Source organism: Cavia porcellus, unplaced genomic scaffold (assembly GCF_034190915.1).
Source record: "Cavia porcellus strain 051 isolate PalLab524CR breed Dunkin Hartley unplaced genomic scaffold, mCavPor4.1 scaffold_40, whole genome shotgun sequence".
Classification (NCBI taxonomy): Eukaryota; Metazoa; Chordata; class Mammalia; order Rodentia; family Caviidae; genus Cavia; species Cavia porcellus.
In genome coordinates, this window is record NW_026947523.1 from 6,730,164 (window position 1) to 7,273,509 (window position 543,346).

The window sequence follows — 543,346 nt, forward strand, 5'->3', positions numbered from 1 at the left end:
TCCATCTTCTCTGGAATAAGACAATGACCAGCATGAAACAGGAAACCACAAAGCCCAGCCAGGAAGTTAAGAGCCAGGCCAGGAGTAGGTGGCCCAAAAGGGATCCACACACAGCAGTGGCTAACACAGATCTCGTCAGAAACAGAGAAACTGAGGGCAATGCAGCTGTGTGGGACAGCAGACTTTACCTGAGGTGTAAAAACAGTGATCCAAGCCTCTTTCAGTTGTGTCTTCTTTTTTCTCCTCAGGATATATTCATGAAGGAGACCTGCTTGCTAGCGAGAACCCGCACATCAGTCTCCATCCATCCCTGAGCTGTTGTACTCAGAGGTTAGATCCCGTGCTCTGCTTGTTTAAGTGGTCTTCTTCTTGAGAACAGGAGTTTTCTCACACCCGTATGGATTTTGAGGCCCTGGGTCTGCGGGACCCCTGGAATCCAGCTGCCTGCCTCTCCCTGAGTTGTTCGTTTCAATGGGACTCTCTCCGGGTTGTCCACACAGCCAGCTCCCCACGTCCTTTCCCCTCGAAGCCTTCACCGAGATGTCACCTTCTCAACAGGCCACACTATTGCAATCCACCCCACACCCAGCCCTCAGCACCAACCTCTTTTGCTCTATTTTTTCATGGATTTTATTACTATTTCTTTGTGTCTGCTTTTTCTGCACTTTCAGCATGATAATGCCTAGTTGTACCACTCTTGATGATCTGTTTCAGTATTTCTAGAATGTCAGTCAGTCTAAGAGCAGACAGAGATCGTTGTGTGTTCTGGCCCCTGATACGCTAAGCACTCTGAAATGGCACAGAAGAGGCGCTGACTAAACAGTTTTGAGAAAGAGTGGGCAGGGGCACCTAGGTTCTGTCTGCCCACACACAGGTCAGCTGCATGGCTTTAGCTCGCAAGCTTGGGCAGTTTGCTTCCATTCCGGCCCCAGTCTCAGCGTCTACCCTATGAATCTGGGATCCAAGCACCCCTCTGTGCTACACTACGCACATGAAGCATCAGGAAGGGTTCCTGGCACGAGGTAATGGTTAACAAAGATCACTGGCCCTCTCAGACTCTCATCTGCGTCTGCTGTAAGCGCCCTTTATTTGGGGGTTGTCCCTAAGACTTCAGGCCTGGGCCACAAGGACAGTACAAGAATGGTCTGAGAAGTCATCCAGCGATGAAACCAGTTTCTCTGTTTTTGTTTTTTTTCCAAACACACTTAACCCATGACCCTCTTCACATCGCACCCATCAATCCGTACCTAACTCCCTTGAGAAAACTGTCCTTGATGGCATAGGAGCATCTGGCTGCTTAATCGTTCCACTGAGGGTCAATCGATGACTCTAACCTGTTGTGAAGAAATAATCCAAAAATTTTAAAGAAGTTAATCACAAAGTTGTTTGCAGTAGCAAAAACCTAGGGGAGAAAAAACCCTCAAGTACCTTAGAAAAGGAATTGAGGAAATATTATGCTGTAACTCTATCATAGAGTACTTGACACCCACTACTAATATTTCTGACTAATTCTACGAAAATACTAAATGATTTAAAATGATGCAAAACTATATAGGCAGCACAGTATCAAACCACACAAAGTACGCAGCTGGACTTAAATGCCTTGTGGGCCCAGGAATACTGTGGATTTAGAGCTCCTGAAATCTTCCTGAGAAGAACACTTCAACATGCCATGGACTTAGGAGCTTTGTCACAGTGGGAAGACAGTGAGCCCGAAGGAGCAGAAACTCTGGAGGAGCTTAGAAAGGTTACCCCCAGCAGGGAGGCTACTGCTCCCCAGGGGCACCGAGGAATAAGTGGGGAGTGGTTTTGGTCCTCACAACTGGAAGTCACCAGAGATCTTTAAGAGGTGAGAAGCCAGAGATGATGGCTATCCTGAAAGGCACAGGCCACCCCTCCTCATGTTGTCCAATACCCTTCATGCCCGTCAAGGGGATCTCGTGGCCACTGCTATAGGTGGAACGTGTTTATCTCATTCATGCTTAGAACCAAGCCCTACTTATATGACTTTAATATAACTACATAAGAACTTTCAGGAATTTCACCACTGTGTAACTCAAGGGAAAACTGAACTTTTTTCTTTTCTAATAGTTCAAGGATTGTTCACCATTTGGGAAAACAAGATTGCCAACAGTGTGGTATTGAAGTCGCCAGTACAACACACTTGTATCAGTCAACGTTCCTGGCATTTAAACTACGGTGAATCTGTAATGAGGGCTTTGAGAGCCGTCTTCTAGTTGGGTAGACTCTGTAGTATATTAAAATACTTAAAGTTTTTCTATACACTACTTTTACTTTCTCTTCATATTACATTAATGGAATATTGATTTTTGCTGAAATTATAGGGAATAACATGCAATTATACACAAGTTTCACTAAAGGACAAGTTATAAAATATTTACACTTAATGTTAGCCAAAGAGCTAAAAAGTGATACATTTGTTATATATTTTTACAAATATGGTATAAAAATAGTTCAGTCTGAGGAGGCTGACAATCATCATAGTATATCCTACAACTTTTTTCTCACTTAAGCCTTAGAATTTTTTGCATATGCAGCATGAGAGTACTAGTTTATATATTTCCCACTAATTGACATATAAGGTTTTTTGGAGATAAAATCTCACTGTGTAGCTCAGGTTGGCCTTGAACTTGCTGTAGCCCAGGCTGACCTCCAACTTGCATCAACCCTCCTGCCTCAGCCTCCTGAGTGCTGGGATTACAGGTGTACAACAGTTATTTCTAATTCTGTACTGTTAGAAACAATGAATCCCACAAAATCCTCCCACATGCATTCTTGTGCACATGTGCAAGTATTTCTCAGGGGTAGATACTGAGCTATGAAACTGCTGTATCAAGAATTTTAACATTTTTAGGAGATTTAGCTCAGCAGCATAAGTGCTCGCCTCCCAAGCCCAAGGCTGTGAGTTCAATCCCCGGTACCAAAAAAAAGAATTTTAACATTTTCAAGTCTTTGCAGATGAAAGCTGTTTCTTCTTTTGGGTCACATTTCCCTAATATTAGTCAAGTTGATACCTTTTCAAATATGTCAGCCATGTTATTGCCCTGGTTAACTATCGTTCATACCCTTTGTCCATTTCTTTTCTTTTAACTGGTTTTGTGGTTTTCAAATATTTTGACTATAATTTTTTTTGTTAATATATGTTGGAAATTACTTTCTCCTAGTCATTACCTATCTCTTAAACTTTTTGTCACACAGAAATCTTAAATTTTGATATGCCGGGTCAAATTTGACACTCTTCCTTATTGCTTTGTTCTGTTTAGTCTTCTAAAGGCTGCTTTCTCCACTATAAGACATCATTTAAACAGCTGCGGAATACTCCATTGTATATCTCCATCAGCATTTATAAAATTCTCACTATTGGAAATGTAGGTTATCCCACCTTTTCACTAAACAAAGCTGTGAAAAAAGAACTGTGTCCAACGTGATATTGTTAGTACACACGCTAGGGCCTGGCAAACAAACATGTCTAGCGATTAGGCAGTAAGTTTTTCCTAACTCACATTCAACGTGTTTTTAAAAACAGTCCAACTGCCAACTAAATTATGGGGGCATAGTGCTATTCCGCTTTGGGCCAGCGAATAAAGAACCAGCTCTGCTTTTAAAATCCAGGCCTGGAAGTAAAGCTTATTAGCACATTCCCTATGATCGCCCTTCCACAGAGAGGGGCAACTACCTGCGCCCAGCCTGTGATCATATACCTAAGGCCTCCAATTTTAGGGTGCTATTTTGCTTGGTGAATCTTCAAGGTTTACATGTTGGGAGGAGGAGAATAGGTCGAAGAAACTGAAGAATGAGTAGCCGCACGTTCAGAACTCTGGGCAGCTACAGAGGAAGGATATCCAGTCCCAGATGCTGCCGGAGGGGCTCTGGACCCGGAAGGTTGGGTCCTAAATTCAGTAGGCGGAACCTCGTATCTGGGAGGTGGGGACTTGGATCCTCCAGGTTGAGCTCCGTATCTCGGAGGAGGGGTTTCGTATCTGGGAGGCAGAGCTCCGTATCCACCAGATGGAGCTCCGTAAGCCCCAGCCGGAGCTCCGTATCCGGGAGGCGGGACACCGTAGCCCCCAGGTGGAACTCCGTAGCCGGGAGGCGGGACTCCGTAGCCGGGAGGCGGGACTACGTAGCCGGGAGGCGGAGATCCGTAGTTTGAAAGCGGGGCTCCGTAGCCTGCAGGTGACGCTTCATATACAGCAGGTGGCGCTGTGTATCCCGCAGGGGGTGCTCCGTATCTTGGAGGTGGGGCTCCATAGGCAAAAGCTGGGCATGCCAAAGAGGCGAAAGAAAAGTTACTTTGCGGACAAAAACTGAGAAACGCAAAAAACAATGCTAAAACCAAATAACGCAAGGTAATTCAGACAGAATAATGCTAAAACATTTCTTCTGGTCACCACCAGTTGCAGACTCTCTCATTTTATGTTGTGGAGAGTTTCAAATTAACATGAAAACAACCCTATAGGTAGTTCTCTCTGAATGTATTTTAGTTAACAGTTTGTGTGGTAATGAATAAAGTAACTTATGCTCAATGAGGAATATTTGGAAAATGAAACAAGATGAATAGAGAAAAAAGTTATCTATAATTCCCTCACCCAAGACAAATGCTCCAATATTTTGACATATTTTTGTAGACTCTGAATAACTTTCGTACAGTCACGATCATACGTACCGTCTTTTGTTGTTGCTACTGTTGTGGTTTTGATACTGGGGATTGAACTCTGGGCCTTTGCATTGAACTGTATCCCCAGTCCCTTTATTTATTTAGATGCAGGGTTTTGCTAAATTACTCAGGGTGGCTGGAATTTGTGATCTTCCTGCTTCAGCCTCTCAGAAAGCTAATGGCATGCGCCACCACACCTGGCTGACCATGTAAGTTTTTTTTTTTTTTTGGTAGGGGGAGTGAACTCACGACCTTGTGTTTGCCAAGCAGGCACTTATACCACTGAGCTAAACCCCCAGCCTGACCATGTAATTTTTTGCCTGACTCTTTTTTGTTATTATTATGAGAAATTTCTTTATATAATTAATTTGCTTCATACATTAAAAGCTGGATAACATAAAGCCAGCTCATACTTGTAATCCCAGCACGTGGGAACTTGGGAGGCTGTGGTAGGAAGATCATTACGAGTTCGAGACCAGCCTAGGCTACAAAGTGAGCTCAAGGCCAGTCTGCATGAACTGCATAGTGAGACCATTTCAGAAAATACAAAAAAAAAAAAAAAAGAACTTGGAAGGCATCACTTCCATCCTCAAAACAATATCAACACCAACATTGAACTGAAGATGGGTGTTGTGCCTTACACCTGTGATCCCAGCACTTTGGAAGGCTGAGGTAGGAGGATCACAAGTTTGAGCCCAACCTGGGTAGTTTTGTGACTTACCAAGACCTTGACTCAAAATAAAAGGGAGGGAGGGGGTGGCTTGGTGCAAACACTCTGGGTTCAATACACAAAACTGAAAAAAAAACCCTAAAAATCAGTGATCTTCCTACATCCATCAAAAGGACTGAAGTTACAGGGAAGCCATCACCTGAAAACAGGCAAATACAGAGAATTGCAGTAGAGATCACCTTCCCTAAAGCAAGAACCAGTAGCTGAACTTGAGTACAACAGCAATGAATTAGAACTGAGGAAAATGTGATGTGCACACATTATTTGTGAGGAATTCTTAGGGAAAACCAAAGAGAATAGAGGAGGATGGGGAAAGAAAACCAGAGGAAACTGAAGCCTCTAGAGTCTAGAACCAGAGGAAATACTAAACACAGCCTGACTGCCAGCCAGTAATATAAAACCTCACACTAAAAACCTTAATACCTCAGTTTCTATGACTACTACTTCATGGCTTAATTTCAACAAAAACCACAGGTAGATGATTTAAGATGCAACTCAGTAGTAGAATGCTTGCCTGCTTCTGGATCCAATCCCCTGTAACACACACACACACCCCAAAAACAACAAGAAACACAGGGCATGATTAAGACATAGCCTGAAGAGACAGTACAAGCATCAAAATTAGACTCGGCTATGACACTGATTTTGGAATGATCATATTGGAAAATTAAAGTTAATTAAAATAACTCTGACTAACGTGTCAAGGGCTCTAAAGGAAAAAGTAGTGTGAGGAGAGTGCTATGATTTGGATCTTGAATGTCCCCCAAAGGTCTGTGTGTTAAGGACTAAGTCCTGGGGGTGGCAATGTTGGTGAACCAAATAAAACGAAGCAAACAAACAAAACCCTGTCCAATTTTCTCAGTGACAGGGAGATGGAAACTATAAAGAAATAGTAAAGAGGTCAGTGTTTTCAAGAAGATGGTGCAGTAGCTAACGTGTATACATGAGGCAAAAGTGGAAAGAACTATAAGAAAAGAGCTGAATTCATTGTTGCAGACGTCAGCCCCTCTATCTGCAATTGCAGATTCAAAGGGAAGGAAATAGTAAGGATATGGCTGGTTGTGTTAAACCAACAATCAATCAACTCAATTTAAAAAACCAACTTGATCTGACATGCCTAAAGTACTCTATGCAACAAGAGAGAATATACGTTGTCTGAAGTCTGCATGGCACATTTATGAAGACAGACCTCCTTCTGGGCCACAAAACATACTTTATCAAAAGTAAAAGAATAGAAGGAGGCCAGAGATTTAGCTCAGTGGCATAAGAGCTTGTCTGGCCAAGCACAAGGCTATAAGTTCAATCCCCAGTACCAAAAGAAATAAATGAATAAATAAAAAATAAATAGAATGCATACAAATATATCCTCAGATCACAACAGGAATAGATTAGATACCAGTAACAAACAAAGTGCTAGGAGATTAATGACGCATTTCTTGTTAACAGGTGGATCCAAGAAGTCTCAGGCAAAGAAATTTTTAAAGATCTTAAACTAATTGAAAATGAGAATACAGGTTATCAAAATCTGTGGAACAGACTATAGTCAGTGTTTAGAGAAGGACCTTAAAGCACTGAATGCAGATACTCGTCTAAAATCGGGCTCTAAGCTTCCACCTTCGGTCACTAAAGAAAGAAGGGCAACGAAAGCAAAAGCAGAAGAATTAAAAGCTAAAATTAAAATTGAAGTCAATAAAATTTGAAAACAAGAAATCAACACAGAAAATCAACAATTTGATAAAGTAGAGCAGATGAACCTGTTTATAAGGAAAAAAGAGGGCAGGGAGTCGGCAGAGAAGGGAAGGCGAGGGGGCGGGATTCTTTTGAGACAGTCTTGCTTTGTTGCTCAGGGTGGCCTTGAACTCCTGGACTCTAGCGATGCTCCTGCTTCAGCCTCCCAAGTTCCTGGGACTACAGGTGCCCACCTGCACCCGGCCCAATCTACTATATCCGAAAGGAAACAGGGAACAGCCCTATTCATGTGTAATAAAGTGACTTAGATTAAACGAACCAGCTCCTTGAGAGAGCCAAACTACCAAAACTATAGAAAGAGAATGTGGGCGCTACATTTATTAAACAGATGTAATCAATATTACAACTTTCCATAAAACAAAGCACCGGCTTTGTTTGGGGAGGGAAGAAGTTATACAAATTCGCTATACTCTTTCTTTCTTTTTTTTTTTTTTTTAATCAGTACCAGGAATTGAACTCACGACCGCCTGCTTGCAAAGCAGGTTCTTATGCCGCTGACCTAAATCCCCAGCCCCATTACACTCTCTTTCAGAAAATAAATATAGAGGCAACATTCCAAACTCATTCTCTGGGACCAAAAATACAGACAAAGATGTCATAAGAAAAGACAACTATACCAATACATATCTTTCATGAAAATAATTGCAAATATCCTCAAAACAATATTATTAACAAGTCAAATCCAAGTATACCTAAAAAAAGTTGTACACAATGACCAAGCATGACTTATTCCAGATGTACAAATCTGGTTCAATATTTGAGAATAAATCTAATTCATTGCATCATCAAGATCAAAAAAGAAAAATCAGGGGCTGGGGATTTAGCTCAGCAGCATAAGGGCCTGCCTTGCAAGCAGGCAGTCGTGAGTTCAATCCTCGGTACCGATAAAAAGGAGAAAGACAGGAAAAAAAAAAAAAAAAAAGAAAAAGAAAAATCAGATGCCCATATCAAAAGACGCAGAAGTAGTAGTCCACCAAATCCAATATTCAGCTTTGATTTTAAAAACCAAACACCCATGGAAATTTCAGAATAAAGTTAAAATGCCCCAACTTGATTTTTAAAAATATCTACTGAAAAAATCCCACAACTAACAGCATAATTACTGTTAACAAGTTAAGATGTGTTCCCCGCTTAAATTGAAGGTAGCAATATCAAGCAAATCCAAGTTTAAATATCTCATGGCTTCTCTTATACGGGAAACCCAACATATAAATAAATTGAAGAGCAAATTAAAACATGGATAATAGGAAACAGAGTGATTGATCTTTTCAAGTGGAAAGACTGATGGATGGAGGGAAGGGGAAGTGGGGATGGCAAAGGAGACATAAAACGAATTCAGAGGTGTAAGGTACATGTATCCAATCTCCATGATGAATGTAGTCATTATGTATGGAAAATGTGCACTAATACAAATTTTTTTATACTAGAAATTGAACTCATAAACTCATGTTTGCCAGGTAAAATTTTTTAAAAAGCAAAACATGTGAATTTTATCTCAATAATTTTTTTTCAAACTCTAACAATCCTTACCTTTAGATTACGAATACAGTTTTCTAACAGTCTTTAGAAGCCACGATAACTATTAAGGTTATAAGTGAATAGCCTCTGGTTGTAAATTAAAGGCCTGTGTTCCTGCATAGCACACCCCAAAAGGAGCCCACATGAGGGCCCCCTTTTGGAATCTTGTGTCCGCTCCACCAGGTGATCCTTTGCGCTCCACCAGTGGACCACAGACCACAACCAAGTGACTGATTCTCACACCAGAACCTGCCTCTGTGGGTTAGAGTTCACAGGGCAGAAGCCAAGGGCCTGAGCACTCAGTGGGCTCGAAGGGCATGACAGAGGCACGATGGCTTTGCCAGTGACACATGAGGAGGAGGAGAAAGCAGAGCCATGCTTTCTGCTCGGTGCCAAGCCTGAAGCTCTAAGCTTCCCATGGACAGGAGCAGCTCAGGTTCTCTGCATCACACAGGCAAGTCGTCGTTTGCTGACTTGATACCATTTTCAGTCTGGAAACAAAATCTGGGGCTTGACTATTTTCCAAACCCCAAACCTCTGCAGCTTCTCCTGCAGCGGAGGCGTGTCTGAGCCCCTGGCACACTTCCCCATCTGCGCCATTCCTTACCTTGACAAGGTGTCTCTGCAGGGCAGCTGCCTCCTTCCCCGGTAACAATATAAATTCTTAGAGGCCCGAACCAATAATCAGTTCCAAGTGGGGATCCCCGGGCAGCTGAGAAGACAAATTTGGCAAAATAGGAATTCTCAGTTCTTTTAAGTCAGATAAAAAGAAGCTATCAACTAAATAATTAGCAGAGTATTAACCGCCACCTCATAAGTGTGTTCAACAACGTTCCTGGGCTAAAAGATATATGTGACTCTTACCCTGAACTCAAGTTTACCGAGGACAGACGTTGTGTCTCATTTGTCTATGATTATTCACAGCCCCGCAGAGCATCTATTATGACAGATATTCAGAAAAATCTTCCCCGGGAAGATTCTATCAAGGTGGCCAGGCATATTCATTAAAGACCAGTGTACAGGGAGCCTGGGAGAGAAGAAAGCATTTCTGTCTTCCTGCCTCTATATCTCACAAGAATGCTTGCTGTGGAAGTCAGTGCCTACCAAGATAATCCAGGGTAAAATATCTCATGATCCTCAGATTAATTACATTGACGAAGACCATTGTTATACGTAAGGTGGCATTCACAGTTCTGAAAATTAGGACATGGATGTGTCTTCAGGATCCATTGTGAATCTACCACACTGAACTCTGACCTGCAGCAGGTGGCCAGAATTAATGTACCCAGCGTCCGGGTCTGACCCATGAACACTTTCTGGTGAGACCTTTACTTCCTTCCATTCGCGTTCTCTGTTGGCTCCTCGGCGAGGCCATAGGAGCACAGAGAGGCTGAGATTCTCTCACCCAGGGTGCCTGAACGACCGTGGAACACAGCCCTCTCTTGACCTGCCGGTGGGCCCTTACAAAGGCAGTAGTATCTGCTGGCTTCAGCATTGAAAACTTGTGGTTTACCTATTTCAGAAGCTAGCTGCAGTTCCCCTTTTCTTTTTTCTCTTTGTACTGGGAATTTGTCTTTGTGAGCCAGGGTTTCACTATGTTCAGGCTGACCTTGAGCTCACTGTGTAGCCCAGGCTGGTCTCAAATTTGCAACGATCCTCCTGCCTCAGCCTCCCGAGTGCTGGGATTACAGGAGTGCGCCATTACACCCAGTTTATACCAGCAGTTGTCCTAATTCACTGTAAAGTTTCCTTCTTCACTCAATTACACTCCTTTATCAGTACTTCCCACAGTAATTATTTTATTCACTTGTATGTTAGCCTATTTGTATGACTCTCACTAAATTATAAGTTTAGTAAAGCTAGGGATTGTATATCTTGTTCATGGTTATTTTCTCGTGTCATCCAAGATTCTGTACACAATATATATGAGCGTACATGTCCAAAACACGACTCACAGAGCCCAGACAAAGCCACTCCACAGAGGGGTAGGGAATCCTTCCTGCTGCTCACAGCATCAGACCATGAAGCCTGACAGGCAGTTAACTGTCTCGGAAGCCCTGACCTCAGGTATGGGGTTGGCAGTAGAAAGGTGTCAACTCCTGAGCCATGATATAATCAGACCAGAGCAGGTCCACATATTGGACCAGGTTTGCCTACATCTGTTCCAAATGGCTATGCAACATTTGAGACCCTGAACCTAGTTTTGCAGACTAAGAAACAGATCTTAGGGGCTGGGGATTTAGCTCAACAGCACCTGCCTTGTAAGCAGGCAGTCATGAGTTCGATCCCTGGTACCGATAAAAAAATAAATAAAATAAACAGATCTTAATGGGAGCACACATGAGAGTAACTAAAGTTGCCTGACACTTAGCCCATAATTCTAAACAGAAGCCCTCCTCGGTACTAAGAAGTCCAAAGTAAATCGAATCATGACCCAGCGTGCAATTTTTCTGAGTTCCCAGGCCTCTCTGTACCAGAGAAGAGCCAGATTCCCAAGTGTCCCCGGATCCCAGACTACCCATAGCTACACCCTGTCTGCCTGCAGGACGCCCTGTTACCCAAATTACAGCTGCAGAGGCATTCCGGCCTCCGAACAAGCAGACAGAGGTCAGGTCAGTACAGTGGTGGCCTCCACTGCCTCGCCATCATCTCCGCACTGTGTCACTACAGTAGCTGCAGAAACTGATCCTGCCGCCAGCCGCCTGTACTGTGGCTCTTCCCCAGCATCACTGAACTCTCTGTCCTTTGCAGTGCACGCTGCCAGCTCTGTTTTCCCAGCATCTCTGAAGCAGCTCGCCATCCCGTTTCTTGTGACTTTCTCCTCCCTTGGCTCTTTAGACATAAACTCACATGATTCTCCTCCTCTCTGGTTCAGCCTCTTCTCTCTCCTTTGAAAATCACCCATTCCCTTATCTTCCTTTTCCTTACACCTTTCTTTCCCTTATCTTCCATTCTCTTCCCTCCCAGGCCTTAACTTTGATAGGAAGGAACTCTGGCTGCAGTTCCCTATGTGAGCCCACGTCACACAGCCCCGGCTGTGCTTAGAGGGCTCCCAGCCTGCAGGTACAGCTCTTCCGTGAGCGCCTCCAGCAACCCAGGTGCCTCACAGTGCGGTGTGTGGCCTAAAAGGCCAAGTGCAAAAGAGCACAACGTCGTTTATATAGTATTCCTGCCAATATGCATGGCCTAAATATAATCATGAGGAACAAGACACACCCAAATGAAGAGGCACTGTAATAAACAATAAACCCCTGTTCGTTTTGTTTTGAGACAGGGTCTAGGTATGTAGTCTCAGCAGGTCTCAAACTCACAATGCTCCTGCCTCAGCCTCCTAAGCACTGGAATTACAGACACATGCCACCAAGCCTGTGTCTTTTTGAAATGCCAGTGTTATGAATGACAAAGGCTAAGGTTCAGATTAAAGTGGACCAAGAAAATAGGACAATGAAGTTCAACCTGTGATCCAGAGTTAGATCCTGAATTGTAGGGAAGTGGTATTAGGATTAGGAACAGTAATGGAGTAATCATTTGAATGTGAATATGTTACATATTCGATAATAACATTGGGTTTTTGATACTGAGACTCAAACTCAGGACCTGCTGCTTGCCAGGTAGGCACTTATGCCACTGAGCTGTATCCCCACTAGATAATAACATTGAGTCAATGTTCAATTTTCTGAATTTGATAAATATTTAAATTTTAATATAAACTATATATTAAATAATAATATTGTGTGAGGGCTAACCTGAATTTGATAAGCTTATGGAAGTTAGGTAAGAGCATTTAGAAATAAAGAAAACAATTCTTGGGACTTAATCCAGATACTTCAACAAAAACAAAAGCAAAGAAAAGAGAAAAAGAAAAAAAAGCAGACATAAAAAATGTTAAAATTGGGGCTGGGGGTTTAGCTCAGCGGCATAAGTGCCTGCCTTGCAAGCAGGCAGCCACGAGTTCGATCCCTGGTACCAATAAAAACAAAAAAGACAAAAAAAAAAGTTAAAAATGAGTGACTCTGAATGAAGACATTTCATTATTATATTTTTTCAACTTTTCTCTAGCTCTGATTTATCTTTTCACAATAAAAAGTTTAAAAAAAATAGATTTAGCTTCACTGTTTGCTGAGTATATGGTCTTGGAAAATTGTTAATATATTTCAGGCACTCAATTTCCTCAGCCATAAAGTAGAGATAATGATGTTACCTGCATCATAAATTTTCCTGAGGATTAAATAATATAAAGGGCTCGGGATACTGCCCAGTGTATGGTAAACATTTACTAAAATTAGCCAGAATTATGTTCTAAAACCAAGCTCGCTTCTCTTCCAATTTAGAATGCACCGTGTCCTTGATTGTGGGTTATAGCGTCAGGATCTAGTCGTCTCCTAAGCTAGAGACTTCGTGCCACCCTTCTCTATGGCCCCTGACTATGTCTGTGCCTCTCTCAGCCCGAGCCAGGAGCTGGGATGTGTAGCTGCACATCTGTGTCCACCAGACTGTGTTGTCTCAGCTGGACTGGGGTGGGGAGTGGAAGGCAAGGGAGAAGAAGACGTGCTCCAGATGGAGCAAAAAATAGCATGAAGGGTCAGAGATGAGAGAGAATAAGAGAAAAGTAGAGTGTGTTTAGGGAATAAAAAAAGGTAGGCGTGCTGGACATGGTGGCGTAGCCCTGCGATCCTAGCACTCAGGAGGCTGAGGCAGGAGGATCACTGTGAGCCAGCCTGTGCTACACAGCAAGACTCTGTTTCAAAAACAAAACAAAACAAAAAGGTAAGAGTGCAAAGGTGAGGGTAAATTCAACAAAAATACATCCCAAAGGGTTACTGCTAGTCAAAGTTTGAGAGTTCTCTGGTACATCCGTTAGATCAGTGTGGAAGGGGTAAATGCCTCTGTTCCCGCTCATGGAAGACAAAGACTAAACCTGAGAGGAGTGCAGGTAACCAGAGGGGGAAAGATCGGCTGGATGGAGGCAAAGGACCAGCATTTCCGTCAGGTGTGATTAGTCCTTTAAAGGTCGCTGGATGCCCCCGCCGCACTGCAGGCTCCTTCTAGACAGAGAGAGGCTGAGTATCTACGTGGGACCTGGCACACAGCAGGTGGCTCAGGAATACACGTGCAAATCCCAAGTGACCAGAACCTGCAGGCCTGGGCTCAGCCCCGACCCCACTTCGGTTCCTCGGAACCCCCAGCTGCTTCGGGTCGCACGGCGTCGCTCACCAGCCGAGGCGGCTTCCATCATCAGCTGGGCGAACTGGATGGCACCTCCTTTCCTGAAGGTGAATTTAAAAGTCGCCTGTCCTTCCCAGCCGCCTAGGGGGGAAAAACGGCAAAAGCTCGCTCAGAGATGCAGGGCTGGCAACAGGTCTGCACAAACACCCAGGGAAGCACTGCTCCAGGCAGTTCGAATCCAGCCCAGGCCACCTCTGAAGCTGGATCCTCCAGAGTCTGCGGAGGGGCAAGGAACAGAAGCAGCTCTCGAGGGGAAGCTCTTACCACCCGGGGCTGCCTGAATGATCCCCGTAAGGTAATTTGCCCCGAAGACTGGCTGTTCCACCACGCAGTTCTTCATCAGGTTAAAAGGCATCATGAAAGACAGCATGGGGTCCTGGACCGAGTGCGCCGTCACAAAAATCACCTAAGCGGAGAAACAAACTTGGGACAAGGAATGCAGAGTTTGTGCAGGGATTCGGACTCCTAGAGCAAGGCTGAGGCTGCTGTGGGGTCCTGGCCTAACTGAGAAGTGGCCCCCATTATTTCCGCCCCGGCCCTCTTCAACATGGAAAATCTCAAAGTGCAAATGTTTTTAAACCGCTTTGAAAGCCGGTGCTGAGTTTCTCTTGAGTTTTAGGAGAAATGCAGGCAGAGGAACCAGCAGATGGGAAGGAAGGGGAAATTACCCGGTATGAAGTGAGAAACAGTGCCCCCCTCTTGGTACCGCCGAAGAGGCCGGAGCCCTCTGGTTGCTGCGGGAACGAGAGTTCCACATCCGGGCTCTGCATCAAGACGCTGGCGGAGGAAGGGCACAGAGAACACAGCATGTAAGTGAGGTGGCTCGTGGAAAGTCCTAGCAGTTTCTAGTCTAGACTAAGCACGCAACTGTACATGTCAACCACTGAACCTCTTCGTTTTTTAGTAGTGAGGGTTGAACCCAAGACCTGATGCATGCTAGGCAAATGCCCCATCCCTGAGCTGCAGTTCCAGCCCCTCACAGTTTTTTGTTATTTATTCTGAGACGGGGTGTAACCAATGCCTCGAACTGGAGAGACTCCTGCCTCAGCCTCCCGAGTTGCTAGGATGACAGGCATGCAGCCAGCAACAGCTACTATTTGAATGAAATAAAAAGGAATTCAAGTGATCTTGTTCTCTGACAATTCATTCTTCTCTCTCCTGACAGTGGCATTCACTTTCTTGCCAATTATACCTCTATTTTTAATATTTGTTCACATAATCTTATTCTTCTTGTACAATAGGTGTAAAGCTCTGGGCTGATGAAAACGTTTGTCCCTGGTGAGAAGGGAAGACACGCAGGCTGTCTCAGCCCCTGACACGGTGCTGCATGGGCCCCTCCTGGTCATTACTCTTTACCTGGAAACTTGGGCTCATCCTTTTCTCACTCATAGAATCGTGCTGAGATATTTTTGGTTTCTTAATAATTATTATACATCCCTGACTTGTTCAGTGTCTTCCCTAATGATTAGTAGGGACAATGACTGCTTTCTTTACTACCGTAGTCCTCCAATGACTGTTACTACATATTTACAGAAAGAATGAATGAAAACAGGAATACAGAGGATAATGCAAGCCATCGATAACAGGCACGATCTAAACAGCACCAAAATGTCACAACTAAGGGAGAAGAGATTAGCTTTGGTTGAACCAAATGGGTACGACACCACATCGCTCAGGCTACAATCTGAGCTGATTCCTGAGGAGGGGTAGCTTGGGTAGGCAGAGATGAGGACAGGAGGTGATTCAGATGGGCAGCAAACAGCGAGAATGGAGGCGCAGGAGCAGAGCCTGGAGAGCAAGTTAGGTACTTTGGAGAAACCTGGCAGTGTGGCTGTCAGAGCCCAGCATGGGGTGAGGTTAGGGAGTGAAGGTGGAGCCACGCTGGGACTAGGCCTGGGGACATCATTCGAGCGGCAAAGAGGAACTGTGTGTGGGCTGTAGATGCTCAGGAAGGAAGTCACGTGACCGAGGAGGTGGCCTAAGAGTTCTTAAAATAGTCCTGATTTCAGGTAACAAGAACTGGAACTACAGGGGTGTGTGCAGATAAAAACGAGAGTTTTTTGAACGTCTCTGAAAATAGAGGATATCAGAAAAAGTGGAGTAGGGAACTGCAAACATCTAGTCACAAAGGCAATGAGTAAAGTGGCCAAAATTCTGAGAATCATTTTTGTCAGAACCCTAAAATCTAACCGGAAGCCTCCAGGCCCCTGCACACACTCTGGCCATGAGATGCAGCTGATGCCAGTGCTTGCCCCCCTCCTCCCTGAGGCTTCAAAACCAGCTTAAAGACCTCCAAACAGACACAAGCAGCCATCTGAAGCAATCTTTTCAGTCTCAATAAAAACAGAAAATTAATAAACTAATAAATGGCAACTGACTACCTAGTTCTACGTTTCAAGCGAGCTGTGTTTCAAGTGGTTGACACCTGTGAGCAAAGGCAAACTGAAGACAGGGTGTCTGTTACAGTTTACAGTTAAGACACCCTCCAAGGTCTCTTGTGTCTGGAAGTGGAGCTTTGGAAGGCGATTGGACCGTGAGGCCTCTAACCCCGTCAGTGGATTAATCCAGAGATTAATCCAGAGATCCAAATTCAGTGGGGTTGCTGGGAGGTGATGGAAACCCGAGCTGGGCCCTAGTTGAAGGGACTGGTCATGGGGACATGACCTTGGGGATCATAGCTGGCCCCTGGCCCCTTCCTCTCTGGTTTGTCTGTCTTTGCTTCTTGGCTGCCAGGGAGCGAGCAGCTTTCCTCCTCCACACCCTTCTGCCACGATGCTCCACGTCACCACGGTCCAAAAGCAACACAGCCACCTTACCATGGACTGAACCCTTTGAAACCATGAGCCAGAATAACTCTTTCCTCCTTTAAGTTGTTTTTCCAGACATTTTGGTCACAGCAATGGAAACCTAACATGCCATCAAATACATAGTCCCTCGTCCACCCGAAAAAGAGGTCATTAGAGTAATAATGATGGTGTCTGCTATAACAAGCCCTGAGTGGGACAAAGTCAGGAAGTGCTGTTTGTTTGTTTGTGCCAGGGATTGAACTCACAACCTCGCACTTGCCAGGCAGGTGCTTATGCTGCTGAGCCAAAACCCTGGGCCCCGGGGAGCACTTTAAATAGCCAATGAATTTTGGGAAGAAGGGATCTGGAGAGAACAGTGCTGCAAGCAACAAACTATCCCTATGAAGAAAAAAAAAAAAGATAAACCATCTAAACTTCAACTGAATTTATTTTGTTCCTACTTTTATATATAAAGAGTTCCTTTTTATATAGGAAATCATAACTACACCGAATGGTCTGTAACAGAATGGAATGGAAATCCCTACCTGATTTGTGTGATGCAAAGATAAAAGAGAACTGAAAAAGAGGTGAAAATCAAGAAGTAGGAAACAGAACCGAAAAAGCTGCCACAGGTCCAGGAGGTAGTGGGCCCCACAGTGAGTCCAAACAGGCTTGCTCTTGGGATGTCCAGCCAGTCTAGATTTTAGATATCACTTTACTGTCAAAGAGAAAATATTCAAAAGACCTTCCGCAAATCTTATTCAGCAGCCATCAAGAACAGAGTAAGAAGAGTTTCCGAAAAACTACCCTATGCCTATCAAGAAAATGTACACTACTATGGTTAAAGTCCAACAACAGTGGGCCGGGGACTTAGCTCAGCGGCATAAGCACCTGCCTTGCAATTTGAATTTGATCCTCAGTACCAAAAAAAAAAAGTTCAACAAAAGTGAAAAAGAAGACAAAACAGAAAAAGTTTGTAGCAACTAAGTGTTTCTACAAGGGGAAGGAAGCTGAATCTCAGGACACGAGCTCCATGGCATCCCTACTCCTCAGCTGGCAGCAGCTTTGAAAATTCTAACCTACCTTCCCTGTGTCTGTGCCAAGTGCTGGAGGGAGCAGAAAAATAATTATAAAAAAGAATAAATTATATATTTGAAAAAAATAACTATTTTAAAAATATTTTTAGTAATTTGTCCACAATGTATAAAGATGCAATTTGTAGCTGGGTGTAGTGGCACACGACTGTAACTCCAGCACCTGGGAGGCTGAGGCAGGAGGACTGGAAGCCTAGCCTAGGCAACTTAGCAATTTAGCAAGATCCTGTCTCAAAAGAAACTAAAAAAGGGCTAGAGATGTAGTACAGTGTGAAGGCCCTGGGTTCAATTTCCATCGCCACCAAAAAAAAAAAAAAAAATGTCATGAGAAAAATTAGAAAATACTCTGTGACCTTTTGCAGTCTGACCCCAAGAAAGACATCTTAGGCTAGAATGAAAATGACAGAGGAGTGCCGTTCACATCTGGTACCCAAGTGCTTGCAAAATCTCTCTATAAGCATGATTTGGATCTTCTAGGGAAAACCCATTCATTAGGTGGTTGAAAATGGGTCTGAATTTTTTGCAAACAGATCGCTGTTTTCTGCACCCAGTTACCGTGGAGACTTGGACACTGCAGAGCCATGGCCGAGTATGGACAAACCAATCATGGGCTCCTTTCAGATTTAGGAGTCTGATCACAAAGCAAAGCACAGAAACAGGTCATTTTGACATTGCCTAGTCAGGACTTGTAACACAAAGTGGGGAAGCCTTCGTTTAAAAAACTGTAATGTGTACTGGTCAGCTTGCTCAGATAGATCTGTGCTTTGGGGTGCCTCTCGTTCTGTTTTTGATTTAATGAATGAAATTTTCTGGTCATAACACCAAATGGAAGATGATCAACCCCCAAGGAAGAGTATTTGTTTTTGCTTTTTAATTCCCTGTTCCTTTTGCAAACAACTTTAACCATGGTGCTAAAAGCTATACACTGCAGGATGGTTGAGCCTGTCTGAGGGGTAAGTGTACACATGATCTTCTTCAGTTCAGCACAACCCATGAATAATATAAAGTCTCATTTTCTTTAGACTATAGAGAGAGAGCCCTAGGGCGCTCTGAATCTGTACATGTTATTGTTATAAAATGCATCCTGTTGATACAAACCACTTTGGACATCTTTTTATCTTAAAATTTGCTTTTAAAGGGGTTGCTTTTTCTTCTTGTTGGCTTGTTGTGTGCAAACAGCTTTTATAACTCAACAGCTAGGATAACCATTACCCTTGCCAGCATCACATATGATGCATACTTAAAATTATGGTGAAAGCCATTCTTTTAAAAGTTTCTGGCTCTTTCCTACAGCCAGGTTCTATTGGGATGTGTACTGACTCCCCACTTGGGACACAGTGGCATGGCTGCATACACGTGCCACCTCCTTGGGGATCCAAAAACATATTTCTGATTTTAATATAGTGCTGTTGAAGCTATTGTAATTAAAGTTCATACCCCTTTGTACAATTTTCATACAATCTGCTCACTAAGCGATCTTTTTATAGTTGGACCAGTCTGACCTCGTCTATTCAGAGATGTTCGAGTGACAGAAACAACAGTGTTTTACACAAGCAAATGATTATGCTTTCATTGGCCTCCATTCTTCATTCTGCAGCGAAGTTGAGGATTGTAAGTCAGAACAGAGGAATGAACTTGCTGCCCGCTGGTTTATATGGAACTCACAGTATCTCTGACCTTTTAAACTAAGATCTGGTAAAAAAAAAAAAACCACTTTAACAGTTGACCACGTATAACACTGTGTGATGACAGACTTACTAAATGACAAGTTTGTTTATAAAAAAAAAAAATGAAAGAGAGATCATTAAAACTGATGCCACAGAGATACTAAGAATTATGAAAATAGTATGAACAATTAAACACCAACAAATTGGAAAGCTAAGAATAGATAAATTCCTAGAAAGACATGGAGCAACAACAAGAAATCAAATCAGTAATCAAAAACCTCCTGGTGAAAAGAAGTCCAGGACCAGATGGCTTCACTAGATAATCCTATCAAATATTTAAAGAATTGCCAGGTGTGGTGGTGTATGCCTGTAAGTCCAGCACTTAGAAGGCTGAGGAGGAAGGAGGAGAAAGAGGAGGAGGAAAAGGAGGAGACGTGGAAAATCTCTTGGCTGTGTATGTGATGGTTTATTCGATTCCACTGATATGTTTGTCTCTATGTGACACTGTTTTGACGATTGTAGGTTTTTAATACGTTTTGAAATCAGGAAGGGTGAATCTTCCAATTTTCAACAAAGGGGCCAAGGCCACTCTATAAGGGAAAATATGTTCTCTTCAACAAATGTTTTTTGAGAACTGTGAACAGCCAACTTCTCAGTAATATAAACGATTATATGACAACCAATTAGGTAGCCTAAAAGAAGTGGGCAAATTCCTAGAAAGATATAGATCAATAACAAGAATAGTCAACACACTAGGCATGGTGGTGCAGGCCTATAACTCCAGCACTTAGGAGGCTGAGGCAGGAGGATCTCTCTGAGTTCAAGGCCAATCTGGGCTACATGGTGCGACTTGGTTTGAAAACAAAAGAAGTCTAGCCAACAAGCATCACATGAAAAAGTTCTCAACATCATTAATTAGGGAAATGCAAATCAGAGCCCACTGGTGGATGGGTAAAGAAAATGTGATACATAAACAGAGTAATAGCCTTGAAAAGGAAGAAAATTCTGCAGGCATGCTATATGGATGAATCTTAAGAATATTATTCTGAGTTAAACAAACCAGTAGCAGAAAGACATACTGTATAATTCCACTTACATGACTGTTTGAAATCAGATTGATAAAAACAGAAAGTGGAATGGTCATTAGCAGGGGCTTCGGGCAGGGGGAGCAGACTTATTTAACGCTGACAGACAGTGCTGTTGGGAAGGGTACAGTGAAATAGGTACTAGGAACACTGAAAAGAACATAAACTGATATTCTGTAACACAATTTTGTGTTTTTTCAGAAGATTTTTTTCATAAAGATTGGTTGTTTTAAAAAAATATTTTAAAATCTCACTTAAAATTTCCTTTTTAGGGCTGGGGATTTAGCTCAGCGGCATAAGTGCCTGCCTTGTAAGCAGGCAGTCGTGAGTTCGATCCCTGGTACCGATAAAAACGAAAAAGACCCAAAAAAGAAAATTTCCTTTTTAGAAATATATCCCAGGCCAGGGATATAGCTCAACAACACAGCACCTCCCTGGCAAACGTGAGACCCTAAATTCAAATCCTGATACCAAAAAAGAAAATAGTAAAAAAAAAAAAAAAAACCTCCTTTAAGAAAACTCTTAAACTGGGTATGGTGGCTCAAGCCTATAATTCCAGCATTGAGGAGGCTGAAGCAGGAGGATCACTGCGAGTTCAAGACCAGCGTGGGCTACAAGGTGAGCCCAAGGCCAGTCTGAACTGCATAGCGAGACCCTGTCTCAAAAAGACAAAAATAAAAACAAATTAGAAATATATCCCAAAGAAACATTCTGGCAGATGGGCCACAATATGTTTCAAAAATATTTAGTGCAAGATTTACTGAAACTAATGATGTGGGTATTGGCACTGGAACACTTTCTGAATATATTGGTGAATTAGGAAAACAAGTTCCAAAGCAGTGGGGCAGAGTGTGTATTTTTATAGGAAAAACATAAAAAGATTTCATACAAGGTGTGAAAATTACTAGATCCTGGAATTGGGGCTCATAACTTTATTTCCTGATTTTTCTATAGTAACAATATGCTATTATTTGCACAAGTATTAAATAACAGATAAAATAAAACTCGGCACTTTCCCCATTTGACAGCACAGGCTGGCCCATACATGCGTGACTTCTGAGCTGGGATCAGAGAATTTCTGTACAAACCGCAGCCAAGTTGTGACAAACTTCTCAAGTGTGTACTGTGTACCGAAGGAAGGAGTCAAAATAGAACCAATCTCCTTCCCAAGCTATTTCCTTAGTTTCTATCCTGGAAGCCAAAGCACTGACAGGGCCTTCTTTGGTAAGAAGCAAGCAGAGAAATGATCCTTTTGTTTTTAGAGAGACAGCTGGCGTGATGGCAGGAGTGCATAGTGCTTAAGTTCAAATCCAAACCAAGCTCTTTGCATGTACAGAACATATGATTCTGAGCAGATTCCTTCTGTTTTAGAGCAGTTTTAGCTATAAGTGTCTACAACAGTGCTTGGGATTTTTAACTGTACAATGAATGCTATTATTAAATACTCAAGAGCACAGAAAGGACTCCATAAAGATAACTCAGTGTTTCCTACTTAATTTTTAAAAAGCACACTTCATTCCCTGCCTCTAACACACAAACAGCAAAGCAGAGGGACAGACTCTAGCCCGAGTAACAAGACACCCCAAGCACCAAATTAGCAATGGCTTTGTGACACAAAATGACAAGTGCAAAGGTTACAGTGCTCTGGGTCACTGCACACAGAGACGTCACGGTCAGAGTGGTCATCAGTCATCTATCAAACTGTAAAAAGCACCAGAGAATTTCAGGAACAAGTGGGGATGTGTGAGCTCCACAGCTGGTACAATACTGTCAAGAAGACGTTCATGGGGAAGGCAGCACAGACATGAGCACCTGGGGATGTTCTCTTGGGTCTGCCTGAAAAATGCATTCACACTGACCTTGGTGGGGCACCTGGTACTCACCACTAGGTTTTTCTCATTGCTGGGACCCAATACCTGATGCCCCAAACTTCAAGGAGGAAAGGTTTATTTGGGCTCATATTTAAAGCTGTTTACATCCTGGCAGGCAGGAAGCCAAGGGAGAAGGGAAGATCCAGGGAGGGAGGTACCTTTCCAGGTCCCACCACCATCACACCCCCAGTGACTTCCCACCAGACCCCACTTCCTAACAGTCAGCTACATCACCCCTGTGGTTCAACCACTTAAGAAAGCTCTACTTCTGAACACAGGAGGTCTGTAACAGTGGGAGAAAAGAAAAATTAGGGTAAAGAGAAGAGCATAATTCACAACTGCATGCTGGGAGATGGAGAATTACTGCAAAAAAGCAGGTAGGGAGTGTGGAATAAAGAGGGGAGTGGAGCCCAGGCTCTGGTGCCCAATTTTGCCTCAAGACAAGCTCCTTCCATCTGAGAAGCCTCAGCTGCAGCCACACAGCTCTGTTTGAGGCTGATGGCATCATTCTTCCTGGCATCTCTTTCAGTCCTGACTTTTCTCAAAAGTGAACAGTCATCTACCTCTGGTGTGGAGAAACAAGGAAAAATTCCACGGGCCAGGAAGTGTCAGAGGCAGGCATGAATCCTTAGCCCCACACAGGCTGGAAATCAAATGTGCGCTACTGACAATCGTCACAGGGATTCACCCTCCTTTTCAGGACTCTCTAGAGAGGGTTCCCCACACCCACACCTAAGATGTTATGAATTAACTGAGGGCTCTTACTCAATTCGGACAAAAATCATGAATTGACAAAGTGTAACTCTTAGTATTAACAGCCCTGGGCTTTGAATGCCAGGGGCTACCCGCTCTTTTGGTAGTAGTGGCCCTCCTAACCACCTGGAACCAGCAGCAACCAGCAGGCTGCCAGAATGGCAACTCCTGGCTTGTCTTCTTGGTTCTTTGTCACCCTCTGCTTCAAAATTAGTTCCACCACCAAAGGCTGCTGCAGCCAAAGCAAACACTTCCCGGAGTGCTGGAGGGCTAGGGTATCTGATGCAGCTGGTTAGCTGCAAAACCTCTGGGGCAGCTATGGAATGAAAGTATCTTTTTTTTTTTTTTTTGGTCTTTTTCATTTTTATCAGTACCAGGGATCGAACTCACAACTGCCTGCTTGAAAGGCAGGCGCTTATGCCGCTGAGCTAAATCCCCAGCCCCGAAAGTATCTTTTGAGGAACATCAGAAATCAGCATTTGAAGGGCTGGGGATTTAGCTCAGTGGCTTAGGTACCTGCCTGGCAAGCTTCCTGTTGGTCATGAGTTCAATCCCCGGTACCAAAAAAAAAAAAAAAATCAGCATTTGAAATCCTTCTCTCTTGTGCCAGAAGAGGCCCACAACAGTTCTTTCCAGAATGATCTGTATTCTATTTCCTTGGGCCTTTTTTGAGTCCCCACAGTGGGTCCCTATTCCGGCTCTCCCAGGGTCCCCTGCAGGGTCACATGCACTGTGACACTGAAGGCAGAGGGGGCAGCCACAGACAATGGCCACTGGGTTCTCGCCTTTTTTTCTGAGGTGTCAGCGCCTTCCAGGTGACCTGCAGGTGCCCTCCAAACACCCTTCATGCATTCGATGCCACGCGCCTCCACCCGCGACCTCAGTCCCCGAGCCCAACAGCAGGGAAGGCCTTGGCTTTAAACTTCAGGGGCAGACCTAAGAGGCGGGAAAGCCTCTGATTGGCTGAGGGCCTGCAAGCCAGCAAGGCGTTTCCTTCCCCTCCCGCTTCCCCCTCCCCTGGCACAGCAGCCCGGGGTCCCCTCAGACACCTTTCACCATAAGGGATGGTGACTCCCCTGCGGTTCTCGGTGTGGCTCTGGTTCACCGCCATCTTGCTACGGGGGTCTCTCGGCTGGAAGGGCCGGGGCTTGTACCGCACCGCTGGGTGGGGCGTGAGGGGAGGGTGGGGATTATGGCGCAGAGGCCGGCAGTGAGTGGGCAGGCCGGTCACGTGACAGGACCACAGTCAAAGGAGCCTGCAGTCAAGGGCGAGACACACCCTGATGGGAAAGAGGGCGGGCCCAGAGATTGGCTCCGCCCCCAGAGCGCCAAGAGATTGAAGGATAGATCAGGGGTCTCCTTGTGTTGGTCCCCAGCATGGCTGATCCTGCCACCAGGTATAGACTTTGGGTTGATTCCTCCAGGAATGGAAGTTAAAAGCAGCCATCTGCAGAACCTCTGCCAGGATCAGCCAACGCCTCCCGCCAGCTGGGCAGAAAGGGGCTGCCTTCGGAGAAGGGGACCAGGACAATTTCTTGCTTCTGTGAAGGCTTGCAAAACTTGTTTTCATCAGAGAAAGCCTGGAACCACAGCAGCTTGTCTTGTGAGATAGCTTGTCTTCCAGGGAAGGAAGAGAAGAGGAAGTGCAGCCGTCAGTCAGGGACAGTGACTTCCATCTTACCTGCCCTGCCTCCTCCAGAAGTGCTGTCAGAATCTAGAGGCATGCTTTGTACCCGAATTGCTTTGAGGACCAGAATATTGTATATTCCTGCTTTCTCCAAGCTTTACAAATAGCACTGGGTCTTTAAATAAAGGGATGTTAACATCTCGGTGATTACTCTATTTCATGACTGTAAAATGCTGTCATGTATAAAATGTATTATTAATGTACCAGGGAGGAATAAAGTGCCAACTTACATGCCATCAATTGTAACATATCTTTATTTCAGAACTTTATCTTAAATGCAAGAACAAACCAAATCCACCAGAACTGTATCTAGCCTCTATCCTACACAATAACTAAACAAAATCTTGGGCTATAGGATTATGTTCTCTAAATTTTAGTTTCCATGTATGCACGATGCTATTGAACTAAGAGCTCCTAGGGTTTTTAGCTGTGACACTTGATGGCCGCCTAACTGCTGTCAGTCAATTCTCACTTGGGCATCTTGTTGCCACTCTCATTTTACTTGAATGATTCCTGAATCTCCTGATTCATCTTCCTCTAATTCTCGCCGCCATCACCACTTCCCTCCATTCTTGCTATACTCTGCACTCACCCCCAGAAAGCTGAAGCCACACAACACATAACTGCATACATCTGTCACATACAGATTTTAAAAAAATATAGATGAGAGGCATGTTATTCGTTGGCTATAAAAGGGATGGACCTATCAAGATGTTTGTGTTCAAGCTAATGTTTTAAAGTCTTCAATTTGAACTATTCACTGTAAAATAGGTTCTGGGGCTCATTCCTTTGTTAGACTTGGTTCTTTTGCTTTCAGGAGGGGAAAAGCTAGGAAGTTAATGAAAATCCACATCATTTTCACTGAGGAAAGCAAAGCACAGCAGCCATAAGGTCAGGTATGATGGCTCGCACTCATTTGGGCTATGACGTCCCAGGAAATAATGCCTGGGTCTGATCTCACAATCTGACCAAGATGGTCCCTGGCTCACCCTCCACACATGGGTACGATGACATAATGGCTGATTAGGCCAGAGAGCAAGGGGCACAAAGATGACACAGGCCAGGCAGTTATCGTTCAAACAGCAATGTTTAGTTGTACAACACAGAAAGTCTAGCAACATTACACAACCGGTTTGAGTGTCTGGTGGCTTGTTTTCAATTAGGAAATTGAGCCAGACTATCACCAAAAGTTTGGCTGGGACTGGTAACATTTAAGAAATGGGTCGTTCTTGCATCCCCTAGGCTTGGGCCTCTTGTTCCATCAGGTCTTAGTTACAGATGAATGGCCCACAAGTCACCAGCCTTTGAGCAAGTTGTGTCCGGGTGGAGATGGGGTACAGTGGGCAAAGAGATTCTAGAAAGACACGGTGGGGGGGGGGTGGGCAGTGGCCGCAACATTCGCAAACATTCATGCATCTGATGGGGACTTTGCCCTCTGTTAGGTATCTTCCATTAGCCTACAGCGACCAGCTGTGGCCAGGCTAATTCATTACTCACATTAACAGGGTGAGGGACAGGAGATTCGGACAGTGGAAGTAGGTGGGGAAAGATCCCTCTTATTGCTAAGTGAACAGGAGGGTGCTGTTTTTCTTCCTACAGTGTATAGCTTGTAAGTTTCTGGGATTGTGGATGTGTGTTTAGTTTATCATCTTATTTGGGGGATAAGGAGGAAGTCAACCCTAGGAATCTCTCCTTGGGAAAACCACTTTTGCTAAGTGGCTGCATTATGGGGTAGGGTGGGTAAGTTCCAGCCTCCCGTGGCGATTCTTTAAAAAGTGATCCTAGCCCTTGCTCCCCAGCCTTGTCCTGCGCCAGAGCTCACACAGCTGACTTCAGTGACTGTGACAAGCAGCAAAGTTGCTTTTTTGACCCTTGAAGGAAGCCAAGAGTAGCTCATGCAGATGAATGGGTAGTAACATCATTCCCCTTGGAGATGGTTACAAGTAGCTGGTATGGGTTGGCAAGGGCAGAAGCAGCTCTCGGTGAGTTTTTTGTCCCTATGGATGGGGTGGGGCTGGTTGCCACAGACGATGGGCGGGGTGAGGCAGGGCAGTGCAGGCTGGTGAGAACTCTGCTCCTCAGGACAGGAGGGGTGATTTGGCTGGGGGAGGAGGCAGCTGGCCTCTCCCACCCGCACAGGGTGGCGGAACAGCCCGGCACTAAGAGGGGCCCGGCTCTGCAGCAATAACAGCTGAGAGGAATGGAGGGAGAAGCAGCTTGAAATGGCCTTCATTCAGCAGAGGGGCAGGGGGTGGCTGGCACGGGTGGAAGGACAGTGCCCAGGAGGCCTTCTCCCTGCAGGGGAGGGGTGAGAACGGGTGAGGGTGCGCAGACCAGCAGCTGGCAGCAGTCACATCAAAACAGCTTCTCCAGGCAGGCTGGGAACATGATTTAGGGGTGCCAAGCACCCCTCTCCTGCTCAGCCTCTCAACACCCACCACCCTCACCCCTCAGTCTTCCCTTGCTGGCCCCGGGGGCCATGGCCCACGCCTCCATATGGGACCACTTGCTGTGGGAGCCGGGAGGCCTCCCACCAAAGCCAGTGAGCTCTGTGCTCCAACACTCCTGCCGCTCTGGCCCAACAGGTGCCCACCCTGGCGTGACTTTGGGGGTGAGGGAGGGTAAGGTCAGGATTGGTCAACCAGCCTTCAGGAAAGACTAAGGCTACATGACTGGGGACACTGGTGATCCAATCACCCCTCCTCTTTCTCCTGGTCTACTCCATCTTGGGCTTTAAATCTTTTTTTTCCTAGCACCTGAGTGATAAAGGTCTGGGATTATAAATGCTGGCATTCAGAGAGGACCAGTTAGGTTGGACCAGGAGTTGGGCTCGGAGGTTGGAGGAGGTTCTGTAAACAGTGTCACTTCACCTTTTCTCTTTCCTAAGGCTATCGTTTCCCCAGGTCCGAATTTCAGCAATCCTACTACAGGTTAGAGGAGAAAGAGTAATATCTGTACTATAACCAAGGGAAATATATGCATTAATAAATAGGGGGCTTACAGGAAAGGCAAGAAAAGGCTAAATGTATGACTGTGGGTATCACTGGGAATGTCTACAGGAGCCAGGAGGGAAAAATGGGGGAAAGCAGAGATGGACAGACAGACAGACAGACAGACATAAATGGAATTCGCTTCAGCAGAAAAGAGAACAAGAGAAGAGGGAGTCGAATATGGATGAGACCAGGAGAGCCTCAGAGACGCCAGCTGAACAGAGAAGTCTGAGAAGACGCAGGTGTGACCTAAGGTTTGTCCCTGAAGCCAACCCTCTGACAAATATCATAGTTTCTGGTACTTCTTCAAAGCTGTCCCTCCACTTGGAAGGCTGTCCAGCTGGAGGGAGCCAGGGAAGTGCAGAACACGCTGTGGCATCTTGGCCCTGGCTGACCAGGGCCGATTTCAGTCCTCAGCTATCAGAAACTGTCTTTCCTGTTATCGATGACACTGATTTCTCTTGTAATCTCAGTTTGCACTAGCCCGGGCTTTTCATTGTGATTTTAAAGTTAGGGTAAAGTCATTTTTTGAAAGTAGACTGGAAATCAAGCTAAAAAGATTCGTCTAAAAGGATGTGAAAGATGTCAGAAATAGGCAACAGGGAAGGGAAAAGGGACACGTGAGACAGGGAGGGAAAGGAAAGAATTGAGGGCAGGACACAGAGGCAGGGTGAGCACAGAAAGCATCCATCTGAACAGGGACAGGTGGTAGCTTTTGGACAGGGAGCCTGACAAAACCCAAAGGTCAGAGCACTGATTCTTTATTCTTTCTGCGGGAGCCTCCTTTTCTCGCTCCAGAGAAGCCAGAGCCTTAGCCCAGGTTCCTGAATTACAGGGAGGCGTTCTGAGCTCCTGCCCCGATCCATGTCCAGCTCAGCCACCTGTCCTCGAGAATCTCTGCAGCCCCGGTTTGTGCAGGGGGTGAGAGGTGAGAAAGAGTTGCCTGCCCCTGCAGCTCACCTGCTCCATTTTTAAATAAAACCTCCCCCGCCTCCTGGTTCTGAGAGTGAAGTCCTGTTCTGGGACACAAGAAAGGAGACAGATAGTGGACAGTCATGGAGGGACCAGACTTACAAGGGACTTTACAGGGAGAGTAATGAGAATACCTCACCCCTGCACACTCACACACAGGCACGCTCTCTCCCTCCCACCCTCTCTCACACACACACGCATGCCTGCACACACCTCATATGCACAAACACATGCACACAATGTAGACGAGATGTTCCACAATACCAGACAGCCCCGCGGGACAGAGCTGAAGGGAAGGAGGTGGCTGGAGGTGGCGTCTGGGATGCGTGTGTGTGGAGAGGCGGTATGTGTGATGACACAGAGAGGGGCCATCACGGGTTACTGTCGTGACTTTCCTCTGTGTCCACGCTCACCGGAGGGAGGCCTCCATTGTCATTGAGCCGCTTGGCCCTGTAAGTCTCATAGTGGATGTTGTGTGTCACTTCCTTGAGGTCCTGGAGGTGAGTCCTGAAGGACACGAGACGAGAAAAGAGAGGGATAAAATTAGGAGCAGGAAGGGGAAGAGGTGACCCGCCTCAGAGGCTAACATCACTTCAATGGACGGGATCAACTGACTTCTACAGGCTCTTTTGTTCTGGGACAGGAGCTAGAACTGGGCCAAAAGTTCTGTCAAAGACCCAGAGGTCCAGGAATCTGCATAGCTGGCGCTGGACCCCAGTGATTAAAACCTGCCGTCCAGGCAAGGGGAAGAGGGACATCTTACCTGATAACAAAATCTCGAAGTAGAGCAAACTCACAGTGGTTGAGGTTTTCCACTATAAACAAAAGAAAACAGGTGGTCATTTTATTAATGCAACTTCTGTAAATTTGTGTTTGGCTCACAGAAGCACTCAAAGAGGACACGAGACAGGTCACGCTTCCAGGGCCTTGCTTACTCCACTGAATTTTATTAACTGAACAAATATTACACAGCTACCGTGGGTATAATACTGGTCTAACTTCTGGGGAGTAATAGCTAATAAGGATTATTATTGTTCCCATTTTACAGAAGAGAAAACTAACACACAGTGAGTCTAAGAAACTTGCCAAAGCCTGAACTACAGCTCCTATCTGGAACTTATAATAAGATTGAAAGAAAAAGTAACACAGAGAAGATACCAACTAGAGCATCTTTAAAAGGTCCCGGCCTACATGATAAATCCAACTCAGCACAGAAGGAGAGGGCTGGGGATGTAGCCCAGTGGTAGAGCACTTGCCTAGCAAGATGGTTTGATCCCCAATACCAAAATCAAAACCATAAATGGAGCACCCAATATTGACAAACCACTTGCAGGGGCAGGAAGATTTAGACGTGTCCTTCTGATCTCACAAGGACTGTACAAGTCTCACAAATAATTCCAAATCAAGGTAAATGATAAGAACGTGCTATTTTAAAAATTCCAACAATGGGTGGGAAGCTGAGCCACAAAAAATAAAAACCTACAATGAGTCACAGGAAAACCAGAAGCATTCAAGATAATGAGCTTTGGTTTGGGAATCAAAATATCCGTCTGCAATCCAGGTTTCACCATTTATAAGTTATGTGTGTGAGTCCTTACATAGCACATGCAAGAGGTTGGGTTTGATCGCCAGCAGCACACCCACACCCACCCACGCCGAGTTATGTGGCAAAGCACTTAACCTAAAACCGGAGGTCTCAGCGGCTTATATCCTGAGGAGAGGAGGGCCTGCCCTGCTGCTTTTGCTGGGTAATCATATTGAATGAGACTACTGAAGTGATTCTTCGGAAATTTTCAGTCATTCTGACCCTGTCCAAGTCACATCCATTCATAATGAATACAAACCATCCCCTCACACATCTCCCTTAACATGAAAACCTTTCTCCAGCTTTCCAGCCATCAATCCCTCCCGGTTTTGAACTCCTTGGACACAACTCAGAGCCACCTGGTCAGGTGCACATAGGTCTCTCATTGCTTTGGGCCCTCCAGTATCAGCTTCTGAATCACACTGCCGGCTCCCGACAGGCAGAAGCTGGCTGACGCTCATCATATATCGCATATCCTAGGACAGTGGCTTGCTTTATAGATGCTTCACAAACGCTTGCTGGATAATGGATCAACAGCCAGTTCTCCCAGAAGACGCACTGACTCACCTTCGATGATGCCCCAGGGGGTTTTTCTGCCGAGGACCCTCTTGCCGTTCACTTGGTACTCCTTGTCACTTCCCACCACAGCAAAAGGCATGCTCTCCTGCTGGATGGGGCAGAAACACAAACCGGACACACATGCATCTTCCTAGGACCTGCAGGTCCAAGGGCAGGGCGGAAAGAGTCCTGGATGTCCAGCCCTGAGCCCTACGTTTCTGATGTTCACTGAGAGATACTACTGATGGCAAGAGCAAGACTCTGTCCTTTGAAACGAGCACTGGGCTGGGAGTCGGGGGTCCTGGGTTCAACCCTAAATGCACCACCGCCTGGCTGGTTGACCTTGGCTGTCAATTTTCCTTCCTTTGTACATTCGCTGTTTGAAACCTTTGGAACAACTGTGTAAGGCAGCCAGCAGACAGAGCCTCTTGTGACAAAGCCCACCCAAGCAACACTGCTACGTGACTGTCATGTGACCCTGTCTCCCGGGAAAGCTACTGGCAGATGCCCACGTCTACCAAACTCGGAGCGCTAGGCCTCCTGCTCCAGCAGGCAGACTATATGCCAGCCAAGTGCCAGCTGCTTGTTCCCGTATGTTTCTGCCTGATGTGTACTTATGATTGGCACTGGATAAATGAGCTAATCATGTGTTCTTAATGACAGAGGTAAGTTCTGAGGAACGTGCCACCAGGCAACTGTGTCATGCAAACATCGCAGTATGCACGACGCTTACACCAGCTAAGATGGTGACATCACTACGTGTTACAACCGTGTGGGGCCACTGTTGTGTACGGTCCTTTAATAACAGGGACGTCACTATGCAGCCAATAACTGTATCATACAAGCTGAAGACATATGTGTGTGGAGTTTGTGTCTCTCACAATTAAGTCAAACCCTTCATAAAAACCGGGTAACACTGAGCGTTGGCATTTAGAGTGGATTCTGCAGCCAGGGATGGTGGCGCCCACCTGTGATCTCAACATTCTGAGCGCCTGAAGCAAAAAGATCACAAATTTGAGCCCAGCCTAGGTAACTCAGCCTAGCAAGAACTTGACTCAAAATTAGAATTAAAAAGACCTGACGATGTAGCTCAGTCCAAAGGCCCTGACAAAAAACAAAAAACAAACAAAAAAACAGGGGGCAGGAGTGTGCTTTGGGCTGGGAGGCAGCTCAGCAGTAGAATGCTTGCTTAGTTCTGGCAAGATCCTGGGCTCCCTCCCCAGTGTGCAACAAAAATAATAAAAAAGAGTGAACTTATCCTCAGAGGCCTTGGCTCTATATGAACATAAAGTACATGTTTTTAACTTCATAAAATGTTTACTTTTAAACAGGGAAGATTTGTATACATCACTTTAAAAAAATGATTCCCTCCATTTCAATGGACTTTTTTAATTAACTAAAACTAACTCCCTATCCCAACTATATCAGACCTGACCCAGTCTGGTCTGGGGCCTGTTAGGAGGTGGGCCACACAACAGGCAGCTAGAGAAGCGGCCATCTGTAGGCCCAGCCACTCCCCATCCCTGGATCACTGCCTGACCTCCGCCTCCTCTGGATTAGCCAACTGGGAACTGTGCATGTGAGGAATCTGAGCTGCATGGTTCCTTAAAGGGTCCCCAAACCATCCTCCATCATCAACAGCCCCTGGGGCCAGGGGACATCTCTAGATTATCCACTCTTGATGAAGAGGGAAATCGAGATGCAGCAAGGTTACCGGGGGTTATTCTAAGAGCCCAGACTAAATTTCGGGCTTCTGATGTGAAGAATTACAGAATTGTAGAAGTTTAGAACTGAAAGGGACCCAGAAATCTCAGGCTGCTTTTTAAGCCAGATTCCCTGGACCTTCACATTCCCAGCAGGCATTCCAGTGGCCACTGGAAGACGGGGCGCTGGGCCATGTCACACAGCCGAAGCAACTCTTTCTATGCATCGTGTTGGTCCTCTGAGGTTTGTCTGTTGTTTGTGTTTTAGTTTTTGGATTTTTGCTTTGTTTGCTTAGACATCTACGTTATACTGACCAGGCTGGCCTCAAACTCTTGCGCTCAAGGGATCTTCCTGCCTCGGTCTCCCAAGTAGCTGGGACTACAGGCATCTGCCATGGCAATCTCGTTTTCTTAGAAGTGTTCTTCTAAGGCAGTGGTCGCACACCCAGGGCACCAATGCTGCAGTTGGCTGCTATCATTGAAAGCTCTAAAAGGTTTGCCATCACTGTTCTGGGGGAAAAATAGCCTGTAAGCCAATCACATGGTCTTAACTTTTGCATTTCATAGAAAGGGAAACTGAGGCAGGGTCTGACTAGAGCACAGATTCCCTTGGGCATCAACCTGATGCTTCTCCTGCCTGGTACCCTATCCCCCCACACACTTGGACTCTGCCAGGCCCCATGGGGGAAGAGGGTGCTTTCCTGGGATCTGGGGATGGAGAGGAACTTGGGCTTTTCAGGTTCAGGGAGACCTGCCACGGCAGCACAGGGATACAGAGATGGAGAAGCAAGTGGAAACCCAGGAGGGGCACACGAGACACAGCCCAGGGCACCAAGGGGTCAAGGGGACATCTGTGCAGTGCACAGAGTCCCAGACACTTACCCTGATTTTGTCGTTCTCAGTCTTGTCCTCCAGATCCTCATCAAACTCCTTCTGGGGGTAGAATTCAATGCCATTTACCTCAAGCTCCTTTCGAACCTAGAGGCAGGAAAGGGAGGCAAGGTCATCAGGCATCATGGCAGAAGACAAAGCAGTGTGTATGACTGCATGTACACGCATGTGCACAAGTATGCACGTGTGCATGGAAGCTGAAGTCAGAGAGCTGAGCCTGGCCTTTGATGATCCAGAGTCGTCTCAACCCTGAGAGGCCTTGGGCAGCAGGAAGACCCTGCTGTCCACAGCTACACACCCCGATTGGAGAGGAGGGGCCCCCAGTCCCTGCACAGGATGCGCAGGTCAGGTTGTAGGATTTGAACAAGTGGCAGCTGAGTGCAGATGCCACTGGGCAGTGCTGGTGGCCTGGGTGCTATGTTCCTCTTTGCAAGGAAAAGAGATGAGGCCCCCGGCCCAAGCCCTCCTGCGGCCTTCTTTCAAGCATGGCTAAAGGCTCGCCTCCTCCAGGGTGCCGTCCAGGACTTGTCACTGTTGTCTGAAGTCTTACTTTTCTGTTTTGTATTAGGAATTGAACACAGAGCCTTTGTACTGAGTTACATCCTCAGCTCATGACAGGGTCTCACTGTCACCACGCTGTCCAGGCTGGGCTGGAACTTGCAATTCCTCCTGACCCCTAGAGTGCTGGGATTATAAGGATGCCACCCTGTGCCACTGAACTATATCTCTGGCTCTGTTTTTGTTTGTTTGTTTGTTTTTGAGACAGGGTCTTGCTGTACAATCCAAGCTGGCCTCAAACTCACAGCAACCCTCCCGTTTCAGGCTCCCAAGTGCCAAGATTACAGGCATGTGCCACCGTGCCCAGGGTGTTTCTTTTTTGGTACCAGGAATCAAACTCATGACCTTGCACTTACCAGGCAGGCACCAAGGCAAGTTTCTTAAAGGCAGCAACTGTCTACGTTTCTCAGGTCCTCCCTCCCCAGCCCAATGAACGTCCACCACTGGGCTACTCCAACAGACATGACAGTCAACAAGGCTTGTGGTTAATTAATAAGTCTAGTCCTTTACATGACGTAAAGTTTGAGTCACCGCATGTTCATGATGACTGGTGTATTCAGTGGTTGTGGCAGGCAGGTGGGGAGGGCAGGGAACAGGGCAGCCTGTAGGCAGGCTCTTCCCTCTCTTCCCTTTGGTCCCTGGTTACCAGAGCCACCAGCTCAGCCTCCCAAGTGGAGCTCAGGGAGGGAGTGCAGTGTGTGGGGGGTAATAATGAGTGCTGGAGACGGGGATGAGTGGAAGGGGCTCCTCACCCTCTGCTTGAACTCGGACTTCTCCTCCAGGGTCATGGTGTCAGCCTTGGCGATGACCGGGATGATGTTCACCACCTTGCTGAGGTGTTTCATGAACTCGAGGTCCAGGGGTCGCAAGCTGGGGCCCAGAGAAGGCGGGCTGTCAGAGCCACCCGTGTGTCCCCTTGGGCCTCCGCCACTGCCGCCCCAGCACGCCTTTGGGAGAGGATGGGGCTGGGTCTGGCCGAGCCCTCGAGGCTGCACTGCTGGCTCACCCACTGCCTCACTGCCTGCAGAGGTCCCCGGGCCTTCCACCCACACGGCCCCTCGCCCCTTTCTTCTTCCCCACCTGTGCGAGTCCTGCCTCTTGTTAAGCCCTCCTCAGGCCTAACCCCTTTGTGCCACCTTTCCTGACCTATGGGATCTCTGTCCTGGGAACCTCTCTGGATGGCGTCCCTGTCTACACTTGTGCTACAGCTATTTGTATGCATCACTCGGATTATTTTTTTGCTTTTGGTTTTGTTTTTCACAGCACTGGGGATTGAATCTGTTGAGCTAAATCCCTAAGCTTTTGATTATTTTGAGACAAGGTCTTGCCAAACTGCCCAGACTGGGCCCAGACAGAATCCTCCTGCCTCAGCCTCCCCATCACTGGGATCACAGGCACGGACCATCATGCCCAGCTAGGACTGTACTTCTTGACAGGCCCCTTACCAGCCCCCTTAGTCCTGCAGGACCCAGCTGGTGGGTTTGGCCCTCCATCAGTTCATTGACTCATGAACACACCCCGAGGTGCAGGATGGCAGCTGGAGACACCTCTGCCTGTGCCCACCTACCCACCCAGTGTGGGGCTCACCTGCTACTCAAGCTCTCAGCACCTCCTGCCGTCTCAGCCTCAACTCCACGCCCCTGGCCCTCATGCCCAGCCACAGTCCCAACCCCACAGCCTCTCCCTCCCTGTTTCGTCCTCCTTGCTTCCCCCACAAACCACTAGCCGTGTTCAAAAGCAGGTACCCATTGGACAAATGAGGTCCTCTCTGCCGGTACCCTGTGCTGTGCTGGGACCCTAGTGGGCAAGACAGGGGCGACGATGGCCAGCTTTCCCCTCCTGGAAAAAAGTCAGGCTTCCTCGTGGGACATCTAGGGCATCCCACAGCCATGGGCAGGACTATATGCTGGTCCACCCGGCCCTCCCCAGCTGAGAACAGGTATTGATTATCCAATCCAGAACAGGCGACAGGTGACACAAACCAGAGTCACACCCAGCGGCAGGGGAGGGGTTGGTACATACGAGTGTCCAGTGGGGGAGATGAAGTAGAGGCAGCAGTGGACACGCGTGTCAGGGATGCGCTTCTTCCTGGCGATGTTCACCTCCTCCTTCAAGAACTTTTCATACTGTTCATTGATGTATTTCTCGATGGGCTCCCAACTGAGGGGTGGGGATGCATCAGGACATGATGTCAAAGCTCATCTTAAGCATGATCAGGTCACAACCCCTGTGCCCACTCCATGCCCTACCTCACCACGTGGATCTAGGACACCCAAGGCTGTGTCTCCCTTACCCCACCCTCCAGGACTGATTTCCAAGGACAGTTAGCAAAGGTAGAGGTTCCTGGGACCCAGCCTTGGCCTGGGTTCTGGGGACCAGCAGAGCATGGAGGACGCAGACCACTCTCAGCATGAATGAATCCGTTTGCCTCTTGTGGAAAGTGTTTAGGGTGAAAACCTCAGGGGCAGACACATACCAGTTTTCATTGTTGATCTGGTCTCCAAACCCTGGGGTGTCGATGACGGTCAGCTTCATTTTGACGCCACCTTCCTCAATCACTGTGGGAGGAATGGAAAAGGTGTCCAAGAAGAGGTGTCCCCCTCCAGGGGACTTCAGGTGCCCTGCAGCCCGCTGGCCAGGGACACCGAGGCTTTCCTCTTCTCCAGGACCAGCGACTGGAAAAGGGGAGTTTGAGGTCTTCTCCACCTCAATACCTTTTTTGCTTGTGCTGCTCCTGGCTCCCAGAATACCCTCCCTTCTTCTGTTTCTGCCTAAATCTACCCGTGCCATCTCACCCGGATCAACCCCCACTTTTTTTCTGTCCTATCCACTTCTTCTGGGACCAGCAGTCTAAGGAGTTCACTTCGTGGACTTTGACGCTGAATTCTACTGTCTCAAGGTTGCCTCCCCTGTGTCTTATTCCCCAATAAACCTCAATCCTTTCCCTATCTCTGCCCAGGTCCCATCTCTACACAAAGCCCACGGCGCCCCCCGCCCCGGCTGGTCCTCACCATGCCCAATAGCTTTGATCTCCACCGTTTTGGGGATCTTCTCCTCCCGGTTCCAGCTGGAGGCTTTCCGGCTCACTTGGGATTTGAAGAGTGTGTTGACCAGTGTTGACTTGCCCAGTCCACTCTGGCCTGCAGCGGGGAGGACGAGGAAGACAAGGCAGAAGACCCCGTGTCCACCTCCTGAGCCTCACGGCTCTCACATGAACCTATAGACTTCCAGGGCTGTGATCCTCCCGTGATGGAGCGAGGGGCTGAGCAGAGAGCAGGCAGTGGGCCCCGCTCCCTGCTCACCTCTGTCTTTACCTAAGGTAGCATTTTTTATCTGGCTTGGCTTTTTGCTTAGGTTGCCCGTCTTTCCTAACACTCAAAGAAAGAAGAAAATCACGTTGCATTCTGAGACTGCGTCACAGTGCCTATGCACTTTCCCATCTGTTCACAGAATTCATCTCTCCCCCAGCCCTGAGTCCCGCAGCACAGCTATGTTTAGCTCCAGCTGAGAAGGCCCCAGAGCGTTTAATCCTCTTGTAACATAAAATGTGCACAGGGCAACATAACAGGTAAATACGACGCCAGGGACGTGGACCTCATACCTACTCTAGTAGAGCACTTGCGGTAATTATGCACCAGTGTCCTGTTCGGTACAGGCCGGCGGGGACACCATGGGGAGACCGGGAAGCCAGGCAGACAGGCCCACAGCACCTGCTCTGCCTCCTTCCCTCCGGCTCCCTGCGTTACCTGTGTCACCTGAGCAGCCTGGTGGGCACATGAACTTCCAAGAAGCTGCAGCTGAGGTGCCCGGATATGTGCAGGGAGTATCGCTCCCCGGACCCAGGACTCAAACCTGCTGTCTGACTGGGCTTCCGGAGGAATCGCAGGGACAGTGAGGGCCACACGGTGCTGCTCTAGCAGAAAGGTCAGGCTGGGGGGCAGGAGCCTAGGGTTTGAGACCCAGCCTGTAGTGTCTGTCCCAATGCCTTTTCACTGTCACCCGTGCCCCGCAAGGTCTCAGCCTCTTTACGACAGGAAGGCGAAGGGGTGGGAACCAGATGAGACGGGATGGAGGAAAGCTGCCCAGCTCACAGAGACCCATGCAACTAAACGCTCTCTGTGCTCAGTGCTGGACAGTGCATCTGACCAGTGCATCCGCCACGGGCACGCCTGGGGGAGAAGCAGTCCACGCGGCTTGTGCAGGTTGAGCACCTCTCATCTAAAAATTAGAAATCCAAAATACTCCAGCACTGGAACCTTTTCAAGTGCTGACAGGCTGCTCAAAAACATTTTGAATTTTGAAGGATTTCAGGTTTTCAGATTAGGGATTTTTTCCCTTTTTTTCTTTTTTGTTTTTGTCTTTTGAGACAGGGTCTCACTATGCAGTTCAGGCTGGCTTTGAGCTCACTCTGTAGCCTAGGCTGGTCTCAAACTCGAAACAATCCTCCTGCCTCAGCCTCCCCAAGTGCTGAGATTACAGACATGAGCCACCACACCTGGATTTTTTTTTTTTTTTTTGGTCTTTTTCCTTTTTATCGGTACCGGGGATTAAACTCACAACTGCCTGCTTGCAAGGCAGGTGCTTATGCTGCTGAGCTAAATCCCCAGCCCCTTGGATTTTTTAAAAATAGGGTTTTACTATGCAGTTCAGGCTGGCCTCAAACTCACAGCAGTCCTCTTGCCTCAGCCCCCCAAGTGCTGGGATTACAGGAATGTGCCACCACACCTGGCCAGATTAGGGGTTTTTTCAACCAGTCGAATCTATGGAAATAGTTCAAAAAAACTAAAACAATCCTAAATCAGACCTGTGGGCCCAAGCATCTTACATAACAGGGACTCAACCTGCACCTGCCCCTCTTGGTCTGGAATGTTTTCTAAGGGCATTGTTCACTTATTCTCGAGTGCCAAGTGCTGTCCTGGGGGTAGGGTCCAGTGATGTTCCTGTGTATGTCTGGACTCAGACTCATTGCATGGTCAAGGGGCTGTTTGGAGCAAAGGAGGCCAAAACACATAAGCAGTCACGATGTTACAATAAACCCACAGAAGAGCTAACCGCAGGGGCTGGTTGTATCAGCCTTGCAAAGGAAATGCAACCCAGTCTCTCCTAGTTCACGGAAGACTTCTAGGAAACAGCAACAACTAAGCTGAAAGCAGAAAGATGACTTTCCGGGAGCCGTGAGGAGCAGGGAGTTCTAGATCTGGGTAGGAGTGTGTGGGGAGTCGAGAACTGTCCATGTGCAGGAAAGAGAGAGTTCTGGACTCATGGTGGGAAGGGAGGAGTTGAGAGGTGGCACCAGGAGGGGTCTCAACTCGCCTTGAGGTTAAAGGACAGTTACCAGAGGGTCTCATGTGGGAAGGGAGACTTGAGGAGTTCCGCAGGTTGGGAAGATTACTCAGGCACTCAGTGGATAACTGATTACAGGGGAGCAAGAAACAGGAGGGCCAGTGCCACTCCAGATGTTTCTTGTGGCCCAGCTGTGAGGGTCCACGGTTTCCTACTCATTCTCATGGTAGCAGTTTTTTGTTTTGTTTTGTTTTGGAGACAGGGTCTTGCTATGTAGCCCAGGCTGGCCTCAAACTCACAACAATTCTCCTGCCTCAGCCTCCCGAGTGCTGGGATTACACACATGCACACCCAGCCATGCTAAGAGTTTTGCACCAGAAGGTAAATAAACTCCGGGTGCCACTGAGCGCCCTGCCTAGCCCCGCTGGCTTTTCTCATAGCAACAGGTGCCGGGTGAGTCACGCTCTGCCCAAGCTCCTCATCCCGCTGCAGGTTGGCCTCAGAGCAGCACTGAGGCACTGGGGAGAAGTCTAGCAGCCTCAGGTGGTGGCAGCAGGTGTGAAGAGAAGTGAGCGGACTTGGAGGCATTTAGAAGGGCAAGGCGACAGACTCGATGACTCCTTCAGCTGGAGGAAGAGGAAAGAAAGGGTGCCCAGCTCCCTGTGCACACTGAATCCCACTGAGGTCTGCCAGAGGTCCCTGTTGCATTCTGTGACCCAGTGATAGCTTTTTCTTCTAGTACTGGGGATCAAACTCATGACCTCCCGCTTGCCATGCAGGCGCTTATGCCGCTGAGCTAAATTCCCAGCCCCCAGTGATAGCTCTTAACGCCCAAATCCCTGATGATTCTCTTCCTTCCGCCCTCCACCCTCAGTACTGGGGACTGAACCCAGGGCCTTGGCACTGACCTCCCTCCCAACCCTTTTTTTATTTTTCATTTTGAGACAGGCTCTTGTTAAATTGCTAAATTGCCCAGGCTGAGTTTAAGCTTGCAATCCTCCTGCCTCAGCCTCCCAGAGCACTGGGATTACAAGCATGTCCCACCACACCTGGTGTCAGAGTTTTAAAGTATCACAAAGGATTGGACATAAAGCCACCTTTCACCCAATTCTTCCCCTGCTCTTGGAGGTAGGGAAGGACCCTGCTGATTCTCCCTTGCCACAAACCTGAAAGCGAGATCAGAATGGTGAAGAAGCTACCCATCTACCTCTGGCTGGAGGTGGAGCCAGACTGGCCACCCACTCAAAGCCCCCACTCCCTGGGTCAGCTAGCCCTGAGGACAGAAGAGGGTCAGGCCTTTGTGATCAGCATGGCAAATCTTCCTAAAAGAGCTCATCCTAGAGAAGCCATGGCTGAGGTCCTTCTGGGGAAAGAACTGGGACCCTTGGCACCACCAGTCCCCCAGGCGCACCAGTGACCCCACGGCCTTCCGTACCCACGACCATGATGTTGAAGTCGAAACCGGTCTTCATGGTCTTCTTCCGCATCTGCTCGATGATGGTGTCGATGCCAATGTAGCCCAGCAGGTTGGAGTTGATGCTAACGGGCTTCATGGGCACTGCCGGTTTAGGCCTGGGCTCAGGCACCAGCTCTGACATGGCTGCGTCCGTCCTGGTCTCGGGGAGCCCTGCAGAGTCAGGGGGGAGGGGGAGAGGAAAGTGAAGAAGGGAGGAGGGGGGCGGGGGGGCGAAGGGGGAGGGTGAAGGGGGGAGGGGGAGGAAACAGGAGGACAGGAGAGGTCACATGGAAGCCACAGTATTTTTCCCCCCAACACGGAATACTCCACAGAGTTGGAACTAGAAGAGATTTTAATGTGACCCAGGCTGTTCCCTTGTCCCATAGATGAAGAGACAGGCCCAGAGATGAAAACACTTGCTTGAGAACACACAGCGTGCCAGATGCAAGATGGGCACCTTAGCAGGTTCTCCAGCTGCTGGCCACGCGCGCGCTCCAAAGCACTGTGTCTGTGTCTAATGCCAGGGCCTCTCCACCTCAGCGCTGCTGACATTCAGATGATTCTTTCTTATGGGGGACTGTCCTGTAGGATGCTTCCTGGCACCCTGTTCTCTCCCAGATGCCATCGGCCCTCCGGTTATGACAAAAACATCTCTAGACAGCACCAAATGTCCCCAGGGGCAACACCACCCTGGTGGAGAACCGCTGGTCTAAGAAACGTGAGGGGTCATTCAGACCCAAGTCCAGCCTTGCCAGGTAAAGGGCAAAGATGCTTTGGGATCCTGGGTCTCATGTCTACGGACCGCCACCAGCTGCCACTGCTGTGTCTCTCGGAAGCACACGGGGCTGCCCTTCTCTGCAGAGAGCTTCACTCCTGCCTCACACCTCAGCGTCCCCTCTGCCCCATGAGCGGCAAACTAGGGTGTCTACACCCAGAGGCATCCCAAACACCGGCGGAGCCCATAGTTTGAGTCTGTGGGATGAGTAGGGAGGAGAAGAGACCCCAGGGAGGGTGGTCACTTGCCTAAGATGACGCAGAGGGGGGATGCTCGGCAGAGGATGCACGGGGAGGCTGAGGAAAGAGCAGGGGAAGACTTGGCAAGGAACGGCCAAAGTCTCTCAGCTCTGGAGAGATCTGCGGGCCCTCAACAGGACACTGCCACTAGCATAGGTTCTACAACAGAGCGACTCCGACTCACCATCCATAAAACAGGTGAGCAGGTGATTCGGGCAGCCCACCTAATCTCTGGGAGCTGGCTTCCTGCTCTGTGGCTCGGTCAAACTCTGATTAAGGCTGCAGTGGGCGCCACCTGGGACACGACGCCCAGAAGCACCGAGCGTGGCACCTCACAGCCCAGACCTTCTTGACTGGGGCCCTTCCAAGTCTCCAGGCTTATCTGGAGGGGAGGCAAAGTGGCAGCTCTTGTGGAAGTGGCGGGCCCCAGAGGCTAACTTCACAAGCACAGTGATCGGCCTCCAGGCTCCTGGGCTTGTCTTTCTTCCCCTTTGAGAGACTCTCATGGTTCACCACCCTGCAGAGTCTCAGCCTCGCAGGGAGGTCTCGGCCTGATGGAGCAGCAGATGGGCAGGAGGGAGAGGGGACGGAGGCTCCAGCTTCCCAACCCCCAAACTCGACAGGAATCTGCTCTTATATACCCGCCACCTGGTCCTTCCACTGGTACTGGCAAGACCCTCTGTCCCCTGTCACTCTCAGGTACAGCCAAATCTGACAAAGCCTCGGGCCCTCCCCCAGGGCCTGGTGGGGTTCCTCCTTGATTCCCAGGAAGCTGTTGCCAGCCAGGCGGCTCCAGAGGGCAGCAAGATTGGCTCAGCCCTGCGGCAGCTGACTCTCAGCAGCCTGGCCTGCTCCTCCGCTCACACGTGGCTCCCGGCCCCCACCTGCGCCGAGGGCCCGTGCCCCACTTCCCCTGGCCAGCTTCTCACACAGCCTGGGCCTCCCATTGCTCTCAGCTGAGCCCACTTGGTCTCTACAACCTGTACAGTGAAGCACACCCACCTGGGGCTGGGGGCCATCTTAACCCTACTCTACAGGCCTGGAAAGTTAAGCCTCGTATTGGGGGAACGTGTCCTTATAAAGCATGTGTCTTCATCATGGCCTGCCCAGTCCTGGCCTGCCACCTGCAGCATCTAGAGAAAGTACTGTCCCAAAAGACAGACCACGATTGAGAGAGAGGCCTGTCAGACTCCCACCCAGTTTCTAGGGGCTACGGGAGGCCTGTTGGGAGACAAGCTATGGGCAGATCTTGTTTATTCTTTTAATGAACACATATTAGCACCCATAGTATGCATCACACAGAGAGTACCTCCTGGCAAGCCAGCCTCTCAGACACATGCCAACCACGTGCCAATCACAAGCCAGTCACAGGCTCACAGCCACTGATAAACCAGACATACTGCACACATGCCGTGGGCCACTGTGCACACGCTGAGCTAGAAGACCCTGCGCCCTGCCCCGCCCAGCGCCACCCCTGCTAGCTCCTGGCTGCACTCCCATCTGGTGTGGATGTCCCTCTTCTGTGAGGTCTTGGTCCCCTGGCGCCGACCAGACTCGTTCAATCATTTCACCCTGTTCGGGCCATTTTATATGCTGTCAAATGCAAGCCTCATCTAGCCACGCCTGCACTAAACACCAAGGATAATTCTATATCTCAAACAAGGTCACTGCCCCTTCCCCCAGGGCCACTGTCTGTTTAGGGAATCTAACAAGTACACCAAGACCTCCAGGGCACAAAACAGATGCTGTTCTGGAGTAGGACTCTGTGGCTCCATCCTCCATCCTGACACCAGGCTCGAGTCCAGACTGGGTGACCACTGCGAGCCACAGTTTTCTTCTCAGAAAAGTGAGGACAGTCTGTGCCCTGCTGGGTGGCTGTGCCGGTTCTAATACAATCACGGGTGTGAATCACCTGGCGCTGAATACCTGCGGATTCCCAGCCTTCTTTGGGGGCAGGGGCTATGGCTCATTGGTCTCTGGGGCCCTTGTCCCTAACACACTCCAGGCACTCGCCCATGAATGATAAATGGATGCAAGCCCCACACCGAAAGGCAGGTGTCACTTCAAGCTAACACCTGTCTCCGCCCTTACATGCTGCCTCCACACAGCAGCTGACCCCCAGCCAGCAAATGGATGTGGTGTGGACCATGGTTAAGGGATGCAGAGCTCCTCCTTGCCTGCAACTGGTAGTGGAGGGGGCTCCCCAAGGGTGGGAAGAGCTCAGGGTGGGGGAGACAGGAAGATGCAGCTGCACAGGCTTCATGGTGCTTAGGGCCCCTCCAATGCTCACGCTCCCCCGGGGCCCCTGGAGAGGAGAGGATCAGTCTGCAGATCCCTGCCAGGTGCCATTTGGCCCACTGGTGGCCCAGGGACAGGCACTGTCTTCCTGACATAGCACTGGGCCCACAGGAACAGCACCCTTCATCCCCAGGGCAAGCAGGGATGCTGGTACTTTCTCGCATAGGCAAAGGGATGGCTTTGTCTTTGTCCAGCCCAGAGACCCCACCCCTCTATTGGGAAGGTGGCTGTAGGAAGTGGGGACCTCTCCAGCACAGCACTTGCCTCCTCTGTTAATTGTTGGCCCCCTTTTCCCTCTCTCCCAAACTAGGGGTCTCCTAAGCCAAAAGGTTCTCATCAGCCTCACCGGGAGAGGAAATCCTAGGCCACCTCAGCTCCAGCCCCGGGGCGCTTGGAAAAGGAAGCACAACACATGCATTTGCCCTTCCCCATCCTCAGGAGCAAAGGGCCCCGGAGGGCCCCGCCTCCAGTCCTCAGGAGGTCAGCGAGTTCCCTTGGAGACCACCAGCTGGTGGCTGTCCCTGTGGGGAAGCAGGCTGATGTGTCAGCCAGGCACGGGCAGTAGGTGGCCTTGGTTCCTGCGCGTGCAAACGCGTGTTTTGGGGTGCTCCAGCATGGGGCTTTCTACGAGCATCTGGAACCCCGCGTTCCTGTGTGCGCCTTCTTCTAGGGCCGTCAGTGCTGAGGTGTCTGCCACCGTGCATGCGTGCCCGTGCATATGTCACCGCGCGTGGGCTCCTCGGCGCAGCGCCCTCCCGCTGGTGGCACCCCCCAACCCCGGCCGCGGTTGGGGGACCGCAGACTCCCCGGGCTGGGCGCCCTACCTTTGGACATGAATCCTCCTTTGTCTCCGCTCTGCCGCCGGGAGATGCTCAGGGCGCGGGGCTGCAAGGCTGAGCGGGGCGCAGGCTCCTCCGGGCCAAACGGCCCCTACAGCCGGACCTCGCCCCTCCGCGCTCTCCGGCCCCCGCCTGGCCCGCGCCGCCCCCTGCGCCCCGCGCCCGCCCGAGACCTCGCCTCGGCTCGCCCGGCGCCGCGCCGCCCCTACCCGCGCGCACCGAAGCCGCCTCTGCCGCCGCCGCCACCGCCGCCGCCGCCACCGCCGCCGCCGCCACCCGCACCACGTGACCGCGCGCCCGCCCGGCCGGGCCCCTCCCCTTCCCCGCGCGCTCCGGGTGCCCGGCTGCGTCTCCCCTCAGTCGCGATCCTGCCCCCCAGCCTCTTATTCTGTAGGCTGGGACCCGGCTGGGGGCGCCAGGACCATGGCAGCTGCGGGTGACCAAGCCCGCGTTGAGTCACACGGTGGCTGGGATATTACGCCGGCTGAACTCGGTTCTGGGCCCGGGGCCCGGGTTCCAGGCCCAGCTCCAGAATAATGAGCTTATAACCTTGGGCTCGTTAGGAGTGTCCCTGAGCCTCAATTTACCAGTCCGAAAAATCTTTCAGGCATTCCATCAACGTAAATGATCAGCGTATTTCCAGGCCCTGGAGGTACAGGGCTGAGGGTAACCATACCTGCCCTCCCAAGTTCTGGGTCTGGTGAGGAAAATGAAGCTGGACAGAGCCTGCAGGAGGCGCACACAAGTGGATACCTCGGGGAGGAGTGGGGTCTGGAAGACTTCCTGGAGGGGATGACGACCGAGGTAGAAAGGCAGAGAGAGAGGTGGGAAGAAGAGCTCTTCGCAGAGGTGGCTGCAGGGACAAGGGTTCCGGAGGAGGCCAGAGCTGCATGGTGCCAGAGCTCCTGGGCCAGCTGGCATGGAGGAGACCCAGCACAAGGCCCCAGCAAAGAGGCGGCAGAAGCGTGGCCTTGGACACCAGGGTTAAGAGCTGAATTCACAGGAAAGTAACATGCTAAGCCCAAGTGCTGCCAGCAAACATACAGCCTGGATGGGATGTGGGAGAAAGAACGTGAAGAAGAGGAGGACACTCGGCCTCTAAGCCAAGGATGAAGGGTGGGCAGTGCCTGCCGCTGAGGGAGGTCCTGAGGACAGGACCAGTTGAGGAAGAGTCCAGCAGGCACTGGCTGGAAGGGGAGAGGGCTGGGAAGATGAGAGCTCAGGTCACACAGGGAGGATCAAAGACTAGGACGAGGCCGACATGGAGGTCCCCAGGCTGAGGATGACCAGGGGGCTGACAAGCCAAGGACACAATTTAGGCCCTGGCCTGCATGCTTTCCAGCCTCTCTCCTGACCCAGAACCTCCAAGCCATTGAAATGTTGGAAATGAGGCTGCCCAAAGTAGGATTCCAAGGTCTGGGTTCCAATCAGTCTACTGCCACCAGCCAGCTTTGGTGGGGCGATAGGCATGACCCGGCCTCTCTGTGATGATTGGGGACCTTCTGACCCTTGTGTTTATGATGCTGAGTAGGACTTCCACATACCTGAGTCTCAAAGCTACTGTTCAGGACTCGGGCGGGAAGTCAAGAAACAGACTTGCAGATAAGGAACCTTCTAAGCAACAGAGAGCTTCATAAAAGGCTGATTGTGAATGGATTTAGGTCTCCTCCAAAGCCAACATTTTGCTTTTGCAGTGGCAACTACTATTAGGCAAATCAGCACTTACTGAAGCCCTAGTCTGTACTTTCACACAGGAAGTCTGCTTTTAGAGTTGGACTTACCTAGTAATCACCTGACTATTAGAAGCTCTTTAGGGAACAAAGAATATCCAGAGGAGACGCTCCAGAGAGGACTCGGCACGATTGCTGCTCCACAGGTCACCCCCATAAACCTTCCTTCCGGCAGCTTCCCTCAGCGTGACTTTTAGCTGGAAGCTGCACACCCTATCTTTGGCCCCTCAACCCTTGTTCCCTTTCCCCCACCTCCTTCATCCAGTTCTGGATTTAGACGCCTCCCTTCCTTTGCCTACCTATCCAGGCACCACCCATCCCCACATTCTCACGCCTCCCACCGCCTCCAGCAGCCCCAGGTTCTTACATTTACCTTTGCCTTCTTCAGTCAGGGTGGAAAACTCTGTGGCAGCCTCTATGGTGGCAGCCTGTACTGTGGCACCCTCCTCCGTGGCATGGTCCTGGGCTGTGTCTGTGCCTCTGTTTGGTATCAGTGAGTAGACAGCAGTGTCTGGTTTGGTCAGGTCATGAACACTGTCTGGCTTGGTCTCCCCATTGGTGGAGTCTGGTGTGACCAGCACAACTGCACCCACTGCTGTTCTGAACCCGCTTCTGTCCAAAGCAGGAGAATCCATAGCTGGGCCCAGCTCGGCTGTATTTGCTGGCACCAAAACCATAGCTGGGTCCACACTGGTGGTGTCTGACTTGAATGGATCTGGTATTGCCACAGCTGTGGCTGTGCTCCTTGTGGTCATATCTGGCTTTGCTGAGCCTTCTGTGGTCACTTCTGGCTGGGCTGTGTCTGCTGTAACCATGTATTTGCCCAGCTCATCTGGTTCTGTTGCTGCCAAATTCAAAACCTTGCGTGGCTTCGTTGTCTCTGCTGCAGCCAAATTCACGGCTGTGTCACACTTATCTGTGCCCGCAGCAGCCCAGTTCTTGACTTTGCCTGACTTAGCTGTACCTGCTGTAGATATGTCCGTGGCTGAGCCCCACTTGGTATCCAGAGCAGAGAACTTTGTGCCTGTGTCCAGTGTGGATGTGTCTGTTGTGGCCAAATTGGTGGCCAAGCTAGGTCCTTTGGTGGCCATTGCAGTTAAGTGTCTGGTTATGTCTGGCCTTGTTGCGTGCACAGCAGACAAATTCATAACAGGAGTGGCCCTTTGGGGACATAGTCGGGGTCTAGGAATGGCCCTGGCCCGGGACTTACCTCTTCCTGGAGAAGCTCGGGTGTGCCCTTGCCCCACAGGGGCCGGTCCAGTGGGGCTTGGTGAACTCAGGATTAGCCGAGACTGAAAAGGTAAGGCCAGGTACGAGCCCACCACGGGCTTCTCCACCATGGCTGTCCTGCTGGGTGTGCTCAGCCCTGGGTTCCCTGGGCCTTCAGAGTGGACCCTGCTCTCTGGCCTCAGGGGCAGAGGTGGTGAACTCGGAGCAGACGGTCCCCCTCCTCCGTGGATGCCAGCCTCTCTGCCCAGGCTGGGAAGCTCTTCCCAGTGAGATGCTGGGGGGTCCAGGGACCGCATGTGACTGTTCTGACGGATCGTTAAGGAAATGGAGCTGAGCTTCCTGGGCACAAGGCTGTTGGCAGGCATGGAGCTCCGTGGAGCCACCGGGCTGATGCCGGTGTCCTGTGGGGACTTGCTCCGGGCCCTCGATCTCAGGCCTGATCGACCAGAAGTCTGGATGTGGCTTTGAGGGAAGGCATCCAGACGGACCGTCTTCCTGAGGACAGGAATGAGGGGAGACACCCCTCCAGGGAACCGAGAAGGGTGGGTAGGGCGCCCCGGTATGTGGCTGCGAGAGAAGGAGGCTCCAGGACCTGGGGCTCCGTGGGGCTGCATCTCTGGAGGGGCCAAGCTGTATTCCATCCAGGCTGGTGGGCTTGCCCTGAGGGACCACAGGAAAGAAAGATGTCCAACAGCAGAGGTCTCAGCTGACACTGCTGGTCAGAAGGGACTATCATGTTTATCTTCCTGCCTGCTACAGACTACGCAGCCATGCCCGCACGGCCAGCCAGCTGCCACAGGGCGGCTGTGGGCACAGCTAGGGAACCAGTTGCCCCTCCATAAGATAATGCAGCTGTGGGGCTTACCTCTCCCCCTGGCTGGGGCCTGAGAGTAGACCCCTTGCTGAGGACAACCCCCTAGAGGTGACACACATATTAAGGGACCCTGAGGGGGATGTGGCTATTAATATCCTAGCTGCCTCTCTTCTGGAAGGGGTAGAAAGGTTCTGGGTTCCCAGAGTCTCTGGGGTCAGAGGCCAGGAGTTGACCACTTGGCTTGAGAACAGGGCCTGGGGCTAGAGCCCCCAAACAAACCAGGAAGGGGTCTCGCACTGACCTGGTGTGGGGATGGGATCAGAGACAGAGCAGGGAGGAGACCTGGAGAAGAGGGCTTGGGAAGTGGAGAAGGCATGGGTGTTTACAGGAGGACACCTGTCCCGTAAAAAAGCCCCAGCCCCTGGCCTTGGTGAGACTGCCATTCCCCGGACACCAGGCAGGGAGGTGGGCGGAGCTCTGCTGCAGTAAACATTGAGAATTAAGCAAGAGCCAGCTCTATGTCAGCTGAGGAAGGCAGGACTGGCGCAGGACAATTTCAGCTGCCACCCCGGGGCCAGAAAGCGTGGCTGCAGGAGCCTCCTGCGAATCCAACCCAAGTAGCCGAGGCTGTGCCTAGGGGTGCAGGCCAGGGCAAAGATGCGTGGCCCTGCAGGATGGCCTGGTCGCGGGAATGGTCACTCAGGCAGTGTGACACAGAGATCCAAGGGGGAGAAAAGACAAGGAGACTTAGGGACGTGAATGGGTGGGGCAGGGCTGGAGAAAGCCCTGGAGGTGGGAAGTGAGGTGGGCGGGACATGGTCAGGGAGATGATTGTCCATCCCTGAGGTGCGCTCCGGGGCTTCCAGAGAGCTGGCTTGTGCTTCCCCTGGGCTCCCTAGAACTTATCCTCTGCGATGCTGCCCAGAGGGGTTCGTTCTCAATGTAAGGGGCTCATGGGAGAAGGGAGCGATTCTCTAGCCAGCTCTCTAAGGTCTGAAGTAGGGACAGAGAGGGTAGCAGAGCAGGAGGGTCCCCACCAGGGCTCAAGCGGTACCTTCAGCCCCTTATCAGCCTCCAGCATCCAGGACTGCTCAGGCCTCCATCCCCTCCCGCCTGGCAGGTCCTTGCCTCTCTGCCTTCCTGCCCTGTGATTCTAAACCCATGAACCCAGCACATACTGTGCACTGAACCACAGGAGCCTGCCCTCTACCCACAGCCAGACAGCAGCCCCCAAACAGCACGGCTGAGATCTGTGAGTCCTCATCGCCGTGAACCCCCACGTCCTATTCCTGCACACACACACATGTGCATACACACACACACACACACACACACACACACACACACACCTACCTTGATCAGAAGACCAGGCTGATGGTTCCTGCTCTGGGAGGCTGGAGCCCTCACCTCTGCACCCAGAGACTGGCCATGGTGATGGTCAGGGACTACATTGTCCTTTGCCTTGCAGGGCTCCTGCTCAGCCTCCAGGCTACAGTGCTCAGGCCCAGAACCTGTCCCTCCAGCCACATCCCAGCAGCTGGGCTAGGCCCTGGGCAGGAGGAGCCTCGCCTCGGAGTGGGTGTCCGTGAATGGCTGCTCTGAGCCTCTGGAATCCTAAAGGGTCAAGGGAGCCTCACATCAGCCAGGCTGAGCTGCTCTGAACTCAGGGCCAAGGGAGGGCGGGGCCCAGCTGCCCCCGACCCCAGATGTACTATGTTTCATGGAACAGCCCTGGGCAAGATGCCCCACTTAAAACAGTGACACTCCAAAAATGCTGTCCCTCTGGCTGTCCCCAGGACAGCCTCACTCCTGCTGTCCCTCTGCAGCCCCCCATGCCCTGCTGGGCTCTGTGACCCTCTGCCCATCTTATCCATATCCTCAAGCAAGCTGGAATTCCTGGAGCTTGGCTGTGTCCCCTGAAATGGCCATCTCCTGAGCCTCAGCTCACACCAGCTAAACCCTATATACTAAAGGTGACCCAGCCCTGTGCTGGTCTTGAAAAGATCCACAAAGCTACCCAGCCTGGCTCTGCCAAAGTGGATTCTCAGCCAACCGTGGCCCTCGACAGAGAATGGGTGCCCACTTCTATGCTGCCACCCTCCAGGGTTGCCTAAGTCACAGCAATGATAAAAATAATGGTGGTGGTCTGGACAAGGTGGCACACACCTATAACCCCAGCACTTTGGGAGCCTGAGACAGGAGGATCAAAAGTTCAAGCCTGGCTTGGACGACTTAGCAAGACATTGTCAGAAAATAAAAAAATAAAGGATGGCCTGGGGATGTCACTCAATGCATGGGCCCTGGGTTCAATTTCAAAAAGATGATGATAGTGACGATGATGCTGAGAAATAGCCTGCATTTACTGAGCATTTGCTCTGTGCCAGGCACTATGCCAGCCATGGGGAGCTCACAGCCTGCTCAGGAAGAGGAGGGTGTGGACAGATCCTCCCAGTAACCGTCATAGGGCAGTGACACAGATGTCACCCGCGCACCCACCCGAACCGGGATCTGGGCTAAGCATCCTCCTAGCATCTCCGTGCCTTCACCTGGCCATCTGCCTTCTGCCGCAGAGGACACGCCAGCCCCACACACGAGTCTGGCCTACTCCTTGTGTCACTTTCTGTGGACTGAGCTAGAACTTCCTGTGATGATGGAACAGTTCTCTGCCAGTGCTGCTCAATGCAATAGGCCACTGGCCATGGACGGCTCCCATGCCCTCAAAGTGTGGCTCCAGGGACCAACGAACTGAACTTTTTATTCTACTTTTTTATTTTAGTGGGGTTTTTTTGGAAGTTTGGTTTTTATTTTTTTTACCGGTACCAGGGATCGAACTCAGGACCACGCACTTGGAAGGCAGGCACTTTTGCCACTGAGCTAAATCCTCAGCCCCTGTGGCCATCATGTCAGACAGCATAGTTCCGAAGGGCCTGGGTTTTATTCTCTTCTGGCAAGAATCAGCCTTGGTGAGCTTCCACAGAGTGAATGAATGAAGGGATGAAATGATTAACTGGTGCACACATGGGCCTCGGAGCCTCTCGATTATCCGTTCTCTCCCCTTCAAGCTGTGTGTTCTCTAAACCATGATTCTGGTTACCAGGGCAACCTGCTGGAAACGTGGGTTCTCCCCTCCTCTTTCTTTGAGGCTGGAAGGAACAACAGAGGTGGCTGCAGGAGGAGACGGAACAGTTCTGCCAGGGCAGATGAGGGTGGGGCTCAGCTGGGTTCACCTCTACCAGATAGCTGTACCTCGAAGTCAGGAACCCCAGGTTCTGCTCCCACTGTGGCCAGTTATTTCTTCGGTGACTTCTGTCGGATCTCTTGCCCTCTTGAGCCTCAGTGGCCCACGGGGAGGGAGGAACCAGTCTTTACGCTGCGCCTCTCCAGGCCTTTGTTATATTTTATTTTGAGGGAAGGTCTTGCTAACTTGCCCCCACTGAGCTCCTCCTGCCTTTGTGATCCTCCTGCCTCAGCCTCCCAGAGTGCCGGGATTACAAGCATATGCCGCCACACCGGGCTCTCAGCTGCTTTTCTAAATAGGGACCCTCCTGTGGTTTCTCCTAGCTTGAGGATCTAGAACTCTGTCACTGCTGCCTGAGTTCCACTCCAGCAGTGTTTTTCCTCTGAATTTACCTAACCCGGTCTCTCCTGGTTTGAGTGTCTGCTGCCCACTGGTGGCCAAAAGTGAGAATGACAACTGTGTATCTCCGCACATCCTTCCCAGCCAGGACTGCCTCAAGCCTACAAGCGGCCCCAGAGGATGAAGACCTCCAGTGTCCTGAGGTTAGTCACTCCCACGAAGAGGACAGGCCCCTGGATCTCTCTACCCTGGGTTTGTTTAGAGCTGTGTGATTTTGAACACCGCACTCGTTCCCTGAGCTCATTTCCTTCCTGTGAGGTAAGGGTGGGGTCGGGCGATGTGTTAAGTGACATCCACTCCAGAGTCACCAGCTTTCAATTCCCAAGCCCAATCACTCACTCGTGTCTCCTGCAGCCAGGGATCTGCTTCATGGCACCTTCAGCCAGGCCCCAGGCCCCAGTGAGCCCGATCCGTGTTAGCCCAGAAACTGTTTTCCCCCCGAGGCTGGGGTGGGAGACACACTTAGCATGCATGAGGCCTGGGCACCGTCTGAAAAAACAAAACACCTGTTGCCTTGGAATTGATTCCCTTGTTTATTTTCCATCCACGGATTTCCTTTGGTTTCCATATCAGCTCCTACCGTTCAGAGCTGCAGAGATGGACTCCCCATGGTTCCAGTGACACAGCCGGACACCTATGATTCCAGCCCCAAATTTGGAGCCTCTTCCACCCAGGGCCCTCTGGAAGGATTGTGGACTGAGGGTCTTTCAGTTTTTCATTTTGTTTTGTTTTTGGTGTTTCTGAGATGGGCTCTCACTGTATAGTTCAGGCTGGCCTCGAGCTCAGGCTGACTTTGAACTTACGGCAACCCTCGTGCCTCAGTCTCCCGAGTGCTGGGATTACAGGCGGGTGACTCCAGGCCCCACTCACGAGGGTCCTTTGAGGAGTCTGCAGCCTCTGCCTTCTCCCAAAGCTGGTCTGTCCTGCCAGCTCCTTTCCCACTCAGCCAGAGTGGAGAGCCACGGGGCAGAACAATGAGAGGCCTGTGCCGCCTCCTGCCACGGTCCAGACATTGTAGCCACTCCCACGCGGGGACCCTGTGCATTCTCCCTTCTGTCCTCCTGCTCTGGGCCAGGCCCAAACACACCCTTCCTTCCCTTCCTGATGGTTCCCAGATGGTGGGAAAGAAAAGCTTCAGGATCCTGCAAACCCTCCCAAAGCCTTTGAAACTGCAGTGTGTTTCAGCCACGTCACTCCCAGATCTCAGCAATGAGCTGGCTGAAGCCTCTGTTGTGACTTTGTACTGGAAGACATCTCTTCTTCTTATGAGGAAGACTCTTATTCAACCTTCAAAACCCAGTTTGGGATATAATTCAGTGGTAGAATGCTTGCCTAGCAAGCAGAATTGTCCAAATTTAATTCCTGGAGTCCCCACCTTCAGGAAGCTTTCTTAGGCAGCCTGCTTCCTTAGGAGTCAGGCATTCTTTTTGTTTGTTTGTTTGGCTGGTTTTTTTGTGACAGAGTCTCTCTAAGTCACTGCGTTGCCCAGGCTGGGCTCTGACAAGCAACCCTCCTGCCAGAATGCTGGGTTACAGGTGCATACTGAGGCACCCGCCAGAAGTCAGACATGCTTCAGCTGTTTTCAGTTTGGCGTACACAGGTCACTTACAGTGCACATACCTGTTTCCAGCTTGTGAGCTCTGTGGATGCAGGGGCTGCGTCTTTATCTCTGCATCTTTGGATCCTGGCCTAGTGCTGGGGTGGAGCAGTACTGACTTGCCTCTGTGGGGCTCCAGATGACGGCTACATGACACTCAGCACTTAGTCAGCATCTTCTTCCCCTCCACCTCCTTTGACAGTTACCACCATCAGTAAGGCTGGCGGAGAGGAGAGAAATGGAAATAAACCTGAAGTGAGCTCGGGGCAATGCAGGCACCGGCAGGGGTAGCGTCCTCGGGCCTGAGTCATCTGTGGTTTCAGAGCCTGGCACACAAAAGCACAAGGATTCACTTTTGTCAGGCTCAGACCTCCAGTTCTCCTAGTCAAGCCTTCCCACATACCGCAGCAGGTGGACAAGTCCTGCCTCTGTGGGTGGATATTGTCACCTGTGGTGCCCGTAATATCCCATCTGGGAGATTCCTTTTTCATATGTTTTGTGGGGTTTTCGAGATAGTCTCACGTGGAGTTCAAGCTGACCTTGAACAGCACAGGCAAGCCTGAAATTCACAGCGATCCTCCTGCCTCAGCCTCCTGAGAACCGGAATTACAGCTGTGTGTACCATACTCAGCCTCTTGCCTATTAAGAAGTAGAAAATTTTTCTTTCACATTAAATCCATCACTCCCTTCTATCACATGGAAAAACAAAATGATCTCTCCATATTTCATTTTGCCCTCCAGCAGTCAGGAAGCTCAGGACAATGAAGACAGCATTACAGCAATGTCTCAGAGTGAGAATACAGACGCCTCTCCTCTCACGATGGGGTTGTACCACCATGGAGTTGAAAAATGGCTAACGCCTTCACGCTCAGAATGTCTGCAAGTTTTTTGTGTTTTTAAGACAGAGTCTCACTATGCAGCTCTGGCTGCCCTTAAGTTCACTTTCTAGCCCAGGCTGGTCCTGAACTCACAATGACCCTCCTGCCTCAGCCTCCTGAGTGCTGGGATGGCAGGTGAGAGCCACCACGCCCAACTAAACCTGCTGTCCTGACTTCTCTATAAAAATAGAAATTCTAGCCCCCAGGGTCTGTGGGATGTGGCTGGACTGAGAGGGGGATTCCTCATGGGGAAACTGCCTTCTGGAACCTACTCTATCCCCGCCTCCCAAAAGAGGTCTCAAGAGCACTGCCTTTTAATGAGATGAGCAATTCCAGGCCATGTTGAGAAGGAGAAAGAGAGGGAGAGAGAAACAGACTGCCAGACATGAGTAACATCCTCGAGCCCCAGTGTCTGGAACTGAGGAGTCTTGGCTGGTGGTAAGGGGTGATGACTCCGGCCAGGCGGCCCCCTTGAGTGGGCAGGGGTGGGAGACTGTCCCAGAGCTGCACAAAGGCTCTGCCGGGTGCCAGGCCAGGGAGTGAGGGCAACTGCCCGGTGACAAATCTAAGGAGGCCCCAGTGCCTTGTTAGCAAACACAAAGTTGTGAGTTCGATCCCCAGTACCAAAAAAAAAAAAAAAAAAAAAAAAACAGAGCCAAGCATGGTGGCCCAGACCTACTATGCCACCTCAGGAGGGTGAGGCAGGAGGATCACAAGTTTGAAGCCAGCCTGGAATACACAGCAAGGCCCTGTCTCAAAGACTACTACTACTAATAATAATAATAATAATAATAATAATAAATTATTCAAAAAAAAGAAGGAAGACAAAGTCCTACAAAGTTGGCCAGGAAGTCTTTATTACTACAAATGAATGAAGATGGAAGCCCTCGGGGAGGGGGGAGGCAGGTTACCGCTCTGAGTCAAAGCAGCCACCGAAAGCTGCACATAGCAGGAGGCCTCCAGGGTGGACTTGAGGGTTTCGGGGGAAAGATCTGAGTCTGGGGAACTGGGATCCCCCCAGAAGCGCAGCACAGGACGGGAGGGAGGGAGGGAGGGCAGGCAGGGGCTCCTGCCCACCACCTCAGCCTAGGGGCAGCAAAGAAGGGGCAGGAAAGGCCCACAGAAAGGTCCTCACACCACTGTCCCGACTCGCACACGCAAGCACACACACACACACACACACACACCCTGCCTTCTGCTCTCTCACCCCTCTGCACAGCCCCGACCTCCCCGACACACTCTCAGACTCCAGGCCTGAGTCCCGGCAGGCCGGCCGGGCTACACCACGCTGGCACAGACCCTTTCCCCAGCTCCCAAGCACATACAGGGCCTGTGTCTTTGGGTGCAGAGAGGGGAGCTGGGGGTACCTGGGGGCTCTGTGGGGAAAAGGGGTTCCAGAGGCTCAGGGCAGGCAGGGGCAGCCACGTGTGACTCCAGCTAGAGGGACAGAATGCCAGGAAGCACAAAGGCACCGGAGCTAGTGGGAAATGTGTCTAGCGCTCAAGCGAGCAGGCCTGGGGTGAGCTGGCCCCACAGCCAGGGGCCTCCCCAAGCACCAAGGGCACTGCTGGGAGGGCATGGGCTGCAGAGGGTATGGCTTGGGGAACCAAGGGATCGTCCTCTCCCTGCCTTAAGGGTCTCTAGGATTGGCAGAGTGGGGAAGGAATGGGTGCCTGGCACGAGCGCTCGCCATCCCCAACACGAGGGCTCAGACCTCCAGGCCACCGAAGGCCAGGTTGTCTCGCACCATCAGTGTCTTGCGGAGATCTCGGTCCACCAGGGGTCGCTGCATGCGCCACTTGTGCGCCTCTTGCAGGCCTGGCTCGAAGTAGTAGATGCAGGCCCCGAAGCCCACCAGGATGAGCACGGAGATGACCAGGTAGACAGGCACGAACCAGTCCAGGAAGTGCGGCATCGCGGCGGCTCTGGCTGCTGAGACACAGGCCATGAGGGCTGGCGGAGGGGCCCTTTGTGTACCCACCCAGGGACAGAGAGACCCTCAGGGTCCCAGAGCCAGAAAACCCAAACATCATTTTACAGATGGGGAAACTGAGGTCTAGGAGTGGGGGTGGGGAGTGAACAGCAGGTGGTAGAGACCACACGCTGACTCAGCAGCCTGAGCCTCCTGACCTTGCACCCACCTGTCCCCATCACATGGGGACCCTGGACTGCAACCTATATGCTCAGCTACTATCTCTCCAGCATGAGTGCCCTTGGGCAACGTGCCTCACCTCTCAGGCCTCTGCTCCCTCTCCTGTGGCAGAGGAGAGTGACAGCAGTCCTCCTGCAGATTCCCTGAGGGGCCTAATCCCTGGAAAAGGGACCCTAGCAAAGAGAGCAGGTGGCACAATGCCTCCTCCTGTTTCCCTGCACCTGAGTCTCTGGACTGGGCCCTTCCGTCCCAGGTGAGTGGCTTCCCCAATACCTGGCATCCCAGGTGTAGCCTGGCGGAAGCATGGGAAACATACAGCCATCCCAGAGCACCTGCTTAACCGTCTGCACCGCCCAGTTTCAGAATTAGAAGGCTTTAGATGCAACTAAAAACTCAGGCAAGAGGCTTAGGGCCTTGGTTTCTATGTCTATAAAATGGGGTGATAACAGTACCCAGGTCAGAGAGCTTCTCAGAATAGCCCAAAGCTGTCCCCGCCCACTCCAAGCCAGCTCCCTTCTCACAGCCCACCCTGCATGCCGTCATGGAGCTGCTTGCCAGTCGCCTGGTGCCTGTCACACAGTCCCCTCCTTTGCCCCTGCTCTCATGTCCGCATTTATACTTCAAAAGCCAGGCAGAGGATCATCGCTCCAGGAATGGAAACAGAGGGGCCCTTTAACCCCCCAACCCTCTCTGAGCATAAGAAAGCAGTGGGCTGGAGCGCCCCTTCTGCCCTGACCCTCAGGACAGGCCCGTGGGGTAGAAGGCACTGTCCACAGCTCACAAGCTCCCTGCCATGGTTACCCTGCTGGGAAGGGGCAGAGACCCCAAGCCCCAGGGATGTTCCAAGGCCTGAGTTCTGCCAGGCAGAGAGAAACAACTAAATGGGTTGAAATGGACAGAATCACCCCTGTCCCCGGCTTCTGGGGATGGGAATCACAGGATGGATGAAATGACTTCAGTGCAGGCTGAGGAAAAGCCCCAGATCCTCTGTCCCCAATCCTGAGCTCTTCCTGCCCCTCTGTTCCCAGCTAGGCTGTGACCGGGGAGGGGGGGGCACTTCCTGCTCTTGCATCTATCTGGGGCTCCCCCTGGGTTCCCAGTGGCTGTTCTGAAACACGGACAGCAGCTTAAAGCCCCCTATTCATGGAGGAAAAAAAACAAGAGGGCCCTAAGCGTCCAAAGTCAGGACTAGCACACAGAGGCAGGCTGGCCTGCTGGACACCCCCCCCCCCCGCCCGCCGCCCTCCTACCCAGTTGCCTTGCCGGAAATTAAAGAGAGAGTCCAGGGTGGCAAGATGCTGCTGGTGGAGGGAGGAGGGGAGGGACCCTCAGGCAGGAGGTTGATTCAAGGACCCAGGTGATTGCTGAGTCCCTCCAGGCCTGGCCAGAACCACCACCACCACCCCCAATTTTTTCTGGCTTCGACATGTAAATGAGAGGCTGGGCAGAACAGACCCATGTTAGCTGCAATGCTGTAGCCCTGCAAGGCAGAGCTCAGGGTTCCAAATTTCTCTGACCCTGTGAACAAAATTCCAGGTATTCTGAGCCAGACAGGGGACCCCAAGACCTTTTTCTGGCATCCTGGGGGACTGGTCTAAATGGACACACAAAACCCAGCCCTCTGTGATACCTTGGACCATTCCTCACCGTCTCTGGGCTTCAGGGTTCCCCTGCACACTGCACGGTGAGGATGGAGGTCACCAGATGGTCTCTAAGGATCATCCAGGCCCGTCCCAGCCAGGGTCCTGCCTGCAATGGCGTGCAGGTTGCAGAACCCCCTCCCTGCCTCCCACGACCCTGGCATCCCTCGGTGTTCCTGCCGTGCCTTCAGACCCACCTCAGGGCCTGCAGATGCCTGCGCCGGGGCTCTGCGCTGAGCAGCTCAGCGTCGGCCCAGGGACTCAGTCGCAGCTGCTGTCCCCAGAGACACTGCCATCTGTGGCCACTCTAGGTGCTGGAGGCAGAGATAGGATGACGCTGATGCGCTCCCCCCCCCCCCCCTGAGAAGACAGAACTTCTCAGGCCCAGGGCTCTGACTGGGATAGAGGGGTATAGTCCTGGGCTGACTCAATACCCTGGTACCTCTCCCTACCCATCAGAGACCCTTCCCTCTACCCCCACTCTCAGGATGGCAGGAGGCAGGGCCTTTCTCAGCCAATCAACAGCCTAGGAGAGCAAGGGCTTTCTCCTTTGTTGCCCTGGCAACCAACCTCCTTTTCTGGATCCCTCTGCTGTGCACATGGTATAGCAGATGACAAGGAGGGCAAATTGGGGAACTACAGGAGGGATGAGGGGTGCTCAGCAGACTGCTAAGCCCCAGGGCTGCTGGGCCCAGAGAGGAGAGAGGATGCCAGCTGATAACTGGGAATGGTTGGCGGCTGGCTGATGGGGAGTAGGGAGGGACTGGGGCATGGCAGGGGGCAGGGACACAGGAGCAGTACACTGACCTAATGATAGTTAAATGTCACACGGGAAAGACCCAGCACTGAGACTGTGTCTGGCCCAGCGGAGCCCCGAGTCATGTGCCAGACACTGCTTTCAGGGCTTTATTTCCATTAATTCATCCAAGGTCACTTCGAGATTTGAGGGTTGGAGCTCCTCAGACCGGGGTTCCGTCTGCAGTGCTCACAGCTGACAGGCACTGAGCACCCCCATGCCAAGGCCTGGCCACACACAGTACTTTACTTGGTCCTCCCCACAAGGGTACTAGGGAGCTGGGGGCCTTAAGGGGGCTGAGGCTCCGAGGGGCAAAGCTGTTTACCTTCTCCTTCTAGGTCGCTCACCTGCTCCGACTAAGCTGGGGTGGGGCTGGGAATGGGGGTTCCATCCCCAAACCTGGATCCTGCCCTGGCTGTGGCTGCAGTGTCCTCTGGGCGCCTGGCACTCTGGAGCTTCCATAAACAGCAGGGGTTGTGGTCTCAGGAGAGAGCAGGGCACCCCCAGTGACCCACAGGGCGGGAAGTGGCTCCCAGGAGCCGCATCTTCAGAGTCCAGCCCCAGAAACCTGAAAGCAGGCAGGTGTGAAAGGCTGGGGTGCAGTGGCTTTGGGACCCTCAGTCCCCAGCCTGCAGACCTTCTGTGACTCTGAGTTCACAGAGAGATTTCTTTTTAATTCACAGTAAAATATACAACTCTAGGGGTACATTTTTGTCTACTACATACACACCCGAGTCGCCACCATCTGGACTGCAGTATAGGATATGTCCATCACCCCAGAGAAGTCCCTCCTGCCTCTCGCACTGGGGTTAGGGGTAGACAGTTCGTGGCAGGGCATGTGCCCAGTGTGTGGGAGGCCCTGGTTCCATCCCCAGCCCTGGAAAAAAAAAAGAAACAAAAACCCACAGCTCCTTCCCCAAAAGAACACATTGCTCTGCTGCTGTCACTGTGGACTGGTTTTGTATTTGGGTGGGGCCACAAGGAGCAAAGCCATCACTGTGCTTCTTAACAGTTCGGGTTGGGGGGCTGGGAGGAGTTGGGGCAAGGGTTACCTGGGGCAGCACTGAAGCTCAGTGATGAGTATGTCAACACCTTGATTTTGATGGCACCTTCTAGGTCAAAACCTCAAACTGTATACAGTGGCTTGTGTTTGTTTGTTTATAATGGGACCTTGTTATGTTGCCCAAGCTGGCTTTAAATTCCTGGACTCAAGAGATCCTCCTGCTTCATTCTCCTCAGTACCTGTCAGTCTCCTCAGTACCTGGGGCTGTAGTGGTGCCCTGCTAATCCGTATTTCTTATACATCGATTATACCATGATAAGTCTGTCAAACATACCATCAGTGGCCCGTAGGTATTGTTTTGGTCACTAATTATTTATACAAAACCGTGGGAAGCTCAATGTATACTGGAGATAAAGCCAGGACTCCTCCTCTTAAGAGTGGTCTTTCTAGACCCCACCTGCTCAGTTACCCCTGTGCCTCGTCATGCCCTAAGGTCTCTCTCCAGGGTCTCACAGAAGCCAGCTTTTAAAATGCTGGCCCTAGGGCTGGGGATTTAGCTCAGCAGCATAAGTGCCTGCCTGGCAAGCGTAAGGTCGTGAGTTCAATCCCCAGTACCACAAAAAATAAAATAAAATGTTGGCCCACAGGTCTCTCACAAGTGCACCAGCTCTGGGTGTCTGTGACCAAGACCCTCGGGCCAGTCCCTGTTCTTCATGGCAGGATGGAGCCTACACACTCTATCTTCTGTGCCTCCCTGGCTGCTCCTGATGGCCTCACTCGCGGTGTCGCCAACTCCCTGGAGCCAGATAACACCCTAGAGTCCTGCTCCCCACACTCAGCACCAGCCCTGGCCCAAGGCAGGCACTCAGTGCCTGTTGATTGAATAAGTTTCAGCTTTGCCCTCCCAGAGAGTCCTGACCAGGTCCAGAGCCTTTCCATGCCCTGCAACTCTCTAAGGACATCAGCCAGTAATCTGGCCCTTGACCTCCTATCCAGTCTTCTCTCCTCCTCTGAAGCCTCCTTGCCCCACCAAGTCTCTGCAGCTGTGCTTCCTTCCCTGAAGCCTCTGCTCCTCATGGAGTCAAACACCGCCCCCAACAGGAAGCAGCTCCCACCCCCGGAGCAGGCCCCCATTTGGCCTCAAGAGATCAGGCCCCCCCCTGGGCTCAAGAGATCCTCCTGCTTCATTCCACTTGCCCTCAAAGGTGCTGGCTGCTACCTGACTTCTAGGGAATCCCCTCAGCATCTCATGCCACAAGGAATCAAAGCCCCATGTGTGCCAGGGCAGAGGCTCCATGAATCCATTTACTTCCTGCTCTTTCTGAGCAAGACAATCCATTCTGCCTGCAGTAACAAGGATTTGAGGTAGACAGGCGTATTCCCCTGCTGTCCTGAACATCACAACACTGAGCACACTATCACCGCGGGGTCACCCCACTGCAGGGTTTGTCAGTGATTCCTGGTTTATCTGTATTTCTAGGGTGGGGCATTGGGTCTGGAACTGAACAATGAATGCCTGCTGAGAATGGATATAAATCAATCCATGCATTCAGCAAATATTTAGCGGGCAATGTGGATTCCAGGCACTTTTTAGAATGACCAAGTTGCTGACCTCAGGTATCTTACATTCTAGTTGGAGAGACAGACACTGAACAAGTAATTCTCAGTGCCTGTTACAAGAACCAGCATGCTATGGACCCTGAGCAGCTCTGCTTGTCTCTTGCCAGGTAGGCCAAAGAAGCAAGATCCTGACAGCTCTTTACCTGGGCTATTTCTGGAGCCTGTGTTTGCAGACAAGGACTTTAAGGGATGAGCATGCTGGACAAAGAACAGGCATGCTAACCACTCATATAATCCTGAACACCCACTAAGCTACACAGGCGTTCCCAGTGGGGCTTGCGGGACTTGGAGAAATAATGTAAGATGAAGTTCCAGATGCTGCTTTTATAAATTAATGAGTCCTTCATCTCTTTCCAGAGTTGCATGTCTTCTGCCAGCATCCAGGACAGTAAAGAGTTAATGTATTAGTTTATAAGAAGGAGAAAATCAGGCTGGGGCTATAGCTCAGTGGCATAAATACCTGCCTGGCAAGCGTGAGGTCCTGAGTTCAATTCCCAGGACTACCCCTCATGCCCCAAAAAGAAGCAGAAAGTCTCAGATGGTGGATGATTCTTGACCATGACTTGTGAAGATTAGTTTGATGGAGAAAACAGAGCAGAATAGCAGAGCAGGCTGATGAGTAAAGGCACAGCTCAGTGGTGGAGTACTTTCCTAACGTGCAAGAGGCCCGAGGTTCAATCCTTGCACAGCGAAAAAGGGAAAAAAGGGGGGAAGTATGTATGAGAGAGCTTGCTGTTTTAAGTAAAGAGCAGCCCAGTGACACACAGGGCTATGCTGTGCCTCTGCCCCTCTTGAAAAAGAAGGTATGGGGGCTGAGGATTTAGCTCAGCGGCGTAAGCACCTGCCTTGCAAGCAGGCGGTCGTGAGTTCGATCCCCGGTACCGATTTAAAAAAAAAAAAAAAAAAAGGTATGGTTCCTTTAACAGGGTCCCATTTCCCCCCCTCCCCGTCCGAAGCCCCGCCTAGGGATGGTCACGTGTCCCCCACGCCCACTCGGGGCGGGGCTCGGAGAGGTTTGAAAGGTCGGCGCGCGTTTGGAGAGCAGCGGTTTGGCCTACCCCGAAAATGTCGGTGTTGCGGCCCCTAGACAAGTTGCCTTGCCTGAACACAGCCACCATCTTGGTAGGTGCTTGCGGCCTGGCACCCCCGCTCTGCCTTCCTTCCTTAGTTGCGTCTCAGCAGCCCTGGGCTCAGCGCTCCTTAGGACCGGCGCACGCTGTTCCGGCCAGTGGGTTAGGGTTAGGGTAGGCGGGAGAACCATGCTCTGAGCCAATCAGAATAGCGACTGTGGGGGAAGGCGGGGGGCAGTGCTCACCACTAGATGCGCGGTAGAGGATTTCTCAGCTTATGATTGGTGGAGGCGCAGGGCGCCCGCTGGCCTAGTTGGTTTTCTAGTGACCCCAGGCCAGACTCTGCAAGTTCCTGTCCCCTGCACGGTCAGACGGAGCGGGGAGTGAGTGCTCGCGGGAGCCTCCTCATGGGCGATGGGTCCCCTGGACCACTTCGGCTGTGACCTGACCCCCCAGAGAGGGCGTCTCGGCGCCCGGCTCTGGACACCGCCCCGCCCAGGTCCCCACCGGACACTTCGTCTTCCCTCAGCTGGTGGGCGCAGAGGATGCACTTCTGCAGCAGCTGGCAGACTCAATGCTCAAGGAGGACTGCGCGTCCGAGTTGCGGGTGTAAGTAGCCGAGACTGGGTGTGAGGAACAGTTTAGATGCTTGATCGACTGTTGTTGAATTAAGATGCAGGATTCAAGCCAGAAGTGGTGGTGCACGTCTGTCATCCCAGCACTTGGAAGGCTGAGGTAGGAGGGTCTGAGTTTGGTGCCAGCCTGGACTACATAGCAAGAGTGAGTCGCAGTAAATATATAAATGATTTTAAAAAGCACACCCCTCCCACACCGGTACTGGGGATTGAACCCAGGCCTTTTCACTGAGCTGTAGCCCCAGCCCTGTTATTTTAAGGCACAGTCTCACTGAATTTCCCAGGCTTCCTGTGAACTTGTGATCCTCCTGCCTCTCAGGGTGCTATGGTTACAAGCCTGTGCCACCACATCCAGCTTCAAGAAAACTTCCAAGTGGAGAGGATGCTAGAAATGTCTCAAGATAGTAAAAATTCAGTGCAGTAGCTAGGAATGTAGCTCAGTGCAAAGGCCTAGCACCACAAGCCACAAAACCAAATCGCTTACACTTGTGGAGCAAAAACAAGATGGAATTATGAGTAAAAATAGTTCTCTCTTCACAGCTTCAGCATTCAGTTGCTAACAAGAACTCCCCCGCCCCACCCCCTCAGCCACAGTGGCAGCTTCCTCAGCCTGCGTTCAGTTAATGATGATGACAACCAGGTGTGATGGCGCACACTTCTAACCCTGGCACTTGGGAAGCTGAGGCAGGAGGATCGCTGCAAGTCAAGGCCAGCCTGGGCTACATAGCAAAACCCTGTCTCAGTACAAAACAAAAACACAAAAAATAAAATAAAAACAAAAAGAGCTGGGGTTAAAGCTCAGTGGTAGAGCAGTTGCTCGCCTAGCATAATGAGGCCCTGGGTTCAGTCCTCAGTGCCTCCAAAAAAAAAAAAAAAAGAAAGGAAAAGGTGTGTCTAGAGTTCAGCCACTTTTTTCAGTTCTACTTCATTTTGCTTCTGTTCCACTCAGTTTAAATTAGTGCTGTTACTCTGGTTGTTATCTGCATGTGCGTACATTATGTGCATGTAATTTCTAGGTGTCTAGACTTGAGGGTTGTGTTTTAAACTTCTGTAGTTATTGTACTTTTTGGTATTTCTCAATTATAGTCGGGGAAAAGGGTGATGAGTACACTAACTGTGAGCAGAAGTAGAGGCTCCAAGGAAAACCTGGGTGTAGCTCGGTGGTTGAGCGCTCGCATAGCCGCGGGCGGCCTCTTCTGCAGAGGGTGGCGGGTGACACTCACTGAGGGTGGGCCTGCAGCTTTGGACCTGCACTTGCTTGTGTTTCAGTCACTTGGCCAAGTCCCTCCCTTTGCCCTCTAACGTGAACCGACCCCGGATTGACCTGGTCGTGTTCGTGATTAATCTTCACAGCAGATACAGGTGAGAGCCAGGGCTCAGGCAGAGCGGGCTTGGGAGGGTGCTGGGATGGGCCTCCCTGGCGATGTGAGGAAGGACAGGGGTGAGAGGCTTCCTGGGGTGGACCTCAAAGGTGAAGAGGAGGAGCCAGCGGCCACTGCGCACACAGACAGATCCCGATGGTGCCTTCTGCTCATTTCATTAGCCATCTGTCTTTCCCTCTCCTCTACCCCTTTGTCTTCCTGTGGTACTAGGATTCAACCTGGAACCTTTGCACTTGGTACCAGGGATCAAACTCGTGACCTCGCGCTTGCCAGGCAGGCCCTTCTTTTCTTTTTATTTTTTAGGTATTTTTGAGAAAGGGTTTTACTATGTAGTTTTTGCAGTTCAGGCTGGCCTTGAACTCACTTTGTAGCCCATCTTGAACTCACAGCAATCCGCCTGCCTCAGCCTCCCAAGTGCTGGAATTACAGGCATGTGCCACCATGCCCAGCCACCCTTTTCATTTTTTATCTTGAGCCCGGGTCTTGATAAGTTTCCCGGACTGGGTTCCAACTCATGCTCTCCCTAACTCGGCTCCCAGGGTGCTGGGATTACAGGCATGCACCACCAGACCTAGTTTAAGTGTCAGAGACCTACTCTGTACTCCTTATAGGGGCTCCAAAGTGAACAAAACAGACCCCTGTCCTCAAGGTGCCCACATCCACTGGGGACGAAGCTGGACTTCGGCTGGACAGGGGGAGTCCCTGGTCATGTACTGTGAAGGAAGCGGTGTTGGATAGTAGGAGCCCAGGACCCTGGAGAGCAGCCCGTAGGGGTAGGAGGTGAGGGCGGACTTTCAGGTGAGGCGGCAACTGCATGGAGCCCTGACCTAGGAGGAGTTAGACGGGGGGAGGCGGCATGAACCCCTCCAGGGGCCGGCGACTGAGGTGAGGCAGGGCTCAGGGCCAGCAGGAGACTGTCACAGATGGGTTGGGTGCTGAGGAACAGCTGTGAGGAGGCACCAGGAGACCCTGGAACATGGAGATAGCAGATGCATGCGGCATCAGGACTGGCTCTAGACCTCACCACCCAACTAGTTGGAACTAGTTAACAGTGGGGAGAAGAGAAAGAACTGAGATTTGTGGTGATCGCCTTATAATAGTGAAAAATTAAAGATCACTTAACTACTCATCCCTGGGAAAATAGGTTATAATAGCTGTGTATTCATTCTAAAGGATGTGACAGATTTCTGTGTACTTTCATTAGTCAGTTTCACGTTACCATAGTAAAATATCAGAGGCAGTGTCTTAGTTACTTTATGCTTGTCACTGAGACAAAATACCTGAAGCCCAAAGTTGGGAAAGGAAAGATTTATTTCTTACAGTTTTGGGAGGTTTCAGTCCACACTCAGTTGGCTCCAAGACAAGCGGTCATGGCTGGACCGCAGTTCATGGCGGCTGCAAACAGCAAAGCTCAAACCAGCAAAGAGCAAGACACACCTTCTTCCTGCCATTACATCACATCCTGGCTCCACCCCTATGTGGGTGGAGCACTGACACCCTCAATCCAAGCACTATACCATGAACCATCACAAATGAACAATGCAAACTCATGAGGCCTGGAGGCCACAGACATAAACCATGACAGGCAGGCTACTTTATAGAAAAGAGAGGTGCACGCCAGTGATACCAGCACTCTTGAAGGCTGAGGCAGGAAGAGCTCAAAGTCAAGCCCAGCCTGGACAATTTAATCACTTAGCAATCTAAAAGGGCTGGGGATATAGCTCAGTACTAAGTCTCAAAGTTCAATCCTCAGGGGCTGGGGATTTAGCTCAGCGGCATAAGCGCCTGCCTTGCAAGCGGGCAGTCATGAGTTCAACCCCTGGTACTGATTAAAAAAAAAAAAAAGTTCAATCCTCAGTACTGCAAAAAAGAAAAGAAAAAAAGGAGATTTATTTTGCCTCACAGTTGTGGAGGTGTCAGGTCAAAAGGCCGCGTCTGGTGATGGCCCTCATGCTGGCAGTGGTGAGAGAGAGAGCACAGGTGTAATCTCTTCCTCTCCCCGTGGAAGCCCAGGATTCAGCCCAGAGCTCCTCTCATCCCAAACACCCCGAAGCCCATCTCTAACCAGGGACCTCTCCACTTTTTTAATAGTGCATCATGGGAATTGCATTTTATCTGGGGGTCTCTGTGAGACCAGTCCCAATTTAGCATTGGCCAGGTTCTTGTACCCAAGAGGTAGACACCTAAACAACCTGCTGTCTTTGCATGAGCAAGCAAGAAGTTGTAAGAGTCACCCCCTCTGTCTCCTCTGGGGAGCTGGGGTGGGGGGTGTGCTGGGAGAGGAACGTTTGCTCTCTGCATCTGCCCCTGGATTTACTATTTGATTATGTTACAAGCATGAGTCGCTTTGCGATGGAAAGTAGCTTTGGGGTTTGTTTTTTAACTAAAGGACAGTGTTCCCTCAGGGGTGTTTCTGGGACCCTCTTCTCGCCCCCCCCCCTCGGGTTGGGGAGCAGGGGCTTCTCCTGTCCCTGTGGTGAAGTTCTGTTGTCTCCTTTGTTTTCTCTCCCGGCCCCCGCAGCCTGCAGAACGCAGAGGCGTCCCTGCACCACATGGACACCAGCTTCTTCCTGGGCAGGGTGTGCTTCCTGGCCACGGGTGGTAAGTGTGCCCCTCCTCACCTGTCACCCCCGAAGGAGAGCTGCAGCCCTGGTGCCACAGGACCTGGCCTCCCAGTGTGAGCGGTAACCGCTGCTGCCCGGTCCTGCAGCTCAGAGCCAGACCCCACCTCTGAGACAGGCTTGGGCTCTCTGCCTCTGCCGCTGTGTCTAGAGCACCCCTGTTGCACTCAATCCTGGAGTCAGCTGTCGTTCTCTGGCAGCAGAAGTGGTGACCATTGGCGCATACTGAGCTCTCACTGCACCAGTCCAGATTTACCACCGCCTTGTTTTCTCTGTCATGACCCTTTGCGGGAGGTCGCAGCTCAGTTCTGTAACTGAGGAGATCGTCATGAGGTTAAGCACTTTGCCCGCGGCCCTGCGGCTAAGTGCTCACTCTGATGCCTTTGTCTCACTAACCCTGCGAGTACTTCAAGACTCAGCTCCTGCATTCCTGTGGGCACCTAGGGGGTGACATGTGTGATCTGTCTGCCTCTCGCGCTAAACTGTGACCTTGAAGGGAGGACCCGGTGTAGCTCACCCTCGGTAAGCACTGGTGAATAAAAAGCACCCGTGACTTCCCGGTGGGGATTCACTGGTGCTTCAGTCACTCCACAGGCCAGGCGCACTTCCTGTGGCATCCTGTGCATGCACAGAGCACTCCCTGTAAGCCCAGTCAGCTTTGTTGTCTAATTGATGGTCTCGGCTGCCCAGGGAATGTGTAGATCAGGACTAGTGAGAAACTGCCACATAAGAGGGCAGTGATTGCTTTGCCTGATGGCCCCTGGGTGCAGCCTGCAGCTTTCTGGCCTCTTTGCAGCCGGGCAGGACAGCCACTGCAGTGTCCACCACAACACGGTCAGGAAGCTGGCCCGCACCTACCGAAGCCCCCTGCTCTTCTGTGACCTCGAGGTGAGCACACTGATTGCAGTGGCAGGTGTTACACTGGGGTACAGGGAAGGGCACGGGAAAAGGACACTCCAGGAATGCCCAGGTGAGGTGACTCTGATGCGTAGGGTGTCACAAGATCCTGGGTCCTCTGCTCAGCCTCCTGTGGCTTCTCTGCACCTCGGGAAGTCTCGTGTGTCCACTTGGGATCTGGACTGGTATCTCGCTGCCCTGCTTCTGAGACCAGGTGCCACGTGTGTTCTGCTAACCCGTGTGTCCCCATGTCTCCTTAGTAGTCAGGGTGCCTGATGTCCCCCAGCCCCCTGCCGGCTCTGCCTTCCAGAGTGCTGGGGTCACAGGCGTGCACCTCCATACCCAGGTTTCTTTAGTTTGTTTGCAAACTGGGTGACTGTTTTTAAAACCCACCATGGATCTTATGGACAGAATCCTGAAGCCCTCGCACACTGGAAGCGCCTCCCCTGCCAGACTTTCCTCAGAGCAAACGGGGGAAGTTGTCACAGCTTGTAAGTTAGTGCCAGCCAGCTGCTATCCAGCTGCCACTCCACCGTAGTCTGCTGACGTGTGGCTTGAATAAGCCACCTTCCCCTGGAGGCTTCCCCTCTGCCTTAGTTTTCTTTCCTCTAATTGGAGAACCATCTGTGTTCACAACTCTTGAGCCTGTGTAGGTGGCCATGCACCTGCTAAACTTGTCGCAAGCGGTGCAGTTCCGTGTGTGGCCGTGAGGTGGCAGCCCATACCAGGTCCAGGCCCCTTCTAGCCTGAAAACTGTCTGAAGAAGAGACTTGTGTAGGAAGCAGAGGTCCAGCCCTTTCCAGCCTGCATATGGGCTGCAGAACTGGCCTTTCAGAGCCTGGACTTGCGCCCTTCAGAGGAAGCCCACCGTGCTCGGGCCCTCAGAACTCCACAGGGCTGTGCGTTCTTCCCAGAGCGCGCCCTCCGGTGGCAAGAAGCATAGCCGGGGAGGCGTGACCCGGCCAGGGGTGCTTGCAGCAGGACACACAGGTGGTGTTGACGCTGGCCCTGACCCCTCAGAAGCTAGAGACAAAGTGAGAGTCAGACATGTAATGCTGGCAACAGCAGGAGGATTTGCAGGGGAGCGGTCATGACCGTGGTGAGACCTGGGCTGTTGCCTTGTCTCTGAAGAGGGTGTGTGGCCAGGAGGGGGCCTGGCCAGCAGGAGGCAGCTTGGAGCCTGAAGATGGGCTTTGGGGCAAAGGCCAGAGGACTTTGCTCGGGAGGATTCATCCAACAGCTACTCCTCACATATGCTCGTTAGCCACTGTAGGCACTGGGGCGCAGCACAGAACACAGGGAAAACCCTGGTGTGGGGCAGTGATGGCACCTGTGGCCTCCAGCTTCCCGGGAGGAGCAGGTGTCCCATCTGGACATTTGAGCCCAGAAACTTAGACCGGCCCAGGTACCATAGTAAGAGGTGTAGCCCTGTGGTGGAGCACATGAGACCCCAGTGCTGCAAAGGGGAGCGGGGAGGAGACCCAGTGGAGGAAATGGGGTGAGATTCAGACCAGCCTGATGCGAGCAGACTTGTGGGAACAGAGGCCCTTCTGAGCCCCAAGGAGAGGCCGCTGAGGGAGAGGTAGGAGGTGGGAGCAGCCTGGGCTTCATGGTGGCCGTGGAGGAGGGCAGTGGGCTGGCCCATCACACTGGCTGTTTCCTGGGAGGAGGGGACAGAATGTACTGACAGCCAGACATGAGAGGTGACAGAAAGGTGAGTCAGGGGCGGTAGTAGTTTCTGGCCTTCGGCAGCAACGAGCAGAACTGCGGGGCCAGTCCAGGGCCTCTGGTGTGACACCGTGAGACGAGGTGGCCAGTGACAGTCTGAGGGGAGGCTCAGCTCACAGCTGCGCACAAGAGAGGTCAGCAGTAACTCACATGATGTCAGTGAGGTGGCGTCAGAGCCGCAGAAGGGGATGTCACCGAGGGATCAAGTGTGGGAGGCAAAATCCAAGACCGAGCCTGGAAACCCAGGAGGGACAGTGTGAGGTGGCAGGCGCCACAACGGGAGTGTTTCACGGGGGCGGGAACACAGGGGTCGCATTCCGGTGACCGAGAAGTCCCCACTGGATGTGATGCTAAGGAGGTCATGAGTGACAAGTGGTGGGGTGCAGGTTGGCGCCCCGTCGCTGCCCGGCCTGCTCACAGCCTTGCCCGCCTTCCCTGCAGGTGGACGCCTTCCGTGCCAGCCTGGCACAGCGCCTGGTGCGCATGCTGCAGATCTGCGCCGGCCACGTGCCGGGCGTCTCGGCGCTGAACCTGCTGTCCCTGCTGCGGGGCTCCGAGAGCCCCCCACCCGAGGAGCTGTGAGGGCCCCGCTTGGCTGCTCCCTCCTACCCCGCACCCGCCCTGCCGGAGCTGGCTCCTCACTGCAGGACACACAGGTCACCACTTAGGATTTCACTGGAGCAAAGGTGTGGTGTCCAGAAAGGATCTGAGAATCAGAGGTGGCATCCACTGTGACTGTGCCGATGAGGAGACGGACCTAGAACTGTTGGGGGGTGGGCGAGCTGTGGACTGCATGAGCTGAGAGGGACCCCATTTTCCTGGAAAACTGGTTGTTGCCCCAGGAGCCACAGTTTCCTCGGGTAAACAGAGATGGTCTGCTCACCGCCGTGTGTCACAGTGAGGGTGAGTGCGTTTGCTTGTTGGATCTCAAGGTGCCAGTGAGAGGTGCTCGGGGAACACCGCTATTTGCAATCCAGCAGAGCTGAGCTTAGCTGGGAACCGTGCCACCACAGGCGGAGGGGTGTGGGCTCTGAGGAGCTGGCTGCAGGGTCCTGCTTCGCAGGGGGAGGGTACACCATGACTGCTGCCTACTGCGTCTGCTCAGTACCCGTGGGAGGGCTGGGGTGAGGATCTTGGAACCCTGTCATCCAGATCAAAGCCTCGGCACCCACCACAGGGAGAGAGGACACCCACAGCTTGGGGCTGCAGGGTGGCCTGGCAAAAGGGACCTCCCAGGGAGAGCCGGGTGCTTCCTGCTCTCAGCGCCAGGCCAGCCCTGCTTAACACCCTGGCAGCACACCCTGGCTCTGGTGTCACCAATGTCACCAGTGCACAGGGTCCTGCTCTCTGGAGGACAGGCCAGCTTCTAACCCTTGCCAGTGCTGGAAGGGTCAGACCTGTCCCAGTCGCATGTGTGAAGCAAGGCCTTGTTCATACCTGGCTGGCTCCGAGGTAGCCCCTGGGCCCCACTGAGGACCTCAGCTGTGTGGATTCCGGTTGAGGCCCCATGTGTCACCTGACATTTGCAGGCATATCACGCTCCACCGAGCTCTTCTCACACGGCAACCGCTCCCTCACCCCCCAGCAGACCTGTGAGGTCACTGATGTTTCTCCATTTCACAGTTCGTGAAACTGAGACTGTTGTCATCGGGATGTGGCTGCTATCACACAGCCAGGTGCAGCAGAGCCAGCCCGGTGATCCTGTGTGTCTTTTGGCCGGTGTTGTGGCTTCTCTGCTGGGCATGCCTGAGCTGGGGACACGAGAGGTGGGACAGGGTCCCTCCAGGAGGTGGCCTGCTTTAGAGGGCCTGGGGACACATTGCCCTCAGCTCCCTCAGTGTCCAGGGCTCTAAAGGGGGCTGTGCAGGGCTCTGGGCTGGGCTAGGTCTTCAGGGACTGCTGGGGAGGGCGCCGTGTGGACACAGCCTGCTCCCTCTCCTGGACAGGTTACCTGTCCTACAGACAGGAGCCTTCCCACAACCCTGCCCCTGCCCCCAACCAGCATGGGGTGCACCTCTCACCCCAGGTCCCTGTACCATATTTTCTTTGCCACCTGGTGCCATTTAACAAGAGAATTGGCATCACACTCTCCAGCGAGGACCTGGGAGCCTTCCAAGTGCTGGGGAAACGCGACTTGTTACTGCTGCCAGCTTCCTGCCGAGCTTGGCAGGTCCTGGAACCAAGAGACCGCCTCAGGATGGGGGTGGCCTGCCCCTGCCTCCCAGTAGGACCGAGTAAATGTACATGACAGCCTTCAGACCTGCTGTCCCCAGAAGGCCAGGGATGGACAGACAGGGAGTGGTTGCTTCCCATCACCTGGAGGCCCATGGCAATGTCCTGGAGGAGTCAGGGAGGTAATGGGTCCATCCTGGTGCCCAGTATATGCCTGGAGTGGCACCTGGGGCTCCAGTGGGAAGAACAGGAAGCTGGCATGGCTGTAGCAGGACAGCCTGGCCTCAGGGAAGCTGCTCGCTTCTATGGAATGGGTCTCGCTGACTGAAGGCCGATTTTTGTTTTCTTGGTTATTTGATAAGGTCTCTGTGTCATTCAGGCTGGCCTCAAACTCGTAGTGATCCTCCTGCCTCAGTTTACCTGGTGCTGAGATTATAGGTGTGTACTGCCAAGCCCAGCCCTGACGTGGTTTCTCAGAGTGGGCAAGGACCCCACGCTGCAGGATAGAATGTGTGGCAGCCTGAGGGCCCCCTCATGGGTGATGCTCCCTCTGCTGGGCTTGGAAGCCACAGGAACCCCTGGCTTTCATGAACCTGGCTTTCATGGCCCTGTGGTCTGGGTACGATGTCTGAGAATCTGGCAGGCTTTGCTTAAGGGCACAGGTTTGTTTGCCTCCTTAAGCCATCTCCTTGCGGTGAGCTGAAGCCCTCCCAGTGAACTCCCATCCTTGCAGTGAGGAGGGCGCCCTGCAGGCTGGCACTGGGGCTCTGCTGTCTTGGCAGGCGCTGGCACCTGGCCACAGAGGAAGTGGTACTGGGAAAGGAGCTAGCCCGGGAGTCCCACAGTGACCTGGGCCGGTCACTTCCCCCCAAACCCCACCTGCTGTACCTGGACCCCCAGGGGCTGAGAATCAAAAGAGCCTGACCTCAGGCTGCCCGGTATCCACCCTCCCAGGACAGTCGCCTGGCAGGCTGGCCAGCTCGGGTGCAGTACACCCTGCCCAGCCCCAGGACAGCCCTGTGCCCTGTCTCCAGCACACAGGCTTCCAGGCCCCCTGGCAGGGCTCACCTTGTCTGGGGCACGAGCTGCTATAACCCTGTCCCTCCAACCTCCCCAGGCCAGAAGGGGTGAAGAGGGACAGTGAGGTAGCCCAGCCCTGTGATCCCGCCTCGGTGTGACCCAGGCATTGTGGACCAGCTCCATGAGGGACAATGAATGGCCCGTCCTCAGCACTCAATGTCTGCACAGGAGCCAGCTCTCAGGACAAGGAGGTGCCAGAGCGCACCTCACCCCTGCCCGCTAAATCCTGTCCTGCTTGGGTTTTGTTTCTGTTTCTCTCTTGCTGCCCAGAACCTAACCACTTGGGGGGCTCACTTAGCATTCAGTAGGTGCTGAGGCGTCTGCCCATGGGCTCAGCTGTGCCGCAGGAAGAACCAGCGGCTCCTTGTCCCTCCTATGTGGTGCCGCTGGGGGACAGGGCCCTGTGGAGTTTCCTGCTCCAGCCTCCATCCTACCACCTGGCCTCAGCCTCCTCCAGCCACACACCACTGCATGGCCCCTGGAGGTGGGGACCCCAGCCCACAGGGACAGCCATGTCCCCCTCCCCAGGGCCGTGCTCTGAGAATGGCTGCCCAGCTGGGAACCTGCGGGGCCGGAGAATGTGCGTGTGCACACGTGTGGACAGCGCAGATCCATGTGATCTGGCCTTCCTGGCAGTCAGGGCTGAGGCCAGGGTTTCCCGCTTAGGCCTCACAGTGTGCATGCGCCCTGCCACTCCTGCCACCCTCAGGTCCGAAACCCAAAGTAATACTGGAGCTGGGCAAAGGAGTCCCCAGGGATCACCCCATGCCAAAACGCCAGCCCATCTCTGTCAAGGCCTCCATATGTTGCCCCCGGATTACAAAGGCACAAACCTGCCACCGAGGCTCCCTGCGGGCCTGGGCACCGCCCCTTCCTCCCAGCTTCTGGGCTTTTCATGAGAACCCGCTCAGCCATCGCTGCCCTAATTATGACTGCGACTCATTGTGAAGCTTGGAGCGCGTCCCGGGTGTCGGCGCAGTTTCACATCCAGTCAGGGGGCTGGGCCTCTGCCCTCCGGGGACTGCACCCCCAACAAGGCTCGTCCCACAGCGCAGCGGCCCCACTGCCCTTCCCTGTCTCCAGACGTGGGCACTCTATCTGCTGGGTCATTCTGGGAAAGCCCTTCACCCCCCAAAGCCTGTTTCTTCATCTCACTTCGTTTTGGGGGGATTTTAGAGGGCAAAGATGAAAGGCAGTGTCCTCCCTGACGAACCCCAACTGAATCATCTGGTAAAAGAAAGTATTCAGTGAATGAAAAGAACATGGGACGGATTAAAGTAGAAGAGTTTCACCGTAAGGTCCCTTCCGATTCAGGAATGCACTGAGGTCACGTGTCAGCATTTGAAGTAAACACTACAGGGCTGGGCATGGCGCATGCCAGCTCCTCTGGAGGCTGAGGCAGGAGGATCACTGGAGCACAGGCGCTGTACTTAACAGTTCTTTAACAGAACAAAGAAAAAGTTACACTGATTTTAGAAACTTTAACTTTCCTCCCTTGAGCAACTCTCAAAGTGACCCGTAAGAGCTCCCGGGTTGGTAGACACATGGAGGACTTGGGAGGGAGGCCCAGGGTGACACTCACCCAGAGAAGATGTAGAAAGCATTCCCTCCCTAAATGTCCTCTGGCTGTACCTGAGTTGTATCCTTTACGATAAGCAGATATTTATGTCCAAGACTTGAATGAAGAAAGTAATAAAGTTGTTTGCACACCTGCAATCCCAGCTACTCGGGAGACTGAGGCAGGATTGCAAGTTCAAGGCCAGCCTGAGCAACACAGTGAGACCCTGTTACAAAATTAAAAACAGCTAGGCAGGTAGCTCAGTGGTAGAGCACTTGACTAGCATGCAGGAACTATGGGTTCAATCCTGAAAACAAAATTAACAAGCTTGATGTAAGACCAGTACTGTGGCACATGCTGGTAATCCCAGCACTTGGGAGGCTGAAGCAGAAGGAGCTCAAATTCTAGGCCAGCCTGAAACTGGGCTAGCAAGACCGTGTCTCAGAAAGAGGGCAGGGGAGCTATGAAAAGGAATATATTCACGTGTAACCTAACATTTCCCACGTTGGTGAAATTTCTGTTTTTAATCACTAAGTCATCCAAAGATTCAAGGCTTGCCATAGCCCCAGGCCCTACTTAGAGGCCCAAGTGAAGAGATTCAGCTGGGGTCAGCCGGATCCCACAGGCCTTTTGCTGTTCCCACTTGGTCCCTGGCACTTGGCTCTGCGCAGACTCATAGAACGTACCCAGTAAATGTGAGTCAGGTGACAGCTCTGTCCCTCCCTGTCCGAGGTGAGGAGCTGTGGGTGACAGCTCCCCTCTTGAATGGGGCCTGAGAGGCTGGAGGTGGCAGGCAGCCTTGGTGCAGCCTGCCGGGCTGCCCTCTCCCAGGGCCGGGTCTCCCACTGCTGGGGTCCCTCTAGCCTCAGCTTGCTCAGCCTGGTCCAACATAAGGGCCTCACGGGACACCTGCTGTGTAAGGCTCTGTCCCTAAGGAGTGCAGGGAGGAACGGCGGCGACAGAGATGGGTGTGGGTGGTGGCCCATCATCCTCTGTCCCAGAAGGGCCATCCTTGCCCTGCACCCCTGCCTCAGCCCCCCACCCCCTCACGCCCACACGCACCTCCCCGCCACTTCTCCTTTGCAGCCGCCCTGCCGCCTACACCTTCCTGCCGGGGCGCTGGACCATGGGCAGCGGGTGGGGGGGCAGTGCCTGGCCTGCAGCATGGCCCCGGGGGGCTGCAGGAGTCCTAGGTCTCTCCAGCCAGAGCCCCCAGGATTGGCCGTGCTCCTCTACTCGAGTCCGCTGCCACACCTTTGTCCCTTGCCCAGGCCATGGCACCTGGCCTCTGGCCTCTGGCCGCTCCATCCACCTCCAGTTTGTGGCAGCCAGGGAGGGCCTCAACTCGCTCTGCACTGCCAGGCCAGTCCTCCGCAGCCTGGGTGCTGCCCACGCACTCATTGCCACCCCAGGGCTCCCGATGTCGTCACGCCTGCCTGGCACCCTACCTTGGGCATCCACTGTGGGTGTCCCTCGTCCCCAAGCTCCTAAATAGTTGTTTCTCCCCCCCGCACTGTGCCCCCACCGCTGAGTGCTGGGGGAGGGGAGATTGCTTCTTGCCCTGAGGGAGGGAGACTGTGTTGGACAGGGTGAGGAGACAAGGTGGGGACACACACAGCCCTGGGACATGGAGTTGCAGGGCCATAGGTTCCTCGCTTCTCTGGATCTTACACCCTAACGGGACACTCCCTGCCCCAAGCCCTGCGTGGCGCCTCCGGGTCCTCCAGCCCGTCTGACAACGCTCCACTCACTCATGCTGCCTGTGCTCTCCTGGCCTTCCCGGCTGGGCCCCGGGGCCTTGGGGGGTGCTCATCATCTCCCCTGACCAGCTCATCTGCACCTCCCTCCCTCAAGCCTTCCTGTGTCCCCTGTGGGGACTGTACAGGAAGCCCCTGACTCTGTGCCTGCAGGAGGCTCCTGGCTGTCCACTCCCACTGCTGCCAGAGGGGACAGGGAGGAGGTCAGGGGACCAAGGGAGGGAGTGTGGCACCCAGGGGGAAGGAGACGAGACTGGGGCAGGTGAGGCACCTTCTGCCTCCCTCCCCGCTCCATCACAGTGCAGGGGACTCTACGCAGGCCGGGTCGTCACTTTGGAGCCATGGCAGTGGTCGTGGCAGTGGTGGTGTTGACATCATTTTTGGTGGATTAAACCCAGGCCCTTCACACTGAACTCCATCCCTGGCCCTTTATTTTTTAGTTTGAGACAAGGGCTAAGTCACTGTTGCCAGGTTGGGCTCAAACTTACAATGATCTTCCTGTCTCAGCCTTCCAGAATGGTGAAATTGCCCTGCCACGGCCAGTCTGGGGAGTTCTTTGTCTCACTATGCAGCCCAGAGTGGCCTTGCGCTTGTGGCAATCCTCCTGCCTCCGTCCCTCACATGCTGAGATTGCAGACATGCACCACCAGGCCTGGGTTGTTTTTTGTGTTTCTTTTTTGATTCTTTGGCTTTTTGTTGTTGCTGAGATGTTTGATGTCCTGGACCAGCTCTGTACCAGCTTTGGGGAGGGCAGAGAAGGAGGGGGAGGGGCTGGCCACAAGTGACCCTAGTGAAGCACAGCAGGGTCCATTCTGAGGTCTGTGTCCCCCAGGGTCTGGGGACCAGAGCAGAGCTCCTGTCTGACCCCCAGTGCAGCCCAGTGCCAGGCGGAGCGCCCATCCAGCTGGCGTCTGGGGGTGACGGTTGAGTGGTTGGATGGGGGAACCACAAATGAAAGAGAAGGTCTGGGGTGCAGGGCCTGGTGGCGCTGGTCCTACCCCAGCAGTCCCTCCCAGCGGACAGGGCGGGGCCTCTGGGTTTCCTCTCCTCTCACGCAGCTGGAGACTCAGAACCCAGCTGTGTGAGACACTGGAGCACCATGGGGCCGGGGAGCAGGAGCCTGAAGGGCATGAGCGGGCCAGCGCCCACGCGCTGTGTCCAGACCGAGTGCTTTGACCACCTGGTCCGTCACTGTGTGTCCTGCAGGCTGCTCCGCACACCAGAGCCCAGAGCTGGTAAGAGAAGGTCCCTGCCACATGGCCTGGGAGGCCCCACAGAGGAGGTCCTGCTGGGGGGGGCCCCACTGTGCCAACCAGGTCAGGTCATGGGGTGATGGGCCCGAGGACCAGTGGACACCACATGGTCTCACCACCCCCTCTCCCCTCCCCTGTCCCCCCCGCCCGCTGTCCCTCCTGCCCACCCAGCCTCACCTCCCATCAGCCCTCGGTCATTCCTCCCCTCCACCCACCAGCCTTCCTCCCTGTCCCCTCCGCCAGCAGCAGGGGCCAGCAGCCAGGCACCCGGGACGGTGCTGCAGCCGCAAGAGTCGGTGGGCGCTGGGACCCCCGAGGCCATGCTGCCCATGCCTGGACTGCTCTTTGGGGCCCCTGTGCTGCTGGGCCTGGCACTGCTCCTGGCCCTAGTTCTGGTGGCCCTGGTGAGCTGGAAGTGGCGGCAGCGCAGGACTCAGGAGGCACTAGAAAAAAGCCAGGATGGTGAGTCTTATGCTGGGTATCCTGGAAGCACCAGCCTGGGAGAGCTGGCCCTTAGGGGACCCTGGCCTTTGGGGACTAGAGCCTGTCTGAGGTCCCAGGAAGCTCTGCGGGGTGGCTGGTGGGCTTTCTTCCCCTCTTCCACTGTCCCCTTCTCCAGCCCCCGGCAAGGCCTCTGCACTCAGCACTTCCTGTCCTGAGGACCTGTCATGGCCGCCCCTCTCTACTCCATCACAGAGGGCTGTCCCTCAGGAGGAACCTTCCAGAACAGGCCGGGTCACACTGACCCTCTATGTCCCCTGCCCTGCCCACTCTAGAGCCACTGGACAGCGTCTACATCCTCTCCTCGGGAACCCCTGATGCCTCTGCTCCCGACTGGCCTACACCCAGAGAAGACCCGGCCACCACCCCATCTAGCCACAGTGTCCCCGTTCCCGCCACAGAGCTGGGCTCCACTGAGTTGGTCACCACCAAGACAGCTGGCCCCGAGCAGCAGTAGCCCAGAGGGAACAGGAGAGGACCTTGTCCTGCTTCCAGGCTTCGACCCAGGGCCTGGAAACGATTGGGACCCTCACCTAGGGCCAGCGGCCCTTTGCCTGGGACCCGGGCTGCCTTGTGCAGCCAGCCAGAGCGGCTCGCTGTCAGCACCAGATTTGGATCCTACAACCTCACAGATCACACAGGGCTCCCGCAGCCCAGAGTGCTTGGGTTTGGACGCGGTTGAGTGTGTGCCCCAGAGCTTCGCGTATCCAGAGCATCCCCATTGCGAGGTATTAAAAGGGTGAAAACCTGAGCAGACTGCAGTGTTCAGAGGTGGGTGACAAGGACGATGGCTGTGACTGCACACGGGTGGCTTCATCAGGAGAGAGACCAGGAGAGACCGCGCCACCTGGAGACTCAGCCAGCAAGGTCGTCACTGGAGGTGGACTCTCGGACCTCTGCAACTGTGAGCACCACAAACAAAGTGACAGCCAGGGCTGTCAGCTCAACTACTCGGGAGGCTGAGGCAGGAAGCTCATGAGTTCCAGTCCTGTGAAACAAAATTAAAAGAGGTACGATGCAGCTCAGACGTAGCGCACAACTAGATTTGCTTCCTAGCACTGCAAAAAGAGAGACCGAGGTCTTTTCTTTATAAAGTTACCAGAGTCAGAGAGTTTGTTGTAGTAACACAGCAGACTAACACAGGGACTGACTGAGAGACTTTTCTTTTACAGTAGGGACAGCACCATAAAGCCACAATGAATCTGAAAAGCCACGTGGGAGGACACTTAATTTGTACTTCAGTGTTACAGCTTTTTAATCCTTGCTGTCAGAGCTGTTCTGCTTTTAAACTTATGCAAGTAGCAGCCATGAGTAACCAGCTGATGGTTTCACTTTAGGATTTAGTGCACCAATATTTTTAGTTGGCTTTTTTTTTTATATTTGTTTTATTTTATTTTTGTGGTCCTGGGGATCAAACCCAGGGCTTCATGCATGCCAGGCAAGCACTGTACCTCTGAGCTGAGGCCCCAACCTCTTAATAATCTTGTAGCAATAACTAGGAAAAGCTAGCCATGGGAGTGCATGCCTGTAAACCCAGCACTAGGGAGGCTGAGGCAGGAGGATTGTAAGTTCAGTGCCAGCTTGGCTGACATAGTGGGACCCTGTCTCAGCCCCCCACCCACCCACCCACCCATTATAACCAGCATGAAAGAAACAAGGCTGTGCAGGGTTGCTGACTCAGGTGTCTGCATCCCTGGGGCAACTCTGGGCTCATCCCAATCTGCCAGGACTAAAATGATGTTTCTATCTTGGTGGTCACTTTCAGAGCCACAACCTGCACAGGCTCTAGGACTGGACTCCAGACTCAAACAGAAGGGGTATCCTGACAGGAAGCAACCCCAGAGATTGCCTGGGAAAAGCCAGGCATGGGGGTGCATGGCTAGATTCACAGGACTTGGGAGGCTGAGGCAGGAGGATCACTGCAAGTCTGAGGCCAGCCGGGGCTACAGGGCAAGACCCTGTCTCCAACAAGAGAGACTGAGACTGAGACTGCCTGGAGGCCCCACTGCCTCTCAGTCATGCACTGGCAAGGCCCAAAACCTAGAGGGAGCTCTCTGAACAGAGGCAAGGGTGGCCTGCGGCTTTGAACTGGATGGGCCTGAGGTCCACTGACCCCTTTGCTTGAGCACCTGTTTCTGTTTCTCTCTGTGCTGAGCCCCAAGTCCTGAGCTCCCTTAACCATCCTATGCCACCCCGTGCCCACCTCTTGCCCTCTGACAGTGATGCTAGTGCATGGGCCTAGGACCATGATCCCCTCTTTCCAGGTCCAATCCGTGCCAGCCTCTCCTGCCCAGGCTGCATCTCATGCCACCCCAGACAGCTTCTCAGAATTCGTCACAGCCAAGTGCCTCACTGGGAGGAGCACTGGGCCAGGAGCAGAAGATGGGATCCTGGTCTCCTTTGTTCCTATATGGGTCCTTGGCCAGCTTCAGTTCCATGCGCCGCCCACCAAAAGGGCCTGGCAGGTGCCTGGCTCCTGCCCATCCATTGGCCAGCCCAGGCACCTGGCCAGTGGGGCTCCAGGACTGGTCATTCATGTCCAAGTCCCTGTGTGGCTGTCCCTCTCTGAACCCAGCTCAGATGCCCAGTCTCAGGGAGCCAGGCGAGTGAGGTAGGGACAGATGGCTTCTCGCTGAGGGCTGGGGGAATCCGAGCTGTCAGCGGCCACCCCTACCCTGCTCCATACCTTCTCCACTGCAGCCAGTCCAGGCTTTGAAGGTGGAAGAATGAAACCCCAGGCCTAGACACACAAACTCCTAGTGCCTCCTGTCCCAGCTCAACCCCTGGCTTGCACATGGTCCCAGACTCAATGGGCTTCATTTGCTCTTCTGAGAAATGAAGTCTGGATGTACATTTCTGACCCTGGCTTGTGGCCTCCAGAGAAGGTTGAGAAGAAACCTTTGAGCCTGCCCACATACAAATCCCCATTTCACATATGAGGAAACTGAGGCCCAGCAGGGGAAAGGACTTGGCACCACTGTCTCAGCAAATAGCAGGATGTTTTGGGAAAGAAGCAAGAGAGACCAGGAGAGGTAGACAAGGGGCAGGTGCAGTGCCCCCTTACGGACCCCAGGGAGTGAGATCGGCCCTCCTTCCCCTGCTCTGGCTGACGTGTCCCTTGCTAAGGACTCTTCCTGTTGATACTGCATTTCATCTTCGTAACAGCGAGGGAGGGGTGTATGTGATCATCTGTGTTTGGTTAAAAAGAAAAGCTTTTAGCCAAGTGTAGCGGTGCACGCCTGTAATCTCAGTGCTCTGAGAGCTGAAGCAGGAGCATTGCAAGTTCAAGCCCAGCCAGGGAAACATAGTGAGAGCCTGTCTCAAAAAATAAAAATAAAAAAGGGTCAGGGATATAGCTCACGAAAGTCCTGGGTTCAACTCCCAATTCTGAAAAAAGTTATTTTTAATTTTAAAAAAGTCGTGTTTTACAGACAAGCTGGAAGGTTCCGGCTGCTAATGCAGATGGAATCTGTAGCGTGCTAACCCACATCCAGCAGACCCAGGGGGACATGTGGGGTATTGTTGTCCTTTAATGATAATTGTTTTACACATAAATATTTGCAGGAAAAATGGGAGGAGAGGACATGAAAAGAATCCCAATGTGTCATGTCCAGCTACCGCCCCCCCCCCGGAATGTCATCCTTGTGTTCTGTGAATGCGCACTAATAAAAATCAGAAACTAAACCCGTCCTTGCCTGTCACACGCAGTAAGCACCTCTGCTCGACATCTCGGTACGGTTTTCACCATGCGTCAAGGTTTCCACCTGAGCACCTGGCGGGTTAGTTCTGTCCTTGCTATTGAACAGAGCCAGGGAACGGCTCCTCCTTCGGAAATCTTTGCTCTTTGTGAAAGTCTCGGGTTCTCGGAAGGAGGGCTGCCTGAAGCTTTGACCAAGAAGAACCATCATGTTGGTGGCAAATGCGGAGTATTTTGAGTCCATGGCCTGGGACAGTGCTGACCTTTCTGCAGACTGGAGGAGAGAGGCCCAGAGAGGTGGAGGATGGCCTGGTCACAGAGGGCAGTCGGTGGTGGGCTGGCACTCTCGGTTCCGGCCCAGTAGAAGGCCATAGGCCGAGGGCCCCTCCTTGGGACAGTGGCTCCGGGGCCAGACTGGGGAGGGCTCACCCCTTGCTCTCATCACTACTGAGATTTTCCTCCCAGCAGGCCTCACTTTGTGGTGAGAGGCTCCGAGACAGTCTCCAGAAGGACTGTTTGGGGTGGGGACAGAAGGAAGCGTCTCCAATCCCAGAGGCCACTTCTGGTCAGCTTCTCCCAGAAGAGGGTCTGGTTTCCCCAGGGTCCCCAGGGCCCGGCAAGTGGGAGCGGGACGGCCGAAGTCTTGGTTCCTCTTGGGGTTTCCTGCAGGCCCCTTTCATTTCCTGCCTGGCAGCCACGGTTCAGGGCTCAGGGTGGGGCTGGGGCTGCCCAGCTGGGAGTCGAAGGAGACCTGACCCTCACTCGTCTCAGCAGGGAGCCCCCAGCCTTGTCCTGGGCTTGGCTCCGCCTCTGCAAAATGAGGCTCCTTCGAGATGAAAGTAGACAGGGGCCTGCAGGGCCAGGGCTGGGGAAGGCCGCCAGCAGGCCAGGGGAGCAGGACGGACTGGAGTTCCACGGGGACGACCACCTAGGGACGCGGGGTCAGCGAGGATCTGGGAGGACACAGACGCCCGTGTAACTGTCCGGGAATCCTCAGGGCACAGCAGCTGGAGGGCGGGGAGTGGTGGACCTCCTGGACCCAAAGGGCCACTGGACGTCTCCACGTCCCCAAACCGCAGAGAACATGGGATCCAGCCCTGACTGGGGATCCCGCAAGGACTCCGGGGGCAGGTGAAAGTTGACCTGCGCGGCTCCTGCGGTCAACTCCACCTTGACCGCCAGCAGCTGGCCTAGGAGACCGAGGGGGTGGGGCCAGGGGAGCGGCAGGTGGGCGGAGCCACCGGGGCGGGGCTGCGGAACTGTCCAGTTGGGTTGCGGATAAGGGGCGGGGCCCGGGCTCAGGGTGGGAAAGGGGCTTGGCGAAGGGCGGGGCTAAGATGCGGTCCTCCAGCTCTGGACCTCCGGGTGCCCGGGCCCGGTTGTCACCAGTATCCCGCGGGCAGCAGAGCGGGTGCAGCGCGGGGCAGCAGGGTGCAGCCGCGGCCACAACTTCAGGCGTTGCGCTCGCTTCAGTAGCACAGAACAACTTCAGGGCACGGTGGAAGGAGGAGGAGGCGCGGGCGCGCCTCCCCACACCCACCCCGGCTCTGATCTGCGGAATCCGGGCCCAGTAGACGAGTCCCTGGCCCGGGGGCCGCGCTGTGTGCCCTGCCCTGTCTGTCCCCACACCGCGTCGCGGTGGTCGGTGCACGTACCCTGGGGTGAATTGGTGCAGAGGGATTTCCGAAGACTCCCGAGACAGGGTGCACGGAGAGGGTGCACAGGGTTCCCGAGGGGAGGCCAAGCCTCAGCTCCCAGCCCCTCAAGGCCTCAGCTCCCCAGCGACCTCAGGAGCCCGGGCGCCCCCTCCCTCCTACAGGCAGCTGGAGGCTGAGTCACACTGCTCTCAGGAGGCAAAGGCAGCGTGCGCGCTGCCCTCCCTGTGGACCCCCTCCTGGTGCCGCATTGGCATTTGCACTAGCGGGGAGTCCATGGTCCTCTCCCCAGAATCGCTGCTAGCGGCTAATCCTCCACGTGGGAGGAGTGGGAAGTGAGTTTAGGGATGAGGCCTTTCTAGTTTGAGAGTGGCATCTGCTGTCACGATCACCGATCACCGTGCTCTGCTGTGAGGGTCCCAGAAGGCTGCGTGTACCCAGTGTTTCCTGGCCTGGGGCCCACTGCCCTCTCCCTGTATCCTGGCCAAAGAGGTGCTGGCTGCCGACCTTGCAGATGGGACAACTGAGGCCCAGAAAGGCAGACTGGCTAGCAGGAATGACAGCCAGCTGGGCACTGGGAACAGCGTGGCCACACCGGGGAGCTGCTGTCAGAGGTGGGAAGAACCTTCCAGCCCTGCTGGGCCACCAGAAAACAGGTTTGGGGTTCACAGAGCAAACTCCAGGCCAGTCCCTGGTTTTCCAGCCAGTCACTTCCCTTCTCTGTATCCTGGGTTTCTCTTCAGGAAATCCCAAAGCCTCTCTCCCAGGGAAGGCAGAACTGGTAGCCTGGCACCCAGCATCTAAAATGGGGACCCTAATGCCTAGCATTTTCCCTAATGACCACAGTCTCTCAGGACCCCAGGCTTCCATCATGAGAGCCAGGTAGAGAGGGAAGGCCATATGAGCACGGGCACATCTGCACTGCACACGTGTGACCACAATAGCTCCCACCTGCCCTCTCAGTCACACAGCTTACACACCCAGGCCCGCACCCCCAAGCTGCCAGCGCTAGGAGCTGGGGGCGGGGTAGGTGCCCTTCAGACGCAGAGACTCAGCTCCTCCACCCGCTCCTCGGGGCTCACTGCAGATGCCAGGGGTTATTTTAAGCCTGGATCAATGGATGAGTTTTGGTGACACAGGCTTAGGGGGGCTGGCAGAAGAGACAAGGGACCTGTGTCCTGGATGCTTGCTGTGATCACAGGCCCCCCAGAGGCCAGGGCTGAGCTATGCCATCTCTAGATCCCCTTGCCCAGCACACGGCTGGGCACACAGGTCAGGGGGCAGTGTCAGCTACATGGATGCTACATCCAGGACTTGGGGCCAGCCAGGAGGTGTCTGAGATTCTCTCTCCTGTCCCCACTGCCCCAGGACCACATGTGCATAGAGAGAGGGCACCGAGGGCCTGGCACAGACCCCATTGGTGTGGACATTCGTGGTAGCTTGTAGCCCACAGAATCAGACCAAGGAGGAAACTGGGTGCAGGGGGGAGTCCAGCTCCTTCACTGGATAAATGGCTGTCCTTTACAAGACAAGATCGGCATCAACATGGGGCAGATGCTGACAGAAGGCCCAAGGCCAGGACAGTGGGACAAAAGGGACCAGGGAGCAGACAAATTTCAGGGAGAGCATCAGGCTGGAGCGGTAGGGTCACCCTACGTAGGCAGAGGTCACAGTTCTGAGGGGCAGAGCCACGTTTAAGTCCAGTGCCCAGTAACACGGAGGGAGCAGCCACCCCAGAGCCCCTGGGACCCAGACAGCAGAGCCCTAACATGGACTGCAGTTTCTGCACTGAGCCCATTGCCAGGAAAAGCCCCTCAGAAAGCTTCAGAAAGTTACAGTCGCGCAGTTTCAAACAGAATCACAAATGAAAAGTTGAAGGGTGGACGGACAGTAAGACATGTTAAACGCCAGTTACGAAATGGGATGCAGAGTGTGGCATGTTCTCGGGTGGCTGTCTCTGGTGATGGGATTAAAGCAGTTTCGCTCATTCTGTTGCTCACCTATTTTTTTTCCTTCTAAAATGTGACAAGGAAAGTCTTGGAACGAGGACAGGGTCTTGCAGCTGGGTGGGAGGCACGTGGGCTGTGGGAGACCGAGAAGACCGGGAGGGGGAGGTCCGCCCCTTCCAGCCTCAGCCACTAATACCTGAAGTGAGCCTGCCAGCCCCGGGACTCAGGCATGCGGCAGAAGGACTTGATCCTCCTTAACATGTAAATCCTCCCTCTTCCTCCTCCACCTCCTCCACTCTCTTAAGTGGATCCTGGGGTGGGGGGATGTGGAAAGAGGAGCAGAGAAGACCCTAGAGCGCCCACATTCATCACCTTACAGAAACTAGAGGCAAAAATGTTTTCATTCGTTTGTTTCTTCAGTAAATATCCCACAGAAACCTGAGCTGGGACCCCAGTCCTTGCACTCCCTCCTGGTGAGGCCATCTAGACTGTGAGGTTGTCACCTCCACCCCTACTGGAGGAGGCAGATTAGGAATTTACTATTGAGGAAGAGGTGGGTTTTTTGTTTTGTACGGGGAACTGAACTCAGGACCTTGAGCTTGCCAGGCAGGTGCTGTGCCACTGAGCTATATCCTCAGCCCAAGGAAGAGTTTATTTTTTTTTTTAGTAATGTCTCACTATGTTGCCCAGGCTGATACTGAAGGGATGTTCCTGCCTCAGCTTCTCAGCGAGGAGTTACAGGCGCAAGCCACTAAAGTATTTGATACGAACTCAAGAGACTGAGGGAGAGAGAAGTGCCGTGGAGCAGCCAGTGTCCAGTTCCACTCAACTCTGAAAACATGGCCGAGCTGCTCCTGGTCCTTCCCCTCGGCTTCTCCCGGGCTTGTGAAGGACCTGGGAGTGGCAGATCGACCCAACACTGTCCCTGCTCAAGGCCCGGGGCAGCCCCACTCTTAAAAGGCCACGGCTGGTCTAATTTCCACCTTGCTACGGTTGGGGAGGGGAGCAGATCACAGGAGGCCACTGGCCCGGCCATCCCGACACAACGGGGCTGGGGACAGCCTGGGACCCCAGCCAGGTGGCCGAGAGCTACTGGAACCCGGCGCGCGCCCTGCGGTGAATCTGCGCTGGAGAAGCAGCCTTCCCCCCTGCGCTGTCTCTCGAGGGGTTCCTTCCCAGCGACTGGGTCTGGGGATGGAGCTTTATCCTAGGGAATGGGTCCTCTTCGTGTCAATCAGAACGGGCAGGGAGGACCAAAAGGAGGCGCGAGTGGCGCGGACACTGCCCGGGCTGCGCGCCCGCTGTGTCTGTCTCGGCCGCCGCACCTGTAAAGCCCGCTCGCGCCTGTCGTGGGCCGTGCGTCCCAGTTTAGCAGTCCCGGGCGCGCCCAGCTGCAGGACTGTTTGGGGGCGTCTTGGGAGGGTCCCCGGCGGCGGGGCCCCGGCCCGCGCGCCCCTCCCTCCGCCCCGGCGGCCGCGCTCCTCCCCCGCCCGGCCTCCCGCCCTGCGTCCTCCCGGCGCTGCCTCCCCCGCCCGCCGAGCCCGCGCCGAGCGGGAGCCGGAGCCGAGCGCGGGCAGCGCGGGAAGGCAGCGGTCTCGGCGGCCCGGGACGCACACCCCCGCCGGGCACGGAGAAGCTGGGGACCACGCGCGAGCAGGAGCGGCATCCAGGGCGCGGGTAACCACCCGGGTCCGAGGGGAGCACGGGAAAGGCGCCCACCGCCGCTCACCCCCGCGCGCTGCAGACCGAGACGCCCACCGGTGCGGGGTCGGTGGAGGAGCCCGCGGCCGAAGCGCCCGGGTGGGGATCGGAGGGAGCGCGACCCCTGCGGGCGCGGAGGAGCCGCGGCGCCCGGCCATGCGCGGACCGCTGTAGCCGGCGGCGCGGGCCCGATGGAGCGGGCTGGGGCGCGGGGACCGAGCGGTGGCCGCCGCCCGCCAGGGCTCCGGCTCCGGCTGGCACTCGCGCTCCGCCTGGCGCTGCTGCTGGCGCGGCCGCCGTCGGGCCGCTCGGGAGCCCCCGAGGCGCAGGAGCCAGCGGCGCCCAGCACGGCGACCCCGCCGGGGGGCGACCGCTGCCGCGGCTACTACGACGTGATGGGCCAGTGGGACCCGCCCTTCAACTGCAGCTCGGGCGCCTACAGCTTCTGCTGCGGCACGTGCGGCTACCGCTTCTGCTGCCACGACGGGCCGCGCCGCCTGGACCAGAGCCGCTGCTCCAACTACGACACGCCCGCCTGGGTGCAGACCGGACGCCCGCCGGCCCGCGCCCGCGACGCCGCCCCGCCCCGGGACCCCGCTCGCGAGCGCAGTCACACGGCCGTCTACGCGGTGTGCGGTGTCGCCGCGCTGCTCGTGCTGGTCGGCATCGGGGTGCGCCTGGGCCTGGAGAGGGCGCACAGCCCGCGCGCGAGACGCACGGTGACCAGGTGAGCGCCCAGGTCGTCCACGGCCCGGACCCTGGGCCGCTGCGCATGGACGGCCTTCCCTACTCCACTCCGGGCCCTGGGCCTCTCCGCAGCCTCGCTCTCCTGTTTTTTTCCTGTGTCGCTTCCTCTCCCGACCCCCACTTCTCGGAGTGGACACCTGATACCTCTCTGTCTCCCCTTGACCTTCCGGCCCTCGCTGGGCCACCCTCCCACGGCTCCAACCTCCTCTGCAGAGGTTACAAGGTCAGCGCCAGGACCCAAGGAGGCCGGGACCCAAACCCCACTGGCCAGGCAGAGGAGGGGGCTGTCACAGTAATGGGGGTCTGGGGCAGGGAAAAGAGAAGCCTGATTCCCTCTTGATTCTCCCGTTTCCCCCGCCCTTTCCCCCTCCATCCCTCTCCCTCTCCCTCTCCGCTAGCTGTGACTCAGGCCTGACCTTCCTTCCCCGGGATTTCAGAAGCCCCCCTCGACCTGCTCAGTAGCTGAAGGTGAAGCTATTAAGGTGAAGGTCCCTCCGCTCGAAAGGGGGCTGAGGTGTGTGTGGACCAACCAGGTGCTGGCTCAATCCTTTTTCTTTCTTTTTCCCTGGTACCAGGGATTGAATCCAGGGCCTTTGCACTCAGCTACATTCTCAGCCCTTTTAAATTTTTTAGACAGGGTCTCAGAGTCTCTAAGTTGCCCAGGGTGGGGTCCAACTTGCAGTTTTTCTGCCTCAGCCTCCCAGAGCACTGAGATTACAGGTGCACACCATCTCACCTGCTATACTGGGGCTAAATCCTAAGCTTCATGCAAAGGAGGGTGCACAGGACCCAGGCTTCCTTCCTCAGCCAAATAGGATCTCGAGGTCCTGTCTCCTGGCCTTGGGACTTACACCCAGCTCACACCCACACGCCTCATCTCTACTCCCATGCCCTGCCTGTGCCGCCTTATCCACCCAGCTTGCAGTCCCCAGGACATTTGGCAGCTGACACTCCACGCAACAGGCAGGCATCTGGAAGTGACAAGAGTGCTGGACCAGGTAGGGGTGTTTGGCATCCTGGGCCCAGGACCCGGGCTGAGGGCATCCTTGCCCCCGGACTCCTTAGCCACCCTCTCTGGACACTGTAAGGCAGGGCCAGGGCTGTGGATCTGGCTGTGGGATGTGGGGACATGCAGTCTTTGGCAGGGGCCTGGGCACAGAAGGGCAGGAGCTGGCTGTCCTGTATTTGGAGTTCCTTGTGCTGGGCAAGGCTCACTGGGGAGGGCAGGTGGTGTGTTTGTACAGCTGAGGGTCACCACAGTGTAGGGTGTAGGGTGGCTGGGGGAGCCCGGCTGACCTGTTGCTCTGAAGCCTCTTCATCTATAGATTTGGTTCTTACTCAGGCCAGCCCCTTCCTGGGTGGCATATGTGCTGAGCCTTTCCTCTTCTAAGGACACCTGGAATAAGACGGGCTCATGGGTGGGAGTGTTCTGAAGCCTTGCCCAAGGCTCAGCCTAATTCATGCCAGGGCTGATGGCTGGGGCAGGCTTCTGAGGGTGTGCAGAGCCCCCAGAAAGCCCGTGCAAAGGCCCAGGGGTGTGATAGTTATTCGTGGTCCGAGCTTGCCCAGAGAAGAGACAACAGGGTGAGCCATAGGCATCAGACACTGTAGACTCTGTCACCCTCCAGCCAAACCTCAGCCACACCAGGTGTCCCAGTGAATCAGCCACAGTCCCAGCCCCAGGAGGAGGGTCAGGTCGAGTGGGAGAAAATCATGGGTTTTGGGTGCTGTAGGCAGCTGGGCTGAAGGCTGAGTTTGGCTGTCTGCAGAGAAGGCTCCATCAGACACTGTCACAGCTGGGTGGGGGCTGGGTGTCTTGGGTACCCAGGGAAGCAGCTGCCCAAGGTCACACAGCCTTTGGGTGTTGGGCTGCTAGAGGGACATCTCCCAGGTCCCCTCATCTGTGTCCCAGCCTGTGCTGGCAGCAGGAAGGACAGGGCAGGCAGGTAAAAGGGGCCCCATGGAGGAGACCCACAGGTCACAGATGAATGGAGAGGTTTAAGGAAGGAGATGGAGAGGATACTGCAAACAGGAGCTTGTGTTGGGGCAGGAGGGTCACAGGGAGGCGCTTGGTGATTGAGCTCTGTGGAGGGAAGAGAAGGGAGCCTCAGCTGGAGTTTCTTGACCTGTTTGGGGAGGTAGCCATTTTGGGATCCCAGGGATACTCACAGGTTTCAAAGGCATCTGCTTGGAGAAATTGGACACCAAAGGTCAAGCACAGGAGAAAACAGAGGGAGTGCAGAGAGGCTGAGGAGCTGCCCAGGGCCATCATGCAGTGGGACCCTGGAGGCTGGGGTGGGGTGGCTTTTGACAGCCACCAGAGTGGCTGATGGGAGGAGGTTGAGAGAGCCACCCCTAATCACTCTGTTCCCACAGGACACTGACAGAACTTCTGAAGCAGCCGGGGCCCCAGGAACCTCTGCCCCCACCTCTGGGCCCACCCCTGGGTAGCTGTGTCCAAGTGCAGATGGGCGATGGCCTTCCCCGGGGGTCCCCCCACAACAGCACAGGTGAGGGGCGCTGGGTCCAGAGCAGGGCATGGGACGGGTATGGGAGAGATGGAGAGGAGGTCGCTTGCTTGGGTGGAGGTGCTGAGCTGCTGCTCCTGGGAGGGCTGCCTGCCTCTGTAGGCGTTTCAGTGGGGGCTGGACAAAAGCCAGCCGCCCTTGGAGGGGGTCCCCCACAGAACCTCCAGTTTCAGGGGCTTGGCTTCTCTGAGGAAGGCTCCAGATTCAGGATTTGCTGACCAGGGCTGTGCTTGTGGCTCCAGCCCGGCTGGGGTCCAGAGCTCAGAGCTTTCTCTTCCCTGGCCAAGTGCCCCTCTCAGGTGGGCTCTGTCTCCAGGGTCCTGGCTCAGCCTGCCTCGCTCCTGAGCCGAACTGAGCTGAGCCGTCCAGTGTATCAGGGTCTGAGCCAGGCGCTGTTCCCTGCGCTGGACCTTGGGCTGCAACGCCAGACGGACTTCACCCTGTACTCCCCGAGAGGCGTCCCCCGGGTTCCCACCGAGCTACACTCGGTAGGGTGGTGGTGCAGGCGGTGCGTAAGGGGTGCGTGCGAAGCCTCGCCTAATTTCCCTTCCTGCAGACGTGAAATGCCTCAACAACGCAACCCTGGGCTCCACCACCCCGGGGCCCCCACGTGGTCCCCGGCTGCTGAGCGGCGGCAGCGTGACACTGCAGCCAGACTACGCCAAGTTTGCAACCCTCAAGGCTGCTGCGCTGAAGGCCACAGGTGAGCTTATGGGTTGCGTTGCGCGCGCAGCGCACAATTAGGGGCCCTGATGGAGATCCCGCCGTGTCCAGACTTTCCGGGACCGGCCAATCCGCGCTCGCGGGTCGCCGCGCAGCCAGTCGGCGCCCTACGGCCCTACGCTGACCCCGCCCACACGCCTGTCCCCACAGAGGCCACGCCCCAGGACTTCTACCAGCGTTTCCCTGCAGCCTCTGAGCCGACTCCGCGGCCTCTCCCGGCGCGAGCCCCGCGGCCCCTGGAGGACCTGCCCTCGCTGCTCGACGCCTGCCCCTGGGCTCCACCGGGGTATGCACCTCCCGCCTGCCCCACTCCGCCGGCGCCCTACGCGGCATGGACCGCCCGCCGGCCTGCCCCGCGCGGCCCCTCAGCCACCCAGGCCTCGCCTGCTGCCCGGCGGCCCGGCCGCGCGCCCCGACACCAATTCAGCGTGGAGAAGCTGCCCGAGGCTTTCAGCTCACAGCAGATTCCCGGTCTGTACGGCGGTGCTGGCCGCGGGCCCCGACACCTGAGCACCAACAGCAAGGCTGAGGTCACCGTGTGAGGCATGGCTCCCCCGGACCCTCGATGCTCTCGAGGGCCAGGAGCACGGTCCTGTGCCCAGACTGGACTGTGCCCAGTCAGTTGTTCTGGCCTTGCGGCCACGCCAGTCTCATTCCCGTGTAAATAAACCCTTCCGTGGTTTCTGCCCCAAGAGGCGCCGGTGGCAGCATCGTCATTGACCCGACAGACGGCAGTGCAGGTCGAGGGCACAGCAGGGGAAGGGCAGAGGCTAGCTTCTGAGCCGGCAGGCAGGTGTGCCCGGGCTAGGGCCCAGTGCCAGGCTTAATGCTCACACCAGCAGGAACGCAGGCCTGGGGGGGGTGTCAGCCACTTTCAGGTTTGGCCCAGAGAGCACGGTTGGTTCAGGCCATCTGGGAAAGGGAGTGAGCACCCAGCCTGTCACCCACTCTGCGCTCGAGGACCTGGCCTGGCTAATTGTCAGTAACACGGTCTGGCCCCGGGCAGGGCCCTGCTCTGCAGGCTGCTTGGCCAGATTGGCCCAGGACCACCCTCCTAATGGGTGGTGGCCATGCGGACATCTGGTACTGAGGAGAGGTGCCCCTCCCCACTCCCAGGAGCTGGGATGGATGGGGAGGGGAGACGCTGGGGCCAACCACGAGCACCCTATATCCCTTGGTCTGAGTGCCTGCACCCCACCTGCACAGTGTGGCAGCCCTCCCACTCTGCCAGGGCCCCTGGTGCCTGGCTGTAGCTCTCCCTGAAGTTCCCCCATGCCACAGTGGACGATGACAACTGAGCTGCAAGCCGGGTGGCTCACCCTGATAGCCAGGAGTGTCCACTATTGGCCGCCATGTGCTGTTTCTCACTAACCCTCACAAAAGCCCCCTGGGGGTGTCTTCAAAATAACACAGCTCCCCTAGGGTTACTCAGCTAGCTCCCAGGTCTACTGGGACTCAAATGGAAAGGGCTGTGTAGGGGGAGAAGGAAGGTGAGACATTGTTGATGGGGTGGGGAGCTGGTTCTAGGGTATGGAGGCCCCCAAATCACCAAGGCTTGGTATCACCTGCTGGGTCTGTCTCCCTTGGCCCTTAAAGTTGCAGAAGTAAGTGGGCCTTCGTGACCTGGAGAGATCATACTGTCGCTCGCATGGTGGGGGTCCTAAGTCCTGCCCATGAGAGGAGCTGAGGAACGGGGTGTGCCCAGACTCAGGAGTTGAGTTCCTGGGTGTGCAGGTCACGCACCACGACGACACAGGCCCTGCCTGGGCCCCACTGCGCTTCCTTAGGCTCAAGGGCCCTGGATCTCCAGATGACTCAGGCCAGGTGGAGGCCCTGGGTGGTGGTCACTGCAGGTGACTTTGTGGCCCTCCCCTCAATGAGACCTGTGCAGTGGGTCCCTCCTGGCTGCTCTGCTCCTTGGGACAACACAGCCTGCCACAGTTGCCCCTCAGGAAGGGACTAGCTCTAAGGGAGGTAAACAAGGCCACTAGCCACGTGGTGCAGTCCCAAGCTTGCTCCCACACGGGGTCCCTAAGCGCAGGCTCAACGCACCAGCTGCTCTTTGCCAATGGCCTCAACCAGTGTTACCAGGCACATACTGGTACTTCATGTGTTGTCACCAACCCTGGTCCCTGAGCCTGCAGGACCGTGGGGCTGGCAGCTGCACGTGTACATGTGAAGTGCAGGCCAAGGCCAAGGAGTGACTCAGAGGGTAATGACCTCCAGGGAATGGGACACTAAGGATCAGTCCACCCCACTCCCAAACAACTGCTGCTGCCAGCGGAGCCACCAAGGAACTGGAACCTGGACACAGTGACCTCTGATCCCAGCAGCACTGCCAGCTCTTAATGCCAGGCCTTTACCTGTCCTTGGGAGTGTGCACCAGGCACGGGAGCAGGAGGCTGGTCACAGTGGCAGGCAAGGACGGTACTGCAGACTGAAGGTGCCAGGTACCCTGGGTCCCTGTCCCGCCAGCCAAGTCATGCAGCCCCTGGCTTAGGCACCACGGCAGCCACATGACAAATCTCCACACACCTGGAGCTGGGTGGTACCAATTGTGTTTATTGAGTAACCGATGTCCAAGACATGGTAATGACTGGACATCAAGGAAGCCATAGGCATATCCCCCTTTTCAGTGAAACCCCCCCCTCCCTAAAAAAAAAAAACAAAACAGGAGAAAAGGCACAGTATATACATGTGACACAAGGGCTGGGCTGCCCTGTTGGGCAGGGTACATAAATTACAGTGTTGGGGGAGGGGCAAGAGATCAAGAATGGGTGGGGCCCATGCAGACCACAGGAGCCCTGCTGAGTGTACCCCTTCAGCTGTGCTGTACCCCTGCAGAGGCCTGAGGGCTGCAGCCCTCAGGGAAGTCACCAGGGAGGCACTGAGCCAAGGGATCCAGAAGAAAGGGATTAGTTACTCTAGGACCCCATCAAAGTGAGGGCCCTGGTTCCTGGTCCCCAGCCAGAAGAGGCATGTCACTGGGGAGGGACTGGGGGTGGTCCCTGCTACCACAGCTCATTTTCAGGACAAGAATTAGGAATAGAATGTATTGTGGAGGTAAGAGTCAGGGTGGGGGTAGGAGGGAACCAAGAGAAGACCTTTGAGCCCCAGGCCCGACAGGTGGTTTCACCCTTCCCGGCCCCTGGGCCTACCCCGAGCTGGCCTGAGGTCCCAGGAGGCAGGGGAGTGGGAAGAACAGAACAATTAAATAAGATACCGTTTATTTTTTTAAAAAAATTAAAAAAATAATGCAAACATTATTTTACCCATCCCAAGGCCTGCCCCTGCTTCCCGTGCCGGCTACCCCACGGAATGATACGAGAACAATGCTTAGGCACAGGCAGGGAGCGGGCCCTGGATGAGACACAAAGATGCCACAGCAACTTCACCTGCATTGCGGCAGCCCCGAGCACATTGATATAAAAACATTCATATAAAAAGGGGGAGGGCGTGCTGGGTACTGTCCCAAGGGCGCGGTGCTCTCAGGTGCCCAGAGCCCTGGCCCCCAGAGAGAAAGCCTGTAAAAAATGAGGAAGCGGAGAGGGAGCTATGCAGGGTCTCCGAGGGCTGGAGCAGCAGGGGGCAGGACCCGCTCCATGGCTGCCCGAGGTCTTCCCTCGGCACACACTAGGGTGCAAACCAAGGTGCCTAATACTACGGCTTTGGGGGACTCTGTCTGGGTGCTCTGGCCTGAGGCGGTCCAAGAGCCCAGCAGCTAACAGCTCAGAAGAGGAGGCCACTCTGCTGCTCTCAGAGGGAAGAGGAGAACAGACTCGGGGAGCAGGGAGACAGTCTGAGAGACACTAGGACAGAGGCAGGAGGAGTGTGCCACACCTGGTGGTCAAGAAGCGGCAATGGCAGTGCCACCACCCAGCTTGACAATCATCTGCTGGCAGTCGTTGCACGAGCGCCGGTCGCCCACCTTCTCCAGCGTGCGGGCGGCCTCGGCCAGCAGCACGGCCCGCTGGCCCGGGGAGGATAGGAAGGAGAGGGGAAGGTGACGACACGCCAGCAGGATGGCAGTGGCCCGCTCTCGCTGACCAGGCCAGGCATCCACCTCTCCTGTGGGAAAAAGGAGACACATGTAGGCACTGGCCCTGCAGCTTCAGGCGAGGCTGTCACTTAACCCTCACAGGCTGCCTGTGCTGCTCCCTGGTCGCCCGTGAGGGTGAGGATCAGAGCGTGGTGGGGTGGAGAGGGGACCCATAGGTCTCTGCCCTGTTCCTGCCCGTACCAGGCTGGATGTCCGATAACCGAGCTAACACCCAGCCCTGTGGCCACCAAACCGAGCCTGGGGCTCCTTTCACACCCGAATGTTCTGGGCTGCAGCACCCTCTCCGAAGACAGTGGCCTCACTGGCAGAGCTGGCCAAGTAGCTGTCCCCAACCTGGCCAGAAGGGAGCAGCCGGACCCACCATGCTTGGTGCTCTCGGTGGTGCGGCGGCGCAGGCTGTGCTCCAGCAGCTGGTGCGTGCGAGTGGGACTGGCTCCTGCCATCAAGCGCACGGTGGCTTCATGCAGGAACACCTGGCAAGGTACAGGGAACACTATCAAGTCCCAGTTCTGGCCACTGTTGGCTCCAGTGTCCCGCTCCCTGGGCCACCTCACCTACCACCTGATGGTGGTCCTCTCCCACTAGGCCACCCTGCCCTGCATACCCCTTGAAAGCAACCTGTCTTGTCCAGAGCCCAGCTAGAGACCTGGATGGGCAGCAGGAAAGGGGAGGAAGCCAGGTCCCTGGCAGGGGCCAGGCCAAAAGGCAGATGGGGCTGCTTTCCTGGAGTCTCCTGGGACTGGAAGACAGCAGCTCGGGTGAAACCTCCAGTCCCTAGGGGCTGCTTCCAGCCTGACACAAGGATAGGGAAGAGACGGACAGCAGGTAAGAGGGCTGGAACCACACACAGCGCCTTGTTTCCTTCTGTGTCTTCAGAAAGTAACAGAGCGCAGAGGTTCTGAGGCAAACAGGAATTAGCAGCTATCCAGCCTCTCAAAACTGGAAACACAAGCTGAGCGCGGTGCCACACACCTGTAACCTAGCACTCTGGGAGGCTGAGGCAGGACTAGGGATTCACTGAGACCCTGTCTCAAGATAAGAAACAGAGACTGGGCTGGGGACGCAGCTCAGTGCAAAGGTCCTGGGTGCAATTTCTAGCACTGCAAGCAAACAGCCTTGTCCTCCTGTCTGGCCCTCAGTGCTGCTGGGAGGTAATGGGGAGCCCATCAGAGGGGAGAGGCAGGATGCACAAGGTATTCTTAGAGGGTCTCTGATGCTAGCCACCCCGTGTGCAGTGCCAGTCTTGGCTGCTAACATGGCTGGGCTGACCCGTGAGGTGTCCCCATACCTCAGGGCCCAGGGTATGGGTCTGTGGCAACAGCCACATTCTGAGACCTCCTTTTTGTCCATTCCCAGTACAATCTATGCCCCTCCCTGACAGGTATCTTACTCAAACCTGCAGAAAATATCCAGGTAAAATACCTTGATCCTAACACAAAGAGATGCTAAATGAGGCCAGGAATATGCTAGATCTGATTACTAGACATTATATATTTACATCTGGAAAGAAAAAATAAAAACTATATTTAAAAGATGTTTACTGTAGGCCAGGTGCAAGGGACACACACTTGTAGTCCCTGCTACTTGGGAGGCTGAGGCAGGAGGGTTGCTTAAGGCCAGGAATTCAATGGCACCCTGGGTAATATATGCAAACAACAAGCTGGGTAGGTAGTAACACGCCTCTAATTTTAGTACCCGAGAGGCTGAGGCAGGTGGATTGACAAGAGCTGAAGATCAGCCTGAACTGCAGAGTAAAATCCTGTCTCAAGAGAATTTTACTGAATGACCCAACTGAAAAAAAAAAAAAAAAAAAAAAAAAAAAAAATCCAAAAACAACCAACCAAACAAATGTCTTCTAGTACATTACTCTAATCAGCAATAAAAATAAAGAGGGAAGCGATGAGTCCAAGCTCAGTTATACAACTGTCCTCAGGAGACGCAGCTCAGCGCAGCCAGACCGAGGAGACACCATGTGGAGAGCGCGGCAGCACTGAAGCCCCCAGCGGCTCAGACACAGGGTTGCAGTGGATTCTTCAGTGTGGTCAAAGGGAGTGCTTCTAAGAGTCTGTCACCCTGACAAGCAGTTAGGAAGCCAGAGCAGCTCCCTGGTGACCAGGGGCACCCTCCCACCCAGCGTGGGAGGTACAGGTGGGACGGCTGTGGCCTGGGCAGGGGGCAGAGCCAGCTGCTATCTGCTGTGCCAGAGCCGGGCACGCTGTAGGTGCCCTGTCATGTGTGCTGAACAAAGGAACATGTGGCACCTAGTCAAGGCTGGGCCACAGCAGGTGACCTCAGAGAGCCACCAATACCGTCACAAGTGTCTGTCCTGCCAGCCCGCTGGCCTCACCTTGCGGTACGCTGAGCGGAAGCTGTGTGCCAGCCTGCGCAGGCTGCCCAGGTCCCGCTGGAAGCCAGCCAGCTCGGTGCCCGACGCATGGTAGGTCTCGCCCAGGGTTTGGCTGGCATTTGCTTGCTTTTGCCAGAGTGTTGTCCGCAGTGACAGGAGCAGGTCACAGGTCAGCAGCTGGACCACCTGTAGGGGCGAGAGGGCAGAGACAGGTGACTGGCCAGTGGCTAAGGCAGGGCCCTGGGAAAAGCACGGAGCCCAGAGCCTGGGGGAAGGAAGGGCTGCTCCACCTTCTGCAGGTAAGAAGTGAGGCTCTGAAAAGGCTGCAGCTTACAGGGGGCTAGGGCACAGGCTGGGCACAGTCTGGGCGCAGGGGCAGGACTACAACCCAAGGGTTCTGCTTCACCCTCACAGGAGCCCATGGCTGGCCCAACAGCTGAGGCACCCAGAGGCACTCTTGGGAAGTGGCAGCAGTCTGGAGGTGGTGATGGCGGGAGCACCAGGAGGAGGAATGGGTGTCCATGAAGGGAGAGCTGCATGGCGGTTTTATGCTCAGGTGTCTCACTGACCTGGATTCAATCCTGGTTTCTACTTCCTAGCTACAGGACCCTGGCATGGGACTTAGCCTCTGAACCTCAGTTTCCACATCTGAAAAATGGGAATAGCAGCACAGGGTTGATGCGAATATTCTGAGTTCACAGTGCACAGGGGCATGGGGTAGACTACAGAGTCCACATTCCACCGAGACTGGTACCACATGAAGCAGCGAAGAGACAGTGTGTCCTTGTGATGGGCTACAGACTTGTTGGGTTCTTCATACCTCTCCCAGCCCTGGCCTCATTTCCCTAGGGTGACCTGGGAGGTCACTGTGCCACCCAGACCCTACCCTATGCTCCCTGGCCACACTGCTCCCAGCTGCAGACAGCCTGGAAGGGACACGCAGGACGCTTCTTGGCATTTAAAGGTGTGAACCTGGGCCTGGGGGTGGCAGGCAGGGTTAGGATGTGGTCTTGGGCCACTGGGCTGGAGGGCCCATTCTCCGGCCTCAGAGCAGCTCAGGTGCTCCCTGGGGGAGCCTCAAAGGTGATCTCAGTCCTCAGTGAGGACTAAATGGTTCTCTAATGGGGATCACAGGAAGCCCACAGTGGCCCCCATCCTGCCCTTTACCTTCCTTTACATTATCCCCATAGGAGTGATATGCTGCCTTGGTTTCACCGTGTCCACACCCACTGATACCTGGAGCTCCAAGTGCCAGCCCGGTCCTGCAGGCCCAAACCCCAAAAAGCTGCTGAGCCTGACCCCCCAGGATGTTCCTTGTCACTCTGCTATCCGCTGCTGCGCTCCCACTGTCCCTGTCTCCCAGGATAACCATGCCAGGAGCAGTACCCAGTGACGGGCCATGGGCTGGCCTCTGGAGAGCCGGGCAGGCCTCTGTGATGCACTGTGGAAACATTGCACGGTACTGCCAGAACATGCAATGCAACTACAATGCACCACAGCTGCCCGCCAGGTGTGCACAGGCTGTGCAAGGTGTGCGCCAGGGCAGGGCCACCTGGCAGCTGGCAGCACAGCGCAGGGAGGCAGTGGGCTGTGAGCAACTGGGCAGCCCTGGCCAGCTGAGGCTCCCCTAGCGCTTGAACAAACCGGGCCAGCAAGAGCTGGGAATCAGACGATGAGGACAGGCACTCATGAGAATGTGTTTTTGGCCCCCAGGGAGCGAAGAGGGTGTCCACCTCAGCGAATGGGCCACATTTTGAGCGCAGGTGAGGGTGTTCTCACAGAGAAGAGGCTAGCACCTCCAGAGGGGCTGCTGAGCCCACTACTCACGTGGTTGAGGGCAGGGTCAGAGGTGGCCTCGCTGACATTGAGGCTGCTCCACAGGTGGCCGCTGGCCCTCTCACAATGACAGAAGGAATTCTGCTGCCCATCTGCTTTTCCAGAGAGCGAGGCGTGCAGAGCTTTGCAGACATGAAAGACAGCTTTTACCAGGGGGCTCCTGTGACGGTGACAGGTGTGGAGAGGCAGGGCACAGCGTTACCGCAGCAACAGGTGAGGCACCAAAGAGATGACCATAATCCTTCACACCTCCATGACACATGGATCTGTCACTGCAGCACTGCCATCACAGTTCCCAGTTCAGCTCATCCCTTATCTTTCATTTCATGCTAGGACCACAAACCCAGGCTCAAATTTAATCTGTGCTCAGTTTCCTTACCTATAGGTGACTATAATACCAACTGCTACTTCCTATGGTGACATAGGTACTGGCCTAATTATTGTGTCCGTCCTCAGAAGAGTGGTGTACTGTCTCTAGAGAAGCTTGGGGGGCTGCTATGATGGGGATTGGGTTGGTTCCCACAGTATCACTGTCCGGAAACGTGAAGGGAGCTGGAGAAACTGAATCCAGGGGGCTGGGATGCCCGTAGGCCTGGGTCCGGCCCTGCAGCTTAGGAGTGAAGAGACTCCAGTTGCCCTAAGGAAGCCACGGGTGGCACGCTGTGGCACGTAAACACAGGGCTGGTGGCTTAACATGGGACTACTCAAACAGAAGTGGGGCATTAGATCCACTGTAGAAATCCAGCACGCTAACCCGCTCTCCCCCCACTTCCTCGACTCCCTTTCTCGATGCTGGGTGGCAGCCTTGGCACTCAGGACAGGCCCCCCTGGGGCCTTTCTGCCTCACAGCACCTTACAGTTTGTCTCAGGAGCACTCAGATCTAATCACGAAGAGCCAGGCACCCATCACTATGGGTCACATGCCCCCAAGATGCAGACGCTGGTCTCAAAAAGGAATGTCAGAAGTGCTTTGCTCAGGCCTTGTGCCACAGGCCTTGTACTGTACAGAAAGGCTGCCAGGGCCAGCGGGGTGAGGGGTGGCTGAAAGGAACCAGGACAGAATGTGGGAGACACAAGGCGGCAGCTGCCAAGCTCCACTCGTCCCAGCAGCCTATGGCACGCGCAGGCTGTGGGGAGGAGGGCCCAGCAGCAGTGCTGACCACTTTGACAACTGCCGAGCTGCACACACTCACACACCTCTCCTTGGTGCCCTCTTCCCTCCCAGCTATGGCAGAGCTCATACCTGCACCCCAACAGACCTGCTCCCTCTCACTAACCCACACAAGGCCCCTAGAGAGGAACAGGAGGTTTACGCACTCAGTCACTTCCAGAGCCTTGGGGACACGCTCCACATCAGTGAAACAGGAGTGCACAGCTGCATCGTCTCCCTGGAGCCAGCTGATGGCCAATGTGACTGCGGATGTCCACCAGCGGCAGATGATGTCTGGACCTAGAGGGAAGGGCAGCAAACGCTCCAGCACCCAAGGGAACCTGCTCTGTGGAGCCCAGGGCTTTGCAGCCACTGCTCCGCAATGCATGGCAGTGGGCAGGGGGCTCTGGCTTTTGGAAAAGGTCTGGCAATATCTCATTTCCATAGACCCCATTGTGGTAATCTATTACACTAAAATTGGATTGAGTACACAAGCTTAACAAAACATTCACTGTATGGGTTACACACAGCCTGAACTTCCAATAGCCACAAGGACTGGTGCCTCCAAAGTGTCCACAGCAACAGACTCATTTCAGAGTAGTTTCAATTCTTTCCTCTGAGTCTTGGTTTTCTCAATTGCAAAATTCTGGTACCAGTGATCTCACAAAGCCAGTGGGGATGGTCATCCGAGAGCAAAGGCTGGAAAGCACGCATTCTTCCGCTTCTCAAGACAGGCCGTGAGGCCATGCTGCTGCTCGGGGATCCTCCCCTCTCCAGGGAGACAGGGCAGAGGGCAATCTGGTACCCCCATCCTCCCCTCAGTAGCCCAGAAAGTCAAGAAAGGGTCACTGAGGTGCAATCCCTTGGCAATTAGGGAAAGCAGCAGTGGTGGTGCAGCAGGCTATGCTGTGACACCTGTGGTGGTGAGGAGCAGACAGAGAATTCAAAGACGAAACTTCAGGGCGAGACCAGCCTATGTGTGCTTGGAAGGTGAGTCTCTACCAGCCCATTCTGGGCATCCAGGAAGAGCCCTGACCTGACTCGCCAGGTGGGCTGTGTGGACACTCACGCACCCTGGCCATCCCACATGGGTCATCATCTCCTGAGCCTAGAACGCCACCAGGAGCATTAACTGGGTTGGGGCAACCTGTGGGCCACAGATTGGGGCAAACTTGGGGCCAGTGAAGACGTTTGAGCATATGCTCCTAACTATTCCTAGGTCTAGATGAGACAGGAGGCCAGGCAGGACTCCACCGATACCTCCACCCCAGATCTAGAGATGCTCACCAAGGGCTGACTTGAGCACAGAGCTACTGGAGAATGGTGGGGCTGCAAACCCCACAGAGTCCACAAAAGAGTGAAGCAATTTCAGGTATTCCAAAGCACTGGAGAATTCACTAGAAAGAGAAGAAAGAGTCTTACGTACAAGACATAGACAAAACCACCGAAGGCCCCGCTGTTCAGCTCTCCAGCCCTGACACCCACGCTCATTCTCCCCGCCATGCCAGGCGCACTGAGCTTACCCTTCGTATGCTACACGGCAGCCTTTCTCCTTCTCCCCTCCCTAACCAACACTGATATCTCCTTCTTTCAAGGCCCCATTCCAATGTCATGTGCTTCTAGAAGTTTCCTAACTCCCACCTAGAACTGCCCTCTAAAGACAGGACCCACACAAGGGTGATTCTGACAACTCTCTGCCTCCCAGGTCTTATTCTGTAAAGCAGAGGCCTATGCCCACCATCTACGTAAGACTTAAACTGCCTGGCACGCTTCCCCAGGGGCTGGGTCCCCTAGATATCTAGGTTAGAGGCATCCACCTTTTGCTGAGCTCTCCATGTCTCACTCCTATCCCCGCTTGATAGGCCACCCAGAAAAGCAAAGCAAACCAGTCAAATTCCTGACTCGCTCCAACAAGGGGGTCCATTTGGCGAGAGAAGTAACTCAATGGGGAGAAGGTAGTCCAGAGAAGTCAGATCTCATAGAGAGCCATATTTTTGAGAAACAATACAACATTGTTTTCCTAGCTGACCTCACAACTTGTTCCTGTCACCAGAGTACCCTGGGTGGATGAAGACGGATGTGTGAGTGGCCTGGGGTCTTTACCAGCTCTCTTCTTCCTGATCTCCAGCCTTCTTCTTGATTTGAGGTTTCACCAAGGACTCCACGGCTCTTTCCAGCAGATTCTTGCAGAAGGCCTGGTGGACCTGAGCAATGGGGTCAGCTGAAGAGAAAAACGAAGGGTTAAACGGGTTTTCTGACTTATAAGCCCTTTTGGCACTGGAGGTGTAGTTCCGTGGTACATGGTTAGCATGTTAACATGGCTCTAGGTTCAATTCCAGCACCACAAAAAAGATAGATCTCACCCGGAAGCCCTGTCTTTACAGAGAAAAAAGGACAGAGAAAGGAACATAAGAAACAGCTATGCTCCATAATGGAGCTCAATCCCTGTTTTTAACCAAACTTGAGAACGACTCTGCTAAACAGCCATGAAGTGGGGAGCATAGCCACACCCAGCCTGGAGAGCTGAGCAAATGCTCCTGGATCAGCAACCGGGGTCCTATGTGCCACATGTCCTGGCACGGAGCTCAGAACATGATGTCTGTGGCTGTACCTTATCAGAACCAGAAAATGGAAAGGTGGGTTCTATCTCAAGTCCCAGAGGTTGTCTGAGAATAGCCACCCAAAGAGAAAAAGGCAGCAACAGCGGCCCTGTGCTCCTGGCAATGAAGAGTCCACTCCTCATTTCTCTGACCACGTCATGGAATCTGTGATTGGCAATGCCCTGGCTGAGTGGAACAGACACAGGCCCTGTGATGCTTGCAAGAGCTGACACTGACCCTCCCCAAATCCCAGCATCACTGGCCCCTGTCCTCCCTGCACACATGGCAGACATACCCTTGAACTGACCTGGGCGGGTATTTATGAGCACTTTCTGGGTGATAAGGCCTTAACATAGGAAAGAGATGGTGAACCTTTTCAACACAAGCGCCAAAATGCAACTCCAAACTCACTTGCCACAAAGTGCCAACATCACAATTGAACCTGGAGCTTTTAGTTTAGAAAAACAATTCATATACTAACATCTTTTGCTTTAAAAGGAAAACAATGCACGTGCCACAGGTCCACCACCACTGACACAAGCCTGTGGAAGGTCTCTCCTGTAGACCAAACTGTCAGTGGGAACAGGGCTGAAAGACTTGAGACTGACTGCTTTAGCTTTCATCCATTTTTTGATAGAGAACGTAATTCTTGTATTGGGAATGGCTATTTTTAAAAGAAGGCTAGAAAACACCTCGGAACGCCTGATGTGTCTCCTCACCTGCAGCGCTGCCTCGGCGCCCTGACTATCCCGGGAAAGTGCAGTGGAAAGCGCACCAGGCACTCACGGTCTCAGCACAGCCCGCCAGCCTCTGCTGCTCCAAGGCCAGCAGAGTCAACTCCAATCACTGTCAAATGCCAGGGACAGAAAGCCTGCATCTCCTTCCAACGCCTGCAGCCCTATTCCTGTCACTCCTCTGCATTTGATGGCTGCCTGCCGCCCATTGTTCCCTCAGTGCTTCATGTGTGTCTCCCAATGGGACCGGGAGGCCCCACAGCCAGGAAGCGGTGGGTCCCACACATCCTCTGTGTCTCCAAAGCACCAGAACCACGGCTGATAATACAGCTGCTGCTTAGTCACCACTGATCGTGTGTGGCATCATGATGTGAGGACACAGGCTCTGAGGGTCCAAGCGAGCACAGCTGCAAACCCAAGTCTCCCACAGGCAGGCTGACTCTGGCCAGCTTAGAACCTCACAAGTCATTAACCACCTGCTTGAGCCTCAGGTTTTTAAAATACGGATTAAGTTAGACTGACCCCACCTGTGTCTGGGTTTGCGGCACAGGACCCACCGTAGGGGCAGTTCCCCCAGCTGCCTCCATTCTGAGTGGCAGGGAAGGTGCGCTCACCTGGGTTCCTCTGGGCACAGTATAGGCTCTCCCTGGCCGCTGACTTCACTGACCAGCTCCGCTCCATGAAAAACTTCTGGCCCAGAGGGTGGCAGAGCCAGCGCAGAGAGTCTGGGATGGCGCTGTGCTCGGGCCCGCACAGGCTCTGGGCGCGACTGAGGAAGTAGTTCTGTGGAAGGACAACGACCACATTTGACACCAAGGTGGCAGAATGCTGGCTGCAGCCATTGTGGGGTCATCAGAAAGTGTCGGGATGGAGTCTGGGTGGGGCACAGGAGGCTATAGCACCGGGATCAAGAGAGAGCAGGGCCGGCACTGAACCCCACCACAGAAATGAGGGAAATGGCTTTTCTGGGGAGCCTGCTGCGCCTGGCACTCAGGTCCCAGATTGAAGGCGAGCAGAAGAGCGGTGCAAGGTACACACGGGCCCCTGCTGCACCATGTCCCACTGGGCCCGCCCTTCCGGAATCCAGTTCTTGCCTGCCAGCACTCAAGCTGCACCACAAGGTAGGGGCTGTCTACCAAGGAAGGGGGTCCCCTGCCCACAGTTCCCCCTCAACCCTCTGAGTGTCAAGCTCCCCAAATCCTGGGGCTGTTTCTCATGCCACTTTAATTACCTGCCCTTTAAAATATTTTCAGGCGAAACTATATTTTGTTTTGACTAATTCTCCATTTCACCTTTGAGTAGAAAGAGTTTAAAAGAGGGCCCAGTATAGAGCCAGCTGTCACGGTCACACCAGACAGCACTGGAGCGGAGGGACAGCTCCTCCAGAGACCCTCCCTTGTATGGGTGAGGTGGGGGGACAATGAGGATGATGTCCACAGTGGGGCTCTGAGTGCTCTTGGCTGTGTTCCAGAGCACCAGAGCTCCCCTCTCCACACCACCTGCATGGCCAGTGTAACATCATTTCAGGGCCCCAGGACAAGAACTGCAGAGACAATGTTGTCTGTCACGTGTTTTCAGAAGTTGTCATTTCCTTTGAGTGAGGATATCCTTCCTCTAAAATCCACGATTTCTGACCTTTAGAGCTATTCGCACAAGTTGATCTAAGAGGGACCTGAGCAGAGGATGAGAAGGGAGAGTCACAGACAGAGGTCTGGACAGAACTCGAGCTTGGAGCAGGGGCTGCAGAACCACACCAGGCGCTGCCGCCACAGAGGGCAGCTGGCCCACGATCAGCTCCTGTTTCTTGGTTCTGACCTTTCGTGGGCTCTAAACAGCCATCAGCTAATGTAACAGTTTCAGAAGACTTGAATGCCAGGGTCAGAAATAGCACGACCATGGTGCACCAGGCAAGGTCGCAGACAGGAAGACTGCCTTTCTCCAGGGGACGTGGCGACAGCTGCCTGAATCTGAGCAAGGCGATCTGGCCAAGTGCTCTACAGACGCACACACTGAAATGGCAGCTAGGGGACGAGCGGGTACTTCACTTCAATTTCTCATCACAGGGCCAGCGACTGCTACTGGACCTGAGCAATGGTGGGGGAACAGCAGCTGAGCCATGTGGAGAGAGGCAGAGGTGGGGCAGAGAGGCAGTGTGGGGAGTTGGGGGCAATCCCAGGCCTCTCGTGTCCCAGAGGCCTTGTAACAATGACCCCAATGCTCTCCAGCCAGTTCCTCAAGCCTCATCAGCAAGTGAGCTCCAGGGGAAACTCAGGACCAGCTGAAGGACCCACCCATCAGACAGAAACAAAGCTTGGTTACAAAGAGGCACCCACAGAGGCCATTTAGGAGATCATTAAGTTAAAATATGCTTTTATGTTGGATCCTTAAAGAAACACTTTAGTTATAACCTATCTTGAGGGGGGTGGGGGGAGCTTGAGGTGGTTTGGACTAATAAAAAATATAAATCTGGAACACGCAGAGCCATAGCCTGGCTTTTGTAAGGGAAATTGAGAAAATAACTTTTGTTGCTCTTTTAATTTTTTTGGCATTACAGTTCTAAATTTATAAACATCAGTGTTCCCCCAGGTGGGGGCCCAAGGGCCTCCTTGGTAACCTACCTGGTAAGTGCCCCTGAGCTGAGACCCTGCCTCAGAGCCAGGCTGTGCGTCCCCGGCTGTAGGCCAAGGGCCTTGCAGATTGCTTCTCCCAAGCGGACAGAAAGGGGCAGTCACCTCAGAGATCGAAGTGCCTTGTCTCCACTTCAATGAATATAAAAACTGGGTGGTACTATTACGCTTTACATTCTTTGACCCAGCATCACTAGCTCTAGAGATTTAGCCTGACGAAGTTCTCCGAGGCGTGTGAGGAAAACACACCAAGATGCTCATGCACCAGTCTGAAAACAGCAAAACTCATATGCCTCCAGTGCCCCTCAGTGTCACCTCAGTCAGTCCCTTAGCTGAATAAGGAGACTATAAAGGAAGATGCTGAAGATCTGTCATTAGGGTGAAAAAGGCAAATGGCAAAACAGGGCTTGTGCCAGACACAGTGTCACACATCTGTAGTCCCAGCACTTGGGAGGCTGAGGTAGGAGGATCGCTGCAAGTTTGAGGCCAGCTTGGGTTACACAGTGAGTTCAAGACCAGCCTGAACTACATAGTGCCTCAAAAAACCAAACAAAAACAAGGTTTATGGTATAATCCCACAAAACAAATAATGTATGTTAATACATGTAGAAATGTTCTGAGGAAATACACTCAGTTATAAAGCTACATTGAGCTCTGCTGTGTTAGGCCTACAAAGTATTTTCAGGGGGGTTCATGGCCAAGGATAATTTTGTCTCTTTATGGTGAGGTCTTGCCATGTGGCCTCAGCCTCTTGAGTACTTATGACTATAGGTAAATATGACTGTACCTGGCCAGTAGGGAGAATTTTAATGGGACCACTTTCCTGATTCTCAGCGGCCACACAAATGCCTATCTCAAATGGTCTCTCTTAGTCCTTTTTAAATCCAGTTGTGTCTTAGCAATAAGGACAACTGAAATCCAGAGGGGATTCTGAGATGACTAAATGATTCCTAAATTTATTTGGCGAGATAAAGAGCAAAAGTCATTCCTAAAACTGGAGGACCGACACTTCCAGATATCAAGACATTAGAAAACAGAGCTAGTGGGGCCATGTGCAATGGGACAGATGAGAGCCCAGGAGAGCTGCGACACAGATACTTAACTTCCTACCCAGGGCAATGGGGCAAGGACAGTTTCAAAAATAACAGGCACCAGTCAGGAAAATGGCTATATGGGACGGGGATCAATTGTGAACCCCTCCCTCCACCTAACAAAATAATTCCAGTGGACTGAGAGTCTTATGAGGAGAGCAGAAATCTAGTGTGTAGGAGACAATACAAGAGGGTGCTCTTAGCTCTCAAACAGGGCAAACATCTGTTAGGACACAAAATGTCTAATTATGAAAGAAAGACAATCTAGATTTCACTAAAGTCAGGAATGTGTGTTTGTCAAAAGATATCAATAGCCAGGCATAGTGGCACTTGTCTATAATGCCAGCACTCTGGAGGCTGAGGCAATAGGACTGTCATGAGTTTGACAACAGCCTGGGCTCTCTAGTGAGTTTAAGTGCAGCCTGATCCACACAGCAAGAACCTGTCTCAAACAAAACTGACAACGTCATTAAGAGAGAGACTACAAAGGGCCTGGGATATGGCTCAGTGGCACAAGGACTATCTGGCAATTGTGAGGTCATGAGTTTGATCCCCAATACCCCCCCCCAAAAAAAAGGAAGAAGAAGAGCCCATAGCCGAGTGTAGTGGCGCACGCCTGTGACCCCAGCACTTGGAAGGTTGAAGCAGAAGGTTCATTTTGAGTTCAACACCAGCCTGGGCTACAAAATGAGCTCAAGGCCAGCCTTACCTGCAGAGTAAGACCTGCGGAAGACCTGTTGTTTCATAAAGGTAAACAACAACAACAAGAGAGAGAGACAGACTACAGCCTACTATCATCTCAGCACTGCAAGGGCTGAGACAGGAGGACCACTGTTCACGTCAACGCCAGGCAATTCAGTGACTAGAGCGATGATCTCAAAATAAAACACAGATTGCAAAAGAGATTGTCTCAGGGCAGCCCGGTCTAAGCCCCACTATAAACAGGGAGAATGAATATGAACTGGTAAAGTATAAACCCAACAAAGGATTGCCCGCATACTAAAAGCTCTGTCAATATAAGGATAGACACCCAGCTGGGAAAGTAGCTCAGTGGCAGAATGTTTTCTTCCTGGTGTGTCACGTTACTCCATGTAACAATAAAAACCAGCCTAACACATGACACTGAGAAAAGACACCAAACTGAACAGTAATGCTATTTGACTTTCCTAACGCAAAGTTTAAACAGTGGCCAAACACAGGAGACTAGGACGCCGGTTGCCGCAGGCTGAAGGACTCAAGGGAGGCAATTTAATGGCTCTGGGAGGCCTCAGGGAGGTTTCTGAGGTCTTGATTCTGTTTTTTTTTTTTTTCTCAGTAATGGAGATGGGAATGAGGGAGCACAAAGCTGTATCTCTAGCCCCTCACAGTTTATTTATTGTGATACAGGGTTTCACTAAATTGCCTGATGCTGCCCCTGAACTTGCTATCTTTCTGCCTCAGCCTCTCAAATAGTGGAATTACAGGTTGCGCCACCACTCAACCTGGCTTGGTCTGTTTCTGGATCTTTCTCCTGGTCAGAGTGTTTATTCTGAGAGGTCAGTGACTGTACATTTATTATGTGTGTACTTTTCTATGGTCACAGAAACTGGCTGGGTGTGGTGGTACATGCCTGTAATCTCAGTTACACAGGTAACAGGGAGGGGGCTGAAGGCCTCTGCGGTGCTGGGAACATTCTCCTTGATCTGCATGGTTGTTAAGCGTTTGACTTCCTTTTGTGGGTCTCCTTGTGCTGTCACCTAGACTATTGAGGAGTACTTGAGGAACCTGACACATCAGTATCAGCACAGGGCTCAGCACCTCTACTACTGACAGAAACAAAGGGAAACGTGACCATTCCACTGGAACACACCTAATGTGTTTAGCAGTCTAGCCAAAGTAGGGCACTGAGGAAAACATGCCTGCTCCTACTAAAGGAGGGGAAAGCTGGGGTCAGCAGACACTGTAAACTCGCTGATAACAGGACAGGAATTAGCCAGCTGTGACTGTCCAAGGCAGGCGCCTCGCCAGGCACACTGGAGGTACCTGGTAACTCCAGTTCCTGCCCCAGGTCTGACCTTAGCTCCTTGTAGATGGGCACTGATTTTCATTTTTGGATCCACAGAGCTGTGATCAACACAAGATGCCTAACAGTGGAAACAGGAAATTGAAAAGTGAGAAAATGACCCCCAAGTAGACTCATGCAGTATCTCTAAACCAGTTCTTTCTACAGGCTTCCAGGAGGTCCTGCTTGTGTAGCCTACATCTGTCAAGGCCAGGAGGAGAGGACAAGTGTCTGCCCCTCTGGGGAGTGGGCACCTGATGCCAGGGACTCAGGCTTTTGGGTGCAAGCACTGTGTTGGCTCCTGGCTGGGGGCAGTGTGTGGCACAGGCCTGGGGAAGGACATGAAGGGTACTCACAGCCAGGAAGCCAAGCTTGCCTCCGCACCGGGTCTTGAGCCCCATGGCAGCTGTCAGATGGATCTCCACCAATGTGCTCGGCGGGATCTTCTCCTCAGCACACTCCGCCAGGTTCACGGCACACAGAGCCATGTGCACATCTGAACACGCAGAGCCTGTGGGGAGCTTCCCTAGGGAGGCAGAAACAGACACTGACGTGAACAGATCCCCCAAGGCAAGCATTTCCCTGCCTTCTCTAGTGCCACTGGGGGTGAGGTGGGGGGGTAGTACCAGAAGAGAAAGCAGGTGAGGCTCATCATTCTTCAGGCCCGCATGTGACACCAGGCTCTGCCACCTGCTAGCTGTGTGCTTCCTCCCAGAGTGGGGACGCGGCACCCGGCTCTGTCATAATAGCTGTACAGGACTCAGAGGTATGAGCAATGTTTCCCACAATGGAGTCCACAGCATGGCCACACCCTACTGATACAGTACCGTCTCCAAAAGTGTCAATGGGAGCAATGAAAAACAGAACAAAGCAAAAACCAAAGCAAATTTGTTTTATTTGAATTTAAATTTCTTGCTGAGGCAGGAGGATCACTGCAAATTTGACACCAGCCTGGCTAAAAAGTGAGCTCAAGGCCAGCTCAAACTGTATAGCGAGACCCTGTGTCAAAAAACGCAAAAACAAAAACAGAAACAAACCACAGCTGGCCCACTGTCTCATTTCCTGGTCCTCCATGGTATCTGAGTCCATTCAACTTCCTAAAGCCACTAGGGGTTCCCAAAACTTTCCTGAAACCATGTCCCCTACCCTACACCACCCTACTTTTGTTCCCCTAACACTACGCCACTTGACTTCCCTGTGACCCCTCGCTCCCGCTCACTGGGGTAAAGGACAGGTAGTGTCCATCTTGACCCCCAGTGCTCCGCCTGTCCTTGTATGGGGTACTCTCTGGCTACCCCCTCTCACCAGCTCCTTAGGTTTTCTTGTTCTCCTCTGTAGGCCCAGAATCTGTTTTCTGGTCCAGCTGCCTACAGAATACTTCCCCCTCCATGGCATTTTCTCAAGGGTTGCCCAAAAGGGACACCTCTTTTAGGCTATCTCTCTGCCCTCACAGCTGCTGTCCTCTATGCATCCTTCCAGAAGCCAAGGCTCTGAAATGTCTTGGCCTCTGAACAGCCCAGTGAAAACATGCTGTCTGCTGACCCCACCATGCTATACCCAACTGCCATCCATTTGCTGGCCTGTCCACCTCTCCGCCCAGGAGCGTGACTGAATCAAACAAATGGTCCCACTGAATTCAATCTAAGATTATAACATTTTTAGATACTAACATTAATTGAAATACCACTGCTGATCAATGTATGATGTGCATGTTTGTATGACTCACTGAGAGTGTACAGATGTTATTTTGAAAAAATGTGGATCTTAGAAATAATGAGCTGTAACTATGAGTGCAGGCTGAAGTCTGGGCTACAAAAGCAGTGTAAAAGGGCTTCGGCCAGGGAAGACCTGGCATCCCAAACTGGGGGGAGATGGCACTTGGCACCCTGCTGCAAGCCAGGACGGAGCGGTCACTCTCTCACCTGTGATGTGCAGCTGGTGCAGCCTATGATAGGCCAGGGCCGCGTCCCGTGCACTGCTCTTCGCCTCGTCCTCAAAGCCAGCTGCGGTGGCTGGGGTGGCTCGCCAGCGCTGGAAGACTTTCTTGAGCAACCAGCGCACCAGGCGTAGCTTCTGTAAGCTATAGCGGATCACGTTCCAGGAAAGACTACAGGCCAGATCCAGGCGGGAAGTGGGCAGTGCTCGACCCAAAACTGACAGGCAAGTCTGCAGGTTGGCAGCAGCAGCTGCGAAATCCCCCTATAAAGCAGCAAGAGGATATAAGGGTTACTGGCCTTGCTGGAGTCTTCGACAGATTTCTACTCTCCTAGTCATCATCTGGACACCTATGAGTCAAAATCTGGACACCTATGAGGACAAAAGAGATTACCACCTGTAATCTTATTCCTTAGAATCATTGTGAACCATCCTCTCACTAAACTGGATCACGCTGTGCTCCATCTGAGCAAATGCTGAGTTCTCCACAGCAGCTTTTACAAACAAGATGGTAATTTGGATTTCTATTAACTGCATGCTCCTTTAGGCTTTTAGGCTTCCAAAGTGTGAAGCAGAAGCCACCTGGCCCCAGAAGTTTGTTGGAAATGAAAACACCTGGGCCCCAGCCTAGGCCTATGGGATCAACCTCTGGGGCCTGCTAATTTTGGTGCCTGAAGTTTGAGAGCCATGGTTTTAGGCAAACTCACAGCTGAACTTCCCTAACCTAGGAGCTGAAGGAATGACTCTTGGCCAACCTAAGGGTCTAATGGACGTGTCTAGGGCCACAACAACAATGCCAACCTTTCTCACTCTTTCCCTGCCTTTCCTGGGATAGGTGGCTGTCTCCCACACTCAAGTCTTTGGCTCTCACCCGTCCCTCTTCAACCCAATTCTCCACAAACACCATCCAGGTATGCACCTCTTGGGAGCCCACCACATCCTCCAGCCCTTCTTGTTTTGAGTGACAGTCACCATCACTTTCTTTCTTTCTTTTCTTGAGACAAGGTTCCGCTATATAGTCTAAGCTGACATGATCCCCCTGACTCAGCCTTCCAAGTGCCAGGATTACAGGTGTGCACCACCTCATCATCACCTTCTAGTCTACATCTCCAATATTTCTTTCGTCCTGCTTTTTCTTTCAACTCCAAGTTGTCGCATTCTTCTCTTACCTGACCTATTTCAAGAAACGCATTTGTTTCTGGGCATTTTACGTGGCCCTCCTCTAATCTACCCCACCCTTAATACAGCCAGCAGAACGAGCTGCACATGCCTACACCTGCTTCTAGGACACCTATCTTGGGAACAAGACCACAGCTTGGCCCTGGGAGAGGGATCTAAGCTGGTCAGCCAGACTTTCAACTGAAAACACTGTAACTTGCAGAGGAGGACAGCAGGCTCACAGTTCCCCGCCAGGACCATTCTGAGCACAGGTTTCCTTGAGTGTGCATGCTTAACTCTTCTTCAATGCTGTGACACCATGGAATCCTTCTCATAAAATACCCTTCCTGGTTTCAAATGAAAACTTCCAGCTAGTTTTCTTGCTCAGAAATCTTCCCTGGTTCTCCAAAGAACTGGAAACAAAGTCCTAAATCATTACAAGTCAAAGCCCTCTCAAATTTGGGGTTACCCGTACAACTGGCCCATCTCTCTCTGACCTGCCCCGTACTCCAGAGACTCCCATCAAACCTGCCATCCCCACAAAGCCTGTCCTGCCTGGAGCCCTCAGCTGAACTCCTCCCTCTTCTGCCCCGACGCCCACAGCACTCCATTCTTCCTCCCATGCACGCAGCATAGCTATGTACAGGTACCCTCTCTTCTGCTCCTTGAGACTATTTAGGCACAGGGTCCCTTTTCCCTCAGTCACCACAGCACCTGGCGCAGGACTTCACCCACAGTGGGGACTCAACACCAGCCGCTGAGCACTTGGCCACGCCTGGGTGAGGATGAGGACAGGTGGAGGATGGAACTCACCCTGGCAAGGTCCAGGTCCGCTTGCTTTCGGTGCCGCCAGAAGGTGACCGAGGAGCGCGAGTGTGGCCGCATCACTGGCTCCCCATGGACCATCAGCTTCACGAAGACGCTCAGGACGATCACACCATTTACCAACCACAGGAGGAGCGTTGGCATCATCCAGTCAAACCAGCCCCCAGAACCTGAAGAGGGGCGGCATTTCCGCTGAGCCTGACAGACCCCAGGCAGCATGACATCAAAGATGTTCTCTCTTTTCCAGAAAAGGGTGGTCAGTTCCACAGCCTAGACACAAACTTTGCAGTGCTTGGCACCAGAGATAAATTCTATAAAAGTCCCAACCAAAGAGGATTGGGACACTGCCCGTAGCCAGGTACCACCCCTGCGGCATCCACTCCTTGACAAGGCAATTATAGCAGTGCAGGTTCCTGCTTTGTTTTGTTCTTTCCACCTGAATTTGGGTTTTACCTATCATTTTTAAAATGTAACTTATACCAATCTCTCTCATAAACAACCAGGGAGTGGGTGGTGGGGAGACTACTCCTTTGAGACCTGTACTTTAACCAGTGGTTTGTATACTGGGTACTTCTCCTGCCAGAGCAGTTTAGCCACACACCCAACCAGCACAAGCGGGGGACTCCACCTACCTGACTCGAATGATAGCACACTGCGGGTAGAGCCCGAGTATGAATGCTGGTCTGAGTCTCGGGCCCCTCCCCACTGCAGCAGGGTAGTCAGGGGGTTAAAGGAGAGGCCCAGGAAGGTGAGAACACACAGCAGAATCCGAGAGCGGTCCACCATGCCCAGCGCTACAGGAGGAGAGTCCGGTTCATCTTTGACCTTTAAAATAGGGCCCCAGGGTTGGAATGAAGGCTGCGTGGGTTTTTACAGCATTTTGCTTTTATATATGAATCAGGAGACAGACTGCGAGGCTTAAAATTCAAGACAACTGAGCTAGACAAGGAACAGAGCTGGGGGGAAATCTAAGAAGTCCACAATCCACAAATCGTTGCTCAAACACTGCACTGATCTCCCCCTAGCCTCCAAGAAAAGCACATGTTCCAAAGAACAAAGGCAGAGGAATTTTCTTTTAAAATAGACCTCTACCACCAATCTGCCTGATTCTGTTTCTGTGGCATTCCAGAACAGGCAAAACCAACCTGTAACAGGAAGTAGATGAATCAATAGGGACCTGATGGTGGAGGGAGTGTAAACCATCCACCAAGGTGTGCGAAAGCACTTTTGGGGTGATGGAAACACCCTACATCTGGTTCACAGTGATAACTGTACAAGTATGCATGTGTGTTAAAACTCCTAGCCCTGTACATTTAACATAGTGCATTTTGTTGAATTTAAGTTTTCTCTCAACAAATATCAAAGACCATGGATCTGTTTAAAGAAACTGCCTGCTTTAAAAGCAGAACTTTTTTTTCTCTCTCTCTTCTTCCCATTTTACAGAGGAAGAAATGGAGATCGAAGCCCTGGAATGTACAGGGTACAGGAAGGAAGGCTAGAGTCCCGGGCTCTCATATATACATAGCATTACATTCCTTTCTAGCATTTAAAAACTACTTGAAAATTTATTCAGATGACTCAGAAGCCTAGCCAATTTAATTTGTATGTCATATGGCCTACTGTTATCAAACAGGAACACAGCTATAAAATATTTAAATCATAGATTTTTTTCAGTAAAACTAAGTATCTGTTGCCATAAACAGCACAGCCAAAAACATATACTAAACCAAACTCTGCTTTTGGAGTAAGAAACCCAGTGTCAGTATTCAGTACAGGACCCAGTGGTCTCCATAGTTCCCAGGAAGATCATTAAGCTCAGAGCCTCTTTTAACTAATTCCATTAAACTGTAATCGCCAGAGGCTTTTTTGGACAACTAAAAGCCCTTGATTAGAATGTTATCTGTTAGACTGCAAACTGTAGTCATTTCCAAAAAGTAGACCCAGAGGCAGCCTCCATTTAAACCAACTGATCAGCCTCAAAGTGGCCTTGCCAGGCCCATTAGGAGTGGTGAGGTAATGAGGCGCCTCCAGCAACTCCCAGAGCCCACTGCCTGACAGCCACTTCCCTGTCCCTATTCTAGGTCTGGCCCTGGTTTTTCTCTGATGGGTCCTTTCAGCAAGAACAGTTAAACCTGAGGAGCTGTGTCTCCCTCTCCAGAATTTGTTTTCTTTTATACTCTGCAGGACCTAGATAATTCCACAGATTTCTATTCCATTTCAGACTAGGTCCTCTTAACACCTATAGCTGGCCTGGCCACCTCTCTGTGGTCTCCCCATAATTCTCTTAGGGATATGGTAAGTTTCCAGAGATCAGGAGATTTCAAACACCTGTACCTTTGCATCATCCAAAAGAGGACTTCCTGGCTCAGAGTCAATAGAGTAGGGGGAGAAGCCAGCCTGAGATCCCGAGTCAGAGGCTGGGGGGGACATCAGAAGGACATTCTGATTAAAGTCATCCATCTTCAGGTCCACATCATTGTCCACGAGACTGCCTAGGTCAATGCCCTTCAGGAGTTCTGGAAAGAAAATCACAGCTGGGTTTGAACTGGGCTGCACTGGGCAGCGCTGAGACCAGGCCCCGTACAGATCCACAGGCCCTCCCTATGCCCACTCCCTACTGACACTCCGTTCCCAATGAGCACTTACTGTTTTTCTGATTTGCAAGCTTCAGTACCATGTTCTCCTGGCGCAGTTTATGATTAACCTGCTGTAAGTATTTGATGTAATCAATAGCCTTCCTCAGAACTCCAGACTTGTGCATCTGGGAAAGAAGACAAGCAAAACACAGTGAAAACCAGTGCAAGCCAGAGTGGAAAGAACCAAGCACAGAGCATGGTTGTGGGTTGAGATGCCAGTTCAAATGCTAGCCACCTAGGATACTCTCAGATCAGATACTCTCTATCTCTGAACCTCACTTTTCTCCTCCTTGACACAGGGAGTAAGGATGGCAGGTGAGTCCCAGCCTGGCAGTGAGGGCTGAATGAGACAGAATGCGTAGAACTTAGCCTCAAGCCTGGCACAAAATCAACACACAAATTTTAGCTATTGTTCCTACTTCTTATAATCTGAGCACCAAAACAAACTCTAAAGAAATGACAAAAAAACACATAGCATTGGCTTGGGGATGTTGCTTAGCATGCACAAGGGCCTGGGTTTGATTCCCAGCATGACAAAAATAAAATCCAAACCAACTAACAACAACAAAACAACACAAGTATATTGACAGAACATTATTTTACTTTTTTTTAGGTACCAGGGATTAAACTCACAACCTTGCACTTACTGAGCAAGTGTTTTAACCGCTTAGCTAAGTTCCCGGCCCTTTGTGATTTTTTTTTTTTTTTTGAGACAGGTTCTTGTTGTGTAGTTCAGGCTGGCTTTGAACTCGCTATGTGGCTAAGGCTGGGCTTCAACTCATGATAATACTGCCCACCTTTCTTTTATTTTTTGATGATGGAAAGTTTTCTTAAGTAACACTATATACTTAAGACATACCTTTTAGATTGGTAGGCTATCAGAAAGCCAAACTTTCTACTACAGTTAGGGTGAAGGTAAACAGATAATAGTTAAAAAAAATATATACATGCCAAGACATACATTCATCTAAACACTAGAAACATGTAAAAACTCAATTTCCCTTGTCCGCTGTAGTCATAGACTCAATGTACACATTCTCAGTCTTCTTCCTTAAAAGGTAAGATATTGCTAGCTACCACTAACCATGGCTAAAGTTAGCCAGTGACACTCAGCTGCCCAGGGTATAGCCAGTGCTACACAGTGGGCTTCCTGGCCCCAGCAGGTCACTGCTTCAGCAAACCTCAGAAAGGTACATTAATGTTTTCATTCATATTTTAATAGGAAGGCCATCTCTAACTGATTCTTGCATTCACTCACCTTAAGCCTGACAGTTCCCTAACTCTCACAGCAAACACGAGTAGAGGGCTCTAGCAGGTCACCAAACACTTCATTTGGCACCTACCTTAGCATCTGTCCCCATGACCAGGTCCTTCAACTCAATGATTTTGTCATTGATGGAGGAGCGATATCGCTTCTCAATGATATTATGTGTTGTCCGCCTCTCTCCTTCTTTGGGGGGCTCAAGCTGTTTGACTCCCCCAGGCACCTGCTTAATGGGCACTTTTTCTTGCCCCATCATCACAGGCATGGTAGTCAAAATGGTGCCACTGCTGCCCACCAGGGTCTAGAACAAGGGCAGAATCATGCCTTTGTTAGTCTCATTCAAGCAACATCACACCACAGAGTCACTTGCCCCTGCTGGTGTGGCATCACCTGGCAATGCTATGTGGTCTGAAACCCTCCAAAAATAATTAGCTAAGGCCCCCAAAGGTCCCAGGAACTATAAATCTCAGTTACTACCTCTTTTTAGAACCACTGCTGAAGAATCATATGCTCAGAGAATTAATATGGCTAAATATGTTTTAACTTTTATGTGGGGCGTGAGAAACATTGTGAGTTTTGCTTTGCTGTCCAACCGTTCACTACCTCTGAACCCACAGTGAATCAAATTAGTTGGCACCTGAGAAAACTTTCTCCTGGTATGAAACATTTTTCCCTCTCAAATGATAATTAAGTAAATTACTGCATTTTTTCCTACAATTTGCCCATTAAAGAGCTTCAGGGCAGAACCAACACTCTAAATCAGAGCCATTTTATTAAATAAGCCAGCCATAGTGTTTCCCTTCTATTCCCATCTCTGTTTTCCCCTTTTAGTTTTCATGTTTACTAATTTTAGTTAAATTTTCTTCAACAAATGAGTTCAACACCCAATAAGCAAAACACTGCTCAACTTCTTTAGTCATCAAGAAATAATTCCCATATAAAAAAAGCTGTTAAGTCTTAACTTTAGGCCTTGATGAGGTTTTGCCTATGTATACAAGATGCGCAGCCACCCCGGCTAAGAAGCTCTCTCCTCTCAGAAGGTCCCTCATGCTACCTGGCCCCCATCACGGCTCTGACTCTTTCACCACAGCTAAGTTCTAACTTTCTTTAAAGTTTGCGATGGGGGTCACTGCATCTCTCAACTGTCCTGCTAGGACTCAAAATTTGCAATCCTCCTGTCTCAGCCTCCCAGAGTGCTGAGATTATAGGTGTGGACCACCATACGTGGCCTGTTCTTAAAATTTCACATTACTCAAATCATCAGTCTATTTTTCTTCCTTTTTTTTTCTTTTTCTTTTTTATCAGTACCAGGGGTCGAACTCACAACTGCCTGCTTGCAAGGCAGGCGCTTATGCCGCTGAGCTAAACCCCAGCCCCCTTTTTTCTTCTTTTTTTGAGATTCAGCTGTATTTTATGCAAGTCTTTTTTTCTCACTACTGGACACACTTTCGTTATATGATTATACCGTAAGTTTTTTTTTTTATCTATTCTGTAGATGCACTCTTTGGCTGTTAACAGTTCTTGCCTTTTATGAATAAAGACAATTTTATCTGAATTTTATCACTTTTTTCTTTCTAAACATCAGACTCTTGTCACAGGATGGCTTAAAGAGGATGCAATTTCACAACAAAAGGATGAATACCTTCCCCAGCATTCTTGGTGCCCTTCTCTGCCTGGTGGTCCTAGGGTCCTGTGGAAGCTGTACCTCTGCAGCAGGACCTGAAGTGAAGACCCTGTGTGTCCCTTGCCCAGGAACATGGGTTCCTTGGCTGTGTGTCCAGCACCTGCAGCTCCCAGGACTCCCATCTCTAACACTGGAAGGCTTCTCCAAGGAAAATGAAACTAAAAATGGGTGATCCAACCAGAATACTCAGCACTTCCAGCACCTACCCTGCACGAACGCGTCTGAGAACTAACACCCCCAAGAAAGGAGATGGAAAGAATGCAAGGTGGGGAGAAGACAGTGCTTACTGGTACTTGAAGGGCAGCCGTCTGGATGGGGGTGGTGAGGGCAGTGAGGGCTGGATTCTGGACTGCGGCCATAACAGGGCTACCATCTGTCTTCAGTGTGGTCAAAACAAGGGAATCTGTCTTGATAATCTGAGGCTGGACCAGGACCTGGATGAAGAAAGAAGAGGAAAAGGAAGGGAAGATTGTTTTTCTATTTTGCATTTGTTTCTTATTACAGACCTTCTAAGCAAGAGAAGAAAATATAATTTTCATGAAACTGAGACTCAAAACGGACCATGAAATCTCAGAGGCTGTGTCAAAAGCTGGCTACTTTGTACAGCCTAACACTAGCAGAGGGAGAGACAAGGGATAGCTAAAGAGGGTTCTGAGCCTGCAGGCTTCATGCTTCGAAGAGGGCAATGCCAGCTAACTGTCTGGCAGGAACAAAGTAGAGATAAACTGTGGGTGAAGGCTGAGGAAGAAAAGTTTGACTGCAGACAGACTCAGGAAGACCAGGAATGTGGCTAAGAAACAAAAATGTTTTTGGGTTTTTTAAAAAGATTTGGATTTTTTAAAGGTTTTTTAAAAACCTGTTTTGGGGGGTTTTTAAAGATAAATTATAGCCAGGCATGGTGTACACATCAGTAATCTCAGCAGTCTGGGAGGCTGAGGCAGGATCACAAATTTGAACCTGGCCTGGGTAACTAAGTGATTTAACATGACCCTTAACAAACAAAAGAAGGGCTAGGGATATAGCTCAGTGCAAAGGCCCTGGGTTCAATCTCCAGTGCTGGGGGCTGGGAGCAGGGAATACATATTACTTTGTTAGTAAGAAAATAAAAATGCTTTTCTGACTATAAAAGTAATATGAGGCTGGGGGTTTAGCTCAGTGGCACAAGGGCCTGGGTGGCAGGCACAAGGTCATGAGTTCAATCCCCAGTACCAAAAAAAAGTAGTATGAGCTTCTTCCTAAAAAAGTAATTAATGCTTAGCATTCACTGCAGAAAACAGGGAAAATAAAAAATTATGATGAAAAATCACCTGAGAGCTAGAATTTGGCATATTTCTTTCCAGTTTTATAATCATCATTTGTCAGTGATCACTACCCCAGCTCTGCCCAAGCATGTGTGGGTACAGGCTAAGATCTCTGCACGTGCTTGTGGGCACCCCAGGACCTGGACACCCCAGCAGCCCTACTAGATGCTACATACACCCTCTGGTTTGTGCTTCTTAGTGTGCAGAACACACCTTCAACCAAGGAGTGGCTGACAGCCCCAACCAGTACCTCCCTGAATCCATTCCAGTCACCTACCGGGACCTGCTGCACCTGTGGTGCGGCGACTGTCTGCACAGTGGCCGGGGCAAGGGTCTGCAGTGTGCCGTTGGCTGTTTGTGTCAGCACCCGCTGGGCTTGTACAGTCTGCACCTGCTGCTGGATGGCGACTGGCTGTACCTGGGATGACGTCACCAGGCTTTGGACTTGAGGCTGAAGGACTTAAGGCAAGAGGAGAAAATCACATGGTTGAGGAATGCAGCCCGTCACGCCGGTAGCTGCAGCCATAACCAGAAGATGGAGTGTTTCATAAAGATTTCAGCTCCCCACCTGCTGCTGAAAAGATGTGCACAGTCATTTACAAGCTGGTTTAGAGAGGAAGAATGTCCCATAAGGACTGCGATTTCTGAGGGAACAAGTATGAATTGTTTTACTGCCCTGGGTGCCGGGGTGGAGGTAAGGGAAGCTAATTGGCAAATGACTGCACCCAGCGACAGTTATTAGATGTTGAGAATCAACAACTCCTCCCCAGGACTTCATTTCTTCCCAGCCTTTCTGCATGGAAAATGTGCAATGTTTTGCTTTTCTCTCCTTCCTCCTTGAAATTATCAAGTCTTTCAAATTTGGAGCAATACACATCCTGCCCAGGGCTCCCCACAGTCAGTGGGATAAGGGACATCATAGGAAAATAAACATTTTGGTCACTCAACACACACTGGAAGCCCACTAGGAGGCCCGGCACTCAGACAGCACCATTTTTTTTTTTTTTTTTTTTTTGTGGTGGTGGTGGTACTGGGAGTTAATCAAAGCCCTTGCACGTGATAGGCAAGTTCTTTACCACTGAGTTATATACATCCCCAGTATTTTTTATTTTGACATGGGGTCTCATAAAATTGCCCAGACTGTCTTTAGACTTGGAATCCTTCTGCCTCTGCTTCCCAAGTAGCTGGGATTACAATACGTGCTACACACCTAGCTTGCAGCACCTATTTAAAATCTATACTTATCTCCACAATGTTTGCTCAGGAGCTGTTTGCTGAATGCATGGTCCTCACGTGTGGGTGCCTGATCCCGGTACTACTTAGCTACATTTTTAGGAGTAATTTTACTCAAGACTGCACCTATAATTATCAGAATGCTCCTGTGTCTATAATGCTGGCTCAACTCTAGTTAAATATGCTTCAAGTAGGCCCAACAGGTATTAAGGTCTTTGAGCAAAATGAATATGAAACAACCCTGTACCAATACGTACAACCAAAAGCCATAAACTCATCCAGGCAGGGCCAAACTGACAGTGTCATCCTTAAAGAGGACCAAACCACCCACAGTGGCTACGTGCAGGTACAACTCTGGAATCAACCAACAGTTCCACATTTGACTTCTGAATCACCTTGAAAGCTGGTGGCTGCATTCTGGTATATCAGGGGCTGCTGGATTATCCTTGTCTGAGGAGTGGTACTGAACGTTGGGGTGATCATGACTGTCTGCTGCTGCAGCTGGGCTGGAGGCTGAGGCTGAGGCTGGGGCCGAGGCTGGAGGACAGGTGTTGCCCTCGGTGGGGTAGGAACTGCAGTTGGAGGGACTTTGACTTGCAGGGTTGGTGCCTGGGGGGAGGGAGCCGAAGGAGAGAAGGAGGATAACGGGACCTGGCTGAAGGACCGCTGCATGGAGGGATCCACGGCTCCACCACTGCTGCCCCTGCCACTGTTGCCACTGTTGGTGCTACTGCTGTTGCTGCTGCCACTGCCACTGCCACCTCCTCCACTGCTGCCACTACCACCTCCACCAGGGAAGGAGTTACACAGCTGCTCTGAAAACAAGTCAGGGAACTCTCCCACTTGATTGCTGACAAACTGCAGCATCTCTGTGAACAAACAAAAAGGAATAATTTTATTGTCACACAATATATTAACTTTCAAACCTGCTTAACAAACTGAGGCATAGGCACAACCCACTGGGGAAAGTACTTGCCTAGCATGTGTAAGGCTCTGAATTCCAGAGGGAGAGAAAGAGAATACAAATAACTGAGGCAGACGTGGGCAGTCATCATCCTGAGGTTTAGGAGCACACCAGCCTTAGCCTGGAAGGCCACCTCCCATCTTGGCACTGCCTCTGGTGGCAGCACAGGAGCCATGTGGTCTGCTGCTGTACTGGACCAGACCCCACCTGGCCCTAACCTCTCTTCTTATCACCCAGCAAGCTCTGGACCTCTTGTCTAACCATGGCACAGCACTGGCTGTCACTGGTGTCCTCAAAAGCCTCCAGGAAAAAAAAAAAGCCTCCAGGAACAATGAAGTTGATGGTTCCCCAAATCAAAGATTTTTTAGGGGTAGTAAGGAGGGAAAGATTGTTTATGAAGTCCAAAACGGAAATAATTTGACCAAGGTCTCACAGATTGGGAGGACACTGCTAGGATGAGACCAGTTCTCTGGCACCCAGTCTGTTCCCCACTTTGCCATAGCTGAGCTGTGTCAGGAGGGCAGGACAGAGCAATCAGCCCCTGCGCAGAACCCCATCCCATCAGGGCTGCTCTGGCCAGAACCCTTCTCTGTGGGCATGGCGTCTGCAGGGCCAAGGGGCTGTGTCTGCCTGGAGACCACTCTGTCTCCCTCCAGATTGTCAGCTCCTCAAGTCTCAGCATGAGACCTCACACCTCTCTTCCCTGGTCCACCCTCCCAAAGGCGCAGCCTACTCCACAGCTAACAATGCATCTTCTGGGGCCCCTTTTTTCTGGCTGACCCTGGGGTCTCAGCTTTGTTCCACTCATTTTCATATCTGTAACTGTCCACTGTTCCCATTCCTTGCTCCTTTTCTCATTCTAACACATTCCTAAGAAGCTACAGCTCGTTATTTTATTTTTATCAGCTTCTTTTTTATTAATATATGCTTGCGACTCGTAATAACCACATTAGTCTTGAGGAAATGGTGCGTATACATGCTACCATCTTATTCATTTTCACTTCCCCTTCTAGGTCCCCTTCCTATTTCTCTACAGAACTACCTGTTTCCTGACATTTATTTTATTTTGCTCTTTATTTATATTTTGGGCTTCTCAAGAGAAATCATGTGCTATTTAATAGTCGGGGTATGATTATTTCACTTAAGCATTATAATCTCAATGTACATTCACTTTCCTGCAAGCAACTAAAACTTCCCTTTATGGGTGGTTTGTGTTCCACTGTGTGTAAATACACATGCAAACAACACACATTTTCTTTATCCATTTATTTGTTGATGGACATACAGGCTTCCCCCAAGATTTCTCTATTAAGAGTTGTGCTGCCATAAACACAGCTATGCATGTACTGTTGTAAAATGATGTCTTTAATTGTTTTGGGAAGATGCCGAGAAGACATACAGCTGGGTCAAATGGAATTTCTACTTGCTTGCTACTGCTTGTTCGTAAGTTGTGGTCCCCTTTCTCCAAACTTTTTTTTTCCAGTACTGGGGATCAAACTCATCTTGATCTTGCACTTGCCAGGCAGGCGCCTGTGCTGCTGAGCTAAATCCCCGGCCCATCTCCAAACTTTTAAGGCACAGGATGCAACAACAAAAATCAACCAACACAAAAAAAGCACTATTTTCACTCATTTTCCAAACCTGCATCAGCTCTTTCCTCTCAGGTTTTTGATACTGTGGACAGGAGAAAGAGACAGAGACAGAGAGAGATAGACAGCAAGTGAGAGAGAAAAAAATATGTGTGTGTGTGTGTGTGTGTGTGTGTGTGTGTAAGAGGTATCTGGGGTAATGAAGAGAGTTACACGCTGGGCAAGCAGAATGCTATTGCAAGCTTCTAGCACAGCCTCCATATGGGCTAACTGGAGCTTAGCAATTCAATTTCAGCACCGTAAGCACTGTCAGTTCAACCTGCTAGGCAAACCAGGGTTTCAGCAGACTAAATCCCTACCGTGGTACATCGTATCAGTACCTTGAGCCTCTGCTCTGCCTTTACTTAACCTGTTGTGTACGGGAGGGGAAAGCAAGCAGAATTACAGATATTACAACTTGTACCAATCAAGTCCAATTCCAGACTATAAAAAGCTTTAGAAAATGATCAAAAAAAAAAAACTAGCAAGTTTTCAATCCTTCTAGAACCCCCACACAATGCTCACTCTGGGACATGAACACTGGCCATCTCTGCTTTATCAGAGGCCTTCAGTGACACCTGTTTTCTCCATGGAAAGCTGGGGAGAGCAGAAAACAAAGGTGGCCTGGGTGTGAATCTCAAGAGGTAGCCCGAGTAGCTATGTGAATGTAGGCATGTCACATCTCCCTACGCCTTGATTTCCCCACCGCGGAAGGCTGTCTGGAGAACACACCCTGGGCTTCTCCACTCCGAAGATTAATAAGATAATGTGTGCAAAGTGCCTGGTGAGGGCAGGCCTTTATGAAGCTCCTGACTAGTGATACACCTAGCGCACTTGCTGCACAGCACTCGGACCTGCTTATTTCATCTCGTTAAGGACTCTCAAACGCCTTCTGCGGGGGAAGGCATCGGCTGGTGTGCAAAGGTCACAAGACTTAGTTCACAAAGCAGGGGAAGAGTGTGTAGGCTGACGAAATGTGACTGCTTTAATTTAAGGGAAAAACAAGCCTCTCAGCCCCCACACAGAAAGCTCCAGTGGAGCCATCTCTAGTCAGCCAGGCGGCCGGGCCTGTTAAAGCGAGCATCTGTAGAAGAGCAGCACGAGGCTGTGCAGACTCTGCCCCAGTACAGCGCACAGAGCCCTTTGGGCCCCCTTCCGACCTGCGGTGCCAGAGGACAGGAGGCCCGGCACACCGAGAAGTGGGTCCCAGGCGTGGTCTCGCTCTGTAACGCCAAGCTCCATCCCGTGGGAGCATCCTAATGTCTTCTCACTGTGCTGTGCTCTGATCATTTGTGTTCTGCGATTACAGGCTCTCAATTCAGCAGAGGGCCATAAAGCCCAGAAAAGGGAGACCTGGGAGAAGGTTTTATGGAGCTCTGAAAACGAAATTCAGGTTCTTGCTGCTGCCCACGGAGCCCAGGGCCAGATACACTTCCCAGAAACTGGGCCAATATGTCCAAGTTCCAAGTTCACCCTTTCTTAATTTATCTGGGTTCTGTCTCTTTAAAAGCAAGCAACAAAAATTAGAGGCCTATTGAGGAATTAAGGGTCCAAAGGTCCAGGTTGGGTAAACATTTCTCCAGACTACACAGTTAGTAAATAATTCTTTGATAGGTATTTGTTAGTTATGGTTAACTAGCCTTGGTGGCAGTAATGGCTGGTGGAGCATGTGGCAGGGGGAGTGGTTTGTAAAGGTCGTTTATTCTTGTATTTTGTATTTACTATGTACCTTCTGTTACACAGCTATGTTTTCAATTTTTTTTTAATTGTAAAACAAATAAATGAGAAAAGTTAAATGAGAACAAAAAATAAAGAGCCAGCAAAGTCATTATCCTGTGATACCCACCATCAATGTTTTGATGTGTTCTTTCACACAAAACATGTTTGCACATGCGAATATGCACGTATGTGCAAAATGGTTTTCAAAGATGGCTCCCACTTAACATGCTAACTGTACCTTGTGCCTTGCTTAATAAAGCATGAAGAGCACTCAGGGTTAACCATGAAGATTATCTCTTTCAAAGAGCTCCACAGTACTGAAACGTATAGTACTGGGTACACGAGAATTGATTTAACTTCTCGGCAATAAGATGGTTGCTTTCAATTTCTCAGCATTATTAAGTCATTCTCCATTTAGCTAGATACCTTCTTAGAATGAATCCCTGAAGTGTGATGGCTGGAAAGGGAAAGGCAGACTGCTGTGGGAGAACCATAACAGGCTAGGTCCCCATCATCTCCTCACATCTACTTCCACCTAACAGTGGATAAAACCTGACCCGGAATTGCTGTCTTGCATGACCAAGTATCAAATAAGGCTGAATGACTTCTTTTATCCTAACTTTATTGACTATCCATATTTTTTCCTTTATAAATTATTTACTCTTGATCTCTTTTTCTACTAATTGTTCCTTTACTAATTTGAAAAAAACCTTTCATATATTATGGATACTTATTCTTTCTTGTATGTCTGCAATTATCTTGTCCATTTTGTTATTGCAATTAAGTGTCACCATGTCCCAGCCTTAAGACCTGGGTCAAGTCTTTCTTCTCTGAACTACATTTTTCTCATCTGTAAAACAAGGCTAATGGTATAGCTAACTCATGAAACTGTTAATGTACAATTCATATAGAATCTAAAGCAGGGCAATTGGCCTTTGTATTTACTAGTACATTCATAGTGGTTTTTTTTCAACTCTTGCTTTGAAAATGCAAATTTGTCTCAGTACATCAGACACATCAGAACAATGAGTGAGCATAACATACATTTTACATTTGTTTTTTGCATGAAAGAAACACTAATAAATGCAAAAACTTATTCCTAGCTGAAATAAACCAGAAACAAGCCACAGAATGCACAGATACACACACCCCTCTCAGATACCTACATGCTTTATCAGGCTACTGCCTGTATTATGAACCATATCTAGTTAACAAAGGTGTCAGAACCTTTTATCAGATTGCAGGCAGTCTGCCTTCCGACTCTTCACAGTAATACTGAAGTTGCAACCATAAAAGTGTAATATTGTATTCTCAGGTTATCTTTTGAAAAATTCTTATGTTTCACCTGATGCTTGAGTGTTGGATCCTAATCCCCCTTCCCCTATGACCTCCTCTTTTATTGCATGATTCTCCATAGCAGGGTGACTTTAGGAAACCAGACACTGCACTAAAGCAACATGTACAAATTTATGTACAGAACTGACTACACAGAAAGCTTAATACCATATAGTGAAATTACATACTTTTTGTGTTCTTTTCTTAAATGTCTTAGTCTAAGATTGTATGGATATTCACCTAAATTAGTTTTTGGAGGGGGCAACCTGTGGGACTGAACCCATGATCTTCACATTGAGCTACACACTCAATTCTTTAACTTTGACAGGATCTTGCTCAATTGCCCAGGCTGAGCTGGATCTTGTGATCCTCCTGCCTCTGTCTCCCATAGCACTAAGACTACTTGTTTTTGTTCATTTTTATCTTTTATATTAGAGCTGCCCAACAATCACAAGAAAAGAAAAGTAAGCAAGGTGTGTGATGTATGCATGCTGTTTGGGAATGAGGTGGTTCACAACCAGTGACCCACAGAGAGACAGAAGGAAACACATACTTTAATTCCCAACAAGCACCTTATTGGAGCACACAAAACTCTTCATACCGAGGATCCTATCTCCTCTCCCAGCATGTTTTTCTAATAATTACCCTCCCCAGGCAATCAAATGTATCAAACATAAGAGTCATTTATGAGAAAGCATTTCTCCAGGAGCATTCCAGTCACCCAGAAGAATAGTTAAGAAGCAAGGCTCTTCCAGATCTAACAGGCAAATTACAGTCCCAAATAACTCCACTCAAACACTAGCGCTGATGGGGAGCACCATGTACCTCAAGGGGCTTCTGGGTCACTTTCCTGGGAAAAAGAGGTCTGCAGGACATGGTGAATGACATAAGAGTGTAAAATGGTGATTCAAGCACTGCACATCTTAAGCAATGCATGAGAGAAGTCTTTACTGGTAAGGAAACCACAAAGGTAACCTTAGGGTGGGTGCTTCTCAGATGCTCTTTTTTCGTAACATATTCAAATATGTCACCTATTCCTATATACCAAATGTTAAATGAAAGAGTTAAAAATGGGAGAAAAAAAAAAGTACACAGGGAGCCCAAAGCACTTATTTTGGGATACTGAGACTGAACCCAGAGCTTTGTCCACACCTAGAAAGCCCCCAACCCCTGAACTACACCCCCAGCTGGAAGCAAGTCTTGCTCTTCTGGCTCTTCCATCCTCTCCCCAGGCAGCCCTGGAGGGCTCCAACTCTCAGCTTGCACAAAAGGACCTGGGCCATCCCCACAGCAAGGGATGTTGAACACCACCTTCAATGGCTTCCTTTATTTCCTCTGCCACAAGTTCAGGGTGAACTTGTCAGGCCTGCTGCCAAGCATCACAGATTTATCTCTGTTCTACTTCCATATCCTACCTTGATTTCAAGCTCAGGCACCTACCCAGTGACAACTGTCCCTGAGTATCTTATTTGACCCAATAGCTTTTCAATGCTAATCAAAGTTTAAACACAAGCTTCAGATCTTCCTAATGAGTTCCCTGCCTGCCCCAGAAAAAGACCCTCTTGCTTTTCTGTGCATACCTTTGAAGACGAAGTAGTCTGTCTTGCAATGTGACTGCCCAACCTCACCTTCCTTAGTCTAAGCTCCAAATTTCACAATTCTACTTCAAACAAACACAACTACTCTTATCAAGGATGCTTCCTTAAATCAAAATGTGATTTGTTAAGAAAAGTTATCTAAAATTTGGAAATAAACAAGTAAATAAAGTTTTTGCCCTCTGTTTAGAGTTGGTCTAGAGCACTGTACCAGCTCCCTGCCTAAAAGGTCACCTGACGCTGTATGAAAATGCAGCCTTGTCTGACTTTCTGTTTACTACCCACTAGCGTCCACATTCTGTTAAATTAGATGGTAACCTGCGGAAAATTGTTAAGTTACAAAAGATTCATCTGGTAAGAGAGAGAATCTCCAAGGCCAGGTTTTATTTTTAATGACCTTTAGGACATTAACCAGTTTTATTTCTAAATTTGCCACCTCATTTCTGCATTCTTTTTTTCTACTACGTAAATACAAGTTCTTCTTTGATCCTACTTTGTCATTCTGCTACTTTCCTCAGTAATAATGTTAACAAAGTTTTGATGATTCTTCTTCATCTCTTTGTTACTGTTATTTCTGAGACAGGGTCTCCCTATGTAATTTAGGCTGGCAACTCACTGGTGATCTTCCTGACTCAGCCTCCCAGTACTGGGAATACAGGTGTATACCGTAATCCCCAGTTTAAATTTTGGTAAGTATTATAGTAGTATAAGAGTATGATTTTAACTTTTTTTGGAGGGGTAATACTGGGGATTTAATTCAGGGCCTTTGAACTGAGAGTTATAACCACAGTCCTTTTGCTAAGCTGTCCCAGCCAAGTTGTAACCTGTGATCCTCCTGTCTCAGCCTCCCAGAACGCTAGAATCAACTTTTATGCTTCCACATTTCTATGGTTAAGTTACAATTTTACATGAGTTTCTTATGTCTTGTACCCTACAAATGCATGCACAGAATATTCTACTTATAGACCTCTCCAAACACCAAGTGCCTTGGTGATTAAAGAAAAAAAAAATGACACCAAATCACTGAGATGCTCTCAAAAGCAATCGTCACAAAAACCTGTAACAATTATAATCATGCTCTCAGAAACTGGAAAGGAAAGGACACAACATCTCATAATGGAACAAAATATATGTAAATTTTAGATTATTCTGGAGAATTTGAACAGATGCATGCTATTTCTGCAAAACTCACTACTTTTGGGAGAGTGGGCATAAAAATCAAAAGCAATATAATGTGTTGAGCACCCACTGTGCGCCAGCCCAAAGATGATAAAGCAGACCCTGACCTCAGGGAATTGGTGAGTGTTACTGTACAGTCTATGGAGGCTAACACAGCAGACATGCACATCTAGAAGGTACCAAGGAGGAAAGAAAATAGGAAAAAAAAAAAAAAAAAAAACCACAGGCTCAGCAGGGGCAGCCACTCCCTGAAAAATGACTAAGACTCAAGATACATTCTAGGCCAGGGAAACTGAAGCCAAGGCTGGGAGGCACAGGGCTGCACAGTGGGTCAGGTCAGGATGAGTGGGCAGCCAGGTTAAAAAAGCAGAGTCCTGTGGGACACCGTGGTAAACTTGACCATGTTTCTTATTAAAAAGAAAAGACTCAAATGAAGTAAAGAACCAGTCATGTACTCAGTGGTCATACGCTTGCTTGATGTTTACGAGAGGTCCTCAGTTTGACTTGCAGCACACTGCTTAGGGAGGTGGCACACAGCAAGGTGTCTCCCACTGCTCTAAGGAGAGCCCTCCAGGTCAGTGGCTGCTCATTCTGGTTTGTACAGGGGGTTGCTGCTGTGTTTAGAGACCCATGACATCATAAACTAATTAAGAAGCTTTCTGAGCAAAAACTTACAGTTAGATTCTAATTTAACAGGAAAATATTAGAATGCCTAAAACAATGAACTGAGATAATTTTCTCAACTGACAAAGAATTTCCTAAAAGGTGGCTACAGAAAAGATCTGGCTATAAATGTGGCTGATCAACACTGGGAAACAGGTCATCTCCTACCATCTGTGCAGAGAAAGGGTAAAAGGAACCATAAAACAATAAACTAAGGCTCACTCTGCAAGGCCATACTGAATGGTGACAATCTTAATTTCAAAAGACATTCTCTCTCTCTCCCTCCCTCCCTCCCTCTTTCCCTCTCTGTGTCTCTCTGTCTGTCTGTCTCTGTCTCATACACATGCTTTTTTGAGAATGGTGTCTCACTATTGCCCAGGATCGTCTCAAAACCTTGGGGCTCAAGCATGCTCCTGCCCCAGCCTCCTGAATGTTCGAACTAGAAAAACAGGTTACCACACCCAGCCAAGGATAATATTTATTTACAAAGTTTAAATGTGACTTTTTTAAACTGTAAAATAACTCCATTAGCACTGTCACTTCACTGTTTTTGCTTTTAACACCCGGCACTTTTGCAATCCATTAATGAATTAACGTGTGTAAAGCACTTTGGGTAGTGCTGGGCACACAGTGCTCCAAAAGTGGTGCTGGCCATGGTTGCTGCACATGGTCTCAGGCGCGGGGGGAGCGGGGGCAGATGGGGCGGGAGTTGATCTGGCTCTCCCCACCTGGCTGCAGAGGCTGCCTCCACCCTACACTAAGGGGCTCCTTTCCACTCACTCCCGCTGTGCAGTCTCACAGTGGGCTAGGTTCAACCACACTGCAGTGGACACCACACAAGGCCACCTAATGCTGAATTTTTTTAATTTTATTTTTTATTTTTTTGGGTACTGGGGATCAAACCCATGACCTCATGTTTGCCAGGCCTAATGCTGAATTAAAGGCAGATTCTTGGTACTCCACATTTAAAAGGTTATCCATCTTGTTCCATTAATTAGACTAAAGAGGTCACTCTTAGAAAAAGGCAAAGACTAGTTAGTGCATGTGCACACACACACACACACACACATACACTAGTAAATAAATTATATTTTAAAAAGAAAAAGACTAAAGCTAGCCAGACACCATGGCATATGCCTGTAACCTGGCTAATCAGGAGGCTGAGTCAGGAGAATCCAAGTCCCTAGACTGGACAACTTAGTAGAACTCTCAAAAATGTTCAGAGGGACCAGGGATATAGCTCAGCAGCACAGCACCTATCTGACAAGCATCAGGTCCTGACTTCAATTCTTGGTACAAAAAAAAAAAAAAAAAAAAAAAAAAAAATTACACAAAGGAGGTGTGTGTGTGTGTGTGTGTGTGTGTGTGCGCACATTATGAATGTAATCTGGAATTTCCTGAGTTCAACCCCCAGTACCACAAGAGAAACAAAAGAAAGAGAGGGAGTAAATGAAAGGGAGAATTATTATAAAAAAGTGATTATTAATGTATAATGAGGTCTTAATGTGCACCAGCAATCAATCCAGTGTCACCCAGCCAGCTGGGATTTAAAGTCAAGCTCTCAGCCACAAGACAACACAGATCAATTGTTCCACTACTGCATGGACACCACCAAGCAGAGCCTGAAGTGGGCAGGTGCCCAGTACGTGCTTCATTTATGAGTGAGCAGAGCGAACAGCATGCTCAAGAAGGAAAGAAGATGTGTCATCCCGGGACTTACCGTCTTTCTTCACCTGCCTCCACCCTGGGATCTCACTGTTCTTTCTTTCACTCTCTTGAAACAGGAGACTGAAAGTTGAGCAAGATGCAGTGAATGAGACTTCAGGGACTGATCTTGTGTGATCCTGTTCTGCAAGGGTCTCATGTTTCACAAGACAGGTGACCTACTGTCAACAAAAGTCAGGTACAAGCCACTTCAGCTGAACTGTCCTGGAGGCAGAGTCTACGCAGCAAGAGATCTCCAGTCTTTACAGGCCTTTAAACCATTAGTCAAAAATCAAAGTTCCAAGAACCCAACCAACTCATTGCCACATCCTGCAATCTTCCTGAGAAAAATAATTCTCGCAAAGTAAGTTATTACATCATCGAAGAATTTCCACTTAACACCTATATATAATATGTACTATACCCTGGGAGCTAGAGGGCCCTAAGGGCATGGGAGAAAACCAGCGCAAGTCAAGGGTCAAAAAGTATTGGTTTGTTTTCATACTACTCCATAAATTTTAAGAGATAAAACAGAGAAGTTCCTCACAGAGAAAGGGCTGTTAGAGAGTAACACTGATAGATCACTGAGCTATCTTGGCAGCCAGCGAAAGACTAGTCTAGCCAGGCATATTACAAGTCTGCCCAGCCAGGGCACTTTAGTAAGACCTTGTGCAAGTCAAAAACAGAAAAGAGCTGCAGATGCAGCTCAATGTGAAGGTTCTGGATTCAATTCCCAGTACCCCCCACCCCGCCAAAAAAAAAAAAAAAAAAAAAAAAGAGCCTGTGAGGATGAAAAGGGATTTTATGAGTTAGAGAGAGGTGCCTAGACACAGGAATTGGTTTTAGTAAAACCACAGTACCAGTGAGAATATGGAACGAAGTAAAGAGACGGAGGTGCCTACAGTTAAACTGCGAAAGGTCCTACATGTCATCCTAGACTCCAGCTTTTATTTCAGAGACAGAGAAAACAGCGAACATCTGTCACTCATCATCGGGCCTGACTCCCATAAGCCCCCTGCTCTTCCCTGGAACATAGCCATTGGACAGTCTTGGTGGGAGGAAAGCCTTCCTGCCAGTCAGCTCCCACCAGCAGCACAACCCTGGAGGGATGGTTCGGGGAGGCAGGGATGATACACGAATCATCAAAGCAGTGGAGTCCTAACCAGGCTACTCCTGGGCTTACCCCTGCCTACATTCTACTGCGGCTGTTTTGAGCCTTCCTTCATTGTGGCCCATTTCTTAATCCCAACTCCTCAGCTCTTCTGGTAATTCCTGCCATGCTTTTCCAAAAAACCCCTTGTCTAAGATAACTGTGGTAGTTTCTCTGGTTTTTCACCAAGAATCATAGCTGATAAAGACACAGTGAAGTACCTAACCAAAGCTGTGTTTGTGGCCAGGTGTGGTGGTACACACTTGTAATCCCAGCTCCTCAGGAAACTGGGATAAGAGGATCATAAATTTGGTATAGCCTGGGTAATCTGGTGAGACCCTGTCCCAAAATAAAAAACAGAAAGGGCTTCGGATACAGTACAGAGCTAGAGTACTTGTCTAGCATGTGTTAGATTCCAGGTTTAACCTCCAGTACTATTAACAAAACAAAAAACTGTCCTGAGAACGAGAAAAGAGGTACCAAGAGTGTGTCTGCAAAAGCAGAGCACTGGCCAAGTCCTTCCAAAGGATACTGGGGTTTGTTCTGTTTGGAATGTACCTTTTCTCCCCTTTTCCTGCCCACCCTTAAGACTCCAGCTTACAAGGGCCTCCCACACTCTCTCAGGGCAAAGTCTCCTCCATAATTAATTCGATGCTGAATGACAACCTGGACTTTCCCCATTCAGATCTTTGGGAATGTAACCTGGGTTCAAAGGCACACAAATTTGAGAAACCTTGACCTGTACTCTGGTACCACACTGAATCACATGCTCCTAGAACACAGCAAATTATACCCCATTTTGTTCCAATTCTGCCTCATCTTTTACCTTCTAAAATTTTGTTTACCTACTGTTAACAACTCAGCCCTAAAGTCAAAATCCCTATTTAGATATTCCTAATCCCCTTCTTTAGTACTTCAAATACCGAGTTTGTTTTTGTTATGGCTGCTGTCAATTTTTCCTGTATTAAGACTGGCTGTTTGAAGCCAGGTGTAGTGGCACATGCCTGTAATCCCAGCATACAAGAAGCTGAGGCAGGAGGACCACTGTGTGGCCTAAAAAAAAAGACTGGCTGTTTGTAGGGCCAAGCACAGAATCTGCAAAAAGGTCATATGCTAGTTCTAGAAGTTTGATGGGAGCCTCCCTTTCTTCTACTTCCATCCAAAATACCAATAAAATGTTTCAGTGAAATGATGGAAAGACAGCATTTAGATGTCAGCTCCTGAAATTAGAGTCTGTTTCACTCTTATCTTATACCCACAAAGTACCTGTTCCTGTGGTGTCCATTAATGACTGGTCATTCATGATGAAATGGACTGAAGAAATGACTTTTTAAAAAAAATTTAAAAACAACTTCTGACCAAGAGAGGTTCTTGGACAATTAGGCTTCCTAAGTCAGAGTACCTCTCATCTCATTCCCACACACTCAAGTTCAAAACTTTATCAGCATAAGAAACCTCAAACTATTACTTCCTACTTTTCATCTATGCCCATAGAAAACAGGTATAAAAATAAAATATTGCCAGGTGTGGTGGTGCACCCCTGTAATCCCAGCATTCTGGAGGCTGAGGTAGAAGATCACTGAGTTCAAGGCCAGCCTGGCTTCCACAGTGAGCTCAAGGCCAGCATGAACTACAAAGTGTGGTCCTATCTCAAAAAGACAAAAAAACACAACAAAACACAAAAAACACCAAATTGAAACAACAAATCCAAGTATCTCTCCCAAAGCCTCAAAGCATGGTTAGGAAGATGTGCATTACCAGGGAAGACATCTGTAGAGTACAAGGCACAAGGCCTCACAGGAATACTGGCACTGAGGAAGCAGCATTGTTCCCCGCCCCCCCAGCTTTAGGAGGGCAGGGGCCTGGGCTAGGCACACAGCAGATCAAAACAGCAGCTCTAAATCTGGCTTAGCAGCTAAGAATTTCATTACTGTTTCAAACCAGAACCTGAGCCCAACAAACCTGTTCCACTAAGCCAGACGCAACAACACTGTAAGGAGGCATTTAGACATACATTTATTAGCAATTCCCAAGGCCTGAGAGAGGCAGAAAAAGTTCCATTTAACCATTTGCAAGCTTCCCACTAATTCAGGATCAATGCCTAAACTCAAGTTCCACAAGGAGCCTTACTTTGAGGTCTAGCCGCTGGCACTTTGTTATTCTTTAAAAAATTTCATCATGACAACAAAATTTAACCCAGGACACTATATATCACATGCTCAAACTTCTTCTGTGCCCCACCAACCACACCTATAAAAGCCTTTTCAAAAGGGGGGGGGGGAAGCATTCTAAAATTGTTTTCTAAAAAAAGCCCCTTGATCCTGGAGTCAACCTACAAATAATGTTAGTTCTCTTTATGTGCTTTAATGATCTTGATTCTTGCAGTATCTTTGACATTAATATCCCCAATTAGTACTTTGCAGAGAAAGCTAAGGCTCAGAAAAGCCATGGGACCCAGGGGACCTCACTTTAAATGCCCAGTCATAAACACATGTCCACTGACTGTGTAACTAAGCAGAGATCATACCACCTTGCATTTGCAACTTAGAAGCCTACTTTCATCAGACAGGGATGTGGCATAACATAAAGGAAAGTACCTGGGCTTATATTTGGATTTAGGCCACAACCCTACCACTTACCGGTTGTGTCATCGGGGCTTCAATTTCTCAATCTGTAGCATACTGCAGAATTGGAGAAAGATTAGAAACAAAAACCTGAGATAACACAGGTTAAGGTCAAGGAACGGTGCCTAACACCCACAGCCATCACACTCTAAGGGCAGAGATCCTGTTTACCTTGGCAAAAAAAAAAGGCCGCATGAAAAGAAAGGTTTGAGCAGACTCAGTGTTGGGCACATAGTGGATTCTGCCCACATGTGATTGTAAAACCTGCAGAAGAACTACAAAGTAGAGGTGACTACAGTGTTAACAATAAAGAAAAAATCATATTTAGCACAAATGTCACCTCTATGTTAAGATCAAGGTGAAACATTCCTGTTTTCATTATCAAACACACACATGTACAAAGGAACACAATGGGAAACCACTACCACAAGCTGAAGTCCAACACTGCCTAAGAAATAAACAGAATACCCAACTAGCTCAGAAAGACTGTCAAAACTTATTTTTAAAGTCAAAGAAAAGTATTGTGAGAAATGAGACCATTTATAACAAAAGAACATTTCCTAAAACATCTGCAGATTTCAGTGGAAGTGACATAAAGCGAAAGGAAAGCAACTTCCCATCACCATTTACAATGGCAGAATGCTCCAGAAACTTAAGCAAAGATATATTCAAAAGTTAGGGCATCAAGAGTGCCACCCTGCAACTACAGGAAGATAATTCAGACAGAACAGTCTCAGTGGTGCAATGTAAATCAAGAAACCATTCGTCAAGTTCCCCAAAGCAGAGAGCTGAAAATAGACACCTAATGTTAAGAAGCAATTTCACAAGTATGGAGGGCAGACACATCAGATGAAGGATCACTCACACTCCAGCAAGCCCAGAGTGGCAGAAGTGTAAGACAACCCCAAGATGAAGATCCTGAGCGAGCATCAGGGTCATCCAAGGCACTGGAAGGGATCACCCAGAAAGCTGATAGTTACTGCCCATCCCAGTGGTCCCTGAGTATGGAAACATCAAATGAGGAATGAGGAGCTGAATACAGTGGCACATGCCTATAAACTCAGCTGCCAGGAGGACTGCAAAGTTTCAGGCAAGCTTATTAAGTTGGCATGACCTTGTTTCCCCCAAATTTTATTTATTTATTTATTTTGTTGCCAGGAATTGAACTCATGACCCTGCACTTGCCAGGCAGGTACTTATGCTGCTAAGCTATATCCCTAGCAGGTACTCAAAAAATTTTAAACAGAGATAGACCTCAGTAGTTGAATGGTAGCTCAGGATGCATGAGGCCCTGAGTTCAATCTCCAGTTCTGCTAAATAATGAATGAGTAAAATCTAAATTTATTATACTTACAAATACTGTTAATATATGATAAACATGGAGTTACGCCAATAAATAGTATTATACTATATTTATTATACTTATAATGACAGTTTTGATGCAGGTAAAAGAAAAAAATTTGTGTGGAGGTGGGGTAGAGAAAAAATCAACATGGGGCTGGAGATTTAGCTCAGCGGCATAAGTGCCTGCCTTGCAAGCAGGCAGTCGTGAGCTCGATCCCCGGTACCAATAAAAAAGAAAAAGACAAAAAAAAAAAAAAAAAAAAAGAATCAACAGAGTTTGGAGCATGCTTCTACACAGTACTCTGGTGTTTTATGTTTTCAATCATGTAAGTGCACTGTATTTCCAAAAACTAAAAGTACTTTCCAAGCTGTATTTCACAATCACTAGAGTAATTTCTGGCACTACAACAGCTTTAAAAGTGAAAGGGCTGGACTGGGGAGGTATCTCAGAGATACATCATCACCTGCTTGACAAGACCATGAATTTGATTCCCAGCACCAAAGGTGAAAGCACTACTGACTTGCGAAAGAGGTTTCAGAAACGTATCTATGAACTAATTCCAAAGTGATTTGTTCAGAGTGGTAGTATCTATGCTAATGAAAGGTTACAAACAACCAAAATCTTCAACAAGAATATGGATATGCAAGTGTTTGCCTGCTCAGACAAATTATATCAGATTATATGACTATTATACCTCAAAGACTTCAACATAATGCAACGTATTATGTGAAAATGTGACAACTACGTTCTCATTAACGAAGTTCTGGCAAAGTTTAGGCAGAATGATACGGACAATTTGTTACTCAGTAAGTTTGAACTGAATAAAGTTGTTTAAGAATTTCCTTTTTGCATTCAGGAGGCTGAGGCAAGAGGTTCTGCTAGAGTTCAAAGCCACCCTGGGATGCATAGAGAGACCCTGTCTCAAAAAATTTTTTTTAAAAATTCCTTTTTAACTACTGAGAGAAAAAAATCTGCCAAGATCAAAGCTGAGTGCAAAAAGGACATTAAGTGTTCAGTAAGAGGCAGACAGTGCTCAAGAACCTTAGGTTGAAAGCCTAGGCATGAAAGTGGATGTTTGTCAAGAACGTTTGCCAAGGGCGAGACCAGAGGTAAGGAGGAGGAGAAACCCAAGGGAACTCTGGTCCAGTGGCATGAGCTATCCCAGTAAACATAACTGGGTCAAACTAGGAGTTAAAAATGGATGGAAAATAAATAAGCTATGGACAGAGGTAGCTCCTTAAATCTAAACATTAGCAACACTGAAATATTCAAGCATTAAAACACTTACATGTTTATAAGGTACACACAGGTAAAACACAGACCAGTAGATCACCTCACTAAGCAGTTTCCTAAAGCATCACTCACTGGAGAAACAGGAAGTAAGTCTCTGCCCCCACTCCTCGCCTCTGCCTTCCACTGTGTGCACTGGCTCCTAGCTCACCCAGCTGGCCATGCCAACCTTCTCAATGACGTGGACACCAGAATGGGGGCTACTCAACATGCTAAACTTCAAAACCTTCCCTTTCCACACTAGGCACAGCCTTACGGAAACCTGAGCCAAAGAGGAAATCAAGTGTCTGGAGGAAGAAGCCAACAGAAGTCTAAGACAGGACCATGGAGCCTCAGGAGGACTGCATGTATGCAGATGTTGGAGATAGCTCTCCCAGAGCCTTACTGAGTAAGGACAATGACTGAGAGTCCAATCACATCAAGGGCACTGTTATGGAATTCAGAACACCAAGGATAAGGACAAGATCGTTCCAGAGGAGAAGACAAGTCACACACAAAAGATTAAGAATCAAAATGGTATCATAGTTCTCAATTACTAGAAGCCAGAAGACAATAGGACAATGCCTTCAAAGTTATCCAACCTAAAATTCTTTTTTTTTGTCTTTTTCATTTTTACCGGTACCAGGAATCGAACTCACGACTGCCTGCTTGCAAGGCAGGCGCTTATGCCGCTGAGCTAAATCCCCAGCCCCCCAACCTAAAATTCTAAACTCAGCCAAACTATCAAGTTGGAGGTTAGAGGAATGTATTTTTAGAGCTGGGAGTGGTGGTACATGCCTGTAGTTCCAGCACTGAGGAGACTGAGGCAGGAGGATCATTGCAAATTTGAGGCCAGCCTAGAATACACAGTAAGCCCAGACCAACCTGAACTACATGAGACCTTACATTTATCTTTTTTTTTTTTTTTAAAAAAGGTATTTTTAGATAGGCAAAGCCTCAAAAAATTTACCTACAGGAGCTACTGAAGGATGTGCTCCACCATAAAAAAGGAGAAAAACCAAAACAATCCAGAACTAAAAAACCAAGTTTTAACATTATTCCCCAGGGTGATAGTTAAGGTAAGTCCCAAGATAAATTCAGGAGAGCACTCCCCTCTAATGAGGCAAACACAGGCAGAGCTCCAGGAAAGAACTAACCACCATATTTGGAGTTTCTTGAACAAGATTTAGGACTGAGTTAGTTATAAAACGCATAAAACAGAATACATAGGATCATGCTAAGCCCTAGGGAAATTCAAACAACAACAAATGTAGGTCTACCCAAGAGAAATGAACATACACATGTGCACAAAAACTTGTGCACAAAGTTCGTAACAGCTTCATTCATAATAGCCCCAAATGTCCATCAGCTGAAGAAAGGATAAACAAAATGGGGTGTATTTATATAGTGAAACATTACCCTGCAACAGGGATGAAGCTGAACATTCGCGAAGTGAAAGAACCCCCATACTGATTCCACTTATATGGAATGTTTAGAACATGCAAATCCACAGACAGAATGCGTATTCGCTTATTAATAAAATTCAACCTCCAAAGAGCCAAATTGCTTCTGCTTGGCCCTCACTGACTGTCTTCCTGCTTCCTGCCTGATTCACCTAGCCTTGGACCCCACCCCTGCCATCTCACTGCTCTGTCAAAGGTCAAGCCCTTTCCTAATTGTAGATCCCGTGTTTCCTTACATGGGCTTTCCACTCTTGCTTCCCTCTGCTGTACTGTCTCCAAAACCTACTGACCACTCCTTAAAAAGCTCACTTCCTCTTGGTTCCTCACACTTTCCTTACTTCAAAACTCCTGGGTTTTGGTCTTTTTTTTTTTTTTTTTGTCTTTTTGAGACAGGGACTCTCTATGCAGTTCAGGCTGGCCTTGAGCTCACTTTGTAGCTCAGGCTGCTCTCGAACTCACAATGATCCTCCTGCCTCAGCCTCCCGAGTGCTGGGATTACAGGTATGAGCTACCACCATGCCCAGCTTAGTTCTCTCATTTTTATAACTCAGCAGCCGTGACTAAATCTCAATTCCTTCTTCTGACTATCCACATTGCATTTCCTACTGGATGATACTTCTCTATCCCAATTTCAGCCCATTTTTTAAAACATCTACCCAAACAAGCTCTTCCAGCTGCCTTGGGAACTCTCTTCCAAAGCCCCAGGCTCCAAGTCTTAGTGGAGCCTTAGAATTTCACTGATGATCTGCCTTCAGGGACAACTCTTCACTGAGACCATGACCTCATACCTGGATGGTTGTAGTATCGCCCTTGGTGTCCCTCGTTTCAACTGGCTTTCCTGCCTATCAGTACAGATGCATCTTCTTAAAACTCATGATTAACGGGTCATCCCTCTACTTGAAAATATTCAGCAATTCCCTCCCCATATTCCACAAAATGCCTGCATCTACAGCACAATTTGGCTTCAGCTCACCTTGCAGACTTCATTTTCACAGTACTGCATTCCAACAAATCTTTAGTGGTCAGTTATTTATTTATTTATCCATCCATCCTTCCATTGAGGTACCAGATGTCGAACCCAGAGGCAGAGGGCTTTTAATCTGTTTATATTTGAAATTGGTTTTGAGACTTTGGATTCTTCTGTCTTGGCCTCACAGAGTGTTGGGATTACAGGCTGGTGTTACTATCCCCTACTGGTCATCTTTTATTTCAAAGGTACTCTGGTCACTTTCTTTCCATGTTTGTCAAGCTGCTCCTGCCACCCATCCCTTTTGGCCCCAACAAAAGGTTATTTCCTTGACCTTGTCTTTCCTCATCATAGTGAAAGAGGATTTTAGCCCTGCCCTTGCAGAAGACATGGCATAAGGGCCTTCCTCATACCACAAAAGTATTGTAGTTACTCTATCCAATGAAACCCTGGGTCCTGAGAAAGTAGAACATTTTAGAGCAGAACAAGGACCTGGAAAGCAATTAGTATACCTCCTTTGTTGGATGGCCACAGAATGAGTCTTTAAAAAAAAAAAAAAAAAAGAACCAATATTTAATAATCTGGAAATTAAACACGAAGACTCAAGAGTTGAAAGATATGACACTTCTTCAAAGAGGCACTCTTAAGAGTACTTAACGCAGGCCACTCTATATATTACAGCTCCATTAAACCGGGTGTGGTGGTACATACATGTAATCCCAGCACTCGGAAGGCTGAGGCAGGAGGATCATTGCAAATTCAAGACCAGCCTGGGCTATAAAGCGAGCTCAAAGCCAGCCTGAACTGCACAGTGAAATTGTGTCTCAAAAAGACAAAAAATAAAAAATACATAAAATAAAATGCTGTATTTTATTTTCATAGGGCCTTGCTAAAATTGCTCTTTTATATACTTTGTTTTCTCATTAAGAATTGAAGCTCCCAGGGGCTGGGGATTTAGCTCAGCGGCATAAACGCCTGCCTTGCAAGCAGGCAGTTGTGAGTTCGATCCCTGGTACCGATAAGAAGGAAAAAGACAAAAAAAAAAAAAAAAAGAATTGAAGCTCCCTGAGGAGAACAGACCTTGCCTGTCTTGTTAAAGGCGCCCTCCGCACTATATCATTACACAGGTACTTGGCTGCCACTAGAGATGTGCTGAATGACTAAATAAGGTTTCTACCTTGAACTCAGCCCCAAAGGGAACCAATGAATTGAGGCAGGCAGAATGAAGGTTTCCTCCCTGCCTGTGCCTCCTGGATGTAGGAATGAGATTTCTAGGTTGCAAGTACACTCTTCCCCCAAATTGACACACAAAGAAAGTAAATGTACTCACATAACTCTGCCCCTTCCTCATCAGACTGTCACCTAAATGCATCTAGACTGAAGACTATGTCTGGTACAATTTGACATCCTGCACAACCCAAGGTCACTGTATTCATGTAGGAATTCCACAAACAACTTAGTAAGCACTCTCATTGTATCAAGCACTGTTTTAGGTACAATGGAAGGTCCCTGCCTCACTGCACTAACATTCTGAAGAGAGAATATATGGGAAGGTATCAAGGGACACTTGTATCTGCATACCACTGGCCTCCAGCCTGTTCAGTCTTTTTTTTTTTTTTTTTTTTAGCCTCATTCAGGTTAGAGGCCCTTTTTAGTGTAGATTTCCTGGTAAGCCAAGTTCTCACCAAAGACTTTCACTTACTGTGCAACTCTAAACTGTTATATATTCAGCACTATGGTTACTCATCTCAAATTCACAAGGCCATAAAACCCTGTCTATCTTTTAATGCCTCCCTGCAACTCAAACACCATGGTTGGTATTTAAATACTTGTTAACTACTGGGGCTGGGGATTTAGCTCAGCGGCATAAGTGCCTGCCTTGCAAGCAGGCAGTCGTGAGTTCGCTCCCTGGTACGGGTAAAAGCGAAAAAGACAAAAAAACAAAAAACCAAAAACTTGTTAACTACTATTTTTTGTTTGTTTGTTTTCTGCAGTACTAGGTACTGAACCCAAGGCTCTCCAAATGAGCTTTTTTACATTTTGATAGAATCTTGGCTCAGTTGCCAAGGCTAGGCTGGAATTTGTTAACCTCTAGCTTCAGCCTCCCAGAGTGCTGGGATTACAGGTACTTGGTTCTAGCTGACCAGCTGAAGACAGGAACATTTCCCAAATCTGGTATCAGGACTGTGAAGCCACTGAACCACTGTGCTAGTTTCAAGACTATACAATCTATGGGAACAAAATTATTATTAAACATGTGGTAAGTTAACACATAGTAAATTAAAGCAAATAGAATCAATTACGGACTAGAAGTACAAAATGTACATGGATTTTTGTGCCCTTGCTTTGGACAGTCTTTCTGGCTGTGTAACCCTGGATAATTAACGAACAGCGTTGGGGCTCTGTTTCAAAATCTGTGAGAGCAGCTCACACGAGGCTGAGGTAGAAGGACCACCAAAAATTAAGAGGCCAGACTGGGCTACACAGTGAGCTCAAGGCCAGCCTGAACTGCATAGCAGACCCTGTCTCAAAAAAAACAAAAATCTAAATCTAAAAGAGAATTAAGACTGTTAATTAACAGTTATAGCTACTTAACAGAATTCTTATGAGGATTGAGAATATAGTATTGATGTGCACAGATGACCTGGGTGTGGTGGTTCATCTATAATTCCAGCACTTGGGGAGGCTGAAACAGGAGGACTGAAAGCTCAAGCCCAGGAATTTAACAAGACCCTGTATTAAAAAATAAAGAGCTGGAAATGTAGCTCAGGGCGAAGGCCCTGGGTTCAATGTTCAGTGCCATCCACCCACCAAACACACACACACACACACACACACACACACACACAGAGTGTCCAGGTGTTTAACATAATGTCTGGCACATAAGTGATCAAAACATAATAGTTTCTTTTGTTATGTTCGAGGACCTCCTCCCCCAGATCTGTTAACCCATCTCTATACTTAGCAGGACTTAATTGTGGAAATCTGTGTTCAGAAGTGGGACATTCCCTAGATGAACAAAATGGAGTGGCTATCTCTTTCTCCAGAAGAGAATCTTCTGCTATTTCTCCATCTTTAAAATAGGAATGTTAGTCATCCTATCTGCCTGCCAGACTGCCAGGCATTCGGGGAAAGTCTGGGAAAGGCCAGATGTTAAAGCACTTTGTAACTGAAAAGCACAAAGCTCTTGAGTTATTGCTTAAGAGCATGGGTTCTGTACTAAGGTGAGGAGCGTAAGAGATCATCTGTAAAATAGAAGCAATAAGAATGCCTATTTTACAAGATTGTTGTGAGGCATAAACAAAATAATACAAAGTATCTGGGAGTTGTAACATCAGAAGTGCCCAACTATTACAAACTACTTTTAAGTTTACTAGTTATTGTTAAGATTCACTGGACTCAGAATCCCTAAAAGTGTGGTGGAAAGATACCAATACTGAAGAACTGGATTCTGCAACCAGCGTGGCAACTGGGCAAAGTGGATCCTCTGCAAACCTTGATTCCGGGGCCAGAAAATGAAAACCATTGCAAAAGAGGATCTTCTTCCACTCTGCTATTAAAAGCAAAGGAACAAAGGCCACCTGCTCCTCAGTTTGTAGCCCAGGGTCCACCACTCAAAATTCCTGCTGCTCAACTCTTGCCAGTGCAACAGCAAGAGCCCGTGTCTCCATTCCGAGATGCGTCCACGCTCCTCCGTCACCACTCACTACACCAGCAACTCGCTCCAGCAGCTGCTGCCCCAAGTTTCCCCGGGCACCTGGCCACCCGGCCGTCGGTCAATCCAGACACGGCCAGGCTGGGGCGCCCAATCTAAGGACCCAGCCGGCAAATCCCGAAGCCGCTCCGGGGGCCGGGCAGGGAGTGACAGGTGGACGCGGCGACGGACACCGCGTGTGGGCGCGATAAGGCGACCACGGTCGCGCGCTCCACTCTGAGGCCGCTGCCTACGCCGCCCCCGGCCCCATTCTTCGCTCCCGGCCCGGCTGTGCCGGACGCAACAGCCTACCGAAGCCCAGAGCCCGGGCCTCTCGGCCTTCGCGCCGGAAGGACTGGGATCGCCGAAGCTACCGGGCGTGCGGAGGTTCTTCCCGCGCGAGCCTTAGCCTGGCGGGGTGGGCGCACGCGCACCGCCGCGCGCCGCCGTAACCCCTTCCTCCCCGCGCGCCCTCTGCACTCCCACCACCCACCACTCACCGTCGATGTCCCCCAGGGTCAGCTCGTCGCCCAGCTCCGTGAGGGTTTCCATGGTCTCCAGACCGCCCAGCTCACCGCTCTCGTCCATCTCCCGGTTCGGCGCGGAGGGCCCTCTCTGCTGTCCCGTTCAGGGTGACGCGGGGGCGGTACCGCTGCCACCGCCCATGACACCCGGCAGCTCCCTCCGGGTACCGCCTCACCGGCCCGTGCCAGCCGCCGCCATGTTTGCGCTGCGCCCCCGCGCTGCGCGGAAGGGGCGGGGCGGGATTCCCCTTCCTTGCCCGCGCCCTCTGCGGCCCCGCCCCCACTCGGCACGTCCCCTTGTTTGTTGTCAATGGGACCAGGCTAGTTTCAGCCAATCGGCGCGCTCAGCGGCGCGTGGGGTGATAGTGCGTCACCGATCAGCAGCTCAGATTTGCATAGCGAAGCCCCACCCATCGCGGACTTGGAAAGACTGAGGCTAATAGCCCGCTGGATTCTCAGCCCAGCCTCCTACGCTTGCCTTAAAGGAGCCGCTCCCTTTTGCGGTGGATCTAGTCCACAAGCGGTTCGTCTATGGACCTGGGATTGAAGGGTTAAAGAGCTGCTGTCCCCCGGCGACCATCGGCCGCCCCCAGCACTAGCCGTGAGTACATTACGTCATCTTCCCAGCTGCCTCTCCCCCATCCCCTGCCCGGCCCGCCTGGTCAAGTGGGGAGTCAAATTTAGCCTCCAGAACTGGAGACCGACTAAGTCATGCTCGTCCCAGCCCTCTTAAAAACACAGAAATGAAGACTGAGAGGACAATGAATTATCCAAGTGTAGCTAACATTTCACAGTTTCCGCGGCTTTGCATATTGGACCTCTATCCCGGAACCGCAGGACCTCCGGGGGTTTTAAGCAGCTGCCAGCGCCCAAGGCTTTGCAAAAGTTTCGCAGGGATTGTCACTTTTTCGGGCGCTCACTCAGGTTTTTTGCAACTGGTCACGTTGTGCAAAGGTGCAAATTTCCAAGAATCTATCCTAACAAATAAAAGGACTGCTCAAAGAAATGCGAAAATAAATACGTATGTTCAGACATTCGTCATCAGATGCTCTGTACCTGAGAAAAACTGAAAAGTCCAGTAAGGCCCTGATAAATTACATTCACATGGTGGGACACTATGACATTAAAAATTATATGCAAAGAACTGGGGATATATAACTCAGTTTCAGAGAGGTTTAGTGCATGCAAAGCCCTGGGTCCCAACCCAGGTAACAAAACAAAACAAGAAGGAAAAAGTACATAAATGTGAAGAAAAGGCTTTTACAACATATCAGAAGGTGTATGTCGCCCATAATCCCAGCACTGTGGGAAGCAGAGGCAGAGGGATCACAGCTTTTAAGCCCAGCAGCCTGGACAATTTAGCTATTTAGCAAGATCCTGTCTCAAAATTTTAGGACTAAGGAGATAGCTTAGTATGAAGATCCTAAAATCAGTAAATTTCATGCAAGTTTTAGAGGCAAACGTTGCTCAGGGGTCACTCAGGACTTAAAGGACACCCACTTAAAGTTTTTGAGACAACTCCTTAGGAGCTGTTCTTAACCTCTGTTTTGTTATCTGTAAAATGGAAATGAAAACTGAATGTGGTGGTGTATACCCATAATCCCAGTATTGTGGAGGCTGCAGCAGGAGGATCATACACAGCGAGACTTTGTCTCAAAAGTAAGATAAAATGGAAATAAAATAGCACCCTTCAACTGGGCATGGTGGCACATGTCTAACCCAGCACACAGGAGGCTGAGGCAGAAGGATCATTGCAAGTTCCAGACCAACCTGGGCTACAAAGTGAGCTCAAGGCCAGTCCAAACTGCACAGCTAGGCCCTGTCTCAAAAAGACAGAAAAGGTGGGCTTGGTGGCTCATATCTATAATCCCAGCACTCTGGAGGCTGAGGCAGGAGGATCATTTCGACTTCGAGACCAGCCTAGCCTACAAAGTGAGCTTAAGGCCAGCCTGAACTGCATAGAGAGACCTTGTCTCAAAAAGACAAGAAAAAGAAAAGAAAAGAAAAACAGAACAAAAAAGTACCCTTCATAGTTGTGAAGATTCATGAAATTATATACATGTTGGTTTGACAACATTTATGGATATCTCTGGCAGATGAACAGTTTCTGCCCTCTTAAGAACTTCCAGCTTGGGGTAGGGAGCTGTAAACAAACAAATAACAGATGATGGTTCAAGTGACCAAGGAAAAGTAACAAGACCCGACTTGTGAAGTTAAGACTTGGGCTGCAGGTGTAGCTCAGTGGTAGAGTTTGCCTAGCGTGTGCAAAATCCTGAGTTCAGGGGACATTTAAAAATGAAATCTACAACTCTGAAGAAGGAACTCCCTGTGGTGTAGTTATGGTTCAGATAACATGGATTAAAAACCTTGAGGCAGAAGCTGCTGCCACAATGCATGTGATGAAGGTCAGGGCATGTAGTAAGGTGCCATAGAATACAGAAATGATCACTGAAAAACTAAGCAAGGCCCAACAGCTGACTGTCAGTTGTGCCTGTGGGTGTGGTGGGATGTGGGGTGGACTGTTCTCTCTTCTTTTTTTATTGTCTGAATTACCTTTTATGCTGAGCATTTATTCTATGAGAAATACATTGTGTCTTACACTGAGGTTAAAGCAAAACAAGAGTGCTCTTTGCTGTTTACACTAAGAAACAGAAAACAGCACCTGAACTCAGCTGCCTGCTATGGACCTGCTGCGGCACCAAGCTGGACAGTGCCATCTTCATCAGTGGTTCTTGGTAGCTCTGTCAGAGCTCCCTGAACTGACAGTTGTCTGTCTTCTCTGGCAGGACCCCCAAACAAATCACTTTGATCAAGTGCCTTCCCACTACATCTGGGGTTTCCTTGAGCACTGGGAGATCAATGAGGTAGGCACAGGGCTTCCCACTCAGCAGCTGTTTGTGGCTCCCAGCAGACCTGCCCAGAGGCCTTGGCGCCTGGCCAAGTGGCCTGAGGAAGCAAGCCCAAAGGCTCAGGAGAAACAGAAGAATGGCATTGCCCAGGATCCAAAGCCTAGTAAGACACCAACACTCGCCCTCTGGCCTGGATCCCACCTGACTGAACATCTTTCACCTGGCACCTTGCTCTGGCTGGGAGGACAGGCTGGCTCTGTGAGATGGAGAAGCCACTGACAAGTCAAGACTTGAGTTTTTCATCTGAAAAGGGAGGGGTTGGACTAGGTGATCATTTTGTCAAATTTTCTATGATGGATTTGGCACTGGCTATAGGTCGTAGGGAATCACATGTACTGACGCCTACACTTTGAGGCCTTTGCTTCCAGCACCTGCCCCCTTCTTCCTCCTCCCCTGGTTTTTCAGGACTCAGTTTAGGTGTCATTTCTTCCAGGAAGTTCCTGACACACTACAAGAGAATCTGACGAAGAGGTTGGGTTACAGGGTGAGAAATGACAAGTTTGGTTTGGGATGAACTGAAGCATAAGCTGTGGGGTGTAGCAGATGGTGACAGGGTAGGTGCCATTAATTTTGAGATCTTAGAGGGAATGGCTGTCCAAGAACAGAAAAGCAAAAGGGCAGCAGTGAGGCCAAGCTTTATTGTTTGGCAGTACTGAGGACTGAACCCAGGGGCTTTGTCCTGAGATACATCTATAAACCTTTTTAATTTTTGAGACAGGATCTCATTAATGTGCTACTTGCCCAGGCTAGGCTTGAACTGGAGATCTTGCTGCTTCAGCCTCTGAGTTCTGGGGTCACAGATATATACCACTACCACTGGCTGCCAAGGAGTCAGGAAGAGAGACAGCAGGGATTGAGGGCAGAGCACCAGGACAGTAAGTTCATGAGTTGTCAACACCATCTCTTGGAAGGCCAGGGTTGGGGACAGCAGAGGAGGATCCAGGCTGGGAGGGAGAAAGGCTGTGCATGGAAGATTTGCCCCCAGGGAGCATCAGGAAACATTTTTACTTGTAATAATTCCCAGTGCTGCTAAATACCCTGTCTTCCTCACACACCAGCGTTATCTGGCCTAAAATACCAACAGTGCCATTGTCAAGAAAACCTGCCTTAAAGAATATTAGGGGGCTCCCAGACTCCCTAGGGGTCCTACAGTCTGGACCTGGAAACTTAGCAGACTGGAACAATGTCCCAGACCACAGTGACAGTATTTGTTGCCATCACAGGGCATTCCTGGCACTGGTTATTGGACTGGCTGTTAGAATCACCTCCTGCTGCTATCCCTAGTACCTGCTGCCACCAAAGCCATCAAGAACCACACTGACTAGGTGCCCACAGTTGGTGGAAGTTTCCTCAGATAAATGAATCCTAATTGCAGGCAACTGGACAAACAATTACCCTCAAGCCTTTAACTCCCCTGAAGTGAGGGGTCCCTTCTGTCTACATAAGCCTTATAAAATGGGGTTCCCTCAGACTTGGGAGGCTGAGGCAAGAGGAGTACTGTGAATTCAAGGCCAGCCTGAACTATGTAGTGCTACCCTGTCTCAAAAAAAAAAAAAAAAAGGGTTCCCAGAACAAATGATCAACCACAAGCAAGACAAAGAGAGAGCAGCAAATGGGCTGCCACCTTTACAGGTGGCAGTTGGGAAACACTGGGCTCATCCCAGGTGGAGGGAACAAGCCCAGCCAACATGGAGAGAGGCTGAAGGTGTACAGGGAAAAGCCGAGGAGGAAGGGTAGCCAGACACTCAGAGACACAGTGGGCCCTCAGTAAATCTACAGAATGAACAAAGAAGAGAAGGGCACCTGTTGCCGAGAAGCTACTAAATTCCTGGCACCATCTAACTAGAAAGGACTTTTCTGCAGGCCCGTATCCTCTCAAGCTCCTGAGCACTCTGAGACGAGGACCCAAGGATCTGAGTGGCAGTGGACTGACACTCAGATCCGGGTGACAAGAGCAAGGGAAGAGCCTTCCTCATCACTCTGAGGTGCTGCTGATGACAAAGGCCCTAGAAGTCACTTAATAGGACTCCTACCAAAGCTGGAACTACGTCTGCACTGTCCTGAGGCATCCTTTGGCCTCCCACCATTCCCAAGAAGCCTGGTCCACAGCTAAACAGGCAGCATGGTTCTTAGTCTTTCTCCATTAAGGGAGGAAACGCCTCCTCTGGAAAGTCAGCAGCTGCAACTGTTCTCCAAGAAGGGGCAGGGAGGAGCCTTGGCGCTGCTGGTGTCTCACCTGTGGACACCAGGACAGCCTAACCAGCTGACAGATGGCTCCTGATCCCTCCCTTACTATAGCCCTACAGCTTGCAGACTAGCACAGCCATCTCCTGTACTCTTCACAGGAATGGCTGAAGGTCCATGTCCAGGGCACAGAGTCCAGGTCTCGAGGGAAGCCTACCACCACCTCCCTTGTCCAGTGAGGGGAAATGGGGCTGGTGGGCAGTCCTGATGGCAAAGCATCAATAGACTTCCTCCCAGTTCTCTTCCAGTTGCTTCTTGTCCCCTTACTTCTCCTGAGTGGCTGCTAGGGTACAGGATGTTTCAGGTCCTCCCATGAGTCTCCCTGAGGCCTGGCTTGTCTTTGCTATGCTGCCCAACAGCAAGCCAGCTTCAAGAAAGCAGCTTAGAACCAGGCATACCTGTAATCCCAGCACTCTGAGAGGCTGAGGCAAGAGGATTGCAAGTTTAAGCTCATCCTGTCTCAAGAAAAATAAATAAGCCTGGAGATACAGCTCAGGGCAAAAGCCCAGAATTTAGTGGCTAGCACCAAGGATGGGAAGCACACACGACAAAACAGATTTGGCCTGGGCAGATGGTTCAGATATCAAGTTCATTTACCCCTGAGGCTACAGGCACGGGAAGGAATGGGTTAGGCCAGAGTCAGTAAGTTTGACAGGCAAAGTCTCATTTTCACTTGGGCGCTACGTGGGGCTGGAGGCTGAGCATGGAGTGGACTGAGGATGGTTTTGTGCCTCTGTTCCTTTAAGAGGCAGACCCTTGGCTTGACAGGCCCAAGAGGCAGAGGTAGAATTCCTGTTGAAGCCCCTCCCCGCTCTGTTCTGGAAGGGCTGGACTGAAGGGCAGCAGTTCCCTCTCTACCGACCTGGGGCTTAACCCTTTCTGCAGCTCCCTTGACTGTCTGGAGGACTACACTCACTTGCTCTTGAAATGGGAGCTTGCTGTCTGACCAAACTGGCTCAGGGCAGCCCTGCCCTTGCAGACCATACACCCATAGGTTAAGGGTCTTCCCTGATGTGCTGACTGCTCCCTGGCTGCTCAGTGACTGTCCCCAGCTCTCCAAGGTCTCTCCGGATGACCTAACACCCTCCTGGGACACTTCCAGGGCTTCTCTCAAGGCCAATTCCTGGTCAAGGGCCGTGCTGAGAGGCAAGAGTCCAAGTCAAGCTGCTGCTTCTCTGCCCAGCCAGAGTTGGGCTCCTCGGATAAGGGAGCTTCATCCTCCAAACTCGGGCCATTCCTGAGGCTCCTGCTTCCCTGCTTCCCGCAGAGCCCACTCCACAGCTTTAGTGGGCTCAGTGGTTTGCTGGCTTTTATTGTGTTTCTGAAGAAGAGTTGGGACCTGAGCTGCCAAGTAGCTCACTGACACAGTAGAACTAGCTGTAGGCATGGCCTCTTTACCTGTGACTCAGAGCCTGGTTCTACTGCTTTTCCAAAGGGTGATGGCGGCCCTTACCCACTAGGACTCCAGGCTGCCCTCCTTCCTTCCCCAGCAGCCTCTATAAGTCCTTGCCTGTAGCATGGTATCTTCTAAAGGTCCCTTCAGTGCCCCCTCCAGACAGGCTCTGGGAAGGAAATCCAGCTACCTGAGCTTCAGTCCTTTTGGCTCCTGAGGACCCAGCAAATGTGGAGTCCCCAACTGGAAGGAGCCAGTGCTCACCACCATGGTGGATGCTGCCACCGCAGAGCCACACGGCCTTCTTCCTTCCAGTGGGCCTCTTGCTGGACCCTTGGTTCCTGAGTTGCTCCAGAGCTACAACTCAGACTGTGACCGGGAGATCCTTGGACCTTTGCGGATCTCTTTCCGCTTCTCCTCTTTCTTCCTGCGTTTCTCTTCTTCCCGCAGGGCCTTCTGGAAAGGGTCGTTGCTGGAAATGAACTGAGGAGAAGAGCAGAGTGGTGTAATTCAGTCTGCCAGTAGCAGAGTCTCCTTTGAGCTAGGCATAGAGTGCAGAGACAAGAAGGTTACCCAGACACAGTCCTGCCCTTGGGGAGCTCCAGACCTGCAGAGTTACCTAAGCTTGGGACAAGTGCTGAGTGCGCCTAGAAAGACAAGCAGGAGTCTGCCAGGCCAACAAGGAACAGAAGGGCGTTCCAGGCAGAGGGACAGAGGCTCAAGGTGCTGACAGACAATAAACTCCTCTAGAGAGAAGAAGTTGAGTGGCCCTGGGCACACCTGTCTATCACACCCTTGAAGAGAAGGGATGAACCCAGAGTGACCTTGTCAACAGGTAGGCAACAGCTTACCAAGAGGCAGGCTCTAGGTGAGAGAGCACACAGGAACAGAGGTAGAGCAGAGGTTAAACTAGCAGACCTCAGCAAATGGGAGGAAGACATAGGAACACCAGGCACAAGTGGGGTGGGAAGAGGATAAAGACTTTGGCTGAGGCATCTTCAGCTACAATCCCAGGCAGGGCTTTAGCTCTTCCCACCCTGCACTCTCCAGGGAAGCCTTACCTGGGGCTATCGCTTCTGCTAGTTTATGAGGTCAGTTACCCCTCATCCGTTTCTAAATGCCTAATAGCTTTACTAGAATGTCTCAAATGCTCCCTGGCTTGTAGTTCTTGGATTCCCTGTGCCTTTCCAATCCTAGACTTTTGCACATGCTATAGCCTAGGCCTACAAGGATCTTCCCAGCCCTGCCATCTGTTAGCCCCAGCTCTGCTGCCACTGCCTGAGGGACCTCCCCCAGTCTGCCTCCTCTTTGGCCCACGCTCTTCAACTTTGTGCTCATTCCTTCTTACACGAACCTCTCCTTTGTGATCACCTACTTCCTGCCTATCACCCCACCAGACAGCATGTTCCATGAGGACAGGAGGATGGTATTAGGCATAGTTTCAAAGTCCCTAGCACATTGTCTGCCTGCTTGTACTTGTTTTTTTTTTTAGCCAGGAATTGAACTCATGACTTCAGGCAGGCACTGTGCCACTGAGCTATATCCCCTACCCTGCCTCCTCAGTAGCACTCAGTCTGTGCTTTTTAAATGAATGAATGAAAGAGTGTGTTAGATGTGAAATACAACAGTATTCAAAACTCAGGTTGTGCAATATGCCCCTTTTCTGTGTTCATATGGCAAATTTGACAAATGTATGATGGAGGTGGACATTAAAAACAAACTAAGAGCTCCATCTGGTGGAGTAATCTACCTATCAGATTGGGTTGAGTCATGTGTCTGGAAGATGGGGGAAATCACCAAAGTGTGGTTCAGAGAGGGGAGGTGACACACTTAAGTCACTTAAGTCATGCAGCAAGTAGGAGGCTGACCTAGAAGTAATGTGCCAGGCTCATGTCCCTCTCCCCACACTTCCCCTATGACACTGCTCCAATCCCCTGAACAAATCCTGATCTGACTAAAGGGAGCTGAGAAACACCTTAGGTCACAGAGGGCCCCAAACTCGCTCTAACTGAGCAAGGTCAGGTCAAGAGGTCCTGGTCCCTGCATCCCCCATTGGCTTAGTCCAATCTTAGCTAGGTCAAAAGAGAAACTTGACCTCCCTTTTCCTAGTCTCTTGTCTCCCAGCACCAGTGGGGCTCCAACAACTTATCCCTTCTCCAGCCCCTACACCATCAGTTCTTCCCTCCCTGATCACATACCAAGCGGCTGTCCTCTCTCCTCTCTGACTAAAATCGGAAACCAGAACCCCCAACCGCCATCTGCTGTTGGCCTGTTCGTCTCAAAACTAAAACTTCAAAAAGGGTGTCTCTACTTGTCTCAACCACATACTTTCCTCCCATTCTTCTGAAACTCAAATCTTTTGCCCCCACCACTCCATCAAAACCACCGATCACCAGCAGCCGATTCTAAACCCAGCAACTGATTCTCCATCCTTGTCTTCCTTAACTTCCCAGAAGCAGCTGACCAACTGCTCTTCCCAGTGAGTGCTCCTCTCAGGAGTTTCTTTGCTAGCTCCTCCTCATTCCCCAGCCTCTAAAGGCAGCCCAGTCTCAGGGCTCAGCCCCTCAAACTGCTCCTCTGTCTGCCCGGCCCCGCAGCTGACCTGTCCATGGCTTTCAGTACCTTCTACACTGGCATGACTCCCACATTTGTAGCTCCGGCTGCCACTTTCTCAAGTCTATAGTCATCTATCTACTCGCCTTCTCGATATCTTCATTCAAATGCTCATCAGGTACAGAAACAATCTCTAGTTCCCTCCCCAACCGCTGGAGAAAATGCAGCCCCAGCCTCTGTCCTGGCCAAAGATCTTCCGTAATGCTTTTCTCACTCTACCTCATCTGCCTCCTCAGCAGGTGCTTTCGGCTCTGCTGCCAGATGAGAACCAGAACCTGACCATTTCTCCCCTCTGCACTGTCGCCCCAGTCAAGCTACCTTCCACAGCACAGCAGCTTCCTCTCCTGGGTCCTTCCTCCTTCCATCTAGTCCCCAGCACCACACAGCAGCCAGGTGACACCTTTTAACATGACAAGGCCCTTGCTGTTTGTGTCATTCAGAACTAATGAGGAAGGCCTCACACAGGCCTGAGCTGAGGGTCTTGGGATCTGACCTTCATCTCTGAACTCACTGTCTCCTGTCTCCTCACCCTTCCCATCCCCCAAAGATGTTCCTGATGCACAGCCTTTGCTGTCTCTGCTCCTTCACCCTGCAGCACTCTTCCCTCAGGTCTTTTCAGTCAGACTCTTCCATCCCTGTGAAATAGCACCTGCACCCCTGCCTGACCCAGGGCATTCCTTATCCACATGCCACTGCCTCTTTCTCCACAACTTTTGCTGCATCATATATATATTTTATATATATATAATATATATATATATCATAACTATTAACCATATATACACACATATAATCATATATTTTTCATTAACCATCCCTTCTCCACTGAACGCCACTCCAGAAGTGCAGGGCTAGTCTGCCCCCCAACCCATGAGGGGCGGTGAACAGATGCTCACCAATGCTGAATAATGGAATATGCTATGTATCTGAAAGGCCTTTCCTCCACTGGTCTATCTAGGATTGACCACTCTCTCTTTTTCTTTGCAGTTCTGGTAAGGGAATCCAGGGTCTTGCACAAACTAGGCAAGCCTCTACCACTGAGTTATATTTTCAGCCCTTATTTTTAAATTTTATTTTGAGATAAGATCTTACTGAGTTGCCCAGGCTGGCCTCCAACTTGCAATCCTCTGCCTTAGCCTCCGGAGCAGGTGCGTAGTACCACACCCAGCTCATGCAGCAACTCTTAACTCTTTCCATTCTATCTGCCAGCAGATGTTGGGTCAGATTCCCTTCAGGGGCCGATAGCTCACTAGGCTTTCCTCCCCACTGGCACAGTGATCATGCTGGAATGGGATTGTATTCCCTGCTGCCTTTCCTAGCATACTGTGAGCACCTCAAGGGCAGGGACAAGAACAGCCTCCTGTTCAGGGACAGCGGTCAGCATGTCAACTGACAAAATGGGTCTTTAGTGATGGTGCATAAAATGTAGGCAGACTCCTAGCACAAAAGGCAATGTATGAGAGGAGCTGAGCAGACCTACAGCTCCTACAGATGGAGAGGTCTGTGCTAGCTATCAAAATTGGGTGGTGGGCTAGAGGTATAGCTCAAGGATAGAGCCCTTGCCCAGGATATTTGAGACCATGGGTTCAACTTTCAGCATCACACAAAAAAGTAGAAACAAATCTCAGGATAGTCTCCAGCCAATGAAAAGGAAGGAATTTATACTGCTTCTATGGTTATATCCAAGAGCACACAATGCTGACATTAGTCTAAATTTATCCACACTCTCACTCCTGTCCTATATGAGAGGGACATGCGTGACTCCAGGCCAAGAGCCTGTTTCACAGCAATAAAGCATCCTCATGGATGCCCCCTTGTTGGGAAAGGAAACCCGCCATAGCCTTAAGAATCAGTACATGTGCTGGAAGAGCACCCCAAGAAACAAGGCCCTGACTGTTCTTAGCCAGGAACATTATCAGGGTTTGACTGCAGTAAGCATTCTGGGGAAACATGTTGCCTTAGTTTGCATAAAAGGGCAGCAGCTACTTCAACACGGGCAAACAGATCCACCATTGTTACACGGCACACCGTATCCACCATTGCTACACAGAGCCAAGCCCCTGGGCTGGGTGGGACCCTCAGTACTGGCTCACTGTGCCCCAGCGAAGGTGAAATCTAAGCTATTGCACAAATATGCAGGCCTGACTGTTGTTCTTTACAAGTCCTGCTTTCAAGGCAGGCTGCTGGCTGGTGACTGCAAACTAACATTTCGGGAGGCTCCCCAACCCTGGCTCCACAATCAGTAAGAGTGGTTCACTGTGACTAAACTGTGAAAATAATACAGTTTATGCTGAACACCTGCTTTCTTCCTGGGAGTCTGGAATTCAGGGAAAGTCAGGCAAAGGGTGCCCATATAACCAACTGCCAATAAAACTCTGGGCATGGGACTCTAATGAGCTTCCCTGATGGACATTTTACTTGTGTTGTTACAACTTGTTGCTGGGAGAATTAAGCCTATCCTGTGTGATAGGCTACTAGGGGAGGACTCCAGAAGCTGGTTTCCCTGGAATTTATCCCACATGTTTTTGCCCTTTGCTGATTTTGCTTTGTATTCTTTCTCTATAGTAAATCAGCCATGAACATGGCTATATGCTGAGTACTGTGAATTCTGCTAGAGGATCTTCACGGCCACAAATACAACTATATATTAAATACTATGTCGCCTTTTAGCAAAACAACAGTCCTGGGGGTGGTTTTGAGAGCTGGAGACAAAAGTGTCTGCAGGCAGCAGCAGCTTTCCAGCCCTAGGACAGCCCTGGAACACTAACTGCCATACAGGCCAGCCAGACAATGATCTGAGTTAAAAGCTGTCACTTTTGCCTTAGATGACATTACTAGCAACTAGGTATGTTATATTCTTAACTGTGTCTTGACCATTTAGTCTGCCACTCAGAAGATTAAAGGACAGATCAAAGACAAGCCTCTGGGCCACAAACTAGATAGTCTGCACCACTGATTTGTTGATTTTGTTTTTGTGTTTGACACAGGGTCTTGCTGTGTGGTTCCGGCTGGCCTAGACCCACCGTGTAGTGTGGGCTGGCGTCAAACTCATGGAGCTCCTCTTACCTCAGCCGCCTGAGTGCTCGGACTGCAGGTATATGCTACCACACCAGGCTTGGGTGACTTGTTGGATGCCCATACTCTAATGAGACTGACTAGAATCAAACTAACCAAACCTGAAACACCCATATCACTACCACTGTCACCTAAATACATCACAGTTCTGGACATGGCAACATACCCACTATGGACAGGCATAGAGCATAAGACTGTATTTCTGTTTTGACGACCAGAGTCTTGGGTTGGAATGGCCTGAGATTGAAAGGACTATGATATGATCACTTGGTTGAGAACACTGCTTGCCAAGTGCCCTGCAGTGGCTAATGTGGGCAAAGATGGAAGATATTAACAGATCTGTATAAATTTGTAAAGTACCCTTGTCCCACTCATATCTGACCCATCTGAAGGAAGGGTCTATGCAAGAGGAGGGAAGAACTGGAAAAAAAGTGATATTATACCTACTGGAATGGGATACATTGATTCTGTAGCAATAATCCCAGCAGCCACAGAGGGAATGCCTTAGACTCCAGAAGGTACAGGAAACAATTAATGCTCTCTTTGTCCCTTAGATCCAGCACTGCCACCTGGCAAAGCAATCCTAGGGTCTGCCCCAGATCAATGGCAGCTGCCACTGACAGTCTGGCCACCTGCTGGGTGTGTCATTCCCATTCCTGTGATGGGCAAACTCAAGTGGACACTGCCAGTACTAAACTATTTTCCTCTGCCTGATACCATCAAAGGTGGCTCCTGAAAGCTACCCTGTATAGACATAGCAGGTGGCACAACCTGTTTCAATCTGATGCATGCAAATTTTTCTGCTTCTCCTAGTGCCTGAGCAATCTTAGATTATACCACGTAGGACAACTGAAACTGAAACTGAGACACTGCCCCTGAGGTTTGACCAAACAATGTCCTGGTGTTTGAAAGTAAGAGACAGTGGGCTATGGAAGGGTTGCTTTGGCTCCAACTACTGCCCCCGTTAACTATTAACAATAACATTCATGGAAGACTGAAGACTGGCAGGTAAGCCTAAACTCTCTCATGTGGGTTGTAATAGATATTACACTGGTCTTGAATCATAGCCTGATTGTCCAAATGAAACCCATGGGTTCCCTCCAGGACTTCTTCACAGTTGGCTGAGTAGGGGACCCTGAAGGACATGGTTGAGCATGCTGCAGACTGACCTCAATCAGAATACAGTTAACAGTAGTTCGCTTAATAAAGTATGCAAAATATTAAATGGATTTCTTCATGGCTTCCATTGGTAAGAGTAATTAGCCTAAATAGATTTATGTGAAAATTTGAGTTCAACCAAATATGTAGGTCTTGGGTAGACTGTTGGGGAGACAGTCCACCATGGACCTAAGCATCCCTGCACATTCTTGCTTGATACACCGATAATGCAAAGAGCTCTGGCCATTCTGGGCCATTTTTTAGGTCTCTGTTTGCAGAGAGCAATGTATTTTGTTTGTTTGGGTTTTTTTTTTTTTTTTTTTTAGCTTTTGTGTGTGTGTGTGTGGTACCGGGGATTGAACTCACAACCTCGCGCTTGCCAGGCAGGCGCTTATGCTGCTGAGCTAAATCCCGGGCCTAGCTTTTGTTTTGTTATGCCCTTTTGAGACAGAGTTTCACTGTGCAGTTCAGGCTGGACTTGGACTCACTTTGTAGTCCAGGCTGGCCTCAAACTCAAAGCAATCCTCCTGTCTCAGGCTCACATGCTGGGATTATAGGCATGCACCATCATGCCCAACCTGCAGAGCAGGCTTGTAGGATGAGTTCTTGAAGAACAGGTTTGCTTCCATTCACTATCAAAGTGAATTGCCTAAGCTTAGTGGTCTTCAAGAAAAATTCAAACCCACTGCATGTACAGCCTCTGCTTGGGCCCCTCAATGTCACTCTGATGGGCACTGGGAAAGAAGGTGAACCAAGATGACCAGGCCAGCTATCTGGCTACTGATTTTGCTATAATGAAGTCTGATATCTCTGACATGTCAGCATCCACATAATAGAAGCAGACTGGCTTGTTAGCCTTCTAACAAGTAGAGTAAAACTCCCAGACCCTTCACAAACCTGACATTTGTCTGTACACTGGTGACAGGTTCTGGGCTCAGACCCAGGAATGTCTGGTTCCAGCTCCAAAGGCCTGGTGTTCCGCTCTAAGTTCTAGTCCCTGGGCTCCCAGCTTCCCACACCAGACAGAGGCAAAGCAGACAGACACATGCCCCAGCAGCTCACCTCCATGCGGTCTGTTTTAAATGGGTTGTGGAAGTCAGAGTCTTTCTCGCTGATCCCCAGCTCCTGGGCCATCTGCAGATGAAGAAAAGTTAATCATTCTCTGTTTCTGCTTCCTTTTCACCAGAAAGCCACTACCTCTATGCTGGGACCCAGCACCCTGGTCAACAGAGAAGCCCCATACATGGGATTTCTATGGCCAAAAGTGCCTTGGGACTCATCACTGAAAACAGTCCAGCACTGACACACGAGCTCATGGCAGATGTGAGGCTCCTGGTCTACCACAAGATTGAAGGCTCCCACAACTCCTCTTCTACGGTCCTTACCAGGCTGAGGATGGGCGAGTGGGGCCCCTGGTCAAAGACGCCTGTCTGGTTACAGAAGCTGATGCCCCAGCGGATGAGAAGGTTCCAGTTGGAGTTATGGTCAAAGTAATGGTGCACAATCCTTGGGAAGCGCAGTACCACATCCCCGAAGAAGGCCGTGTTCTCCACCACATGGGAGAAAGCTGGCAAAAGGACATTAGTGAGTGGCCTGTGTAGCTGCCCTCCTTCCTACTGCCTGCCTGACTGGCCCCAGGCATCCTCCAGAGAATGGAGACACCCACCAAACACGATCAGAGGGGAATGGCATCCACCGGCCACAGCATGCCTACTGCATGTGCACTGTGTGCCAGCGCCTGTGTTCTCAGCTCACTGAAATTTATAACACCTTTAGAGGGAGAGATGGCTGCTGGTCCCATTCTATAGGCAAGAAATAAAGGCTCAGCAACTAGCGTCAAATCTGGGCTGCAAAGCCATGTCAGTCTGTCCAAAGACATCTCACTGCCGAGAAGACTTGTTTGCTATGGAGACCAGAGAGGCAGGTTGAGTTGTATACAGAGACTGATGTCTCAGACTTTCCTGAGCCTGACTCCCCCAGTACAGTATGTTCACGGACGGCCTCTGGTGTTCATGTGAACAGCTCTGTGAGCCCTGTAGTGCCTGAGAAGGGTCTGTTCTGTTAGGAAGGTCAGTAAGTGAACAGATCAGGACTGTAGGGTTTTTTGGTGATTTTTTAAAAAATATTCTTTCCATTTTATTTTATTGTAAATGCTTCTTAAATTCTTATTTTGACATTATTCTAAAATTACATAATACAAACTTCTACTTGACCCCTTCTATTATAATCTTACATAACTATTGTATAATTATTGAATCAGGACATTATCAGCAATAGAATTATTAATTAACCTACAGGCTTTACTTGAATTTTGCCAACTTTTCCACTACTAACCTTCCTCTGGTCAAAATATTAGACAGAGGGTAATGCGTGTGCCCACCATGAAACCAAGTTACCCAGACCTAGAAGAGCACGAAGAGTAGCTGTGTACCCAGTTCTGGAGGCAGACGGGCCCCAGGCAGCTCTTCTCAGCAGTGGTCAAGCATCCCAGGGAGGTAAGCAGACCCCAAAGATATGCCAGGTTGGGTCTGAGATACTTAAGAGCAGGGATGCCCGAGCTTCAGGAAAATCTTGAACTTCAGGGAACTCAGGAGTCAGTGTGGTTAAGAGGGAAAAGCCTACTATAGCAAAATTAAGATATCATGGAATTAAACAATTTTATATTGTAGATACTATATTGGCTGATACAAATTTATAGCCTATGAAGAAATGGGACAGATACAACACAAAGTTAAATATATGTAGGTAAACTTTGGTCTGAAATCTAGTGCTACACTAGATTTCTCTACTACACTAAGTCATCCACTATAATTTTTTTTCAGTATAGATATAGTAGATGGTCTGCAAGTCTCTAACAATTTTCCATAAAGTAGATTATTGGTCATCACACATGATTTTGTAATTAGTACTGTGTGTGCTTATTTTGCCAGTTCTTCCTCAGAGGGTTAAGCTACATTAACAGTTTACGTTCAACAACTAAAAAAATAATAGGGAAAATTATTTCAGTATGTGCTTCAGCGATGGGAGTGACTCTGTTAACAGAAATCTGCAGAAAATAGGATTATAAGGTTATTCAGTCAATTCTGTCTTGGAAAGTCCTGTGTTAGGAATCTGACTGGCAGAATTAACTTTTTGAAAATGTTTTATACACAGATATTTGTATTATTAAATTTGGAGCCATAGTCAGATGATTTAGACCACAGTTGGCTTTTTATTTCAGTTTAAAAGATAATTTTTTAAACAGTCAACATTTCTTGCTGTTATAGTCTGTAGCCTTTAAAATGACTGTGTTGCTTTTAGGATACTAAAAAAGTCCCAGAAGTTGAGATGACACTGTGATATAGCAAGATATAAGCCATAGAATTAACAAAGAAGTGCTATGGCCTCTTCGTGATAAGTTTTCTAAATGCAGAGACACTTGGCTACATTCATAGAGACATTTCTGTTTTGTTTTCAAATGAAAATTTGTCTCTTTGGCAATATGCATAAAGGAAAAAAAAATTTTTTTTTTCCTCTTACCTGATTCTGTAGTCGTAAGATAAAGCACGGGTATTGGTGTTATAAAACAAACAATGGATTGTAACAAGTGCATGGTTCAAAATACATGATGTTAACTTTTTATATACCTTAATGGTTCTTTTCTATTCATAATTTCTAACTTTCATAAAGCACACCAAGAATTTCATACATTTCTTTTCAGTAAACTGCTCTTTTTGCTATGAGAGGTCATTAGATACAGTATTTATTCTTATAAATGAAAATATCAAATCATCTAGGATATTGACACATTTCAATTTGCAGTGTCTTTTTTTTTTTTGGACTGGGTATATTCCCCTGAATGGTATTGATAAATAGTTCAGAAGACAAATTCAGTGAAATAAAAGTAATATTTATTCATGGTGATCAATTAGTCCCATTATTTGCTTAAGGAAACTACTGTGGATAACTCTCCACTTTTTTAGTAACTCAATTTGACATGAGGTGATGGTAGAGTCTGAGTTTACTTATAGAATATGTTGATTTATTTTCAGTACTTGAAAATACAAAGATAAGTGCTTTGGGAAAAAGCCATATAATTTTAAGTTAACTTGCATTCTTTAGAATATTTTATGTCTAAACAGAAAGGAAATATTTTTGAAATGTTAAAAAAAGAGAAAGAGAGAGAGAAACACCAAGGCAAGAGATTGCAAGTTATGATGAAAATTAGAAATAACATTTGCAAACTGCCTAATATTTAACATACAAAGAGATGGGCTGGGGATATAGCTCAGTGGAAAAGTGCCTGCCTGGCAAGTATGAGGTCCTGAGTTTGATTCTGGTTAAAAAAAAAAAGTCAGGTGTGGTAGTGCACACCTGTAATCCCAGTACTCAGGAGACTGAGGCAGAAAGATCGCTGCAAGTTCAAGACCAGCCTTTGCTACAAAGTGAGCTCAAGGCCAACGTAAACTGTATAAGGAGACTCTGTCTCAAAAGAAAAAAAAAAATACAAGGGTTTTCTTCAGCTTTACTTTAATCTAAGAAATAGTATTAAAATATAACCAGTAGGGGGCTGGAGATTTAGCTCAGCGGCATAAGTGCCTGCCTTGTAAGCAGGCAGTCGTGAGTTCGATCCCCGGTACCGGTAAAAATGAAAAAGACAAAAAAAAAAAAAAAAAAAAAAAAAAAAAATATATATATATATATATATATATATAAAACCAGTTAATGAGGAAAGGGATTATCATTGCTGAAGAGAAATTCTGCAAGAGTATAAAAGGGGTTATCCTTTCATCTTATTTATATATTTTTCTCAACTTACCTAAAAAAGATTTAAGGGGGTTGTGGCTTTTACTACAGTTCCAAAGAGCAGTGGTAGTTACACCCCCTGGCTCAAGTACTTTGACAGGCCTTGTTCTTCTCTCTTATAAATGGAAACAATTTCTGCCTTCCTTCCCTAAGGGTCACAGTGGTGACGCACTGACTCTGTCCTGGCTCCTGGAGTAATGGTGGGCAGAGGCTCCTCCCTGATTTCCTACCTTAAGCCCGGTGGAATATTTGTCAGGAGAACAGGAACTGGCTCTGGAGGCCAGAGACACTTAGAGAACAGACTCTGTCGTCATCTGCCTTACAGGACCTAGCAGCTGTCATAAAAAGGTGCTCTAGGGATGGAAAGAGTGACAAGAACAGGAGGGAAAGAGCAGCTAGAAAGGACCAAGTTGGAAAAGGAGGAGGAAAAGGAGAAAAGGTGGGTTTGGGAGACCATACCATCCTTCAGCTTCTCGTCCTGGGGGAATGGCCCATCTGGAAGCACATCAGCAGCCTGGAGCACTGTCCGGGAGTCCTCTAGCACCTAAGAGGACCCCAAATGAGGTCAGTGGCTTTTTAGAGTCCTTTACAACCTGGCTCCAGCCCCGTTTACTTGAACCCCACTTCAACTCCTGTGCATGTAGCTCTGTCCTCACTGAAGACCATTCTTTTAAGGGACGCTTCCTCATCTGTTATTGCCTAGATCAAAGACTGGGCTTGCAGTGAGTTGTCTCCTGCCCCCACACACCTTAAAGAGCCCCTTGAGCATGACATCAAGGATTTTGTACTGTTGGTGGACATCATTCAGCTGTGCCAGGTTCTTCAGCGCCGACAGCTGCTCCCGCCGCTTCACCTCAAACATCTTCTTGTCTGGGCAGCATTGAGTTAAGGGGCTGGAACCAACAACTCTGTGTGGACATCCAACAGCCCTGTTCTTGAGCAGTAGGTTCTCCAAGGACCACGAATACCCGTGGCTTGGAAGCCATGGGCTGGGAACAAACTGTGAAGGGTACGGGCTCACCAGTGTATCACCCACCCAATTTTCTGAGGACTTTGCATCCAATAACCTGAACCCAACCCTCCAGACCTGGCTTCTGCCTTTCATCTCTGGTCTGCCTGCCATTACTGACAATTATTCTCTGTTCTAGAACTGTGCCACTCTGCTCATGCTACAGCCTCTACCCTTCTCTACATTCTATTCTCTCAAGAGCTGGCACAGTGTTTGCCCTATGCCTCCTGCATCCATGAGAGAGCAATGATCACTGAGTACAATGACCGTCTGTTTGAATTCTCTCCCCCAGTCCCGTGGAGGCTGCAAAATCACTGGTCCTGACTTACTTTTATGTCCCAGAGGCCTGGCCCAGAACATTGGGATCAAGACGGGCCAGTAATCCAGTGCTCCTAAATCTTGCCTCGTCTTACCCACAAGGTGCGAGGCCCATGTACAGTCCTCACTGAGCCTTTGCAGCTCTGAGAGATGTGCCTGGCCTTCACCACTTAATATATGGAGAAACAGACTCAGAAGAGAACATCTTGCTCTAGGTCTGGCTTCTTGGCCTTGTTCAGCAAGTTAAGTCTGCTCATTCTTGGACTCTCCTACGGGGAAGTAGGTATAGAGAGAACTCATTTACTGACCCTCTCAAGACAGTTCATTCACCCTACCCCAAATTCCAAAAGATACAAATCTCTAGGCTTGGGTCCCTCGAAGTGCCTGTGGTCCCTCTTCCTGACAGGAACAAGACAAAAAGGAAGGCCAGGAGCTGAAGAAGGTTCATATCCAAGATCCTGGAGCTAAAGGGATAACGCAAAGAAAAGGATTGAGAGCCAGAGGCTGATGTTATGTAAAATAGAGAGTATAGTGAACGGTAACTTCCTTTGACATGGCACAGCCTCTAAATGCCAAGAGTCCACTTTTGGAAAGCCCTTGAAGAGCCAGCCCTTGGTCCAGGGCTGCGACCAGCAGGCACACAACAAAGAAATATAAGATGGCTGAATGGAAGAAAGAAGATAAATGCTAGCAACACAGGCATGCTGGGAGCACAGGAGTGGGGATTAAGGGTCAACATTAGAGCCATGCATGACCCTAAGCAAATTACACTTCCTCTCCAAGCCTCAGCTTCCTTGCCTGCCTGCTGCAGGGAAGTGGTCTAGGTGAGGCACTGTCACCCAGGTGAGGCCTGGTCAATAGTACTCTCTTTCGATCCCCTCCCCTTGCCTCACAAGGTCAGGTGAAGGCAGTGAGAGGGGATATGAAACTTCTGTGGTTTTCCTCCTCCCGGTTTGTCTTCAGGAAGAAGAGACACAGGGTGAGTAAGGAGGCAGGGAGTCTTGAGGTAAGATGGCCACTACTTACTCAGTTTGGAACCATAGTTACCATGTGCACCCTGTTCCTATTCAGGTAAAATCCCACAAACTTTTTCTCAGTACTGGGGAACTGAACTCAGTGCCTTTACACTGAAATACACCTTTTTAAAAAAATTTTCAGACAGGATCTCATAAAGTCACTAAGTTGCCCTGGCTGGGTTGGAACTGAGATGTTCCTGCCTCAGTCTTCCAGAGTTCTGGGATTACAGCCAACACCCAGCCAAAGCACAATTATTGCATACCTACCACGTTCTAGGCAACAGGACTACAGCAATAAGGTCAAGCAAAAATCCCTGCACTCATGGTACTTAGCTCCCTAGTAGAGGTAAGAGACAACAAACTGAAAAACAGAAAGATGAGAGGGAGTCTGTCAGGTGCAACATTAAGTAAGAGGTTGGGGAGGCTTTATAATCAGATGACAGCCACCCAATTTTATGAATGTGGAAATTATGCATATAACAGTGAGGTAACTGTCCAAAGTCACACAGCCATTCCCAGGCTGAACCGAAGGCAGCTGACTCTCAGACCAGTGCTCCATCTCCTGTCTCTTTTTCCTTGGTAATGAGGATTGAAGCCTGAGACTTGGGAATGCTAGGCAAACATTCTACCAATGAGTGAGCTACATCCCCTCCCCTTCCAAATTAGCATATGTCACAATTGACCACTGATATACCAGAACACCTGATCTGGCAGAGGGATAGAGGGATTGCCAGTTAGTGAGACGCCCGCAGAGATCACTGGAACTCTTGACCCCCTGACAGATGGAATCAAATCCTAGAGAAGGCATCCAAGTTCACCCAGAAGCTCTCCACCTTCCACCGTCATGCTCCAGGTCCAAGGGAACCAGAATCTGGAGACAGCAAACCTTGGAGAGTAACAAGGAGGGCATCAAGCCGCTGGCAACGATTGAAGCAGGGTAAAAGTAGGAAAGAAAAACCGAAACACCAGACTTGGGGAGACTCAGGGAGTGCACTCTTGTCTTTCTCTACTATTATGTTGTTTTTCTGCCACTCAATCCTGAGCCTTTCCAGTGCGTCCCGAGCTCTTCCCAGTTCTGCAAGAAACTCTTAACCCATTCTGCAGAGGTGCCCTGCTAGTGACAATTGTGGGCCCAGCTCGCGGACCTTCGGGCCTCCGAGAGGAGGAAAGGAGACTTCACAAAAGAAAAGAGGATTTCGATCCCGAAACTCCCTCCCCACACGCTGCACCAGTTCCAGGGGCCCTCTACCCTTTCACTTCCCTCCTCAGAAGCCTGCGGCCCGGCGGTCCCGCCATCACGTACCAGAACGGGCGATGCGGGAAGGGGCGGGCGGGTACTGCCTTGATATACACCTTGACTCGAGGGTCCACTAGAGTACACCACACGGAACACAACTCCAGAGCACCTGGCTAGCGGCGCGTAGAGACCGCGGAATGCTGCCCCACCCACCGCCCCTCTCCCGTCCAATGAGTACGGGCCGCGACCTCTGCGCTCCGATGACTTCACTTCCGGCTACGCCCCCACTGCTCTGGGCTCCCAAACTGGCGGCCGGTTCTCTCTGGATCAACTCTTTTCCCAGCAAGCGTCCTGCCTATCCGGAGCAGCGGCTCCCGCGGTGGCCCAGGGATGTGGTTCTGGAGGAAGTGAAACGGCAAATGGGACGTATGCCCATTTTAAAGTGCGCATCAGCAAACTAGGGCCCCATCCCCAGCCCGCCTGGCGATCTTCCACGAGCTCACCCTGAACCAGTTGTCATTCATGACCATGTTTTTTCAACTGCAGTTCGCTACATGAGTTTATTAGGTAATGATTAGCTCTTCTTTTTTAAAAAACAACTACCAGAGCCCGCGTACGAAGTACGGGAATTTCCGGTTCACCACCTTCTAAACCAAGTTTTTGGTCCGTTGGTTAGGAAGAGCTTCAGCCCCAGCTTCGCGTGGTATCAGGACATCCAGAGAAAGGACACCCGGGAGGAAGGGAGGCGTAGCCACTTAAAGGGCTGGCAGCCCTCCACAGGAACAAAGGTGCTGAGGCCCAGTGGGTTGCACTCGGAACAGGGGCAAGCACAGCCGTGGAGTGCAGCCTGAGCGCCAGTGCCAAGCAGACATTAAATAGGAACTGCCCAGGCAGACACAGAAACACACTGTCAAAGCGTGGTAGCACCAGATTGTAATCCCAGCACTCTGGGAGACTAAAGACGGAAGGATCTCAAGTTCAAGTCTAGATTGGGTAATTTAGTGACTTTGCGAGACCCTGTCTCAAAAAATAAAGGAGGGCTAGGGATATAGCTCAGTGCAGAGGTCCTGGGTTCAACCCTGAGTATCGAAGAGGGGAGAGAAGGGGGAAGGATCTAGTTTAGTGAAGGGCTGAGACTGGGGCAGATTCACTTATTAAGTAAGGCTGAGAAGAATTTGACTTTTCTTCCCTGGGAATTATACTCTCCCCAGTGGCAGAAGAGGTGAGGTGACTCAAAGCACCTGGATTGCAGCAGCCCGAACTTACACGGGTATGGCCTGACTGTTTTCTCTGGGTACAACTGAGGCAGCCAGCAGGCACTCCTTCAGTGTCACTGCCTTAACAAACCTGCTCTCCCTGTCCCCAAGGAAACAATCCACTATCCAACTGGCTGAAAACCCAGCTCCAAGGAGACAAAAAGAATTCAGACTGAGCTGTTTGTATCATTTTAGTTCCTCATTCCATTTGCACAATAGAATATATGGCTCCAGAGAAATGGCTGTGATTGTCATCCTTTTCCCAGCAATTATGCCCTAATTTTGTCTCCAGGGCTCCCTTCTCTTGATATCTGGGCCTTCAAGTTCTGAGGCTGTCTCTGATGTGGGACAGGGATATGGCCACCCCTCCCAGGCAGCTAGTTATGAAACATGAGAGGAAAACAGCAGAAAAGAGGAGCCAACCATGATGGAATCACACTTCTGAGCCCCTGGAAAAGCAAGAATGTCAGACAGGGGCAGAGATGCTCCTAAAAATAGTGGCATGGTTTCTAAACTTGGGAGCTGAACACCTGGTGAGGCAGCTGCTCTGGAACAGGGAATTGTTCCCCGGGAAGGGAAAGGAGAGCCAGGGAGGCAGCTGGTATGGGTGGGAAGCACCCACCCACACTCAGCAGTGTCTCTGGAGCACTCCAGCGACCCGCAGGGGCCTCTGACTACTGCTACAGCCCCCGGCTTTCAGAAGGACTTGCCTGTCACCAGCCCTTCCCACTTGGGCTGAGAAGTGAAGCATGATTCCCTGGCCTGGTCGACCTTGCCCAGGCCAAAGCTCCCGTGTGCAAGAAAGGATACAGCATGTCCTGCAGGGGTGGCTGGACTGTGGAGGTACTGGAAAGACCCTCCAAAGAGGCCTGCAGGGTCTGGGTCATACTATGATCAGCCAGGAGGCCCATATTCTGGACCTGAGGTGAGAAATGGGCAGGAAAGGCAGCTCCCAATAACTACCTCCCACCTCCTGCACTCCCAGCCATTCTGACAGCTCCCACGCTCCACAAGATAACCTTGAGGGTCAAGCCTCGCAGGGGCCATGTGGCATCCCCTTTCTACCTGCAGGAAGAAGCTGCGCAGGGCCTGGAGTGTAGTGTCTGAGAGGGCAGACAGGTCAGCCAAAGCCACGTCTTGAAGAAAGTGACCCACTTCTTCATGGGAGAGAATGCTGCTGCTGCTGCTGCTGTATCGCACAAACTGGCACAAGAAGAAAAGCCTCACATGCCAATGATTTGGAGGAGATTCCATTTCCTGTGCCCTCTGTGCTCAGCACTCAGCTGGAAATACTGTTCTAAAGCCCATAGAACCCTGCTTTTAAGCTCTGCGCTGGTGGGCAGGGTGCGGGAACATGGTTGTATTCCCAGGAAAAGGAGCAAACAAGGCAGACTGAGACCCTGAGAGGGCTGCCAAGGTGGCCTCCGGCCTTGGCTCCCTCCTCCCCCAGCTTTGTGCTACACTCTCATGGCCACATGAACTGAGCAGCTTCTGTAACTAACCACCATGAGCTCCTGTTCTGCTCTCCTCACTTTACTACCGGGGATAGGTTCCTTCTCTCTGCCTACTAATCCTTCGGGCCTCAGCTAAAACATTACTTTCACTGCATAGAAACGGTCATTTTTTTCTCTGTGTCCCCATATCAACCACAGATTTATTTGTAGACCCACAACACTCTCACAGACTTCTGCTTTGATATTCAATGGGCACCAACTATGTGCCAGACTGCGCATCTCCTGCACTCTACCACTCGAAACATCCTAGTTAACTGTTCATTTCCTTGTCTATCTCCTCTAAACTGCAGGACCCTAAAGGCAGAGAGAGCATGGCTCATCACTATCTCTGTGCCTGGCAGACCAGACATGTGGTGGCAGGGCCTGGTCAACATTTCATGAAATAAAAGGTGTGGAGGTCTGCAGGGGTGAGGAGAGAGTGTGTTCACAGGAATTCTCCAAGCAGGTGTCTTGTAAGACGAAGGCCTATCCATCTCTACCTCCTTGGAGGATGAGGGCCAGAGCATGGTGTCCCCAGCCTATAAAGGACCATACAGCTCATACTCTTCAGGCCATCCTTTTTACACTTACCAGGGTCATGAGCCTCAGTATCTCAGGTCTGAGGAAGGCATTATCTCCAGCATCCAAAAGAGTAGATAGCAAAAATCGATGCCATGGCTGGGAGGTCACATGGAGTGCTATAGGAAACACCAGTCCCCAGGTAGTTAAGGCTGCTTCCCAAAGACAGGTGTGTGTGTGTGTGTGTGTGTGTGTGTGTGTGTGTGTGTGTGTGAGTTATTTGACTCAGCGGCCTAAGTGCCTGTCTGGCAAGCACTAGGTCATGAGTTCGATCCCTGGTACCAAAAAAAAAAAAAAACAAAAAACAATCCTATGAGAAAGATTAGAGCTACACAAAGACAGGGGAACATGGCTGAAGAGGATCTTCTACAAGAAGACACTGCTCAGCTGCAGGTAGGGCATTGGCCAGGCTGACCCTAGAAAGTTTCTTCCTTTCCTGGGCTTCTATGCTGACAGCTCAGTGAAACAGTATACCCAGGATGGTGGGAGGGAAGCAACGGGAAGGGTTCTGCCATATAAGAGAATTGTGACCGTGGTTGAGTAGGTCACTTGACCTCTTTTCAATTCCCTCATCTCAGTGTATCGAGAAGAATTAAATAAGATGAGTCTGAACCACACAAAAGGACATGAAAATCTGGTACAGAGAGTGGCAGGGGCTGGCTCCCTCCATTCTCCCCCAGGGGAACATCAGAGGAAGGGGCAGATTTCTACCGATGTCTGGGCTCCGAGCATGCAGAAAGTCAAGCAAGGCCTCCAGGCAGCCAACGCAGGCCTGGGACAATAGAGAGTCCTTCTGCAAGATAAACACAAAATCAAAACCAAAATTAGAAATTACTGTCCAGATTAACCAAGAAAACACACATTTTGTTTTTATTTGGGTTTCAGAATTTCAGATTTGGGATGTGGCCTCACAGATAATTAACAGATATTTGTTGCTTTCATCTTACCACATACAGTGCAGTCTTCATCCTAAAGAATCCATTTCAAGAGATTATTTTGTTTCAAAAAGGAGATGGCCCCTGAACCCCACCAAGATTAACAGATTACAGACACACAGACACTGAAACACTTTACAGATTATTTAAACAAGTAGGTCTCAATTACTTTTTTTTTTTTTTTTTTTTGTCTTTTTCCTTTTTATTGGTACTGGGGATCGAACTCACGACTGCCTGTTTTCAAGGCAGGTACTTATGCCGCTGAGCTAAACCCCCAGACCCAAAAGGAATGATTCGCTTTTTTTTTTTTTTTTTTTCGTTTTTATCGGTACCAGGGATAGAACTCACGACCGTACACTTGCAAGGAAGGCACTTATGCCACTGAGCTAAATCCCCAGCCCCCTCAATTACTTTTTAAAACAGCAGAACCTTTCATCAAAATTTTATGCTTTAATAAGCACATAAAAAAATCTAGTTATATAATATCAGTCATCAGAGAAATGCAAACAAAACTAATATGGGATACCACTATATACCCAGTAATGATAACAAAAAGACATGGAGGGGGAAAAAATGATCAAAGTATGTTCCATGCATGAAGGAATCTGCCAAAATGAAACTCATTCATCTACATAACCAATTTTTAAAAAATGGTGAAAATCCTAGTATGGTGGCACATGCCTATGATCCTAGCATTCAAGAGTCTGAAGCAGGAGGATTTCTGGGAGTCTGAAGCCAGCATAGGCTACAAATGAGTTCAAAGCCAGCAGGATCTACATAGTGAAACCCTGTTTCAAAAAGACAAGGTGAGGAAAAAAAATAACACTGAAAATATCAACTGTTGGTGAGATGTGGACAAACTGGAACTCTTATATATTGCTAGGAGGATGGTAAAAATCAGATGGTTATATATGAGGCATGGTAGTGCACACTTGTAATCTAGGCACTGGAGAGGCTGTGGCAGGAACATCACTATGAATTGGATGTCTGCCTGAGCTACAAAATGACTTCAAAACTAGCGCGAACTATAAAGTGAGACCCTGCCTCAAAAATAAAAAAGAAGTTGGATAATTGGATGGTTTCCTACAAAGTTAAAAATACACAACCCATAAATGGCAGGCAGAATGTTAAGAACACCCATGACCTTTGCTCCCAGATGTTGCTCTGTGATTATATTATGCTATTTGGAAATGGGCAAATGGGATGGGCCCCAACTAATCACACAAGCCCTTTAGAAGCACTTCTCTTTGATTAACTGACAACAGAAGGACTACAGAGATTTAAAGGGTGAGAAACACTCCAGGTGCCAGTTCTGGTTTAGAGAAGGAGGGGCCATGGGAGAAACTGAGTGACTTTTTGTTTGAGACAGGGTTTCATTACATAGTTTAGACTGACCTTTAACTCACATAGAGCCCAAGCTGGCCTCAGAATCACTGTGCTCCTCCTGTCTCCTGCCTCCCAAGTGCTGGGATTATAGGAAAGCACACTATGCCTGGCTTGAGTGAGCTTAAACAGCTAGAAGAGGCCACTGGGAATAATTCACTTTCCCCCCAAAAGCAGCAAGCCTCACTAACACTTTGATTTCAGTCTTGCAAAATCCTAAATGGAGAACCTGGCTGAGCCTACCTAAACTTCTGACTTACAGAACTGTGACTAGTAAATGGATGTTGTTTAGGCCACTTCGTACTACATCTGGTAACTAGCTACACAGCAATAGAACTAACACATCATCTGACCCAGAAATTCCACTTTAGGCTATTACCCAAGAGAAACCAAAATAAATATCTGCATAATGATTTGCACTTCAGCATTAAGAGCAACTTTACTCAAAATAGCCTCAAATCTGGAAACCTCAAATACCTATCAGCAGGTGAATGGAGAAACAAACCAGTACAGTATATAAAGGACTACCATTTCACCACAAGAAGACACAAGCCAGACATGATGGTGTACACCTATAACCCCAACACTTTAGAAGGCAGGAAGAGCACAATTTTGAGCACAGCCTAGACCTTATCTCAAAGGAGGGGGGGGCCTCAGTGTAAATGCTGTGAGTTAATCCTCACCACTGCAAAAATAAAAAACAATTACTGAAACACACAATATGATTGGCTCTTAAAAGCATTAAGACCATGAAAGAAGCTACATACACAAGATCCCTTATTATATGATTCAGTTTATATGAGATTCCAGAAGAGGTGACAGTATAATAATAGAAAGCAGATGGGTGTGTTTGTCAAGGATCAGGAATGGGGTGAAGGAGTTAATAACAAAAGAGAGTAAGAGAAATTTCTGGGCTGATGGAAACATTCTATTTTATGGTTGTGATGGTGTTTATAAAACTATTTGCCAAAACTCATCCTACAGTACAGTTAAAGTTGATGAATTTTATCACATGTACGTTACAGTCCAATAAAGCTAACTTTTGCTGAGAGTGGCGGTGTACACCTGTAATCTCAACACTCAGGAACTGAGGCATGAGGACTGCCTTGTGTTCAAGGCCAGTCTGAACTACAAAGTGGACCCTGTTTCAAATAAATGAATGAAGGAAAGAACACTAACTCTTAGAAAGGTAAAAATAAACTAACAAAAATTCTATGCTCTCTTCATGTTCCTCTTTGGGAAGAAATATAGCCTAGAAGATAAGCAGCAGTAAGTAGACTTGAGATTTCCCAAATCCTTGCTTAGTTTCTGACCATATGTGTGACTCTGGACAACTTTACCTAACTGCTGAGTGGGATAAAAAAGACCTCAGTTGCTGAGAGGGTTACATAAGAAAATGGATACAGTGCTTACTAGGTGTTTGGCACAATAATGATGAATGTCTTTCTACAGAACAACAGCCTCCTGAGGGTTTTTGGTAGCTGTTGTTTTCTTTTCTTTTCTTTTCTTTTTTTTTTTGGTACTGGGTATTGAACTCACAGCCTCATGCTTGCCAGGCAGACACTTATGCCACTGAGCTAAATCCCCAGAGATGAATGTCTCTGTGATACACATAAAAGGAAAAACACTCTCACTTTTTAAACACCCTCTGAATGTCTTCCAGAGAATTCCAAAGGCCTCCAAGGCACCTTGTGTGAAATGGCTGACCACCCACCTCATTTTACAACCTGAGGCCCAGAGAGAAAGTACTGGACCTGAAGACACATGGGTGGCAGTTCTAGAGTCAAAACCAAGGTCTCCTAATTCCTGGTCTGACACTCTTTTTTTTTTTTGAGTCTAAAAATGAACTGTGTGTGTGCGCACACACACAGGCGTGTGTCTTCTGAGACAGGGTTTCACTATATAGTTCAGGCTAGCCTTCAACTCACTTTTAGCCTAGGCTGGACTCAAACTCAAAGCAATCCCCCTGCCTCAGCTTTCTGAGTACTGGGATTACAGGTGTGTGCCACCACACCCACCCAAAATGAACTCTTAAACAGTGGATACTTTTAGCCTTTCTCACACACTCAAGACCACAGAGTCATGGGCCAGGATATTTCACAGCTTTCCCATCTGTAAGGAGCTGCTGTTCTCTTCCTGTGTGTCTATACAACCATCCAGGGCCCTGTGGACAGTGGGTGAGGAGCCAGAGTCCTGGATAGAGTATTAGGAAAACCAAGGACTATTGCTCTGGTAACAGTGGCTCCAGTTCACTAAACGTACTTTTGGAGACACTGAAAGAACTTGAATTTTATGGTACAAAAGATTTGGGTTTCGGTCAGGGATTTAGGTCAGTGGCTCAAGCACTTGCCTGGTAAGCCTAAGGTCCTCAGTTGGATCCCCATACAAAAAAAAAAAGGTCTAGGTTTGACCCATGACCTAATGGTACAACAAATTCATTACTCAACAGCCGTTTGGCTCACACTTATCATCCCAGCAATCTAGAAAGCAAAACCAAGTCTCAAAACATTTAAAAAGGGCTGGAGATGTAGCACAATACAAAGGTCCTGGATTCAATTTCCAATATTGCAAGAAAAAAAAGGTGAAATGTAAGTTTCTACCTTATAGTGAACTTAGGGTGAATAAACAACATTCAGTGTGTCAAACCCTTTGAACCAGTAAACACTCAGGACATGATGCTCTCTCCCGCCTCAACCTCCCACTCTCATAGCACCCTTTACCTGACAGCAGCATCTGCTCATGTAGAATGATCCTTGAGACCAAAACTGTTACCTTTGCCATCCTTTGGAAAACACACACACACACACACACACACACACACACACACACACACCTTTCTGACCCTAACCCCCAGTTACATTGTACTATGGCTCTGACCAGAAATAAAGCTAATGTTTTGGTTCCTATCCGATTTCTAAATTTCCACCTGATTCTGAGCCCAAAAGAGGCAGAAGACACAAAAGTAAACTGCACTACCCAGTCCCTTCCCTGAAGATCTCATAGCCTGGTGGAGGAGATTCACTTACGCAGTTAGAAACATAAATCAGAAAGGCCAGAGTAGTATGACATGATAAATGTGTGATCCCTGAACAACCAAAGCCCTGTGCATGGGTAGGGTACAGATTCAGCCACCACCAGCCTATCACAAGGCCCACCTGGGGCCTCCAGCACTCCTCACAGGCCCTGACACCATGGTGAGCACCTCAGTTATGTGATGGCTGGGCAGACAATGATCTCCAAGCATCCTCTGGACTATAAAACATTAATCTGCCTGAGCTTAACCTCTGTTTTGCTTCCCAAAGGCCCATTCCTTTTTCTTCTGGTAGTAATCTCCCTTTGGAGAAGCCCTGCCTTCTCAGGTTCAGTCCATGCAAGTTGTGGAGAGCTGACCCATACTCCCCAGCCTCCAGGAGAAGGTGCTAACCCAAGCCCAAGTCCGTCAGAGGATCCCAGTCCCTGCCATAGTGCCAGGGAAGCCTCAACTCCAGAAACTTAGTGGAAAAGTGAATTTTGTTTCTACTGGGAGGATGTATAAGCCTGGAGCTGTTGTTGGTCATCCTACCAGCCCATGAGGACAAACCTGACAGGGAAGAATCAGAGCCACAACATAGAAATAGAGTTCTAAGGGCACTGTCTGAGCCTCTAGTACTTAACCTAGGCTGTAACCAGTAGTGACTCCTAGACTTCCTAGGAGCCAGTTTGAGTTGTTTCTGTCAGGCTTTTTTTTTCTGATTTTTTTTTAATGTGGTACTAGGGATCAAACTCACAACCTCTTGCTTGCCAGGCAGACACTTATACCACTGAGCTAAATTCCTGGCCCTGGCCTATTTTTTTTTAAGACAGGGCTTCACTATGCAGTTCAGGCTGGCCTTGAACTCACTATGCAACCCATACTGGCCTCAAACTCACAGCAATCTTCCTTCCTCAGGCTTCCAACTACTGGGATTATAGGTATGCATCACCACACTCGGCCTTCAACGTGTCTTTAAAAGTCTACCAATCGGGGGCTGGGGATTTAGCTCAGCGGCATAAGCGCCTGCCTTGCAAGCAGGCAGTCGTGGGTTCGATCCCTGGTACCGATAAAAAAGGAAAAAAGACAAAAAAAAAAAAAAAAAAAAAAAAAGTCTACCAATCACCCCCTGGGCCTGATGGGAATAACAGGCTCTTGACAGCCAGCCCTTCCATTGCTGTCCTGGAGAAGCAGTTCCCACTGTCCAGAATCCACTTGGCAAGGGTCTTACCTGCACCAAGAGGTTCTGTAGCCCGACGACGAGGTACAGCACTTGTGATGTTTCCAGTGGAGCTAGGACAGTGGAGCAGGTCCCAGTGGAGGGCACCAGGGCCACCAGGGCAGACGAGAAGCTCTGTTGCAGGGCTGTCCGCAGGAAGCATAAGACCGCAGCTGAAACAGGAGACTCTTCACACCCAGTTCCTGCCTCCTTCCCCACCTCCCACCCATGTTCCACAGAAGAGGAGACAATGCTGATGAGATAATTATGGGGTGACCAGAGGCTAATCTGGGTGGGTGGTTTTATCTCAGAATTTAGGGGAGAAGCTTTGCTTCACTTGCTGAAAACTCCAGGGCCCACACCTGATAGCAGTGCAGCCCTTTTCTTCGGAAAGCTGAGTGTCTTCACTACTTGGTCCAGTTCCACGGACAGAGTCTGGTGAACCTGGCATGGTAGGGGTATGGGGCTAAGCTCCATTTTCTGGGACCTTGAGCAGGAAACAGCGTGTCCCATATTTCTTCTGCCCACTGCCCCCAAGTTACACTCTGCACCAAGGGGGAACAGAGTAGGCAAGTCCAGGCTTCAGAAGTGTACCTGGGGGCTGGGGATTTAGCTCAGTGGCATAAGCACCTTCCTTGCAAGTGTGCAGTCGTGAGTTCGATCCCTGGTACTGATAAAAATGAAAAAGATAAAAAAGAAAAAAAAAAAAAGCAGAAGTGTACCTGAAGAACTAACTCTTCTGCCGAAACTTCTCCCATCCTCAACTGCCTCTTCACCAGGAAGCTTCCCCCAGCCTCATCTGTGGTTCAGTCTTTGGTTCTACCCACCATCCACCTAACTCAGAAGACCTGACATCAGGCAGGCCAAATCAAAATCCTGGCTCTGCCACTTGCCAGCTGTGTGCCCCCAGGCATGTCTCTGCACCTCTCTAATCCTGCCTTACTTTCTTCACTATCAGATGAAGACAACCGCACCTACTTCTACTCCTGCCACAGCTCCTCTGAGGAAGTGTCAATGAACATGCATCTAATGTCAAGCAAAATCCAAGGTGAGGGGCCGGGGATTTAGCTCAGCGGCATAAGCGCCTGCGTTGCAAGCAGGCAGTCGTGAGTTCGATCCCTGGTACCGATAAAAAGGAAAAAGACAAAAAAAAAAAAAAAAAAATCCAAGCTGAGTGGCTATAGTAGGGGTAGTGTAGAGAAAGCGTTGTTTGCTCTGCTCTTTTTTACTCTATAGACTCTGGTTTCTGTCATAGTCTAGCACAAAGAAGTTCCTTAAAAATTCCTGTTGGTTGCAGGTTCTAAGCAGAAGAACCAACCTATAAAAGGTATGGCAATATCACACTTACGTAAAATGTTAGCAATAGAGGAAAGAGTGTGGGAGACTGTATGGGAACTCTAAATTACTTTCTCAATTTTTCTATAAATTTACAAATGTTCTAAAAATGAAATCTATTCAAAATAAAAAATGAATAAAACAAACAACAACAACAAAAAGTATGGAGATGTGAAACAGCACAACCAGGAGGGAGAAGAGTAAACACTTGACCAAAGGGCAGGGAAGGACAGTGGAGATAACAGGAGGTAGGGTGCAGAGGGTCAGACACAGAGACCACCAAAAAGGCCGCTCAGGAGTTTGGAGAGAAAATATCCTTTCCAACCTTGTGAACCCAAGGCCTTTACCTTCCCCACACTCCTTTGGCAGACTTGGGGGCACAGTGTGAGAATACCAGGGAGGCTAGGAGATGTTTCTGTCTGTGAGGAGCTGTGGGCCTTGAAGAGATGCCTGGCTGGGAAACAGCCCACAGAAGAGCTCACATGGCACACTGGGATGATCAGGTCCTGTAGGGGGAGGGACTGGGAGGCCAGGAGGTACTCTGTGGACACATTCACTGCTCTTCTGTTCCCTGCATCAACCTCTCAAACAACAAAAATGACAGCTAACGATGTGTGGCTTTTCATAACTTGCCACCCAGCACTTCAAGGTCATGGGCTGCTCTTGCCTTCCTGTCCAATCTGACCTGGTCCTTCACCTCCACTCTCTAAGCACATCGTGCCTTGATTTTTTTTTTCTTTTGAGATTAGTTCTCACTGTGTAGCCCAGGCTGGCCTTGAACTTGCTAAAATCCTCCTGCCTCTGACTCTATATGCTGGGGTTACAGACATGTGGCATCATGTCTGCCACCATGTCTGGTTCATGTCCTTAATTTGAATAGATTTATGCCTTTGCTCGTACTGTGCTCACTACTTAGAATCTTAGCCCACTAACTTTGCTGAGTACAAGCTTAGTTACTTTATGGCTTTGCTTAAAGTTCCCTGATAAGTTGGACAGATGCTGTATTCATTTTTCATTCCATTGTGATACAAATAGTCTGGCACACAGGTGATCCACATGTGTTAAACAGATTAATTCAAACCAACCTAACAACACCCTGTGATGTTTTTCCCACATTGTAGATAAGAAGACTGAAATTTGAGATAGTTAAGTAGCTTGCTAAGGTCATCCACAGGATGAGGCCAGGACTAGGCCAGAACTAAGGATTTTCATAACTTCTTTTGAGTTTCACCCCATGCCTCAAAGTCATGGAGCTAGCGACTAACCTGCAAGCCACCTTCATGCTGCTGGGCAGACAGGGAGGCAGTGAGCAGCCAGGCAGAGCACAGCAGTGCACTCCTGGGAGAACCTCCCTCTGTCCAGGCAGGAGAGTCTGTGTCTGCCCAGGTGAGCACCAGCATCTTCTCCAGAAGCTCTATCAGGGTTGTGCTGCTCAGGATCACTGCAGCCGCTGCCAGGAAGGGACAGGGCAGAAGCCACAGTTACACAGGTGCTCTGACTTAGTGCCTCCATGGTTCTCAGTATCCTGTGGAGCTTTGCATATATAAAAACAAACAGAAGGATCAGCTTGTGACCTGAAGCTCCCAGAATCACTGCAGGAGAGAGGGTAATGACCACCAGTCACACACACTCCCCAAGTTACATGTTAAGATGAAAAAATCGAGGGCAGTGAGGCCCATAGATACTTTCTCCTCACTGTCCTGGCCTCAGCCATGTACCTCTTTTCTGACTGTTGGGTGTAGTCTGATGAAGGCTCCAGTACAAGAAGTTGAAGGAGGGCTGCAGGATGTCCACATCCGCAGGGCTGCAATTTCCACACAGCTTGCTTACTGCAAAAGATGAGAGTCCCCAGATGGCATACTGCACAGCACCACATGGTCTTAATGCAGTCACACTCCTTACAGATGACAGCACACAACTGGCTAATTTCAGATTTCTGTCTCGGGGAGAAAGCAGACATTAAGCACCCCTGACATTACAGACAATGGGGAAAAACAGTGAAACCTGAAGGCATGTTCATATCGTCTGTCTTAGTTACTTTTCTCTTGCTGCTGAGATTAAAATACCCAACACCCAAAGTTAAAGGGGGAAAGGTTTACTGAGCTCACAGTTTGTTGAGATTTCAGTCCATAATTGGCTGGCTCTAAGGCAGAGTGGCATGGCAGATAGGCATCACAAAAGAGAAATCATTCATAGTGGGCAGAAGGCAGCAAAGCAAGTAAGGGACAAACTACAAGTATCTCATAGCAAGCTTCATTCTGTCCCTTATGTTGCATGCAGGCTACCCATCCTTGGGGCAGACAGCACTCACACCCTTAATGCTACATTTCAGCATGAATCAACCACACACTCTATATCCAGCCACCCCTCAAAAAGTCTCACCTATAACCTCATGAGGCTTTCATGGGATATCTAAACACAAGCCATTACATCTTTCATCTGCACAAACATTGGTAAGGGGCCCACAGCTACACCTTAGCCAGCTCATATTTTATGGGCTGGGCTGACCAAGGACATCTTCTACATGTGTGTATGCCATCAAACTCTAGGATACAAGGGTCTACAGAGAGCATCAGAGCCAGTCTGTCACCATAGTAGGAGTCCTTGCTCCCTAAGACCATCTAGCCTCACTTCCCAGTTCTCCTAGCAATGCAACAGTCACTGCTTTCCCAGGGGAACTGCATGATAATCATGTGCAGCTCCCTGTACTTACCATACCCTCTCTCACAGAATCACCTCCCTCTGGCTAACTCTGACTCCTAGTCAGCAATCAAGATTTAGCTCCAAGTCCACTCCCCCAGGAAGCCTCTCATCACCCTGAAGGCAAAATGAGATGCCTCTTATGCACTCCCCAGCCCTCAACAGAGCAATTACTACCCTAAAGAGCAGTCATCTGTAGAACATTTCCCTCCTGGGAATTACCACTCCCCATCTCCCTAATCCCATCTCACTGTGAAACCTACTTAAATTTCTGCTCAGCTTTTGGCAGCCACATCACATTCTGGCTTCTCACTAGCTGTGGTCAACTTGAGAAGCAGGTCCTCTCACCCTGGCCCCTTCACTCCTGAGCATGAACCATAGTGAACTGCAGACCTCTTTTCCCAGTGCTCTCAAGTAGAAGCACTCAAGGAGTACATGCACATGTCTATTCCATTTCACGTGTAGATTTCAACCTGTTACTCCCCCTCAGAGGTCCTTTTGAAGGCTGATTTTGTCACTAATCTAATTTTAGATTAATTTGATGCCAGCTTTGGTCTGACAGACAGGCAGTAAAGAACAGCACCAGACAGAGGCAGGGGCTGTAGCTACAGCCAGAGGTCCTTTCTGAGCTTGACACTAATCTCTTGATAAAGACTAGGCCCTGAGCAGGAAAGGTACCCCATCTTTATCAGTGGCCAGAGGACCTGAGTCTACAGACACTGAAGAAATATCATTTTTCCTACTTATTTTAAACTTTCCTCAACAATTTTCCCTGTGGGAGCTGTGGATGAAGTAGTGATTACATTCATGATCAATGACAGGTCCCATTGAGATCTGGGCTGTGGGTAGGAAAAAAGCCTAGAAAACTACAAGCCGGACCATCAGTTATGAGCTGGTCATTAGCCGTGGGATGAGGTAGGGCATTGACCTGAGCCATGAAACATGAATCAACACAATGAAGGTCTGCGGTGTGCCAAGCATTGTGTGGCATTTTATACCTCCGAGATCAGTTATTTCTACCTTATCCCTGTTAGCAGAGAAGTAACACCACTTACCTAGGAGGGGCAAGGTAACTGCCCAACATCACACAATTAGTGACTAAGGTAAGACCCAGGCTCTTCACAACCCTAGAGTTTGTGCCTGTCACATACTGATTCTTTAATGAGGGGAAGCTCTCCCAAATACTCCTTGAGAACAAGAAGAAAAGTCATAAGGCTATCTCAGTAAGAAGCTCCCAGGGACAGGCATACTAGCTTCTTCCAAAGGATAAAAAAATGGAAGACGATATAAATACCAGCACACTGAGTGGGTCCACTGCACAGGCAGCCCTGGGCCCTCAGGCACCATCCCAAACAGCCAAGGCACCTTGGTGAAGGAGCTTCATGGCCATGCTGTCCAGTTCGTCCTCTGACTTGTTCCTCAGCTGCACCAAGGAGAGGAGGCTCAGAAGCAGTGCCAGGTTCCCTGAGGCTGTGAAGAACAGGGAGGGCTGGTCAGGGAGCCTGAGCTCTGGTTACCGGAAGGTCTGACACCTCTCCCCGTCATAAATAAGGGAGCACTGGAGCTCTGTATCAACAAAAGGATCAGGTGGATGCCTGGAATTTCCCCCTAACCCTGCTTTCTTCCTTCTTCACCGGGGGAAATAGTGGGTGATACATTGAGTGATGACTGAGTTGGTACCAGGAATTCATTATCTCACTTAATTCCATTAAAAACCACATGAAGCAGAGGTTGTTATTCCTAATTTTCAGTTACAAAATTGAGGTTTTAGAACTATCACAAAGAATCAACAACTGGGATTTCATGTTATTAAAAAGCTTTTAGATAGCAAAAAAAAAATCATCAACAGAGTAAAAAGACAATCTGCAGAGTGGGAAAGAATTGTGCCAGCTGTTTCTCAGAAAAAACCAGACCCCTAAATTTATTTGTTTTTTATAGCGGGGATCAAACTCACAACCTTGCACTTGCCAGGCAGCCTCTTGTGCCACTGAGCTAAATCTCCAGCTCAAGACTCCCAAATTTAAAGACCCAGTCCAAAAATGGACATGTGAGATACACCCTTCTCAGATAAAGACATACAAACAGCAAATAAATACATGAAAATGTTCAACACCACTGGTCATTTCAGAAATGCAAATTAAAACAATGCTGAAATTCCATCTCACTCTAGAAAGAATGGCTATCATTAAGAATCAACCAACAAATGTGGTGGGGCCCTAGGGAAAAAGGAACCCTTCTCCACTGTTGGTGGGAGTGTACACTGGTGTAACCACTGTGGAAATCAGTGCAAAGATTCTTCAAAAAACCAGGACTAGAGGTTCCATTTGACCCAGCTATTCCCCTTCTTGGTATCTTACCAAAAGATTTAAAAGCATCATATGACAGTGATATATGTGCACTCATGTTTATAGCAGCATAGTTTATAGTAACTAAATCTTGGAAACAACCCAAATGCTCATCAATCTAATGACTAGATAAAAAAGATGTGGTTTTATTATGTGATGGAATACTATTCAGCCATAATGAAGAATAAACTTGAGACATTCCTAGGTAAATGGATGCACCTTGAGACTGTACTGTGAAGTGAAATAAACTGGACAAACATTTGGAAAAAGAAATCAAGATTCATAGTAACTGAGTAACTTCTCTCCAAAGTCCCAGAACTAGTAAAAGAAAGGGTGCCATAGCTTGAGTGTTTATGACCCCCCAAACTTCATGTTGAAATCTTAACAGATGAGTACCTTAACAGATGAGATGGGGTTAGTGACATTATAAGTAGGAGCCCTCAAGAGCTCCTTCCTTCATCCTTTCTGCCATATAAAGACACAGTAAAAAGGCATCTATGAACCAGGCAGTGAACCTTTAACAGACATAGAACTGTCAGCACCTTAATGTCAGATTAACTAACCTCAAGAACTCTGAAAAATAAATTTCTGTTATTTATAAACCACTTGTAACACTTGGAATAGATCAAGATACAGGGCCAAGACTTAATCCAGACTGAACCCAAAGCGCACGGCCTTTCCTCTATGCTTCTGCTGAATCTTAGGGTTTGTAGACAGGATTGCCAATGAGAAATATCTTGCTCCTCCCTGCAAAGGATAGGACTCAGTGCCTTCAGGTGCCCTTTAATCTACCTAAAAATCTCAGGGCCTAGTCAGTACTGGACCAAATGAACCACAAATGGCCTCCCATTTTCTCTTAATGAATCAGAAACTTAGTTTAAATGTTTCAGCCTCTCTAAAAATAGAGAAAAAAACCCCAATCCCAATTCTCATTCTCTTCATACTGTTCCAAACAGTAAGCTTCCTTGACTCCAGGGGTCCCACTCCAGATTTGGAAATCGTCCTCTTGGTGCTCACTGGGAGCGCCTAGTATATCACAGATCCACCCTCCTCCCAGGGCCCTGCTGGCTCTCCAGCCTCCTTCAGATTTTACACTTGCTTCTTCCCACTGGGGGCTGCCATTCTTGTGACAAAGAGCTCTAAGCGCATGCTGTGCAGGGTGGGGACATGCACACATACATCAAATACTCCCACTCGTCTTAAACACGCCAACACAACTAACCATGCTGTGCCATGCTGGCCTGAGTTCACTTTTTCAGCAAAAATCCTGATTCTTGGGGCTGGGGATTTAGCTCAGCGGCATAAGCGCCTGCCTTTTTGCAAGCAGGCAGTCGTGAGTTCGATCCCTGGTACAAATAAAAACGAAAAAGACAAAAAAAAAAAAAAATCCTGATTCTTTTTTGAGACTATACCTTACTCAGACAGACCTGCCTATTCTTGACTGGGCTTCAGGTCAAAACAGGCCCACGGTACCTGCAGACTAACCTCCTGATGGGGAGGTCCCATGCTCTACCAGCAGCTGCTGCAGGATGAGCAGGAAGTGGCCTCGGATGAGACCACTCACTTGGATATCCTCATTCTTCCTCAAGAAGGTCTTCAGGATGACCAATATCTTGTGGGCTACATCCACTGGGCTGGAATAGACAAGGTCCTAAGCAGGAGAGAAGACAGTCAGAGCTCAGAGAGCATCACAGTCAGGGATCATAGATAGCAAAGAAGACTGAGGCAGGGAAAGTACAGGATGCCGGTGTCACAGAAGCTGGGTAAGTTCTCACTTGGCACCTATCTTGTGCAAAAGCTCTTCTGGAAACAGTGAGTCCTCACAATATCCTAAAGAACAGGTCCATCCTATGAAGTCCATTTTATACAAGAGCAAGTGGAGCTTCAAAAATACATGATTTGCCCAAGGTCACATAAGCCAGGAAGCAGCGTGAAGAGGAAGTGAAGGTAGATCTCCTGGCTCCAAACATAACTCTGCATCACAGTATGCCTCCATCTTGCAAATGAAAGCATTAGAGTCAGGAAGGGCCCTTGTTTTCAGGATAGGGAACGAAAGTGTGCCTTAAAGGAAAAGAGAAGAAACAAGGAAGAGGACAAAATAGACCAAGGAAAGGACAGGCCGGGAAAGATTCAGGGCATAGGCAGGGAAATAAGGACCAGGTCAGGCTCATTCTCTGCCATAGCACCTGCCTATCCCTGCCCTGAGCTGTAAAGGCCTTGGGTTTAGATGATCGAAAAGGATACTGCTTTTTGTCTTGCTTTCTCAGTAACTCTAATGAGTGTATGTTAAAACTAAAGCTAGTAAGAAGCTATTCCAGTGGCTATCCTGCAGAGAGCTCCTGGCATCTACCAGCTCAAACAAGCCAATTCCTTTGTACAGGCTAACATGCTGGGCCAGTTAGGACTCAGAGCCACGAATCCAAGGTATACACAGACTCTTTAGGGAAGACAGCTACTGACACACACAAACATGGCTATAGGGTACCTGGCCTGACAAATCCTGATGTGTTCACTCACTGGGTGGACAGGGAAGGATAGAAACACAAGGGAATCTGAGCTTGGGTCTTCACAAACCTCCACAATCGCTAAAGAAATAATAATATCCTTAACAACTCACTTGGGGCTTAATAACGTCAGGTACTACTCTGTTTATTATTTACGTATATTTATATGTGATTTGTATCTTTACAATGACTTCTCTAATTAGATCTCACCCTTTTTTTTTTTTCACCCTAACTTTTTAAAGGCAGAAACTGGTACGGATTAATTAGTACACTTCTCAAGAGATTAGTAGAATTGTATATTCAACTACACTGGAATTAATGAAGAATGGGATGAGGTCTGCTTTATCTTTGTTATCTTTTAGTAACTCAGAAAACACCTCTAAAAAGAAGATCTCTGAGGAATCACTAAATTGAAGGAGTAGAGAAAATCTGGACCATTTCACCCACTCTAAGAGTATGATGCTAAAGACTAAGAGAAGGGGTAATTTGTTCAAGGTCTTGGGTCTCCGAGCCATACCAGTTTCCTGCTCTCTCTCCTTCACAGGTCCATCCATGTCACACTGGCACAGAGCTGGGCATTTAGAAATCTGTGTTAGTGAATCTTAAAAGCCATTTTGTGGCCACAGTGAGTCCTGGGGAAAGGAGTGCACCCCACCATGTGGAGCAATTGGAAGGAGCTGGGTAGAATCCTGGCCCACTGTGCAGTTTCTGCTGCCCACAGCTATCCAGAACTCCCTTGGAACCAGAACTATCAGGGTGGCTTGGCCAAGCAAAGAACAGAACTTCTGTGACATCATTGTTTTTCACATCTAAACAACCTACATAAAAGACCACCCATTGATAAGAGCGGCAATTAACATCTTTGTTTTCAGCTGTTAATTACCCACATCAAAAACAGAAATTGGTACCGGCACATATTTTTAGACTCTTCCCCTCCTGTGGCTAGAAGCTGTGAAGAAATGGTAAGAATTATATATTTGAACAAACAACAAAGTTCTTCCTTGCTGTTCTTTTTTACCACTGATATGTCTTGCATCTAATGATAGATGCAAATGATAGAAATCTTCAATGAAAACTCATTAGCTTGGGTTCCAGTCATGATCATAACTCTTATTAGATATACAACGTAGGATGGTTCCATTGGCGTCTCTGAGATGAACATTCTTTATCTGGTTCAGATTCAAAGTCGACAGTTAGTTTCAGTTTTGTGCATACCGTACAGCATACCATGACGAAACCTACATGTCACCTCTTTCATCTTCATGTTATCTTCATTTTATGTGAGGAAACTGAAGCTCAGAGAGGCTTACATCTTCCTAGATTTCTGTAGCATTCAATCATAAAGGAAGCCTCCCTCCTTTTGAGTTCTAGGCCAAGGGAAGAAGCTCCTCTGTACCCTGACCCCACTTCCTCCAGGAAGGAGAGATGAGGAAAATGGAAAACATTTCTGGCTGTAATGTGATCAGCAGTTTTTTTTTCTGCCATGTCTTTCCATCATCCCATCTCTGCCTTGCAGTCAGCTTTCAATGGGCTGAATTCCCCAAAACCATGAGCCAAGGGGCTGGGGATTTAGCTCAGCGGCATAAGCGCCTGCCTTGCAAGCAGGCAGTCGTGAGTTCGATCCCTGGTACTGATAAAAATGAAAAAGACAAAAAAAAAAAAAAAAAAAACCATGAGCCCAATGACACCTTTCCTGCTTTAAATTGTGTGGCATTTTGTTCTATCAATAGAAGATTGGCCAATACATCTAATATCTTAGCTACGTCCACTGCTACTCTCTTTGGTGTCCTATTTTTTTTTTTTTTTTTCCTGTACCGGAAATCAAACTCATGACCTCACGCTTACCAAGCAGGAACTGTGCCACTGAGCTATATCCCTGGCCCTGATGGTCTAATTTGCTCTTATCCTCTTGATATTAATGCTCTGTCTTTTTTGTACAATGGTTCAAACTCATCACCTTGCACTTGCCAGTCATGTGCTTGTACCACTGAGCTAAACTGCTGATCCTTAATGCTCTATCTTTAACTCATTCCTTTTCCTTTTTTCCTCTTAAAGAAAGAATTTAAAAGTGTACTCTGTGAATGTGAAACAATATGGTGAGGCCTTCTCTTTTTCCACTTACCTCCAAATGCATGTAAGAACTCACACTGGAGGAGCCGGAGATATAGCTCAGCTGCACAAGTGCCTACCTAGCAAGCACAAGGCTGTAAATTTAATTCCAAATCCCAAAAAGGAAAACTGGAGAGAAACCATTAAATATAAACAATGTGACAAGATCTTCGAGTTTTCTGTTGCCCTTTGTGTATAGAAAAGAAATCATATGGCATGAAACCATATAAATCTAAACAATGTGGAAAAGCCTTCACTTGTTCTAGTGTTCTTCAAGTGTACAAAGAGTGTTCTGAAGTGTACAAAAAAATTCACATTGGGGGCTGGGGATTTAGCTCAGGGGCATAAGCACCTGCCTTGCAAGCAGGCGGTCGTGAGTTCGATCTCTGGTACCGATAAAAAGGAAAAAGACAAAAAAAAATTCACATTGCACAGAAATCCTGTGAGCGTAAGCAATATGGAAAAGTATTTTGCTTCTTCTTGCAAGTTGTTCCCTCAAGTACATGCAAAACCATACTGGACAGAGAAACCTTATGAATATAACAATGTGGTTAGGTTATTACTTGTTCTAGTGCCCATGAAAGAATGAAAAAAAGTCACACTGGACAGGAACCTATGAATACAAACAATGTATTAAGATAATTGCTTCTAAACTGGGAGTGGTGGCTCACACCTGTAATCTCAGCACTTGGGAGGTTGAGGCAGGAGGATCGTTGTGAGTTCCAGGCCAGCCTGGGCTACAAAGTGAGCTAAAGGCCTGCCAGGACTGCATAGAGAGACCCTGTCTCAAAAAAAATCATTGCTTCTAACATACTGAAAGAATTGTTCAGCAGGTCTAAAGAAGACAATAAAGAGGAGCATAGGAAAATGATAGAAATCTTCAATGAATGTAGCAAGGAATTACAATGCATGAAACAGATTCAAAGAGAGATGCAGCAATTAAAAATTCAATCAAAAGCTGGCAAAACTGCTTGAAAGAGACTGAAGATAGACTTTCAAACCTTGAAGACAGGATTGCAGCTAGTGATCATGAAAGGAAAGATCTCTTAAAAATTAGCACGGAATCAGGAAATAACAACTCAATGGTTGCAAGATGATGCAAAGAAAGTGTTAAGAGTGATAGGTATCAATGAAGAAGCAGGAGTCAACACAAATGAAATTAAAATTTCATTTTAATTTCATCTGACATTCACAGAAGTAATAGAAGACAACTTCCCAAACATGGGAAATGGATCTGGCATGTAGATAAGTGGGGTCTATAGGACTCCAACTAGCCATAACCAAAGTAAATCTACAACAAGACATATAATAATCAAGATCCCAGAAATTCAGCACACGAACAGAAGATTAAATGCTGTTAGAGAAAAGAGACAGATCATCTACAAAGGAAAACCAATCAGAATCACAGCAGACTAGTCAACACAAACCATCAAGTCAAAAAGAGTTTGGAGTGAAGTGTTTCAAACCCTGAAAGAAAACAACTTCCAACCCAGACTGATCTACCCAGAAAAACTCTTTCAAAATTGATAGAATAAGATACTTCCATGATAAAGAACAACTGAAGGAATTCATGACTACCAAACCAACCCTACAGAGAGTGCTAAAGAATATTATAGAGAAAGATAAAGATGACCATGGTTTCAGGAACAGCAACAGAGGAGGATCACCAAACAACTGAATGGAGGATCAGGCAACTGAATGAAGGGGAAAAGTGGAGGGTCAACAACAGGAGGATAGCAGGGCAGAGACAAACCAATGTATGCTGGTTGTTAACCATTAATGAAGATGGCCTCAGGTCAGCAATAAAAGGAAACACAGAAGAGTGGGTCAAGAAACAAAATCCATCAATATACCGTATACAAGAAACACATCTATTTGATTGCATCCCCCAGGCTATTAAAAAAGAAACACATCTAAGTGGAAAGGAAATTCATAGACTGAAAATCAAAGGAAAGAAATCAATTGTTCCGGAGGCCAAAAAAAAAAGCAAGAGTAACTTGCACATCAACTGCAGAATGGATAAGAAAGATATGGTATTTTCATGCAGTGGAAAGCTACCCAGCTATAAAGTAGAATAATCTCAAGGCTCCTGTAGATAAATGAACGCAACTGGAGATCATGTTCGTGGCCAAAACAGTTTGTACTCATATGCGTGAACCCTAGCATAAAAAACAGAAAGAGTTAATGGGATCCAAAAGCAAAATAGTTAATGTAAGAGCAATGGGGAGGAAACACCTGGGAGGGAAAGGTAGAAACTGCAATCAATTTCTTATTGTCTTATCTTGAACTCTTGCATTGTTTACACAATTTTGTTAGGTTTGGCTTTTTTCTGTTTTGTTTTGTTTTATTTTGTTTTGTTTTGTTAGATTTTATGCTTTCAGCTGGTAAGGGCAGCTATTTTGAATATTTTCTGGTAATCACGATTTTCTATTATATTGCTTCGATGTCTTATAATGCTTTCATTCATTGGTTTGATTGATTGGTTTTATTCTGTTTTGTTTAATTTTATTATGTGGATGGTATGAACAGCTGTTTTCAAGAAAACAAGACATTATGGCAGCCATTGCTGATTTACTATCATCTTGTTTTGAAGTCCTACCATGCTTTCGTCCTTCTGTTTTGATTGGTTCTATCCTGTTGTATTTTATTTGATATTATTATGTGCGATGGTATGAACAAATTTTTTAAGGAAAATGAGATATTATAGTAGCCATTGTTCATTTCATGTTATTTGGTTTTGAACTCCTGTAATGATTTCATTCTCTTGAATGGTTTTACAGTATTTTGTTACACAGTTTGATATTATTGTGTGTGAAGGTATGTTCGACTATTTTTTTGTTGTTGTTGTCTTTTTCATTTTTATCGGTACTGGGGATCGAACTCATGACCACCTGCTTGCAAGGCAGGTGCTTATGCCGCTGAGCTAAACCCCCAGCCCCTGTTCAACTATTTTGAAGAAAAGAGACATTATGGTAGCTACTGTTGATGTCTGGTTGTCTTGTTGTGAAGTGCTGTGTTGCTTGAATTGTTCTATTCTGATTTGTTTTGTTCTGTTCTCTTTTGTTTTATTTTCTTTAAAATAAAAAATAAAACAAAAGAACATAAAAAGATTATTGCTTCTTTTTACACCCTGAAACATGAAAGAACTCACACTGGGCAGAAACCTTATACATGTGAACAATATGGAAAGGCCTTTGCTCATTCCACTGGTCTCTTGAGGACAAGAAATAATTCACACTGAACAGAAATTTTATGAATGTAAACAAGGTAGTAAGGCCTATGCTTACTACAGTGCCCTCATGGGATAGGAAAGAACATACAATGAGAGAAACCTTGTGAGTGAAAACTCTCACTTATAACTACCGTCTTCAATGGCTTAACTCACAGTGAGGTGAAATCCTGTGAAGGCAGACAACATGAAAAGGCCCTTGAATCAGCTAAATTTGTCTAATGGACCAAATCACTGGAGAGAAAAATCTCTAGTTATGGACAATATGGTAAGGAGTTGAGGTATTGGAATAGTACTATTTTATTCTTTTTAAAAATTTTTGAGGCAGTCTAGCTACTGTGCCATGGCTGAACTCAAAACTTGCGAAGCTCCTGTTGAAATTTAGACTTTCAGAGTACAGGGATTACAGGTATGTGCCACCATGCCTGGCTGCAGTTTTGTTTTTTTTTTTTTTTTTTTAATGTAAGCAGCATGGGAAAGACTTTACTACCCATATCCTTCGAGAATGTGGGACTGCTACTGAATACAATTATAAGCATGTGAAATACAGTTGAAAGTTTTCAGTTTGAACAAATATCTTTTGCTTATCTGAGTGCAATTAAACAAAAAAGTATAATAAATGAAAGATACATACAAGTCACTTCACAAATAACACTGAAGAAAATTACCCATATGAGTTAGGATTTTAAAGGCTTTAAAATATCATTTTATTTTATTTTAGAAAAAATAAAGTATGAATGCAAGCTGAGTGTGGTGGTGCATATCTGCAATGTCAGCACTCTGAGAGGTTGGTACAGGAGAGATGCAAGTTCAAGCCCACCCTGAGCAATTTCATGACTTAGCAATACCTGTCCCAAAATGAAAAAATGAAAAGACTGGGAATATAACTCAGTGCAAAGACACTGGGTTCAGTCCTCAGGACTGCAATAAAAAAATGAATAAACCATGAACACAAGTCCTATAAATTCAACATGTGTGACTTCACAAAACAGATCTCAGAAATGGAAGGCTAAGATTTTGGCTTGAGTAGAAAATATGTGTTTGTATATGTGGATATGGATAGATATGGGTAACTAAGGATGTGGGGCAAGAACGTACAGATCTTGTTGCTACTAACATTACTCCAATAAAGTAAAAGATCATACTTTTAATAATAAAAGCATCAAAGATCCCCACTCTTATCTAATAAGCTGAGTCATCCTCCCTGGACTGAGGGGGTTGTGTGGGTTACTGACATTGAAGACAGTGTATGTCATACTTTGGTGTCCTGAAATCAGTTTGGAACCTGCTACCAACAATCTATGACTAAACACAAAGTTTGAAGTATGGAAACAGTTTTTTGTAAAAAACACATAGATTGATCATTTCTAGGGGTGAGTTGGTAATATATTAAGGGGATGACAATGTTCTGAGATGTTAAGACTGGTTATGATAATAGTTATAGTTTGTTAAATTTATGAAAACTCATTGAATTATTCAGTCAAACAGGTGTATTTTGTGATAGGCAAAATATATTTCAATAAAATGTATACAGATATATCAATAATTACCTCTATAATAATGTCTCTCTCACTAATTTGCTTTCCAGTGTGCTTTCTTGAGTGGAAGAAAAAAGGTTCGTGTGAAAACCAGGGTGTTAGAAGCAGCAGATAATAGGTAGTCTACCTTACCTAACTGATGTAACTGATGAGAATTATAATAGTATCTTATATAATAAAGAAGTATTAGGGTTTCTGACAACTCTGGTATACATGAAGGAGTATGTTACACACATGTACTAGAGCCATGGAAAGAGACTGACTGTGCAATCAGACATCTCCAAACATATGCCCCAGAGTCTCCTTTGACATTAACCCTTCTTACCAGTATCTGCCTGAGAGAGAGGACAGAGAAGTGAAAGGGAATAATGACTGAGGCCCATGCTTTGCAGTTATATCCCAGGGGACTAGACAGGAATGTGTCTCTTAGCACATACACCTCCATGACTTATGAAAGGGTATGATTTTACATAAATCAGGCATCTACAAGCATAAAAGACCTCCCACTCACATGCACACAGCAGTAAGTCCAGAGGTGGGCAGAAGCAGCTGTGGTGCCTGCTGACCTCAGTGAACTGAATGCCAGAGGCAGAAGGCCTGCCATCTCTGAGTGCATAAATGGATGAGCACCTACCAGCAAAATAAGCAGGATGCTGGGGCTGCTGCTGAGTATCTGGAACAACACTGCTAAACTGGCAGGAAGGTTGAATTGTCTAGTAGAAGAGGCATCATCCAGTTCTTCATAGTTGCCATGTTCCCAGGAAAACCAAAGTTCCAGGACACGATGCCCAAACCTACTCATCAGCTCTGGATACGACAAGAAGAACCTGAGCAGGAGAGGGTGGTGGGTATAAACCAGACGCAGGTCTGAGATGCCCTCTAGGAATTTTCTGATTGCACTGACCACAGCCTAGAACAAAACAAAGACGGAAGCTAACTACAATTGTGCAGAGAACCTGAGACTTCAAAGTAGCCTAATCATCACTTGGAAAAATGTGTTGGCATCTCAGTGCTCCAGGATGTCTTTCCTGGCTCATCCCAAGTGCTCGCCTTATAACAAAAGTACTTAAGGTGATTGTGCTCCCCATGGGATACAGTAGATGCTCAAGTTACAACTGATCTGACATACAAACAATTTTGGTTATGATCAGAAATTTAGTTTTATCTTTTTAAATTTTATTTATTAATTTATTTATTTGTCTTTTTGAGACAGGCTCTCACTGTGCAATACAGGTTGGCCGTGAGCTTACTTTGTAGCCCAGGCTGGTCTCGAACTTGCAACAATCCTTCTGCCTTAGTCTCCTGAGTGCTGGGATTATAGGCATGTGCCACTATGCTCGGCTTAGTTTTAATTTATGACCAAAGTCTTGAGTTATGCCCCAAATGCCAGCCACTTGTATTTCCAGCTGGTCTCCAACACAGATTTAACCCTTAAAGAGTTCTGGAAGAAACATTACAACATCCTTTCTTATACAGGATTAACTGAAAAATCGTGGGCCAGTGTCTCTCTAAGGACACTAAGATCTGCTTTATACCGGAGAGTGACTGAAGGCTGTGCAGAGAAGCCTGAGCCTTCAAATGACAACTTGATGACAACCAGCCCTTAGGAGCAAATTGAGTTCAAAAGTCAAGGGTCAACTGTATTTGGGAAAGTTTGGAAGTATTTTTTATTACCTTGATTCAGGAAGTGCTACGAGCATCGAGTGACAAGACAGGATACTACAATATCCTACAATGCTTCCTCAAAAAAAAAACTTCCTCACAAAAAATAACCCAATGTAAAACATTAATAGTGCGGAAGTTGGTAAATCCAGCTCTATGGTGACACTACAATGTGATTGTCATGGTGCCTGTCAACTTCCCACACTAAACTGAAGGCTGCCTGAGGGTGAGTGTGCCCAGCATAGGTCCTGGCACGGAAGGGGTAAAATGGAAGGAGAAGAATCATCTATTAACCCTTAAAAACCTATCTCTTCCCTTCATGTATATATTGTAGCATTCAAATTCTTTAATATACTACTCTAATGGTTTTATAATTTTGTTTTTGGTGGGTTTTTTGGTCTGGGGATCGAACTTACAAACTCATGTTTTCCAGGCAGGCACTTATACCACTGAGCTAAAACCCTGGCCAAAGGTTTTATAATTTTGGCTGTTTCATTTAGATCTTTGATCCATTTTGAGTCATCTTGTATATAAGAAGTATGAGTGCAACTTCATTCTTTTGCATTTCCAGGGTCCTTGATGAAGTCAACTGACAATAAACAAATGAAGTTCATCCCAAATTCTCAATTGTGTTTCACTGATCTTTATATTCATCATTATACCAGCAACACAGTTTTTTCGTCTGTTTGTTTGCTTGTTTGTTTGAACTACAGGTTGAACCCAGGGCCTCTGCACTGCGCTTTAGCCCCAGTTCCTTTTTATTTTGAAACAAGGGTTTGATGAGTAGCAAGGCTGTCCAGGCAGGATGCAAACTTGTGATTCTCCTGCCTCTGTCTTCCAAAGTTCTGAGATTATAGGCATATGCCATTTATCAAGAAGTGTAAGTCCTCCGACTTTGTTCAAGACTGCTTCAGACAATTTAGGTCCCTTGCATTCCTGTATGAATTTTAAGACAAGTCTATCCATTTGGGGGGGGGGGGCAAAGGCAGCTGGAAATTTGATATGGGTTACATTGAATCTATCAGTCAATTTAGGGAGAAATACCAACTGAACACTATTGTTCATCTGTCTGTCTGTCTGTCTGTCTGTCTGTCTTCCTTTCCTTTTTTGGTGGTACTGGAGATTGAACACAGGGCTTCACACATGCTATACAAGTGCTCTCCTACTGAGCTATATCTCCCACTTTTTTTTTTTCCTTTTGGCAGCACTTACTGCTTAAGTAAACTCCCATGTAGGAAGTCTTTTTGTATCTCCTGGAAAACTGGTATTTTCTGAGGGTAGGGAACTTACTTGGTTCATCTTACACTGATGGGGATCCACACGGTCCCTAGAACATGCCAAGTGTCAATCCATGCTGACCAAGTTGCTAAAATGTTAAGCAGCAAATAAAGGCTGGGTGTAGTGGTGCACACCTGTAATCCCATCATTCTGGGAAGCTGAGACAGGATTCAAACCCAATCTAGGCAACTTACTGTAGTGATTTAGTAAGACCCTCTCTCAAAATAAAAGACAAAAAGGGCTGAGAATGTATCTCAGTGCAAAGGCCTTGGCTTCAGACAATATTGCAGAAAAAAAAAGTGTATTGAAAAAATGGTAAGCACTGAGTAAGTAGCATTCAAGAATTTAGGAAATGCTGATTAAACTACAGTGACGTTGCCAAAAAAGGAAGCATTTCTAGGAATACTTTGATATATCTATTTCCCAGAGATACACTTCCGCTGTTGTGGGTCCTCACACACATCCAACACATGCCACCCGTCTTCTCTAAAGGTTCTCACACAGCATCAAGAGCTGTGATACAGAAGGATCTCGCAGACTGCCATCAGCATAAACTGAACTTTGGGGGCTGAAGATGTAGTTCAGTGGCAAAGAAATTGTGCAAGGCATGTGCAAGGCATGTGCAAGGCTCTGAGTTTGACCCCTAGCATGACCCCTATTAAAAAAGTTGAATTTGACTATCAACTATGGATTAGATAATACTGTATGCAATGTTAAATTTCCTGATTTTGTTCACTGTACTGGGATTATATAAAATAAAGACCTTATAAATATGCATGAAGTATTTTTAAAAAGGGTACATCTAAATATCATCTGAAAATTATTTTCAAGTGGTTCAGAAAAAAATGGGGTGAGACTGGAGAAAGAGAAAGAGAAAGAGAAAATAAAATGAGACAAAATTGTGAAAATTAGTGAATTTGGTTAATAAGAACCTGAACTATTCTTGCAACATTTTCTAAATTTGAAATTATATCAAAATAAAGGAGCTGTGTGTGGTAGCACATGTCTGTAATTCCAGCACTCAGGATGCTGAGGCAGGAGGATCGTTGAGAGTTCAAGGCCAGCCTGAACTACAAAGTAAGACCAGAGAGAGAGAGAGAGAGAGAGAGAGAGAGAGAGAGAGAGAGGAAGAGAGAGAGAGAGAGAGTGTGTGTGTGTGTGTGTGAGAGAGAGAGAGAGAGAGAGAGAGAGAGTGCATGTGAGGCATGGTAGCACACATCTGCAATCTCAGCACTCGGCAGGCTAAGGCAGGAAGATTGGGAGTCTGCGCCCAGCCTAGGCTATGCAATGAGTCCAAGGCAGCTTGAACTATATGAGATGCTGTCTGAAACAAAATCAAAATGTATGCTGCCACTTATATATTTATATAAAAATTTATAAAACAACATTATACTTGCGGATTCATATCTAAAAAGGGAAGCCCACAGCTACATGAGCTACCTCCCTAGTTTCAACACCAACACAGGTAAATGTAAAGAGGGGTTGCCAAAATCCAGCCTTGCTATGCTATCAGTCCTCAAGTTATCCAGACCATTCTTAGCATATTCTTACCCCTGTTTACGTCAGTTAACTCAGAAACCCAGGACCATCCCCATGTGGCTCAGGGCATGGCCTCTCTTTGCCAGCTTCCGATTCTTTTCTTTCTTTTTTTTTTTTTGAGACAGTGTCACTGTATCTATGAACTCACTTGAGCTCATGGTGACCCTCTTGCCTCAGCCTCTTAAGTGCTGGGATTACAGGAATACATTGCCATACCTGGCTCTTCTATCTCACCCCAACAATTCTCTGCCCTATTAGAACAAAGACTCATTGGAAATATCTTTTTATTCTCTCTTATTCTCATACCTCACATCTGATCCATTCAAGAAATCCTACTGGCTGCATCTTCAAAACAGAAGCAGATATTTTCCACACTCTCCCGTCACCACCTGCCTCCAGTACTGCCTTAGTCTCCTATCAGGTCTTTCCACTTCCACCCTTGTACTCTTTCAGTCTATCATTCTAGATGACAGAGTGACTTGTTTAATTCAGGTTGTAACCCCAGCTGTAGGCCTGTATGAGATTTAGACAGAAGAAAGATACAGGATGCAGTCGAAGACTGCACTCTGCTGGACAACATGACACACACTTATAATCCCAGCTATTTGGGGAGCTGAGGCAGGAAAATGACAATTTTGAGTCCAGTCTGGGTAATTTAGTGAGATCCTGTCTCAATTGTTTTTAAAGGGAGAGGCAAGCCGGGCATGGTGGTTCACATCTGTAATCCCAGCACTCAGGAGGCTGAGGTAGGAGGATCATTGCAACTTCAGCCTGGGCTACAAAGTGAGCTCAAGGCCAGCCTGAACTGCATAGAGAACCTGTCTGAAAAAAAAAAAAAAATTAAAGGGAGAGGCAGGCTGGGGCTGAGACTTAGTGACAAAGTGCTTGCTTCACACATGTAAGGCTCTAGGTTTGATGCCCAGCACTACAAAACACACACACACACACCCTAACCCTGTAACACTAAAAGGTCAGAAGGCAAAAGACAATCAACAAAGGACACTGACAGAGAAGATCAGAGAGGCAGGAGGAAACCTGACATACACAGTGTTCTAGATTACAAGTAAAGACAGTGTTTCACAGAAAGATGCTGTTGATAGGCCAAGCAAAAAGGATGACTAAATACTGGGTACTAATTGTAGTCATGTGTTGTCAATAAAAATGATGAGCACATTTTTCTAAAGTGTAATAGTAATGAAAGCCTAATCAAAGTAGATTTTTTTAAAAAAGGAATAGAAAAGCAGGAAACATGTAAAACAAGCCTGAAGGACCATGTCATCCTAGAAAAACCAAAACTCAATCAAAAGTAGGGCTTGTAGGGGGTGGGGATTTAGCTCAGTCGCATAAGCACCTGCCTTGCAAGCAGGCAGTCATGAGTTCAATCCCTGGTACCAATAAAAAGATAAAAAAAGAAAAAAGAAAAAAAAAAGAATTTAACTTATACAATCTAGTCTATAGAATAACTGAATTGCTGATGAAAGGAAGTTTTGTTTTGTCTTGAGGCAGTATCTCACTTTGTAGTTCAGGCTGGCCTTGAACTCACTATATAGACCATGCTGGCCTCAAACTCATAACAATCTTCTTGCCTCAGCCTCCTAAGTGCTGGAATTACAAGTGTGCACCACCAGCTGTTGTGTGTGTGTGTGGCTCTAGGGATCAAACCCAGAGATGCTCCACCACTATACTACACTCCCAGCTCTTTTCATTCTTTATTTTGAGGAAGAGTCTTGCTTAGTTTCCCAGGCTTGCCTTGAACTATCCTCCTGCCTTGACCTCCTAAGTAACAGGGATTACAGGCATGGACAACTATTCCCAATGGATGCTTCTTTTTTGTACAACTATCCATTTAATTAATGAAAAGAAAATGACATAATTACAATATTATTATTTGGCAATCCCTAATGAAGTACTAGATCTAGCAATAATCACCAATGGCTGTTAACATGACATAAACAGAGGCAAAGGGACATAGTGTACCCTGGTGTGTCTTATAGAGAGCCATACCTTCATTCCTATTTCTGTTCAAATTAAACTATGTCTGCTTGCATCACATTTACCCCCAACATCTGTCTCAAAAGAGGCAAAAGTAATAGTATTGAGGTGAGAATAGCCTAGCTTGAGACTGAAAGGTCCACAGTCAAGGGGCAGAAACAATCTTCTATGAAATACACGAGAGATTCAATGATGAGTCAGATCAGGAATTTACAAGGAAGCTGGAGAGAGAAACCTTGGACATATACCCACAACCAACATCACAAATTATTTAACAATTCACTTTGCTTGAGAAACTGCTAACAGGAGATATAATACTGTACAGCTCTGCACAAACCAGAGGTGGTGACAAGAAAGAGCTTGAGAGACAGTGAAGTCTGAGGTAGGGTCTGTATCCACCTCCGTCCCAACCCATTAACTGTGGGCCCTAGAGAAAGCTATTTTCACTTCATCCCCATTTTCTCGGCTACAAAGGAGAAATTATCACCTCCTCTTCCAAGGCTCTGTAGGTATCAACACCCTTCTTCTCTGCACTCTCCTAACTTCTCACTAGGTCTCTGCCATTCCCCTGTCCGCACATATATCATCACTGTACCCAATCCATTCTTGTAATGAGGTAAAGGAGGAGGAGAGCCCAGGCATTCTGGTCCCTACCTCATCCAGGGCACTGTCCTTGCCCTGGCAGGTTGCAAGCAGATAGATGGAGGCTCTGAAGACCACCAGTGGAGGGCGCTCACCCTGGTCCTGAAGAGACAAGAAGAAGCCTTGCACAGCCACGAATAACTCAGCCTCCAAGAGAAACCTGTTGACCAAGAAGAGCCTGAGTGAGAAAGACAGAGCTGGCAGGCCAGTGGACTCCTTCAGTCCACTCTCCTGCCCCATCACGTCCATCCATATCATGAATACACAGCGTTCTTTCAGAGCATGCTGTGCTTAGAGACCACATGGTTCTTTGCTTTGTGTAAGGCTGCGTCAGGGGTAAAGACTGCATTCACATGTAGGCAGTGAGCTCTTTCCACTGGGACAGCACTGTTAAAAAGAAGGGTGCTACTTGTGGGCTTAAAGAGGCCCTCCTTAGGCAGCCTGCCTTCCTCTCTCATATTTGTGATTAAACAGGGATGTGTTCAATAGGATACTTTCCGTGGTGGGAGGTGGGAGTGTATTACTATACATGCGAGGCAGATGAGGAGAACTGACTGTGTGTGTGTGCGTGCGCGTGCACGTGCACCGACTGGTTTCAAACTCTGTCACTATAACTTAAATGGTAAGGAGTTTTACTTTGCAGTGATAGGTTGTGGTTACAGAAAATTGTGAGGGTGCTATGTGTCACTGAATCATTCCCTTTTAAGTAACTAATTTTAAGTTGTACAAATTTCACCTGGATAAATTCCCTATTTAAGGGGCTGGGGATTTAGTTCAGCGGCATAAGCGCCTGCCTTGCAAGTAGGCAGTCGTGAGTTCGATCCCTGGTACCGATAAAAACGAAAAAGACAAAAAAATAAAAAATAAATAAATTCTCTATTTAAAAGCTTAGGAAAGACTAGTCTCTTGATTTTCAATGTTTACCAAGTAATGCAGTAATACCTAAAACAAAAGTAAACCATCAAAGTTTTCTGTGCATAGGTAACATCCTCAAGGATAACACAGAATATGCACTAGCATTCTAGGACTTCTCTCAGCACTGTGTCTGCTAACCAGTGTCAACCTCTCTCCAAGACATGAGCCTATGAGGAACACAAGCCATTCACACTGTTTCTGTGCTCCAATTGTGCAGCCCGAGGCTGAGAAAGGACGCCTCTGTAAACATCCCTTGAACTAAGATGTGGAGGCTGAGGCACATGTAGTTTGAGTTTGACACAAACAAAAATATCCATTGACCTGAACCCGATACACATGAATGTTCCAGGACTCACCACTGGTCACCGGAGCTGGGACTGACCTGTCCTCATGAATGTAGGCCAGGTAGAAGAGGAGCAGGATGCAGTACTGTCTCTGGCGAGCAGCTCCCTCCACATACTGGCAGTCAGACAGGAAGGCAAGGCTTTCTGGTCCCCTGCTGTTTATCTGGGGCAGCCCCTGCTGCAGGAGCTCAGATACTGCAGAGAGTTCTAGGAGAAAACAGGCAGCAGAAGGCCACACAGAGAACACAGGACAGCAGGCAATGAGCACTTGAGAGCTACTGTGTGCAGAATACTATGCAGGACACAAGGGCACATATGGTATAGAGGAAATCAGTTTCCTGGTATACAGGAAGAGAGTTCAACTTAACCAGACAGATGAAAGTTAACATGTAGAAGGACATGGATGTATCTAAAAAACATTCATTCATTCATTCGACATATGTTCACTGCATGCCAGGCTGTGAAACCCAAGTCCCACCTCAGGAAGCTGGCAGGAGGAAACAGATAAGGAGATGAAAGATCACAGCACACACAGTCAGTGCCATGCTCCAGGGTAGAGGAGGGAAGTGGCTCAGGCTCTGTGGGATGGGAGGGCAAGCTCAAAGAGGACGGCACTGTGGAGGACGAGCAGAAAATAGGCAAAGAAGGGAGCGGAGTGAATCCAAGAGACAAGGAGCAAGATGTTACAAGGCGTGGAGCCGTGAGAGGACACACTGGGCAAATGGATGGCCAGTGAAGGGAGGTGGGATGTCAGGAGCTGCAGAACTGTGTGATGTAATTTGTAGACTAGGAAAGACCTTAGATGCTGCATAGAAAATTTAAATTTTATCCTGAGAGCAAAAGCTCCTAGATTTCTCATAAAAATTCTCTTTATAAAAGAAGGGGGTTTTTTGTTTGTTTTTGTTTTTTTCCCTAAATCGGATTTTAATGGTACATTTAGATATACATAATGATTACACTCATCATAGAGAATCTGTACCCATACATGACATAACTTGATTTATTTTTCCCCACTCCCTTACCATCTCTTCAACCCCTCCTCCTCTCCCCATTTACAAATTTTGTTCCCATTTTTTCTCATTTTTTACTTTTTTCCTTCTTCCCTTTTCCTTCTGCCTACTTCCTAGTTCCCTTCCCCATTTGAATATTTTCTTCCTATCTCACAATAACTATTATACATTTTGGTCCTTCCTTACACTTTCAATTTCTCACACCAGAGAAACAATGCAGTAGTCACATATTCAATTACATCATTTAAGAGGATGGTCTCAAAGTGCATCCATTTACCCAGAAATTTCTAGAGCTTAGGCGTCTTTATGGCAGAGTAGTACTCTACTGTATTAAAAAAAAAAAAAACACATCAAGGAGGAGTATTTTAACATCAAATAGAAAAGGATCTTAAAACTTAAAATTTGGGGGCTGGAGATTTAGCTCAGCGGCATAAGTGCCTGCCTTGCAAGCAGGCAGTAGTGAGTTCAATCCCTGGTACCAATAAAAACGAAAAAGACCAAAAAAACCTTAAAATTTGAATGCCAGACATGGTGGTGCATATCTGTAATTCCAGCACTCGGGAGGCTCAGGCAGGAGACTCAATGAGGCTAGCTTGGGCTAGTGTGAGACTAGCTTGGGCTACAAAGTGAGTTCAAGGCCAGCCTGATCTTCATAATGAGACCCTCTTCAAAAAGACCAAAAACACATTTTACAATGTAAATAAAGTCAGCTTTATGGAAAATTCATCACATTAGCCTTACTTTCCACATTCCACCATGGATCAGAGAAAACTCCCTCACTGGTACTGCTCCACGGTCAGATGTGTAGGACTATGTTAGGAGGCCAGGGGAGTCTAGATGTCCCCCCAAATCCTCATATGGTCTTTTTGTTTTGTTTTGTTGAGACAGGGACTTGCTATGTAGTTCAGGCTAGCCTTGAATTCCCAGAAATTCTCCTGCCTCAGCTCCTGAGTGATGGGCTCATACAGTCGTAGATGGGGCTTTATTGGAGATGGCTGAGTTTAGAGTATGTGATGCTGGGATTAAGGGTGTATGATTACTTGGTTTCCTGTCTCAGCACAAAAACACAAAAGAGGGCTGGGGATTTAGCTCAATGGCAGAAGTGCCTGCCTGGCAAGTGCAAAGTCATGAGTTTGATCCCTGGTACAAAAAAAGAAAAGAAGGTTTGGAGAGTGGGGAAATGACCCAGAGTCTTCATAAACACAAAAAGGATGGCACCAAGTCTAATCTCCAAAGAACGTATACAATTATTATGAATGATGTTATACCAAGAGAACCCTAGGGCAGAGGATGTGTTATAATCATCTCACTGGTGAATCAACAGCTGTACCTGGGCCTCCCCAGGCACATTACAGAAGTTCAATGAGTAGTCAACAAAAGGGAAAACTTTAGCCAGGTATAGTAGTGCATGCCTGAAATCCCAGCACTCTGGGAGGCAGAGAGGCAGAGACAGGAGAGTTGCCAGCTTCTAACCAGGCTGGAAAACTCAGTGACCCAGTGAGACCCTACTTCAAAATAAAAATAAAAGGAACTGGAAGTGTAGGTTCAATCTCCAGTAAATAAAATAATAAATAATAGGAAAACTTCTAGCCCCACACTCGGCACCTGCTGTTCTTCCTGCCTGGATTCTGCATGGCTATCACTAAGCCCCTACTCAGGCACCTCTTCACACAGGCCTTCCCCATCCAGCACTGCCTCCTTCCCTCCAGCACCCTCTGCCTACTTGGCCACTTTTATTTTTTTCACAGTTCCTTATTATTCATCCTTGATACTGTGTCTACTTGTGTATTTACCTGCCTCTCTTACTCCATGGAGAGTAGGGTTTTGTTTCCCTAGCTCTTCCATCAGATACTTAAGAAATATCTCATGAGAGACACAGGTGTAGTTCAATGGTAAATGGTAAAATGCTTGGCTAGAATGCATAAGACTCTGGGCAGGATCCCCAGTACTGAAGGGAAAAAAAAGGAAGAAAGAAAAGAAAAAGTATTTCAAGCCCAAGTGTGGTGGTGCACACTGGTAATCCTAGCTATTCAGGAGGCTGACACAGGAGGATCACAAGTTTGAGACCAGCATGGGTCACACAGCAAGATCCTGTCTCAAAGTAAAATTAAATAAATAAATAAATAAAGGGCTGTGGATGCAGCTTGGAAATAGAGCACACACTTACACACACACACACACACACACACACACACACACACACAAAGATCACAAATGAATAAACACAAAAAAATAAAACAGGTTGTTTATGAACAGTAAGCACTGGACCCTAGAGGAAACAAGCCAAGGAAAAGAGCCTGCTGTGGAGATGCTACAGAGGACAGAGCTGGGAGTGAAGAATTGGTCTTAAACAGTTTAGGAGCCTTTAGAGTCTAGGGTTCCAGGAGCCTTGGATTCTTTTGTATTCTGATTCTATTATTTCACCTCCCTACAAACTGGTCTAATAATTCTATCACTCCATGATTCTATGGTATCTCTGCGCAGCTTTGGGGAAAGAGATATTGTTATTGTCAGACACACTGTGCTGCCAATCAACAAGGCATCCAGACTCTACAGACTGCCACGAACCTCAAGTGTGGTCAAACCACAGCAGCTCACCTTCTGAGGAAGGCGGTTCCGTCTTCTCTGGAGCTGAGAGGAGATTGAGGCACATGCAGTGGAGGAAACAGGAACACACCTGGTTTAGAGCTGAGTGACTTTGAGAAAAGAGAACAAAAGACACAGCACTGCTATATTAGCTTGGACATGACATTGGCTTTGCCACATGTCTGGGTACTATCTAATACTTTGTGCTACAGCCTAGGAAAATTCTAACCACAGCCATGGAAGAGGAGCCCCTACAGTGGTTATGAAAGGTAAATAAGGAGTCTCCTGCCCACAGCTGTATTATAGGCACTCTGCCTGCATAGGCAGTGACTAAAAATGTATTGAAAGAGGGCTACTCAGGTCCAATTTAACAAAACATACAAACAGAAAATGTACTTTGGGGCTAGGAAAGGGCTGGGGATTACTAGCAAAACAGGAAGCTACTGAACCTCAGGTAAGTACTCAGGAGTTCTGCAAACATCCAATTTTTTTTTTTTTTTTGTCTTTTTCGTTTTTATAAGTACCAGGGATCAAACTCACAACTGCCTGCTTGCAAGGCAGGCGCTTATGCCACTGAGCTAAATCTCCAGCCCCCCAAATTTTTTTTACTTTGAAACTGTATGGATTTGAATTCTGATTGGCTGTTGACGGAAAGCGTGGAAGAGAGAATTCTCTGCTGAGAGTTGAGTGTTCCATTCAGAGCTATGGAAGAGAGCTAGCCATGACACTTTAGTCACCGTATGGGCTGCGGACAGCAACAAATGAATGTTCCTGGTAAATTCAGAGACAGGTGGCAAATCATGAATGAGAGGGTACAAAAGGCTGCTCCAGAAAACTGGCAAGAAGCTGAGGCAGCAACCTTTCTACTCTGTCAAGAGTTTTTCCTCTGGAACTGCTGGATTGATAGCAACTGGAATTTGAAGGACACTGCATCCCTTCTATTCTGAGTCCCTTCCTCCACATAAGTGAAAGGTTACACAAATGATGTCTGGGAGTCATTCTAGTTTTTACGTGACATATCCCCTGGAATGAGAGCCTCACTAGACCAGGTAAAATACAGCCTATAGAAGCACCTGCAGCTCATACACCAGTTGCTGAGTAGTGCTAATGGCATCAACCCCCATGAGGTCCCAGCACTAAAACACCAGCCAGAGGGGCTGGGGATTTAGCTCAGCAGCATAAGCACCTGCCTTGCAAGCAGGTGGTTGTGAGTTCGATCCCCAGTACCGATAAAAAGAGAAAAAGAAAAAAAAATGTAAAAAAAAAAAAAAAAACACCAGCCGAAAATTTCCACTCTCCCAGTCAGTGAAGACGCTAACCCCTTACCTGGGACCATACATACCTCAGGCCACTGCAGAATCTGGCCTTGAGCTCTAGCGCTAGTTGTATGAAGGATGAAGCAGCTTAGAAATGGAAAGAAAAAAAGAGAATTGTTTAAACCAGACTTGTTACAAAGATTCCTAAGTCCGGGTGGTGTCAAAGAACACACGGACCGGGTTCAAAATGTAATCTTGTCACTATCTAGTAATGCAACTCTGGGAAAGTTTCTTAACTTGTGAGGCTCCGTTTGATATCTGTTAAGATAAAGTTAGTTAAGATAAAGAACATATATAGAACACACATAGCTAAAAAGTACTTAGCTCAGAAAAAGAATAAATAAATGTTCATCTTAGCCAAGCATAATGGCACCTGCCTGTGATCTCAGCTACTTGGAAGGCTGAGGCAGGAGGATTGTAAATTCAAGGTCAGCCTGAGAAACTTAATAAAACCCTACCTAACTATAAAATTAAAAAGGATTGGAGAATGCAGCTCAGTGTTCTCTGGTTCAATCCTCAGTACTGAGGAGGAAAAGTTCATCTCCTTCCTTTCTGGATTATCTTCCACCCCAATCCAGTACATTTGATATGTCCCTAGGAAGGACACAGCTATTGCTGCCATCTTTTCTCCCAGTTTTGTAGGAAATTAGTTATATAAATAGAAGTCACACTTGACATCTATCTCTGAATTTCAAGTAGAAAAGAGAATATTTCTCAGACCAGAGGTCTGGGGACCCTAGCACAGGGCCCTCCATTGCCTGGCCCCCCTCAGTCTTCACTAAGGCTTGCTGGTAACACTGACTCCTGCCCTGCCCCTGATGCTATAAAAGTAGGGTCCTGGACAGGAAGACAGCAGGAGTCTCTTCACTGCAGGTCTCTGTTCCCTCTTTGTTTGCCGTTACTGGCCTCTCTCTTCAGCAATCAAAAGCCATTAAGGGGCCAGGGATTTAGCTCAGCAGTATAAGCGCCTGCCTGGCAAGTGTGAGGTCATAAATTCAATCCATGGTACCAAAAAGAAAAAAGAAGCCATTAAGTGGGGTTGGTTCTGTCCAGAAAGAGCATCTAATCCTGTTCTACCTGGCTTTGTGCTCCACAGATTCCCCTATAGATCTCTCAGTCACTCACTACATCCTCTGCTGCCCACCACTGACCTCCAGAGAGCCACACTTCTCTATCCCACCCAGTACCAGATCCAGACTGGATCCTCCTGGATCTTAAAAGTATGATAACAGGAAGAATGTTGGAAGGAAGAAAAGCAACATATATCAGCTTTCACAGTGGCTGAGGAGTATAGTTATTCAGGAAATCTATATAGATTGTCTTAATTCACTTTTATTATTATCAGCATGCTCTAGTTAAAGGCACTGGGGATGAGAAAATTAATTTCCCCAAAGTCAAAAAATAAGTATGGGGCAAGAATTCTAAACTACATGGACTAGCAATAGTCTCTCTACTGCTCTTCCTGTCAGCAGCCAATCAGGTTAAGTGCTTCTAATCTCAGAGGATAAGAAAACTCTCCAAAATGTCACATTTCCCTGTGTCACACCTCCATTTCCCATGAGACTTGCTGAAAGAAGTGTCCATCTTCCTTCCATTGAAGGACTGGCTGTAGTCTGACTTCATCCACACGAGTCCACAGAAACTGCTCCAGCCAAAGTGGCTGAGAGCTTCCATGATGTGGATTCCAATGGACATCTCCAAACATCTTACTTGGCCTCTGGAACGCACCCAATACTGCTCACTATTCCCCCTCCCATTCTCACCATCACTGCCACTTTCTTTTTTTAATCATTGTAACAGTTTTACTCAAGTCTGTGTATGCTCTCATGTAGAGACCAGCCTGAGATCAGCATTATATTCTAAAGAAGTTTCAGGGTTGCACCAAGACAGTTCAGCATCCTTAGTTAACAATTTACAGAAAAAAAAAAACAAAGGGAGGAAGGCAGGTAGAGAACAAGAGAAGGAGGGAGAAAAATAATCACCTTCCTGTTTTGTTTTGTTTGGTCTGGTTTTGGTTTGGTTTGGTTAGATTTGGTTTTGAGACAGGATCTCACATGATATAGCTCAGGCTGGCCTTGAATGCACTATGTATAGGCTAGGCTGGCCTCTAATTTGTGGCGATCCTCCTGCCTCAGCCTTTTGAATGCTTGGATTACAGGTATGCACCGTCACACCCGGTCAATCACTGCCACTGCCTATCTAAGAAGGATAAAGGAGACACTGATTCTTGACTTTACTAATCTGCAGAGTAAGATCTTTATAGGATAAAAACCGGAAAAGGAGAAAAAATAACTAGAAAGAGTAAGAGAAAAAACAAAGACAGAAAGGCTAGCAAAGGTTGAAAGAATCAAAAGCCGCTGGGCTCGAGTTTAGGAAGGACAAAGCACACACTTGATAGTGGATTTTACAGTGACATTGTTCCCCCAGAAGGCACCGTAAGTATGAGGGAACTTGTTCAATTGTCACAATGATGGGATAATTTGACTCTCTGTGCTCAGCAGTCAAGAAATGCTAAACATCATGTGAGGTGTCAAGGATAGAGTATGACAGCATGTTATGGGCAGCCTCCTGGCCTTCTTTCTGGACAGAACCAACCCCACTTAATGGCTTCTTTTTTCTTTTTGGTACCATGGATTGAATTTACGACCTCACACTTGCTAGGCAGGCGCTTATACTGCTGAGCTAAATCCCTGGCCCCTTAATGGCTTTTGATTGCTGCAGATTTCCTTCCACTCGACACTGGACTGAGATTCTGACCAATACATAAGCATCACAGGGCTCCTGCTCTCTAATCACTCTGAGCAGCTGTATGCAGTACCTGCCACCTCCCACCTTCCATATTGGCCTGCTGCCTACCGAGCTTCTTGGAGAACTTCTCCTTCATGTGGGGGACGATGACAAAGAGGCTGTGCAGAATGGAGAAGAAAACTTCCATCAAGCCTGGGTGGGTGGTCTGCTCTAAGTACCTCTGAAAGAACCAGAAAGGAGAACACAGCCAACCAGGACTGAGCCTCTGAAGAGGAAAAACCATCTGCAAAAAGTGACATCAAATTTAGCAATGGTAGACTAATCTTTCCATTTGAAGGGCACGAAAGTCACAGACCTATGTCTAAGGTTTGCATCTGCCATTAGGATTACGCCAGATGCTTTGCCTTGCCAGACCACTCTTCAGATAGGAAACCGAGAACAGCAAGATCAACCTCCCAGGAGCAAATGAGGCTGATGTGTGAAAAAATGCTTTCTAAACCATAATTTAAGATAATGCTTGTGTTTCTATAATTAATAATAACACTACAGTAATGATACATTTCACAAAGTACCCTCACATTTATTATCCCTCTGGTCCTTCAATAGCCATGAGGCAGCCTGATACAGTAGCCGTGGGTAAAGAAAAGCAGTTTCTAATTTGCACCTATACAGAGCCACACTGATGTACCCTTTGCTGGTCTCTTCCTCCCCTCTCTAGATCTCAGTTCCCTGTCTAAGCTGGACTTCAGAGTCATTGTTGTTATACTCACCATTCCTTTGGCTTTTAAACTAATTTTTTAAAAAAATTATTACTATAAAAGTTATACATTCTCATTAAAGAAAATGTATAAAATACAGAAAAGTAGAAAGCAGGAATAATATAATATTTCTATGATCTACTTATAGGACTAACTCTAACACTGCAAAAATGTAGGAGGCCGAGAAAATAATGCAACCAACAAGAGTCACTATTAGTCACAGGGCAGCGGCAGTTCCTGGTGCACCATTCAATGGAAAGAGGCTCTCCCATAGTCAGGGCACTTCCCTGGTGCCATCTACCAGTCTCAGCAGGTGACTAGGAGGTACTTTTCCCCAACTAATAGATTCTTCACAGGTGCACAGTGTCCAGTCTCCAGCCAGGAGAGCCTGGTATCAATAGCCGTGAGCATTGTACTTCCTACCATCTCAACTTTAAATCAGCTCCAAATGAAGCTCTGCAGAACCAGGTCTCTCTTCAGAGCGGTCCTCTCTCATTTCACAGAACACTCATACATGTTCATCACTGAAGCATGGATACAAACTTTCACTGGGGCTCACAACTCACCAGAAAGACACAGAACAGCTTGGGAACCAGAAGCTGCAGATTTAATCTCGGCACTTCCATGCACTTGTTTTGTAATGGTAAGACGAGACAACCTCATCTGAATATTAAGCAAGGGGCTAGCAATACAGCTCAGTAGTAGAGTGCTCGCCCATCAACTGAAAGGTCTGGGGTTTGATCTCCAGCACCAGAATAAAGGAAAGAAAATGGGCTGGAAATACAGCTTAGCACACACAGTGCCTGCCTGGAAAACACAAGGTCCTGTGTTCAACTTCTGATACCAAAAAGAAAAAAAGAAAGAAAAGAAAAAGTAAGAGAAATTCCAGGAAGCATTTCTCAGGGCCATACAGAACATAAAGTTAGGCAATGAATATAAAGTAGTTATTGACAGGTTTTTCCTGGGCAGCACTTCCCTTTGCCACTGGACAGCCCCTGCACCCCATTTTTCTGGCAAACCCACAAGTCAAACCTGCTTCTCAGGCACGTGCAAATGCTCCTTCAATCAGCTGTCAGAAGGTCATTCTACATGCCCCTTTAATTCTGCCCCCTGTCAAACTTCCAAATAGAGTCTACAGTTCTTTCCTGAGCCTTCCAACGGGTGCCTGCTCTCTTCAGCAGCCCTCCTGTGCCCTCATAAAGGCTTTAAAGGCCTTTTCTCTTCTGTGCTCTCATGTACACACTCTGGCTCTCTCTCTCTCTCTCTGTCTCTCTCTCTCTCTGTGTCTCTCTCTCTCTCTGTCTCTCTCTCTCTCTCTCTCTCTCTCTCTCTCTCTCTCTCTCTCTCTCTCTCCAGAAGACCAAATGGTTATCACATCATAAACATTGCCTATTTATTATTTTATTGTTACTGCTTTCTACTTTTCTTCAGAGACATCTATTACTTTTGTAGTGAGACATTATATTTTTAAAACCAAAGGAAATATGATAAAGAATAACATAGCTCAGGCCCCAGGGGCCAGTGGGGTCATTGTGGCCTTCTGCCTGCAGCCTGCTGACCTGGTACACACATATTCTTCCCTTTCCCAAGCTCCATGCTGCCCATAGGTAAGGGGAACCCACCATCACCATGGGGATACACTGGGAGTCACAGGCACTAAGAAGAAATTCTGAGAAGGCCTCCAGTGTGTCTTTCTTCTCGGCGCTGGGAGCTGTGAATGGATTCTCCTGGGCCAAAGGCTCACCCTGGAATTCCACAGCCAACCTGAGAAATCAGTATGTAAGTATGTCTGCCACTGCTCACACAAAGGTGAGCACCTGAATTCAGGGAAAATACCCTACCACCAGATCTGGGGAAAGTTCCAGGCATCAGTGAGATCAGGTCGCTGACCACCCTCCAGCCTCAGGCTCCCTCTGGCTAGCAACAAGGCTGGCACACAGAAGCTATAACAAATACCTGCTGGGCTGGGGATTTAGCTCAGTAGCATAAGCACCCGCCTTGCAAGCACACAGTTGTGAGTTCGATCCCGAGTACCAAAAAAAAAAAAAAAAGAAAAAAAAATACCTTTAACATAAGCTGTGCTCAGTGACTAGCTGCATGCTAGGCTAGCTGAAGGGACAAACAGAGGTGCAGTAGCAAAATCTTTATCAGGATGGAATCTTCTGACAGCTACCTGTCCTCAAACCTCCCTCACACATCCCCAACCCCAATGCCGGAGTCCTCCCAGTATGCACCAAGCAGGTGTCACTCAGTGTTATCCTCTCTCTGAATCCCTCCCATGCCTCCCCTCCCTGCAATTCCCTCAGAGCACAAAGGGTTGCTCACCTGCAGGCGTTCCTAAACCCTTCCAGAGTACTCAGGAGGAACTTTCCCCTTCGAAGGATCGCCTTCTCTGACTCTCTTCTGCAGGCATGGCCCTGAGGTTAAAAACAAAGAGACACCTATGGGTCCAGTACCTGCTATGTGTCCCCATCTATGCTTGGATGGCTACAGACCTCCAACATTTAAACTGCTGTCTGCCAGCCACAGACCCCATTTAACTTTCCAAGAGAATCTTGGTGATATCCTCACAAATCTAACAGAGTAGTTTTTTTTTTATCGGTACAGAGGATTGAATTCACGACTGTGCGCTTCCAAGGCAGGCGCTTACGCCGCTGAGCTAAATCCTCAGCCCTTCAGAGTAAACTTTTTTTTTTTTTTTTGTCTTTTTCATTTTTATCGGTACCGGGGATCGAACTCACAACCGCCTGCTTGCAAGGCAGGTGCTTATGCCGCTGAGCTAAATCCCCAGCCCCATAGACTTTTAAAAACAGTAGAAAGTGAAATTGTTTAACCTCCTGTTTCTGAGAACCATAGGACTGGCTCTTGGTCTACGGTATGCAGAAGGCTGTCACAGGCTAGTGGACATTAGCCTGACTGGCTGTCATGTATATATTGTTGCTCTAAAACACAAGAAAATCTCCATTCTCTCAGATATAAAGGTTTTAATACCGAAAGACATGATTAACATTTACATCGACAATATCTTTCCTGAGTATCTTAAATCTATGGGACATTAAAAGCCAATGACTACAACAGAGTGCACATGGGTGAGATTCTTTCTAAATTTCTAACAAATCCAGCCTGAATTTTGTGAGCATGTTTACTATAGCTACTTGGATGACATATAGTGCAGTGCAGAGTAAGTTCAGGTACAAACGCCCTGGGATCTACTAGTCAGGCAAATACTTGCTAATTTTGGACCTTAGAGAAAAATTATTTAAATGCTGTGGCTTCAGTTTCATCTACAAATGAAGATAACTACCTTTAAATTTCACAGGAATGCAGTTAGGAAAAAAATAGCATCTCATTGTAGGTGTTTGTACATGAGAAAAAAACTATAAAATGGCATTGATATTAAGGGAATGTACTGATTCTCTTTCTAAAAACACAACAGAACAAGGAATACAAAAGATCAGGCTGTAGCACACTGACCAGAGCCCTCATGTTCAGTGAAGTCTGTGAAAACTCTGTACACCGGCTCAGCATGGCTTCCAGCAAGGCCTGCAGTGCTGTATACTGCACAGGTGGAGCGCTCTGATGGTCCTTCCTGCACCCAGAGAAACAAGGACAGGCTCAGCGAGAGATATGGTACCCTCCAACACCTCCCCCAGGATCCCAGGCAAAGAATGGCAGTGCAAGGGCTGGGGGTTCAGCTCAGCGGTGTAAGTGCTTGCATGTCACACATGAGGTACCAAGTCCCATCCCCGGTACCAAAAAAAAAATAATAACAATAATAATGGCAGTGCGGAAGCTCCAAACATAAAGTATAGCAACTAAATAAAAGCCAGTTAACCCTCATCCCTAGGCCCTTTTGGAATCCTGAATGATCTTCTGAATATTCTAACAGGCTTTTAGTCAACTACATGTAGACTAAGCTTGATTGTTCTTTTCTTTTTTTATTCCTAGAGGCTCAAAGTCAGGCCAGCTGGTCTTTGGGCCTTCCTTTTGGCCTTCCTCCCTCCTCTCTTTGAGATGGTGTCTCCCTACATTACCAGACTGGCTTTGAACTCCTGGGCTCAATCCTCCTGTTTCAGCCTCTCAAGTAGTTGGGATTGCAGGAATGTACCACCGTACCCAGTCTGGAAACTCTAAGTTTCCATCCTTCAGTGATATCTTTAGTTTTTTTTCAGAAGCCTCACTCATCGTTCTTCCTTTCAGTTGATCTTCTCAGACACCCTCTGATCCTCCCCACCTCAGCAAACATTCTGGGGGGTTAAAGTCAAAAGTAAAATAACCCAGGGATAAATACCTCACCCCTCCCTATCTCTCTACACAATTCTGGTTTTGCTTGTTTGTTTGTTTGTTTTGTCTTTTTGAGACAGGGTCTCACTATGCAGTTCAGGCTGGCCTTGAGCTCACTTTGTAGCCCAGGCTGGTCTCGAACTCGCAACGATCCTCCTGCCTCAGTCTCCCAGTTGCTGGGGTTACAGTCATATGTTACCATGTGCAGCTATTGCAAAATTCTGATGCAACTAGTTTTCCAACTTCTTAGGCACTATCCCTCTTCATGTACCCTGCTGGCTGAACTGGCCACTGTACCCTAGGTCCCCCATCCCTGATAAACCTGCTGTCCTTCCACAAACACACCACTCCTTAATCCCACCCAGCACAGTGCAAACACTACCAGCACCTGCCTGAAAGGTGCTAGGGCCCTCTCCACATCCACCCACGGGGGGGCCCCAGTGCGCTCTTTCTTCATGCTCCGGGACCCTGCAGGTTTGCTCATCTCACACACCCTGGGATTCATACTCCAAATTCAGAGACAAACCAGGCATGGACACACAGAGAGAGGAGACAAACTGAAGTCACTGTAATGTAAATGCCATTTTTCCTTTTAACTTTTGGAGCCAAGCTTGATTCAAATGATAAAGACCTAAATATGGTTACAGAAGATTATTAGCAACTGTTATGCTAAAAAGGTAAAATAAACTAAGCATAGTGGCTCACACCTGTAATCCCTGCTCTCAGGAAGCTGAGGCAGGAGGATCATTGAGAGTTCAAGACCAGCAGAGACTACAAAGCGAGCTCAAGGCCAGGCTGAACTGCATAGAGACCCTCTCTCAAAAAGACAAAAAAACAAAAGAAAGAAAGAAAAGGTAAAAAAGAGCTGACTGACCTTGAGAAGAAAAAGGGAGCACAAGAGGGAAATAGAAGAGCCAGGTGATGCTAGGTGAATGGGAAACCAGAGTTACTGCTTCAATTCAAGGAACCAGAAACACAGCCTTAGGGACATTATTTAAAGAGTTGAAGATATAAATTTTTTTTTCTTTTTCTTTTTTATTGGTACTGGGGATCGAACTCATGACTGCCTGCTTGCAAGGCAGGCGCTTATGCCGCTGAGCTAAATCCCCAGCCCCTGAAGATATCAAATATTAACTAGCAAAAATCCCAAAGACATAAAGAAATGACAAAAATATGAGCTCATTAATTTTTTTTTGTCCTTTGAGGCTGAGGCAGGAGGATCATCATGAGTTCAAAGCTAGCCTGTACTACATAGTAAGACCTTGTTGAAAGAGAGACAGAGACAGAGACAGAGACAGAGACAGAGAGAGAACAGAGCGTTAGGGATGTAGCTCAGTGTGAAGGCCCTAGGTTCAGTCCCCAGTACCACATACACAAAAAAGTATTATATTATTTAGATTTAGGGAGATAATTACCAGTAGTAAATCAACGTGAGCTAAAATTTGTTTTCCTTTAGGAAGCAGAAACAGGGTTAGAGGGCTATTCTTTTTCATACAAAAAGCCTCTGTTCCATTTTGTTTTTTATTATTTGAACACATTACTTTGTTAGAGATAGGAGACAAAAGTTGAGAACAAAAGGTAACAAAAGTACAAATTTCCTTAGTTATTTTGTCAAGATTTCAAGCTGTCAAGATGTCAATCATCTTACTAATAAAACGTTTTCCATCTTGGCTCTGAGATGTTAATCTCATCATCCATTTTAACATCACTTACTTATATATTGACTACTTATTAAGAACGAGAGATGGAGCAGTGAAAAATCTGACAAGATCCCCAATTTGAAGCTTGTATTTTAGTAGGAGGACAGACATAAAACAGATAATGAAACAAGAATTCTCAGATGCTGGAAGATGCTGTAGCAAGCCAGCTTTTCAGTTAAAGAAAAACACTCTAAATGAGACTTAAACCATAGGAAAAAACCAGTCACACAGAGATTTAAGGGAAGAATATTTTAGGCAGAGGAAACCATGAACAGAGAGGCTCTCCAAAGAAATAAAATTAGTGTGTTCAAGAAAAAGAAAAATGACCAGAGAAATGAATAAGGCTTGACTTATGGAGCCAAAGACTCACATTCCATTCTTTAAACCCTAAACTGAAGACAGGCATGGTGACACACACCTGTAATCCCAGAACTCAGGGAGCTTGAGGCGGGAGGGTCATAAATTCAAGGCCAGACTGGGCAATTTGGCAAGCCTTTGTCTCAAAAAAAAAATTTTTTTTTAAAGGGCTGTAGATAATAGCTCAATGTGAAGGCCCTGGGTTCAATCTCCTGCACCACACACACACACACAAAATTTAAATCTCAAATTGAATGTATTTGTTGTATCTTCTGGTAGCAGAAACATGAGTTTGAAGTTTCTGGAACAAGGCACCAGGCAGTTGGAAATGTGGCCTGGAAAATACTGCAGTGACACCCAACGGTGTAAGGTCATAATCTCTGGAAACTGTGGATGTATCTTCTATGATAAAAGCTTCACAGATATGATTAAAGTAAAGATTTTTAAAATGAGGGGGAGTATCTTGGATTATCCAGGTGGACCTAAATGCCATCAAGATATTCTTACAAGTAAGAGGTGAGGAAGATTAGATACATACACAGAGAAGACAGCACCAAGATCATGGTACAGGGATGTGGCCACAAGCCTAGGAACCCCTAGAGCCACCAGCAGCTCTCAAAAGCAAAGAAGAATTTTTCTCTAAAGCCTCCAATGTATGTGTGACCCTGCTGACACCTTGAGCTCAGTGGTACTAATTTTTCTTGCTTTTTCCAGAACCTTGAAATCATACATTTTTGTTGTTTTAAGCCCATAAATTATTGACAACAGGAAACTAATGTTTAAGCTTAAAACTATAGATTTGAGCACCATGAGCACATACCTAGTAGCTAAAGTTCTTTGAGTGGATAACAGGATGCAAAGAGAAGCTACAGCAAGAGAACATGCATTAGAAGATATTTAAAAACTGTCAACTTCTTGATGGGCATGGTGGTGCATGCCTATAATTCCAGCACTCAGGAAGCTGAGGCAGGAGGAGTGCTGTGATTTGAGGCCAGCCTACCCAACAGAATGAGATGCTATCTCAGAAGAAATTTAAAAAAACAAAAGGACTTGCCAACCGCTGGATAAAGATGATGGAGCTAACAGAGGCCTCTATTATTCTTTACCAAAATGAAAGTAAAGGAAATATCTAAAAATATATAAATCCAAAACATTTGGAAGTTTCTTACTACTAAAAAGTTTTCCATCTTGGCTTAGAGCTCTATGAAAGGAAAATTCTTGGCCAGCAGTGGGAAGCCAAAAACTAACCTTATTTGCTCCCAAAACATCTCCCACCAGAGGCAGAGGAATTAGTGCACCAAGTAAATATGGAAGTGGGAGTGAAGTCTAAAGCAAAAACCTGTCCCAAATTTGCCTAACAGCAATTGGATCCCTGACTCTCTCCCTGAAATTCTATGTAACAAAGCACCTGACTGTCCCCAAACCCAAGGAAACTGGACACTTGTTTTCTGAGGGTCAAACAGAGGGTTTCTGGATTGTTCATACAGGATATACTTATTCAAAACCAGGGAATTAAGTGAAGTCCACATTGAGAACACAAAGAGGCCCACTTAGCTCCCAAAACTCCCAAGCTGACTTCCTCCGAACAGGAGCCTCAGAGTGCTCTGCTAACCTGGCCCCCTAAGGGGAGAACTATAGACCTTCACAGCAGGGTTCCACCGAGGAAAAGGCTCCACTAGCTCTTCCTCAGTGAGCCAACAGCTGACAAGCCCCATACAAAGAAAGAACTTCCTGTGGGTTTTTAGTGTCTCATCTTTAAGTATGAAAAGATAATGATCACTAGGCATCTGAGAAAAGCTTCTCAAATGAAAGAAACAACAATATAACTTAAAGGAAACTATGAAGAAAAATGAATACTTTAGCAAAACTTCTCAGAGAGATAAAAAATTATATCCATGAAATAAATACAGAATAAAATGGTATAAAAATAAACATCAGAGGATTGCAAGGAGCTCTTCCAAATCAAAAATGTAAAAGCAGATGTAAAACACTCAACAGAAGGGTAAAGAGATGAAATCAAGAAAATCTCCAGAAGTTAGTACATAGTGACAAAAAAGATGAAAAAATGGTCAAAACACAAAATTAGATGGCCAATCTAGGATGCCCAACACGTAAATGGCAGTTCAAGGGAGAACAGAGTATGGATACACCAAAACAAAACCCACTTGTCTATGTAACTAATATGTACTAATAAAAATTTTTTAATTTAAAAAAAGAACAGGGTAAATACAGTAGAGAAAAAATATTTCAAGCAAATACTAAAAGGAAAAAGGAGGAAGAAAATGCCCTTCAGGTATGCGCAGGGAAAAAGCCCAGCCTGCTGGGGTCTCTCACCTCAGAAAAGCGGAAGTAGCCTTCACTGCCTCAGCAGCTACCTCCAGCACGGGGCTACTCACTGCCTCCTGGAGGGCACGGGCAGCATCTCCACACATGGCCGAGCTTGTGAACAATCGGATCTCCTCCGGCTGCCTGGAAAATGGTAGGTCAGACGCAAGTCAGTGGAGGTCTATCACTAGGAATAAGGCTCACGTTTCCTTCTTCAGTCTGGCCCCAAGCAGGCCTGAAACTCTGTCACTTTGCTTACCGGGTCAGGATCTCAGCAAACAGCAGCAGGCCCTGCTTGTGCAGCTCAGTGTTGGTCATCTTCAGGCTTCCCTGAAGGCTTCTCACCACTGCCTCAATGCCTATCCCAGAAAGACACACCAGAGAGCAGGCAGGCACTTGTGGCTGAATCTCAGGCCTTCACGCTGAGCTACATCCCCAACGTTTATTGATTCATTTATTTCTCTTCAGAGAAGGTCTTGCTAAGTTGCCCAGGGTAGACCCAATCTTGTAATCTTCCTGCCCCTGCCCCTGCCCCTGCCCCTGCCTCTGCCTCTGCCTCCCATAGTGCTAGTCTAAAGGTATGTGTCAGTGTCACCATGCCCAGATTCAAGAAACTTTGAAAGGCTAAATTAACGAAATCTAGGGATTAACTAGATAGAAGTACAGCTACCTGGAGCTGGTAAGACTAAAACCAAGGCCATATACTACTGGTTAGAGCTATCCTTTCTGTACAACAGGAATGCATTAAGCAGCCAATAGGAATAGGCTTTCCTTCCTTAAGAGTCTAAATACATATATTCCTGCTAATTAGTGATAGCAGAGCCACTGATTTGGACATTGCTGCTTGCATATGAAATCTGGTACCAGGAATCAAACCCAGGACCTCACGCTTGCCAGGTAGCCTTGAGCCACTGAGCTAAATCCCCAGCCCTGAGTCTTTTTTTTAATTAATGGTGGCAAAGTTTCATAGTTCTTAAGAGGAATAAACTGGATCTGCAGTGAGTTTGGGCCAAGTAAAAGTAGGAAAAGAGAGAAAGAAATAAAAAACAATATACCTTCCAGTGTAGGGTGGGCTACCATAAGAAGACACAACAGCCTGGTAACCAGTCCTGACTAATGGAATTATTCAGACCCAGCACTCCTCACTCCATGGCAGAGGCCAGTGCCATCACTGCTGCCACCCAATTTCTAACTTCTCCACCAGACCCAGAGCCAGCACTACCAACCATATACTGTGTGGCACTTGGAAAAGAAGAGTGGCTCTTCCACCAGGAGCATCAAGCAGTTGTAGCTGGACCAGACGAGCACTTCGCTAGAAGAGGAAAGATGCTCAAAGATGAACTCTGGCCGGCAAAGGGGGAGAAAACAATGACAGCCCTGAGATCATGGTCCCTTATTTAACATAAAAGCCTCAGGTTTATTCAGCATCTTCCTCCTGATACTTCCATTCACACAGCCTCTCCATCAGACATGGTCATTAATTCACAGAGAAATCTGGGAAATCTCAGTGTCTGGTCTAAATTCTTTTTAGCAGATAAAGACACTGATGCCAAGAGAGGTAGTTTACTGGCAGAAGTAGGTTAGGAACTTAGATCTTCTAATTCTCAGGATGGGCAACAGAATGATGCAGGAAAAATGTTTTTAGAATTGGAGAGACCTTATTTTACATTCCACCTCTGCCAATGACTAGCCTTATAGATTTGAACCAGTTTTTTCCTTTCAAAATGCCATATGCCCATATCTCCTATAGAAAAGTTGGTATATAATTATATTAGGCTTGTAGGTAATTAATTGTCCCCATGTACATAATAACTGTTTATCTTTTCTCAAAAAAATTCAATTTCTTTATTTAAAATAGCAAAGATGGACCAGTGATACAATCAGTGGGGTACAGTGCTTAACATGTTCCAAGTCCTGGGTTTTTAGTATATGTGTTCCCAAAGTAAATACAAGGCTCTCAGTTTGATCCCCAGAACCTCAGAAAAACAAAACCAACAAACAATCAGGTATAGTGGTGCATACCTATACTCCCAGCACTCAGGAAGCTGAGGCAAGAAAGGATCCCTTAGAGTTTGAGGCTAGCCTGGGCTATAAAGTGAGGTCTAGGCCAGCCTAAACTGGACAGTGAAATTCTGTCTCAAAAATACAATCAATCAATCAATAAATCACAAAGATGTGGACCTAAATGTGATTACATTTACAAGTTCCTCAAGGTGTATTTCCTGACTCCTAACAAGCCTTGGAGAAACATTAGTTTCTTTTGCCGTCCTAGTCTACAGATCCTACCCTTACCCCACACTAGGATTTTACTCCTGGAAGGTAAAATAATGACAAAGATCAGTAAATATTTCTTGAAGTCAGTCAAGAAGTCTGCAGCCAGAGAATGTGGACATTACGATGCTTTCTTCACATATTGGCCCTGCCCACACCCCTTCAGTGTGAGTCTTCAAAGGTTCCCAGATAGAGCAGCTGATACTGCTGTGACCCCTCTTGAATCCTATCAGGGTTCTGTAGTGCTCAGAAAAGGTAAGAGGGTTCCCTACCTGGGATGTCTGCATGGATGAAGGCCGGAGCATGCCTCACCGGGGAGTGGACTAGCACTGAAGTTATACAGTGGGTACTGGCTACCTGCAAGGACTCATCTCTAGAGAGAAGAAACTGAAAAAAAAAAAAAAAAAAAAAAAACAGCAGAAAGCACCCCAGTCACATCACTGACAGGACCAGAGCACCTATCCTGAGTCTAATTTATCTCTGATCTCTCCTGTACTACCCAGCACCAGGCAAGGATAGCACAGAGGCAAGTTACGGATTATGGAAAGGCGTATCTGTGAATAGTGTAGGTAGGTGAGAAATGGAATGAAAGAACATAATATAAATCCACCAATGGTACTCAAAAACACCAAAACTGCCGCTTAGTGGTGCTTAGGCCTTTGTGTGACAAGAGTACTTTTTTTTTTTTTTTTTTTTTTGGTCTTTTTCATTTTTATCAGTACCAGGGATTGAACTCACGACTGCCTGCTTGCAAGGCAGGCGCTTATGGCTGAGCTAAATCCCCAGCCCCTGACAAGAGTACTTTCAAGACCTCAGCTGGGTTTGTTATTTTCAGCAATCCTGTAACATTATCCAGGAAGGCTCCCTTATTATTTTCACTTTACTGAATTTATAAAAAAGGACTAACATAGCAAGTCTGAGGCTTTCTCCTTGCAAGGTGGTGCCCTGGCTGGGTTTGGGAGCTTGCATTTCAGGGGCTCCTACCTTGCCCAGAATTGATGAGAGTGGCATGATTAAACTATTTGTACAATGCAGACTGTGCTACACCTGCTTTCCATCTGGGAGCCACAGCTTGTGGATGTGATACACAGAGGGGACCTTTGTGACTATCCAGCCCCCAAGAAAAGCCCTGAGCACTGAGACTTTAATACGCTTCCCTAGTGGGCCCCGTTTCACATGTGTTGTCACAACACATTGCTGGAGGAATCACATGCAACCTGTGTGATTCAAATGAAGAGGATTCTGGAAACTTGTGTCTGGTTTGCCCCAGACATCAACCATGTGCCTTTGCTCTTTGCCAATTCTGCTTTGTATTCTTTCCCTGTAATGTGCTACTGCCATGAGAATGACTATATGCTGAATCCTGTGAGTCCTCACAGAATCACCCAGGTGGTCTTGGGAGCCCTTCTCAAGGTTAAATTATTCCGAGTCACACAGCTAAAAACTGGCAGTTATTGCGGAAACCTAGGTCAGCCAAAATCATGTCTAGAAGTCTTCACATAACTGAGATGCCACTCCCATAAGTTTTATTTTTTTTTCCCCCACTAAAATTTTAAATCAGACTAGGCGAAGTGGTGCATGCCTGCAGTTCCAGCACTCTGGGAGGCTAAAAAGCAGCTTCCATCCCAGCTTGAGCAACTTAGTGATTTAGTGAGATCTTATCTCAAAATAAAAAGGAGATTAGGGATATAGTTCAGTGAGAAGACCCTGGGTTCAATCTCCAGTATTGAAGAAAGAGAAGGAAAAGCAGGAAAGAAGGAAAGAAAGAAGGAAGGAAGGAAGGAAGGAAGGAAGGAAGGAAGGAAGGAAGAAAGAAAGAAAGGAAGGAAGAAAGGAAGGAAGGAAGGAAGGAAGAAAGAAAGGAAGGAAGGAAGGAAGGAAGAAAGAGAGAGAGAAAAAGAAAAGAAAAAAGGAAAGGGAAAAAAGAAAGATCAGGTTACTCTTCTATTCAAAACATTTCAATGGATTTTCATTGTACTGTGAATAACATTCAAATTCCTACTGGACAGTACAGCCATTAAGAGAACTCACCAGTGCAACCCACAGGGCATGTAAAGACACCAAGACATATTCCAAGTTTAGGGCAGCCAAGGGGACCTAAGTCCAACCCCCATGAGAATGTGTGGACAAAGGCTGTGATCTTAGGCCTCTCCCAAAATTTATTATCTTGTGAAGAAGGGGGGTGGCTCAGGGATGAGTGACAGTGAGGGTGGCGGGAATTATGTAACTTGAGCTGGCTGGCCAGGTAAGGCAAGGCACCTCTGTAAATTGCAGAGCTAAAGAAGATAATGCAGAAGAAACAATTTATATAACCTAATTAAGGTAGCAACTGAATTGTTTTGGGAGACTGTCCCTTTGGTTTTTAATATGTTAAACTCTGTGCCAAGGTAAAGAGGCCTTGTGCCAAGGCCAGCACGGGCCTTGCCTCTTTACCTGGAGGCTCCAACCCAGTTGACATTCCCGGAGCTGTTGGCTCTAACATCCCACTGTGTTCATATCCTGAATGGAGAACACTATGTGAGGAAACAGGACTATCTGTTGACTTTAGAGATTACATACCAGCTCCTCAGCTGGCCTTATTTGCAATGCTTAGAGCCAACTGAAGAAAGAAGGAAATACCACAATCAGCTCTCTACTCATCAGTGTAAGGAAATAAGTCTCCAAATAAAGTCACAGTAATTGTTCTGCATTCAAGTGGAGTCACTGGAGTTGTCTCCCACACTATTGATATAAGACAAAGAATTATATAACTATTAAATTATAAATATCATTAATAGTAAAATACTTCCCAATTCCACGGTTGGTTTTTTGTTGTTTTGTTTTGCTATGTAGTTCAGGCTGGTCTTGAACTCACTGGGTAGCCCAGACTGGCCTTGAACACACAGCAATCCTCCTGCCTCAGCCTTCCCAGTGCTGTGATTATGGCATGTGCCATCATGACTAGTCTAACAGCATATTATTTTGGCCAGTAAGAAAACACTTTTGGAAACATGATAGAGTGATAGATAAAACAAGGCCCAGGAAACACTTGGGTTCTCTTGTTATTGAACCTAGAGATCAAGAATCATGAGACAGGACATGTAACTCAGTGCAAAGGCCCTGAGTTCAATCCTCTGTACTGGAAAAAAATTCACAAGACAACTACCTTTTTGAGCACCAAAGGCAAGGAGATCTCTGCTGATGACCCCTCAACACTCTCAGCATTTCCTGCCAGTATGAACTTGTTCATGATCATGGACACAAAGAGATCATACTTCAGCAGCTGCCTCAGCAAACCTACAAAGCAAAAGAGTTGGAAATGAAGCCAAAGGAGCACAGGCACAAGCGTCCTCCCAAGGCAGCCCCTCACCCACCTCCTGAAAAACCTCTTTGAGTCTCATTAAATAAAAGAATGGTTGCAATCTTTAAGCAGCAGTTTGATTTGTGCAAACCAGCTTCCTCCACAAGGATCTGATGAGAATCATCTCAGTTCTAGGCCCAAGGGTCTAGAGCAGTGGGGATGAACCTACAGCATATGTGCCCCAGAGGGCTGTCTGTATCATCAAAAGCTCTAAAAGGTTTGCCACCACTGGTCTAGGGAATTCAACAGTGAACAACCCTCTGTCACCAAACTCTAAATTTCATTAAGACAGGTTTAATGTCAGTTTTACATCAATTGTCACCTATCACAGCTCTTTACACACAGTAATTTTTTGACTGAAAAATGGAGTGCAGACTCCTACAGTGGAAACAGACATAAAAATAAGTCACACAAAGCTGGTGCTGTGGCACGTGCCTATACTTCCAGCCACTTGTGAGTCCAGCGGGAGAATCACTTGAGGAGTTTCAAGGCCAGCATGGGAAACATAGCAAGACACCATCTCAAGAAGGGAAAAAAAGTCACACAAATGATTACTTACAATTTGGTGAATCACACAAATGAGGATTAGCCAGAGAATGTGTATCTGGGAGAATTTAACCTAGTGTGGGGATCAGTGAAATGTTTCATCACCAAGTTTAAGCTGAATCTGAAAACAGGTGAAAGTAAGTAGGAGAAAGCATTCCAGGCAGAAGGAACAGCAGCCTAGACACTAAAGAAACCCAGAGTAGGGGCTGGGGATTTAGCTCAGCGGCATAAGCACCTGCCCTGCAAGCAGGCAGTGGTGAGTACGATCCCTGGAACCGAGGAAAAGGAAAAAGACAAAAAAAAAAAAAAAAAAAGACCATAAGAGCAAGTCACAGGAAGTCACAAAAGCATTTGTTTGTTTGTTTAAAGACAGCGTCTCACTGCGTAGTTCCAGCTGGCCTTGAACTCACTATATAGCCCAGACTGGTCTCAAACTCACAGGGATCCTCCTGCCTCAGCCTTCTAAGAGCTGGGATTATAAGCATGGGCCACCACACCTGGCACAGCATTCTATATAATTTATCCAACATGTAAAAATATTTTGGGTCAAAATATTAAATATTTCCATTCTCACAAGTTGAGGTTAAAAAAATATTAAATATTGATACTAAGTACTATGAAAAAGAGGGCTGGGAGCGTAGCTCAATGGTAGAGCACTTTCCTACATGCAAGAGACACTCAGTCAACCTAGGTACTGCAAAAATGAATGAATGAAAATGAATGAATAGAAGATAGATAGATAGGGAAAAGCCCAGAGGGCTGCGGGAAGTCAGAAGAAGCATCTAATCTAATTTGAGGCCTCAAGAAAGAATTCTGGAAGGAGAAAACATTGAATAAATTTTGAACAATAAAAAGTGGGAAAGAGAGCCAACTTCTGCTAGGTGGGATAGCACACATCTTTAATCCTAGCACTCAGGACGCTAAAGCAGGAGGATCATTACAAGTTCAAGACCACCCTGGGCTACAAACTACATTCAAGGTCAGCCTGAACTGCATAGAAAGACCCTATCTCAAAAAGACCAGAAAAAGTATATAAAGACAAGAGTATGGTGCATTCTTGGAGAAAGTATTTCGTGTAGAAAGTTCAAATTCTAGATACAGAGTGTGACAAAAGGAGAGATGAGAGATGGGGCGTAAGAGGTCAGTAAGGATTATATCACAGAGTTTAGAATAGTGAATTTAAGGCAAAATGAAAATCATAATATATAATAGAATATCAGACTCACAGTACTTGTTCAAAGGATGTAACTGCACAGCTGGCTACAGAGATGGCATTTAAAAGGGGAATTCCCAGTATCACCAGTTAAGATTTCCCTTTGCTGTGCCCAAGCCAGCTCTGGGACTGGCCAGGTCCTCAGCTTAGGTCCTTTATCGCCACCTTTACCTCTCACATGTTGCAACTTCAAAATTGCCCTGTTTGAAGATACCACACATTCAGGATGTTTTACACCTGCTGCGCCTCTGTGACAGCACTCACCACAAGGGACTGTCTACGACAGCCTCTCACAGTGGCCTGTGAACTCCCACAGGATAGAAACCGGGTCTCATCTTTGTGACACGAGAGCCCAGTACATAACCTGGCCCACCGTAAATGCTCACTGTATGGAATATGCTGAACTGTTCATAATACACCTGTTAACCCAAATTATGAAAAGCTTTTGTCACCCATTACTAAGTTTATCTCTATAGCTCCCACCCTGAAACAGGTCTACACTAAGACACCAATCACAGTGCCCACCTGCTTTGTCTAAAATATAATAAAAAATAAGTATTAACCTGGCAGCAAGTATAGGATGCACTAGAGCAGGCAGTAAAGATCCAAGGCAGAAAAATCACTGTCTCACTTTTTTCCCCTCTTTTCCTCGCAAAGGAAACATTTTTAAGATGCTACTCCGACTCTATGCATCTTTCACAGTCCAAAGAGCTTGTCTCCAAACTGGTGGCTTCTATCCTTTGCAGAGAGGCCCCAACAATAGAGCAGACAGTATCTAAAGTCCTCAAGCACCACCTCAAAAGTTGGCTGTCCTTTTCCTTCCAATCCCACATCTCACCTAAGCAGTTGATTTGTAGCTCCTTTGTGTGGGCGCTGCCCAGGGTGGAAAGGAAGAGAGGGCACAGCTTCTCCCGGAAATGGCCTGAAAGCAACTCAGCTGCCACTGGTGAGGCATAGAGCTTCCCATAGAGGTAACAGATAGAAGCTTGCACACCTTCACTGGGGTACACCAAGCCCCTCATCAGATGTTCTGTCAAGTTGCCTGTTCAGAAAACAATCAAGGAGCAGAAAGAACAATCACAATGTCAAATGCCACATCAAACTCCAACCTGTTATTCCCAGGCAGTCATAGTGGTAATTCCCTACCATCCCCTATAATAAATACTTTCTCCAAACTTCACCAAGAGAAAGTCAAAACTTTAAGAAGTTAAATGATTTACCATTGAATAAAAAAGATATTTATTGGGGCTGGGGATTTAACTCAGCGGCATAAACACCTGCCTTGCATGTGTGCGGTCGTGAGTTCGATCCCTGGTACCGATAAAAACGAAAATGAAAAAGACAAAAAAAAAAAAAGATATTTATTTGCATTTCACTGATAGAAAAAATACTTGTATGCTTCAGAACTGATTCTGTCTTTCATGCAAAAGGAAGATCACAGTGGACACATAGTGTTAAAGGAATAAATGGAAATAGCCCAAGGTCACAATAAAAAATCTGACTTTTCTCAAACTGACCAACACAGAGCACAATTTGTATATGGAGAAACTGAAGGCTGGGGAAGGAAAGGAATGACTTCCCAGTTAATGAGCCACCCAGATGGCAGTGTATCCGAAACAGGTTCTCCCACATGGGTCACTCACCATGGTCCTTCACAAGTTCATCAGCTAGGACAGGGATGGCATCCAACAGCTTGCCAAGAAGGGTCAGGATGGCCAGGCTGCCTTGCATGGAGGGCATGTCACATAGCTATGGAAAGTAGACACGCTCTGCTCCTTCAGTTGGCATCAGCACAGCTCTCCCGCCAAATGATCATGCTCTACTACAGTAACGCCACAGTAACACCTGCATTCTGCACATCTCTCACCACACTCAGCTTCTTTAGCTAAGCATCCCTCTCCCCCACTCAACAGGAACTCCCCAGAAAAGGGGACTGAGTCAAGTTCCCTTCAGAGTGGTCAGTCTCTCTCGCTCAGTACATGTTTGGTAAACTGAATTAAAATTAGCATATTTATCTCCTATAGAACCAGAAACAAGGGGGAACAGTTAGGAACATCATAAAGACAGTACACTGACTTAGTGTAAAAACAATTCATTATCATCATTGTTAACACAGCTATTATTATTGAGCACTCTATGCTGAAGATATTGTGTCCCATGTTTTACATAGAGAGGCAACAGTTTATATTTCACCTTTTCCACTGACTGACTACATACACCACTTCGGGCAAGATTCTGACTCCTCCTCCAGTGGAAAGTAATTTAATAGCACCACACTCACAGCACTGCTGGTAAACACCTTCAATATAAGCAATATGTACAATTCAAAACCTAATTTTTAAAAAGCCAAACTGAGACATAGTGAACATATTTCTTGACAATTTCATCAAGGAAATTTGTATTGCATTTAGTAGGATATCAATGGGCCATGGGATAATTAAGCCAGAAATATGGGGCTTCACCACATAAAAGTAGCATTTGCAAGGCTGAAAAGGGAGGGAGGGAAGCGGTGAAGGACAATGACATGAGATCAGAAGCCTCAGGCCCTAGCTCAGGGTCTGCCACCAATTTGGCAACCTCAGGCAAGTCCCCTTCGCTCTGTGGACTTCTACTGTCCCATTTATTCAAAGAATAAAGGATTCTCAGCTACCGCAGAATCAAAGGATTCTGAGGGCCCTCAAGAACCCACATGTAAGCTGGGCACGGTGGTACATATCTGTAATCCCAATACTCTGGGAGGCTGAGACAGGAGGATCACAAGTTCAAGCCAAGCATGGCCAACTAAGCAATTTAGCAAAACCATGTCTCAAAATAAAAAGTAAAAAAACAGTTAGAGGCTCAGTGCTAAGGTCCTGGATTCAATCTTCAATACTCAAAACACACACACACACACACACACACACACACACATACACACACACACTGACCTGTTTGTGGCACTCATCCAGCAGGCAGTGGTTGATCTGCTCCAGTTTCAGCTGCATGGTGAGCTGAACAAGGACTGAGGGGGATATAACAGCATCACTGACCAGAAGACCCTCCCTGACCAGAATTCACCTCTCAGAGCCCTTCTATTCAAAGGCAGGGTAGAACACCAACAACTGGTACCTTTTCTCTCCCACTAAGCTACATGAACAAATTCAGACAAAAGGATTTCTGGCTTCTTCATTGTTTTATATTAATGGTTCTCAATTCAGGTTACATGAAAGAATCATGCAGGAAGCTCTAACGAAATATTAATGCCCAATTCTCACCCCAGAATCTGCTTTAAAATATGAATAGAAACATAAACTTAAAATATAAAATGCTGGGCCAGGGATTTAGCTCAGCAGTGTAAGTGCTTGCCTGGCAAGTGCAAGGTTGTAAGTTTGATCCCTGGTACCAAAAAAATAAAAATAAAAATAAAAATAAAAATAAAAATAAAATGCTTTATGCTTAAATATGTATTTCTCCTATTTATATTTTTGTTTCATATTCAAAATATTCTTCTAAATATAAAATTTAATACACTTCTAATGTCCTTAAGATAAGCCTATTGGGAAGCAAAGTTGAAAGCTACTCTGTATTATCTCTACTTCTTTCCTTTCTTAGAGTTTGGTCCTTTATATACTAGAAAAAATGAGTAAATTCCTTTGCCAAGTATTAAGGTATTATCTCTCAGCCCCAAATCTACCTTTCTCTACAATTTGGGGTGCTTCTGCTAATGTCTTTGAAAAGCAGAAAGGAGATTGGCTCTGCAACGTTGGAAAAGTTGCAAACTAGCCTTCCGTAGAAAGGCTCTGTCACAGCAGGGTAAAGAAGCGTTCTGAGACAAGATTCCCAGGCACAGGAAGCAGACACCAAGCCAACAGGAATCTCGAGGAAGCAGCAAATCCCCTTCTCCACCCTTGCCATTTCCCTCTAATGTCTGCCACTCAGTGAAGTGCTTGGGGTCTGATGATGGTTCAAGCTATGCTGGCGTCAACCAGAAATAGATGGCTGCAGGATTTCAGTTCCATGCAAGAGCGGGTCTGAAGGAAAATGATGAAGTGAAATCCCCCTGTAGTCAGCACTTCAGGTGGTACAGTGTGTTTGTCCGCATGTTTGCCTGAATTGAGAGATGGTCACAAGTATATGCAGATTACACTGATTTATGGGTAGCCACTAACTGGCTGGCTGGTCATGAGAAAGACTGAACTACAAGATCAGTGACAATGAAGCCTAGCATAGAAAATGAGCCTCTCTGAACAGGTACAAAGTATAAGGATATTTGTGCCCATGTGAATGCTTCCTAAGGAACATCAACAATAGAGTAGTCCTGAAAAATCAAGTGACACATTATATCAACCTTCGTTGTTGCCAGCCACCCAGGCTCATTCAACGGGTCAATGAACAAAGCAGCTGAGGGGGCAGGGTTGGAGGCTAAGTGTGAGCTCAACAACACAGACTTTCACTGCCCAAGGGTTAACTGAGTACTGCCACTGCCTAATCTGGCCAACAGCAGCGCCATTCCCTGGGAGGACAAGCCAGTCATGTGGTGTCAGATGAATTACACAGTACCCCTTCCATTATAAAGGGGCACAGATTTGTCCTCAATGGATAAGTCACATATTTGTTAACATGGGTTTGCCTTCTCAATCCCTAACACTAACACTAAATCACCAGAGCAAAGAAAGGATTATTCTACTACCTGAAAAGTGATTGACCTCATACTCACAGAAAAACTCTGCTGCTACTAAAACAGGGAGAGAGAACTGTATCTGCAACCAGGAATGATCTAAACTGCCTGCTATTACTTCCATTTCAGTAGTGAAACATAACAGAAACTTTAGCAACCACAAAAGGCTCAGAACTTTCAGGAATGAACTTTTGGGTAGCCCAGCAAGGTAAAAACCCTGACCAGTTAAGATGCTGATTGATGGCAAAGGATAGACAGAATGGTATTATTCATTAAGAAGGAAATTGAAAACCGGGTATGTACACCTACAATCCCAACACTCAGGAGACAGAGGCAGGAGGATCAAGAGTTCAAGGCCAGCCTGGTATATTACAGCTGTAAGGAAAAAAATACAAGAGGAGGAGGTAGGCCAGGGATTTAACTCAGTGGCATAAGCACCTGCCTGGTAAGCATGAAGTCAGGTGTTCAATCCCCAGGATCAAAAAAAAAAAAAAAAAAAAAAGAGGAGGTGGCAGAAAAGGAGGAAAGAATTTATAAATAACTTTTTATGGAAATCAAGATAAAAAAGATTTTTCCAACTTTGTATATTTACACATATTAACTATTTTCTTTTCTGTCTCCATTTCCTTCTCATTATTTTACAAATTTTCTTGGAGGTTAACTTTAAAATATTTTTAGGTAACAGAACATTTAGATGGAACTATGACTGAATTTGAAATTTAATTATCCTACCCAGAAGTAAATGTTATGAATGTCTTCCAGAAATGAATACAATTTATTGTAGAGTGAGAATGGCTTTGTTGGTAGGATAATAAAGGAGAGTAGGAGCTCATTAGGTAGAAACAGAGTTTTCTATTGATCTCAGGGAGTTCAAATATGTGCAGAAGGGTGTGCGGGCACCAAGTTGCCAAAGAGACAGTCAATTATCATGCTGGTGTGTTTCAGCTCCAACTCAACCTCTGGCACTAACAGGCACCAGAAAGAGATGACAAGGCTGCAGGAATGTGCTTCTTCCACTTTGGCTCCTCTAGTTCCGTTTGCTAGCTGTCTTCTTTCTATTCCTGTTAAGATAACTGTCTTGGGCCTAAGCACTGGCAAGGGCGAGGTTGTGAGTTCAATCCCCGGTACCAAAAAAAAAAAAATTACTGTCTTCACCCTGGTAGTGGCAGTTTCTTTCCACAAGAGCATCTAAACTGGGTTTGCAGTTTTTCTAGAACCATCCTTTTTGTATCCCTCTTTCCCTATAGACATCAGTATCCCCTGACCAGTGTCCCTCCTCAGAGGTCTGGATCCCAGCCCGCTGGGGCTTCTCTTCCAAGTCCAGAGGCCCATCAGCCTCCAAGCCGGTCTGAGTTTCATACAGGAGACCTGTCCTCTGAACTTTAGAGCTTTAACAATCCCCGCCTCTTCCCTTTGTTTCTCCAGCCCCAGGAGTGGAAGGTGCTTTCTGTAATTGTGATCTCTATGAAAACTTGGTTCTCTTTTCATCTCTTCAGATACCTATTTAATAATTCTTTAACATTTTATTTTTCTGTTCAAATACTGTAACTGGTATGGCCTCTGGATCCTAAAAGGTACAGGCTTCATTCTCTCTGCAAGAATCTGCCTTTTCTCTAGACTTTTACAGGTAAACAGACCTTTCACACCTTTAATCCTGTGTGTAACAACTTTATTTTTATTTATTTTTTATTTTTTATTTTTTGGCTTTTTCGTTTTTATCGGTACCGGGGATCGAACTCACGACTGCCTGCTTTCAAGGCAGGCGCTTATGCCGCTGAGCTAAATCCCCAGCCCCGTAACAACTTTAAATGAACCAATATGAAATGTAATAAAAAAGAGAATTGAGCTGGGGATGCAACTGAAAGGCAGAGTGCAAAGCCTAGGTTTGATCCTCAGCTCTGCAAACACACACACACCCCTATACCTCTAGGGTTTTGTACATGTCTTTAAAATAGCACTCATCAATGCCAGCTATTTGCCAGTCAATCTCTCCTCCACACTGTAAATTCTTAAAGGGAAAGAACCACATCTTTTGCATCTATGTATCTATTTCTAGTGCCTGATGCACTGCCTAGCACTAGGTAAGATGTCTAAGAAACACATAAAGAATTAAGGATTAATAGCGAACCAAGTTCTCTGTATTTCTAAATGGGTAACTTCACTAAAATCTCAAGTAAGCACACTGCAACTCAAACTAATACTCTCAGTTTAGAATGCTAAATACGGGCCAGGAGTTTAGCTCAGTGGCATAAGCGCCTGCCTTGCAAGCGCATGGTCCCCTGGTACAAAAAAAAAAAAAATAGAATGCTAGGTACATGTGCTTTTACCTTACCTTCAATACAGAGGTCTGTTACACTCCCATCTTCCACACTGCATAACAGTCCTTGAGGCAGAGGGAGGTTAAAAACAAAACAAAACAAACAAAAAACAGGCAGTTAATGGTTCCCTTTAAGAGAAACAAATCTAAAAAAAAAAAAAAACAGTATATTGTGAATTCTAAAACTAACAGCTTGAAATAACGCCCCAGCTAAACTCTGTCCTCAGTTCTAAACTCCTAGATTTTCAATGACCTGCTCTGGCTTTAAAAAGATGAGAACTGTCAATGCGGCACGACAGAGAAACTGAGTAATCTGGAGCCTCTGACAGATCTGGGGTAAAATTCCAGCTCTGCCTTTTGTTCGCTATGACCTCAGGGATCATCCTATCTCCTTAAAGAACTGTCTTGGCAGTTTAAAAAATCTGAAACGCTTCTGACATAAAGAAATACCCATGAGCTTTAACATGAGTTAGCTTCCCTTCTCCCAAAAAATATTCATTCTGCTGAACATTCTAATCAATTAAAAGAAGGGGCTTCTGGGAAAAATTCAATCCACCTCGCTTTAGACTTGAAGAAACTAAGGGATTAGAGAAAGGAAGTACTTTAACAGGATCACAGTCACACCAAGATCAGTAGACTCCATTCTAGGGTTCATGATCCTGTACAAAACCTAGACCAGGCTGTTTAAAAGATCCTGCATTTTCCACATGCATCTTTATACTCTTATCTCTTAGATCTAGTCAAACCAATTCCCATAGGCATCATAGAATGCCTCATGTATATTAGAAAGGGGGATATATCGCCATTATGATAACAACAACAAAAACTCCAAATAAACTGTTACCAAAAACTTAAGTCTTTCTAAAACCATTTCCCCAAGACCTCTCCCCCGATAAAGTAAATAAATATGCTACACAGGCAAAACTCACTCCATTTCCTTTTTAAGCTCACCAAAAAGCATGCTTGTGAAGTGGATGCAGACTCTCTGGTCCTGAGCCACCAGCTGTGTGACCAGGGAAGCATGCCTCAAAAGAGCATCTCGGAAGCAGGACAACATGTGCTTCTTGCGTACCAACTTTGAGCAAATGAAGAAAAATACCAATGACAACCAAACCTCAGTCATTCTGAACCTCCCCTCAAACTGTAATTTCCAGATATAATTACAAGACATAAGCAGTGGTCTTTTTTTTTGTCTTTTTCATTTTTATTGGTACCAGGGATCCAACTCATGACCGCCTGCTTGCAAGGCAGGTGCTTATGCCGCTGAGCTAAATCTCTAGCCCCAAGAGTGGTCATCTTAATTGTAGTGAGATCCATATTCCCTATAGAAAGCCTGGATAAAACCATCATTCGAGTAGGGAATTTGTGTGTTCATACAGAGGTATATGTGAGCTCTTTACTATTCATAAATCACTCCTTTGTCTACCAGCTCATTTAAACCTAACAAGATGGCAAAGCAAGCAAAAATATATACCATCACCATTTAGATGAGGAAACAGAGACTCAGACATTTTCCAAAGGACTCAAATCTTAAATCCTCAGCCAGATCTTGCCTAACTAATGTCCAGTGCTCTTTCCTCAGCAACAGTCTGGGAGCTCTTCATGAGTCTCACAGAAACAGGCAGAGAAAATATATTTTTCCATTCAATGTGGACACAAATCCTTACACTCAAGTCATTTCTCTACACAGAGAACTGAATCATAGCTAGGAAAGGTGCTCAGGACAGAAAGAAGTTAGGTCAAAAAAGAGATGACTGTTGAGGATAGGACAGGAACACAGGTACAACTACTAACCTCACCTCGTCACCATATAAGAGCTGAGGCTGACAAAAGTACATGCAATAAAAGGCTTTATTGCCCCTGACTTATGCTACTATGTCTCCTGTTTTCCTTCACTACTTCATCCTCTATAACAGCTTAATCATCTAAATGTGCTACCAAAAAAACTCAGTAACTTCTCTTCTCCTGAGAGAATAACTTCGAGTTCTCTTGTATAGACTTAAACATCTGAAGGTACTGATCTCAACCAGGCTTTCCAACCTCAATGCCTGCAATTTCCCTTCAAACACTATTTAGCTCTCTCATATCTAGCTCGCATACCCATTTCCAAAGCTCATCTGCCTGCTTAGGCCTAGTTCAAGTACTTCCTCTCCTAATTCCCTTTTACCTTGCAGAGCACTTGACCACAAAATCTGTCCATTCTTCTAAATTCCCAGTGACATGATCTTATCTTTCCCTTGCTGCACTGTCTTTACTCATCTCTGACTACTGTACAGAAATGACCTCAGAATGCCTTGCCTCAATGAAATCACACAGGTTATGAGCTAGTTCAGCAGTTCTCACTATGCGTTTTGAGCATTCCTGACGGTGTCCAAAACCTTTTCCAGGGGCTCACAAGACTAAAAATATTTTAGATAACACTAAAATATTTGGCTTTTTCACTCTTATTCTCTCACAACTATACAATGGAGTTTTTCAAAGATGTGCCATTGCAACAAACTAGTTGCAGTAATAGGTGAGAATGCCAGGCATAATGGTGCACGGCTGTAATCCCAGCACATGAGAGGCGGAGGCAAGAGGATCACCATGAGTCAGAGGCCAGCATGAGCTACGAAGTGAATTCAAGGCCAGCTTAATGCTACATAGAGACCTGTCTTAAAACATAAACAATATTTGAGAATCCAGCTGTCTTCTTTTAATCCAGACATCAAATGACTTGCAAAAATGTAAAACAAAGCCTCTCCTTCCACAATCTTTTTTTGTTTTGTTATAGTCTATGTAGTTCAGGCTGGTCTCCAACTTGCAGGAATCCTCCATTTCAGCCTCCCAATGTTAGAGATTACAGGACTGCACCCCCTCCACCAGCACTATCTTTTTGGGGGGAAAATATCATTTTTTAAAAAAATTTACTTATGCCATAGATCTGTATACTTGAAAGAAAATGATAGGGGCTGGGGATTTAGCTCAGTGGCATAAGCACCTGGCTTGCAAGCAGGCGGTCGTGAGTTTGATCCCCGGTACCGATTTAAAAAAAAAAAAGAAACGAAAAGAAAATGATAAACTCTAAGTTATACATTTTACATTTACATTACTATGTAGTGAAATTACTATTATTTTTCAATAAATATTTTAAATGAGTATTTTTAAATTTTCTTTCTCTGGAACCCAGGAAAAAAAAATAAATTTTGGTTTTACTTCTGAAACAGTAATGATCGGTGGTTAAACCTAAACAAAAATTCTCTGGGCTAGGCGTGGTGGCGCACACCTGCAATCCTAGCACTTGAGCAGGCTGAGGCAGGAAGAAGATTGCTGCAAGTTTGAGACCAACTTGGGCTACAAAGTGAGCTCAAGGCCAGCCCCAACTGCATAGTGAGACCTTATCTCAAAAAGACCACACACACACAAAAAAAGTTATTTGGGGTCTACAACCACTTTTAAAGGCAAGATTTTAAAAAATGCTGAGCACCTCTGATTTAGTCTTCCTACCCCCACTCCAAGATATGAATTCCCTTCGCATGAATTTGAAAGGCTACTGGTCCCCACTCTTCAATGCCACCCAAGGACAAAACATTCCCTGCAAAGGTGAGCAGGCACTGGGGAGAACACGCAGCCCAGGCCTAAGCCACCTCTGCCCATTTGAAAGGTCTCCCCATTCACGCCACTTCCGGTTGCCTGCAACCTCTGCGACCTCTGAGACCAAGACAGCCCCACTCCCACCGCGGTTACATCTGAGGGCTGGAGAGAAAGAGGAGCCCCTCGCTACGTGGGTGCCTGATGCACAGGCTGAGCGGGAAGTAAAATGGCAGGAAGCCGAGCTGCAACGGAATTAATTCCTGGAGAAGTGGGGTGAAAATGGCAGGGCACGCGGAGCGAGGTGCGCGCGCCACTGAGTGACTAAGGGGTCCGGGCATCCACTCAGCACAGGTGTGGGGACAGGGACAGCACGGAAAAGGGATCCGCGAGCTCCCACCCGGGTGACCTGAGCCGGGTTAGCCCGACTTCGCGGCAGGAAAAGCAAAAGGCCTAACGAAGGCCCTGGCGTGAGGGAAACGTGGAGCCCTGGCTCAGGAAGGGTGGTTTCGCTCGCACCGACACCCCGGGCTCAGGCAGCAGCTCCAGCACGCAGGCCACACAGAGGCGCGGGGACACCGGCAACAGCCAGCGCGGGTCATGTCGAAAATGGGCTCTTTCTAGGAACAGCACCGCGTCTCCATCCCTCCCGAGTCCTGCGGAGGAAGCCGCCAGCGACAATCTCTCAGCCATCTCCGTCGTCGCTCACACGTTGCCTTGCAGCGCCTTTTCCCGCGCAGCGTGTGCGCAAGCGCACTTGAAAGACCTGCCCCCCCCCCCCCGCGCGCGCCCAAACGTGAGTAATGCGCCTGCGCGGACCGAGTTCGTGGCCGCCTCTGGTGTGGCACAGCTGCTAAGAACAGGTGGGAGCCGCGTTGACTCTTGAGCTGGCTCGGGGATGTCAGAAGTGGTTATGCTTAGCGCCTAGTGGAGTTAGTCTCCTCTACACTTAAGGTTTTTTTTGGTACTGGGTATTCAACTCACAACCTTACGCATGCCATGCAAGGGTTTGTGCCGCTGAGCTAAATCCACGGCCCATGGAAATCATTTAAAAAGTGGCTGTTAATATCCTTGAAAAGGAGGCTGGGGATTTAGCTCAGCGGCATAAGCACCTGCCTTGCAAGCAGGCAGTCATGAGTTCGATCCCCCGTACCGATAAAAAGGAAAAAGACAAAAAAAAAAAAAAAAAAAAAGAAAGAAAAGAAAAAAGAAAATAGCCTTGAAAAGAAAAGAAAGAAAACAGTCCTACTCTTAAAAAAAAGAATCTGATCCTGGTGGCACATGCCTGTAAACCCAGCACTTGGGAGGTTGAGGCAGGAGGATCACCATGATTTTTTGAGGCCATATGTGGCTACTTAGTGAGTTCAAAATCAGTGTAATTTACAAAGTAAAACCGTGTCTCAAAAAAAAAAAAAAAAAAAGCCGGGCGTGGTGGTGCACGCCTGTAATCCCAGCACTCAGGAGACTGAGGCAAGAGGATCATTGCAAATTTGAGACCAGCCTGGGCTACAAAATTAGCTCAAGGCCAGCCTGAACTGCATAGCGAGACCCTGTCTCAAAAAGACACACACACACACACACACACACACACACACACACACAAAAGGGCCCGGGATTTAGTTCAGCGACACAAGCACCTGCATAGCGTGAACAAGGCCGGGAGTTCAATCCTGGGTACCAAAAATAAATAAATTTGGGTCCCTGCCTCCTCCATCCAGTTTCATCTTCATCACCATGGGATTCAACTCTTGCTATAAAATATATTGCATATTTTTCTCCCCCCACATATGCACTGAGGAAAGGCTATATGAGGACACAGAAGAATGCCAGTATCTACAAGTCAAGAGACACTCCAGAAAGCAAATCAGCCAGAACTTTGATTTTGGGCTTCTCACATAACTGTGAGAAAATGAATTTGTGGTCTTTAATCTGTAATAGAAAATGCCCCCTCCAACCAGTGTATTTCAGTTTCTTAGTTGCTCGGGTAATAGTTCCTGGTATTTTGGGAATGATTCCAATCAGTGCCCATCAAGATAAATAAATCTGCCTCCAGAAAAGATTATGGTCAGTAAGTACACGAAAATGTACTCAACATCACTGGTCACTAAAGAAATGCACATAAAAACTACAGGGAGATGCCACCTTGTAGCCACTATGATGACTACTCTCAAAAACAACAGAAAATATAATCAGTATTGGTGAAAAGTTATACACATTGGAAACTCCTGCTGTTGGTGGAATGTAAAATGGTAGACACACTGGGGAAAAATGCATATAGTCACTCCTCAAAAAATTAAAAATAATATTAACATGTAATGCTCAATTCTAATACTGAGCATACACCAAAAAACATTAAAAGCATTTTTGTAAGCCAGGTATAGTGACACACACCTGTAATCCCAGCGCTCTGGAGGCTGAGGCAGGAAGGTTGCGACAAGTTCAAAGCCAGTCTGGGCTGCATAGTGAATTCAAAGCCAGCCTGCATATCTCTCTCTCTCTCTCTCAAAAAAAAGTACTTGAGTTTACTTGAAATAAGCCAGTCACAAACAGACACTTATATTAAGAGTCCAAGTATATGTGGTCAGAATTATAGACACAAAAAGCAAAAAGGTGTTTGCCAGGGTTGTGGGGAAGATGATACAGGGAGTTATTGTTTAATGTGTGTGGAGTTTCAGATGAAAAGCATTCTAGAGGCGATGTGGTTTTGAGACAGGATCTATGTAGCCCAGGCTGGCCCCAAACTTGCAGTGATCCTCCTGCCTCTGCCTCCTGAGTGCTGTGATTACAGGTGTGCATCACCACACCTGGATTTGCACATTATGATTTATACTGAACTGCACATGTAAAGTGATGGCGATGGAGAGGAAGGGAAGGGGATGGAAGAAGGATGAAGATACGCCCTAACTCCCCATAAAGACTATCATCCCTACGTATTGTAAATATGGGCTGATAAGAATTAAAATGTTTGGGGCTGGGGATTTAGCTCAGCGGCATAAGCGCCTGCCTTGCAAGCAGGCAGTCGTGAGTTCGATCCCTGGTACCGATAAAAACAAAAAAGACAAAAAAAAAAAAAGAATTAAAATGTTTAAGACACTGTTATGTTCTATATAATATTACCACAATAGAAAGTAAATTTTTTAGCCGGACACAGTGATCCATTCCTATAATCCCAGCTATGTGGGAGGCTGAGAACACCGGATTGCAAATTAAGGGCTAGCCTGGGTAACTTAGCAAGACTATCTCAAAATAAAAAATGAAAAGGACTGAGGATGTAGCTCTGTATAAAGTCCTGGGTTCAAGCCCCAGTACCAAGAAATAATAAGTATTACCATTATTTCACATAACTGTAATCCCAGCACACAGGAGGATCTCTAGGAGTTCGAGTCCACCCTGAATTCAAAGCCAGCCTGAACTATATAGCAAGACTACAGGGTCCAGCTGGGCATGTAATTCGAGCACTTGGGAGGCTGAGGCAGGAGGATCGTTGCAAGTTCGAGAGCAGCCTGGGCTACGAAGTGAGCTTAAGGCCAGCCTGAACCACATAACAAGACCCTGTCTCAAAAAGTAAAAAAAAAAAAAAAACAAGACTACAGGGTCCAAAAGAAAAAAGATCCATGGTAGAACTTTCCAGGCTGAGGACATACCTCAGTGACACAAGAGACTGCTTGGTAAGCACAAAGTCCTGAGTTCAATTCCCAGTATCAAAAAAAAAAGAAAAAAAAAGAAAAAAATACTAAAAAGAAACCTCTATGGACTGTACTATGAAGACCAGGGTGGGGATGACATTGGACTGACCCATATTCCTCAAATCTTCAAGACAATAGAGGCTGTACCCCATCCATAAAGTACTGCAAACCCCAAAAGATGGCATTCAGAAAACTTATACTGAAGAAATCTGAACCCTACAGGGCCCAAATAACCAATTTTATTAGAGACTGAGGCAGAGTGGACCACTCACATGTTGAGGACTCGGCCTGAGTCCTACTTTTTAAAATCACGCTGAAAGAAAAAACATTGCAAATGTTTCATAAAACGAAACTTTGGGGGAGCAGCTGCCGGATTCCATGGAGCCCCCTGACCCTGGTGGCTCTCTGTCCCAGGCAGAGCCGCCCCAGCCCAGCAGAGCTCTGGGGGCTGAGGGTCGGACTCCAAAGCAGCCTCCCCTGCTTGTGGATCCCCCTCGCTGGAAAGCAGGCTCAAGTCAGGGGCCGAGAGTTGGGACCTGGCCAGCTGTGGATACCAGGACCTCTTGCTCAGCAAAGTCTTTCCCAGCCTGGTTGCAGTGGAATAGAGACTCCCTCTGAAGCGAGACGTTTCTGGGGAACAGGAAGGAGGCTGCTGCCCAGGACCTCCACCCTGCACAGGCTCGGGGCTTCCTCTTGTCCTGGAGGTGGGATGCCGACTTTTGAGTCTAGGGCACCTAGAGGCCTCCGAAGATGTGTACTCCTTCCAGTAATTGTGGCTGGCTCTGGAAGAGGAGGTCGTTGCTCTGCTGGGAGCCCTCTCCGCTGCCTCCGAGACCACTGAGAGACCTCCGAGACCACTGACCACTGTCCTGCCTCTACTGTTCCCACTGGAAGATTCCCACGCGCGTTCCGGGCCACAACCGTTCCAAAGCTCTGCAAAGCTGCTGGGGACCGCTTGCGGGATCTGTAGTTCTCTGGCGCCCCCTGGTGGCCTGGTTCTCCTGGGCTTCTGAGGCGGGGTGGAAGAGCCCATTGGCGCTGACCCGTGTCCTCTGTGCTTCTCCAGAGCCCTGGCCTGTGCGGGAAGACTTGAGCTTTTTCTTTCAGAGTGTAGAACTCTTGGAGGCTTCTTTGGAGATTCAAGGCTTGGCGTGAATCCTTGGGCTGCACACTGCTTTTGCTGTTGTCTTCGGAGCTCCTGGTTTATGCATAACCCAGGCAGCCTCACCCCAGCCAGGGGCATTGAGTTAGGGCCTAAGAAGCTAAAGAGCAGATAAGACTCCAAGATCCGCCGTGGGAGGCCCCACTTAAGGTGTGCAATCCTCCTTCGCATGAGGGACTCCAGAAGCAGCCGACGGCTCTTCTTGAGGACTGGGCCCTTTGGGGAGACAGTGCTAGCACCTGTCAGAATTCTAGTGGCATGGGGGACTCGGCCACATGAGACAGAGGGGCAGGCAGAGGGCTCACAGGGACACTGTGGGTTCCCAGGCTGCCATGTCGGGCCGGAGGCCTTTGCAGGATCTACCCTTTTGTCCCTTCGCCGTCTTCTCTGGGATCCAGGTTGGGGCTGCTGGGAGGCTGGGCTGGTCTCCGCTCTGGTCTCCCCGTGTCTGGCCACCTGCTCTCCTGCCCCACTGGTCTTCAGGAAATCCCCACCCCAGTGAGGGCGAGGCTTCATCTCAGAACAGGGAGCTGCTGTCTGGGCCTGGTTCAAGGCCCAATCTCCAAAGTCAGTGAGAGGTGAGAGCTGGGCTGGGCTGCACTGTCTGTCTGTGGGCCCCTCACCCCCACAACTGTCACCTTGGAGCGTGGCCCTGGCAGCACCCAGGCCTCTGACTTGACCTTTGTCTCCACTCCTTGGTGCTTGAGACACTGTAGCACCCTCAGGTCGGCATTTTCTCTGGCTCCCTACACCCCAGATTTCTGCAGTGTTCTCCACTGCACCCATGTTCTGGTTTCTTGGCCTTTGGGTCTGGGTCTCTCCATCAGTTTGCCTTCTTGGCTGTTCCTGGCCACCACTCTCCGGTGCCTGGGTCTCACTGCCTGTCACCCCTTTCAGGTTTCTCTTCCCTTGTATTTGAATCTCTGCACCATTCCTGCCTCCAATCTGTTCCGGATTCTGCCATTCTGAGGAACAACTCTTCCGGTTCACTTTGCTTTTTAACAGTCTCAGTTTCTTACTTGTAAGTCTCTGGATCTTTCTACCATACCCACTTCCACCATCTTTCTGGTTTCCCTTCCCAGATCCCTGATTTTCTGCCATGTTCTCTCCTCCAGTCTGTTCCCAGCTTCCCCCACCAAGAGAAGAGCACCCTGCAGTCTCATTCTCCAACTGCCCCCCGTTCGCTCTCTCAGGTCTCCAGGTCTTTAAACCACCTTCTCCTCCAGGGACTCTCTGCTTTCCCTTCTCTGGGGCCTGGATTTCGGTTCCATCCTCACTTCTCTGTTCCTGATTCTCCCACTCTGCCGAAGGGCTCTTCCTGTCCTTACCACATCCTGCTCGGCCCTGGCTTCCCTCCCCAGCTGTCCCTGTCTCTGTCCCGGCCTCCCCTCCAGCTCCTCTTGAGTTTCTTATTACTGGTATTTGGATTTCTTCCCCATTCTCAGCCTGCTCTCCTTTCTTCCGCTCTGCTGGCTGGGTCTCTCTGTCCATCTCGCTTGTTAATTCTCCCCAGGTCTCTGTTTCAAGTGTGTGAATATTTGCACTATCCTTGCCTCTGCCATGTTCCTGGTTCTTGCACTTTGGAAAGTAACTCCTTCCATGAAATTCGTTTCCCAGCTCACTTTCTTTCCCAACTTCCTGGATCTCGACACCGCCCTCCCCTTGAGTTCCTCCTGGGTTTGGCTTTCCCGGCCCCTGAATGTCAGTTCCGTTTCCATGTCTGAACCACTCCTTGTGGTTTCTTCCCGCTAGGCAGGTCTCCACATCACTTTCCCCTCTGAACTGTCCCTTGTTCTCTTTCTCATGCCCCTGGGTGCTGTCTCCACCCTTTCTTTGCTCGCTCTCCTCTGTCGCCTGAATTTCTCCTCTATTTTTATCACCAGCCTGGTTCTGGTACTGGTTCCACTGACAGGGTGTCTTGAGTTCCCTGTTAAGCTCACTCACTACAAGTCTCTGGTTTCCCCACCAGGGTGCCTTGATCACCACCCAGTCCACCTCCCTTATCTCCCTGAATGCCTTCTTTGTAGACAGCTGAGGTTCCTTAGTGTCCTTGCCTCTCCCCAGGCCCTGGTCTTCTCCCCCAACCTGAGTAGCATGATCTGACCACGTCCAGGTCTCTCCCGAGGGTGCTTCCGCATTCCCAGCTTGCTGGCTTTCACCCTGACCCTTCTCCCTGACTGGCGTCTGGATTTCTACAACCCTCTCATTTCCAGTACCCCGCTGTTTCTCCCACTCCCGGGCCTGGCTCTCTGCACCATGCTGTTGCTTGACTTCCAGGTGGTCTCCCCCAGCCTCCCCACCTCCATCCTGGCCCTTATTTCTCCCCTCTTTGGCCTCGGTTTCTGCATCACTGTCTTCTCTCATCTGGTTCTGTTTCCTCTGCTCTGGAGACAGGGCCTCCTCACCATTGTCCCCTCCAGGATGGCCCTGTTTCTCCAGTCCCCGGGCCTGCCTCTCTCCCTCTTCCGCCTCTCTAGCCTCTTTCTGGTTCTTCCCATCATATGTCTGTGTCTGCACAGCGTCCTCATCTCTGTTCTTACCCTGGGACCCCTTCTCTGGAGTTTGAGTCCCTACATCAGTTTTGCACCTTAACTGTGCTTGGCTGTCTTCTGCGTAAGCCTGGGTTTCAGGAGGACTCTCACTTGAAGCCGCCCTCTGGGTTTTCCTCCCTAGTTCCTCAGCTCGGGCTCTATTCTCAACTCCCAGCTGGTTCTCCCACTTTGGCATCGGGATCTCTCCCTCAGTTTCTCTGATGACCAGGCTCTGCTCTCTGCATCCCAAGGCCTTTGCCTCGACAGTGTCCCCTATTCCAGAGTCTGTTGGGACTTGCCCCTTGGGTGCCTGGATTTCTCTGCCCTTTTGGTCACCTGACTCAGAAGCCTGGGTCTTTCTACTATACTCTCTGGCTACTGTCAGAGTGTCACTCCAAGGGGTCCAGGTCTGCTGTGAGCTCCCCCATGCTTCCCAGGTGAGCATTTCCAGTTGTAGGCGGGAAGGACCAGGCAGGGACTCTCTAGGGCAGGCCTGCAGCCTCTGAGCTGTAGGGAGGTCTGGGAGAGAGAGAGCGAAGGTTGTGGAGGTGGCCCCGGCCCTTCTGCTGGCCATGTGCTCCAGGGGCACCAGCATCTCATGGGAGTGAACCAGCAGCTGCTCTGTCCTTTGCCACATGTGCAGGGCAGAGTGAAGCTGGCTGTCCCCTTGACACCAGGGAATGTGCCGTGACTCCCAGGAACTGTTCCGAGGGAACAGACAGGTGCTTGAAAGGGAGGAGTTGCCAAAGATGAGCTCAGAGAGGCTGCAGCCACGCCATGGTGAGCCCCGACTCGGATGCCGTGGACAGAACAGGCACTGGGCCCAGGCTTCCTGCCGGCTCCTCTGGTATCTCCATCTCAGATTTGGTGCCCCATATTGGATGTAAGCATCCAGGTCCCTCAGGTGGCTGGGACTGGAGAATGCAGGGCTGGGCTCAAAGGGAGCTGTGCGTCTCTTGGGGGGAACTATCCAGTTCTGCAGTGGCCCCTGTGGGAGAGAACCAAGAAGCAGAGCCTGGCACCCCAGTTACCTCCTATAATCCCCATAGATCCGAGTGATCACTTCCCACTACGCAGAGATGGTGCCCGGGCTCCAGGAGGGGGAGCCACCTGGCAGAAAGAAAATAGGGTGTGTCGGTTTAGGAGAGTGTAACCAGGCATGGTGCTACACACCTTAGAAAGTTGGAATGATAGGATCGTGAGTTTGAGCCCAGCCTGGGCAACTTAGAAAGATCTTGTCCCAAAATAAAATAAATAAAAAGGGCTGGGGCGTAGCTGAGTACAAAGGCCCTGGGTTCAATTTCCAGTGTCACAAATGAAGAGGTGGTAGTGGTGGTGGTAGATTAAAAGAAAGAGGAAGATAGGGCCCAGATATATAGCTCAGTGGCACCGTACCTGGCAAGCTCGAGGTCTTGAGTTCGATTCCTAGTACCAGAAAAAAAAATGAGATATTACTCTAGGCAGGGCACTGTTTTGAGCACTGACACGCCAACAGGAACAAGACAAACAAAGTCTCAGCTGAGAGCTATTTTCTAGACATGAAAGGAATATTATAACCAAATATATGACAATGTTAGGTGTCAAACGTATTTGAATGAAAATAAATCATTACTTATTAGTGACCTCAGACAGAGTGGTCAGGGAAGACCTCTCAGGCGAGGTGACATTTGATTGGAGACCTGAGTGAAGTGAGGGACACAGATATCTGAGGAAAGAGCACTGTGGTCAGAGAAGACCCTGAGTGGGAAGGACCTGAGGACAGGACAAGGCCTCATACAGGCTTCGGGCAGGATGGAGTCTGGAACCACGAGGGTGGGGACAAACACACCAGAGATGACGTCAGGCTTTAGAACTGTGGTTAGGAGCCTGAGTTTTATTCCGAGTTTGACAGGGAGTGGTCTACAGGAGCTATACGAGGGTTTGGAAGAGCAAAATGTGATGATTGGTTTTTAAAAGATTTGTCAAGCTCAGGGCTGGGGATTTAGCTCAGCAGCACAAGCACCAGTCTGGCAAGTGCAAGGTCATGAGTTTGAACCCTGGTACCAAAAAAAAAGACTCCTAAAAGATTTTTCTAGCTCACAAACAATGCTGCACTAAGTCAGGCATGCAGATTACTTGCCATGTGGATATAGAGAAAATAAATGTAACTCCCAACCTGCTAGATGTCAGATATGCTGAGTTTCTGTTTCCCAAAACTGAAGAATGAATTCTAAAAACAACAGAGGTTAAGAGTAGGAGAAATTTACTGAAAGATATAGCACCTTCGAGACAGGAGGGAGCCAGAAAATGGGTCTGACAAAGCCCACTTCTCAGAGGAAGTTTTATAGAGCAAAACCACAAGGTGGACAACATGGATCTAAACTATGATCAGCCAATCAGATTACGAATACAAGTCGCTTAGGTAATGCTGATCCAATGGGGAAGCAGATCATGTAACAAGAGTGCATGGAAAGAAAGAAGGAATGAATGGGTCAGGAAGTCCTGGTCACCCACTGAGGGGACTGATGTCTAGAGGCTTTATCGGGCCAGGTGATAGCAATTATAGTAGAATCTTTAATTTATTGCTTATGGCTTGGGCAGGCATGTGGGCCTGGTCATTCTGTCTTTATCTCGAGGCCTGGCCTTTGACAGATGTGCCTCCCACCACACTGCACTGTGTTCTCATCTTTTGTACTGACTCCCTGGAGGACCCAGTCCTGTCTAGATGCCTAGGATACTTCTCCTAACTTAGCTGTGTATGGGAATATGATTTCACATAGAAAACACTGGTCTAGTAGAAATCGGCAGAGTAGAGTTGTGACTGCATATTTCTGGGATGTGGGCAGTGATCTCTTCACACTATCCTTTTAGGGTGCTGGAGATCAAACTCAGGGCCCTCATGAATACGAGGCAAGCAAGCACTCTACCCCCGAGCTGTACCTCCAAGCCAGTGGTTGGTTTTTTTCTTCTCTTCCTTCTCCCCTCCCTCCTCCTCCTTTTTTTTTTTTTTATAGTACTGGGGATTGAACCAGGGCCTTCTCACTGAGTTACATCCCCAGCCCTTTTCACTTTTTGAGAAAAGGTCTCGCTAAGTTACCCAGGTTAGTCTCAAACTCATGGTCCCTCCTGCCTCACCTTCCCAGAGACAGAGAACTGGGATTATAGATGTATACCACTGCTCCTGGATGGACACAATTTTGAGAGAGAGAGACAGAGAGGGAGAGAGAGAGAGAGAGAGAGAGGGAGAGGGAGAGAGAGGTCACTGTGGCTAGTGGCTGGATGGAAGAATGACCATGGTTTGGCCAGAGAGCCAGGCAGAAGGCCATTTACTGAGGTTCGGGTGAGATAGGTTGCCAGCTCCACCCAGGGGGTGTGGTGAGGTTTCAGGCAGTGAGCAGACAGATGTGAGACATGGGTTGTAAGTAGAGCCCATGAGAGTTGCAGATGGATTAAATGAATGTGTTAAGGGAAATAGAACCACCCAAATAACTCCTGGGCTCAGGGCCTGGTGGTGGCCTCCTCTCTGGGTTCACAGGGCATAGGACAGGGTCCTTATGGCATGGACAGGCACAATCATGGAGCTGATGGCAGAAAATGTGAAGGACCCCCTCACCTTGCTGATGTTCTTCTTGCTGGAGCGCATCCTGATAACCCGATACCAAAAATGCCGGACCTGCCAGATCAGAAAGAGGCAGAGGACAAGCAGGTTGCCACAGCACCGGGGATCCCTGCACCTGCAGTCCTGGGGCAGCAGGCCCTGCACTGGCTCCCACTCGGAGCCCCAGAAAGGCCCCACCACGGCACAGGCCCCCAGCAGTGGCAGCAACATGGCAAAGCTTAGATCAGACAGGTGGTGTTGGGGGGCTGGAGGGCAGTGCTGGTGTGACTGACCCTCATCTCAGGGTGTGGTGGTCCCTGCTTCATAGTGCTGCTGTCACTGAGGCCACCTCACAAAGGCGACTGATGTCCTCATGGCAGCTCCAGCCAATGACCTTAGCCAGCAGCCCTCTGCACAGGTAAGGATGGAGTTGGGGAAGCATCCCAAAGGAGTTAAGAAAAATAAAAATCTGTTTTAAATATCCCTGTCCTTTGGAATGAAGAGACTAATTTTCCTCCATGTATAAAGATGTAACCCACAGTGTTTTTTTTCTTGCTAACATGCATTTTTATCCATTTTTCCCTCAGTTCATTAGTTATCAAACATTTAATGAGCCCTGGTATGGAATGCATGCATTCTTTTTTTTTTTTTGAGACAGGGTCTTGCTATGTAGTTCAGGCTGACCCTGAACTCACTATGTAGCCCATACTGGCCTTGAACTTGCCACAATCCTTCTGCCTCAGCCTTCCGAGTGCTGGTGTTACCAGCATGTACTACCTCACCCCAGAATACATGTATTCTTTTAGGATTACTCGTCATCTTTTTTTCTTTGCTGACAACATCCAATTTCCTGTTGGGAAATTATTTTTTCCCACTCAAGGATTGGTGTTGATGAGTGTTATACTAAGATGCTGAAAAATTTAAATAATTGATTAAAAGATAATTAGCAAAAATAAAAAGATAGTTATTTGCAGTATTGTCATTCTGTACTGAGCTTGTTACCCTAGTAACCAAGCACCAACCACTTAGTTATAGATTAACTGACCGCATCGTTACGCTCTTCTGTACGAGTCACTCCTTGCCCAGTAAGCTGTTTGCTGTGTCAACTTTTTCTCCTTGTAAGAGACAGATGATGCTGTGTCAACCATTGTTCCCTTTAAGAGAGACAAATGTTCCTGGAATTGGCAGACCAAGGGCTATGAATTGGCTAACCACCCACTGTGAAATGCCTCTTACCTCAAGCAAAGGGGAATAAAGGCCCACCTTGTTTCTGTTTCTCATCACTATGAACTTAATGATCAATGAGCTAATCATAAATGAACTATAAAAATCAGTCAAAATTCTAATTCAGTTGCACAGCTTTGCAAATTCCATCTGCACTGTGTCGCTGGGCCAGCTAAAATAAAAGCGCTTCTTTTAAAAAGACGTCTTGCCCCGTTTATCATCTTGGGGATCTTGCCCCATTTTTCATCATGGGGCCTTGTTTTTTGGGTGGGTTACAACAATGAGAGAACAGATTGTACCCTGAGGGCTGCCTTCTGAGGGCTGCCTTTCATCCAAAAGTTATATTCAAAGTCTAAAATAAACCAGGTGTGGGGGTGCACGGGCCTGTAATCCCAGCATTCAGGTTGAACAAGGCCAGCCTGGGCTCCATAGTGAGTTCACAGCCAGCCTGAAGTATGCAGGGAGACCCCGTCTTAAAAAACAAAAGAACAAAACAAAACAAAGACTATGGAGTAGCTGAAGACAGGAACATCAGGAAATGAGACTTGACCCTTTTGTGGCTAGACTGTAAGTGATCTCTGGGATTCCAGAGAGGGGATCACCTGTTTACCAAGCCATTGGAAGAATTTCTCTAGCTGGGCATGGTGGCCCACACCTGTGATCCCAGCACTCAGGAGGCCAAGGTAGGATGATCACTGAGTTCAAGGTCATCCCGAATTACATAGTGAGATCCAGAGTCAATTAAAACAAAAACCCCAAGTACTGTATCAGTATCCTGGGTGAATATCAGTCCATCTTGGACCCAAGACTCTCTCATAGACCCAGGCCAGAGGAGTAGAGGTGTGGAATAAGTTTGGGCTTTCACTTTCAAGAGAAGGCTCTTATGCCTAAAAGACAGAGTTTGGAAGTAGGAATACAAGGCTCATGAGAAAAAGACAGGCACCCCATGCAGCTAGGTACCAGTCCAGTTCTGCCAGTGACACACGACAATGTAGCTTCCCTGACACTGAAGCTGGGCCCTGGAGTTCTGCTGAACATAAACAGTTTCACAGACCACCACCATCAGACAAGGCCACTTTAACTGCTGTAAGACAAAAACAATAGCATTCCCTCACCAAGTCTGAATGCACACACAGAAACACGACCAAACATTTTCTTATCAGGGCCACTATGAATAATGGCTATCTCTTCACCAACTACAGGTTTGGCCTCTCTCCATCCCATTCCCCTCAATTTGACAAACAGATTAAGTTGCCCGATTGTGGAAAAGCCCATGCCCCCAGGTAGCATATAATCTAGAGCAAGCCTCACTTCTTTGGCCCTCCTCAAAAGCGCTTAGCATAAAAGTGTATCCCACCATAATCCCTTGATAATGCCAGTTTATTGAGAAGATCAAAGATCCCCTTGGCATGTGTGGTTCTCTGTTGCAACAAGTAGTAACACACTGCAAGCTGTTTCTGGTAGTCTGTGGCTGAAGAGTTTGATTTTGGCCTAATTCAAATGGTCTCAAAGTGTGTACAGCATTCAAGAGAGATCAGGAAGGACATAAAGATCAAGGAGGACTTTTAGGGGTGGTGAGGCAAGAGTTTAGCCTTAAATAATGGAGACTTGCAACAGCATTAAGAAGAGCAGGATGTTGGCCAAAAGAAAGTATCCAAAATCCTCTCCAAACACAACCTGACAGTAATACAACCCCTATTTTCCTGCACCAAACCCGCTCCTCCCCCTACATTCGCCAATTTATTGGGTTTTAACTCAATTTCTCACCAAGATGTTAATACCGTGTATGAGGATAAAAAAAAAAAAAAAAATGGGGGATTACCAATTTAACAGCGTGCAGTCAAAAAAATCATTGTGAAAGCATAAAAATGTGCTCAAAAAAATGAACTGACAAAAGTCAAGCACGGGAATACACACCGGCGGAAGTTTGAGGTAACAGTCAAAATTCAGAGTCCTGCCTGGGCAACCTAGTAAGATCTCAATTCAAAAAATTAAAAAATAAGGGGAATCTAGGAGTGGTAGCACAGGCCTGTAATCCCAGCACTCAGGAGGCTGAGGCAGGAGGATCGCTGGAAATTCAAGGCCAGCCTGAACTGCACAGCGAGACCCTGTCTCAAAAAGACTAAAAAAAAAAAAAAAAAAAAAAATTGGGGGAGGGAGTCGCTGGCGATGTGGCTCAGTGGGACAGCGCCCCTGGGTTCAAACTCCGAATACCACCAAAAAAATAAAATACTGAATGGAATGGTGAATCCATTGAAATCCTTTGTTTTTATGTGCCACTTTCTGATTGTTTAATTCATCGTTTCAGCCAATAATTTATAGTTACACGCTCATGAAAACAGTAAAGTAGCCCCTCAAAAAAAACACACTTCTGCGCCGCGGTAGAGAGTGAGGTCCGCCCTTGCGTTGTGACGTCACTTCCGCTTCCTGTATCACTGGCGACCATTTCCGCCCGTTTTCTAGTGCAGTTTTTGGACTCTTCAGAGGTCTGGTACTCGTGAAGAGCGGGAAGTCCGGGACAGCCGCTGCCATGGTGAGTGCGTGCGCCCGGCGGAAGGGCTGTGGAGCGGGAGGCGCGGGGATCCGCCCTCCGGCCGTCCTTTGGGGGGCGTGAAATGTGCGTCGCCTTAATCGCTGGACTCTGGGTGCCGCCGCCGGGCCTTGAGTTAGAAGTCGGTAGCCGGAAGGTCCCTGCAGGTGGGCCGAACTCGGGGGGCTTCAGTGTTCGGCGCCTGTGATCGGGTAATCACGGCACTCGGCCTGCGTCCTCGAAGGTCTCGGGTCCGCTGGAGAGAGCGTGGCCAGCCCGGGAGAAAGACCAACCCACGTGGGGGAAAGTTAGAGGAAAACGCCTGGCTCCATCCTCTTCTATCTTTTTAAGCGATTTACAGAGGACGGCGCGGGAGCCTGGTATGCGCATCATCCTCCCCTAACCCTTACCTAACAGCTCTGTTCCCATCGCTGAGTTCAGGAAAAGGAGATTGTTACCGGTTTGCACTTAGTGCTTGTAGCGAGTTAACACGTGGCAGGGACTTACTTAGTTTCTGCGTTTGGGGCCGCGAGGAATGTAGAGTGACCCGGACCTCCAGGCTGGAGCGCAAGAAGGACTCCTGAGAGTGTGTGGCCTAAAAAAATCAAGAGGTTCTGTTACCATCACCACCACAAGTGACAACCACACTTGGTTTTCGACAGTTTTGTGATCAGCTAGGCCTAGTTTCAATTCGTGTGTCCTAATTTAGATGGGCACTGGATAAGGAAGGATTTTGCAAAGCACATTCACTTCTATAGCGAGGTTTATTTTGGTACTAGGAATGGAACCTAGAGCCTCCACACTGAGCTACATCCCCACCCCTTTTTAAATTTTGACACACAGTATTACACAAATTGTAGACAACCAAATGTGGTTGTCACATGTAGTGGTGGTACCAGCCAGGACTGGAACTTGGTGGTCTTCCTGCCTCAGTCTCCCTGAGTACTGGGATCACAAAGGTGTGCGATGCCCAGCAGCAGTGGGGTTTAACCTAAGGGAACGTGAATCCCTTCAAGACTATCTCCCATTTCAGCCCCACCTCCTAACGTCATTTTAAAGCTGGTACAGGCAGAGTCTAGAACCTGAAGTTTCTGAGCCAGTGCTCCTCTAAATAGATCCATTGAAAAGCTTGGAATCTGGGCATCTCTGATGGAACTTTGCGGCAGTGTTTTTCAACTGTACCATTGGGATAACAATTACGAGAATGTTGAGCGATCAGAAGAGGTCATGGGTTAAACAGAACCCTCATGCTTGATACAGAGTGCACCGTAGTCAAGCATCACTTCAGGACAGAAGTGTGTTCTGAGAATTGCATTTAACAGATTTTGTGATTATCATAGTGTGTATACATGTTTACATGTTAAGGCAACAGTCATTCTTTTTTTGTTTGTCTTTTTCCTTTTTACCGGTACCGGGGATCGAACTCACGACTGTCTGCTTGCAAGGCAGGTGCTTATGCCGCTGAGCTAAATCCCCAGCCCCCGCAACAGACATTCTTGTGGCCTCTACAAAATCGAGAGGCAGCAAACTAGAGGTGTATAAGCAGTGCTACTGGCCTCTTGCTGAGCTTGAGTTCAAGCCTTGTGTTCATATTTTGGAAACAAGGTCTTGCCATGTGCATTCCCCAGGCTGGGCTTGAATTTAGGATCCTGCCCCAGCCTCTCAGAATGCTAGAATTACCTGTGTGCACCCCTACTCCCAGCTGTGAATGTCATTTACTCACCAAGCATTGTGTATTATTGTACAGCATCGTTTTTGTTCCTTCCTTCCTGTCTGTGCTGGGTGTTGAACTCAGCGCCTGGCACATAGTTGGCAGGCACTTTACCACCACTGAGCTGTACCCACCTTTGTGCTGTACTTTTGTATGGACACAGCTAGCGGCACAGTGGGTTTACACCACTGTCATCACAAACACAAGTAATGCATTGTGGTAGATCTTTGACAATGGCCACAGAGTCACTGGACCATGGGAATTTTTCAGCTTTTCTGTAATCTGTGGAACAACTGTTATAAATGCAATCTGTTTGCTCTGTGACTGTATTTGTTAAATCAAAACTGTGGGGTTTTTTGTTGTCGTTGTTTTTGAGACAGCATCTATTAGTTCAGACTGGCCTCAAACTCTACTTAGCCCAGTCAGGTCTCAGACTTGAAGTGATCCTCTTGCCTTTGCAAGAGGGGGCTGGAATTCACTGCCATGTCCTGTGACCTGCAGATTTTGGTTCTTTAGTATAGGGGGAGAAGAAATTGACCAAGCTAAGGATTTAAGTTGAGTAGCAGTACAGTTCCAGTCACTCATGTAACATAAATTAAAACATGAGTAAATACATACTAAGCAAGTTTTAATTTGTGTTTACAAGCTACCAGTTTATTGGTTTTAAAATTGTTATTGACGGGCCCAGGATACAGCTCAGCAGTATAAGTGCCTGCCTCCTGAGTTCGATTCCTCATGCCCCCCTAAATAAATAAATTATTGACAAGTTTGAAGGTATAAACTGGGCTGGACATGTGGCCCACACCTGCAGTCCCAGTACTGTGAGAGGCTGAGGCAGGAGGATCACAAGTTCAACCCCAACATAGGCAATGTTGTGACTTTGCAAGATCCTGTCTCAAATAAAAAAGAGTCTGGCAGTATAGTTTAAGGCAAAGACCCTGAATTCAATTGCCAGTTTCCCCTCCACACCCCTCAAAAAAAGAATGTAAAGGCAGGGCATGGTAGTGCAAAACTGCTGTCCCAGCATTAAGGAGAATGAGGCAAGAGAATTGTGGCAAATTCCAGGCCAGTGTGGGTTACATAGTGTGTTCAGGTCCAGGCTGATCTACCTAGCAAGACCCTATCTAAAAAAAGAAAAGAAAAAGGAAAGATAAAGCTCGATAAACACTTGTGTTATGGTTTAAGAACTGGTAGTCAACTTGACGCCAGCTGGATTACATCAGCATGGCATTGAGCGAAGATGTTCCACCTGAGGAAAGTTGCCAGGATAAATAGATTGAGAAGAAGGGAGGTGTTGAGGGTTGAGGCATTAAGGAGGCATTGTGGGTTCTCCTACGAGTTGCTGTCTGAGCTCTTGGTTCTCCTGGAGAAGCCTTGGTCCTCATATCGAGCATTGCTTCCTGGTTTCGGAGGGGAAGACATGTGCTGCCTGGTCTCCAGGATGAATTCCTCGCACTGCTTCCTGGCACGTACCTGACTATGCTTGTCGTTGGAGGAGCTCGGGGCCTCCGTGTCGCTGAGGCCAGCTGTGGTGCCTTTCAGGATAGCCTTGGTCTTTGTTGTGAGTGTGACTTCTCAGCTCCAGCGTAGAACCCTCATCCCACTAGCACAGCTCCTGCATCCTGCTGGCATGGACTTTCTGGCTTCCACTGCTGACCCTTGGGTCTTCCCGGCACGGATCCGTAAAAGAGACTGGCGTGAGTCCTTCTTGTGGGCTCTGGACCTCCAGTTGGACTTGTGGGAGGCATTGTCCTGAGCTCTGGGTTTTTATTTGGACTCATGTGGGACATTGCTGTGGGGCTTAGGCTCTTGACTAAATAATCTATGTCTGTGGTGTTGTGGATAGATTTCCTGCATTTTCCTGTGTTAACTTCCGGTGACCATTTTAAAAATATTATAAACTCCATGTCCTAATCTTAATTGTTCTCTGTGTAACCCCTGACTACAACAACTTGTAATCAGATACCCAGGAAACTAAGCTGGATAATCAGGGCCAGACTGGGTATCCTAGCAAGTCCCTTTTGAGAAAAAAAAAATAATATAAGGATTGTAAAGAACAAACTCCAAACACATAGAGTGGAAAATAATGGGAAAATAGTAATAAATTAAAAAAAAAAAAAAAGGAAAGGCAGCAAACCAGTGGGACAAGTAGAAAATATAAATATAAAAGAAGATTTGAGCCCAGTATACTAATTTTAAAAGAAGTTAAGGGACTGGGAATTTAGCTCAGCGGCATAAGCGCCTGCCTTGCAAACAGGCAGCCGTGAGTTCAATCCCTGGTACCGATAAAAAAAAGACAAAAAAAAAAAAGCTAAGTTCTCCAGTTTTACATACCATAAAGCTTGTGTGTTTACAATTGATTCAGGCCAAGCATAGTGACACACGCCTGTAATCCTAGCACTTGGGAGGCTGAGGCAGGAGGATCACAAGTTTGAAACCAGCCTGGGCTACAAAATGAGTTCAGGGCCAGTCTAAGTTGCCCCCCAAAAGTATTTGTTTATCTAGTGGCTTTTTTTTATGTATTTACAGCTATGTACCTGTCACTGTATTTAACTGTAGAGAATTTTTATTAACCTCCAAAGGAGACCTTTTGTTAGCTAATTGTAAAAATTAAATAATCTTTTTTTTTTTTTTTTTTTTTTTTTGTCTTTTTGAGATAGGGTCTCTCTATGCAGTTCAGGCTGGCCTTGAGCTCACTTTGTAGCCCAGGCTGGCCTCGAACTCGCAAAGATCCTCCTACCTCAGTCTCCTGTCTCCTGAATGCTAGGATTACAGGCGTGAGCCACCATGCCCGGCAAAAAATTAAATAATCTTAAATTGGCTTATTTCAGGATGGCAGAAATGAAATATTCTGTGTACACTAGAAGGTGAACTAAGAGCTGGGGATTTAGCTCAGCGGCATAAGTGCCTGCCTTGCAAGTGTGAGGTCCTGAGTTTGATCCCCAGTATCGATAAAAAAAAAAAGAAAGAAAGTGAACTAAGTGTCCAGTCTATGTGCTGCCGAGAATCAGCCTCTCAACCACAGCTGAGCTGTGTCTCTAGCACTGCAGTCAATTTGTTTTCCGTACCCAGGACTGAACCTGGGCCCTTTGCATGGAGCTATATCCCAGCCCTCTTTTTTTTTTTTTTTTTCTTTTTTTGAGTCAGAGTCTTACTAAATCACTAAGTTGCTTAAGATGGGCTTGAACTTGCAGTTCTTTTCTTAGAGTACTGCGATTATAGGCGTGCGCCTGGATTGTAAATTTTTTTTGGGGGGGGCAGGGTACCAGGGATCAAATTCAGGACCTTGCGCTTGCCAGGCAGGCGCTTATGCCACTAAGCTAAATCCCCAGCCCAATTGTAAATATTCTTAACCTGAAGCCCTGAAGTATCTAGAAATAAATCTAAAGATATTAAGTCTTTATGGAGTGTTTTGTTTGAGACAAGGTCTTGCAGTGTGGTTCAGGATGGCCTTGAGTTCACTATGGCTGGTCTCAAACTAGTTGTAATTGATCCTCCTGCCTCAGCCTCCTGAGTGTTGGGGTTACAGGGATCTGCCACCATGCCCAGCTTAAAAAAGGATCTTTGGGAGCTGGGGATTTAGCTCAGCAGCATAAGCGCCTGCCTGGCAAGTGTGAGGTCATGAGTTTGAGCCCTGGTACCATCAAAGAAAAAAAAAGGATCTTTGTTTAAAAAGCAAATATGAACAATTCTATATACAAACTCCAAATTGTTTACCACCAGGAGGAGATGAATTTGAATAACTTATGCACATAACATTCTTATTGTATGGCTGTGGCAGATTTCCTAAAAAAGAAAATAGAAACTTTGACCCTGGTGAATTTGTTGGTAGAACCATTTTGGGTATATTATACAGTAGAATAAAAAAGGAAGTATTTTCATGTGTTGGAAATCAAGATTCCCACTGAGGACTAAAAGAGATTTGCATCCAGAATGGAGAGAGAATTTTGTGCTGTGTTTACTGTAACTCATACCTTAATTTTGATTCAGGGCCAGTGATAAAGTTCAGTGCCATAAGTGCCTGTCTGGCAAGCGCGAGGTCCTGAGTTTGATTCCCAGTTTAAAAAAACATAAAAAGATTACTCTGCAATGGTGAACCTATGGCATGCATGCCTTTGTTATCACTGAAAGCTCTAGAAGATTCACCATCCCTGCTGTGTGGAAATTCAAGTGGATGCCGGACCACAGGTGCAGGTTTATAGTCCATGCACTGTCACCAGGCAGCATGCTGAAGAAAGGCACATGAAGGTCTGTGTGTCCACGTGTGCTGTCAGGCTGTGTGGTCATCTCCTCCTCATGTTAGTGTATTTTAGGTGCTCTAGGGTTTAGAGTGGACAGGCTGCTAATGTGTGTTTGGAGGTGGGGTTGCAGTGAAGCAAGCTGGCCACCGTCTCTCATCTGAAGTGGCTTCTGGTCCACGTTGACTGATGTTCATGTTTCCTCCCCAACCCAGACTGAGGCTGATGTCAACCCAAAGGCCTATCCCCTCGCGGATGCTCACCTCACCAAGAAGCTACTGGACCTCGTTCAGCAGTCGTGCAACTACAAGCAGCTCCGGAAAGGAGCCAATGAGGGTGAGGCAGCTAAGGGGGCTGCTGGGGGGAAATCAAAGGCACTGGCCCTGACTGGCACCTATAGTGCAGATTTCCAGTTAGGAAGGAGAGGCAGTGCTTGTTACTCATGTGCTGTCTGTCATCTTGCAACGTTGCCTAGGCCTCAAACTCCTGTGCTTAAGTAATCTTCCTGCCTCAGCCTTCTGAGGAGCTGGCATTATAGGCCTGTACCATCTTGCCCTGGATTTTTTGACTGATTAATTAGAGCGCTTAAGAGCAATGCTTACTTTGGCATTAGATGGTAAAGGTTAATAGACTCGGAATTTTTTTGGACTAGCTGTTAATGTTTTACCAATTTTTCTTTCATCTTTTTGAGATGGAGTATTGCTGTGCAGTTCAGGCTGGTCTTGAACATGCTACGATTGTCTTGCCTCGTCCTCAGTGCTGGGATTACAGGCGTGCACCACCATAACCAGCTTTATTTCTTAATACATAAATGCATTTTATTTTTGTGGGACTTTGAAAGTTAATGAAAGTTCTGTATTGAGTTTTCTCTAGAGCCATCAAAAGGGTATTAACGGTTTGTATCTCTGATACTGAGTACTTAACATTCAAGAATTTGATTTGCTTCTTAGAAATGCTCCCCTTTTGTATCTTTAAACCAACAGGCTTTTTTAGTAGAATAAATATGTATACCTTGACATTGCTGCCCAGAGAGAATATAGAGTTTTTTATGGTGCTAAGTGGTTTAACCTAGGCTACATCCCCAGCCTTTGTGTGTGGTGGCTCTTGTTTCCGTTTGTTTTTCGAGACAGCCTCTCTGCAGTTCACGCTGACCCCAAACTTGTGAACTCTAGTTCACTGCCTTAGCCCCCAAGTATTGGAGACAGGCGTGCACCACTGTCTCCAGCAGAGTACTCTCCACTTTAAGCGGCTTGCTATGGGAAAGTTGTTTTGTCTTTGAAGAATCAGGTGTTTGGCCAGGGATTTAGCTCAGAGGTGTAAGTGTCTGCAGGTACAAGGTCGAGAGTTCGGTCCCTGAACCAAAAAAAAAAAAAAAAAGAATCAGGTGTTTATGCTGTATTTGAGATTTGGGGAAATCATTTACCTCCATTGCTAAAAGACAAAGCAAACCTTTGTGTGTTTGTCATCTTGCCCTTCAGGGTTCTGCATCCATACTGTAGGGTGGCAGGGCCAGTGTAGCTGCAGCAGTGTGGGGAGGGCCAGCGGGAACTCCCTTCTTACCCAGCACACTCAGGGCAGCAAGGTAGGCAGGGTAGCGAGGTAGGCAGGGCATGTGTCCTCACTTCTCAGTGGACAAGACTCAGAGGTGGAACCATCTTCGTCTTGCCGTGCCTTGCACAGGCCCAAGCCCAGGGGTGCTGGCACAACCAGGTCCTTGAGCAGAGGTGCTCAGTCTCCTGTTTCAGCCTAGAATGTGCTTTCTGGGGCGGGCCGTGGTATCTTAGGCCTCTGCCCACTTCAGACTCATGCTTGCTGTGTATGCCAGCTGCTGTATGCCAGGCATGCATCTCTATGCCGAGAATGCAATGCTAAACAAAACTAAGTCCCTGCCTTGGGGCTTACCTTCTACTGAAGGAAGATAGAGCTTATATGTTCAGTGGGTAAGAAAAAGAGAGTCAGAAGTGGGTGGCTGTGGCAGCTTCTTTTCAGGTGAGGTCTTCCCATGGAGCCCCTTTGGATGGTAGGGTGTGTGCTGCCACTGCCTGCTGGCCAGAGCTCGGCAGTTGGGCTGGGACAGTTGCCCAGGCAAGAGATGATGCTGACTTACACGGGAAAGCAGCAGTCACTAGAGGCTGTAGGGTTTGTCTCGCACATCCCAGGTCATTCCAGGACAGAGAGTGGCTTGCACCGGGCCTTTGCCCGGTTTCCTCGCACCTCTTTTCCTTTCCTGGGAAACTGCTTTGTCGTGGCTGCACTGGTCCAGCCCTGTGTCACCTGTCAGCTTCATGTCCTCGTCTCCACAGCCACCAAGACCCTCAACAGAGGCATCTCGGAGTTTATCGTGATGGCTGCCGACGCAGAGCCCCTGGAGATCATCCTGCACCTCCCACTGCTGTGCGAGGACAAGAACGTGCCCTACGTGTTCGTGCGCTCCAAGCAGGCACTGGGGCGAGCCTGTGGGGTCTCCAGGCCAGTCATCGCCTGTTCTGTCACCATCAAAGAAGGCTCTCAGCTGAAGCAGCAGATCCAGTCCATCCAGCAATCTATCGAAAGGCTCTTGGTCTAAGCCTCTGCCCCTGCCTTGCCCTCCCTGCGACTCCACCTCCAAAGTGATGTATCATATTACCTGTGTTAGCTATAGTATTTTCAGTAGCTTTGTTATAAAATACTGTCTAAATCTGGTTTCTGGTTTTGTATTGCTTGTCTTGAGGAGGATGGTGCTTCCCCATCCCCTTCGGCCCTTCCTGCCACCCTTTCACTCTCCCCACTGAAAACGAACCAATCCCAGGGGGCCAGGGGTTTAGCTCAGCGGCTTAAGTGCAAGAGTGAATCCCAAAACAGAGAAGCAGAGCAGCAGCGCCACTGAGAGGTAGGGAGAGCTAGAAACGTGAGCCAGGATGGAGCTGTCTGTCTTGCTGTGCACAGGGTAGGATGGGAGCCAACCCTAGCCACTCAAGAGTGGCTCTGGCATGGCGAAGCCACAGAGCTGCACCCGGCTCTGTGGTGGTAGTGGTGGTAGAGGGGGCCTGTGCTCCCCAGGGAATCTTGTATCTGAGGAGGCTTTCATGTGTTCTGTGAGGTTACTGGGCTGGTGTCCAGGTACCTCTTACTAACGTACCCCTGGGTGCTTCTGACAGTGTGGTATGTCCCCACCAGCCCTGTCCCTGCCCCCAGCCCCAAGAGCAAAGCAGGGATGCACTGAGGACTCCAGACATAGCCTGGTAAGTGGGCCGGGAGCCAGCTGATCTGGGTCTTGAACCAGGATGGGCACAGGCAGCAGGGGCATCTGATGCTGGAGTGGAGGGTGTCGGGAGATCATAGAGACGTGGCTGGAAGCCACAGCAGGGACAACACAACCAGGAAGCATCTTTCTGGTGAATGAGGATTTACTGCCTCAGTGGCCACTTGCATCAGCCCTGGGAGCCCCCACCTCTGCCTCGGGCCAGTGTGGGTCAAGTGTACTTTTCACTGTATGAGGGGCGCCCTGATGTGTCATTTGCTCTGAGCACCCTAATAAAGCTCTTCATAGTCCATTTTAAGTGTGACAGTGCCTGATTCTTAATGGGTATCCAGTGATATTTGAATGAAGAAATGGTCAGCATTACTGGAGTGGTTAGGGCTGCTGCTCTCTTCCCCACCCCCAGCCCCACCCCAGCCTTTTTCTTTGGCACAAGGGATTGAACTCCGGGTTACTAGGCCACTGAGCTACATCCCCAGCCTTTTAAAAAAATTTTTTTTTGAGACAAGGTTTTGCTAAGTTGTTTAGTCTGCTCAATTGCCAAGATTACAGGGACTGCACCTGCCTAAAATGTCGTGTACAGACTCAGTGACCGGAGTCTATGACTACAGCAGACTCTCATCCTCAGCTGGTTGGCTATTTCTGCTGTTGTAGAGGGGTGGTCCTATTTGTTACAGGATGTTTAGCAGCATCTTTGGCTTTGTCCACTAGGTGGCCACTTTCTGTCCCCAACCAAAACTTGTTTTCAGACATTGCCAGATGCTTCCTGGGGACAAAATCCGCTGCAGCTGAGGGCCACTGGTAAGCACAGGTTTAGTATTAGTGACCGAAAGCCCCTGTCCCCTCCAGCCTCTTACATTGGGATTTATCTGAGGCCAGCTTATAATGAGTGCCTCACCTCAGCTCGAGAAGTTTTTTTCCAAGGTCCAAGTAAATGGGTAACATAGTGGTCAAATGAGCCCAGGGTATGTTTGGTACCAATATAGTGACTTTAGGAGCAGGGGGCCATTGGCTGCATGTCCTTAGCAGCAGTAGGCTTGTGCCTGCAAACAGCCACTGTATTGTAGCACAGTGTGACCCCATCTTGAAGGGGAGAAAAAAAATGCAAAAGGCCCTACTACCTTGCCCAGGCCAGCCTCAAACTAGATCCTAATGTTTCTCCCTCAGCTTCCTGAGTAGCTAGCCAGGTCTACAGGCCTGTGTCACTGGTGGCTCCAGGGGCAGTCAGCTGCTTTGTTATGAAGACTGAATCGGCCCAGGGACAGGCCCACACATTTCTAGCATGGGAATAAGCCTGTGTCTCATTTGTATCTGCAGTTAACAGATCAGTGACAACACTGGGAGGGGCAGTGCCACTGAGATAAGTTTATTTCATTTCCCAAGAGGAGTACGCTTGCAGTGCCACACAGGGGTGCTGGATAAGGCTCAGGTTTGGGTGAGGGAGCAGTCTATGTCACATCCTTTACCAACACTTCGAAAAAGGCAAGCCAGGGTGGGCGACAGGCCTGCTAGGATCAGTGATTCTGTGAGACCCACATGCAGAGGTCTCCAGTTGCCTAGTACCTAGTCCTGAGGTGACTTAGGATACAGAGGGTATGATGGTCTAGTGTGGGAAAGTTAGAGAAGTTAGTGGCTGTCTTAGAGGCATTCTCAGAAGGAAGCTGTTAACCAAGAGTACGGTCTATCCCTAGTCATGTACACTCCTCCCCCAAGATGTCAGAACAAAATACACAATCTCTGCATGTGGGTCTTCCAGCTTCAAGCTCTGACCGTATCTTGAATATACCTCATGAGTCAAGTTAGAACTACAAAGCCTAAACGGTGTGGTGGCACACTACATAATGAGTCCCTGTTTATTAAAAAAAGAAAAAAGCATACCTTATTCTCCCCACTTTTTCATTCACAGAAATGGTAAGAAAACATTTATTATTGTTTTAAGCCAGCAACTGAAAGGATATAGAGGTCTTATCAAAATAGGGCAATGCAGAGCCCTGGAAGTGCTGGCCAGCCCACAAGCTGCTCAGAGCGCCTGCAGTGATCCCTGGTAGGACCGGCTTTCATATCCAAAGCAGACAAGGTTACCAGGAGGATCACTGAAGAGAAGCTTGGACCCAAGCCAGGGAGGCCGGAGAACCACCACAGCTCCTGGTAAAGCAGAAGGACAGTGTGTCTCTCGCCCACTATGAATGTGAGGATGGAATTTCTGGGTCACAAGAAGAAGTGGATGACTCATGACATCAGGCCAGAAGTAACTGTACATTCACCTTCCCTTCACCTGTCCTTAACTCTCCCCCAGCCTGACTCATCTTTTGGTTTCCACTATTACAATGTGTGCTTCCAGTGGAAAAGAAAAGGAAGCTAAGAGCCTCTGGCCAGTGCTGTCTGGGTGGGAGGCAGACAAAGAACAGTATACAGAGCCAGGCTTGGTAGCACACACTTGTAATCCCAGCACTCTGGGAGGCCAAGGCAAGAGGACTGCAAATTTGAATCTAGGCTGGGTGGCTTAGAAAGACTGTCTCAAAACAGCAGGATGGGGGAGCTGGGGGTTTAGCTCAGTGGCATAAGCGCCTGCCTTGCAAGCAGGCAGTCGTGAGTTCGATCCCTGGTACCGATAAAAAGGAAAAAGACAAAAAAAAAAAAAAAAAAAAAAAAAAAAAAAAAACAGCAGGATAGCCCTGGGTTCTCTTTCCAGTACTGAAAACAAACACCAAAACCCCACTATGTAGTACAAAGTCAGACCTTTATTCACACAGTACAGTAAGGCACAGCAAAATGGGAAAGCTGCATAGTCTCCATGGCAACAAGAGGTCCCACAAACCTTAAGTCCCTGGCTCCCAATAGGCAGCAGACTCGCAACTCAGCAGAAACACTCGGTGAGTTGGTGAGGAACACAGGCAAGCAGCTTGGCCCTCTGCAGAAGGTCGAAGGCTGCAGGTAGCTGACTGCACGCTGCACTCAGTCCTTCAGGAAATGCTGGGTGAGCATGTCCAGTAGCTCCTGCTTCTTTAGCCCACCCTTCAGCCCACACACCCTGCAGGCCTCCTTCAGCATGGGCACGGTGAGTTTGCCCAGCGTGCCCTTGGTGGCATGGGCCTTGAGCTCCTCTTTAGATAATTCCACTTTGGGCCTTTTGCTCCCAGAACCTTCACCATCTGGGAAGAGAGGCCAGAAAAGAATGACCAGAAATGCTACCAGGGACATCCCAGTTACACAGAGCCTGGGCCTCCCATTATCTGGGCTGCAGTTAACTATTTTCAGTGACACTGTGATGCTGGCCTCAAACCAAGGGGAAAATAGGTATCTTGGAAAGACAGCTTCATTGAAATATAAAACCAAAAATGTACCAGGTGAAAATGCCATCCAGTTACCCACAACAGTTGCTCACTCTGGGTAAACAAATCATTCTTTTTTCTGTCCTTCAAAAACCAATGAAAAGCTTAGTGTGGTATAATACTTGCACCCTAGGAGGCTGAGCAAGAAGGACCACAAGTTTGAGCCCCATTTAAGGAATTTAGCAAGACCTTGTCTCAAAACATGGTGGAGACATAGCTCAACACAAAGACCCTAGGCTAAATCTCTGTCTCTCTCTCTCTCTCTCTCTCACACACACACACACACACACACACACACACACAAGCAGTAAAGGTAACTCAGGAGGATGAGGTGGGAAGATCATGTGCTCCAGTGCAAGACCAGCCTGGGCAATATGGTGAAGCCCACTTAAAAAGCCAAACACCAACCAAAAAAGCATTTCTGGGGATCAGGGCTATGGCTCAGTGGTACAGTGTGTGCCTAGCATGTTCAAGAAGGGAGGGGAGGAGAGATTAGAAAAACAACAATAGGGGCTCGGGATTTAGCTCAGCGGCATAAGCGCCTGCCTTGCAAGCAGGCAGTCATGAGTTCGATCCCCGGTACCCATAAAAAGGAAAAAGAAAAAAAAAAAAAGAAAGAAAAACAACAATGGCAAAAGCATTTACAGAGACTCTATAAGTCCCAGGGCACCAGACAATAATGTGAAGGCTCAGCACGACAAACACTGCCACATCAAGCACAAAGCCCCAGCAAGGTCTATCTTGGCATTTACGGAAGTCACTTCTAATACAAAAGAAGAAAGCACCATCGCCACCAGCCTCACCTCACCTCACCTCACCTCACCGTCCCGTTCTTCACAGTCATTAGGCCCAAATCGGGCTCTACTTGGCCAAAGCCAGACTATTCCAGAACAGTGACAACACGTGAAGTGACATCCCCATAGACAAGCCTTACAGTGAAAGAAAAAAATCAGTCTGCCAGAAGAAATGTTAACACCAGCAAGAGGTAGTGCACAGGAGAAAGAAACTCTAATAAAATACATCTCATTTGTAACTGGAAATTATAAATGAAAGCAGGACACAATTTTCCCTACTAAAACAGTATATAAGTCCAGGATTGGTGAGAGCATAGGAAAATACATTCAGCCCTCCCTGGGTGGGGTGTCAATCTTATCAGAATCCTCAGTGTCTACAGCTTCACCCTAAAGCTCTCTACAATCAGTGGCTGCTCAGACCCGCTGCAGCATGGCCACCCACAGCAGGGCTGGTTAAACAGACCAGGGCATGTCCAGTTGGCAGAACGACCTGTGGCCTTGCTCTTGCAAGAGCTGCTCTGTGTTCGTACTCGTCACTGTCCAATGGATACAGCTGTGTAACCCAAAAGCAAACTGGAAAACAATGCAAGTAATGACTCCACTTGTGCTGGAAGATCTGTTAGTACAGGCAGATCTATACAGATGCTTCCAAAAGGCCATCATCCTCTTTCTGTGATATGACAATAAAGGCAACTTTTATTTTCCTTTTTATTTTTAAACTGCATTCAGGGGCTGGGGGTTTAGATCAGCAGCATAAGTGCCTACCTTGCAAGCTCCCAGTCGTTAAGTTCAATCCCTGGTAATGATTTAAAAAAAAATTGGGTTTCTATTACCAGTCCAGGCTGTTCTGAAACTCGGAAACCCTGCTTCAGCCTTCTGATACAAAGACAACTTTAAAAAGAACCCACCGCAGTTCTATAGCCAGCTCCTTACCTTGCTTTCGTTTAGTGGCTTTTCCCTCAGGACTGTAATCTGGTGGGTAAACGAGGTCCTTAAACTCCTCTACCAGGGAGCCCAGTCTTTTATTCATTGCTTCAACCTTGGGCACTAGAAAGTCAAAGCACAGAAAGTGGCCAGGTGAGTCACACACCCTGGTGTGCTGAGCCATCCAGTTCCAGCTCTTGGGAAGCAGAGAGCCCCTAACTAATGGGAAGAGGGGTCGGGGAAAGGGTTTACTACAGGCACAAAAATACTCCACAGTCCTGCTGTTGGTGGTGGCAAACCTATGGCACACGTGTGGCAGCTGGCTGCCAGCACTGAAAGCTCACCATCATTGGTTCAAATACAGTCTCCCTCAGATCATGGGGACTGGGTCTGGGGTCCCCAGAGATACACATTCTTAAATGCTAGAGTCCCTTATTTAAAACAGTGATGTATTTGATACAACCTACATGCAATGTCTCATCTTTAAATCATCTCGACAACCCATAATACCTAGTACACTGGAAATGCTGTGTGACTATGTAGCTATTATACTGCATTACTTAGGATGGCACCCCAAAAAGTCTATGTGTTTAATACAGATGGAACTTTTTAGAACTGGGGATTGAACCCAGGGCTTTTGCACTGAACTGCATCACAGCCCTTTTTTATTGACACAGGGTGCCACTAAACTGCTAAACTGCCCAGGCTGGGTTGAACTTTCAACCCTCCTGTCTCAGCCTCTCACAGTTCTGGATTATGGATATGCACCACCACACTGAGCTGCAGCTTATTTTGTAATATTTTTGACCCATAGTTGGCTGAATCTATGGATGCAGGACCCAAGGACAAATAGGCTGAGCTAACTACCTAATATCACTAAAGGCTGTACAGGAAGAAATGGGCTGCTGAACTAAGGAGTTTCTCTTCTGAAGCTGGACACAGCTGGACAGGCCCCACAGTAACACAGTGGGTTTAATGCTAGCATTAAAGAGACCTTAGTGGAGGCTGAGGCAGCCCAAACCAACTGTTCTGAACTTTTCAGCCTTTGAAGACTCTTGATCGAATCCAATCTGCTTCTCTGTGGGTATTTATACTTCAGCCACTAAACTAGTGTCCTCTCATGAAAGCATGAAGGTCACAATCATGAAGGGGACCAGCAGTAAGGGAGAGACATGGCCCAGAGGTCTCCATGGGTATCAGGTAGCTTTTCTCATGGTGGGGCACGAAGTCTGAGGGAGAGGCTGCCAGCACGGGGCTGGCCCTGGCCAGGAGCCACCAAATTCTGGGTCACTCAGTACCTGCACACCAAGAAAACCGGGAGAGCTACAGCCCTTGTCACAGTGCAGAGGCTAAAGGGAGTCAACACAGAGGACAGCAGGGCCAGGCCCGCAGCTGGCACTCAGTGTCTAGTGCCTGTTTCTAACTTTCAAGCGTTAGGCCTGCAGAGGCCTAGCCTGGATGCAGGGGGCTCAGGAACAGGCATTGTCTCCTCTTCTCCCTGCGGGTACACTTAGCAACGAAGCTTGCCAAGAAAATCCCCACGACAGAGACAGTCTGGACAGTGATGTGTTGAGAGGCTGGGAAATGCACATGTGTTACAGGCTCAGAGCGAGGCAGAAGGCAGGCCACTGATGAACTTCTCAGGGCAGGTGTGGTGGCACACACTTGTGATCCAAGCACTTAGGGGCTGAGGCAGGAGGATCACTGGCAGGGCTACATACTGAGTTCAAAGCCAGCCTGGCCTACACAGCAAGTTCCTGTCTCAAAAAGCAAAAGAAAAAAAAGAACTTCTCCCCAGACTCCAGCCTCCTTACAGGTCAGATCCACTGCTTGCTCAGGCTCCATCAAGTCCAAGGCTAAGGCCTCCAGGTTCCTGAAGTGCTGCTGCAGCACGGGGTTCTCAAAGCTGTCACTTCTGTGGGAACACACACAACGGTGTCAACTGAAACCTGAAAAGCCAAACACTTTAAGAAGGAGATGCAAAAAGAAGAAATAATACAATCAAACCAAACTGAAATGGCACAGGCCCGAGGCCAGCTGAGAAAATCACTCCAAGTGAGAGAGCTGGGACTTCATCAAAAGTCCACCTATCCCTCGGCAATCCTCACATCCTCGTGGGATGCTGAAACTCGAGTATTAACCTCAGCGCCAGCCCACCCACTCATCCCCATTAAGCTGCAGGCGGAGCAGCAGAGGTGGCAGTGGCTGAGCAGAAGGTGCTCAGTGCTCCCATTTGCCCAGTAATGCACTGAACTAGGTTATACCTGAAGGAGAAGGGTACCCTAGATGCAAAACGATGTGAAAAACTCTACAACTCAGTAGTAAAAAACCTAACAATCTAATTTCATTTTTTTTTTAATCAATACTGGGGATTGAACTCATGACCTAGCACTGGCCAGGCAAGCACTTATGCCACTGAGCTAAATCTCCAGCCCTAACAATCTAATTTTAAAATAGACTAACCTGGGCAAGGTAGTGAACATCTGTGATCCCAGCACTCTTGGAGGCTGAGGCAAGAGGATTAAAAATTCAAACCCAGCCTGGGCAACTTAGTCAAGACCCTGCCTCAAAATAAAAAAGGGTCTGGGATTTAGCTCAGTGGGACTCCTCTGTATTTAATTCACAGTACTGAGAAAGGGGGGCGGGGAGCATGGACATCATCAAAGACATACAAATAAAGGTGTAAAAGATTCAAAAATAAAGAAATACAAAAGGTGAGCTGGGCGTGGTGGCTCACGCCTGTAATCCCAGCACTCGGAGGCTTAGGCAGGATTGTTGGGAGTTCGAGACCAGCCTGGGCTACAAAGTAAGCTCAAGGCCAGCCTGAGTTGCATAGAGACCCTGTCTAAAAAAGACAAAAAAAAAAAAGAAAGAAATACAAAAGGTAACAGGTATATGGGAAGAGGCTCAATGTCACTGTCACCATGGAAATGCAAATCAAAGCCACAGTGAGAATATCCTGGCATCTAGGTTATAGTCAAAAAAAAAGCAGAAACACACACAAGGCAACAAACAAGCATTAAGAAACTGGAACTGGTGTACACTTTTGAAGGGAACCCAAAATGGTGCAGCCACTAGGAAAAGCTGCATAGGAAACTGGGGATGATGGTTCACAACTGTAAGCCTAGCTACTTGGGAGCCTGAGGCAGGAGGATCTCAACTTTGAGGATAGCTACACAGTGAGACCTTTATTTAAAAAAAAACAGGAAGGAAAAGAACAAAGATAGGCTTCAAAAAATTTACAGACCACTAAATTTAAAATACCACTATCACTTCCAAAGAAATTGAAATATCAAAGAGGTACTAGTACCCTCCTCCATCTTCATTGCAACACTGTTCACAAAGGCCAAGAGAGGAACTAAATAAACGCCCTTTGATTCATCTGTCAAAGAAAATATTGCATAGCTGGGCACAGGGGCATGATGAGCCTGTAATCCAGCTACCTGGAAGGCTGGGGCAGGATATAGCCTAGGCAACACACCAAGACCCTTTCTCCAAATGACATTTCCAGAAGAATCACAAGTTCAAGCCCAGCTGGCAATTTAGCAAGACCTTGTTTCAACAAATGAAAAGAACCAGAATGGCCAAGTGTGCTGGCATACACCTATAATCCCAGCACTCTGGAGGCTGAGGCAGGAGAGCTGCCATGAGTTTGAGGCCAGCATGGGCTACATAGTGAGTCCAAGCCAAGACAAACTACGTAGCAAGACCCTGTCTCAAAAACAAAAAACCCAAGATGTAGCTCACTGCAAAGACAATGCATTTGATCCCAGTACAAAAAAGGCAAAAAAGGGGGGTGGAATTCTGCAATATTCAACAACCTGGAAGAATCCTAAGGACATTAAATTAAGTGAAATTAGGTACAGAAGGTCAGATTGTGGGAGACAATTTTTTTAATGTCTTTTTGAGACAGCGTCTTGCTTCACAGTTCAGGCTGGCCTTAAGTTCACTTTGTAGCCCAGGCTAGTCTTGAATTTGCAACGGTCCTCCTGCTTCAGCCTTTTTTTTTTTTTTTTTTTTTAAACTTTTTATCGGTACCAGGGATCAAACTCACGACCGCCTGCTTGCAAGGCAGCTGCTTATGCTGCTCAGCTAAATCCCCAGCCCCATGCTTCAGCCTTTTGAGTGCTGGGATTACAGGCATGCACTACCAAACCCAGCACAAGTCAGTTTCTGAGACCTGAAATAGACTCAGAAAAGCAAAGAAGCCAGAGCTGGAGGCAAGGTGAGTCACTAGTCAATGGGTATAAAGTTCCACTCATGCAACATGACTAAATTCTAGAGATCTACACAACACTTTAACTAGAGTTAGCATTACTATAATTGAGCTGGGCATGGTGGCGTACACCTGTAATCTCAGCACTTGGGAGGCCAAGCCAGTAGGACTGCTGTCAGTTCAAGGCCAGTCTAGGCTACAGAGCAAGCTCAAGGCAGGCCTGCTGCCACAGCAAACATGTCTCTAAACACCAAAAAAAAGAAAAAAGAAAAAAACAAACAAACAATTTTCCTGTTATTGCTACTTTTCTGAAACTGTTTAATCTGGTTTTGCACGTGTATGCATGTATGTATGTTTTACTGGAGACTGAACCCAAGGCTTGTGTACTGAGCAAATCCCCCAGCCTTTTGTATGTGTGTATGTGTGTGAATGCATGTGTGTGTTTTACTGGAGACTGAACCCAAGGCCTTTGTACTGAACAATACTCCCTGCTTTTTTTAATTTTTATTTTCAGACAGGGTCTTGCTAAGTTGCTCAGGCTGGGCTGAAACTTTAGATCCTTTTGCCTCAGCCTCCCAGAGCACTCCAAGGATAGGCATGGACCACTGCACCCAGCTAATGTGACTAAATCTACTGGAATAGACCCAGAATCTTCAGTATGACCAGAGCTTTCATTCTCTGCAGCTTTTTAAAAGCTCCCAACCAAAAGCAATACTCTACCAGTTAAATGAAAAGAATGTAATCACAGTCCTTAGTCCAGGCCGAACCCAAGTTCCTCACAAGACCCAACTCAGGAGGCCACTCCAGAAGAAAGCCGGAACCCATCCTGTGCTCACCTGTACTTGAAGCGCAGCTTCTGGACAATGGCCTTCATCTTGTCTATCTGTTCTGAGTTGGCCACGACCTTTTCAGTGATGGGCACATTCCGTTTATCATCGGCATAGGGTAGGAAGACAAGCTGGAAGCCTGAGGAGGGAAATTCAAACCGCTTCTCCTTTTTCCTTGGGAGAAGTGCAGTACTGGGAATTGATCCCTCAGCCTCTGTACTGAGCTATACCCCTTCCCCCTGGCCTGCCCTCTTTACATTTTTTTTTTTTTTTTTTTTTTTTGGTCTTTTTCATTTTTATCGGTACCGGGGATCGAACTCACGACCGCCTGCTTGCAAGGCAGGTGCTTATGCCGCTGAGCTAAACCCCTAGCCCCGCCCTCTTTACATTTTGACACACAGTCTAAGTCATTAAGTTGCTCAGATTGGGTTTGAACTTTCAATCTCCTGTTTCAGCCTCCCAGAGTGTTGGAATGATAGGCCTGTGCCAGCTCATTTGGCTCCATTTCTTCGCCAGCTCTGTACCACCAGCATCAGTGGCAGGGGGGGGTGCCCTTCCCGAATATTCACTACTCCTCTCCACACTGCCCTGGCAGCAACCTTTCCCTGATAACAGCGCTGGTTCTGGCCTCCAGGAGCTTTTCTGGGTGTCAGGGACAGAACTAAGGGCCTCATGCATGCTAAGTACTTCTCTGCCCCCGAGTTACATAACGTCTCCAGTGTTTCTGAGATATCCAGAGCCAGCCAGAAGGGCCCCTCCCCAAAGGCCTAGTTCAGCTGCTCTTCCCCCCCCCCATCTTCTCCCTCAGCATATGGAAGTCATTAGGCTGATCTCATCACAGTTCAGCTGCTTCAAGGACAAATCCAGACACTGCAACCAGCTGCTGCTGCCAGGTGAGACACCGCTGCTGGTGATGCTGAGAGCATAGGGCAAGCAGGAAGGAGCCGGCCCAAGCTCCCCTCTGTGCTGGCCTCCACCTCGCACCTGCCATGCACACAGCCTGTCCCAGAGCTGCCTCCGCCTGGACAGTCTCAGATTCAGGAGCATGAAGCATGACTTGGGGAACTGGAGGCTGAGTGGTAACAGCTTAATAACTGAACACTCCTGAGCATTCTGACAACCAGGGACAAATACATGATATAGTCAAAGGCTGACTTTGTAAGGGGAGTTTCTATTTGCATGACTTGAGAAGAGAGATGGCCACCTGCCAAGTACTTTGTGCCGGGCACTGTACCTTACTCCTTTTAGTGCCCCAGAATTCCCATCTCTGTAGGTAAAGAATATTAACAGAAAGGTAAAATGTCCAAGCTGAAAACTAACTAGTGGTAGAGATGGGTCTGAAACAGAGTGAGTTTTCAGACACACACACAAGACAAAATCAACTCTGACTTCAAAGTCTTTCCACTAAACTCTAATTCTTGGCATACTGAGGGGAGAGACCAAATATTAAGCCTTACAAGAGGTGCCAAACAATGCCTTTTAGTCAAGCAAGGTGTTGGAAGTAAGGTCCCAGAACTCCTATCGTCACCGGCAGATGGTGCCTATGAGGTCACATGGCTGCAGACCTGTACAGCTGGGTATCACGTGCATTACAAAACCATTTGTGGTGACCTCATCTGACGACATCACTCACCTAAGAAACCTTAAAAATACCTATTTCCCAGGTCTTATTCCCACTGACTACAGCTCAGCAGGTTTGAGTTAGGATCCCAAAGCATGGACAAGCTCTGGAAGTCCTTCTGCCACATACCTGGAGGAGTCACCTGAATTTTCTGATCATCCAGCTCCTCTTCCTGTGGTACCAAAGCCACAAAATAAGGGGGAACGCTCTTGCGGGGTGTGTACCTGCACACAGCAATGACCTCCTTCTCCAGACACTTGATGAGCAGGGCACTGAACAGGGTCGAGCTCCCTAGAAAACAAAAGGTCCCAGTGGCATGTATCCTGGAGTCGTCGTCCTTCCTCTTCACCATGGGCAAGCCCACAAATTCTCTGCTGTGCTCTTTATTTCATGGTCCCTTCCGCATATCCACGTGTCAGTAATAGAAAGAGTACTGAAAAAATCTCCGTTTGTTCCTACATTACCAAAATTTGAACATGAAACACTTCTAAAATGGGACATTAACATTCCCATGTAGCATCCAAGTGGTGCCCACTCAGGGCATGGGTATGGATAAACCATCCCAGGCTACAGTCCTTCATTTTTCTTGGTCCCTGCCACTTACCATTCACCAGGGACTCCTCTGGGTACACGAACAGGGAAGGCCTCACGTAGTGGTGCTTCTTCAGCAGGGCCAAGGGCTTGAAGCCGATGAGGATCAAACCTGGCTCATCAAAGCGCTTCAGCTGCTCGGTTTCCTCTTTCTCTAGAACAATCTTCCGATTCCCATACATCTACAGGTAGGGAACAAGAGGGCCACACACTGGGTCCATGGAGATATAAGGTGGCAGCCACATAACACTGGCAAGATTAGGAAGTAATAAGACAGCTCACCGGGGGCACCGTCCTCTGGCAACAGGGAATTTATTGAGTGACTTCCAGGTACTTTACACTGGTCATCTAATTAGTCCTGTCCTTGTCTATCTCTCATTTTTTATGGTAGTGGAGATTAAATCTGTGCTCTACTACAGAGTAACATTCTCAGCTCTTTTGTTTTTGTCACAGGGTCTAAGTTGCCCAAACTGGCCTCAAACTTACAATCCTCTTTCCTCAGCCTCCTGAATACCTGGGATTGTAGGCACCTACCACCACAACTGACCTAATTTATCTTCAGTAGCAGTCTAAGGAGGTGGATAAAATAGTCTCACAGTGGCTGGGAATATAGGTCAGTGGCAGAGCCCTTGACCAGCAAGTACAAACAAGAAGCCCAGGGTTTGATCCCCAGCACTGCAAATAAACAAACAAAATGAAAAAACAACCTATGTAACAGATGATAGATAGGTGCACGCTTATAATCCCAGCTGATTGGGAGGCTGAGGCGAGAGGATGGCTGCTAGTTAGTTCAAGGTTGGCCTGGATAACATATCAAGACCCTGTGTCAAAATGAATAAATAAATAAAAGTAAGGCCAGGGAGTTAGCTCAGCAGCACAAACGCCTGCATAGCATGCACAAGGTTTGAGTTTGATCCCTGGTACCAAAACAAACAAACAAATAGAACCATAAATTGAGATCTAGTTAGGTAACTCATTCCAGGTTACATAACTGCACTAGGCTTTAAACTCAGATCTTGCTGGGGATTTAGCTCAGCAGCATAAGCGCCTGCCTGGCAAGCACGAACGAGGTCATGAGTTCCATCCCCCATACAAAAAAAAAATAATAATAATAAACCCAGATCTTTCTTACATCAAATGCCACTCTCTCTAGGTGTTTACTGAATCTTTCATGTATCATGTGCTAGGCTCCTGGCCTTGCCCCTGACACACAAAGTATGATCAAGCCACGACTTTGGAATGAGAATACTTGTGTCTGGTGCTAGGCTGGGTCTCAGCGTGGCATGTAGACACGAGCACACATACCCAAGGGTGACTTCCAAACTCTGCTTGCATTTTGACACTGAAATGTAATTAGTAAACAAGCAGTCAGATCTGTGTTGTGAACAGTCTCCAAACTTTTTTTTTTCAGGCATCAAAAGAAATTTAGGGGGCCTAGGTATGATATAGCTCAGTGGCACAGTGCCTGCCTGGCAAGCATGAGGTCATGAGTTCAATTCCCAGTACCAACAGAACAAGGAACTCAGTGCCCAGAACTCCTGCCTCTAAATAAACCAACAGGGGGCTGGGGATTTAGCTCAGCGGCATAAGCACCTGCATGGCAAGCAGGCAGTCGTGAGTTCGATCCCTGGTACTGATAAAAACAAAAAAGACAATAAATAAATAAACCAACAGGAAAATCTACCCATTTCCAAAATGGAAGAGGAAATTTCAACTCTTCTTCCAAAAGCAGGGCAAAAACACTCTGCTTTGAAATTTGTGCTGAAGATCTTCTCATAAGTTGAGCCAAAATGCCTTTTCATTTTAGTCATCTTTCTTACGTCCTAGACTTAGGTAAAAATCTAATTTCCACATCGTAACTGAAAAAGAAAGATGACCCACTTAATTTTAATTTTCAATGTCAAATCACTTCTGCAGGATGAAAATAATACTTTAGAGACCGTCTTTTAAGTTCAAAAGGCAGATGTGAATCATTTCAAAGCACAGGAAAAATTTCATTAGTAAGAAGAAACTTTGGTATTAACATATGTATATATATTAAAAAACAGTTAAGATAGTTATACTACTGAGCTCACTGAAGAGTAAGATTAGTGCTGGTGTTGTTTGGACAGTTGAATGTCTTATATGCTCTGGGTGAATGATCTGGGGATGACAATGTGCAATGTATGTACCACCAGTGCCCCCAACTGACAAGTTTTGAAGTGTTTTTTTTTCCCCTTTTTCTCCTTGAAATAAAATGGATTTGGGGGAGGGAGGAGAAAGAAAAATAAACGTTAGTTTAGTAAAAAGAAAATTTTCTCCCTTTATAAAAAAGCCCACTTCACATCAACCACTGCCCAGGCTGCTTCTCTCCCAATTAAGGAACAAGCACAGGATGAAGTTCCACGGGCATCTCTTGCAAACACAGATGCTAATTTTCCAGCTCTCAAGACATCACTGATCCAAACATCAGAGTGCCCAAGAGTAAAGGCTTTGTGTCTCTAGAGGAGATAGATAGTTGTGCAGTAGAACTGCTTAACCTGGCCAGGCCAGTGAGGGTGAACTTTTTAGGAATGAGGGCCCAAAGCGCAACCCAAACCCACTTTTTTATTGCAAAGTGCCAACACTGCAATTAAAGCCTGAATACAACGCATACATAACACACGTGCCACAGGTTCACCAACACTGGACTAGGCTGTCCATGTCTCACCTTCCTTATCACTCTCCCATAGAAGCACTCTCCCAAGAAGGTGGCTCATCTGCCTACCTGAGACCGCTTGGTGTCACTGGGCAAGAGCAAACTGCCTGTGTTCACACTGAACGTCCGGGTCTTGGTTTTCACTGGTTCATTCGTTTCCCGGTACAGCCTCACTGGCGGCGGCTTGTTGGCCTTCTGGACCAGGTTATAAATGCCCACAGTGAGTGCTGTATCTTTGTCAAGCTTAAATTTTAACCTGAGAGAAGAAAAAATAAAAAGTATGGACTGAAAGGTTGCATCTATTTTCCTATCTAAAATTCCTTCACGGAGGTCATGCTTCAATTTGCTTTATTCTCTCCAATAATCTTAAGCAAGCTCATAGAGGTGAACACAGACAAGAACACACAGAAGGGTTATGTACATGAACCAACTCCCCACAACAAATGTGATTATTAGGTGCTGCTAACGTACATTAATAAAAATTTTTAAATCACTTTTAAAAAACCTACAAAGAATGCTTTTTTTTTTTTTTAAATAGGATCTCACTAAGCAGTTCAGGCTGATCTTGAACTCTCTCAGCAATCCTCCTGCCTAAGCTCCCCAGTGCTGGGATTATAGACTGGAATGCATTTTTTAATACAACAGAATTCCCTATACCACGATCTTGGAAGTCTAAACCACCAAGATCAGTCTGAGAATCTATTAACCACTTAGATCATGACAGAGGGCACGCTGCTGGATGGATTGGAGCTCAGCAGTAGAGCTCTTGTCGAGCACACACAGGCCTGGGGTTTGAGCCCAGCACTGTAAAATATTAACCTAAATGCCCAGTCCACTTCAGACAGAAACAGTTGATATCAAGACTCTTCAAAAGATGATCTACCACATGCCAGGCTTTCAGCTAAGCTCAAACATAGTACAAGAAGATCACATGAAAATTTTACTGGTTTCAACTATTTCAAAGGTCATGAATTCGATCCCCCATACAAAAAAAAAACGGAAATCTGAATAAAGGCTAGGAAGGCAGCTCATGGCACAGCACTTGCCTGGAATGCATGAGGTCTCAGGTTCAATCCCCAGCAGAGAAAAAAAATAACAACATGATTTTAACAATGACAATAACCCTTAATGAATTCCGCCCCCCTTACTGCTCTTTTATGTTTTTGTTTTTGTTTTTTTACATTAACTCCTGCAGGTAACCTAATGAGGCAGGTGCTGTTATTCCCAGTGCAGAGGAGAAAACAATGTACTAATGAGAGCAGCTGGCAATATCCTGAGACTGCACAGAGACAGAGGGCTGTGCTGTTCCACAAGCACTGCCCCAGCAAGCTGGATGTAAAGCAGCTGTTTTGGAGAAGCAGGCATATCAGGTATGCAGCCAGAAATGTCAAGGCAATCCGCTGCCTGTCACTTCTCAGGGGACCTGTGAACACCTGATCTTGCCTCAGTACCCACCTGGAAAGCACACGCTTCCTATTCTCCTTGGCACGAACCTTCCTCAACAGGTCTTCTAGCTTGCTCGATTCCTCAAAGTGAACCCCAAGGTCCGAATCCTCTGCTACACTAATGATATCTCTGTAGAACAAGGATATGTCAAAGCCTCCACATTTCTTCAAGTGCATCAAGTCAATGAAGATACCTGGTGTTATGACAGACAAAAGTGAGAAGAAAAAGCAATTTCCAGCAAGACAGGAAAAAGTTTTTTTTTTTTTTTTTTTTTTTTTTTTGTCTTTTTCGTTTTTATCGGTACCAGGGATCGAACTCACGACTGCCTGCTTGCAAGGCAGGCACTTATGCCCCTGAGCTAAATCCCCAGCCCCAAGCCCCAGAAAAATGTTTTTAAAGAAATAAAATATAGCTAGGCAAGGTGTTACACATTTGTAACCTCAGTAGTTCAGAAAGCTGAGCAGCCTAAATTTGAAGCCAGCCTGGAAAACTGTCTCTAAAGTAAAAAAAGGATTAGGTCGTGATGGCACACGCCTGTAATTCAGGCATTCGGGAGACTGAGGCAGGAGGATCACTGTGGAGTTTGAGGCCAACTAGGAATACACAGTGAGTTCAAGGCCAAACTGAACTACACAGCAAGATCCTCCCTGTCTTAAAAAAAATAAATACAGAAGGTGGCTGGAGATATAGCTCAGCACTTCCTGAGTTCAATTCCCAAGGCCAAAAAAAAAAAAAAAAACAACCCAGAAAGCGACAGACTCATTATGTTGCCCAAGAATGTCCTGAATTCCTAGACTCAAAGAGATTCTCCTACCTCAGTCCCCACAGTAGCTAGGACTACAGGTATACATACCATGCCTGGTTCAAAAATTTTCTTCAGCTTAACTCAAATTTGGTTTTGCTCTTTGGGGTGCTTTGTTTTGTTTGTTTCTTGAGACAGAGTCTCACAAAGCAGTCCAGGCTAGTCTTCCAAACTCATAGTGATCCACCTGCTTCAACCTCTCAGATGCTGGGATTACAGTTGTGCATCATTATACCTGACTTCTCATACTTGACTTTGAAAGCTGTCTCTAAAACTAAATTGGTTATTAACATTTTCAAGACTTAAAGAAGGTGGCTAAGCCAGGCATGGTGATGCGTGCCTGTAATCCCAGGCTTTGGGAGGCTAAAGCAGGAGAATTATTAAGAGTTCAAGACCACCCTCAACTTTATAGAATGATGCTGTCTCAAAACAGAACAAAAACAGAACAAAACAAAACAAAACCCTCTGGCTAAGTATGTCAGTTATTATGACTTCAGACAACTTATTCAAATATAGCCTTTCATGGTACCATGCCAGACAAGACTGAGCTATATCTCCAGCCCTTTCTATTTTTACGTTTTCAACTTTAAGATAAGGTCTTGCTAAGATGCCCAGGCTGGCCCTGAAGTTGCAGTCTAGCAAAACTCTGTGGTCAGTACAGCAAAACCACTCAAGACCATTTTTGGTGTTAGTGTTACATGGGTGTCTTCTGGCTTCACTTAACTCTTGATCTCAAGGCCTTCACATTAAACCATATCCATAACCCTTTTCCACTTTATTCTTTCATTTCACTCTGGATGGTCAAAAGCAAATGCTTGACATCAGCTATAAAGAAAATAACAAATGCTGAACATTGTGGTGTACCCCTGTAATCCCAGCTACTCAAGAGACAGGACCAAGAGGACCGAAACTTCAGGGCCAGCCTGGGCATCTTAGCAGGACCTTATCCTAAAATAAAGTTGAAAAGGGGCTGGGGAGTTAGCTCAGCGGCATAAGCACCTGCCTTGCAAGCAGGCAGTTGTGAGTTCGATCCCTGGTACCGATAAAAAAACGAAAAAGCCAAAAATAAATAAATAAATAAGGTTGAAAAAATAAAAATAAAAAGGGCTGGAGATGTAGCTCAGCACTTCCTTGGTTCAATCCCCAGTACTGAGAAAAAAAACGAAACAGAGAGCAATAAAGTTAAGCACAGACTAAGAGAATAAGGCAAATGCTCACCTGTGTCACGAAGATCACTGGCCTTGGTTCTGGCCCGGCTGGCCTTGGCACTGTCGTCACCGTGGGGGTCATCATTGTTGGTGAACAGCATGATCCTCTTATGACTCATCTTGACCTGCACATCGCTGAAGAGGTTGGCACAGACCCACAGCACTTCGCTTAGCGAATAGTCAGACCCGTGGCCAATTAGGTCTTGGAAATGGTCTTGTCCCGGCTGCCCCTTAAACCGGTCCAGCTCGAGCACTCTTTTAGCACCTGATCAGAAGCAGGGAGTCAAATGCACACAAAACATCTGAGCATCAGCAGTGGCCACCTTCACCGCAGGCAAACAGAAAGACTGGGGTCTCTTTCCACCCCACAGCAGCTTAGGGTACATAGTGAGGTCCACATCCCAGCAAAGACCCCAATACAGGAGACCACACTCCTCAACAGGATGGAACCTGCTCCCTCCTGCTCGGCCCTTTGTTGGGACTGTGACATTCCTGCAGACTGTCACTCACCTGGATTATCCAGTTCTTGCAAAACGTAAATATTTTTGAAATTCACAGAGTTTTTGTCTTTCTTGGTACCATAGAACACCACTCCCAAGAGATCTCGGTCACTGCTTATGATCTTACTGGTGTACACACTTTCAATACACTGAAAAAAAATTCCAACAAATACTTACTTAACACCCAACTTTAGTTCTCTAAGTGCCTGGTATATAAGTGCTCAGTATGTGTTAGCTAAATCTGTACATGGTTCTAGAATAAGACATGACCCCCGACCTTCAGGAAACTCAAGTCAGTGACGGTGATAGACATATAAACATATAGTGGCACACATGTGTAACCAAGCACTCTGGGAGACTGAGGCAGGAGGATCAACAGTTAAGCTCAGCCGAGGCAACTTATCAACTTAGGGAAACCCTATCTCAAAATAAAGATTTTTAAAATGGCTGAGAAAGTAGCTCAATTGGAAGGCCCCAGGATTAATCTCAACTTTAAAAAAAAAAAAGCAAAGATAGAGAATATATATCACAATAGGCCAGAGAAGGACAAATCTGTATATTCCCAAGGAGACTGACCTATGGGAGCAAAAAAAAAAGCCCAACCCTGGAACTGGAGACCTGGAGTTGAGTCCCACCGCTGTTACCTAACTGGCTGAGTTTGGACAAGTCACATACCCAATCTTTCCTCAAGTATTCTTACCCCAGTGAACCGTTCACGTATATAAAATAACCACAAGGGTTAACAAGTAGATATAACCTGAGGACAAGTCAGTAACTACTCCCATTCTTTTGTTTGTTTTGTATTGGGAATGGAAGTCAGGACTTTGTGCTTGTCAGGCAGATGCTGTGCTGCTGAGCTATATCCCAGGCAAGTCAGTAACTATTACTAACACCCTTGAAATAAAATTGCTTAGTTACACAGCTAAAAACAATTTTGCAGCCACAGGAAAAGTCTGCTCATCTAAACTAAGGGCAGAGCCAAGGATTAGCTCCATGGCATAAGCGCCTATTTGGCAAGTGCAAGGTTGTGAGTTTGATCCTCAGTACCAAATAAATAAATAAATAAACAAACAAGCAAACAAAATAGCTAACAGCAGCATCTGGAAAATAGGGCTCAAAGCCTTGTCAGTCTGAGGCAGCCTATTTAATTCTTTTTTCTTCTTTTTTTTTTTTTAAGTATATATTTTTTAAAATTTTATTTAAAAGGAAAAAGAGAAAAAACAAAACAAAACAAAGCGGTGTAAGGGTACAAGTACTACTAAAAAAAAACAGTAAGAAATCACCAGTTAATAGATTACACATTATCATCTTAGAGATAGTTGCTCAAATCACAGTATCAAAGCATACAAAGTGGACATTCAATCAGTGAGACTGCAAACAGTTGTGTTCAATGATCCAACCAAAAACATTAATATGGTCAGCTATTTAACACCTCTAAACACACTTGCAGTTGTATCCTTTAGAGCACTTTTTTTCCCTCTCTATTTTACAACAAAATTTACACCTTTTGGGTTTTATTACTCCTTAGTTCTTATTTTTTTTTTTGAAGAGAATAAAGTCAAATATGGCAAAACAAAGCTGTCAGTCAAAACCAAGGATAGACATAGTACATGATGTAAAAACAGAGTACAAGGTTATCAACAATGGTTACCATAATGCCTCTTGCTTCCTTAAAAAGAATTGTCTATTTCATTAGGTATTATAAAGTTGAACAAAACAGTAGAGAACAAGACCAATAAAACTTAAACATTGTAAACATTACAGGACTTCCAAAGGAGATAACAGTCAAACCAGAATGGGCATCTTAGTGAATCTTATTGCCTTCAAAGTAGTTGCCTCACCCTATTTAATTCTGGGGCCACAGCGAAAATAGTTTCTGAGTCCTCAAAGTGGAGGACTAAACCACCTGTGGTGAATCTGACATATCCTGCCGAGTCCTGCTGGGCCTTCCCTCACAGAAGTAGTTTTTTCCCTCTTCAGTGTTTGAAGATTGATCCTAGGGTCTCCACACTGAGCTACAATCCAATCCTTTCCTAGTTTTTAATTTTGAGACAGTATCACTAAGTTGCCCAGGTAGAGTGTGAAATGTCTATCCTTAAATATCCAACAAATATTTACTTAACACCCAACTTTAGTTCTCTAAGTGCCTGATATATAAGTGCTCAGGTATAAAATTTCTATTATGGTTACTTACAGTAACGTGCATAGCAAGCAGTCATTTTTGCAAATATTGCAATCTATTCATGGAGCTGTCTACAAGCTTTTACAAGAATTTGGTGAGGGCTCTTTCTAAATTCTAAGAATTCTAACAAAAGCAAACCTCTGTTTGATCCAGAAACACGTTTTCTTAAATTCATTTTTTGGAGATAAGAGTTCGAGCTCTGGGGGTTCCTCCTGCCTCAGCCTCTCTCATGTACCATGTATCCTTTAGAGCACTTTTTTTCCCTCTCTATTTTACAACAAAATTTACACCTTTTGGGTTTTATTACTCCTTAGTTCTTATTATTTTTTTTGTACCATGGGTGTGCCAGCTTAGCAACACATCTGAAACGACTGCACAGCACCTGCCTGGCAAGTGTGAAGCCCTGAGTTCAATTCTTGGTACCAAAATAAATAAAGAAAGAAGAAAATGAGAAAAAGAAACTAAAAGAGAATTTTAAAAAATGTTATTTTATTGCTTTTTTTTTTTTTGGTCTTTTTCAGGGATCGAACTCAAGACCGCCTGCTTGCAAGGCAGGTGCTTATGCCGCTGAGCTAAATCCCCAGCCCTTTTTCCTGTTTAATAGCATCCCGTTAAGCTGCCCAGGCTGGCTTCGGACCTGTGCTCCTGAGGTGCTGATATTACAGCCTAGCACTACCAAACCCTGCTACTTCAACTGCAATCACAGGCAGCTATCATGAGGCCAAGCATCACACAACACTTGCAAACTTTCCAAAGAACCTGTGTTTTTAAAAGTGCGACTGATATTTTTGTTGTTGTCAGCTTATAGTTAATCAAATGAAAAGGCAATCTTACCTGGATGCTCATGTCAAAAGGAGTCAGTTCATTTTCACCCTGAGATACAAACATGGCCCTGGAGGCATCCACCAAAAAAATTAAACTATCTCTTCCTGAGTATTTATATTCTCCTAGGGGGTAAAAACCAGAAGGGAATGTTTACCTGCATATTTGTATTTACCACACACACAAAACAGAGAAAGGCCCCTAAAACGAAAGCATAAACTAGTGAATGATAAAGCAGATACTCTTAAAACCATCACCCAGGGAAGGCAACAGAAATAAAACTGCTTAATTACACAACTAAAGCCAGCAGCACCCCAGAGCCCATTCAATTACAATACCCAGCTCGGCCCAAAGTAACTATTATCCTGACTACTGACGGTTACAGTTACTTCCTTTCCTTTATAGTTTTATCATTCAGTGACATTTCTAAATATTAAACATTAAAAGTCAAAGTTTTGACTTTTTAAGAGAGGTTTTGGGAGTCTCTTAGTCTGCAGATTTTCCTCTATCTTCTGTTGTAAAATATCTGCTAAAGAACCAGGACGCTCTGACACATACTTTTAACTTTCCTACATGCTGAGTTATGCTCACTGAATTCTTCTTCACTGTTTCCACCTCCCAGTGCTGGGGATTGACCCAGGAGCTCTCTAGCTGTCCACCACTAAGCTACATACCCAGCTTTTTAAATTTTTTTTTTTTTTTTTTTTTTTGGTCTTTTTCGTTTTTATCAGTACCAGGGATTGAACTCACGACTGCCTGCTTGCAAGGCAGGCGCTTATGCCGCTGAGCTAAATCCCCAGCCCCTTAAATTTTTAAGACAGAGTATCATGAAACGGCCCAGACAGGCCTTGCACTTGGAATCTTCTTGCATCAAATTCCCAAGTAGCTGGGGTTACAAATGGGTACCGTACCCAATACATCATCTTGTTTTGGTTTTCTGTTTGTTTGTTGTCTTTTTGAGACAAAATCTCACTATGTAGTACCAGCTAGCCTTGAGCTCACTTTGTAGACCAGGCTGGTCTCAAACTTACAGAACTCACAATGATCCTCCTGCCTTCAGTCTCCTGAGTGCAAGCATTACAGGCAGGCAACAATATGCTCAATTCATTGTCTTGAGACAAGAGTCTCTAAATTGTGTAGCCTGAGCTCAAACTCGTGATTCTCCTGCTTCAGTCTCCTGAGTAGCTGAGATTATAGACAAGCACCACCATACCCAGCTACAATACTGCTTCCAAATACAATAAACTTACTCAGCTTCCTTTTGGAAAAAAACATAATAGTGCCGTACCTGTCAAAAATCTTAGTAAAAACTATCTTAAGCAGGTGAACTCTACGTCATAGCAATCTACCTTAAGAAGATATGGAAAAAAATCCTTGTGAAAAATTTACTACAATGTTATTTACTAAAGCAATAAATTGATTCAAGATCAATCTGGGCAATACAATAAGTTCTGGCCCAGCTTGAACTACATAGCAAGACCCTATCTCAAACCCACTCCCCCAAAACCAAAGCAACAAATTGGAAATAACTAAAATGCCCAACAGGAAACAGAATTACAGTACATTTAAAATGTTATAGGGGGCTGGGGATTTAGCTCAGCGGCATAAGCACCTGCCTTGCAAGCAGGCAGTCGTGGGTTCGATCCCCAGTACCGATAAAAAGAGAAAAAAAAAAAAAAAAAGAAAAGAAGTTATAAAGACCACATATATGTAACTGTGTGTAAAGATATACAAAACATTATGAAACTTAGGTTTCCAGCAACCTAGGGAACATTATGAAAATGAGACCCTGATGCAAAAATTCATAAGACAGTTTGATGTGTTGGTGAACACTTGTAATTCTAGTTATTCAGGGGGCTGAGTAAGGAGGATTCCAAATTCAGGCCCGACTGAAGCAGCTTGCAAGAACCAGTCTCAAGGGACTGGAGATTTAGCTCAACAGCCTGCCTTGCAAGCAGGCAGTCATGAGTTCAATCCCTGGTACCGATGAAAAAGACAAAAGACAAAAAAAAAAAAGTTAAAAAAAAAAAGAACAAGTCTCAAATAAAAAGGACTGGAGATGTAGCTCAATGGTAGAGATCTCACCTAGCATGTGCAAAATATAAAAAATAAAATACAAATACAAAATGTCAGTAGTGCTTACATTAGAGTGATATACAGATTACAGTAAGTTTTATTTTTTATTTTCTATATTTCTCAATTTTAATACAAAACATTTTTGGTACTGTGTCCTTTAATTTATTTTTGTTACTAGGAATCGAACTCAGGACCTCACGCTTGCCAAGTAGGCACTGTGCTGCTGAACTATATCCCCAGTCCTACAAAACACTTTTTAAAAAATAATTTAAAATTTTCCACTCAGGTATATAGACAACACATACCATTCATTTCTCTTCCTTTGCCCTCTGTGTCACTGTTCTGCCGAACCTAAGGTATATCCTTAACTGTGTCACTAGTGTTTACTTTTCCATGGCTGCACTTACTGTAGGGGGAAGGCACTTTTATAGAGGTCCTGGGATTAGTAAAACTACTTTCTTAAGTGAGGAAGGGTCTTACCTGAGCCACATAAGGTGACAAAGGATACCCCCGAAAAGGTTCACTTATTGGAGTTCAACAGATGTCAACCTACTGGTAACCAAAAAAAATGTAAGGCTAGAAATGTCCCACAGACATAATAAGAATAAATGAGCCTAGGGTGGCTCTGCAAAGATCAAAGAGGGAGAAGTATTTCAGACTGTGTGGGGAAAGAAAGGTGGGCCATTACACAGCAAAGGCCACCCCGCAGAAAGCGGCAAGAAAGGTATTTCTGCTACACACAAGACAGCACCACAGGATAAAGTCACTCACCACCCGCGTCAGGGCTATCCTCCTCCTCCTCTTCCTCTTCCTCGCCCTCGGTTTTATAGTAAGACTCCCACCCTGACATGTTGGTTTCTGCTAAGTGAAAAAAGATGCGATAACAAATATTTTTCTTCTTGAAACATGAGGCTATCTTGTCCAGGGTAGTCTCAAACTCGCGATCCTCCTACTTTGGCGTCTGGAGTACCTGGTATTACCAGAGTGCGCCACAGTGCCCAGCAGTAATAAATCTAAAAAAGACCTAATCTTCTGGGTTCTTTTGAGAACTGTTATAAAGCCTCGGAGACACTATTGAGGGTGGGTCCTTATGCCTCAAGAGCTTCCGGTCCTTGGAGTGCAGAGGGGAAGGGACTCGGGGTCATTGTAGCAGCAGCTTCCCCTTAGCTGTGCGTCACCGGCACTTCAAAGCAGCCCAATCTTGGATCCCGCGTCTAACGCTCTCTGCACTCCTAGAACTCTACTCCAGCGGAACCACGTTCCTCGTTCCGCCCCCTAATTTCCCTCACCTGCGCAACCAGCCACGCCCACAGCAGTTCAGCGCTGTTTGAGGCCTCAGAAGCCGGAAACCGCCTCCCCCGCGAGCGGCGGGATCCAGCGGCAGCCTTTACTCGGTGCTGCAGTTCTGGCGGATGCTGCCTCCAGGGAGGCTAAGGAAACGCGCCAGACTGAGTGGCTTAGCAGGGCGAAGCCAGCCCGGGTCTGCAAGCAACACGCACAGAACACTAGAGGCCTACCTATGCCTCAGCGACCAACGCTGACAAGAGGACACCACGCACGCGCAAACTGCTGTTCGCGCTCCTCCGCAAACGCTTCTTACGTCATTACGCACAGCACCACCTTCTTCCTATCTGGCTGACGCGCCCACTCCCACAGTCCGGCACAGGTCTATTGGGGAAAGCCCCGCCCCTTCCTGGAGCCCCTCCCCGTTTGGCCTTACGCACATGCGCGGGAGTACATCCCCGCCCCGCCCCCGCTCCCTCGTCAGTGCAGACCCTCCCGGTCGGCTCTGTCACCTCACAGTAGTCGTTGCCGGTAGCGGGTGCGGGGGTCGCGAGCAGCGCAGGGCCGCCTCTCCCCCGCCCCTCAGGCTGGGCCAGGGCTTGGTCCCCACCCCGCTCCCTCTTTTCCCCACCTCCGTCGGGTACGGGAAGGTCCCAGCCTCTGCCGGGTCCCCGAGGGCCATCGTGGCCGCCACCACGGGTCCCCATGGAGTCGCCGCATCTGTATCCGGTGAAGCTCTACGTGTACGATCTGTCCAAGGGCCTGGCCCGGCGGCTTAGCCCCATCATGCTGGGTGAGGGGACGGGGCAGAGAGCAGATGGGGAGGAAAGCGGGCCAAGGCGGAACGGGGCGAGGGCGGGGCGAGGGAGGAGATGCTGGGACCTGGGGCATGGAGGAAAAGGGGAGAAGGTGGGGGTCTGAGGCTTGGGCTCCCTGAGCCTCGCTTTCCCATCTTAAGGTTTTCATCTGGGGAGAAGGGATAGCGGACTCATGCCCTGCACTTGCTAGGGGCTCGGGCAAGGGACCATGCTCTCCAGACTCCTTGGAGCTAGGGGTCCTGGCTGCTCACGGCCTCGCCTCGGCCGCCCCCACCTTTCTCCCTCCGCGCGGTGCCGGGAGTTGAGGATGCCTCCCGCGGTGACCCTCGTGGTGAAAGGGACACTGCAGAGGAGATTCTCAGGTATCCCTCGTAGAGAACTTCCCTCCGCGCCAAAGGGGAACTCCAACTTCCTCTGCAGTCCCCAAGGTAAATAGGTTGAGAGTTGAGCTGCAGATTGGGCCCAGCTATCCCCTGCACCACCACCAACCCCCCACCCCACCCCCGGTAGAGGTCAAGGCAGGTCAGTCGGAGTCCCAACTTCGGAATTCACCAAGTTCGCCCAAAACAAGACGGTCTTCTCCCAACAGTTTCTAAGTTAATTGCTTTGACCCAGATATTAAGAAAAGAATTCTGGGGGAGGACTGGATGCTGCTGTATGAGCAAAGACTACTAAAGGAAGTATTTTGTTTGTGCTTTATTAACTACTTGAATGATGGGGGAGATGAGCCCTTCCTTGTTCATTGCAGAGATCAAACCTCCCTTCTACCCAAATACCAGAATGTGTTGCATTACCTAGGAATTGTCAGCTTTGTAATTCAGGTAATAATTGGCAAGAGAAGATTCTAGGAATTGAAAATTGAATAGCTTTGGCAACATCCGTTTGAATGGTGTTTCTTGGCTTCTATGGAGACATTGGAGAATGAGTTAGTTGTTCATTGACAAAGGGGATCAGAGATCCAGAAGTAAGACCTTTTTGTGGGGGGGAGTTCCTGGAATTGAACCCAGAGCCCTATGCATGCTAGCCCAAGCACTGTACCACTGAACTATAGCCCCAACCTTTTTTGTTTTTGGAGACAGGTTCTTGCAAAGTTGTCCAGGCTAGCTCCAATTTGAGATTCTCCTGCTTCAGCCTCTCAGCCTGTACCATCACGCCCTGGAGAAGGATATTTTGGAGGATTTCTTTTCAGTGTCTCTAGGCTTCTAATAACGTGTTATAGTGAGTTAATCCTTCTACCATGTGCTAGTGAGTGATTTCTATATTTGGCTTCACATCAGAATATCTAGGATGCTTGAAGAAATACAGATACTGGCTGGGGATGTCGATTGGTGGTAGAGCACTTGCCTAATATTCATAAGGTTCTGGATTTGGTCCTTAGCACCACCAAAAAAAACAAGCACCAAAAACTCTTTATTTCCAATATATATTATTAAATGCGATTAGAAAAATTTTAAACAGTTTAAAAAATTTAATATGTGAATGTGCGTTTTAAGCAAAGGATACATATGTGCTTACTTAGGTAAATTTGTTTTCTAGGAAGCTGTAATAGCGGAGCATATGGAAAGCGAAGCCTGATGCCAGAGAATAGGACTAAACTTTCCCTTATTGTTTCATATACCATGTATTCAAAATACAGAAAGTTTTAGATATATGAATTCTAGAGCTGTACTTCAGAAGTCCTAAATCAGAATATCCTAGAATTTTGAGCCATAAATCTGTGCTTTAATAAGCTGCTCAGTAATTCTTGTGCAGCTAACCCATTATTGGACAGAAGTTTGGGCCTAGCTCTCCGGCTGTTAAAATGTGTAAGGCAGGGGTAGGGGGTATCACTCCCTGACAGCATTTGCTCAGCATGTACAGGGCCTAGAGTTCATTCCCCAGCAGCACACACACAAAAAGTAAGGCAAATGTGAAAGCAAAACTTACAAAGTCATTGGGGAAGTGCTGGTCATTAATCGATTACATCAGTCAGGTTCTAACCAAACTTGGAATGGAGCCATTTGTTTAGTTTAATCATGTTGAGGCATCACTTAGGTATTTTCTAGTCCCATAAATAAAAATATCCTTGCCAGGCATGGTGGCACACACCTGCAATCCCAGCAGTCAGAGGCAAGAGGATTGCCTGGAGTGTGAAGCCAGCCTGCGCTACATAGTGAGACCTTGTTTCAAAAAAAAAAAGCCTTCCTCCCTGCACTGGGCACTTTTAAATTCTGTTATCTAATAATTATTGCTCTTTGCTGAAAGAAGCCTTGGGGTAACACTTCATTCAACAGATACTGACATGCATTACTGTGTGCTAGTCAGTGTGCGGGAGACAATAAGGATAGGTAATACTCTAAGTAAGTATAGATTTGTGTGCTCTGTGTGGGTCAGGAAGCAAACTGGGTGCTGAAATAGCAAATAATAAGTGAGACCTACTTTAAATAAGGTTATTATTAAGAGTAGTCACTTTCAAGTTGGACCTTTAGGGTGAGGAAGAAGTAGCCCCTGGAGGTGAATGAGGAAGTTACATTGATCCAGGCAGAAAGAGCTCCACCTGCCAGGGCAGGAAGACAGGAAGCAGTGTGGCCTAGTACTGGAACTGAAGGCAGGCCTTGTGGGTATAGTGGGCAAAAGTGAAGTACCTTAGACCTACCCTTTTAAATAGGTGTGAGATCCTAGAGGGATCCCCTCTAGGATTCCCTGACATGGGAACTTCACCAGTTTGTCACATCAAGTACCATGGTGTTTCTGAGGATATCATTTTGCTTACAAATCTATTTCTTTTTCACATATTGCTTTTTTGCCTTTTGTAAAGGCAATGGAGAAAAGATTTGCAGAGCTAGTGGTCATTACTTTCTAGAAGACAAGGGAAAATAGACATTGCCATTCTTATTCAGTTCATTCATATATCACCAACCTTAAATAAGATCAGGTATATCTCAGTTCAGTTAGTTTCCTTAAAGAATCAATTTGCTGATTTTTATAATGAATTCTAGAAGTATCAATAACCAGCATTTATCAAGGGTTTACCATGTGCCAGGTCCTTTTCTTCTCAGTATTTTGCATGCATAAGAATCTTCACCACAGCTCTGTAAGACAGGTCCTGTTACTGTCTCTACTTTTCAGTTAAGAAACGTAATACAAAGAAAGTTAAAAATTTGCCTCAAGTCACACAGCTGGTAAATGGTAGAGGAAGGTAATAAAAACAGACCAGATGGTCATTTACCATGCTTCTCTAATGTGTAGTGTGTTCTCTTGTTTCTGATACAAATGTTCAAGTGTCAAAGGGAATCCTTAGCCAAATATTCCAAGTTTGGATGAGAGAGAAAAAATCTGAGTTCAGTGTGTATGTGCCATTCATAATCTAGAGAAAGATTATCCTCTTAGCCTTCCTTTTCCCAAACTAAATACATACTGTCACACTTTAGTTGTGTTAGTTCCCCATTGTCAGACTTTTGTTGTGGTTCTTAACTGTACTAGATGACACCTAGTGAGTTCCCTCTCAACCATGCGGATTCCACACTTTACCCTGTCCTGTGTTCAGTGCCTTAGATTGCCTCCCATGGAGGAATTCCTGTTCCATAGTTTATTAGCACCAAAATAGTCCCACATTATATTTGGCATTCTAATTGAGCAGACAGCCTGAAGGCTCCTTTCCCCCATATAACCATCTGCTCAACATAATTAGCTATTATAATTGTCCTTTAGTTCATTCTCTTAATCATTTTAGCTGCGTTTCAAATTTCTTGACCCTTTTTTTGGTGCCAAAGTAATCGAGATAAATGTAGATTTTTTTTTTAATTGTGCTGAGAGGCAGAACTTCATTATTTACTTTCTGATCTGGTGTTTTTTATGCATACACACATTGATATTTATTTACAAATTCATCTTAAAATTGTTCTTAGGCTTGGGCCAGAGATGTAGTTCAGCAGCGCAGCAGCATCTTCCTGGCAAGTGCAAGGCCCTGAATTCAATTCCCAGTACTAAAATCATTCTCAGATTTGAAGATTTGGGGAAATAGGAGATAGACTTAGATATAGACAGAGAGAGAGAGAATTTCTAGGCAAAATGCAGTATTCTTATTTTTTTATCGAGACAGTCTTACTCTGTAACTCAGGCTGGCCTTTGGCTCTCAGCAGTCATCCTGCCTCAGCCTCCCAAGTGCTAGGATTACAGGTGTGTACCATCACACCCAACTAAGCAAAATGCAATGTAATGAATATTTGAGTTTTTTTTCTGTGCTCAGTTTCTTGCTTAATTCTGTAGTAAAAATAGTAATATCCCCAAAAATAAGGTGCACACACATACAAAATTATGTATAACAGTATAATGAGATTATGATCAGATAACACAATGAAAGTAGTGAGCCAGGCTGGTGGTTGTGGTAGTGGTGGTGTGTGTGTACAATTCCAACACTCAGGGAAGTTGAGGCAGGAGGATCACAAGTTTAGCCCAGCCTGGACAATTTAACAACAGCCTGTCTAAAAACAAAACAAGTGAGTGGTATAGCAACTATTTCAGTTATTTCAGCAATTGCCTGGAGCTCCTGGAGAGCAGGGACTCAGTCTCATTTTCTGCAGGTCTCCAGTGACCAGAAGAGGTGCCTAGTGAGTTGGTTTTGTTTATTTTTGTGGTACAGGGGATCAAACCCAGGCCCTCACTGAGCTACACCCACAGCCATACGAAGTATTGATTATAGAAATTGATTAAGGCTTGGACCCAAGCTTGCAGATTGTGTCAAATTTATTTGGATGTAAGGGAGCTTTTTTAAAAACATCTTAATGCCATCCATTGTGCTTTGTCTTTGATTTTCATTGTTCATTGTACAAACTGTTTAATACCCACCAAATGAATGGACTTAGTAATTGTGGGATTTCTTATGAATGCTGCTGCTGCTTATGCTCTGCACCCTCGCCTGCCTGCACCTTATTATCGACACACACTCCCCAGCTTTTGTCCACCAGGTTCTATAAGAGAATCCAGCCCTGGGAAAAGTGATGAGTGACCGCTTCCTTTAGAACATTAGTGCTTAACCCTTGCAGAACCACACTGAAGCAGGACTGTGGTCCCCTGAACAGGACAGAATATCTGCAGGTCTCTTTTTCTTGTGGTCTTTTCATGGGCTGTCCCCACTCCCACCCCGACAGGGTACTTTCTCTTACATCTCTTGACCTGCTATCCTCTGCTCATCCTGAGATCTCAGCTACATTGTCACTTCCTCCAGGAGCATTTCCCTGACCACTACTCCCCAGGCTTACTCTTGTAGGCCTGTTACGTGTTGATAGCACCATGTATGCTCCTTTCATCTTGTTTTCCCCTACTCTGCCCCTCACAGAACTGGAAGCTCCATGGGAGCCTGAACTGTCACTTGTATCCCCAGAGTCTAGCACAGTGAGCATCCAGGAACACTGGCTGGTGAATGGTGGGATATTGTTACCCTCAAAGCATTGCTGCAAGGCCTGGCTGATAAGAGGCAGAAATTAAGTGAGAACCTCCCAGTACCAAGGAGAACTCAAGTTACTTTTCTGTTGGGGCATGAATCCTGTACTAACTCCAGGGAATCCTAGTACTAGAGTATTACATTGTGCTAAATTGCCCATGTTAGACTCAAACTAGCAATCCTCCTGCCTCAGCCTCCCAGGGTTCTGGAATTACAGATGTACACTATCACACCTGGACACTTGCTCTCCTGTCAGTTTTTATCAATTTTTTTCTTTTTTGGTACTGGGGACTGAACTCACAACCTCATACTTGCCAGGCAGGCTTTTATGCCCCCAAGCTAAATCTCCAGCCCTTTATCAATTATTGCATGATGATTTCTGGATAACCTTTCTCTGACCAAAGGAAGAGCAAAAGGAGAGAAAGAGGTACTTTTATACTGTTGACTGCAGAGGGTTAGTTATGTTACACCATAGCTTTTACCTTTTCACACCTATATTCAAGGTTAATAGCTGATTCGTTAGGTTAATGCTAAGCTCTCCTATTGCTAGTAAACTGCCTTTTGGAAACACTTCATTGTTGGGGAGGAATCTGTGAGGCAAGCTGGGGCTATGTTTGATTTATACTGATGATCTCATGTATTTCCTTTCCCTGCCAGCTGAGACAAAATGCCACCCTCTCAGAGGCCCCTGCCCCTGGAGTCCCATCATTGTCTCCACTTTCCGCTTATTAATAGACGTTTATTGACAGCGGCAGTGTACCAGGTGCTGATCTATAAGCAGCATGCATGTCTATGCACAAACTGTCCAACTCTTTCGATCAATGAGGAGCTGGGTAGAGTGTTTTTCCTCGGCTTTAATACACAGTACTCCCTTTGCTGTTGTAATCGGTAGAAGGCCGGCTCATATAGACCTTGCTCTGCATTCTCTGCTACTCATGCTGGACATCAGGGCTGATGGCCGGCCATGTCCTCCATTTGTTACCCATGTTCATGCTTCACAGACCTCAAAATGAATGTGTTGGAGGTGCCACAGGCCTGGACTCATGCAGCCGTCGGACACCTACTCCAGCTTACCGAGGAAATCCTAATGGGAAGTAGTCCGCTGCTATACCATGCTCATATTCTTTGGACCTAAGTCAGGTCCCCAGATGCCCTACTTCAAGAACAAGTGACCATCCTTTCCTCACCTCCCACCCTAGTCAGGCCCCCAAAATTTAAAGATCAGCTCAGTTCTACTTTCTGATACCTGGCAACCTATCAAGCCATGGCCCTCATTCTCCTCCTCCCAAGGGTGGGGCACAGAGTAGCAAGCCTTCCACTTCTACCCAAGCTTCTCCAACAAGTTCATTTCCCTATCTTGCTTTGTCTTGCTTTTATACCAAACCCTTTATCTTTACTCACCTAGACAATCTTTGCCCTGCCCTGCCATTTAGTAATGTTGCAAGCCTACATACAACTGCGAAGAACTTTAGAAGAATAAAAGTAAATGCACCCATTAATGTGTGCATTGTTTTTTTCTGCTGCTAGGAATCAAAGCCAGGGCCTTGCAGTTGAAAGGCAAAGTGTGATTTCTAGCTCACAGACCATTTTAGTGATCAATAGATTATAAAGGAGAATGAAGTAAACTTTGTATCCTGCAACTTTTGAGTTATTTTCAGGTGTAAAGTCATTGTCTGAATGATCTCTCCATGTTATTGTGGTAAACCTGGGTTTGAGCATATGCATCTGTGCCTGGCAGCTGTCCTCGTGGGTCACTGAGCCTGGTGGACATCTGCGAGGCAGGAGCAGCCCCAGCAGAGCCAGCATACGGGTTGCAGAGTCATTTGTGTACCAAAGCAGGACAGCCATGGCTGGGGAAGAACTTTGCCCTTGATAGCACCACACGTCAACCAACAACACTGACTGAACGTAGCTCAACTCAGAGGTGCTCATGGAGGAAGCCAGCTTAAATACTTTGGCAGGTGCTCAAACTGCAGAGATACATAAGAAACTGTCCTTGGCCTTGAGGCAGTTGTAGTCTAATATAAAAAAAGACACATATAGGTACTTTTAATACCAAAATACTGTTAGAGCACCTGTAAAACTTTCAACTCCTAAATCCTAAAAGAAATGAATTAACCTTTGTTGGGCGTGTATTACGTGCCTGTAACTGCTAGATATACTCACATGTTATCTGATATACTATAATAGATGGTTATTAATAAGTAATATGGTATTATATGTGTCTATGTTTATTTATTAGAAATGTTTACACCTGTGTGTATACAGTTACATAATAAAAGGTATCGATGGCTTTTTCTAGTTGATATGGTGAAGCACCCCAGGCTGCCAAATAGAGCTACATATGTACATAAAGAAGTTACACACACACAGACTGGAGAGGGGCTCAGGGTACAGAACTTGCCAAACAGGCAGTGAGGCCTTGGTTTCCATCCCCTGCATCCTCAGAAAGAAGCAAAAGAAACCACACATATATGCATGTTATGGTTACCTATATATTTACATATCTTCCATTAATGTCTTTATGTGTATACATATGTAACCGCTTATCAGACAAGGCTGTTTTTGTTAGAAGACTAATGAGCCTAAGCCTAGCACTGAAGACCTGACACTCCAAACTTGTCATCGCTGCTGGTCCAAAATCCTCTGACTGCCCTTTGACCTCAGGCTTTGCCTAGTTCTTGCCTTACTTCCCTTTTAACTCCAGATATATTAGGAAACAAACAGCATTATCATGTCTTTTTTTTTTTTTTTTTTTTTTTTTTTTGGGGCCGAGGATCAAACTCGACCTCGCACTTACCAGGCAGGTGCTTAAGCCACTGAGCTAAACCCCCAATCTTTTTTTTTTTTTTTTTTTTTAAACAGAGTAGGAAACTAAGAGTCAAATAGCATGCCTGATAGAACTTTGTGCAATAATGGAAGTGTTCTGGACCTGCCCTATGTGGTCACTGACAAGTAGCTACAATGGCTCTAAAGTACTTGAAATGTGGCTAAGGCATCTGTGAATTTTATTTTACTTCATTTTCATTTTAATGGCTCACGTGGACAGTGGCCACCCTGTTAGACAGCTCAGGCATAGAGAGCTCAAGTTCCAGAGGGTTCTGTGTGATCTGGCCCCCACTGGCCCTGGTATGGAGCTATGAGCACTGTGTTTTAGCTAATTAGGTGTTTATCTTTTTTCACTTGATTTTGAACTACTTAGAGGCAGGACAGTAATCTGTTTGCATTTGTGTTTTCCCACCTAACAGTGTACTGGCACATGTGGAGTAAACGTGCATTGGGCTGGGAATGTGGCTCAGTAATAGAACACATGCTTCACATGCCTGAGGCCCAGAATTCAACCCCCAGCACCAAAAAATAAACAAACGCGGCCAGGTATGGTGGTGCATGCCTGTAACCCTACACTAGGGAGGCCAAAGCAGGAGGATTACCATAAATTTGAAGTTAACCTGGGCTACATAGTTCAAGGCCAGCCTGAACTATATAATGAGACCCTGTCCCAAGTAAATAGATAGATGACCATTGAATGTGTGACATTAATTAAAATGTGTGACATATGCCAAGTTTGTTTGCATTATTTGTTGAAGAATTTTACCTCAGTGAAGTGGTAACAGCTTGTATTAATTTACTATGGGCTTATCATAGGTGAGGCAAACCTTTAAAAAGCAAAGCTGATTTGACCTCAGATGAGAAAGAAAACCAGGCATAAAATTAGTGTACACTTATACCAGTGTTTTTCTCTTGCCTCTGAGAAGGACTCTGATTCCTTCTGACTGAACACCGGGTGCCCTTCTCACAGCCCTTCCTGCTCGAGAGAGAGCATTCCTAGAAAGTCCCTCAGGGGGTGCGGCAGGTTCCTCGGGGATTGAGGAACTGGTTCAGATTTACTCCGGCAGAGGCCCCGCAGTCCAATCCCAAGTGGCTAACTCTCTTCTTTTCTCCACAGGGAAACAACTGGAAGGCATCTGGTAAGTAGTGGGGAGCCTGGTGGTGACCACTTAGGAAAGGAGGCAGCACTGCACGCAGTTCTAGGTCCCCACGTCCTAAAGCAGCGATTCTCCACTAGGGCTGATTTGCACCCCCACCCTCCTCCAAGGGACAATTGTTTGGCAGTGTCGAGAAACATTTTTGGCCAGGTGTGAACGCATATGCTTGTAATCCAAGTACTTGAGAGGCTGGGGCAGGAAAATCACCTTGAGTGTGAGGCCAGCCTGGGCTACATAGTGAGTTCAAGTTCATCCTGGACTACATAGCGAGACCCTGTCTCAGAAAAAAAAAAAAAAAGACATTTTTGTTTGTCATGCTGGGGGAAGATGCTAGTGAACACAGAGAAGCCAGGCAAGTGGCTCAGCATCCTCTAATGTGCAGGACACCCCACAACAGTGGTCCAGCAGCCGTGTGAGTGTGCAGAGTGCAGCAGTTGTGCTGTGTATGAGCTGTACGAGTTCATCCAGCTGCAGAGTGAACACACTGCAGGGGGGAGAGGGCTCGTGTCATGGCTGGGGACACAGCTCAGCACTAAAGCACTTGCCTGTGGCAGACGTGAGACCCTGGGTGCAACCCCCAATGCCACAAAAAAACAGAAATCAAGTGCACCTGCACTGCACGTGAACAGACTTTGAAAAACTTATTCCCTAAACAACAGAGCATAACATTTACATTGCAGTAGCTATTAGAATTCACTCATCTTGAAATGATTTGAAGATGTACATAGGTTCTGGGCAAAAGCTAAGTGCCATTTTATAAAACAGACTTGTGCATTACAGATTTTGGTAGCTGTGGGGGCGGGCCTCAGGAACGGACAAGAGGGGATAGCTGTAGCTTCTTCTTCGTGCATGTGTTGGGTGGTATAAGGCTGGTCACCACAGTGCCATCCTTGGGGAGAAAGTGTTCTCTTTGCTGTTGGCACTTGCTTTTTCTGGGTCACATCAGGAGTTTTCTGAGTCCCTGTGTCTCTCCATGCAGGCACACCTCCATAGTTGTACACAAGGATGAGTTCTTCTTTGGCAGTGGTGGAATCTCCAGTTGTCCCCCGGTGAGTGTCCTCCCCGACACCCTGCCCTGCTTCTGCTGTGCGCCCGTCCTGCAGCCCAGTACATGGAGGCCTAGGGCTTGGTTCCACATCACTACCTTAGACTCCTTCAAGGCCTCGGAGTATAGCTTGGGTTGGGTTAGAGTGCCTGCCTTGCGTGTGAAAGGCACTGGGCTCAATGTCTAGCACCACACAGCCCCCAAAAGTAGCTCCTTGACAAGGCCTTTCCCAGACATCCAGCCAGTTGCACTTCTCTCCTCTCCCAGGGCACCTATGGGTCCCTCTGTCTCACACTCAGCACAGCATACTGCCCCAAGTCTCTCTTGAATCTCCATGGAAACCCTGTGTGAGACCTGTCTTCCCTCTGTAGCCCATCTCTGGCACAGGGTGTAGCTTACAACACGAACCCTGCCCTTGTCGAGCTGACACAAGAGGAAACACAGCCAGTTCTAGAATTTGGGTCTCATGAAGTCCAAACATTTCAAAGGTTTTTAAGGGTTGTCCCAGAGAGACTCAAACAAGACTAAGCAGCTGTTCATTCTGCTGCTCATAAATGGAAAGTCAGCTGGGTTTGTTGGTACACACCTGTAATCTCAGGACTCAGGAGGATCACCATGAATTCAAGGCCAGTTTGAACTATATAGCAAGACCTTGTCTCAAAAAAAAAAAAAAAAAGGTGAGCACAGGTCATTCTTGAATTTCTCTCATGGCCACCTTCAGCCCCCCTCCCCCTCTTCCAGTCTCCCCAGAGTCTTCACCTTGGTCCAGGGCTCCTACATCTAACCTGGACTGCAGCAATAGCCTCCTTGTCTCCTCCATCTACTCTTCCTCTCCATCCTCCACACAGGAGGCAAAGTGGCCTTTTCCGCCAATCATGAAATTTCAGGCCTGCTCCAGAATCTTCCCCATTGCTCTTGGAGTAAAACTCAGAATGCAAGCTAGGCTTCCGAGGCTCCTAATCAGCTCTCTCCCTCTCTGGCCGCCTCTCCTCACTTCTTGAGCGACCTTGGATGTCTGACCCTGCACTTCAGCTCCAGTGTACCTCCAGATCCTCCACTCTTCAGGTCTGAGTCCAGCCAAGCCTTGGCTGTCCCCTCAGGCTGCAGGGGCCCCCTGTCATATGTCTTAGTGGCCTTCTACACCTTTCCAGCCCAGCCTTTGTAATGACACACTGATCAATGGGATTTTTTGGTCTTGATACCTGCTTGTCCTGTGAGTAACTGCAGTATATGTAAGTGATCTCTCAGACTCCCAGCATAGAGCTATTTAGTCCAGATGACCAGAATTGTCTGACCTGCTCACCATGCTGTCCCTACTGTTTAGAACATGTCAGCCACATAAGAGGTGCTCACTGCTAAAGACCTCATGCAGCTCTGCTCTGGAATGTTCTCCTTTCCTGCATCTGTCCTCCACGTTCCTGCCATTTCCCTTCTATTGGAGTCCCTACTGGGGCTCCATCTCTCCTTTATCTCCTGTGGCAGTCTCTTAGCCTGTGACCAAGGCATTCTGTGCCCTTCCAGAGGCCAGCACCCCAACCCACCCCCGCATTGTCACCATCAGCAGATCAGCCTCAGATCAAAAAATGACCTGAACTGTGAGAATATTTGCAACCCTGCCAGATTTCTCACACTCCTTCACATTTTCCCATTGTTACAAAGGACATCCAATGTCATGAGAAAAATAGGCTGCATTCTTTCTGAATGTAGGTGTGGAGAGCAGGGTACATTTCTAGTTGTCCTCTTCTGTCCTTGTAGTCAGGCATGTTTGGAACAAAAAGAGACTGCAGGTTCTGGGTTTCTGTCTCTCTGTCAGCTGAATGAATGGGCTACATAAGAGGTGGTGGACCTGCAAGAGAATCAGCTTCTTGGGGCCCACCAAAAACAGGAAGCCCAGCATCATGCTCTGCTGGCAGCATGTGGTGATGCGAAGCCTACCAGGAAGCTGTCATACCCATTATACAAACAGGAATCAGCCCTCTCCACCCAGGGTGCTCTGAAAGTTAAAAATAAGTTGTTAGAACAGTGCAGTTGTGCTCTTCTGTGGGAAGCCACAGTCGGAAAGGTCAGCAGATGGCTAGGGATGTAGCCCATTGGTAGGGCACTTGCCTGCATGGCTGAAGCTCTGGGTTCAATCTCCAATACCAAAAAACAAGGGGACAGTGGTGATTTCATGACTTTCTTTGGGTTGGCTCTTCTAGGGAGGGACATTGCTTGGGCCTCCAGACACTGTGGTTGATGTGGGGAGCACTGAAGTGACAGAAGAAATCTTTCTGGAATACCTGTCCTCCCTAGGGGAGTCTCTGTTCCGGTAAGTTGAGGCAGGGTGATGGGTAGCAGCATTTGCCTTCCCTGGAAGGCAGCCGCTATGCCTTGTCCCTGGAGTGCCCAGTGAAAAGCCTGGCCCGGTTTCTGCTGACTGCATGTGAAGAGAATCCAGTCACCATGCTACAAGGAGAACCCAAAGTTGTTCCAAGGCAGATATTCCAGTGCAGCATGATTTCTGCTGGAACTTTGAAAGGAAAGACAAATTCTTTATGCATTCCGATTACTGTAAGCGAGTGCTATTCTCTGCCTTTACTGGCCACATGCTTTGTCCTGAACATCAGAAGCTAGGCTTGTAGCAAGGTTGGGATGAAATACAAACCTGAAAATTTTTCTCTTAAGTTTTAGCCAAGGGCAAGGCTGAGGCTCAGTCAAGGAGTGGTTGCTTATTAGGCAGGTTCCATCCCAGCACCCAAAAAAAGGAAATTTTAATCTTTTTCAGTACAGTTTAACTCCAGAGCTCTTCTCTTGTGAAGGTGAAGATCGTAAAGTGTACAGTTCACATGCTTAGCTCATCCTTCCCCTAGAAATCGTGCTGAAAGGCCCAGCGTGTCGGTCCAGCAGTCCTTTTGGCATAGTGCAGGGGGCTATTGAAGCGCTCGCCGTGGTTCTGCTGTCCCCCTCTTCCTGGTTCACCTGCTGACTTCCTCACCTCTTCCCCCAAACCTTTCTCACCATGCACAGAGGGGAGGCCTATAACCTCTTCGAGCACAACTGTAACACCTTTAGCAACGAAGTAGCACAGTTCCTGACTGGGAGGAAGATCCCTTCTTACATCACGGACCTGCCCTCTGAAGTCCTCTCCACGTAAGTGCAGCCTTTGGCTCTGGCCCTGCTGGCCAGCTCTGAAAATCCCCAGTTACATGCAGTGCGCCTCCGCAGCGCACATCCACCCTCTCGGATGGCACTGGAACCCTTCAAACCGGGAGGACCAGTCCTGATGACATCTCCGCCACCATTCTTCCCACCTACTCCTGCACCCCTGCATCGCCTCCACCCTCATCGAATCAGGCCAACTCCACCCCAGCCTAAGTGCAAACCCAGAATTTAGAACACGAGCCAGGTTCGATGGCGAACATGTGTAATCCCAACGCTCAGAAAGCTGAGGCAGAAGGATCACTGTGAATTTGAGGCCAGTTCAGGCTAATTTCATAATGAGTTCAAGACTGGACTGAACAGGGGCTGGGGATTTAGCTCAGCGATATAAGCACCTGCCTGACAAGCTTGAGGTCATGAGTTCAATCCCCAGTACCAAAAAAAAAAAAAGACTAGACTGAACTATACACCAAGACCCTGTCTCAAAAAGAAAGCAAGAAAGAAAGAGAGAAAGAATTTAGAAACCCATTCAACCCTGGCTCTAGGATTTGGGCAGATCCCTGGCACCTGCCTGCGATATACAGAAAACACAGCTCTCAGCAGCACCCAGCTCAAATACAGTGTCTGGTTAGCCACAGAGGCAGTCAGAGGGATAGCAGAGCAGCTCCTTTGGAACTGCCTTTTGGGGTTTTCTTGTGGTGGGGGGATAGCACAGGGTCTTGCTCTGTAGCTCATGCTAGCCTGGAACTGACAGTGATCATCCTGCTCAGCCTCCTGATTTTTGTGATTACGGATGTGCACCAGCTCACTACTGGTTTCCTTCCACTGCACTCTGAGCCCTTTAAGTCCCTCCGAGGCCACATTCTTCTTGCCACCTTCTCCGTTTTTTGTTTTTTTTGTTGTTGTTGTTGTTTTGTGTTTTTTTTTGTTTTTTTGTTTTGTTTTTTTTTTTTTTGGTCTGGGTACCAGGGATTGAACTTAGACTCACACTTGCCAGGCAAGCACTTGTGCCACTGAGCTAAATCCTCAGCCATTCTGTTTGCCTTCTGACCGTACATGCACGGCCCTGTGTCAACTTTTCATCAAGGACACTTCATGGCCCCTCTGCCTGATTGGGTCCCAGCTGTAAAAGGGCCTGTGGGCCATCACCAGGCAGCAGCCTCCCCTGGAAGACAAATTCCCAAAACAACCCCACCGCTTTTCCTCTTTGCTATCTGGTAGTCTTTGCCCACCCTAGGACCAGATCCCTTTGGCTCTGACTCTGCTGCTCCGTGAGCTAGGTGTTGCCCAGTAGGAATCCACGGGTGAGCTGTTTTTCACACCTGGGTTCAAAGCTCTCAGGAAAAACAAGACTGAGGCGCTCCAGCCTCCCACCTGACCCCACCTTCCCGTCCCCTGGGTGTGTGCAGGCCCACAGCACGTTGCGGGATCTCGGTTTCTGGTCCCTGAGCAAACTGGAATAGCGGGAATGTCCTTGCTGTTCTCTCAGGGTGGAGTTCCTGGACTCATCTTACTTAGGACTGACACTTCTAGATTTCGTTTGCTTACACTTGGAGTGCTTCCTTCCCTTGAACTTCTTGGGGGTGATTTTCAAACACAGCCAGCCACGTCCACTGAAGAAAACACTAGTGCCAAATGTACAATGGGAAGCTGTGTTTAAGGGGGTGACAGTTGCACCCTTCTGACCTGGGGAGGGGGGATTTTTCCTATTTTCTGTGCTCCCTGGATGAGCTCAGGTGCCAGCAGAACCGAATTGTGTACCTGACTTTATCGTCTTCGTACTCTTTTCATTCTCCTTTAGCTCCTTCTCTTCAACTTTATCCTCTTCACAACAATTACAGGTACAAGTTCCTCGGTACAGAAAGCTCCAGGTTTCCGGGGCGGCCAGCCTGGTTAAACTGTAGCTCATTCACCAGGCCTTAGAGGTGGCAGTACCCACCGACTGGGGCTCCCCAAGAATAAAAACACAGCCCCGGCTGCGTGTGGTGGCACAGCCTGTAACCACAGCACTCAGGGGCTGAGGCAGGAGGACCACTGCATGTTCAAGGCAGCCCTGGGCTACCGAGTGAGACCCTGTCTACAGACAAACCAGCGTGGCTGTCTGAGAGAAGACCTCTGTGCTAGGCAACTCTGATCCTGCAACAAACACCTGAGGTCACTGCATAAGGAGGACAGTTATTCAGGCTCGTGGTCAGAAGTTTCAGACCACAGTCATGTAGCCTTTTCCCCCCGGGGCCCGTGGTGATGCAGCACCTTGGGCAGGAAGTGTAGGCTGGGGCCAGGAGCAGAGAGAGGAAATGGATGGCTAGGGTCCCACTGTCTCCTTCAAGGACGCCCCAGTGACAAGACGCCCTCCCACAGGCCTCACCTCTTAGAGTCTCCTCCAGGTCCCAGTAGCATTGCAGTGGGAGCAACACCTAAGCCTTTGGAGAATGGGGGACCAGACCGTGGATTTCTCCAGAACCCTAAGGAGTGAGATGGCAGGAAGGTTAGATGAGAGCTGCTGGAGAGATGGCACGCACCTGGAAACCAGCGTTCAAAGATTTTGGAGGGATTTGGAGGGAGTAGCTTAGTGGTAGAGTACCTGCCTAGACTAGTATGCCTGGGACCCAAGTTCCAACCCAGTGCTGCCAAAAAAAGAGTTTGAATCCTCAGTGCCCATACCTGTAGTCTCAAGCACTCAGGAGGCTGAGACAAAAGGATTGCCATGAGCTCAAGGCCGCCCTGAACTGCATAGTGAAACTCTTATCTCAAGAAACCAAAAAGCCAGGCATGGGAGTACATATCTGTAATCCCAGCTCTGGGGAGGCTGAGGCAGGAGGATCACTGCAAGTTCAAGGCCATATATAGCGCACCTGGAAACCAGCGTTTAAAAAGCTGAGGCAGGAGGCCACAAGCTCTGGCTCAGCCTGGGCAACCTAGTGACCTAATGAGAATCTTTCTCAAAGTTTTTTTTTTTTGTCTTTTTCCTTTTTATTGGTACCAGGGACCGAACTCACGACTGCCTGCTTACAAGGCAGGCGCTTATGCCGCTGAGCTAAAACCCCAGCCCAAAGTTTTAAACAACAGCTGGGAATGTAGCTCAGTGTGAAGGCCCTGGGTTCAATCCTCAGTACCAGAAGAAGTTACCCGAGATCCCAGGGCCATCCTTCCTGGAGAGGTGCTACCGCCCCCGCCACGCACCACACTGCACCCACCAGCCCATGTGATCTTATCTCTCTCCCTGCAGGCCCTTCGGACAGGCCCTCCGGCCCCTCTTGGACTCCATCCAGATCCAGCCTCCCGGAGGGAATACAGTGGGCAGACCCAATGGTCAGAGCTAACCAGACTGCTCAGGACCGCCCGCCCGCCTGCTCTGCAGGGCTTTTCCTTTTTAAACAAAACAAACCCTACCAAATTTCTATTTTATAATTTTACATCAGAGCTAACAACCAGGGAACGGCTTTTTAAATTTCCCAGGGAAGGAGATCATCAGGCTGCATGTAGGACAATGCTGCTAAACGGAACAAAACGCCCACTTATAATAGTATTATACTAATTTATTAAGGCTGTCTTGTCTGTGAGTTCACTTTGACGCTGTTTCCTAAGCGTCCTCCACACTGGAGAAAGGGAGGGGGTTTGTTTCAGCAATAGGCAAAGAGGGACAGTTTGGGGGAGCCCCAACCTAGAGCCTCTTCCCAAAGAATACCTACGACCCATCCAGGTTACCACATCTGCAGAACCAAGGAGTTTTCCAACACCCAGACCTGGAAGCAGTTTCTCTTAGCATTAAATGAACCAAAGGATGTGGCACATGTGGGGCCAATTGCAGGATAACTAACCCGACCTCAGTGAGCTCTTTCACCAGACCTCTGTCACCTTCCCTCCCCTGCTGCAAGCGTGGGGCCAGGGCTGCCGCAATCACAGCATCGGAATCAGAGGAAAGTGACAGTTCCGGGCCAGAGAAACAGGATAAAGCCATTCCTCCTCCCACCCAGACTGACTGCCACTCCACCACCACCACAACCAGCAGGGAACCTGCCCTCCTGCCATTCCTGAGCTTGCAGGACCTGTTGCTGTGGACAGGGTGAGGGAGCTGGCCCACAGCCGCAGAGACCCAGGGCCTCTGCAAATAAACCACACCTGCCCCATAGCTGCATTCGGTTAGGGACCAAGGGGACGCAAGTCCCAGGTTAGGGGATGTAGAAAGTATATGATCAAGGTGGCAAGAAAACTTCTTTGTTTCTGATAGGCCTTTTCCGTGACCCTGAATGTGCTTTGCTGGCACATGTCATTTCCACTGTCATTCTGGCTTTAAGGAGGTGCTGTGAGGTGCGACTGGGCATTTCCCCAACGATGCGCTGCTCAGTCTGTGGACAGCAGTCGCGAGTTTCGGATCTGGGCCACCTTGCAGACTTTCACGTGAGCTCCCACAGGTTAGCAGGAGCAGTGGGAGGAGCAGCCAGCTGCCTGGTTGGGTTCTGCTGCCTGGGGCCTCCCACTGCGGCTCCCTGCTCTCAAAACTTGAATCCTCGAGCTCCTTGGGGGGGGGGGGGCTTTCCTCCCCCAAAATCTGCTCACCCAGGCCCTGGCCCTGCTGTCCTTGCCATTAGCCATAGCAGTTGACATCATCAGGGTCCCTGCTAGAAGGAAAGATGTCATTCTGCCTTGGCATCTGCCTGTGACCTGACCAGGGGCATGGCCAGCTGGCATCAAGTGACATTTTAGAATTTTAAGACGAGGCCAAATGAGCGTAGCAGTGGTAAATCAGAGCAGAAAGTAGCAGGGATGGCTTCATGCTCAACTATTGGCAGCTTCAAGGGGAATGGGTGTCAGAGGCTGGGTTTCCTTCTGGAAGGTAGCTGGTTGGCCTAGGCCACTGTCCAGCACCATACCAGTGTCCCCTTCTCCCATCTGCCCAAAACACTCATCTCTATCTGGAGGGTGCTATGCTTTTCTCCTGATCCCACTCAGCTGGTTTTGCTCCTTCCAGTGGTCACTTTCAGACCCAGGGCTATTCTAAGTCCTGAGTGATTCCTTGAATGCTGCCCTTCATGCCCAGCTGCCATTTGTGCCAATGCCTGTACCCTGGATTAGTTGTGAACGGAGGGATTGGAAAGCAGTGACCCAGAACTGTGGGGAGATGAGCTGTCCTTCCTCGTGCAAGCCCTGCCACCCCTCAGGGCGGAAGCCAGGCCTGAGCTACCCTCCAGCCCACATTTCCGTCCATCCAGAGCCTCAGGAGCACACTCTTGATCAGTCGGCTCCATGTGGGCACATTGTGACATGCAGCGAGAGCCTCTTAGAGGTGCACTGATGTAAAGGGACAGGGGAAGCGGGGAGAGACGAAACGGTCGCCCTCTCCCAAAATAAAGCTCGTACCTGTGAGACTGCATTATGCCCTTGAACTCAGGCTGGTAACTGTCTCATACAGAGGTGTTTGCTAGTTTTCACTGGTGTTTTTCTAATGCAATAAACTCGTTTCTGCCTGCTGCATTTCCTTGGTGCTCAGATCCCCTCTGTGCAGGTATCAGGCAAGCCCAGGCTCCCCGTCCATCTCCCTCAGGCTCTAACTTGCTGAGGCCATGCAGCCTTTGCTGGATTGTAACCCTATAGGTAAGCAGTGACAATGCAGAAGGATATGTAGCTGTCGCAGTGGTCAATAGAGGTAGAGATAGGGCTCTGAGTACTACGTGCTCCAGGTCACTGCCTTTTGAATGATAGAATGGCTTCACATCTAAGGTCTTTCCTGGATGGCTCATCAGGGGCTGTCAGGCCTCACCAAGAATTGTTCTAGTTTGGGGGGCAGGAGGATTGGGACACAGGCCCTCCATACTGAGCTACATCCCCAGCTTAATTTTTAGAGACGGGCTGGGCCCAAACTCGCAGTCCTGCTCACCTCACCCTGCACCTAGAGTGCAGGGATTATAAGATGTACCACCATGCCCAGCTGCTTCCAATTTCATTTTCACTACAAGTTGGGTCCAAGGCCCAGGGGTTTCCCCACCTACTGCAGGGGCGACCTTGGACAGTGTCAGGGTTGCTAGCCATGTCTGCAGCATTGCAGCCAACTGCAGTTGGCACCTCCTATGGGCCCCACTGGCCGGGGTGCTTCCACACACCTGCGGTGGGCAGGTTGGCACCAATTGAGCAGGGAAGAAACAAGGGCAGAGAAGCAAGACTGCCCAGCTAGCAGGTGGCCGAGCCAACACTCAAATGCGAGCCACTTTCTCACTGCTGCTCTGTGCACCTTGTGAGGCCCTGCCTTCCCCAGGGTGCCAGCTTAGGAATAAAACAGGAGGCGCTGGCTTGGCTGGGCATCTGCTCCTGAGAGCTGACCTGTTCAGGCCAGGAGTCCCCGAGGCTCTGCTCAGATGGCACACCCTCCATGGAAGGCCCACCCGCGGGCCCATCTGTTTCCGTTTTCCTCTGCTGTGAATTTGAAAACATTACCCACCTTGCAGGCTAGAGGTGAAGAGAAATGTACAGCTCAGTTAAATGCTTGGTGAACGCCAGGTTAAGGGGCCTTCAGCAGTCTTTACAGGGACTCCCAAGAGTCACAGCATGGAGAGAGGACCAGGCCAACCTCTCCTCTGGGGACAGTGCCTATTCACCTCCTTGCTTCTGGGAAATGGCAGAATGTGTGAGTTCCCCTCAACTTTATGATGGGGGAATCCATTCTAGGGGAGCATATTCAACCCCAGCCACTTCCCAAGGAGCCGTTAACAGTAGGCTCTCAGTGGCAGTGTGTGTGAGTAGGATGTGTTAGGGGTTGGGGGCTTCTCTGAGGAGGGAGAGGTGTTTAGCCTGAGGCCTAGATGGTGAGGTCAGTGGGGGAAGGGGCACATGCCAGGCAGGGAGCCTCCAGTGAACGGGCCTGGGGAGCCTATGGTCAGGGGAGGCAGCAAGCGCTGTGAAGGCCTCTGCCATGCTGCTGCCTTGCAGAGAGGGGGCGGGAGTGGGCACCCTGGAGCAGCCTGGATGAGAGTCTGGATCTGGGGGTAGGGGCTCAGGACAACACAACCCTGTGAACCAGGGCAAGGCCACCTGGGAGACTGGAAGACCTGTCAGCCACTTAACCTGCCTCTGTGAGCTTCCAGAGGCTACCCCAGCTCTGATCTAGAGTGTGCCTAGGTGTCTCATTTTTCCAAAATATTTTTTAGCTGGAAGTGATGGCATCCACCAGCACTCAGGAGGCTGAGGCAGGAGGATTGGCATGAGTTCCAGGACAGCTTGGGCTACACAGTGAGTTCAAGACCAGGCTGGACTACATAGTGAGATCCTGTCTTTAAAACCAAACCAAGGGGCAGGAGCATAAGTGCCTACCTGGCAAGCACAAGGTCATGAGTTTGATCCCCGGTACCAAAAAACAATAAAAAAAACAGCCAGGTGTGGTGGCACATGCCTGTAGTCCCACCACTCCAGAGGCTAAAGCAGGCCGATCAATCACCATGAGTTTGAGGCCAGCCTGGGCTACATAGTGAGTTAAAGAACAGACTAAATTACAGAATGAGATCGTGTCTCAAAAAGAATAAAAATTTCACATGAAATTCCAGCAGCCTAACAAACCACATAACCTCGTCCTTCAAGACGTCCGCTCTCAGGCACCTCACTTTGTGTTCCTAACATGCAGTGAACACACAATTGCACAGCCCCCGGGCTGCAGAGAGGGGGTGGCAGCAGTGACCCAGGAGGGTGCGCTCTGGCAAGGGCCTCGGCCTGGGCAACACCAAAACCATCCTCAACCCCAGAGCCCAGAGGCTTTGGAAGAAGGAGGAGAGCGAGTCCTCTGCTGCACTGCGCCCCCAAAGGTCCAGGGAAGGAGGAGAGTGGTTCCACGCCCTGCCAGAGAGAGTGCGTAACCGAGATGCCGTGAGAGAGGTGGACGCCAGGGCCACTATGCACCTGCAGCCCTGCAGCCACCGCCCAAACCCTTGGTCCTCACCTCATTGCGGTCCCTCTCACCCTTGTCCTGCATACACTGGTCCAACCCCACGCTCTCATGCAAAGTCACTGTCACTCTGGTGGTTTCACGACTTTCGTGCTACAGTCACCCCCTCCACCTGGATCTCCATCCCTGGCAGGAATGGTAGGGACAGTAGTTGGCGAAGGGTCAATTTAAAAAAACTGAACCTGGGGCTGGGGATTTAGCTCTGGGGCTGGGGATTTAGCTTAGCGGCATAAGCGCCTGCCTTTCAAGCAGGCAGTTGTGAGTTCGATCCCTGGTACCGATAAAAAATGAAAAAGACAAAAAAAACCAAAACAAAACAAAACAAAATCTACCTAGGCATGGTGGTGACACCTGTAGTTTCAGCTGTTCAGGTGGCTGAGGCAGGAGTATCTCAGCCAGTTGTAGGCCAGCCTGAGCTATATAGTGAATTCAAAGCGAGACCCTATCTCAAAAACACCAAACAATAACAATAAAAACTAAAAATGTCCGGAAGTATATAGTGCAGTGGTGAAGTGCCCTGGGGTGGTACATTCCCTGCACCACAGACAAACAATCCTGACTCCGGACCTTGATTGAAGCCTTCCCCGCTTGGGCCTCAGTTTCTTCCTCTGTAGTATGGAAACCACAGATCAGATCTGAGTCAGCAGTAAAACTTACCTTGATGTGCCAAGTTCTCCAGTCCCTGGGGCTGGGCTCTAACCCATAGAGGAGACTCTGCTATCCCCACGGCTGAGGGAGCCTAGCAACAGCCTGTTGCCTGTGACAAACACCACATCCACGCCTGCCCTTGCCTAAGTCCCATGGCCTTGTTTATTATGAAACAATATAAACTCTGCAGGCATTTTGAAAGGAAAAAAACTGATAACCCCCTGCCCTGCTTCCCTTAGCCTCCGCACAGCCCAGGCGGAGCTGGGCAGGGGCAGCCCCATCAATAGATAGAGTGGGAGGGACCTGCCCAGTGTCCCCGGGGGAGGAGCAACCCCACACACACACTCAGCTTCACTAACCCCACCGCACAAAGGCTGCCCCTCAAAATAAGGGCCAGCCGCTCCCAAATCCAGGGAGAGCAAAGGCGAGCAGCCCCCGGATTCTTGAGGTGAGAATACATTGACATTCTGCCTTCTTCCACAGTTAGGAGCCAGGAGAAAGCCAAGGACTTGGCAGGGACAAAATGGACTGTGCTGGTGACCCTAGAAAGTTGCTATCCCTCCCTGCTATTGATATATTCCTCTAGAAATGGGGTACAGGGTAGTCATCCCAGAGAGTCGTTGGGGAGAGCAAGAAAAATGCCAGGACAGGAGCCATACATTGTGTGCAAGCCGCTGCGACATCACTAACCTTTCTCAGCCTCAGGTCAGCAGGAAAGGCCCAGGCTGTCCTCTCCGCCTTCAGTCTTGTCCTGGTCTCTGGTTACTGTCAAAGTCACCTTTCTGGTCAGTCCCCACCCCCGCCCAGTCTTGCTTCTTCCTTTCCCAAGGGCCACCTACCCAGGGCCCCAGCTGAGCACCAGTTGCCAGGGACGGCCTTCCTTTTAAAGGGACATACTAGAGGCCACAGGGGCTCCCTGCCACTGGCCTGCGGGTCTGACCTTTGGACCTTTGCTCTCCAGCTTGTCTCCAGCAGCTGCCACAGTGAAAAGGGGTGCAGCTCAGAACCAGGCATGCAGAAGGCCCTGGTTTCACTCTGAGCATCACAAAAGCAACATTTGCTGTCTGCACCCAAAAGAAAACACAAAAGCACCCCAGGAATGCCTGTAATCCCAGCACTTGTGAGGCTAAAGCAGAAGGACTGCATGTGTTCAAGGCCACCTAGGCTATGTAGTGATTACAAGGCCATTCTGAACTATATAGCAAGATGCTGTTGCAATAAACAAAACAAAACAGTATTTTAAAAGCGTGGGGATGGGGGTTTAGCTCAGCAAAATAAATACCTGCTTTGCAAGAGCATGGTCATGAGTTCGATCACTGGTACCAAAAAAAAAAAAAAAAAAAAGAAGTGCGGGGCTGGGGATTTAGCTAAGCAGCATAAGCGCCTGCCTTGCAAGCAGGCAGTCATGAGTTTGATCCCTGGTACCGATAAAAACGAAAAAGACAAAAAAAAAAAAAAAAGTGCAAAATCATGTTTCTTAGCAGGGCATAGTGGTGCACATCTGTAATCTCAGGACTTGAAGGCTGAGGCAGGAAGATCATAATTTCAAGCTACCTGAGGCAAAACTATCAATTTAGCAAGACTGTCACAAAATAAAAATACGGTAAATCTCTAACTTACAAGCATTTGAGTTCAGAACTTTCACAGGTGTGCCATATAAGACTCACTTTTGAAAGGTTCTTGCCCTAATATAAACTATACAATTACGGTGGTGGTCTAACGTGGCAGAAGGCCAAAGCAGGACCGCCTACCACTTCCTGCTGCTTATTCAGCTCTAATTGCAACTCCCCTTCCTGTTTGTATGCACCCAAAATTCCAATCGTTCCTCACACCTCCCACGTCACCAATATCCTCCCATATGCCACTTCAATCAGAGGCCACAAAACCCTGTGCCCCTCTGTATCTGCCATGGGTTGTGTGCTCCTTTCCACGACCTCCATAAACCTGCTCTTTTCTTGCTTCTCTATTGCACCAGAAAACTCTAACAACTTTGTCAGATTTAGGAAAGAACCCAATTTATGAATGTTCTCATGGAGGGAAACCCCTTTGTAGATTGGGGACTAACTGCAGCCCAATGGGAGGGCCCTGGGATTTATCCTCCAATGCTGGGGGTGTGGCTTTTCCTTGTAAAATGGGAATAACAGATTAATATCAAGTTACCTTTTTGACTAGGGTATAAAGCAGAGCGCTTTCCTGCCCATTGAAACTGGCCTATTTAGGAAATTTGGCTGTTATTCCCAATCCTGACGGGGTGGTGGTGGTGGTGGTTTCTGTCTTTTTTTTTTTTTGTCTTTTTCGTTTTTATCGGTACCAGGGATCAAACCCACGACTGCCTGCTTGCAAGGCAGGCGCTTATGCCGCTGAGCTAAATCCCCAACCCCCTTGTCTTTTTTTAAAAATCACAATTGCTTTGGGGCTGGGGATTTAGCTCAGCGGCATAAGCGCCTGCCTTGCAAGCAGGCAGTCATGAGTTCAATCCCTGGTACTGATAAAAATGAAAAAGACCAAAAAAAAAAAAAAAGAAAGAAAGAAAGAAAATATTATTCTAGGTAGCCATTTGGTTTTTTTCAGGAGAAAGCCAGTTTTGGAGCTGTGTCTGCCACGCTGGGGTCATGGGCTGTGCCAGAGAACCAGATCTGCAGTGCACTCCTCAGTGACTGTGCCCCTGTCCTGGCAGCATCTCCCTCCCACAGAAGCAGACGATGACAATTCCAGGACCGCAATTGCATGTGGTTTTCCTTTTTTTTTCTTTCCGGATTAACTGCGTTATTGAATTATTTCCTCTTCTGACCTCTCTGCTGACCTCGACTTTAATGATTTATAAATCTATTCAGGATGTTTCAGAGAGCTCCACAGGCGGAAGTTCTGGAGAGGGAAATCTCTAGGGAGGAAGGTGCAAGTGTCAGAATGTCCCCAGCTTTCCCGGTATTCGATGCAAACTTCTGCTGGTTGAAGAGGTTGCAGCCTTCTCTTGGATGCAGTGGTGAGCTCCACAGCTCTGATTTTTCTACAAAACCAGCACTCACATCCAGCTCTTTTTCTACTGAACCTTTTAGAAGTCTGGCCTTTTCACCCTTTATTTTCTTTCCTTAATCTTTCATTCTCAGCTGCAAGAAACTGCACATCTCGCCAAACCCGCCATTTGGGTTGCCTGCTCCTCCATAATTGTTTTGTCATCTTTTGGGGCCTTGTTTCCAACACACAGCTCCATTGGCTCAGTCTTTTTGTTGAAGTATATATAGCAGTGTGTCTGTGGCCCTGGCCCAACCCCTTGAATTTCAGGGAGGTGTTTCTCCGTGGAAGGGCTGTGCTCCTGAGCAAGAATGGGGTTCAGGCCCTGTGTCCTCCACGGAGGGTTTGGGAGTTGCCCGGAGATGGGCAGTTGCGTCCCTGTCTGCATTCTGCAAGGCCTTTGGTCGCTCCTCACAAGTCACCATCTCCTACCTCTCCTGGAGGAGGAGGAGCTGTTCCATGTCCCCTGTCACACAGCCCACCCCACCCTGCAATTCCAGGGACAGGCAAGCCTGCTCTGCTCCGTCCACTTAATGGCTTCACAGAGATATGCTGCTGCTCCTTCTGTGACAAGAGACAGCCTCTTCCTATTTCCATGCCACTAATAAACGGTCTGTTCTGTTGATGACAGCTTGCACGCAGCCCATCTTTCTAACGGGGACCTGGCCAACATCCCCCAACTGCCTGTATGAAGTGTATGGCAAAAGGATGAAACAAGGGGCTGGAGGTTTAGCTCAGCGGCATAAGCGCCTGCCTTGCAAGCAGGCAGTCGTGAGTTCGATCCCTGGTACCGATAAAAAGGAAAAAGACCCCCCAAAAAAATGAAATAAGAAACGGACAAATTTAGTAATGCATGATGAGAGAGCTGGGAGGAAAGTGCCTCAGGACCGGCAGAGACCAAGACTGTCCAGACCAGCCACTATTTATTGGTTGTGTACAATGTAGGAGGGCCATCTGAGATTCAGAGGTCAGTGACCCAGTTGGCTGCTGATTGAATAATCCAGGGATGGTTCAAGATGATTTTATGCTAAGAAGGATCTTGCCCTGGAGTGTTCTTTTTTAGTAGTTTTAGTTTAGTCTTAGTGGGCAGGAGAGGGTGGCCCATCCCAAAAGAGTGAATGGGAAGTCTCAAAAGCTTGATATGATAATCCTAAACCTGCATTTATTCTTTAGGGAAGTATGAAAAATTAGCCATTGTGAATTCGTGGTCTCCAACACCTTTCCTCTCCCGAGAGTCCATCCTGAGCTTCTGGAAATCTGCTCTGACCTCCCTCCCGAGCGGAGGAGGTGTAGTCTTTTTTTTTTTTTTTCCAACTGAGCTATTTCGGCAGGAGGTGTAGTCTTGGCATCTGTAATGTGACTGTTTCCTGCTGTTGGCTTCTCTTATTTCCTTGAAGCCTGGGTTTTTCTCAGATCCACTCTGCTTAGTTACACCTGCTCTTCTCTTATTCCCATCTTTATTTATGTACTGGAAACCAGTACTCTGCCGGAAAATTCATCTCCTAGCGATCGTAAACCCAGTGTCACTAAAGAATTTAAGCCTAAAATAAAAGAATAAAAAAAAAGAAAGAAAAAAGAATTACGCCTAAACTAAGAGAAGTTGGTTTATTTGAAGGTAGAGAAAAAGGGAAAAGAGAAATGACAGAAAGCTTTTCAGCAAGTAGGGAGCACTCAAAAGGGAAATCCTTTGGGGAGGGGAACAGGGTCTCGTTATGCAGTTCAGGCTGGCTTGGACTCACTATTGTAGTCCAGGCTGGTCTCGAACTTGCAGGGGATCCTCCTGCCTCAGCCTCCGGAGTGCTGTGATTACAGGTACGCGTCATCATGCTTCTCTAAAGATTGTCAGATTTCTTGAAGCTCGAGGTTTGTAGGCAAAGGGATTATCCTACAAATCACTGAAAGCCGTAACGCCCGAGATTTCGGGGCCCCACCCCTGTCCTACACTTCCTCATCACGATGAAATCACTAATCACCAGCCAAGGATTAATTCTGACCCGCACCTGTTTCGCGCTGCACTCTCCACTTCCCGACCAGCCCAGGTTTAGGCCTGGTTTTATCTGATTTGAGATCTCGGGCCCAATCAGGAGGGCTCTGCCCCGCCCAGTACCACGCCCTCTTCCAAGTATAACCAATCACCCTTCGGATAGGCGCGATGCCCGCCCCCTCCGTGCGTCCCTCTCCCGTCTCTAGGCCCCGGCCACCGCCTCCTGCCTTTGCCCCACTTGACCTCGGTGGCAGCCGCTTGACTCCGCCCTGTGCGCCGAGCTGCAGCCATGGCTGTCACCGCCGAGGGCGCCCGCAGGAAGGAGCGCATCCTCTGCCTGTTTGACGTGGACGGGACGCTCACGCCGGCTCGCCAGGTAGGGCCCCAACGACCGGAAGGAAGCTCTGGGCACGAGTATTACTCAGACGTCCGAGGGCTCGTGTGGGATCTGCAGCAGTGGAACCGCGGACACCTAGGGTCCGCCACCCGGGGTGGCGGGGACCCTCCACCCCCCATCCACAGCCTCCAAGCAGACGTTGCCGCGCTGTGGGTCCAGGCTCTGGGACGCCTCACCTCCCCTGTCAGGTTTCCTGCCCCGTTTCAGCCCTAGGGTGCACCAGGAGTCCGGAACTGGTGCCTTAACCCGGAGTCCAGGCCGTGCTGGCGTGCGCTCCAGCCTCAGAGTCACCCTCTGCTGGGGGCACGGGGGTCCCGGAGCTGTCAGGGACTTCAGGAAGGGATGGTCTGCCCTGCCTTCCCGCATGCTAGATCATGAGGAAGATGTAGACCCGCAGTGAAGGTGGTGGGCTCCACACCACCACAGCCTGAACGGGAACCGCCTCTCAATTTGTCCACCAACAGGTCCTGCGCTTAACGCTTTTCAAAAGTTAATTTTTAATTATCCTCAGGTTCACAAGCACATTTTGGTAGGGGGCGTGCTTTTTGACACAGGGTCTTGCTATGCAGTTCAGGCTGGTTTTGAGCTCACTTTGTAGCCTAGGCTGGTCTCGAACTCACAACAATCTTCCTGCCTCAACCTCCCAAGTACTGGGATTGCCAGTGTGCACACCAGGCCTGGCTTGTGAGGATGTCTTTAATTAAGTGGCTGGGGATTTAGCTCAGCAGCATAAGCACCTGCCTTGCAAGTGGCATTAGATGTATGTGCCTTCCTGAACTTGCTTTTGACAGTGAACTGCCTGTCTTGGGGGTCCCTGCTGTGTTGTAAGTACAGAGCTGCTGCACCTCTGTACCTGCAGCATAGTATTTCCCAGTAGGCGAGGGTCATTCCCTGATGGACAAGCAGGGACTCTTGAGCAAGAAAAGTAGAAACTCAGGGTGACAGGGTTCGTACGTATTGAGTTTTAGTGAGTCTTAGCAAATAACCTTCCAAAAGAGCTGTACCAGTTCCCAGTCTCACGGACATCATGTGCCTGCTTTCCTACCTTATCACCCTCCCTCAATAGTGTCGTCTTTGTACATCCAAATGTATGAAAACAGGATTATACCTTACTAGTTTACTCTTCCTTGTAGGGAATCCTTTCTCTTGATTAATCATCAGTTAATTGCTTTTCATTCAAACACTTTGGATCACTGTTTAATCTCAATAGTGACCCTGGGATAGTTACCTTCACATGGTTATTACTATGTTGCCCATTTTTCTAACTTATTTCTGTGGTACTGGCGATTGAACCCAGATCCTTTGCACTGAGCTATATCCCCAGCCTTTTTATGGATTTATATGTTTAAGTTTTGAAACAATCTCATGAAGTTGCTAAGTTGCCTAGACTGGGTTCAGGCTTGTGATCCTCCTGCCTCAGCCTCCCAGAATGCTGGGATTACAGATGTACACCATTGCACTCTGTTCACACAGATTTTATGTATACCTTGTATGCATCGCCTGAAGGCAATATTGTACTTTTTTTTTTTTTAGCTTGAGGATCAAACCTAGGACCCCCACATGCTAGGCAAGTGCTATGTGCTTGAGCTTTGGCCTTAGCCCAATGTTTTGAGGGGTAGGGGGTTAAGACAGGGTCTCCCTATGTAGTTCAGTCTAGCCTTGAATTCACTATGGACCCCAGGCTGGCCTTGAACTTGCAGCAATCCTCCTGTCTCAGCCTCCTGAGTGCTGGGATTATAGGCCTGTGCCACCACCCTGGCTTCAGCCCAGTTTTATAAGGTGTTTTCAGTTACCTGTGTTTTGATAATGACCCATCACACAAGGTCAAGTGTGGAAGTTTTCTTTTGTGACACTGCATCAGTGCTGAAAGAGTTTCAGGTTTGGAGCATTTCCAACTTGGGGACTAGGAATGCTGAGTCTCTCCTCCTCAGATCCCTGTTCTGAGCGCTAAGTGGGGGTCCCAGACCTGCTAACAGCCTGACTTTTCTCCTCTGCCCCCTGCAGAAGATTGACCCCGAGGTGTCTGCCTTCCTGCAGAAGCTGCGAAGCAAGGTGCAGATTGGCGTAGTGGGCGGCTCTGACTACTCCAAGATCGCTGAGCAGCTGGGGGATGGGGACGAAGGTAGGAGCTGGTGGAGTCCGTTCCCCTTGGGATGCTGGCAGATTTTGAAGAACCCATCCTACTTCTCTGAGACAGAAGAGGTAGATAAAGAGCCGGGCGTGGGCTGGGGATTTAGCTCAGCGGCATGCTTGAAAGCAGGCAGTCGTGAATTCGATCCCCGGTACTGATGAAAAGGAAAAAGACAAAAAAAAAAAAAAAAAAAAAGAGCTGGGCGTGGTGACACACACCTGTAATCCCAGTACTCTGGAGGCTGAGGCAGGAGGATCATTGTGAGTTTCAGCCCAGCATGGGCTACATAGGGAGTTCAAGGCCAGCCTGCACTACATAGCAAGACCTTGTCTCAAAAATAAAAACAGAGGATTGGGGGTTTAACTCAGCAGTACAGGGCCTTCCTGGCAAGCACAGGTTGCGAAAATACTGAAAATAAATAAACAAAAATAATGTGCTCAGCCAGGCGCAGTGACACACACCTATAATCCCAGCACTTGGGAGTCTGAGGCAGGAGGATGGCTGCGAGTTTAAGGCCAGCCTGGGCTACATAAGTGAATTTAAATCCTGACTGAACTATGTGAGACCTGCCTCAAGTGGCATAAGTGCTTGCCTGACAAATTCGAGGTTGTGAGTTCAATCTCTGGCACCAATAAGGAAGTTAACTAATTAATTAAAGTAAAAGAGAAGGGTCTCAAATTTAGCTCAGAAGCATAAACAGATGCCTGGCAAGCATGAGGTCATGAGTTCGATCCCCGGTGCCAAGATTAATTAATTAATTAGAGAGCATGTGAGGAGATAGAGAAAGGGGGGGTGTGTGTGACCGCCTTCTACTGCCAGGCAGGTGCTGGGCCAGCAATGGAGAAGCAGCTGGGAACAAACTGAGCAGACGCCTGCCCTCGGGCCATTTCCATTCTCCTTCCTTTTGCTGAGTCTTGACTTCCTCATCGCTTATGGGGACATAATCAGTAATGGTTAAGATTTGCACAAAATGACCAGGGGTAGCTGGATTTCCTGTAATCCTGCCATCGTGCTGTAGGTTATATGTGGTTACACCATTTATGTTAGTGAGGACGGAAGTCACCTGGGAAGTCGGTCCACCCCAGAGCTCGCAGGTCCAGCTTTTGGGCAGCAGAGGCCTCCGGTTCCTCAAACCGTAAACTAATAGGATTTTCCCTCTTCCCACGCCCTTTTCCATTCCATCTGGAAGTCATAGATTCCTCCCTACCCTGCCCATTTCCGCCACTTCTCCCTCATGGGAGAGATTCCCCTGCCACCCAGACCCGGTGGCAGAGTCCCGGCTCCACCCACTCCAGCTCCTTCTCTTGGCAGCCAGAGCAGAAGCTCCCCCTGCAGCCATCCTGCGACTGGGTGTGGGAAGCTGCGGAGCAAGTCCTTGTCGCTCGGGAAGGGAGCTCAGGAGGAACGACGCCCTCTGCTGTCGAGTTGGCCCAGGGTCCAGAGGAGTGGCAGGATTTTGTAGGACGGGTTGAGGGGGGGAAATCCAGAGCGATGCTTAGGCAGAAAGGCCTGTCTGGGTGAAGGTGCAGAGCAACGACTGGCTTGCACGGGAAAAAAGGAAGCTGCAGCAGCAGCAGAGGCTGGAGCGTCAGACTCAGGATGAAACAAATGGGCCCTGAATGCCAAGCCAAGGAGCATGGGCCCCATCCCCCGTGGCTTGCTTCTGGGGTAACAGAGGGTCTCAGGCCTGGTCTCAGGCTCTTTCTTTCTCCCTGGCTTCTCTGCGCCCAAAGTCATCGAGAAGTTTGATTATGTGTTTGCGGAGAACGGGACAGTGCAGTATAAGCATGGACGACTGCTCTCCAAGCAGGTCAGTGTCCCCACTGCCTGGGTGGCTTCTATCCTGGGCTGGGACAGTAACACCACATCACACTGAGACCACTATGTCCCTTGCTCAGACCATCCAGAGCCACCTGGGGGAGGAGCTGCTGCAGGACCTGATCAACTTCTGCCTCAGCTACATGGCCGTGCTCAGGCTGCCCAAGAAGCGGTGAGCTCTCGCACCCATGGCCACAGAAGTGTGGGTCTCTCACCTGGAACCTATAGATGATTGAGCGTCTGAGTTCTTTTTGGAGGGGTATTGAACCCCAAGCTTGGTGCACGCTAAGCAAGCAGGCCTGCACTATACTCTAGCCCCAGCCTCAGGCCCCTGACTCCTGAAGCCCCAGGAAGCTGTAGTCCCCAGATGGGGCTGGATTTGAATTCAGGGCCTCTCATTCTCCCTGGCTCCCCACCCCCATCATCTCCAGGGGTACCTTCATCGAGTTCCGGAACGGCATGCTGAACATCTCACCCATCGGCCGCAGCTGCACTCTGGAGGAGCGGATTGAGTTCTCCGAACTGGACAAGGTGCCACCATCCGTGTGACCTGGGCCCATTGGGTTTCAGTCCCTCGACCTCTCTGAGTACCTGTCTTCTCATTAGCAAAATGGATGGGGTGGGAGGGAATTTTGAATGAACCAGTACTCTTGGGGACCTGTCGTGTATGTCTGCCCCTTTCCAGTGACCCACACCACTGGCCACCTAGTTACCCGAGTCAGTGCCTAGGGCACATCATTGCCACCTTCCCAAACCCATCCAGTCCAGAAACTCCTGTTCCTCCAGCCTCCAGAGTCCGTCTCACCTGAACTGTTGCCGAGTTGAGAACCTGCTCTTCCAGCTCCAGAAGTCCCCTTCCCCTGTACCCCTCACCAGCAGCAAAGATGCCATCCCTCCAGGTCCCCCTACTGCCTGCTCTCTCCAAGGCCAGAGGGGTCCTCAGGCTCACGAGAGTGCCCCCACTGCCGCTTATGCTAAGTCTTGCCTGGCTCCTCCCCTCATTTCCACCCCAGAGCTGTGGCTTGCTGTGCAGACACTAGGACCTGGGGATTGGGCTGCCCTGTTCCTCAGCTGTCCTCTCAGGCCTCCTTCAGGACCCCTAGTCCATGTCCCACGGGCAGGGTCTGACTCTGCTGTTGTGGCTGGACAACCTTGGACAAGGCACAGCTCCTGTTGATGAAGTGGGGTCGCCCCCCAGAAGTCCCATATACGCAGCCCAGGGCCTGGCACGTGGCGGCCTCTGAGTCTTGTCCTGCGCCTCCCCTGCAGAAGGAGCGGATCCGGGAGAAGTTTGTGGAAGCCCTGAAGACGGAGTTCGCAGGCAAGGGGCTGAGGTTCTCAAGAGGTACGGGAGCCCCCTTGGGGCAGGGCCCTCTCTGGGTGCCCCTGACTGGACCTCCTCGCCCACCTTGACCAGCCTGGGGGACTTGCAGGGCCACTGTCCTGCCTTACCTTGGGGACACCCAATTCCTCAGACACCCCCACTCTGCCAGGACCCCAGCTCTGTCTCTCCTGGCCACCATGGCCAGATGAGCTCCCTACACCCACACTGCTCTCTGATGATCTCATTTGTGCCCCATTTATTCTGGTCCAATGGATTGGATGTCCCCAAAGATACCAAGTCTATCCTGTGCCCTGTATCTGCACTGGACAGACGCTCAGGATTGTTGAGCAAATGAATAAGCGCTGTCCTTGCCCCGGCACTCCCTGCAGCTCCCCTGCCAGCTCCTTTGCTCACAGCCCCTCCCTCCATCCCTCCTGCAGGCGGCATGATCAGCTTTGATGTCTTCCCAGAGGGCTGGGACAAGCGCTACTGCCTGGACAGCCTGGACCAGGACAGCTTCGACACCATCCACTTCTTTGGAAACGAGACCAGTCCTGTGAGTTGGGCCTGGCCCGGCGCCCCTCAGCCTGCACACCTGTGGTCAAGGCCAAGACCCAGGACAACAGAACCAGCCTCCTAAGCCAGGGCTTGGAGGGGGCTGGACACCGCTGTGTCACACAGCAAGTCTGACAAGAAGGGTTTCCTGGGAGCAACACGAGGGGCAGCTCTGTAGCAGGCAGTGTAGGAACCCAACCCCAGCAACCTCCCCCAGAAGCCCCCTGCATGAGGCCTTCTCTGCCCTTCCTCTCCAGGGCGGGAACGACTTTGAGATCTACGCCGACCCCCGGACTGTAGGCCACAGCGTGGTATCCCCTCAGGACACGGTACAGCGGTGCCGAGAGATTTTCTTCCCAGAAACAGCCCACGAGGTGTGAAGAGCAACACCCAAACTTAACACTGTGAATACCCATTGCTCTGACCAGGCCCGCAGAAGAACACTGCATCGGCTGGGGTGGGGGACCCTGGGCCTGTGCACTGCTGCGAGACACATGCTGCAGGCCGAGCCTGGCCCCTCGCCTCCTGATCCCAAAGTGTCCCTGGCCTCTGCCCTGATGGCTGTGGTCATAGCTGCTGCTCGTAGTTCAGAACAGGACAGCCCCGTCTACATGGGAGGAGGCCGTGCAAGGGTGCGATGCAGGGGCCCCAGCAAATCTCCGAACCGTGTCACAAGCATTAAAGGCCCCACACACGACAAGGTGCTGTGTCGGAGGTGTCTGAGGAGTAACAGTCCACACTGTTCACGCACTGCTGAGATCCCCACTTTGCAGATGACAAGCAGGGACAAGGACGCAGCCCCAGCTCACCCAGAAGTGGGTCCACTGGGGCCTCAGACAAGGCCAGCTCAGCTCGACCTTCCCCAGCCCCTCCCAGGACGTGGGCAGGAAGCAGCTCCCAGTCCACTTAGGTCACAGTTGAGTTTATTGCCAGTGTTAGGAAGGATGGGGAGTCCGTGGCTGGGGTCTCAGGGTGACTTCTGGTGCTATGGGGCAGCTAGGATGGGGAGGAAGCTGCTGCCCCCGCCATCCAGGTGGCCCTGGCCTGATGCCTGCACAGGGAGCCTGCTCATGGGGGAGAGGCTAGGGGCAGGGGCCCAAGATGTCCTTGTCCTGCTCAGTGGGATGTCAGGTGGGCTGGCCCTTCCCAGGGACAGGGGCTGCCAGGCACTGCCCAGCCTCTGGTGGCACTGGGCTGGGATGCAGATGCCCCAGCTGATCTTGACCCTGGGGTCTTGGAGCAGTTCCAAGGCCTCCTAGACAGTCACTGACCCCCTCGTCCTGGGCATGCGTGCCCCCACTTTTCCTTGCAGCCTGGGTCGCATAAGGGTCACTGTCCTGGCAGGCCCTCCCTTGAGCCTGTGACCCCATTTCCCCCACACTGGATCTCAGGAGGGAGGGTGTGAGATGAGGCCCCTCCTAGGCCAGGTCACCCTGCTGCACACAGGGACATCAGGAGCCCAGGGGAACTCCAGCTAAGCAGGACCACCACACACCAGGGACGTGGCAGGGATGGACACCGCAGCAAGGACTCCCAGGCTGGGAGGAGGCTGGTATGGAGGCAGGCCTGGTGGATCCTTCAGTGCCTGGGTCTGGCCTTGTCCGAGGGGACATCATGTTGTCCGTCGCCATGTCTTCCCCAGCTGGTGGCTGGGCACGGAGTGGAGAATCCACAGGGTTTGTGAGTCCGAGGGGAAGAAATGGCTGCACCCGGGCTAGGGTGACGCATCCCCTGCTTGCTTCGGGGCCAGGGGAGGAGCTTGGGTGTCACAGTGCCTCTGCCAGGCCAGACGGGAACCTCAGATTCCCCTTCCACTCCCCAGGCCCCCCTTTCCTACCTGGTCAGTGCCCCAAGAGCCTGAGCAGGAAGGTAGGGGGGCCGTGTGTTCCCATGTTCAGCCCTCTTCCACTGCGTGAGGCTGGGGGCTCCCCCAAAGTGCTCACCAGCCTGGCTTCCAAGGGGAAGGATCAGGCCATGGCAGGGGCTCAGTCCAGGGTGGAGCTGGCAGAGACTCAGGTGACGCAGGCCATGGGCAGGACAAGAGGGTCCCATGTGTGTGGTGGGAAGGGACGGAGCAGGGACAGCCAGGCCAGGGCTGGTGGCCTCCCCTCCTGCCAGCTCCCAGGACAGTCACGGGTGGGTGGAGGTGCACACACACATGGCCACGAGCACAGATAGACAGATAGACAGACGTGCACACCAAAGCCACCGGGGGCTGCCCGCCCTCCCCCCACAGCTCCCAGCCTAGGAGCCCACGACCTGGCCGGACCACGTCTCGTGGGGGGTGTGGGGGGCCAGCTGGGTGAGCACCACCTCCACAGCCTGGAACTTCTGGTTCTTAGGTGGGATGGGGCACATCTTGTAGGTCACTTCGTCACCTTCCACAGGCACGTACTCCCCCTCGATGCTGGTGGGCAGGAGAGGGGGGTCAGCCTGACTCCACTGTGGCCCAGATAGAGGGCAGCCCAGCCCTACCCTAGTGAGGCCAAGATCTCACTTCCCATTTCAGCATTCTGGAAGCCTCAAGTGCTGCCTGGCCAACTGAGTGACATCCTTGTCTCAAAATAGGGCTGGGAATGGGGATGCAGCCCAGGCAAAAGGCCCTGGGTTCGATCCACAGGTCTGAAAAAATTAAATCCGAGCTAGACATGGTGGTGTACCCCTGTAGTACCAGCATGCATGAGGCTGAGGCAGGAGGATTGCCGTGAGTTGGAGGCTAGCCTGAGCTACATAATGAGTTCAAGGTCAGTCTGAAGTACACATTGAGACACACGCACGCACACACATACACAGATCCAGGAGCCAAGCAACAATAAAAACAAAATGGGACTGATACACATTATCTTCCTCTCCGTACCCTTTGGGAATAGGAAGGTCCCCGAGACTCTGCAGAGTCCCAGGGACCTCCCCTGTCATCTCTTATTAGGGCTAGCTGGGGACAAACCTCACGGGTCCTCCGCCACCCCCCAGCCCAGGGCTCCTCCAGGCTGTGTCCACCCTCCCTTCCCTGCACTTACAACCCTCCTGAGAGGGGAGGTAGAGGCAGGGATAGCAGTCACAGGCAGAGGCTGCTTCAAAGCACGGCTGGGACACCGAGGGGGACCGGCCAAGAACATGGGGGCCAGGGGACTCACTCAGACACGTGCACGAAGATGTCCTCTGAGCCGTTCTCCGGGGTGATGAAGCCGTGGCCCTGGGAGCGGGAGAACTGCTTGCACACGCCCTTGAACACCGGGCCGGCCGAGGCGCGGGCCGTCCTGGGTGGGGAGATCACAGCTATGGCCCGGCTGCCCCAGACCCTGCCCTCCCCGGCCTGGCCGGCCTGGCCGGAAGAGCCCGCCTGGGCCTGAGATCAGTCCTGGCCAGTGTACACTATGTCAGCCTCACTCTGCAGGTGTCCATACCCCGGGCCCAGAGAGGGGAACGTCCCTCTCAGAGGGCACAGCATCCGGTCACCAGACTCCCCCTCCTCACAGCCCTCTCCACGCAGCACCCTCCGCTCCTGAGGTTATTTGGGTTCTGTTTGGTTTTGGCGGTGCTGGGGATTGAATTCATGGCCTTGTGCCTGCTAAGCAAGCACTCCAGCACTGAGCCGCAACCCCAGACTACTCCGAAAGTTATTTGGATTTTAATGAATTCCTCTTACAAGATTTGTTTTTCTTTTTCCTGTTTTGTTGTGATGTGTTTATTGAGACAGAGTCTCACTGTGCAGTCCAGGCTGGCCTTTAACTCACTGTGTAGCCCAAGCTGACCTCAAACTCACAGCAATCCTCCTGTCTCAGCCTCCTGAGTGCTGGGATTATAGGTGTACGCCATTATGCCCAGCTTTAGCACAGTACTGGTTTTGTGGGATGCAGAATACTGCAGTTACTGGGGGGTCCCATACCCAGCTCCCCACCCTCATGAGGACAGTGGGGACAAAGGAGGACAGGGAGGGTGACAGAGCCCAAGTAAAGGGCAGGCACTCACGCTGAATACGTCCTGGTGCGCTTGGTGGGCAGCGGGCTGGGCAGGTCTCGCAGGGCCCCGCCCCGCTCCCACACTCTGCTGCCCTCCCTGTGGAAGGGGAAGGTGGGCCACACAGGGGACTTGGGCGAGTGGAGCGGGGGCACCACTGAGGGCGACGTGGACTCCGACGATGTCATGGTGGGGCCAGCAGGAGAGCCTGGCGGGCTCTGGGGCCCCGGGGCCGGTGAAGGGCTTGGGCGTCCTTGCGGGCAGGGCCCGGCCTGGCCCTGCTCGGCGGCCTCACCAGCCACAGGCTCCGTCTGCAGGGGACAGAGACAGAGAAACAGAGACAGAGATGACAGTTAGGTCCAGCATGAGGACAGTGTGGCACAATGGACACCGGGCTGTTCCCATGGGCCACGGCTGCATGACTTTGCCCATGCACACCTTGTCTCCACTTGTGTGTGCAAACCAGAAAGACAAAGCAATCGAAGCTTCCAGTCTGACCCTGTGACTACAGGGGCCGGCGACTAGGGCACTGGGTGGCCATGACCAGGCTTGAGTATTTCAAATTTACAGCACGGGGTTCAAACCTCGGCTGTCCCTTACAACTTAGTAGCCTCAGCCAAGAGAGACTCGGTAGGTCCCAAAGGGTGGGCAGGAACACAGGCCACAGCTCCACCTGACTCCCTGCCTTCGGCTGTGTGACCTCTTCCGCCCGCCTGGCCTGTGACAGCTCATGTCCTGCACAGGACGGGTCACAGGTCACGGGCACAGGATGGTTCTCATGCTGAGCACAATAGCCCTTTCTGCTCGCCGGGAACAGACTGCAGGGTGAGCTCCTGGGGACCTGGGCCATCTACTTTCTCAGCCCAGTTTCTGCCTCTCAAAATTAGGTTGCAGGTCTCCGTGTGTAACCAGGGGACACAGCACTTGCCCAGTGCATTCGAGAACCTCAGTCCTGAATCTGAGGCTGGGAATCGCCTGGCGGCGTGCTGGGGACTCAGCGACTCCAGCAGGCGGCACTAACAGCAATGCCTCTGCACTCAGCCTTAACTGGTTCCAAGAGGTGCAATCGGTACCAAAAATAGGAAGTACCAAGCACGCTGTTTTGGCGGGAAAGGGTAGCAAACCGCTAGGCAAACGACAGGGACAAGTTCTTTAGCTGGAATTGTTGTTTTTTTGTCATTTTTGAGACAGGGTCTCACTATGCAGTTCAGGCTGGCCTTGAGCTCACTCTGTAGTCCAGGCTGGTCTCGAACTCGAAATGATTCTCCTGCCTCAGCCTCCTGAGTGCCCAGGATTACAGGCGAGAGCCACCATTGACAAATTTTAGCTTGTATGTCGAGTATCAAATAAACAAGAACCACTGGGACAAAAGCTTCAGGTCTGAACAGGGATTTTCAGGTCAAGTAGGGAATTCCGCCCTGCGGTAGGAAGAGTCACCACAGCAAGACTACAGTGGCAAGGTTGCTGCGTGTTGCTGTGATCGACATGGATTAATAGAAGTCCCCAAGTGCACAGCCTGGCACCTGGATGACCTTGAGAAAACCACCCTGCATTTCCTCCCCTTGGGAAAAGATATAACTTCCTCTGCACTGGCCCCCCTGCACTTATCCTCGGGATTGGGAAGTCTTGGAGCCCAAGAAATCTGCCCTGGAACCCTAGCAAGGGACAAGCGGCCTGTTTGGCTGGAAGGGACCAGGAGTGCGGCTCTTTTGACATTGCCCCCAGCCTCAGTTTCCTCATCTGTACAATGGGACTGGAAGCCCTGTGTCTTTCTCTCTTAGGCCTGGACTTTAAAGAAACTCAGTAGTTTCTCTGCCACCACCCCTCACCTCACCCAGTCCTGGTGACAGAGATGAACCCTGAGCTATATGTCTATTTTTGGAGTCTTTGTGCCTCAAACTAAACATACACAAATTTGGAGTTTGCAGGGGAAGGATTTAAGGCTCTGTAGGAATCCTGAATGCAATGGGTCCAAAAATGCTTACGGCCAGGCAGCAGAGCCAGTAGTCACTTGTCTGATCTCCATTGCCACAGCAAAATCCCTGGCCTCTGTTCATAGAGATCCTCCTGCCTCAGCCTCCCAATTGCTGACAGGCTGCAGCACCATGTCTAGTTCCTTCCTTCTTTCCCTCCCTCCTTCCTCCCTTCCTTTTATTAAACCCAATACCTGATGTACACAAGTACTTCGCCACTGAGCTACATCCCTAGCCAGTCAAGGAAACAGGAGTTTACAAAAAACACAAAAAAGTAAACAGCTGGGTGTGTGTGGTAGCATAAACCTATTATCCCAGCACTAGGAGGCTGAGGCAGGAAGATCTAAAGTTCCCGCCCAGCCTGGACAATTTAGCAAAGATTCTATCTTAAAATAAAAAGTAAAAGCCAGATGTGATCACACAGGCCTGTAATCCTAGGAGGTTGAAATAGGAGGATTGCTGAGAGTTCAAGGTCAGCCTGGACTGCAAAGTGAGACCCTGTCTCGAAACAAAAACCTAACTAAATAAAAAGGCTAGGGATGTACAGGGCAAAGGCCTTGGGTTCAGTCCTTAGTACTGCAGGATAATACAGTAACAAGCCCTGGTGGTGAATGCTTATAATCTCAGTGCCCAGGAGGCGGAGGCAGGAGGAGCTAGAACCTTCTGGTGGGGGCTGCGCACTGACCTCCCTGACCTGGGGCTGATCCCAGCCTTCACTGTCCCTGTCACTTCTTCCACCTGACTCCGGGGAGCACTGTCACCAGGGTGGCGGAGCAGCCCTAGCTCAGGCCTGCACCTTCCTGGTAACCACCGCAGCGCGACCCCCGCTCTCCCCTGCCCTCTTGGGCCTTTCTGCACTGGTGTCCCTGTCTAGAGCAAGGGCAAGCTGGGGACACCGGGAGGGCAGGACTGACCTGCTTCCCAGAGAAGCCACCTGCCACCTCTGGCCAGGTGGGTAGGGGCCCTCCAGGGGTACTGAGGCCTGGCACCAAGCACTTCCCAGCCGGGTGAGTGCAGCTTTTGTGCCTGCCTGCTTTCTGCAGTCCTGGGTATTGAAGCCAGGGCTTTTACCCTGACCTACATCTCCTGCCTTTTTTTATTTTGAGACAGGGTCTCCATAAGTTGCTAAGTTGTCCAGGCTGGGTTGGAACTTAGCATCTTCCTGCCTCAGCCTCCCAGAGTGCTGGGATGACAGGCCCATGCCATCACCCCTGGCCCAGTTTTTCTTTTAATTAATCCTCCCAGCAGCTCTTTCAGGTTGCTGTCACTGTTAAACCATTTTGCAGATGAGGAGACTGAGGCCCAGAACAGGATTTCAGCTAGGACCAATGACTGGGCAGGAGGCCTGCGCCAGCCCCTGCATCTCCAGTAACTAGCTATGTGACCTTGGGCAGGGCCATCCCTGTCTGGGGCCTGCATAACACCCAAAGGCCTGGGAGGCCAAGGAAAATGGGACATGGCGCCCAGGCAGAATGCCCAGGTCTGACCCTCTCTCCTGAGCTCAGCTGCTGGGAAGAACAAACAGAAATGAGGCTTCTCTGGTCCGGGCTCTGGACATCCTGCACCATAGAATTCTCCAGAGAGGTGAGTTTCTGTGCTTTCACCCCAGCGTGGCCAGGAAGGTTGAAGTTACATTTGTTCCTATTTTACAGATGAAGCCCAGAGAGGTTAAGTGCTGCTTCAAGGTCACACAGCAGGTTAGGGATGGAGCCCAGCTTTGTCTGATGGTCTAGTGCTCTTCCTGTGAAGGTCATTTCTGCTTCTGGTGAGTCAAGATGAGGCTAGAGCTTTGCAAAAAGAACTTTCCCAGAGCAACTAAAAGTCAGGCTCCCCCAAGTGCAGGTTTGTTTGGCGGCCCTGCAGGGATTTGGTGTCCTGGGGCTTCTCCTGCCCACACCAATGCCCCTCAGAGGCAGCAGTGGAGCTGGGCATGGTATATGTCTGCAATCCCAGCACTTGGGAAGCTGAGTCAGGAGGTTCACTGCAAGTTGAAAACCAGGCTGAACTACATAGTGAAACCCTGCCTCAAAAAAGAAAACAAACAAACAAAAAAACATCAGGGCTATTTGGAGATAATCCAAGGTCTGACGCAATGTCCTAGGGCCACAGCACTCGGGATGGTGACTCAGCCCTGGCAGCAGGTGACCATAGCTAGCTGGGACTCTGCTCTAGTAATCAGCTCCCCCCTACCCCCCGCAAAGGAGGTACAAATGGTTGTTGTGCCCTGCTCTTGACCATGAGAATCCTTCTCTCCCTGGACAGATCAGGGAAGGCAAAGCAGCTCAGCCACGCAGGGCTGTGTGATCCAGGCAAGCGCTGCCCCTTTCTGGGCTCCCCCTCATCTCAGTTGCATAAATTGTCTCTGCTCCCCATGCCTTGGCCCAACTCTTCTCTGGGGTTGCCAGAAACATACATGAGGGCATACCCCAAGGTGATATCTTCCAACCTGTGTGCTATGTGTCAATAAAAGAACATTTACACCCAGTGTGGTGATACATGCCTGTAATTTCAGCACTTGAGAGGCTGAGGCAGAAAGATCTTCAGGCATTTGAGGGCGGCCTGGGCTACATGGTGAGTTCAACACCAGCCCGAATTACAGATCAAGACCCTATCTCAAAAAACCAAAACAAATAAACAAAAGTTCAGCGGCAATGATTAATATTATTAGCATACCCATTCTACAGAAGGGTCAACTGAGGCTCAGAAGGGTGAAAAAGCCTGCTGAGGTTACAGACCTGGCTGGAGGTTGCCCTTTTGCACCTCGGAAGTGTCTGGGGTTGGGGTGGGCAGCAGGTAAGAAGTAGACCACTCTTCCCAAAAGCAGCTCATGGAGAAGGAAGCACAGGGGTGGAAAAACTGGGGAGCCAGGACTTGGGGTTCTATTTCTGGTGTTGCGCTGACTCAGACAATGACCTTGGCTGAGTCACTTGCCAGCACTGAAGAGCTTCAAAACAACTCCCCAATAAAACATCCCACCCCCAAGCCGAGCCCCCATTGTGGGGAGCAGCCAGGAGGAGGGGTGCAGTAGCTTCAAACAGAAATACTGGTGGCTGCAAATGACAGGCAGGGACTGTGGGACAGGGCAGCTGGTCTGCAGTGGGCAGTGGGAGGGTGACAAGGAACAACCTCGGGCCCAGCGGACAGAGTGACCTGGCCCGGCTCTCCGCGGCCTCCCCAAAGCTCTTTAAAATACATCAGTGCCAAAGTTGCGCTTGCAGCTGGAGGTGACCTAATTAAACCTGCTTCCCTCCCCTCCCTAGTGTATGTGTGTGTGTTGGCCAGCATACTTCAGGGACCTCCATCCCTGCCCCTCCTCCTCCTCGTCCTCGTCCTCCTCCTCCTCACCTCACACCCAGGCTGCCTGGGGACAGCTGGGCTTCAGGCCTTGGGGCATCTTTGCCATCTGCGGTCCAGCAGCCAGGATGGCACCAGGAGCACCATGTTCCCTTCCCAGCTTTGCTTCTGCCCAGGTGAGTGACCTCAGACAAGTCACTGTCTCACTCGAGTACCCCCCAGGACCAGGCTGGTTAAAGTGATGTATAGAAGGCTGAGTTTGAATGCAAATCAGTGTGACCTACAACCCCTGCTGTGCCACCCCTGCTCTGTGACTGTCCTTTCCTTGGCTCAGGGACAAAGGGAAAGTCCCCTCCACTCTGACCCGCCCTCCCAGGGTTCCTGTGCAGTTGGGACAAAAATCTGATTTGTGCTGGGTGTGGCGGTGCATGCCTGTGATTCCAACACTCAGGAGGCTGGGGCAGGAGGAGCCTGCAAAATCAAGGTTAGCCTGAGCTATGTAATGAGTTCAAGGTCCGCCTGAACTACACTGCAAGACACTATCTCAAAAACAATCAAAAACCAAAAACAAACAAAAATGTGTGATCTGTCACAAGTCCCATTCCCCCTGGGCTCCCGGACTTGACCATCACAGCCAAGCTCAGAGCGCCCTCTGCTGGTGCCTCTGGGGGGTCCCGCCTCTGGACCGGCTGGCGGATGGGCCCTTTTCATAGGTCCTCCGGGGTCCCCAAGAAGCTCTTCTCTGGCCAATGACATCCATGAACCCTGTCTAGCATCTCTCTCAAGGCCTGAAACAAATCTCTACGACTAGAACTGCCCTGTGCCCTCTGCAGCTCCTGACAGCGCCTGTCTTTGGATTTTCGTTCTCCTTCCCGGCGCTGGGGGCAGACAGATCAGGATGGGCAGATGCAGAAAACAGATGTTTCAAGGGTATGGGAGGGGTGAGGCTGGGAGGAGGAAGCACTGACAACTGGAAGCCCAGAGGCCTCTGGGATGGACCAGGTTTGGTAAGGGGGCCGGCGAACCCTCCTTCCTAGCGAGCGGCCCCTGCTGGGTGGCATCCAGGCGGAGGCCTGGTGCCAGGCGCTGGAGAGGTTGCCCACCCCCCGCTGGGCACACTTCCTCCTCCCCTCCCCCAGCCCGCGGATGCAGCCGTTCACACTTGTATTTATTATTGTTCTCCAAGCCCCCTCCCTCTGCCCGGGAAGAGCAAGCAGGCGGGCTGGCAGCTTGGCAGGAACCGGCTGTCTCCCTCTGGGTGCCAGCGTCGCCCCTTATCTGCGCGCGGTCTCCTTGTGCCAGGGTCAGGCCATTCGGGGGCTTGACGCCAGCCAGGGTGGCCCTGAGTCCCTGCACCCCACCGCCCGGTGGCCCTGCAGGTCCTGGCTTTTCAACCCCTGCCCTGGAGGGGGAGCTGCGCCCTGGCAAGGGCGGGTCAGACCCCAGCCTCAGGGACCCAGGCGGGCGCGGGGGCCCCGAGGGAGGCAGAGAGACCCCGAGCCACCTTCCCAAACCCAGGCACACGACTGTCCCCATCACACGGGAAAACTGTCAGGACGAGACAGCTGCCCGCGGTCCTCGACGTCCCCTCCCAGTCCCGGGCCACAGTCCAGGGACGCTCCCCGCCACGCTCGCCTTCCAGCCTGCGAGGAGCCCTCGGAGGAGCCCTCCGGGTGCCCACGGGAGGCTGCGGCCCGGCCGGACCGGGCTCCCGCGGTGCAGGCAGCCCCACCCGGCGCCCCCTGCGGCCCGCGCCGGCCCTCGGCCTCGCCCTCCCGTCCTGCCGGCGCCTCACCTCTCCCGGCGGCGGGATCCGGCGCTCGCCGGCGGCTCGGGCAGCCCGGGCCGCGGGGTGAGTGTGAGTGTGAGTGTGAGCGCGCGCCGGCGGCCGCGGCCCTCACTCACTCACTCGCTCGCTCACTCAGTCACTCACTCACTCGCTCGCCCGCTCGCTCACACGCCTCCCGCTGACGTCAGGAGCGCCGGGGAGGGACGCGGTGGGAATTTGTATTCTCTGCCTTTAAAGGGGCACCAGGCTCCGCGAGCGGCGAGCGGGAGGCACCCAGCTGTGTCGCTCAAAGCTCCAGAGCTTGTTGTTTGGCAAAGTGGCTTTTATTGCTGGGCCGGGGTGTAATTTGCTCCGCCAGGTCAGGGGAGCTGTGAGGGGAACGCGGGGGAGGAGAGGCCCCGAGCCAACAGAGGGAGCAGGTGGGGTGGGGTGGAGATCGAGTCTGGGTGTGCAAGTGCACACGCACACACATGTATGCGCACGCTGGGGACCAGCCCGGGAGGCCCCGATCCTAGAGCTCCAGGAGTCCGCATCAGACAGGCGCTGGGTCTGCTGGTCTTGGGCACCTCCTTTACTACTCCGGCCCCACCGTGAGAGGCCGCAGTGCAAGGGCCCTAGGGTGCTGGAGGCCTCCTTCCACCTCAGCTTGGGCTGGGAAGGAAGTCACTTAGCACTACTGGGCAGGCTGGCATTTGCAAAAGAAGTCTTATTAACATAAGATGCTAGATGCACACGCCTGTAATCCCAGCTACTCAGGAGGCTGAGGCAAGAGGATTGGAAGTTTGAGGCCAGCCTAGGCAATTTAGTGAGACCCTGTCTCAAAATGAACAAAACAAAACAAAACAAAACAACAATAAATATATATATAAAAGAGTAGGTAAGTGTAATGCATGGAGGGTCCTCTGACAGGCAACAAGCTTTGGCCTCATTTACACCTCACAATGCTACAACTTTTTACCCTTATGGCACTGGTGGAGAGTGAGGAGGTGGGACTCTCCAGCATCATCCATCAGCTGCTGGCTAGACAGTGTGCCATATATTCCACCTTCTAAAACCTTCCAGAACCTTCCAGAACAATGGCACTCAGCCCCTCCTGATTTCTGGTTATACAAGAGAGACTAGAGATAAACACTGCCTGGGTTTCCCTGGGCCCAGGGTTCTGACTTCATTCCACCTGTGGTCTAAGGATTCTACTCAGAGGTGTCCCCTTACCCCTAACAAATTATCAGATTCTTTCTTTGTCTTCTTCTTCAAAAATAACAGTTTTCAAAGTGCTCACCCTTGAGTGTGAAGTATATGCCTGTGATCCCAGCCCTCTGGGAGGCTGTGGCAGGAGGATGGCAAGCTGGATAACTCAGTGATTGGGCAAGACCCTGTCTCAAAAGAAAAGAAAAGAAAAAGGCCAGGTGCCTGGAGTGTGGCTCATGCCTATAATCCCAGCACAGGCGCTAAGGCAGGAGGATTGCTTCAAGTCCCAGGCAAGCCTGGGCTGCACAGTGTTCAGGACCTGCTGTCCCTAGACTGCACAGCAAGACCGTCTCAAAAAACAAAGCAGGGGAGAGGCGAAGTGGGGCTGGAATGCAGCCCAGTTCAAAGGCAGTGGGGTCAGTCCCCAGCACAGGAAAAAACAAAACAAAACAAAAAACAACCCTCTCAGGCATCATCCTACCTGCCTGAGTGAGGAGACAGCTCCAGAGCGATTGTGGGGCTTTGTGTCACATGGTGTCACCAAGAAAGGTCCCAAGTCTGGGTCTGGGTGCCCGATTTTCAAGCACATGGGCCTGCCCCCTCCAAGAGCAGCCCCGGGGCTCAGAGGGCACCTACAGTGCTCCGTGCCCCTGCACCACCACCCTGCTGTCACCTGGGAAATCACCTCTGCCCTCCCCGGTCATCAGGACCCTGACCAGGCTGGGACCTGGGCTGGAGAGGTGGCACTGAGCCTGGCTGTCCTCTTTGTGGCCTTGACCTGTTGGTGGCTGCCAGCAGCAAACCGGCAGCAGAGAGTGACGGGGAGCTGCCAGTGACAGGAAGGACCCAGGCTTGCCAGGCTCCCAAGAGAGGTCACAGCAGGGAAGCCCTAGGAAGGAGGCTGGTGTGGCAGGCCGGTGGCTGGGTGAGTGAGGTTCTTTCTTTATTGGTGTTTTTGAGACTGGGTCTCACTGTATCCTTCAGACTGGCCTTGAACTCACAGTGATCCTCCTGTCTCAGCCTCCCCCTCAGGGCTGAGATTACAGGCCTGCCTCATGGGCCAGCTCTGTGGAGGCTGAGAAGCTGAGCCCCGCCTTGGCATCAGGTTTCCCGTCTCGGAGGCCCTGCAGTGCAGGACCAAGAGAAGGGGGCTGGCTGGGCGCAGTAGTGTGATCTGAGCTGGCGCAGCTGTTCATTGAGAAATGAGCAGCAGAGACACCACCCACCCTCCCACCCGCTGCTCTGCAACAAAGAGATCCTGGCTGCAACTGGGGCTACACGAGGCTATTTTTGTGAAAAGCTGAGAATTCCAAAGCTCATCTTCTGGAAAAAAGCCTCCCACCTCGGAGGTTCCACCTGTGCTGTGATTCGACGCCTGTCACTGCAGCCAACAGGGACGGCCCAGGACCCTGTGGCCTTGAACCCACATAACAGCCCTTGAAGGGACAGAGACCCCTAAGGTGATGGGGCCACTTCACAGTGATGTGGAAACTCAGACAGAAGGTAGGAAACCTGGCCAACATCACACAGCCGGTGAGGGGAGCGGGGTTTAAAATGCAGAAGCTCAAACCTGGGTATGGCAGTGCACACCTGTCATCCTGGTTCTGGGGAGGCTGAAGCGGGAGGATCCCTGCGTTCAATGCCAGCTTGCACTACACAGCAAAACTCTGCTGAAACAGAAATAAAGAAAAGGAAAAGGAAAAAAATGCCCACATGAGAGGAGGCCCCTATCCACGGGCTTCAGCACTCAGGCTGAGGTGCGAGGATCAGGAGCAGCTTGGGCAGCATAGTAAGACCTTGACTCAAAACAGAAAGAGAAAAAATTTTAATAAAAAAAACCCCCGCAAACTGGGTGTGGTGGTTCACACCTGTAATCCCAGCACTTGGGAGGCTGAGGCAAGATTATTTTGAGTTTGAGGACAGCCTGGGCTACAAAGTGAGCCCAAGACCAGCCTGAACTGCATAGTGAGACCTTGTCTCAAGAAAACCAAAAAAAAAAAAAAAAAAAAAAAGACAAAAAGCAGCACAGTGCCCCATGAGCAGGGTTCCAGCCATGCAGGCAGGCGGCCCAGGGAGGGCATCGGCCCCTTCTCCATCCCTGCTGGCTGCAGAGAGCCCTTGAGACCCGGGTCAGGAGGATCTGCCACCCTGACACCTGGGAGCTGTCGTCATGGTCATGGAAATGCTGTCTTCTTTCTTTGGCTGCCCAGAGCTCAAGGTCAAGCTCTTCTGCTAAAAGGGTCCACAGGACCAGGTCCAGCTCAGGGCTAATATTTTCTTTTGTTTTCTTTCTTCCTTCCTTTTTTTTTTTTTTTTTTTTTGAGACAGGGTCTCACTATGCAGTTCAGGCTGGCAGGGAATTCCCAGCTATCCTCTTGCCTCAGTTTCCCAAGTGCTGGAATTCCAGGCACATACCACCACTCCTGGGCCTTTTGTGAATTTGATTTTGATTTCTGGGTTCTTTTGTTTGCTTTTTTTTTTTTTTTTTTAACTTTTTATCAGTACCAGGGATCGAACTCACGACCGCCTGCTTGCAAGGCAGGTGCTTATGCCGCTGAGCTAAATCCCCAGTCCCTTGTTTGTTTGTTTGGTCTTTGAGACGGGGTCTCACCATGTAGTTCAGTCCAGTCTTAAACTCACCATGTAGCCCACGCTAGCCTCAAACTCTTGAAGATTCTCCCACTTTTTCTTTTTTTGGTACCAGGGGATTGAACTCATGACCTAACACTTGCCAAACCCACCTTGAGTACTGCAATTACAGGTGTGTGCCATCACACACAGCCTTCAGGTTTATTTTGAGACTGCTTCTGAGTAGCTGGGATTACAGGTGTGCAGCACTGTGTCCAGCCACCGGCAACACTTCTGGCCACTAGAGGGTGAATAGTGAACGAAACACACAAAATTTCTGTCTTTCTGATGCTGACAGTCAAGAAGGGAGAAAGACAATAAAAGGACCTAAAGCTGTAATTATAGTGTCTGTCAGAAGGCAATAAATGCTCAAGAAAACTATTAAATAGGGAGGTGAGGCAGGGTGTGGTCATACATGCCTGTAATCCCAGTGCTGTGGAGGCTGAATCAGGAGAATTCCTGCAACTTTAAGCTCAGCCTCGGATACATAATGAGACCCTGTCTCAAAAAAAGCAAACAGGGGGCTGGGGATTTAGCTCAGCGGCATAAGTGCCTGTCTGGCAAGTTCAAGATCTCAAGTTTGATGCCTAGTACCAAAATAAATAAACAAATAAATAAAATGATGTCTCATACCCACTCCTCTGTAGTTTGCTTGTTTTAGATTGAACAATATACCCAGAATATCATTCTACAGTAATATACAGAGAGCATTCTCAGGCCGGTCTTGGGGGTATAACCTGCAATCTCAGATGCTGTGGAGGCCGAGACAGGAGGGTGGCAAGTGCAAGGTCAGCCCGGGCAACATATCAAGATCTTGTTTCAAAATAAAAAAATAAAAAGGACTGCAGATGTGGCTCAGTGCCATAGCCTGGTTACACTCCTGAGGACAGAGAACAAAAGCTTTCTTATTCCTTGATATGGCTTCATATCTTTCTGTTGCATGGTGTACCACATGTGTTTTCTGAAGGCCAGTCCTCTGCTGCCTTGAACTCTTGACCCTGACTTGCCCTTTGAAGTCCACTCTGTCCTGAGCCCTGTCCCGCAGAGAGGCCGGAGGCGCTGCTGCAGTGTGGGGCTGGGAGCCCTGGCCCTTCTCACTCTGTTCTCTTCCAGCCTTCACGGGTTCCAGCTCGACTTTTCCCTCTAGCTGCGACCTTCAGTAATCATTGGCTACCCTTTGTCCATTCAAATGGCACAGATTTGCAAGCCTGGCCTGGTGCCAGGTACTGGGCTAGGCCCAAAGGCCATGTGGCTACCATAGAGATGTCCTCTGCTGTCACGGAGGCTGAGACCAAGTCACCAGGGTGGCATTGGAAAGCCCCTCAGTGCTCCCTGGAGCGATGCAGGGAATTAATAAAGTGGCCTGTCCTGGCTGCCCAGCAAGGAAACCATCCTGCCAGGGTGGCATTGTTGCAAGCCTGGGAGCCAAAAACCAGAAAGGAAGACAGGGAACCCAGAACACTGCGCCTGTAGCCCCCCAGCCTGGACCCTAGCCAGGTTCCCATGTGGTGAAAGGCCTCAGCGCTGGCTCCTGTCCCTCTGTCCCCCACGCCACCCAGCCCTCCATTCCCTGGAGACCCCCAGAGTCTGCCCAGCCCCCGGCTCTGCTCCAGCCCCTCCCCACCTGTGGGCCTCACAGTTTCTGTGTCACTATGTCTGTCATTTCCCTGGCCTCAGGCTAATGTCATGGCAGGACTGCCTGGTGGTTAGAATCGTGTTCTCTGGAGCCCAAGCACCAGCTCTGTGTCACATGACTTGCGTGACCATGGACAACTTCCCTGACCTCTGTGTCCTGAGTAAGGCGAAAGGAGATAACAAAGGAGACCAGTAGAAGTTACTGTTGGAGTGTGTGTCCAGCGCTGACCTGGCTTCCATCCTAGTATAGGGGTGGGGGTGGGATATAAGAGCAGCTACCTTATGCAGTTGTTGTGAGTGTAAAAATTAATATAAACAGCTGGATGTGCACAACTGTATTCCCAGCAGTCAGAAGGCTAAGGAGGGAGGACTGCTGTGAGTTCAAGACTAGCCTGGGCTACATAATAGGTTCAAAGTTTTGAGACTGAACTACAAAATCTCAAAAAACCTAAAACCAACAAACCAGAATAAAACGTATTCAGGCATTGGGGCATGGTGGTGCACACCTGCAATTCCTGGAGACAGAGCGGGAGGATTGCTGTGAGCTTGAGGACAAAGCCAGGACTACACAGTGAGGTTTTTTTGTTATTATTGTTTTTTTTTGAGACAGGGTCTCTCTATGCAGTTCAAGCTGGCCTTGAGCTCATTTTGTAGCCCAGGCTGGTCTCGAACTCAAAAGGATCCTCCTGCCTCAGCCTCCTGAGTGCTGCGATTACAGGCGTGAGCCACCACACCCGGCTTTCTTCTTCTTTTTGAGACAGAGTTTCACCATTTATTTCAGGCTGGCTTTGAATTCATGGTAAGATTAGAGCCATGCACCACCACATCTAGCTCAATTGTTATTTCGGTTAAAACACGCTGCAATATTTTCCCAACTCTTTGTTTTGTCTTGTTATTGTGGTACTAGGGGTTGCACTGTCCCGATCTTTCTAATTTAATTTAATTTCTCATTTTGTTACAGGTCTTGTTAAATCGCTAAATTGCCCTAGGCTGGGTTTAAGTTTGTAATCTTTCTGCTTCGCCCCCCAGAGTGCTGAGATTACAGGTCAGCACCACCACACCTAGGTACATTGGCCTTTTGAAAGATGACTTGGCTGCAGTACACAGGACGCGTTAGACAAACAAGGAGAACAAGCGTGGCTCAGTCCCCGCAAGCGCTGACCCAGCTTGGTTGGCCCTAAAGGTCGCCTAGCAACCAGAAAGCACTGCAGTTTCTGTGCTTTGACCGCCTGTTAGAGGAGATCCCATCCCATTTATCTCCATGCCCCGCCTCCGCCCCGGACAGGAGCCTATAATCAACCCTGCCCGGGGTCAGGGGGCGGGAAGAGGTTTTCTATTGGTCAGTTCTCCGGAAACGACGGGAGTCGGATCCTAGCGCACGTCGTGGGTGCATGGACAAGTTGAGTGGCGGCAGCCAGTGGTGCGGCCGGGAGCCTGTTGGCGAGATCGGACACCCCGCGAGCTACGCGGAGACCTCCTCCCGCCGGGTCTTGTTTCTTTCCATTGCAGTAGTGGACCACGACTCGCGTGAGCCCTTCGAGACCCAGCTTCTTCTCCCAGCTGCCGCCCTGTGTCGGCGGGTGGTGGTGGCGTGGTCTCGGTGATTGTGTGGGGAGCCGACGGGTGTTCGGGTTCCCACCGGCCCACGTCCCCTCTACGTGACCAGCGCCCCAAGAGGAGGCCGGGATGTTTGTTCTGGTAGAGATGGTGGACACGGTGCGGATCCCCCCGTGGCAGTTTGATAGGAAACTCAACGACTCCATTGCCGAGGAGCTGAACAAGAAATTGGCCAACAAGGTACTGGGCTTCGAGGCCCAGGGGTGCCCAGCCCTGGCCTTGGGCAAGTAGCGGGATGCGGTGAGGTGCACCCGGCCTCGTAAGGAGGTTGGAGGGGATCAAAAGAGAAAAATGGAGCCAGGCGTGGTGTGTAATCCCCACACTCTGGAAAGCTGAGGCAGTCACAAGTGTGTCACAAGTTTAGATTGTCTGGTCACTCAGTGACTTAGGTCCTACCTCAAAATAGAAAACAGGGGATAGAACTCAGGTCAAAGGCCCTGGGTTCAGTCCCCAGACCACAGAGTAAATAAATAATAAATAATAAATAGCCTCAATAGGAAGTGCTAGATTCCACACTTGAAATCACACTTGCCAGCTTTGGCAAAGTGATTGTCTCCCAGCTTCAGTTTCTAGTGCACGAGGTTTGCTGTCGGGAGCTTTACCATTCAGTCCTGCACACCTGCGTGGCCGCCTCTTGCCCCGGGGCTGGCTCCTGCCATCACTCCCCTCCTCAGAGCTCATCACGCCTCTTCTTCTCTTCCTTGTCTTCTCTTCCTCTTTTCTTTTCCTTTCTTCTTTCTTTCTTACTACTTTTTTTGTTTTGTTTTGTCTTTCTGAGACAGAGTCTCACTCTGCAGCTCAGGCTGGCCTTGAACTCATTTTGTAACCCAGGCTGGCCTTGAACTTGCAACGATCCTCCTGCCTCCGCTCTCCTGCCTCAGCCTCCCGAGTGCTGGGATTATAGGCACTCGTGCCTCACCTGGTACTTCTTATCTTTATCTGCACTCTTGGGTACTGCTTTTCTTTTCCCTCTCCTTGTGTGTTTTCTGCCTCGCAGCTTCCCTCCCCACACTTAGCCAGAGTCTAGAGGAGCAGCGGCTCTGTACTTAGCTGTTGATTGGGTGAATGAAAGCAGCAAGGGTTAGGGTGAGGGTTAGGGCCTGTGCGGTGAGGAAGAGGGAGGTGGTGGAGGAGGAGGGAACCGCCCTGCAGGACAGGCCCTCACCCACCTGTGCGAAAGAGGGACTTGATCTGGAATTAGGGATAAACAGCTGTGTCTGGGAGGTGGCACTCCGATAGTGTGGAGCTAATGGGGGGTTCACTTTTGGAGGTGCCAGTGGGGGTGCAGAGAGAGGCATGTAGGTGGCAGAATCGGAAGGTGCAAAGGTCCTACAGAAGGAGCGTGCTGAAGCACCTGCCAGGGCATGGACAAGGCTGGGTGGCCAGCAGAGGTGAATTGGGGAGGGTAGGCAGGTAAGGCTGGCAAGAGCCAAGCTGTCCGTCTCTGGGGGACTCTTCAGGGTGCAGGTCTTCTGAGAGCAATAGAAGGTGGTGGGCTGAGAAGGGTCAAGAGCTGCCTGGGCCAGGTGAGGAGACCCACTCGGGGAGCTCCACTCTAGGGTGGAGTTGTGGGGAGCACCCTGGAGGCCTGGGCACTGACTTCCAGCAGTTACTTTATAAGTGGAAAGCTGGCGGTAGGGCATCAAGTGGGGCACAGGGCACTGGGGGCCCTTTGGGGATGAAGCTGAGCCCTCGAGGGCAGGCAGGGCTGTGGCTCCCTGAAGCGCACTCATTTCCTTTAGTGTCTGAAGCCAGCGGCTGGCTCAGCTGTGTATCTGCCCCTCAGTGGCTGGGTAGCCGGTTGTTGGGGCTGGGGTGGTCTCTGGGTGGCAGCCCCAGAGCACTCACTGTGTCCACCTCTGCGTCTGGGAGCTGAGCTGGGGGAGCTCAGCTGTGGCTCTCATGCACCCCAGTGAGTGCGGGCTTTGGGGGCACTGGAAAATGAGGTTCGACCCATGATTCCTGGTAGCAACAAGGACCCTTGACTGATTCCTAGTTACTACTTGTGAGCCAGGCGCTGGGCTGGGGGCTCTCTATCCATTCTCTGTTCATTTAACAGTAACACAGCTGGTCTTTCTTTTTCCTTTCCTTCCTTCCTTTGTGGTATCACTGTGTTCTCCAGGCTGACCCCAAACTTGCAGTGATCCTCCTGCCTCAGCCTTCTAAGTGCTGGGATCATGTGTGCACCACCATGCCTGGCTTCTTTGGGGGGAGGTGCCAGGGATTGAACTAACAACCTCGTGCTTGCCAGGCAGGTGCTTATGCCACTGAGCTAAATCCCTGGCCTCTGGTTTCTTTTTTAACAAGGTCCTGAGGATTGAACCCAGGACCTGCACACTGAACTACATCCCCAGCCCTTTTTATTTATTTTGCTAAATAAATTGGGCTCAAACTTGTGATGGTCTCACCTCAGCCTCGAAGAGTGCCAGGATTACAGTTGTACATCGCCACACCTGGCTGGTATTTCTTTTTTTGCAGATGGGGAAACTGAGGCTCAGATCAGGAAGGAATGTGGTTTGGTCCTGCTCTCAGCTTAACCCATGTGCAGACCCTGCCTTCCATTCTGGAGGACAGAACTGTAGCACATAGTCCTAGGGACAAATTCAAGAAAGACAAACTTTGCCCGTGACATTGGTCAGGATGTGTGCGCAGCCTGAAACTGCAGAGAAATCTTAATAATCCATGGGGAAGGGCTGGGGATTTAGCTTAGCAGCATGAGTGCCTGCCTTGCAAGCACGCAGTCATGAGTTGAATCCTTGGTACCAAAAAAAAAAAAAAAAAAAAATCCATGGGGAAAATCATGATTGTGCTGTGCCCTGTATTTAGACAAGTCAGGAACGGCAGCATATGCTTATAATCTAAGCATTTGGGAGGCTGAGGCAGGAGAGTCGCTGCAAGTTTGAGGCCTACCTGAGCCACATGTGAGACCCTGCCTCAAACAGTAACTAGAACAGCAGCAATAGCTTTGGAAACAACAAACAAAACAACAAAGCCAAATAAAAGATTTTGGTTAAAAAAAATAGAAAAGGAAACCTATGATCAGAGAGGCGGGGGGGGGGGGCGTGGAGCTGGCACTGGAAGCTGAGTCTGTCTGATCACCAGGGCCTTGCACTTTCCAGAGCTCTGCATTCTTTTTTTTTTATTTAAAGATTAAAAAAAAAAAAGCAGTAAAAATACAGAATTTCAAGTACAAGTAATACAGAATTTCAAGAAAAAAATATACAGGAAGAAATCACTAGTTAATAGATTACATACTGTCATCTTAGAAACAGTTGTCCAAATTACAAAATTAAAGCATACAAAGTGGGCATTCATACAGTGAGATTGCAGACAGTTCTCTTCCGTGATCCAACAAAAACTCAGTAATATGGTTTCTATCCTACACACTTAAATATACATGCAGTTGTATCCTTTAGATCACTTTCTTTTCCTCTCTTTCTTACAGAATTACACTTTTTGGGTTTTATTACTCCCACAGTTCTTATAACTTTTTTTTTTTTTGAAGAGTTAAAAACAAACAAACAAACAAAAAAAAACAAATGCGACCAAGCAAAACAGTCAGAACAGAAGGATGGACATAGTACATGATGAAACAACAGAATACTAGGTGATCAACAATGGTTACCATTACGCCTCTTGCTATCTTAAAAAGAGTTACCTATATCATCAGATATAATAGAATTGAACAAAACAGTACAGAACAAGACCAATAAAACCTACATTGGAGACCTTACAGGACTTCAAAAGAAGATAATAGTCAAACCATAATGGGCATCATAGTAAATCTTACTGCCTTCAAAGTGGTTGCCGATACCCTCAAACTTGATACTATCAACAGAGCTCTGCATTCTTCTGAGGTCCCCGTCATATCACCTCCTTCACATCCTGCAGAATCCTGGCTCATTCCGTCTTTGTTGTTGGTGGTGGTGGTTTTGAGATAGGGTCTCAAGGTGTGTAGTCCAGGCTGGGCCTTGAATTCCCAGCAGTCCTCCTGTCTCAGCCTCCCCAGTGCTGGGATTCCGGCATGTGTTCCTAAGCCCAGCTCATCACAAGCATCTCTGCAGAGCCTGCAGGGGTGGGTCCCAGGGTCAGCATGGGTCACACACATGCCTGCAGGTCGTGTACAACGTGGGACTCTGCATCTGCCTGTTCGACATAACCAGGCTGGAGGACTCCTACGTGTTCCCGGGAGACGGCGCATCCCACACCAAAGGTAGGCCAGGTGCCCTGTCTTCCGGGGCATGGTGCTCAGTCCAGCACAGTGGGAGTCTTGGGGGGGGGTGGGGGACAGGGAACTCAGGGTCCCCTCCTGACACTGCAGGAGTTGGCTTGGTGATGGCGAGCATACTGGCACCCTCTCTAGGCCCCAATTTCCTTTTCTGTGAGACACGGGGGCAGGTGGACGTGGTGACCCTCGAGGTTCTGCAGCTACCAGGTTGGCCCCATCGGTGCCCCTTTGGGTCCCAGCTGTCTCCAAGCCCAGCTCTCAGCCCAGCACTTGGCCTGCCCTCAGATAGTGGGGGGGAATGGGTAGGGTGGGTAGACACACTGGGGAGCAATGGCGTGTGGGCCAGCTCGGTGCTAGACCACAGTATCCAAACCTACACTCTGCCACTTATTAGCAGTGTGTCCTGAGTAGACTGTCACTTCCCTGGACCTCTGATTCCTAATGCAGTGTATTTTCAGAATACACTGAGGCTGAGGCAGGAGGATGACTGTGAGTTCAAGCCTGGCCTAGGCAAGGCCTCTTTTACTTTGAAATAGAATCGCATTGTGTAGCCCAGGCTGGGCTTGAACTCATGAGCTCCTGCTGCCTCAGCTTCCCCGGCGCTGGGTTCCAGGTGTGCGCCACCAGGCCTGGCTCGGCCTTTGCTGTTGTTGAATTGACCACTGGACATGCCCTTTGGAAGCAGACAGCTTGGGGTTTTTTTTTGGTACTGGGAATCAAACTCACAACCATGCTCTTGCAAGGCAGGCGCTTATGCCGCTGAGCCAAATCCCCGACCCTTTTTTTTTTTTATAATTTTTTTTTTTTTGGTACCGGGGATCAAATTCACGACCTTGCAATTGCAAAGCAGGTGCTTATGCCGCTGAGCTAAATGCCCAGCCTCACAGCTTGGGTTTTTATCTGTTCAAAGTTGTCCACCAGCACCGCTGTCTAACTCCATGATACTTCCCTCACTCCTGCAAGAAGCCCTGTGGCGCTCAGCGGCCGCTCCTCACATCCGTCTGCAGTGGCTTCCAGTCGATGTGCACCTGCCTGTTCTGGACACATCAACCATACAGTGTGTGGCCTTTTGCCTGCAGCTGCTGCCACATCATGCCCTCAAGGTCCAGAGGTTCATCTGTGTTGTAGCAAGTGTCAGAATTTTTTTAAATTTTTGTGTTTGTTTGTAGTGCTTGGGGTAGAACCCAGGCCTTCACATGCTAAGCAAGTGCTCTGCACTGAGCCACACCCCTGCCTCCTCCTTTTTTGAGGCTGACTAATATTCTATGGTGTGCATACACCATGTTTTGTTTATCCCTTCAGCCCTTGGTGGACCTGTGCTGCCCACTTACTTGCTTTTTTTGTTTTTTGTCTTTTTTGTTTTTATCGGTACCAGGGATCGAACTCACAACTGCCTGCTTGCAAGGCAGGCGCTTATGCCACTGAGCTAAATCCCCAGCCCCTCCACCACTTGCTTTTGCATGTGGTTTCAGAGGGAGCTCCCAGGCACCGAACTCCAAGCCCTGTGCCCAAACCAGGCCTGGCACCAACCTGGTCCAGGCTCTGCAGGTTTGTGAGACCTTGCTGAGCGCTGCGTCACCTGGAGGATGGGTCCTCCCGTCCCTGGGAGGAAAGCGCAAGGCTCGGCATCTTCCAGCTGGCTTGTTCTTGAAACCACTCCCTCTCCTCCCCTTGTCTCCCCGCCTGGCTCGGGCACAGGGAAGCAGGTGGCATCCAGTTGGGAGGGGTGGCCCTGCGGTCCAGGGAGGGTACTGGTAGATGGAAGCCTGTGAGGGGTGACCTTGTCCCAGGAAGGCAGGACTCTACCTGGTGGCCTTGTCTGGGGGAGGACGTGGGAGTCTCCCAGGGCACATTGGGGCAGCATGGCTGTGTCACTCAGCCTCTCAGAGCCTGGCCTCATGGTGACATCCAGGGCAGGAGGCCACTCCTTGGCTACTGTCTGGGGCCAGTAGCAAGGACAAGTGACCAGGCGACAACATGGTTCCTCTAGGGGCCAGGGCAGAATCTGACACCTTAGCTGGTGTTTTCCTTGGGGTCAGGTGAACGGGATCCCCTGGGCCAGGGCCTGAGCACCCCCAAAGACAACTGCTACGTGGTCACTCCCAGCACACCCTCTCCTATGTGTCCAGCCATTTTTAGTACACTGTTCCGGGTCACAGCTGGAACTTGTTTCCAATCCCAATCCCATCACCAGTTGCTGCTACCCTGCTCAGAGGGGACCCTGGGGCAAGGCTGGAATGGACCTGGACTCAGCCCAGGACCTGGGAGCCAGCCCGCCCCCCAGGCAGGGGTGGGGCCCGGTGACCAGCTGAGGAGGTGGCCACCTTCTGGCTGCGCTTGAGCCCCCTTGTCTCCATGTGTCCCCCCTTGCAGTGCATTTCCGCTATGTGGTATTCCACCCGTTCCTGGACGAGATTCTGATCGGGAAGATCAAGGGCTGCAGTCCTGAAGGGGTGCACGGTAAGTGGGGACCCCGCCCCGGGCCGGGCAGGACCAGAGGGCTGGATCAGCCTCACAGGCTGTCACTCAGCTCCTCAGGTGGCCACTGGAGCCGGTGGAGGGGACTGGGTGCTTGGTGTCCCCGTCTGAGGTTTTGGGGTGCAGGTGCCTGGGGTTTTTGCAGGGCTGCTCAGGCTGGGGTAGGCACTGCCAGGGGCTCTGCGGCTGGAAGGGGACATCTGTCCCGCAGCAGCATGGAGGAAGGACCTGAGGGCCCAGGCCCTGTCACCACCTTTTCTTCCAGTCTCCCTAGGGTTCTTCGATGACATCCTCATTCCCCCGGAGTCCCTGCAGCAGCCTGCCAAGTTGTATCCTCCCATGGGCAGAGAGCCCGAGTCACTCCGGCCTGTTAGGGGGACCGTCCCACTGCCACAGTGACTCTGTGCCCGCCCCCACTGTGGGGGGGCCTCTGCTCACGCTGACCTGGTGTCCTTGTCCCTGTGCCTGTCTGGGTGGCAGAGTCGAGTACTGAGCACCACAGGTCCCTTCCAGCATCCTTTGCTCCTGCTGGCCCTGAGGGGTCACCACAAAGATTTCCAGGGTTACCCTGCTGCTGAGCTCCGCAGGAGGGGAACGTGCCAGGGCTGGGCTGGGCTGGGCTGGGTTTCTCTCTCTGGCCTGGCTGTCCCCATCCCAGCCCTCCTTGCTGTCTCTAATCTGAGACATCACCCCTGCGCTGCAGCGGCCAGTGGGGCCCTGTGGCGGGACTGCCATTACAGAGCAGTATGGCTCTGGCTGTGCGCGGGTAGGGGTGGGCGCCTCCATCTGGCAAGCCAAGAGCAGGGCCTACGGAATTTGCCAGGAGTCCGGTGACCCCCAGCCCACCGGTTCCGCCTGCTCAGACTGGGGGCAGCCTCCCTCCCAGGGTGGGTGCTTGGGTGGACTCTGGAGGCCCTGACTCCAGGTCTGGTTGCACCTTGACCCTGGCCCCAGCGACGAGGCGGAGCAGGTGTGGGTGTGGGAGTACGAGACAGAGGAGGGAGCGCATGACCTGTACATGGACACAGGCGAGGAGATCCGCTTCCGGGTGGTGGACGAGAGCTTCGTGGACACCTCGCCCACGGGGCCCAGGTCAGCTGAGGCTGCTGCTACCAGCGAGGAGCCGCCCAGGAAAGAGGCCCCTTACTCGCTTGTGGTGAGAGCCCCATGTGTGTGCAGGGAAGAGGGGGGCGGGAGAGTGCACTCAGGCAGGCCCTTTAACCTCTGAGCCCAGATCCCTCTTGTGTGGTCCTGGCCTGAAACTGAGGCCAGAATGCCTGGGTTTCTGCAGGGCGGGACCACAGGGTAACAGCTGCCATGGAGATGGGTGGGGAGCCAGTCCCCTATGTGAATGCAGAGACACTGCTAGGTGAGGTCCCAAGGGGCTTCACTGTTTTGATGGTACTAGCAATTGACCTCAGGGCATTTGCACTGAGCTAACTGCCAGCCCTTTTTTATTGAGACTGAGTTTGTGTGCAAGCCTTAAGCTTACAGTGATTCTACCTCAGTCTTATAGTGTAAAACATGGATGTTGTCTTCCTGGCAGGGGTCCATTATCGAGCCTGGGCTGGGCCTCCTCTCTTGGTGGACCAATAGCTAACCTGTCCTGGGCTCCAGCGACCAGCAGTGGACCAGATGCTGAAGAGTCTGTGCTCCTGAGCTGGCCTGGGTGAGACACAGAGCACTGCCAGCTCGCCTGCCCCACCAACCTGCCCTGATCCTCCCAGAGTGATGCCCTAGAAGTCCTGCTATCCCACAGGCTTTATTTTTGCAGCCTTGGGGATTGGATGCTGGCATGTGCTCTACCACTGAGCTCCGTCCCTGCCCTTTTTGAGATGGTCTGACTGTGTAACTGCCCAAGATAGTCTCAACCTGAGATCCTTCTGCCTCAGCCTCTGAGTAGCTGGGATTACAGGCAGAGACATTAATGGCAGCATCAGCAAGAAAGGGCCATACTCCTTTGTCTCAACAGCCAGTACCATGACCTAAGGTCAGTAAATGAACTGCCGCGCTGGACCACATCCCTTTTGCAAATGACCACCAACCCCACAAAGTGTTGGCAGGAACATAAAGAGCACCCCCTCTGCTCAGCATTTGGGAGGTGGTCACCCGAAGTCAGCCAGCACACTGGACCTGAGGGTGAGACTGTGGGGTTTGCAGGCCCGGAGCACAGCAGGGATCACATGGAGCACACTGATGCCTGGGCAGGGGACAGGAGGTGGCGGCTCCTTCCCACCAGGGAAGCCACACCGTGCCAACACACCAGCAACTCTGGAGCAGACCACAAACAGCAGACACCACGCGTACAGGAGCAGTCCATGATATTTTTCTTGCAAGAACAAAAGGTTCTCTGGGCTCCTGGAGCCGCCAGTCAGATGGTCAGGCAGAATAAAAACTGCAGAGGGGAGTGTCATCCTGTCCTCGAAAATAAATATGGTCGCGCAGGGCCACCCTAGGTGGGAACCAGACTGAAGGCGGGACAGCAGGGCTGTGCCGGGGAGGTGCAGTGGGCGGGCAGGGGGTCTGGAGGCGCCATGGGGAGCAGGAAGCCTGGTGCCCTGGCCGGCGAGGCCACCGCTGGTGAGGCCATGGCTGGCGGTGGCAGCCTCACTGCTGCAGCTCCTTCATCCTGTTGAGGGCGCTACCCGCGCGGAACCACTCAATCTGGGTCTCGTTGAAGGTGTGGTTCAGCAGGATGGTCTCCTGTGTCCCGTTGGGGTGCTTGATGATGCACGTGAGGGGCTGCAGGGGGAGGCAGGTATGGGTGGGGAGCAGTGGGGATCCCTCATAAGCAGGGGTGCCCACCCAGCGGGGAGCCCCCTCACCTTGCCAGGGGCGAAGTCCCGCAGGCCCTGAATGGTCAGCTTGTCCACAGGGTGGATCTTGTTGTAGTCGGCAGGGTCGGCAAAGGTGAGGGGCAGCAGGCCCTGCTTCTTCAAGTTGGTTTCTGAAGGGAGAGGGTCACTCAGTCAAGAGGGTGTCATTGCCACCCTTGCCTGGGGAGCTGCCCTTTCTAACTGATGGGCTGGGACAGGGGACAGGCAGTGGCTCCTGGGCCTGTGTCACAGGGGCATCAGCACAGGTGTCTGGGCCATGCTGGTAGACAGGGCCACAAGGGGAACAATTCAGTTGAGCAGCCTGGCTTTCAGTGGCACAGGTCTGAGTTTCAAGCAGGAGCTGTGTGGCTGTGCCACCATGAGCAGCAGGAAGCTGTGAAGGGTCTGGGGTGGCCAAGGCAGGGCGGCTGACCAGGGCTGTGACAGAGGGGTAGGGGACACAGCCGTGGGGGCTTGGCTCACCATGGATCCTGGCAAAGCTCTTGGTGATGATGGCCCGGCCCCCAAGGTGGCGCGGCTCCAAGGCCGCATGTTCCCGGCTCGAGCCCTCGCCGTAGTTCTCATCACCGACCACCACCCACCGGATGCCATGTTTCTGTGACAAGCGGTGACAAGGTCACAAGACTGAGGGCACCGTGCTTGCCTGCCCAGTACCCTCCAGCCTGGGCCCTGGCTTCCAAAGTTGGTGAATCAGGCCCGACCAGGCACCTCGGGGAAAGGCGCGCTGGTGTGGCCCCGGCTGCCTGTGTGCCTGAAGGAGGCAGGGACTCGGGCCACTGTGGGACAGAGTGGTGGGGGACGCTGCAAATGGTGTCACTTCCGGGTGGTCCTGGGCCGGGCCTGTCCTTGCCCTGATAGCTGCAGGCCGCTCCTGGCCCCCACTCCTCTGGCCTACCTTGTAGTATCGGGCAGTGTCTGGGACAGGGCCAAACTCCTGCGTGACAGCGTTGCGCACAGAGTTGGCCTTGCCATTCTCGATGTTGATGGCGCCAATGAGCAGATTGTTGGATATGTTGTCCAGGTGACCACGGAATTTGAGCCAGGGGCCTGCAGCCGAGATGTGGTCGGTGGTGCACTTCCCTTTGACCTAAGGGGGTGGGCAGAGGACAGTGGTCAGTAGGTGGCCCCTTGCTGGGACCTGGGGGCAGGGGATGGTGACAAAGGAAACACATGAGGCTCTCTGGACCACCGACCTGCAGTCCAAAGGCTCACACAGAGGCTTGGGCTTCTCAGTGTCCAGGGCAGGACAAGGACAAGTAAAACTCCAGGCTGGGCCCTGAACTAAGCCACCCAGCATGGAGGATGAGGCCTCCTGCTGGCCAGAGAAGGGAGGCAGGGACACAGAGTGCCCCTGTGCAGGCTGACAAGTCTCGCATTGCCTGGGCTTAACCTGGGCCGTGTCACAGCAGGTCCTGGGAGCCCTGACGGCTCATACAGGTCCTGTTCCCAGGCCACTGAGTGCCCGCAGGCCCCACTGACCTTGATGAGGATCTGCAGGTCTTCCAGGTCTTTGCCGTCCCACTTGTCAAAGGGCTCCAGGAGCTGCAGGCGCTGGCTGGTGGGGCTCACGTCCACCCGCTGCCCGCTGCTGTCCTTGGGGGGGTGCTGGTAGGTGTCTTGCCCTGGGTCAAACTCCTGCAGCAGGGGATTGGGACAGGTCAGATGCCCGAGGCCTCGGTCCCTATGGGAACAGATCTAAGGGGGAGAGAGCTGCCCACACCCCAAGTGCCCTCTCTTTTTTAAATTTTGTCTTTCTTGAGACAGGGTCTCGCTATGCAGTTCAGGCTGGCCTTGAGCTCACTTTGTAGCCCAGGCTGGACTGGAACTCGAAATGATCCTCCTACCTCAGCCTCCCAAGTGCTGGGATTGTAGGCGTAAGCCACCACGCCTAGCTAAAGTCCCTCTCTTGAGGCAGAGCAGCCCATGGAAAGTAGTCTCTGCGGGCCAGGGAGGTGCAACTGCGCGGGTGCTGGGCAGGAAGCGCCTGGATGCCCAGCGGGCAGGCCCCACTCACCCCTCGGGGCAGCTCATCTGCGTCCGGAGCCTCCAGCTTGAACTTCTTCCCGTCCTTGCCTGTCAGGAAGTCGGTTTCTGGGTTGAACTTGAGGGTTCCTGCGATGGCCAGGGCTGTGACGATCTGGAGAGGAGGCCAGTTCCCCCAGTCAGCACCAAACACCCCACCTTCCCCTCAACAGACAGAGTGCCCCCAGGCCCTTGCCCTTCTGCTTGGGGGCGGAACTCAGGGGCCCCAGAGCTACTGCTGTGTCTCCTCCAGGCCCAGCTGGCACAGAAGCGCTCGTGACAGGGATGTCTCTGCTGGGCAGTACAGAGTGTGCAGAAAGCACGAGGACTTGGGAGTGCACCCCAAACTGGTGCAGGTGACAGAAGAGGGAGGCCACCGAGGGCCAGGAGCACTTCAACTTGCTCTGTGCCTCCAGTGACAGCACCCCCAACTTTTACTCAACTTAGGGACAAGCTGGGCATGGGAGTGCATAGCCCAAGTTACTTGGAAGCTGAGGCTGGAAAGTCACTGAAGCCCGGAGGACTAAAAAACCCCATGAAGCCGGGAGTGGCAGGACATGCCTGTGAGCCTGGGATCTCGGGACTCCGAGAGGCTGAGGCAGGAAGAACACGAGTTTGAGCTTAGCCTGGGCAGTTTAGCAACTTGGCGAGTCCCTGTCTCAAAAAAATAGCTGGGACTGTAACCCTGGGTTCAATCTCTGGGGAAGGTGGCCTATAAGTGTGATCCTAGCACTTGAGGGGTTGGGGTAGGGGGACTGCCACAAATTCAAGGCCCGCCTGGACTACACAGCAAAACCTTGTCTCAAAAAAAGGAAGAGAAAAGGAAGAAGAAAAATTTCGAGTAAGCAAGCATGCTACAGACATGTAACCCTGCCCGCTGGACCCGAGACTCACGGTCAGGACCTGACCACGCTCATGCAGCTGCTGGGACTACAGAAAGGCTGGCATCTGTCCCTGGAGTAAGAGTCCTTACTTCCTGCTTGTACCCACTAACTGCTCAATGAACATCTGGGCACCTGGTGACTCAAGGGAGGGCTGGGCAGGGAGCACCAAGGCAGCCCCAGCCCTCCCAGGGAGCCTGGGAGCTCGCACTCCTCTGACACCCAGGAGTGGGCTTCGAGGGTCCCCGGCTACACCCAGCCAGGTGGCCCCACCTCTGGGGACGTGACGAAGGCGTGGGTCTCTGGGTTTGCATCATTGCGGCCTGTGAAGTTCCTGTTGTAGGAGGTGACGATTGTGTTCTTCTCTCCCTTCTTGATGTCCTTCCTGTCAGGCCAGGAGGACAAGTTTAGGGACAGCTGGCCTTGTCACCTGGCTGGTCTCAAGACCAGATGGGCCAGGTTCTTGAGGCACATGCCCAGCTGGCAATCGAGAACAGAACTGGACCTCCCTAAGACCCGTAACAGCGCAGTAGCAGACCCCAGGTCGCCAGGGCTGTGTGACCACGGAGGACAGAGGCAGAGCCCACTTCTCCTGACCCGAGTGGCAGCCCCCTCAGAGCCCCTGGCTGTGGCCATCAGGATGTGAACTCATGGCTTCTCCCCACAGCCAGGCTCCTCCTGTCCTTGTCATCCACTGGCCGCCCCCACCCCACCCCCTGCAGATCTTCAGCAGTCGCTGGGGCCTTGACTCGGATCTCTTCTCTGTCCCAGTGATGCCTCCCTCAGCCTCTGGGGCTCCACACTCCAGCACGCAGGGGCTGTGCCAGTCAGAGGTGCTGCTCACCTGTCCCACTGGCCAATGCAAGGGCCACAGGCATTGGCCAGGACGATGCCGCCCACTTCCCTCAGGATCTGAGCCTGTGGCAGGAGAGACAGGGCTGTGGGGCAGGGAAAGGTGGCTAGCCGGGGGCCAGCAGCCACCTTACTCGGTAGCATTAGCTGCGGGCAGGGCAGGGTGGGGCAGGTAAGCACTCACGTAGCCGTCCCGCTCGATGGTGGCACGGATCTGCTCTGAGCCTGGGGTGATGGTGAATTGGGACTTGCACTTAAGTCCATGGGCCAATGCCTGTTTGGCCACAGCTGCCGAGCGCCCCATGTCCTCATAGCTCGAATTGGTACAGCTGCCGATGAGACCTGGTGCATTGTGGGAGGTGGGGTCAGGGTCCTGAGGAGGCAGTGACCAGAGGCCTCATCTGCCCTCAATCCCAGATCTGGTTCATGTTCACCAACCGAGGTGGGGCAGAGACTGTTAGTAACAGAGATAAGCTAGAAGCAGCCTACGTGTCCAGCAGTAAAGGACCAGGTGCTCACGAAATAGCCTGAACAGCGAGGCCGCCGACCAACACTGAACAGTGTTGTGCCAGGAGCACAGTCCACGTGTGCACCTGAGGCTAACGAGTGGGCTGACCTGACAGGTTAGCTGCTGCTTTTCTACATATTTTCTGTTTCTTCCCATCGAACCACGTCCCCAGCCTTCTTTTATTTTTCGGAGATAAGGTCATGGTGAACTGTCAAAGCTGGGCTCAAACCTGTGACCCAGGATCCTGCCTCAGCCTCAGAGTGCTGGGATTGCCTGGCTTTACAAGTTTGAAAACTCTTCCTGTTAGTGTTTGATACAATAAGCATGTATTTCTTTTATACCAAGAAAAGGTTATTATTATTATTATTTTTGTCTTTTTCATTTTTATTAGTACCAGGGAGCGAACTCACGACTGCCTGCTTGCAAGGCAGGCGCTTAAGCTGCTGAGCTAAATCCCCAGCCCCGATAAGGTTATTTTTTTAGTGGCCCCACTGTAGAAAGTGCCTGCTTAGGAAGTGGCACAGAGCAGAGGGCACTGCCCAGGGTGCTGGCAGCTGGCGCGGCATGAGGCACTTACCCACTCGGATGTCCAGGGGCCACCCTTCCTTCTCCGCCACAGCACCCACGTCTGCCACAGGGTGAGCCAGGTCGGGTGTGAAGGGCCCGTTGATGTGTGGTTTCAGCTGAAAAGACACGGATGCAAGGAGCCCGCGGAGCGGTGGGAACAAGTGCTGGTGCGAGCTGAGCCCGGCCTCTGTTCTCGCCTCCCAGGTCCCACAGGCAGGCTGCTGCCCAGCCTAGCGGCTCAGACCTCATCCACTAACTCGCAGGAGCTGCACTGCTGCTGTGGTCTCTCAATGAGCCCAGGCTTTTGGCCAGGCGCTTCCCACGTGTGGACCCTCGTTAATATAGTGTAAGGCTCTGTGCTTGGCACACAGCAAACAAGCGACTGTCACCACACAACCCACCACTGCCGCTGCGTCACCCACAGCCAAGGGAGGCTCGTTCAGTGGCACCCCACCCCGCCTGTGTCCTCGGATCCTCCCAGTGCCTCCCCAGCGGGCGGCCTAGGATGCCAAACCCTATAGGCCTTGCTTCACCTCTGATGATGAGACAAAGCTCGAGTGAAATCCTGGCCTCCACTAAACCTGGGGGAAGTCGAACTGCTACCCATTTCTGACTTGCCAGCCACAGCCTCCTCCACTGTCCCCTGGGTTGGAATCACACCTCCCCCACCCTGTCAGGGGCCCTGAGAACCAAGAGCCAGGCAGGACTTGCACCAGCTTCTGATCCCAAGGAAGCAGTGTCCCCCCCCTGCTTAGGAGCCCCCCCAAATCTGGGGTCCTTCCTCACCTCGTTGAGGTTAATCTCAATCAGCTGGTCGTACTGGCAGCCAGGGTCAGGTACCAAGTGGTCCTTGAATTCATCAGCAAGACTGGCAATGTCTGCAGTCCGCAAGGGCGGGAGTGAGGCACAGGAAGTGGACACCAGTGCTGAGCCCCCAGACACGTGGGTAGCAACCTGGCACCCACCATGCACTGACTGCACCAGGACACTGCCCCTGCCTTCAAGGAGTCACAGCCTGGGGAAGGGGCTGGCAGTCAGCCCACAGTGACGCCAGGACAGGAGCTGCTCAGGAACACAGTTAAATGGGGGAGGCAGGGACTGAGGTGGTGTCAGGTGGGGCTCCCTGCACCAGGCGCAGTGCTTGGAAGCTTTGACCTGCACGCCCTGCCTTCCAGCGCTGGAGCCTGTGTCCTCCTCAGAGCATCAGGCCCAAGGGAGCTGAGGGTGGGCAGCAGGGGAGAGGTTTGGTTCACCCTAGGGCAGTGGGTACACAGAAGAGAACGCTGCCATTTCTGGAGCTTCCTGCAGGGGGCACTGGGGACCAGGCCACTGCAGTCACCCAGCTCAGAAACAGCAGCCAGGCCTAACTTATCAGGGCTTCTGACGCTGGTCAGGTCACACCAGGTTAAGGACTCTGCTCTAAAGGGATTCTGCTCTAGAGGGACTGGGAGGGCCAGGGACATAGCTCAGCGGCATAAACCCTGCCTGGCAAGCGCAGGGTTCTGAGTTCAAGTCCCAGTACCTAAATAAATAAATAAAAGGGCCAGAGGCAGCTTCCTCCTGAGGCAGGACATAGCATGAGTGTCCTGTCCACCATGCTGTGGCCCCTCCAGCTCACCTGCCCGGCCTGTCTTGCTCAGGTACTTCTTCATCCTGTGGTTGTATGGGAACACTGAAGTGGTGGCCCCGATTTCAGCACCCATGTTGCAGATGGTTGCCATGCCTAGGAGAAACAGGGCCTGAGGCCTGGCTGGGCTGGGGTCCCAACCGCCTCCACACACTGGGGAACAGCAGAGGTTTCTCCCTGCTCACGGGGCTCCTAGTGGCAGGGACCCTCATTCCTGAGGGCGAGGGCAGTGTGTGTGTGGCTCGCCTGAGACCTGGCTATCTTGCTGGGCAGTGGTGACTGCCACCATGTACTGAAGAGCCACTATGTACTGAAGACTGGACTGGCCAAACACTGGCCAGCTGTTACTGTGTACATTTCACAGACAAGGGACCTGGCTCAGGGTTCAAGGTCATGCTGTGTACATTTCACAGACAAGGGACCTGGCTCAGGGTTCAAGGTCATGCAGAAAGCAAATAAAAGCTGGTGCTGGGCTCAGATCTAAATCTGCCTGCCCTCCTGCACTCACACCCCGGTGCTATGCAGACGTTCTCCTGAATTCCAGTAGTAAGAATGGACACGCTGGGATGGTGCCTATACCATCAGCGGAGACAGAGGCGAGACCCCATCTCAAAGAAAATAAATAAAGGCTGGGTGTCTCGTGCTATTTGTGAACTGACGGCTCACTGGCGGCTCCCAGCCCAGGCCCATTACCGGTCTCCCAGCCAAGCGATGCCTCAGTGGCAGAGGGAGGGGCTGAAGGGAGCTGAGGTGGCACCTGGGAAGCCTGGCCCGGCCAGGGCTGAGCCCTATTTTGAGCCTCCTGCATTTCCAAGGGTGCAGGTAGCATGGACACCAGGTCCTAGGCTCACACCTGGTTTTGGAGGCTACTGGGCAAAATCTCTATCCCACAGGAAGCAAGCAAGGCTCTGCCACCAGCTAAAGGAAGACACAGGGCTCAGTCACTCTGTGGATGAAGCTGGTGCTGAGTGACCGTCCCCCCTCCCACCTCCATCCTCTCTAGAGTTTCACCCACATGGCCCACTGCTTGGCCAGGACCCCAACACAGAAACTTCCTGGCACCTTGGGACGGGTCCTGATCACTCTGTCAGATCACTGAGGGACCTGCACTAGACAGTGTCTAGGGCCATCCATCCAATAGGAGCATCCCTAACCCCACGCTGCGGGACACTTTTCCAGAGAAGCCTAGCTGGCCCAAGCAGGATGAGGGCTGCGAGGTAAGTGCCCCCTCACCAGTGCAGGAGATGGAGTCAACACCGGGCCCATGGTACTCCACAATGGCGCCTGTGCCACCTTTCACTGTGAGGATGCCTGCCACCTTCAGGATCACATCTTTGGGTGAGGTCCAACCGGACAGGGAGCCTGTCAGCTTCACTCCGATCACCTGTGAAGTGGAAGGCGAGACGATGGTTCCAAGCAGGAAGTCTGGGAATTGAGCTGCTGGCCTCCCCTCTCTGCTCATTTGTCCCTGCCTCCCTCCCCAAGGAATTCAAGCCCGACCCACTTCCCTGGCTCCAGCATAAGTCCTTCCCTGCCCCTCACCTTGGGACACTTCAGCTCCCAGGGGATCCCAGCCATGACGTCCACGGCATCGGCACCCCCGACCCCAATGCAGATGCCACCCAGGCCACCGCCATTAGGGGTATGGGAGTCAGTGCCGATGAGAAGAACCCCAGGGTAAGCGTAGTTTTCCAGAATGATCTGAAAAAGAATCGAGATCATCAGCCTCAGTAGAGAATGGAGGTGGAACCAAAGGAGTCCACCAAGCTGCCCCCACTCCCAGGGCTGCCCTCGGGCGGGTAGGGTAGGGAGCTAGCTCAGTGAGCCAGGAGGAGCTGCTCTTTGGATGTAGGCGGCTGGGGCTCATGAGTAGCTCTGACGGTTCCTGTGTTGCTCGGCCTGTACCTGCCTCCCCATGCCTCAGTTTCCAGTCTGTGCTATAGTCTAAACACACTCATGCCACCCTAACCCCAGGAGGCGAGAGCCAGATAAACCGGCATATAAGCATGCCCTGGCTCCAGGAGCTCCTGGGGTGGCAGTGTGCCTACATGGCTGCTCATTGCAGGACAATTCCATCAGGAGCTAGCTGCAGTCCACACAGTACAGCTAAGGAGGTTCCAGGTGCAGAGCCATCAGTCTCTCCACTGCTCAGCCAGGAGATATGTGCGCCTCCCTTCCCTGCCCTGACACCCTGGAGGTGACTGAGGACTGAAGCGACACTTGTGGAAAGGTGCCAACCTGCATGTTTTGTTTCCCAGTGTTGCCTGCACCTGGACACTCCTAGCTGGGAAGTCCCTGGATTGGGCGATCCCCCAGAACACCTAGTGAGAAAGTGGCAGGGTGCAGGTCAGCACCCACCTGCAGCCCTGCCCCTGCCCAGGCCCTGAGGTGCTTCCCTCTTGGGATGGTCCCTGGGCCAGGCACCACATCATTGGGGCCCCTCCCCTACTAGCCGCTGTGGGGCCTTGGCAATCACTTCACCCCTCCCCTCCAGGCTTCAGGCTCCTCTTCTGACAAGTATCACCTCTCAGATCCCTGGGATGACTCTGCAGATCGTATATACCCAGCAGGCACCATAGCAGGGTGGGGCGCTTTACTACTTCACAGCAAGAGCCTCCACTCTAGGCTATGCCCTGGAGCAGATGGCATCACGCCCACCCTTGGGTGCCGGGAGGACCAGAGATGTGAAAGGCTCCGAGGAGGAGCACGGTGAGGCTCCCAAACACTACAGACACCATGGCCTCGGCCTTGCTGTGCCGAGACTCAGCAAAGGCTCAGCCCCTCACCCTTGGTGATGCGAAGACTGAAGATGCAGCTCCTTCCAGCCCCAGCCGGCAGCCAGCTGGGAAGAACAGGCCAACCCTGCTTCACCAGTCCATCTGTCTGCCCCGCCCCTGCCCCAGCCATGTACAGAGACGCGAACTATGGACAGGATTCAAAGTGGGCCGCGTGGTGTAGACAGGATGTGGCCCACATCAGGAGGGGAGAGGTTACAGAGCCATCAACTGTGGAAAGTGTCACGACGAAGTGGATTGGGACAGTGGCCTCAGTGCTCCCGGGATTTGGCTGGGTGGATGGGGTGACGGTAGACAAACATGAAAAATATGTAACTGTAAACTCAGCCATCTATTCACACAACACACATGCATGCCAGTCTGTCCCCAGCCAGGCCCAGGCCAAAGCTAGACATGAACGAAGGCATCACAATCCCTGCCCCATGGAGCCCACAGGGCAGGGAAAAAGCACTAGGGATGCAACTGTGGACAGAACTCCAGAGCTCAGGGAGTTGCAAGGGGGAGGCCCTGCCGCAGGGCACAGGCAGGGCCAGGGGTCACAGGAAGCAGAAAGCTGAGACTCGGAGTAGCAGGTCGGCTGGGCCAGCCGGAAGGGCTGGGTTTGGTGGGATGAAGGGCACAGAGGGGAGGGCACGGTCCCTGGGGGAGTACCCCTGTTCAGGGACAGATATGCCAGGCTGAACACTTTGCAGGTGACGCAGCGTGGGTGTAAATCACTGTCACAGCCCTAACTGTGGCCTAAGAGCTGCCAAGAAAGTCTTGGGATACTGGGATTGACTGGGGCACCCTTCCTAACCGGAGGCCAAATTCAGGCCCACCCGCCTCACTTCCTGCTGCAGTGCTCTCTGGCCTCAGGCTGGCGTGTGTGACCTGCCACCCTGGCAGCTCTATCCTGGCAAGGGCAATGGCATAAAAGGGCAGTGTGCTGATCCCTTGTTGGCTCCGGTTTCAGAGTGGGGCAGAGCTAAGGCCCCAGGAAAGGTCAGATGACAGCCTGACTCAGCGCGTCTGGAAGTGAGGCCCCGGATGGAGGCGGAAGATGATGACCTTGGAAAGGGGCAGAGCAGGCTCCAGCAGTGGGCATGGACGCTAAGTGGGCCAGATCCATCGGTTCATGTCTTCAACAGTCACCTCTGACAGGAGTGAAGCACCTACCCCACCGAAACACACGCATTTATGGAGACAAAACTGTCTACCAAAGGAAACCCCTTCCGTGGGGACCCCGGAACTCTTGGTGGCCACAGCCTGTGAGCCTCTGGCTTACAGGATCCCATGAAGTGGCCTAGGGGAATCAGAGCCATGTTCCACGCACAGCAAGAAGGGGACGGCATAGACACGTGCTCCAGGCTGCACGCCCTGCCTCCTCAGGACATAAGCTGACCTCCCTGGCACAGGCGCTCGCCTCTCTGCCTCAGTTCTTGGTGAGGTGTGGATCATAACACCACCACCCTCACAGGGTTATGGTGAGGCCTGGATAGTTGGTGACACACAAGGCGCCCACCCGATGCCAGTCACCCACGCAGAGGAAACAACACAAGAATACCTCGAGAGGGTGCTGCACATGGAACTTCCTCCCCTGTGCCAGACACAGTAAAAATAATTGATGTTCTAAGAAGATGCAGAAAGCAGAATGTCAGACTATAAAATGCAGGAGTATGCTGCAGGGTAGAGCACTCATGTAGGGTGTGAGGTTCTGGGTTCAATCTCCAACCTCAGGATAAAAAAAAGTGAACTTAACTTGAATAGTTAAAAGGGATTGTTTCCATTTTTCTTTTTCTATTTATTTAGTCTTTTTGAGACAGGGCTTTGCTATTAAGTTCAAGCTGGCCTTGAACTCACTTTGAAGCCCGGGCTGGCCTAGAACTTATAGCAATCCTCCTGCCTCAGCCTCCTGAGAGCTGGGATTACAGGTGTGAGCCACCGCGCCCGGCTGTTTTCACTTTTCACATGGAGAACAGGAATGTATAAACTGACATCATAAAAACTAATTTACAATCCAATGAGGTAAAGTCCAAGAGCTGGCATGAGATGTCCTCCTGAACCCTCCTGGCCTCAAGTCCCGGGCCTCTCTCTGCAGGCTTGGAAGTTGCTCTCTGGTCACTGGCGCCACCCAGCCCTACTTACCTGGTGAATGATTCCGGACCCAGGCCTCCAGAATCCCACACCATATTTGGCACCTGCAGTTGCCAGGAAATTGTATACTTCTTGGTTTATGTCCTACGAAGACAAATCCATAACTGGAGCATTAGTGACAGTTTGCACTCGGGTGACCCTTGCACACTCTTCTCTACACCCCACCATGGTTCATAAAGGCTGTCGCTGGGAAGACAGGTTTCTTCTGGAGGCCTTCAAAGCATAATTTTGGAGGGCAGGGCTGCTGGCCACGCCTCAGCTCACAGCCCAGGAAGGAAGACAGGAGCAGAGAGTCTGGCTCTGTGACACTGCCCAGGGGGCAGGTCTCTGGGTCTCAGTCTCCTTACTTGCTTCAGGAGCTGGACTAACCAACTGCCAACTCCCCCACTGGCAAGCCTGTCCCCAGGCAAGGCCGGCAGTGAAGAGGCCACCACGGCAGCACCAACCGGCCAGGTCAGGTGTTGAAGGAACAAGGCGACACCCCAGTCTCACTGGCTCGCACAGGAGCTGCTTCTCTACCTGGGCCTCCACTGCCTCATCTGTGAGTCCAGATGACACTCCCTGAATGCCTGCTACTGACACCGCATCAGGTGAGGGGGCAGCAGAGAGTCATCAAGTCCACTCAACAGATGTCAGAGACCCAAGAGTGACAGGAACCAGGCTGGAAACCAGACCTTTCCCTGCAGGTGACAGCCTGACAGGACAGAGCTGCAGTTGTTGGGAGGACGGAGCCTCCCTCAGAGAGCGCCCTGCCCAGGTCGGCCTGCTGCAGGGGCTCCTTCTTGGGAGCATCTGATGGCCCTGTGTCTGATGGCTGGTGAAGGCTGTTACTGCCTAGAAGAGCATGGGGGGGGGGCTGCATCCATCATCTGTCATCTGAAGGCAGCTTCCTTGGGGTAGGAAGATGATGTGGGACAAGGCCTTCTCTGAAGACCTGGCATTCCTAGGACAAGGGAGGTGACTCTGACGACAGGGCTGGCACCAAGTGGGTCCAGTGTCTCAAAGGAGTAACTAGGAGAGGAGACCTGTCAACCCCAGGAAGGGAGAGGCAGCCTCATGACAGAGAAAGGGGCCCTCTCAGCCCCACGGGCCCCCGATGAATGATCTCAGAGCTGCACTGGCACCTTCTTGAGGGCCCACTGGGTCACCTAGGTAAGAGAATGGGACCCCAGCGATGCCTCTTCCCAATTAGTAACAGCCTGGCCTTTTCACTTCCAAACCAGTCACCTGTGAATTAGGACAGAGTGGGCCCATGAGCACATGTCTGTAAGAACAGAGGGGACAGGGACACCACCCCGAAGTGGCACCGCAGAACCTCCCTCCACCTGAGCTCAGCCTGGATCCTTTTCTGAACATGGCACTAGAGCGGCTGCCCTGCCTCTCTGCGTCCCAGCCAGAGACTGTTTCCAAATCCATGCGACACTGGGCCCTGCTCAAAGCCTGCTATCGTTCACACAAATGCAAAGGCTACTATCCTGGTATCATGAGTCAGTTGTGCTTGTCCTGTTCAGCAGCAGGCCCGCCTGCTCACTCCCTATCACAACACAGTCCCACCAGATGCTGCAGTGTCTACTGTGCGATCCTCCCACCTGTAGAGGTCAGGCAGAAACACCCCTCCTGGACTCCTATTGCAGTGCAGAGGCCTAAAGGCCCTGCGTCCTTAGACCCCGCCCAGGACCATCCAGGTCCACGCAGAGCTCACACCTGACGTGCCCCCACTTCACCAAACACAAGCAACATATTTCTTCCTGCCCTGGGGCCTCTGCAGACACTGTTTGGGGTAGAAAGTTGTCACTGCAGTTAAGCTCCTCAGGACCTCAGCTGGTCACAGTCTTTCCGCTTCCAACTGTACCGGTGTATTCGGTTTTTGGGACCAGATCTGGCTGTGCATTCCAGTCTGGTCTGAAATTCACTGTGCAGCCCAGGCTGGCCTTGTTCTCATGGCGCTCCTCCTACCTCAGCCTCCTGAGGGCTGGGACTGGGGGCATGGGCCACCATGCCTGGCTCCCGTCCAAAGTGTTCGCCACACCTCTTTCTCACGCTCTCAGTCCTGCACATTCTCCTCCTAAACACACCAAAGCTGTGATTACCAGTTCTGTAACTGTTCCACATCCACCTCCCTACTAGACTTAACTAAGGTCCTCGAAGCTGGAGCCATCTGTCCTGCCCGCACTGAGCCCAAGCATCCAGCACAGCACATGCAGTACAAGAAAATTGCAGGAGACACTTAATGAACAAAGGAATGAGCCCTGACATCCTGTTTCCTGTGACTCTCACCTCCAACAAGTAGATTCTGACCCACAAAGCAAGGGTGGCCCCACAGGGTGGTGGCCCTGCTGTGGGAAGCTGAGTGAGCCCAGCAGGGCTGACGGCCTGGGACTCATGGCCTTGAACAGCTCCAGTCCCCCGGGACATTATGTAACACCACCACCCGCTGTGCCACTGCAGCTGAGGCTGCAGTCAGCAGGCCAGGACCACCCTTCAGTTGGGCAGAAAGAGCCACTGTGCAGCCAGGATGCACGGTGGGTAGCCAGGGCAGCAGAAAGGGCCCAACAGAAAGGTGGCCAGAGTGGTTCCCAGGGGCCCAGAGGCTCTGCAGACTGGGCTGGCCATGGGAATGGGGCACTTTCAGTCACAGCCTGTGCCCTGTGCCAACATTCAGCTCCTGCCAACAGCAGCCTGGGGTCCTGCTCCCACTGCAAGGGGGAAGGCCTGGCGCTGGGCGAGAACTGCTGCCGCCTAGAGCAACACACAGCTCCGCACTCCAGGTCTGGGAGCAGCAGCAGCAGCAGCGTTAAACAACACATGGCAGCTCGTGCTGACAGCAACACTCAGAGAAGGTCCCAAACGAGAACTGCACGGCTGGGCTGGGGTCAGGGTTGGCTTGGTGCAGCCTCCTGTGGCTGTGGACTCAATGCACTGTGATGTTTGGTAAACTCTGGCTCACTCTCACTCCCTGGCAAGTGCCCCAGGGTCAGAGGAGCAGAAGGAAGCGCATGCGTGCTTAGTAGAGGAAAAAAAAAAAAAAGCCCTCACTGCCCTCCTTGAGCACAAGGCGGGGCACAGTGCCTGGGCTGTGGAACTATTGTTCTCTTTTCGTGGCGCTAGAAATTGAACCTCAGCCCCCTTTTAATTATTATTATTGATATATATTAGAACAAGGTTTTGTGCCCTTTTTTGTTTTGTTTTGCTTTCTGAGGCAGGCTATTGCTATGTACTCCAAGCTGGCCTCAAACTTGTGGTGACCCTCGTGCCCCAGCTTCCAGGATGCCAGATCAAAGACAGGCACCACCACGCCTGGTGTGCAGTGCTTCTCTCATCCGGTAGCAAGTATACGCTAATGGGGTAAGATGAGGGACAGTTCTTCTTTTCTTCAGGTTTTTTCTGTATTTTTTATTATCTTCACGAATAAAGGTTAATTCTAGTATTAGAAAAGAACAAAAACAACCCAGGCATGGTGGTGCATGCCTGTAATCCCAGCACTCAGGAGGCCCTGGAGGCTGAGGCAGGAGGATCACCATGAGTTCCAGACCTGCCTATACTGTATAATATGACCCTGTCTCGGGGCTGGGGGTTTAGCTCAGCGGCATAAGCGCCTGCCTTGAAAGCAGACAGTCGTGAGTTCGATCCCCGGTACCGATAAAAAGGAAAAAGACCAAAAAAAACAAAAAAAACAAAAAAACAAAAAAAAAAAAAGACCCTGTCTCAAAAAAACCAAAAAAAGGGACAAAAACAAGCCAGTGGTGGTGACACAGGCCTGTAATCCCAGCTACTCAGGAACTTAGGCAACTTGGTAAGATTCTGTTTCAAAAAGTAAAGAGCAGGGCTGGGGATTTAGCTCAGTGGCTTAAGCTCCTGCCTGGCAAGTACAAGGTCATGAGTTCCTTTCCTGGTACCAAATGTAAGTAAATTAATTAATTAAAATAAAGTGCCAAGCTGGGCATAGTGGTGCACATCTGCTATCTTAGCACCTGGGAGACTGAACCATGAGTTCTAGCCTGGGCTACATACTGACACTGTTTCAAAAAATAAAATAAAGTGAAAAAGAGCTGGGGTACAGCTCAGTAGGAGAGTGCTGGCCTAGCACTGAAAGGCCCCATGTTCCCCTGCCAGTATTTGAGAAGGCAGGCAGGCAGGAAAGGGGGAAAAAGGCACAAACAAGACTACATCCTAGGGTGGGGCAGAGTTCAGGGTAGGATGCTTGCCTGGCATGCATGGGGCTTTGGGTCTGAGCCCCAGGGCCCATCCCAAACCATGAGAGTTCATGGGAACTTGGAGGCGGGGTCCCAGACAGGCCCTGCAGGAGGGTGCTGCCAGTCACCATGTCCCACCCCCTAGCCTGACCCCATACCACCCGGGGCTCACCTTAGCCCGGCGCAAGTCTTTTTCACCCCCAACCTGGGCCTCGATGAGATGGTCACAGTGGATGGTAGACGGCACGGCCACCTTGGGCAGCCCACTGCTGATGAACTGTAGCATGGCCATCTGCGCTGTGGCGTCCTGCATGGCCACGCGATCGGGCCGTAGCCGTAGATATGTCTTGCCCCTCTCGATTTCCTGGTTGGCTGGGTCATCCAGGTGTCCATACACAATCTTCTCTGAGAGGGTCAGTGGCCGGTTCAGTCTGATGGAGAGAGGAGAACCAGGCTGGTACCAGCTACACAAGCCCGGCCCACCCACAGCTGTTCCCTCCCAGGGAATGGCGTGCCCTGACCATGGCAGGGAAGAGGAGGCTGTTCAAGGAACTCTGAGTCCCACAGGGGAGGGACGAATGGTCCTGCTGCCTGTGTCAGCTCTAGCTGGTGCTCACTAGGTGCTCTGTAGATGAACAATGAACGACACAGTCACAAGAGATGATTTTTTTTTCCAAAATGGTATTTGCTTTTCCATCCCATTAATCACCTTTCTAATGAGTACTTATCAAGTATTTATCAAGTAGACAGCTCATCATTAATGTTCAATGTATTCTTGGCTTTTTTGTTGTTTTGACACAGGATTTTGCTATGTACTTCAGGCTGGACTTGAATTCAATTTGTAGCCCAGGCTGGCCTCAAACTCCCAATGATCCCCCTGCTTCAGCCTCCTGATGCTGGGATTGCAGGTGTGTACTACTATGCCTAGTGTTCATGGTATCCTTGGCTTTTTTTTTTTTAAGACAGGTACGTGCTATGTAGCCCAGGCTAGTCCCACACTCGTGATCCTCCTGTCTCTGCCACCCACATGCTAGGATACAGGAGTGTGCCACCACACCCAGCTATGCTTGTCATTTAATAAAATAACCAGCTGGATGTGTTAGTACACACAGATAATCCCAGCACTTGGGAGGCTGAAGCAAGAGGATCTCTGAGTTTGAGGCCTGAGCTTACATAGACAGACCCTGCCTCAAAAACACCAAGAGAAGTAAATAAATAAATAATAAAAGAAAGACTTGAGGATGTAGCTCAACACTCCCTGGATCCAATCTCCAGTGCCACAACAGTCACAGACAGGCACACAAACACATGCACAATAGACACACACACCCAGCAGAGACAGTACCAGCCCAAGTTACTGAGCCTGAGTCTCAGGCTGGCCCGCACTTCCTGCTGTGCCCTCAGCCGTGCTCCACACGGGACGATGGCAGCACCCACTCGCCCACTCCGCTATGCCAGCCTCACAGCTGGAGCCTGTGATGCTGTAGCTTCCCTGAGCCCAGCAGCACTCACTCCCACAGGTGTGCCCTCTAGAGCCCAGGGACAGAAACCAGACCATGACCCAGCCTCCCACTGGTCCTCTCCTCCAGACCCCATTCTGCCTCCCCTTAAAGCCAAAGTGACAGTTCTCGCCCAGCCCCCATGGGAGCACAGCCTCTGCAGGACTCAGCTGCCCCTGAAACCTAGGGCTGCACGAACCACAGAGCTGCTGCTCTGGGGTTCTGGCTCTGCTTCCGCCTTCTGGAAAGCTGAGGCCAAAGCTGACATCCTGGGAAGCAGCAGGACTCCACCCTCAGCCCAGAGCACTCACTTTCGGCTCAGCATTTCCTAAGCCTGTGGTGGCAAACCTAGGGCACATGTGTCACAGCCAGCTGTTTGTTATCACCGAAGGCTCTAGAAGGTTCACCATCATTGTTCTAAGCACTTTTATGTTTGTAATTCATGACAAAGATGAGGAAATTGAGGCAGGGAGAGAGCAAAGTGACTTGAGTGCCTGCGAGTCAGAAAATTCTGTGTGCGTGATTTGAGTTCAAGGCTACCCTGGGCTACATAATGAGTTCAATACCAGTTTAAACTACCACATAGAGTGCCACTGTCCTAACAAACCAAAATAAAAGCAGGAGGAGCCAGCAGAGCCACTGTGTCTGTGCCCTTCACATACCTTGACCTTTACCATCAGTCAGTGCCTGGGGAGAGGGCCCAGCACATGGTGAGCACTCGGCAATCAACGCTGGCACTGGGAAAGGAAGGGACTCCCCTGCCAGCCTGGATCCCAGCCCCTCACCCCCAAAGTCCCCTAAGTCCTTGAAAGCAAGTGTTCCTAGGGCACTGGCTCTGCAACAACCACAGGTCTGCTGGCAACTCAGAAGCTCCAAGCTCCCCCGCTGTCACGAGAGCCTTGCGTAAAAATAGCAGAGGCCTGTGGCCGGCATCTCCAGGCAGGCAGCTGATGACTCACCCCACAGCATACGTCTCGCCCTCCCTTCCCGGCCAGGGGAGCTGAAAATAGCACCCAGGCTTACAACCCGAGACCTTGGAAGCAAATGCCTGATGTGGTGGTATCAGGGCCTATCCATCACAAGCAAGGCTAAGACTGGACGAAGGCTGAGCTGAGACAGGCAAAGTGGATCCTCCCTGTGCACTGCTACCCTGTGGCCCCGGGGACAGAGATCCAAGTCCAGGGACAGACTCAGACCCCTTCTTGCTTCCAGCTGTTAAAGGAAAAACTAAGTGCCAGGTGTGGTGGCTCACGCCTGTAATCCCAGTACTCAGGAGGCTGAGGCAAGAGGATCACTGCGAGTTTGAGACCAGCCTGGGCTACACAGTGAGCTCAAGGCCAGCCTGAACTACGCAGCGAGACCCTGTCTCAAAAAGACCAAAAAAAAAAAAAAAAAAAAAGAAAGAAAGAAAGAAAAGCTAAGTGGCTGCCGTGACTCTCTGGCCAAGTGACTGACTGGAAGTATGCCGTGCATCAGCTCTCCCCTCTGCATGACCAAGAGAAGAGGTGAAGAAGGATTTTGCAGACAAAAGGAAACTCCTACGTTTTTTCATTGAGCCATGGTTTGAGAGCTCAAAGGATAAGTAAAATACTGTTCCCTGGAGAAAAGTATGCATGCGTCAGTGGCCAGTGGTTCTCCACGGACTGCCTTCAGAATCAGCTGGGCAGCTGGCTCCTCACACTTCCACCTCGTTGAATGCAGGCTCTGACTCAGTTCTGGGTGGAGGCTGGGAATCTGATGCTAAAAAGCGCCCAGGTGAGGCCGCACTTTGGACAAGGCCACCTGAGTCAGAGCTGCTAGGAGTGAGACAAAGGGGCAGGCAGCCTCAATGCTTTTCTAGCACACAGCCTGGATGCAGCCCGGGAGAACGCTAGAGCCAGAGGGATGCTTGAGCACGGCCCTCGGCTCCGCAGGTATGGAACTCAGACAGGGCGCCCAGTTCCCACACAGCAGGGAGGGAGGGGGCAGAACTATGGGGGCCGCTGAGAACAGAAACCGAGGCCAACCCAGTTCCTTCATGGCCCTGAAGTCCTTCCTGCTGTGCTGGAGGCTGTTGGAGGGGACAGTAAGATAGCTGCTACCCTTTAAACTGAAGTGGAGCCAGGATATAGCGCAGCGGCACAAGTGCCTGTCTGGCAAGCAAAAGGCTCTGAGTTGGATTCCCGGTACCCAAAAGAAAAAAAGAAAACGGAAGTGAGGACACCAGAAAACAGGAAGCAGAATGGCAGGAGGCAGACCAGGTGCAGGATGTGCAGAGCACCGAAGCAGAGCACAGCTGAGGCTCATGACTCCCAGGGTGTGTGGCCATGGGCAACTTGCAGAGCCTGCTCCTCAGCCATCCCAGGGTACACTCAGGATAGGCCGGCCCGAGTCAGTGTCAGAGGCTACCAGGCAGGCCCGGCCTAGCTCTGTTTGTAGCTGGGCAAATTCCAAGGACAGCCCTGACTGGCGTATATACTGCTGCCTGAGGTGGCCGCCGCCTCCTGCTGCAGTACCGTCTGCATCCTTCTGGGGGCAGCATCGAGCCCAGCACCAGCCACACAGGGCAGTGGTAAGGCAGAGATGCTGCCCTCTCACCACCCATGGGACAGGCAGGCTCCAGAGCTGCAGGTGCTTTCTTCTGGGTCTCAGGCCTGAGGTCTCCTCTGGCCGCCACACTAATCAGGGAACAGAGCGGAATCTCTAGCCACTGTGCTGATGGCCCTCAAAGGGGAAGCCTAGGGTCAGCAGCCTGCCCTGAACAGTACCTTCCCCAAGGCTTCCTGACAAGAATCCTCTCTGGAGACAGGCAGAAGTTTAGAATGCTCTTTCCCTGAAGGGACATTTGATCTTGTCACCATCAAAAACATCGCTACCAAGTACCTCCTGCACCTCGTGGCATCCTTCAGCCTTCCTGCCAGCTCCCACCCGAAGCCTTACCGTTTGCGAACGATGTTAATGTTCTTTTCTAGAAGGTCATAACGGATGTACTCGTTAGGCTCAAAGTGGCTCATGGCCACCTTGGCCCGTTGGCACAGGACTGAGGCCACATGGTACTGTCGCACACCCAGGGCTTTCTGCAGAATGAAAGATACCAACCATCAATGGAGTTTGCAGGAAAGTCCGTCCCCAGGGACAGCTCAGCAAGGTCAAAAAAAAAAAAAAAAAAAATCTGGGTATGGTGGCACACAGCTGTAATCCCAGCACTTAGGAGGTGGGGGAAGGATGTTCATGGGCAGCCTAAACTACTTCAACCCCACCTTCTCCCCAAAGCCGCTCCCAAATAATCAAACGAACAAAAGCCAAGGGGTAAGCTTTTATTGCTGTGCCCTGAGTACAGTCTTGGGTTCCTCATCAGGAGCACGGATGATACAGTGGCCACAGGAGGACGGCCTGCAGCAGGAAAGAGCACAAGGGATGCAGAAGTCAGGGTCACCAGGGAAGGTGTTTCAACACATGGAAATCCCCCAGGCACTGATGGAACCAGCTCTGGTGTGCAAAGCGAGGGCAGAGCAGACAGGACAGTTGTGTGACAGCTCTTATCCCAGACCAGCTGTCACCCCTGCCACACCTAAAGCTCCTGGAGCACGAGGATGGAGCCTTAGCTCTCACTCAGCTCTGTCAGGACCACCCAGCCTGTGTCAGACACAGAGACCTGCTGACTAAGCGGAGGAATGGGGAAAGTCCAGGGCTCCATATCCCTTCCAAGGGTGGTGCCTGGGCCAGGTGAGCAGCCAAGTGCTCCAGGCCAGCCTAGACAACTTAGCAAGATCCTGTCTCGAAATAAATCTGAAGGACTAGGGGTGCAGCTTAGTGACAGAGCTCTCGCCTAGCACCAGACACACCCTTGAAGGTGTGGTGTCCTGACTGACTTCCAAGGAACAGAATGTGACACCCCATTCCACTGTGTGACTTCTCAAGACTAGATCATAAAAACACCTTCTGCCTTTTTGTTAGGCAGTGAGGGACTTCCAAGAAGGGATGTGTACTATTTTTTTTTTTTTTTTGGTACTAGTTACTTTTAAACTGTGGATGACAATCTTCACAGGTATGCTGTGACCCAGGGAGAAAAAACAAATGCAAAGAAATCAGTGGAAAGGAAGCAGCCTTCCCTCACATGGGAGTTCCCAGCCCAGGCTGGCAGGGCAGAAACCACTGCTCCAGGCTCCCTTTTCTGTCACCTGCTACCCTCTGAGACAGAACCTCATACTGGCCCACAGCTGACATCTGGAACCGCACCCCAGCCATCATCCACTTTCACACAACAGAAGCAGCTGTGACCTCCCCAAGGCAGGCACGGCCCCCAGGTCCCCTGGGCACAGCCCCACTGTCTGCCACACTAAGGGATGTGAAGGACCCCTGGTGACATATCCAAGGACCTCCAAGGTGCCACTGTACCAGAAGGATGCAAAGCAATACAGCCATAGCCATAATGAGTGGGAGGAGCCCAGCCCACAGGGAGGGGGAGACCTGGATTAAAATCTGGCCTGGCTGTTCATGCCTGGGTGACCTTGGACAATTTAATGTAAGCACTGCCAAAAGAAAACATATAAAGTCCTGAGTACTGTTTCTAATCACCCCTAGTGTACAGATCCACCCCACTGTGCTAAGAGAAAACTCGCTTTCCTTGTTTATTAATATAGCCTGTATTATAGGCTTTTCAATGCCTACATATAACCTGTCTACTTTTGCAAATTGTCATAAGTGTTGGTTTTCTTAGAAATAAAAATGTGGGGCTGGAGGTTTAGCTCAGCGGCATAAGCGCCTGCCCTGCAAGCAGGCAGTCGTGAGTTCAAGCCCCGGTACCGATAAAAAGGAAAAAGACAAAAAAAAAAAAAAAGAAAGAAAGAAAAATGCGATAATACTACCTAGCGTCTGACGCAGTAGGTAAAACCATGAACTAAAATCCTAATGGTACTGGGAAAAGTACTTGATTGCTGGCTGCAAGGGGATGCTGAAGCCAAGTATGCGTGACATGGCAGCACCAAATCACAGTGCAGCTGGGCTGCTTTTGCCAGCTGGGCATGGCAGTGCACATCTGTAACCCTGAACTGCTCACTAGGCTGTGACAAGAGGATTCTAAGTTCGAAGCCAACTTATGCAACTTAGTATGACATCCCCACCCCCCATCTCAAAATAAAATCCAAAAGGCTAGGGACGGAAGTCAGAACACAGCCTGCATGTGTGAGGCTTTGGGTGTGATTGATCTTCCACACTGCAAAACACTGTAACAACCTATGGCAGCGGACAATAGCTTAGGTGTAGCAGCGGACAACAGCTTAGGCATAGCAGCAGACAACAGTTTAAGTGTAAAGACAGAGTTCCAGCCATGCCCGCTGTGTGGAGAGGAGCACTGCGCTAAGAACCCTGTGTGTATAGTCAGCGACTCTGCACAACCACCCAGTGAAGCAACACCTGTGAGTACCCCCTTTTCCCAGGGAGGAAACTGAGGCTTGCATGGGGGATGAGGACCAAGGCCATTGCAGCAAGTGAGACTGAACTCAGCCCCACTCACTCACTGGCCTCTGGTTGCCTGTTCCCCAACCCCAGAAGGGAGATAACATCACAGCGCTAAGATTGCAGGAAGTCCTTGACTCAGTCCTTGACCACAATGCAGCGCTACGCTGTGCTCCTTTTCCAATCGAAGATTGTGCTATTTCCCTCCTAAGATTGGGCACAGTGCTGCATATCTGTAATCCCAGCACTCAGGAGGCTGAGGCAGGGGGATTACAAGTTCAAGGCCAGCATGGACTATAAGACGCTGTCTCAAAAAAGAAAAAAAAAAAAAATGAACAAATGAAACAAGGAACAGCAGTTGGCACTGACTAAAAGGACTTGCTGGCCATCTGGCCTCACTCCAGGTTCACACTGTCCAAAGGGCCAGCCACAAGCTATATGAGAAATGCGCCCAGTGCACCTGAGGAACTGATCCCCCGATTGAACCCCAGGCTTTGGCACTCTGCTGCATCCCTGGCTCTTTTTTATTTATTTATTCGTTTATTTTTTGAGATAGTCTCAGTAAGTTGCCCCAGTGGGGCTTGAACTTGTGATCCTCCTACCTCAGCCTCCAGGAGTGCTGGGCTGACAGGTGTTAAGGAATGGCATTTTTTTTTCTTTTGAGACAAGGTCTCACTATGTAGCCCAGAATAGCCTTGAACTTGAGCCAGTTTCCCTGCCTCGGCCTCCGGATTACAGGCATGTGGCATCACACCTGGTTTCATAAACTCCTCTCGAGGCACACTACGCTTGTGAACCTGGGTGCAGAGCCTGACCTTAATGCTGATTCAGTGCCTTATCCAGTCTCTCTCTACCTGCAGCCCCTTGGGGTCTACAGCCTCCTGCCATGGCTGGACCTCCCACTGTGTCAGCCACACACAAAGCAAGCACAACTCCAGGATGCTGGGCCAAGCCTCCAGACAAATGCACCCATTCGGCCAGGCTCCCCAGGGCAGATGTTTCTGGTTCTCAACACTCTGCATCCAGGGGTTTAGTGCACTGCTACAGGCACCTAACTGAACGGTAGCTCAACCCTTGCTCCTCTGCATTCTTTTTAGGAACAGCCTGACTGATTTTGCCAAATGTCCTGCAAAAATCCACACTCACCCTTGCTGTTCATCTGTCTACCCACAATCCCAACAAGAAAAGGAAACAATGTTACCCCCCTGTGAGACCTTGGGGGACTTACTTAACTCTTCCAGGCCTCCAGTTCCCACACCTGTGCAAGGGGAAACCTCAGCCCTGCTCCCTGCTTCAGCTAAAAGTTTAAAATGCAGGAAAGGTTCAATCCCCAGTACCAAAAAAAAAAAAAAAAAAACCCAAACAAAATGCAGGAAAGGTGCATAAAGTGCCCAGGGCTGGGCTGTATTAACGTACTTACCCAGGGAGACTGACTTCCTGGACCCCTGGATGGCACAGATCTCATATGGAAAAAAAGACTAGCTGTGGGTCTCACACCTCCACTCTTAGAATAAAAATAAACACACCTGTTTATTGAGCATCTACTCTGTGCCAAGCATGTTTGGTGCCAATCTGGAATTCCCACAACACTGCAAGGCCACTGGAGTCCTGCAGATGTGGGGACTAAAGCTCAGTGAGTTAAGCCAAAAGTCACACAGACAGGTATGCAGTCAACCCGGGCCCAAGCCCATGTCTCCTGACTCCTGCTCCCTCCAGATTTGGGGACAGGCTCTGTCCTTGATGTCCAGCATGGTATGACAGTATAAACTGAGTCACTGCAGTGCTGGCACTTCTGTCCTGTGACCCTTGGCAAGTTATTCAACCTCCCCAAGTCTTAGTTTTGCCACAGTAAAAAATGGAGATAAACTTCAGTGTTAACACATGAGGACCAGCAGAGTGCTTGGCCTGGGACTTGCGCAGTGTGAGTGACCACCGCACTACTTCGTTTCCCAGAGCAGCGGGCGCTAGGACCCGGTGGAGGGATGGAGCTTGTGACCTTCTGAATCCTACAAATAAGCTCAACTGGTCCTTGCCTTGAAAGTCGAGCCCCTCTGGGTCTCTGGCATTCCTGACACCCTTCTCAGGGGCTTCTGCTGCTCCACCTCCTTGCTCATCTGCCCTTCAAATTTGAGTTCTTAAAAAAAACCTAAGCTGATTTTTTAGTGCCTCTCTTTCTCCTCTCCTTTGGATTATGTTCAGTGTGTTAGAATCTGCCTTGGCAAACTCCCATCCCTATTAAACACCTTTTGTTTATGGGACCCTGACAGCAAGATCCCATTTAGTTGGGCTCTGAATAATACAGAATGTGCCTTTCTCCAAAGCACCATCAGATGAACTTTCTGGACTATTTATGTTTGTTTTGTTTTTGAGTACTGGAAATTGAATCTAGGGATTTAGCATTGAGTTACATCCCCAGCTCTTTTTATTTACTTATTTATTTTTTTAATTTATTTTTATTTTTTTTTGTCTTTTTCCTTTTTATCGGTACCAGGGATCGAACTCACAACTGACTGCTTGCAAGGCAGGCGCTTATGCCGCTGAGCTAAATTCCCAGCCCCTCTTTTTATTTATTTTGAGAGTTGCATTAAGTTTCCCAGGCCAGGCTCACATTTGTGATCCTCCTGCCTCAGCCTCCCAGAGTCATGGGATTACAGGTATGCAGCACCACACCTGCCTGGCCATTACCAATTCTGAAGGGACTTGCTGCAGGGTCTTTGTACATGTTGTTTCTTCTGCCTGGAATATTCTCCTCATGCCCATTCCCAATCTGCCCTCTATTTAGGTAACTTCTATAGACCTTTCAAACTTCAAATAAACTTCCTGTTCTCAAGGACTCCTTCCCTGAACCCCTCAGCCCAATTAGAGCCCTATTACATATGCCAGCTTTCTGCTTCTTGATGTGGATTTGTGAAATTACATTTGTTCCCACTCTTCTGGGAAGGCTCTTCCTTCCCACCTTTTTTATTGGTTTGGATTGTGTATTTATTCACCCCTAAATTCTCCCTGCCCAAATGCCAAGTACCAAAGCCAGGTAGTGCCATGTAAATACCAGCAGTTAAACCAAAGAGTGCAGCTCTCCCCAGGCAGGGTTAAAGGTGGACCAGGTTCAGCTGACTCTGTGAGAGCCAACAGTTAACAAGACAAATCAGTCATCTACCGATTTTAGATGTTCTTGGTTAAAGTGTAAGGAGGCTTAACTTTTTTTTTTTTTTTTTTTGTCTTTTTCCTTTTTATCGGTACCGAGGATCGAACTCACGACTGCCTGCTTGCAAGGCAGGTGCTTATGCCGCTGAGCTAAATCCCCAGCCCCCACATCTGCATCTTAACATTCAACTGCCTTTTATGTGGGGAGCACTGTGACAGACACAAAGCAGCATGAGACAGTCCTTCATTCATATCCCTCAGTCTGAGCAGGTCAGCAGTAAATACAAATCGCAGTAACATTACCCTACGATGAGGACTCGCCTAAGAGGCGAGCAGAGCACAGGGAGCTGGAACTCTGCTGGGAGCTCAGTCAGGCTTTCCGAAAGAGAGGACGCTGGACAGGACTGTGCGGGCACACAGGTGTCTGTGAGGCAGTCAAGGAATGGCGGACACTTGGCCAGTACATGCAAAGCCTTGTGTTCCATACCCAACACCAAAGGATAGAAATTATGTACAATGCCACAAGTAAATTTTTTTTAATTTTTCTTTTTTTCCCCCTCCATTATAAAATTTATTTCACATTTCATGGAGAATTTAATACATGAAACATAATTTCACGCACTTTCTACAGCCATTCAAGGACCCCTGCTACCACTCCTCACCAAACTCCCCGATGCCAGGTGTCTAGAAGGTACTTCATGCTCGGTGACTCCAAGGAAGGCACAAACCACTGGTATCTGCTGTGGGCATGTCTCCTGCCCACAAGCCTGGCACGATGGCAGGACTGTCTACCCTGCCACGCCAGGCTTACCTCAGCATTGTCCACTGGGAGGCATGGAGGCTCAGTGTCCAGACAGACAGGGCCACTGGGGAGGCTGGGCCTCATGAGGGACAGAGAAGTCACCAGCGTCTGTCAGCATGCCACTGTGGTAATACTCCAACTCAAGAGCAAGTCCCAGAAAGGGCACAGGCCCCAGATCTGGAGGGTCCCCCTTAGAATCTGATTCCCTAGCTGTGGGATTCTTGACCTTCCCAAGCCTCAGTTTCCTCCTCCATAACAATGGAGCAGAACACAGACTTTAGGAAGATTAGAAAGAAAATGCAGTTTTGTAAACGCAGAGAAAAAGTCTAAAAAGATAAGCAAGGAATTCCTATCAGTGCCTGCCTCTGGGGACTGAGATGGGAGAAGGAAAACTTTGAGCACTATGTGTAAGGTACTATGTACATGAGAGCACAGGGCCCCGCAGCAAGGAGATAAAGGGAGGTAAAGGAGGACAAAGGGAGGGTAAAGGGAGCTAAAGGTAAAGGGAAGCCCCTTCCCTCAGTTCTCATGGGGTATGAGCTGCACTGGGGAAAGGTTTACAGGTTGCTTTCCCACTATGCCCCCACTTCCCTACCACTAAAGCGCAGAGCCCCCGAGCAGGCCTGCACACCGCCACAGACAGCAGTCCTGGAACTGAAAGGGAACTGAAGGGGTCTCCTCTGAGCGCTCTTCCAGCATGCGAAGGCCAGGCACGCACCCGGCCTCTGCAGGGTCCTCTGCCCAGGAGGCAGCCATTTCACCAGCAGAATCAGGCCAAACGCCCGGCTCTTCTGGCCCCTGCAGTCTTCTCAGCAACTAACTGCCCAGAGTTTCCTGGCAGGGAAGCCCCAGGGTGGCGCCATCTAGGTGGGCAGTAGGAATGCGCGTCCATTAGCACCCTCCGGAGGGAGAGGAGCCGTCTTCCCACACCTCCGCTGCCAGCTTCTCACAATTTTCTCCCAAGCTGCGCCTGGCACCTCTCCTAAGAATCCGAAGCTAAACAATTCCCTCCTGCCAGCAGGCAGTCAGCTAACTTGGTTGCTAGGACAACTGGCAGGTACACAAATGACGCACCCTTTTTCAAAGGCTTGGGAGGGGCAAGGGCTCCTAAGAAGCAGCATGGGAGGGTCCCTCATCTGCCTGATTCTTGTTTGCTTCTGGCTGCAGCAGCTGAGAACTGCATATGGATGCTGAGCCCACTCTGCACCAACACACAGGCAGCCTGGGAGCTAAGCAAAGAACAAGGCTGCCTCTGTGGGACCCAGCCCTCCGCCCTGCTGGTATGTGGGGCAAAAAGCACTCAGAGCTCTGAAGAGCCACACACACACAGCCGCTCCTTCCCCAGCTGAACTCTGTCCCCTAATCAAGCCCGCCCAACAGAGACTTGGCTTCTGCCCCAGGCCCCCAGAGAGTGTGTTCTGGAGAAACAGCCTGACTGCCTGGCAAAAAGCCCTGGCTCTGGGGTCCAGCATACCTGCATTGGGAATCTGGCTCCCCAGCACGCTGGCTGGGGCCAAAGGAGAGCGCGGCAGCCTCTGCAGGCCTCAGTTTCATCATCAAGAAAACAAGCTAAAAATAACTCTTCTTAGGGTCTTTGTGAAGGACAAAGGAGGCAAGATTTGTGGAGCAAGACCTGGTTCTGTGACCGCTAAAGTCACTGCGCTCAGCATGCGGTAGCTCAGGGGCTGATGTGGTTCCTCTGCTTCCCCAGGCTGCAGCCAGCATTTCTTTTTCTTCCATTATATTTATATATTTTTTGAAACAGGGTCTCAGTACCTAGTTCAGGCTGGCTTTCAACTCACTATTTAGCCCAGGCTGGCCTTGATCTCAGGGTGACCCTCCTGCCTCAGCCTCAGCCTCAGCCTCAATGCTGGGAGTACATGTGTATGCCACCATGCTGGACTAGACATCAGCCACCTTGGCAGCCTGAACAGTCAGCACCACATCACGGCGACAGATGGGGGACTCCTTGCTTGGGCACAATGTATTAGTCATTTAAATGACTCTTCCCTCCCCAGAGACACAGCTGTGACCTCCTCCATGAGTGTGGGCATGCAACTGAAAGTGCTTATAGCACAGCTGGAACACCAGTGTCCAGCAGAAGTGATGGGGCCCAGTTGCAAGGCACTGGAGAAATGGGGGGGGGGAGAGCAGTTAAGAAACTCTTGATACCTCTTTGGTCCCTCCCAGAAATGCCCCCAGAATAAAGCTCCCAATCAGAAGCTGCCTCAGACCCTCCAAGGTGAAACAGAGTTTAAATTCATACTTAATGGTGGCAATGGTAATCTCAGAAGTCACATCCCTCATGTTGCCCTTCAATTTGGCAAATAAAAAAACAGAACCAGCAGATTCATTTCTACCTCTACTCCTCCAACTCAGAGCAGTAACGAAAAGCTTTTCCTGAGCATCTATAAGCTGGTGTTCAGGGAGACAATGAAAGGAACAAAAAGTTTCCCTGCATGGGTGCGTGTGTACATGCATGCATGTGTATGTGTGGTGTGCGTGTGTGTGTGTGTGTTTGTATGTACACATATTTCTGTGTTCAGGAACACACAGCACTATGGATTGAACCCAGGACCTTCACAGAGAGCTAAATCTCCCTCCTACCTTTTTTTTGAGACAGAGTCTCAGGATAAGTTGCTAAACTGCCCAAGATGGGCTCAAATTTGCAGTCCTCCTGCCTCAGCCTCTCAGTGTGCTGGGATTACAGGCATGTACTACCAATTAGTACCAGTATTTTTTCAAAGAGAGGAGGACAAACGCTGGCAGAATGGAGATGTGGGCCTCTAAGGGGGCTGGAGGTAGTAACTAACACTCATGAAGTCTCTTTATTCAGCACCAGAGTTGCCCCAAGTATTTTACACGCACTGTCCCGCTAACTACTGCGGAGTACAAGGTAACGTACGTCTGTTTCACAGATAACCAAACTAAATCTCTGGAATGTTGGGTATTTTGGCCAAGGTGACAGCAAAGGTGGTTTGTTTTGTTTTGTTTTTTGTCTTTTTCTTTTTTATCAGTCCCGGGGATTGAACTCATGACCACACACTTGCAAAGCAGGCGCTTATGCCACTGAGCTAAATCCCCAGCCCCCACAGCAAAGGTTTAAAACATGGCTTCAAAACAACTATCTTTTCCCTTGGCCTAAACTCTTCAACATAAATCCAAGAAAACCATTTGCTTTCCATTTTGGGAGCTCCTTTGCTTCTACCTGTCCATTTTGGGACAATATAGGGGAAGTGGAAGTCTACTCCTATTCTCAGTATTAGAAAAGGTCTATTCCAGCTGCGACTGGTGGCACACAGCTGTGACTGTGGTACTCTGGGAGGCTGAAACAGGAAGATCACAAGTTCAAAACTAACCTGAGTAACTTAACAATTTTGCAAGACCCTGTTTCCAAATGTGAAGTCCAGGGTTCAAACCCCACTTAAACAGGGGCTGGAGGTTTAGCTCTGCGGCATAAGCGCCTGCCTTGCAAGCAGGCAGTCGTGAGTTCGATCCCTGGTACACTGTAAAAAGGGAAAAGACCAAAAGACCAAAAAAAAAAAAAACCAAAAAAAAAAAAAAAAACCCACTTAAACAAACAAAACAACCAAACAAAACCCCACATCAAATGATACATCAATTATACTTTCAAAACATTTTTTCTTTTTTTCTTTTCCTTTTTGGCAATGCTGAGGATTGAACCCAGGATATTAAGGGCCAGGAGCACACTAGGCAAATGCTCTCTCTCTCTCTCTCTTTTTGGAGATAGCATTTCACTATAGTCCAGGCTGGCCTCAAATTCATAGTGATCCTCCTGCCCAGCCTTCTAAGTCTGAGATCACAGATGTGCACCACCATGCAGCCCCTTCTCACTTTCCTGCTGGGCAACCCACAGCCCGCCCATGCCTTCTGTATCTGAGGCTGGCAAAACCGGGCAAGTAGAAGAAAGCTGCAACAACATTCACTCAATGCTTCCCAGATGGCTCCTGGGACACACCAGGCGCCACACTGAGACCAGGGAGAGGCTAGGCCAGGGTCATGTGCGAGGTAGTGCTGACTCAAGCCAGAGGCCCATTCCAAAGCCAGAAGCCTAGGAGACTCCGCCCCCAGAACCTTGATCTCAAACACTGGGGGGAGGGAGGGGGCGCACAACTCCAACAGCACGTCCTCCCTCTCTGCCTCCTCCTCTGACCGTCCCTGGTCTGTGTCCACAAAACAGCCTGAATGACTCTCCTCAAGCATAAATCTGATCATGGACTCCCTGCTTCAAACCTGCCAGTCGAAGCCGGCCGTGGTGGCTCACACCTGTAATCCCAGCACTTGGGAGGCTGAGGCAGGAGGATGTTGTGAGCTGGAGACCAGCCTAGGCTACAAAGTGAGCTCAAGCCCAGCCTGAACTGCATAGTGAGACCCTGTCTCAAAAAGACAAAAAAACAAAAAACAAAAACCTGCCAGCCGGTGTTCACTGCACCAAGAATAAAACCCAATTTCCTTACCGAGGCCTGTATGACCCCATTGCAACACCAACACCCCAAACACGCTGGGCCTATGTGCTCCCCCTATACCCTGAGCTCTCAGCTACTCAGGTGCCCGCACAAGCTGCCGCTATGCCTGAAATCTCTTCTTCATTCAAACGAGTGTGAGAGCTTCTCCGACCACCTCAGTTAATGCATGCCACACCCCACCTACTCTCTCAACTTCCCTTATCCTATTTTGTCTTTCTTGGAGCACTCAGCAGCTACAATTTCCTATTTGCCTATTTGGTTACTTTCCATCTCTCCTCCTACCTTAGCCTCTGGAGTCCTCTGCCAGTCTCAGCTCCCCATTTTTTTTTTTCTTTTTTTTTTTTTGAGACTGGGTCTTGCTATGTAGTTCAAGTTGCCTTGAATTCACAACATAACCCAGGCTGGCCTCAAACACAGCAATCCTCCTGCCTCAACCTCCTGAGTATGGGATTACACACATGTGTTGCAGACAGAACCCAGTTTATCTTCACTACTGCTGTTCACCATTGTATTCTCAAAGTCTTGAATAGTGCTAGGCATTAAACTTTCAATAAATGTTTTAGGGGAAAAAATTAAAAATACACATTTCAGGAGCAGTTAGTTTAGAAAGAAATGGTGTGCGCTTCTTTTGTTGTTGTTGAGACAGGGTCTTGCTATGCAGTTCAGGCTGGCCTTGAGCTCACTTTGTAGCCCAGGCTGGTCTCCAACTCACAACACTGTCCTGCCTCAGCCACCCGAGTGCTGGGATTACAGCTGTGAGCCACTGCGCCTGGCTCGGTGTGCTCTTCTTGTGCATGGGATGTTATTCCCTTTGAAATTTATGTATTAATTCATTCACTCACTCAAATCAACAGATGACCTCAGAAAAGCATCGAGGTAACACCCAATCAGATAACTTCACCCCAGATTCACATGATTGAGGCTGCATATGACCTTCTCAAATTTACATAAGAACTCTAACTTCCCCAAGTTCACAGAGAACTGAAACCTAAGTATTTCAGGCAAAATCAGACTAAGAAACTTTTTTTGGGGGGTAGAAGGGGTATGGGGAATCAAACTCAGGACCTCAGACCTGCCAGACAGGCGCTACACCACTGAGCTAAATTCCCACCCCTGAGAAACATTTAAAGTTCCAACCTCTCTCCTTTATCATTCATAGCCATATGCATAAAAATGCATATTAAAAAACAGACCAAATTTACCAAAGTAAATACAGCTTTTGAAAAATCTGCTCTGATATTTTCTTGGGGTTTTTAGTTTTTAGGGGGTATTTTATACCAGGAATCAAACTCAGGACCTTGAGCATGCCAGGCAGGCAGCTCTTATATCACTGCCCTATCCCTAAGCCCTGCTTTTTGTTTTGGTTTTTTTTTGTTGTTGTTTTTGTTTTGTTTTGTTTTGTTTTTTTGGATAGGAGTCCTTGCTATGTAGGTTCAGTCTGGTCCTGAAGTCACTATGTAGCCCAGGCAAGGCTGGAACTTGTTAGGATCCTCCCAGTGCAGGTGTGTTGGAATTAGAGGCAGGAACTTCCACCTCAGGCTCTATTTTTTTAAATCTTTCTACCCAGTAGGTGGTGGAGTTCAGCTCGAAGCAGTTCTCAGGCTATGGAATCTCAATGGTGTCTGTGGTCTTAAAACCAAAGAGAAGCAGGGGCTGGGGATTTAGCTCAGCAGCATAAGCATCTGCCTTCCAAGTGTGTGGTCGTGAGTTCAATCCCCAGTACCGATAAAAAAGAAAAACATCAAAAAAAAAAAAAAAAAAGAAAAAAACAAAGAGAAGCAACACAGTGCCAGCTGCTAGACTTCAGGCCTCACGATCAGAAAAATGCAGGTCTGAATCCCATCTGCCAATAATTAGTGGTCAACCCCCATGCAAATTTATTTTATCAAATATGTAGTACTCAGTAGAAGCCAGACAGGGTTCTAAATATTCTGTAACTATTGTAATGATTAAAACTGACATTCTATTATATCTTACAGATGAGGAAACCAGTCCAGAGAGGTTGAGTAACTTGTTGAAAGTAACAACTACTCAGTATTAGAGCCAGGATCCAAACCCAGGCAGTCAGATGCCAGAGTCCTTGCTACTAATCATTGTATTTCTTTATTCTCATTTCTTTGTCTCTAAAAAAGACAAGTCTGCCTTATCTCAGAGTCATGAGTTATTACAGGTACATGTAAGGTAAATGATAGGTACTCTTAGTAGTAAAAAGGCAAATGACAGTCACCCTCAGTGGCAGCAATAACAGTCATCATTCTGTCATCTACCTTTATTTCTGGTCCACTCAGAGACAGAAGGGAAATTAGTTTGGCAAGAAATGTATCCAAGGTTCTCTGCCCTAGATACATCAAGATACACTGGACATTCCACAAACCTAGGTTTGTCTTCTTTGCTTAATCATGTTTCTGGAGCAGGCAGTGGCTGCTCAGAAGATACGTGGTGAAATAGAAAGAACTGTATCAGGAGGATTCTGCAACATGATGACTACAGCTTCTCAGGTGTATCTAAGCACAAAAATGGTAAACACACATTTTCAGCTGGGGTTAGCTGATCATCACTTGAGACAGCCTGGCACTGTGTTATAATTCCAAGTAAATACATAATACTGTTCATTCATCTTAGCTAAATGAATATAAAAGTACATCTGGATTTAAATCTTAACTATATTAGACTTCACCCAGACTCTCAAAGGTCTTGGATTCTCCATCTATAAAAGAGGTTAAAACTACATGGTGGTAAACAAATTCTCCTTGCTCAACACATTAAAGCAATCCAAATACTCAATAATAAATATTTACTAAGGACCATCCCCAACTGATAACAAAGCAATAAGTACATGTTCAAGGTCACAGGACTAGGGTGGAGCATGAACCACAGGCCAGTTTTCTTTTTACACTATTCTAACTCAGATTTCCCAAGACACTTTTCAGCAAAAAAAAAAAATCATTCCTTTCTTCCAAGCTCAGTAAGTCACTTATCATATCCAATAATCTCACCTGACTTCAGGAAACATAAAATAGCAGGAAAAGAGGAAACAAATATGTCCACATCATTAATCTAGAGAATGAAAAGACCTGAAGAGATAAATATGTTCAAGTTCCTTGTCTTTTCTCAGAATTGACATCAAAAGTATTTACAGATAAATAGTTGTACGATTTAAATTTAAGCAATGTGATGAAAATAACTCCAAGTAACAGTGCTTCCTGAAGAACACAGCACACAGGTTCTTTATTAACGCTACAATCAAAATTTATGCCACTTGATCCAAAGAAGATTTACAAAGGTAATCGTAAAAGCTTGACACAGAATGTCTATAGATACTTGCTTTATTTTTATTAATAAAATACACATTTGACATCAAACTTCTAAATGTAACACCTTGGTATGACGTTCAAGTTAGGGGTGAAATAACGCCTGACAGTCAACTTTCTAGATGACTTATAATAGGTAGGAGAGTCAAGGTCAAACTGTTGAGTCTACTGACCTGCCCATCTAGTATTTGAAAAGCAACTTATATGAGCTCGAAATACTCTCCTGTACTCTCACAAATACAAACAACCATACCCTGAATCAGAAAGTTCAGCGAGGAAATGCTGATACGAATAAGAGGAGGGGTTAACAGCATGATCACTCAGGTCACTGAAAACTTCGGTGACAATCTGAGAGCCAGAACTTTTTGCTACTTTCTTGCAATTTCATCCCTATCAAGAGAGAAAATTCGTCTCACATCTGTTTCACCAGATGATTATTCAATCAGGTGGTATCAGAAGGTATTAAAACTGTCCTGAAATCGGGTGCCAGTGAGAAATTACTGTTATTTATCCCTGTTTACTATGGTTTACTATGTCCGCCGCACTCCCATTCTCGGCTCTAGGTTCCGCAGGGTCTTTTAAAGGCAGTACAGAGTACCAGCTTCTCCAGACTCCAGGCCAGGTAATTGTAGATGTAACTGGCTAGCAAGTTTCTGTTACTAAGAAACGAGAAGTGAGGGCTTCAGGCACTGGCCTAAAGGGTTCAAAAACCACCGCACCCCCAGTCACCTTGTCCTCACCTTGAGGAATAGAAAGACACCCTAGGGAAAAGGAAAGTGGTCCTCAAAAAAGAAAGAGGTGTCCCTACTGTTCTCTAGGCTGCTGCTGTTCAGACACATGTTTACCGCGGGGCGGGGACAGAGCCCAGGGAGCTGAGTACCAGGGACGCCTTGACCTAGGGCAACCGAGGAGCGGGGAAAGGCGCTGGGACTGCAACCCGCACTTGCACACGAAAAGTCCTCCCGACGTCGGGCCAGCCTGGCTTTGCCTCGCCCAGCGCCGCAGGCACCAGAGGAGGCACCCCGCCCCCGTAATCCAGAGGGCCCTGAGTTTGCTCACCTGCAACCGGGTCACCAGTAGGCTGTAAGGCGCCATTTTGTGCACTGACAAAGATGAGGTCGCGTGAAAGTGACGTTGTGCTGTGCGCCTTTAAAGCCTCCGCGAAGGGGCGTGGCTTGAAGAGCCAGGGATGTGGAAGGCGGTGCGTCTATGGAGGCGCCCAAACCCGCCCGAATGCAGTGGGCGGAGCACTTGAGAAAGAAGCTGACTCGTGACAGAGCAGCATACAAACGCTTACAGAAGCAGGCGCAAGGCCTTCAGTTTAACACCCAAAACAAAAAATACTCGAAGAATAAAGGGCACAACAATTTTTTGCCTACGAGTAAGTTTTGGTTATCTCTACCCTCCAAATCTGGGAAAGTATCTTTTAAAAACCTTCATGCACCTTCCGGGACTTGAGGGTTTTGCGCTCCAGCCTATAGAAACTCTCGCGAGAGCTCGCGTGATTTGGTGCAAAAAATCGTGACGGCTGATGGAAGTCTTAAGAACCAATCACGACGACCTGGAGGCAGGAGCCATAGGGGTTAAAGGTTAGACGGAAGTCACCGAAGCTTCCGGCAGCCCTCTTGGATAGGAGTTATGGCTAAACATCATCCGGATCTGATCTTTTGCCGCAAGCAAGCTGGTGTTGGTGAGACGGCCCCCTGACTTAGGCTGTCTGGGTTGAGATGGTGTTAGGAGATGGAGACTAGGGGTTTCTATAGCCTCCTTAGGGTTTGCCTTGAGGGCGCCACGTTTCCCGCCTCACGGTTGCTGAGTATTTTAAGAGCGTGCGCATTGGTGATCTCCGATATAAGGCCGGCGAGTACCGACCTGGAGAAATTCAGATTTCCTGGGAGTTGAGAGGAGCTTCACGAGGGCACTCCAGTCAATGGGTTTGATTCAGATGGAAATGTATGAGGATAAAATCTTCTCTCCGTGTTCACTGCTGTGATTGTGTGTCCCCAACCTAAACTAAGATGCACCGTCCCCCCCTCGTTAGAAACGTGATTGTGATTGTACTCTTTCTCTCTGACTTTTGCAGCCATCGGAAGACTATGTGAAAAATGTGAGTGGAACGCCTTCTCCAAACTCCCTGCTCTTCAGCACGGTTTTTATCCAGCCAGTAAATAGGCATTTCCAGAGGTGCTACAAAGCAAGCTTTGCGGAGATGTGCCTGAGAGCCCATGAGTGCTGAATGCAAGGCTGCAACCAGTGCCTCCACCTTTCCCACTCCATCTTGGGCATTTGAAACATTAGGTTTTGAGAAACTCTCTAACTTAGGACGGGGCATGAACCTCCTCTCACACACACACACTTTCACATTTTGCCAGCGATTACATAGATTTGTAACTTACCAGGTGCTGTTCTGTATCCTTTTCTCATGTACTAATTTATTAACTTTTTTTTTCTTTATGATACTAGGAATTCAACCCAGGGCCACTACACTTAGTCATATCCTCAGCGCTTTATAAAAGTGGTTTTATTTTGAGACAGGGTCTTGCTGAGTTCCCCAGGCTGAGCTTGAACTTGGGATCCTCCACCTTAGCCTTCCAGAATGCTGGGAATACAGGCTTGCACCACCATTAGCATGTTTTGTATGTATTGAACGGATTGAGATGAACGACAGTAAGACAAGTTTTGTGCTGCCACAGTAGAAGAGGGCCTCAAAGTCGGATAACAGAAGCCAGAGGACTTGAGGAAGCACTTCCTAATGAACATGACTCTGTTCTCTTTTCCTCACAGGTGATGGCAAGTGTGTAATCTGTGATTCCTATGTGCGTCCCTGCACCCTGGTGCGAATATGTGATGAGTGTAATTACGGCTCTTACCAGGGGCGCTGTGTGATCTGTGGAGGCCCGGGAGTCTCTGATGCCTATTACTGTAAAGAGTGCACCATCCAGGAGAAGGACGTGAGTGTATACAGAGCTGTCATCTGGCCTTTCTTCCTCTTGTTTTGTCATACTTTGCCATCCACAGCAGTGTCCTCTGGTCTGTGGAGATTACTATGTTCAGCAGCTAGTTGCCTAGGTTGTAATTTCTTTAAGTTCTGTGAGCCAAACTGGGTGTTGTCCAATACAGGCAGCATCAAGGGTCAAAAATGCAAGAGAAGCAAGTCTTTGGCAGCACCAGCAATTTGGAGAGCCCTCTCTCCAGGCCTTTGGTGTTTCTTTGTGATGATTATTATTACTCAAAAATAACATTCTGCATTTGTAAGTTCTAACACAATGCATAGTGTTTAACAACCATTCAGTAGTTCTTTTAAGTCTACTTGCATTAAGGACTGTTTGGAAAGCTGTGGTGGCAAACCTGAACTTAGGGTAGTTCAAGTTGATTTTGGCTTTAAAAGGCTGACAAACATCTTTATTTAATGATGTTTTTGCTCTTAAACATTATGTAGTGCCCTCCAACCCCCAAGCTGCGGATTGAACCTAATTCCTTCTGAGCTGCATCTCCAGCCTATTTTCCATTTTTTAATTTTGAGATGGTTTCACTAAGTTGCCGATGCTAGGCTCGAACCTTTGACCCTCTTGCCTCAACCTTCAAGAGTGCCAGGAATGCACCTGGTAGACCTGTCTGGTTAGTCATAAAAAGGCACATTTTACCCTTGTTCCTTAATAGAGCAGTCGTGTGGGAGTGGTAGAGGAGAGGGGGACCATGAATCAGGTCATTTTAATCTTACGAGCAAAGGGTGTCTGATGTGTCCCACTCCCTCCAGGTAAGTAGAGAGTACATAGTTGGTTACCTAATACAGGATAAAGCAAAAAATATATACCCAGTTCTTCACAGCAGAAAGCAGGTAGTTTGTACGTTATCTCCCTTATTCCTCATAATAGCTGTGTTAAATAGGGATTATTATTGTCTGTCTGGTTTCAGAGTTCTCTCCTGACTAATAAGTGGCAAAGCCAGCCTGACTAAACCTTGTGTCTCCATTGCAATACACTGTCCTTTCCTTTCATAAATTCTTTTGGTCCTGTGCCCATGTTGAGGGAAAACCCAGTCACCCCAGCAGTCTGTGTGAAGACACTAGACCAGACAAGATTTCCTGACACCATTGAATCTATTTAAGAAAATGAGAAAAGCTGCAGATTAAGTACCAAAAAATAATTTGAACAATCTGCTGGCTAAGCTCTGATTTGCGTTTACCTTGACTGTCAGATCATATCCTGTTTTCTATAAGCATGTATCTGACCCATGAGCTAGGTTATATTCCTTCAAGGGAGTTCTCGTATTTGTCTCTCCTTTTCCCAGGTCTTGTATGGTAACCTGACTAACTTCTAGGGCAAGCATGGTACACATACTTGGTGCTGCCCTTTTAAATTATCTATGAGAGTGGCAGTCTCCCTTAGAGACTCTGATGTGGATAGGTGTTGGTAATTACAACTTTCAGTCTATAAGCAACAAAGAGAAGGAATGAATAAATCTTAAACTAGCTAGAGTCCATTTAAGGAGAACACTTTCTGGAAGTTTTACATGGTTATCACTAGATTTTTTATCAAGCATAAGCTTGCAACCAGAGAATGCTTAGTAAGTGTTAATTGCTATCTGACTTGTCTGCATGTGGTGTGTGACCTGATATCTTCAGATCCTCATGCCTCATATCTGTCCCTGAGAAGTATTCTAGACATCACTTCCCCAACCTCACATTGTACGAAAATGTTCCTGAGGATATTTGAGCTGACATCTAGCTCACATTCACCCAACACTAGTTTCCAAGGAACACAAACAGTCCAGTGACATGATCTAGCCTCTCATCCTTACAGGTGATCATGGAGATTAAGTGCCCAAGGCATTTTCCTATGTAGAAATCTTCCTACAACAAAAGCCACCCTGTTATTGTTCTCTTCTTCCTGCAGCTTGCATAATTTACAAAGGAATTGGCCCAGTAAGCTAAGCTGATTGTCCTCATTTGTAGTTTTTCAAAGCCACAAGAATGATCAGGAGTCAGGGACAGTAGCTGTGGATGTTGGTTCCAGAGGTCCAAGTTATTCCAGTGTCATGCTTAACCCTTAGCCCTTTACTGCTTTAACTTGCCATTTTCCTCTTCTCTCCCAGCCAGAGTAAAAAAAGTAGCCATTTAAACTTTTTTCCTTTGAGAGGGGCCATTGGGTTTTCTTTCTTTTGGGGGTTTTGTTGGTTTTGGTTTTGGTTTGGTTTTTGTGAGGTTTTTTGTTTTTGTGTACTAGGGATTAAACTCATGACCTTGTGCTTGCCCAGGCAGGCGCTTATGCCACTGAGCTAAATCCCCAGCCCTGAGTTTGTTTTTTGTACTGGAGATCAAACATAGGGCCTCGCAGTGAGCTACATTCTCAGCACCCCCCCCCTTTTTTTATACATTGAGACAAGGTCTCACTAAGTTAGCTGCCCAGGCTGACGTCAAACTTGTGATTCTCTTTCCTCAGCCCTCCGGAGTGCTGGGTTACAAGCACGTAGCACCATGCCTTGCTACCTTGCTATCATTATGATGCTAGGGGTTGAATCCAGAATCTTTGCACAGAACTATATCCTTAACCCCCTTTTTAAATTTTTATTCTTTATTTTGAGACAGGTCTCACTAAGTTGCCCAGGCTGGGCTTGAACTTTCGATCCTCTTGCTTTGGTCTCCTAGAGTGCCAGGATTACAGGCTTGTGATACCACACTGGTTTGGTTTAAATTTGATTTTTAAATTAAGAAGTAGAACAGGGATATAGCTCAGCAGCACAGTACCTGCCTGGCAAGTGCAAGGTCCTAAGTTGAATTCCTGGCACCCCCCCCCCAAAAAAAGAGAGGGGGACAGGCTTTGGGTTGTAGCTCAGTGGTAGAGTGCACACATAGTATACATGAGGCCTCAGGTTCAAGGCCCAACACCCAAAAATAAACAGTTCTGCCCTGCCAAGCGGAATGCAATTTCCTTGGATAGGAATGAGCTTTAGATGGTAAATCATTGTAAGACAAGTCATTTCCACCCCCTTGGGGCAGTATTTCACCCTGGCAGAGGATGCATGGCCTAACTTCTTTGTTTAATCATCTCACTGTCACTTGCTCAGGCTGGGTAAGGGTTGTCCCATCCCTTTCATTGCTATTTCTACCATCTGGTTGTCGCATTTAAACAAACTACAGAACAGTTAGATGAAAAAAGAAACTTGATAGTTCTTAAAGTCAATTCACAATTCACTCACTATTCTCTACAGCTTCCTAAGCTTGGCAAAGTTGTGTTTTTTGCCTCTGGGAGGTGCTGCTAGAGCACTGGCCTGGGAGGCAGGCGGCCCGGGTTCAAGTCTTCCCTTTGCTTCTCACACACTGTTTGGCCTTGTGGAAATTTCTACAGAAATAAGTAGTAGTTCATGTTGTCCCATGCGTGTATTCACAAAGAGCTAGGTACAAGAAAGTCTTCCCAAACACAGATTCAGGCGGAAGGTGTACCGCGCCTGCAAAGATCCCTCCCTGGCGTGTGCGGGCTGCTCTTCACCTCACTGGTATTTATTAAACAGTAGCCAAGGGGATAAACAAGTCTTCACCTTCTGTGTTGTCGTCAGAGCAGGGCTGGCCTCTGGCACCTGCTCATGATTTGTTACCAGTGATGCTGACTCATTTTTAGTCCTTGTGTTTTTGTAATCGCCACAATCCATTCAGTTGCTTTTTCTCACACCTCAGTTCTGTACAGTTTTTCATTAGTGCATGACTTGTGTTGGTTTTAAAGTGTTGCTTGAAAACCCTGCATTTTTATCAGTAGTCCAAGGTGACGTTTGTAACTTGCTTGGCTGCACAGAATGGACTTAATCGAAGCAGCCCTTCCAGATGGGAAGCCCAAGGTCAATGAGGACTTTGAATCTGTCTCTGGGCCAGGGGTGCATTTCAGAAACATGTGGTAGAAATAAGCACCTGGGGGCTGGGAATTTAGCTCAACGGCATAAGCACCTGCCTTGCAAGCAGGCAGTCGTGAGTTCGATCCCTGGTACCGATAAAAAAAAGAAAAGAAAAGAAATAAGCACCTGACACCTTAGAGAAACTCCAAAGATTTTTGGAGGGACCTGGGGGGGAGTAACTTAGTGGTAGAGTACCTGCCTAGACTAGTATGCCTAGGACCCCAAGTTCCAACCCAGTGCTACAAAAAAAAAAAAAAAACAAACTTTGACACTAGGTATGTGGCCCATACCTGTAGTCTCAGCACTCAAGAGGCTGAGACAAAGAATTGCCATGAGTTCAAGGCCACCATGCACTGCATAGTGAAATTCTATCTCAAGAAACCGTAAAAGCCAGGCTTGGGAGTGCACATCTGTAATCCCAGCTCTGGGGAAACTGAGGCAGGAGGATCACTGCAAGTTCAAGGCCAGCCTGAGATATATAGTGAGACCCTGTCTCAAAAAAAAAAAAAAAAAAAAAAAAAAATTCACATATGAATATAAACCTTAGTTTGATAATCTAAAGGTCTTTCGTTTGGTGTCTTGGGTTTTGGTTTCTGCAGTGCTGTGCCATTGAATTACATCCCTAAGCCTTTTTATCTTTTATACTGAGGTAGGCTTGCTAAGTTAAGTTGCCCAGGCTGGGCTCTGTCTTACAGTCATACTGTCTTGGGCTCCCAAAGTGCTGAGATTACAGGTGTGAGGCACCACATCAGGCTTCCAGTGTGCCATTTTGGCGATGCTGGGTACTGAACCCAGGAAGTGCTAAACTACTTTCTGTACTAGGGATTGAACACAGGACCTTCTCACTGAGCTACACACATCCTCAGGCCTGTTTGAGATAGGGCCTTGCTGAATTACCCAACCTGGGACAGAATTTGGCAATCCACCTGACTCCTTGTAATTTTTACTGAAACAGTCTCACTAAGTAGCCCAGGCTGGCTTTCAACTTTGTGATCCACCTGCTTTAAGCAGATGGAGTTACAGTCATAAGCCACCGCACCTGGCTCTCCAACATTTCTCTTTGTTGTTGTTTATTTCATCTTTTGTGGGTTTTTTTTTTTTTTAATTGGTACTGGGGACTGAACTCATGACCTCATGCTTGCCAGACAGGCGCTTTTGCCACTGAGCTAAGGCCCTAGACCTTGTTTTTGTTCTTGCTGTGTAGCCCAAGTTGTCCTCAAATTTGCAGCAATCCTCCTGCCTCAGCCTCCCAAGCACTGGAATCACAGGTGTGCACCTGGCCTCTCCATCATTTTCTTTCTTTTCTTTTTTCTTTTTTTTTTTTAATTGTCTTTTTGAGACAGGGTCCCTCTATGCAGTTCAGTGTGGTTCACTGTGTAGCCCAGGCTGGTCTTAAACTCGCAATGATCCTCCTGCCTCAGCTTCCTGAGTACTGGGATTATAGGCATGAGCTACCACACCCGGCTCTTCTCCATCATTTCTTAACAATCCTCAATTTGGGGGCAACCAGGAAACTGGTGGACAAGAATGAACAAAGATTTAGGTGAAGGATTAGGAAAGCTGTGAGTGAGTGAGAGGAAACGGGAAGACCGAGAGGGTAGGAAGGGCTGGAGTCACGCTGCCTCCAGCTGCTCCTGGCTGTGCAGGGCCGGGCCTCGAGACGGCCATGGCTGGCGGGTGTGTGTGTTTGGGCAGTTCCTTGTGACTGAGGGAGGTGACTGGGTGCCCGGGGCTGTGCCAGAGAGAGGTCTCCTGAGCCTTTTATCCTGCTCATTTCTCGGTAGTTCTGCCATTGCAGTCATTTTACTTGTCCCTGAGCTGAGACTGGGGGATGTTAACTCACAAGGTCGGGTGACCTGGCTCCAGAGCCTGCGCCCTTCCAAGTGAGGACAGCTGTGCAGCCTGGGGCAGGGCCCTGCCACCTGGCGCCTCCCGCAACCTCTGCCTCCGTTCAGTCTATGAACCAAGCTGCTGCCAGCCCTCATTCCAGGGAGGACTGTGGGGAGCAGAGGTAATGGCTGCCATGGTGGCTGAGTCGGTAAGGACAGTGCGGGAATTGGTCCTAGCCACAGCATTGCCAGAGTTTATAGAGTACAGCTGTGTTTAATGTCATGGCTCCCTAGGCCAGGGAGAAGCAGTTCCTTTGTTTTCTAGAAAACCAGACAATGTTAGCGTGTGTCCTTGTACACAAGGCTACTGTCAGTCCCCCACAGAGAATTCAGATAAAGTCAGCAGGCCTGTGGCGGCTTCCAGCTACAGCTCCCGGGCTTTCTTCCCATCGCCCCCATCAGCAGCTGGCATCATCAGTCCTACAGCACAGGCTTCGAAGGGGCTTCGTGGATGCGCACAGTCACAGCATGGCGTTTCCAGTCAGGACAGCCAGCAGCAGCCAGGCCTGGCACAGTAGCACTGCTCCCTGACACTGTCAGATGAAGCAAATTAATAAGGACACATGAAACCCAGAAGTGACAGCACTGAAGGTTCCCCTTTGGGGGTATTCTCTCCGTGGAACAGAGGAGGAGGGTTGGAGAGCTTGGACCACAGGTGAAGGTTACCATTTCTTAACCTCTCACCTGAAGAAAATCCTTCAGCATAAGAGTTTCAGATTGTGTTCATTTGAGTACTGTGCCACTAGTGTGTAATCCCAGTGCTCTACAGGCTGAGGCAGGAGGATCTCTGTGAGTTCAAGGGCAGCTTGAGCTACAAAACAAGACCCTGTCTCAAAAAAAACCAAAAGGGTTGGGAATACAGCTCAGTGGCATAAGCGCCTGCCTGGCAGGCACAAGGTTACAAGGTCTCAAGTTTGATTCCAAGTACCAAAAAAGTCACTGGATAGAGAGCAGCCAGACCCTGCAAACACACTACATAGACTGTTTCTCATCTCTTTTTCATTAGTGCATAATGGTTTTACAGGTAAAGGGTTTCATTTTGGCAGATCTAGACATGCACATAACATACTCTGGTTATTTTAAATGTTTAATAAGTTCTTGCTGAGTCAAGTAAGACAACAGGAAGGCAAACAAAACCATGAGCTCAATAGTTGTAAATGCTCACTGAAAACTCTAAAGAGAAAGGTAAGCTAAGCAGTGCCAGTGAAGGAGCTACAGATGTCTGCACATACGTGCAAACTCATTTGTTGGTATCCTTTTTCCTTTTCAAGAAGTGGTGCTGAGGATAAAACCCAGCGCCTACTACATAGCAGGGAAGAGCTACACTCCAGCCCTAGTGGGATCTGTAAATCCTGGGGTGAAGAGGTTAGCTTTGTTCATCCCATATGTTGCAGAAAACAAACCAAACACGGGAAGAAAGGGCACCGAGGAGGCTTACGAGGCAGTTTATTACACCAGTGTTCCTGACTGGGTGGTCTCTCCCAGAGTCAGAGTTCTGCCCAGTGGTGTTCTGGGGCTTTTAAAGGGAGAGCAAGTAGGAGGTTCAGAGTCAGATTTGGAGCATTATGATTGGAGGATTGGGTGACATCCTGGGTTGCTGACGGAGTTTAAACACCTCAAGTTACATTGCAAGGCCATCAGTTAAGCATGGGGTATACACAGGAACCCATCTTCTGTTATCAGGTTGTCCAGATATGTTCACTTGGTTTTTATAGGTATGTTTGGGCAGGCTCTTACTTAAAATTTTAACTGCCCCTTCACTAGGATTAAATTTTCTCTTCAGTCCCTCTTGATTCAGACTTACAAACTTCACAGTTTGGGCTGGGGATTTAGCTCAGTGGCCTAAGCGCCTGCCTTGCAAGCAGGTAGTTGTGAGTTCGTTCCCTGGTACCAATAAAAACGAAAAAGACAAAAAAAAAAAAGAAAAGAAAAGAAAAAGACCAAAAAAAACTTTACAGTTTCTTTATTCTGTTTTCCAGCGAGACGGTTGTCCCAAAATTGTCAATTTGGGAAGCTCTAAGACAGACCTCTTCTATGAACGCAAAAAATACGGCTTCAAGAAGAGGTGATTGGCAGGTGTCCCCTGCCTCCCCCGTCGAGCTGCTGCAGCTGCCACAAAAGACCCCACAGCCCCCAGCAGAGAGAGCCGAGCCTGTGCTACAGTGCACCCGCCTGTTAGCACGCTACCACCTCACCACCCTTCCTGCCTCCCGCATGGGCTGAGGAGGGCTTCAAAAAGGATACTTCACAGAGCAGCCCGGCTGCCACCCTATCTAGTAAAAAACTGATCAGTTCATGGTTTTTCTTAGCCCAAAGGCTCTGTTCTCCACAGGATGTGTTCTCTACCCCAGGGGTTCTTAGCAGGATTCCCTTCCAGTTGTGTGACCTGGGGTGGCTGTGAAGCTACCCGCCCCACCTCCACCCCCAGAATGTCCCTCAGCAGCTCCATGGCAGTTGTCCTTGATGACCCTTCGGGGTGTGGCAGGGAGCGACGGGAACAGTGAGTGTGACACAAGCATTTAATCCTGTAACACCAGTAAGTGCAGGATTCGGGTTGGTTTTCTTCTGAGAAGTTGGAAACTTTCTGTTGCTATTGTGTTAATAAAGTTGATGCTTATTTTCTGGTAGTCGCTTTCCCCGTGTGGGAGTTCCCCACATGAGCAGTTTATTTTAGTCATCCAGACATTGTTGAAGCAATAGAGGTAGTGGGATTCGTGAAGTACCCTGCCCAAGAAATACCACTGAACGGAATTCAGAAGCACCTGAGCCTTCCCATAGGTAAGTCAGACGTTTTCAGAAACTTTCCCTTCCTGCACTGCAGTTTGAATTTTGAACTAAAGAGACAGGTTACAGACACGAAGAGGGTGAGATTACTACACTGAGGAGTGAGGATCACTCAGCTTTTTTTATTTGTCTTTTTGAGACGGGGTCTCGCTGTGCAGCTCAGGCTGGCCTTGAATTTGCAATGGTCCTCCTGCCTCAGCCTCCTGAGTGCTGGGATTCCAGGCGTCAGCTACTACGCCCTGCTCCAACTCCAGCTCCACTTCACAGTGGCAGACCTGGAGAATCGCAGATGCTCCATTCCTATTGGATGAGGTTTCGCCTTTTTCCAGGTTTTATTTTGGGTCAACAAAAGGGTTACTTATAATGTCCTGAAGGTCCACAATTAACCTGGCCTCTGCCTCAACGACCAGGAGAAGCCTGACAATAGTGTTTGACCCAAAGGAGCATAAGAAGGGCGTTGGGCCTTGCACGGGGGCTCCCCTGATGGCAGGGCCCAGCCACAGGCATGGGGCTGCTTTTCTGTTGCTGTGCTTTGCATCCTGCCTGTTTATTTTGTTTTGTTTGTCTTTTTTGAGACAGGGGTTTTTTTTTTTATGAAGTTCAGGCTGGCCTTGAGCTCACTTTGTAGCCCAGGCTGGTCTCCAACTCACCAGGATCCTCCTGCTTCAGTCTCCCAAGTGCTGGGATCACAGGAGTGAGCCACCACCCCTGGTGTGCATGTTACTTTTTAATCCACTGCTCCCTCTAACCAGCCCACCCCCATGGCCATGCTCCACTAACTCCTCACCCTTCAACCCGCCCCAGAGCGGCCTCAGATCTCTCCCAGCCTGCAATCCACCTCCCACTGCGTTCCCACTCAGTGCCCTGGTGTCCTCTTGGAGCACTGCAAAAAAATAAATTTGGCCCAGCAAGTGGAAGGTGTTCAGTGTTGAAAAATGGAAGTCAAGGAAACCAGGTAATAAGTAACCTGAGCTTTGGAGGGTAAGTAGGAACCAGCAGACAAAGGTAGGCCGAGGGGCCTGTGGGAAACTGCATCAGCAAAGCAGGTCACAGTGAGGAGCTTGGAGAGCTCAGCCACTGTGAACCATCAGGTGACCTGGTGTGACAGTGCACATGGAATCCTAGCACTCAGGGGGCCGAGGCAGGAAGATCGCACAAGCCACACAGTGAAACCTAGAAACACCAAAGACACATGCAAATGTTATACATAAGTAAAATAGGGGGGGGTTAATATGTCAAAAGGGGCAGACACCAGCCGGTTTTCAGATAATAAAAGCTGAAACTGAGCTGGTGGTTCACTGCTGTAATCCCAGCACACTGAGGCAGTAGGATCATTGCAAATTCCAGACCGGCCTGGGCTACGAAGTGAGCCCAAGGCCAGCCTGAACCACATAGTGAGACCCTGTTTCCAAAAGACAAAAAAAGCCAGGAAGTTAGCCTGCTTGGCAAACATGAGGTTGAGAGTTCGATCCCCAGTACAAAAAAAAAAGTTGAAACTGAGGGCAGGGGCTTTAGTTCGGTGGCATAACCGCCTGATTAGTAAGCAAGAGGTTGTGAGTTTGATCCCTAGTATAAAAAAAAAAAATTTGAAACTGATGTTTTATGGTAACTTTAGTATTAATCTATAATATAAAAATAAAATATTTTGTAAAAAGTTTGAACCAAACCCCCTGATCTGTGCTCCATCAGCTTCAGTATGTCTGGCTGGTGGGGTGGGGAGCTGGGTTTCAAGCCCAGAAATGTTTTATCAATGTGTTACATCTCGGCTCTTTACTTTTGGAGAGACAAGGTCTCGCTAATTGCATAGTTGAGACACATCTGCCATCCTGCCTTGCCCTCCTTCAGTGCTGCGGTTATAGGCAGTGCCTGCAAAAAACCTTCAGAGTTTCAGTGACTGCCCTGGATCTGGATCTGAGAGGCCTTCCACAGGACTGGAGGGCGGTGCAGCAAGTTCAGCGTCAGTCCGTGCATCCCGTAACAACCGATGCCCTGTCACCTACTTTCATAATGTCATGCTCAGCTTGTTTTCTTTCTGATCATCAGAGACCAAGAGATCAGAAGCAGCTGGGTGCAGTTGCTGTCAGGGAGGCTGAAGCAGGAGGACTGCAAAGTCAAGGTCACTCTGAGCAGTTACCAAGACCTTGTTTCAATATAAGGGCTGGGAATGCACCTCCATGTTAGGGTGTCCCTGCGTTCCGTGTGCATTACAACCAGAGCAGGGAAAGAACAAAAGAATAGGGGGCTGGGGATTTAGCTCAGCGGCATAAGCACCTGCCTTGCAAGCAGGCGGTCGTGAGTTCGATCCCCGGTACCGATAAAAATAAAAAAAAAAAAAGAATATATATAAAGAATGAATTTTTTAAAAACAATGAATTAAAGACATACACCACAGGATAAAAGGTATTGAGCAATATTTTCTTCACTACCTTGGAATTAGTAAAATAATTTCAATTTTAAAATCATGATAAGGGGCTGGGGATATAGCTCAGTGGCACTGCACCTGCCTGGCTAGTGCATGGTCATGAGTTCAATCCCTGGTACCAAAAGAAAAAAAAAACAACCCTCACAAAAAAATCATGATAAAGCCAAGGATTTAGCTCAGTGGCACAACTGCCTGCCTGACAAGCATGAGGTTTTAAGTTTGAACCCTGGTACCAAAAAAAAGAAAAATCAGGATAAAGCAAGGTGTGATGGTACATGCCCGTAATCTCAACTCATCAGGAAGCTGAGGCAGGAAGCCTGCAAATTCAAGGGCAGCCTGGCCAATGTAGTGAAACCCTGTCTCAAGTTATAAGTGGGACGAGATTGCAGGGGTGGAGCGCTTGTCTACCACTCCAGAGGCTCTAGGTTCAATCCCCAGTACCAAAAAACAAAAGGCTTTAAAAAATGTAGCAGCTTCTTTGAATTTTAACTAGGTTATATAATTGTGCAAAGAGGATTAGGATAATGATCTCAGCCAACTGGGTGTGGCCGCAGAAACACCAGCAAGTTGTGACAGTTACTGCTGCTCATTGCTCATCTTCATTGTTGAAAGGATCATGGCTGGGACGTGGCTCAGCAGCACGAGTGCCTGCCTGCCAAGCACAAGGTCATGAGTTCCATTCCTGCTACCAAAAAGAAAAAAGAAAAATAATCACTACCTACATGGGTCTAGTCGAAATAATTGAACCAGTCATACCCAGCCCTTCCCTCTCCTGGACATATGATTATAATCATGATTATTTCTGCTATTAGTCACTTATTAAGTCCTCAGTGTGGGATTTAGTTCTGGGTTCTAACAAGGATGAGTCTGGCGGCTCCCCGCCTGGCACTTGTGTGAACTCTGCCTACACCTACCTGGCAATTTAGTTTTCTCTCTCTGTTTGAGGGCCTCGATATGTTGCCCATGCTGACCTCATACCTGGTGATCCTCTCCCTTAGCCTCTTAAGTAGCTTGGATGACAGGTGTATGTCACCTTGGTGGCAACCCTGCCCTTCTTACAGTGCTCTGGCTGCAACAAGTTATGAGAAATGTGTGGGCCTTGCGATCAGATTTGTGTTTAAATTCTGCTCTGTTACTGGCTTTTAGCAGGTCATTTCATCTGTGTTTCTGGACAGTGCCTACCTCTTCATGTGGTAAGGGTTCAATCTAGGTCCCCAGCTCTTTTTTTTTAAACCAGGAATCGAACTCAGTCCTTGAGCTGCCAGGCAGGTGTTTACACTGCTGAGCTAAAGCCTCGGCCCTAAGTGCCCAGCTCTTACTGAGAAGATTTACTATTAAAGTGGTAAGGTTTGGGCCCTTTTTTTTTTTTTTTTTTTTTTTTTTTTTTTTGTAGTACCACACATTTAACCCAGAGCATGCCATGCTCTCATCCTGAGTGACAGCTCTACCACCCCTTTAGGGAGTCAAGGTCTCCCTAAATTGGCAGGCTGCCCTAAATTTATGACCCTCCTGCCTCAGCCTTCCATGTAACTGGGACCACAGGCTTGTGCCACTGTGAGCAGCTAAAAATGGTAGTTCTGGGGCTGGGGATTTAGCTCAGCGGCATAAGCATCTGCATTGAAAGCAGGAAGTCGTGAGTTTGATCCCTGGTACTGATAAAAACGAAAAAGACAACAAAAAAAAGGTAGTTCTTTTACAGCTAGCTCCTACTTCATAGATAAATTTAATTCCTGGCGCTGAAGAGCCTAAATGGTTCACTTTCCCTTACCCCCAGGCTTTCTTTCCCCTGTTCCCTGTGGTCCTTCGTCCGGCATTGAAAGGTCACTCCTTGAATATGCCTGGTCTCCTCAGCTGTTTTTTTTTTTTTTTTTTTTTTTTTTGCAATTCCCTGCTGCCTTCTCATCACCAGCCAACTCAGCACCCCTACATTCCAGCCCCGTACAGGTCACAAATGCTTCCAGACACACTGCACCCCACAGTCCTCGCATCATCATCTTGTCTAATATCTACACAGAACAGATACAGACTTTTATGAGGCAGCAGTTACCGTGCCTCCTGCACTTTGATTCTCAGTTTATTCCATTCCATTCTAAAATTTCTGGCTAAAATCCATTAAATCAGGCTATTTTACAACATTGGTAATGGAACAACTACAAATTTAGACACAATTAGCTTGCTGAGAACTCAGCTATTCAAGAAGCTGAAGCAGGAGGATGATTTGAGCCCAAGAGTTCAAGGCCAGCCTGGGCAACAGTGAGACCTCATCTAAAAAATGAATAAACAAAAAAATAATAAAAATAAAAACAATCATATCTAGGGTTCAGAATGAAGCTCAGTGGTAGAGACCTTGCCTAGCATGCACTAGGCCCTGTGTCCAATTCCCACCATCATACAAAAAAAGAAGAACCTCAACAGGCATGGTGAGACATCTCTGTGATCTCAGCACTCAGGAAGCTGAGGCAGGAAAATCACCATGAATTGGAAGCCAGCCTGTACTACATAGACCCACAGTCAAAAAATAACAAAACTTTCTCTCTTTTTGGTTCTCTTTGCACAATAGGAAACTTGATAGGCAACCCCTCAAAAAGTTGCCTGTTAAATATGAAAGAAGAGCACACAGCCAGGAACCTGAGGAAGTAATAACTGCATTAAAAGGGAGAGATGTAAGAAAAATAGCCCATATGTGACTTTACATGACGCCAACTCACTCTCAAGGTCAGTGAGCAGTGGGCCATGTCTGAAGGAGACAGCTCCTGCTCACACTAGACGGCTGCCGGGTGTGGTGATTCATGCCTGTAATCACAGCACTCAGGAGGCTGAGGCAAACACTGCTGTGAGTTTGAGGCCAGCCTGGGCCACAAAGTAAATTCTAGGCCAGCCTGAGCTGTAGAGCAATCTTTCTGCTTTAGACACCCAAGCACTGGGATTATAGGCATGTGCCATTATGACCAGCCATGGCTTTTTTTTTTTTTTTTTTTTTGTCTTTTTGAGACAGGCTGTCAATATGTAGCTCAGGCTGGCCTTGAGCTCACTTTGTAGCCCAGGCTGGTCTTAAACTCTCAACAATCCTCCTGCCTCAGCCTCCCGAGTGCTGGGATTACAGGTGTGAGCCACCACACCCGGCTGGCAACTCACTTTTATAAATTTAATATTTAAGCCAAGAAAACACATCAACCAGATGCAGATTTTGGTTTTCCAATTAGGAGCTTCTAAATTAAGAAAATCAGCTTCTCAAGAGAATTAGACTGAACTGACTAAATTTTGGAGAGACTGTGTCACTCTATTTTAACCTGTAGTTTTTTTTGTTTTGTTTTTTTTTTTTTTATCAGTACAGAGGATCAAACTCACAACTACACGCTTGCAAGGCAGGCACTTATGCCACTGAGCTAAAACTCAGGCCCAACCTGTAGCTTTTGAATAGTAATTTCAAGCTAGAATATCAACATGAAGGATTCTTGGCCTTGGTTGGAATTTTCTTGCCTTAAAAGAAGCATTCAAACAATACTTTCCATCTTTTCCTAGGTAGTCAGTTCCTTATCAGTTGTTCCCCAGTGAGGAATACCACTGGTGTTACTTCCTTTGAACACTGTGTTTTGGGCTGGGGATTTAGTTCAGCGGCATAAGCACCTGCCTTGCAAGTGTGCAGTCGTGAGTTCGATCCCTGGTACCGATAAAAACAAAAAAGACGAAAAAAAAATTTGTAAAAACATTGTGTTTTAAGGTGTTAGCAAAAGAGAGGTTTGTTAGCTTACCTTCCTTACTGGAATTCATAGTCTCAGGGAATAAATAGCAAATCGTGTTTCCCTCTCAACAGCCAAACATTCTTCCCAAAGCCAGTCTCGGTTTTGGCTGTCTTTGTTAGCACAACTACAGCATTACCTGAGAATCAAATAGAAGCCAGAGCTGGTGGTAGACACCTGTAATCCCATAACTGTAGGAGGCTGAGGCAGGAGAATGGAAGTTTGAGCTTACTTTGGGCAATTTAACAAGACCTTGTCTCAAAAGAAAAAAATAATGAGCTCAATCCTTGAGTTCAATCCCTAGTACCAACAAAAATTTCACATTGAGAAAGTACAACTGCACATATAGCTCAACAGCACAAGACTCGGAGTTTGGTTACTGGTATCAAATAAATAAATAAAAAATAAAATTGAGGGGGCTGGGGGTTTAGCTCAGCGGCATAAGCACCTGCCTTGCAAGCAGGCGGTCGTGAGTTCGATCCCCGGTACCGGTAAAAATGAAAAAAGACAAAATAAATAAATAAGTAAATAAAATTGAGGAGGCTAAAGGAGAAAAATTGTTTGCAAGTTTAAGACCAGCCTGGGCTACAAAGTGAGCCCAAGGCCAGCCTGAACTGCACAGCAAATAAAAGAATTTTTGTGTGTGTTTTTCATTTTTATCGGTACCAGGGATTGAACTCACGACCGCCTGCTTGCAAGGCAGGCGCTTATGCCGCTGAGCTAAATCTCCAGCCCCCGACTAAATATTTTAAAATTGAGAAAATATTTTTTGTTTTCTTTTTCTTTTTTTTTTTTCTTTTTTTTTTTTTTTTTTTTTTAACATTTTCTTGTATAGTTTTAAAAACTACAGAGCTAGGTGTGGTAGCATATGCGTAATCCCAGCAGTCCGGAGGCTGAGGCTGGAGGATTGCCAGCGGGCTACATAGTGAGCTCATGAACAGCTTGAACTATTATGAGACCCTGTATCAAAAACAAGCAAATACTAAAACTACAAAATTCCCAGCCTGGCGTGTGCATAGGACAGAGTGATTTGCCCTGAGAGTTAATTGGGGCCTACAGTAACCAGCCTGACTTGTCATTGACACCAAAACATGTGGCACAACCCGCTTTGCTCTGAAAAGGGAGTCACCCTTGCCCTTCCCCTCAGCTCCTGAGTCCACAGCTCACCATTTTGAAAGCACGGTGTGTACCTTTTGGCGTCTGAAACGCGAGGGGAATTGAGAACACTGGAGTAGAAATTTAGCTCCCAATCCACCCCAGCAAGATAAAATCCCACGTTGGGGACAGCAAAAAAAAAAAAAAAAAAAAAAAAAAAAAAAAAAAACCCGGGGCTGGGGATTTAGCTCAGCGGCATAAGCGCCTGCCTTGAAAGCAGGCAGTCGTGAGTTCGATCCCTAGTACCGGTAAAAATGAAAAAGCCAAAAAAAAAAAAAAAAAAAAAACCCTCACTGCCACATGATAAATGGGGAGAGACATCAGCAGTGAAGAAAGGTGATTACTTTTCTCCCTCTATTTTAGCTTTCCTATCTATAGCGCTCCCATTTGCCAAGAAGACTGAATTCCTGCTTTGTGTTAGCAATGCTGCTCAGGACTTGTATGTTTCCAACACCGCAGGAGAGATTCAAATAAAAGCACCGGTACCAGAAACTTAACAGCTTCCTCCTAGGGAGCTCGGTTGCCCTCGCTTTGCTTGTATGTACTTCGTCCCTTCTCCCAGAGATACCCGAGGACAACTCACTCCAACGCAACCTCACCTTTCAAATTCTATCTCGGAATGTCTGCCATTGCGAAATGCACACCAGCTGAGCCCAGCATATGCGAGATACGTGGGTTGCAATTTGGTGTGGAGGTTAAGAATAGAAACTGTTTGAGCTAGACTTTTATATACACTACATTTAATACCCACATGATCTCTGTTTTTGCAGAGGAGGACACTGAGGTTTGGAGACGTTGCATTAAATTAAGAGCATACAGTAGGAGGCAGAACAGGGACATAAACCCACCTAGTCCATGGCTGCCTCAAATGAACAACTACAAATACCAGCAGACCTTGCCATGAACCACTGCGCAAACGCACACTACCCTGAGCCCAGTCCTATCGGCTGAACCCGAGACCCAATCAACACTGCGGTGCTTTGCTCGCCAACCAATGGGAAGGCTGTTGCTAACAGATAGGTTATATTTTTAGCTAAGGATGTTCTGGCACCCGACCAGTGGGCTGGCTTTCAGTGCTCGGGTGGAGCACGCTCCAAGCGGAGAGGTGGAGAGGGGAGGGTGAAGCGAGGAAAGGCGGAGCGGGGCGTGTGTATGACGCTCGGCCACTGGCTGACGCACGAAGCAAGTAGTCCCTGGAGGTGCCCCGGAGCCGAGCTCTCTGCGCTTGGGGGATGGGAGTGCTCTCTCGGGCCCATACTCCCTCCCGCCTCCCTGTCTGCAGAGTTTGCCCTCCAGCCTAGCAAATCTTTGCTGCTGTCAAGGACAGCGCATTTCAGTCCCTACACTACCGCTGCTCTCTGCCCTTGCCAAAAAAGTGATCAAGGAAAATAAAATGCTAACTGTTCCGTAACTGAAAACTTTCCGATCTCACCACCCCACGTGGGTTCGGAAGCAGCCGACCGGCCGGAACCGTCAAAAATGAGAAGGGAGGAGGGGGCGGAGGTTGAGGGGAGAGGACTAAGGAAGGGGTGCTCTAAGGAGGGAAACGACTTCCGGCACAAGCGCCCCCTTGGGGCCCCGAGACTTGCAGTCTGGCAGTGCATTCTCCTGTGACCTCACTGCCCTGAGCTACCTCCCCCCGCCCAGTTATAAGCCTCTCACTGTTACAAAAAGGTAGAGTGACCCGCATGGCCAAAGGCCCGGCCAGGGAACCTGATAGTGCTGACCTGGAGCACCCTGTTTCGCATTTAGCGAACCTTGCGTCGCCGCCCAAGGGGCCTTCAGGTGTACAAGCCTGGCGCCCCTGTAGGGGCGGGTGCCCCCTGAAACGTGGCTTGTTTTCTCTTAGACCTTACGGGGGCTGCCAGTTAGGAAGAGCAAATGTGGACCTCCCCAGAGGAACCGAGCTCGCGTGGAGCTGGTGCCCTGCCTGCCCTCTCCTGGCACGGGGAACTGGAGCCTGGAGGCGGCAAGTGAAAGGTTAATCGTGGTGCTCGGCTCTTCTTCCTGCACAGCTCTCCCCGACCCCAAATCCTCCACCTCCTTCCCATCGCTCGTTACCCGACGAGGGGCGCGACACTCGAAGACTCAGGCCAACCTGAGCTTAGGTCTGAAATGTTTCCAGAGCTCGCCTCGTGTCCCACTTCCCTGACCCGAGAAGAGATCCTAACTGGGGCCATTCGATCGCGGCGGGAACAGTCAAACGCCCAGAGTCGTAAGGACGTCGGCACCAAGGTGGTCTGGCGAGGGACCAGTGCCGTCGGTGCCCAGGCATGTGTAGGGCTGAAATGGGGGTGGAGGGAACTCTCGGGGGACGGGCGGATGCGCCCCTCCACGCGACATCCACTCATGTAGCGCAGCCACCGTGAGCGCCCACCATGTCCCTGCTCTCGCGTAGCTCAAGTCCACTTGGGGAAGCACCCTACAAGGCGAGCGCAAGTTCAAATAGTGGCTGAGAACCTGAAGACCAGAAGTACGGGGCGGTGGCGCTAGGATAGGCAGGGAAAGGCAGGTGGCCTTGCGGAGAGGTGGCCAAGCCAGGAGGCCAGGTTGGGGGTCCGTACCCAAAAGCCCGCGAGAGCACCCCGGCCACTAGCTCGATCCCAAGCCCGGCCTCAAACTCTATTCTGGGCACCCAGGGGTTAAACTCGGCCGGCCGGGAAGTAGTCCCGGCTGTGCGCACGGCCCCGCCCCGGCAGGGCGGAGGGACGAGTCGCGCAGGGGTGGGGAAGCCGGATCCGTGCGCAGGGTTGCTAAGGGTGAAACTTTTCATTGACTTTGCTCACTTCGAGCCGGGGCGCGGGAAGGTGCGGGTCGCCCGCGGAGATCAGCTCGTGGCTGGGGCAACGCGGGGGGGCCAGAAGAGCAGCACTGCTCACCGGCCACGAAGAGGACCGCCTCGCCCCTGCGACGCCAGCCACCCCGCGGTCCAGCGTCCCCGCGCCGCCGCCGGCCGGCCCGCCCTCCGGCCCCGCCGCCAAGAGCCACCTCCGAAAGAAAGAGCGGAAAAAATATTGAGAGTTGTAACCCCTCATTCATCTCCTCGCCCCGCAAATCTCAAGGAAGAAAAGCACACAGTGGGGCCCGGCCTCGCGGCGCCCGGAAACACAGAACGAGCGACCTCCGCCCCGCGCTCGGGACCACCGTGGCAGAAGACGCCCCGCTGCGGCGGAGACCCGAGTGAGTGCGGGGGCTGCGGGCGCGGGGGCCCCCGACACCCCTGGGCCGACCGCCCTACCCACCCCGCCCCACGCCTGCTTGCACGTCGCTGTGGCCCCTTCCCTCCCCTGGCCAGCGTTTTCCTTTCCCCCGTCTACTTTTCTCTCTAGACTCCCCTTTCTCCAGTGCTTTTAACTGAGCCTGGGGTGCCCAGAGCTCCTCCTCTCCCAGTTCCAACAGTGGCCTCTCCTGGGTGGGGTGCGTTTCTTCTGTTGCCTCCATTTCCAGCTCTCCGTATCCCAAATACTGGCTAGATTTTCTTTGCTTTCCCAAGGAACGTAATTCCCACCACCGTTAAATAAATTGGGGGAAGGAAAGGGATTCAAGCCTTGTTTTTCTGCTGCTTTTCCCGTGTTCGGGGAAGGGGAGGTGGTGATGATTTAGTATTTCTGGCCTTATCAAACGACAAGGATGGAATTGGACACCGTTTTTTGGCGACAGGGCGCGATTTGTGGAGGTTGGCTTTGGGCTGCTGAGCCATAATTCATTCCAGTTTGAGCTCTTTATCCTCTTCTGTGCTTTAAGGGAAATTGGGCAGAGTGGGGGGGGGGAGTACCCGTAGAACCATAGAACGTTGTCAGTGAGTGGATTTGCTTGATCTCGGTGGGGTGCCTGAGAGAAAGGACCCCCCCAACTCCTGAACTCCTTCCCCACCTGTCCAGAGGTTGGGCTATGGCCTTGAGCAGGAGGGAAAGGAGAGAGCAGACTGAAGGGCAAGCTGCGGGCCCTCCCCTCCCCCTGGAGCAACCAAAGCCGCACACTTTGTGCTTCAATTTAGGGACCAGTAGACAGTGTCTCAGGTGCCTATTTAAGGTCTCACCTAGCTTTTTTCACTTCACTCACCTTACTCTGGGTGTGGGTTCTCATCTTTTATTTCACTGTAGAAAAACCAGCCCTCTTGCATGCTTGCATGCCTGCCCCCATCCTTCTCTTAAGGATTGGGAAAAGCAGCTTGTGTGGGAGGAAGGATTAGGGAGGTTTAAAGAGTTTTAACACTCTGTAGGGGAGCTTTGCGGAGGATATGGTAAATCTAGTCATAGGGTAGGCCTAGCAGTGGAAGGAAACACAATGAATTTTAAGTTTTAGAAGATGGGTTGTTCAGGTTTCTTTCTTCTTTTTCTTGAGACAGGCTTTCAATATAGTTGAGACCAGCCTTGTCTAAGCCCAGGCTGGCCTCGAACTGGCGGCGATCCCCCAGCCTCAGCCTCCCAAGTGCTGGGATTACAGGCGTGCACCATCACACCCAGCTGTTCAGGTTTCTGGTACAGTTTTTCCTTTCCTGCCCAGGAACCTTTTCCTTGCCCGCCCAGGTCTGGTTACTCAGACTTGGATTAGAAGTGGGGTGAGGTTGAGGCCCTGCTGGCGTCAGGCCTTCTAATTGTCCTCCCGGCCCCTCCCCACTGCTTAAGTGGGAATTTCTTTGGCCAAGAGGACCAAAGAACTAGGTCTAATTCCTGCCTTTCCTTTCCTGGCTGTGGGGGTGCTGGAGCCAAGCCCATTGGGCATTAAATGAAAAAGGCTCCTTTCTCTCTGGATCCACCGACCCTGCAGCAATGCCAAACGGCTACTGTCCAGTCCAGACCGTCCAGCCCAGACCGTAGAATTCAGATCAAGAGGCTAGGGTGGGAGTGAGTACGTGGCCTTATCTATCCCAGCCCACACCCTTCACCCAAAACAAAACAAAAAAACTCATTAGAGGCAGATTCCTAATTCAGCAGTCTTGGGAGGATGTGAAGAGAAAGGGCAGAAAGTCGAGGCCCCCCCCCCCCCCGTAAAGCCTAGATACGGACACGGTGGGGCGATGCGTGACGGCGGCGAGCAGGCCTTGTGGGTAGATATATCTTAGGCGGTGGGCGGGGGTGCCGTCCACCCCGGCGCGCATGTGCGTCGGAAACTTTTCCTTGGCTCCCGACCCCGGCCCAGTCCCCCTGCCGGGCATGCGCGTTCAGCGACTGCCTCGCGGGGTGCGCCGGGAAGTGTGGTGTGCTCAGAAGTAGGTCACGCGCCACGCCGGCGCGAGGGGCCCACGGATGGGGCTTCCAGGGTGCTGAGCGCGCGCCCTTCGCCCGTGCGCGGAGTGAAGCAGAGCCTGAAGCACCCTGCTTTGGAGAGGAGCCCTCCCGGCCAGGCCTCCCCCCAGTAGCTGGAGGGGGCTGTGTTGGAAACGGAGTGGGGTGCAGACACCTCAAGTCCTGGAAGCCGTTCAACCCACATCTTCCCTTCACCCGTTCCCCACCCGAGACCGTGGAGTGGGGCAGGTCTGGGGCTGGGCTGCAGCCTGAGCTTGGCAGTTTCTCCCGGGGCAGTGGCTCCACCGAACTGGAACACCTGCTCCCTCGCCCTCTGCCTCCTGCCCCTGTCCCCACGCTCCTTTATTTGAATCCAAGTACAGTGCTGGAGTACTTGACTGTAGGATGATTTGGATGCTAAGGGTTTAAGGTACTCGGATGTTTGTATAGGTCTTGGACCAGATTCTCTCCCCATTGCCCCCCTCAACTCCTTGACCCCCTCCCCCCATGCTGGGAATCAAACCCACAGCAAGTGCCCTCCCTACCTCTGAACTACACTCCCCAGCCCTTTCCTTTCCCTTTTTAAAACAAAACTGGCTTTTCTTAAAAACCTTGCTTGGCACTCTTATCAGTGGCTCTTTCTAGAGTGTGCACTGGCTAAGGCCTCCTACCTGCTTCTCTTCTGTCTTTCTCTTAAGTATTTAACTGCGATAAGAGCACAAGGGGTGTGAGCCCAGGTTTATCCTTGTAGTTGGATGTAAAAGAAGTGAAGGAGGATAAATAAGGTTCTTAATGAAACTGGAAAGTATATTTGCAACTTTTTAATACATGGACAAAGGGCGATTTCTTTCCCCCACCCTCACCCTGTTTAGCTGCCTTTTGTGGACTTTAGTTGAAAAAGATCTCAAGTCCTAAAAAAAAAGATCTGAAGTCCTCTGCAGCTGCATAAGGAATCTTATTTGTTAGTTTTATTGAATTTCTAAGCTTTCTAATCTTACCACACTTCTGTAAATGTTTTATGATAAGCTCTAGAGTTTGTCCATAGCTTTCTAATAAACGAACAAACTCATCAGAATGGTCACTCCTGTCTTTAGCTGAAGACAAGACAGACAGCACTAGTGCTTTTAATCTTCTGCCCAATAAGCTCCTTGAAGTCAAAATTAGACCCTGAGCTGATAGAGCAGAAAATCTCATTCTGGTCATCCGGCATTTTTGTAAGGTTCCACCTCACAGCCATCTGGCCTGGCCAGTTTTCCAGTTAAAGAGCCAAAGGTGGCATTATATGCTTCCTTATCCTTGCGGCACCATCTCTGAGGTATAAATTGGTGTGCAGCTTTAGTTGCTTGTGCTGCAGAAAGTGGTTGGCTGGTTGGCTGGGCAGGGCTGATGACAGTGCTTCTATTGTATTTTGGGGTGGGAGGCTTATTTCCCAATGACTGGCCTACATTTAAAACTGCTTGCATTCTGAAGCTGAACTGTTCAGGGCCTGTTAACTTGCAAGGTAATTATACAGCAGAGTTTAAGGAGGCCTAGGAAGGTGTGGAAACTCTTTGGTCTGGACTGAATACCAAGCGTCCACTCAGTACCTTGGGGGAAGTGTGCTAAGTTGTTTTCAAGTCTGTTTTACTTTTTGAAATCTCTTTGAAAATGCCATCTTTAACCTGACCATTATGGCAACTGAGGCCTGCTTCAGTTTTTCAGTCTCTTCTCTGTTGGACGCTTCTAGTAGACTAGGGTGACATTTTCAAACCTCAACTTTTTTTTTTTTTTCCTTTTTATCGGTACCAGGGATCGAATTCACGACCACCTGCTTGCAAGAAACCTCAACTTTTTAAACTGGGCACGGTGGTGTGCATCAGTCTCACGTAGTAGGGAGGCTGAGGCAGGAGGATCTCTCAAGCCCAGGAGTTTGAGGCTGGTCTGGGCAACAGGGCAAGACCCTAACTCAAAAAATAAATAGATAAATTCAAAGGTTTTCATTCTTGGGAAGAGGTCTGCTATCCAGTAAGCTAGCTTTCTATTCCGTGATGAGTGCAGTCTTCATCAACAGCCCTTTATCCTTTTTACTGTTCTCTTTAAACCTAAAAGAACCTCGGAATTGGTCTGTCCTGATTATACGTACACATCTGAAGAAGTCTACCAAGTCTGGGTTGGAACCTTTAACAGCAGAAATCTGGTTTCCCAGATGCCAAGCCTTCGGTGGCCGGCTCAAGAGAGGGCCATGGACGCCCCTGCCACCTCCGTGATGGGATGAGGCTTAGACCTCATCAAGTCACTGACCTTGGCTGCTGCAGGCTGACCCAGGCATCTTCTCAGACACATTCACCCCAGAAATCTCTCTAGCTGAGGGTTTAGTCCCAAACATACCCCTTGCAGTCATGGGCTGGAGCTTGAGAGTTACGGGGAAATGCGCTGAGCCAGGTTCTCATCCTAGAGTTCCTACTGACATCCCTCATTCCTCCTCCATACCCAGAGGGATCTGAGTCAGAACCCACCCCGAGTCCGTCACAGGTCAGCAGTTGCCCTTGCTGGGTCACAGCTCCCTGTTGTTCCGTGCTGAGCTCTGCAGCATCAGCACAGCGGCTCCTGAGGTCCACTAGGGATGCATCTTCATCCTTCCCTCTCAAACAGCCCCTTTCCAGCTCACTGTCTCCCCGAGCGTGTCTGGGAGCCCCCCTTTTGGGGAGTATTTGATTAGGCTCCCTGGCCCTGGGGACCTCGTAGACCATCTTCCTGAAACCCGAGGCTGGCCCAGGCCACTGCCTAAGCCTTTCCACCCTCGGGGGCTGCAAGAATCCCAAAATACCCAGCCTGTTTACCTTGGCTGTCTCCTCCAGGGATCTCTGAACACTTGATAAATCTGACCCTGTACCGAGGACAGGTGGGCAGTGATGGGTCCCAAGCTGCCAGCTGTAGGGTGATGAAAATTTCTTCTCTGCTCACTCTTGCTGTGCGCTTCATGTGTGTGTGTTGGAGGTACTAGAGGCTGAATACAGGGATTTTCACTAAGTTACACACTTCCCCAGATCTTTTTTAAATTTTAAGATCTTACTAAATCACTTAAGTTGCCCAAGATGGCCTCAAACTTAAGATCCTCCTGCCTCAGCTTCCCAGAAAGTTGAGGTGACTGGTGCTCACCACCACACCTAGCTCTCAAGGGGTGCTCTTACTCTGTTGTCCTCCAGTCCCAGCTGTCCCCTTGGTGGCCCACATCTCTGGCTGTGATGGAGTCTTTCCTTCTTCCCTGGACTATGCTCTTGTCCTGATTCTTGGAGACTTTTTCTGGGTGGCTTTGCTTACACTGGAGTTAAAAAGGCAGTCTGCAAACCCAGACTGAGCCTGAGCATATGCAGCCATGAGGCCCAGGAGAACAGATGGATGTGATTGGCATCCCAGCCCTGTGAAAAGTTGCCAGCGCTCCTTCCTGTGCAGTGACCTGTATCCCTGTCCACAGAAGGAGGACAGCTGAAGATCTTACACTTCCATCTTGAGCTGGGACAGTGGGGCGCACAGCTTCACCAAGAGCAAGAAATGCCCATCCTTGCTCTGGCTGAATAAGTCCTCAGGGGTATGTGTGTGTATGTTTTATATTGTGACCCTCAAGTTGGTAGGAAACAGCACCCCGATTTCTTTAGAATCACCTTGAAGTCATAGCTATGCTAAGTACAGCAGTTTCCAGTGAGGCAGTTTAAAACCCTGGAATTCATGATACCTTCATGTTACTGATGAGGAGACCAAGGCTCAGAAGGAAGTCACTTAACCATGGCCCAGTGGAGCAGTAGTGGCTTCCAGATCTGAGTGACCCTGAGTTGGTGTGCTTTTGCTTTTCCTGTTTGGTTTTTGGTGGTACTAGGGGCTCTTTGCTGGCACACACTTTACTATCACCCTACATCCCTAGCCTCCCTTTTTATTTTTTTTTACTTCGAAACAGGGTCTCCCTAAGCTTCTCAGGCTGGCCTCGGGCTTGTGATCCTACTTCAGCCTTCCAGGTAGCTGGGGTCCTGGGCGTGTGCCACCGCACTCTGCCCACATAGGTGCTCTCCGCCATTTGCCATTAGTTGCTGCCGCCTTTGTGCATATCTACTCACAGGGCCCCCTCCTCCTTCCTCATTCCCCAGGACCGTGCAGAGCCTAAGGCCACCTACCGTGTGTCTCCTGCACCTGCCCTGCACTGACTCGGCTTCAGAGAGGACCATGCAGCTAGAGATCAAAGTGGCCCTGAACTTCATCATCTCCTACTTATACAATAAGCTGCCCCGGCGCCGCGCAGACCTCTTTGGGGAGGAGCTGGAGCGGCTGTTGAAAAAGAAATATGAAGGCCACTGGTACCCCGACAAGCCCCTGAAGGGCTCCGGCTTCCGATGCGTGCACATTGGGGAGATGGTGGACCCTGTGGTGGAGCTGGCTGCCAGGCGCAGTGGCCTGGCGGTGGAGGACGTGCGGGCCAATGTGCCTGAGGAGCTGAGCGTGTGGATCGACCCTTTCGAGGTGTCCTACCAGATCGGCGAGAAGGGGACAGTGAAAGTGCTCTACCTGGATGACAGCGAGGGTGGTGGCGCCCCAGAGCTGGACAAGGAGATCAAAAGCAGCTTCAACCCTGATGCCCAGGTGTTCGTGCCCATCGGCAGCCAGGACAGTTCCCTGTCCAGCTCCCCATCGCCGCCCTTCGGGCAGTCACCTAGCCCCACGTTCATCCCCCGCTCCGCGCAGCCCATTACCTTCACCACCGCCTCCTTCGCCGCAACCAAATTTGGCTCCACCAAGATGAAGAAGGGCGGTGGGGTCTCAGCTGCAGGCACCGTGGGCAGCAGCGGGCCTGGTGGGCAGCAGCCACCACCGCAGCCCCCGCGCCTGGCACGCTCGCCCACCGGCAGCCTGCTGAAGCACAAGGGCCTGTCACTGTCCATGCACGCACTGAACTTTGTCCCAGCCAGCCCAGCGCCGCCACAGTCCCAGCTGTCGCCCAACGCCAAGGAGTTTGTGTACAACGGTGGCCGTGGCTCGCCCAGCCTCTTCTTTGATGGCGCTGAAGGCCAGAGTAGCGGCCCCGGGGCCAGCACCTGTAACAGCAGCGGCTTTGACGTGGCCCAGGTGTTCGGAGGGGGTGCCAACAGCCTCTTCCTGGAGAAGACGCCCTTCGTGGAGGGCCTCAGCTACAACCTGAACACCATGCAGTACCCCAGCCAGCCCTTCCAGCCTGTGGTGTTGGCCAACTGACCGACCGTGCATGTGCCTCCAGCAGGGAGGGGAGGGAGCAGAGTGGCGGGGAGGCATGCAGGGGGACACGGGGGTGGCCGACGTCCTTACTGGCAGAAAGGATCCAAGGATCCAGCACGCCGCCGCTGTGGGAAGGCTCCCGGAACTCAACCCCCTGACTGTCTTCCTGCTGCCTCTGATTTATTTGGTTGGTTTGGGTTTTGTATTTTTTTTCTTTCCATGTAGGTTTTGATAGAGCATCTTTGATTAGTGGCTTCTTGTGCTAAGAATGGTCCAGATGTGAATTGCTGCTCCCTGCTCTCCGTTCCCTCCCTCACACTCCTTCAAGGGTCGTGTGGCCAAGCTCACAGGGAAGGAAGAGCCGCAGCTGGCGCCGGGTGAACCAGCTGGCGCCGGGTGAACCCGGAGCAGAGCAGAGGGGAGTGGAGAGACCAGGCCCCGCGTCCGCATCCGCCTCTCTCACCCAGTTATCCTGTCCTCTCAAAGCCATCCAACCTCAGCAGGTCTCCTGGGGCCCTGCCCCCTAAATAGCTCTGACTCCAGCCCCAACTCCCTCTCAGGCTGGGCTCCCGACACCCTCCCCCTCCCACATGCTGTGACTGCCTGCAGGGAGACCAGCACTATGTTTAGTGGAGATCTTTCATCTCTCTGTGTCGCTGTCCCCTCCTGCCCTAGACCATCCTCATGGCCCAGGAGACCCCTCCACCAACCCAGGTGGCCTCCCTTCCTCACTAATGCATCCCTGTCTTCTCTGAGCCTGAGGTCATGGGCAGAGAGGTGGGATGAGCGTGTGTGTGTGTGTATACACGTGTGTGTACACGTGTGTGTGAGTGCATGTGGTTTGCCATCCTATTCTAAAGGATTATGAGCCCAGTGACACCTTCTGTCTGCTGTCTGGGTGTAATTCTGGGTTACAGGAAGTGCTTATTTATGTTCCAGGTTGGGTTGGGCCAGGGTGGGTGATCAGTCCTTTCGTAGGGCAGGACCTGCAGAGGGTGACACTGGCTGGGCCTAGGACACTCCTCGGGGAAAGCACTGCAGGAGGAACTGGTTTCCATACTGCAGGGGATCTGCACTTTTGTTTGTTTTTGACCAAAAAAAATCCGAAGGACAAAGGATATAGCCAAGCCTCTGACACCTAGAGGTTCCTAGAAGTCCCAAACCTGTCCCATGGCCCCAGCCGGGATGTGAGCCCCTCGTCTGAGCCCCTGAGGGGACGGGGCTGGAGTTGGTCACAGATGTCGTTTTACTGCCTGTGTGCACTGCCTGTGGGCTTCTTTACCTCTCACCCTCATTTAAGTGGGGCCTCAGCGCCTGATGCTGTGAGGCAGGGTTTCCCTGGCAGGGCAGGCAGAAAAACCAGTGCCCTCTAAGCCTTTGGGCTGCAGGAAGGTGCTCGTTCCAGTGCCCCTGCAGAAACATGGCTTTCTCCAGCCTGGGGGCAGCTTCCTTGCCCTTACGGTGCTTCGGCAGGTGGGGTCTTGGTATCGGGGGCCCCATCGCCTGGAAGCGCCAAAGCCCCTGGCACCCCATGCTGTGCCATCTTCCCAGGGGCCTCAGGCAGGCACTGTGGTGGCAGTGGGTCCGACCCAGCAGGCGCTCCCAGCCTCCTCTTCCTGCACTGGGTACCAGCTCTACCTCCCCCACGGGGCAAGGCCCCAGCTTCCCAGCCCAGCACCCTCTGTCCCCTTGCACCAGTCTCTCAGGCTGGGCCACCCTTGCCCTCCTCCTAGCACCCACCCAGGTGACAGGCCCACGCAGACCACGTCTCTTTGGGAAAGACTGAGTCTGTCTTAGCCCTTCCAGCCCCTTGGCACACGCAGGCTGCCAGGCTCCTCCGCAGCGCTTTGGGCCAAGAGACCAGCCCCGCGGTGTCTGGAAATCCGAAGAAAATGTGTGTTCAGGAACATGACGCCGGCCGGGGCTTCGGCCCGGCTCAGTCTCGTCTCAAATCTAGGCATTTTTGCTTCAATTTTATTTTTTTTAAAAGAAAACAAAAACCTGCACTAATTTACCTGGTTTCGTAGGAAAACTTTTTTTTTATTTTTTACATTTTTTGGTGTCTGTTTGTATTGAATAATTTGCTACATTTGTAAAATGTAAGAGGTATATATAATATATGTATATTTCTAACGTAAGAAACGTAATTTTTTTCTTTTCAAGAGTTTTTTCTTAAAAAGAGGAGAGAAACCAATATTTTTTCAGGAAAAAACAAACTTTAAAATAAAAAAAGAGGAGAATAAAGCCTTTTTCTCCCCTTTCCCCATCCTGTCTATCCCTCTTTCCCAGGAACAAGTCGAAGGTGGGTTATCTTGTAAAGAATGTACACTGTCAGTCCAGAATGGTGTCTTTTTCTCAATGCAGTGACTCTAGAATCTCTAGTTTTTTCCCTAGGGACGGGAAGGGGACATTGAGGCAAGCGTGGAGAGGGGCCAGGGGAGCAGGGTAATAACCTTTTTTTTCTTTAGTGAAGGAGGAATACAATCAAGCATTTTGTATTCAGAATGTTGTGCAATATTTTGGAATGGAACATTGGTGTGTTTAGAGATTTAGTTTAAAAACAACAAAAAAGATTGATCAAATCTGTACAGTTTATATTGTTCCAGATTTTTTTAAGTTTGTATTAAAAGCATGAATATATAATAACCCTCTGCTTGTTCCTAGTTTGTTGTGATTCTGGGGTCCCCTTCAGGATAGAGAAGACAGGCAGCCCAGTCCCTGTCTGCCAGGGGATGATTAGCAATGCTCACAGTGACCAAGTCTGGGGTGGACAGAATTGACCCTGTAGCCTTTCAGCGCCACACCCTGTCCTTTGCACTTTCGAGCTAGGTTCCTTAAGGGGCCGATTTCCTGGATCTCTCAGCCACTGCCTCCCTTGCCATCTGAGCCACCCAAGGCGCTGGCTGAGCTGGGCCCAGGGTACTTGCAGGTGTTTGTGAATCTTATGTTAACCTTTGGGGTTTAACCACCAGAATATAGAGTTGCCTCCGTCTGGAAGCCGAGAGATGGGCCCGAGTTAGACTGGCTGCCTAAGCCCAGAAACAGTGCACACTGGGCTGGGGGTCTAACCAGTGTCTGGCACCGTTTCCCCAATCCGTGGCCTGCAGTAGTGTCAGAGAACAAGTGCCCACTATCAGTCACCTTGTGTTAAACTTGACACAGCTGCGCTCACGGCCCTGGGGGAGCAACTCCTCCGACCTGGGACAGGTGAGACCCAGGGCTCGAGGGGCAACAAAAGGCCCAATGTGAGAGTTAGGAGCCTTTGAGCCCGGTGTCAACCTCTGGACAGTCCCCAGAGCCTTGGCCAGGACACAAGGCCACTTGGAGTCTCGCCTTCCTCCTCAACAGCAAGTGGCCCAGCCTGCTCCGTGTCTGTGCCCCACAGCCAGGGTGGGGTGACACCTCACCTGCTTCTCACAAGCGTGACTGGAGTCATGTGCTGAGCACTGTCATCGTCACCTGCTGCCATGTGCTGTCACACAGATGTGAAGGGCCGGGGTGATGCTTGTCCTCCACACAGCTGATTCACTTCTACATTCAGCCTCCGTCCTTCTCCAGGTATATCCAACTCTGAAGAGGCACAGCAAAAAGCTCCAAGGGGCGAGGGGGTGCCTGTGGCCTCTGCCCTGCTGGAGGGGAAGATACAGTTTTCTGGTAGGCTCAGAGTTCCCGGCAGCAGCACCTCTTTCTGTCCCATTTCCCAAAAATCCTCGCTTATCTTCTTTGGGGTATAAGGTGAGGCAGGGTCTCTGTATGTAGACCAAGCTGATCTTGAACTCACTTGACAGCCCATGCTGGCCACAAACTGTGATCCTCCTGCCTCAGCCTCCCAGGTGCTGAGAAACCAGTAAGCACCATGGCACCCTACTCATTTAAGTTCCTTTTTTTCTTGGTACTGGAAATCAAACTCAAAACCTTACACTTGCCAGGCAGGTGCTTGTGCCATTGAGCTAAATCCCCAGCCACTCGTTTATGTTCTTGACAAACCTCTCCTGTACATTGAGCTGCCCTGGGAACACAGGTAGGAAAGCAATTTCAGGATAGCTCTGCACCAGGGACCTGGGTACCCCCAGATCTGAGCTTCCTGGAGGTGGAGAGAATGCGAGGAGAAAAGCAAGGCAGTGTCCCTCCTCAGGGAACCTGGGGTCCACTGAAGAGAGATGGTCCTCTTGCTAGAATCACAGCATCCAGGGCCAGGTGTGGTGGTGCACGCCTGTCATCTCAGCATGCGGGAGGTTGAGGCAAGACCATTACCTGAGTTCAAGGCCTGCCTAAACTGCATAGCAAAGCAGCCCTCCTCCTTTATTTTTCTCAAGCAAAAGAAAAAGAACAAAAAAAGCATAACCCCCAATCCCACCCCTGCCACTTCCCAGCTGGGGGACCTTGAGCAAGTCACCTCACTGCCTTTGGGACCCAAGTTCCCACACTTCGTAAACGGGGCTAATAAATTACACCTCCTGGCAAAAATAAAATGAGTGGGAAATGCTGAGTGCACAAGTTGTCTGGTGTAAACAAACAATGGCAAGTGGTATTTCCTTCCCTTTTTTTTTTTTTTTTCTTCGACTGAGACAGGGCTCCCTATGTGGTTCAGGCTGGCCTTGAGCTCATTTTGTAGCCCAGGCTGGTCCCCAACTTGCAATCATCCTCCTGCCTCAGCCTCCCAAGTGCTGGGATTACAGCATGGCCACTATGCCCTGCTATAAGCAGCATTTTTATCATCCTGGTCATTATTGTCCAGCCCCAGTGCCAGCAGCCAGCCTAGCCCAGCAGCTTCCTGGCTTCAATAAACAGGCCAAACCCCAAGCTTACCAGCACCAGGGCCAGGTAGGGCGGAAAAGGAAATCCAGGCGGGCAGAGCCTTTACTGCTTCTCCCTGGCATCTGCCTGCCAGGAGCTCCACAGCTCTCATCTCCAGGGACCAGCCTCCCACCTCGGGAGGAGGCAGACCCCTCTACATGTGTCCCCAAAATCTCTGGGAGTTTCTGCCTGGAGAAGGAGAGGCAAACTCTGCAGTGGGAATCAGTGTTTCTAAACCCAGGGTCTCACTGTCTCCCCATGAAGGAGCCCAGGGTGGAGGGGAACCCACCCTCCTCTCCCTGGGCCTGCCAGCCAGACTGGCCCAGTATATCCTGCACCCAGACCGGAAGTCCCCAGCCAGACTGGCCAGTATATCCTGCACCCAGACCGGAAGTCCCCAGGCCCTGTTGTTCACCTGGAGAATTTCACTGCCAGCAAGAGAAGTGGGTGCCAGGTCATGGAGGCTAATTCATTGTGTGACCTTGAAGCTCTCTCCACATCTGTCCCTGGGTACCAGAGGAAAAGGACAGCGGGGCTGTCCAGCGAGGCCATGTGTGCTGCTCCCCTGGCCAGCACCTCTTCTGCTCCTGCCCTGGGAAGGAGCGCCAGGAGGACCCTGCTCAGTGGTACCTTTGCCAGGGAGGAGGGCATTAAAATGACAGACAGGCTGACCCTGCCGGAGGCCCTCAGGAAAGAACCTCATCAAACTCCTATAGGTTTCCTGGTGTGATGGCTCACTCCTGTAATCCCAGCACTGCGGAGGCTGAGGCAGGAGGATCATTGTGAGCTTGAGACCAGCCTGGGCTACAAAGTGCACTTAAGGCCAGCCTGAATTGCACAGCGAGACCCTGTTTAAAACAAAACAAAAAAACAAAACAAAAAAAACTGCTGCAGGTCTAGGGCAGGCCAAGAAGTCCAGGCCTGCTCCAGGGAAAAGGCCTGACAGGTGCCGAGACTTCCGGGTCCTCTTGCAGCTCTGCCCTCATTGCCTTCCTTCCGCATTGCACGCTCAGCATTCAACATGGAGCCCAGGGGCCAGGACACAGTTGGCAGTAGTGTTTGTCCCACTGCACGCCGAGGTCCTGGACTCTATCCTCACTGCAAGGAAAAAAATAAAGCAACATGGAGCCCCCATAAATGCTGACACTGTTCTAGGCAGAACAAAGTCCCCACTCTCTGATTCAAGATTCTGTTGACAGAAACAAATGAGAAAATGTCATGTGGTAAGGATGTGCCACTAAAAAGCTTACAGTCAAGGGGGGTATGGTAGTGCATGCCTATAATTCCAGCAATCAGAGGCTGAGGCAGGAGGATCTCAAGTTTAAGCCAACCAGGACTACCTAAGGAGACCCTGCCTAAAAACAAACAAAGAAATGAAACAAGGGCTGGGGATTTAGCTCAGCGGCATAAGTGCCTGCCTTGCAAAGTGTGCAGTCGTGAGTTCGATCCCTGGTACCGATAAAAAAAGAAAAAGACAAAAAAAAGAAAAGAAAAAAAAGCAGTGAAACAAAAGGCCAGGCATGGTGGTGCACACCTGTGATCCCAGCACTCAGAAGGCTGAGGTAGGAAGATCGAAGTGAGTTCAAGACCAGCCTGAACTGCACAGTGAAACCCCCTCTCAAAAAGACAATAAATTAAAAATAAGACAATGACAACCAATGATGGTAGCTGGTGACCAAGTGACTCTTGTAGTAATCAAGCCAGGAAAGACCTTCCTGACTAAGGGGCTTTCAACTAGAGATCCACTGAATTCCATGATCCCTTCACAGATGTTGAACAGAGAGCAGCAGAGGGCCAGGGGGACCAGATTCATCAAACGGTAAAAGCCAGGAACAAACTCCAGTCCTCAGGTAGTGGCACAAAGTGACCTTGAAGAGGCCCTACGGTCACATGACAGGCCCTGCAGCCCAGATTTTTTTTTAAGTGCTTCTGCATGTTAGGTAACCATTCTACCACTGAGCAGTCCTAGAGCTGGGACTTGATCTTACCCTAGGAGAGCTTTCTCTCACACATTCAATCAAAAACCTTCCCCTGCATGCCACACCCCCACTTCCTTTGTCCTGCAGCCCTCATATATGCTAAGGAACCACATCCCCACCACTTTTCTAAATCTTACTTTGAGACAGGGTCTCACTAGGGTGTCCAGGCTGACTTTTAACTTGAGGTTTCTCTTGCCTCTGCCTCCTAAGTAGCTGAGATTACAGGTTTTTGCCCCCACACCTGGCAGGTCAGACATGTAAAACTCCAAAGTATAGAACCTTTCCAAGAAAGCTGAAGAGAGTTCTGTGGTCTTGCTGAGGCAAAGATTTCATAGACATCCTCTGAAGCCACGATCCACAAGAGAAAAATGGAGAGATTGATGTCAGCAAAATGAAGAACTTGTCCTAGGGAGGCACTGTTAAAAGAATGAAAGGATAAACATAGACAGAGAAAATATTCCAGACCATGCATTTTAGAACTTGTGTATGAAGAACTGTCACTGGACTGGCACCATGGAGCAAGCATGTAACCCAGCTACCTGGTGGCTGAGGCAGGAAGGGTTGATAATTCATAGTTTGAGCCCAGCCAGAGTCACTCACCCAGACCTTGTCTCAAAATAAAAAATAAAACCAGCCAGGGATGTAGCTCATTGACAGAGTGCTGGGTCCTGGGTCCCTTCCCCAGTAATGCAAAATAAAGAAGAGAAGGGAGGAAGAGTGGAGGAAGGAGACAGCCCATGTGGACATGATGGCCTTGGGGACACCTGAGGTGAAGCAGCAGAGGGCTGCGTCAGAGCCCCTTCCTCTAGAAAGCAGGGCCGGGAGCCAGGGAGGGCTTCTCTGGGAGGTGGCAGTTAAACGAAGCCTTGGACAGGAGAGGAGCTACACCCCTTCCCCATTAGGTTGCCCCACCTCCCCTGGCCCGCAGCCCCTCTTATTGGCACCGAGGAGCCTCTGCCCCAGCTGTGTGACTGTGGGAGCTCCCCTCTCCGTGCAGCTTGGCTTTCCATCTGTGATGCACGGGAGCAAGGCCACGCCCAGCTCCCAGGCGCAGGTCCACCCAGCTGGCTCTCACTGTGGATCCGCCAAGGGCCGAAAAGGAGGTGTCTCAGGAGCCTGGCAGGCTGCCCCCAAGAGGCACCTGGAAGCCTGACCCATGGACTTGGATCCCCACGGAGTCAAGCAAGGCTGGAAGGTGGACATTAATTAGCCCAGCCTCTGCAAGGGCAGCTCTGGACTCTAGTCAAAGCCAGCGCTGGGGACAGACAAGCTTGGCTCACAGCCCAGGTGCGGGGCAGGTCAGTGCCATGCTGGAGGGGGGCACTAGGACCTCTCTCTGCACACAATGTCCTGGACTGTGGCCCAGCTTGGCAGCTGACAGGGAACAGTGGCTGGCAGAGGGAATGGGCAGCCAGCCGATTGGGTGGAGGGGAGTGGTGTGGACAAAGGGATTATCCTTACAGCCTGTCCTGCCACCCTGGGCGGAGAGGGCCAGCTGGAGGCAGGGGTGCTGGCCCTCCGCAGCACCTCAGCAGTCTCTCTCCGCTTCCTGCCTTCCTCGATCTATATCACCAACAACACCCGTCATCTGGGCTAAATCCTGTCAGAGTGCAGACAGTGAAATGCTGGCCTGGCCAGGCCTGGCAGCCCACACCTGGGCTACATAATGAGTGCATGGCCAGCCTACACTGCATAGTGAGGCACTGTCTCAGACAAAAAAAAAAAAAAGGAGGCACACACACACACACACACACACACACACACACAAAAGCTGACCTGGCTTTCACTGGCTGTGTGACCTTAGGTAGGTCACAGCCTTTTTTTTTTTTTTCTTTCCTTTTTTTTTTTAAGAAAGGATTTTACTAGATTGCCAAATTGCCCAGGTTGGGGTCCAATTTGTGATCCTCCTGCCTCAGTCTCCCGTAGTGCCAGCTCATGACTCATTCTGGGAGAGTCCAGTACTCAGCTCCTTTGCTCATGAGAGAAATATTTATGGAGGGCAATAAAGTTTGGGCCCCTTCACAGGGGCCCAGGGTCACACGAGAACAGGATAGTCACCTACAAGGCGTGCGGCTGGACGCGGGTGGCTCCTGGTTTCCTTTTTGTGTTTTTGTGCAGTGCCAGGGGTGGAATCCTGGGCTGTGCTCTGCCCCTGATAAAAGGACACTAATTCTCAGCATGCTTGTTTGGAGATAAGAGGAGCACACAGCCCAGGGCTCAGAGTCCAGGGGTAAGCTGGAGAGGCCACAGTGACATTCATATCCTGCTGGTGGCCTAAGCAGGAAGCAAGGGAAACAGGTATGACTGTCCCCAACCTGAGTGATGCCTCCCTCATCCCACAACTTATTTTTCTCTCTCTCTCTCTCTTTTTTTTTTTTTTTTTTTGTCTTTTTCCTTTTTATCAGTACTGGGGATCGAACTCATGACTGCCTGCTTGCAAGGCAGGCGCTTATGCTGCTGAGCTAAATCCCCAGCCCCTCTTTTCTCTTTTTTTCTGCATCTCATTTTTGTTTTCTTGGTTGTTTTGAGACAGCGTCGCCTCCATATGAGGTCCAGGTTGGCTCTGAATGCACCATGTAGCCCAGGCTAGCCCCAAAGATCCTCCTGCCTCAGCCTTGGCCTCCCAAGTGGTGGGTTATAGCTGTGGGCCACGGCAACCATTGCAGGGCCTGCTACTTGGTGTTTAAAACAGATGACAAAAAATAAATAAATAAGGGGCTGGGGATTTAGCTCAGCGGCATAAGCACCTGCCTTGCAAGCAGGCGGTCGTGAGTTCGATCCCCAGTACCGATAAAAATGAAAAAGACAAAAATAAATAAATAAATAAAACTGGTGACAGAGCCAGGTGTGGCACATACCCGTGATCCCAGCACTTGGGAGGCTGAGGCAAGAGGCCTGCTCTGAGTACAACACCAGCCTGGTGGACTACATAGTGAGTTCAAGGCCAGCCTGAACTACATAGGAAGACCAACACTGCCTCAAAAAAACAGGTGACAGATGGGCAACTAACACCGGACAGGACAGCAGGAAACTTTCCAAGGCTTCCAATAGGGAAACCTCTCCTATTGCCCAGTCCCTGGGCACCAGCTCTATCTGTAACTGCAGCCAGCCCACAGGGCAGGCAGACTACTGAGAGCGAAGGCCAAGTCCCCAGAGAGCTGACTGGCCAAAGGGATCCTGGCAGCCAGCGCCTGGCCAGCTCCTGCACAGTGCCAGGACGGAGAGAGGCAGGAGCTCTCCTGGTTAGGTGCCTAAGTGATCACCACCTGACAGGGCTGTCCTTCCGGGACACCAGAGGGGAGAACCATTTCACAAGTGGCTACACTGAGGCTCGGAGAGGTCATCTACCCAAGGTCACCCAGAGACAGGAGAGGGCACAGCCGTCAGGGGTTCCCGGGGGTTAGTGTATGTAATCTGAACGTGTGTGTGCGCATGTGCGTGTAAGTGTATAACGTAACTGGCATGGGGTGGGACTTCCCCTCCCGCAGAGCGTGGTGCCCCTGACATAGGAAACCCCCCTCCGCAGCTACCAGTGCTGGTGCTGGGGCTGGGCAGTGGGTGACAGTTGCCCTGCAACCGGGCTCAGCAGTGACGCTGGAGCCCCTGTCCCTCCCCAGAATTCCCGGCTCTTGGGGATCACCTGGCATGGCCTGCAGCCCCTCTGCGGCTTGCCCGGTCTGAGGTGGAGGGGCCTCGCCCTTGGGGCAGGAGGAGAGGAGGCAGGTGGCTGATAAGGAGACCCATTTTGGGCCACACCCTTTAAGACCTTTGCTTTCCTCCTGGCAAAGTCCTGGCCTCCGGGATACAGGGTATCACTGGGACCAAGGAAAGGACATAGAAGCAAGACCCGTACTAGGTGAGGCACAGAGAGACAAAATCCTGGCCTTGTCCTGGAAGGCGCAGGAAGAGAGGCGGCAACAAACCTGACAGTCACAAGGGTTTTTTTTGTTTGTTTGTTGTAATCTTTTTTATCGGTACCGGGGATTGGAACTCACCACCGACCGCCTGCTTGCAAGGCAGGTGCTTATGCCGCTGAGCTAAATCCCTAGCCCCGACACTCACAGTTTTAACCCTGCTCAGATGGCTCAGGGCCAGCTCCCGGCTGAAGGCTGTAGGATGAATAGGAGTTTTCTGGGCAAATACAAGAAGGGTCATTTCAGGCGCGGAACAGCTTGTTCAGCGGCTCTGGAGCCTAAAATAGCAATCGCTTTAAGGACCTGGAAGCGCTGGGGCAAGGCTGGAGCTGGGGCCTAGTGGCTCAGAAGAAGTGGGGGGAGGCTTTTGGACTTTGTTCTGAGCTCAGGGGGGAGGCAGGAGGGGACAGCAGAGGCACGGTGCAAGGCTCCTCCCACTCCCTTGTGGCCCACACACCGTACCCAGTCTCTGCCTTAGCTCTGGTCCTGCTTCTCTCCTTCCCTCCCTCCCATCAGCACTGGTCCCAGCTGGCCCTGTTGCGTTTGCTGAGTGGCCTGGAGCCAACCACTTTATCCCTCTGCGGCTCCATTTTCTCTGAGAAATAAAGGATGCTCAGCCAAGCATGGTGGCACACACCTGTAATCCCAGCACTTGCGGGAGGCTGAGGCAGGAGCATTGCCTGAAGTTTGAGGCCAGCTTGGGCTCCGCTCTGAGTTCCAGATCAGCCTCACCTGCACAGCAGACTCTATCTCAAAAACCAAAGTAGCAACAAAATGGAGTTTGTCCTTGCCTTATTCTTCCTCGCTAGGCTCAGAGAGGAACAGAGGCCGTGGGCAACGTAGGGTCAAGCATTTGCTCCCTTGGTGTCCCCTGCCTCTGTCCAGCACTCCAAAAAAAGGCCTCCCCGCCATGACCAGAACCACCCAGAGGGTAAGTATGTCTCAGTTTCCTTATGCAGAATGAAATGTCCCCAAGTTCGGGGGGAGGGTGGCTGGCAGGCCCTTGGCCCCAGGACAACTCAGGTTGGCTTCACCTCCTGCAGACAGAAAGGGCAGTCCTCTCTGCCTTTCCTTCGACAGGTCCCCCCTGTAACTCCCAGCCCCTGCCAGGGACGTCCTGTGCCCCAGTGAAGTCACCAGGCCCTGGGAGCTGAGGCAGTAGCTGACAGGTTTATTTTTAAACTCTCCGGCCTTGCCAGCTCCCCGCCCCCACCTCACTCTGTCTAAGACCATGGGGTGCGGGCCAGGGGCTGTGCCTCACTGGACCCCCAGACTCAAGGGAGACAGACAGCCAATTCTGATGCCCAGAGAGCAAAGCGCTTGTGCGGGGTCCCACAGCTGGCCAGGGTTGGGGTCATCACGCAGACTGAAGACCTCTGTAACCCCAGGCGGGGCCTTGTTTGGAGCAGTTGCCAAAGCCTGATTTGAATTCTTGTTGGTTATTTGAGACAGAGTCTTGTTCTGTGACCCAGGCTGGCCTCAAACTTATGATCTTTCTGCCTCAGCCTTCTGAGTACTGGGATTATAGTTGTGTGCCACTAGGACTGATTTTGGATATTTTTTTTATTATTTATTATTTATTTATTTATTTATTTTTTTGTCTTTTTCCTTTTTATCGGTACCAGGGATCGAACTCACGACTGCCTGCTTGCAAGGCAGGTGCTTATGCCACTGAGCTAAATCCCCAGCCCCTGGATATTTTTTTTAAATTTTATTATACCGGGGATTGAACTCATGATCTCGAGTTTGCCAGGCAGGTGTTTATGCTGCTGAACTAAATCCCTGGCTTTCTAAAAAAAAAATTTTTTTTTTAATTTTTTTAAGCCAGTCAAATTTAGCAGTGGGTGGGGGGTAGTATACCAACTTTAGTGACACTAATGTTAATAAGTTCTGATAACCCACTGCCATCGGACCAGCCTTTTTTTTTTTTTAATTTTAAAGAGGGTAAAACAAAACAGAACTAAGCAGATCAGAAGAAAACGTTAAGTAACATAGCATTTCAAAGCAAGATAACAGGAGATCAACAGTGGCTACCATAATGTCTCTTGTTTTCTTCGAAATAGTTGTCTGTATCTTCACACACAATGAATTCATATAAAACAAAACAATTGGATTAATTTTCAAGGGTTTTTTTTTTTTTTTTTTGGTGGTGGTATTAGCAATTGAACCCAGAGCCTTTGCACTAAACTACACCCTAGCCTTTTTCATATGGATTTTTTGTTTTGTTTTGTTTTGTTTTTTGTCTTGCCTCAGCCTTCTGAGTGCTGGGATTACAGGCAGGCACCACCATGCCTGGCTACCAGTCCTGTTTTTTTTTAATTTTGTATTTTGATACAGGGTCTCAATAAGTCCCTAAACTGCCTAGATTGGGCTTGGACTTTCACTCTTCCTGCCTCAGTCTCCCAGCATCCTGGGATTATTAGCCATGTGTGATTTGAGGCAGGGTGTTGCTATCTAGCCCCAGCTGTGTGCCCGGTTTTTAAACTCCGTTTCTTGACATTTCAGCTTGGTGCTGCACACGGAATAAGGGCAGACACCTAGATGCTGCCAGAGTCCACCCTGTGGCCCCGTAACTGGTGACCTTGTGCAAGTCTTTTCCTCTCCCTGCAAGGATGGGACTCTCAGGGAAGGATCTCAGGGAGTACCTGGGGAGGACTGAGCACCAGCACTGGGCTTGACATTCAGGGAGTGCTTAACCAATAGCAGATTCTGCCATCATTCTCATGTCCTGCTGAAGGTACTCTTCTGGCGGCTACCTTGACCATCCATGCAACACAGGCCCCGCCCCCAAGTGGCTCAGAGTGCAGAGATGCAGAGGCAGCTGTGGGAGACCGTGGTTAAGCCAGGAGAATCAAGGATCAAAAGTTTGAGCCCAGTCTGCGCAATTTACCAACTTAGTGTAAAACTTTGTCCAAATAAAATAAAAATTTAAAAGAGGCTGAGGATGTAATTCAGTGCTAAGGTACAGTGTCAGTACAGTGTCAGCCCTGTCACTCTTTACCCTGTGGCAGTGACAGTCCACAGGGGCTTTGATGGGTGGTAGCTGCCCGGCTCCTCAGGGAAGAAGAACTTAGGGTGGGGGGCTGAATGCAAATATCATGCAAATAAAGAACTACTACGGGACAGGGAGAGAGAAGATGGCGCACTCAGGGCCTGGAGGGGAGTTACCTGCTGCTCCCATGGGCACTGTCCTCACCGCCGACTGAGCAGATGGCCTGCTCTGGCGACTGGCTTGCTGCTGAAAGCCCCTGGCACCCTGGTGAGAGGGTCCCCAGGTATGGATGCACACACCGAGACTCCTTCTCTGACCCTGCCACCCACGGGTGCCCCAGACACACTCAAACACAGACACACAGGCATTTCAGGTCACTGCCTTGGGGAAGTGAGGCCCAGAGCAGGATGCTAGGGTCCCAGGGGAGCCCTGGCTTCCTGTCCTTCTGCCTCATCTTGACCCACATAGCCCCCCAGGAAAGCCCCCCAAAAGCCCCTCGGCCTTACTAATACAACAGGTCTACTTTGACACCCCACACAGAGGGCTGGGGATTTAGCTCAGTGGCATAAGCACCTGCCTTGTAAGCAGGTGGTCATGAGTTCAATCCCCGGTACCAATAAAAAGGAAAAAGACAAAAAACAAACAAACAAACCACATTGGCAGGGTGCCAAGTTGGGGTTGAATTTGGATCCTCTTGCCTCAGCCTCTCAGAGTGCTGGGATTACAAGTTCTGCCCATTTTTTTTTTTTTAAGCCAGTCAAATTTAGCAGTGGGGAGTGGTACACCAACTTTAGTGACACTAATGTTAATAAGTTCTGATAACCCACTGCCATCGGACCAGCCTATGCCCATTTTTTTTGACAGAAGAGGAAACTGAGCTCAGGGCTAAGCTTGTCAAAAGCAGGCAGAGGACTGGGGAGACAGGCTACAAATGGAGGCTCAACCCACAGGCTCCGAGCTGGAGGCCTCAGCAGGACCCTCTCTGCAGACCTTTGCTCTGTTGAGCTTCTTTCCTGCCACCCTCTGCTACCTTTGAATTCTCTCCCTCTGGGAACAGGGCGGGGAGCAGCAGCCCCTCACTCCCAGGCGCTGCAGGCACTCTAGGTTGCATCTGCCAGTAGCCCTGGGAGGCAAGCAGGGCAGGGATTGGGTTAGCTGGTGCCCCACTGCGCCACCTGGCATGGAAGGCTGGGGAGCTTTGCTGAGAGGACAGATCAGGAGGCCACCGAGGTCACTCCCCAGGGCATGCCAGTAGTGCCACCTGGTGGTTACATGGCCCTCCTGCCACAACCGTACCTGGTGCTGTCCTCCCCTGCCCCAGGGTTCCTTAGACATTTAGTGAGCATCTATTCTGTGCCGGATCCAGGCCCAGGTTCCAGAAGGGAGGCCAAGGAAATGTGAGGGGGACAGGCCAGGTGGAGAGCTCTGCGCTGGCAGTTGATGCAGGGCTGTGATTTCAGCACTCTAGGAAGCTAACAAAGGAGGTACTGTGTTCAGTCAAACCCAGCCCAGACAACTTAGCATCTTTAGCAAGGTCTTATCTCAAAACAAATAATAATAATAATAAAAGTAAGTAAGTAAGTGCTGGGGTGTAGCTCAGGGCGAAGGCTCAAGTTTCAATCCCAGCACCTGATAAATGGTGGTGCTCTTTCCTCTGAAGGGAAGATGCAGTAGCAGCAGGTTTGGAGGAGACTTGGCGCTGTCTTTGGCAAACTAAGGCCAAGCTACTGTATGGTATCTGGGTGTGGTGGCACTCAAGGCAGAGGTGGGAGGATCTCTGTGAGTTCCAGACCAGCCTGGGTTACAGTGAGGTCAAGGCCAGTCTGAACTACATACAGGTGGAGGTGCCAAGCAGGCAGGTGGACACAGGAACCAGGCCCGGGGTAGAGGTGCAGGCTGGGGAGACAGATTTGGAGGTGGTCAGGGTTGGCAGAGACTCCCGCTCCACAGCTGGGTGCATCACCCAGGAGCAAGTCTAGAGTGCCCATGCTCCAGGGTGAAGCCCAGGACCCCTGAGCTTGGAGTGGGAGATGGAGGTGGCAGAAGAGGAGGCAGAATGGGAGCAGCCCAGAGGAAGGAGGCCCTGGAGCCCGGGGAAGGGAGTTTCCTGAGGGAGACTGGATGACCCAGCTGATCTGGAGACTCTGAAGGTGGCTTCTACCCAGCGACATCAGAGGCTCAAAGTCTGGCTGGAGGGGCAGGGGGCCCCTGAGGAGACCAAGTAGAGGCTAAAAATGTGGACTGCACTTCTGAGGGGTTTGCTGGAGGGCAGTGGGGGCCCAGGTGGTTGGTATTTTAATTTTTCAGGATTGAAGTTTTCTTTTTTGGATGGTATTAGGGCTTGAATCCAGAGGGCTCTGCACTGAGCTACATCCTCAATCATTTTGGATTTTTTTAAAATTTTGAGGCAGGACCCACTAAATCACTAAATTGCCTATGTGGGACTTGTAAAATACTTGCAATCCTCCCGCCTCAGCCTCCCAGAGTACAGGGGTTACAGGTTCACACCACCTGATCTGGTAGGATTAGAGATTTTCCAACCTGTGCATGGGATGGAGAGGGACTGATGACTCTGGAGGCAACAGGGCAGTGTCCTTCCACAGGTAACAATGACAGGATGGGCAATGCTGGGGACTGCTCAAATTTAGCGGGGGGGGGGGGGGGGGGAGACACAAGGCACTTTGGCCTGCCTGCCCCACTGCCTGGCCCTGTCTACTCTGCTCGGGATTCCTGAATCTGTGATTCTTTCTTTTCCTTTGCTTGTATTTCTTTTTGTCAGTGCATGTTTGTAGTACATGGGAGGTGGAACATGTACATAACACAGCTTGATTCTTTTTATACCCTTACCCCTCACCACCGTTTTCTTTTCTGTGAACCCAGGGCCTACATACTGAGCTACACATCCAGCCCTTTTCATATAATGGGACATGGTCTTGCCAAGTCACCAAGCTGCCCAGGCTTGACTTGAATGTGAGAGAATTCCGCCTCAGCCTCCCAAAGTACAATGATTACAGGAAGGCACCAGCATGCTCTCTCTGAGCCCCATATTTCTGTGTGCCCACTGGTAGTTCTTTTCCCTCTCTGTGTCTCTTTCACATCCATTCAGGAGGGCCCAGATGTGACATCTTCTAAGGTCCTTGTCACTGAAGGCCTCTGACTCTGGCATCCAAGAGGCTAGGACATGGCATGAGGGATGGAGGGCAGGGAGGAGGGCAGGCCTGAGGCTCTGGCCCCAGCTGGGTGAGTGGGACCAGGGAGAGGCTCAGGGGCAGACCCAGTATGTGCTCAGGGAGGCTTTCTCTCAGCCTCAGTTTCCCTCTGTGTTCAGTGGAGTCCCCATGAAGGTCTTAGTCCAGCAGGTAGGACAAACAGTCTTTTCTTCCCACTGCTGATGGCTGGACCTGAGCACTATGCTGCTGGCCAGGTGGCTCAGGCCGTCCACCGGAAGACAGATGTCACCTTGGGCCTCTATCCTGGCTGCTTCGGCTCAGTGATTTTTTTTTTTTTTTTTTTTTTTTTTTTGTCTTTTTTGAGACGGTGTCTCACTATGCAGTTCAGGCTGGCCTTGAGCTCACTTTGTAGCCCAGGCTGGTCTCAACTCCCTATGATTCTCCTACCTCAGACTCCTGAGTGCTGGGATTACAGGCATGAGCCACCACAACCGGCTGGCTCAGTGATTTTCACTGGCCTAAAGTGGTATGTGTGTGTGGGGTGTCTTGCTGCATGGGGAGGCCCAGGCAGTGCCAGCAGTCAGTCAGGAGACAGATGGTGGAGAGAGCCAGGGTTAGCTGGTCATGCTAGTACACGCCTGCAATCCCAGCACTCTGGGAGGCTGAGGCAGGAGGATGGCAAGTTTGAAGCCAGCCAGGGCAATTCAGTGATCCTAAGATCCTATTTTAAGGGGTGTGGAGTGCATATAACTCAGAAGGCACTGGGTTCAATTCTTAATATAAAGAACTAAAGCAACCAACCAAACAAGCAAACAAACAAAACCCAAAGTCACAGCTCCAGAGCTCAGGAGTACCAGGGCCCTGGGTTTGAATCTCTGGTCTCCTATTTAGTTGATGTCACCTGAAATCTCCCTGAGCCTTGTTTCTTCCTTTGTAAACTGAGGCGGGGCCAACACAAGGATGTGAGGAGTGGTCTCCGCACATCGTGCTCTGCGATGCGGCACCAAAAGATTCTTCTGCTTGCCAGCCAGGGGGGCCCTTGGTGGCAGCCGGACCCCAGGCCAGGCTGGGAGGAGGCGGCTGGGGTGGCTCCTTGTGTGGCTGTGCCTGCAGCTTCGCAGCCTCCTGATTGGCACTTACCTAATCCTGCACGGTGGGAGGCCATGATGCGCCCAGGTGAGATGCTGAGAGAGCTGGGGCTACCACCTTGAGCCTGCTTCTCCTCTCCTCTGCTGCTCCCCCTGCTCCCCCTCTCTGCTGGCTGCTTTCCCGGATTAGCTGCTGACGTCAGGAGCTGCCAGCTGGCTTGACCTGGCACAGCTGAGGGGTGGTGTGGGAAGGCCTGTCTGGCAGCAAACGGGGTGCAGTCAAGGAAGAGGGCATCTTTGAAGCTTTGGAAATGTGTCCTCCAGGGAGTTGGGGTGGCCGGGGGACAGGAGTTAATGAGCTGCATCATGTCAGGCACACACACTTTTATCTGTATCTCCACTGCAGGGAGAGGGAAGCAGCTCAGGGAGGAGGAATATGCCCCACGCTGCATTGCCCCCACCCTAGAGACACCTCCCAAAGCTGCTAGACTAGGGGTGACACTTCAGCTTAGGGTGGTACCTTCTCCACCAGTGCCACCACACCAGCTCCCACGGGCTCATGTCCACCCAAGCCGGGTGATTCTTGAGACAGCCTTAGGAGGCCAGTGGCCTGTTTGGCAGGTAAGAAAGCAAAGTGCAAAGCGGGGAAGGGATTTGCTCAAGACCTCCCCAACTTGGTGACAGAGGTGGTATTTGAACTCAAGACTCTGACTTGAAGCCAGAGCTCCTTACAGCTTTGACTTGTTCCATGCCCCTGTGACTCCTGCAGTAGCACAGATCTCTGCTGGGAGTGACAGTGACAGTATTTGTCCACAGTGTAGGAAACACAGAGGGTAAACAAGCCCTGGCTGGCTGGGAAGACACAGCCCTCAGCTTGGCAAATCTCCGGAAAGGGTTTCTTTGGTCCTTTGGGTTGCCTGCTCACCTCTGCTCAAATCCACAGGGCCAGGGTCCCAAGGACCCAGGGATGGGGGTGGGCAAGACCTTTGCCCAAAGGTCTAACTTTTGGGGCCAAGGGTTTTGCTTCGTCTCACCTGGCTTCTTGGAGTCAGTCCCATTCCCAGCCTCAGGGACCAGAGGCTAGGGGTGTCTGGACTCCAGCAGCCTGGGTCCCCCCACAACTGTTGTCCTTGTGCATCACCACTGTGGCCTGCTGCATAGACACTGAGGCGTCTGGACCAGGGCACAAGCTGCCCAGAGGAGGACTCTGGCTCTGCACCCCGGAGACAAGCCACACATTTGTCCTCCTGGTTTCAGCTTCAGGGAAACCCACAGGGGTCTTCCCTGGTCCTGCCCACACAACTCCCCCAACTTCTCACACTTTAACACAACCCTTTTTCTCCCTAGTTCTTGGGACTGAACCCAGGTTCTTCACACTAAGCTGTACTCCCAGCCCTTTTGTAATTTTCTATTTTGAGACAAGGTCACACTAAATGACTAAATTGTACAGACTGAGCTCAAACTTGTGAACTTCTCATCTCAGCCTTCTAAGTGCTGGGGTCACAGGTGTGTGCCACCACCCCGACCTCACTTTCTACATTTGCCCACCAAACGTTTGCTTTTCTTAAGACACTGTAAGGGTAGGAACCAGAGCTGACACAAGACAGGCATGTAGTAAATATCCGCTGAATAAAATGTCCTTTTGGTGCCAATGCGAGTTGAACCCAGGGCCTTGAGCACAGCAGGCAACTCCTTTAGTACCAAGCTGTGTCCTTCAATGAAGCCACATGTGTATATGACAGCATGCTCACCTCTGCTCAAATCCACAGGGCTTTGAGGGATGCGATGTAGCACAGCTAGAGCTCACAAGGCCAGGAACCAGACCAAGGCCAGGACAGCGCTGGCCCCGAGGAGGTGGGCAGCTGGCTAGTAGGCTGTGGCAAGACCTTAATACCCTGGGGGAGCTACTGTTTAGGGAAGGTCACCTTGCCCAGTCTGGGCTTGAATTTTAGCTCCCTTGCTGTGATGTAGAGCACATCACTTTGCCTCTCTAAGCTTCAATGTTTAGTCTGCAAAGCAGCTTTTTAAAAAATTTCATCCAGGTGTGGTGGTGTACAGCTGTAATCCCAGCACTAGGGAGGCTGAGGTAGGAGGATCATTGCAAATCAAGATGAGCCTGGGGCTAAAAAGCGAACTCAAGGTCAGCCTGGACTGCATAGTGAGACCTTGTCTCAAAAGACCTAAAAAAAAAAGGCTATTTTCAGTCTTTATACTGGACATGGTATCATGTATCTAAAATCTCACCTACTCAGGAAGCTGAGGCAGTTCACAAATTTGAGGCCAGCCTGGGCAATTCAGGAAGACCCTGTCTCAAAAAATAAAAAGGAAACGGGGCAGGTGAGGCTAAAGCTCAGCGGCATAGTGCCTGCCTGGCAAGTGCAAGGTTTTGAGTTTGAGCCCCAGTACAAAATAGCAGGGGTGCAGAGGACGCAGCTCAGTGGGTAGTGCACCCCGGTTCAACCCTCAGTATGGCAGTAAGTGAATACAACAAAAACACTTGCGCTTCTACCCCGTTGTTTCCACACTTCAAATGCTCTTTCCCTTTACTAACAACCTTAGAAATGGTTCCTGGTCCCTCCACACAGGGAGCCTGGGCCTCACCGTGCAGGGTAGAGAGGCCAGGAACGGTAGTCTCAGCCGTCAGGGGAGGCTTGGTGAGGCTGAGGACATGGGCAGGACGGGGAGAACTGGGATTTGAAGGAGGCACTGCCTAGACTGGTACAGCTGAACCCTTATGGATGGAGCTCTGAATGCTCCTGGGGAGCTCAGGCCAGCCTGACAGGGACCCAGAGACACCACCCCATGCTGTTTAATCAGCAGTGACAGTGCCAGTACCTGGACCGTGGCTGCACCCATCTGTGTTGAACTGTGACTGCCTCATAACTGCAGACAGAAGATATGGCCTGAGGAAGAGACTGTCAGTTGTCAAGCGTCTGGGAAACCCTTTTCTCAGGCAGCCGACCCTCTTTCTACTAGCTGAGCAGAACAGCATTTTCTTCAGTCTAGAACAGGAATTAATTCCACCAGGTCAGGAAACTGAGACAAAATACCCGGGGTGTGTGTGTGTGTGTGTGTGTGATACTAATGAGACCAAAGTTTTCGGCTTCACTTTTAGGCTCCTAGGCCAAAACACACAGAGAGGAATCCCAGGAAGGGAGCAGGGAATGACAAGACAGTTGCAAAATTCTCATCTCAAAATATTTAATTTTGAAAAGGATACATTCCCGGCTTCCCTCCCCACATCACTCTGGCCCAACAGCAGGGACACACTCGCACACACACACATACGCAGGTAAGGCCAATGGGCTGAGTCTGCTTGTACCCTCTCCAGCTGCACAAAAGGGTCTTTTCCTTCCTCCTTCCCCCAACACGCTCAGTACAGGGGAGAGGGGCCCACTGGGGTGCCAGCTCCCAGGGGAGGACGCAGAGCCCCACACACTCTTGTCACATGCACTTAGAAAAATAAAACCAAGTGGTGTTCTGGCATCCCCAACACCAAAAGATAGCAATCTCCACCTGGAGTCATCTTCACCATTTTCTAGAAAAATTTATTGCACTTATGAACAGATGTTAAAGGAGCTAGGGTGGAGCTTTGCCATGAAAACGGGAAGCTCCATGGCCCTCTGTGTCAAGGGCCACATGGAGAGCTGCCCAGCTGGCACAAAGGAGCCTGCCCATGCCTGCCACCCTGCCATGGCCTCAGGAGTCAGGTGGCAGAGCTCTTCCTTTGGCCAGAGCAAGATTACCCAGGTCCTCCCTAGGCTGCTGGCTCTCTCTAGACATAAGGACATGTCTATATCTGGACAGACATCTCTTTTTTTCTGGTACCAGGGATTGAACTCATGACCTTGCACTTGCCAGGCAGGTGCTATGCCAGTGACTATATCCCTGGCCCTGGATAGACACTTCTCACGTGTACATTCTTGCAGTGTATTAGCTCATTCATGATTTGTCTGTTTTCAGCTGCAACAAGGCTGCCATGAAAACTGAAGACAGACACTCGCAGTGTGGACAGCTCTCCTCAGCCCCAGGCTAGCCCACCAAAAGGCCAGTGTGAGCGGCTTCTTCACACCTGCATGCTTTAGAAAACGTCAAAGACCTGCACACAGGAGCCCCTGTCTTTGGCTGTCAGCTCCATCTCTAAGACGCTGAGCAGGCACTAAGTCTTTCTAAAAGGCCTAGCTCAGGGGAAAGGACCCAGAATGTTGACCTGTGGTCAGGTTTCTTCCTGTCCCTGCCAGGCTACTGCTTCAAAGGGTTCTCCTGGGTGCCCAGCAGCGGTAATCTTTCCAAGCAAACACTTTGGGAAGGAGCCAGACCTCGTGTTTCTGGGAGGAGCAGGAGAGCCGCACAGGCAGGGGTGGGATGAGGAGAGATGTTACGCCTCTATCCCGCTCACTGGGGTTGGAACGATCCATAGACTAGCTGTCTATTCTTAAAAAAAATAAAATTGGAAAAACACAAACATTATTATCTAGCCAAAAAACAACAACAAAAGAGCTTTCCAGCTCGAGGCTTTGTCCACCAATAACAGAATGAGAACTCCCTCTGGGTGAGCAGCCAGACCAGAGGGTGAACACCGGGCGGGCGTGCGAGTGGCCCGGGCAGGACACTGACATGCTGGATGCAATGGCCCTGTGTCATCACCACAGAGTGAAAAGTGTGCACATGGTTTCTAGAGAACCATGAAGTAAAAGTCAGATGCCTAGTGGGAGGGGGAGACCTCCCTTAGCCTCAGGGACCCTTGTCAAGGGCCCCAAGAGGTGAGTGTGCAGGTCCCAGAGGTCGTGCAGTCCAGGGCTAGAGACGCTGCCTCTAATTTCAACAGCTGGTAGCAGAAGTCTTTAGATTTGGGCCCCAGGACTCTGAGCCACCATCTTAAATAAAGCCAGTGTTAAGCACAACAAAGCGCACCTGTTACCACCTCTGCTCTTCACAAAGGCTGCCTGCCCTGAGCAAACAACACAGCCATCATGAGTGCCCCAGATGACACAAAGGAGCACAGGGTGCCAGATGCTCCTCAAGTCACTGTCTGGGCAGACAATAGGACGACCCAGCTGCACTTCGAGGGGCAGTCACGGGGTGGAGAAGTCCAGGATCCAAACCTTGGTCCATACATGGCTAGCCTTGTGTGGGTGACCCCAACTCCAGGCCAAGACTGAGAGGAGTCTAGCCCTGTTAGGATGTCCCAAAACCTGTTACCCCACGAGAGCTGCACTACCACCTCAGTGGCGTCTGCAGACACCTCTGGGCATTGGAGAGGAGGAAGCTGATCAAAAACAGGGAGGAATCTTCTGCTCTCAGACAGGGAAGAACTCTGGCCTGGGCCACTGGTGAGCAGAGCAAGAAAGCCAACGGAGCTTTCCAAGAAACAGGCCCCAGGCTCATGCCCACACCAAAAGGGGCCTAGTGGCCAGGTTTCTCAACACCGTGCAGAAGCTGCACACTGAGTCCACAAAATGAAAGCTTCCTAGGTGAGGAAGGTTTTCCTTTTAATCCAAGATCTGAGAATGGTTACTGGGGAAAAGGAATAGCAGCCTACAGGCCACTATAATGGGACAAAAGAGATTCAGGTGACCTCCAGGACGGGCCTGGAGAGGAGATGCAAAGCCCTCCCTCTGCACAGGCCACCAGGGCCCAGGAACCAGCACCCTGGGAATGGCCCTCTACCGAGGTGAGCTGGAGCCCACCCCAGGCCTCCATCCTGGCTTCCGACCGCAGGCCTGAGTCACGAGACAAGAGGAGGTACAGGGCTGAGAACGGTGTGGCAGTTTCTGCTGTTGCCTCAGTCCCCAGCCACAGGTCGTGCTGAGGCCTTGCTGCCCGCCTGCACGTGCTTAACAGCAGGGCTACTGTGTCTTCCTGCCTCCAAGGAGATGGGAATGGACACTTCTCTCAAGAGACTTTCTGGGGAGGGTGAGGTGTGTGGCAGACACGCCCCAAGTGGAAATGCACCTGCTACCTGAGAAGACATAAGGGTGACGATGATCATGAGTCGGTCTGCAGAGATGGCCCTCAGCAGCCTGGACTGAAGACTGAGGGGAGTCGGGGAAGCCTGAGCGGCCCGTGAAGGAGAGACACATACTCTGGAGGTCCCCTCTGATGCAGCCAGGACATCCGGGAACAGCAACGTGGGGTGTGCCCCCTGCGCAGAGTCTCTCGTGTTCCCCATTGTGGGAGGCTGCCCCCAGGAAGTCGTCTGGTGTGCTGGCCAGGTAATAATGAAGCTGAGACGTGAATACACCTGGAGCACGGGCACTGCCATGCGCCCACGACGAGTCCTAAGTCTCCACGCATGTGTGGGGTTCTGGGAGCCCCAAGGCAGAAGTCTGAGGGGCTGGGAGTGCCCCGCCTGGGCGGGGGCACGGGTTACAAGGGCCCATACTTGGTCTCATACTTGGACACGATGGTCTTGCACTTGCCCACCTCCTTGCGCAGCTCGGCCACCTCCGTCCTCAGGGCCGTGTTCTCCTTCTCCAGGAAGGCCGCCCGGATTGTGATCTGGTTCTCCTTCAGGCGCCTGGCGTCCCGTGACCGCTTGGCTGCCACGTTGTTCTTCTTGCGTCTTGTCCAGTACTTTTCATCCTGTAGGAAAGTGTTTTCTGTGGGTCTCTCCGCTGTTCTGTGAGGACAGCTAAGCTTCCCCTTTGGCCACCTAGGTTCTCCTCAGAATTCACTGGTGTCACCAGTGCTAAAGGGTCTGTTTCCCAGCAACCTGCTCCAGCATACGGTGCCACTGATGGCCCCCCCTCACTGGGGTGCCTAGGCTGTGGGTAAGGGCCTGCAACCTGGCTTTAGTTCCCTGAGTGCAAATCTCAGCTATGCAAGGCCGTCAGCAGTAGAACTGCTAACTTCTTAACCTCTCAGTGCCCCAGGTCCCTCTGCTTTATACTGGGGAGAATAACAGGAACTATGCCATTAAGTTGTTAAACATGGGGTTAAACATGCCTTGCCTACAGTAAGTGCTATATAAATGTTTACTGCATCATCACCATCATCCACATTGGTGCTTAGAAATCTCCTGGAGAGATAGGTACATTATGCCCATTTCATAAGTAAAGCACATTGTAGGTCGTAGAAGGTAAAGTGGGTTCTGCACTCAGCTCCAAATCTTGGATGAGAAGTCCTTCCTATAGGGCTCTCAGAGGAGAATGGAAAAACTGCAAAGCTCCTCTTCACACTGCAGAACTATCAGCTGGAGTGCTGCTTGCTCATCCTTGGGGATGGGAACATAAGACGTTTGTCCTTCAGAATGGGGACTTATTCAACCCTAGTTCCCATGTCCTAGTAGTTCTTGCCCAATGGCTGGACTAAAGCCAGAGAAAGAGGGTTAGTAACACAGTTAAAGAGTGTCCAGAAAGGAGACAAAACTACAGGAGCCCTGGGGTCAAATGACATTATTTCTAACAAACTGCTGCAGGTGTGGCTCTGTGCACTGAACTTGTCTTTCTAAATAGTGTCCACAAAGAGGAAGGGTGGGCCAGATAAATGACATGGAAGGAGGCACAGTCCCTAGACTTCTTTCGAAGTGCAGGAGATAGAACCCAGGCCTAGCACATGACAGGCAAATTCCACAACTGAGCTACATACATCCCTAGCCCAGTACCTGGACTCTTAAGCCACTGTCATACCTTACTGATAAAGGATACCAGGTTACCTTCTGCTCATCAGGGACAAAGACCTTCTTGGCCTTTTTGATCATGGGCTGGGGCTTCAGATCCTCCTCGGCAAACTTGTGCTTCCGAGGGTTGAAGAGCTCCCCGCCTGGTACACTGGATAGGACCAGGTCGGCAGGGTCCGGGTTGAAGTTCACATCTACTTCCACACAGTTGGGGTCGATGGGACTGGGAGTTTCCCTCTCCTTTTCCAGGGAGGATTCTGAAAGACACAGGGATAGGTGGTCTGAGAGCAGCTCAATGGACAGAGAAGATCCATGTTACCCTCCAAGATACCTGTTTGAATCTCAAGGCTGTATAACCACTGCTACTAAGGGGGAAGAAAACTACAGCAGTACCAGCTTTGGGCCACAGGGGCACACATGGACCAATTCAACAACGTAAACATGGAAAGAACTCTTCTTTTTTTGGTGGTGGTCCTGGGGATAAAACCCAGGGCCTTGGTCATGCTGAGCATGCACTTTCCCACTGAGCTACACCCCCAGCCAAAGAGTTCTCTTTAGGAATGGAATGCTTCAAAAGAAACTGGGCTTTTTTTTTGACTTTTTCATTTTTATCGGTACCAGGGATCAAACTTATGCTGCTGAGCTAAATCCCCAGTCCCCGAAACTGGGCTCTCAAAACAGGATTTTCCAACTCTCTCACCCCCGAATGTTAAGCAAAACATTAAATCACTGAAGCCCATTAACTTCCTGTCTCAAGTTCTCCAGTAATGAGAACAGCTGAATCTCTCCATGAACTACAACAAACCAGGGAAACAGACAGAGTAACTGACACAAGTTCCACTTCTGAGTCCCAAGGCATGTTAGGGGCTGCGCTCATTTACCTTATTGCATTCTGAAAGACCAGTATTAACTCCATGTTACAGATGAGGGCATTAAGGATCAGAGAAATATGATGGCTTTTCTAGGGTCACATAAGTAACTGAACATGTGTCACTGGGGACTGAAGCCGGGACCTTTGCACTGAGCTACATTTCTAGCCCTTTTTAAATTTGTGACAAGGTTTCATTAAGTCATTAAGTTGCTCAGGCTGGGCTTGAATTTGCAATGTTCCTGCCTCAGCTTCCCAGAGTGCTGGGATTATAGATGTGCACCATCACACCCAGTCCCACATTTGGTACCGGGAATCAAACTTGTGACCTTGTGCTTGCCAGGTAGGCACTTGTGCTACTGAGCTAAATCCCCAGCCCAGCCTAAATTTGAATCTTACTCTAGCTGATTCTAATTTCTCATTGTTCTCTGCCCTATCTGGTTGCAGCTTTATAGTGAACATTGGATTAAAACCAATTCCAGAGTTTACAGGTTATGTATCATTAGTGATAAAAGTTATATTTACAAAAAAACTCACTAAACCTCTGACTAACTTGTTCAATGCTTTTTTTTGTCTTTTTCGTTTTTATTGGTACCAGGTCGGGATCGAACTCCTGACAGCACACTTGCAAGACAGGCGCTTATGCTGCTGAGCTAAATCCCCAGCCCCCTTGTTCAATGCTTTTAACAGGAGTGAAGAAAATATTCAGCCAGCTAAATGTCAACTATATGTCTAGTACAGTCAAAGACAAACAAGTATAACAGACAGAAAAAAAAAAAAATATCCCTGCTTTTTGTGGAATGTTATTCTAGAGGCTATGGCTGACATTACACAAATAACCACCTTTTCTTTCTTTCTTTCTTTTTTTTGGTCTTTTTCGTTTTTATCGGTACCAGGAATTGAACTCACGACTACCATGCTTGCCGCTGAGCTAAACCCCCAGCCCCGATAACCTTTTCAATCTATAATAGTGTTAGAAGCCTATGTGGATATGTGGGAGAACACTTCAAAAGCATGAACAGCAATCTTGGCTGATGTGTTCAAAGAACAGACAACAGCCAATGTGACTGGAGTGAATGAGTGAGAGGGAAAATAACAAGACCAGCCTGGAACAGGAGATGCTGGTCCTCTAATCCCAATCACTTTGTGTTCTCAGTGGGGAGACATTCTGCTCTACGAGACAAACTTAGGCAGTGCTGATGGCAGGCAGCAGCCAATTAGGTTTTTACTCTACAACGTAAAAAATATCAAAATTAAAAGTAGGACAATGATATAGTCAGCGGCACAAGTGCCTGCCTAGCAAGCATGAGGTCCTGAGTTCAATCCTGGTACTACTAAAAAAAAAAAAAAAAAAAGGAAGACCTTAAAAAAGAAAAGTAGTCTCACTAGCACTAACAAAAAATTATCTGTTGTGAGGGCTGGGGATTTAGCTCAGCGGCATAAGCACCTTCCTTGCAAGTGTGCAGTTGTGAGTTCGATCCCTGGTATGGATAACAATGAAAAGACAAAAGAAAAAAAAATTATCTGGTGTGAATGTTGCTAACTTTTGGTACTGAAGAATCAAACTTACAACCTTGTGCTTATAAACCTCTAGCCTGATTCTTTTTTTTGGTCTTTTTCCTTTTTATCGGTACCGGGGATTGAACTCACGACTGAATGCTTGCAAGGCAGGCGCTTATGCCGCTGAGCTAAATCCCCCAATTCTAACTTTTTTTTACTTTATTTTGATAAAACTGTATTAGGAAACTGAACCCAGAACCTTTGCACTGAGCTTCATCCCCACGCTTCTTTTATTCTTTTTATTTGGGGGGGGGGGTGCTGGGGATCAAACTCATGACCTTGATTTTGCCACGCAGGCACTTATGCTGCTGAGCTAAACCCCAGCCTTTAATTTTGATTCAAGGTACTAAATTATTACAAGTTACCAAGGCCGGATTTAAACTTTTGATGATTCTGTCTCAGCTCACAGAGTGCTGGGAGTAAAGATGTACACTACTATGCCCACTTCAACTTTTTTCTTGAGATGTGAAGTCACTGTGAAGTCACAGGGTCCAACCTGGATTTTAAGTGGATCACATACTTAAATCCTGCTAGAGGAAGTTAAGTACAAAGAAGTGTGAGTCAAAGGCGTGGTGAACAAGTGACCACGACCCACGTGTTTCCTTCAGGCAAACAAGAGTCTGCCAAACCCCACAGGCACAGGATAAAGAGCCAGGTAACTACCACAGGAAAACTGCATTCAAAGTGACATGGTTGGGGCTGGGGATTTAGCTCAGCGGCATAAGCGCCTGCCTTGCAAGCAGGCAGTCCTGAGTTCCATCCCCAGTACCTATAAAAAGTAAAAAGACAAAAACAAAGTGACATGGTCTGGATACCCTTCAGCAACCAAACACCAGGTGTGGTTAAATTTCAGGAACAGGATAAGAGAGAAGCCCAGGAAACAAATGGCAACAATTTCGACAAAGAGGCTCAGAGCCAAGGGTTTTGAGCAATTCCCTGTTCCCAGTGGATAGCTCTGTCAACAAACTCTAGAAACTGTTAGACTTTAAATGACTCTGGTGGAGGAAAAGACATTATCAGCCAGTCTGCTGATAATTTGCTCCCACATTATTCTCTAAGACCCAACCATTACAAAAGATGTCAGGGCTGGGAATATAGCTCAGGGCCCAAGTGCCTTCCTGGCAAGCACAAGGTCCTGAGTTTGATTTCTAGTACCAAAAAACCGAACAAGGGGCTGGGGATTTAGCTCAGCGGCATAAGCACCTGCCTTGCAAGCAGGCGGTCATGAGTTCGATCCCCAGTACTGATAAAAATGAAAAAGACCAAAAACAAACAAACAAAACATGTCAAAGTTGAATCAAAGGCTAGTGGATGCTACCATTCTGAACACTACTTGGCTGCATCTGTAACAGTTGCATATAAATGTCCAATGACCCCACAGGCTTGCTCCAAAGTAAATGTCCAAGAGAAACAGATTCACCTATTCACCAGAAGACTTGCACATAAATGTACATGGCAGCACTATTTGTAACTATGCCTTTCAACTATAGAATGCATACACTGTGTCATGTTCATGCAAGGGAATATTATATAGCAATGAAAACCAACAAACTAGCAACAGAATGGATCACTTTCACAAAATTGAGTAAAACAAGTCAGGCACTGGGGGCTGGGGATTTAGCTCAGCAGCATAAGCACCTGCCTTGCAAGCAGGCAGTCGTGAGTTCGATCCCTGGTACCGGAAAAATGGAAAGGGGGGGGGGACCAAGCCAGGCACAAAAACATACATACTAATCATATCTTTTCTACAGAACGACCCAGAAAATGAAGAGGGAGATACTGAAAAGGGAGATGGAATATAGGGTACTCCTGAGATACTTCTCCAGCCATTTTTATTTTGAGATAGGAGCTCACGAAGATGCCCAGGCTGGCTATGAGTTTACAATCCTCTGGCCTCAGCCTCCTGAATATCTGGAATTACAGGCATGAGTCACCACACCCTACCCTACTTTTATTTCTACCATGTGTACAATTCATGAAATAAACTCTCAAAATCTATATGATGATTTTTTTTTGGTCAAGAGAGCACTTCCTGGGCCTGGTGGATTTAGCTCAGCGGCATAAGCGCCTGCTTTGCAAGTAGGCAGCCGTGAGTTCGATCCCTGGTACCGATAAAAAGGAAAAAGACAAAAAAAAAAAAAAAAAAAAAAGGAGCACTCCCTAAGTATATTCTGGAAAACTATTTTATTAATGTTAACATATTCCCATGTACACATTATATGTATATCAGATAGCTATACAAAGCCCTAAATGCAAGACAATATAAATGTAGTGAACTTTATTTATTTATGATGCTGAGGATCAAACCCAGGACCCTGCACTGGTAGGCAAGTACTATACCTCTAGCTGTACTCATAGCCCAACTTACGATATTTAAAAACAAAAAAAGAAGATATTATACATACAATTCCATTTATTGAAATTTCAACTATGAGAAAAAAATTTTTTTTCTTTTGTCTTTTCTTTTTTTTTTTTTTTGGTCTTTTTCTTTTTTATTGGTACCAGGGATCGAACTCACGACTGCCTGCTTACAAGGCAGGTGCTTATGCCGCTGAGCTAAATCCCCAGCCCCTCTTTTGTCTTTTTTGAGAGAAGGTCTCACTATGCAGTTCAGGCTGGCCTTGAGCTTACTTGTAGGCCAGGCTGGCCTCGATCTCACAACAATCTTGCCTTAGCCTCCCGAGCGCTGGGATTACATGTGTGTGCCACCATGCTCAGTTTAGAAAACCTATTCTTTGGTGATAAAAATTAGAATAACAGTCACTTTTTGGGAGTAAGGACTACACAAGACCACAAGACACTTCAGTACCAGTAACACAATTTTGGATTGATTCGGGTGGCAATCACACAGTGGGTCCACCTTATGAAGATTTATTGAGTAATACACTTATGAAATATGTACTTGTATATACTACACATCATTAAAAATCTTCATTTAAAAATATAATCTAGTTAGGTGTAATGGCAGATACCTGTAATTCCCAGCACTCTGGGAAGGCTGATGTAGGAGGGTTTAAAATGCAGTCCAGCTTGGGCAACAGAGTAACTGAGCAAGAAACTGTCTCAAAAAAAAAAAAAAAAAGAAAAAGAAAGAAAGAAAAAAAAGGGCTGGGGATATAGCTCAGTGTAAAGGTGCTGGGTTTAATCCCCAGCACTGAACAATCATTAATTAACAAAAACATAATCAAGCTGGGTGTGCTGGTACACACCTATAATCCTAGTACTCAGGAGGCTGTGGTAGGAGGATCACTGGGAGTTTGAGGCCAGCCTGGACTACAAAGTGAGTTTAAGTCCAGCTTGAACTGCACAGTGAAACCTTGTCTCAAAAAAAAAAAAAAAAAAAATCAAAGGTAAGTGCCGACTGGCTTACAGTAAAACATGGGGTCATGGGGCTGGGGATTTAGCTCAGCGGCATAAGCGCCTGCCTTGCAAACACGCAGTCGTGAGCTTGATCCTCAGTACCGATTAAAAAAAAAAAAAAAAAGATGGGGTCATTTTCTGTCTGCTTTCTACCCATACATGCAATCAGCCGTCTAGGACAACTCAATAAGCATCAGAATTTCTGCCTTCAAATAAGAATTTTGCTTAAATCAGCTGAATCCTCTCTCTTTTTTGGTACCAGGAACTGAACTTAGGACTTTGCGCTTGCTGGCAGGTGTTGTGCCCTCTGAAGTATATCCTTGGCTCAAACTGAAGCCTCTAATTTAATCTTACCAGTTTACAAGGAAAACCAATGAGGGGCACAGAAACATGCTACAAGAAGAGAACCAACAAAACCCAGCACCTATGAAACTACAGAACACACACTTTAGTGTCACTAATAAATAATAAAGAAAAGAAAAAAAGGAGACACACCTATAGATAACAAGAAATTTAAGACACATACCAATCCCCAGTACCCTAGTACCAAAAAAAAAAAAGAAAAGAAAAGAAAAAAAGACATACATCAACCAAATATAGCATGCAGGATTTGTGTGGCTCCTGACTCATGACATGAATGAGAACAGCTTTGGAAATCTGAATGCTGATACATTACTGTCACTGTCAGATAATGTATAAAATTATAGTGCTTTCGTTATTAAAAAAATCTTACATTTTAGATTCATGCTGCAATATTTATGGATTAAAAACATGTTATATCTAGCACTTAATCGACAATACTTCATTATGAGTTAACTGCTAAAGCTGCCAGGTATGGTAGTGCATGCCTATAAGCCCGGCATTTATGAGGCTGAAGCAGGAAAACAGCTGTGAGATCAGTGTGTGCCACGCAGCGAGTTAAGTCCAGCCTGCACTGTATAGTGAGACCTTGTCTCAAAAAAAAAAAAAAAAAAAATAATTGCATGAGCTTCCCCATAGTCTGGGACAAATCGTAGGTGATGGGGATAAAACAGTAACATCAAGGCAATGCAGGATAGGATTTCTGCCGGCAGAGCTTCCAAGCAGAAGGGCTCGCCCCATTGTTTTGCCCACCAGCAGCACAACACACAACCGACAGGTGCTCAGTGCTGCTGAGGTTCCTAATGGTTTTATCTCCCACCTTGGGACAGAACTGGAGGGGGGCAGAAGGTTAATTCACACTGCAGCCAACAGATGCCCCCTTAGGAAGAGGGGCTCAGTAGGTATGTAGTGGCAGCTGCTCTTAGTAGGGGCAAGCAGCCCTGCCCAGAGGCCGGTCACCAACCTGTGCTGGATACAGTTTCAGAAGGCTGGAAGACGGCAGCAGAGGAGGATGGCGGGGAGGCGGTGGAAGAGCTGGCGGACTCCTTCCCCTCTAGCTCAGCCACAGGCAGCAGAAGGTTCTGGGCCAGCTGAGTGGGGCTGGCAGGGATGCCATTCTCCAGCAGGAACTCGTCCAGGTCCATGTACTCCAGGTGGAAAGACTCACCATCGTAGGGATGGTCTTGTCCCAGATGGGAGGCATGAGGGAGGCCGAGACAGCCATAGTACTGGCTGCCGCTGCCTCATCCTCCTCCAGCTTTTCCTTTCCCTTTTCCTTATCTGTGAATAAAATCTGTGATGAGACACCGAACAAGAGGGTACCTTAATCCCAGGAGACAGGCAGAAGCCTTCAGGCAGACCCATCTTTCTCAGAGGCCGAGTTCTGTCTCCAACATTTTCAGAGCCACCCTGAGCTCCAGTTACAACCTGGTGCTTGAAGAAGGCTGGCTGACTTCTTTTAGAGGGGCATCATGCCCTTTTCTGTGCCTGGCCTTTCTGGAATGCCAGCCACACATCTTGAAATCTGATGTGGTCCCACGGTTAGCACAGTACAAAACCTGGGGTTAGCATCTACCGGAGAGAAGTGACCTTTCCTGGTAACTCCGCTTGAAAGGGTAGAGAGGCCCTTAGGTCAAGAGCTTTCGAGTTTCCCTGGTCTGTTCCTTCAGTTTTAGGCCTCTCTACAGCTACCAAGGCTGCCACCCATGAGCTGGGTGACTGTGACCTTGGCCATGTTATTTACTTCTCTGAGCCTCAGTGTCTTTTCCTGTAACACGGTAAGAGCTGCCTCTTCAGTGAATACTAGAAAGAACATCTCAAAGTCTGTAAGAGCACTTCACACATGGTAGGCATTCGCCAGTCCTGTGAAGGCACAGGAAGGCACAGAAGGCAGGGACTGTGTCTGATTTGGTTCTACATCTCGGCAGCCAACAAAGGCGAAGGCAGACAGAGGGCTAAGGGAAAACGTGTACAGAGGGGGCAAGATTAGGTTTGCAAACAGATTTACTTCAAGGTTACTGGATTGAGGGGACCTATAACTGTCTTTTCAGAACCTCTTTCAGAATAATCTTTTCCAAGGCCTTTATCCCTGAGTAAGCAGAAAAGACTGAATGCAGGTTTTCAGAGAGGAAGAAGAGTGGAGCTGAAGAAAAAACTGCTCCTATTCAAAGCAAAACTAACCAATTAGTGTAGACCAGATCCCATCTGACTGCCTCAGTCAAAAAATTACACACATTAAAAAATATTTCTAGGGGCTGGGGATTTAGCTCAGCGGCATAAGCGCCTGCCTTGCAAGTGTGCGGTCATGAGTTCGATCCCTGGTACCAATAAAAACAAAAGAGACCAAAAAAAAAAATTTTTTTTTTAAAGTTATGCACATGGATATCCAAGAAGGCAATTAAGAAAAAAAAGACAAGTGAAAAATGTGACAAGACTGGAAGGAAATTAAACTGACAAGGAGGCTAATCAGAGAAGTGGGAGATAAAATCATGACAAGTTCATGATGGATTTTCAAAACTGAAAGAGACAACTCTGAACTCTAGATTTAGAAGTGAAAAGGAAAACTCAAATATGATTATGTTGGAAATAAATCAGTCATGCATGCACTTCTACACCACAGCTGCTCAAAAATCAGTCTGCCATCAATAAAAATGGACACACCCAGCGAGTTAAGAAGATGGTTTTGAGGAACAGCACTTGGTCCTAACTTCTAATGTCAATTCATGCAAATGCCTCCTTCTCTATGAGGCTTTGGTTTAATACCAACTGGGAAGTAAAAAAGCCAAGTCCCCTGGGCTGGGCAGGCCAGATGGTCTCCCTGCTACTCTCAAGATCCTTACTCCACATGCTGCCAGAAAAGACTTGATATGCTGGGTAGTGTAGTTTTGGATTGAGGAGGAAAGAGAAGGAAGGCGAGAGAAAAGCAGTCACACCAAGGAACAGGCAACAGTAAGTTCCTGATGTTGCCTGGCCTAAGAAATTAGACTATTCTGAATCAGTGTTTCTCTAAAGTGCAGGGGATTTTTTTGGGTGTGCATGTGTGTTTGTGTGTGGTTATTTCTGAGGTGCTGGCAAGGGTGTTCTACCAATGAGCTATAGTCCCACTAGGGTGGAGTTTTATTTATTTAGTGGTACCAAGGATTGAATTCAGGACCTTACGCTTGCCAGGCAGGTGCTGTGCCACTGAGCTATATCCCTGGCCCTATGGAGGAGTTTTAAATTAATTATAAAGGATAAAGGCTGTGTCCATCACTCAGGTCATAGGGATTGGTACCAGTGGCTGCTAGTGTGGAAGAACACCAAACTGCAGGCTGTACAGCCTCTCCATGTGACCTTGAGGACGCAACCCTACCTCTTTCGGGTGGAAAGGAGGATGAGGCCCCAAAAGACTACTGCACAAGTCTAAATGAAATAAGCTTATGTCAGAGCACCTCATGAGCACTCTGGAAATGTAAAGTACAGGAACCATTACAGATGACTGCTGTCCAGTACTATTACAGAACCTACCAGATGTGAACACCTACCCTGTGGCTTGTCTCAGTCCGAGACTGGGCACAAAGCACTGCCTTAAACCGAAAGCTTTGTGCTCATGAGGTCCTGAAGCAGGAGAGAGCCTAGTCTCACCTGATGTGCTGTAGCTATTTATAACCCAACAGTGACAGCCACAGGGCTGGGAGCCTCAGAACACACAGGAAAAGGGAGGAAAATGGCACTTTTTTAAAAGGAAAATTAACTCCAGTGGACCTGTCCCTTCCCAAATTACAATGATGGGGCTGGGCATCTAGCTCAGTGGTCTAACACCACCTGCCTGGCAAGCACAAGGTCGTGAGTTCGATCCCTGGTAACAAAAAACAAAACAAACAAACAAAAAAAGGTATGCCAAATTACACTGATGGCTGGTGGAAATTCAAAGATCTCAGACTGCAAGTGCATCTCAGTGCACCTAAAACCCCACAAGAAGTGGCACTCCTCCTGCTGCTGCCTGAACTTCTTCATCTTTAGGTCTAACCGAGGCCAAAATTTTTGCTTTCCACACAGGCCTCGGGGACCCTGGTGGCCTGGGTAAGAAGATCAAAGTTCACAATCCCTGCCACTGTAGCCTGTAGGGAGTCAGTGGTATCATTCTAACCTTCATCTCACTCCTGCTTCCCTCAACCCGTCTCTAAGACACCCCATGTCTCACCCTACACGCACCCCTCCATCCATACGTTAGCAGCAGCTGCAGTCGCCCAGGCACATATTTCTAGAACAGCTCCAGCATGGCCACAGTAGCTGAGAATACTCATCTCCAGGCAGGAAGCCTCCTGCTCCTCCCCGAGAAGGGGCCAAGGCTATATACAATCTGCTCCCTAAACCGCACTTCTCAAACTTTGGTGCACTTTGAAACCAGAGGGTTGCAGTGGGGTGCTACTCAAAATGCTTGCTCCTGTCCCAGTATCCGCAGCCTGGGTGGAGCCCACGAACCGGCATTTTAGACAAGCATTCCAAAAACCAGTACAGGTACAGGCGGGCCCAGGGGAGGTACCCAGAAAGCGGTTGTTCAGACCCTCTCAGCCTCCTAAGAATCTGTACATCAATGTCTCCTCTAGCCCTACCCCACCGACCTAACCTCTCCAGCCAGCCCCCTGACCCTTTCTCCCGACCCACACCTAATCCTGCAGGCCCCTATTCATCCCGGGCCCCCCTCCCCCTCTGCCTTACCACTTCACCCTGACCTCCGACCTCCCGGCTCCGCCCTCTAGAGGCTCCGCCTCTGCAGGAGCCCCGCCCCATGCGGCGGGGAGGGCTTCCTCACCGATGCGCGTCTCGCGCGGGGGGTTCTCCATCAGCTTCTTCAGGACCAGAGGGAAGGAGCCTGGCAGGCCCCGTTCCCCAGCTGCGCGCCCCGGGCCCGGCCCCGGCCCCGCCTGCGGCTCCACAGGCGGCTTCTTCCCGCCGCCTGCGTCGGACATCGTGTCCCGCGCCCTACTCGCGCGCCTCGTTTCCCCCGTCCGCCCGCCCCCTGAGATGGGCCAGAGCCGCGCGACCCGCCGCAGCTGCCGACACGAGAGCCTACTGCGCAGGCGCGCCGCGGCACCCCCGCCTCCCCGCACTGCTGCCCCGCCCGCGGACGGTCTCCCGCATATTTATTATTCATGAGGCCAAGCCGGCGGCGCCCGGGGCGCGGCTTCGGATAGGCTCGCCCTGTGAGGGGGTGGGAGCGAATTTGCGAGCCCGGATTGGCCAGGTGGCCAGGGGGAGCGGGACACGTGCGGGGCCAGGTGAGGAGCGCTGGCGCCCGTCCCGGGCCCCTGATTGGTGCCTGTTGAAGGCTGTGTCCTAGGCCTTGTACTGCGCCAGTCCCTTACCTCTCTGCCACTGTGTGCCATTCGCTACCCTCTTCGTGCCCCCCGCTTTTCTACCAGGCCACCGCCTCTCTTCCCTTTGCCTCACATCCCACCCTTGCCACTTTGCCTAAAGGTTCGGAGGAAGGCGGGGCTGGGAGCAGATGGGCGGGCTCTGCGGGTCACGTGGAGCCGCAGCCGCGTCAGCCAGCGTTATAGGGGGCAGGAGGGAGGCGCGAGCAGCCAATGGGCGGCGGGGGCGGGCCTGGCGTCGGGTGCACGAGGCGCTGCACGTGCGGCTGCGAAGGGTGGGGGCGGGGCGCGAGGGGAGGGGCGGGGTTTTCTGTTGCTGAGTGCGGGCCCCGGGTCTTGGGACCCGGAGCTGAGCCGGGCCATGCGTTTCTTCCCACGCGAGTCTGAGCCTGGCTGCGGACGACGTCGGGGGCTTGGCCGCGGGGGAACCGGGTGTCGGGTTGCCCACTGATCCTGATCCCTGGGACGCTTGGCTGCCGGACAAACACTATCGTGGAGAGAGCGCTCCTGAGGCCTGGCCCTGCGACCGGGTCGGGTGCACACTTCCGTGCCTCCTACTGGCTCGTGACCTTGGGAAGGTCCAGCTGCTCCGCTAGAGCTCCTATCCTGCGCCATAAAATTAAGAAATCGAGCTGGAGAGTCCCAAGCAGCTCTGAATGCACTTCCTTTCCAGACTTTACCCTTCCTCTTTCTAGAATAATTTTTTAAAAATCTTTTTCACAAAGTATAGATTTTGAATTTCGTGGGAGAACCACCTCCGCTCCTAAAATATAAACACTCCCCGGAGTTCCTAGGGGAAACTTGAGGGGGCCACTGATGCAAAGACCATACAGAAAGTTGCTGGAGACTGGCAGTGCTCAGAACTTTGAACTTTGAACTCTCGTACTGATCTGTTGGTAACCTGCTTCAAACCCGAGCAACACAAACGCTTCCGGTGAGCGAGGACTTTGGCTTGTTTACCCTGTGTCCCTTAGATGCCCCTGGCCGCCCGGGTCCTTGGTCCCTGGAATGGGTGCCAGGGACAGGCCACCCAGCTGGCTGGCAATTAATAGAAGTTTGCTGGCAGTTGAATAAGAATTTGAATAGCTGAACAGACCTAGAGAGCAAGAGATCTGAAAGGGTTTGGGTGATGGTGGAGACAGACAGAAGGATGGAACTCTTAACTCCAAAATTCAAATTTTTTCCACACTGGGCTGATTATTTCTGATCTGACGGCCCCAGCCAGTTGCTTCAGTTCTCTAGGCCCTTCTCTCCCTCCCTCCCTATCGCTTTCTCCCCCTCTGTCCATACTGGGGATTGAACCCAGTGCTTTCACCCTTGTTTTTTTTGAGTGGGTCCCAATAAATTGCCCAGGCAGGACTTTTTAACTTTCGGATGTGACACCGCACTTTTTCTTTATATGCCAAATGGATAAAGGGCAGATCAACCCTATAGTATTTCTATGAACCAGTGCGTGGGAACTCACAATTGCAAGCCTGCAACAAATAATTTTCGTAATTTTACTAAAACTGTGATGGGTACACAAGATGGGTTCCCACTGTGGGAATCATAAATGGAGTACAGAAAACCCATGTGTTGAATTATTGTTTGTGGGACTTCTGGAGTGGTTAAAGGACAGCTATCTTTAGGAGAAAGTAACCTAAAAACTTTTAGAAAGTAATTTTAATGGGCATTCTAAGGAAGCTGATTTAAACAAGTTAAGCTTTTTTTTTTTTAAAGAACCACTAGTTTGGACATCCATGAGTTTGCTCTATTAAGAGTTAAATTTGAGGGGCTGGGGATTTAGCTCAGCGGCATAAGCACCTGCCTTGCAAGCAGGCAGTCGTGAGTTCGATCCCTGGTACCAATAAAAAGGAAAAAGACAAAAAAAAAAAAAAAAAAAAAAGAGTTAAATTTGAAGGGGCTGGAGATTTATCTCAGCGGCATAAGCACCTGCCTTGCAAGCAGGCAGTTGTGAGTTCGATTCCTGGTACTGATAAAAAGGAAAAAAACAAAAAAAAAAATTAAATTTGATGCTGGGCATGGTGACTCACACCTGTAATCCCAGCACTCAGGAGGCTGAGGCAGGAGGATTGTTGCAAGTTCCAGACTGGCCTGGGCTACAAAGTGAGCTCAAGGCCAGCCTGAACTGCATAGCAAGACCTCCTATCAGAAAGACCAAAAAAAAAAAAAAAAAAAAAAAAAAAATAGGGGCTGGGGATTTAGCTCAGTGGCATAAGCACCTGCCTTGCAAGCAGGCAGTTGTGAGTTCGATCCCTGGTACCGATAAAAATGAAAAAGACAAAAAAAAAAAAAAAAAAAACAGAAAGAAAGAAAAGGAAAAAAAATTTAAAAAGTTAAATTTGAATTTTTGTGGTCGGTGTGACACTTTTGAGAGGAGAGAAAACTATTCGCAAGGGAATGGTGGAAGATTTATAACAGGAATGGAAAGTTACTTGTTTGTGATAAAGGTAGGATGCAGAAGTGGTAAGGTTTAGATTGTTAAAGTATGGGAGCGGCTTGCAGAGCTGGCAGGTTGGGAGTCAGCATTTAGCTGGGCACCTGTGTCTGCTCTTGTCCTGCCACTCCTCTGAGAAGCAGAGGGTGAATGGTGTGTCACAGACACTGCAGGAGGATTCCAGACATGTTCCCTCTTGTGCCTCACTGCAGGCTGTACCACGTTCTGGAGCGGGGCCCTGTGTTTCCTTCTCATCCTCCACCTGTCCTCAGAACCTCAGCAGTCCTCTACCTTTGTCTCCCATCAGCGATATGAAAATAACTCCACAACTTTCTCTCTCTTTTTTTTCCCCTTGTACCAGGGAATCAAATTCACGACCTTGCACTTGCCAGGCAAGGTGCTTATGAAATATCAGGAGAAGTCAGGAGCTAATTTCCATAGTGTTTGTGAGTCCTGCAGATCAACTCTGTAAGAAGAATGTGCTACTAGCAGTTAAGACTAACAGTATGAAGTGGTCTCTTAGTGCATATTCTTAGTACTTTTGTTTTCTTTTTCGAGACAGTGTCTCGCTGTGTAGCCCAGGCTGGCCTGGAACTCAGGTGTGCCACCTTGCTCAGCACATGATCAGTTTTCTTTTTTTTTAATTTTTTTTTTTTTTTTTTTTTGTCTTTTTCGTTTTTATCGGTACCAGGGAAGGAACTCACGACTGCCTGCTTGCAAGGCAGGCACTTATGCTGCTGAGCTAAATCCCCAGCCCCACATGATCAGTTTTCAATACAGTGGCCCTCTGAAGAAGGCACTGGGTCTTGGAGCAGCAGTGACTTGCTGGGCTTGGGAAGCAGCCCTGGGGAGCCTCCTCCCGCCACTCACCCACCATGTGGCCTTGGGCAAGTGACTTCTAAGTCCTGGCTGTTTTCCTCCTGGAAACACGGGCCTGTGCCTAGTTCCCAGGGTGGCAGTGAAGGTGACTTCTAATAAGCAGTGTCAGGTCCTATCCAGGATAGCTGTGTGTGGGATGGAGCAGACGGACATCTACCCTTCACTTCATTTAGGTTGTGCTAGGTCAGGAGTTGAATTATTCCAGGAGTGAGGCCAAAGCTGTAGGCCTGAGAGGTTACAGAGTCTAAAGTAGAGCCACAAGGCGATGAAAAATACCTGTTTTAGTAAAATTGGACTGACTTTTAAATGCTACTCTGGTTTATTTTTCCCTTTGGAGCTTTGGGAATTAAATCCAGGTCTTCATACATGCTAGGCAAGTCCGTCCCCAGCCCTAAATTCTATGCTTTACTGTTCCAGATACCTGGTAATCAATCCAAGGTTAAAAAACATTTCATAGGGGCTGGGGATTTAGCTCAGCGGCATAAGCACCTGCCTTGCAAGCAGGCAGTTGTGAGTTCGATTCCTGGTACCGATAAAAAGGAAAAAGACAAAAATTTTTTTCATTCAAAAGCCAGATGTGCAAAAAAAAATAAAATAAAATAAAATCCAGGTATGGTGGTGGATACGTATAATCTTAGCAATTGGGAGGCTGAGGCAGGAGGATCACTGAAAGTTTCAGGCCAGTTTGGACTACATAGTGAGTTCAAGGCCAGCCTGAACTACATAGCTAGAGTCTGTGTTGAAAACAAACAAAAAACATAATTCATCTGAGCATATGTAGAACAAGTGATTTTCCTTAGTGTGGAAGGCTTTGACCAGGTGCTTACTAAGGATTTCTGGCTATGTAGTCAGCACCTGGCAGGACAGATGAGTAGAAAACAGCCTGGGACAGATAGGAGCAGAATGATCAAGGCTTCTTTGGTACCTATGTCCTTTGCCAGGACTGAGCACAAATGGGTGCTGTAAATACTTGCTGTCTGGTTGGCTGGTTGGTGCTTATGGGGAGGTTAACAAAACCTTGCAGAGCCAAGTCCCATGCGTCTAGAGCATTATTAACATTAAATAACATTCAGCCCTGGAATAGCAACTCTGCATTGTATGGCAGATGCGCTGGCACAGACCTTGGCACGGCCTCGCCAGCAGCTCTCCTTTCTGGCCCACATATACACTGTGGCCATGGGGCCCTGGGCGCTATGGTTTGTAACTTGGTCTCAGTGCGTTCCAGGGAAATGGTGGGTGGAGGCTCTTTTAACATTCTTGCCCAGCTCTTTAGTACTCTCCAGAGTACTGATTTCCTGTTTGGCTTGCATTTTGTGCACTCCCAGGTTTCAGGTTACAGATGAGCTGCCCCAAGAGAGCCATTGCAAGGAGAAGCCCTCCTCCTGATCCAGCCTCTGCAGCATTTCAATGACCACCACCTGACTCAGCCTTAGTTTCTCCAGCTAAAACTGTCTTGGCAGTAAGGTAACCCGAGCCTGACCGCCTAACCCTAGTTTGATTCTTGCTTGCTCTGTGACCTTAGTAAGTTAGGTAATCTCTCTGTGCCTGAGTGTCAGAAGTAAAGGAGCCACAGGAGCTGGGGATTTAGCTCAGCTGCATAAGCACCTGCCTTGCAAGCAGGCAGTCGTGAATTTGATCCCTGGTATGGATAAAAAGGAAAAAGACAAAAAAAAAAAAAAAAAAAAGTAAAAGAGCCAGAGCCGGCATGGTGGTATATGCTTATTATCTCTCAGCACTCTGGGAGACTGAGGCAAGAGGATCAAAAGTTTGAGCCTTGCCTTGGCAACTTAGCAAGACTCCATCTCAAAGACACTTTTTTTTTTTTTTTTTTTTTTGTCTTTTTGAGACAGGGTCTCACTATGCAGTTCAGGCTGGTGTTGGACTCACTTTGTAGCTCAGGCTGATCTCGAACTCACAATGAAAGACACATGTCTTGGGGCTGGGGATTTAGCTCAGCGGCATAAGCACCTGCCTTGCAAGCAGGCAGTTGTGAGTTCGATCCCTGGTACCCATAAAAAAAAAGGAAAAAGATGAAAAAAAAGAATGAAAGACACATGTCTTTTAAAGACGAAACTGGCTGGGGATGTAGCTCAGTGTGAAGACTTGGGGTTCCGTCCCTAGTCCTGAGAAATAAGTCATTTTGGGCAGACTGCTGAGGGCAGAGCCTGGTACACAGCCTGTTTTCAACAAAGGTTAGCTCTTCCTATCATTCCAGCCTGGGGTGTCCTGGGGATACCTGAACCTCCCCAAAATAGTTGGGCAGGGCCATACTAGCCTCATTTTCTTGCTGTCCTTTTGTGCACAGTGGCCTTTTACTCCTCAGATACAGTGAGTCTTTTCCGCCTCAGGCTAGGGTTCCTTAGAGAACCAGCTACTCCTCATCCTCCAGACCTCAGCCTGAGTCCCCTTGCAGAGGCAGGCCCTGACCCTGAGTGCTGACTATCTGTCTCTCCTCTCTGGATGGCAAATGCAACTGAGCAATAACAGCATTGGTCTCATGCCTTCCATTTGCCATGGAGAGTCTCCTCGGAATCGGGATCCTGGTCCTGGTCCGCTCTTTGTGAACCCTCAGCTGTCTTCCCAAGCCCCACTGCTTTGCCCAGAAGGCACCTGGCTTACAAATGCCTAGAAGGGGACCTGTCTGCCCAGCTCTGAGTCAAGGCCTTGCTCAAACTTCAAAATGTATTGTGTTGCCCCACATCTCCAAGAGGAGGCCCGAATGGGTGGAGCAGCAGGAGGAGGGCTGGGGCGCTGCTGAGCACAGCCAGCCAAGGCTGCAGGGATACAGGAAGGGGTGTGAAGGGTCACAGTCTAGTTCAGAAACACGGTCTTTCCTGAAGTTGGAGAAGAAAGAAGTGAGGGATTCTGAGTATCTGGCAGAGAATCAGTCACTTCTTGAAAGAGGGTCCTTAGGGAAGGAGTGGGGACAATGATCAGAATCAGGGATACTGAGGAAAGGGGAAACTGAGTCAGGAAGGGGAAACTGAGTCCTTCAGGGTTTGGCACATGAATTTCTCTGCCCACAGGGAAATTGGTTGAACCCATACGTCAGACTAAAGGCCACCAGGAAGCTAAAGGAGTCTACTCCTCAAGGGACAGCAGGAGGCCAGGTCTGTACAGGCTGGAGGGTTTGGTAGAGCTGTGAGAGGGAGAGGGCCCTTCCTGGGTCTCAGGCAGTGCCTTTGAACCCAACAAACGGTGCAGAGGTGCAAGGGGGTGTCTCACCAGGTATACCTGGGCTTTCTCAAGCTCTGCCTGGCCGTCCTCTGCAGTTCCCTCCCCTGCCCATGCCCTCACTGCTGCAGGACCTCTGACCACAGAAAGGAGAAAGTGGGGCGTTCTGGACAGTGCCTGAGGAGCAGGAGTGAAGGGAAAGTTGTGGCCTCTGGTGTCCTTTCATCTACACTGGAGCCAGAGTGGTGGAAGTGGGGGAGAAGCTGCGTGGACCGGAGCACTCAAGGTGCCTCTCCCTCGAGTAACTGCTCTGAATCTTGTTTGGTGTGGAGGGGATGCGCTCATGTACCTTGGCAGGGAGACATTTTTATTTTTTGAAAGAATTTGAAGAGCCAAAAAAAAATTTTTTTTGAAGAGCCTTGGAACTGTGGGGTGCAGCAGTGGCAGGTTGGGGTACAGGAATAAATGGGTGAGGGGACTTGGAGAGGCCTCAGCCTCTTCTGCTTGCTTGCCCTCATTTCTACAGGCAGCTGCCAGTCCTGTGGAACTTCATGCTCTGGCTCTTAGTGAGGAGCCACATAAAGAGACAGGAGGTGACATGTGGTTCTGGGCTGTGTCCTTCAGACCTGTTCAACCTTTGGCGGCACTCGATAGTCTGGAGCCTTCGGCCCCGAAGCTCTGGATCCTGACTGCCCACTGCAGGGCGAGACAGAGATCCTTCAGCTGTCACAGGGCTCCGCAGCCCAGCTGGGAACCAGTGACCAGCAGCTGCCTGACCCTCCTCTTTGAAAGAGCCACACCCGAGTTGACCCCAAAAGCCCTGCCCTGTCCAGCTGGGAGCTGGCCCTCCAGTGCAGGAATGTCCTGGAACATCTGGCTTGGGCCAGGAGGGTCTGGGCCTGGATTAGGAAGGGGATGCTATACTTTAGCTTTTGGAGAGCCTTCCTGCTGGGGCCACCAGTATGGGCCACACAGAGGTGGCAGAGTTGTTTTGTCATTGTGGACAATAGCTGGGACTCATCCATCAAGGTGGGCTGCAGGGGCTTCCTTAAGGAGGCAGGAAGCTACTGGACCAGGACTCCTGTGCAGTCCCCCTCACATGGTACCTGCACTGCCTGTTATCTGACACCACACACTATGGTTTAAGAGATCCTGGCCCAAAGACCCATGGGCAGACCATCCACCCTCTCATGTGCTCTGGGGGCTACTGTTTCCCCTCAGGCAGTGTCTCCCCAGAAACACAACCTATAGCTCCTCCCTTCCTTACTTTATTATTTTGGTACTGGGGATCAAACCCATGACCTCACACTTGCCAGGCAAGTGCTTATACCGCCGAGCTAAATCCTCAGCCATCCTTACTTTAAAGTAAGTCCATGCCTGGCCCCAGTGAGTAAGAGGGGGCCAGGGGCTGCCCTCTGGCTCCAGTGTTTTGGAGTGGACTTTGAGAGTCCTGCAGAAGGACCAGGACAACCAGGGAGGTGACACCCCAGCACAGCAGGATGAGAAGGGAGGCCTGAGGAGGGTCCCCCTGAGGGGACATGCTGGATTCCTGAGTCAGACTCAGCCAGTGGAGATCAGCTGGGCTCCTCTTCTGCAAGCAGGGAGGAGCTAAAGGTGTAGTTGATGGGCATAGCATGTGCTTAGCATGTGTAAAGCCCTGGGTTCCATCCTCAGAACACCCCAACGTGCTAAGACAATGAGGTGGTTGAGCAATGAAGAACTCGGGGTGATCCCCTATGTCTTGGAACAGAAGTGCTTTGGAGAAATACCTACCAGGAGGGAATATCCTGAGCTCTCCCTGAAACTGAGGATTTGGGGCACTTGGGTTCCCAGGCAGCGATACATGGTTCTAGCTGCCTGGCTGCCCCTCATTCCCCGCCTTTTTCAGCTCGTCCCTTGCCCTGTGTTTGCCTGTGGTATCCTAGGAACACAGGGCTTCAGGCTCTATGGTCCTGTTACATAACAGTTCCAGCCCATCCCTGAGTTCAGCCCTCTAGCATGGAGCCTCTTCCTAGACATGGGCTCCTGCTGCCCAGGCCTACGACTCTATGCCCCCCTAGCCACCCCCAGCGAGCAGAGGGAGGGAGCTTCAGAAGCAATCAGCATCCGCTGGATTCTTTCCACAGGGTGCCCACCTCCTGTCCTTGTCCCAAATGAGCACACCACCTGTCAGTGGCTGCACACTGGCCGTGGCTTCCCAAAGCCAGGAGGCTCAGGAGGCAGCCCTGGAGTTGGCAGGGTACACACACCCCTCCCTGGGGCTTTGCACTACAGCCCTTCTGCTGCTCAGGATGGGACGGAAATCCGGCAGACCCCTGTGGGGACCCTCCCTAGCCTGTCCTGCCACTGTCCCTGTGGCTGCCCCCAGACCACCCCTTATGCTCCTACCTGTCCTCTTCTCTGGCCAAGGCAGAGAGTGCTCCAGCAGGGACTTGAGAACCTCAGGCATGTCCATGGCAGGGGCTACTTCAGTCCTCTGATCACAGCTCCCCACGGCCCAGCAGGAGGTGTCTGCTCCGGAGTTTGGAAGCAGCTGGAGAGGCAGGGGCTGGCCAAGGAGCCGCAGGCTGGGGAGGCAGGCGGGGTGGAAGCCTAAGGCAGCCAATGGGCAGCACCAGCCCTGGCCCGCCCGTCCACCCCCAGCTCGGCCACCCGCCAGCTCTGGTTGCGGCCAGGCCTTCCCTTCCCGCTGCTTGGCAGGGCGGACCTGGCCCTGTGCCAGCTGCAGCACGTGGAGCCACAGCGCCAATCCTCTGACAGAGAACCCGGTCTGTTATCTAACTTTGCAAAGGGAAGTTCTCCCCCAGGCTGGGAGCCATAACTGGGGCTGCCAGTGGAGAACGGTGAGCAGAACTCCACGCCCACATAGAGCAGGCGCACCGAGCTCGAGCTCTGGCACCCTGCACTCGGCAGGCGGAGCCCTGGAGGCCCAGACACTGTGGAGAGCAGGGCACACCAGCAGACCCTGGGCTGTGACCTGAAGCCCCAGGAAGAAAGGATGACCAGAGCTCCAAGCAGCTTAGCACAAAAGATACAGGGGACAGTAGTGGCGGCATCATACATTCCTAGGCAAGCTTGAGCCTGAAGAGTTGGGGCGTGTTCGGATGATGTGGCTGTGCTGTGCACACGTGTCCTGTAGTGCACAGGAGCGTACATGTGGCATGCATGATGGGCTTGTTCCATCTGCAGTGCCTGCAGCCTTTCTTGAAAGCAAAGTGACACAGCTGCAGTCTGAGGGGCTTGGGCTTTGGTGGTGGAGGTGGAAGACAGAGGTGGTGGAGGGCGGAGGGTGGAGGGTGGTGGAGGAGTCCTGGCTGGCAGGGCAGCCCTGCAGACCTGGCTCAAGCCTGTCCTTCCCCATCTGTCATGGGGACCTTGGTGGTGGTTGGCTGTTTGCTGTGATCTCCTCCCCTCCCCTCCTGGTCATGGCACTCTGTGGCCTCTGTGGGCCCAAGGCCACTTCAGTGTGGGTGAAACCAGAACCTATTGTTGTAATCTCCCTAAAACTCACATCAGTGTGCAGCTGAACTTGGTTTGAGGATGGCAGGGTTTTTGTTTGTTTGTTTGTTTGTTTGTTTTGTCTTTTTGATACAGGCTCTTACTATGCAATTCAGCCTGGCCTTGAGCTCACTTTGTAGCCCGGGTCTTGAACTCACAACAATTCTCCTGCCTCAGGTTCCCGAGTGCTGGGATTATAGGCATGAGCCACCATGCCCAGCTTGTTTGTTTTAATTACTTGCAGCACTGGAGATTGAACCCAGGGCTTTCACACTGAACTATGTGTCCAGCCTCATTTTTATTTTTTGAAAGGGGGTTTTGCTAAATGGCTAAATTGCTGGGCTGGACTTGAACTTTCAATCCTCCTACCTTAGCCTCTCAGAGCGCTGAGATTACAGGCATGTGCCATGACACCTGGCTTGATGTCAGGTATTTTTTTTTGTTTTTGTTTTTGTTTTTTGTTTGTTATTTTTGGTCTTTTTGAGACAAAGTCTTGCTGTGCAGTTCAGGCTGAACTTGAGCTCACTATGTAGCCCAGGCTAGACTCAAACATGCAATAATCCTCCTGCCTCAGCCTCCTGAGTGCTGGGATTACAGGCATGTGCCACCATGCCCGGTGATATCAGGTTCTTGAGTGCCTGCCATACACTGATGCAGACTCTTGAACAGCGATTCTGGGTCTTAGTTCCAGAACTAAGACTGAAGAGTGAAGAGTGCAGTGACCTCTCAGCTTTCATGAGTGTAGAGTTCTGGACTGGATATGATAATCACTTGGTTTTCTCCTCTGTGGCTTATTCCTACAACACTCTTCACTGCTTCCCCAAATCCCACTTGTTTTTTTCTTTTCTGTGCAATTCAGGCTGGCCTCGAACGCACTATGTGGCAGCCAGTGCCCTCTGGCTCTGCTGCCTGGGGATGAGGGTGGGGTGGGGCCAGCATGTAGGTACCTGGGGTTGGCCTGCGATCTGTAGGCAGGGATGGACAGGTTGAGCTGGCACATGAACCATGGCGTAGCCCTGTTAGTGCAAAACCGGCTTAGCACCAAGTGGGTAAGCTGGGAGTAGAGCGGGCAGCTGTTCAGGGAGCTTGATTCCAGAGGCAACAGGAAGTCTCTCAAGTCTTAAAAATACCCAGCTGCCGTGCAGCATTTCATTGTGCAGATCCACACTCTTCGAGACTTCTACAGACTCCGTGAGGGCTTCCCACATGCTGTGGTTTCAGCATGGCCCCCACAAGTCCATGTGCTCCCTAGATTTGCTTGTTAATAGTATTTGAATGTAGGAATCTATGAAGAAGAAGACAGCCCTTAACTTGCAACCTTGCTATCTCAGCCTCTGATGTCATCTCCTGCATTGTGGAGCAGCAAGAAGAGCTTGGGGGTGCCAGTGCCAGGCTCCTGGACACCCTAGCCTCCAGAATGAGCCAAGCAAACGTCTTTATAAAGTTCTTGGTTTTGGGTGTTTTGTTATACAACAAAGTATATGGCACGCTAGACCCTGTGAGGAGTTCAGAGCAGTCACACCCCCAGTCAGGCAGCTCCAGAAGCCTGTTCTGAGCTACTGGCAAGTCTCTGTCAGCACCCACTGTGAACCCAGCTGTCTCAGTGGCAGCATCATGGCAGCCAGCAGGGACCCATGGGCAGGTTGCAGAGCCAGGCAGCTGGAGGGTAGAGGTCAGGAGAAAGGAAGGTTGTGTAGGTCTCTGGAGACATGGAAGGGCTGCTGGGCAGATCTTTCCCTTGGCTTCTGGGATCCACTGGCTTCCTTATTGATGGCAGGGAATCCATCCCCATCCCTGCTCATTGTTTTTCATGGGTTCTGTTTGCCCACTGTTCACGGGAAACAAGGAGCCCTTTATGTGCTGACAGCTGTCTCTTTGCAGAGAAGTTGTGACCAGAGGCTGACAGGAAGCCCATGGGATGTACGGCCAAGAGCTCCAGCTCTGGGGAGATTTGGTCAAGGACTGTTACTGTTCCTCCCTCTCACCTCAGTGAGCATGGCACCTGAGCTTCTAGGGTCAAAATGAAGATGCCAGGAGAGACTGGCAAAAAGTTCCTGATCATCCATAAGGTAGGCACAGGGGATGGTGGCCTTTGCTTAGGGCCCAGGTGTGTATTTCCCAAGAAGCTGCACAGGCTTCCTTGGCAGGGGATTATCTTGGCAGGGGATTACCATGTTTAGCAGAACCTTCAAAGGCCCTGTTACAGATCTGTTGCCTGCAGGTTCCTATAGGCCCTGACCCAACTCAGGCTGCTCCTTGAAGGCAGTGTCCTGAGTGGTGGCATCAACACCTCACTGCCCCTCCTCACAGGGCTGAAGACCAAGCAGTAGACCTGTGTTCAATGACAGGGGTCCATGAATGGCCTGAATACTAGCCACTGCCTGGAAAGGTCGATGATGCTGGTACACAGAACCACAATGAAATGAAATTTAGAGAAAACCAAAGAGCAGTAAGTACAGTGATCAGAATGACACAAAACTTTCTATTCAGGTTGGTCTTCTTGGGCCACTGTGGCTTCAAAGAAACCAATTTCTTCAGCTGCCTGGCATCCCCAGGAGCTAGGTGGGGTGGGCACACAGTGAAGCTTACCAACTTGAGCCAAATGCAGACCAGAAGACAAAGGGAATTTATAAGAATTGAAGAATTGGGGCTGGGGATTTAGCTCAGCGGCATAAGCGCCTGCCTTGCAAGCAGGCAGTCGTGAGTTTGATCCCCAGTACTGATAAAAAGGAAAAAGGCAAAAAAAAAAAAAAAAAAAAAAAAAATTGAAGAATTTAGTCTACTAGTTTCATTGAAGTCTTGCTCATCTTAGTCTTACTTTCTTTCAGGAACTGTGCCTTACTGTGCCACTTGGTCATATGCAGCGCTGACAATGGTGCCTACAATCCCAAAATGTCAGGGCCAGAGGGATCTCTGCCGATACCCAGTTCCAGGCGATTCTCAATCATTTTTCTGCCTTTCGGAGGGCCCTCGGAACACATGCTGAACATCTCTGGGCTGTATGTGTATTCAGCAACTTGCAAGGTTGCCATGGAGAACAGATGCACTGTCTGCACAGTGGCTGGTGCCAACAAGGTGCCCAATAATGAAAGTCGGCTGCTTCAGCCCCTCATCTTCTCACTCATCAGGTACCCCAGTGACTTCTGTACACCTGGCCCAAATACCAGTCTCTGGGCAATTCACAGGCCCTGGACCTGTGCTCTCTGGCGGCTCCACCCTTGGGCAGGGTGGGTGTAGCTGGGATCACATTGTAAATGCATGGGTATGACCTCTTGCCTTCTTGGAGAGGCTGCACTCACAAAGGGCACAGAACCCAGGATAGTGCAACAGAAGCAGGGGAGAGCAGATGTCCTGGGCAGCCTGTGTCATGCAGTGAGCATGCAGGATGCAGGAGAGTGGGCAAAGGGTACAAAGGACCCCCTGCATAGAGCGCAGCTTGTCTCCGCCGAGGCGCCACCCGAACCAGGTCAGCTGGTCTCCATATCCTTGCAAGGACACAGGCCTGCCCCCCAGCTCTGGGAATGCCTGCCTGCCACACAGCCAGTGCCAGCCAGCTCTGCCCTGTGAGCATAGTGCAGCCCAGTCCCTTGGGCACATGTGCCAGGTGGGGAGGAATAGGAGTGACAGCTTGGGGACAGGGTCAAAGTGCACAACTGTTTTCTAGAACAAAGACTAAAAGAAGCAAGTTTCTTTCATTTTATTTTAAGAAGGACAAAAATTGTTATTAAAACATCTACATTATTATCAAGATACTAGACCTTATGATATTTAATATTAAAGTGTGGTATTCTTAAAATTTTAATACACAGACATTTTAAAAGGACCATTAAATTGATTACTGTCCAGCTGTGAAATGCAGCATCCCCTCAGCCTACCCTGGCCCAGTCCTGCCATGCCATCTCATCCCCGCCCACTGTGGGTGGGCATAGGCCCTAGACCTGTCTCCCGGCCAGGGACCTAGAGAGCGGTTGCATCTGACATAATCTCATCATTAACAGAGATTTCTTGTCCCCCAACTCTCACCACTCTCTGCTGTCTGCTCTATCCTATCCCATGGGGGTCTGGCTCTGGCCAGGCCAGGCCAGGGAGCCCCAGATCCCAGTGGCCTATGGGGTAAGAGCCTCAAGATGAAAACACTGGGCTCTTGTCCTGTTCCTTGGGGGACAGGCACAAATCATTCCCTTTTTCTGAGCCCTCTGGTTCCCTCTGCACTGGTCTAGAAAACCAGCAGGCAGCAGAGGGCCCAGGTCACCGCTGAGCCCAACTCCAGTCACTAACTCTTTGAAAACAGCCTGATGATCCAAAATTCCCTCCTAGTCACATGAGGATGGCTGCATATTCTGGCCAAATTGTTTATCTTTAGCCCTCATTAGAAGTAATCCTTGGATACCACACACATATATAATATTATATAGAGTGATATATTTAATACCTGTGTATATATGTATCACAGGGCGACATATATACACACTAAAAACAGGGCTGGTGACGACAGACTGCAACAGCACAGATCAGGAGAACAAGTATCATCCACGTTCCTGGCCAGCGCCCCACCTTGGCTGTGGTCTTCCCTCCTGCCAATCACACTGTCAGCACCCACATTCCGCAGTGCTGGCCCACCAGGGGGAGGGGGGGGGGTAGGGAGGGAGGAAGGGTGCATGCCACGATTACTGGGACAAGGTTGGGCAGCTGTGGCAGGACGAACAGGGTCCCCTCGCCAGGGTGCCCCTCACTACGCCATCACGCATACTGTGGATCCTTGCTGGAGGAAAGCTACCTGGTGTTGTTTCTCTCCACACACTCCCCCCAGCCTTAGCCCCTGATTCCTTTCGGGGGTGCCCCATGCCTTGTGACAATGGCGTGGAGCATTCTGGAATGTCTGGGGATCAGGGGAGGCTGGGCTGCCCATGAGGTGGGATAGAATGGGGGCACGCAGACACATCAGACAAGGGGAGAGGCCTGGGGGGCCAGGGGCTGGAGGTCAGCTGGGGTCCCAGGCAGCTGGCAGGGGGAGGGAATTGGGGAAGGGCTGGGATAGGTGGGCATCACGAGACGTTTGGGTCTTGGATCAGTGGACGGAACTGTGTCCCATCCCGGAGTCACTCATGAAGCCCAGGATAGAGCCTCCCTTTTCACATCCCCAACCCCTGCCCCTGGCTATGCCAAGTGTGGAACCCAAGCGTGTGGTTCCACGCGCTTCTCCCTAAGCAGCCATGGGGACCTAACTCTGCTGCAGTCCCACAGCCTTCCTAAGGAGGGGACTGTCTTTGTTGCAGGGGTGCTGATGTGGGCCCTCCCTTAGCTTCAGGGATCTGCCCGAGGCCCAGCCAAACTCTGATTCCCAGACTGTCCCAGCCCTGCCCTGAGCCTGGCTGCTCCCATAACTTTTGACCACTGTTTTTATCTGAGCTCTGCTCCTATGGGTAACTGAAGGCTTTGGGCCAGATCAGTCCTCCTGCTGGGCTTTAGTTTTCCTTTCTGCAAAGTGGGGCTCTGGCTGGGTCCACTCCAAAGGGTGGAGATGTATAATCTTGCTAGTGGCTTATGAGGAAATGGGGCGGGAGTGGGGGCAGTTATCCAGCCCTCCAATCTAATGATTCAACCAGAAGGGAAACCAAGGCCCAGGGCAAATGTACCTGGCCCCACCCTGAGGCTGCATTTTAAAGCTAATCAGGGCCTCTTGCCCTCTGTTGTATCCTGATCTGCCTCCAAAGGAGGGAGCTGGAGGGAGGGGAGGAGGAAAAGACCCTCCTGCTGCAGATTCAAGTGGGGACCCCAGGCCCCCCAGCCCTGAGCTTTGGGCCCCCTCTAGGAGCAGACAGAAGTTAAAGCTGTAGGCTGAAGCTGGAGGGGTCAGCCAGTCCCCTCCCTCCCCAACCATGAGGGGGGGGTTGGGGGGAGGGGCTGTCCAGCTGTCAGCAGGACAAGGACCCTGGGACCATATGGGGACACAGCATGTGCACCAGGGATGCACACCTGGGGGGTGAGGGTGGAGAGGATGGAAGGGACCCTAGGGGCTAGGGGTTGCCTAAGGAGGGCACCCCATACCCCCAAGTAGCCTAGCCCTTCCATCACGCCTGCTGTCCCCACCCCCACCCCAGGATTTTCCCCACAGCTGAGACCTGGCCCCTACTCTGCGGCGGTGGTGGTGGCAGTGGTGGCGGTGGTGGTGGTGGTGGCGGCAGCAGCAGCAGCAGCAGGAACTTCTGGGGCGGCACTAGCAGCCTCCGCGTCTTCTTGCAGCAGGAAATTGTATTTGCCGAAGTCGTCATCCCGGGGACACAGAAGCATGTCCTTGCGGGCCTTGGCCAGCTTCTGCTTCAGCACCTCCCGTCGGTCCAGCCACTCACTGAGCTCCTCTTGGCCATGGGCGCAGCGGCACTTGTCCCCATCTGGGCAGGCCTTGCCTTTCTGGAGCCTGTGGGCAGTGTGAGGCTCACTGCCTGTGCTCTGTGCTGGTGGACCCAATGCCTACATGGCCAGAGACAAGCATTTCCCTGGGCAGCCTCAATGCCCACTCAGGATCACTTGGGATACCCTAGCCTTCTCTGGGATCTAACCAGTGGCTGCAAAAGAGGAGCACACCCTCGATCCGCCCCGGTGTGCCACCTGTACCCTGCCCACCGCCGGCACCTGTCACAGAGCCGGAACTCGCCCATGGGGAAGCGGTAGGCCCAGCCACTGGCATCGCTGTCGGAGGTGAAGACCTTCTCCTTGTGTTTCTCGGACTGGATGTGCTGCTGCCACTGCTTCTTGCTGTTGCTGTTCTTGCCACAGAGCCAGCAATGATAGCCCATCTGGGGACACAGCATTGTGGGTGCCAGCTCCTCTGGGCCACCTTCTGAGCCACTCAAGCTCAGGCTGGGCCTAACTGCCTGGCACAGGGACTTACCATAATGTCGGCATAGTCTGTGGGCATCTGGATCTGCTTCTCGCCTTCCCTTGAGCTGATGGGGGTCCCTTCCCCGGGCTTCCCTGGGTTGTGTTTTTTCAGCCACATGTCATAGGTCTGCTGCATGTCCAGGACTGGACAGGGGACAGAGTGTCTGGTGAGGGGTTTCTCCTCTATCCTGCCCCAATTCCTGCTGGACGTGGGAGCCATGGGACCCCAGGCTAAGGCCTGGCCACCAACAGTCTAGAGGGGGCTGGAGAAGCACAGGCTGGGGGAGGGGAAGGGATGGCAGGGGCTGTGGGGTGTGCAGCACTGAGGAGGTGGGGGCGAGCCTGCCACTTACTCTTGTTCTCCTTCATGAATGTCCACATGTCCCTCTCTTCTGGGCTGTGTGCAAAGGAGCAGTTGCCCACATACTGGCACTTGCGGCCATTCTGTGCGTGGATGCAGAGCTGGGAGCAGGTGGGGAGAGCCACTGAGTCCTGTGGGCTGGATGCAGGGAACCCCCCTGCCACCCCCACCCCCAGTGCTCACATCGTATTGCTGTGGGAAGTTGCGGATGGATGGCAGTGGCCTCACAGATACCCATTTCCTCTTGGCCTTGGACATCACCAGAAGGACCCGCCGCTCCTTGGTCCAGCTGTAGAGGAGAGGGGAGCTGCTTGGGGAGAGCTCCAGAGGAAGCCCTGCCCTGAGCCTTGACCTCCTCCGCTGCCACCATGGTACTCAGGTGGCTGCCACTGTGGCCAAGCCCCTGCCTGGCACCCACTCACCAGTGACGGGCCTTGGCACTACAGTACTTGAGGTCCTTGTCGGGCTCCACCACTTGCCCATTCCTCCAGCACTGGCCACACACAAACTTCATCTGCAGGTCAAAGGTGCTGGGCCCATGTGTCCTTGGGGCACCCTGTGGGGTACAGGGAGGGGGTAGAGAAGCTGCAGGGCCCAAAACCCAGGGGTCTTTCACTCTTGCATGCAACCTCTGTGGGTGCTGGGGTTACCTAGCCTTGGAGTGGTTAGGTCTACTTCCTGGTTCTACCCAAAGCTGGTGGCCTTCCAATGGTGGCGCCTGTGGCTTCTTAGTGGGGGCCTGGTCTGGAGCTGTGCTCTTGGCTCCCAATTGAGCACTTTTCCTTCCTTCCTTTCTTTTTTTTTTTGTCTTTTTGAGATAGGGTCTCACTATGCAGTTCAGGGTGGGCTTGAGCCCAGGTTGTTCTCAAACTCACAACAACCCTCCTGCCTCAGCCTCCCAAGTGCTGGGATTACAGGCATGAGCCACCACGCCCGGCCACTTTTCCTTTCTTGGCAGCCAGAAACCTCCCTTTCCAACCTCCCCTCATTCCTTCAGAGGCCTGCTCAATGGAACTGCTGCCTTTTCAGGGCAGTGTGCCACTTCATAGCCCCCTGCTTTCCACATGCTGTTCCCCCAACTCTTCCCGTTTTTTCTAGAAACTGTTTATTTCATTTCATTTTTGGTACCAGTCATCTAACTCATGACCATGTACTTGCAAAGCAGATGCTTATGCCGCTAAGCTAAATCCCAAGCTGGAACTGCTTTTAAACTCAGCTCCAGTGCACATCCTGCAGGAAGCCCACCCAGGGCTAAGTCACAACTGTCCCTGCCACGGCTACAGGAGTCACTGAGCTCCCTGCGGGAGTAACTGCCCAGCTCCTGGGAAAATGAGGGCAGCCCTGTTAGACAGCAGGTACCCAAAAGCATTGGGGCAGTGAGAGATGCCATTCTCGGGGCACAGTCAGGGCTGTGTTGACGGCAGCCCTTTGTCCCACCTATTGCCGGGTGTGCGCTGGGTTTGCACTGGCTCCGCACACGAGGATGAGAGCTGTGGACTTCTCTGCTCCCATAGCGAGGCTGCCCTGGTTGGCCTTTGCCCTCAGCCAGCTGCACACATCTGAGGATCCAGGTGGGCTACTTGGGAGTGGGCTCTCAAGGGGCTGGCATTGGGTAGGCTGATAATGATAAGGGGCTCTAGCCTTGCCAAGTTTCCAGAAATCCTGAGTTTTTCCCAGGGGTCTACAGTGTCAGTGCCCACCACTGGACTGTCAGAGGCTTTAAGGGGCCCATAATATTCAAGCTAATGTGGGGCTTAGAAAAAAAAAAAAAGGCTTGGGTCACCTGGGCTGCCCTGGACTCCGGCCACTTCCCGGAGCAATGTCCAGCTGTCTAAGGTCACACCCGCTGCACTGCTTCCTCCACTTCTGCTGCCAGGATGGGGAAAGTACCCGCCCTCCTGTGACCTCAGCCAACCTGCTGCCCTGTACCTGCCCCAGCGACCTCTCCCCTCCACTCTGGAGGACCCTCAGGTGTGGGTTCAGCCCTGTGGACAGCCCTTGCACCTCAGGCTGGTGAGTGCGCGTCTTCTGCCATGGCAGCAGTCCTGGGGTGGGTACTGTAGCCTGCACCCTGTGATCCCGCACTGTCCAGCCTGGGGCCTGCCCTGCCTCAGAGCAGGAACTCTGTCCTCACAGGTGACTGACCCCTTGCCTGGTGCCAGGCAGCTGACACCTGCTCTGCTCCAAGATGCTATACACACAATGCAGGGACAAGGTCAACTGGGATGTGCCCGTGCGAGAGAAGCTGGGTGACCCTCATGACTTCTCACAGGAGGCACTGAGCGAAAGGCACTGCTCCCACCCTGCAGGGGATGTGATGGGGTCCTAGACGTGGGGTGGCTCAGCCTCAGGATCATGCTTCACAACCACAAGTCTCCTTCAGAGCGAGTGGAGACTGGCAGAGCAGGTACCAAGCCCACCGTGGGGAGGCATCCACATGAGGGTGGGAGCCTGGTGTGAGGAAGGCACCAAGAAGCCACAGGCCCCAGGGCCAAGCAGCTTTTGCCCTGACACCTTCAACTTGGCCTCACCCTCCAGAGGACAAGAGCAAGCCCCCCTGTTCCTGGTGTCAGGGGTGGGCAGGGTGGGCCCCTAGCAGAAGGGGATAGAGCTATTCACAGCACCTTGGCCAGGGAGGCCGGTGCTCCACGGTGTATCCGTCACATGCCATGTATGAAAGTGAGGTGAACTCACTTTCACTGTCTCCTCATCCCTGAAACGACCCTCGGGGGTTGGGACCCTGCTGTCATCCTCGGTTACAGAAGCCTCACAGCCCAGGGAGGTGAAAGCATCGAGTAGGGCGTGGCATGGCTACAGTAAGGGCCAGTTCCTGCCAGCCTCAGTCCACCTGGGGGGGGGTGTGGGGGCAGAGTGTCAAAATGAAGACTCTGAGGGTGTTCAAGTAACAGGAAGGGGAAGGTGGGGAGCCAGCAGGGTATGCTCTGGACAAGGTGGTAGGGAGGCTGGGATTTTCCCCTGGGCAGGTCTCTAACAAGCCTCTGAGCTTCAGTTTCTCCATCTGCAAATACCACAATACTCTGGCTCACAGAGGCAAGACCCTGGTGAGGGTCAGGAGGGACGGGAGGGAACACAATCGGTGAGTATGAATCTGAGCTTATGAAGGTGTTTGCATGGTCTTAAAGTGGCCTCGGAGGCATTTAATAATTACAGAAGGCAAAATGTAACTTGATGGCAGGAAAACTTCTACAGTGAAGGCACCTTAATCAAGTTACCAGAGTTTAATCACATTATCCCCAGGAGCAGGATAACTGAGATCATGTGCCCACTGCCTGCTATGAAAGCCAGGGAATTTGTGGCCTCGTCTCTGTGGTACTGGGACATAGCACATGGCCCTACAGAGATGGACCTTCTACAGAACCACTGGCTCCTCAGAATGTCCATGTCACGGAAGACGAAGACTGACAGATGGAAAAACTGTGCCCAGTTAAAAGGGACTAAAGAGATGTGACAACTGACTGCAGTGCTTACCTGAATTTTGGGGATAATTCACAAAATCTGACTGATAGTTTCACAGTAATGCTAATTCTCTGATGGCATAGTGTGTTATAGTTATACAAGAGGGTGTCCTTATTTTAAGATCTACACATGGAAGTCTAGGGGTAAGAGGATGTATCTGCAACACACACACACACACACACACACACACACACACACACACACAGCGTGCACACCCCAGCAGAGATAGCAAAGCGAGTATGGGACATGACACAACGTTAACTTCGGGGAAATCTAGCAAAGGGCCCCTGTGACTTTTTCACAGGCATCAGACCACCTTTCCACACCTACACACTGATGCTGGAGTAGAGACAGGGACACACCCTGGCAGGCAGGTCCCCCCAGGGCCTTACCGAGCTGCTGCTGGCCTTCCCAGCATGTGCTTCCATCTGCTGCCAGTACTTCTTGGATTCCTGAACGATGTCTTCATGTGTCATACCTGGGGAGGGCAGGACAGACACAGATGTCCCTCAAGGGGCTTGGCAAGAAGCATCTGTGGGGTGCCAGTGGCCCCTGATGCCCAAGCAGAGACCAGTCAGGCCTGCCCACAGTAAGACTTAGGGTATGGGAGTCCACTCACCCTCCCTGGGCTGTTTGTGCATCCCGACACACGGACCAAGCCCTGTTTTCCTCTGTCCCTTTGGACCACTACTCAGCAGCCTTTCCTGCCTCTGCCTCCCCTGTGGTGCTCAGCCCTGTCCTTGCTTAGCAGCAGCCAGCTCACTGGTTTTTAGGGGTCCACACCTGTCCTGGTCGGGGTCGTCAGCTTATCAAGGTACCACGGTTCCTCACTGCCGGTCCCAAGGCACAAATGCTGCAGCCCGGTGGCCTGGGCTCTCCCACTCAGATGCCTGAGTGGCCTTGGACTGGCCCGGTAGCTCTTCACAAAGCCTGTCCCCTCCCAGGTACCTCCCAGTGCACACCTTTGACCCAGAGCTCCCCTGTCTGACCGCCTGTACAACTCTCCACCTCCAGCTGACCCCTAACCCTGCTCCTTCTGCAGATCCTGGTTCTCAGGCCAGGGGACCTGAACTCAGATGTGACCTGGACAAGTTCCCTTCTTCCATACTCCACACTGATCCCTCAATGAATCTTGACGGCTCCACCATGAAAATACATCAGAATCTGGCCACTCATGCTGCCTCCACTGCTACTGCCACTCCCCTCTGGGCACAGTGGCCCCATCCTCTCTGGTTTCTCCACATCTGTCCTTGTCTCAGTCTCCTCCACACAGCACCCAGAGCGACACTGACCAGACCCACAATTCCACCTACACTCCAGGCAAGCTTGATATGGTGGTGCACACCTGGAATCCTAGCACTCTGCGAGGCGGGAGGCAGAGGCAGGGGAGGGGGCAGCTCCTCAGAGTTCTGGCTCTATGGTACAGATTGGGTCCTGAGTACTTTCCACCAGGATCGGGTTTTGTCCTTTGACAATATTCAAGCCCAGCCTGAGCAACTTAGCAAGACTTGGGCTGGAGATATAGCTCAGTGTGAAGGCTCTGGGTTTAACTCTCATCATAAAAACCAAAACCGAAACAAAAAAAAAGTATCTCTGTGCACCGTGTGTGTGTGTGTGTGTGTGTATGATATATATCTTTGTCTTTTTGAGACAGGGCATCGCTTGCAGTTTGAGCTGGCCTTGAGCTCACTTTGTAGCCCAGGCTGGTCTCAAACTTGCAAAAATCCTCCTGCCTCAGCTTCCCAAGCAATGGGATTACAGGTGTGCACCGCCACACTAACCTTTTTTTTTTTTTTTTAACACTACATTTAGACAACTGCAGACACTGCATCTGTTGAGACTGAGACTGTCATCAGACAAACATGTGGTTAGGGGTTTTGTCTTTCTACAAGCACCAGTGTGGGTACCCAGATCCAGACAGCGTAGGGAATCACTCTATAGCCTCTTGGTGCAATGAGGAGGCTGCTGCCCAGCTCACATGGCAGACTGTTTTGGTCAAGTTTTTTGTTGTTGTTGTTTTCTTTTTCCTTTTTATCGGTACCGGGGATCGAACTCACGACTGCCTGCTTGCAAGGCAGGCGCTTATGCGGCTGAGCTAAATCCCCAACCCCTCAAGTTTTTTTTTTAAACACCAGGGCTAATAGTACAATGACAATAAAACGGTAGTATAGTAATATATAAATCAGTAATATACTTCATTTATTGTCATCGCCAAATTCTGTGTACTGTACCTGCATATATGTGCCATGCTTTATGACTAGCTGTGCAGCAGGTCTATTTACACCTGTGTCACCATAAATGTGTCAGCAGAGTACAGCACAACCATGTCATGACATGTATGACATCCCTGGGTTATTGCAGCTTTTCAGCTTCATCTAATCTCATGGGACCAACTTTATACACTTAGCTCATTGTTGCAAATGTCACTGTGCAAGTGTAACTATTTCTTTTCCTTTTCTTTTTTGAGACAACGTCTTATCATGTAGTTCAAGCTGGCCTTCAGTTCGCTATGTAACCCAGGCGGTCTCAAACTCACGGCAAGACTTCTGCCTCAGCCTCCCCAGTGCCCTTCCAGGTTCTCACCTGAGTACTGCTGCAGCAGCCACACTTTGAGCTCGATGAAACTGTGGGCGAAGTGGCAGCTGTCTTCCCGCAGGCAGCCGTAGCGTACCTCGTGGCGGCAGACGTCGAACTGGAAGTGCTCCTGGAACTGGCGGATCTTGGAGTACTTGAGGGAGGTGGAGCGGACGATGTGCACCAGGCACCTGGCGGGAGGGCAGGTGGGGGAGGGTGTGAAGCAGGCTGCAGCCAACTCTCAACCCTCCCTCCAGGCCTGAGGGCAGGCTTCTTCCTGGGCAGCACAGCTCAGGCTTCAACCTGGAGCTGCTTCAACGCGCAGATGCCAACAAGCAGAGGGCGCCAGACCCCACCTGCAGAAAGGCTGGGGGAGGGGGTGCCTGCTGCTGCAGGGGAGGGGGCAGCTCCTCAGATTTCTGGCTCCATGATACAGATTGGGTCCTGAGTACTTTCTCTCCACCAGGATAGGGTTTTGTCCTTTGATGTATTGAGGAGGGAACCCAGGGGACTTCACACAGAGCTGCCTGCCCAGTCCTTTATGTTACTGATTGATTGCAAAGCTGTCTGGGCTGAGGCTACACTTGCTACCCTGCCTCAGCCTCCCAGAGTACTGAGATTACAGCGATGTGCTCCCTGGCGTAGCTGACAGGGCCAGGAATTTTTATGACACTTGTTGGAACCCTTGATTAGATCCAGCCTTCCAGCCTTACAGAAGAGGAACCCAAGGTGGCAATGGCTAGTGCTCCATCATAAACCTGGCCGCAGGCCAGACTGGGATGTGGGCCGAGGTCTGCCTGGCTCCCAGACCCGGGCTCCATCACCTACTCTGGGGCAGAACTGGGGTGAGAAAGACAGGACAAAGGCAAGGATGCCAGGCTTGACCCAGCCTCTTATTCCCCTGCCTGATGTTGACATCAGGACAGTAGCCGAAGTCGGGCAGGCATTAATCCTGGTCCTGCACTGCCTGCTGGCTGGGCTGTTCCCAAGGCTCAGCTTTCTCTTCTGTTCTCTCCCAGAGGACCACTAAGATTATTAAATGCTTAGAGTATAATAGCTGCCCAAGAAACATGGCTCCCGCCCTTGACTTGTGGAGTGCCCTGGCCTAGATCCCTTAGGTCTATCCTTTGCCCTCAGCCTTTCCCGGCCATCTGAGCCACCTCAGGGGACTCTCTGGCCACCCCCAGTCTCCACTCACTTGTTGTTGTAGAAGCTGTGCTTGGCAGCCAGGTTGGAGCAGACTGACGGAGAGTCCTTGGTGCCTTTGCTGATGATCCGAGGCTTACTGTCAAAGCAAATCTGCCAGGAAGGGGAGGGGCTAGCACCCTGAAGGGACACCTTGGAGGAGGCATTGGGACCCCACAGGGACACCTAGGAAAGGGCAGCTGGTTCCCTTAAGCTCCATTCTGGCCAGGGGAATGAGGAAGAGAGTCCCAGGGTCTGGCTCTCATGCCTCTGGCTCTAGCTCACAGACCACCTTCTCTTTCCTCCCTTTCTCAGATGCCTCCAGATGTAGAAGGGAGTTCTTCCATGTCCCTAAGCCTCAGTTTCCTCAACTGCAAGACAGGGGACAGTCACTCCTGTTTTGTCCCACAGATTTACTGAGAAGGTTAAAAAATAACATAAAAAGGAACTACAGGTGCTTCGTAAGCTACATTCTGCAGTGTGGCTATGATCCCCAGGCCTCTGTCCCTGAGCAAGCACGCACTCATCCAACTACCCTAAGACCCGAGAAGGGGCAGCTATGCTGCAGATGGAGCAGACTGGACTATACCAAACCCTGCCAGCAAACCAGAGCCAGAGGCCCTGCTCCAGAGATGGATGTGATGCTGCCCCTACCCCTGCCAAGCTGGGGGTGGGGTGTGGAGGCAGGGCGAGGTCACCAAGGTGCAGCAGGGGCTTCTCAGTGGAGTTTCAGGGTCAGAGCTAAGCCTGGCAGTCTGAGGCTCAGGAACATGGGGAGCTCTCTGGGGAGGGCACAGGCAGGAAGGGCAGTGGGCCCTGAAGCTGGCATGGCCAGATGTGGTGGGAGGGATGGAAAGCAAGGCACCTTGCTCAGCTCAGTTCAGCACCCCCAACACACTATACCTACAATGGGGGGATTCAGGGCCTCCCTGGGCAATCCCATCTGGTCCTGTGGGTCCTGGCTGTGAGGCCCACCAGAGGCAGCCAGCAATGGGATGTGGGCCTCGGCTCCAGGCCTGAGCTCAGCTCTGCTCTGTCCTAGACTGGCTGTGTGGCCGTGGGGCAGAGCCCTACCTCCCTGGATGCCAGCATTACCGAGAGTAAAGGGACACTGCAGTGAGGCAGGACAAAGATCTAAAGCCTGGCCTATGACTAGCTGCCAGGGAAGGACACGAGGCAGGGCTACTATCGTTTTCTGGCCTCAGTTTCCACCTCTGCAGAATGAGGGTGCAGGACAGATATTGGCTCTTATAGACAGGCTCCTCCCTCTGGGCCCACCTTTGTGATAGCCCAGTGATCTATGTCAGGGCCCAGCGATGGCCTTGCTGAGAGATACCCTGGCCCTGCATGCACCCTACATTGAAAGGGAGGAGGCAAGGCAGCTGGTGGGTACCTCGCAGAGGAAGGTGAAGATGCCCTGGTGCTCCTTGAGGAGCTTGGCGATGGTGAGGCTGCCGCGCTTGACACCCCCCAGTGGGTCGAAAAGCAGGTCACGGTTGAGGGTGCCCTTCCGCTCCTCAGTCCACACATCGATCTCTTCCTGATGGTAGGCGAAGGTGCAGTTATCCCCGTACTTACAGTCCTGCTTGTTAATCATGTCTGCAAAGAGGCAACAGGACACAGTTCTGCCAGGCGGGGACGGCAGCCCATAATGTGCCCGTGACCCTGCTGTGGCCAGGGGGGCTCAGAGCCACTAGACAGCGTGCTGGCACCTGAGGATGCTGTGCCCAAGACCTCTGTAGTCTGGCATCTGTGGAGCTTGGTAATCACTCCTTCCCGGGGCTCCTAAGGTTGTTTTTAGCAGGCCAAGCTGGACAACAAGTAGCAAAGAGGGTTCTGCACCAGTGGACGGGTTTTAAGAAATAATTATTCACTGGAAAAATTTTAGGACCAAGAACCTGAGTCTTCTGACTAAGTGGGATCTGGGTTTCCCCATCAGCCCCTGAACCACAGCCATCTCTTCTGTGAGCAGAGAACATTGGGTCATGGGGATGCGTGGGATAGTCAAACTTGTGGCCAAGTTTGGAAGGAGAGAAGCAGGCTTGGACTTTGCAGAGCTGCATTCTAGGGTGGGCCCTGATTTTCCCTCCTGCATTCTTATAATGTTTGCTTGTCTCAGGTCTTGCTATGTTGTGCAGGCTGGCCTTGAACTCACTATGTAGCCCAGGCTGGCCTCAAATTTGTGGTGATCCTCCTGCCTCAGCCTCTGAGTGCTGAGATTACGGCTGTAAGCACTCCATCCCCACCCTTTTCCTCATTTTCCTTATTGTCTGTCTTGTCCCACCCTATGCCAGGGTTCAGGCACAAGGAAACTCAGCTCATAGACTATGGGAGTGGGTGCCATCCCTGGGTGCTAGCAGAGGCAGATGCCAGGAAGTGCTGCTCAAGGGGCTCTCCAAGATCTGAGCAACAGCATGGGGCTGGGGTTGGGAATGGCTAGGGCAGAGGGTGAGGAGGTAGATGTGGGCACCCAAAGGCTATGAACAGCTTGGATTTGATCCTCCTGGCCTTAGGCAGGGCTGCAGGGAGGACGGTGAAGCAGTCTAGAAGCTAAATGGGTAACTTGCCACAGGCCAGTTTAGGGGACAAAGCTAAAGTGTGGGGTGGCCTTTCCCAGCCTCAGTTTCCCCATCCAGAGCTATAAGGATGCCTTGTGGTGAGTAGAAAGGGTGACAAGAAAAGTGCCCAATCTCGTGCCTATCCATGAGCCACACAGACAGGACAAGTTGGAAAAAGAAGCAAGCAAGCAAGCAAGGCACATGATGAATGTCCACCCGGCACTGACCACACCGCCATCACCCAGGATGCGTACACTGCCAATAACGCTATCGTTCAGCAGAACTGACAGCCAGGCATGGTGGTGCACACCTGTCATCCTAGCACTTAGGGAGGCCAAGGCAGCCAGATTCCAAATTTGAGCCTAGCCCAGGCAACTTCCTGATTGTCTCAAAATAAAAAAGGGAGAAAGCTCAGTGCAAAGGCTCCGGGTATAATTGCCCAGTACTCAGTGGACACACACACACACACACACACACACACACACACACACACGAAGCCTTCCTACATGCCAGTCCCAAGTACTTTCTACAGATTGTGCCTGCGGCCTCCCCACAGGGGAAATGGACTGTCTGTGACAGGGGCCCTCACCCTCCAGAGGTAAGGCCATGGAGCTGGCTCCTAGCACATCCTGACTGCCATGCAGTTGTGCCTGGAGCCGGGAGCACAGGACACTCACTGAGAGGGGGAACTCATCCTTGATGGCCCCAAGGCCCAGACTCTCAGTTTCCAATCTCCCCTGCAGCCGTGAGGGCCATATCTGCTCCTGTGACCAAGCAGCACAGTGGCTGGGACGAGAGGAGTGAGGACCTTGCTGCAGCCCACTCACCTTTGCACAAGTAGTAGGAGCCCACAAAGCTGGTCTTGGTGGGCCGCGGCCGGATGCGCTTCCAGGTTTGGTCCTCGGCGCTGCGGAGCCGCCCAAGCAGGATGTCCCGCTTGCACTTGTGTTCTAGGCCCTCGCGGTAGGTGTAGTCACCTGCCCTGGGGCCTGGTGCATGGGGAACAGGGACAGAGTGAGTCTGGGCAGAACTGAGGGGTGCAGAGGATGAGGGTAGGCCCTCACTGGGGTGGGAACTAGAAAGCCCGCCTGCCCTGTGGGACTTCTGCAGCTCCTGCCATCCCTTCCCCTACTATGTACCCTCTGGAGACAGTGGGCTGGAGCAGGGGCTCCAGGGAGTCATCATCCCCCATCCTTTCCTACCACTGCCCTGACCACGATCTGTGACCAACCTGCCATCCCAAGGTATCTTGAGAAAGCTCTGGAAGGCTGGAAGGCTAGTGCCCAAAAGAGGATGCAATGCCCAGGGCCCACCTTCCTCACCCGGCCCAGGGGGCTTGTTTTCTGATTCGAATCTCTCCCAAGCTCCCATCCTGAGGGCAGGACGTGTGGCCGTGGATGTGACAGTGACATTACCTGTCTTGGGGTAGCAGAGCTGGCAGGCCTGCTTGAACTCGTGGGTGGCAGCCAAGGGGTTCTTGATGAGCAGGGCAGTGTTGGGCATGGAGGGCTCCGGCTGTTAACGGAGGAGGCTGTGCCGTGAGTGGCATCTGGCAGGAGCACCAGTGTGGCCTGGGTGGCCTCCAACCTCCCATCCTTCCCAGGAGCAGAACCAGAACCCAGACTCTGACAGCCCTTGTGGTCCATAAGCTCTGGACCATCAGTGCTGGGGTGAACAGGGGAGCATGGCAACAGTGGAGGGGCCCAGGCTGCGAGCTGGTGACTCACCGATGGGGCTGGCTTCTGAGTGCTGCTTGGAGGCCGGTGTTCCTGTGAGTTGGTCTCCTCTGGGCAAGGAGGTGACACAGGAGTCACCACCCTGCCACTGAAGGCTTAAGGGGTCTCTCAGGTCTTGGAGAAGCCCCAGGCCCTCCTCACCTGCTCTCATTGGCCCCATTTCTGCCTCTGTTCTCTTGGGTTAGGGTGGCCTGATCACATCCACCCCTCGAACACAGCACGAAGCCTGGGCTCAGCTTGGCTCATGGCTCCTTGGAAACTGTGTCCTACCCATGACCCCTGACTCTTCCACCTCCAGGGCCTGGGCCTCTGCTCCCCCTGCCAGCTGCTGAACTTTTTTTTTTTTATCGGTACCGGGGATCGAACTCACAACCGCCTGCTCTTTTTTTGTGTGTGTGTGTTTTTTTGTCTTTTTCATTTTTATCGGTACCAGGGATCGAACTCACGACTGCCTGCTTGCAAGGCAGGCGCTTATGCTGCTGAGCTAAATCCTCAGCCCCCTGGCTGCTGAACTTCTCTCCAAGACCTGGCCCAACCCCCACCTCCTCCAGGGAGTCAACTCAGCACCCCTGTGGTCTCTGTGGCCTGTGGCCTCCCAAATGCTCTGACTGCCCCTCTGCTACGTGGGCTACAGCCGACCTTGGGAAGTCAGTCCCACCACAGCCCAGATGGGTCAGTTTCTTCCAGATCCCTGCCATCCCCTCCCCCAGCCTCAGGGACTGCTGCATGGAAGCCCCAACCTACAGGATCTGAGGGGTTGCACAGTGAACACCAGACTGGGCTCCCAGGGTCCGCAGCTCTACCCTTTGGACTTGAACAGGACCTCCAGATCAAGGCTGGGCTCCATATGGTGTGACCCTCTCTGCCCTCCAGAGATGGGAGTTGTGATAGGTCCTTGCAAACTGCCAGGGAGTGGGGGAGGGAGGCCTCACCCATGAAGGAATCAGGTTTGTCCAGTGAGCCTCGGGCCGACCCAAAACTGTCGAGGGCATCCAGCCGGGTCTCTGAGTACGGCAGCAGGTCCAGGGGGTCCAGTGTGGGGCCTGGGGGGTCGAGGGCGTCCAGCACAGAGGCAGCCAGCTTCTTGGAGGGGTCCATGACAAGGCCGAAGGAAGCAGGGGGCAGCGGGCTGGAGACTGGGATGGAGCCACCCACCACAGGTGGCAGGAGCGGGGTCCCTCCAGGAAACACAGGAATCAGCTGGGGCAGCTCACTGGGCATACTGCCACCAGGCAGGCCACCCTGGACCAGAGACTGAGAGCAGAACAGAGGCAGGGGGTTACGAGAGAGCTCAATTGCCAGCCCCAGCAGAGTACTCTGGGAAGCAAGCAAGCTGCTGCTCCCTGCCTCAGCCTTCCACCCCGTCTGGGGTGGCTTTGTTTCCATGCTGGCCAGTCCCTCCCAAGGCATCTGTTTATCCAGCAGGGATGCTGACATAAGACTAAAGGTCTCCAGGGAGACATAGCTTGGGAAGCAAGAGGGTGGCTCACCAGCGAGTCCAGGAGGGTGTCCAGCTCCGGACCAAAGACATCCCCATCTGAGAAGTCATCCAGGTTCTCTGTACTGGGGGCGGTCCTGCTGCTGCTGTCCAGGGGAGCCAGCAGGTCCAGGACATGAGGGAACAGGGGCATCGTGGGGGTGGAGGGAAGCAGGGCTGGGGATCCTCGAAGGTCCACATAGCAGTCTGTGGAGGAGGTGGGCTCAGGGACTGCATGGGTGCCACTGGCTGGGGTACACAGGAGTCCTGGGGCTCAGGGCACTTGGCCAACACCTTCCCACTTCCCCAGCTCTGCCAGGGACCCTGCCTCGCTGCTACCTAGGCCCAGAGGCAGAGAATCAGTGGGGCCAGAAGGGCCTTTCAGTGCCACAATAAGGCTCGCTGACTCTGGCTCTGGCTGGACAGCCACCATGGCCACCTTCCTCTGGAGAACACAGTAATGCTCCAACAGTCATTGATAAAGTATAACCCTTGCAGCCAATGAGGGAGGGGGAAGGTTTTGGAGATGGTGGGTGCCCAAGGCAGAGAGCCCCTGGAGAGAGCCCCAGGGACCAGCCAGAGTGGCGTCTGACATCCTAATCTACTGAGCTCTCAATGACTGGTCCCCATTTCTACCCTGTTCTCTTGATCAGGGACATTACCTGTTTCGATGTCATCTATGGACCCCAATCCATTGGAAGTTCCCTGTAGAGAGGAAGGACATGAGAGCATTTGTTCAACAGGGGACATGGGAGGGGAAGACCAGGGACCTAGCACTCCTAATATGGCTCTCCTGTGACCAGGGACGCAGCAGCTTCATGGCCACTGGTCACATGTCAGCCCTGGGGTCCAGCCTGGCGTTAGACTAGCATGGGCTGGGACCTGGGGTATGGGATTGGAATGTACCTCATACGAGGCACACACACGTTGAGCCTCAGTTTCCCTACCTGTCAAAGGCTGGGTGTTAATTTGTGTCTGGATGTCCCCCAAAACCTCAGTCTTAAGACACTGCTTTTTCAGAGGTGGCTGAGTCTACAGTGTGTGATGCTGGGATTAAGGGTGTGTGGTTACTAATCAGTCCAGTGGATAGGTCTGGCATGACCCTAAACTCAGCAGTCTGGATAAGATATAAGGGGTTAAGGGGGCTGTGAAGCCCCCTTATTCCTTTGCTACCTTTGGCCTGCCATGAACTGGATTCCCCTTTGCTGCCTCTGCTGTCTTGTGGGCACTGAACTGTTTCTCCTCTGGGATGCCCCTCTGTCAAACTACCCCACCTTGGAGCCAGCGGTGAGGCAAATCAACCTTTCTCTTTTAACTGCAGGTGAAGGGTGAAGACACAGGCTTCATACCAAGGGGATAGCAATATTGTTACAAGCCTTTCCCACCACACCACAGACGACCGTAGCTCAAGGATAAAAGTGTCTACTCCCTGAATGACCTGTGCCCTCTCCTGTAGGTATAGCCCCAGGCCCCAGAGGAAGGAGAAAAAGGGGGGCCTCTAAGGTGATACACAGCCAATGTGCCTCCTGTCAGAGAGCTGAAGCTTGCTCTGCAGCCTAGCTGGCCCCTCAGCCTCTGTGGGCCGTTTCCCTACACAGCCACCACCTCCTGGGGCTGTCACAGGGCTCAAGTGACTTGGTACTGACAAGAGCTCAAGCTGAACATGATGGCACATGCCTGTATTCCCAGCACTTGGGTGGCTGAGGCAGGAGGGTCACTGCAAGTTTGAGACCAGCCTGGGGTACAAAGTTAGCTCAAAGCCAGCCTGAACTATATAGCAAACCCCTATCTCAAAAAGACAAGAGTAGGGCCAGGAATATAGCTCAGCAGCACAGGCACTTGCCTGTAAAGTGTGAGGTCGTGACTTTGATCCCCAGTACCAAAAAAAAAAAAAAAAAAAACAAACCCACAAGAGTTCTATTAGATGCATAACATTTTTTGAAATGCAGTCTCGCTATATAGCCCAGGCTAGCCTCAAACTCATAAAGACCCTCTTGCTTCCATCTCCCAAGTGCTAGGATTACAGACATGTGCCACCATGCCCAGTTAATGCACAGGGCATTTTCAAGTGTGACTCTCGGGCCAGGGATACAGCCTGCCTGGCAAGCATAAGGTTGTGAGTTCAATCCCCGGTACCAAAAAACAGTTAACTAGAATGTTACTCCCTGCAGGCTGATTTAGGGCTCCCTCCCTGACAGCCTTCCCGGCCTTGGCCCCACCTCTGGGCCATGTGGAGTAAGTCATTCCTCTCCCCAGAATGTTCTCGCTTTCTCTGAATCTTCCCAGTAAGGGATTGGGTGCTGCCCGCCTCCTTGTTTCCACAGATAACCAGGCAAGGCCAGGTCCCTTGCCATCAGTCACCCTTCTGCAAAAGGCAGCAGGAGCAACCAGTGTCTCATCCTCTGCCAGTTGTGGCCATCACTTCACCCCCACTGCTGTGTCCAGCAAGGTGTCACACAGAGGAAGTGGGGGCCCAGCCTGTGGTTCATGGGGAACCCTTCCAGCAACACCTCTGAGCCCATGCACTGGACAAGGGAAGTGTGAGGTTTCAGATGAATGTCTGGAGGGACAGCTGTGATTCTCCCTGCTGGACAGCCACCTCCCAGCCTCCTCACTGTGGCTGTCAGGCTCCCCTTCTGCTCTGCAGCACTCCTCAGCAGTAGCATCCGTTTAGCTAACAGGGCTCAGGGAGCCCAGGTTCCCAGCAGGCGCAGCCTCATGACTCACTGTATCCCACAACCACCATGCAGAGAGAGGGAAGCAGAGTTGTGAGAGGAAGAGTGGACACTGTAGATAGGGGTTCCTCACATCTGAACCCCAACACATCCAGCTATAGGGCTCAGGCTCTCCCGTGTTCCCTGGGAAGGAACTGGCCTTGTGGTCTGGGGTGTCACTGCTTCCTGACTCCAGGCCTTTGCCAGGCTGTGTCCACTGAGTGTTCCCGTCTTGCCTCTCCCCACCTGGGATCTGCTCCACTAGATCTGGAAAGCCCTCTCCAGTCAAGCTGTCTCAGGCTCCTGTTCCCATACTCAGGATAGCTTCAGTCCGTGCAGGGCCCTTGCCTGCCTCCTGCACCCTAAGAACTCCCAGTAGGCACTGCCAGGCCACACTGCTTCTAGCTCACGTGTGGTGTGACTGATGGGCAGAATGTGTGAGAAGGCTACAGGACAACTAGTGGCTGCACACACCGTGTCTATGTGCCACCTACAAGCTCCCAGGGGCTATGCCTGGGCACTACCCAGCACTATGGCTGACCTGGTCCTCTCCACAGTGGCATCCACACCACTCGGACTTCTCACCAACCTCCACGTCTGTGACCAACCCTGACCTCTATAGACCCAGTGGGGTCCCAACAAGGTTGTAGGGACGGGTGAAAGGCCTGGCAGGACCCGGGGTGATCTCATGCCACTGGCTAGAGATGACATCATTGTATTGCCAGAGGTCACCCACACCCCGGAGAGTGACCCCAAAGCTTTCCCAGTAGATGAACTGAGACAGGTTGGTAGAAGGGTGTGGTAGCGGCCAGGGGGCCCAGCCCCCATCCTACCTGATCTGCCATGGCAGCTGCAGTGCCGTTGCTGAGGAGAGAAAAGGTTTCCAACTCCTGCCAGGGGTTGGAGAGAAGAGAGAAGACATTAGGGTTCAGGGAAACTGCTCTCACTGCACAGGCCGTGACACAGATGCCAAGGTCTACAGTGGGTCTGAGGTTCCCTGTCCCCAGCCTGCCGCTGTCACCTGCCCTGTTATCCTGGGCCAGATTCAGTTTTCTTCCATCCTTGACCTGAATAGGGGGCTGAACACAAACACTCCTGCTCCATTGTCAGAGACATTGCTAGCTAGGGGCCATCTCCAGACACTCTCCTTTCCTTCCTGTCGTTTGTCCCGAGGGGAACACTATTATCCCTGTGTTCCAATGCAGAGACCCAAGTGGAGCTCGCTTGGGTCACAGCAGACTCCTGCACACAGCTCCCAGCTTGTGGGATCCACATGGATGTGAAGGAGTCAAGCAGATACCAACCTCCCAGAGTTGCCATGTGCAGGCTAGGAACACAGGCTGAAGGACGCTGGTGTCACCCTGGTTCCTCCAGGGTGGTGCAGGCGGCCAGGATGGGGAGGGAGGTGCTTAACAGCTGCTGTCTCTGAGTGAGCTGAGCGGGAACCTTGGCTGCTCTCTCCTTCTCTACAAGGTCCCCGTCCTCATCCCAGGGCTTTCAACCAACAGGGAGGGAAGATCACTTGCTTCCTCTCACTCCGCTGTCCTCACCCGGCCCGGCCACCTTGTACCCTTTCCAGCAGTGCTCGGTCCCTCCCTCGTCCACTTGCCACCCCAGGCCCAGAGTCACCCACCTGGGGCCTTTTGTACGCCTTCCGCACTCGCAGCCCCAGCTTCTGCGCCAGCTCCTGGCCCAGCTGGGTGACACTTTCATCCTGGAGAAGGTGAAACCCAGGGTATGGGCAGGTCAGGCTGTGTGACCCACACACCCATGTTGTAGACCCCTGCAGCCTTGCAAAGGGGCCCCAGCCACCCTGTATGAAGGGCAATGAAATGATACCCAGGATTATCGCTACTTTCCGAGTCACAGCTGGGGAGCCACGCCACTGGATCCACAAACTCATGCTTTTAAATTTATCTTTTCTTTTAAGGAAGGCGAAGAAATAATTTTGTTTTTGAGATGGACTTTTTTGTTTCTTCTTTTTTTTTTTTTTTTTTTTTTTTTTGTTTTTTTGGTACTGGGAATCTAATTCAGGACCTTGAACTTGCCAGGCAGGTGCTGTGCCACTAAGCTATACTCCCCCCCCCCACAAGTCTTTGTTTGTTTGAGACAGGGTCTTGTTATGCAGCCCAGACTGGCATTGAGCTTCTAGCAATCCTCCTACCTCAGCCTCCTGAGTGCTGGGATTACAGGGGTACACCACCATGTCTGGCGAGGGTGGACTCTGTGTTCCCCAAACTGCCCTAGAACCCTGGGCTTAAGCATCTCCTGCTTCAGCTTCAGTAGCTGGGACAACAGGTGTGCAGTATAGTACTTGGCTTTGGTATTTACTGAGGATTTGGTATTTACTGGGTAGTACTGGGGATTAACCCTAAGACATTTTCACTGAATTCTGTCCCTGGCATTCACTCACTCTTTCATTCATTTTGAGACGGGGTCTTGTTAAGTTTCTCAGTTGAGACTCAAACTTGGTGATCCTTCTGCCTCAGTATCTGAGAGTATTGGGATTACAGGAACACCACCATGCTCCGTTAAATATTCTTTGTCTCTTGCAGAGCCAGAAATGGCACCTAGGGCCTTACATACGATAGGCAAGCGCTCTACCCCAAGCTGCCTCCCAGTCCTTAGCTTTGATTTCTACTGTCCAGCGGATACCAGTGTCACTGCCCATGGCGGGACTGCTCCAGCAAGGGCAGGTGCCCCTCATGGCCCCATCACACCTTCAACTCTTCTCCTGGCCTGGTTCGTCACTGTGTTTTCCCAGAGGATCTTTTCTGGGAATTCAGGCATCCAGAACTATAAGATAATGTTTAGCTTTGTTTTATGGGGCATATCTCTTTTTCATTCTTTCTTGAACTTTCTAAATACTCAGGCTGGCCTAGAGTTGGCAGAGCCATCCTCCTGCCTTAGCCTCATGAGTGTTGGGATTACAGGCATGCAACACCATGCCAGGCTATGCATTTTTAACATGGGATCTTGCCCAGTTGCTAAGTTGCTCAGGCTGGGTTCCAACTTAAGATCCTCCTGCCTCAGCCTTCTAGAGTACCAAATTTATAGGAATGTGCTACCATGTCTAGCAAGAAACATTAATTATGAACCAAACAGGACCAGAGAACAGTAAGTGAATTCTACTGTGGAGGGGACGGGTGTCCAGCTGTGTGTGGTCATTTGCCCTTGCTGTGTTCTCACCAGCTGACAAGTCCAATCCTAAGACCCCGGCACATACGGCCCCACTTTCATCCTCACAGCAACAGAGTGCAGAGATGGAGAGCACAGCCCTGTGGGTCCTGCCTCCCCTTAGCTGTGCTCTTGATAATTCCTTTCTCTCCACTCCTCTGTGATTTCAGAGTACTGTGGACTGAGCCCATATTGCCAGTTCCCCCTACTTTTTTTCCTTTTTTTTATATCAGGGATCAAACTCATGACCTGGCACTTGTCTGGCTGACGTTTGTACCACTGAGCTAAACCCCCAGCCCTCTCTACTTTTTTTTTTTTTTTTAACAACTGATTTTTAATGTTAAGACAAGGTCTTACTAACTGCCTAAGTTGCCCAAGCTGGACTTGGAACTTGTAAGCCTCCTGCCTCAGCCTCCCTGACTGCTTGGATCACAGGCATATGCCACTGTGCCTGCCTCCTTTACCTTTAAATGAGGTACAAAAAAGAGATCAGCCTTGCAGGGCCGTGGCAGGGACAGGGGTGAGTTAATGCCCCTCACGAGGTGCCAGCACCGCATGCGGTCGGCGCCGCCAAGCTCCGTGCCAACTCTGCATTGGTATCTGCAACTCTGGGTCACTGCGGAGGGCCCGGGGCTCAGGAGGAGCGGCTGGGCTGGACTCACGTGGGGGAGCGCCAGGGAGCACCGACTGCTGCACTCGTATGCCTCCTTGTGGCGGCCCAGCTCGTTCAGGGCGCGCGCCTTGCGGAAGAGCGCGCGGATGCTCTCGCTGTCCAGGCCCAGCGCCTTCTCGCTGTCTTCCAGCGCCTTCTCGTACAGACCCTGGGGAAGGAGCTGCTGCTATGACCCTCGCTCACCTTCCCTCGGGTGCCGGCGCTTCCCCAGGCCGGATGCCAGCCTCCCTTCCCTTCCACTCCTTTCCCTCCCAAGCAGCACTAGGGTGCAGTGCTGGGGTCTAAGACAGGCAGTGGGAGAGGAGGCCAGGGAGGGAAGGAGGAGGCTGGAGCTCTAAGGGGAAATCGGGAAAGAACGTGAGGGTGCTGGGGTGAGGGACGGGAGGGAAGAGGTGGGTCAGACTCCAATGCCCAGGGTCACCCCAAGATTCTAACTCAGCTTATCTGGGACAGGGCTAGGATATCAGACTGTTTCTTTTCTTTTTTTTTTTATTGGTATCGAGAATCGAACTCATGACCATGCACTTGCAAGGCAGGCGCTTATACCGCTGAGCTAAATCCCCAGCCCCTATCAGGCTGTTTCTAAACACTTTTTATTATGCATCTGCATCCATTTTTTTTTTTTTTTGGACTTGGTGTTTTGCTCTGTTGCCCAGGTTGGCCTCCACCTTCTGGGCTAGAGTGATCCTCCTGCCCCAGCCACCAGAGTGGCTGGCATGATGGATTTAAGCCACCATGCCCAGCTCACCTGTGCATTTAAAGCTCTCCTGGGGAGTCTGTGATGCTGAAGGGATTGAGTGCTGGGGTCTAGGCAGGAGGCGGCACCCAAGGTGTGAGGACAGCAGGGCAGGAGAGGGGCTCAAGGCTCACCATGGTGAAGTAGCAGGCGGCCCGGTTGACATGCAGCTTGCACAGCAGCTCTCGGGGCAGGGCCACTTGGTCGGAGGCAGCGTAGTCGGCCACATTCAGCCCCTCCATGTACTGCACCAGGGCTTGCTTATAGTCCTTCTCACGGAACAGGTCATTGCCCTCGGCGAACAGATTCTGCACCAGCTTGAGCAGGAAGGCCTGTGTGGGGTTGGGAACATGGACTCAGGGCTGCTCCCTGCTGCCCCAGTGCCCAGACCCCCTCTTCTGATACCCGCCTATCCCCTCACCCAGCCCAGCAGCTGACACTCACCTCATATTCCTCTTGCTTTAGGGGGAGGGTTGACCTGGCAGGGAAAGAGAGGGACATGGGGCTGAGTGAGAGCACAGCTGCCAGTTTGGGGAGGCCCAAATAGAACTGCAGGCCTAAGGTGACGCAAGTGCCATTCCCCCATCTCAGTCCTTGCTGCCTTGGGGCCAAGGGGGAGAACAGCGCACAGGCTGCTCCATTTGCATTTTCCCTGCAGAGAGCTGGGCTCCCCCAGGTGTTGAGAGAGCAGCAGGTACCAGCACCCTCCCCCAGGAAACCACTCTCTTCTCACAGACCAGGGGATCCATGACTCTTGGGGAATGGGGAGCTGGACTGGGCCTGGGGTCTCCTGGGCCTGGAAAAGGCAGGAAGAGGGGAGGGCACAGGAGCTCCAGAAGCAAGAGTGCAGGTCAGAAGCAGCAGAAAAGCACATGCCTATAATCCCAGTTATTCCAGGGAGGCTGAGGCAGGAGAACTGCAAGCTCAAACCAAGCCTGGTGAGACCCTTGTCTCAAAATAAAAGGGGGGGGGCCTGAGGATACAGCTCAGTGCAAAGGCCCTGGGTTCAATCCTCAGTATTGAGGGGGTAAAAAAGGATGGAAGAATATGGAGCAGAGCCTAAAAGATAGTACACAGCCCCTAAGTGGAGATTAACAATTTATTAGATCCCTGGATGCCTGCAGGCTTGCAAGAGAAGAAACAGGAAGTACTGGGGCAGAGGTGGTGGGTACTCAAAGACTGACAGAATGCACAAGACCCAAGGGTGCCCAGGGCCGGGGTGCAGGCCTGTGGAGTTCATGCCTTTGCCCTGCCAGCCCCTTCCCCACTCAAACCTGTCTGGTCCCAGTGCCTGCAAAAGTACCATAAGCTGGCCTCAGCCAGCAGGGGCAAAAGGAGAAACTGCAAGTGTGGCTTTAGGGGGCTCCAGGCTGCCCACCCAGCCCGCCCTGCCCTCCACTGCTTACTGAATGAACTGCAGCCCCTTCTCGATGTCCGCCTTCCGTTTCTGCCTCTCCATCAGTCTCTGGAGGGAGAGTGCATGCAGCCCATCAGTGAGCAGCACGGCCAGAGCAGGCCGATGCCCTGCCCTGCCCCACCCCTTCCCCCAAGGCTCATCCAGCTCCACAGGGCCACAGGGTCTGTAAAGAAGATGAGCCATTTCAGGGTCTACGGGGACTGTCAGCATCAGACCAAGCCACCACCCTGCGGGCCCTCGTTCTGTGTAGCTCGGTTTGTCCAGTGTCCTCAGTGAGTAAAGGCTGCATTAAGGCAGCCTGTCCTTCACTAATGGCCTGGGATCCATACTACCTGGGACACCCTCAGATTCCTGGGAAAGACCTTGTATTACCATCCAACTCCATAGTATAGAGAAAGACACAGAAAATGCAAACTGATGGCTGACGAATGAAGGCGCGAGGGACACTCAGTACTGGCCCATGGTCCCAGCCAAGCCGACTGTGCTGGATGGACTGTCAGTGCCTTCACTGTCACGTCCCACGAGGACCCTGGCGCTTAGGGAACACCATGACACACAACCCGCCAGCCAGCAACACCTCTGTGCACCCTGGGAGAACAGCCGGATAGACAACCAGTGTGCCCATCTCATCTGGGCAATGCCAGCACCTGGGGCCCCATCCCGAGTCCCTCCACCCACTCCACGGCACCTGTGGCCACCCAGTCCACACCATGCAGTGCATGCCGGACGGAGTGACTATGATACAGGCCCCACCCTAGGAGCTCCCTGCAAGCAATGGCATCCCCGTTCCCCCAACCACCACATACCTGCTGGCCCTCAAGGTATGCAGGTGGAGGCCTGGGTCCATCTAGTGTTTTAGATCACATTGTAGGATGTGATTTTGGACCACACTGTCCCCAGGGGAAGATGAGGGAACTGCAGCTCCTGACACCCAGACTACCTCGAGGGCTGGGAGCTGATCAGTAACAGTAGACGTGTGGGCCAGTACTGCTTCTCTCTCAGCTAAATACACTACAAGGGACTCTGGGTAAGACACTAGCCGTGACCCTGTCCTGACACATGAGGCCGGTGGCAGTGGCCTTGGTCTCTCAGCCAACCCATCGGTAAAACAAAGCCCTCAGGCCTTCACCACAGCAAAGCCTATGGGCTTCCCTACTGCCTAAACTGCAAAGCAATCTCTTCCCCACATGTCCTTCTCCTCTCTAAGTGGCCCCATCACCCCTTGCTCATCTGAGGTACACAGAGCCTGAGGAGCCACAGGCCAGGGGGTCAGAGCTTGCCCCTGGCATGGGCAGTGCTAATCTAGCAGAGGGGCAGAGGGCTTTGCACATGCCAGGCAAGTGCTCTATTGATGAGCTACATTCTCCCCCTCCATAGTCTTGTTAAACTGCCCAGGATGTCCTCAAATTTGTAACTCTCCTGTCTGAGCCTCCCAAGCAGCGGGGATTACAGGCATGAGTCATCTTGCCTGGCTTCAGCCAGCACCTTGATCTAAGATTTTTGCCTCAAGAATTCAAGAAAATAAGTACCTGCTGTTTAACACATTCTGGCCAGTCTGAACCACCAGTAGTACGTGTGTAACTATCCCTTACCCCACTCCCAGCAGCGGGACATACAAATTATAGCACTGCTGTGAACATGGTCAACCATAAGTCTATGGGTTTTTGGTGTTTTTTTGGTACTGGGGATTGAACTCACTACCTTGTGGTGCTTGCCAGGCAGGCACTTGTGCCACTGAGCTAAATCCCCAGCCAAGAGTCTATGGCATTTTGTTACAGTAGCCTGTGTTGAGAGAGTGGTAAAAGGGTCAGTTATTCTCAACTAAAGAGAGGTGGGTCCCTTGAGAGTTACATGAGCACTTCAGGCACAACCAGGAGAGGGCACCTAAAGGAAGAAAAAAAAGCATTTGGGACAAAAAAACCAAAACAAAACCAAAAACAACCAACAAATTCCGGATTAGACTGAAACAGGTGGGGCTGGGGATTTAGCTCAGCAGTGTAAGTGCTACCAGGCAAGGGCGAGGTCATTTGGTACCAGTTCAATCCCTGGTACCAAAAACAAACAGGGGCTGGGGATTTGGCTCAGCGGCATAAGCATCTGCCTTGCAAGCAGACGGGCGTGAGTTTGATCCCCCGTACCAATAAAAATGAAAAGGACAAAAAAAAAAAAAATTTAAAACAAACAAATAAAAAAAGGTATCTAGACTGAGACAGGAGAGGTGCTAATGAATGTCCCTAATCTCAGCACTCTGGGAGGCTCAGGCATGAGGATACCAAGTTCAAGTTCAGTCTTGCTACATTAGAAACTTAGCAAGACCTGTCTCAAAAGAAAATATAAAAAGGGCTGGGCATGTAGCTCAGTGGGAACCCTTTGGGTTCAATCCCTATATTAGAGAAAAGAAGGAAGAATGGGGAGCGAGGGGGAGAAAGTGAGTGAGAGAGAGAGTGAGATAAGGAAGAACAAATAAATGAATGAGGGCCCAGATGTGCCCAGGTCCTGCAGCCAGGCAGAACAGTTTCCACATCCCCAACTCAAGGGTTCTTAGAATTTAGGCATTTCATATTACACCTGCCTCAATTGAGCTGTTTACCAAAATACAGCTGTGAACTAAGGACCCAACAAGAAAGGATTGCCTCAGTGTGTCTGCACAGCATGTGACTACGTGGCCAGGTGCACACCTGGTCCACCCAAGTTCTCCACTTGATTTCCTAGTGTCTCACTTGTCTCATGTTGAAAGTGAAGATAATGTCTACTGTGTAGAATTTTTGAGTTAAATAGGACATCTGGCATACAATAAGCACTGAATTAAACATTAGGTATTATTATTCTATAATCATTATTATTGAAGAGATGAAGGGGACCAAGAGATGGGAGGGGGAGGAAAGGATGGAGAAGGGACATAAAAAAGAATTACGATGTTAAAAAAAAAAAATTAAGACATGTTATGTTCATGGACCAAGCCCAAACGATGAATGTAATCACTATGTACTGCAAACAGGTACCAATAAAACTCAAGATTGAAAAAAAAAAGGAGATGAGCAAAGAATAGGAAACTCGCAGGAAATATAAATCACTAATAAAAGACACTCCATCTCACTGATAAAAGACCCCTTTGACACTCAAGAGACTAGGATAAGAAGAAAGCCTGGTTGATGAGAGTAGAGAAACAGGTATTCTCGAAGCCTAGTCATTGAGTGTGTGAACTGGAACCATCTTTGTGATGCTGCTTAGCAATCTCTATCAAAATGAGCAGGCAGTCCTCTGGCTCTGGCTAAGCCAATCATAACAGTCCTTTTCCTCTGGCAGTGATTGGCTAGGTTAGGGCATGTGACATCATCCTGGCCAATGAGAAAGGAGGAGAACACAGACAATGGGCTTCTGGGAAAGAAAAGCACCCCCTTCTCTTTTTCCTTCCATTGTATTTCCAAAGTATAATAAGGTGAGTCCGCCAGGGATGGCAGAGGAGGAAAAAATCTGAAAGGTATTTAGTGACCATTCCAACCCCCAAAATTAAACCCCAGTGCCCCAGAACTGTGCAACCTCCTTTTTTTGTGTGCAAATTCCTGTTTTGAGGTAGGAAGTGTGTTACTTGCAGCTCCAAAGTCTTTCAAATGATGTCTGATTTCTTGGACCTGGAAATTTCACTTCTGAGAATTTACCTTTGCCACATCCTTGTAGAAGTACTGAACATTTGCAGAGGGGCATGGTATTTTTCAGAATGAAGAAAAAACTAAAAGTAGTCTTAACTTCAGCAGGAGAGAAGGAACCTAATTAAATTGTAGTATTTTCCTACCACAGAATACAGTGTGACTACTGAAATCAACTTGTTTTGGAGACACTTCCATGTGTGGTTGAGAAATTTAAAAAGCAGATTTCAAAACACTTGTGTTGGAGGATCAAATCTGCATGTGATGTGTGTTTACATGTAAAGACGGAATATGAAAGAATATTCTCGGGGCTGGGGATTTAGCTCAGTGGCATATGCGCCTGCTTTGCAAGTGTGCAGTCGTGAGTTTGATCCCCAGTACCGATGAAAAAGACAAAAAAAAAAGAATATTCTCCAAATTATCTGCTTCCCTGTGGGGAGTAATAGCTGTCGGAGAAACAAGGCACAGAATCCATTCTTTTCCGCTCTCCTCAGCATGGTTTGGATTTTTTTGCACACAGCAAGTATTATTCTCGTAAATGGAAATACAAGATGAGATAATTGACTTGAAGGCAACCCAGTAGGACAGGACTGAGTGGGAATCAGTGGCATGAGTGTTTGCCTTTAAACCCAGTGCCAAATGTTAGTGCCAAAATGTTAGTGAGCTGTTCTTCCTGAAGGAGAGAGCAAACCACTGACCTGGAGATGAGGAGAATGTTTTGTTTTGTTTTGTTTCTATTTTGGGGAAAGGTTTGAAAATGACAGTCAGGCATTGTTATGCATGCCTGTAATCTGAGCACTCAGGAGGCTGAGGCAGGAGGATCACTGAGAATTTGAGGCCAGCCTGAGCTACATAGTGAGTTCAAGGCCAGCCTGCACTATAAAATGAGGCCCTGTCTCAAAAACAAACAAACAAACAAACAAAGACAATTTTAGAGACTCGGATTTTCATTAAACCAGGAGGGACTGTGCCAATTTTTTCAAACCCTCATGATTACCTATGCTTTGGTAAAATGAATGAATGAGTATCAACTCACCCACCAGCCATTTTATAGACAGGAATGAATGGATTTGGTGTGCACCTGTAGCCCCAGTTACTCAAGAGGCTGAGGTAGTGAGATTTCAACTGAAGGTCGGCCTGGGCAACTTAGTGAGACCCTGTCACAAAATAAAGGGCTGGTGATATTAGCTTAGTGGCACAGCACCTGCCTGGCAAGTGCAAGGGCATGAGTTTGATCCCCAGTACAGAAAGAAAGGAAGGAAGGAAGGAAGGAAGGAAGAAAGAACAAATGAATGAAAGAAAGACAGGCTGTGATATATCTCAGTGGTACAATGCCCCTGAGTTTATTCCTAGTATCAAAAAAATAAACAAGGGGAAAAAATGATTACAACTACACTCACAACAGTTGACCGGTTCCCATGTACTGGAGGCCATCAAGATACAGCTGATAACTTCCTCAAAGCTCTGAAGCCGCCTGCCTTCTGAGACAGATACTGTTAGCATCCCTGAGTTGCAGAGGAGGAGTCAGGGAGGTGAAGTGACTTGTCTCAGGTCGCATTACTTGACTGGTAATGATGGAGCTGGGATTCATACCCGCAGCCTGGCTGCAGGACCCAGGGTCCCTGCCAACACCGTCACCGTCTCCCACTAGGCAATGACAGCCCACCCTAGGACCCACCTCCATCACTCCAGCCTTTCCCACCCCAGTATTTCCCTCCTCTGAGCCCTGATCCCCCCCCCCACACACACACAAGGCTCCTCCTGTGTTGGTCACACTTCCTGAAGGAGCTGGCTACACTGTCATATCCTTCCTCCACTCCAGCTCCTACCCCAGCCCCTGCATGGCACTTACCAAAGGCCTCCCAGACTCAAACACCCCTTGCTGCTGAGCCCAGCTGAGGGACAGCATTTCACTTTCGTCTTCCTGGACGCTGGGTTGCACCTGCCACTTCCTGTCTACTATGAAGCTGTGCTCCTATGCCCTTCTCAAATCCTCTTCACTACTCTTGGGGGTCCAAATGTTCCTGTTCTGTGTCTTTTGGGGGCTGCTCTTGCTCTGCCAGGTCTCAAGACCAATGCTGTGAGCTTCTACCTAAGGGACAGCACTCCTGTCTTCCCTGGATGAGCACCTGTGTTGTTTCCTGATCTCATGAGTCATACAGATGACTCATGGGTCTCTTCCTCCTGCCAGGCTCGCCCCCTCCCCAGTGTTTGATACCTGAACCTCTGTCTTCTCAAAAGTGGCACCTGGAGCCTACTGAATGCCTGCACTGCTTATGTCCGCCACACTTTTCCTAGTCCTGGGTCCTCTGCCTGGAATAACATTCCCACGACACACTTAGCCAACTTCTACTCCTCCTTTAAGACCCACTGTGTCGCCAGGTGTGGTGGCTCATGCCTGTAATCCTAGCATTCAGGAGGCTGAAGCAGGAGGATCGTTGGGAGTTCGAGACCAGCTTGACGTACAAAGTGAACTCAAGGCCAGCCTGAACTGCACAGAGAGACCCTGTCTCAAAAAGACAAAAAATAAAACATTAAAAAAAAGACCTAGTGTGTCCACAGTCTTCTCCAGTGCCCATTCCAGGCTGGGTTTCCGCCCACTAAACATTCCCAACTAAACTCAGCTGCTTTCCTGTTCTTCCTCCTCCGTTATCCTCTGGTCTGAAGAGCTCAGAGCATTATCTGTTCCCAGTGAATTCCTGATTCCTTTTCACCTTGACCTTCCAAACATTTCTCCTTTCTGCAGCCCCTCCCATCTTCTCAGCACCCAGGCTGCCTCACTGGTCCACATCGCCTCTTGATAACAGCCTCCAACAGCCCCTCCAATCTGCCCCCACTAGGGCATCTGAGTCTCTGTCTAACACATAAGCCAGTGTTGCTGTCTTGCTCAAAATCTTTTGAAGAGTCAGGTGTGTTGGTGCATGCCTGTAATCCCAGGATCTAAGCAGGAGGGTCACTGTGAGTTCAAGGTCAGCCCTGACTACATAGTGAAACCACAGGTATACACACAAATGTTGAGAGATAACCAAAGATGAAAACAGCATAAAGCTCTTTAGGGTTGTGTAATGTGCCAAGGCAGGTTTTCTAGTTTTGAAAATGTACCATGGCTACATAAGATGTCACCAACAGCCAGGTGTGGTGGCACATGTCTGGAATCCCAGCTACACAGGAAGGTGAGACAGGAAAATCGCAAATTCTAGACCAGCCGGGCCAATTTAGCAAGATCATGTCTCAAAATAAAAATAGCTGAGGGTGTAGTTCAATGGTAGAGCATTTGCCTAGCATGCGCAAGGCTCTGAATTCCATCTCCAGCACCAAAACAAAACCAAAATGAAACAAAAAAGTCACCAGTAGGGAAAGCTACATAAAGGAGACTCTTTGTACTATTTTTGCAACTTCCTGTAAATAAAAAGTTGAAAAACAAATAGAACCTCCCATGACACCATACCAGTGCCAGGACAAAGTCCAAGTCCTGGTGCTGTTATCCGCAGCACTGCAGAATTTGCCTGACCTCCCCTGGCCCTGTGGTCTGCCCTGGAATGTCACCCTGGCAAGGATGGGCCATGTAGCTTCCTGGTCTGTGGAGGGTGGGAGGACATTTTCCTCATCTAGGGTTGTTTTTGTATTTTGTATTGTTGTTTTTGAGATAGTTCTCACTATGTAGTCAAACTGACCTTGAACTTACTACATAGCCCACACTGGCATCACACTGCTGCTGATCCTCCTGCCTCAGTCTCCTGAATACTGGGGTCCATCACTCCTAGCTCCCAGGCCTTCTTTAAAGCCCACCTAGATGTCTCCTCCATCAGAAAGCCTTCCTTCCTAAACCCCCACCCAAATCCTGAACTTCACACCTGCCCTAGCTAACTGAAATTACACGTGGGGGTTGGGGGCCAGCTCAGTGGTAGGGCACTTGCTCAGCACATGTGAGGCCCTGGGTTCCAGCCCTAGCATAAAGACAAAAATGATAATAACAACCCTCTCCCACCAAACTATGAACTCCTAGAAGACAGATCTGCATCTGGTTCATCTCTGAGCAGTCTGGGGCAACAGAGCTGAGGGCCATGGAGCTCATTCTGAGAAGCCCAGGAATCCTAGGCAGGAGGAAAGACGCGCACTCAGCCAGCATCGACAACCACGGCCTCCTCCCAGTCATCGCCTTGAGAGCCTCAAACACAAGCTCAGTCTTCGAGACATCCCAGAGGAAGGAACTATTACAGACAAAGAAGCCAAAGAATAGGAGGTGAGGTAATCTGGCAGAGCTGTACAATTACCCAGGAGTGGGGCTGGATTCGCAGCTTGGCAGTGGGCTCTGCATGGAGGCTATTGCCTCCTAACCCAAAAGAGGTACCGCTCTAGGGGCTGGGATTTAGCTCAGCGGCATAAGCGCCTGCCTTGCAAGCAGGCAGTCATGGGTTCGATCCCCGGTACTGATAAAAAGGAAAAAGACAAAAAAAAAAAAAAAAAAAGAGGTACCGCTCTGCCGACCTATGTACCCCGCTCTACCTGCCTGCACCATGGCTGGAGCTGAATGAAAGAGCAGCAGGCTTTCCACGCGGCAGACACTGCAGATGCTGTCCCAGGCTTTATTTATTCACTCCCCATGGTCTCTATGAGGATATCTGCCCATCACAGGACCCTCTGCTCCATGAAGGTCACGGAGGGATCACATCTTATCTCTCTGATGCCCAGTAGATTCTCAATGGAGAAAATTCAGGGGGATCAAGGCCTGGCGCTTGCTTTGTACCAGTTTGATTCCTGGGGCTGGGGGTTTAGCTCAGCGGCATAAGCACCTGCCTTGCAAGCAGGCAGTCGTGAGTTCGATCCCCACTACCGATAAAAATGAAAAAGAAAAAAAAAAAAATTTGAAACCAGTTTGATTCCTGGTACAAAAAAAAAAAATTCAGGGGCTATAAAGTTGGACAAGAAAACATCTCATCACCCTGCCTGATATTTAATGATGCCTCCAATGATGCACACAGGCCACACACAGCGCACTGCGGTCACAGTCTCCAGCTCCGTGTGCCCGTGGCTGCTGGAACCTTCCTGTTACACTGCAGTTACCACACGCAATAAAATGTTCGAGCTCATCACAACTTCCAAATCACAGTTCTATCAGAGTCGCTGCCATACCTAGCCTTTTGGTGAATTCAGAAAAAAGTCCAGTTATATTTCAGGAGAACCAGTTCCCTTGGTAATCCCATGTATTTAATTTTACTTTTGTCTTATTTTTGGTGGGAGACAGTCTCCTTTCGTAGTACAGACTGGCCTTGGACTCACTGTGTAGCCCAAGCAGTCTTGAACTCACTACAACCCTCCTGCCTCAGGCTCTCAAGTGCTAAGGTTACAAGTATACACCACCATGCCTAACTTTCTTCATACATTTTAAACACAGTGGCTGGAAGCCAGGTGTGGTAGTGCACACTTATAATGCCAGCACTCTGGGAGGCTGAGACAGGAGAGCTGCACATTTGAGCTCAGCCTGAGCAATATAGAAAGACCTTGTTTTACTTATTTTTTTTCTTCCTCTTTTGAGACATAGTTTGAGCTGGCCTTGAACTCACTATGTAGCCCAGGCTGGGCTCAAACTCACAGTGATCCTTCTGCCTCAGCCTCCTGAGTGCTGAGATTACAGGAGTGCACCACTACACCTGGTGGAAAGACCTAGTCTTAAAGTAAAAAAAGATGGGGGCTGGGATGTAACTCAGTGTCACAGCATCTGCCTGGCAAGCTCAGGGTATGAGTTTGATTCCCAGTATCAAAAAAAAAAAAAAAGACCAGAAAATTGACTCAAATTCAAGGCCAGTCTGGGTGAGCTCCACACCAGCCTGAACTATATAGAAAGAGCCTGTCTTAAAAAGCAAACAAAAAATAAATAAATAAAGAGTTAAGGATGTAGCTCAATTCAAAGGCCCTAGATTCAACCCCCAGTACCACAAAACAAAACAAACAAATATAGAGGCCTCTGAGAAGACTTGGAAGCACAGTGACCCCAAAGGCACTGTCCACAGAAGAGCCAGGCTTGGATGGCATCCTGACTGGCCCAAGGCCACACTGCTGCTGAGGAAGAAAGCCAGCCCTGCTGGCTGCCCCCCAGGCCCCGTGTGGAATGCAGGTTAAGGCCCGAGTGTGAAAACGGATGCCCACTGGCCTCAGCAACCCACAGTTTGTTTTCTTTGCCACTGGCCACCTTTCCCAGAAACCGCACTCAGGAAAGCTCCTAGGCTTCTCCCCACCCCCAGTCACTACCCCAGCCAAACCAAGAATCGGCAACAAGGCGTAACCCTCCTCCCTCCTGCGGCCATCTGGGTACACAGGGTTTTTACTTGCATCACCTCGTGTCACCCTCCAGAAACCTGGGGCCAAATTGCTTGGGAAGGTCCAACCCTCACTCTGGGCTACAAGGTCCAGACTCCAGACTCTTCACCTAAAACTACCAGATGTGGTACTAACAGACGTGAAAAATAATCCTCCTTTAACAACAGACATAGGGCCAGAGGTGGGGGTGGGGTAGCTCAGCAGGTTTAAGTGCCTGCTTGGCCAACACAAGGTTGTGAGTTCAATTCCCAACACCAAAATAAATAAATAAATAAATAAAGATGGACAGAAGAACCTGGTGGGGCTGGGGATTTAGCTCGGCGGCATAAGCGCCTGCCTTGCATGCAGGCAGTCGTGAGTTCGATCCCTGGTACCAATAAAAAAGGAAAAAGACAAAAAAAAAGAAGAACCTGGTGTGGTGTGCACTCCTGTAATCCCAGCACTCAGGAGGCTGAACCAGGAGGACTGTCACAAATTCAAGACCTGTCTGGGCTACAAAGGCCAACATCAGCCTGAACTGCATAGGGAGACCCCATCTCCAAAAGACCAAAAAAAAAAAAAAACAGACAAATGTAGATAGCAGAAGTTCATGAAATCCTTGGAAATCAGAAACAAACAAAAAGAACAAAACGATCACCCAGAGCTCTGTGGCTCCTGGCCTGAGAGCAGCTGCTGCTGGTCACTGCTCCTGCTGGGGGAAGGCTATCTCAGGAAGTTGTAGAGGGCGACATGCACCGAACAGAAAACACAGCCACTGGCCCCTGCAGAGGACACCCCATTCTGAGTCACAGTGGGGAACTGGTAGGAAGAGCCAGAGAGCAGAGAGCGGGCGACAGTTCAGTGTTCTTCTGAAACACAGGCATACACCTGACCTTGAAAGATGGTCTTGACAATAAATGGTCTTGACTGCGGCACAAACACCTACAAACCTCAGGAAGACAGGGCAGAAAAGAACAAGTGCCAGTGAAGCTCAGTGGCAGATCGAGTGCTTGTGGAACCTGTACGAGGCCCTGGGTTCCAGCCCCAGCACCATAAAAAGGAGAAAATAGATGAGTACCAACTGGAGGCAACCTGATGGAACCTTTCCTGAAGGTCAGCAAAGACATTAGACTCTGGAGTCCCACAGGCCTGGCTCCATCGGACTTCCTGTTTTATCATACTTGTGATCTTGGATATGTTTCTTTTCTTTGTCTTGTTTGTTTTGTTTTGTTTTTTGGACCAGGAATCAAACTGAGGACCTTGTGCTTGCTAGGCAGGTGCTTACGCAGCTATACCTCCCGCCCGCCTTTTGGGTTTTTTCAGACAAGGTCTCACTATGTATCCAGGCTGGCCTGGAACTTACAGCGATCCTCCTGCCTCAGCCCTGAGTGCTGGAATTATAGGCATACAGCACCATGCCCAGCAATTGTGACTGCGTTTCTTAATTTCTCTGAACCAGTCTCCCTGCCCACAAAATGGGACCTGCCTCAAACAGTTATTAAGCACAGTCCAGGAGAGAAGGCACAGAAGGTGCCAAGCACGGTGCCAACACAGTGGTATTAAATATATGGTGGCTGCTGTCATTATTGCCATCCTGTCTCAGCCTCTGACATGGGCTCAGGAGCTGCAACTGACCTGAGGTGGGTCAGGCGGTTCTGAAATGGAGAAGATGCATTCAGGAAGCAGAGATGCCGCCTTCCCTTCCTGGGACAGTGTGGCTGGTGTCCCAGCAAACCACACCTGCAGAACCCACCACAGCCTCGCTGGGAGAAATAAATAAGGTGGGAAGGAGCCCCATGGCTGGTGATGACAGAGGAAGGAAAATGAGCCATCTTTCTGCAGGCCACTAAATGTAATAAAAGGAGCTAGCTTCCACGGGGGCCCCAGAGGGCGCCCTGCTAGTCACTCCACCAGCAGGCCTTCAAGTGCGGCAGCCTCCAGGTGCTGGGTGCAGCAGGCCTTCCTCGGAAGACACCTACCTCCACGATCTGCTCATGCTCAGGCCCATCTGTGGGCCACTCTCCCTCACTGCTCCCAGCCTGGGTCAGCAGCCCAGCCACACCGCCTGGATTTTCTCTGGGTCTCTGCTACTTGTACAAGATCACCTACCCTATCTCCATGCTATCAGTAAGATGGGAGAATCACAGCGCCTACCGCTAAGGCTGGGAGAGGCTTAAATTAATCTAGCCCAACGCACTCTCGGGGGCCTGATCACTGGGGAAACTGCCAAGCCAGTATTTGCTAAACTAGAAAAACAAAATGAAGCCAGGCATGGTGGCATACACTTGAACTCAGGAAGCTGATGCAGGAGAGTTGCGCTACATTAGATGCCAACATGGGCTAATAGTTGGAGCCAGTTTGAAGAACACAATGAGACCCTATCTCAAAAAACAAACAAAAAATTAGTAAAAAAATTTTTAAAAAAATCCCTCCAGCTACTTTCATCTGAGCTTATTGCCTGATCCCCAGGAATGGGTCACCATCAAATATCAAATCTTGGGGCTCATTTTCAGATAGGAAACTGAGGCTCTGAGAACTACAGAGCCTGACTTGAACCCACCTTCATGTCTGGCCCCCCTGTACTGAGACTGTCCCAGATGACCTGTTCCTTCTTTGCTTGTCCCCACCTTTGTATGTCTCTGTATCTATTCCAAGTGCAGTGGCATCCCTAGCTATTCACATGGGCCTTCTAGGAAGACCTCCCACTCCAAGCAAAACAAACCTCCCTCCTCCACACTGGAGCATAATGCAATTTGACAACACAATGGTCCCGTGTGTCCTCCTGGCAAGTGCACGACGGTGGAGCACAGGGTCTGATTAGGCTCAGCTCCTGTCCTTGGGAAACTCAGATTAGTCCTCCCTATCTGTATCCTAGCTCTTTCAAGGTAGCAGCAGGGTCTGGGCGCACTAAGGAACCAGCACAGATCTCCACCTTCAGGGCATTCTTCTGCCACTGCCTTGGGACACTGACCTAGCTGAGTAGAACAAGATAGGAGGGGACCTTTCAGTGTGACCTGCAGCACCCTCCAGAATCAGGAGGCTAGCAGGGTGACCTTATGATAGGAACACACAAATCCTGTGTTCCTCAATTTATACTTTTTTTTTTTTTTGGTACTGGAGATGGAACTCACCACCTCACACTTGCCAGGCAGGAGTTTACGCTGCTGAGTTAAACCCCCAGCCCGTATCCTCAAATTATCAGTGAACTGGACAGTGAACTAGAGATAAAAATGCATACTCCTCACCGAACTACCTAATTATAGAGACTTAAGTCACCACCCTCCCAGCAATGAGATGACCACTGCAAACCCAGGACTTCTTTTCCTCTTCTCCCAACCCGCCACGCCCCTCCATTTTCACAAAACCAGTCCATTTCCTATAGGAAGTCATCCCTAACTTCTTCAGGTTACACTGGGCTCTGTTCTCTGGGCTTCCAATGTACTGACTTTAGTTAAGAGTTGGGCATTTTCTCATTGTTTCACTGGATCACTAGAACTAACTTAGCCTTTCCAGCCTCGATGTGAGTGCTCAAACCTACCCCACAGCTGCTCCAGGGGTCACTGAAAAGTACTTTTGGCCAGACAGCCAGCACTCTCAGAAAGGGTGATGATTTGGAATCAGAAAACCAGGCAGGACTCTAGCTCTGTTGTGTGAGTTTCCAGCAAGACACCCAATTCGCTCACCCTCAGGGTTCTCATCTACAAAGTGAGTATTGAAAATGCCTCTCTGAAGTAATCACCGTGAAGGGCCGACAAGCCAATACAGGTAAATAGTCTTTTGTTATAAATCAAGAACCACTATTTAAAGGATTAATTTTTAGATTCTCAAACTCAAACCCCTTGATACCGCAAATTCCCTATACCTGAGAAGCACGTGATCCGCTTCTCCCAAAGAACTTCTTAGGTTCCAAATATTCAACAAACCAAATTCTGACCAGCAAGACCTCAACAGCTTCCACTCCCTGCATTCATGGAACACAAACCCCACCTCAGCTCAGGGATCTCTCTTGCCTCGGGTCTCCTCGCTCCAGGAGACAGGATTGCCCTTCTCAGCTCCAGTCTCAAACCTGGTCCAACCAGGTCTGGGCCTGGCATCATTTCTAGTTTGCAGTCAACTTCCAAGGGAGGTGAAAGCAGGGAGGGAGACACACACCGTTGTGTGTATTTGGGGGGGGGGGAGTCTTGGTAGTAGAACAAAAAATTTCACTAGAATTTTGTGTCCAACACATTTGCTAAATGTACTATAATTATCGCATTTGTGTGAAAATTCAACAAGATCTGCATTCTGCTATTTCCATCAGACTGGGTGAATTGCAAGCGCTGAGGAAAATAACAAGAAGCTGGGTTCCAAGCCTTGTGCTTAGGAACCAAAGTCCCAGCTAACAACATGAGACATTAAACCCCTGATCACACGCTGCCAGCCTCCAGCCCCTATCTTCCCACTCACCCTCATCCAGGCTTCCATGTGCAGACCCAGCCCCCAGTCTTCCCATTTATGCCATGCTGGCACCAGAGCAATCCAGTTCTCCCAGGCGGAAATGTTTCCACAGGATCCTTTTCCTCCTGGGAAACCTGCTTTGTCTCTCGGTGAAGGACTCCCAAACTGGGCACTTCATGAACAGAATCAGATAGTTTAGAAGAAAAGGAAGAGGGAGCAGATCCTGGAGTGGACCCCTGACAGCTGAGGGCAGCTGGGCTGGATGGAGGGGTGAGTAGGTTCAGGGCCTCCTGACCCATCAACCACACTGGATGCCCAGCCCCAGGCACCAGACCTAAAGCCCTGCACACCGGTGTCCCCACCATGAGCCTCCCAGTCCAGAGACTGGTTACCCCTCAGAAAGCAATGACAGATCCTGCGACCGGAAATGTCCTTCTGCCAGCGGAGCCCAGACCGCGCCCCCTTTTCCTGCCGCCCCCTCTGGCACGGCCCGGCGGGCCGCAGGCCCCGGATCCCCGGGCTTGCGTGGCGGCCGCAGCCGGCGAGGATGACCCATGTCAGGGCCGCGTCTCCCCGTCCTCCTCGCGGCTCCTTCCACTCCAGGCGCTGCGGAGCCCAGCCAAACACAAAAGGAAAGGGGGGCCCCTGCCATCCCTCCACCCCCTGCTCGCAGCCAGTAAGGCATCCTCGTAGCGCCAAAGCTCCAGACCCCGAGAAACGATCCCTCCACCCCCATGTAGAAGAAAATCTCAAGACACCCCCGGGGGTTGCAGAAGCAGGGCCATTTCCCCAACGGCAGGTGGCCCCGGACGCACAACTTTGAAATTATGGGGCAGCAACGGTCCGGGACCGGAGAAAAGGAGGGATCCTCAAAGAAAGCTCATGCGGATGTGGGGGAGGGCTGTTGCTTTATTTTTGCAAAACCCCATTTCCAGGGAGGACGGCGTGCGGCTCCGGCCTGGATGGGGGTTTTCTAACGCCTCCTGCCGACCCCCGGGAACCCCAAACTCCGATCCCCGCCGTCGGCTCCGGACGCGGGCCCCGGCCTCCTCAAGCACTCACCTCGGCCGGGCTGCGCTCCCCGCGGGCCTGCGCCGAGCCCGATAAGTGGTATGCTATGACTAGAGGTATGATTACGTTATTATTATTATTATTAGTAATAATAAGAGTAAATGCTATTTAATTACGGGCGGCCGCATCCTGCTCCCCGCGCCGCCGCCCCGGCAGCTGGGTCCTCGTGGCTCCCGAGCGCCCCGCGTTCATCTCAGCCCCGGCCCGCGGCTCCCTGGCTCGCGGCTGCTGCCGCAGGAGGCCCCGTCTCCCTGCACTCAGCTCCTCGGTCCTAGAGCGCGCCGCTCCGCGCCCGCCGCGCCCACCGCGCAGGGGTGGGCGGCACCTGGGTGGGGGGAGGGGAGCCCCCTTTCCAGCGCAAGCTCAAGTCTGGAATGCACCTTTGTTTTCTCTAATAAACAGCGCCGTTGGCCTTGAGGGGATTCACGTTTGGCGGTTGTGCATTTCTGATGTTGGACAAACCCAGCGTCACCACCCTTTCAGCATCTAAGTAAAAAGCCCTTCTTTTCTCCCCCAGACCCCTGATGGCCCCTTGTGTCCTTTTTTGTGGATGAAGACCCCCGAGGCTCCAAAGGAAGCAGCAGCTCATTTGGCTTTGGGGGGGGGGGAGTTTAAAGGGAAAAAAAAATTATATGACACTTGTTAAAGACTGTGTCTTTATATTCAAGGGTTCCCCTTGGTGGGTGTGGGGACCAGAATTCCAGAATGGAGTTCTGCAGTGACATGAGAGATCCTGGTCTCAATTCCATTTCGGCATGGAGACTGGGAATTTATAACCAGGCAGCAAGAGGGAATGGGGGGCTGGTCAAAGGGTAGAAAATTACCAAGAGAAACCTTGAAAGGTAAGGAATTAGGCCTAAACTGACCTAGCAGGATTCTTGCTAAATAGAGGCAGGGTCTGACTAATCAAGCATCACCCTGGCCACTAGTGAAGGAGGAAGAAATGGAGTAGACATTGGTGACGAACAGAGCTGGAGAGTGGGGGATTCTAGCTAAACCAAGTTAATAGGATTCTTGCTAATATTGGACAACACACAGATTAACACAGGAGTCCAAAAGTCAAGGCCTGGTTGCAAAGTTCAGGGAAACTGAAGTAGAATTTGACCAAGGAGGAATCTTTGTCAAAGATTTTTTCAGGGAGATTTGAGCTTGCTTTGAGCACTCACTAGGCAAGTGTAGATTAACCAGACGCCACCGCTGTAGGCACCCAGGGCCCTGCTTCCAACCCAGTAATGATCAAGCTGGATTAGTTTCCAAACCCTTTAATTCAAATAATATTTATCCCACATCCCACTCCCAGCAGCACTGGTTGCTGACGAACCCGCGTCCCCATGAGTGTTCTCTGTGATTTCCCTCTTCGCCTTAATTCATTTTCTCCACACATGCATGTATGTATATTTAATTTATTGCAGATCAGCTGTGAGCCTGGCAGGCTTCATCTTTACAAATGTTATCTCTTCCACAAACATTTGTGCCAGACACAATCTTAGCAATTTGGGATACAACAGTAAGACGGTTTTGGGGTCTTTTTTGTTTTTGTTTTTTTTATCGGTACCAGAGATCGAAATCACGACTGTGGGCTTGCAAAGCAGGCACTTAAGCCACTGAGCTAAATCCCCAGCCCCTAGTAAGACAGTTTTATAAAAAAAAAAAAAAAAAATTGGGGGGGCTTTTTTTTTTGAGAAAGGGTCTTGCTGTGTATCCCAAGCTGAACTCAGTGATCTTCCTGCCTCAGCTCTGGAGTGCTGGATTCACAGTCATGCATCACTACACCTGTGGTGGCTGTGGTTTAGCTCAATGGCATAAGTGCCTGCTTCGAAAATACAAGATTGTGAGTTTGATCCCCAGCACATACACAAAAAAAATGACATTTTTTTTTTTTGTCTTTTTCTTTTTTTATCGGTACCGGGGATCGAACTCACGACTGCCTGCTTGCAAGGCAGGCGCTTATGCCGCTGAGCTAAATCCCTAGCCCCCAAAAAATGACATTTTTTATGAGACATATTTTGAATATTTAAATGCATTCTAGGGGGCTGGGGATTTAGCTCAGCGGCATAAGCGCCTGCCTTGTAAGCAGGCAGTCGTGAGTTCGATCCCTGGTACCGGTAAAAACGAAAAAGACAAAAAAAAAAATAAAATAAATAAATAAATAAATGCATTCTAGTAGGTACTGGAAAGGCCAAAATCTGGGGCTATATTTACTTATTTAATTTTCACAGTAATCGTAGATTAGTATATCCATTTCACAGATGAGATTCAACAGACAGGCTTTGACATGTGAAGAGGTATTGTAGTTAGGGGTTGCAAGGAGAACAATTATATACAGGACACATAATTTATAATATTATTTATAATGCGCACCCAAGGAGGCAAATACAAAGAAAGTGCAAGAAGTCTTTCTATATACTATAAAGACCTAAAGAATGCAGCTGGAGGGGCTGGGAATTTAGCTCAGCGGCATAAGCGCCTTCCTTGCAAGCAGGCACTCCTGAGTTCGATCCCTGGTACTAGTAAAAAGGAAAAAGACAAAAAAAAAAAAAAACGCAGCTGAGAGCCTGGGTCCCATGGCAATACCCTGTATGAGTTCAGCCGAAAACTTGGAGCCCACGACAATGACTCATGCAAGTCTGTTTCATAGATCTGTGCTGGGAAAGCCCAAAGGTCAGCGGTGTAAACCAGAAAGTCTGTGCCAGCGGGATGAAGGATTTGTGCCAGTAGGTTGAGGATTCTGCACTGGAGCCAGGAAGAAATCCTCAAAGTAAGAATCAGGGTTCCCCTGAAAAGTATCACAGCCATCCTCAGTGAAAATGAGGTCCTGAGTTCTGATGATGAAGGCTGCAAAGTACATATGAGGAAGCCAGTGTGACTAGCTTCTCCTGGAGACTGAACAGCACACATCTTCCCCTCTGGAGCCAGGAAGCAATGCTTGAAGTAAGGACCAGAGTTCCCCCAAAGTGAACCACAGCCATTCTCAGTGACAACAAGGTCTCGAACTCCTCCAATCATAACAGCCAAGTTCATATCAGGGAAGCCAGGACAAGGAGCTCCTTCAGGAGAACCAACAGATCCATACAACACTCATTTAGGATAATCCACAACACTACTCTCATCCTCTCACTTCTTTTTAGGTGGGCCATCTACACTAAATCCCATGCTGATTCAGTTTAGCTAGTGTTTAAACTGACCATCAGCTTTTAGTCCACCACAAGAGGACAGACATTTTCAGAAACAAAAGCAGGGAACAATGCCTCTCCAACATCACTGATGATTTGCGGGTATCAACACCTCGGGGTTAAACTCAAGATCATGGGCTAAGGTCAGTGACAGGCCATGCCTGGTGATTCAGTTGGACAATGTGGGGATGTCCGTGAGGTGGAGTTAAGAAGACCAAGGTTCCTAGCTCTGCCACGTGTTGGCTGTGTGATCCTGGGCAACCTCAGTTTCCTGATTTGTAAAATAAAGGTGAGAACATGAATTGATATAAAGTTGTATCTAGCATTAGTGGGAAACAATGCCTGTTAAACATGTAGTACAGTTACTAGTCAGCAATAAGAGCCAAAAAAAAAATTCATTCCCATGCTGTGCAATTCAGAGGGAGACCCCCTTGAGACTTATCCCATTAGACACCTCTGTTATTAGTACTCTTGGTTGATGCTGAAGCCAGTTGGACTGCACAGCTAGGTCACATCTTGTCTCAAATGTAGCAGCTGCCAAATGGCCTGGAGATTTCATCACCCCACGTGCTAATAAAATAAGATACAGCTTTCAAGATGAGCACTCCTGGGCCAAGGATTTAGCTCAGCAATATATAAGTGCCTGCCTGGCAAGCATGAGGTCATGAGTTCGATTCCCTGGTCCAAAAAAAAAAAAAAAAATCTAGACCTTTCCAAATTGCAGATGTTAAAACCCTAATCTTCAGTGTGATAGGGTTAGGCAGTGATAATTAGATCATAAAAGTGAAGCACAGCAGGACATGGTGATATATACCTGTAGTCCCATAATTTGGGAGGCTGAAGCAGGAGGATTGCCATAAGTTCAAGGATAGCCTGAGGTACATAGTGAGTTGAGACCAGCCTGGACTGCACAGTTAGACCCTGTCTCAAAAAACAAAAAACAAATAAACAACAACAACAAAAAGGACTGAGGATGTAGCTCAGTGGCACAGCGCCTGCCTAGCAAGCTTGAGGTCATGCGTTTGATTCCTGGTACCAAAAAAGGATTGACGTCCTTGTTTTTGTGTTTTTCATTTTTTAATTTTTATTTATATTTATTGGTCCTGGAGATCGAACTCACGACCACAGGCTTGTAAGGCAGGCGCTTATGCCACTGAGTTAAATACTTGGTCCTTTATTTTTTATTTTTGTGTTTAAATTTTTTTTTTTTTTTGTACCAGGAATCAGAGTCATGACCTAGCACTTGCCAGGCAGGTGAATTATGCTGCTGATCTAAATCCTCAGCCCTTTTATTATCTTTTTGAGACAGGGTCTCACTATGTGGTTCAGGCTGGCCTTATAAAAAGGAAAAAGACAAAAAAAAAGGTATCAGAGAGTTCTCTTTTCTCCATCTCTCTCACCCCTCCCCCCTCCGTCTCTTTTTTTTTTTTCCCCCGGTACCGGGGATCCAACTCACGACTGCCTGCTTTCAAGGCAAGCGCTTATGCCGCTGAGCCAAACCCCCAGCCCCTTTCCCTCTGTCTCTTGTCCTTCTCACTCTGCCAGCTGAAGGAAATGGCCATTTGTAATCCGTGATAATGCTGTTCACCAAGAACCTGACCATCTGGAACCCTGATTTTGGACTTCCAGCCTCCAGGTCTGTGACTTTATTATATTTTTGGGGTCACTTGAGCAGCGAGTAATGAGAGTGTAAGCCAGCAGGTTTTCCAGCAGGGACACTGTCCTCACACAATCCTAGGTGATCTAGCCTACCACACACCTAGGCTATCGATACGCGTGACTGGAACTACCTGATGTGGCGCATGGCTGTACTTACTCCACGGGGAATGTGGGGCGTCGGGGAACTGAACCTCGGTGTTCCCTACCACATTGCTTTTCTGCCTCAGGACTCAAACTGACCTATTAGCTCTTCCTTGGGCTTGGCCACCTTCAGACTGGAGCCACATGGGCTCTTTCGAGTCTCCAGCTTGCTGAACACAGATTTTAGGACTGTCAGGGGGCCAGGAATGAGGGGCAATGATAGAAGACTGGCCTAGAATGTGTGAGACTTGGATTTGAACCCCAGCACCACAAATACATGCGCGCACGCGCGTACACACACACACACACACACACACACACACACACACAGATGGAATCCAGGGCCACTCGCCTGCTGGGTAAGATGGCTACCACTGAGCAGCACCTACCTGTGCTTTTTATTTTATTGCCCTTTCAGAACAAAATGAGAAGGTCATCTGTCAAAATCATTTGGTAGCAGAGCGCCCTCAAAAAGAGTTGGAGCAGGGCTTCAGCTTCCCTGTGGAGACTGACCTGATCTTTTCTCTTCTTTGGCCCCTGGTTTGTCAGAACCAGAGCCGGAAGGGTGCCGGGCGGCACAGAGATGTTTGATAATTTCCTGGAGTGAAGAGTGTTTAGCCAGGAGGAAAACACTTACTTTCTCATCGGGAGCCCCGGCCTGAAGGGGTTGGCATATGGGGCTGGGGCCATCACTGATGACACAGGCACCCCTCCTGCAGTAGAGAGGTGAGGGACCCCTCTCTCACTTGGGGGCTCCAGGCCAGCACCAGCTCAGGTTTTGAGACTTTCTCTCCACATTCCTCACGTGTTTGGCATAGCTCAGCCATTTGTTTTTAATCTTACTAAATAGCCAGTCTGCAGCCTTAGTGGTTTTTCAGGGTAACCGGCATAAATATTTTTATTTATGCCATTTACAATTTCAATTAGATTTGCTTTCAGGCACCAGATTGGAATTGAAAGCACTCAGTTAAATAAACCAGACTAATGAAAGGCAGCCTGCTTTTCTCTTCTAAATATCCTTTTTAAAAAAACCAACAAAACAAAACCTTCTCAAGAGAGAAAGTTCTGGGCCCCGCCCCAGTCTTCTTCCTGCTCACAAAGTGACTCATACTGAAGGAGGGAAGGTTGAGAAAGGTCCCGGAGACTTGGCTTCTCTGTCCCTTTCTCCATCACTGTGTGACCTGGGCAGGTTATGGGACTCCCTGGGCTTCAGTTGAAATGAAGAAAAGAGCACTTAAGCCAGGCGTAGTGGCTCATGCCTGTAATCCTCGCACTCAGGAGGCTGAGGCAGGAGGATTGTTGTGAGTTCCAGACCAGCCTGGGCTACAAAGTGAGCTCAAGGCCAGCCTGAACTGCACAGTGAGACCCTGTCTCCAACAGACAAAAAAGAAGAAGGAAGAGGAGGAGGTGCAGATGCACTTATTTAACTATTAAAGAACAAATCCTCTTTTGGGGCTGGGCAGACTAATTCTCAGGTGGTAACTGGAAGGAAAAAGAAAGAGAACTGGAGACAGAGACAGAGAGGCAGGTACATAGAGAATATGACCTTAACAGGGACTTGGAGGCTGGGACTGCAGATGCCAAATGAGAAACAAGAAAAGCTCTACATTTATGCCTCATACTTGTCTCCTGACCTTTAGAACCTGGGTCAGATACTGGTCAGTTCTGCACAAAGGCCTGTTAATCACGTAAGGGTTACCTGTCTAAAAACTTGTAGTACCAGGTTTTCTAGCTCTAGATGTACCCAGCCAGACTTATCCCCTTGTAAGGCTGAGGAAACAAAGATATGAGCAATGAAGGCATTTTCAAGAATTTGCAGGGCCAGCCGGGTGTGCGTGTGGTGGTGCAGACCTGTAATCCCAGCACTGGGGGGCAGGGGAGGGGGAATGCTGAGGCAGGAGATGCTGAAGCAGGAGGATCCTTGCAAGTTCAATACCAGACTGGGCTACAAAGTAAGCTCAAGACCAGCCTGACCTGCATCGTGAGACCCTATCTGACAAAGACACACACACACACATTTCAGGGCCAGGTGCCACTGACACCATCTGTGATCCCAGCTACTGAGGCAGGAGGATTTCAATAAAAAGGGCTGGGGGGGGGGCGCTGGAGATTTAGCTCAGCGGCTTAAGTGCCTGCCTTGCAAGCAGGCAGTCGTGAGTTCGATCCCCAGTACCGATAAAAAGGAAAAAGACAAAAAAATAAAAAATAAAAATAAAAAATAAAAAGGGCTGGGGACGCAGTTCAGTAGTAGAACCCCTGTTGGGTGCTGCCATCTTTAGTGCTGCAAAAAAGACAAAAAGAAGTAAATAATTAAAGATTAACAAGGACACCCATGTGTCTGTTTTTAGAACTAGTTCCGGACCCTTTAGAAGTCTTTAGTCATTGTTTTAAATCTTCAGTCTGCTTGATTTCTGGGAAAAGCAGAGCCTCACAGATCACCCCAAGAGGAGGTCATACCCTGAGGAGGAACAGTTACTTCCCAGGAACAGGCCTGGGACTCAAGCCACAAGGACTTCTTTGGAGCCGGGAGTCAGTCCCAGGGCGACCAATGCTGCTGGTCTGGCTGACCTATGTTGCGGGCGATGCAAACCTCCCAGCACTGCCTTCATTTCCCGTCCTGGTAAAGTCCCAATGTTCCTGTCTGCCCCAGAAGACAGATCTTGAACTTCTGTCTTTTTTCCCAGAAGTACCAGGCTGATTAGCGCTCTTTTCCCGACCTCCACCCTGTTCCTCTCCTTGGCTGCTGTTATGAGACAGTGGTCAGGCCTTATCTGCTGTGACCCAGCGCAGGAGCTTTTACCCTAAAACTTCAGGAATAAGAAGATGAAAGTAGGGGCTGGGGATTTAGCTCAGTGGCATAAGTGCCTTCCTTGCAAGTGTGCGGTCGTGAGTTTGATCCCTGGTACCGATAAAAACGAAAAAGACAAAAAAAAAAACCAAACAAACAAACAAACAAAAAGAAGATGAAAGTATCTCTTTCAGTTCTAAAAATCCCATCAACAAGGTGAAGGAGACTGTCTATCCTTCTCCTTCCCTTTGGCAGGTCTCTGTCTGAGGACTAAGAGAAGATTCAAGAAGTAACATGAAGGCTGGGGAATATAGCTGAGCGGCACAGGGCCTGCCTGCCTGGCAAGTACAAGGTTGTGAGTTCAATTCTGGATTAAAAAAAAAAAAAAAAAAAAACAAGAAAGAAAGAAAAAAAAAAGTAACATAGGAGTTGGGTGTGGTGGCACATGCTTGTACTCCTAGGAAGCTGAGGTAGGAGGATCCTAAATTCAATTGACTCTTAGTCTGGGCAATGTGACTTGCCTAGTGAGACCTTGTTTTGGGGAAAAAAAAATCGATTTTAAAAAAAAAAAAAAAAAAAGAAAAAGAAAAACCTCTTTTAGGGGCTGGGGATTTAGCTCAGCAGCATAAGCACCTGCCTTGCAAGCAGGCGGTCGTGAGTTCGATCCCCAGTACCCATAAAAATGAAAAAGACAAAAAAAAAACCCAAAACAAAACAAAAAGAACTAACACTGGATATGGGAGCTTATTATCATCCCTAATGAAAATTCAGACAATTGCTGAGTCCTAGTGGGAAGCAGGCAGTTCAGGAATAACATCAGGCCCAATTAGGAGCAGCTCAGCCTACTCAGGTGATGATTCATTTTAAGTAAACACTTGCTGACCCTTCCTGGGATTCAGATTACCAAAAGTGAGGATAAGGGCTGGTGATTTAGCTCAGTGGCATAAGCGCCTGCCTTGAAAGCAGGCAGTCGTGAGTTCGATCCCTCGTACCGATAAAAAGGAAAAAGACAAAAAAAAAAAAAAAAAAAAAAAAAAAAGCGAGGATAATATCTTCTCTTTTTTTGGTATTGGGGATCGAACTCATAACTTCTTGCTTGCCAGGCAAGTGCTTATTCTGCTAAGCCAAGTCCTTGGCCCCAAGGATAATATCTTTAAAAAAAAAAAAAAAAAACACCTGGGGATTTAGCTCAGTGACATAAGCGCCTGCCTTGCAAGTGCGCAAGTGCGTGGTTGTGAGTTCAATCCCTGGTACTGATTTAAAAAAAAAAAAACAGAAGAAGAAGAAGGAGGAGGAGGAATTTGAAGCAAGTAGGACCAGCCAGATGCCCAGAAAACATCACAAAAAGAGAAGCAGTTCCTGTCCTGGAGACCCTCAGAGGCTGAGGAGGGAGTCACCAAGAATGCCATCAGCTCTGTGAAAAAGCCCTAGAGCTACAGCCCAAGGGATGTGGAAGTTTGCAGCTTGCTGTGGGCCTCTCAGGGGGCGAGACTAACTGGTTGCAAGGATAATCACTGAGGCCTCCTGAAAGAGGTATCATTGGGCACAGGCTTTGTAGGCAGGAAAGGAGAGGGAGGATGCACAGAGGACCAGCTCTCAGGAGCTGTGTGGACAGAGAAGATGCCTTCTGCCAGTGCCCCTCTCTGTGCAGACAAGGCTGCCTGAGGCCCATTTCCTCTGTGGTCACGCAGATTCCATTAGTTCTGCATGCAATTATCTGGCGCATGCTCTGTTTAACCCAGATTTGCACGCAAACCAACAGCAAGTATGGGTGAATTGTGAAAAGCGGGTTTAGAACAAAGGCTACATACGTTGGCAGCAATTATTTCTGGGTTGAGATTATCTCAGAGTTGAGGGGTTGGGGAATTGTTTATTTATGTACTTTATATCTTTCTTTCTTCTTCTTCTTTTTTTTTTGTCTTTTTGCAAATATCAGACTTAGGACCTCACACTTGCCAGGCAGGCATGGTTGAAGCATTTATAGTTCACACATGTTGTTTGTACAGGGCAACCCATTCAGGACCTCTCATTTCTCAGGAGCTTCTTCTGTTCCTCATTCCTATTCCCCAGTCCGTTGTTGCATTAAAATTTCCTACTCTCTCAATAAGATCAAATTCATAATCTCAACCTTGCCAGGCAGGCACTTATGCTGCTGAGCTAAATCCCCAGCCCAATTTTCCTACTCTTTTTTTTTTCTTTTTCATTTTTATCGGTACGAGGGATCGAACTCATGACTGCCTGCTTGCAAGGCAGGCATTTATGCCACTGAGCTAAATCCCCAGCCCCAAGCCTAAATTATTTAGCAAGAAAAAAAAATTACTTCACAAGACCCTGTTACAATTTTTTTTAATATATACACATATATTTCTTTCTTTCTTTCTTTTTTTTTTTGGTACCAGGGATCGAACTCACAACCTAGTGCTTGCCAGGCTTTTATGGCACTGAGCTAACTGAGCTAAATCCCCAGTTCTCTATACACATGTATTTAAAAAGCCATTTGAGAGTAAATTGTAGATAGCACATACTTTACCCCTAATTTTTTCAGCATTTTTTTTACTAAGCAGAAGGGAAGCCTCTTATTCTGAGGATACAGAGGAAAAAACAAGTTTTTTTTTCCTATCCTCTCATTCAACAGAAGACTTTTTTTTTAATACTGGAAATTGAACTCAGGACCTCATGCTTGTCAGACAGGCACTGTGCCACTGAGCTATATCCCCAGATCTGTGTATGTTTTTCCCCACACACCAAATTTTTTTCCAGTACTGGGGATTGAACCCAGAGTCTTCACACTGACCTACATTCCAGCCCTTAAATTTAATTAATTAATTAATTTATTTAGAGACAGGGTCTCTATGTAGTTCAGGCTGACTTTGATCTCACTATATAGCACAGGATGGCTTTGAACTCAAGACAATCCTCCTGCCTCAGCCTCCCAAGTATTACAGGTCTATGCCAGAGCCCTTTTTTTTTTTTTTTTTGTCTTTTTGAAACATGGTCTCTATGCGTTCAGGCTGGCCTTGAGCTCACTTTGTAGCCCAGGCTGGTCTCGAACTCACAACGAACCTCCTGCCTCAGCCTCAAGTGCTGGAATTACAGGCATGAGCCACCACGCCCGGCTATTAGAGCCCATTTTTTATTACCAGACTAAATCACTAAGTTGCCCAGGCTGGGTCAAAAATGAGATCCTCCTGCATCAGTCTCCAGAGTGCTGGGACTACAGGCATGCATGATGCCTGACTAAAAGAACAAATATTTCTTACAGTATTACAGTTACATAACCACAGCCATAATTTAACATTGATACTATCTATCATCTAATTTGCAGTCAAATTTTGCTAATTGTTTCAATATTGTCCTTTATAACATCCATACCTTCATGCAGTATCCAATTCAGGGATATGTATTGCACTTCATTGTGGTGCCTTTTTATCTTTAGTTTTGGAGTGAGAGATGGAATCCAAGCCCTTGCACAAGCTAAGCAAGCTTTCTAACACTGAGCTACTACCCAGTTCGTATTCAGTTCTTTGGTTTTTTTTTTGGTTACACAGACATTGCTGGAAAGGTAGATTTCGTTATTCAAGAGCAGGTGCCTCAGATTGCTTTTTGCCTATATTTCTTCATGACTGATTTAATGCATTCCTGCGTGAATGACTCTATTTCTTTTTCAGCGAACAATGTCACTCTGTGGTGGTGTTATTAATGTTGTCTGTAATTTGTCTACTATAGTTACTGTTTTTTATTTGTGGAGATACTAGGACTAGAACTCAGGACCTCACACTTGCCTGGCAGGTGCTGCCACAGAATTAAATATCTGGCCCTTGTCTTTTTTTTGTTGTTGTTGTTGGTACTGGAGATCGAACTCAGGACCTCACGCTTGTCAGGCAGGCCCCTGAGTCACTAAGCTAACTCCCTGGCCCCGCCTCTCATTTTTTATCAAATGAATTGCAGCTATTCCTGTAGAAGGTTTTTTTTTTTCTGTCTTTTTTGAAACGGGGTCTCGCTATGCAGTTCAGGCTAGCCTTGAGCTCACTTTGTTGCCCAGGCTGGTCTCGAACTCGCAACGATCCTCCCACCTCAGCCTTCCGAGTGCTGGGGTTACAGGCGTGAGCCACCACGCCCGGCTCACCTGTAGGAGTCTTTATATAGTCTTTCAATAGGGTATGGGAGGATATTTTCAGGAAATGGATCCCTGTTTTGTGCAGAAAGCGATCCCACAGCGAGCTTCCGACAGCAACTTCTGTCAATAAAGTTTTGGAAATAGGAACGGAAATCCTTCCGGAAGGGTGTCGCCACCCAGGCGCAAGACCGATCGGGAGTCGTAGTTTCCTGGCGCGCTGGCTAAGCACCGCCCAGCTGTGTCCACTAGAAAGAGCCAGAAAACAAGCAAGCGGGTGGACAGGAGGGCGGTGCGCTCCGGACGCGATGCACTATGGGACTGGGAGTTTGCAGCTCGCGCTTCGCCGCGCCCTGTAGCGCGTGCGCGGGAGAACTGGACTTCTTTACCCGATGAGCCCCGCGCGCCTGCCCGAGAGGAGCCGGCTTGGGCTCGAACAAATCAAATCAAAGGAAAGAAACTGCCGGCTTTCAAAATCCTCCTCCTCCGCCATCATCCGCTGCTCTGCCGAGAGCAGGTGGTGTAGGTGACGCGGTGACGAGGGACCCTGGGAGCTCGGACAGACAGGCAGACTGAGCACTGGGACCGCAGAACCCGGTGCGGCGACCTGGCCGGACCTGACCTGACCCGAGATCGGCGTCCGTCCAACCCGGCTGACGCGCGCGCTCGGATCGCCCCACGCGACGGTGCCCCCTTTCACGGTAGGGCCGAGGTCCCGGTCCGCTCCCCGTCACCTGCCGGGGCGGAGCAGCTGGGACAGGTGGCGAAGATGTGGCGCCGCTGGGCCCTGTCGCGTGCCCCACTCCTCCCGCGCGCCCTTCGATGGCCGAGCGAGGGGCGCGCGCGGGAGAACAGAGAGCTGGGAGGATCTTCGGTCCTTTTACAAGTGGGGAAACTGAGGCTTCCAGAGGAAGTTTGACGCGCCTACGTCGCCCTGCCCGGAGCTGCCAGCAGTGGCGTCTCAACATAGGCGTCGGTGTCACCTGGAGGCGGTGCGAGTTTTCAGGGAACCCGGGCGGGGCTCCCTGCTCCTGCCCTGCGCTGCCTGGGTTCCCGCGTGGCCCCGCCACCACCACCGCCTCCGCCTCCGCCTCGGCCTCCTCTCTCTCCCATCTTGGCCCACGCTTGCTGGGGCCCCGCGGGCCCCGCCGCTGTCCCCGGGATAGGCTTGAGTCACTGTTGACGCCTCCCTGATCGCTAGATCTGCACCGAAGGACGTGTCCCACGCGGCCGGCCAGAGGGAGATGTTCCTGTATTAATCGTTTGTTTTTGCCCTGTCGCCGGCTCTTTGCTGACTTTGAACAAATCACTTCATCTCTGTTTTGGCTTAGGTCTTTGAAGTAAATGGGAGTGTGTGCATGTGTGTGCGCGCGCGCACCTCATGGAACTGGGAAATTTTTGACCCTATTCCATCTGGACCCCCATTACCATTTTTTCTAGCCTCGAATTTGTCCCATCTCGGTAGTCCAATAGGTGATTTGGTTCCAGGTTAATTTTTATTCATTTTAATTCTGCATTCTTTGAGCACCTTTTAAGTGACAGGCCCTCTGCGGCAGGTTAGTGATCCTGTGAAGACACAGGTCAGAGCATGTTTGTCCTTGCCAGGAACCCTGCAGCACCTCTCTTTGGGGCTCAGAGAAAGTGAAAATCTAGGGTTCTTTAAATGGTTTTTGTGTTTTGTTTTTGTTTTTGTTTTTGATACCGGGGATGGAACTGGAGGCCTTGCACTTGCCAGGCAGGTGCTTAAGCCACTGAGCTAAATCCCCAGCCCCAAAATGGCTTGTGTGACTGGAGCCCCTTGTTTTTTTCTTTTCCCTTCTGCTTCCATTCTCCTTCTCTTTCTAGGTTTTCCACAGACTTCTTTGCTCCTCCTCCATTCTCATCTTTCCCTAGAAGCCTGTGTGTATTCTGTTCCCTTTCTAGGCATGCACTTCCCGCAGGTGTTTGTCAAATTATTTTACTTTAAATTGTAACATCTCCCCCCCACAAAAAAAACCCACGAAGCCATTCTTTTATGTTCTTTCCTTTTTAAATAGCACTTTAACATAATTGGTTTTTTTGGCTGTGATACAGTACTGAGGATCAAATATTTAGGGCCATCACACTGAGCTACAGCCCCACCCCTTTTTTGGTACTGGAGTTTGAATTCAAGACCTTGTACTTGCCAGGCAGATGCATACACCACTAAGCTAAGCCCTTGCTTCCCCAGCCCTTTTGTAAAATGAATTTTTGCTAAGTTGCCAATGGTAGGATAGAACTTTCAATTCTTCTGACTCAGCATCTTGGGATAATAAATATTACCATTATACCCAGCCATGACAGGCTAAATACTTTGTTTAGAGCATATACTTCAAGAACATAGGTGGGGCATGGTGGTGCATGCCTGTCATCATAGCAGTTGGGAGGGTGAGGCAGGAGAATCACTTCAAGTTTGAGGCCAGCGTTGGCTACACTTGGAGTTCAAAGCAGGCCTGAACTACATAGGGAGACCCTTTCTCCAAAACAAAAAGGAGATAGGATTTTTAAGTGGCTAAGATAGCTCAGCTGGGAGGGTGTTAAACTAAAGACAGGATTTTTGTTTCGTTTCCAGCTGTTCTCCAGGTACTTGGAATAATATCCAGTACATTGTAATACTCAGTATAATAAATGTTTTGTTGAGTAAATGTCAGATGCCTTTCCCAGAAGAAGAATTCAGGCTTATTGGTAAGGGCATGCAGGCATAGACAAACCAGGACAATAATTAGTAAGAATAGGAGAAGGGTTGAGAAGCTGGCACTTTGAGCCCAGAGAAAGTCTGAGATATGTAGGAGGATGAAGGCTTGTCACAACTCCAAGGACACCGTTCAGTAGCACCCATTATCTTTCTTCCCTGTGTCAGTGTTGCTTGGTCTCCCTGATTGTCTGTGGTTTCCTCTTTTGGGGTGTGGATTTGTCTATTCTGTTCCTGAAGGTAAACGGCAGTATTGTTGGAGCATACACAATGACACCTTGGGTGTTGAACTCACTTTGTTCCAAATTCATGGCGTAAATTTGAGAACCAAACATATATTTCCCTTAAGTAATGGAAAACCAAATAATTTCTTCTGAGATCCAATAATTACTTATACATTTTTTTCCCCAGGACTTGAACATATTTCACAATGATTTCTTTAATTTTATTGTGGTTCTCATGGCTTTCCTGTTAGCTTTTTTTCTTTTCTTTCCCTGTGGTATTAGGCTTTGGAGCCAGGGCCTTGTGCATGCTAGGCAAGCCCTGTGTCACTGAGCTTCTAGCGCTTCCTCTCAGCTTTACTGCTGATATCACTAATTTTTTTTTTTGAGCCTTGAGCCCTGGTTACAGTACTTTATGTATTGTTTTGTTTTGTTTTGTTTTGTTTGTCTTTCATTTTTATCGGTACCAAGGGTCGAACTCACGACCGCCTGCTTGCAAGGCAGGTGCTTATGCCGCTGAGCTAAATCCCCAGCCCCACTTTATGTAAATAAAGTGTGGAAAGAAAAACACAGTGGCAAATGTTTAGTGCACCAATACCAGCAGTATATGTTATCTGGGCATGGCATGTGTAGGCTGAAACATCACCCTTTGTCCCGCTTTGTCCTTGGAGTAATGTGACATGTGACTCACTCTCACCCTGTACAGATTTTTTCAAGTTGGATTTTCAGTTCACTATTGAGCAAAGCAGAACACTGAGCAGATTTTTTTCAGACTTTACTGTTCCACCTGTAGAAAGCTCATGTTGGCCGGGGTGGTGCACATCTGTAATCCCAGTACTGGGGAGGCTGAGACAGGAGGATAGCTGTTAAGTTTGAGGGCAGCCTAAACTAAATAGACCCTACCTCAACCAAAAAAACAATGGACTTAGAGCTGTTGTACAGTCACCCAAGGTATCACTGTACAATGTTGTCAACAGCTTCCTGGCATTGAACACCCTAAAGTGATGTGTCTTTCTTGTATGCTAATGAATTGGTTGCTGGTGGGCAGCCTTTAGGTGGCTTCAGGATGGGGACTGGTCACCAAAAAGACTTATGCAGCATTGAGCCCTTGTACTCCAAACTCTGGAAAGACGCTGAAGGTTAAGTTGATCACTAGTAGCCGTTGATTTAACCAACCATACCTACCTAAGGAATCCTCCCTAAAACCCCAAAAGGCAAGAAACTGGAGAGTGTCAGCAGAGTGAGTAGGTTCTTGGAGATTGCAGGTCGAGCCAGTGGGTGGAAGCTCTCAGCCTTTCCTCCTGTCCTTTACCCTATGTATCTTTTTATCCAGCTGTTCATTTGTATCCTTTAAAATACCCTATCTGTAATAGTATGTTTCCCTGAATTCCCTGAGCTAAGCAGCAGACTGAACCCAAGGAGGGTAGAGTTTATAACCATTTGATCAGATGTGCAGATAAACCAACCTGAGGCTTGCATTAGCTTTGGAAGTGGGGCTCAATTTTATGGACTCTGTCCTCAATCTGTGGGATCTCACACTGTCCAGGTAGATAGTGTTAGAGTCAGTATTGAATTAGCAGACATCAGTAATGTTCATCGTGGAATGAATTGCTTGGTACACAAGGAGGAACTTGTGTACATCTGCCATCAGAAGTGTGTTATGAGGTGTAGTGAGAAAATTGAGTTTGTTTTTCCATACCCTGGCCTATTGTGATGGTGGCTGTTGTGATGTAGATATTCTGGTCTCCTAGGAACCCCTAGGGGCCAACATGGCCTGCCATCTCTTGGGTTAATACCAGATGTGCAGTGGGCAAAGCCCTGGACCCCAGCCCCAGAGTCATGCCATCGGGGGCAGCGGGGCAGCCCCTGGGATGGATGGCCTGGATCCCTTAGCCATCTCTGTCCTGTTTGAGGAATGGGGCCCTCAAACAGAGAGCTGCCCAGATGATCAGGCAGGTGTGTGCTTGGGGCAGACTCATTGGAGCCACTGGCCTGGGACTTGGCCTCCCACTCACTAGGGGGCCCAGGAGTTGGGCCAGGGGTTTGGCTTGATAGAGGAGGTCTTCCAGTGAGCCGAAACTTATCAGGGGTTAAAGATGACTTCACTTTCTTGCTACCTCCTCTGCCTTTCTAGAGCTGTTTGTCCACTATGCTGTTTTCATTTCTCCCCGTGCTTTAGCTCTTGGGCTCTCCATGGTGAGGACAACGAAGGTAGCTAACGTCTTACCCTGATCCTCCCCAGCCAGGGGCCCAGGAGATGCCTTTCTTAATCTGATTTTGGTCTCCTCAGTTTGCAGATCTCCAGGGCAGCCCACGATTGTGGCCAGCATGGCCTCTGAAGACATTGCCAAGCTGGCAGAAACCCTGGCCAAAACCCAAGTGGCCGGGGGACAGCTGAGTTTCAAGGGCAAGAGCCTCAAACTGAACACTGCAGAGGATGGTAAGTTCCTGGACTGGTTGTACAGGGAAGGAGAGGGAGAATAGGGAGAATAATGTAGCCAGCTGATGCTACAGGTTCTTTGTGCAACTTTGTCTCTAATTATTTGTCCTGGGAGCTCTGGAATTCAGATGTGTTTGGAACTATTCTAACAATGAGGCTTAAAGGCCATTTGTGCAAGGCTAGCTCTGTAGCCCAGCAGTAGAGCATTTCCCCTGCTTTGGCAGTGGGCACCCTTTTCTCACTGCTCCTTTATTTCTCAGGAGGGATGGGAGACCACAAGAGCACCCAGTGGCAGCCCTGGGGTACAGCTCTTCCCATCCCTGCCTTCACCCTGTGATCCCAGGTGAGACCTGGACTATGCTCCCTTCCCCAGAGCTGAGGCCCTGGGTGAGCTGCATTAAAACAATCTGGGTCTTCATGGAAGCTTCTAGGTTCTGGTCCCTGCAGCTGGATGCCTGGAGGAGGAGTGGGGAGGCCCCTGGATATGAACCAGGATGCAGGCACCATCTTTCCAGCCCTGGCCAGGGCTTGATTAGCACAGGCCAGCCCTGAGTCCTCTGGTGGCTGGTGAAGATACCTGTGGCAGTCCTGGTGAAGCCTCTTGGGGTTCAAGCCCAATCAGACAACTGGTCTAGACTTGTCTGGTTGTCACAATGTGCAGGTGGCCTTAAACACCCCACCTGCACCGCTGCCGGAGACTGCTTGGGTCCTTGTGCTGGGGTGTGGTCGCTTACATTCCTAACAGTTCCATAAGATCTTGAAACTGTGCCCAGGTGTTAGACTTGGTGCCCTTTTGGAGTGAGGCTTGCTGGAGGGTACCCCAGCATTTGCCCTGGGAATCAGTACAGAGGAGGAATAATCCATAGAGGCCTGCCGATCCAAGAATGGTCACCTGGGCAAGCGTGGGGTGGGTTTTTAGAGGCTTCTCTGTGGGGATCCCATGGGGAGGAGTGCATAGGCTGTTTTGGAAACCATCTTGAAGCCTAGCCCTGCCATTGCCCCAGAACTCCTGACCAGTCCTTCCTTGAAACCATAGCCTCTTCTAGAAAGTTAGAGGCTCCGCCCTGTCTGGCCTTCCTTGTAACCAGATGGGAAATAAATGCCAGTCACCATTTGTGGCTGGATGACCTGAGCAGATGTTCACTTACTGAGCTCTAGGGTGGATATGATAGTAATGAGCTTCTGAGGGGAGGTGGAAAAAACACACATGTTGGCATCAAAGGCTTGTCTTTGGGGACATGGAGGTGAGCACAGGTGGAAAGCGTCCCTTTGCTCAAGGAGCGTGGGCCTAACAAGCAGGTGCTGTTAGAATCAGGTGATCACTTAAACAGGCTTCAGATTGTCCGGTCTGTGCATGCTGTGGTGTGGAGACTGAGATGGCTGGGAGGCTAGGCACGGCTTCCCCGAGGAAGCAATGTAGCAGGCCGGAGCAGGGCCAGGAGCAGGCAGGCATGCATGTAGGGGAGGCCCCCTGCTTGGACTGCATCTTAGGGAGCCCCTTATAGGTGGCAGACTCCTTTCTCAGGCTCCTTCTTTGATCCTCAAAACCAGAAGGTCAAGTTCAGCTGGGAGTAGTGACACATACCTGTAATCCCAGCATTCTGGGAGGCTGAGACAGGAAAATTGCAAGCTTGGGAAAAGCAAACTACTACACTAGAAAGAAAATGCACCAAAGTCAATCGTAGTTAGATCTTTGGGCTGTGTGATTTTTTTTTTTTTTCTGCTTTTAAAGTTTCTGTATTTCATAATCAATTTGTATTCAATAATCTGAACAAAAGTTAATGAACTAAAATCTGTGTGACTGGCAGAGGATGGGGTAGGGCAGTGAGGTAAGCAGACCAGAGATGGATATGGGAGATAAGGTCTGAACTCTTGTTTGTTTGGTGGTGCTGCTGGGGATTGAGCCCAAGGCCTTGTGCAAACAAAGAACTGGACTATTTTTTTTCCCTTGAAGTACTAGGGATTGAATCCAGGGCCATCACTCTGAGCTATATACCCAGCTTTTTAAAAAAATAATAATAGAAAGGGTCTTGCTAAGTCACTAAGTTGCTTGGGTTGGGGTTGAATTTATTACTATCCTGTCTTGGCCTCCCAGTGTGCTGGCATTATAGATGAGGCCATCATGCTTGGCTAGCCTAACTTCTCATAATTATCATGACCCACAGTGGATTAGACTGTCTCCTCTTTTTTCTTTCTTTCTTTCTTTTTTTTCCCCCCTTTTTTGTGGTGCTGGGGAAGTACATCCTCTGTTAACGCACATTTACAGGGTTTGGAATTTTTCATTATTAAAGGAAAACAGTAACAAACGCACAGCCTACAGGAGCATGCAGGCCTTCTGTGCTTGTACCTGCTGCTCTCTGTTGTGTTGTTGGCCCCCGCTTTGGTGCCTTTCCCTGCCTGGTCTGGTGTGCGCCCCATCTTGGAGACCTGTACCCACCACCCACTTGGTGAAGTCGTTTTTGCTCCCAGGAGGCAGCCGCTGTTTCCTCTCGTTTCCCTGTCTGGGGCTGCTGGCCTGTCTGGTCCTCTGAAAGCCAGGGCTGGCACAGGGTAGGTATGCCATAGTAGCCCTTGGAGTGTGTGGGTACAGTGATTACCAAGCTGTCCCCAGCCCCAGCTCTCCATGACTCTCAGTGCCTAACAGCATTCTGATTTCGATCCTGGGCAGCTAAAGACGTGATTAAAGAGATTGAAGACTTTGAGGGCTTGGAGGCGCTGCGCTTGGAAGGCAACACAGTGGGCGTGGAAGCGGCCCGTGTCATCGCCAAGGCCTTAGAGAAGAAGTCAGAGCTGAAGGTGAGTGAGGTCTGCAGGGTAAGCAGCTTCCCCGCCTGCCACAGCCCTCCCAGACCCTGCGTTGGTGACTTCACCCTCCCAGCTGCTCTTCCTGCGGCCACATGGAGCACCAGCACCAAGTTCTTCGCCGCAGTGAGCAGACCCGAATGCAATTGGGAGCGCAGGAAGTGGGCTGGGTGACACCTGTGATGATGAAACTCCCAGTACAGATGTGGTGCCTCTGAGAAGGGAAGGCTGCAGAATTAGTCACACACAGGCTTCTGCAACCCTTCTGACACGCCCTGGGCGGCGTTCTGGGCCAGAATAGCCAGGCCTGGGCTCCAGTGCTGCGGCGAACTAAGAGGGCTGTAGCCGGGCCCAGCCAGCTGCTCCTCTCAGCCAAGGCAGGGGCTTTCCTGCGGGTTAAATCTAGGCGCTGCCTCCTTGGCCAACCCCAAGAACTGCTTGGGATCCGTTTCCCTTAGGCAGAACTGGGGATCAAAGCTGGGGCTGTACCACTGAGTGACATCCCCAGCCCTTTTTATTTTTTATTTTGAAACAGGGTCTTGCTGAGTTGTCCAGGTGGAACTCAAGCTTGTGATCCTTTCCAGTTTGGATTCTTTTATCCAGTGTTCTCAAAGTGGGTTCCACTGCATCCCAGTTTGCCAGTGTGCTCTGTGAGGAAGGTGGGGGTGTCCTGTTCAGAATGGCAGAGTCGTCACTGTGCTCTTTCCCCAGAATCCCAGTGAGCATTTGCCTGTCGCAGCCCAAAGGGTCCTGAGGGAGAGAGCCCAGTTTTCCAGACTGGAGTCATGTTCCTTAGTGTGTCCAAGGCTGAGCCTGTTCTGGGCCCTTCTCTGCTTGTTCTTCAATCATTGCAGCAGCCTGGGTAGAATACCGGGCTGTCATTCCATTTTACACGTCGCCCACGGGGCTGGTTCCAACCCCAGCACCTCCGCTTTGTTTGGCTCTGAGGCTGGGCTCCTGTGGGAGGTGGGGCTCTTCCCCCTGCTCAGGCGGTTCCACACACTTGTCAGCTGGCATCGACCCAGGCCTGTCTCGAGCTGGAAGAAGCCCACACAGATGTGAGCTGTGTTTGACGGCCTGCAGTATTCAGGTGTGGGCTGATGTAGGTTTATGACGTTTTCTCCCCTGGAGGTTTTAATGGTTGACAGCAGTACAAGCCAGGGTCACACAGGAGGAGCAGGCTGGATGGAGTTCATGGGAGGCTGAGATCGCTGAGGCCTAAAGCCTTGTTTCAGAGAGGGGGTTCCACAGAGCAGAGAAGGGACTACCTGGAGCCAGCGGGGTGGAGATCAGAACCGAGGCCTCTTGCCCCAGATCCGCAGGCCTACTCTTCAGCTTATCACACTTGGGCTCTGCTCTGCATCCCCATCCCTAAGGACCTGTGTGTGGCGTCACCTCCTATGTAGGCCTGGCTTCACTAGGTGTCCAGCTAAGGCCCTAGGGTGTGAATAACTGACTTTATGGGCAGATGTGAGCATTTTCTCCAAAAGCCAGCTTCCCTAGTACAGAATTTAAGGGGAAATTGGCTTTCTCTGTGTCTCATCAGCTCCACATATGGCCCAGAGATGGCTGGAGTTGCCACGGTTTTATTTTGAAAGTAGACATAGCCATCAGGGCTGGGGATAGGGCTGTCACAGCAAACTTATATGACTGCCACCTTTGTGACTCGTACCTAATATTTCTCACTAAGTTAGCTAACTTGTATGTAATTTCAGAGCAGCACTTTTGTAAATAGAAAACCAGTATGGATTACAATAAAAGAATAAAGTTTGTTCCGAGTTGATGCTGTTGCTCCCTAAAGGCTCTGGGTCTGAGCCCCACACCCCAAGGAGGCAGTCCCTGGAGGCACTCAGAGCAGTGGAAAAAGAGGGACTTCCTTGCTGGGAAGTCCTATGTCGTTTATCTTTTTGTTCCTCTGTCACCCAGAACCATGTCACGTGTCTTGTGAGAGGGTCGGACAGGTCAGAAAGGTTCCCTAAGCTTCTGAGTCCTTCACAGCCCTCTAGGCCTACTCGCTTGGAGGACAGGCCTCCAGGCTTCACTGACTTCGGGCAGAGCCGCTCCAGCCTTTTACTGACAAAGCCCACATTAAGAAGTCTTGCAGGAGGGGCTGGGGATTTGGCTCAGCAGCATAAGCACCTGCTTTGCAAGCAGGCAGTCGTGAGTTCCATCCCTGGTACCAATAAAAATGAAAAAGACAAAAAAACCCCAAAAAACAAAAGTCTTACAGGGTAGGGATTTAGTTCAGCCCTGGTACCAAAAAAAAAAAAAAAAAAGCAGTCGGGCTTGGTCACACATGCTGATCATGCTAGCTACTAGGGAGGCTAAGGCCAAAGGGTGATGGATTTGAGACTATCTCTGGTAACATCGCTATATGCTGTTTGTAAAAAAGGGTGGGATGAAGCCAGGTGTGGTGGAGCACATCTGTAATCTCAGCACTCCAGGAGGCCGAGTCAGGGGGATAACAAATTTGAGCCTAACCTAGACCGCTTAGCAAGACTGTGCCTCTGAAAGCGGCAGGGATGTGAGGGCTCAATCCCCAATACTGCAAAACATGAAGTGAAAGCAGGTGGGGCTAGGGGTGTAGCTCAGTAGCAGAACACTTGACTAGCTTGTGCAAGACTCTGTTCTATCCCTAATACCACCAAAAAAAGCTTTGTAATGCCCAGATCACCCACGCCACAGGGTCAGGTGAGGCTTGTCACAGTCTCTGGCTAAGTGTTTGTTTTTTCTTCTGCTCAGCGATGCCACTGGAGTGACATGTTCACGGGTCGCCTGCGGTCTGAGATCCCACCGGCGCTGGTAAGGATAGGGGACGAATGTGCGTCCCCTGCTGCAGGGTCCCCTGCGGCTGCCCCCAACTTTCTCACATTCTCCTTGCAGAGCCTAAGATAAGCCCCACACCTGACTGAGAGCTGAAGCGCAGCCTGGGTCCCCACCAGGGAGGGCGGGACACAGCAGAACCAGGCCCACCGGCCCTGGGGAGCTGCCCACCTGGGCCTGCCGTGGCCTCCTCCTCTGGCCTCCATTCCTGAAGCCAAAACTGGGATTCCAGAGATGCCTTGCATCCCTCTCCCTTCTAAAGAGCCTCTGTTCAGAGCCCCTGGAGTCCTGTAGGGTGACAGGACAGGGCCTTTAATGGCACTGGAGGGGCCTCTGTGATGGGGCTGGGGTTCTGAGCTCTGGTCAGCTGAATTCTGATAGGGTAGAGAGGGGCTGAGGGGAGACTTGCTGGGGTTGTTACCTGCTTGGTGTTTGAGTTTTAGCTTGCATCGCTCAGCCTTGTGGAGGTGTTCTTAGCTCTGCATTCCCAGTGGGGAGGAAGTGCAGGTGGAGGATGAGAGGGCTTGTGGCAGGGAGTGGCACGATGTGGGAAGGAACTACATAGAGTGAGCAGCTGCTCCGGCTGCAGGTGGAGGTCACGGGGCCAGGCCTTCCAAGGGGGTGAGCCCCGTCCTGCCATTGGGAACTGAATGGCAGAAGGACGTGGGGCACGACCTAAGCTGCACCCCCGTGATCTGGGCCTGTGTCTGGGCCAGAGCAGAACATTCTTCTGCCTTCAGCTACCATAAGCCGCCTTCCCAGCCCTGTTTCTGCCCTCCCCACTCCTGTCTCTGACAGAGCTGCTTCTCCTCACCATTTCTCTGGGGACCATAGGTATCCCCAGGCCTGCAGGTTCCCAGAGAGCTCCGCCTCCTGCCACCGCCACCTGAGAGACGCTCAGAACCCTGGAGGCATTTGTGGGACCTCCCTGCCTCATGCCACAGCTAGGGAGCCTCTAGCTTTGCAGGCCTCCTGTGGACACGGTCACCTCCCTCCCATCCACTTCCTGCCGCGCTAGCTGGGCCCTGCTGTTGCCTGTATTGCTGCCCCAGCTCCCGGTGGGCACATGGCCTCCTGCTCCCACTGTCTGTCCCTCACTTCCTCCTTAGCCCACCCTGCCGCAGAGCCTGTCCTCTCAGGTTCTTGGCCCTGTGTGACCCCTCACCTGCCTCCTGACACAGGCTGCTGCTTCATGCTTGTCTCCTGGTGCCTGTTTTTACTGCTGCCCTCTCATTGACTGGCTGCTGTGGCTCATATGCCACCTCCTACTGAGAGCCCTCCAGCTCCTGTCCCCTGTCCCATGTACCAGTTAGGATACCTCTGTGGAGTTTCCAGTGTGGCCACATAGTAGGAAGCTTAGTGCCGTGTGGGTGGCTTGGGTGTCCCTCAAGGGCAGCCTGGCCCTGTCATAGAAGCAGCCTCAAGCTGGGTGTCTGTAAAACTGACCTGAGCTCCCTGTCCACCCAGATCTCACTAGGGGAAGGGCTCATCACTGCTGGGGCACAGCTGGTGGAGCTGGACCTGAGTGACAATGCATTTGGGCCTGATGGCGTCAGAGGCTTCGAGGCTCTGCTCAAGAGCCCAGCGTGCTTCACCCTGCATGAGCTCAAGCTCAACAACTGTGGCATGGGCATCGGTGGTGGCAAGGTGAGTGTGGGACCCAGTGGTCCCTCCTGCGTCCAAATCCAGCAGAGTGTACCCTAGCCCCTGGTCAGCCCCAGGGTGTCTTTTCACTTTAGAGGAGAGAGATCTCAAAGGCAGCAGCCTTCGGCCAGTGGGGAGAGGAGTCTAGATGGGCAGGGTTGCCAAGCAACCATCCCAAGTTCTCATGTTGCCTGGCAACAGAGAGGCAGCACTGCTGTGTACCCTACTCTGATCTGCTGGCTCTGCACAACACAGGCTTGGGGCATTCTTGTACCCACTGTCACTCGGAACAGCTGGTAGAACCAGGGCTAGGAAGGAACCCAGAAAGAAGCGTGCTGCTGTGGCTGGGGATTTAGCTCAGCGGCATAAGTGCCTGCCTTGGAAGCAGGCGGTCGTGAGTTCGATTCCCAGTACTGATAAAAAGGAAAAAGACCAAAAAAAAAGCGTGCTGCTACAAAGGGCAATCTCTGTCACCTTGTGTCCCAGTGGCCCAGGTGCTACTGCTTCCAGGAAAGCAGAGCTCATTTGCTTCCCAGCATAGCATTGAGGGTTGGCCTTTTTGTTCTGTGCTTGTCCCCTGGGCTCCATCCATCCCAGAGCTGAGAGCTGAGTACCAGCTGACCCTCCCCCACACACGCTAACTAAGGGGCAAGGCTGGGGACATCTTTGTGCAGACGTTCCCTGCCTCAGCCCAAAAGGTAAGTCCCTGTTTCTCTACACGAGTAAACTTGGGCTTGGAGAGATGGGGCCGCAGGCATCATGCGAGGTGGGCATTGGATCTGAGTTCATCCACATGACTCTGTCCAGAGCAGGGAAGTGAGATGGGGTTCACAGTGGTCCAGGCTGAGGAGCCAGAGTGGTCTCCCTCAAAGAGGGGACCTGCCACCCCCTTCCCCACAGGAAGGACAGGACTCTCCGAGTCTGTCCCACATGCCCTCCCTCAAGTCCAGCTGGGCACTGTGTACTATGCTGTGAGGATGTTGGCATCCATACAGAGCAGGTAGAGCCAACTCAGAGTGAGGGGTGTCACCTCACCCTGCACAGGCCTCCCAGAGCGCCCACATGGTGTGTGCACACTCATGGTAGGCGGGATGATGTCGGGATTTCTATTGTATGTAGCCCAGAGTGACCTTGAACTCCCAGCATTCCTAGGTTTTCTATTTTTTTGGTATAAGAATCTCAGCTCAGGACCCTGCACTTGCCAGGCAGTCATTGTGCCACTGAGTTCTATCCCTGGCACAAGCAGAGAGCTTTGAACCTGTGGCCCAGGACCTCCTGGTGGACCAGCTGTGCCCTGGGACTTGCTCTGGACTGTAGTCTTTCCCGATCCACTGGCTGCATTGCAAGACCTCCCTGGGTGCCTTAAGTCGTAGATGGTTCCAAGCCTAAACATACTGGTTTTCCCTATATGTGCCAATGATACAATTTAACTTACAAATTAGAGAATAACAACAGAAATACAAGTTATTCCAATGTACTATAGGAAAAGTTACGTGAATATGGTCTCCAAATCTGTGTGTGTACTGCAGATCTTAACACCCTCAGCAGATTAGTGTTTTTCTTCTTTTAGTCAAGAGCTGTCAGCTTTTCATTTATAGGGACAGTGCACAGCTTTTGTTTGGTCCAAATGGCCAGCAGGACTCCTGTTGGGTCTTTTTTTTTTTTTAACCTCACTATGTAGCCCAGAGTAACCTTGAACTCCCAGCATTCCTCTTGCTTCAGCCTCCCAAGTGCTGGATTACAGGTGTGCATTACCACACCTAGCCTCTTGGGCTTTGAAGCCATTATTACATAAAATGAAGGTCACTTGAACACAGTTGCTATGATACACAGTAGTTGATCTGGTAACCAGGTAGTTAGCCAGTGATACTAAAGGCATGCAGTGTCTGCCTGGTGGGATATTCTGTACAAAGGGATGATTCACTTTCTGACAGGTCTGTGAGATTTTATTTTATTTTATTTTATTTTATCTTTTTGAGACAGGGTCTCACTATGCAGTTCAGGCTGGCCTTGGACTCACTTTGCAGCCCAGGCTGGTCTCGAACTTGCGGAAGATACTCCTGCCTCAGCCTCCCAAGTGCTGGGATTACAGGTGTGAGGCACCATGCCTGGCTCAAATTATTTTTTTAATTTATTGTTTGAGTCAGGGTCTCACTCTGTAGTCTAGTCCTTGAATTCACTGTGTAGCCCAGGCTGAGCTTGAACTCTGATTCCCCGTGCCTCAGCCCCCGAGTCCTGAGATCACAGGTGTGCTCTACCACGCCCAGCTGCTAATTAGCACTTACACTTTACTTCTTAGTACTGCCAGGACAGAAGCTGCTGCCTGGCTCCATATTAAAGACAGGGCAAGCCGGGTTTTAGGTTTGTGTCTCAGCAGGTGTCACCCTGCTGTGCCCAACTAGCCCTGGTGAGGGCTTTGTCAGATGGTGTGGCTGGCCTGTGGTCCTGACCCACTGGCTTCCCCAAACACCATCTAGGTTTGAGTTCTGGTTCCAGATTCTGTCAGTTGCTTACTGAATGTCCTGATTACTTTTGTTTTATTGCTGAGACAAATAACTGATGCCCAAAATTAAGGAAAGAAAGATTTATTATGCTCACAGTTTATGGAAATTTCGGTCCATAATCAGCTGGCTCCAAGGCTGGTGGTGAGGTTAGCTCAAAGCCAAAAACAGAGGCAAAAAGCAACCAGAACAAAAGGGAGGGGCGGCCTCTTTCCCTCCCTTATATTGTGTGCAGGCCACATGCCTCAGGGCAGGTACGGCACTTAAACACCAATCCCAGCACTAGACAATGAACCAATCACAAGCTCTGTAGATGCAGCTGCCTTCGAAAGGCCCGCCCCCTTGCCGCAGGAGGCGTCTGGACACAAACCCTAGCACTGACCATAGACAGTTTCTGAGCATGGCGTGGGGCATGCACCTGTGTCCCAGTGGCGGAAACCAGAGGATCACTTGAGTCCAGGAGATGGAGCCCAGCCTGTGGGGTGAGTGTGTGCATTAGTGAGGTGTGCCTTGCCTCTCCCCACAGATCCTGGCAGCCGCTCTGACCGAGTGTCACCGCAAGTCCAGTGCCCAAGGCAAGCCACTGGCCCTGAAGGTCTTTGTGGCCGGCAGGAACCGGCTGGAGAATGACGGAGCCACTGCCTTGGCAGAAGCGTTTGGGGTGAGTGTTTTCTTCCCATCCTGCCCAGTGGGCACAGTGGGCCACTTCCTGCTCGTCTCAAAATGTCCCTATCCTGCCACCTTGATGGGTGGCAGCAGTTCTATGTGCTGTTGGCCTTGGGCAGGTCAGGCTCCTGGTCTGAGCATCACTTGTCCCAGCAGTATCGAGGGCAGTGGAAGCTAAACGTGACATGCCTGCCTGACAGGGACACAAGTGGGAGACCCCAGGACTGGGCCTCCTCCCCAGCTACCTCCGTTTTCTCCTCTTCCCAAGGCTCTGATGGTGAACCCTGTTCAGGGCCACGCTTGCCTCCCACAGGAGTGGGAACCTTGTGTTCTGTCCTGTTTTGCTTTTTGAGTTTTTGTTTTGTGGTGCTGGGGGTTGAACCCAGGGCCTCATGCGTGCCAGGCAGGCACACTACCACTGAACTGCCTCCCCGAGCCTCTTCATGGGAACATTATCCAACGTAGCAGTGTCCTGCAGGCCTGCCACAGTAGTGGCCAGTGTGTTGGGCTGCATCTAAAGACACTTCCTGCCTCTGACTAGCTGGACCCCTTTCTCAGAGGCCAACCTGCCTCTTCCAGGGCTGGCTGCTGCCCTTCCGTTGGTCTCTGCTATGCTCAGAATAGGGTTCTTAAGCCAGTGTGGGGAGAGTGCAGGGGTCTCTGAACACAGAGCAAGAAAATCATGTCATTGGCATCTCAGCATAGCTGAACACTACAGGTGACCTGGGAACAGTGGCATTTAGGGGCTCTGATCCCCTGCACACTCAGAAGCCCACAGAGCCGCACACACCCCTAGCTCCTGAGCATAACATTTGACTCCCAAATATTTTATTAGTAGCCTGAGGTTATCCATAACATAAACAGCCGGTAGACACACATCTTGTGTCTGTTTTAGGGAGAGTTTGGGACTGGGGGTAGAGCCCAGGGCCTCAGGCATGCTAAACATGCACCTCATCACCAAGCTACAGCCACGCCCACGTTTTGTGTTACGTGTCTCAAACATGGTGCAAAACCAAAGAGGACCAGGAGGGATCACTTCTTACCATGATGTGCAGTTTATGGAAGACACAGACTACTTAAGAGACCAATGTCTCAAGGGTTATGTGACATTTTACAAAGCTACTTATAACGCTTGAACTCAATGGGGCAAAAAGTAGCTGGGACATTATTTGCAGTATAGTGAATTTTAGCAGTTAGAAAGTAACACTGCACTTTTTTTTTTGTCTTACAGAGGATTGAACCCAGGGATACTGTGTCACTGGGTTACACCCCAGCCTTTGTTTTTGAATTTTGAAATAGGATCTTGCTGAGCCCCCCCACTGTGGCCTCAAACTTGTCCAGGTCCAGTGGTACTCGCCTGTAGTCCCAGCTATGTGGGACCCTGAGCCGGGAAGGTCGCTTCCACCCATGGGTTTAGGGCCAGCCTGGGCAACAGAGTGAGACTCCATCACTAATGTTAGAGACAAATAAATAGGTTAATACTATATAAAAGTTGCTGGGGAGGTTGCTTGAGTTCAGCACTTGCTTGGCAAGTGCAAGGCCCTGGGCTTTATTCCTGGTACCAAACAAAAAACAAAACTATATAACAGTTGCTGTGATAGTAAACCCTCACATCTTGTTACTCATGAGTATCACGGACTAGGCATCGTCGCTGGTCCTGTGATCTCAGCACTCTGATAGCTGAGGCAGGAGGATCACAAATTTGAACCCATCCTAGGCAACTTAGTGCTTTAGTGAGATCCTGTTTCAAAATAGAGAATAAAAAGAGGACTGGGGATGTCACTCAATGCAAAGGTCTGTGTTCAATCCTTAATACAAAGGAAACAGGTATCTATGGTACTGTAGCATACATTTGGAGATTTACTGAGAATTGAGTGTCGTGCTCCAGAGCTGTGTGACCCCAGCTAATCACTTAACCTCTCTGGTCCCTACTCCTCTGTTGGGGGCTTCTTTTTTTTTTTTTTTTTTTGGTCTTTCTCATTTTTATCGGTGCCAGGGATCGAACTCACGACTGCCTGCTTGCAAGGCAGGCGCTTATGCCACTGAGCTAAATCCCCAGCCCTGTCGGGAGCTTCTAATTTAGGTGGGTCAATCTCATTACCATATGGAGGATCAGGCACAGCTGTGCCAGACGGGTGCTTTCTGGGATGGGGATTTAGGTTAGTGGCACAGTGCCTGCCTGGCAAGCACAAGGTTGTGAGTTTGATTCCCGGTATTAAAAAAGAAAAAGGTGCTTTGAGATGTGTGCCTTGAGCCCCTACTGGTGTCACTGGCCCGGGGTCCACTCTGCACTGTCCACTCGTCCTTGTAGGTCATCGGGACACTGCAGGAGGTGCACATGCCACAGAATGGTATCAACCACCCTGGTGTCACGGCCCTGGCACAAGCCTTTGCTATCAACCCCCTGCTGCGGGTCATCAACCTGAATGACAACACCTTCACTGAGAAGGGTGCGGTGGCCATGGCCGAGGTAAGCGGCAGGTGTGGCAGGGCGGAGTGGGGGGCAGTAGGGGCTGGGTAGTGAGGGTCTGCCTGTGCCTCTGTTGCCAGCAGGGGCTGCTCTCCTCACCCCATCTTGCTGTGTGTACCCCTAGGGACAGGGCCATGGGTCACAGGGAGACTGCCTGCTGCCTGAGTCCCGAGCAGCCTCGTCTGCCTCTGGCGCTGGGACCATTCCGTCCTCAGGCCAAGAGGACAAGACTGCCTGTCCTGTCTTCCTGCATTGATTGATTAGGCAGCTGTTCACTGAGTCCCTGTGTGGTACCTGGGTTGTAGCAGATGCAGGCCCTGTGGGTCCCTCCTTGCAGAGTGAAGGGGGCCACCAAGCAGTATGGGACAGGGCTCTGGGTGGCAAGGACCCCTTGGTCCCCCAGAAGGCTGGCACTGCTGCTGTAGGTGTCACCAGACAAGTGTGGGAGAGTGCACAGGACAAGCTCTGGTGGCACCAGGCCAGCTTCCTGAAGGAGCTGGGCTGCTGACTGAGTTGTGCAGGGCTAGTGGACAGAGAGTGGGATGAGTGTTTGGGCAGAAGGGTCACAGGGTGTGGAAGGCCGAGGCGGGGAGGGAGCCTTGCTCCCTGGGTCCTGTTTTGAAATGACTGAGGGTGCAGGAGGGCTGAAGGAGGGGAGGGGAGCAAGGCCTCAAAGCCTTGCTGGTTCCACGAGGCTCTGTCCTGTAAGTAACAGGGAGCCATGGAGGGTTGCCGCGGGTAGAGTGCGCTCATAGACATGCACTTCAGATGTTCTGCTATAACATTAGGCAGTAGGGTGGTGGAGTTGTGGCCTGCGCCCTCACCTTGCAACTGCTTCCTTCCTTGTAGACCCTGAAGACCTTGCGGCAGGTGGAAGTGATCAACTTCGGGGACTGCCTGGTGCGCTCCAAGGGGGCTGTGGCCATCGCGGATGCTGTGCGCGGGGGTTTGCCCAAGCTCAAGGTGAAGCTGTGCTCTGGTCCTTGGGGTCCCACTCATGGGGGGTAAGGGGGAGCCCAGCCCCTTAAACTTGACCAGTCCTGGTATCTCTCTGAGCCACAGTGTCTTCACGGGAGGGAGCAGCCCCGGCGCTGGGTGCCAGCATCCCTTCATCATGAGTGTTTGGCTTCTGGCCCCTGTGCCTCCAGGGGAGCTGAGCTCTAGGGGTGCAGGATCTGGGCCCTCAGTAACTGCCTGCCACTTTCCTCTTCTTCTAGGAGCTGAACCTGTCATTTTGTGAAATCAAGCGAGACGCTGCCCTGGCTGTGGCAGAGGCCGTGGCTGATAAGGCCGGTCTGGAAAAGCTGGACCTTAATGGTAATGGGGCCAAGGGGGCCCTCAGCACAGCCCTGGTGCTGGGCTCTGCACCGTTCTCATGCCGATTTCCCCTGAGCAGGGAACGCCCTAGGCGAGGAGGGCTGCGAGCAGCTCCAGGAGGTGCTGGACAGCTTCAACATGGCCAAGGTGCTGGCGTCCCTCAGGTAGGGTGCAGGTGGGCAGCACTTCCTCTTCAGTGCGCTCACCCAGAAGCTGTCACTGGGCGCCTGCATGTGCCAGGCTCTGTGCTGGTACCAGGGGCAAAGAGTGAGACACCGAGGTTTCCGAGTGGCAGAGAGGAGGCAGGGTGACAAAGCTGTTCTCTGCTCCTCTCAGGGACCTGCGGGGTGCTGAGTATGGCATCTTCTGCGCAGGGCGAGTCTGGAGGCTGGTGTGGCTGCACAGCAAATTCGGGGAGCAGGAGGCTGCAGGAGTTGCGGGCTGGGATGTGGGGCACCTCACGGGAACAGGCTTGGTGGCATTCCCGAAACTGACTAGAAAGGAAGCAGTTGGCACGAGAGAATCTGGATGTGGTGGTGCATACCTACGTTTTAGTACTCCAGGAGTCTGAGGCAGGAGGGCCGTGAATTCTCCAGCTGGGAATTAGCGAGACTGTCTCAGCAAGTAAAACAGGGCTGGCGATGTAGCTCAGTACGAAGGGACCCCAGCATTTGCTGCAGAGGACGCCGGGTGGGGAGCAGGGAGCAGGAGGCCTCATCACAGCCAGTTCGCGGCAGCCATACCCCGGCCACGTCCCTTCTGGGTGTTCTTGTATGCATAGCAGACAGTTACAATGTTAGGGTGGCCCAGTGGCCGCAGAGGCTTGGGTGCAAGGGAACTGGCTTCCTCCTCCCGTGGCGGGGTCCCGCCCTGCGAGCAGGGCCGCCCTGATCTCCTCTCACAGGCCAGGCTAAGGGCATGGAGGCCCTCCCTTAGCCAGCTCCTCTCTGCAGTGACGATGAGGGTGAGGATGAGGATGAGGACGAAGATGAGGAGGAAGGAGAAGAGGATGATGAGGAAGAGGAGGAAGAAGAGGAAGAGGAGGAGGAGGATGAAGAGGAGGAGCGGCCACAGAGACAAGGGGCAGAGCCAGTTACACCCTCGAGGAAGATTCTGAGCTCTAGCACTGGGGTGAGTCCCCGTGGCTGCTGGGATCAGAGCTGAAATTCTGGAAGGTGTTATTATTTAGGTTTTTCGGGTCTTGCTGTAGAGTCCAGGCTGGCCTAAACTCTGGAATCCTCCTGCTTCCGGCTCCTGAGGAGCTGGGATGACAGGCATGCACCACCATGCTGGCCCTGCACACTGTTTGTTTGAGTGTAGGTATAAGAGGCTGATACTTCTTTTCACCCACTGTGAATTATCCTGGTGGCCTTCAGGAACGGCCTTGCACCCTGGAGATTGTGGCTGGGATCATGGCACACGCTTGGTGTCCCTTGCCAGGCCCTGTGGCATCTCACTGCCACCCCTATCATTCATTCATGTACCCTCCCAATTCTTGATGAAGCTCCGGGGAGCTTCAGGGCAGCCAGGACACTATGCCCCTGTGGACCTGGGTGCTCTTTGGGGTGATGGAAGCAGCGTGATGGTGAATGGTGGCAGGTGGGGTCCCTTCCTTTTGCAGCTCTGACCCAGGTTGGACTCCAGCGACTGGTGGCCTCTCCTGAGTTATTTCTGGGCCTTGCATGGCCAGGCAAGGATCTGTGTGGAGGCCCCTCCTAGAGGAATGGTGCTGAGTAGGTGGATAGTTCTGGTCCAGGCCTAGCCAGAGTGTGTGGGGTGGGGGCCAGTGTCCCGGAAGCAGAACGGGGCAACACGCCCAATGTGCTGAGGTTGGGACCTTCTGGGTGCCCCCACCAGCCCAGCCCACTCGTGTGTCACCTGTTTCAGGAGCCCACCCCGTCACTGTCCTCCCCGACACCCACTGATGTCTCCACTTTCCTGGCCTTCCCCTCCCCAGAGAAGCTGCTGCGCCTTGGCCCCAAGAGTTCAGTGCTTATAGCCCAGCAGGTGAGACACCTTGCTAGAGAATGGGGTTGGGGGACAGCAGAGCAGGGGAGAGGGGAGGGGTCATTGTTACCTGGGGGCCTGGCCTTCATTGCTTTTTAAATTCTTTTTTTTTTTTTAATAGCAGGGATTGAACTCATATGACTTCGCGCTTGCCAGGCAGGCGCTTATGCCACTGAGAAAGATACTTTTAAATGCAGACATGTAGCCAGGTGTAGTGGCACACTCCTGTAATCTCAGCTGTGGGAGGCTGAGTCAGGAGGATCACCACAAGTTCAAGGCCAGCCTGGACTGCAGCATGCGACCCTGTCACAACCCTCCCCCACCCCTGCCCGCCATATGCAGACCTCCCTATAAATGAGTGTGTCCAGGGTATCTGTGAGTCCCCCACCAGCAGTAAGGGCAGCCTGCCTGCCCCAGCCTCACCACACTGGGTTCATACTCAGGCTGCCAGTGTGCTGGGCTTCTGTGTGGTGAGCAGCTTTGCAGCCACCTCCTGCCTGGCCTGAACCCAGCCCCGTGAGTGCCCCGTGGAGGCTGCCTCTGTGCCAGCCTCACTTGCTGGCTGCTTAGTTCTTGCTCTTTCATTCAGAGGTGACTATTTTTTGGTCCTGGGAATCTAACTCATGACCTTATACTTTGCAGGCAGGTGCTGCGCTGCTGGGCTATATGCATGGCATTCAGGGGTGATTATTGAGTGCCTGTTTATGCCAGGCACTGTACTTTGGTATAATCTGGGGATTGAACCCAGGGCTTTTGCTCTGAACTACATCTTGGCTCTGGTTTTTTTGTTTTGTTTTGTTTTGTTTTTTGTCTTTTTCTATGGGTACCGGGGATTGAACTCACAACCGCCTGCTTGCAAGGCAGGTGCTTATGCCGCTGAGCTAAATCCCCAGCCCCCATCTTGGCTCTGTTTAAAAACAAAATTTTTTTTTTTTTTTTTTTGTGCCGGGGATTGAACTCATGACCTCACACTTGCCAAGCAGGCGTTTATGCCACTGAGCTACATTCTAGGCCCAAAATGTTTAAAATTTTGAGACAGGGTCTCACTAAGTTGCCCAGGCTGGGATAGAACTTTTTTTCTTTTTTCTTTTTATCGGTACAGGGGATCGAACCCACGACCGCCTGCTTGCAAGGCAGGTGCTTATGCCGCTGAGCTAAATCCCCAGCCCCTGGGATAGAACTTTTAATCTCCCTGCCTCAGCCTCCCAGAGTGCTGGCATTACAGGTGCACAAAACCACTCCCAGCTCATGCCAGCCTTTCTGTGTCCCAGCACGTTCATGTCACACCATTCCAGTTTCCTCTGTGGGTGGAACCCTCAGGCCTTTTTAGTCCAGTGAGAAGGTCTGTCTGTCACTTCTGTTTCCCGCTCTGGCTTCCTTAGTGTGGCAGTGTCTGTATCCTGTGTGATTTCTTCAGGTTAGATGACAACACGGGGATTTGGGGCTCGTGATATTCACTGTGCTCCATCCAGCCCCTTGTCCCGGCTGCCCCGGTGCTGTAGGTCAGATGCAAGCCAGCTGGAGGACCGCCTGGGTCCTGCCCACCAGGCCCCTCGAGTCTCAGACTTCATCTGGTCTGCAGCAGGATCAGAGGCCTGGGCTGTGGCCTTGGTGATCTGCCATTGTCTGTTATGTCCTCAGGCAGACACGTCCGACCCCGAGAAGGTGGTCTCAGCCTTCCTGAAGGTGTCGTCAGTGTTCAAGGATGAGGCCACAGTAAGGACGGCAGTGCAGGACACGATAGGTAACCTGGGCCAGGGCTGGGGACCCCACAGGTGACGCTGCTGGGCAGTGTCCAACCCCTCCGCCTGCTCTGTCCGCCTCTCACTTGGCCTGCCAGAGGACTGTGCTGAGCACCTTCCGGTATTTGCAGCTGGGGAAACAGGCCTGCCTAGGAGACTGTAACACAGGCCCTGCTGGGTGCTTCCTGTCAGGAGAGGTGGGCAGCTGGCTCTCCCCCGCCTGCCAGCAGGCCCAGCACAGAGGAGTCCTCCTTCACCTCCCCGCCTGGGATCTGTGACCCTGGCTCCATTCTCTGGGTGACCTCCAGTCCACACTTGTCCCCTTCCTCGTGGCACCATCAGTTTGAGCCCCGGGCTGGGCAGAGAGGAGGAAGGGCCCTGTGAGTGAGGGTGTCGCTGGCGGCAAAGGAGAGGAGGGGTGACGCACGGTGCTTCTTCCTGAATTCCTGCTCCAAGAGGGGCTGGAACTGAGGCTGAGCATTTGGGGGAACAAAAGGCCTGCTTCTTGTTCCCCAAAATAACTGCAGAGTCCCTTTCCTCACAAGGTCTTCCACAGTGTGTGGTGGGCACTGCTTCTCCTGTCAGGCCAGGCGGGGGAGAAGTTCTGGGGGGCAGATTGACTGGGCCGCTCCCGGGGGCCAGCTGCCCCTTGTTGTAGCACCTGGGCCCTGTGTAGACGGGGCTGGGAGGCAGCTGGGCCTCGCTTCTGGGGGGCTCTGGGAGCCTCTCCTCCTCTCACCTGCCACCCTCTACTCGTGCCACAGACGCCCTCATGAGGAAGGCCTTCGGCTCCTCGGCCTTCAACGCCAATGCCTTCCTCACCAGGCTGCTGGTCCACATGGGCCTGCTCAAGGTGAGGCCGGGGTGTCCTGGGGCCAGGGCTTCCCCATGCGACCTGGGCTGGGGGCTCTACCATGGGGCTGAGCTGTCTGGGTAAGGGGCGAGAGTACCTGGGGTTCCCCCAGCTTCTGTGTTCTCCTCAGAGTGAAGACAAGATCAAGGCCATCACTAACCTCTACGGCCCCCTGATGGCCCTGAACCACGTGGTGCAGCAGGACTATTTCCCCAAGGCCCTGGTGCCCCTGCTGCTGGCCTTCATCACCAAGTGAGTGTGGCCTTGGGTCAGGTGGCTCTGGGATTCCCTGCTGGGCTGCCAGGCGTAGCAGGCCGAGGGGCTCGTGTCTCCTCGCTGCACCCTGGTGAAAATGAGAGCAGTTGAGTCACCGCTGGGTGACAGAGGCCGCTGCTGCCCCGGCACCCACCCTCTCCCTGCTTTTCCCCGCAGGCCCAATGGCGCCCTAGAGTCCTGCTCCTTTGCCCGCCACAACCTGCTGCAGACACTGTATAAGGTGTAACCTCCCAGCCACCTCTTCCATCCCTCAACTGCACCAGGGCAGGGACCTGGAGGAACTGAGCTGCAGCCCTCGCATCCCCAGGACAGGACTCTGACCAGGGCAGGGAGGGTCTTCATTTCGTGTCACGTGGGTGGTCCAGTGTGTCTGTCGGTGTGGTGCCTGTGCCTGTGTTGGGATTGGGGTTTTTCATGTCTCCCTGGCCCTGGTCTGTCGTGGGGTATTGGCTGGGGGACAGGATGCAGGCTGCTTTGCCATTAAAGGCTCACCGACACCTGAGGGTGCTCTGCGCACCTTGGCTCAACTGCCCCCACCCCATCCTGCTGTCCTGTCACTTCCTGGGCTGTGCTGAAGCCTGGGATGTTGCTGTCCGCGTTCCCTGCTGTCTCTCTGTCACATTGGGCTGTCTTTTTCCCTGGCTTGGGCCCACAGCGACTGCTGTGCCCAATGGTGAAGCCTGTCATGTGACCCGCGTGGCCTACAAGAGAACCTGTGGAGTGGGCCTGTCACAGAGGCCAGGACTCCGGCCCTGCAGCCCCTGCTCCTATGGACTAGAAGGCCCCAGGGGTGGCCCCAGAGGTCCTGGAACAGTAGGGCCGAGCCAGCGGGGCCGCTGCTGCACCCAGGGACGGGGAGCGATGCTAGTGCTGCACTGTGCCTGGCTGGGGCTGCTCTCTGAGGACCCAGGTGGGGAGGCTGGGGGCGGCCCGCAGCCCTATGACCGCCTTGTGCTTCCCGTGAGCGCTCTGTGTCTGGCCTGTGTGTGGCAGCTTCACAAATAAAGGCACCTATGGCAGCTGGGGAGACTGAGAAATTTCTCTCGCCCGAGTTTGACATTGTTAGGCTGTAAGTGGGCCCCACTTTGGTCCTGCGGGAGCCTGTGCAGCCTCGAGCTGTCACCTTGCAGTGAACTGTGGAGCTGGGCCACTCCCAGAGGCCCTCACTGTCCACACGTGGGAGGACCCCCGGCCGCACTTCACTGCTTCACCTACACAACCGCCACCTCCGGGGAGTTGGAGAGAGCACTAAGCAGACACCACCCGTGTATTTTAGTCAAGACTCCTTAGGCTGGGAGGCAGAGGAGGGGATCACAAGATTGAGCTCATCATGGGAACTTGGTGAAATTCTGTCTGAAAAACCACAAAGTTTTGTGGCCCTGTGAGGACAGTGGGCAGTGAGGTAAGGAAAACCTTGAAGCATTGGGTGGGGGAGAGCTCTGAGAACCCGAGGAACCCAGAGAACTGAAGTGCCCTGAAGCTCAGGGTGTCCACCGGGTGATGTGGCAGGTGCCCAGCATCTTTCCTGTGAAGCCGTGTGGGGCTAGAGGGAACATGGAGTCTCATGCCACCCCTGTGGCCCGTGGTGCCCCACTGTGTGTGCCCTGGGCAGAGGAGGTGGTCATCTCCAAAGCGAAGGGTGCTGACGCCCTGGCCCTGCTCAGTCTGAGGCCCTGCAGGCTGGGGAAGGGAGAGGTGGCCTGGGGGCCACGTGGAGCTCCAGCCAACACAGGCCCCAGGGAAGCGCTCAGGTGCCGGAGCCCCCGCCTCGGAAAGGCCTAACAGCACATTCAGCCATGACGCCTCCCACGGATGAGCCCCTGATTCATGTAGCACCCCATGATCTAGTCACCTCCATGAAACCCCACTTTGGAATGTGGGAGTGAATCAGGAATATGACAGGTAAAATAAAGCCACTGGATGCTGCACAGAAAAAAAAAACAGTACTGTAGCGTGTGCACAGCCGAGTCAGTAAGCTGAGAAAACGCACGATACCTTGGAGGCCACGGGGACTGCAGAATGCTTTGGCTGAGCCATTTCCTCTTCCCTTCAGTTGGCTCTAAGCTGTCTAAATAGGGCTGGCTGAGCCTAATCTTCGAAGCTAGGCGACAGCGGCTGTTTCTCCACCCTGTGACTCCCAAAAACATCTGGAATGGAGCCTCCAGATGAGCAGGAGTGACTTTCCAGGGCACCCCGCACATCACAGCCAAAGCACAGAGCCCCACAGCAGCGGGTGCTACCTCACTGTGTTACGCAGGTTGGCCTTTCTGCATGTCCTCTTGCTGCAGAGGCGCTTTCAGCCCTCATCTCGGTGTCTTTATTCTCCGTGGGCTGCACTGGAAGTGGCAGATTGGAATTAACTAAAACTAGCTGCGACTCCACTCCTGGCACCTCACGGCAGCAATGGCTGCAAACACACAAAGCAGCGCTTTTCCAAATGGCCTTAAGGCTGGCAGCCGCAATACCCGCCACCATCAGGATAGGTGCAGTGACCGACAGAGACGTCAAGGGACCTGGTGAGCCTGGCCAGCTCAGGATGGAGACAGAAGGTGTGGAGGTGCACGCCTGTGATACAGGGGATGAAACTCTTCATCTGTGTCCGGTACGCGTTCGTGTTCATGTTCTAAAATCAAAGAATGAAAGAGCTTTTGTCTGAGGGACAGAAGGGGTCCCACGCAGGTTGCCTGGGCTTTTATAGGGTAAAATCATGAGGTTAAATCAGTCAAAGGTGGGAAAAGGAATTTGCAAGGTGGGCATAACTGTGGTCAGCCAATAAGATGCATTGCTCAGGTAACATTGAATAAATGAGGAGCCAATGGAGCGGAATATAGTTGGGGTAGTAGAGGGACCTGTAATCTCAGCACTAGGGAGGCTGAGGCAAGTTCGAGACCAGCCTGGGCTACCAAGTGAGCTCCAGGCCAGCCTGAACTGCATAGTGAGACTGTCTCAAAAAGACAAAAATACATACCTGCATAAAATAAGGGGTGATAATGGATCTCAGTGGATCTCAGTGTCCAGCATGCTGTGGCCTATGTTCAATTCTTTTTTTTTTTTTATCGGTACCGGGGATTGAACTGACAACTGCCTGCTTGCAAGGCAGGCGCTTATGCCGCTGAGCTAAATCCCCAGCCCCTGTCTGCTCTCTTTTCCTTTCTCCATTTTCACGTTTTTGTTTTTGACAGTGAGTCTCACTATACAGTTTAGGTTCAGGCTGGCCTTGAACTCACTTTGTAGGCCAGGCTGGTCTTGAACTTACAATGATCTTCCTGCCTCAGCCTCCCAAGTGCTGGGATTACAGGTCCTTCTACTACCCCAACTATATTCCATTCCAATTTTGGGGCTGGAGATTTAGCTCAGCAGCATAAGCACCTGCCTGGCAAGCACAAGGTCAATCCCCTGTCTATAGCTTTAAACCAACAATCTCTGTAACTGGGGCAGATTGTTTTTCCCCTTGCATCCCAGGCCACTGTTGTATTGCACATTATGGGATAGAATGCTAACATGTGCCTTCAAAAATGAAAATGAACAAGTTAAAACTACGTGTTAGGCCAGGGATTTAGCTCAGTGGCTTAAGCGCCTGTCTGGTAAGCGTGAGGTTGTGAGTTTGAATCCCGGTATCAAAAGAAAACAAAGAAAACTATGACTTAACACCTGAGTGAAAGATGCTGCTGAGCAGAATCAGGCAGGAATGAGCACGCACAGCAGTTCTGTGGCCACGAGTTGGTGGTCTCTAGCCGCCTCACCCCGAATCTCCTCTGGTGTAAGATGTGTTGAGTGAAACTGTGTGTGAAAGTCTGGTTTAAAAAAAAAATCCTGGGGGGCTGGGGATTTAGCTCAGTGTCCTAAGTGCCTGCCTGGCAAGAATGAGGTCTTGAGTTCAATCCCCGGTACCACCAAAAAAAAAAAAAAAAAAAAAAAAATTTAAAATTTAAAAACACTGGGGGGGGGGGGCCTGGGGATTTAGCTCAGCGGCATAAGCGCCTGCCTTGCAAGCAGGCAGTCGTGAGTTCGATCCCTGGTACCGATAAAAAGGAAAAAGACAAATGAATAAATAAATAAATCCTGCTGG

The 543,346-nt window shown here is 49.7% G+C and overlaps 22 protein-coding genes, 6 long non-coding RNA genes and 1 pseudogene across 57 annotated transcripts; 14 read left to right on the forward strand and 15 right to left on the reverse strand.

Moving 5' to 3' along the window:
- Positions 1 to 785: 785 nt before the first annotated feature.
- Wbp2nl (WBP2 N-terminal like) lies at positions 786 to 24,977 on the reverse strand. Of its 2 annotated transcripts, XR_010045758.1 has the most exons (7): positions 24,207 to 24,977; positions 14,570 to 14,678; positions 14,166 to 14,307; positions 13,890 to 13,982; positions 9,283 to 9,387; positions 3,723 to 4,281; positions 786 to 1,334 (listed from the first exon to the last, which is right to left on the reverse strand). XR_010045758.1 is itself a non-coding variant. In XM_003470394.2 (6 exons), exons 1-6 carry the CDS (start codon positions 24,266 to 24,268, stop codon positions 3,773 to 3,775), a joined length of 1,020 nt encoding a protein of 339 aa, XP_003470442.1. In that variant the 5' UTR covers positions 24,269 to 24,977; the 3' UTR covers positions 2,246 to 3,772. The 2 variants fall into 2 exon arrangements, 1 of the variants encoding a protein (XP_003470442.1); XM_003470394.2 differs by lacking the exon at positions 786 to 1,334 and having other exon boundaries at positions 2,246 to 4,281.
- Positions 24,978 to 25,912: 935 nt separating this feature from the next.
- Positions 25,913 to 50,342, reverse strand: Septin3 (septin 3). Of its 4 annotated transcripts, none has more exons than XM_023565353.2 (12): positions 50,119 to 50,342; positions 47,095 to 48,611; positions 40,820 to 41,011; positions 37,113 to 37,241; positions 36,578 to 36,659; positions 36,124 to 36,261; positions 34,854 to 34,971; positions 33,535 to 33,630; positions 30,959 to 31,055; positions 29,570 to 29,621; positions 29,220 to 29,313; positions 25,913 to 27,139 (listed from the first exon to the last, which is right to left on the reverse strand). In XM_023565353.2, exons 2-12 carry the CDS (start codon positions 48,590 to 48,592, stop codon positions 27,074 to 27,076), a joined length of 2,562 nt encoding a protein of 853 aa, XP_023421121.2. In that variant the 5' UTR covers positions 48,593 to 48,611; positions 50,119 to 50,342; the 3' UTR covers positions 25,913 to 27,073. The 4 variants fall into 4 exon arrangements, with proteins under 4 accessions (XP_023421121.2, XP_063099870.1, XP_023421122.2 ...); XM_063243800.1 differs by having other exon boundaries at positions 25,913 to 28,853; positions 30,959 to 31,058; positions 50,119 to 50,334; XM_023565354.2 differs by having other exon boundaries at positions 30,959 to 31,058; positions 50,119 to 50,325.
- Positions 50,343 to 55,717: 5,375 nt separating this feature from the next.
- Positions 55,718 to 59,131, reverse strand: Smim45 (small integral membrane protein 45). 7 transcript variants are annotated; one of them, XM_063243811.1, is made up of 3 exons: positions 58,867 to 59,131; positions 58,677 to 58,706; positions 55,718 to 56,806 (listed from the first exon to the last, which is right to left on the reverse strand). In XM_063243811.1, the coding sequence occupies exon 3, from the start codon at positions 56,790 to 56,792 to the stop codon at positions 56,586 to 56,588; it is 207 nt and encodes a 68-aa protein (XP_063099881.1). In that variant the 5' UTR covers positions 56,793 to 56,806; positions 58,677 to 58,706; positions 58,867 to 59,131; the 3' UTR covers positions 55,718 to 56,585. The 7 variants fall into 7 exon arrangements, with proteins under 7 accessions (XP_063099881.1, XP_063099880.1, XP_063099875.1 ...); XM_063243810.1 differs by having other exon boundaries at positions 55,718 to 56,809; positions 58,677 to 58,778; XM_063243805.1 differs by having other exon boundaries at positions 58,660 to 58,778.
- Positions 59,132 to 63,052: 3,921 nt separating this feature from the next.
- Positions 63,053 to 71,305, forward strand: Cenpm (centromere protein M). Of its 3 annotated transcripts, XM_003470525.5 has the most exons (6): positions 63,054 to 63,210; positions 63,688 to 63,767; positions 65,063 to 65,155; positions 67,697 to 67,776; positions 68,593 to 68,684; positions 70,863 to 71,305. In XM_003470525.5, exons 1-6 carry the CDS (start codon positions 63,154 to 63,156, stop codon positions 71,001 to 71,003), a joined length of 543 nt encoding a protein of 180 aa, XP_003470573.1. In that variant the 5' UTR covers positions 63,054 to 63,153; the 3' UTR covers positions 71,004 to 71,305. The 3 variants fall into 3 exon arrangements, with proteins under 3 accessions (XP_063099873.1, XP_003470573.1, XP_013008644.1); XM_063243803.1 differs by lacking the exon at positions 68,593 to 68,684 and having other exon boundaries at positions 63,053 to 63,210; XM_013153190.3 differs by lacking the exon at positions 65,063 to 65,155.
- A 185-nt stretch (positions 71,306 to 71,490) lies between these two features.
- Tnfrsf13c (TNF receptor superfamily member 13C) lies at positions 71,491 to 82,426 on the forward strand. 3 transcript variants are annotated; one of them, XM_013153187.3, is made up of 3 exons: positions 71,491 to 78,223; positions 78,413 to 78,703; positions 79,018 to 82,426. In XM_013153187.3, exons 1-3 carry the CDS (start codon positions 78,088 to 78,090, stop codon positions 79,197 to 79,199), a joined length of 609 nt encoding a protein of 202 aa, XP_013008641.1. In that variant the 5' UTR covers positions 71,491 to 78,087; the 3' UTR covers positions 79,200 to 82,426. The 3 variants fall into 3 exon arrangements, with proteins under 3 accessions (XP_013008641.1, XP_013008642.1, XP_063099872.1); XM_013153188.3 differs by having other exon boundaries at positions 78,485 to 78,703; XM_063243802.1 differs by having other exon boundaries at positions 78,488 to 78,703.
- A 5,150-nt stretch (positions 82,427 to 87,576) lies between these two features.
- Shisa8 (shisa family member 8) lies at positions 87,577 to 92,434 on the forward strand. Its single transcript, XM_063243705.1, has 4 exons — positions 87,577 to 88,471; positions 90,868 to 91,001; positions 91,576 to 91,722; positions 91,893 to 92,434. Exons 1-4 carry the CDS (start codon positions 87,936 to 87,938, stop codon positions 92,282 to 92,284), a joined length of 1,209 nt encoding a protein of 402 aa, XP_063099775.1. The 5' UTR covers positions 87,577 to 87,935; the 3' UTR covers positions 92,285 to 92,434.
- Positions 92,435 to 94,284: 1,850 nt separating this feature from the next.
- Srebf2 (sterol regulatory element binding transcription factor 2) lies at positions 94,285 to 146,311 on the reverse strand. Of its 2 annotated transcripts, XM_003470391.5 has the most exons (19): positions 146,064 to 146,311; positions 122,660 to 123,133; positions 121,309 to 121,490; positions 120,018 to 120,164; positions 118,126 to 118,347; positions 116,793 to 116,907; positions 116,481 to 116,662; positions 114,779 to 114,971; positions 114,135 to 114,316; positions 112,151 to 112,427; positions 110,585 to 110,754; positions 105,084 to 105,252; positions 103,239 to 103,356; positions 102,423 to 102,532; positions 101,303 to 101,435; positions 99,977 to 100,145; positions 98,150 to 98,335; positions 96,164 to 96,275; positions 94,285 to 95,810 (listed from the first exon to the last, which is right to left on the reverse strand). In XM_003470391.5, the coding sequence occupies exons 1-19, from the start codon at positions 146,149 to 146,151 to the stop codon at positions 95,590 to 95,592; spliced, it is 3,450 nt and encodes a 1,149-aa protein (XP_003470439.3). In that variant the 5' UTR covers positions 146,152 to 146,311; the 3' UTR covers positions 94,285 to 95,589. The 2 variants fall into 2 exon arrangements, with proteins under 2 accessions (XP_003470439.3, XP_063099774.1); XM_063243704.1 differs by lacking the exon at positions 122,660 to 123,133.
- Positions 146,312 to 146,467: 156 nt separating this feature from the next.
- LOC106027848 (uncharacterized) lies at positions 146,468 to 171,014 on the forward strand. Of its 2 annotated transcripts, none has more exons than XR_010045723.1 (5): positions 146,468 to 146,688; positions 158,234 to 158,340; positions 159,135 to 159,329; positions 160,666 to 168,411; positions 170,172 to 171,014. It is a non-coding gene; the product is annotated as an uncharacterized LOC106027848 (long non-coding RNA). The 2 variants fall into 2 exon arrangements; XR_010045724.1 differs by lacking the exon at positions 170,172 to 171,014 and adding an exon at positions 159,426 to 159,570 and having other exon boundaries at positions 160,666 to 164,176.
- On the reverse strand, positions 147,094 to 167,979 carry Ccdc134 (coiled-coil domain containing 134). Its single transcript, XM_003470523.5, has 7 exons — positions 167,911 to 167,979; positions 165,946 to 166,055; positions 165,013 to 165,134; positions 164,724 to 164,808; positions 160,865 to 161,046; positions 160,542 to 160,613; positions 147,094 to 153,116 (listed from the first exon to the last, which is right to left on the reverse strand). The coding sequence occupies exons 2-7, from the start codon at positions 166,037 to 166,039 to the stop codon at positions 152,991 to 152,993; spliced, it is 681 nt and encodes a 226-aa protein (XP_003470571.1). The 5' UTR covers positions 166,040 to 166,055; positions 167,911 to 167,979; the 3' UTR covers positions 147,094 to 152,990.
- On the reverse strand, positions 169,279 to 237,576 carry Mei1 (meiotic double-stranded break formation protein 1). The gene is made up of 31 exons (XM_063243707.1): positions 237,369 to 237,576; positions 234,231 to 234,354; positions 233,295 to 233,345; positions 229,233 to 229,306; positions 227,949 to 228,054; positions 227,144 to 227,347; positions 224,352 to 224,482; positions 221,479 to 221,593; positions 220,162 to 220,278; positions 219,195 to 219,294; positions 218,945 to 219,079; positions 213,744 to 213,858; positions 212,595 to 212,686; positions 211,892 to 212,033; positions 209,620 to 209,731; positions 206,790 to 206,850; positions 205,460 to 205,557; positions 201,890 to 202,058; positions 200,605 to 200,752; positions 194,114 to 194,389; positions 185,585 to 185,750; positions 183,120 to 183,224; positions 180,773 to 180,883; positions 180,320 to 180,504; positions 178,082 to 178,163; positions 177,732 to 177,892; positions 171,884 to 171,965; positions 171,185 to 171,291; positions 170,166 to 170,303; positions 169,911 to 170,020; positions 169,279 to 169,477 (listed from the first exon to the last, which is right to left on the reverse strand). The coding sequence occupies exons 1-31, from the start codon at positions 237,540 to 237,542 to the stop codon at positions 169,420 to 169,422; spliced, it is 3,849 nt and encodes a 1,282-aa protein (XP_063099777.1). The 5' UTR covers positions 237,543 to 237,576; the 3' UTR covers positions 169,279 to 169,419.
- Positions 237,577 to 240,794: 3,218 nt separating this feature from the next.
- LOC100717836 (uncharacterized) lies at positions 240,795 to 248,109 on the reverse strand. 2 transcript variants are annotated; one of them, XM_063243702.1, is made up of 3 exons: positions 247,821 to 248,109; positions 245,624 to 245,653; positions 240,795 to 245,216 (listed from the first exon to the last, which is right to left on the reverse strand). In XM_063243702.1, the coding sequence occupies exons 1-3, from the start codon at positions 248,034 to 248,036 to the stop codon at positions 240,831 to 240,833; spliced, it is 4,632 nt and encodes a 1,543-aa protein (XP_063099772.1). In that variant the 5' UTR covers positions 248,037 to 248,109; the 3' UTR covers positions 240,795 to 240,830. The 2 variants fall into 2 exon arrangements, with proteins under 2 accessions (XP_063099772.1, XP_063099773.1); XM_063243703.1 differs by lacking the exon at positions 245,624 to 245,653.
- Positions 248,110 to 251,423: 3,314 nt separating this feature from the next.
- Positions 251,424 to 261,041, forward strand: Snu13 (small nuclear ribonucleoprotein 13). Its single transcript, XM_003470388.5, has 3 exons — positions 251,424 to 251,562; positions 257,724 to 257,844; positions 259,812 to 261,041. The coding sequence occupies exons 1-3, from the start codon at positions 251,560 to 251,562 to the stop codon at positions 260,072 to 260,074; spliced, it is 387 nt and encodes a 128-aa protein (XP_003470436.2). The 5' UTR covers positions 251,424 to 251,559; the 3' UTR covers positions 260,075 to 261,041.
- Positions 261,042 to 263,467: 2,426 nt separating this feature from the next.
- Xrcc6 (X-ray repair cross complementing 6) lies at positions 263,468 to 286,431 on the reverse strand. Of its 6 annotated transcripts, XM_063243699.1 has the most exons (14): positions 286,054 to 286,266; positions 285,536 to 285,625; positions 282,701 to 282,813; positions 279,695 to 279,833; positions 279,195 to 279,449; positions 277,184 to 277,367; positions 275,798 to 275,984; positions 273,065 to 273,233; positions 272,590 to 272,751; positions 270,849 to 270,978; positions 267,611 to 267,711; positions 265,806 to 265,919; positions 265,638 to 265,668; positions 263,852 to 263,898 (listed from the first exon to the last, which is right to left on the reverse strand). In XM_063243699.1, exons 2-14 carry the CDS (start codon positions 285,612 to 285,614, stop codon positions 263,892 to 263,894), a joined length of 1,671 nt encoding a protein of 556 aa, XP_063099769.1. In that variant the 5' UTR covers positions 285,615 to 285,625; positions 286,054 to 286,266; the 3' UTR covers positions 263,852 to 263,891. The 6 variants fall into 6 exon arrangements, with proteins under 6 accessions (XP_005003930.1, XP_005003931.1, XP_003470435.1 ...); XM_005003873.3 differs by lacking the exons at positions 265,638 to 265,668; positions 286,054 to 286,266 and adding an exon at positions 286,282 to 286,431 and having other exon boundaries at positions 263,468 to 263,898; XM_005003874.4 differs by lacking the exons at positions 265,638 to 265,668; positions 286,054 to 286,266 and adding an exon at positions 286,282 to 286,372 and having other exon boundaries at positions 263,468 to 263,898; positions 285,536 to 285,622.
- A 238-nt stretch (positions 286,432 to 286,669) lies between these two features.
- Desi1 (desumoylating isopeptidase 1) lies at positions 286,670 to 305,932 on the forward strand. The gene is made up of 6 exons (XM_003470522.4): positions 286,670 to 286,841; positions 296,235 to 296,256; positions 297,254 to 297,323; positions 299,518 to 299,627; positions 300,326 to 300,448; positions 303,687 to 305,932. Exons 1-6 carry the CDS (start codon positions 286,754 to 286,756, stop codon positions 303,778 to 303,780), a joined length of 507 nt encoding a protein of 168 aa, XP_003470570.1. The 5' UTR covers positions 286,670 to 286,753; the 3' UTR covers positions 303,781 to 305,932.
- On the reverse strand, positions 295,155 to 310,514 carry LOC134474841 (uncharacterized). 2 transcript variants are annotated; one of them, XR_010045717.1, is made up of 3 exons: positions 309,726 to 310,514; positions 302,826 to 302,922; positions 295,155 to 297,970 (listed from the first exon to the last, which is right to left on the reverse strand). It is a non-coding gene; the product is annotated as an uncharacterized LOC134474841 (long non-coding RNA). The 2 variants fall into 2 exon arrangements; XR_010045716.1 differs by lacking the exon at positions 295,155 to 297,970 and adding an exon at positions 297,985 to 299,165.
- Positions 310,515 to 311,865: 1,351 nt separating this feature from the next.
- LOC100717000 (nuclear receptor-binding factor 2-like) lies at positions 311,866 to 314,153 on the reverse strand (annotated as a pseudogene).
- Positions 314,154 to 314,203: 50 nt separating this feature from the next.
- Pmm1 (phosphomannomutase 1) lies at positions 314,204 to 320,956 on the forward strand. The gene is made up of 8 exons (XM_003470386.5): positions 314,204 to 314,407; positions 316,433 to 316,550; positions 318,293 to 318,369; positions 318,458 to 318,549; positions 318,809 to 318,908; positions 319,647 to 319,722; positions 320,142 to 320,257; positions 320,514 to 320,956. The coding sequence occupies exons 1-8, from the start codon at positions 314,321 to 314,323 to the stop codon at positions 320,634 to 320,636; spliced, it is 789 nt and encodes a 262-aa protein (XP_003470434.2). The 5' UTR covers positions 314,204 to 314,320; the 3' UTR covers positions 320,637 to 320,956.
- A 206-nt stretch (positions 320,957 to 321,162) lies between these two features.
- On the reverse strand, positions 321,163 to 331,459 carry Csdc2 (cold shock domain containing C2). Its single transcript, XM_003470385.5, has 4 exons — positions 331,276 to 331,459; positions 324,226 to 324,524; positions 323,391 to 323,513; positions 321,163 to 322,663 (listed from the first exon to the last, which is right to left on the reverse strand). Exons 2-4 carry the CDS (start codon positions 324,399 to 324,401, stop codon positions 322,501 to 322,503), a joined length of 462 nt encoding a protein of 153 aa, XP_003470433.2. The 5' UTR covers positions 324,402 to 324,524; positions 331,276 to 331,459; the 3' UTR covers positions 321,163 to 322,500.
- A 6,610-nt stretch (positions 331,460 to 338,069) lies between these two features.
- On the forward strand, positions 338,070 to 347,456 carry Polr3h (RNA polymerase III subunit H). Its single transcript, XM_003470521.5, has 6 exons — positions 338,070 to 338,517; positions 342,454 to 342,550; positions 344,939 to 345,025; positions 345,309 to 345,372; positions 345,998 to 346,199; positions 346,590 to 347,456. The coding sequence occupies exons 1-6, from the start codon at positions 338,407 to 338,409 to the stop codon at positions 346,641 to 346,643; spliced, it is 615 nt and encodes a 204-aa protein (XP_003470569.1). The 5' UTR covers positions 338,070 to 338,406; the 3' UTR covers positions 346,644 to 347,456.
- On the reverse strand, positions 347,348 to 383,381 carry Aco2 (aconitase 2). The gene is made up of 18 exons (XM_003470384.5): positions 383,197 to 383,381; positions 367,877 to 368,013; positions 363,631 to 363,889; positions 359,257 to 359,349; positions 355,880 to 356,038; positions 355,571 to 355,721; positions 354,329 to 354,433; positions 353,497 to 353,588; positions 352,721 to 352,826; positions 351,820 to 351,977; positions 351,628 to 351,701; positions 351,057 to 351,168; positions 349,895 to 350,017; positions 349,360 to 349,515; positions 348,776 to 348,967; positions 348,343 to 348,475; positions 347,869 to 347,990; positions 347,348 to 347,785 (listed from the first exon to the last, which is right to left on the reverse strand). Exons 1-18 carry the CDS (start codon positions 383,230 to 383,232, stop codon positions 347,651 to 347,653), a joined length of 2,343 nt encoding a protein of 780 aa, XP_003470432.2. The 5' UTR covers positions 383,233 to 383,381; the 3' UTR covers positions 347,348 to 347,650.
- A 292-nt stretch (positions 383,382 to 383,673) lies between these two features.
- Phf5a (PHD finger protein 5A) lies at positions 383,674 to 393,538 on the forward strand. The gene is made up of 4 exons (XM_003470520.5): positions 383,674 to 383,827; positions 384,221 to 384,244; positions 384,922 to 385,088; positions 392,891 to 393,538. Exons 1-4 carry the CDS (start codon positions 383,776 to 383,778, stop codon positions 392,978 to 392,980), a joined length of 333 nt encoding a protein of 110 aa, XP_003470568.1. The 5' UTR covers positions 383,674 to 383,775; the 3' UTR covers positions 392,981 to 393,538.
- Positions 393,539 to 404,016: 10,478 nt separating this feature from the next.
- Tob2 (transducer of ERBB2, 2) lies at positions 404,017 to 414,103 on the forward strand. Its single transcript, XM_005003871.4, has 2 exons — positions 404,017 to 404,192; positions 410,359 to 414,103. Exon 2 carries the CDS (start codon positions 410,435 to 410,437, stop codon positions 411,455 to 411,457), a length of 1,023 nt encoding a protein of 340 aa, XP_005003928.1. The 5' UTR covers positions 404,017 to 404,192; positions 410,359 to 410,434; the 3' UTR covers positions 411,458 to 414,103.
- On the reverse strand, positions 413,538 to 419,960 carry LOC134474849 (uncharacterized). The gene is made up of 2 exons (XR_010045733.1): positions 418,513 to 419,960; positions 413,538 to 417,352 (listed from the first exon to the last, which is right to left on the reverse strand). It is a non-coding gene; the product is annotated as an uncharacterized LOC134474849 (long non-coding RNA).
- Positions 419,961 to 420,097: 137 nt separating this feature from the next.
- LOC106027846 (uncharacterized) lies at positions 420,098 to 425,084 on the forward strand. Of its 2 annotated transcripts, none has more exons than XR_001201419.2 (3): positions 420,098 to 420,531; positions 422,957 to 423,078; positions 424,653 to 425,084. It is a non-coding gene; the product is annotated as an uncharacterized LOC106027846 (long non-coding RNA). The 2 variants fall into 2 exon arrangements; XR_010045728.1 differs by lacking the exon at positions 420,098 to 420,531 and adding an exon at positions 421,648 to 422,089.
- Positions 425,085 to 432,581: 7,497 nt separating this feature from the next.
- On the reverse strand, positions 432,582 to 448,118 carry Tef (TEF transcription factor, PAR bZIP family member). The gene is given in 5 exon segments (XM_063243715.1): positions 432,582 to 435,982; positions 437,055 to 437,275; positions 444,131 to 444,346; positions 444,349 to 444,447; positions 447,962 to 448,118. Coding segments are annotated over 5 exon segments (909 nt in total). The 3' UTR covers positions 432,582 to 435,766.
- Positions 448,119 to 448,361: 243 nt separating this feature from the next.
- On the forward strand, positions 448,362 to 462,259 carry LOC106027847 (uncharacterized). Of its 5 annotated transcripts, XR_001201420.3 has the most exons (6): positions 448,362 to 449,457; positions 453,165 to 453,303; positions 454,866 to 454,949; positions 460,393 to 460,580; positions 460,822 to 460,960; positions 461,340 to 462,259. It is a non-coding gene; the product is annotated as an uncharacterized LOC106027847 (long non-coding RNA). The 5 variants fall into 5 exon arrangements; XR_010045731.1 differs by having other exon boundaries at positions 448,362 to 453,303; XR_010045730.1 differs by having other exon boundaries at positions 453,165 to 454,949.
- Zc3h7b (zinc finger CCCH-type containing 7B) lies at positions 462,194 to 503,208 on the reverse strand. Of its 2 annotated transcripts, none has more exons than XM_013153028.3 (23): positions 502,922 to 503,208; positions 487,468 to 487,526; positions 486,506 to 486,539; positions 486,196 to 486,393; positions 485,315 to 485,485; positions 483,109 to 483,189; positions 482,309 to 482,365; positions 479,424 to 479,466; positions 478,775 to 478,968; positions 478,217 to 478,538; positions 477,276 to 477,334; positions 476,964 to 477,063; positions 476,376 to 476,537; positions 474,384 to 474,589; positions 473,004 to 473,104; positions 471,815 to 471,996; positions 469,624 to 469,709; positions 466,177 to 466,310; positions 465,938 to 466,043; positions 465,747 to 465,855; positions 465,404 to 465,537; positions 465,145 to 465,308; positions 462,194 to 464,929 (listed from the first exon to the last, which is right to left on the reverse strand). In XM_013153028.3, the coding sequence occupies exons 2-23, from the start codon at positions 487,518 to 487,520 to the stop codon at positions 464,641 to 464,643; spliced, it is 2,985 nt and encodes a 994-aa protein (XP_013008482.1). In that variant the 5' UTR covers positions 487,521 to 487,526; positions 502,922 to 503,208; the 3' UTR covers positions 462,194 to 464,640. The 2 variants fall into 2 exon arrangements, with proteins under 2 accessions (XP_013008482.1, XP_013008483.1); XM_013153029.3 differs by having other exon boundaries at positions 485,315 to 485,473; positions 502,922 to 503,207.
- On the forward strand, positions 501,925 to 503,577 carry LOC111757021 (uncharacterized). The gene is made up of 3 exons (XR_002791412.2): positions 501,925 to 502,129; positions 502,795 to 502,986; positions 503,448 to 503,577. It is a non-coding gene; the product is annotated as an uncharacterized LOC111757021 (long non-coding RNA).
- An 11,725-nt stretch (positions 503,578 to 515,302) lies between these two features.
- On the forward strand, positions 515,303 to 540,296 carry Rangap1 (Ran GTPase activating protein 1). The gene is made up of 16 exons (XM_003470518.5): positions 515,303 to 515,506; positions 520,027 to 520,176; positions 522,845 to 522,972; positions 525,721 to 525,780; positions 527,269 to 527,448; positions 530,473 to 530,607; positions 532,924 to 533,082; positions 533,932 to 534,045; positions 534,300 to 534,399; positions 534,479 to 534,563; positions 535,353 to 535,530; positions 536,287 to 536,406; positions 538,048 to 538,150; positions 538,913 to 539,001; positions 539,132 to 539,253; positions 539,434 to 540,296. The coding sequence occupies exons 2-16, from the start codon at positions 520,065 to 520,067 to the stop codon at positions 539,501 to 539,503; spliced, it is 1,755 nt and encodes a 584-aa protein (XP_003470566.2). The 5' UTR covers positions 515,303 to 515,506; positions 520,027 to 520,064; the 3' UTR covers positions 539,504 to 540,296.
- Positions 540,297 to 543,346: the final 3,050 nt, after the last annotated feature.

What these genes read in the sequence shown, in the direction of transcription:
- Wbp2nl (XM_003470394.2), bottom strand. Translation starts at nt 24,268, where the DNA reads ATGGCGGTGAACCAGAGCCACACCGAGAACCGCAGGGGAGTCACCATC. An exon ending in CATTCAGGCAGCCCCGGGTG is followed by an intron (nt 13,983 to 14,165) that starts GTAAGAGCTTCC and finishes TTTCCCCCCTAG; the next exon opens with GCGGCTGGGAAGGACAGGCG. An exon ending in TGCAGAGACACCTTGTCAAG is followed by an intron (nt 4,282 to 9,282) that starts GTAAGGAATGGC and finishes TGGCATGCCCAG; the next exon opens with CTTTTGCCTATGGAGCCCCA.
- Septin3 (XM_023565354.2), bottom strand. Translation starts at nt 48,592, where the DNA reads ATGGAATACAGCTTGGCCCCTCCAGAGATGCAGCCCCACGGAGCCCCA. An exon ending in GATCAAAGCTATTGGGCATG is followed by an intron (nt 36,660 to 37,112) that starts GTGAGGACCAGC and finishes TTCCTCCCACAG; the next exon opens with TGATTGAGGAAGGTGGCGTC. An exon ending in CTGAGAACGACAAAATCAGG is followed by an intron (nt 31,059 to 33,534) that starts GTAAGTGTCTGG and finishes TGCCCCATCCAG; the next exon opens with CAGGAGAGCATGCCTTTTGC.
- Cenpm (XM_003470525.5), top strand. Translation starts at nt 63,154, where the DNA reads ATGTCGGTGTTGCGGCCCCTAGACAAGTTGCCTTGCCTGAACACAGCC. An exon ending in TGAACACAGCCACCATCTTG is followed by an intron (nt 63,211 to 63,687) that starts GTAGGTGCTTGC and finishes GTCTTCCCTCAG; the next exon opens with CTGGTGGGCGCAGAGGATGC. An exon ending in TGCGCGTCCGAGTTGCGGGT is followed by an intron (nt 63,768 to 65,062) that starts GTAAGTAGCCGA and finishes CTTGTGTTTCAG; the next exon opens with TCACTTGGCCAAGTCCCTCC.
- Tnfrsf13c (XM_013153187.3), top strand. Translation starts at nt 78,088, where the DNA reads ATGGGGCCGGGGAGCAGGAGCCTGAAGGGCATGAGCGGGCCAGCGCCC. An exon ending in CACACCAGAGCCCAGAGCTG is followed by an intron (nt 78,224 to 78,412) that starts GTAAGAGAAGGT and finishes CTGCCCACCCAG; the next exon opens with CCTCACCTCCCATCAGCCCT. An exon ending in ACTAGAAAAAAGCCAGGATG is followed by an intron (nt 78,704 to 79,017) that starts GTGAGTCTTATG and finishes TGCCCACTCTAG; the next exon opens with AGCCACTGGACAGCGTCTAC.
- Shisa8 (XM_063243705.1), top strand. Translation starts at nt 87,936, where the DNA reads ATGGAGCGGGCTGGGGCGCGGGGACCGAGCGGTGGCCGCCGCCCGCCA. An exon ending in GCGAGACGCACGGTGACCAG is followed by an intron (nt 88,472 to 90,867) that starts GTGAGCGCCCAG and finishes CTGTTCCCACAG; the next exon opens with GACACTGACAGAACTTCTGA. An exon ending in GTCCCCCCACAACAGCACAG is followed by an intron (nt 91,002 to 91,575) that starts GTGAGGGGCGCT and finishes CCCTTCCTGCAG; the next exon opens with ACGTGAAATGCCTCAACAAC.
- Srebf2 (XM_003470391.5), bottom strand. Translation starts at nt 146,151, where the DNA reads ATGGACGAGAGCGGTGAGCTGGGCGGTCTGGAGACCATGGAAACCCTC. An exon ending in TCATGGGGACAGATGCTAAG is followed by an intron (nt 116,908 to 118,125) that starts GTAGGTGCCAAA and finishes CTTCTTTCCCAG; the next exon opens with ATGCACAAGTCTGGAGTTCT. An exon ending in TGTGCTCAAGTCAGCCCTTG is followed by an intron (nt 101,436 to 102,422) that starts GTGAGCATCTCT and finishes CCTTCCCTCTAG; the next exon opens with GTCCAGACATCATCTGCCGC.
- Ccdc134 (XM_003470523.5), bottom strand. Translation starts at nt 166,039, where the DNA reads ATGAACCTTCTTCAGCTCCTGGCCTTCCTTTTTGTCTTGTTCCTGTCA. An exon ending in TGCTCAAGGGGCTCTTTAAG is followed by an intron (nt 164,809 to 165,012) that starts GTGTGTGGGGGC and finishes GGGTCCTCTTAG; the next exon opens with GTGCTAGAGGACTCCCGGAC. An exon ending in ACTCGCCCATCCTCAGCCTG is followed by an intron (nt 160,614 to 160,864) that starts GTAAGGACCGTA and finishes CTTCATCTGCAG; the next exon opens with ATGGCCCAGGAGCTGGGGAT.
- Mei1 (XM_063243707.1), bottom strand. Translation starts at nt 237,542, where the DNA reads ATGGCTGAGAGATTGTCGCTGGCGGCTTCCTCCGCAGGACTCGGGAGG. An exon ending in CAAGTGCCACACAGTATATG is followed by an intron (nt 219,295 to 220,161) that starts GTTGGTAGTGCT and finishes TTTCTGGGATAG; the next exon opens with GCATTGAGGCAGTGGTGAGA. An exon ending in AGATTCTGCAGTGGCCTGAG is followed by an intron (nt 205,558 to 206,789) that starts GTATGTATGGTC and finishes CTTTTCTCAAAG; the next exon opens with TCACTCAGCTCTAAACCAGG.
- LOC100717836 (XM_063243702.1), bottom strand. Translation starts at nt 248,036, where the DNA reads ATGTTGCTGCCACTGCTGGGGGCCTGTGCCGTGGTGGGGCCTTTCTGG. An exon ending in GCAAGAAGAACATCAGCAAG is followed by an intron (nt 245,654 to 247,820) that starts GTGAGGGGGTCC and finishes TTCTGGTACTAG; the next exon opens with GAATCGAACTCAAGACCTCG. An exon ending in CAAGACCTCGAGCTTGCCAG is followed by an intron (nt 245,217 to 245,623) that starts GTACGGTGCCAC and finishes TCTCTCCCACAG; the next exon opens with GGGCCACTGCAGAACTGGAT.
- Snu13 (XM_003470388.5), top strand. An exon ending in CCGGAAAGGAGCCAATGAGG is followed by an intron (nt 257,845 to 259,811) that starts GTGAGGCAGCTA and finishes TCGTCTCCACAG; the next exon opens with CCACCAAGACCCTCAACAGA.
- Xrcc6 (XM_005003873.3), bottom strand. Translation starts at nt 285,614, where the DNA reads ATGTCAGGGTGGGAGTCTTACTATAAAACCGAGGGCGAGGAAGAGGAA. An exon ending in CAGTGATCTTCGTGACACAG is followed by an intron (nt 277,368 to 279,194) that starts GTGAGCATTTGC and finishes TCATAACACCAG; the next exon opens with GTATCTTCATTGACTTGATG. An exon ending in AGCCACTAAACGAAAGCAAG is followed by an intron (nt 263,899 to 265,805) that starts GTAAGGAGCTGG and finishes CTCTCTTCCCAG; the next exon opens with ATGGTGAAGGTTCTGGGAGC.
- Desi1 (XM_003470522.4), top strand. Translation starts at nt 286,754, where the DNA reads ATGGAGTCGCCGCATCTGTATCCGGTGAAGCTCTACGTGTACGATCTG. An exon ending in GCTTAGCCCCATCATGCTGG is followed by an intron (nt 286,842 to 296,234) that starts GTGAGGGGACGG and finishes TTTTCTCCACAG; the next exon opens with GGAAACAACTGGAAGGCATC. An exon ending in CCCTCTGAAGTCCTCTCCAC is followed by an intron (nt 300,449 to 303,686) that starts GTAAGTGCAGCC and finishes CTCTCCCTGCAG; the next exon opens with GCCCTTCGGACAGGCCCTCC.
- Pmm1 (XM_003470386.5), top strand. Translation starts at nt 314,321, where the DNA reads ATGGCTGTCACCGCCGAGGGCGCCCGCAGGAAGGAGCGCATCCTCTGC. An exon ending in CGCTCACGCCGGCTCGCCAG is followed by an intron (nt 314,408 to 316,432) that starts GTAGGGCCCCAA and finishes TGCCCCCTGCAG; the next exon opens with AAGATTGACCCCGAGGTGTC. An exon ending in CTCAGGCTGCCCAAGAAGCG is followed by an intron (nt 318,550 to 318,808) that starts GTGAGCTCTCGC and finishes CATCATCTCCAG; the next exon opens with GGGTACCTTCATCGAGTTCC.
- Csdc2 (XM_003470385.5), bottom strand. Translation starts at nt 324,401, where the DNA reads ATGACATCGTCGGAGTCCACGTCGCCCTCAGTGGTGCCCCCGCTCCAC. An exon ending in CGCACCAGGACGTATTCAGC is followed by an intron (nt 323,514 to 324,225) that starts GTGAGTGCCTGC and finishes CTCCCCACCCAG; the next exon opens with GACGGCCCGCGCCTCGGCCG. An exon ending in ATCTTCGTGCACGTGTCTGA is followed by an intron (nt 322,664 to 323,390) that starts GTGAGTCCCCTG and finishes CCTGCCCACCAG; the next exon opens with CATCGAGGGGGAGTACGTGC.
- Polr3h (XM_003470521.5), top strand. Translation starts at nt 338,407, where the DNA reads ATGTTTGTTCTGGTAGAGATGGTGGACACGGTGCGGATCCCCCCGTGG. An exon ending in ACAAGAAATTGGCCAACAAG is followed by an intron (nt 338,518 to 342,453) that starts GTACTGGGCTTC and finishes ACATGCCTGCAG; the next exon opens with GTCGTGTACAACGTGGGACT. An exon ending in CAGTCCTGAAGGGGTGCACG is followed by an intron (nt 345,026 to 345,308) that starts GTAAGTGGGGAC and finishes CTTTTCTTCCAG; the next exon opens with TCTCCCTAGGGTTCTTCGAT.
- Aco2 (XM_003470384.5), bottom strand. Translation starts at nt 383,232, where the DNA reads ATGGCGCCTTACAGCCTACTGGTGACCCGGTTGCAG. An exon ending in CCATCGAGCGGGACGGCTAC is followed by an intron (nt 351,702 to 351,819) that starts GTGAGTGCTTAC and finishes CTCCTGCCACAG; the next exon opens with GCTCAGATCCTGAGGGAAGT. An exon ending in CCTTCGTCACGTCCCCAGAG is followed by an intron (nt 350,018 to 351,056) that starts GTGGGGCCACCT and finishes CCTCCTCTCCAG; the next exon opens with ATCGTCACAGCCCTGGCCAT.
- Phf5a (XM_003470520.5), top strand. Translation starts at nt 383,776, where the DNA reads ATGGCTAAACATCATCCGGATCTGATCTTTTGCCGCAAGCAAGCTGGT. An exon ending in CGGAAGACTATGTGAAAAAT is followed by an intron (nt 384,245 to 384,921) that starts GTGAGTGGAACG and finishes TTTTCCTCACAG; the next exon opens with GTGATGGCAAGTGTGTAATC. An exon ending in GCACCATCCAGGAGAAGGAC is followed by an intron (nt 385,089 to 392,890) that starts GTGAGTGTATAC and finishes TCTGTTTTCCAG; the next exon opens with CGAGACGGTTGTCCCAAAAT.
- Tob2 (XM_005003871.4), top strand. Translation starts at nt 410,435, where the DNA reads ATGCAGCTAGAGATCAAAGTGGCCCTGAACTTCATCATCTCCTACTTA.
- Zc3h7b (XM_013153028.3), bottom strand. Translation starts at nt 487,520, where the DNA reads ATGGAGAGGCAGAAACGGAAGGCGGACATCGAGAAGGGGCTGCAGTTC. An exon ending in CTCAGAAGCCAGCCCCATCG is followed by an intron (nt 477,064 to 477,275) that starts GTGAGTCACCAG and finishes CTCCGTTAACAG; the next exon opens with CCGGAGCCCTCCATGCCCAA. An exon ending in GCTGCTGCAGCAGTACTCAG is followed by an intron (nt 469,710 to 471,814) that starts GTGAGAACCTGG and finishes TGCCCTCCCCAG; the next exon opens with GTATGACACATGAAGACATC.
- Rangap1 (XM_003470518.5), top strand. Translation starts at nt 520,065, where the DNA reads ATGGCCTCTGAAGACATTGCCAAGCTGGCAGAAACCCTGGCCAAAACC. An exon ending in AGAAGAAGTCAGAGCTGAAG is followed by an intron (nt 522,973 to 525,720) that starts GTGAGTGAGGTC and finishes TCTTCTGCTCAG; the next exon opens with CGATGCCACTGGAGTGACAT. An exon ending in CAGTGCTTATAGCCCAGCAG is followed by an intron (nt 536,407 to 538,047) that starts GTGAGACACCTT and finishes TTATGTCCTCAG; the next exon opens with GCAGACACGTCCGACCCCGA.